The sequence below is a fragment of the Dama dama genome, chromosome 5, assembly GCF_033118175.1.
Source record: "Dama dama isolate Ldn47 chromosome 5, ASM3311817v1, whole genome shotgun sequence".
Classification (NCBI taxonomy): domain Eukaryota; kingdom Metazoa; phylum Chordata; class Mammalia; order Artiodactyla; family Cervidae; genus Dama; species Dama dama.
The window spans coordinates 93741801-94258120 of NC_083685.1; the positions used below are offsets into that span (position 1 = coordinate 93741801).

General features: G+C 45.8%; 24 protein-coding genes, 1 non-coding gene and 2 pseudogenes across 37 annotated transcripts in view; 8 read left to right on the plus strand and 19 right to left on the minus strand.

Annotated features, from left to right (window-relative positions):
* CCDC92B (coiled-coil domain containing 92B) overlaps window positions 1–2877 on the minus strand; it is an 8314-nt gene extending 5437 nt beyond the window's left edge. The window contains exon 1 of the mRNA XM_061143121.1: window positions 2733–2877. Coding sequence (XP_060999104.1) covers window positions 2733–2862 — 130 coding nt within the window. The 5' untranslated portion in view covers window positions 2863–2877. The remainder of the gene's footprint in view (window positions 1–2732) is intronic.
* Window positions 2878–24507: 21630 nt separating this feature from the next.
* RAP1GAP2 (RAP1 GTPase activating protein 2) lies at window positions 24508–239006 on the plus strand. 13 transcript variants are annotated; one of them, XM_061143107.1, is made up of 26 exons: window positions 24508–24557; window positions 33490–33606; window positions 59889–59924; window positions 134041–134125; window positions 177533–177568; window positions 182864–182908; window positions 183606–183638; window positions 184050–184262; window positions 185522–185625; window positions 192841–192919; window positions 193710–193763; window positions 196761–196844; window positions 201663–201763; window positions 204445–204574; window positions 207496–207651; window positions 213059–213130; window positions 213643–213729; window positions 215098–215232; window positions 223435–223572; window positions 225476–225594; window positions 228537–228650; window positions 228919–229036; window positions 229533–229659; window positions 233184–233260; window positions 233673–233711; window positions 234709–239006. In XM_061143107.1, the coding sequence occupies exons 1-25, from the start codon at window positions 24508–24510 to the stop codon at window positions 233679–233681; spliced, it is 2319 nt and encodes a 772-aa protein (XP_060999090.1). In that variant the 3' UTR covers window positions 233682–233711; window positions 234709–239006. The 13 variants fall into 13 exon arrangements, with proteins under 13 accessions (XP_060999090.1, XP_060999093.1, XP_060999096.1 ...); XM_061143110.1 differs by lacking the exons at window positions 24508–24557; window positions 33490–33606 and adding an exon at window positions 56528–56657 and having other exon boundaries at window positions 225464–225594; XM_061143113.1 differs by lacking the exons at window positions 24508–24557; window positions 33490–33606; window positions 182864–182908 and adding an exon at window positions 56528–56657 and having other exon boundaries at window positions 225464–225594.
* A 5790-nt stretch (window positions 239007–244796) lies between these two features.
* Window positions 244797–437381, plus strand: LOC133055933 (olfactory receptor 1L4). The gene is made up of 3 exons (XM_061141010.1): window positions 244797–245472; window positions 376119–376319; window positions 436256–437381. The coding sequence occupies exons 1-3, from the start codon at window positions 245128–245130 to the stop codon at window positions 437258–437260; spliced, it is 1551 nt and encodes a 516-aa protein (XP_060996993.1). The 5' UTR covers window positions 244797–245127; the 3' UTR covers window positions 437261–437381.
* Window positions 250263–251921, minus strand: LOC133055921 (olfactory receptor 1D2-like). The gene has a single exon (XM_061140999.1). It carries the CDS (start codon window positions 251284–251286, stop codon window positions 250294–250296), a length of 993 nt encoding a protein of 330 aa, XP_060996982.1. The 5' UTR covers window positions 251287–251921; the 3' UTR covers window positions 250263–250293.
* LOC133055922 (olfactory receptor 1D2) lies at window positions 260809–261779 on the minus strand. Its single transcript, XM_061141000.1, has one exon. The coding sequence runs from the start codon at window positions 261742–261744 to the stop codon at window positions 260809–260811; it is 936 nt and encodes a 311-aa protein (XP_060996983.1). The 5' UTR covers window positions 261745–261779.
* Window positions 276782–277708, plus strand: LOC133057952 (olfactory receptor-like protein DTMT). Its single transcript, XM_061145065.1, has one exon. The coding sequence runs from the start codon at window positions 276782–276784 to the stop codon at window positions 277706–277708; it is 927 nt and encodes a 308-aa protein (XP_061001048.1).
* LOC133055923 (olfactory receptor 1D2-like) lies at window positions 281348–282337 on the minus strand. The gene has a single exon (XM_061141001.1). It carries the CDS (start codon window positions 282287–282289, stop codon window positions 281348–281350), a length of 942 nt encoding a protein of 313 aa, XP_060996984.1. The 5' UTR covers window positions 282290–282337.
* On the minus strand, window positions 294809–295854 carry LOC133055924 (olfactory receptor 1G1-like). Its single transcript, XM_061141002.1, is given in 2 exon segments — window positions 294809–295509; window positions 295512–295854. Coding segments are annotated over 2 exon segments (1044 nt in total).
* Window positions 307598–308536, minus strand: LOC133057954 (olfactory receptor 1A1). The gene has a single exon (XM_061145066.1). It carries the CDS (start codon window positions 308534–308536, stop codon window positions 307598–307600), a length of 939 nt encoding a protein of 312 aa, XP_061001049.1.
* On the minus strand, window positions 314918–315856 carry LOC133057955 (olfactory receptor 1A1-like). Its single transcript, XM_061145067.1, has one exon. It carries the CDS (start codon window positions 315854–315856, stop codon window positions 314918–314920), a length of 939 nt encoding a protein of 312 aa, XP_061001050.1.
* Window positions 325005–325934, minus strand: LOC133055925 (olfactory receptor 1A1-like). Its single transcript, XM_061141003.1, has one exon. It carries the CDS (start codon window positions 325932–325934, stop codon window positions 325005–325007), a length of 930 nt encoding a protein of 309 aa, XP_060996986.1.
* Window positions 340776–340882, plus strand: LOC133058089 (U6 spliceosomal RNA). Its single transcript, XR_009693213.1, has one exon. It is a non-coding gene; the product is annotated as a U6 spliceosomal RNA (small nuclear RNA).
* Window positions 343212–344171, plus strand: LOC133055926 (olfactory receptor 1P1-like). The gene has a single exon (XM_061141004.1). It carries the CDS (start codon window positions 343218–343220, stop codon window positions 344169–344171), a length of 954 nt encoding a protein of 317 aa, XP_060996987.1. The 5' UTR covers window positions 343212–343217.
* LOC133055927 (olfactory receptor 1D2-like) lies at window positions 363615–364615 on the plus strand (annotated as a pseudogene).
* LOC133055928 (olfactory receptor 3A2) lies at window positions 369614–370573 on the minus strand. The gene has a single exon (XM_061141005.1). The coding sequence runs from the start codon at window positions 370559–370561 to the stop codon at window positions 369614–369616; it is 948 nt and encodes a 315-aa protein (XP_060996988.1). The 5' UTR covers window positions 370562–370573.
* LOC133055930 (olfactory receptor 3A1) lies at window positions 379101–380060 on the minus strand. Its single transcript, XM_061141006.1, has one exon. The coding sequence runs from the start codon at window positions 380046–380048 to the stop codon at window positions 379101–379103; it is 948 nt and encodes a 315-aa protein (XP_060996989.1). The 5' UTR covers window positions 380049–380060.
* On the minus strand, window positions 387421–388368 carry LOC133055932 (olfactory receptor 3A1-like). The gene has a single exon (XM_061141008.1). The coding sequence runs from the start codon at window positions 388366–388368 to the stop codon at window positions 387421–387423; it is 948 nt and encodes a 315-aa protein (XP_060996991.1).
* Window positions 401760–402707, plus strand: LOC133055931 (putative olfactory receptor 3A4). Its single transcript, XM_061141007.1, has one exon. It carries the CDS (start codon window positions 401760–401762, stop codon window positions 402705–402707), a length of 948 nt encoding a protein of 315 aa, XP_060996990.1.
* LOC133057956 (olfactory receptor 3A10) lies at window positions 409580–410539 on the plus strand. Its single transcript, XM_061145068.1, has one exon. The coding sequence runs from the start codon at window positions 409592–409594 to the stop codon at window positions 410537–410539; it is 948 nt and encodes a 315-aa protein (XP_061001051.1). The 5' UTR covers window positions 409580–409591.
* On the minus strand, window positions 423155–424182 carry LOC133057957 (elongation factor 1-beta-like; annotated as a pseudogene).
* A 2691-nt stretch (window positions 437382–440072) lies between the features above and the next one.
* Window positions 440073–441083, minus strand: LOC133055600 (olfactory receptor-like protein DTMT). Its single transcript, XM_061140743.1, has one exon. The coding sequence runs from the start codon at window positions 441033–441035 to the stop codon at window positions 440073–440075; it is 963 nt and encodes a 320-aa protein (XP_060996726.1). The 5' UTR covers window positions 441036–441083.
* Window positions 441084–452532: 11449 nt separating this feature from the next.
* Window positions 452533–453477, minus strand: LOC133055934 (olfactory receptor-like protein DTMT). The gene has a single exon (XM_061141011.1). It carries the CDS (start codon window positions 453475–453477, stop codon window positions 452533–452535), a length of 945 nt encoding a protein of 314 aa, XP_060996994.1.
* Window positions 453478–460593: 7116 nt separating this feature from the next.
* LOC133055935 (olfactory receptor 1E2-like) lies at window positions 460594–461538 on the minus strand. The gene has a single exon (XM_061141012.1). The coding sequence runs from the start codon at window positions 461536–461538 to the stop codon at window positions 460594–460596; it is 945 nt and encodes a 314-aa protein (XP_060996995.1).
* Window positions 461539–470896: 9358 nt separating this feature from the next.
* Window positions 470897–471841, minus strand: LOC133055936 (olfactory receptor-like protein DTMT). Its single transcript, XM_061141013.1, has one exon. It carries the CDS (start codon window positions 471839–471841, stop codon window positions 470897–470899), a length of 945 nt encoding a protein of 314 aa, XP_060996996.1.
* Window positions 471842–480322: 8481 nt separating this feature from the next.
* On the minus strand, window positions 480323–481294 carry LOC133055601 (olfactory receptor-like protein DTMT). Its single transcript, XM_061140744.1, has one exon. The coding sequence runs from the start codon at window positions 481292–481294 to the stop codon at window positions 480323–480325; it is 972 nt and encodes a 323-aa protein (XP_060996727.1).
* A 4980-nt stretch (window positions 481295–486274) lies between these two features.
* LOC133055937 (olfactory receptor-like protein DTMT) lies at window positions 486275–487219 on the minus strand. The gene has a single exon (XM_061141014.1). The coding sequence runs from the start codon at window positions 487217–487219 to the stop codon at window positions 486275–486277; it is 945 nt and encodes a 314-aa protein (XP_060996997.1).
* A 5210-nt stretch (window positions 487220–492429) lies between these two features.
* LOC133055938 (olfactory receptor-like protein DTMT) lies at window positions 492430–493374 on the minus strand. Its single transcript, XM_061141015.1, has one exon. It carries the CDS (start codon window positions 493372–493374, stop codon window positions 492430–492432), a length of 945 nt encoding a protein of 314 aa, XP_060996998.1.
* Window positions 493375–516320: the final 22946 nt, after the last annotated feature.

Genomic DNA, 516320 nt, shown 5'->3' on the forward strand with positions numbered 1-516320 from the left:
CCTGGAGAATCCCATGGACAGAGAAGCCCGGTGGGCTACAGTGCATAAGGTCACAGAGAGTCGGACACAACTGAAGTGACTTAGCAGGCACGCACACTGTGAGGTCAGACATGCTGCGTGACCTCGGGCCAGTGACAACACCTCTCTGTGCCTCAGTCTTCTCACCTATGAAAGTGAAAGTGGTCATCACTCAGTCGTGTCTGACTCTTTGAGACCCCATGGACTGTAGCCCGCCAGGCTCCTCTGTCCATGGGATTCTGCAGGCAAGAATACTGGAGTGGGTTGCCATTTCCTTCTCCAGGGGATCTTCCTGACCGAGGGATCGAATCTGGGTCTCTGGCATTGCGGGAAGATTCTTTGCTAAGAGAAAAGAAATAAAGGGCTCAGTCTAGCTGAGTCAGCTCTTATTATCATCCAAGCTACCTTCCCAACCAGAACACACCCACCTACCTCTCAAGCCCCTTTATTTTGAATTATCACCCCTTCTTGGGCAGGTTCTTCCCTAAGCCCTGCCCTCCTGGTTCCTATTCCAGCCCCTTCTCACTCTTATCCTTTTTCCACTCTCTGGATCCCTCTTTAATCTCTTTTTAAAAACATCTCCTTTGTCCTCTCTCCTCTCCTCCTCTCTCCTCCACCCCTTGGAGGGAAGGCCTTATTCAGTCATTTCAGCCCCAGGAGTGGCTGCTCCAGGCCAGCCCAGAGTTATTTTTATCTCCTTAATCAATAACCAAGAGGCTGCAGGCCCATACTTGTCTGAGAAGGAGGGTGGGGGCTGAGGGCCCTCTGTTCCTGCCTGTTACACTTTCTTACAGAGGATGAGATGGTTGAATGGCATCACTGATGCAATGGACATGAACTTGGGCAAACTCCGGGAGATGATGAGGGAAGCCTGGCATGCTGCTGTCCATGGGGTCGTGAAGAGTCGGACATGACTTGGTGACTGAACGACAGCAACCCATTTTCCTGGGATCCTGGCCTGTGTCCTGCGTGGAAGGACCCAGGTCTTCAGAATAATTATGAAGCAAAAAGAAATTAGAGAAAGAGCTATAGGGTCTTAGGGCTCACTCGTGTCAATATCCCTTTAATGTCATTACTACAGTAAAAAAGTGGCATCAGGCAGGAATGAGACGGTGTAGGGCATCCATGCCCCCAAGGGCTGGCCTCTGCTGCCTGCCAGGCTTTGGGGGAGATGACAAGAAGTCTGGCCTTGGCAGGTGGCAGCTGAACAGCAGTATATGGAGCTAGAGGGGACTGTGGTGGCTGAAAGTGAGGACTGGTGGCTTCTTGTGCCATAGAGTGAGAAGCCCAGTGGGTCACTCAAGCCCTTTGAGCCTCAGTTTCTTTCTGGGGAAGGAGGAGACTCCCATGAGTAGGGCAGGGAAGGGAGGTGGAAATCTGAGTATGCTGGGGAGAGGATGGGTGGAAAGGAGCAGAGGGGACTTCCCTGGTGGTCCAGTGGTTGAGACCCGGTGCTTCCACTGCAGGGGGCGAGGGTTCGATCCCTGGTCAGAGAACTAAGATCCCATAAGCTGCGTGGTGTGTCCAGAAAAAAAAGCCACAGATGCTTCACGACTGGGTGTGTGGAGCCCTAGGTTCTAATCCTGACTCTGATACATTGTGATTCTCACTCTCTGTCTCTGGGCTTCAGTTTACATATTTGTACAATGATGAGACTGGGATGTTCCAGCTGAGACACTGAATCACTGGCTCTAAAGCCTACACTTGAAGATGCAGGGTGAGCATTTGGGCCAGAGCCAAACTTCTGAGAAGGCCACACAGCTGAGACTTGAGGTCCAAGAGTAGAGGTCAGGCACGAGGTTTACATCATCCCTGTCGCCTCCCTCTGTCCTGCTTACAAATCCGATTGATTGCCAGGTCCCTCTGCATCCCACTGGTTCTCCCCTTTCCATCCCCCTTCATCTCTCCCCTGGACCTGTCACTAGTCCCCCTGCCTCCCTCTCCCACCAATTCATCTGCCATACAACTGCTGGATTGAGTTTCTTAATGTAGCATGAGTTTGCTCAAGAACCTTCAGGGGCTCCCTACTACCCAGGAGGACAGGCCAAACTTCTTAGCCATCCTGATATTGGTCAAGGTCTTCCATGTTCTGGCTCCAGCTATATATCCCACCAGCTTTAAGTAGAGGGTAGGTAATCCAGTCAAACAGAACTTTTTATGAGCTTTTGATTTTCTACCTTCTGGATGTTGCCATGCCGTTCCTTTGCAAAGCTTTCTCCATTCTCATTGCCCCATAATATCTCAGCATGTCTAAATCTTACTCAGCTCTCAGGGAGAGGAAGTGCTTAATCCTCGGGACAGTGTGGAATACTTGGCCTCCTCATCACTTACGCCTCAAGCTGAGCATGAACCTGCCTATGAACTGTCAGCCCTCTTTATTTTTTGTGTATCTCTTTTAATAAATTTATTTCTTGATCATGACACACAACACGTGGGATCTTAGTTTCCCAACTAGGGACCGAACCTGTGGCCGTTGTGGTGGAAGCATGAAGTCTTAACCACTGAACCACCAGGGAAGTCCAAGACTGAGGGCTTCTTAGGGCTGGGAGGTGCTTGCACGTTCCGTGTGTCTCACTTCCCCAAGACTCAGTTTCTTCACCAAGAGAAAGGGGTGATGAACACGTGCCTGGCTTAGGGAGGCTGAGGGCAGACACCCCATCAGAGACGGTGCTGCGGCTGCTGACAGCCGCCCCCCTCACCCCTCCAGGCCTCACCTGAGCAGCGCTTCTGCAGCCTCAGGATCTCCAGGTGCAGGTCTCGCAGCAGGGCCATCTGCTCTTTTTTCAGGAAGCTGATGTGGCGCTGCACGCTCTGGATCTGATGCTCCAGGGACACGGTATCCATGGCAACCCAGGCCTGGGCCCCACCTGGGGAGGATAACAAGGTGAACCCACATTTTCTGTGCCCATCCACCCTGTCCACCTTCAGATCCTTTCAATGATCTCCTTCAATCTGGGGTCCTGCTGTGGCAGGTAGATGATTCTGCCCCTGAAGTCAGGTCCCCTGAATTTACTCACTGAAACTTCCGAAGCAAGCGGGTGTGTTGGCAGGAAGTATCATTATTCCTGTTCAACAGATGAAGAACCAGAGGCTCAGAGGGAATGACTTTAGTTCCTTGCCCCCATGGAACATTAGCCTCTTCTATATCTCAACAGAGCAGCAAAGTCAGTAAAGAGAGACAGAGATTTGGGTTCTAGTCTGCTTCTTAACCAGTTGTGTGACTTCAGGCAAGCCCTCCCCTTCTCTAGGCTCTTGGTTTTCTCTTGGGTAAAATTAGGGGATTGTGGAGAATCCTGAACCGTCTCCAGCTCTGCCATCCCTCAAGTTCAAGGGCAACCATCAGCTGGCAGGACTGATGGTTAGAGGGCTTACCAGGTGACTCAGTGGTAAAGAACCCATCTACTAATGCAGGAGATGCAGGAGATGCGGGTTCGATCCCTGGGTCAGGAAGATCCCCTGGAGGAGGAAATGGCAACCCACTCTAGTATCTTGCCTGGAAAATCCCATGGACAGAGGAGCCTGGTAGGCTACAGTCCATGGGGTTGCAAAGAGTTGGACATGACTGAGCGCCTGAGTACGTACTTGATGGTTACAGCACAACCCTCCTCCAATTCAATTGCGTTTCTTTGACTTAATCTCAACCCAGGGCTCTGGGCTCTTCTAGGTCACAGAGGAGGACGGTCTGATAAATGTTTCACTCACACTGATTCTGTGGGCTAAAGGCAGGTAGTAGAAGCCCTTTTCCCAAGGGGAGTGGGGGAGTGTGATAAGGAGACCCAAGGAGTAGATCTATGGTGGAAGCTCTGATACTCTGATGGGAGAGGAAGACTTACATCCCTGAATCCTAATGGTGGCCTGGCTCTCCAGCACTCCCTCTTCTGACCCTGCCCCTTTCCCTGTGAGTCTCTTCTGTGATGACCAGCGTCTTGGGAAAGCATAGGCAGAGGGCAAAAACAGGAGGCAGAGGGCAGAAGCCCAGACCTCTGATGTCCAGGACTCAGAGCTCATGTCTCCTCTGCCAGGGACTCGCAAAGCTTGTGGAGGCCTTTCCTCCACCTGCCCTAGGAATGCCTGGCCAGCAGAGAGGAAAAGCAGCTGATGGATTGCTCTGTTCAGCAACGGTTCCTTCATACCCAATTTCTGATAAGCCTCTGCAAATCCAGACTGTCACTGGCAGAAGCACAGCCAGCAGGACTGAGAATGAGAACCTCACATTCACAGGTTCCTCTCTCGGGGCCCCTTTTCCTTGTACCTCCAAGGCTTTCCTAATCCAACCAAGTGAGCTTTCATTTCAGCTGGGTGGGGGCGTTCTTTGGTCTGTGGGAATCACAGGTTACATTTACTGACCACTCTGCTATATTTAGGGAACGTCATGCACATTAATTTACTTCTGCCAACCACCCTTCAGTAGGTATCACCACCTCCGTTTCACAAAGAAGCAGACTCAGAATGGAAGTGACTTGTGCCAGTTCACATGGCCAGTAAGTGACAGCAGATCCGGTTCTCCAACCAAGTCTTTTGAATCCAAAGAAGTTCCCCAGTATTTACACTGAAAACAGTCCTGGGTTTGAATCCTAGATCTTTCGGTTCCCTGCTATGTATCTTTGGGCAAGAAAGTTAACCTTTCTCAACCTTGCTTTCCCTTTCTATAAGATGAGGCTACTCATAGTAATAGTCCTGGGATGACTGTGAGGGTGAAATGAAAATAGAAATTATAGAGCAGTTAGCAGAGGACCTGGCTCAATCAATGCTTCATCCCTTCTCCTCTCTGTCTAATGTATGAGGAGGTTAATCCCTGCCCACATTTGCTCATTTGCTCATCACTCATTCATTCAGTGATCTAATATTACCAACCACTGTGCTGGGTACAGGGACACAGTGATGAACAAAAGGATATTCCTCCTTTCTATTCTCATGGAGCTCACAGGGTGAAGAGGAGACAAACAAATAAATAGGTGCATTCAACAAACAAATAATAAGGACTTCCCTGGTGGTCCAGTGCTTAAGAATCTGCCTTGCAATGGCAAGGATGCAGCTTTGATCCCTGGTTGGGGAACTTAAGATCCCACATGCCAAGGACCAACTAAGCCCACAGAGTCTGTGCACTGCAATGAAAGATCCCATATGATGCAGCTAAGTTCCTGCCTGCCACAACTAAGACCCAATGCAGCCAAATAAGTTAAAAATGACAACCTATAAGAGCCATGAAAGAAATCTGCAGAGTAAAGTGTAAGAATATAAAGTGGGACCTAGTTTAAATTAGGAGTCAGGGAAGGTATCCTTGTGGAAATGATTTTAGGCTGAGACCTTGTGGCAAGAAGGATTCCAAGATGGTCCCCAAGATTCCAAGCCCCTGGAAGACACACTCTCCTACCTTATCCCCCCTCCTTGGGTGTGGGTGGGGTTGTGAATATGACAGGTTTCACTCCTGTGATTAGGTTATATGGCAAAGGTGAAGGATTTTACAGATATCTCTAATCAGTTGACTTTGAGTTAAAAAAAATTCGGATTATTCTAGGTGAGGCAGTTTCAAAGGGCTCTTGCAGTAGGAAGAGATCTGAAGCCCAAGAGATATTTGGCTGCTGGCCTAGAAGCAGGAAAGGCTTCCCAGGTGGCTCAGAGGTAAAGAATCCTACTGCCAATGCAGGTGATGCAAGAGACACAGGTTCAATCCCTGGGTGGGGAAGATCTGGAGTAGGAAGTGACAACCCACTCCAGTATGCTTGCCTGAAAAATTCCATGGACAGAGGAGTCCATGGGGTCACAAAGAGTCGGACACGACTAAGTGACCGAGCAGGCACGCACACTAGAAGGGAAAAAGTGCCCAGCTGTGAGACAGCCTATGGAGGAAGCTACAGCAGGACCTGAGCGAGGCTTCTAGTTGCTGAGGATGGTCCCTGATTGACAGCAAGAAAACGGGGACTCCAGTCCTACAGCTGCAATGAAGCAAATTCTGCCAAGAACCGATGGGATCTTAGAAGCAGATCTTTTGCTAGATGAATCTTCAGAGAAGGATGCAGGCCCACCTGGATTTCAGGCTTGGGAGACCCTGAGTGGGACCCAAGTAGAATGTGCCAGACTTCCCATCCTTGGAAACTGTGAGATAATAAATTGATGCAGCAATAGAACACTGACACAAACTTGGAGGAGGAGGAGGAGTTAGAAGGGTAAAGGGAAGAGCATCTCAAACAGGGAACAGCATCTGTGGAGCCCAGAGGTAGCATAATCATGATAGCTTACATTTATTGAGTGCCTATTATATGCCAAGCTTTTTTTTTTTTAAAGTTGACTTATTTATTTGGCTGTGCTGGGTCAGTTGTGGCATGTGGGATCTTGAGTTGAGGCATGAGAACTCAGTTGCAACATGTGGGATCTAGTTCCTTGACCAGGGATTGAACCCAGTCCCCCTGCATTGGGAATAAGGAGTCTTAGCCACTGGACCACATTGGAGAAGTCCCCAAGCTTTGTGTTTAAGTGTTTTATGTGGTCTTGAGGAATGGAGACATGGCTACTGGTGGTGAAATTTGAAGTGTAAAGTATTAGGGGAGAGTCACAGGAAGTGAGGTTTAGCAAGTGAAAGATCTCCCAAGGACTTTAAACTATGTTAAGAGTTGTGGATTAATGCTAAGTGAATTGGGAATTTACTAAAGGACTTTAAGCAAGAGATGAACATGATATGATTTGTGTTTTTAAAAGACCATTGACTATCATGGAGAGCAGATTAGAGGGGGCAGAACAAACAGACTCGAGGAGGTCAGCTGGGAAATGGAGCGGTTGACAAGGTGAGAGATGATACAGGCTTGGACCTGATGATGGAGGTGAAGGTGGAAAGGTCCAGGTGTATTCTAGGGGGTAGAACTGGCAGGATGAGGGAATGGGCTGGATTAGATCATGCTCATGGGGAAAGGGACGTCTAGGATGTCTCCCAGCTTTCCAGTCTGGGAAACTCAAGTATGAAGACACATTTACTGGATCTTTCCTCATTTCTTCATCTTTCCCACTGGACCTTTTCTATTATCACTCCCTCCATGATCTCATTCAATCCCATGGCTGTAAATGCTATTGGATAGGCCAAAAAGGTGGTTCAGGTTTTTCCATAATATCTTACTAAAAATCAAAATGAACTGAATGAAAAAAAAAGAACAAAAAAATCCGAATGAAATATTACGGCCAACCCAATATTTATATGCTGACCCCTAAATTAAATCTCTTAATACTACCACTTGGGTGTCTAATAGGTCCCTCAGACTTAACTCTCAATACTCTCAAGACCATTCCTCAAGTCTCAATACTGAACTCTTATGATTCCTCCTCCAAGTCTGCTCTGACCAGGTGTTTGCCATCTTGATAGAGGGAACTCAGTTGGTCAGATCAAAAACCTAGGAGTCATCTTTGATTCCTTTCTTATATTTTACAGCCAACTTGTTTGCAAATCTTATTGTCTCTACCTTCAAAAAAAAAAAAAAAAAAAAAGCCTAAGGACTTCCCTTGTGGTCCAGTGGCTAAGCCTCCATGCTCCCAATGCAGGGGTCCAGGTTTGGTCAGGAAGCTAGATCCCATATGCCCCAACCAAAAGTTTGCAAGCTGCAACTAAGACCTGGGGCAGTCAAATAAACAAATACATTTGTTGTTATTTGAGGCTTCCCAGGTGGCTCAGTGGGTAAATAATCCACCTGCAAAGCAAGAGACACAGGAGATGCAGGTTAGATCCCTGGGTTGGGAAGATTCCCTGGAGAAGGGCATGGCAACCCACTCTAATATTCTTGCCTGGAGAATCCCATGAAAAGAGGAGCCTGGCAGGCTACAGTCCATGGGGTCACAAGGAGTTGGACATGATTGAAGTGACTGAGCACTGTTCAGTCCCTAAGTTGTGTCTGCCTCTTTGTGACCCCACAGACTGCAGCACGTCAGGCTCCCCTGTCCTTCACTATCTCCTGAAGTTTGCTCAGATTCACGTCCATTGAGTGGGTGATGCTATCTAACCATCTCATCCTCTGCTGCCCTCTTCTCCTTTTGCCTTCAGTCTCTCCCAGCATTTAAAGTCTTTTCCATATACACACACATACGGGCTTCCCTGATGGCTCAGACGGTAAAGAATCTGCCTGAAATGCAGGAAACCCAGGTTTGATCCCTGAGTCAGGAAGATCCCCTGGAGAAGAAATTGACAACCCACTCTGGTATTCTTGCCTAGAGAATTCCATGGACAGGAGTCTGGCGGGCTACAGTCCATGGGGTTGCCGAGAGTTGGACATGACTGTGTGACTCACACACACACACACTCCATACATACAAATAAATACCTACACACATATTTTAAAAAAATCCTAAATCCAGTCAAGTCTCATTGTCTCCATTGTTGTCACCCTAGTCCCAGTCCCTGCCATCCCTCTGGTGAAAGTCGCTCAGTCATGTCCAACTCTGTGACCCCATGGAATTCCATGGAATTCTCCAGGCCAGAATACTGGGATGGGTAGCCGTTCCCTCCTCCAGGGAATCTTCCCAACCCAGGGATCAAACCCAGGTCTCCTGCACTGCAGGCAGATTCTCTACCACCTGAGGCACCAGGGAAGCCCAAGAATACTGGAGTGGGTAGCCTATCCCTTCTCCAGGGGATCTTCCTGACCCGGGAATTGAACCGGGGTCTCCTGCATTGCAGGCAGATTCTTTACCAGCTGAGGAACCAGAGAATCCCGCCATCCCTCTGGTATATCCCTGCAATGGCCTCCTTCAGCGAATCTAACATCTCTCTGCCCTCAACCAAAGCCCTCCCATCTCACTTAAAACCAAACCCAAAGTTCTTCTGAAAGCCAGTCGCCCCTGGCTCTGTCTGCCCTCATCTGTACTGTTCCTGCTGGCTCCACCCCAGTCACTTTGGCTTCCTTCCTTTTTATCCAACTTGCCCAGGACACTCTAGCCTCAGGGACTTTGTCAGTGCTGTTCCCTCTTCCAGAAATGTACTTCTCCAGGATATCCTCAGGGCACATTCCTTCCCTGCATTCGGGACTCTAGTTCAGGGCCCTTTTCTGATTTGTTGCTGTTTAGTTGTTCAGTCACGTTGGACTCTTTTTGACCTCATGGGCTGTAGCCTGACAGACTCCTCTGTCCATGGGATTTCCCAGGCAAGAGTACTGGAAGGGGTTGCCATTTCCTTCTCCAAAAGATCTTCCTGGCACAGGGATTGAACTCTGGTCTCCTGCATTGGCTGCTGAGCCACATCTCTGATTACCTGAGTTAAAACAGAACTGTAAGGCAGGACTTCCCTGGTGGTTCAGTGGTTAAGACTCTGAGCTTCCACTGCAGTGGGTGTGGGTTCGATTGCTGATTAGGGAACTAGGATCTCACATAGGGAGTGACATAGTCAAAAAAAAAAAAGGAAAATAAAATGATATAGCATTTATATATATAAAAGAACCATCGGGAAATCTCTGGCAGTCCAGTGGTTAGGACTCCACACTTGCACTGCTAGGGTCCAAGTTTGATCCCTGATGGGGGAACTAAGACCAAGCTGTGGGTTGAGGCCCAAACAAACAAACAAACAAACACAACCTGCTGTCACTCTCCATTCCCTATTTTTTTTTTCTCATGAACTTACCATCACAAGAATATATCACATTTTTGCTTATTATCTGTTTCCCTGGCCAGATCGTTGGCACTATAAGATGAAGGACTCCATTTTGTTTCTTCCTGTTCCCTAGTACCTGGCATTGGAGAAGGCAATGGCACTCCAGTACTCTTGCCTGGAAAATCCCATGGATGGAGGAGCCTGGTAGGCTGCAGTCCATGGGGTCGCTAAGAGTTGGACATGACTGAGCGACTTCACTTTTACTTTTCACTTTCATGCATTGGAGAAGGAAATGGCAACCCACTCCAGTGTTCTTGCCTTGGAGGATCCCAGGAACGGGGGAGCCTGGTGGGCTGCCATCTATGGGGTCGCATAGAGTCGGACACGACTGAAGCGACTTAGCAGCAGCAGCAGTAGTACCTGGCATGGACTCTGGCAAATAGGAGCTACTTAGTAAGTATACATAGAATCCATGAGTGAGTGAATTAGTGGAGCTGGGACAGACTGATAGAGAAGCAGATTTACAGAAAAGGTAGATTTCAGCCTGAGACATGTTAGATTTGACATGCTCAGGAGACCTTAAACAAGGAGAAATAGATGTCAAGTAGATAGTCAGTAATCTGGTGCATAACTGGTAAGAAAAAGGTGAACTATGCCTGTGCTATTGTATATCTATATTGTGATGTGTGTGCCTGTGTGTCTGTACATATACCTGAACCTGCATGCATGCCTCTAGGAGTGCATGCATGTGTGCATGTGTGTGTGTTTGGGGGGGGTTCCTGCTTTTCTTGCATCTGTCTGTCTACTGTCATGCACCTGGAAGATGAAGGCGTGGGGACCTATGCTTAGGATGAAGAGAGCAAAATGTCTGTTCCTGCTGCTGAAATGCAAACATTTCTGAAGGGTAAAGCCCTCTCCACATAGCCCTGGAGACCAGACCTTGGCCATGGTGAGAGACTGAACCAGCCAGCAGTTTCTGTGTCTTCCCAGAAGGACTTGAGTGTTTGCTTCCAACCAGGCAGGCTGTTCTTCTCAGGGCAGATATTTGGGTCACAAACGATCTTGGCAAATATTCTTTCTTATAGTTTAGTTTGTTTGGGGGAGGGCAGGGGATGGGGTGAGGAAGGAGGAACCAGGGACAGCAAAGATTGCTGTGTCGCTGGGGAAGCACAGGCGCTTCAGAAGGCCCAAGCCAGGAAAATGTCAGATGTTTGCAAAGACACGCAGTGCTGGAAGCTCCAGGTTTCAGAAGACGGTTTTGCCTGAGGACTTGGTCCAGGCCAGTGGACCAAGGGTTAGATTTCTCAATGCTATCTTCTCCTGACACCCAGCCTGAGATGCTCAAACTCACAGATTAAAGTGCTTGGTGAGAAGGGTCCCTGGCCTCTGTCCACTGTCCTGACCGCTTCAGGGCCTGCATGGTTTCTGCTGCCCACCTTCTCCTAGTGCGCCTAGTTCTTTCTTTGAATTTTCTAGTTTGATTAAAAAAAAAAAAAAAGTTCATTTTTGAGAACTGTCATCAAGAATAAAAAAGGATCTGTAATACAAGCTTCATCTTTTATAGAGTTAATTCCAAGTACTATATTAAGGAAAATTGTTTTTTTGGCCGCATCATGTAGGATGCAGGACCTTAGTTCCCTGACCAGGGATTGAACCCGCATCCCCTGCACTGGAAGCATGGAGTCTTAACCACTGGGCTGCCAAAAAAGTGAAAGTGTTAGTTGCTCAGTTGTGTCCAACTCTTTGCAACCCCAAGGACTGTAGCCTGCCAGGCTCCTCTGTCCATGGAATTCTCCTGGCAAGAATCTGGAGTGGGTTGTCATTCCCTTCTCCAGGAGATCTTCACAACCCAGGAATCGAACCCAAGGTCTCCTACATTGCAGGCAGATTCTTTACCATCTGAGCCACCAGATTCCAAGTATTTTTGACATGCTTCTCTGTTTGAAAGTTACAAGTATTTTTCCCTCTTGGTGAAGTTGGTGGGAGAAATCTCTCAGGTCCCCAACCATCAACAAAGTTTCAGGCCCAGGAACTCTGTGACCTTGGCACAATTCTAACTTTCTAAGGCCAGGTCTCCTGATCTCTGAAAATGAGTTCATTTCCTGCTTACCTTTGTGGAGCTTATGGGTACACCTTCCTTCTTTAGCTATCTGCCTACCACAGACTGGACAAGGAAGAAACTGTAGTTCTCTCTCCTCTCCAGTTCTTAGAGCTTGTTGAATGGAAAGAACCACAGAAAGTACAGAATCATAGCACTCAGGGCTCAAAGAATCATCTCAAACAGTGTTTTTCAATTTTTGCTCATAGAACCTGAGTTCTGTGAAGGGATCTCAGATGTTGCCAAGAGGTTTGGGGGCAAAAGACAGGACTGGAGGCTTTGCTGTATTTATTCCTCTTTATATAATGGGCTTGTGCATATAAATTCATTGGAGACAGGGCTTCCGCTAACCAAAAGTTTGAAGACCACTTATACAGCCCAATTTTTCCTTGAGTAGCTGACTTCCTCCTTTCCTTAGACCTCCTTCCCTTGGTCTCTGCTGCCCCCATCTCTCCCTCAGGCAGACACCATGGCTGGGAAATGAAGCAGAATTGAAGCCTCTTGCTTTCTGCTTACATGGAGTTTGTATTGTCTGCCACGTTGCAGCCCCTGACTGTTTCTCTTGCCCCAGTTTCAATTTCATACTTGGGGTTTCTTTTCTCTTTGGGACTGAAAATATTTATTGAGTCAACACATATCCTTGCACTGTTCTGAACACTCCAATACCCATATTTTGTTCAGATTCTTTAAGTATGCATTCTTGTTTCGTGTTAGTTGCTAGTCATGGGCAACTCTCTGCGAACCCATGGATTGTAGCCCGCCAGGCTCCTCTGTCCATAGGATTCTCCAGGCAAGCATACTGGAGTGGGTTGCCATTCCCTTCTCCAGGGGATCTTTCCAACTGAGAAGAATGTTAAACTATGTTTATCATTCTTATAGTCCGGGCAGGTATATTAGATAAGATAGGCATGGTAATGTATGGATAAATAAATGAATTAGTATGTTCTTTATTTTTCTTGGCCATCATTCCTCTTCACTACCTAACTCTCAGGTTTGGAGTAGGAGGGAGAGCAGGAACTCAAGAAATCTTCCTCAGACATGGATGCACAGGTAACAATATTTATTATAAGAATCATCAGGGGAATTCCCTGGTGTCCAGGGTTTAGGACTCTGAGTTTCCACTGAAAAGGGCCTGGGTTTGCTCTCCAGTCGGGGAACCATGCAAGCCATGTGGCTAAGTTTAAAAAAAAAATCAGTGCATAGGTAATAATACCTATATAATAATGAAAAATGGGCGACACTGCTCTTATTTTATTTTATGAATATTAACTTATTTATCATCTTTTCTTTTTTCTTTTGGCTGTACCCGCCGGCTTGCAGGATCTTAGTTCCCTGACCAGGGATTGAACCCAGGCCCTCAGCAGTGACAGGACTGAGTCCTAACCCCTAGACCACAAGGGAACTCCCTAACTCACTGATCTTTACAGCAACCCTGCATTGAAGGCTTTATTAGTATATCCCCTCCATAGATGAGGAAGCAGAGGCTCAGAGAAGTTAAGCAGTTTGCTCAAAATATACAACTACAGTGCCTGGTAACTGGGAGCACCCCACTGGGAGTTCACCCTGGCATTGAAGACTCTTCACAATCTAAACACAGTCCACATTTGCAGTCTGAACACTTCTTTCAGATTCTACCTCTTACTGCTAGTCATGGACATCCCCTCACTATCCCCCACCCTGTTGCTGCCTCCTGAAACCTGACCCATCCTTCAGGGCCCTGATCAAATGCTACCTTCCCCATGGAGCCTTCCCTGGCCCACCATACCAGGCTGGCTCTCCTTCCTTATGTTCCCGGGTATTTTGCCTTGTATCACACTTCACTGTGTGTGTGTGTGTGTGTGTGTGTGTGCTCTTATGCATGTGCAAACCTGACTTCTGCTCTAAGCCATAAGCTTCCTGAGGACAGGGCTTCACCAAGCCAAGGCAGTACATGTATTAAAAAATAATTACTCCCCCTCCCCCCAAGTCCTTGGCTGTCCTGGGGACTTGCCTTGGGAACAGAAAGTCAGCCCTTGACAAATGTCTGGGACTCAATGCAGGGTGGGGGTCACTTGGCCAGTTGTGGAGCCACAGTTCCAGGTGGAGGTCCTGTGGTCGTCCCCACTCCGGGGCCCCTCCTCCCCCGCAAACGTCTAGGCTATGGCTCCTCTCTCCTCTGAAGATCCCTGGAGCCCCGACCTCGGTGGAGCTGAAGATCCAGGGACACGGGGAGTGGGATGCCTGGGGAAACTGGAGCCCCCACCCCCTCGGTCTTACTGTTCTGCCCTGCTTATGCCTCGCATGTGACTCCCAGCGAAGGCAGTGGGGGGATGTGGAGACTAAGGAGGACGGGGAAGAGAGGCACCCAGGGAGGACAGGGAAAGGCAGGCGAAAAGAAAGATGTGTGCGGTGGCAGAGGGCAGGAGGTGGCGGGGGCTCCCCCTCCGGCCGCTGTGGACTCCTCGCCAGGGCCAGGAAGGGTCGGAGTCTGGGCGGCGGAGGACAACTTCGGCCAGCAGCCCGCGGGGTCCTGTCCGCCTCCCGCGCTGCGGTACGCAGCCCCGCGCCCGCCCTCCCGGGGGAGCAGGAGCCCGGGTCGTGCGGTTCCCCACCCGGGCGCCCACCCCCCACGCCCACCGGCCTCCTCACCTTCGGGACCTGAGGGAGCGACGGGCCAGCGGGGCCCTGAGTCCGGGCCAGGCTGTGTGGGGGGAGGCGCTCTTCTTCCCCGCGCTAGCTGCGCCCGGGGTTCCGCAGCGCCCGCCCGAGCTGTGGCGCCATCAGCTGCTGCGAGGCCGCTGGGCGATCGGGCCCGGGCTCCGGGGGGCTCCCGGGCGCCGAGTGCGCGGGGCGGGGAGGGGGGGTCCGGGGCGGGCTCCAGGCGTAAACACCCAGCAACGTGACCGGAACTGGCGAACGAGCAGTAGGGGGGAAGGCGGGGGGCGGGAGAGATAAGGGGGGAGGGGAGGGACCTGGTACTGGCGGGGAGGGGCCGTGGGCGGGGCGGGGGGAGGGGAGGAAGGCTGAGCGCGGCCGGGGGAGGGGGAATCCCGGGAGTCCCGGGAGCCCCGGGAGCCAGGCCTAAGGACCCCGGCGGGCTGCCGAACTCTCGGAGCCGCCTTTGACTGAAGCTGGAAGGGAAACCCCGGGAACCCGCCGGCCACTTGGAGAGCAAGGGCGCGGCGGGCGTATCAGCACCGTGGACAGCGCCCAGGCCGGCAGGCCGCGATCCGCTCCGCCCCTCTGCCCACCCGCTGGCGTAGAAACCTGAGACAGTTTTCCACCCCACCCCTCCCCCGCGCCCAGTCCAGGGAAGGGTTGGGATTGGGGAGTGCGAACTGACCAAGGGTCAGAACTTCTACCCCGTGCTTCAGATCGCTCACTAGCTGTGTGACCTTGGGTGAGTCACATCACTTCTCTGGGCCTCAGTTGATGAGACATCCTCTTTGCCTCTATTTGCCTGTCCCAAGGGCCAAGAGAGAGGATCCTTTTGAAATCCTTGAGTCCAGAAGATTGGAGTTGATCCGTTCTCACTATGCCTTGGGAGGCTTCTGGACTGCTTGGCTTCTGTTTCTCCTCTACCAATACCTTCCTCCTTCCAGGGCCCCAGCCTCCTCATCTGTAATATGGGATGATGATGGTCTATGCAGCTCATAAGATCTTTGGGTTGTCGTGAGGATTAAATAAGTTAATACACTTTAAGTGCCTGAAACAGTGCTGAGTGCTCATTAGGCATTTGTGCTTACGATGGCAAGAGACCAGGTGGCATGAGTGAGCAGCAGGTGGTTCAGAACTGTCTCTGGGTAAGTCATTTCCATCCCTGCCTGAAGGGACTGGAGGAAGGGACTGAGGGGCTGCAGACTAAAGGGCTGATCTGGCTTTTCCCACTCTGTTGCCAGCCAAGAACTTTCCTCCTTACCCTCCTGGGCCAAATGTCCAGAGAAATCTTCTGCCTTTGTCTCTGGAATTGCGGGACCTTTGCATGAGGGCCTTGGGGCAGGTTCCAACAAATCATTGGCCTCAAGGTCATCCTGTCTTTTCTCTATGGATCTCTTTGCTCCATCTCCTTCCTGGTCAACTTTTTTTTTTTTGTCCACATTAAAACTTTACTTAGAAAAAAAATTATTTTCTAAACTTTTTATTTTGTATTGGGATAAAGCCAATTAATAATGCTGTGATAGTTTCAAGTGAATAGCAAAGGGACTCAGCCATACATATACACGTATCCATCCTCCCTCAAAGTACCCCCTCCCTAGTCAACTTTTAAACCTTAACTGGACTTGGGTGTCAGTGGATGAAAGTTTTAGCTGCTCTTGGCAGCAGCGATTGAAGAAATCACCCTCTTAGTTGGCTTGACAGGCAGTGGTGTTCAAAGAAAGAAAGAAAGAAAGAAAGTGAAGTTGCTCAGTCGTGTCTAACTCTTTGCAGTCCCATGGACTGTAGCCTACCAGGCTCCTCCGTCGATGGGGTTTTCTAGGCAAGAATACTGGAATGGGTTGCCATTTCCTTCTCCAGGAGATCTTCCTGACCCAGGGATTGAACCCAGGTCTTCCGCATTGTAGGCAGATGCTTTATCATCTGAGTGTTCAAAGGCATCTCAAATCCCACTGTGGGAACTCTAGCCTCCAGCTGTGCTGTGGGTAGACCCTCTTCAACTCTTCTCCTTTGAGGAAACCCTTAGGAGAGGAGCAGAAAGGCCAGCCCAGTCCTGCTTCTTCATCTCTTGATATCCCTCCTGGGGCAGCATTCCTGTGCCGTGTATTGTGGTGTGTGTGTGTGTGTGTGTGTGTGTGTGTCTCCAGCAGGGCTATGGGTCTGCTAACCCAGTGATTTATCAGTTCTGATGAACTAATTGAGATATTGCTAAGAAGGATGAAAGGTATGTTTTATATCCCGAAAGAGCTCTGGTCTGAGCTCTGTTGCTTATTAGTTGGGTAATTCTGGGCAAGTCTTAACCTCTTTAAGCTCTAGTTCCTCTTTCAAATATAAAAAAAGGAAAAGCAACATCTACTTTGCCAACAGGACCATGGTGGGGGGCAATATTATGAGGCGAGAGTGAAAGGGTTTTGTAATGTTAATGTGTGTGCAGATGGAATTGTTATAACTGGACACCAAATGGTCTTCTCCTTGATCAGTATCAAGATGGATCCTGAGACTCTGGTTTTTTACCAGCTGCAGCAAACTGCTCCAGATGCCTGTCTGAGGGGTGGCCCTGCCTGGTCATGGGTTGGGGGCCTCCAGCTTTGACACAGTAAGTGCTTCTGGCAGAGTCCTGCCCTGGGCCAAGCTCCAAGCTGGGCCTCTAGGGCTGTCCATAGGACACTTGCAACATCTTTGGCTGGAAAAAGATCCACGTGTGAGACAACAAAAGATGTGCACAAAAGCATCCAAGGAATAACTGAAGATGATGAACCAGCAGAGTTAGGGCTTGGACTTGCCAGCAAGGAGACTTAGGGGTTCCTCCTGGGAGGAGGTTAGCAATCAGTCAGTCAGCACACAGAGTAAAATAATATTGAGCAAAGCAGACTGCATGGCCCTGTATCTGATGTCATGGGGACACTTAGAGATGTATGATGACATACGGAGATGATGATGTTGCAAATGATGATGTTGATAATAACAACATTTATTAAGCATATTCTATATGCTATGTCATCTACTAAATACTTAAAAAAAATCTTATTTCTATTTTCAAAATTAAACTTGTAACCAAGTCAAAGAAAACTAAATGTATAAAAACTGAATCTCTGGCCTCAGAAGTTTTGAGTTGAGGACTTTACCCACATAATCTCTCTCAGAGAAGACTTCCCTGGTAGTACAGTGGATAAAAGTACACCTGCCAATGCAGGGGACACGGTCCCTGGTCCGGGAAGATTCCATATGCGAAGGAGTGCCACAACTACTGAGCCCAAGCTCTGGAGCCTGAGAGATGCAACTACTGAAACTCACCTGGCTAGATCCCGTGCTCTGCAACAAGAGAAGCCACTGCAATGAGAAACCTGTGCACCGCAATGGAGAGTAGCCTCTGCTCGCTGCAACTAGAGAAAGCCTGCACCCAACAGTGAAGACCCAGAGCAACCAAAAATAAAAAAAAAATTAATGTAAAAAATTTAAAAATAAGAAACTTCAGGGAAATCCTATAGGAAAGGTTTATTCCCATTTGTAGGTGGAGAAAATAAAGCTTAAGAGAGGTTATATTTGACACCACCCAGCTTGTAAGCAGCAGAGTCAGGATTCAAACTCCAGCCCAATCAAGGTCAGAGGTGGGCTTCATCAAGCCCCTCAGTGAGGAGGTGACTCCAGCTGTAGCAGAAGGCACCCACAGTTGTCATGGGCTTTAGTGGAAGGCACAAGCCTTGAAAACCAGTGGGGAGAGTGAGGTCTGGGTGGCAAAGAAGACTTGGAGGTTCCCTGTATCTCTTCATGACAGTGTGGAATAGTGACTTTCTGAGTTCTGTTTGGGTAACAGTGCCATTGATTGGTGTCCTGGAAAGTAACAGACAACACATTTAATCCTTTTTTATTTTTGGCTGTGCCAGGCAGCATGCGGGATCTTAGTTCCCTGACCAGGGGCTGAAACTGTGCCCCCTGCATTGGGAGCTTAGAGTCTTAACAACTGGACTGCTAGGGAAGTCCCAGACAGCACATTTGAAATGAATCATTTGAAGAGAGTTAAGAAACTGTCTGCAAGGCTATGGACAGAGTTTAAGAAAGAAGGATATAAAGAGCTAATACCATCCTTAGGCTTAGAGGGACAAGAGAAGGCAGTGATGAGATTTCAGAAAGGATGTGTTTGGGGAGAGGGCTACCTGGCAAGAGCTGTGGCTTCCCTTAAAAGAAAGTATCTGGGGACTTCCCTGGTGGTCCAGTGGTTAAGCATCTGCCTTGCAATACAGGGGACAAGGGTTTGATCCCTAGTCGGGGGTCTAAGATCCCACATACCTCAAAGCAACTAAGCCGATGTGTTGCAACTACTGAAGCTGCTCTGGAGCCTGCATGCCACAACTAGAGAGTCTGTGCACCATATTGAAAAAGGTCTTGCATGATGCAACAAAGATCCTGCATGCCGCAGCTAAGACCGAAAGTGTTGGTGTTAGTGAAAAGTGTTATGTGCTCAGTTGCGTCTGACTCTTTGCAACCCTGTGGACTGTCGCCTGCCAGGCTCCTCTGTCCATGGAATTCTCCAGGCAAGAATACAAGAGTGAGTTGCCATTCCCTTCTCCAGGGAATACCCAGGGATCAAACTTGGCTCTTCTGCATTGCAGGCAGATTCTTTAACATCCGAGCCATCAGGGAAGCCCAAATAAATAAGTTTTTTTTTTTTTTTTTAAAAAGGAAATGTATGACCCACAAGGACCTGGGAGGGAGCTGAGGAATCAGTATGCAACCTCACTGTCCTCTTGCTCCCAGTCTCCTTCTGGTGCCTTCTCCAGCCAATCCCAATCAGAAGCCAGCAGTTAAGGGAGTCCGTTGACACTGCCTGTACAGGTAGACTTCCCAGGACCAAGCAGAGGAGACAAAGGTGGGGAAAGTTTCCAGAGGGAGGAGATATCTGGTACAACGTTCTTCAACTTGCGTCCCATTTGCTGTTCTCTGCCAGGCTGCTGCCCGCTGAGTACTCCAGTGATGGTGGGCACCAAGATGCTCCAAACAGGGGGGCAGGAGGCAATGTTACAGGGATACCCTCTTTTCTTCAAAGACTCTGGCCATCTGTCCTGATCCCCAAAGACTACCCAATCTGGGGCCCTTGGGATGCGGTGGCTAGAAGGATTGGGAGCTCTGAGACCAGAGACCTAACCAGAGGTTATTGTGGATAAGCCTCTTAGTCAGCTTACCTAACAAATGAAAGATCAAACTGGGGCAAGGCTGCACTCTCCTCAGATGGCTGATTTGGATCAATTGTTGTTTTAGTCGCTAAGGCGTCTCCGACTCCTTTGCAACCTCATGGACTGCTCTGCAGGCTCTTCTGTTCATTTGGAGAAAATGGTCCCTAACATCTCAGCAGGCTTTTGGAGTTTCAGATTATTCCTAAACCACTAGAATGACAACAAGAATGAGCTCTGAGTGTGTGTGTGTGTGTGTTTGTGCGTGTGTGTGTACACTAGGTTGCAATTCAGGTTCAGACATACCACCTCTGCCTCAACTCTGCCCACATCCTTATCCCTCTAGGGCACAGAGCTCAGACACTCAGCTGATGGGCTTCATTGAAGGGATATGAGACGTGCCAGTACCTGTGCCTGAAATTCTTCCATTCCAGACCACTCTCCATGATCTCGGGCAATGAACTCCTCAGTTCTTTGGTTATCTGGTATAATTGTGGCCCCTCTTTTCCTTTATTTTCCCCTAATTTTGTATTAGTTTTACCACATGTAATGCTCCACATTTTGCTTAAATGTACCACTTCCTTCAGCCAGGTTTTTAAAATATATTTATTCATTTATTTGTGTGCACTGGTTCTTGCTTGTGGCATGTGGCATCTAATTTCCTGCCCAGAGATGAAACCCAGGCCTCCTGCATTGGAAGTGTGGAGTCTTAGCCACTGGACCACCAGGGAAGTCCTGTCAGTGCTTTTAAATATTGTGTTTTATTACAGAAGCTTTTACATGTCTTCATTCACTCATCAATGCCTGTGTATTAAAACTTAAAAAAGTTTTCGCTTATTATTCATTGCAGAAATCTTTGGAATTCTCGACAAGCAAAGACATAAAAATAAAAGTGCCCACTTTTACTTTCCAGGCCTAACAAAAAGTAACATTTGGCATTAAAAAAACTCTAACTATATAAAATCTTAATTATATATAATTTTATCATCTCATTTTGTAGTCTGTTTTTTGGCTTAGCAATGTAGCATGAACGTTTTTCTCCTGCTGCAGTGTTGTTCTTTGTATTGATACAGTACAGTGTACTGCATCTATCCATATTTTTATTGTCTGATAATTAGAGTCTTTCTATTTTTTAATGTTATAAGCAGTAATGTTGTGAGTGTCTTGGTAGCTTTATCATTTAACAAGTGACTTATTGTATTTTTTCTTATTGCACAAAATGTTTACTTAGAAAAATTAGGGTATATGGGTAAGAAAAACAGTAAGATAAAAACCACTGTAACTTCACCCATCCAGAGATAAATCACTTTAAAAATATGTAGTTCTTCCAGATTTTCTGCAAGTATATTAATATACTAGTTCTACTTGGTAACACTTTTTTTCATTTCAAAATATATCTTGATTTTTTTCATGCCAGTAAGTCTTTCTTAATAGCTGTATAATGTTCCATCACATGGGCATGCTTCTTCATTTATTTAATCTCCTGTTGGACTTTTGTGTTGTCTTCAGTTTTACTCTCTTTGCAAACAATGTTGCAATGGACCTTCTTCCAAAGACTTTTCTTCCCCCACACGTTTCATTTTTTAAAAAAATTTTTATTGGAGTATAGATGATATGCAATGTTGTGTTAGTTTCAGGTGTATAGCGAAGTGAATCAGTTACACATATACATATATACATATATTCACTCTTTTCTTTCTTTTTTTTAATCCACTCTTTTCTAGATTCTTTCCCCATATAGGTCATTATAGAGTATTGAGTAGAGTTCCCTATGCTAGACAGTATGCCCTTATTAGATTATCTATTTTATTTTTAAAGTTTATTTTTATTTACCTTTTAAAATTTTGGCCATACCTCGCAGCATGTGGAATCTTAGTTCCCTGACCAGGGACTGAACCCATGCAGAAGGCAGAGTCTTAACCACTGGACCACCAGGGAAGTCTCTCCTCCATATTTCTAATTATCTCCTTAGGATGAATTTCAAAAAGAGAAAATTACTAAGTCAAGGGATATACACATTTGTTGACTTTTGATCATACTGTCAAACTGCCATGAACAATAGTTGGACCAATTTGTACATCAATCTCAGTCATAACTGGGAGAGTCTCCCTTCTCCACACAAGCCCTGCAAGGGATAATTAACAACAATTCAGCAACAACCAACTGTTCCAAATTTGACAAATGAAAAAAGTACTGTCACACTTAAATTTTCAAGTCCTTAATTTCCAGTAATATTAAATTTAAAAAATGTGTCTACTATCTATTTATATTTCTTTTGTGACTTGCTTGTTCATGTCCTTTGCCGTTTCTCTATTAGAACATTTATCATTTCTTATTTCTTTGTACTAAAAGCTTTCCACATTAAAATCTTTTACTGTATAGTAAAATGTGTACAACATAGAATTTGCTATTGTTAACTATTTAAAACAAATAATTTTATTTATTTATGGCCATGCTGGGTCTTCGCTGCTGCGTGGACTTTTCTCTAGTTGCAGTGCACAGGCTTCTCATTGAGGTGGCTTGTCTTGTTGCAGAGCTGGGCCCTAGGACACCTGGGCTTCCATAGTTGCAGCACATGGGCTCAACAGTCATTGCTCCGAGGCTCTAGAGCACAGGCTCAGTAGTTGTGGTGCATGGGCTTAGTTGCTCTGCCATATGTGAAATCTTCCCAGATCATGGCTGGAAGCTGGGTCTCCTGCATTGGCAAGGCAATTCCTTACCACTGAGCCACCAGGGAAGCCCTCGTAACTATTTTAAAGGGTACAATTCAATGGCATTAAATACATTCACATTCAGCATCACCACGGCCCATTTCTAGAACTCTTTTCATCTTGTTAAGTTGAAAAGCTGTGCCCGTTAAAATGAATGCCCCATTCTTCCCTTTCCAACTCCAGGCCTTGCCAACTATCCTTCTACCTTCGGTGTTTATAAATGTAGCCACTCTAGGTACTTCGTGGAAGTGAACTCACACAAGTATCCTTCTTCGTGACTTGTTTATTTCACTGAGCATAATACCTTCAAAGTTCACCCATGTTGTAGTGTGTGTCAGAATTTCCTTCCTTTTTAAGGCTGAATAATATTTCATCTTAAAAAAAAAAAATATTTCATCTTATGTGTAGACCACGTTTCACTTCTCCATGAATACACTCATGAATACTTGGGTTGCTTCCACTCACTGGTTATTGTGAATAATCTGCTGTGAATATGGATATTCAAATACAGACATGTATATTTTTAAATCGGTTTGATATTTGCCTTTTAACTTTGCTTACTGTACTTTTGTGATGTGCTAAGGTTAAATATTTTTATTTTAGTCAAATCCATTACTCTCTTTCCATAAGACTTCTGCCATTGATGCCAAGCTTAAAAAAGTCCATCCCTATTTTAATATGACAATATTTACCTATGTATTTTTTTGAGTCCTTTTTATATGTTTATACATTTACATTTATAATTCATCTGAAACATACTTTGTGATGTGAAAGAGAAGCCTTTTTTTCTCCCTGAAAATGGTTAATTGTCCCATCACCATATCCCTCACTAATTTGAAATACATGTATTACACATACACACATCTGGGGATGTTTTTAGACCTTCTATTCTGTTTCCTTGGTTTCTTTGTTAATTATGTTGGGGAAGCTTAAAGAAAGGATATTCAAAGGCAATTGCTAGCCTCATGCTAGACACTATACTTAAAGGTCAAAGGCGAGCTGCCAATCTTGTCTGTTTCTCCTTCTCTGTTTCCTTTTACATGTTGTTTAGGTTTTTCAGTCCTTGTTGCTTCCTGTCAGTTCTTTAGTTGAGACCTACTGGAAAGTTCAGATAAGGATTCTCAGGATTTATGTAATCTTGATTTTTTGTTGAACCCTGGGGAGGATGCCTATGGATATGGTGACAGATGTCAGTAGCATTTGGATTCCCCTGGAAACTTGTGCCGAGTTCCTGAGTAGGGGCCCCCAGTCCCTAATGGGAAGATAAGCTTCCGGAGCTCTACATCCAGAGCCAGATCTTCTCCTCTCTGTGTAAGGTTCCCTCCTGCAAAGGATGTGGACTGTCGTGACATGAAAGGCAGGTGGATGGCACTCTGCTGCGTGCAGTCTCTATAAACATGTCTAACACTCAGCTCCTTCAAACCAGGCTCCCGTGATGCTGTGGGCCAGGCTGATCTCTGCTCAACTCAAATTAACGTTCTGGGATGAAAGTAGTTTGAAGGCCTGGGTGGAGAAATCCTAGGGTTTGGCAACGTTCTGGGCCAATGCCATAATATTTTATTGTGAGTACTGTGCTCAGACGCTTCAGTTCTGTCTGACTCTTTGTGACCCCATGGAACTATAGCCCGCCAGGCTCCTCTGTCCATGAAAATTTCCAGGCAAGAATACTGGAGTGGATTGCCATTTCCTCCTTCAGGAGATCTTTCAGACCCAGGGATGGAACTGAAGTCTCCTACCTCTTTTGTATTGGCAGGCGGATTCTTTACCTCTGAACCACCTGGGAAGCCAATGACTACCGTCTTAAAATAGTTCAATAATCTGTAAGGCGCATCAGTTTTTATTTAAGCCATTTATAGTAGTTTATTTTGGGGCATAACTTTCTGGGTAGGTGGAACAGGTGTCATAAGGAAGTGAAACAATGGGATTAAGTGAATTCCCCCGAGTCACTCAGTAAGTCAGGTAGAATTTGGAGAACTTGACTCCTCGCCCAGTGCTCCAAAGCGAGTCCACTCCGCTGCACCTCTGGGCAGGGTGGGCGTGGGTGAAGACAGTGAGGGGACCGGCTGCGGTCTCGCGGCCGCGGCGAGGAGCGCGGTGACCCAGCCCCGACCGACTCCAGGGGCGGGGCCGGCGGCCGTCCGGGGGGAGATGCGCGCGGCCGGCCGCACCGCCCGGGCTCCGGCCGAGTCGCCTCGCTCCCGCCCCGCCCGCCGGACCCGCGCTGCGGAGCGCGCCCTCGGCACTGGCCTGCGGCAGCCGGAGCTGCTTCCACGGTGCGGCCCGTGGCGGGTGGGGAGCGGGCGGCGGCCGGGAAGCATGGCGGGTCGCCGGGCGCCGGGGGAGAAGCGCTGGCAGCTGGTGCGCTGGTGAGTGGGCACCAGGGGGGCGCGGGGCCTGGTGCGGGAGCGCACCCGCGCGCTGAGGCCGGGCGGAGCGCGGGAGGGAGCGGGGGCGCTGGCTCCAAGTTTCTTCTCGAGCGGAGGCGGCGGGGCCAGGTTGAACTAGAGGCGCTGGGCTGCCTGCTCATCTCCGTCCCGCGACCCGGAGCCTGGTCTTGGCGGTTCTCCAGAGCGATCGTCGCCCGGACGCCGGACCCTGCCCCCGACGTTAGGCTTTGGGGGCACCTCGGTCTTCGTTTGCTCTCTGTGCAGAGGGACTCCCCTTGTTACCCTCAAACCTTCTGCTGCTCTGGGTTCAACCTGCAATTCTCATCTCGCCTGTTCAAGGAGATGCCTCAGTGCACCTAAATGCGGACGGGCGGCGGTGGGCACGTTGGGCATGGCGGTGTTGGAGAAGGGGGTGCCTAGGAGGTGAGGGAAGAGGTACCCCAAGGGTCGTTGCCCCTCCCCCCACCGCAGTCCAGTCCAGGCTGGGAAATCAGAGCCTGCGGTGTCAGGTTGCCAGACTGCAGGCCAGGAAGGTTTCAGACGCATCACTGAGGAGTCACCTGGGTTGGGCCCAAGTTCCGGTTGCCCGAATGTTCAGGGCTGTTTCAGTCAGGGATCTGACCTCTGCTTGGCGGGACTTAGAATGCAGGACAGCCTGTTCAGCCCATTCCTGTCCTGGAAGGATTCTAAGAATGTCTGGCTGGGACCCGTCCCCATCTCAAATCCTCCCATCCACACCAGGGCCAGGGGCATCTTTGAAGAAGAATTCTAGGACACTGCTTGCCTGATGCCTTCTGTAGCCTGAATACAAAGAACAACAATAATATCCTTAATAATTGCAACCTGGCTTCCAGAGCCCTTCCTATTGGCTCTACCATAATCAGGCATTGATTCAGTTACTCTTTACCGCGATACTCAGAGGAAGGTATCGTTGTTGTTCAGACTCTAAGTCGTGTCTGACTCTTTGTGTCTGACTCCCATGAACTGCAGGACACCAGGTTCCTCTGCCCTTCACTATCTCCCGGAGTTTGCTCAGATTCATGTCCATTGAGTCAGCGATGCTATCTAACCATCTCATCCTCTGTCTCCCCCTTCTCCTCCTGCCTGCAATCTTTCCCAGCATCAGGGTCTTTTCCAATGAGTCCTCTCTTTGCACCAAAGCATTGTGGCCAAAGCATTGGAGCTTAAGCATCAGTTCTTCCAATGAATATTCAGGGTTGATTTCCTTTAGGAAGGTATTGGCACCCGCCTCTTACAGATGAGGAAACTCAGAGAAGGAAGGTAGTTAATCAAGGTCACCCAGCAAGCAAGTGACAGAGTCAGGGTTTGAACTCAGGGTTTCCCCAGGGGCTTAACTCCTCCTCTTCCTTTTTTTTTTTTTTTTTTTAAGTGTTTATTTGGCTGTGTCTTAGTTGCAACAGGCAAGATCTTTTCATTACGGTGCTCGGACCCTCTAGTTGCAGTGCAAGGACTCAGTAGTTGCTCACTGGCTAAGCTGACCCTCAGCATGTGGAATCTTTGTTCCCCAACCAGGGATGGAACCCATATGCCCTGCATTGCAAGGTGGATTCTTAACTATGGACCACCAGGGAAGTCCCTCCTCCTCCTTTTTGCTTCTTAATTCCTGAATGCTGGGCCTGGCCAGCATTCCAAGTTCACATTGTCAAAAAAATCTCAGCATGTCAGAGCAGGAGGGGTCAGTGGGTTTCCAGCCTGCTCAGTCCATCCTGTCCTTCAAGAGTTCCAAGAATCAAAGTCCAAATAATCAAAATTATCATTTAGCAGTGGAGTTACTCTTCAGATGAAACCCCAATATATAAATCAGATAAAAGTAGAGTTAATCTGTCTGAAGAGCTGGTGGGGAGTGGGTAGTTACTTAGTACCCTCTCCCTGGAGAGAAGGCACCACCCTAGGACCCCAGGGCCTTGCAGGTCAGTTTGTGCAGTTTGATTCCTTCCCTCCCTCCATGGAGGAGGAAACAGGAAGAGTCTTAAAGGGGCAGAGCTTGGATTCCTGCTCTGACTCTCTCTGCCCTGATGTGTGGCTGGGTTGGCTCTTGGGTTGAACCAGATGAAGCATAGATCGTTATTAGGACCCTAATTAGATTTTGGATCACCTTTCAGTCTTGGGTAAAAAAGCCCATGGCTTTGAGAAGGTCCTGAAGACATAACTTGAGTGGTCAGACTGCCTGGCAGGGAGCACTCTTGAGGACAAGACACCTTCTGAACTCCATGGCATGCTCCCAACATGATCAGCCTTGGCCTCTGCTTCCTGGATCTCAGATTGAGTCAGTTTTCTCAACTTAAATTGGCTTAAGAGTAAAAGGGAGTATTGGCTCCCTTTTAAGAGTATTGGCTTACAGATCTGAAAACAGAAGAACTTTCCATGTTTCAGACGAAACTGGATTCAAGTTCTCAACTAATGTCACCAAATAACATCTTACTCTCTCTGTCCTTTCTCTTTCCTCTGTTCCCTCTTTATTCCCTTGTGGAAAGAAGGTGGCTCTCAGGAGTTGCAGGCAACCCTCAGATGACCAAAACCCTCCTGAAAAAAGAGCTTCTCTTTCTCAGTAGTTCTAGCAGAAGTTTCAGAATGTCATTTCATTGACCTGTTTTGGGTCACATGGCCATCCTTCAGCCAATCACTGTGGAATGGGGGATGGAGTGCTTAGATTGGCCAGGCTGGGTCATGTGCTCATCCTGGAATCTGGGGGCTGGAGTTAGTTCCACCCAAACCACAAAATTTTGAGTGGGAAGGAGGGTGGGGAATATTCTATGGGCAGCAAATATGTCTGACGTTTACTTACTCTTTTAGAACAGCTCTTGCTTTGAAGGTTCCTCCTCCAAATTCTCCATAAAGTACCAAAAACTAAATTAGAATTTGGTTGGGTTCATCAGATCAAGTTATTAAATATGTAAGACTTTTTGGCATTCCTCTTACTGTCTGAGGGCCTGTTGCCGAGTTTCTGATGGTGGGGCTTTGGATCTAGGGGAAGGACCTGACAGAGGCTACAGGCTCGGGTTGTGTGAGAACTTGAAAAACAGCGCAGAATGCTCTGGCAACATACTTTTGACTGACTCTAAAGTATTCCATTCACAGTTGAACCATAATTTCTTTATCTAGCCTCTATTGATGGCCTTTCAAGGAATTCTGAATATTTTGATATTGCAAACATCGCTGCAGGGAACCTATACCCATGCAAACATGTGGAAAGATAATGGTTGGATGTATTCTCCAAAGTGAAATCGCAGAGTAAAAGGACGTGTACATTCTGCCATGCCAACTTGAGCACCAAAGAAGCTGCACCATTTTATGGGCTTCCCTGTGGCTCAGACGGTAAAGAATCTGCCTGTAATGCAGGAGACCAGGGTTTGATCACTTGGTTGGGAAGATTTGTTGGAAAAGAAAATGGCAACCTGCTCCAGTATTCTTGCCTGGAGAATTCCATGGACAGAGGAGCCTGGTGGGGTACAATCTGTGGAGTTGCAGAGAGTTTGATATGACTGCGTGACTAACACACACACACATATTATCTCCAGTGATGTGTGAGTTGCACATTCCCCACAATTTTGCCCATACTGGGAATTATTATTATTTTTTTCATACTGGGAATTATTAATCACAAACTTTTAAACCTTGGTTCATGTTGCTGGTGAAAAATGGTTTTTCATTGCTTTAATTTTCATTTCTTATAGAAGTTGATTTTTTTTATGTTTATTGGTCATTTGTGTTTCTATTTTTGTAAACTACTCATTTAATTTCCTTTGTCCTTTTTCCCCCTGTTGATTTGCTCATTATATATATTTTTCACATTGATCTCCAAAAGCTCTTCATCATGGAGATTAGTATTTTTTATTTTTTAGTAAATTTTGTATTTTATAACAGCTTTGCATGTGTGCATATGTAGTTGCTCAGTTGTATCCAACTGTTTGCAAGCCTTTGGACTGTAGCCTGTCAGTCTGCTCAGTCCTTGGGATTCTCCAGGGAAGAATGCTGGAATGGGTTGCCTTGCTCTCCTCCAGGGCATCTTCCCGACTCAGGGATTGAACCCAAGTCTCCTGTGTCTCCTGTATTGCAGGTGGATTCTTTACCTGCTGAGCCATTGGGGAAGCCCTTAGAATGACTTTAGATTTACAAAAAAATTGAGAAGATAGTACAATGTTCCCATATACCCCACACCCACTTTTCTGTATTATTAGCTTCTTACACTAGTATGGTACATCTCTTACAAAAATGAACCAATATTGATATATTATTATTGACTAAGCCCCACAGATTATTTGGATTTCTTACGTCCTTTTTCTGTTATAGGGTCCCATCTAGATACCACATGGCATTTAGTAATTAATGTAATTACTCCTCTTTGCTGTGACAGTTTCTTGGACTTCTCTTGTTTTTGATTAATTTGACAGTTTTGAGGAGTTGTGGCCCTGTTTTGTAGGATGATGTCCCTCAGTTGGGATGTATCTGATGTTTTTCTCATTATTAGATTGGAATTATGAATTTGGGAGAAGAAGATCACAAGGATAGAGTGTCATTTTCCGACATCCTATCAAGGATATCTACTGCTAACATAGCTTATGAAGGGAACTCCCTGGCGGTCCAGTGGTTAGGGCTCCGTGCTTCCACTGCAGGGGGCACAGGTTCAATCCCTGGGGGAGGGGCGACATAGGATCTTCTGTGCCGCTGGGGTGTGGCCAAAAAAAAAGCTTTTGACGTTGACTTTGACCACCTGGCTGAAGTAGTGTTTGTTGGCGTTACTCCCCACCCCCCCTTCCATACTGTACTCTTTGAAGGAAGTTGCTCTGTGAAGCCCACATCTATGTAGAGGGAGCAGTGGTCCACCTTCCTGGGGGTAGACTGTTTACATACATTGTTTGGAATTCTTCTGCAAGTGAGATTTGTCTCTTTGCTCTCCATTTATTTAATTATTCAATCATTCATTATATCAGTATGCACTATTATTCACTTATTTCAACAGCAGCCTTATTGAAATAGGATTCACGTGCCACGCAACTTACCCAAAGTGTAGAATTCAGTGGGAATATATTCACAGGACTGTGCAACTGTCACCGTATTCAATTTAAGAACATTTTCATCATCCCCCAAAGAAATCCCAGTCCCCCTCCCCCCCCACCCCCAGTCTTAAGCAACCACTAATCTTTCTGTCTTTATGGATCTGTCTATTCTGGACATCATTTCATATAAATGGAATCATACAGCACATGAGCCCTTGTGACTGGCTTCTTTCACTTAGCAAAATGTTTTCAAGGTTCAGCTTTCAGTGCCCGCCTGACCTACCCCAGTGTTCAATGGAAAAAATAGGTGTAACCTCTAAAGTGCCTGACCCTTCTCTCTTTTGGTGATGGATCCTCCACACTGGGGGCCTCTTATGTGAGTGGTTTCTGCTCCTCTCTTCTCGTTCCTTTCAATGTCCCTGATCGTGCCCAGGTCTTGACTCCTACTTTCCCAGAGATAATCTGAGAAGCTGGTTCTTGCTAAAGTGTGAATGGCTATTAGTGACTTCCAAGGTTGACCCCCTGCAGTATTTAATCCCCTGTGTACTGTTGAGTAGAGTTTCAGGTATGAGACAGGTTTATAGGGAAGATATCTGGGGATGGACGATGTTCTGTTTGCCTATAGTTGATGAAGTCCAGTGCAGCCAATCCTACCTCCTAAGTTAGTAAATTGGATTCATTAATGGAGATCATCTCTGTCAGAGCAGTCTCTGGAAAATCTTCTCAAGAACATAGTGAGTTGATGACTGTGACTATTGTGATTTTTTAAGGCAAACTGGCTCAGTTGACTGGGGAGCTGGGTGGGAGTGTTACAGGGACTTCAGAGATGATCAGATATAATCTTTGCACTCTAGCAGGGAGACAGACAGGCACATAAATAACTCACGTACGAGCGGGCAGAGAGCAGCGTGGTGACCAAGGTTAAGCAAAGCATCCCCAGAAACTTGGAACCACTTTGGAGGCTCACTGGGAGGCTGGGGACAGATTTTTAGAAGCAGTGTGGTTTGAGCAGTTGGCCAGGGTGGAGCAAGACACAGATGGAGGGAGGGCAGCTGAGATCTGGGCACTGCCTGAGCTAAAGCTCAGAGGTTACAAAAGGCAGGGCATCTTTAGAGAAGGACAACAGATTAAGAATCTAGGGTTGGGAGTGGAGGGGAAAGCATGTCATGGCGGGAAGGACTGGAGGGGAGCAAAGTGGGGAAGAATTAGACTTCTCAGGTGAGCAGTTTGGAGGACATTTGATATGTTGTGGGAAGCCCCTAACCTTTTAGGCCAGGGGAGGGGGTGACAAGATCTGTGCTGGGAAGTGGGGGCTGGTACGGAGGAGGGAGAGGATATGTGTGTGTGTGTGGAGAGAGGACTGGATGCCAGGGGATGAAGGTACAGAGAAGGCTGCTGCTTCCTGTGTGTATGTGACCTTGGACGAGTTCACTTCCATCCCCCGAGTCTCTTCTTCCTCATCTCTGAAATGGGATCAGCCAGTTCTGAGGGATTTCATGTGAAGCTTAGAGCAGAGCATGCAGGGATAGGGCTTGTCTATCATGAGTGAAGCAGGTAAAGCCGATGACTGGTGAGGACACATGAAGATGGGGGGGAGAGGGGAGGCGATAAGGATGACCATGTGGCAGGAGCTTTCCTCGAATTATCTCATTTAATCCTCTTAACAACCTTTTGAAGTGGGTGGTGTTATTATTCCAATTTTACAGATGAGGAATCCAGGACTCACAGTGGAAAATCACTCACCTGAAGCTGGGAAGTGGAATCCAGGTTGAGGTGCCTGCAATGAGTGGACAACAGTCCCTTCTGCCCTGCCTTGGGGAAAGGAGAGGAGGGTTGGCTGGGACAAGGAGGAGGAGCACATTTGGAGGAGCCTGAGAATGAGGAAAGGCATAGACATGCATCATCACAATAGGATGGGATTAATCAAGGAAGGCTTCCTGGAGGAGCCAAGTTATTTGTTTTGCAAGGAGTCTCGTTTTGAACCAGGTTTTACACGGCAGGAGTCATCTTGAGGCAGGAAGCAGAGGAAGGTCATGTCCCACAAAGGAAAGTCATAAAATCATGATTTTCCCTCCTAAACTTGTCCTTGTCCAGTGAGAAGGACACTGCACCCAGATGCCCATACAAACCAGAAACTCAGAAAAAACTTTGTTGCCTGTCTCCGGTTCACCATGTCTGACCCATCCCCAGGTCCAGATGACACTTCTTCCTTCTCTCACTTGAGTTCTGCCTTGTCTCTCTGTTCCAGCACTGTCTCCTGTGCAAACCAACATTGTCCCATCTGGACCCCCTGCAAGAACATCTAACCTGGCTGCCTTACCCTTTTCCCCCAGGACGATCTTCCTGAAATGCCCGTCAGATCATATCGAAGAGAGTGAAGGGAGACAGGTGGGGACCAGATGCCCTGGTTTGGGAGACCATAGGAGCAATGGAAGCCCTCTCTCCTCCTGCAACCGGCATTCTGGGAAATCTCCCTCAACAAAGAGCCTGTGCCCGATCAGGCAGTATCAGAGTAGCTGCACAATTTGGTTTTTTTCATAGCACTTTATACAGTTTGTTATTTCATACACACACACATAATTAAAGATTTTTAATAATAGGTAATAACTCTCCTGTATAAAAAGACACATTGTTAAAAAGTTACTCCCTCCCCTCATTCCCCCAGCTTGTCCTTATCTCCACCTAGGTAACTACTTTTATTAGCTTTTTTGTCTCCAGAATTTCTACATGTAAAGATAAGCAAATACAAATTCTTACTTTGTTCTTTCCCCCCTTTTAAAACAATGTATCAAAAAGAAAAACAAAAACTCAAAAAAAAAAAAAAAAAAAGAGCTAAAACAATGTATCCTGGAGATCTTTGCATGATAGCACACAGGGAATGCCCTCAATAAAAACACTTTGTATGGCTGCACACTGTTGTGCTCTATGGATCCACCGGTATTTATTTAACCAGCCCCCTGCTGATGGCTGCTTGGTCCATTCCTTGTCTTTTGTCATTAGAAACAGAGCTACGTATAACCTTGTGCACATGCTAGAATCCGTAGATAAATTCTTTGAAGAGGGATAGCTGGATTTCAGAGGAACTGCATCTGTAATTTAGACAGATGTTGTCAGACTATCCAGCAGAGGGCTTGTACCAATTGACAATCCCACTATGTGTGAGGGGGCTGGTTTATAATGATATATTAGTTCATGTGATTATTTGATGGCTTCTCTTCCCACAAAACTGTAGGCTCCAGGATGTCAGGGATTATGTCTCTTTTGCTCATTCTCACAGGCGCTCAGTAAATACTGGATTAATGGACGGATTTATTAGTCTACCAGGAGTTGGTGGCCGAAGTGAATGAGATCCTTTTGTGTTCACCTTGCCCGGTCCAGCTTCCCTGATCCTTGCTCTGGGCTGAGTGTCAATCCCCAGGGTGGCTGGAACCCTGGGAGAGACCCCTGAGGTTCTGGAAGATCTAATCGTGACATCTGAGTCATGACACCCACCCCAGAGCATGCTTTCTCCTGCTGTGAGTGCAAGAAGTCCAACATGTCAGTCTTACAAAGGGCTTGGAGAATGGACCCTTGTCTGATGTTTGTGTTCTCTGCCCAGCCTCTGCTTACATACCTCTGGTGACAGGAAACTCACCCTTCCCGACTGACTCCTTTCAACTTCAGACAACTAACACTTAGAAAGTTTTTCTATTGAGTTGCTCCATATAGCTGCCTATTCTTCAGGGAATTTAAATCATGGCTCTTTGGAGATAAGACTTTCTGGATGGTGAGCAGGGGTATTTGGGGACAGGTACCTTTCATCTATCACTTTCTGGCACGTAGGGCCAATTCCCAGAGGGCCTCTGCAGGGCCCTGCCTGCCCACCGCCTGACTCTCTCCCGTCTCACCCGCAGGTACGTGCAGGAGGGACGGTTCCGAATTGAGGAGAGGACGCTGACAGCCTTCCAGTGGCTCTACAGCCCCCAGCAGCATCGCATCCTCAGCCGTGCTGACCTGGAGTCTCCCTCCAGGTAAGAGCACCCTCTGCCCTTCCTCTCCTTCTTCGGCCAGGGTCCAGGCCCCTCCAGGGGGTCCTTGTTAGGCAGCCAGCCCTACACTGGTCCATGAACTCCCAGTGGGAACCACTGCCTTCTGTGGTGGAGAGGCCTTCTAGGGTCCTTGAAAGAGTTTATCAGCTGAAGCGCTGCTCCAGCCTAGAATATTCTGAGTGATTTGAGGCAGAGTCACTGCCTCTGCTTTCTCCTCTGTAAAATGAGTTTGATCATATTTTCCCTGCCTTCTGTTGGGAAGATCATGAACCTCAAGTGAAATGATGCCTGGAGATGAGCTGGTTCCTTTTTTTCTTTTTTTAAAAATTATTTATTTATAGCTGTGCTAGGGTCTTCCCTGCTGCACTGGGGCCTCCTCTAGTTGTGTCAAGTGGGGGCTATTCCCTAGTTGCAATGTGTGGGCTTTTCATTACAGTGGTCCCTCTTGTTGCAGAGCACAAGCTGAAGATACACAGGCTTTAGCAGCTGCATCCACGTGGGCTTGGTAGTTGTGGCATGCAGGCTTAGTTGCTCTGCAGCATGTGGAATCTTCCTGGCCCAGGGATAGAACCTGTGCCCCCTGCATTGGCAAGGCAGATTCTTAACCACTGAACCACCAGGGAAGCCTGGCTGGTTCCTTTTTAAGAGGAAGAACGTCTGGCAAGTTTGCTGGGCAGTCCCTGCTTTGCCCTGGGTAGAGTCAGCCCTTCCTTGTCTCTCTCCTCTGGGATCCTGAGTCTGGGGGAGGGACACCCAGATTCCTGCTCCCCGGCCCCGCCGGCTCCTTCCTCCACACTGTGGACAGGCATGACAACTGTTAGCGGTCTTGATGGAGACATGCTGGGAAGCCCTGCTGCCGCCACACCCCTTCCCAAGGCTTCTGCCAGACCTGACCCTGGAGCTTTCTTCCCACTTGCCCCATCCAAACCTCTTTGCACCAGCTTCTAAAGTAGCAGGACCCTTGAAGCCAAGCGGCTTCTGTGGTGGCTCAGATGGTAAAGAATCTGCCTGCAATGCAGAAGATTTGGGTTCAATCCCTGGGTTGGGAAGATCCCCTGGAGAAGGGAATGGCAACCCACTCCAGTATTCTTGCTTGGAAAAATCCCATGAACAGAGGAGCCTGGTGGGCTACAGTTCATGGGGTCAGACATGGCTGAGCGACTAAGACTTTCACTTTTGAAGCCAAGAATGAACAGGTCTTTCCTCCCAGGGGTGGCTGAATAAAAGGAGAAAGGAAGTAATGTCATTTGGGGGAACACCCTGGTCTGGCCAGTAAGTAAACAGAGACCATGCTCTTCCTGCAACTCCCCAAACCGGCCCCAGGAATAAGGCTCAGCAGTGCTAGCAGACCTCACCTCCCCAGACATCTGCTGAGAGTCCTACTTAGCTAAGAGCAGTGCATCTGCTCTCTCGTCTCAATGACGATTTCAGAAGGTACCGGAAGCAGTGAGGGGAACAGGAACTCTGGATCCAGTTCTGCTCAAGGAGGAATTAATTGAATGATGATACAGAAATGATGGGGTTTCCCAGGTGGCGCTAGTGGTAAAGAACCCGACTGCCAATGCAGGAGACATAAGAGATCTGGGTTCGATCACTGGGTTGGGAAGATCTCCTGAAGGAGGGCATGGCAATCCACTCCAGTAATCTCGCCTGGAGAATCCCATGGACAGAGGAGCCTGGTGGGCTACAGTCCAAAGAGTTGCACAGAGTTGGACACGACCGAAGTGACTTAGCACACATGCACATAGAAGTGACAGGAACCCTGGGAAAGGTGACTCAGGCCACCTGGGAACTCTTGGTATTCAGGAAATGGGAGGTTAGACAAATGCTCTAAGCTCCCAAGGGTAGATTGCAAATAGCGCAGAGAGAGACTGAAAAGCCCCTCGAGCCTGAGGCAAGAGTATGAGGAGGGCAGTGTGATCCTGAGCATAGGCTGTGAATGCGTTCAGAGACAGAGAAGGCTGCCTTGCAAGCACGCTGGTGAGACACAGCCATGAAGGGCAGATTGCAATTTCAGGCAACCTGGAAAGCCCTATTGCAGGCCGAGCACCATCTGACTGACGGAAAGCAGCTTCTCCCTCGCCTCCTTTCCTTTCATCAAAACTCTCATGCTACTTGACATTAGTTTATTTGCCTGTCTGTTCATTGCCCGTGGCTCCCCTGGAATGTGAGCTCCATGACGGCAGGCCCTTCTCCCTCTTGTCCTCGTCTGTATTCTGAGGTCCTAGCTCAGAGAAGGAGCTCATTTAACAAGCACCAGTTGAAGGACAAATGAACATAATGCAGGCTCACAGGTAGGAAGGCTGGAAGGGAGGCGAGTTCCAAGATCAGGATGGGTCAGCTACACCTGCCCAAGATACAAGGGAAGAAGAGGAGGCTGAGGCCGCCTGCCCATGTGGGTGGCTTTAGGCAAACCCTTTTTATAGCCAAAGAAGAATGCTTTTCAGAGTCATAGGAGCCTAGCTGAGTCCATGGAGGAGGGAAGCAATCATAAGATAGGATGGAGCCATTCGAAATAACTTTAGCTTTCATACCTGAGAAGGCTACCTCCCAAGGGACTTGAAGAGGAGGCTGCCATAGCTCTGAGACTAAGCACTCAAAAAACTATTACTCTTATATCACGAAAGTTGTACTAACTTATTATGTGTATTTATTATGTGTCATGTTATAAACGCTTTGCAGGCATACATTGATCTACCCTTCACAACAATGCTATGATCTAGGTACTGTTGTTCTCCCCATTTTTCAGATGGCAAAACTGAGGCACAGAGTCAGTGGCAGTGCTCACCACTGCTATGCACACTTCCTCTCAGAGAACAGGACGTGTGCCCCAAAGTGGGAGATGGTGAAAGTAATTTGTATCTTTACAGAGAGGAACTAAGTCCACAAACCATAAACAAATGAGCTTAGCATCAGTCCTAATCAGGTTTCAGAGTCTGTTATTAAAGAGATGGTTTGGGGGCACTTAGCAAGGAAAGAGATAGAGGACCACTGGCAGCGAGTGAATTCCCTGGGAACCCATCCTGCTGGGGAAAGCTTTATTTGCTTTTCCGATTAGTTTTCCAGACGAGAAGTTACGTTGGGGGTGGTAAAGCAGGAGACAGGGGTTCCTGCGTTTCAGCAAGAAATTGTTCTTGTCTTCCCATCAAAGCCTTACAGGTGACAGAGGAATGTGGGCTGGGGGCGGGCACCGCTGGGGAGGTTGACGAGTGGGCTGCGCTTGCAGAGACTGCTCAGGGCGTTCATGAGGGACTTGGTGAGGAAGGATGTAGACAGCATGCTGGTGATGTTGCTGATGGCAAGAACCTGGACACCATCCCAATGGACAAGATAGCAGAACTAGACTCGAAGAGTCCTGGAGGCTGGGGTCCAAGTCCAAGTCTAGAAGGTACAGTTTAACAGAAATTAAAGAAGTCTATTTCAAGCCTCCAATGTTGTCTGCATCTGGATAGCAGGCTGAGCGGGTCAGCTATCTGAGGGCTTCTAGTTGACTAGAAGCTTGGGTATGAAAATGCTCGCACCTTGGGGCTTCAAGAGCTCAGGGCAGAGTCCAGAGCTGCAGAGGGAAGGTCCTGCTGTTTTGTCTCAGATGGTTGATCCCTGGGTTGAGAAGATCCCCTGGAGGAGGCCATGGCTACCCACTCCAGTATTCTTGCCTGGAGAATTCCATGGACAGAGAGCCCGGAGAGCTACAGTCCACGGGGTTGCAAAGAGTCAGACATGGCTGAGCGACTGACACTAATATACCACAGGAATGCTCTATCATTTCCTCATTTATTTTGTGGCTAGAGATTGAGCACGTTTCTCTGCTAATACCATATTGGATATTATGCTCGAACGCTGAGCAAGTTGTGTTTTGGGGCGATGGGTCAGGCTGCTGAACGGACTCAGAGGGTGAGTTGGCAACTTGCTTTCCTTTTATCTTTCTACCGGGCTCCAGGTCAGGTCCTGGGGTTTTGATGCCTTGTCTTAAGGAACACAACGGTCCTGCCTCTAAGGGACACACATTCTAGTGGCAGAGACAGTCTGTAGACACATAGATAAGAGAATTTCCTGAGATGATCAGAGTGCTGAACAAACTCAAACAGGGCATCAGATAAAGATTGACCAGTGGATGGGTGGGAACTCTGGATGAGAGGGAAGGGCTCACTGGGAAGGAAACATTTGAGAGGAGAGTCCTGCCTGAAGGACACAAGAGGGCAGCCACAGGGAGAAGCTGCTGGCAAAGGGTGCTGAATAAATGCTGGGGAGGGGAAGGAAGATGGGAAGGAGAATCTCAGTTACAAGGCCCTAACTACGTTCTGGATTTTGTGGCCAGAGCAGAGTGAGGCCTTGGCCAACAAAGGGACGCGATGCAGATGTCCATGCAATTAAAGAAAGGGCTTTCTAACATTCAGAGCTGCCTGAGTACAGCGTGAGCTGCGTCCTGAGGGGGTGAGCTTTCCACCACTGAGATGTGCAAGCCATATTCAGAGGCCACCCTTCGTGGACGTTAGGGAGCAAGACTCAAGCATCTCAGGGGCTCCACAGGGCACCCTTCCTGCCTTCAGCCCTTTCAAGTTTAGGAGCATCCTTGGTTTGGCCAAAGCTGGGAGGATGTCTGTGCAGAGTGAATGAAAGCTCCAGGCTGCCAGGTCCAAGGCAGAGGCAGTTTTAAGGACTCCGGCAGTCCTTGAAACCTCCCACTTCCAAATCCAGAGAGCACTGCCCCGCTCCCCGCCCCGCCCCGCCCCCGGTACTATCGAACCCCCTCCCCCGTCCCGCCGCACGCAGAGCTGGGGAGAACCCCGGTGTCTTCCCGCCGATCTTCCCCTATTTCCATTCCCCACCGGCCCGGGGCCCCATCCCCCAGGAACTTCTGCGGGAAGGTGGGCTGTACCCTCCTCCGCTCCCCTGGGTCCCTTGGGCGCGCCTGCCCCGCCCGGCGCCTTTGTTCCGAGGAGCCGCCTCGGGCAGTCCCCTGGCGGCAGCGACGCGAGCATCCCAGGCGCCGCACCCGGGACTCGCAGTACCCACCTCCTCCGCCCCCGTGCCCTCTCCGGCCCCGCGTGCCCGCCCCTCCATCTCCTTCCCATTCTCGGCAGCTACGCGGCTGCGGCGCCAGGCGAGCCGAGTGGGCATCGCCGGGACCTGGGCGCGGACCCAGGCGGCGGCGTCGCGGGGGGCGGCAGGAGGGCCCCGCCTCGGCCAGGCGCGGGCTGGCGGGCGGTGAGTGCGCGGCTCCGGCGGTGGGGCGCGCCCGCCAGGTGTGCGGGCGGCGGCGGCGGGTCGCGGGAGCCGCTTTGTGCCGCGGCCGGGGTGCGCGCGCGCGCGCCGCGGTGACGGTGCGCGCGGCGGGGCGGGCGGCCGGGGGAGCCCGCCGCCGAGGAGGAGGGGGCTGGCGGCCGGATGGAGACGGGGGACGCCGCCGCGACAGACTGCTGCCGTTCCGTCCACGTCGAGCAGTAAGCCCGCGGGCGCCGGCGTCACTGAAGGTCAGAGGGGCTGGGGCTGGGTGGCGACCCCGTAGTCAGCGGGGATCAGAACGTGGGTCTTGCTTGGGTGGGACTGGACCCAGGGTGGAATTGGGGTGTCTGCGGTGAGTGCAAATGCGTGTGTCTGCAAAGAGAGATCAGCTCGTGTGGACGTGAGTGAGCCCTGTGCTGCGATTCCACGGAGCAGTTCAGCGTAATGGGTTGTTTGGGAAGTGGGGTGACTGTCCTCAGACACCCTGCCGGTGGGGCATGGCGCACACACACGTCTGGGGTGTCTATGCGGTGAGGGAGACGTCAGCCCAGCCTCTGTCAAAAAGTCTCTGGCTGGAGAAGCTGACCCATGTGGAGGTCAGAGCTGGGGTGTTTACAGGTGGTGGTGGTGGTGAAGGGAAAAAGCCAGGACCCCCAGGGAGGACCCTGGAGCTAGGCTGGGTTGGTTTGTTGGTTTTTTTCCTCCTAAAGGACATAAACCCCACCCCGGCCTGACTCCAACCTGTGCCTGTTGCAGGGAGGGGAGCCAGGACAGTGGGGGCGCTGTCTGAGAGGCCTCTGGACCTTTGGGGCAGGGCTGGGCTCCAGCCTGGTGCTCACCTTTGGAGGCCCTGAGTGAGGAGTGTGGGGGTGCCTGACTTGGGTGGGGGTCCGGGGCACACTGTGAGTCCTGACCTGGGAGCTGGTTGAGGAGAACTTCTTTCTCTCCATCTGTGTGGCTCCTCTACACCCTACTTAACAGACCAAAGGGCATTTATATGCAAGTGGGGTTTGGGGTCTGAATGCTGGGATCTGCCTCTGTTGAGTGGCCCCCATCAGAGCAGCCTCGTAGGGAATAATAGGGCTGTCCTGGGCTGGGCGCCAGGACTCTGATTCTTTTCATGCTTGGTGATCCTGGGGCTGTCCCTTAAGCCCTATCGGCCTCAGTTTCCCATGGAGAGGGGAGAAGGCATCCCCCCCCCCCCCCCCCCCCGCCGCCCCTTGTTCTTCCTGCTGCAGAGTAAGGAGTAAGCAGAGCTCGCCCAGCCCAGCTGCGGGGGAGCCGGGAGGCAGAGAGTGACTCAGGGCATGTGAGGTCTCCATCAGTGATTTCCCTCAGGAAAGTCCCCGCACATCTTTGAGAGGTGGGAAGCAGTTGGGAGGTGTTCTGCCCTCATCTCCAAGCAAGTGTGTTGGATATTCTGAATCTAGGAGTGGGGCAGGGTGGGTGTCTTCTAGATCCGGCTGCTCAGGCTTCCAGAAGCTACCTCAGGTTCCTCCTCCTTTCTGAGATGTTGAGAATTGTGGAGGGATTGGATGGGATGGGGGCTTGGAGTCACTGAATTTCTGGGCAGAGGCAGATGCTAAAGTTGAGTAGGCGTGGGCACATCTGACTGGGATTCCCACTCAGCCCGCTTAGCCCAGGGTGTTGGATGGTTTGTTGGGAGGTGGCCTCAGTTCCCGGCTTCCCAGGTGGCACTAGTGGTAAAGAACCCACCTGCCAATGAAGATGTCAGAGATGTGGGTTTGATCCCTGGCTTGGGAATATCCCCTGGAATAGGAAATGGCAACCCACTCCAGTATTCTTGCCTGGAGAATCCCATGGACAGAGGAGCCTGGCGGGCTACAGTCCATGGGGTCCCAAAGAGTCAGACATGACTGAAGCGACCTAGTACACACACACACACGGCCTCAGCTCCAGAGAAGACGACCCTCCTGCCACAGGCACCCTTACCACCCCCTACCCCTTCCCATGACCCAGTCTGGATCAAGTGTGGCTGAGTCACTGTGGTTCAGAATGACTTGAACCTTAAGAGACGGGGGCGTTGGCATGGATGGTGGTGGCAGCAGCAGACGACAAGGCTGTGTTGTGACCCAGACCTGGGTTGAGTCCCAGCTCCACCTCTCACAGTCTCTCTGTGTCTCCACCTGTGTTTTCCCAAAGCAGAACTGGAGGATGCACACTTTTAATCTTCCCACCGCTCTCTCCTGGGAGGTATTCCCAGGAGCATGCATTTCAGAACTGCCCTGTCGGGGAGAGAAACAGGAAAGTGTTAAACCCATCAACTCTGTCCCGTTCATGGACATTAAGTCCCGCATGCTTCCAGGCTGGACGTGTGAAGCCTCAGAAGGTTCGTGTGGGCATCCCACACTGCGGCTTCAGAGAAGATCCCGCTGAGTCCTCGAGGAAGCCTCGCCACGTGGTGCTATAGGCTGTTGCTCAAAACCTGCAGGGAACCAGTCATTGCAGAAGTGATTGGAGTAAGATGTGGGACTGAGATGGTTTGAAGTACTCCTTGAGGTGTCAGACACTGCGTGACTCTGGGCAAATTGCCGATCTTCTCTGAGCCTCAGTTTTCTTCTCTGGGGGTTGTAGGTATTTACTAAATTTTTGAACATGGCAATGGGTCCATAGTGAGGGCTCTGTGATAGAATATTTCTGTGTATTTGGGAAGACAGTATGTTCTAGGTGGTTCAGATATTCATCACTTAAAGTGGTGAAAGGAGTTGGATTAGGTGACCTCTAGTCTTTAGAGGCCCGAAAGGGTCTCTGACCCCATCCTGGTCAGAGAATATGGGACTCAGGGGTCTGGCCCCTGACCTGGTCAGATCCTCCTGGCATGTGGCACAGTCTCCCAGACCCCCTGCATGGTTCTGCTCTGCATTCTGTGAGTTGAAGGCAATATGCCAGTTGCTCAGACATGCCTTTCCCTGGGCTCTGTCCACTGGAGGACATGGGAGCCTGGAGGGTGGGCAGAAGGGGCGAGGGGAACAAGCATTGCAGAAGCAGGTGGTTGAAGGAGGAGTGGCAGGAGGGTGGATGCTGGCGTTTGGAGTTGGCAGATGGTCGTGGGCACTGGTCTGGACTACAGTCAGTGGGGAGGAGAGGGCACGGGGTGGGGGAGGGCGAGAGAAATTGGAAAACGGGAAGGGCAGGGAGAATGGATTGGCAGAGGGCGGCCCAGAGTGATGGCGGCACCAGAGCTGTGGGGCCAGTCGGGCAACCTTGGTGCCCAGGGCTTGGGAGTGTCTGGAGTGGTGGGGACAGGCTGGGCCGGCGGGAGAGCAATGGGGTGCTATGCGGGAAGGGATGGCACTGGTTGGGGATTAGTTGGGGGCCCTCTGGCATAAGCCAGGGCAGGTATCATATTTCGGGGAACAGCACCTATAAGCTCCCTCCTTCTTGCTCCAGTATGTCTGCCTCTGCTTCCTGGGTCACCACCCACGTTAGCAGGTGAGGCACTGTCTGCAAACACTTGGGTCCCATTGTGAGCCGTGATTGGAGAAGGCGAGGATGTGCCTCTGCCAAGGCCTGTTGCCATGGTACCGTGGTGACCCTTGTCTCCCGGTCCTCTCCCATCTCTGAGCAACGTGGCCCTCCCCAGGGGGAGGTCGTACAGTGGGGAAGGTGTCTGGCTGCCTCCTGCTTGTGCAGGGGCCGCTCAGGCTGGCCACACGACGGTCACGGTGTCCATCCTTCTGCCTTCAGGCAAGGTCACACCCAGCCTAGGTTGGGTGGTTGCAACTGCCACTGTCTTCACTTACAATCGTTTAAAGACTCCTCTACAGTTTGGGGTTCCTCTTATTTTTCACAAGTTTAGTTTAAAAACAAAGTCAGTAATGCCAGCCTATCCATTTCTTCTCCTCCCCCCATTAAAATATGTTTATTTATTTACTTGGCTGTACGGCACGGGGGATGTACGTTGCAGCATGCCGGATCTAGTTCCTGGACCAGGGCCCCCTGCATTGGGGGTGCAGAGTCCTAGCCACTGGACCACCAGGGAGGTCCCATGTCCTCCCCCTTTAATGAGCCAGAAGACACTCTCTTCTTGCCCACCCCCTTTTCAGTGCTTTGGTGCTTCTCTCGAGGGAAGTTCTGCATCAGGTCTACCATGCTACACTTTTTTTGTTTGTTTTTCACTCTGTTTGCCACCATCCTTAAGTAGATTCCACTCTACCTGCTCAAGAGTGCAAACCAGCTGTTGGGGCTTCCAAGGCAGGTGGGACCCCAAGGCAAGGACTGAACTCTGGGGAACTGGGCCTGAGACCAGGCCTGGGTTCTGAATTTGCAGCTTGCTCTCTAGGTCGGCTGGGGTTCCACCTCTTTCCCTTGTTCGGGTCCAGGGCTGTCAACCTTCTTCCCGGATCATGCTGGGCGTGTGAGCTGGGCCCTGCCAGGCCTGGCTCGGCAGATGGCATCGGGTCTGGGCACCCGGGGGACCCTGCCAATTAGCTGACTGGTGGTGAGCAAGACCTGGAGGGGAGTGACAGGCATTCAGGCACAGTGAGGTCCACTGTGTGTGCGTGCCCATCTGTGCAGGTGGGTCCCTGGAGGGCGTGTTGCTGGATTGCTGTGTCTGCACATCTCTGTGTGACTAAGCAGTGCTCCTCTGAGCTTTCGTCTGTGTGCACTGCTGTGTGCTCTGACTTATTCGTGTTCTCTCTCTGGGGATGTGAGCTGGCCACCAACCCAGCGCTCCCCAGATCCTTGAGGGTGTGCCTGTCTGATGGCAGGTGGTGTTTTACCCAGCAGGATTTCCTGGTCACCTGAGGTCCCTGAGTCTCCTGCCCTGCCCAGCTCTCCAGCATTCCTATCCTGATCTCCCTCCATCTGCCTTGAGGAGGTTGCTTCTCCCCCCACCGGCCATGTGGCTGCCCATTGCTGTTCAGGCGGGGCTTGCCGTGAGACAGCCGGTCCAATCTCCAGCCCCATCCTTTAAGCTCTGAGTTGAGGATGATGACTGGGTGAGCCCTGGGTGGAGGAGATGAGTCAGGATGGCTGCAGCGGGTGGGCGGAAGCTAGGCTGGGTGTCAGCATCTTCAGGCAGGGGTGTGCACCCCGCGTCCACTTGACCCATCCTCAGTGGGTTGGGCACCAGTGCAGCAGTGGGAGGGTCCCTCCACCTCCCCTGCCCATGTTGTCTTCCCTTGGAGCCATGCCTGGCAGTGTCTGATGGGGAGCAGAATGGTCTCTGGGGCTCCAGGCAGCCCACCGGCAGCGTAATCAGTGAAATTTATGGAGCTCCTCTTCCTGTGTCAGGCCCGGGTCACACATGATCCATGTTTTAGCTCACTGGCTCCTCAGAACCACCCTATGAGGTGGGTTCAGAAAGCATCCCCATCTTACGAGGAAGTGGTGGCTCAGAGAGGCTGGGTCACTTCCGTAAGGTCACACAGCTAGGAAATAGTGTAGCCAGGATTGTTCTTATATTTATTGGCTGTACTGGGTCTTCCTCTGCTGTGCGGTCTTTTCTCTAGTTGAGGCCAGCAGGGGCTACTCTCTAGTTGCGACGCACAGGCTTCTCATTGAGGTGGCCTCTCTTGTTGAGCACAGGCTCCAGAGTGCACAGGCTTGAGCATGCGGGCTTCTGTAGATGCGGCTCCCAGGCTCTAGAGCACAGGCTCAATAGTCATGGCTCATGGGCTTCGTTGCTCCAAGGCACATGGGATCCTCCCAGACCAGGGATCAAACCCGTATCTCCTGCATTGGCAGGCGGGTTCTTTACCACTGAGCCACCAGGGAAGCCCTGGGTCTGTTCTTGACACTTGTTGCTGTCCCCTCCGCTGCTCACAAAGCTACGTCCGTCTCATCCTTACAGTCTCCCCTTCAGAGAGGCCAACTCAGATCATCCCCTCTAAACAGGGCTCTCCACCCACCCAGTCCCCTTTGGGATTACATCATCCTATGTAAATACCTGTGTAAAGTTATCCCTCTCTGGTACTCCACTTCCCTGCCCTCCCAGGGCAGGGATTTGTCTGACTTGTTCACTGGAATACCCTCCACACTAGTGGAGAGCCTGGAACATGGTCGGGATGTGGTAAACATGTGATGAATGGATGAATGGATGAATACACGAAGGTATATCTGACTCCAGACCTAAGCTCTTTACCCCTCCTCTATGCTGTCTCTCACAACAGGTACCACTGCTGGGTGGCCAGGTGCATAGCTCTGGAACCAGCTTGCTTGGTTCTCTGTTCTGGTTATCTGGTGCTGCATAATAAACCATCCAGAAGCTTAGGACCTGAAACAACAGTGATGCTTATTGTGCTCAGGAATCTACAGTTTGGGCAGGGCTTGAAGGGAGACCTGTATCTGCTCTGCCATCGTCTTCTGGGGCTGGAAATGTCTGAAGGCTCGGTGGCTCACATGTCTGGCCTTTGATCCTGGCTATTGGCCTGAGGTCTTGGTTCCTCACTACGCAGGTTTCTCTGTGTGCTAGATTGAGCTTCCTCACAGTGTGGTGGCTGAATTAAAAGGCAAGAAAGAGCCTCTGCTCAGTTGCTCACTCATGTCTGACTCTTTGCAACCCTATGGACTGTAGCCTGCCAGGCACCTCTATCCAAGGGGACTCTCCAGATGCGAATACTGGAGTGGATTGCCATGCCCTTCTCCAGGGGATCTTCCCAATCCAGGGATCGAACCTGGGTCTCCCACGTTGCAGGTGGATTCTGTACGGTCTGAGCCACCAGGGAAGCCCAAGAAAGAGCCAGGCAGAAGTTATTTCACCTTTTGTTACCTGGCCTTGGAAATGAGGCAACCTCACTTCTGCCAGAGTCGCAGATCCACATGGATGCTACAGGAGGGGGAACACCCCCCCCCCCACTTATTGGAGGGGAGTTACTGTCACAGGGTAAGAAGAGCATGTGGGATGGGGGATCTGTTATGGGATGGACAGTCTGCCACAGTCACTTCTTTGGAGTGTGATCTTGAGCACATTACTCAGTCTCTCTGTGCCCCAGTTTCTCTGTCTTTAAAATGGGGACACCATCAGTATGTATTGGATTATTTCATACTCACTGGGCTATTTCTTTGGCCATGACTATACTTGGGAAGATCCCCTGGAGGAAGAAATGGCAACCCATTCCAGTATTCTTGCCTGGAAGATTCCATGGACAGAGGGGCCAGGCGGGCTACAGTCCATGGGGTCACATAGAGTTGACACAACAGCGCGCGCAGGCATGCACACTTCCACTCACAGATCCCCTTGGCCTCAGATGAGACATTGGTCCAGGTTTTCACTGAGTTGCATGATCCAGCCCCAATCCCACCCCCAGCTCTCATGTAATACAGGAGGCACCTACCTGTGCAGTATCCTTCTGAGGGCAGTGATGGGAAAAGAAGAGGGGACCCTGAGAGGAGTAAGCCTTTTCTGTCTCTCTTTATTCTGTGATTCTAAGACAGCCCTGCTCCCTTCAAAGGAGCAAGGGACAGGATTGGAGGAGGTGCCACAAAGTCAGGGCTCCAGCAGGATTTCCCCTGGACTTGGAGGCACAGATCCTACGAGGACCCCCTTCTTTATCTGGGGAAGTCAGGATAAATGCACATGCTGGCTTTGAGCTGCAGGTCATTTTTTTAAAGTGTCAGAGAGAGCTCCCTCCTCTTGCCGGTCCCCCACCTGGCTGCCTCCGCCTGAGTCACTGTTCATCAGCCAGAATGACTCCCACCCAGCTTGTCAAACCTGGGGATCTCAGGGTTTGCTCATCCTGGCCCGGGCTGGGGCTGCTCCTCAGCTGGGCGTTGGCAGGGGGCCAGGGAGAGTCTTGGGCTTTGCTGGTGCCCAGCCTGGCTGTATCTCGCATCAAGCACGGCCCTCATTTTCTGTGGAAATGGCAGAATTGTTAAAAGCAGGGGCTCTGGGTTTGAATTCTGCTACAGCCACTTATGGGCCCTGTGACCTTAGGCACATCCCTTAACCTTTAAAAAAAATTATTTAATAGAAATTTATTTATTTATTAGTTGTTCTGGGTCTTTGTTGCTGTATGGGCTTTTCTCTAGTTGCGGAGAGCTGAGGCTACTCTCCAGTTGCAGTGCGCAGGCTTCTCATTGCGGTGGCTTCTCTTGTGAAGCAAAAGCTGTAGGCGCGTGGGGTTCAGTAGTTGTGGTTCCTGGGCTCTAGAACACAGGCTCGATAGTTCTGGCACACAGGCTTAGTTGCCCTGTGGCATGTAGGATCTTCCCAGGTCAGGGACCGAACCTGTGTCTCCTGCATCGGTGAGTGGATTCTTTACCACTGAGCCACCAATATTTTATTATTATTATTTTAAAAATATTTTCATTTATTTGACTGCATCAGGTTTTAGTTGTGGCAGTCTGGATCTTTACCTGTGGCATTCGAACTCTTAGTTGCAGCATATGGGATCTCACTGCCTGACCAGGGATCAAACCAGGGCTCCCTGCATTGGGAGCATGGAGTCTTAGCCACTGGACCACTAGGGAAGTCCAATCTTAATCTTTCTGAGGCTCCAGGATGGACGACATGGTTGTGGTAAGGAGTAAATGAAATAAAAATGTATGGCATAACTCGTTCATGGGAGATTCTCAAGAAATGTTGGCAGTTATTTATAGGTGGACAAAGTGAGGCGACAGGAGTCTATGTGATTTCCCCACAGCTACATTTACAGTCAGAATCAGGGCTTGAACCCATGTGTTCTGACACCAGGTGGTTGTTGCTTGTCTCCTGTGATACAGAGAATTCCTCCATCCCTCCATCCCTTTTGCCAGAGGCAATATGGCTGCCATCCTAGAAGCAAGAAGCAAGATGCCCACATTTGCTCTTTGCACTACCCAGACTTGCCTGTAGAGGGTGCTGATGCCCACCTTCTCACCCATTTTGAAGGGAAGTGGCCAGGTGAGGCTCTGCAGTAGTAGGGGAGTGTGGGAAGTGACCCAGCGGAATGGGGGAGAGTGAAGAGCTGCCTTTGCCATCTCCTTTAGGGAGAATGCCCTTCAGACAGCTCCTAGTGCCCAGGTTTTCCTGTAGATAACTCCAAGGGCCACCAAAGATAAAGGGGGTATCTTAGTGGGTTTCATTCCAGTGTTTCTCACTGAATTAGAATCATCTGGGGAGTTTGTTAAAGATGCAGATTCCATGGCCCAACCCCAGAAGGATGGGATCCGAATTTTAGCCATTGCACTGGCTAACAGGTCTACAGATCTGTGCCAGGCACCGATTTGAAGGCTTACCACGCATTAACTCATATACCCCTCCCAAGAGCCTGATGAGGTAGGTAACATTAATATCCCCATTTTATAGGTCTGCTCTGAGGCACAGAGAGGTTGAGAAACTTGCCCAAGTTCACACTGCTTGCAAGCCTCAGGGCTGGGGTTTGACCCCATGCTATTCAAGCCCCAGGTGGTTCTCACACCCGTAGCATGTGAGAACCACTATTTTATTAATATAACACAGGGCCCGTCTGCTTTCTTGTTTCCTTTTGCTGCCTTTTATATGTCATTATTCTAAATAACGTTTGTTGTGTTTTTCTGACTATAAAGCAAACCTCGTTTGTTTAAGAAAATTTAGAAAGTTTAGGAAAGCACAAAGCGGGGAAAAAACCATGATTTTTTAATTTGACCTGAACAACAGCTTCCCTGGTGGCTCAGCGGTAAAGGGTCCACCTGCCAATGCTAGAGACTCGGGTTTGATCCCTGGGCAGGGAACATCCCCTGGAGAAGGAAATGGCAACCCACTCCAGTAGTCTTGCCTGGAAAATCCCATGGACAGAGGAGCCTGGTGGGCTACAGTCTGTGGGGTTGCAAAGAGTCAGACACATCTTATCAACTAAACAACAACAACAGTGAGCTGAACAACATGGTTCTGAAAGTGTTAGCCTGCTTTATCCTATTCAGAGACTTGCTGTGACTTGCTTGCCTGGCATCACATACGCAGTGGTCCCCAGTATCTTTGGGGGATTGCTTCCCGGACTCTCCCCACCCACCTCCACCCCCCCACAGGGTACCAAAACTCTGCAATGCTTAAGTCCCTTATATAAAATGGTGTAGTATTTGCATATAGCCTCTGTCATTCTCCCTTATAGTTTATTTTTTAAAGTAAAAACTTAAAGATTGTACTCCATTTAAATTTATTATAAAATATAGTTGTACTTCTTAACCCCCTACTCCTATCTTGCCCCCTACCAACTTCTCTCTCCCCTCTAGTATCTCCTGATTTGTTCTGTACATCTGTGAGTCTGTTTCTGTTTTGTTATATTCATTCCTTTGATTTGTTTTTAGATTTGGAATGTAAATGATAACAGTCTATCTCTGTCTGACTTGTTTCACTAAGTGTAATACCTTCCAGGTCTATTCAAGTTGTTGCAAATGGCAACATTTCATTGTTTTTTATGTCTGAGTAGTACACCACTTCTTCTTTCTCCATTTTTCTATTGACGGTCACTTAGGCCTCTTATATACTTTAAATCATCTCTAGATTACTTACACTACCTAATACAATGTTGGGGCTTTCCTGTTGGCTCAGACAGTAAAGAATCCACCTGCGATGCGGGAACCCTGGGTTCGATCCCTGGATTGGGAAGATCCCATGGAAGAGAGCGTGACAACCTGATCCGGTGTTCTTGCCTGAAGGATCCCGTGGACAGGGAAGCCTGGCGCGCTACAGTCCACAGGGTCGCAAAGAGCTGGACATGACTGAGCGACTAAGCACAAACACACGATACAGTGTAAATGCTACATAGATAGTTGCCAACATGGCAAATTCTAGTTTTGCTTTTTGGAATTTTATGGAAACTTTTTTCTCCACATTTTTACCATCTGATTTTTATTGGCTGAGTTGAGCTGTATTGTTGAGAGATGTTGTCTTTCTCTCACCTGTTCCTACTGTTGGAAATTTAGATCATCCCCAGTGTTTCATAGTTATGGTAACAATTAGCTAGAGACCCTCAAAAGTACAACTTGGCACACAGCTCTGATTTTCCCCCCCTCTGGGATTTCTAGGTCAAAAGGTGTGCAATTTTTTAAAGCTACTTATTGAAGCATAATATACTTAGAGAGTAGTGCACATGTAAGTATGCAGATGCCCAAACTGACCCTGATCTGCACTCTGGAAGCTTCTGGGCATGTACATAAGGACTCCGATGTGTGCTGTCAAATTTCCTCCAGAAAAGTGATATATTGCTCTTGTTGGAGTTTTCTTACTTGAGATGGAGACACAAACTCTTTGCTTAAAAGCAGAGTGGATGGGGAATTCCTTGGTGGCCCAGTGGTTAGGGCTCTGTGCTCTTACTGCTGAGGGCCCTGGTTCATGGTCGATGAACTAAGATCCCACAAGCTGAATGGCACAGCCAAAAACAAAGCAAACAAATAAAACACACCAACCCAGAGTGGGTGGAAGAACCATATGGAGTCAGACTCTGAGATACCTGGGTTCTCTCTGGGGTAAGACAGGCTTATCATTAGGGTAACAGACTTATCATCAGGGTAGAAGAGGTGATCTCAGGTCTGGGATCAGCGGTCAGTTTGAGCTCTAAATAGCTTAAGAAGGTTTTAAAGAAATCAGCTTTTGTAGCTTCTGCCCCTCCCCTCCTCCTCCTCTTCTTCATTTTCTTTCTTCTTAGCAAACCATCTGTTTAACACTTTTCCTTTAAATTATAACATGTTCTTGATAAAAAAAAAATCAAACAGCACAGAAGGACATAAAGTGAAAAGTTCCTTCCCCCCAGATTTCCAATTCCAGTTGCATCCAGCCAGTCCTGGATCAGAAGTTGTCTAGGCATATGCAAGCATTTACATATTTATTTAAACTAAGGAGATCCTTTTATATGAGCTGTTTTGTATCTTTTTGTTTGTTTGTTTAGTTTTTAGGATATCTTTACGTAGTAATACATATAAATCCTACCTCCTTCTTCATGGCTGCATAGTATTCCATTGTGTGCTTGTTCCACAATATAGTGAAATAATGGTTATTTTTTAAAAAAAATAATGGTTATTTATGTTACTAATTCTACTTGCTATTATAAACAGTGATACAGTTAACATCTGTGTGCATAAGTCTTGTCAACTTATATGAGTTTACCAGTGAGATAAATCTCTAAAAACAAAATTATTGGCACGAACAGTGTGTGCACTTAAAATTTTGATAGATCTTGGCTTTTCTGTGGCGGCCCACTGGCTAAGACTCCGTGCTCCCAATGTAGGGGGCCCGGGTTCAATCCCTGATCAGGAAACTAGAGCCCACATTGCTGCAACTAAGATCAAAGATCCTGTGTGCCACAACTAAGTCTTTGCGCAGCCAAATTAAAAAAAAAAAAAAGGATAAATCTTGCCAAATATCTAGACACTAATGGTGGGGTGTCTGTTTCCTTATATCCTCACACTATTATTATTAAGTTTTTTTTTTTAACCTTTCTTATCTGATGGGTAAGTGTATTAGTTCCTCAGTCATGTCTGACTCTTTGTGACCCCATGGATTATAGCCCGTCAGGCTCCTCTGTCAATGTAATTCTCTAAGAAAGAATGCTGGAGTGGGTTGCCATTCCATTTTCCAGGGGATCTTCCCAACCCAAGGATCGAACCTGGGTCTCCCACATTGCAGGCTGATACCTTATTATTATTTAAAAATAATTTAAAATAATGGCACATGTTTCAGCTTCTACAGTTCACAGTCACGTTGCTGGGAGTTCTCTTGATAGACTGGGTTATAGAACAAATCAGAGTAAATTGCACAATCATCGTATGTCAGGGTCCCGCTCTTGGAACCCAGCTTTCACAAGCACTCCTCTTGTAATTCTTTTGGTCATCGTCTTGCTTTTCAGAACTTGTGCAATGGGAAACTCAGTCTAACCCTTGAGACAGGGTGAGGGGGAGGTGACCGGGGCACTGTAAATCACCAAGCGGATGTGAGATGTTTAATCTTTGTCCCAAGGCGTACATGCCCAACCATTGTGGGTCTGCTGGCTCCAAATGCCATGGCGCCCTGTTCTCCTGGGGACCAGAGTGTCCTTCTGTTATTGTGCTGTGTCCTCACCTGGCTTATAAAGGAAGCAGAGGCTCACCTAGCGTCCCCTTTGAGGCCAGGTGAATTGAGGCCTCCTAAGAGCATGTGACTTGCTCGAGGTGATTCAGTGGTCGAGCCAGGAGGAGAGCTGAGCCCTGTGGGGTCAGTACTGATGCCAGCTTACGCTCTCTGGAGTAGGGGAGGATCCAGGCCGAGTGATCTAGTGCCTGCTTCTCTAGGGACATCTGTTTCCTTGGCTTCCTGTAACTGCCTCATCCCCACGCCTGGGAAAGGAGCTGCTTCATCTTTCAGCTCCCGCTGGTGGCTGCAAGGACAAGTGGAGGAAACCACACTGTCTCACCCTTCCCTCCTGCCCCCTGCAGACACGATGGAGGGGCTGCTGGCAGGGCCTGGGGCTGCCTCTCCTCCTCTGACCCCAGCCAGCTTTCTCAGTTCCGAGTTTCTCTAAAGCCCAGAGAACTCTGTGGGTTCCCTGGAGCCCTGTCCCCAGGCTGGGACTCTGGCCGGGACTTGCTTCCTCAGCTGGACCAGAAACACCCACATGCCTCCACCAGGGAAGCCAGGGCCTTGGGTCTTGCTGACCCAAAGTGGGCCCTTCCTCTGTGGAAGGGTGAGGAAGCAACCTCAGGAGAGAAGGACTTGGGTATGTGCTCCTTCCTGCTTCATCGTTGTTCTTTCCCAGCTGTTGAGATGAGTCTTGCTTTTGGGGCCTTAGTTTCCCCATCTGTAAAATGGGCTCTGCATGAACTGGGTATTTCTGTAAGTTCCCAGAGTCATGGGGGCAGGTTTGATTTGCTGATGCAGATCACTGTGCAGAACAGAGGCTGAGAACTTGGGCTCTGGAGTTAGACCCAGCTCTGTTACCATCGCACTGGTTTGTTAACCTCTCTGTGCCTCTGTGTCCCCAGCTGTAAAATGGGGAGAAAGTGGTGTCATCTCAGAGGCAGTGGTGAGACTGAGAAGTCAGTGCTGGCCTGCAGTCAGCTCAGACCCAGCACTGCCCCGGCTCCACTGCCTGGTCTCTTTTCCTCATCTCCCCCCCCCACCGACTGCCCGCATGCTGAGTCAGCAGAGGTTTGGGAGGAAGCTGGGCTGTGCTCCGTGAGGCAGGAGGGCTGGGCCTGGCTCCCAGAGTGCTTCTCTTTTCTCTCGACTCACAGTCCTTCTCAGGGAGCCGTGGGCCCCTCACTGCCCACCTCCACCCAGAAGAAAAGCCGAGGGGTAAGAGCAGGGGCGGCAGGAAGCTGAGTGTGACCGAAGGAGAAGGTGGAATCCTAATAGATAATACATGTAACAGCTCCAGTGATGGTGTGGGAGCCCTGCGCTGTGTTAATGTTTATCATGTGAGGTTGGTGGCAGCCATCCCCTCTTGTTGTTGTTCAGTTGCTAAGTCATGTCTGGCTCCTGGCGACTTCATGGACTGCAGCACGCCAGCCTTCCCTGTCCTCCACTATCTCCTGGAGTTTTCTCATGTTCATGTCCAATGAGTCGGTGATACCATCCAACCATCTCACCCTCTGCTGCCCTCTTTTCCTCCCGCCCTCAATCTTTCCCAGCATCAGGGTCTTTTCCAATGAGTTGGCTCTTCACATCAGGTGGCCAAAGTACTGGAGCTTCAGCTTTAGCATTAGTCCTTCCCATGAATATTCAGGGTTGACTTCCTTTCGAATTGACTGGTTTGATCTCCTTGCAGTCCAAGAGGCTCTCAAGAGTCTTCTCCAGTACCACAGTTCGAAGGCATCAATTCTTTGGCACTCACCTCCTATTAGGGAGGAGGAAACTGAGGCCTAGAGAGGTTCGGTAAGTTGCTGGAGGTCACACAGCTCCAAAGCTTGGGAACCTGAGCACTGAGGAGAGGAGAGTGGATGAGGCTCTCACCTCCCTCCTGAGCTTATGGGGTAAAATTAAAAGCTCTCTGGGAACTTCCCTTCTCACTCTCTGGGCCCTGGGGGGCAAGGAGGGCACAGGTCCTTCTGGACTCTCAAGTTCAAGTCCAGGCTGTGAGTTCTGTGCCCCTTCCTGATGAAGCAACCAGGCCATTGCTACTCCTTGGTCAAGTGTCTGAATCCCATGGTTCCAGGTCTTCTGTGATTGCCGTGCAAGGTGGGAGAATCCAGCCTGGTCTTGAAATGCTCCTCCCTGCCTGGTCCTTGGACTGCCCTTCTGATCTTCAGATGCTTGGACCTGGGCCTGTGTCCCTTCTGGGTCTGTGAACACTTGGCCCAAGTGGCCTCCTACCTGGGTGATAACCTGGGTGTCTGCAGACTGTAGGGGCCTGAAGGAGAGCATCTCTCAGCCATGTCGTCCCTAAAATACATTGATGGACAACAACACACGCGGTACATGTGCGTACTGATAAGGATAGATAAGACGAAGGGTCGGAAGTGTCCAAACTTGCTGTGACGGCAACCCCACTTCTCTCTCTCTCACGGAAAAACACATCAGACGATGTGCTCCAATGATGGGCTCGCCAGGAACTCCCTCTAACTGCTAAAGTAAGTACTTTGCAGAAGGAATTTTTTTATTATTAATAGTCACCCCACATGACTCCTGGGCCGAGGCTGTGAGTTGCATCTGGCTCATCCTCGGGCTCCATCCTGCGGTTCAGGAACCCTAGGGAGGAGAGCAGGGAAGCGTTCTGGGAGCGAGTCAGGGTGGGTTTGCTTAGGTCTCCTGCCCACTCCCGAACCAGGAGGCTGAAACCCTGGTTGGCCTGACCTGGACCGGTCAGCTGCCACAGCACGGACCTGACTCCCAGCTCCAGGGAAGGGGGCCAGTGGGAGAGGCCATTGCTTGGTGGAGGGGGCCTGGCAGCCCGTCTGTGACCCTTCACCCTTCCAAGGTGGCGCTAGTGGTAAAGAACCTGCCTGCCAATGCCAGAGACCTAGGCGATGCAGGTTCGATCCCTGGGTGGGGAAGATCCCCTGGAGGAGGTCGGCTTCCCCCCAGAAGCTGATGGGGCACAGAGCTGTCTTGCTCAGAGACACGCCTAATGGGTGCGAGACAGACAGGACCCAAGGTATACTAAATACCTGCTGAGTGTCTCCTGAGTCTGGGGTGGGTGCAGTAGGGATGACAGATCTGGGTGTGGAGTGGACGTCCAACGGGAAGCCAGTGGTCTGTGCAACCCTAGAAGGTGAACCACGTGATTCTTCCTTTCCTGGTGAAGGTGGGGGTGGAGGGTGCAGCCTGAACCAAGGCCCACCAGGCTCCTGCTGAGCAGCCCACTGCCTTTGAGCAGAGGACCCCGCACTGGGCACTCCCAGCCCGGGACTGGGCTGGCCCCTCTGCCGTCCCCGAAGGGCTGAGGCCCCTTCTTGCCTTCCCTGCAGACGAGGAGTCAAGAAAATAAAAATGCCTGTGCCGTCTGTCTACGACGTGGGCGTGGCCCTCTGGCCCTACCGCACGGACCCGACTCCCAGCTCCAGGGAAGGGGGGCCAATGGGAGAGGCCAGTACTTGGTGGAGGGGGCCTGGCGGCCTATCTGTGACCCTTCATCCTTCCAAGGTGGCGCTAGTGGTAAAGAACCTGTCTACCAATGCCAGAGACCTAGGAGATGCATGTTCGATCCCGGGGTGGGGAAGATCCCCTGGAGGAGGGCATGGCCACCCACTCCAGTATTCTCACCTGGAGAATCCCATGGACAGAGGAGCCTGGTGGGCTACAGTCCACGGGGTCGCACAGAGTCGGACACGACTGAATGACTGAGCAGGCACCCTAGGCTGCTGCCGTGTATGTGCCATGCCCTTCTACGGGGCTGTCATGAGCGCCTGCTGTGTACCAGGCAGGGTCAGCACTGGTGCAGACAGAGATGAGGACTCACTCGCCTGTGGTTCCAGAGGGAAAGGCGGAGACAGGGTGCCGCCCGCCACCTCCGCCACTGTCCGCAGGAGCTCGGCACTGCTGGCCTTTGTCTAGACGCTCCAGGGCGGCGTCTGAGCAGCACAGGTCGGTGCCTGTGTAAGTGAGGGCACTGGTAGGAGCGTGTGTGTGATCTGCGCGTGTGTCTGGGTGTGTTTGTATGGGGAGTTGTGTGTACCTGAGGTGTACACATGGGTGTTTTTGTCTGCATGCACCTGCATATGAGTGTGCAGTACCCGTGTGCACATGTGCGTGGATGTCTGTTGACGTATGTGAGCATGTGTGTGTCCATGTGTACCCATGGGTCCTGTGTGTACCTATGAGCTCGTGTGTGTGTGTGTGTGTGTGTGTGTGTGTGTGCACGCGCCCTGGGCCCACGTGGGTGCACGTATACTGTGTCCACATGCTTGCAGGTGTGATCACAGGTGTGGGGCTGGTTTATCTGGTAGGGTGAAGTGGAAAGGCCAAGGTCCCACCTCTGGTAGCCCCAGGGAGTCGATGCAGGGGCCCCCCATCTGCAGGGCTCCCAGCCGGGTCTCTCTCCCCCTACCCCCACCCAGGCACAATCATGGGAATCCTCAGCCTCCGTGGCTTCCAGGAAGCCCGGGTGGTGTGGGGCAGAGCTGCCAACTTGGGCTGTGGTGCAATCTGCCAGCCGAGCCCCTTCCGGAGCTGCGGGTTCCTCTGGGTGAGGGGAAGCTGCCCTCTGCGACCTCCTCTGCCTGTCTTGGTGCGTCCTGGGGGCCAGGACACACCTCCCACCCGTGGCCTCACCCACAGGAAGCCGGGTTGGGGGGCAGGCGATGGGGGAGGTGCCACAGTGGGTGCCCCGCCCCTCGTCGGAGGCCGTGGACCCCGCTGCTCCCAGGCTGCGGCAGTCTTGCCAACAACTCCGGGGACGTCGCTGGACCAGGTGCCCCCCGGCCACAACGATGTTTGGCAGGAAGCGCAGTGTCTCCTTTGGGGGCTTCGGATGGTGGGTAACAGATGGGAGGGCTGGGGAAGGGGTGGAACGGAACTTGACCGTGAAGCCTGGTTAAGCCTGTGGCTGGGACCTGGTCGGTATTGCGAGGTGGGGGGGCACTTTCAGATGCCTGGGCCAGATGGAGATGGAAGATCCCGGGGGGATGGAGGGGCATCAGACACCAGGCTTTTCCTCACTGTCCCTTGGGTACAATCTTCGAGGGAATTTAGAGGTCGGAGCTGGAGGCAGTGTGACTCTGTGGCTGATGAATGTGTGTTTCTGTGTCTTGCATTTCCATATACGTGTATGTGCACCTGTGATGACTGTGAACGTGTGTGCGTGTATCTGAGATGATGTGTGTAGGTGTGCATGTCTGTGTGACCGGCTGTGAGGTGTGTGCCTGGCCGGGTCGGTGTGCCTACGCGTGTGACCTTGTGTGCCCTGTTTCTGGGTGCCCCTCTGAGCTTCTGGACCTGCTCGTGCTCTTGTCTGTGCATGCATGTTATGCTCCCGTCTGGGTCATCTCTGTGACTTCGCTGCAGGGAGAGTGTGTGGCCTGCACGGGCATTTGGATGGCCTCCTCTGGGCAGGGGTGAGCAGTGAGCCATGAGAGCCCAGAGCCGGGCAGCAGGCTTGCCTCCTGGGGCCCGCCCCCTCCCTCCCCTGCAGCCAATCCTAGCTCTGTCCGAGTCTCAGCAGCTGGTTCTGTGCTCTGACCGTCTCCCCTCACCCTCTGTGCCCCCCTTTTACCACTGAAGTTTCTGTCTGAGACCCTTTTCCTCCCTGTAGGGCCAGAAAGTGGGAGAAACTGAGGTCAAAGACTTGTCTCTGGTCACCAGCTGCTGGCAGCTTCTCCTCGACTGGGGAGCCGGGTCTAGTGGTTTTCATTATCGGTTTCCTTTCAGCTTCTAGGCTGGGAGTGCTGTCAGAAAAGAGGTTCCCAGTGCTGGGGTGGGAGGAGGGTGGCCAGGGCTGTCCTGGTGTGGACGCTGGGTGGCCCGTGGTGGGGGGCGTGAGCGGTGAGGGAGAGTGGGAGGAAGCACAGGGGCTCCCAGACATGGGATGGCAGGGCCTCCTGGTGGGGCTGGGGGGTTAGGGTGGGCATTGCGCCGGGATGGCTGCTAGCAGGGAGCAGTTGCTACAGTTGGTTGAGGGCTAAATTACAGATTCCTGGAGCCCTGGGCCACCCCAGACAGTACAGAGAATCTTGGGGGTGGTATTTTCAGAGCTCTGTTGGATGCTGGATGCTGAGTGTTCACTAGCTCTGGGGTGGACCAGGTGATGTGAATGAATGGCATGGGGCAGGGGAGGAACCTGGGGGCCTTGGTTTCCTGAAAGGGAAAAGCTCAGTTGTCACGCTGCCCTATCTCCCCATCTCAGCCCTGCCAGACCATCGGCCCCGCCCTCAGAGGCCACACCCCAGCGTGGGAACCCTATTGCCTGAGTAGGTGTGGATGTGGGTGCAGGGACCGAGCTGCTTCGGCCCAGAGTGTGACCCAGAGTGTTGGCGGCGGGCGGGTGGTCGAGGGGAGCGAGAGGGTGCCGTGCTGGGAGCCCGGGGAAGGCTTCTGCACCTTTGCTCTTTGAGGAACCCAGATGGGACACTTCTGCTCCCCAGATCTCCATGTCCCCCCTGTATAAGTGGAGTGTTTCTGCCTTACCCACAGCACAGGGATGTTGTAAATAAGGAAAAAAGGTTCCTTGAGAAAATGTAAAATCTAAGGGCTTACGGATCGGGGTTGCCCTTGGGTTGCTGTGGATGACAGATATTCCAGCAGAAAGCAAGGATCTGCTTCCTGGGTCCACCTTACTCCTATTCGGTGGGTGGGATGGAAGAGGAGGCGGGTCTGCATTCCAGAGGTGGGAATGAGACCCCTGGGGACCCCATGGAAGCCCCGAGGAAGGGGACCAGGAGGCGCGTGGAGAAGAAGCTGGGAGGCGGGACCTGGGCTGGGAACCTCGGGTGTGGCTTGTTTTGCTGTCGGGAACTGAGACCCGAAGGTGCTGGGAGTTTACTCAGAGTGAAAGGACCCCGCCCCCTCCTCCAGGGCTTGGTGCTGACTTGAGATTTCTGTGGCAGCTCTGCATCCACACCATGTGGCCCCTGACACCTGTCCCCTCCCCCTGCTGACCCCAGTCATTGTGTGGATAGGAAGCTTGTGGCAGAGCTGAGGTGCTGGACAGGGGTGGCTGTAAGAACTTTCCAGGGTCTCTAGCTTGATGGCACTAATAGTGATGATTGGTGATGGCTGGATGGCATCAATGACTCAATGGACATGAGTTTGAGCAAACTCCAGGAGGTGGTGAAGGACCGGGAAGCCTGGCTCGCTGCAGTCCTTGGGGTGGCAAAGAGTCAGACGTGTGTGACTTAGCGACTGACCGACTGAAGAACAACCATGGTGATGATGACATGGGGCAGTGGTGACGCTGATGGTGATGCGACACTGGTGTTTGTGACCCCTGAACAAGAGGAGACACAAGACAGTGGGAATCTCATCTCCCTTTCTGTCTCTGGAGAGAGGAAGGGGCCTCTTTTACCAGCCATAAGGGCTGGCATATGCAGAGGGTAAAAATAGAAGTCTTGAAGCCCTGCCTTGTCTTCCAGCAAGGGTGGGCGCAGGCTGGGCGGAGTTGCTGGCTGCGGGGACCGTCTGCCGCAAACGTGATCTGCTCTGAGCTCCTGTGCCCGACAGATCCCACCCGCCACGCACCCTGCAGCTTGCTGTCAGGTTCTGTCCCAGAAGTGGCTTGTGCCTCCTTGGGGGGTAGTGGTAGCTCCCTGAGGAGGAGGGTCCCTGACGCTGGAGGTTGTGGCATCTTTCTAAAGCAGAAATATCCATGCATCGATTGTCCAGCTGCTGTGACTGCCCCCCACACACCCCGAGGCTGGGTTGCAGGGTCCTCTAGTGGAGTGTGGGTTACGAAGGGAGATGACATTCAAAGTGGTTAGGGTCTGGATTCAGGTACTGGGATCCAGGCTGGACCAGTGATTCTGAGCCGGTTTCCTCATCTCGTAAGACAGGGAGAGTAACAGGACCCATCTCACCAGGTTATGAGTGGCTTCAGCTCTTCCAGAGCTCCCAGTCCTCCCTTCCCCAGCCTGGAGGAGAACTTCAGCGTTGTCCCCTGCAAGGCTCTGCGGGGCCTGTGGTCTGGGCTGACCACAGGACCTGTCAGCTGCAGGTGCTGGGTGGGAGCCCACAGCCCCCACACTGACGGAAGCCCTTGCTTTTCTTTTGGCAGGATCGACAAGACCATGCTGGCGAGCCTGAAGGTCAAGTAAGTAGCCACTTCCTGTTATGTAAAGGTCAGAGGTAACGGCAGACAGAGCGGCGCTGGGGCCTTCATTTCCCTCCTGGTTGTGGAAACTATGAGTGGGGCTGTTGCATGTCAGATTCTCCATCTCAGTCCAGGGGCTCATGGCCTGGGAGGAGGCTCGACTGGGTTTTTGATTCCTGAAATATCTGGGAAAAGACAGATGCTGGGAAGAGAGCAGGGGTACCAGCATGGGGAAAATGTGACATGTGAAAAGCAGTGAAACTTTCAGGCCACAGCTCAAGGGTGTAAAAGAGATAATTGTATTTTCCATCACTTTAATTTTTATATGGAGTCCCAGTCCCATGGGGCTGTCTTTCTGACATTCCCACCTACTTGGAAAATTGTGCCACGCAGTTCTAGGACCTGCCAAAACACCCCAGTGTGTGTGTGTGTGTGTGTGTGTGTGTGTGTGTGTGTGTGTGTGTGGGGTCAATCGGTCATTGAGTCATCTGTTACCAGATGTCTGTCATCCTGTACAGCCTGGCCTCGGGGACTCTCTGAGAATTCCAGCACCAGATTCAGGGTCTGGGAATCGTTTGCCTCGGTTTACCATGTGTCTAACCATCTGCTGGGGAGCTCTGAGCAAGCACCCCTTTGTCCTAGAACCCCTGACTGATCCTCTCTCATCACCTTGGCTCCTTTTCCCTCCGTGTTTATAGCCAAACATTTTGTCTACTTCTGGATCCTCTTTCCCCTTTGCGTGCCCAGTCGCTCAGTCATGTCCGACTCTTTGCAGCCCCATGGATGGTAGCCTGCCAAGCTCCTCTGTCCATGGACTTTTCCAGGCAAGAATACTTGCCTGGGTTGCCGTGTCCTCCGGCAAGGGATCTTTCCGACCGAGGGATTGGACCCATGTCTCTTATGTCTCCTGCATGGGCAGGCGGATTCTTTACCATTGCGCCATCTTGCATGAGATGCTAGGTAAGAAGCTGAGTTACTAAGGGGTATAGAGTAGTAAGAATGGGTTTTTGATGCTGTGTTGGGATGTCTAATTCAATTTCACAAGCGTTTATTGAGGGCCTGGTTGTTTTAACTGGTAAAGATGATACATGTAACCTGGAAGGGAACGAGTACAAGGCAGAGTGAAGCACTGGGGTCAAGGACCAGTGTTGAGAGTGGGACCTCATTGGGGTCTCTGGGTACCTGGGGTCTGAGGGCTTAGGCCTTGGGAAGGTGGTGTTGAGAGGATTGTTTGGGATAGCCTGTAGGACCATGTTCCTTCTTATGCTTGGTTAAGAATCTTTTGATTGCAAGAAACAAAAATCCAGTGTAATCTGGTTAAGCAAAAGATGAAATTTATGGAAAAAAATCACAGGGTGCCTCAGGGAACCCTGAGGTGGAGCTAGAGCTCAGCAAGACTGAATAGGAACTGGAAATCCATCCCTCAAAATCCGAGCTGACTTCCCTGTGAAAATTGATAAACTGATCCTAAAATCCACATAGAAAATTCAAGGATAGTCTTTTATTTTTAATTAATTTTAAGTTTTAAATGAAAATTTATTTATTTATTTTTGACTGCATCAGGTCTTAGTTGTGGTTCAAGGATAATCTTGAAAAAGAAGAACAGAGTTGGAGAATTATACTTCCTCATTTCAGAGTTACTACCCAGTGACAGTAGTCAAGAGGGTTCAGAACTGGCATAAAGATAGACATATTGATCGGTGGAATAGAATTCAGAGTCCGGAAATAAGCCCTCACATTTGTGGCCGGTTGGTTTTCTTTTTTAAAAAATACTGATTTGTTTCTTTTTGGCTGTGCTGGGTCTTGGTTGCCGCGTGCAGGCTTTTTCTGGCGGCTGTGAGTGGGGGCTACTCTCTGTTTTGGTGCCCGGGCTTCTCACTGCGGTGACTTCTCTTGTTGCAGAGCACCGGCTCGAGGCGTGCAGGCTTCAGTAGTTGTGGCTCACAGGCTCTCGAGCATAGGCTCAGTAGTTCTGACACAGGGCTTAGTTGCCCCCTGACATGTGGAATTTTCCCAGACCAGGGAGAGAACCCATGTCCCCTGCATTGGCTGGTGGATTCTTATCTACTGTACCACCAGAGAAGTCTGGCAGTTGATTTTTTTTTTTTAATTAATTTACTCGGCTGTACTGGGTCTTAGTTGTGGCATGTGGGATATAGTTCCCCGATCAGGGATTGAACCTGGGACCCCTGCAATGGGAGCGCAGAGTCCCAGCCTGTGGACCATCAGGGAAGTCCCCGTCAGTTGATTTTCAACAAGTGTGTCATGACAGTTCAATGGAGAAAAATAGTCTTTCAACAAATGGTGTTGGGACAATTGATATCTACATGCAAAAGGATGAAATTGAATCCTCCTCTCACACCATATATAAAAATTAACTCAAAATGGATCAAAAACGTAGATGTAAGAGCCCAAACTATCAAAGAAAACACAGATGACAATCTTTGTGACCTTGGATAAGGCAATGGTTTTTTGGGTATGACACTAAAAGCACAAGCAACAAAACCAGTAAGAACAGCAAATTGATTAATTTAGCTTCATCAAGGTAAAAAACTTGTGCATTACAAAGAACACCATCAGGAAAGTAAAAAGAGTGCACAAAATGAGAGGAAATATTTCCAAATCACATATGTAATAAGGGGCATATATCTAAAACATATAAAGAACTCTAACAACTCAATAATACAAAGGCAAAAACAATTTAAAAATGGGCAAAGACTTGAGACTTCCCTGGTGGCCTAGTGATTAGGATTCTGGGCTTTCACTGCCGTAGCCTGAGTTCAGTCCCTGGTGAGGAACTGAGATCCCGCAAGCTTCATGAAGTGGTCAGAAAAAAATTAAAAAATGGGCAAAGACTCTGAATAGACATTTTTCCAAAGAAAATATATAAATGGCCAATAGGCAGATGAAAAGATGTTCAATGTCATTAGCCATCAGGGAACTGCAGTCAAAACCACGGTGAGATACTAACTCATCCTCACTAGAATGACTATAAAAAAGACAGATAATAACAAGTGTTTTGTGAGAATGTAGAGAAATCAAAGCCTTATACACTGATGGTGGAAATGTAGAATGTCACAACTGCTTTGAAAAGCAGTTTGGCAGTTTTAAACTTCATGGTGACGCAGTGGATAAGAATCTGCCTGCCAAAGCAGGGACATGGGTTTGGTCCCTGGTCTGGGAAGATTCCACATGCTATGGAGCCACTAAGCCCATGAACCCCAACTGTGTGCTCCAGCTCCTGAAGCCCATGCAACCTGGAGCCTGTTCTCCGCAACAAGGGAGGCCCCTGCTATGAGAAGCCCGTGTACCGCTTCTAGAGAGTAACCACTGCTCTCCACAACTAGAGAAAACTTGTGCGCAGTAACGACGACCCAGCACAGCCAAAAGTAAATAAATAAATAGAGCAGTGTGTGTGTGTCAAAAAGAATTTGGCGGTTTCTTAAAAGGGTAAACATAGAATTACCATGTGACCATCAATTCCATTCTTAAATATACATCCAAGAGAAATGAAAACATATGTCCATACAGAAACTTGTACATGAATGTTCATAGCAGCATTATTAATAATAACCCTAAGTGGATATAATCCAAATGTTCATCAACAGATGGATAGATAAACACAATATTGTGTCACCATGCAATGGTATATTATTTAGTCATAAAAGGGAATGAAGTAGTGATTGATGCTACAACACAGATGAACCTTGAAAACATTACATGTGGAAGTTAGTCATAGAAAATCCACATATTTTATTATTAAACTTTTTGTTTTGTACTGGAGGGTAGCTGATTAACAATGTTGTGGTAATTTAGGTGGACAGTGAAGGGACTCAGCCATACATATACATGTGTCCATTGCCCCCCAAACTCCCCTCCCATCCAGCCTGCCACATAACGTTGAGCGGAGTTCCATCTGCTACACAGTAGGTCCTTGGGAAACCACGTATCATATATTTCTATTTATGTGAAATGTCTCTGTAAGCAAATCCATGTGTGCTAAATTGCTTCAGTCGTGTCCGACTCTTTGCGACCTCATGGACTATAGCCCGCCAGGCTCCTCTGTCCATGGGATTCTTCAGGCAAGAATACTGGAGTGGGTTGCCATTTCCTTCTCCAAAGAGACAGAAAATAGATTAGTGGTTTCCTAGGGCTGAGGAGGTTGTTGGGAAAATAAGGGGAGTGGATGTAAAAATACAGACTTCTTTTTAGGTGATGAAAACATTCTGGAACTAGTTCTTGGTACAAACTCTTGGTTCTTGGTTGTACAAACTTGCGAATATACTAAAAAACATTGAATTGTACTTTTATAATTTTTTTTTTAATAATTTTTATTTATTTATTTTTTTTGGCATGTGGGATCTTAGTTCCCTGACCAGGGATTGAACCTGTGCCCTCGGCGTTGGGAGCACCGAGTTCTAACCACCTGACTACTAGGGACGTCCCTGAATTGTACTTTTAGAAATGGTAAAAGTGAAAGTTGCTCAGTCACGTCTGACTCTTTGCAATCCCATGGACTGTACAGTCTATGGAATTCTCCAGGCCAGAATACTGGAGTGGGTAGCCTTTCCCTTCTCCAGGGGATCTTCCCAATCCAGGGATCGAACCCAGGTCTCCTGCATTGCAGGCTGATTCTTTACCAGCTGAGCTACCAGGGAAGCCCAGAAATGGTGAATATAGTAAATAACTACATATAGGAAATAAACTACATCTCAATAAAATTGTTTAAAAAAAAAAAAAAGAGGGAATCTGATTGGCCCATCTTGGTCCAATCAGTTTAGCCAGAGAAATGGGGTTTATGGATAAACCACGGCTGCTGCAGCCCCCTCTCCCTGCAGGAAGGGTTAGTTCTCAGAGAAAAGGATGAGCTGTGGGCTGGACCGGCACCATGGGAGGTTTTATCCAGCCACCCCCATGACCCTTAGGACCGAAAGGAAGATCGGTACCCACTCCCTCATCCTCCTCCCCACCAATACCTAAGATGAAATTCTGCCCGGATGCCCAGGACATGGCTCTGTTTACTGGCAGGTCCTTAGGCTGCCAAGGGCATGTGCTTGGGCTCTGCCGGGTACCCGGATGCTACCTTCCTTCTGCCTCTGCTGGGTGAGACATCTTTCCCTACCACTGCTGCCCATTGGCTTCTCCACTGAGCACCAGGTACCCCTGGGCTGCAGCTGATGCTCCCAATTTCCTCGGCTCCTCCGCCAGGAGCCTGGTGTCCTTGGCATGAAGACAGTCAGCCAGGTCACTCCTGAAAGTGTCCCTGAGCTATGCAGCTCTGAAATGGGGGGTTCCGGCACCACCGTTATTGAGCACTTACTACATGCTCACTTTTTTTGTTGCTTATTTAGTTGCACTGGTCGTAGTTGCAGCATGCAGGATCTTCTATCTTCATTGTGGCATGTGGATCTTTAATGGCAGCGGGCAGGATCTAGTTCCCTGCCCCTGCCCCCCTGCACTGGGAGCTCAGAGTCTTCGTCAGCAGAGCACTGGGGTGCTCACTTCTCATCACACAATTCCCCTGAAGTTTCACAGCTACCTGGTGAAGGAGCTACTGCTACTGTCTGCATTTTACAGAAGAGAAAGGGAGGTGAGGGAGGTTAGGGAACTTGGCCCAGGTCATCAGTGAGTAGGTCATGTCGCTGGGATTTGAATCCAGGTTGTATTTCATCCCTGGTTCAGTCCAGGCTGGAACTGGATCCTTCTCAGCATCTTCCTCTGCCCTACTTGCCCACTCTTTCCCCAGTGTGGACAGAATGCACCTCTGCCTCCACAACGCTGTGGGTAGGCCTAGCCCCCTGCTGGAAGCCCAGGTTGAGAGGGCTCTGGGGTATCTGAATGATAAAGAGCCCCAGAAGCAAGAGGTGCCAGGTGTCCTGGAGCCACAGGGGAACAGTGGAGAGGGGAGTGGTGGCGGCACATGCAGGAGAAAAAATTGGGAGTCGGAGACTAACAAATTGTTCACCTCTCCAGGCTCAGTTTTCCCATCTGTAAAATGGGAGAGTTGGACTGGTGTCGTTTGCTGTCTTCAAGTTTTGATTTTCTGGGAGTTTGCTTTCATGCCGTTTGTCCTTTTGTTTTTCTCTCAGGACCTTGATGATGGTGGGTGCTCGCTGTTGAATAAGTGAATGCAGGCATGAATGAATGAATGCCTTTGAGAGCAGAGGTTCTGCATTCTTCATCTCTGGCTCCCCAGAGCCTAACACCTTGCCTGGCATGTAGCAGGTTCTCAGTCTGTATTTGCTGGATGAATCCATTATGAGTCCTTATGGTTATTCGCCCGTCACAGGAGGTGGAGGGCTGGAAAGACAAAGAGGGGAACCGCCCTTCTCCAGCCTGCCCCAGGCCAGCTTGGGATGTGGTTTGTGTTACAGTGGTTGAACCACCATCTGAGTGGGTTCCCACAGAGCAGATCCCAGGTTGGCAGGGCCAGTGTTTGCTCGTGGAGGTCCTTGAAGCAGCATCCAGAGGGGAGGACCTGAGCAGAGAGCCTCAGGCGCTTTTCCCCATTCTTTTTCTGCTTCCTCTTGCCCTCCCTCTCAGAGACTGCTGCTTCTTTGCTAAAGAAAGAGATGTGAGGAATTCCCTGGGGGTCCACAGTTTAGGACTGTGCTTTCATTGCATAGGACTTGGGTTCAATCCCTGGTTGGGGAATGAAGATCCCATAAGCCCAGTGGTGTGGCTGGGAAAAGAAGGAAAAAAAAAAAGAAGAGATGGAAAGAGGGGTGTGTGAGTGTGTGTGTGTGTGTCTGCCTGCTGCATGGGCTGGCCAAGCCATGCTCCAGCCATTTGAGATGACCGTCGTCCACAGGCACTGGCCATCACGGGGCTGGTTGAGCGTGGAGGTGGTTCAGGGCAGTGTGTCTCTACTGTTGAACACAGCGTCAGGCACACTCCTGCTGATGGGGCAGTTAGAACCCATTGCCCTGTAGGGAAAAGAATCCACCTTTTAAATTGATGGTCTCCATTCTCAGGGCTTCCTGGGTGGCTCAGATGGTAAAGAATCCACCTGCAATGCAAGAGACCCAGGTTCGATCCCTGGGTTGGGAAGATCCCCTGGAGAAGGGAAAGGCTACCTACTCCAGTGTGCTGGCCTGGAGAACTCCATGGACTGTGTAGTCCACGGGGTCGCAAAGAGTCGGACACTGCAGAGAACTTGGGTTCGATCCCTGGTCAGGGAACTAAGATCCCATATGCTGTGCAGTGAGGCCAAAAAAAAAAAAAAGGAATGACAGTCTCTGCTCATGAAAACTTATAGTCCCATGGGGGACAGACAGACAATTGCAATGGGATGTGACGAGTGCTAGCAGAGATTCCTCAGAGAGGATGGAGGGGCTTTCTGGAGGCTTGGTGGTGCCTCAGCCGTCTCTGACAGTGAGTGAGGTCAGGTCCCCAGGCAGCAGCACCAGCCTGCAGGCAGTGAGGTGCGAATGGCGTGGGCTGGGAGGGACCTGGGTGCCGTTATTACACCAGACAGATCACTGCGTGCCAGGTCGGGGACAGACTGGGCCAAGTCAGGAGTATGGGAGGGCTGTGTGGCTGGCCAGGCTTGCCTCTCTGCGTGGCCAGGAGCCGTGGAAAGACTTTCAGGCAAGGGAGTAACGTGGCGGGATTTGAGTCTGAAGGCCCTGCCGGCTGCCATCTGCTGACTCATTGGAGAGATTGGAGGCTGGAGCTGGGCCAGGGGGGTTGGAGAGTGGGGGACAGATTGGAGAGCGCCTGAGGAGGTGGACTTTCCACCCTGGAGATGCTTTGAATGTGGGAGGTGAGGGCCAGGGGCGCCGTAGAGGTGAAGACTCAAGTTTCTCAGCGACCCCTTGAGTGGATGTTGGTCCCATGCACGGGGATGGGGGAATTTGGGTAGCTAGGGATGGAGGGAGAGAGTAAGGCTTTAAAAAAAAAAAAATTAATTATTTTTGGCTGCCCTGGGTCTTCATCACTGCTCTCGGGCTTTCTCTAGTTGCGGTGCGCAGGCTTCTCGTTGCGGTGGCTTCTCTTCTTGCGGAGCACAGGCTCTAGGTGTGTGGGCCTTAGTAGTTGTGCTTCTCAGGCTTCGTTGCTCTGCGGCACGTGGGGTCTTCCCTGGCCAGAGATGGAACCTGAGTATCCTGACCTGCCTCGAGGATTCTTAACCACTGGATCACCAGGGAAGTCCTAGAGTAAGGCTCTGCATATGCAGTCTCTGTTCCTCCTTTCCCTTCTCCCCTCCCATGCGGCCGGCTTAAGTCCCGACCTTTAAGCCTACCCGCCCTCCCCGCCCCCCAGAGAAGGGCGTGGAGGAGAAAAGCAGCATTTGAGGGGTGCTGGAGCTGGTGGGTGGCCAGGGAAGCAGGCTGGGCAGTGCCCTCTCCCTGGCCTTGCAGGCAGAGCTGGTGGCGGTCCTGGACTCTCTGCCCGCCCCCTGCACCAGCTCCAGGCATGCCTCTGGTGGGTGAGCACCAGATGAGCACTGGTTGGTTCCACCGCACTTGTCACCGACAGCTGGCCGCACGGGGCGTGCAGGGAAACCGCTTGCAGACACGTTCCAGGTGGCGCGGAGAGGAACACCCCTGTTTCTGTCTCAAGCATCAGCTCTGGTCTGTTGATTCTTTAGGATAGTCCCCGGGCCTGAGAACAACACTGGCGTGTGTAGGTGTGTGTAGGCGTGTGTGCATGCTTGCCCGTGCAGGTGGACATGAGCTTTGAGGGCCCGTGTGGGAGACTGTGCGGTGCCTTTTTTGGCTTTAGCGAGTTCCTATGGTAACCACGAACATGCCTGTTTTGGGATCTGGAGTCGTGGGGCGTGAGTGGCTACAAGGAGAACAAGGCAGGCGGGCGCTTAGCCGGCATTTGGGCTGTGGCCTGATTTCATTGCCAGGCACGAGGGAAGCACCTGGAGGTGCGGTTTGCCAGGCAGCAAGGTCTGCAAACCCGGGGTGATCTGTGTGCTCCTGGCCCTCCTCCGGGCAGGTCCCCACCATGCCCAGGAAACCCTGGTGAGTCCCTGCTCTGATTTCTTGACAGGCAAGCAGCTCCCTGGGTCTTGACCAGGTCTGGTGGGTTATCTGATAATGGGCAGCAGGGAGCCAGCTGGCAGCTCTGGCCAGTAGGTACTGGACGCTGGGGCTCTTCTGAGATGAGTGTGGGAAGGCAGACAGGAGGGGCTCTGCTTATTCCCTGGGCCCCGTTGGGGGTGTTTTCCTTGTGGCTGGTGAGCTGAATGGTGCTTGTTGATCCCATGGGACAGGGCTAACAGGGACAGGGGCAGGCATCTGGGGGAGCAGGATGCAGATGGGGCAGCCTGAGACCTGCCAGCCCAGCTCCAACCATCCTGGGGGCTTCCCCTCACCCCATTCAGCTCCCTGAAAGTCCTTGTGGACCCCCGGGGCTCTGGCCATGCCCTTGAGCTTCCTCAGAGGCCCGCTGGCCTGTCCTGGATGGGAAGCCTCAGAGTCCTGAGTGGAGGAGGCTGGGGGACCCTGCCTGGGTCACCAGGAGCCGGACGTGGCCGAGGCTGGGGGAGAATTGCTCCCACTGGGCTTTGGTGGGAGGCTCTGATTCCCACCCTCTGTGTCCCTGTGCTTCCTGTCTGCACACTGTGGACCCTGGGGTTGGTCAGGACCCCCTGCATCCCCTTGGAGGGGCTGCTGATGGATGGGTGGCCGGGAGGCACTTAGGGGTGTCTGGAGAGGCGGGGGTGTCTGCTTCTCTCGCCTTCCTCCTGCTGGTTCCTCTGGGGCTGGGAGCAGGGAGTGGGGATGGGGGTGTCAGGAGGGGAGGTAGGTGGCCCCCCTGCCTTGTGCTAGGAGGTCCCTTCAGGAGCTGCTGCTCCTCCTGCCTCTGAGGGGTCCGGGTGAGGCTGTGTTGGGGATGGGGGCCATGTGGCAGGGGTTGCTGGGTCTCACTGGGGGACTGGGGGGCTGTGGTCCTGGTGAAGGGCAAGGGGAGCAAGGAATTGGACATTGTATGCTTTTTCCTGGCCTTTCCTCTTGAAGGCCAAGTCCAAGCCTAATCCCTAACACCTTTCCTTGGGAGCCTTGGTAAAGGAAGACAGGGAGCCTTCAAGAGAGATCCCCAGATCCCTGGAGTCCTTGCATCTTAGGGCTTGAGATAAAAAGGTCAAATTAGCCACTATGTGAATCCCTTGTGCCCCTAAAACCAGTCACCCAGCTTGAGCTTGGTTGCTACCTCCAGTGACAGGGAGCTCATTACCTTATAAATATGCCTGTTCTGTTCCAATATGACTCTGATTGGTCAAAGCTGACCATTATTTTCATCTGGAATCTCTGTAACTGCCAACTGCTTGGTCCCTCATCTCCTGTCCCTAAACAAGGCTAACAATCCTTTCTCTTGAGAGCCCCCGGACTTCAGAAGGGGGCTCCTGTTCCCTGATTTTTCTCTTCTGGGTCATCCCTGGCCTCTTTGGCTCTGTTTGGGACCTCTCACCGAAGTGTTCAGGTTTTCTAGGCTTCATTTCAAAGCCTAGATGAAGGAATTGGCCTAGGCAGCTTTCAGGAGCCTGATGATGGACGATGAGAAGTCATCGGCTTCAACCTCCTCCTTTACAGATGAGTACACGGGGGGTCCAAGTGGGGATGTCCCAACCTGAGACGGCCCAGCACAGAGGTGGCGGGTGCAGGGCCAGGACATGAGAGGTTGGCTCTGTGTGTCTGTGCAGTGCCTGACTCCTTTTCTGCTTCCCCATCCACTCCTCCATCTTTGCCACTTGCTGATTTAGGACTGGTCTTGTCTTTCTGAAGACAGACCTGATACCTGCAGGGATCTGGCAAGGCTGGGAGGGGTCTGGGGGGAACAGCAGGCACACAATCGGTGCTCTGCCAAAATGCCGCCCGTCTCCCCAGACCTTCCACGTTACAGGAGAAGCTGGAAATCTGGAGTTTTCGGCAACAACTTGACAAGTAGCTCAAGAATTAAAAAGACAAAGCCACATGTGACCCATCCTGCAGGCGGATTCACCCCACCTGTGTGCCCTTCTGCTGCAGGGGGTCAGCCCTGTGTGTCTCAGCTCTCTTCTCCCTGGGGTCGATTCTGTGATCCCTGGGGTCGATTCTGTGATCCCTTCTCCCCAAGCCACTCCTCCCTGGTGCTCTCAGCCCCTGCCTTCTGCTGTTGACTAGTCATTTCCTGCTCCGGCCCCAGACTGGACTCACTCTCAATTAACCTTTTCTCTCTTCCAAATCCAGTTCTTTCTCTGTCACTGGATTGTGAAGCCCCTGAGTCACGGGGGTTGGTCCTCTCCCGCCCTCCTCCCGGTTCAGGCCCATTATCTCCTGCCCAGACAGTGACAAAGCCTAATTACCTCCTCCTCTGGCCTCCGCCAGCTCTGACTAATTCATCATCCTCACGGCCGCCTCTAACTGCTCCAAGGAGGCCTGGATCTGCATCCCGACCTTGTTAGTGCGGATTCCACTAGGACTTGTCCCTGGGACCTTGGCTGGGGGCTGGGCAGTCTCTGGGTGTGTTTACCCCTCCATGACTTCTCTTTCTGGCGTTAACATCTACTAAACTGTTTGTGGTCCACGGCAGATAGTTGGATCCTCCGTGGCCCCCAACCAAAGCACTGGTTCCCAAGCTTTTCTGGGAAGCTTAAGAAAAGAAAAATTAAACTTAGGCATAAGAAAAATTCTCAGGTCCAGATTGCACTCAATTCCAGATTTGGAAATCAGTGCCCAGGGTACCCAGATTTGGAAATCAATTCTAGATTTGGACTCAGTGCCAGCACTTTATTTATTTATTTAGCTCAGTCTTTTTTCAAAAACATTTTTTTAATTAGAGAAGTTTTTATTTTTGGCTGCGCTGGGTCTTCATTGCTGCATGAGGGCTTTCTCTGGTTGCGGCGAGCGGGGGCTACTCTTCATTGCAGTGCGCAGGCTTCTTTTGTGGATCACACAGGCTCTAGAGCGCGGGCTCAGTAGTTGGCAGTGCACAGGCTTAGTTCCTGCTCGGCATGTGGGAATCCTCGGAGCAGAGGTTGAACCCCATGTCCCCTGCATTGGCGGACCGATTCTTAACCACTAAACCACCAGGAAAGCACCTGGTCTTTGTTGTGACATGCAGGATCTAGTTCCCTATCAGGGATCAAACCTGGGGCCTCTGTGCTGGGAGCTTGAAGTCTTAGCCTCTGGACCATCAGGGAAGTCCCATGCCAGTACTTTTTAAAGATTCCCAGGTGATTCCAGTGGGCAGCCAAATTTGGGAACCCCCGTCCCAAGGGATAAACAAGTGCAGTGATCATCACTGTGAATATGGGCTGCAGGTGGGTGAGTCTCTCTAGCCCAGGATTTCTGTTGACATCTGGGGCTGGAGGATTCTGTCTTGGGAGCTCTCCTGTGCCCTGTAGGATGTTGAGCAGCCTCTCTAACCTCTGCCCTTGAGATGCTAGCAGCCTACCTCCTAGTAGTGACAATCAAAAATGTCTCCAGGCATTGCTGAGTTTCCAGGGCAGGAGTATAAGAGCTCCCCCAACCCACTGAGAAACATTGCTCCTGGCCCAGCCAGATCCACCTCTGCGGATTCTATCATTTTATTTATTTATTTATGTTTGGCTGCACTGGGTCTTTGTTGCTATCTGAGGGTTTTCTCTAGTTGTGGAGAGCGGGGGCTACTCTTCGTTGAGGTGCACAGGCTTCTCTGCAGTGGCTTCTCTTATTGCAGAGCACAGGCTCTAGGCACACTTGCTTCGATAGTTGCCACTTGCAGGCTCTAGAGCATGGGCTCAGTAGTTGTGGGACACGGCCTAGTTGCTCCCCGGGCCTGTGGAATCTTCCTGGACCAGGGATTGAACATGTGTCCCTTGCATTGACAGGCAGATTCTTAATTCACTGTGCCACCAGCGAAATCCCTGCAGCGTTCTAAACTATGTGCAGAAGACAAAGCTACTAGCCAGTGAACCTCATTTTAGTGGTTAATCCATGGGCTTTGGAGCCAGGCAGCTTATGTTTAAATCCTGATTCCACCAGCTGGGTGACCTTGGGCGAGTGATTTAACCTCTCTGTGCCTCAGTGCATGGCTAGTTTTGTTTTTCTGTTTTTGTTTCTGTTATCTTCTCTTGGCCTTTAACTCTAGCCAGATGATGAGATTTGCCATTTCCTGGGGTTTCTGCCTTGATGTCTGCTTATGCTGTTCCCTGGGTGTGAGATGCCTTCCCGTCTCCTCCCCCATCGGGGTGTCATCTCGCCCATCCCACCAGGACCAGCTTAGATGCTGCTTCCTCTGTGAACTCCTTCCCTTTGAGAACAAAACACTCCCTTCCTTCTGCTCCCAGAGCAGCTGGAACCTCAGGGTCCTGTTTAAGCTCCTCCTCCGTGTGGTTTCTGTCTGTCTGTCCTTTTCCCCTTGAGGGCTGAGCCCGTAGGAGCCTCTAGGGTGCCCGGCCCTGGCTGTTTGTTGTCCAGGTGAGGTGGCTGACCCCTCCCTGAGCTGTGAACGGGCGGGTTACCACACTGTCATCCTCCGCCCCGGGGCCTAGCTCATTCTGAGAGGGTGGAGTGGGCGGAAATCCGTGCCCGGCAGGCCACAAAGCCACATAACTGAATTTTGGAGCCCTGCCCTGGTGTGGGGTGTGTGTGTGTGTGTGTGTGTGTGTGTGTGTGTGTGTGACAACAGCCACTACCTCTTTCTCGTCACCGTGTCACTAGCAGATGCCCTCTGGAATTGAGCATCTTTGAACTGCAGACTTTCCCTGGCCCGTTTCCGGACCAAGGAACAGCCTCCCCCACCTCCATCCCCACCCTGCCCTGCCCTGTGAGTCCCGTGGGTCAGCTCCGCCCAGGGGACCAGTGGTGGTCCATCCTGGCTGCACTGCAGACCCACCCTGGGGACTGTGCTTCCTGAGGCCTGGGTGGGGCCCAGGAAACCTGTGTTATCAGGGCCAGAGGTGGCGCTTCTGATGCAGCTGGGACTGCAGCTGTTTGGGAACTAGTGACATTTAAATCGCTCCTTCTTCACAGTACAGATTCAGTGGTTAGGTTCATGTGTTCCGAGTGATCTTGGGCAAGTTATGTAACCTCTCTGCCTCGATTTATTTATCTGGGGATAGTAATAGTACCTATATGAGATACTGTTGTAAGGTTAAAAGGAGATAATCCAAGTGAAGCATGGAGCACAGTGCCTGCTGCCTGGTTAGTGCCTGGTAAATGCTACCTGCCTTAACATTTCTGATATTGGTGATGATGGTCCTGGGCTGTGTGGATAACACGTAACCATGTGACATGCCCACGTGCATGTAAGCAAGCAGATCCCCACAGGCAAACCAGAGCAATGTGCAACCTGCTGCAAGGCAGAGCCAGTTCTGACCCTGTGAATGGATCTGTTTCTTTGACTTTAACCTTTGTTTTTCGTTGTTTTCATTATTATAACCACACATGTGCTGTGCTCATTTGCTCTGGACAGGTAACCCGCCAGGCTCCTCTGTCCATGGGATTTTTCAGGCAAGAATACTGGAGCGGGTTGCCATTCCCTCCTCCAGGGGATCTTTGTGGCCCAGGGATGGAACTTGCATCTCCTGTGTCTCCTGCACTGCAGGCAGATTCTTTTGCTGCTGAGCCATTGGAGAAGCCCCCAGATAAAATCCCCTGAGATAAAAAGCCTTGTGGTACCCTGCCTCTCTGATTAACACATCCCCTCCCTGAGGTTGGCCATTCCAGGAGATATTTACAAGATAATGGTCTTTACTTCCTCAACTCCTCCCCATCTCTGTCCTATAAAAGAACCTGGCTCTCAGAGTCCCGGTAAGATGGTTATTTTGAGACAGTAGTCTTCCATCTTCTTGGTCAGCTGGCTTTCCGAGTAAAGTCATATTCCTTGCCTCAACACCTCGTCTCTCAGTTAATTGGCCTATGTGTGGTGAGCAGACCAGGGCTGGACTGGATAACACACCCGGACCCCATCCTGCTGAGGACAGACTCTTGCAGGTGGTGGCCACTCATGTACAAACACATGATCCCTTGCTAGACATACCAGGAGGGACGGATGTGTACACGAGGCCCAGGTAATCCAGGATTTTATTTCATTCACACTCTGACATTATTCCTGGAGTTAGCAGCACATGGGCTGAGCTCTGGGCTCTCAAGGTGCCCCTTGTTTCCATAGCAACCACAATGCAGTAAAAATAGGACAGGAGAAGAAATGGAAGAGGACTGAGCCAGCTGTGAGGGGCATCCTGCCTGCTGTGGGCTTGGTCTCCACATCCTCGGCCACACCAGTGTCCTGTTTTGTTAGTTTATTTTTAGAATAACGGCATGGCAAACCTCTGCGTACTCACGACCCAGAATTGACACTTGTTAACATTGGAAAAGACCCTGATGCTGGGAGGGATTGGGGGCAGGAGGAGAAGGGGACGACAGAGGATGAGATGGCTGGATGGCATCACCAACTCGATGGACATGAGTTTGAGTAAACTCCAGGAGTTGGTGATGGACAGGGAGGCCTGGCGTGCTGCGATTCATGGGGTTGCAGAGTCGGACACGACTGAGCGACTGAACGGAACTGAACTGAACATTTTGTTGCATTTTCACCAAACCTTTTTTAAAAAAAATTGTGGTAAAGTATATACAGTGGCATTGAGTACATTTTGTAATGTTGCCCAACTATCACCACTATCCATTTCTGGAACTTTGTTATGATCTCCAGTTGAAACTCTGTCCCCATTAAACACTAACTCTCCATTCCCTGCCTCCTGCCAGCCCTCGGCACTCACCTTTCTGCTTTCTATTTCTATGGATTTGATTATGCCAGGGACCTCGCATAAGTGAAATTATGCAATATTTGCCCTTTGGTGACTGGCTTATTTTTCTTTGCATAATGTACTCAAGGTTCATTCATGTTGTAGCATGTGTCAGAATTTCCTTCCTTTTTAAGGCTGAATATTATTTTATTGTTTGTCAATGTCACATTTTGTTCATCTAGTCATCAGTCGATAGATATTTGGGTTGTTTCCACCTTTTGAGTGTTGTGAAGAATGCAGCTGTGAACATGGGTGGACAAATATCTGAGTCCCTGCTTTCAGTTCTTTTGGGTTAAACCCAGAAGCTGAATTGCTGGGATCATGTGGTAATTCTATTTTTAACTTAAAAAAAACCCTTACTTTTATATTTTGGTTGCACTGGGTCTTCGTTGTGGTGCGCAGGCGTTCTCTAGTTGCAGAGCGGGGCCTCTTCTCTAGCTGTGGTGCAGGAGCTTTCTCCAGTTGCAGACTGGGGACTCTTCTCCAGTTGTGGTGTGCGGGCTTCTCATTGTGGTGCCTCCCCTCGTTGTGGCGCATCATTTCAGTTGCTCCTCAGTATGTGGATTCTTCCTGGACCAGGGATCGAACCCATGTCTCCTGCATTGGCAGGCAGAGTCTTAGCCACTGGACTACTGGGGAAGTCCCTGGGTTTCTTTTTGATTCCATTGACCTGACTCTTGAATCTTGTACAGGCCCAGAGGTGAAAGAGAGCAAGGTTTGCTCAGGGAGTTGGTGTGGCTGGGGTCTCAGAAGAGTGAGGATTCATGTCCAAAAGGTGGGGGCCTGGTCGTGTTGGTGGGCCTGGGAGGTCAGACTTCAGAGTGTGTATTCAGTTTATTGAGCTGTGGGGAGGTAGATAGCTGGAGGCTTTGAGTCAAGGTCTGGAGGGTCACTGTGGCTGCTCGGGTAGACCCAACAGGATCCTGGAAGCAGATGGACATGGACCAGCAACTGCTCAAGAGAGAGATGAAGGTGGCTTCAGGTATGATGTGGAATCAAGATGCTAGCAAGATGCTCCCAGATGGAATCTGCAAAATGTGGAGGCTGGCTGGGCTTGGGTTGGGGAGAAATGAGGGAGCCAAGGACTGTGGCCCAGTGTGGCAATGGGATGATCCAGATAATTGTTCTGTTATTCATGTTTTGCTTTTTTCAAGCTGTAAAAACTTACGTGATGATGGTTTGATATAAAGCTATGTAGAACTAATAGTCATTTAAGCAAATATTGAGTGCTTATTCTCTGTATCTCTACTGAATGAAAGTGGCTTCCCAAGTGGCTCAGTGATAAAGAATTCACCTGCAATGCAGGAGACATGGGTTCCATCCCTGGGTCAGGAAGATCCCCTGGAGAAGGAAATGGCAACCCACTCCAGTATTCTTGCCTGGAGAATCCCACGGACAGAGGAGCCTGGTGGGCTACAGTCTATGGGGTTGCAAAAGAGTCAGACATGACTGACTAAAAAACAACAAATACTGTGTGAAACCCTCTCCCGATCCCTATAAGATGTGTGCTCTGATTCCTATTGCACAGATGGGGAAAAGTAGCCTCTGAAGCAAGAAAACTTGTTTCAGGTCATTCAACTGGCAGCCTGGGAACTGTGCCAGGTTCATCTGTCTCCAAGCCCTTGCTTGTGCCTGCAGTCAAAAGGTACAGAAAGGTCTTGGGGAGCTCTTCAGTCATGTGGGGCCCCCGCTCTTCCAGGATTGGGGTGTGCAGCATTCTGGAAGCGTGGAACCCTGCCTGGTACCCACCTGTAGCTCCAGGGGCCAGGGCCCTCTGTCTTGCGGTTGCAGGCCTTCATGCCTTCCTCCTGCCTTCCCTAAGTGTGTCTTGTATTCATAGGCCCTAGAAGGGGACCCAATTGGTCATGTCTCTCAGTGGATGTGGCCGGAACCCAGGTCTAACCAGCCTACATGAAAAGTGCATGTCTTGGTTTTCATAACTGAAAGGACCAGGGAGTCAATCAGTCTGGCCTGAGACATAGCTGGATTCCAGGCCTCAAACAATCCTCCACACCAGTGCTGTCTAATATAGTTACATGTTGCAATTTAAATGAATGAACATGAAGTACAATTACAAATTCAGTTCCCCAGTCACAATATAGCCCCATTTCCAGTACTCAGTAGTCATCTGTTGATGGAGACGCGCAGATACAGAACATCTCCATCATCACAGATAGTTCTGTTGAACAGCGCTGGACAGACTCCCCCTGGAGGTCGTCCAAGGGCCAGACAAACCCAGAGATTCTACCTGGTCTGAGCTAGCTCACATGCTGCAGAAATATTCCCAGACCTTTAGGTCAGAAGATGTCTGAGCTGCCTAAATCTTGGCCACTAGGTGGCGCCAAGGAGGCGGCCACAAACTGGATCTTTGGATCCTGCAACTGTCCCGTGAAGCGTCTCTTGCTGTTTTTCCCATTTTAAAATGGAAGAAACTGGGAATTCCTTGGTGGTCCAGAGGCTAAGACTTGGTACTTTCACTGCCAAGGCCCTGGCTTCCGTCTCTGGTTGGGGAACTAAGGTCCCATGTGCCATGTGGCATGGCCAAAAAAAAGGCAACTGGGAAGAATGCAAGACGACAGAGAGCATTTATTGATTAAACAGAGTAGGGAAACAACGAAATTGAATATGAAATAATGTATTGGCCAAACATTCTATTGCCTGAGCGGAAGTAAGAAGGCTTGACTAGAGAAGAAGGGGTAGGTAGGGACACCAGTGGCTCTTCCGGAAGGAACATCTGGAACTTTTGCTGCCAAGGTCAGTTCTGAGTGCAAATCATACAAAAGTGGACCATTCAGACCTGATGGGGCCTCTCTAATGGGGGAGGCAGACAGGAGCCAAATGAAAAATCCAGGTGGCCTCAGATAATGCCCAGACTTGTAAAGGCAACAAAAAGAGTGAGGGGAGGGGGAGGGGCACAGGGGGCTACTTTAGGTGGGGTCAGGAGCAGCTACTCCCGTTGAAGTGACGTTTGAGCAGAGACCTGAAGAAAGAGAAGGAGCCGGCCGTGAGATATCTGGGGGAGAGGCATTCCAGGTGGTGGGCGCTGTTGCTGCTAAGTTGCTTCAGTCATGGCCGACTCTGCGCGACCCCAGGGACTGCAGCCTACCAGGCTCCTCCGTCCATGGGATTTACCAGGCAGGAGTACTGGAGTGGGGTGCCATTGCCTTCTCCGCCAGGTGGTGGGAAGAGCAGGTAAAGAGGCCTTGAGGGGGAACAGGCTTGGCAGGTGTGAAATGAGGAAGCAAGAGGGTCAGGGAATGGGATGGGGAGTTTGCCCCCTCCCAGATGGGGACACAGACAGTTCTCCCCGACACCAGCAGGTGGCGCTCTTAGTCCAGCTCTGCCAGCTCTTGGGTGTGGCGAGTCGGGCAGGTGCTTTGACTTCAGGGTCGGACAATAATTTGGGACGTGCACCCCTGCCCTCCGGGAGATTGAGGTGGATGCATGTGGGTGCCTGGCCAGGACCAGAAGACCAGGTGGCCAGAATCACCAGGTGGTGATTTCCTGACTGTTCTGCTCCCTTGGCTGTATCAGTGTTTCCGTGTTTCTTTGCTCATCTCTCTTGGCTGCCCTCTGGGTATCTGCCTCATTACCTTGTCCCTTGCTTTCTCTGTCTTGCTTTCCCAGTCTCTGCTCCTCCTCTCTCCCGTCGCTCCCTGGTGCAGCCGGTTCCTGTCTCAAAGATTAATTACTTGCTTTCCTGATGGTAGCTCTGGTGAAGGGCGTGTGAGTTAGAGTCGGGAGGAGAATGTTCCTCATCTCTGTGCCTGCCCCTCCTTCCTGGGGCGTCAGTTCTCCAGGGCAGGCCAGGACTTGGCTGATGAACCTCATCAAAGGGGTCCCGCCTCCCAGGGCCAGGCCCGGCTTACCTCCGGCAAGCAGCCCTGGCCTCACGTCATTGCTGACAGTGGGAACCAGGGCTTGAGCTGCGGCCGGAGATCTGGACAGCAAAGTGTAAGACAGCAAAAGAGCAGTCCCCACAGGGACTTTTATGATGGGTCATTTTAGTTGGCAAAGGTAAAGCATCTCCCTGACCCCCATTAGGACCTGCTCTTTGAGTTATTTCTCAGTGGAGACTGAGCCGGTCGCAGCCTGGAGTTGACCTCCTGGTTGTCATTGTCAGGGTGAAGGCGGTTGGATGAGCTCAGTGGTTAAGAGCTTACTGTCTTAAAGCTTCCTGTTGAGTGGAAAGTTCAGCTCTGTGCCTTACCATGGGCCCTCCAGACAAATGCTTAATCTGTTCGTTGGCTTAATCTTCCTGTCTGTTGGCTGCTTCATCTGTAAAATGGGAGCAAAAATAGCAACACCAGGTTGTCATGAGGATTGAGTCAACGTGTGTGAAATGCTGCCACACATGTGGTAAATGCAGTGAAATTAGTTGCTCTCATAACTACATCACTTTAATAATTAAGACTGTATTTTGCTTATATTATTAATTAACTGATAGTAATATAATGGCAGCAGTGGAATGGTGATGTATTATTAGTGTGATGCCTGGAGCTGGGGCTTCAGTAGTGGTGGCTCATGGGCATAGTTGCTCCACGGCATGTGGGATCTTCCTGGAACAGGGATCAATCCCGCATCTCCTGTGTTGGCAGGCGGATTCTTTACCACTGAGCCACCAGGAAAGCCCTGCATGTAGTTTCTTGCATTTGCAAGATATATTTCCTTAGATATAGTCCTAAGAATGGAATAACCGACCCTTTAGGCCTGAACTTCTGTTTTTATGACTATTGCTAATTGTTTTCACAACATGATCTAATGTGTTGTGGTTATCTGACTAGTCTGTTTGTTTCTTTATAATTTATTTTGAATAGTAGTTATGTTTATGTGTGTTTGGTTCAGAAACCAAAGTGATTAAAAATTATATATGGTGAGAATATTTGCTCTCACTCCAATCCACCCTGACACCTCCTTCTTAAATCCACTTAACAGGTTCTTTCCAGTGCTTCCGTATTCCTATATTATATGAACATTTATTCTTCTTATCTCATTTCTTACATGAGAAGTAATACCCCACACACTATGGTTTCACATCTTACTTTTATCACTGGGGAATACATCTTACAGATCTTTCTGTATCCATCTGCTGAAAGCCTCTTCCGCCACCTCTTTTCTTTTATCACTCTGTAGCATTTCACTGTGTAGATTTACTTTTAGACATTGATGATTCTTTTAAGAAATTTAATTTTACATCACACAAGTAACATGAGAATACATTTTCTTTAAAAAAACAAAATCAGAACATCAATGATACAATTTCCAGGCAAGGGGAGAGATAAATTAGGAGTTTGGGATTAACATATACACACTATAACATATACTACACACATTAACACACTATTATATATAAAATAGGTAAACAAGGACTTACTGTATAGCACAGGGAACTATACTCAATATCTTATAAAAATATATATGTATATGTATAACCGAATCACAACTGCTGTACAGTTGAAACTAACAGAATGTTGTAAATTAACTATACTTCAATTAAAAAATATGTTACAAATAAGGATGCAATCTTCTGTGGCCACAATGCCAGTTGCTTCTTCTCCTCATAGTAGCCACTATTCAGAGTTTGATACATACTTTCTAAATATTTTTGCATGTGTCTTAAGTAACAGTTGTTGTCCATATATACATATTTAGTTCATTCCTTCCAAACATTGTATAGTATCTAGCTTTGAGTATATCACATGTGCTTAGCAGTCTCTGTTCTAAATGGTTGCTTCTGATATTATTTATTCTTTACAGAAAATGCCAGAACAGCCTGGCACTCACCTCTATACACACCTGTGAGTGTTTGTCTAGATTTGAGTAAATCTTACAGGTGACTTTGCTAGGTGATGGGGGTAGGTGACTTTTTACGTTAATAATACTGCTAAATTGTTATCCAGTTCTATTCCCACCACTAGTAGGCATGTGCATTTTGGGTGAAAGCTCCTCTTTGTTGTGGCTGCATTTTTCTGATTGCTCACCCCTGAGTTTCTCCAGCTGTGTTGCCTGTCATACCCTCTAGCCTTTCCCACACCATCCTCCCTAAGTCAGTGAATTGTTGCCCTCTGAGGTTCCTGCAGCCACCTGGAATCATTGTAGGATGGTCTTTTGTGAGAATATCTGCAGCTTCTCCTTTTTCAGGGGCTTCCCTGTAGCTCAGCTGGTAAAGAATCTGCCTGCCATGCAGGAGACCCTGGTTCGATTCTTGGGATCATGAACATCCCCTGGAGAAGGGAACAGCTACCCACTCAAGTATTCTGGCTTGGAGAATTCCATGGATTGTATAGTCCATGGGGTCACAAAGAGTTGGACATAACTGAGCTATTTTCACTTCACTTACTTCTCCTTTTTCAGAAGCCCGAGGCTCCAGAGAACTTTATTAACGAGAGGGGTGGCCGGCATGTTGTCTGTGAGACCGAAAGCGCTGACTTCCCTGGCCAGATTCAGAGGGGTTGGCCTTGGCTTTTCATTGGTCCATCCTTGTTATTGCATGGGTTCTGCTTTGAGGGTCCCTTGAGCAGAGCTTGGAGCCCAAATGCAGTTCCTCTGCCGATTGAACCCAGAGGCCAGTTCTCATTGGGCTGGTGTGGGGTGTTGTCTGTTGATCTCAGACCCCAAGATCATATTCTAAGGTCCCTGAGAGGCCTAGAACTGGGCAATTGAGTGGGAAGGGAGTGACTGTGGAGGAAACTTCTGTCACCTACACCCCCTTCCTTAGAGAGGAGCTTTGAGATAGAAAAGGCCATCTTATCAAGGTCTCTGTCTTTGGTTCTTAACCACTTCACGTACTATTCCATCCACCTAAAATGCTCATCCTGCATCTTGTGGGTGTGTGTGGAATTTTCAGCCCTCACTTTACAGCTGAGAACATAGACTAGGATAAAAGGAGGTTCGGGTCCTGAGCAGACAGCTCTGCGCAGCAGTTGGTTCTGCTGACTCAGGCCCGGTGCTCTTTGCACACCCATCTCTCGGGTCACAGAATGCGTGCACGTGTGTATAGGCATGCTCCCTGCACTCATACACATGTGTGTGCAAATTTAAGGACAAGTATTGGCAAGGGTGGTGTGGCTTTTTTTCAACATTTTTCTTTTTTAAAATATTTTATTTATTTATTTGGCTGTGCCTGGTCTAATATGGGATCTTCAATCTTTGTGATGGCATGAAGGATCTTTAGTTGTAGCATGTGGGATCTAGTTCCCTGATCAGGGATTGAACCCAGGCCTCCTGCATTGGAAGCATAGACCCTCAGCCACTGGACCACCAGGGAAGTCCCTTTTTTCAACTTTTTGTTTTGAAAATTATCAATCTATGCAAAAATGAGAAGGATTGTACATTGAGCAGCTGCATTCACCCAGATTCACCACTTAGTAATATTTGCACAGCTGTTCTTGCTTTCTCTGTAGAAAGCAAGAGAGTAGAACAGAAAGTAAGTGGCAGACATCATAATACTTCATATGTAAATTCTTCAGCAGGTGTCTCTCCCAAATAACATCATTTTCTGATGTAACCACAGTACTATGAGCACATGTAAGAAAATGGATGTTAATTTAACAGCATAACTTAATATACGGTCCATTTCCAAAGGTTCCCCAAGTTGAAATGTGCGTTGTATATTAGATTATGTTATTGACTTATTATTAACGGGCTTCCCTGGTGGCTCGACTATAAAGAGTCTGCCTGCAGTGCAGGATACCCGGGTTAGATCCCTGGGTCGGGAAGATCCCCTGGAGAAAGGAATGGCAACCCACTCCAGTATTCTTGCCTGGAGAATTCCATGGACAGAGGAGCCTGGTGGGTTACAGTCCATGGGGTCGCAAAAGAGTTGAACATGACCGAGTGACGAACATTTTCACTTTATTATTAATGGTCACTCTTTGTACTTGGTTATTGCATCTGTTTAGTCTTTTTAAATGTGGAACAACAGACCTAGCAAAGTTGTTTTGTAGAATATCTCACATTTTAATTTTTTTAAGTTTATTTTTAATTGGAGGACAATTGCTTTACAATGTTGTGTTGGTTTCTGCCATACAACAAAGGAAATCAGCTGTAATTATACATATATGCATGTACATGACATATATATATGTATGTATGTATGAGCCTCCCTCCCCCATCCCGGCCCTGTTCCACTTTTTTAGATTTGTCTGAATTTCTTTTTTTCCCAGTGTTTTCTTTGAATAAGCCTTGATTTTACTGAAGAAAGACAAAATGAGTGACCCACATGCTGACAGTGAGGAGGAAAGGAGAAATTCCTGTTTTATCTTCAGGTTCAGATTTAAGCCATCCTGCCTTCCCCTTGAGTAGGGTCAGGAGGATTATCCCCAAGCCTGTCATTCGTGGGCTGGGCTGGTGCAGCCAGGTCTGTTTGGTGTTCCCAGGGGCTCCTCCTGGAAAGACTTTCCTGTGTCCTGTTTTGGGGGATGCTCCCCTTGGATGAAGGACTTATGTGCTTTTTTTACTTGTCTAAAGCTATTATTTTGCTCCTTCATGGGTTTTCTCGCCCATTGGGTAGAGAGCTCGTATGTTAATTTTAACTAGTTTACTAGTGACAAAACTCTAACTCACACTAGTTTAAGAAGAGAGGAAAAAGAAAAAAAAAAGATTCCTGAAGGAATAACCGATCTAAGAGAATGGCTTCAGGAATCACTAGATCCAGGTGGGTCAGACAGCACCATCACTGTCCCTGTCTCTTGGCTCTGCTTTCCTTTCATCCACGTCACTTACAGGCAAGTTCTCTTCTTATAAGACAGCCACTGACTTTGGAAATCCTGAGGAGTAGTGAGCTGCTTCTTTCTATGGTGCCAACAAAAATTCAGGTTTTCACATGTTTGCACCAGCTCGGTTTATATGCCCATCCCTGAAGCAGTCACCTTGGCCTGATGAGTAGAGTACGTGTATTGGCCATGCCTGAACCACATACCCACTCCAGAACTTGGAAAGGGGCAGCCCCATCTGAACCAGAGAAGCCAGCATTGGTGTCAGGGCACTGCCCAAGGGAAAATCAGGGCCTGTCCACCAAAACAAGGGGCCTAGGTGCTAAGCAGGCAGAAAAGTAGGCCTCACTTTGTCTGCTGACAAGCTTGGTGAGCCTCTGATTGATTGCATCATTTCCTAATCCCCTTGAGTCTCCATCCTTTTCATTTCATTTTGGGTTTTGTGGGAGTCAGTAACCACGGAGACCACTTGTGTCTGGGTCTCAGCACTGCTTCTCAGGAGCTGTGTGATCCTGGACAGAGGAGTTAACCTCTCTGGGTCCCAGGTAACTCATCTAGCAAATGGGGATGATATTAATGTTCCTTCCGCACAGAGCTGTGAGCACCCAGTGGAATAAAAGCTGTGGATGTGCTTGCACCTGTCAAATGCTGCATTGTGGGGGGAGGTTTTATCACCTTCTGAGGTGACTCTTGTGCTTCAAGGGGAGCAAGTCCTGCCCTTGGAGCTGCTCCTCAGAGCCTTGGGATGGTGACCTTCACAGGGCCGTGGACCCTCGGGATGGGTGGGTGATTCCTACACCGGTGAGCATAGAAGGGGGGCATGGCCTTGTCCCACAAGGGAACTGTCTGAGCCCTTTGGTCATTCTTGATGAAGAATGGAAGATGGTGGAAGTAAATGGGCTGGAGGAGAGGGCTCTAAAAATCCGGCATTTCCTGCCAATCCTGGAAGAATGTTTCAAAGGTATTTTTAGAAGAATAAAGGAATGTAACTTGTACCCAAGGGTGGGTGGCTGGACCCCTATCTGCCACTCAAGTGTGGGCCCCAGAGTCGGACTGAGTCTGTCCAGGGTGGGCCCTAGAACAGTTCCTCCGCTTATCTATTAACATGAGGATACTAATACCCTCCTCTGTAGGGCTGTCTAACAGTTGAGGGGACTTTCAGGTGCCCCGAAGGAGACCTTGGAGTTGGACTCACTGCTTTGAGGTTTCTCCTCGCCAGACTCAAGAGCTGTGCCACCTGGAGTGGGGCTTCCAGTGTAGGAGTTGTTATTTAATGGCTCAGTCGTGTCTGACTCTTTGTGGCCCCTGTGGACTGTAGCCCGCTAGGTTCCTCAGTCCATGGGATTTCTCAGGCAAGAATACTGCAGTGGATTGACATTTCCTACTCCAGGGGATCTTCCTGACCCAGGGATTGAACCTGGGTCTCTTGCATTGGCAGGTGGGTTCTTTACCACTGCACCACCTGGGAACCCCCATCCTTTTATCCTTTTAGCCACATTACCTGAATTTTTGCACCTATGAGAAGGCAGAGAGCGGGTCTCCATCTCTGGGACAGCAATGCTCTGCCTTGCCCTCTGGTCCAGCTTGACTCCAGGAACATGGTCCTCCTGGTGGGAGATGCCTCCCTCACTTTTCTCTCCTCCTCCTCTCCTTCCTCACTTCCAACAATATTTATTGAGGGTTGGAGTGTATCAGATGGTATTCTGGGTGCAGAATACAGAGGAGGAGGTGATGACCTGTAAGATAGGTATGATGTCTGCCCTTATGGAGTTTACAGTCCACTGGGGCAAAGAGACCAAAAAACCAGCCAACAGACAAATCAGTAAAACCTTCTCAAAACCCCTCCTTAAATTAGAATAATTGCCACAAAGGAAACAGACCAAGGGCTAGGTGCAGAGTAACTAAGGGATGTTCTCCAGGTGCCTTGACCACTGGGGAGGGGACATTTGGGACAGATCAATAGCTGACAAGGTTAATTTCCACATTGGATCATTGGGGATTACACTGCCAGTTGCTTCTCCTACCCTAATTCCCACACATCCCACTGCCTCACAGACTGGATGGGTTGATTGTTTCTGCTCCAGGTTCCCCAAGAAGGGACCCTCATGAAGGTCACTGCCTGTCTTGCCTGGAAACGGCCTCACAGCATCCTTTTACATGTCCTTTGCATGACAGGTTTGATGGATGGTATTCACATATAGCTGGCTACTGAGCCCAGCCCCCTGTAACCTTGAACCTGCTTTCATGCATTAAGAAGAAGAAACTGAGGAAGAAACTTTGGTCCTTTAGTTATTAGCTGTGACCCATGCAGCCTCATGACTGAGTGAGAGGGGCAGGGCAGCGGGAGAAATGGATGGAAATTTGGAGCCTTGGGGAGAAAGGGAAATGGCTGGTGCAGTTTCTGCAGCTGCTTTGAGACTTGGAGGAGGGGTAAGATAGTGGGCATTAATTGGGGCGTTCCCTCAGGATGGAGGGAGTTGTTCACCAGAAGAGCTTAGTAGAGCAGGAGTGATCCAGGCTAGACAGCTGGAAGAACTTTCCTGATGGAAAGAGCAGAAAGGCCCCAGAAAGCAGAAAAATTCGCAAATTGCAGACTCAGAGCTGCTCACCGGGAGGCCCAAGGCTTAGCCTCCCCCCACCCCCCCCACCCCCCCCCCCCCCCCCCCGCCCCACTATGCGAAACTCTGGGAATCTGTGTCTATGTGGAAGATAAGCTTTGTGTCTGTCTTTAAGGCTAATGGGACTTAAAGTCACAGTGGGAAACAGCAGTTAACAAGTTAATGCATTAGCATCCAGAGGCCATTTTGAAGCAAACTCCAGTTGGGGTTAAGTAGAAAGCATTTGATTACCGCAGCCCATGGGGGGAGTTTCCCTCTAGAAAGGAGTATCTGACCCAGAGTTCTTCCGGGACCCGCAGAAGCAGGAGATGAGTTCAGACAACAGGAAAGAAAAATAGGATCTACAAGGAATCGGCTCAATGGGGCCACAACCTATGAATTTTCTGGTTGTCCAGGCTTGTGTGTGATCTGCAGTCTACACAGTGTGATCTTCATGTTCTGCTTGGTACACACACACACACACACACACACACACACACACACACACACACAGTTGGGCTGTATACCCTGCACGCCTACAAGCCTTGTATTTGCCCAGCCTTGAGATGGAAGGAGCCCAGAGTCAGAGAGACAGACATAGATAGTTTAATAGACAAGGGGGTCCTACATGTTTGGAGCAAGGTCCTGGAGTGACACCTCCCTGTGTGAGGCAGATGAGTGCAGGACAGGATGGCAGTAAGAGGGGGACTTGGTGTCTGGTTGGCTCATTAGTTACCAGGGAAACCAGCAGAGGAGCACGCCCATCACCCCCTTTGATAAGCTATTGTACAATCGTTAGCTGGGGCCAAGGATGTGTATATAGGCATTTACTGTTAGGAAGGTCGGTCATATGAGTGGGTGTAGGTGAAGCAGGGGCTGGTTGAGCAGGGAATGTATGGAGAGCTCAAGAACAGCCACCTTGGGCTGTTATTATGTTCAGGATGTGTAAGATCTGTGTTGTCTGTTAAGTGAATACTCACCTGCTTGCTGGTACCCACGACGCTTGCCCTCATATTTAACAAGCTCAGTTACAAGCCAACCTCATTTTACTGCACTTTGCTTTCTTGCGTTTCTTAGATATTGCATTTTATTTTTTAAAAAATTGAAGTTCGTGGCAACCTTGCATTGTCAGATGATAGTTAGCATTTTTTAGCAATAAAGTGATTTTTAATTAAAGTATGTGCACTTTTTTTTAGACACAATGCTATTGCACACTTAGACTACAGTATGGTGTAAAAAACTTTTATATGCACTGGAGAAAACAAAAAAATTGGTACAGATTGTTTTCTTGTGATAGTTGCTTTATTGCACTGGTCTGGAACTGAACCTGCCGTATCTTCCAGGTACACCTGTATTTAGGGCTTCCCTAAAAGAATTCGCCTGCCAAGCAGGAGATGCTGGTTCGATCCCCGGGTCGGGAAGATCCTCTGGAGAAGGAAATGGCAACCCACTCCAATATTCTTGCCTGGGAAATCCCATGGACAGAGCAGCCTGGTGGGCCATAGTCCATGAAGTCACAAAAGAGTTGGACACAGTTGAGTAACTAAACAACAACACCTGTATTTGGTTTCCCAGGGAGCAGTCACTATGAGCCATGACTCAAAATAGCACAGTGAGAAAGGCCACTTGAAGAGTACCTGTGAAGTGCTTTAGCGTGCCTTCTCCTTTAACTGATGATAACATCCATCTGTTAACTTATTAAAACTAACATGTAGTTATATTTATAAATAGAAGAAAATGCATAGACAATAATAAAGTCATCATAATTCTAGAGGTAAATGCTATTAACCTGAACATGTAGTTCATGTAGTAATAAAAGCTGATCATTTAATTATAAATAGAAGAAAATGTAAAGACAACAATAACAATCATCATAATTCTAGAGATAAACACTATTAACCTTTTCCCCCTACTAAGAACTCGTTCTTTTTTTCTTTTTTTTGGATCATGCCTTGTGGCTTGTGGGATCTTAATTCCCCTGCCAGGGATAGAACATGGCCCTCGGCAGTGAGGGCATGGAGTCCAAACCACTGGAGCACCAGGAAGGTCCATGGACTGTCTATTTTGAATAAAACCACCATGAACATTTTCATACAAGTCTTTATGTGGACCACACATGCTCACTGAATCCTTGGAAGAACCCTAGGAGCAACACACTGTTATTCCCATTTTACAGATGATCAAACTGAGGCTCAGAGAGGTTAAATTTCTAGCCCACAACCACAAAGACAGTAAAAGCTGAAATCAGGATTTGAGCTCCGGTTTGTCTAACTGCAGGATCTTTTAGTTTTTATTCCCTCACTGTGGTATCTTTCCATCACAGCTGATTGAAGTCATTAAGTCTAGAAACAAATGGGTCCTCATCTCAATGACCTGTTGTTCATAACAGTTTTAGCTCAAGTACAGTGGGTGATATTGATAATGATGGCTCTGAGTCACCCAGAAAAGATTCTGTTCAACCTGTATTTGAAGTGGGCAAAAATATGTAAGACGTCTTACAGAAATTTCTAGCCAAGGTCACTACAGTAAAAGCAAGCAAGCAAACAAAGAAAAGTTTTGCTCCTCAAAGCTCTGTTGTCTGGAATTCTCACTTAGGTGTTATAAGTCCTCTCCCGAGGAAGCCAGGCACAGAAGGCATTACTGACTATACAGAACAGTATATAAATAATGCATGTATAAGAAACCACTGTGTTCTTTGTAGAGCCAAACAGAATAGGTTTTTGGAGAGTCTGCTGGTTCTTGCTTTGCAAGTTGTTGCTAAGCAATGTTGCTAATATTATGGAAAGACAGCTTTCCTCACTTTTCCACTCAGCCCAGAAAGCCTAGCGTTGGAAGTGGCTCCAGTGGTAGCAATAGTTGGCAGGATTAGCTAATCAGTGAGGTGGGGACTGACCGGGGACCCTGGGTGTGAGAAGACTGTGCTGCAGGCCACCCACCCTCGGCCTCATCTGCTCCCAGTTCTCTGGAATGACCCCGGGCAGCCTCCAAGCAAAGTCTACGTCTTTCTGTTCATCAGGAATTTCACACATGGAAGAATCCTTTTGAATGTTTCTACTGTGGGAAAAATTATAGTCATGCTATAGACATGCTTAGATTCATCCATTCAAAATTCCATAAATAGGGGCATCCCTGGTGGTCCAGTGGTTGAGAGTCCCGCCTTCCAGTGCAGGGGACACGGTTGGATCCCTGGCCAGGGAGCTAAGATCTCACCTGCCACAGGGCAACTACTGAACCCCGGCCACAACAACGGAGCGACTAAGACCTAACACAACCAAGAAATAAACAAGCTGGGTTCCAGGATCACTCTTAAAAAAATTCCCTAAATAAACCAAAAAGAAATATTTTAAATACCTTCAGGAACCCAAGAAAAAGATGAAAAACTCCTTTCTTCTTCCGCCTACCGCCCCACCCCCCTTTTGTAATTCCCGAACAGGAAATCAGCAAAGTTCTGATGGACGTCCTCCATGGCCGGCTCTGGATACCAAATGATGTGTGGCCCAAGGGGTGGATGCCTGCCGCTGAGTGGGATCTGTGGGTTTCCTCGGGCTTGGTTTCCTTTGCCTGGAGCTCGGAAATGCCACACAAGTCACTGAGATCCGTTTCCAGAATCTGAGCCAGCTTCTCGGCAGATCCTCTGTTCGGTAGGATGTGTGTGGCTCCGGGGAGGTAGGCTGAGCTGCGGTTCCCAAACTTGGCTCCTGTGCCCAGCCTGGGCATGGCCTGTTGGTGTCACCGAAGGACCCTGTTGTGGGATGGACCCCTTTGGGGGGCTGGTTGTGAGTTCTGAGAGACGGGAGGTTAGGAACTGGGAGGAGAGTCAACGTGTTGGCGAAGATCTCTCTTGCATCCCTCTCTCTCTTTTCAAAATAGAAACTGCTTCCCCACCTCAAATGACCTTCCCAATCTTTCCTTCCCTCCCCTTTTCCTCTCCCCTTCCTCTCCGCCCCTCCTCTTCTGCTCATTTGGTGATGTCCCAGAGACGCAATAGTAACGTGGCCCAGCAGGGGGCGCTGACGTACCTGCCACGAATGAATGTCGGTCTGGTTCTTTGCAAGCCCAGGTGTGAGTGCTCTGCAGAAAGGAGACATGGGGGTAGGGTTGGGGGGCTTCTGAGTGATTTCTCTGAGCTGGAGCTGGTGTGTGTGTGTGAGTGTACCCTCAAAGGCATAAGAGCGTGAGGGGTGCTGACCCGTCCTGAGTCGATCTAATATTGTATGGTTTTAACTCTTGAATTGCTCCAAAGTTGGTGTGATGGCCGGGCACGCTGTCCCCTGCAGACGGGGACAAGCAAGACATCTAAAAATAGCTGGTTTTCGTAAAAGGCCCCACCCCGTGTGGCTCCGCAGCCCCGGTTGCCCCACATCTACCCACGATCCTAGCCAAGAAGGGCTGCGATCCTTTTGGAGAGTAGTGGAGGTGGGGTGGGGCGCGGAGGGAGCGCTTGCTTTGGGCTCTCTCAGACCTGGGCGCTGGCAGAGGGGCTGAGTCCCCGTTTCGCACGGATGTGTCTCCTGGAGCGGCTTCCCGGGCACAGAAGGCTCTTTTCTTCAGGACCAAGCATGCGTGTCTGTCTGCCTCACCCCACTGGCCCCTTAGGAACGGGGCTGTGCAGCTGTCTGCCCTCTGTTCATGATTAACTCCCCCATCCCCTCCTCATCTCCAGCTCACACCCAGGGCCCCCCCGCAGTCTTTGGGTTTCCCTGGATTGGGGGCAGAGACCCAGACTGGCAGCTGCCTGGCACTTTGTTCTCAGGGACTGTGGACTGGAAGGAGGGGAGGGCTGGAACAGACCTTGGAGGTCCTGCGAGCTGGGACACCTCTACCGATAAACTGCTGCTAAATGGGATCCAGGAGGAGACCCCTTCTCTGACCACTTCTGTCCTCACTGACCTCATTCCCTGTAGTCTGGAAGCATCCAGCCTCCTCGGTCCACCCTGAAGTGCCCCATGGATGTGGCCCTAGAGGGCCTTTGAGTCACCCATCTGAAAAATTGTTCCCTTTTGATTCTCTTTCAAACTTTGTGATTTCTTCAAGGACAGTGTCTTCATTTCGCACAAGTGTGTAGTTAACATCTAATGCTTGTCTTTTAACGAAGGTGCTTCAGGTGCCAATCCTTCACCAGGTAACGTATTGAGCTAGGATTTAATAAATTTGTATTTGTTTTTATGGGATGAATGACAAGCGATAATAGATTTTCACTTTTAGGGTGGTAGTAATGTTTTCTCTTAAAATTAGTTAAGAAATGAGTGGACTTAAAGCAAAATAATAAGTAAATAACTGAGTAGTATGGTATTAAGACAAAAATTGTGAAGGCCTGAATTTGGGGGGACAGCGGCTGGGTCACAGTGGATAAACCAGCCCGGAATGGATGGTTTTGTGGTTTCATGTGTATTAGCCCTGTTTGTTTTAGCAAGGATTGTCTTGACTTTCTCTTACCCTAATTTCTTGCACAAAACTGGATGCATCCTAATTGTTTCATAATTACTGGTGGAATGGGCCCATCTAGCAAATGGCCATTATCTTCTCTGCTATTGATGGATTTGGTGTTTCCAAATGCTTTGGTGTTTCCTGTGTGGGGTGTGGGCAAAAGGTAGGACTCTCCATCCCCAGGAAACGTCTACATCTTAGGGCACTAGGAATCAGATGAGGTCTTTTGAGGACAACCTTGTATTTTCAGCCACACTGGGGCTGGAAACATTGAGGGTGTAGATGAGTTGAGAGGGCCTGGAACCCCAGAATGGCATGAATAAAGTTACCTCTCGGTGGAAAGATTTTTCACTTTCATCCCAGTGTCCTGTTTCCCACTGATGCACTTGACCTAAAATACCTCCCAGGCAGTGGGGCGCAGGTGGGAGCCATTCATATTCACCCACCTGGGAGGGGGTCAGGTTTTGCACTGAGATGTACTCTACCCCTGTGTGTGGATAAAATACACCCCATGCTGGCCTAGACCTACAGCCAGTGCCCCCAGCACTCTCCTGGCTGTGGAGAGGTTCTGTGAATGGCAAAGGCTGGAGAAGCCCTGGGCTCTGGTGCTGGGGCTCTGCTCTCTTGCCCACTGAGGACGCACTCATTTCCCCATCCTTCTTCCAGACTGATTCTCAGGTCACTTGTGTAGTCCTTGCAGCCTGCCTAGCTGCAATCCCAGGGGTGGGGACTGGGGCACTGTTTTCTGGCTATAAATAGATGGCCATGGCTATATCTGTGATCTCCCACCCCCCAGCCAGGCTCAGGGGGGCTGAGGCCATTGCTAATGGATGCTTCATAAATAACCCAGGCACAATTTGGCATCCCTCTGGTGCTCCATGCCCTACCCCTATTCCAATGCCAGCAAGAAGCAGTGCCTACCGGAGAGGTGGGGTTGAGGCCACAGGCCCTTGAACCATTCACCACCCCCCGTCCCCTCTCCAGCAAGGTCCCTTTCCTGTCTGGCTTTTCTCTGCTTGCTTGAACAGCAGATTGTATTTAAAAACAAAAAACAAAAAACAAAAAAAAAAACCAAGGCAAATTGCCTGTGGGACCTCTTTGGCCCCAACAGGGCTGTTTCCCAAGATAGACTAATAGGCTTGTTTTAATTCCCTCCAGCCCTCTGCCCATTTCCTTCCCTGGGGGTGGTGGGGGTGGTGGTGGAAGGAAAAGCCAAGCCAGTAGTTAGGCAGGGGGTGGGGGGAGTTGGGGTGCTGAGAGGGGGTGAGGCTTCCTGGGAGCAAATGGAAGTGAATGAGTGGGGCTTAGGAGCACCCTGCGCCCCGCAGTAGGGACCCAGCCAGAGCCCTTTTCCCACGGCCTGGCATGACCTTCTCTTTGCGTTCTGAAGGGAAGATGAAGCATGGACGCGGTGTGGGAAGAAGGCAGGCAGGGTGCTTGCGGCTGGTGCTGGGGCCCCGGCTGCTGGTGGAATAGGGTCCCCCCTCCCTCAACTTGCATCTCCCTGGCAACCTGGGACAGCGAGGTGCGGGTGTAGCAGCCGGGAAATCCATCATGGACACTATGTTGTGTCAAACTCCCAGGGCCGGGAGAACAAATGTTAACCGGGGGACTGAGCCCAACCAACCCACATAGACGCTGACTCTAGTAGATCCCTCCAGCCCCAGCACGCCGAGCCCTTCCCAGATTTGGGGAAAGGTGAAGGTTAGCATCCAGTCGAGTCAAAGCGCCAGGGAGCCCCGGCCCGGGAGGGCGGGCGCCGCGCGCTGGGCGCGGGATGCGCTTCTAACCGCCCGGCCTCCTGGCTCGGGTGGGGGAGGCCCGCGGCGGTGCCCGCGCGCGGAGGCAGTTTCGCTTGGACTGAGGACGCGCGGTTTCCTCTCGGTGCATGTTTTTTCTCCCTCTGTTTTAAAGACAGTGACAGCATCGGAGAAGTATCCCGGCGGGCCGGGCTGGGAGAGCGCGTCAGCCGCCTTTGCCTGGGGAGGGAGCCCGGGGCCGGGCCAGCGGGGGCGGGCGACGCGGAGCGCAGAGGAGGGGATCGAGGAGAGGCGAGGGAGCCCCGGGGCCCGGCCGCCCGGCAGGACGGGAAGGGGCCAGGGTGCGGGGCAGAGGGCGAACGCCGGCGCCGAGCCCCGCGAGTGCTGAGCGCGAGCCGGTCGCCGTCCCTCCGGGGCGGCCGGGGCGCCCTTACCGCCCGCACCCGAGGCGCCCCGGGCCGGGGCCGGAGAGGCGGGGCCGGGGCGGCGTCCGGGGCGCGGGCGGCGAGTCGGAGCCGGAGTCCCGGAGCCGCCCGTCCGGGCCGCGCCCCGAGCGAGCCTTGGAAATGCCCGCGCTGGGGGAGCGGGCACCGGCCGCCCGGCGGGCCCCGAGGAGACACTGAAGGTCGCCGGGAAGTGAGCGCCCGGTCACCTGACCCCCGGGGTGCACCTAGGCGGGGCGGGGCCCATGCGAGGCGAGCGGCCGGGGACCCGGGCGCGGGAGCAGGGGCCGGGAGCGGGCGTCGCGGAGCGCGCGGAGCCGGGCCGGCGGGGGCGCGCGGCGGGCGGGCGAGGGCGCGGCCGGGCACCGCCGGCGGCCTCGCCATGTCCCAGCCGGCGGGCAGGATGCATTGCCGAAAGGCTGGGATCCGCGCCGCCGTGGTGCTCATCGGACTCCTGCACAAATCCCGAAAGCAGAGTAAAGAGAAAAGGTAACGCCTGGCGGCGCCACCTCCCTCTTCCCGCCGCTTTCGGGCTCAATCCCCGTTTTCTTTGGGGTGGACTTTTGCAAGAGAGCATTTGGCTCCGAGCTGGATGGGAGAAAGCCTCCACTCCGGGCGCTGTCGGGCGAGCGAGTTCGGAGCTTATCCCCGGACACTGGCTGTTATGGGGAAAAGCCCAGGCTGGGCATTGGCTGAATCGGGAGTGGGGGGGACGGTGGGTGAGGGCGGCCGGGAGGACCCTCGGACTCCATCCCCGACAGAGGGGCACCAAGTCCTTCATCCCCACTTCTCGAATTTGCCAAGCGCGGCGTCCTTCCCCAAAGCCTGCAGCGCGGGTACCATTGATTCGACCCGGGCGACCGTCCCTGGCTCAGGCCCCGACTCGAGTGGCCCAGTGCGCTGGAGATGCCATTTGCTTCACTGCAACTTGGCTGAGCCCGCGAGGTGCTGGCCGGGTTGGGATCTGCTAGCTTCGCTCACGATGACGGCAGGCCAGGAGCAAGTTTGGAGGTTGTCTATCACCTCCACCCCCGCCTCCGTGTCTCTCTGTCTTTGGGTTTCTCTGTCTTTCACCATTCTTGGGTTTACTCTCCTGTTTGCTCCTGGATGTTGAAAATCGTTCTCCCAGGCTGTTTCAGAGGTAGGCTGGAGGATCTATGGGGGTGAGAGATGTGGGGTTTGGGATGGGCAAAGGAGCTTTGGAGGCAGCTTCCTGGACTCCAGCCCCTTGTACCCCAGGGAACTGGCCACACAGGCTGGCAGAGCCTCTGTGCTCTATAGGGTGCATGATCCCAAAGTCTGCCAGCAACTGGGGGTCATTAGAGTTGACTGTCCACAGAGATGTGGGGGTTTGGGCAAGCTCTGGTGGCTCTGCTGAACTCTAATCTCCAGAGACGGTCAGAGTTAGTGCTGCGTTCTGCGTTGGTCAAGGGCTCAGACAAGGACAATGGAGCCAGAGATACCTGGGTGGTGACTGGCGGCCCCTGGGCTCACCCAGAAGCTGGGTGTGCCTGGGGGAGGCGGTGGGCAGTGAACTGAAGCACTTGGAGAAACCGGCATGGGTTGTCCCCTATGGTCGGTTGTCTTCAGTCCCTCTCCTCCCCCTTCCTATAATGTAATTTGATGTTTCCCACAGCCAGGGATGAATCTCCAGTGAAGTAACTGAAGGTGGTTAAGCATGAAATAGCATTGAGTCACCTAGTGAGAAAGTTCTTCCCTTTTCAGTTCTCTGCTAATCCTTGTGATTTCTTTAAGGGGCAAGTTTCAGGTTGGTGCTAGTCTGACTTTAACACCTTTTAAACACTTGTTAATCTCCCACTTATAACAAAGAGAGTGCAGACCTCTGGCTCAGGGCCTTTAAGTGGGGGAACAGTGCCTGCCTGCAACGTAGGTTGTTTTTGTAGGGTTTATTTTTAGGATTCTCTCCTGGTTACGGCCAGTGGTACTGATGTTCTGTCTTGCAGTGGTGATATGAAGCATCACTTCAAATTAGTCGAATCAAGTCACAAGAATGAATCTATTTAGTAGAACTAGTACAGATGGTGTAGAACATGGCACAAATTCTGCAGGTGATCTAGGAATGAATGATGCTCAGGACGCACTTGTCTAGCAGAAAAAGCTGCCAGCCGGACTAGGAAGCTCAGGGCTCCAGGTCTGGGAGAACCCGTAGACTTTGATTCTTATCCATTCCCTGCCCTTCTGCATTTTATACGTACAGGGAGATGAGCAAGCCAACCCTCTACAGTCAGAAAGATACGGGGTGGCTGTTCCAAGACAACCTGGACCTGTTTTGAGGGATGAGAAGGGAGGCATACTCCGTGGAAGGGCAGCTAGTTCAGAATAGCTCCTGTCTCTGAGTGTTGAATGTGGAAGTGTGGCGGAGGTCCTGCACAGAGGACTAGAAGCTCTAGTCCCCCCTCCTCTCTTGACTGTGACATGATAGAGTTCATCTCTCTGAGCCTCAGTTTCTGCATCCCCACAAAAGGCATGCAAGGCTCAGGGACGTGATATGGGTCACGGTGCATCTGAAAGGTAGGAAGTACTGCGTGAGGATGGAGGGATTTGAGCAGATCACTCCCGTTCTCCTCTCTCTGTGCCCGTGTCCTGGAAACCACAGTAAGATGGCAGGTGGTGACAGCCCCACCAGTGGTCCAGACCAGCCGAGCGTGGACTGAGAAGGCAGCCAGGCGGGTGTGGGCCTGAGCAGAGAGAGTCTGGGGTTGGGGGGCTGCAGTGAGGCACAGGGCAGGACTTGGACAGGGAACAGGAAGGGGTTGGCCCAGGTGAGGAGGCCCCAGGCTCCTGGTACTTATGTTTCCTCCTGGATGCTCTGTGCTCTGCCCTGCAATGCAGGCAGACAGTGGTGACCCTCTCAGCCTCTGCCTTCGTCCTGCTCTTCTGTTGCTCCTGCCGTGCTGATGGCTCTGGCCATGGATTTAACCTACCGAGGAGAGAGAGGGCTTGCTTTCATGCTTGTGCTGGACGACCTTTACTTCCCTTGCTGTTTGTTATCTGGAGTTTCTTTGTCTCTGAGTGTCTGAAATCAGTGCACGCGATTGACCCTTGCTCTGCAGGCGCTGGCCATGGGGGCCCTGGAGCAGGCTGCAGCTGCCAGCCTCTCTTATGCACTTCCTAAGCTTCATGCTGAGTGTGAAATGTGTGAGTTCCTTCTTCCTCCCCCTCTCATCACAGGGTCAGGTCAGATTCAGGTCCCCTTGTCATCCATCCCAGAAGGCTTGATTCACCCATCGATCTTCCCAGCACCTCTAATTGACAGCCCTATGCAGATAACACTCCTGGCTGTTGGCCACGAGGGATGTAAGGTACTGTGTGTCTTGTAGTAATGGCCCAGTGGTCCTTCATCTTCCTGCCCTCCCCAGGCCACTTGGAAATATTATTTGGGAGGGGGAGGGAGGTATGCCAGGGAGAGTGGTTACAACATCGGTAATCCATACGGGCGCAGAAGAAGGAGACTCCCAGGCACTCTTGGTAGGTCCTGAGAACTGTACTGGAAGCTGCAGCCTCAGTTTGCCTCCTGGAGAAATGGGAGTGGGGCTCACCAGCCTTGATCTGATGGCTCTGTGGGAGTTTTGGGACAACCTGGAGGTCCTGCTTCTTTCCCACCATCTTCCGAGGAATTCTAGCACCTGTGATCCTATGGAAACAATGTGGTATTTGAGAGGGGATTGAATTTGAGTGTGGTTCCAAGGAGGCACCTGAACAAAGCCTTCCTTAGTGATGGCAGTTCGGAAACCCCTGTGATGGAGAGCACCTTTCTTTTCTTTCTTTCTTTGGCTGCTCTGGATCTTAGTTTCGGCATTCAAGATCTTTTAGTTGCTTCATGTGGGATCTCGTTCCCTGACTGGGGATCAAACCCGGACCCCTTGCATTGGAAGCACAGAGTCTTAGCCACCGGACCACCAGGGAAGTCCCTGGAGAGCTGCTTTAGAGCGCTCTGATTTTCGGAGCATACAGATGTGGCAGAGCAGGGTGAGACCCAGAGCACGGCTTCAGTAATCACAGAAGTGGGTGATGAGGGGGGTGGTGCCCTCTGAAGGGTGATAGCTTATGGTGAACAGTGTCAGTTTCGTGATCTCCGAAGAAGAAGATGCAGCTTTGGGACCAGGGACCAGGCTCCATCGCTCAAGAGCTTTTGTGTAGCAGTATTAAAGTATGAAAAGGGGCAGAGAAAGCTTCTGACATAGACATCAGAAGGGGGATGGAGAGTGTCCCCCTTGCTAGTCCTAGCAAGGCTTTATATACTTTTATCAGACCCACTCCCACAACATACATCTTAAATTAATAAGATTAGAACTAACAATAGAAAGGTCTTACCAGACCCACTCCCACAGTATACAAGTTTTAAGATAACAAGATTAGTCAGAAGGTTCTTGTTAAGGAGAAACATATCCTTGAGCAAGATACATTATTATATTAAGACAAAACAATGTAGAAAAAAATATTTGTCCTTTTCTCCTCCTTGAGAGCCTCAGACTCCTTTCTCCTCCTCCTCCTTGGGGACCCCGGACTTCTTATCAACCTGCCTAGGAATTGACTCAGGGGCAACGGGCATCTTTGGCAGTTGGTTTGAAACAGGGGAGCATAATAAAAATATTTACCTTCTGAAACGTTGGGTAAAGTCCATGTGGCGGCAGGTGTGATGTTCTGAACTGGAGAGAGGTCAGTTAGCATAAATGAAAAAAAAATCCGCATCTTACGGGAGTAGTTATTTTGGGACAACTCTCACCATGGGGTTTACGAGGAGGAAAATATAAATTCACTCATCATTCAGCAAGTCACTCATGGCATGCTCTATGGGGCAGAACAGTGAATCTAATGAATCTGATCCCTCCATGGTGGGACATAATGTATAGAGGGTTAACCCTGTGTAGGTTATTAGAAAAAGCTTATCCTTGGCTTAAAAAAAACCCAGCTTTTTATTGTGGAACTTCTCAAGCATGCACAAAACTGGAGAGAATGGTCCAATACAATACCCAGTTTCAGCTTTTATTAACTCATGGCCAATCTTGTTTCATTTATTTACTAATTCACTCCCCCGCAAGATTATTTTGAAGTAAATCCCAGACTTTATATCATTCTTAAATATTTTATGCATCTTAAAGATAAGAGTTCTTCTGAAAAACTAGCAATGATCATACCCCCTAAATTAACAATAATTTCTTAATATCACATTCAGTCAGTGTTCAGATTTCCCTAATTGCCTCTGAAAAGTTTTATTTTTTATTTAGATTTTTATGGTTCATTTACTGTCTCATATTCCCCCAGTCAAAGATGATTATTTCTTTTTTTTGCCTCATAAAATTTTTTCTAAAGTGTTTTGTGGTTAAGATTCACAAAATCCAGTGTGATTAGTGATATGTCTCATTATAAGTTTTCTCCTACAACTCTTTTTTTTTCCTTTCCTCCTTATAATTTCTTTATTGAAGAAACTGGGTTGCTTGCCTTGGGGACTTTCCCACAATCAAGATTTTGTGGATGGAGTCTCTGGGTGTCATTTAACATGTTCTCCTGTCCCCTATGTAAGTGTGAGTGGCATTTAGTTTTAGAGGCTACAGTAGATTTGGGTATGATTTTTCTTTTTTTTTGGTGAGACTATGCTAGTGGAAGTTGGGCTTCCCTGGTGGCTCAGATGGTAAAAAATATGCTTGCAGTGCAGGAGACCTGGGTTTGATCCCTGGGTCGGGAAGATGCCCTGGAGAAGGAAATGGCAACCCACTCCAGTATTCTTGCCTGGAGAATCCCATATTCAGAGGAGCCTGGAGGGCTACAGTCCATGGGGTCGTAGAGAGTCAGACATGACTGAGTGAGCATGCATATACAGTACTGGAGGTTGTCCAGTTGTCTGCTTCTGTGATATTAGCAGTCACTGATTGCTTTGTCCTTAGGGTTTGAAGGCTGGTGTCATGGATGATACCTGGGTTCTCACATGGGAGAGCTGGTGACAGCCCTTCGAGCTGTGTGGAGTCTGAGCCTGAGGAGTGTCCAGGAGTCCTGGCGTTGGAGCCCCAGAGTCCCGGGGCTGGAAAGGGCATGAGGCAGGAGCTGGTCTGCTCCCAGGCCCCGGAACAGATGGCCGCTTGTTCTCGTCTTAGGAGGTGGCTTGGTCCTGCCCTCTGCGGAAGGGCCTGGTGCTCACCCTTTCTTGTCTCACGCTTGAGCCAGTTGCTGTCGTTGCTTTAAAGAACAAACCTCTCCCTTTAACCAGCTTCCCATTTTTAACCTCATTGCAAGTATGAGGAGTTAAAGAACAGAATTTGAGGCGTAAATGAGTGTATTAGATTCCTTTTGAACCATTATTTTAATCTCCCAATTGGTTTCCTCACTTCTTGTCCCCCTTACCTATTCTCCTGATGGTGGCCACAGTGGAGTTTTAAAAATTCAAATGTAAAACAATACAAAAAAATTCAAATACAATCAAGTCTGTCTACTGCAAGAAGCTCTCCATAGGCTTTCCATTATACTTTATTTTTAAAATTTTATTTTATTTTTTTTAAATGGCTTTATTTATTTTTGGAGCTGCGCAGCATGTGGGATCTTTATTTCTTGATCAGGGATCAAACCTGCACCCCCTGTGTTAGAAGCATGGAGCCTTAACCACTGGACCACAGGGAAGTGCCTCCATTACACTTGAAATGAAATCTAAAATTTGAAGCTGGGTCCACATCCGCTCCCTGGTTCTATGAACTCGCCTCTGACCTTGTTCCCCCTCCCTCACTGTGATCACTGTGCTTCAGTTGCAACGGCCTTCTCTGTTTCTAGAACATGCCAAGCTCGCTTCTACCCCAGGCCCTTTACACATGCTATTTACAGTGACTTCACTGACTATGCTTCCTCATCACCGGGCTCTCAACTCAGATATCATCTCCTCCAAAAGGACTCCTCTGACCATCCAACCTAAGCAACTCATTCCAGCCGTTACAACTTCACCCTGATTTATTTCCTCCATGGCACTTACCGTTAACTGATATCATCTAGTATGGGTAATAAACAATTTATTGACTATCTCCTCCCCTAGAAGGTGAGTTGTCTGAGAGCAAGGACTTTGCCTTTTTCACATGATTGCTGAGAACAGGAGCGCTTGGTAAATATTTACTGAATGAATGAGTGGGTGCTCATGAGACTCACTGACCCCTCAGGTGAAATGTGTTCACTGCTTCTTACCTTGAAGTCCTCTTAATAAGGCAGTGCTCTGTGAGATGGGTTTCAAGATGTCCCTTTTCTTTCTCCTTTTTTTTTTTTTTTGCCACACCATATGGAATGCAGAACTTCCCTGAACGAGGATTGAACCTGCACCCTCTGCAGTGGAAGCATGGAGTCTTAACCACTGGGCTACCAGGGAGCTCCTTTCTTGTCTGAGATTTCCCCCCTTGCCTCTTGTACCTTTCCTTCCACAAGAGATTTTGGGGAGAAATGAACCTGATCACTTGCATGTGTGTATTTCCCATGTTATTCCTCTGACTCTTCCCTGCCTCTCTGAGTCCAGCTGATCCTGAAGCTGCGACTGGGACGCCAGGGCTGTCCTGACTCTGGGTTCCTAGATTTCGGGTCCTGGAGCTGCTACCTGATAGGCAGAAGTGGGGTCCCTTCATTCATGCCAAAGAGGGGCCAGTGGGCATCTGAATTAGCAATCAGTCGCCATTAGCAAATACATTTTTTTTTCGAAATGTAGCTTTATCTCTTGGGAGCCCGTGTAGCGCACAGATGGCTGGTTACCAGGATGTTGCCAAATAGAGGGCTTGCCAGGCTCGCTTGGTTAAACCAGCAAGAATCACTTCTGTGCGCTCGGGGGCTGCTGAAGAGCTCAGGAAGTTTCTCCGTCATTTTAAGCAGATGAGGGCCCCCCCGCCCCCCAGCCTGGTCCCCACCCCGCCCCACACCCGCCCGACAAATGGGGTTTATTTGCCTCCGGAATCCATAAAAAGTAAAGGAGGTAGGCAAGATGATTTCAGGTGGACGAGTATTTTTTGTTTTAATAGCTATTTAAAAAAAAAAAAGAATTCTGGCAAGTGATGCTGGTTTTCTATGGGTGATACTTACATAACATTTTAAAAAAGTAAATTTGTTTAAGTAAAAAGTTGCGAGTCAATTTAAAGAGAAGTGTTAAGAGAAGTAATAGGTGGTACGTGGTTTTGGGGACGATGGGGAAGGTGGTGCTGACATGCTTGTGGCTTAGGGAGTGCTGTTGGCCGGAAGGGCGCCTGTTTCTCGTATGTTAGAATGGACGCTACAGCACTCGGGTCGTTGAGGACTGGATGGTTGTCACAAGCCAGCCCCTTGTGAGGCTTACTGTTTGCGAGGCTCTGTGCTGAGGGCTCGTATGTGCGTCTATCAATTCTACCAGTTATTATCTTTGTCTTCTTGCTGAGGGACAGAGGCTCAGAGGTTGAGGATCATGCTGGGGACAGAATCAGAGGTGGAGGAATGGGGATTTTAACCTGCTTCTACTACAGTCCAAAGGCTGTGATCTTAGCTATTATATTATCTGGAACCCAGGATAAGCACTTAGGCAGTGCCTAGCTTCTGAGAAGTGCTTATTCCGTGCTACTGCAATTATTATGAATGTACTGAGGTGTAAATCCATGTAGTGAGTGTACAAGTCTTAAAGGTATCGCTCAGTGAATTGCCACATATGTATCTGCCTGTGTAGACACCACCTGGGTCAGATGTAGCACTTTCCAGCACCCCAGCAGACTCCCTCAGGCCCCTCCACAGTCCAGTTGTAATTACTATGGAGTTGGCCCATTGCCTTGCGTCCGGGTGGTACCTGGGGTCGCCTTGGCCATGATAAAGGGAACTCATGTCATGAGTTGGAATTTCTGAGTAGGGAGCCCCAGTTCGACCATGGTGGATGGTGCCAGACTCTGCACTGGTTTCTAGGGACAAATGAGCCTGGTTTCACCTTCCCTTCTCCTTCCAGATGTGTTCACTGGGGACCTGGAGCCCGTACTGTGTTTATTCCCTGCCCTTGGAGCAAGGCTGGGTTGAAAAATTGTCACTTGCTTTTAAGCTTATCAGTTATGAACACTCTGTTTCATGAAGGCTGGAGCCCTGGCCAAGTGCTTCCCGGAGCCCTTTGTGGGTGGGCTGACCCCGCGGGGCCACTTCTCTGAAGGGGGGTGGCGGGGTGGGAGGTGGTTGTTGGTCAGAGCTGCCCCCTCCCCATCCTTCCCTTCCTTACCACTTTTCTGTTTCTTCTTCGTAAAGATCTTTACCAACCACACTGAATGTGTGTGGTACAATCAGGGCGCTCTGCTAATACTTGTCATAAATGCTTGCTCTCAAAGCACAGACTTGTGGTTACCAGGGGGAAGGATGGAGGTAAGGGATTGTTAGGGAGTTTGGGATGGACATGTACACACTGCTATATTTTAAATGGATAACCAACAAGGACTTACTGTATAGCACGTGGAACTTTGCTCAATATTATGTGGATGGAGGGGACTTTGGGGGAGAATGTGCTGGGGTGCCTAGTCGTGTCCAACTCTTTGTGACCCCATGGGCTGTAGCCCACCAGGCCCCTCTGTCCATAGGATTTTCCTAGCAAGAATACTGGAGTGGGCTGTCATTTCCTCCTCCAGGGGAATCTTCCCAACCCAGGGATTGAACCCATATCTCGAATCTCCTACATTGCAGGCTGATTCTTTACTGCTGAGCCACTGGGGAGTGGATGCATGTATATGTATGGCTGAGTCCCTTCACTGTCCACCTGAAAATTTCACAACATTGTTCATCAGCTTTACCCTGATACAAAATTAAATGTTTAAAAAATAATAATAACAAAATCCGCCCCCCCCCCCCGCCCCCCACCGCCGAAAATAAGTGCTTACTCTCAGGGCTCAAAAATAGCCCCCGAGCAAGGTGCGGCTCTCACTGGGTTTACAGGACAGACCCTGGGAAGGGTGGAGGACCCCCCTCCCCTCATTTTTCACTGTCATGCGCTTTGTAACCAGACTGTCCTGTCTGCAGAGATTGGGGACAGCTGGCACCTGGGGGTTTAGGGTCGGAGGCAGAAGTCAGAAACTGGGCCCTGCAGACTCCTTAGGTCTTCGAGAAGCCTCCAGTTATGAACTCTGTTGGAGGCCCTGCGGATGCAGCAGGGAACAGCGCAAAGCCTGGCCTGTTCTCCAGGGACTTGTTAGACCCACATATGTTTTTCACTTTTAAGTCAGTATTTTTGAATTGGAAGGTTCCGTGTTACTAATGTGTATTTCAGCCTTCTGTGGAGAAATCAGAAGCTCTGGCAATGTTGGCCGGGTCTGCTTTCCCGCCTGGCATTTCCACTGCCAGCTGCCGGCTGCATGTGGGGCTGGTGCCGTCCCGCTCACCCCAGCACCCATACCTGACTGCCCCTGGGTCACCTGCCCCCGCTGTGAGGGGGTGGATACAGAGTGTGGGCCGCAGGAGGCTCAGGGCTGGGGAGCTCTCTGTGTAATTAATGACACATGCAGGCTGGGGGTTGGGCCTTAGCCAGGCATGCCCTTGGGTCTCCTTGGTTTGGGGCAAGTCCATTGTGACTGGAAATGAGGGGTCCTGGCAGTGTGGCTGGGTGCCCTGCAGGAGCTGGGCTGGAGAATGGCCACTGTTCATTTGTCTGTAGATGTTCCTCCTGTCTTACCTCCCTAGTTACCCCCCAAACAAAATAACAGAAATGATGGGAGGCTGGGTTCCATAGAACACAGACTCAGAAATTCCCACGAGCAGGGGCAGGGATGAGAACTAGTACTGAGCTCCACCCTGGGCATGGCTCCACCATGGTGCTGGCACTGGAAGCTCGCTAGTTTCATTCTCTGCAACACTGCTCATCGTGATTTCCGTTTTTCACAGAGGAGAGAGCGGAGGTTCAGGAGTGACACATCCAGGGTCACTCAGCTTGTATAGGAGAGCTGAGATTCAAACCCCAGCCTGATGCCAAATTCTAGGCTTTTGTCCTTTCGCCTATTACATGGTGACCCTGGCCAAGTTCCTTGACCTCCCTGCCCTTGACTTTCCCCTTCTATGAAGCGGCCTGTACCGTATCTCGGGTGTATGAGACACCTACCAAGTGTATGAAAAGGCTTCAGATTATAGTGAACCATGACATTTTAGCACATTTTTGTTATTTTGTAAGGAAGGGACTGGATAGGTCTCTTGGGCAGCTGGGCTTCTTTTGAACCCCAGGCCATAGCTGATGGGTGGGGGGAGGGTGCGGTCCATGGAGCCATAGGTCGGGGAGGGTTCTCTCCTGTCAGGCGTCAGATAAGCTGAAAGGTCTCTTGGCTGTTGTCCTCACTAATTAGAATAGAAATTCCCTCTCCTTTATGAGAATGGGAAGGTCTGGGCCGGAGCCTGGGTTCCGCGTGCCATCTGTATTTTAATAGAACATTTATTTTAATAAGATACTTAATCCAAGGTGCAAAGGCAGGAAGAGTGTGTAAATCAAGGGGTAACCGTAGCAGGCTGTCTGAAAACACTATCTGCAAATATGCCAGAAAGGGCTTTTGAGTGCGACTTCAACCAAGGCCAGCTGCCGATAGCTGGCAAGGTCCCCCAAGGGCACAGCCCTGCGGAGCAGGACACAGGCTGAGGACAAGTGATGGGAGCAGGGCCACCTGGCTTCCACGTCGCAGGTCCTCCGACCTTCCCCTACTGCTGGAAGGCGCTGCCACCCCCCTCTGCAGCATTTGCCCTCTCTGTCTCCTCCATAAATGCAAATGCAGGTGGCAGTCCTGCTTCTAAATGAGTTGGGTTCCAGACGTTCACTTGCGCTGCTTCAGGTCACGGCCATCGCCATCTGTGGAGCACAGGGTATGTACCAGGCCCTGGACGGCAGGGTTCAGGAGGAGAATGAGATGCTCTTCCTGCCTCAGGCAGTCTGTGCCCTGGCAGGAGAGATCAGACATGTAGTGTGAACCCAAGACCAGAGGTGGGGGTGCTGGAGAAGAGGTGCCTGGCGCCCTGGAGGCCACCCGAGGAGGGCTTCTTGGAATTGGTGGTGTTTGAGGTGGGCCCTGGACTTCCTCGATGGCTCAGTGATAAAGAATTGGCCTGCAGTGCAGGAGGCACAGGAGATGTGGGTTTGATTCCTGGATCAGGAAGATCCTCTGGAGGAGGAAAGGGCAACCCACTCCAGTATTCTTGCCTGGAGAATTCCACGGACAGAGGAGCCTGGCAGACTACAGTCCGTGGGTTGCGAAGAGTCGAACATGACTGAGTATGCACGGTACACGGTGTAGAGCCTGAAGGTTTCAGAAGGGAATGATGAAGTGGGGAACTACATTCTAGTTAAGTAGCCTGTCTAAGCAGAGGAATGGAGGTGGGAGGAGCAGGGGACACGTTCAGAACCCAGTCGGACTGTGATGTGGATTTCATGGTGAGGAGTAGCGGGAAATGGGGCTGTCAGGGTCATCTGGGTCCATTTTGTGGTTGGTGCTGAATGGCAGGACAGAAGCACAGATTAGGCAGTGGGAGGCTTCACTGCTCTGTGACCCCCACCGCCAAACCTATGTGGTAGTGTGGAACCCCAGGTAGCAGAGGAACAAAGAATCAGTCAGCATTACAGTTGACATAGAGTTCTCTAACATTTGTTTTTTTAATTTTTTTTTCAAGAGACCAAAGCTTTTTATTTAATAGTGAATAAATCAGTTTGTGACTCAGTTTCCTTGTCCGAACAGCAAGAAAAGATAATTTGTCATGTATTATGGAAAGATTGTAAGGAGACGGAAACTTCAAAATGATCTTTGTGTTTTGAAGAACAATGGTCTAATATTTGTTTTAATGCCATCTATTTAATCAGGGGTTTCAGGTTAGAGGGTCTTTGTGTTGGAGGGTGGTACCTCCAAGATGACTCTTTAAAAAAAATTTTTTTTTAATTAAAAATTTTTAATTTTAAATTTATAGCATGGAGGATCTTAGATCTTTGATCAGGGCTTGAACCTGTGCCGCCTGCAGTGGAAGCACAGAGTCTTAACCACTGGACCACCAGGAAATGACCCCAAATGACTCCTTGATTGGAAATTGAGCTGAATTAGTCAGGAATCTTTTGGTTGTAAGTGACAGACCCCCATTCAAATTAACTCAAAGGAAAAAAAAGAGGTGTGTTGGACTAGGTCAATTCAGGGATGGCTGGATCCAGGGCTTCATTGCTGTCCCTGGACATAGGTTTTCTTTCTCCATCTCTAGGCTATGCTTTTTTTGGGGTTGGCTTCACTCTCAGATAGGTTGTCCACAAAGTTAGATGATGGCTGCTTCAAGCTTACATACTGCCAGTTTAGCAGCACCAATAGGAAGACCAGTAGTATCAGCCAGAGTCCCAAGGGTGACTCACCCTGGATACAGTGGTTTGTGTCCCCATCCTTGACTTTGGCTAGAGGGATAGTATACGTTTTTTTTTTTTTAGAGGAAATTTCTGTTCAAGAGGAAGTGAAGTTTTATTAGAATGATCTTCAATCCCCATCCTCATAGAGTAATTTTTTAAACTTTTTATTTTGTATTGTAGTATAGCCAATTAACAATGTTGTGATAGTTTCAGGTAGACAGTGAAGGGACTCAGCCATATAGATACGTGTATCCCCCAAACTCCCCTCCTATCCAGGCTGCTACATAACATTGAGCAGAGTTCCCTGTGCTTACAGTAGGTCCTTGTTGGTTATCCATTTTATTTATTTTATTTTATTTATTTATTTAAAAATATTTATTTATTTGACTGTACCAGCTCTTCTAGCATGTGGGATCTAGTTCCCTGACCAGGGATCAAACCTGGGTCTCCTGCATTGGGGGTGCAGTCTTAGCCACTGGACCCCCAGGGAAATCCCTGGCTATCCATTTTAAATACAACAGTATGTCCCTGTCCATGCCAAACTCCCTAACCAGGATAGGGTACACTGATTAACCAAGTCTGGGTCTTGTGCCCACTCTGGATCCCAGAGACGGAGTCGCCTGGGCTGAGACAATAGGAGAGGTGGGTCATCTGAGGAAATTGGGTATGTTGCTATCAGAAGATCAGGGGATGGAAGTGGGGCAGGATAAGACCAACCGCTGTCCACTCTCCTGGCTCTGCTGGTTTAGAGAGATGTGGGTTTGATCCCTGGTTCAGGAAGATCCCCTGGAGAAGGAAACGGCAACCCACTCCAGTATTCTTGTCTGGAGAATTCCGTGGACAGAGGAGCCTGGCAGGCTGTGGTCCATGGGCTGCAAAGAGTTGGACAGAGATGAAGTGACTTAACACGCAGGCATGCATTCCATTTCTTACATCTCCTGCATTGGCAGGCGGATTACCACTAGCGCCACCTTGGAAGCCCATACAATGGAATGCTGATACCACGTGGATGAACTCAGAAACGTAGTTCTGGGAATTCCCTGGTGGTCTGGTGTTTGGGACTCTGTGCTTCCACTGCGGAGGATGTGGGTTCACTCCCTGGTTGGGGAACTAGATTTGGCAAATCATGCGTTGTGGCCAAACAAAGAAAACATTGTGCTAAATGAGCTAAGCCAGACACAATACGACAGAGATTGGGTGATTCCACTTGTATGAGGTACTTGGAATAGATAAATTCAAAGAGACACAAAAATTCAAATAGAGTAGAGCTTGTGTGTGTGTTAATCGCTCAGTCATGTCGCTCTTTATGACCCTGTGGACTATAGCCCACCAGGCTCCTCTGTCCATGGGGTTCTCCAGGCAAGAATACTGGAGTGGGTTGCTATTTCCTCCTCCAGAGGATCTTCCCTACCCAGGGATCAAACCCCAGTCTCCTGCATGGCAGGCTGATTCTTTACCATCTGAGCCACCAGGGAAGCCCTAGAATAGAGGTTACCAGGGGCTAAGGGGGTGGATTAGGGAGAATTATTGTTTAATGTATACAAAGCTTCTGTTAAGGGTTCTGAAAAAAGTTCTGGAACTGGATTGTGGTGATGGCTGCACGATACTGAATCGCACACTTAAAAATGGCTACAGTGGTTAAAAAAAATTCTTATTCAGGATTCTAAAATGTAAAGCAGATAAAAGAGTGTTTCCCTGGGTGGAGATGGGGTGGGCAGATGGGGGCGGCTCTAGTCCCATTTCTGTGAAAAATGGAGATGCATTTGGACCCAGAATGCCTTGGGGACTCCAGGGAAGCGACAGTCCTTCCTTCCCTGATAATCCAGTCCATGTGCTGAAGTTGGGGGTCCCCCAAGCTTCTGTCTTGCCCAAGTTTCACTCCCCACTGATGGTCACATGTTGCTGGGGAAGGTCAGTCCAGGGAGCAGGCGCCAGGGATGGGGTCCCCTCCTGTGAGCTCTCCTTGTAACCCATATTTTTTTTTCCTGTGGTCAACTGCTCATGGACAGGCATTTGCCAGTGCGTTATGGGGCTCTCCTCAGGGCTTCCCCGGTGGCTCAGATGATAAAGAATCTGCCTGCCAATGCTGGAGACACAGGTTTGATCCCTGGGTCGGGATGAAGACCCATGCCCCTGGAGAAGGGCATGGCAACCCACTCCAGTATTCTTGTCTGGAGAATCCCAAGGACAGAGGAGCCTGGCAGGCTACAGTTCATGGGGGTTGCAAAGAGTCGGACGTGACTGAGTGACTCACACACACACACACACACACACACACACACACACATGCAGGGCTCTCCTCAGAGGCTGAGGGGACTCGGGATGGGCGGGAACTATGGGAGGAGCTCAGGATGGTCTCAGTATGAAGAGAAGAGCCTTGACCCTGTGCTGACCTTGGGGCATAGGCCAGAGCCTATGCAGCTACACGATGGAAGGCTGGGGTCTGTGCACACGAAGTGGCCACCCTCAGTGACCTGCCAGCCATCCCTGAGACGGGCAGCGGCCACCCCAGGGTGCGTGGACCATGCAGAGAGGGCATCTCTGCTGCTCCTTACCACGGCACGTGCTCAGAACCTTCCTCTGAGTGTTTTCTGGGCTGCTTCTCACCAGTTGGATTTTTTTTTTAAAGAAACATTTATTATATTTTTAAAATCCATGTTCCTTGCAGAAAAATTGGAAAACACAGAAAAGTACAAAGACTAAAATAAAAATCATCTGCAATCCCAGATGGGGGATTTGCAGAGATAACCACTATTAACATTTAATACATTTTCTCTGGTCTTTTTTCCCATTCAAGCACATACCCTCCCACACAATATATTTACATCTGCATCTACACCTGTTTCTCTGTATTATAACACAATTGGGATTATATTTTATACACAATGTATTAGTCAGGACTCTTGAGGGCAGGCGACAGAAGCCCAGGTTGAATTAGCCAAATAAGACCAGAGAATATATTGGCGGGCATAACTCATTTTCAGAAACGGCTTCAGGAACAGCTGGATCCAGGACCATGAGCTGTCTGTCTTCCTCTCTGTCTCTGGTGTCTGTGTCTCACCCTGTGTTGGCTTCATTCTCTTGGGACATCTCTTTCCATGTTATTGAAACCATGGTGGCAGACCACTGTGTGTTTACATTTCAATCCCTTTTCCTCCTGAGAGGGAAAAAATAATAGCTCCTTTTCACCAACTCCAGTTAGATAAATCCCAAGGAGCAGCTCTGGTTCACCTGGGTCATGTGCCGAGCTCTGCATCAGTCCCTGTCTGGGGTGAGGGTGGGGAACGACAATGGCTCAGCCTGAGTCGGGCTCATCCCTGTAGCTGGTGTTGGTACTGTGACCGTAAGAGTCCTTTTCAGTGGGAGAGGATCAGATCCCCGAAGTAGGGGTGGGGAGTTTTGTTCCTAGAGGAAGGGATAAGAATGAGTTGGGCAGGTAAAACCACACACAAGCTGCTTTGGTCCTGCTTCCAGACACAAGAGCTAGCACTGTGTATTGGGTGAACATGTGGGCCTTCTTTCTTTTCTTTTGGCCTAGCCACACACCATGTGGGATCTTAGTTCCCTGACTAGGGTTCGAACTCGCATCCCCTGCATTGGAGGCACGGAGTCTTAACCATTGGACGACTAGGGAAGTTCCAGGGCCTTTTTTCTTGTACAATTTTAACAGATCAAGTGGTACCATCCTATAAGCAGCACCGTTTGGCAACACTTGTCATCATTATGCATGCGTATCCCCTTTGACCAAGGGGATATTTCCCCTTGTATATTTCCACATGTGGAATGGTGCAGTACAAGATCAGTTTACCGTATTATTTGAAATAGCAAAACATTGGGAACAACCAATTGCCTATCAATAGAGAACTGGTTACCTGAATTTCATATTCATGCCGTGGGCTACTATGTTACTTTATAAAGAATGGTGAAGCTTTCTATGTAGCGATAGGAAGTTCTCTCAAGATATTTTGAGTAAAGAAAGCAAGGTGCAGAATGGAAGTATATTTTTAACTTTTGTGTAAGAAAGGGGGAAAATAGGACATTGTCTTTGTATTGTTTTATATTTGCATAAAGATGCTACAGAAGGATGTGTAAAAATCCTTTCATGGGCCAAGTGGGAACTGGACAGATTGGGACAAAGATGAGGCCTTTCACTGTATATCTTCTAATAATTGTTGGCTTTTGGACTACATGAACGTATTACTCATTCAAAAATCACCAGGTCGGTTTCCTTTGGGGTGATAAAAAAGGAAATAGAACCTTTGTGGTGGTGATGGTTGGACAATGTTGTGAATATCCCTAAAGCCACTGAATTGTATACTTTAAAATGGTCAGTATGGAATTTTGTGTTATATGTTTTACAACAAATGAAAAAAAAGTGAAAAAGTCAACAGACCAAAAGAAAAAAATAGAAGAAACTGAAAAACCATGGCATGAGAGTCCGGGGTCAGACTGCCTGGGTTTGAATCCTGACTTTGCTACTTCTTGGTTTTATGATTGGATAGATACATTACTTGACTTTTTGGAGAATCAGTTTAGTCACTTGCCAACAAAGGTCCATCTAGTCAAAGCTATGGTTTTTCCAGTAGTCATGTATGGTTGTGAGGGTTGGACTATAAAGCAAGCTGAGCGCCGAAGAATTGATGCTTTTGAACTGTGGTGTTGGAGAAGACTCTTGAGTCCCTTGGACTGCAAGGAGATCCAACCAGTCCATCCTAAAGGAAATCAGTCCTGAATATTCATTGGAAGGACTGACGTTGAAGCTGAAACTCCAATACTTTGGCCACCTGATGGGAAGAACTGACTCATTGGAAAAGACCCTGATGCTGGGAAAGATTGAAGGCAGGAGGAGAAGGGGACAACAGAGGATGAGATTGTTGGATGGCATCACTGACTTGATGGCCATGACTTTGAGCAAGCTCCGGGAGTTGGTGATGGACAGGGAAGCCTGGCTTGCTGCAGTCCATGGGGTCCCAAAGAGTCGGACACGACTGAGCGACTGAACTGAACTGAAGGAGTGGATTATAAAAGACTGTATCCTGAGAATTGGGTGAGAGGTAAAGGATTTAACTGGGGAATCATAGGCCTCCCTGTGGGTTAAGGATCCAGAAAGGTGAGGATTGTTAGGGCTGCCCTCCTTCTGGCTAGCTGGGGCATTTGCATTTTAACGGAGACTCTTGAAGACTAAAAACATTCAGACTCAAAGGGAGGAATGGTTGGAATTTCAGAAAAATTTATAGCTCCCTGACTGGGGAAAATGAGATCTTTTCTTTTTCCTGGGCAGAGTTAAAATTTTACTTTGTCCTCACCTGTGGCCCCAGGTGGTGGAGTTGGAAGCAGAAGAATGAATGTTCCCAGCTAGCGGGAAGGGGAAGAGGTGGATAGGAGAAAGAAGAAAGGAGAGCTGAGGAGCAGACCCAAGGCTGACAGAGCCCACAGGAAGCCTGAGATTTGGATCTGCAGAAAATGAGACCACCCGTCAGTCAACCAAGAAACCCTGTCACTCCTAACCCACCCCACCCAATCCCATATCCACCCCGATCTACTGCTCTTTCTGGAAGGTTGTCCCTGGCCCTGCTCTCCACCATGGCACAGTGCTGCTCTGGTTACCAAATCCAATGGTTACCTTTGTGCTCTCAACTTAGTCATTTGACATTGCTTAATGTCATGATTGCAGCCATGAAATTAAAAGCTGCTTGCTCCTTGGAAGGAAAGTTATGACCAACCTAGACAACATATTAAAAAACAGAGACATTACTTTGTCAACAAATTTCTGTCTAGTCAAGGCTATGGTTTTTCCAGTGGTCATGTATGGATGTGAGAGTAGGACTATAAAGAAAGCTGAGCGCCGATGAATTGATACTTTTGAACTGTGGTGTTGGAGAAGGCTCTTGAGAGTCCCTTGGACTGCAAGGAGATCCAACCAGTCCATCCTAGAGGAGATCAGTCCTGGGTGTTCATTGGAAGGACTGATGTTGAAGCTGAAACTCAAATACTTTGGCCACCTGATGCTAAGGGCTGACTCATTTGAAAAGACCCTGATGCTGAGAAAGATTGAGGGCAGGAGGAGAAGGGGACAGCAGGGGATAAGATGGTTGGATGGCATCACTGACTCAGTGGACATGGGTTTGGGTGAACTCCTGGAGTTGGTGATGAACAGGGAGGCCTGGCGTGCTACAGTTCATGGGGTTGCAGAGTCGGATACGACTGAGCGACTGAACTGAACTGAACTGAACTGAATACTCCCTCCTTTCTCCCCCTTTGTTGTTGTTCAGTTGGTTAGTCGTGTCCGACTCTCCGTGACCCCATGGATTTGAGGCTCGCCAGGCTTCTCCGTCCTTCCCTATCTCTCAGAGCTTGCTCAAACTCGTGTCCTTTGAGTCAGTGATGCCATCCAACCATCTCATCCTCTTTTCCCCCTTAATATTTGTTTAGGTATTTGGCGATGCTGATCTTAGTTGCAGCACATGGATCTTCGATCTTTGTTGCCATGTTTGAGATCTTTTATTTTCAGTGTGCGGGATCCAGTTCCCTGACCAGGGATTGAACCTGGGCCCCCTGCATTAGGAGCGTGGGAGTCTTAGCCACTGGACCACCAGGGAAGTCCTGTGAGAACCTGCATTTTAAACCAGCTTCCAGGTGATGATCCTGCCGCAGGTCTGTGGAGTCACCATAGGGTTGGAGGTCAGACATAAGGCAGGAGGAAGGGTCAGGAGTGCTCAGGGACTTTGATTGGGAGACAGAACCCAGCAGGTGGAATAAGCTGGGGGAAATGATGAGGTCACTTTTGGACATGTTGAGTTTGAGGTGCTCAGAGATCCCAGGGGAGTGGAGTCTGGCAGTGAGGTCTGAGGCTCAGATGAGAGGCCTGGGTTGGAGGCAGAAAATGGGGTCATTGTAAGGATGGCAGTCACAGCCCTGGCTTGCTTCAGGCTGAGTGGGGAGAGGGTGTGCTGAGGGTGGGCAGGGCTGCGGGGAGCCCTCTCGCTCCCTGGAAGATCCAGTGTCAAGGGCAGGGCCTTGGTTAAAACACCCAACTGACACCAGTCGTGGGACAGGTGTTTTCTTCACTAAGCTTGTTCAATGCCACCCTGACCTTGCTGGTTCAGGACCCCACAAGAAAACAGCTCCCTGGGGGCAGCATAATTGCCTGCCTGTCCATCCATGTTCCCCATCACACATCAGTCCTTGAGGCTGGGTAGGGGCTGAGGATCCAGCCGGGATAAGCCGGGATAAGCAATCAGCCAGCTGATCGCTGCCCTTATGGAACTCATGGTTTGGTGGGTGGAGCTGAGGAGCTGGGGACAGTGGCCTTTCGGTGAGGGTCTGACTTGGTGGGAGCCATCGAGGGCTGAACTTGCAGCTCTGAGGACAATGAAGCCTGTTTTGAGCGCCCCAGCTTTAGGGAGGAGGGGAAACACTCTCCGTGTGCTGGTTGCTGGGATGTTCTGGCAAGCCCTGCCACTCGAGGAGGTGCGCTCAGGGTGCCAAATGGTTACCTTCATTCTTGCCACTTCTCCCAGGGTTCTGGGAGGACCAGAACGACCTACTCCAGCACTCCGTGAGGTTGTGTGGATGTTCCCACCAAAGACCTTGGCTCTGGGTGCTGCCCCGCGCCCCGCCCCCCTCCCCACTGGGGCTTCTTCAGCTCTGTGGCCTTTTAACTGGTGGATTTTGGCCACAATGGAGAGGGAAGTGTCTTCCATCTAAAAGCTTCCAAAAGCTTAAATTTTCTCTCTTCCCTGTCTATCCACCCTTCCCCGCCCCCTCTTTTTTCATCCTCTGGCCTACCCCCTAAATTTGTAAAACAAACCCATTAAAAAAAAAACACCTCACTTACCTATTCCACCTGCAGCTCAGAGCAGGATAAAGCTGCTGCCTCCCTTGGGAGTTGGCCTTTTCGGGTTGGCATCAGTCAGCTCTGTTCCTGGGGCGATTGGCAGAGAGTCCCAGGGCCCTGCCACGTGGCCTGGGGCCCGTCAGCCCTGCCTCAGAGACCCTGACCCAGATAGGCAGGTGGGTGGCTCTTTCTGTCCACTCCCTGCTCACTTACTGGTCTGGAGAGGGAACCATAAAGGACAGGCAGGGGACCGGAGGCCTCGGCAAGCCTTTGAGCCAGGACAGGCTACTGCAGTCATTGCCGGTCTGTGTGGACCCTGGGCCCCTTGACAGACTCAACCTCTGCCTGCTGTCCTCTCCTAAGGGAGAGCAGGGGCGACTTGTGGGGGTGGGAGGACGCCTCCACCTGTGAGCTTATGTTCCTGGCCTCAGCTGACAGTCCGCGTGCTGCCCCAGCGAGGACACAGCCAAGTCCTCCGCTCAGCCAGACAGGAATTTATTGTTCAGCACTGTTGGAGTTGCGGACGGTGGGGGGCGGCTATAAGGAGATCAGGGTGTGGTCCTTGGAAACCTGCCTGGAGTGTGCACAGCAAGTGAGAACCGTCCTCACTTGGCGGGACTCGAACGAGCAGGGAAAAGCAGGTGCACTGATTTCCACGCTTTGCTGTGACACAGAAGAGGTGGGAGAGGTCAGGTGTCCTTTCTGTCATTTATTTTTGAAAAACTGACTTATCTGGCTGCACTGGGTCTTAGTTGGCACATGCGGGATCTTTTTAGTTGTGGTATGTGGGACCTAGTTCCGCATCCAGGGATCGAACCTGCTCCCCTTGCATTGGGAGCGTGAAGTCTTAGCCACTGGACCATCTGGGAAGTCCCCCTCTCCTTCATTCCTTCCTTCGGTCTACACGTAAACAGGAGAGCTCAGCCCACACATCTGGAGTCATTCTTGAGTGTGAGTTCTAGTCTCTCCACTAACTCGCTGTGAATCCTTTAGGAAATCCTTCCACCTTCTCCAGACCTCTGCTGACTCATCTATAATATAAGATATAAAACATCACTCCTTGTCTTGAAGATCTTCACTAAACCGTGCTTGGCAGAGAAGGTGATGATAAACGTCCCCAGTGCAAATTGTTATAGGAACGTGAGGTTTTAGCATTAACGGACAGTTTTGAGGGCTTGCGGTGCTCCAGCACTGCCGTGGGCCCTGTGGGCTCTGCGGAGGTCACCAAGACCGTCCTTGTCCTCGGAGCCCTTCCAGCCTCATCTGCAAGTAGACTTGTTTCTTGGAGGAAATGCCTGGGAGGTTCTCATCATGCTTCCTCAGGGACACTGACCCATCATACCCCCCAGGCTCTTCAATTCATTGAACAGATAGTTACCAAGTGCCCGGAAGAGCCAGTGGATGTGCAGGGCCCGATTGGAGGCTGGCACAGGACCCTGGTGCCCCACTGAGTCTTGAAGCCATGCCCGGCTCCTCTGGCAGAAAGACCCATGGCAGAAAGTCCTCTGCATGTTGCTCCTCCCATCCCATCACACACACTAAGTTCCAACAGCGCCTGTTTCTCGGATGATTTTCTGGCTGGCCCAGGAGTGGCCTCTTCCTGTCACTCTTAGGTCTGGCCACCTGGGACCAGGAGGAGATCTGGGAAGGGACAGGGGGTCCTGGGCAGGGGCCCTTACTTCTCAGGGGCCTCAGCTGCCTATCAAGGCTGACTTCATGCCTCCTGGGGAGAATAATGCCCTGTCCGTGGACAAACCCGCCCCGCGTTATTGACGTTGATGTATCATCCTGTCACTTAAGTGACCAGGGCAGCTGGCAGTGATTCAGCAGGAAGGCTGAAAGAGCAGCCTTTTCTCAGCCCTGATTCCCCGCAGCAGATGCTGGGTCTGATCCCCGGGGCCTCACGTGCTCTGGTTTGATGGGTTGCATCAGAATAGCAAAGAGCAGAGGTGGGAGGGCCCCTCCCCGCCCCCAGTCCACTTCATGAGATGCCTCTGGATCCTCTGAATTTGTTCCCAGTGAGTTTATATTAATATTGATGACAAAATGTGAAACTCAGAGTGATAGCCTCTTACTCATGGAGTCCTTTGAAACAATCTAGGATAGACTATGTATATTTAAAGGGATATTTTGGTAGACATTTAGCAAATGAAAAGTAACTTTCTCTTAAGAAGATACTCATCTTAGGCCCCTTTCCTAAGCAGCATTGTGTTTGGACCCCAGGTTGGTGTAGGAGAGAACCTCAGGGCTCTTAAACTACCTTTTCCCCAGCAGAACATTTAATGAATGATCCCAGTGCCCTGGCTGCCAGCTCTCAGAGGCCAGGGCTGCAGGGCTGCAGGGGTGAGGAGTGGCATCAATGCTGAGGACCTCCAAAGCAGGAGTGCAACAGAGGGGAGGGAGCTATCCAGAACTTGCCGTCCAGGGTCCCTTGGAATCCCACCTTTGCCACTTACTTGCTCTTAGGCTTTTCGCAAGTCACTTAACCTCTCTGAGTCTCAGTTCTTCCTCTGTAAAGTGACAGAATAAACCTGTATCTGTCCCTTAGGAATAGGTGGAATGAAATAATGCATCTAAGGATCTTCGCATAGAACTAAGGACATCTTAGCTGGTAGCATGAGGACGAGGATACTGATGAAGGCTGCTTCTTTGATGTCCACTGTCCATGTCCAGAGAAGGAATCCAAGGTCAGAAACAGAATCAGTTACCAGGGAATGACATGAGCTGAGTTAACACATCAAGCTGGTGGGGAATGGGTTAATTGTGTCTCAGACTCTTGAGCAGGGCATTGAGGTCAGTTGCAGCCACAATATTGGACAAACCGGATTACAGTGGAGACAGTAGCCTCCAACTTAACTCTCTACTCTGAAGGTCTGTGAGTTCCCTCGTTTTCTTATTCTTATTTACTTGGCCATGCCACCTGACATGTGGGATCTTAGTTCCCCAACCAGGGATGGAACCTGTGCGCCCCCTGCATTGGAAGTGCAGAGTCTTAACCACTGGACCACCACCAGGAAGTCCCTCTTACTCATTCTTGAGTTCATTTAGTGCCAGCTGCTATGCTCGAGGTGGGCTGGTAGGCAGGGTACATGTTAGAGACCTGTGAAGGGCCACACAGGGGTGGCTCATCATGGCCTTCTCACTGATTCAGAAGAGGGGCCTGGCCTGGGAAGTAGGTCCCTGCTCATCACTTGGGGTTCTTGGTTATCCAGGGTGCTCCAGGCTGCCAAGTTCTTTTTTTGAACCTTCCAGTCATAGAATACTTGCAAGGATCACACCCAGATTCCAGGATTACCCTGGAGGCTCTCATAATTATCCTTCCTTTCCTAGTGCCCACAGGAAAGAAGTCAATGCTGGGAGAAGGCCAGGAGGTTTGATATTCCTGGTTTGGTTCATTTGCCTGGGCTCCGTAGGCTAGGTTAGAGCACGTTGTTGGTAAAATGAGATTGTAGCCCTTGCTCCTGTGGGCTGAGTCAGCTATGGGTGATTACTCAGCCCCAGGTGGATCCTCCTTGCCCTGGACATTCATCTCCCAGTGATGCCGGAATGAGGGAGGGCCATGTACCTTGTCTCAGTCCTGGAAAATAGCTCCAAGCATTTGTTTTTTCTAATGGGTTGAAACTTTCAGATAGGGAATAACATTATTAATTGATAAAACCAGACATACATACTCTGAAATACTGTGATCTTTCCTCCTTGAGACTATCATTTAGTTTGAACCAATGATGCAAAACTTTAATCTAATCCTTAATCCTAATCCTAACCAAGTAATAACTTCTTCAGAGGAGTTAAGAATTAAGAGGCAGAGTCTTCCCTGGTGGTCCACCTGCCAATGCAGGGGACACCGGTTTGACCCCTCGCCTGGGAAGATTCCACATGCCTTGGGTCATCTAAACCCGTGCACTGCAACTATTGGAAGTCTGCATGCCCAGAACCTGTACTCTGCAACAAGAGAAGCTACCCCAATGAGGAGCAAACTGCAATTAGGGAGTAGCCCTCGTTCGCCACAGCTAGAGAAAACCTGTGTGCAGCAATGAAGACCCAGAGCAGTCAAAAATAATAAATAAATAAAAATTTTAAAAATGTTTAAAAAATAAAGAGGCAGAGTCTTGGAATGATGGATTAGCTGAGAGGCTGGTATGCTTTGTGATCAGGTGACTTCCAATGCTGACAGACTGTTGGGTGGTTTAACACACTCCTGTGCTGGGAATTCTGGAGGTGGGTGAGTTGGTGGGGATGCCTCTTCTTTCCCATGTCTTACCAGGAATTCAGTAAAGACTTGGGGTCCCTTAGTAAGCAGTGTATCCATCCACTAGCACTATTTTTTTTGTTGTTCGATTTAATAGTCCATGTTTACTTATTATAACTGTGTAAATATTATTTATTGTTGAGCCAAGGAGGGTGCTATAAATGTGTGTCCCTTCTTGTATAACCTTGTATTTTTCCTAGAGTTAATGATCAACTCATGTTTCCCCCATTTGTGTAGTTTTCTATGTACCTTTTTCCATTTTCTATTTTTATTTATTCTACCATAATTCCTTTAATAGCATTTTTCCCCCCACTGAAAGCTTATACCCATTGGACATCCTGGCAGTTCTATCTAACAGGAAATGGTTGCAAGGTGGTAATTTTTGGGTGCTTTTTCATATTTCAGAATATCTTTGTTCTACTCTCAAAGTTGCTTGATAGTTTGCCTGGGTATAAAATAGTAGGTTGAAAACAATATTCCTCCAGAGTTTTGAAGGTATTGTATCATTGTTTATACTAGATTCTGGAATTTCTGTTGAAAAGTCTGATGATATGCTGATTTACATTCCTTTGTATATGGTGTGTTTGTACATTTTCTTTCTAGAGTTGTTGAGGAGTTTTCATTTACCCAGGCATTCTGGAATATCCTGACAATGTGTGGGGTGGATCCTTTATCACTTGCTGTGCTGGCTGTTTAGTGGACGCAGAGATTCAAGTCCTTCCTTCAGTTCTGGGACGTGTGCTTGTACTGATTCTCTGATAAATTTCTCCTTTTAAGGTGGAACAGTAACCATTTAAAAAATGTATTTATCTTTTATTTTTTTAGACTTTTAATTTTATGGCTGATTAACAATGTGGTGATAGTTTCAGTGGATAGCAAGGGGACTCAGCCAAACATCTACACATATCCGTTCTCCTCCAGGCTGCCACATGACATTGAGCAGAGTTCCAGTGCTCTGCAGTAGGTTCCTGTTGGCTATCCATTTAAAATATAGCAGTGTGTACATGTCCATCCTAAACTCCCTAATTATCCCTTTCCCCCATATGGTGGGGAACAAACCATATGTTTGCTCTCTAAGCAACAACCATTTTGTTATGCTCAAATTCTATGGGTTAGGCTTTCAGGTAGGGCACATTGGTGACGGATGGCTTATCTCTGCTCCACAGTGTTTGATACCTCATTGTGGGTGGCTCAGATGGATGGAGGTGGTTGGGATGCTCAGCTGGGGCCATATGTCTTGAACCTTGGTTCTGGTTTGATTCCTTGACACTTTTCATGGCATCTGCTGGGGCTGAAATGTTCAAGATGGTTTCTTCACTTGTATGGACTGAGATGTCTGGGACATCTGAGAGTGGGCTGGGTGTCTCTCCATGCAACCTCTCCATCTGTTAACCATAGCTTGGCAATCTCAGGATGGTCAGGCTTCTTACATGCTGCCTTGCTTTCCCTAGAGCAGATGTTCCTAGAGATTGCGATGGAACCTTCAAGGGTTCCTATGACTCAGCCTTGGAAGTTAAGTAATATTACTTCTTTCTCATTCTGTCAGTCAAAACTGAGTCACAGGGCCAGACCAGATTCAAGGCGGCAGTGGGGAGGGTCCAAGTGCATTAATACCAAGAGATACACTCATCAGGAGGCCACCTTTGGAGACTAGCTGCCACAACTCTGCTCTTCTATTTTCCCCTTCCTGGAAACTCTTTTGGGCAGGTATCAGATCCTCTGATGTTTTTACGTTTTCTCTTTTATTTTCTATATTTTTATCTTTTTGTCCTACTTTTGGGAAGACTTCCTCAACTTAGCCTTCCAATCATATTTCTCTTTTCTAAGATCTCTTTCTTTTCTGGTCATTCCATCTTTATAGCATTCTTTCCTTGTGTTGTGCATATGAACTCTTGTCTGATATCTGAGACTACTACTTTATAGTGTATTTGGAAGTTTCCATTGGTTCCTTGCCATGTCTGTTTCTTTCAGGTTCCACTTGTTTATTTGGATGTCTCTTGCTTGTGTTGGGGGACTTCCTCAAAAGTCTAGCCATCCCTAGCTGTACCTCGGTATCAGAGTGAGGTACTGAAAGTGGGTTAGAAGCCCTGTGTATTTGGGCTGGCATGCCGCCTGGGGGCTTCCATGCAGGGTGATAGCTGGGTAGCAAGCTGCCCTTTCCATTGGGGGAACTCAGATGTTGTCTCTTCTCAGGGATGGTTCAGTTTCTTATGGTGGTGGCTGTTGGTGAGGTCATGTGGTTGGTGAGGAAGTGAAAGGTTGGGGGAGGGGGTCCAAAGACTTTGGGTTTCAAGTATCAGACATTAGCCCAGGTCATCCATCCCCCATCCTTCTTCCAGGCACTTGTGATCTCTTCTGGGCTGAATTTTCCTCTTCTGTTGCATTTGCTTTTGTCATTTCACACTTTTTAAGGGGCTTCCAGAAGAAGCAAAATAAATGCATGTGATCAGTCTGATATGTTCATCATAAAGTCTTAACAGGCTTAAGAGTATATCTATCTCAGGAAGGAGAAATATCATGTGATAACCCATATATGTAGAATCTAAAAAGACATGATACAAATGAATTTATTAAACAGGAAGAGATTCAACAGACTTGGAGAATGAACTTATAGTTACCAGGGGAAAGGATGAGGGGGAAGGGATAGTTAGGGGTGTTGGGATGGACATGTACACTCTGCTGTATTTAAAATGGTAACCAACAAGGACCTCTTGTATAATACATGGAACTCTACTCAATGTTATGTGGCAACCTGGATGGGAAGGGAGTTCGGGGGAGAATGGATACATGTATGTGTATGGCTGAGTTCCTTCGCTATTCACCTGAAACTATCACAACATTGTTATCAGCTATACCCAATACAAAATCAAAAGTTAAAAAAAGTTTATCTGTCTCTATCTCTACATCTATATCCATATTTCTATCCATCTCTCCTAAAAGAAGTGACAGAGAACTGCTTAAAAATTATTTTTTTACCGTGATACTGTCCTGTGTCCAAACTGAGTCATGAAATAAGCACCCACGAACTTGCCATCTGGGTCAAGAAATACTGACTGGTTGGGAAATGCTGGTATTCTGTGCCTTTGTGTCTCCATGGCTTTATGATTTTGATTCTGAAGCTGTCTGGGGCCATGACCTTGTAAGCTGGCTGCCTTTGCTGTGACCATGATGTAGCTCCCTCAGTTGAGGCCAGGCAGCGCCAAGCAGAACCGCTGACCACGTGAGGGCAGCTGCTCACTCAGCAGTTTTCAAGTGATGCAGTGCGTTAGGGGCGGGATGACACGGCGGTAGGTTATCTCCTCAGCGCTTTGGAAACAGAGCCTCTTGGACGACGGGGTGACTTGCCCGCCATCGCCTCCTCGGCACTTGCCCTTCCCTTGGCTTTCAGATTCCATCTGGGCATGGTCCTCCCTCTCACCTCTCGTTTTCTGTCCTGCTGAGGGCTTCTGTTCCTTTTTGCCTTTTCAGCCCTCCTTGTCCTCCCTGGGCGCCTCCTCTCCTCCCATTGCCTCCGCCTCTGTTCCCTTACACCTGTCTCTCTGTTTAGGCTGCACTTCTTTTCTGATCCAACCTGGGGCTCCCAGGGGCTCCTGAGCTACAGAATGGATGCTTTATCTTGCGCCTCTGCAAACCCAGCTCTCCTCCTCTGTCTGTGTCGTGAAGCATCACTCATTCAGTTTTCTGCAGCCCACGTCTTTGCACTTTCTTGGCGGTCTCTTCCTTCTTTTCTCAGGCACCAGGTGCCCTTCGTTTTGCTTCTGAAATCCTGGTGGATATGACCCTTTCGATTCTTTTTTGTGACCATAAGCGGAGTGGAGCCCCTCGCACTCTCGTCCTCCCTGTGCCCCCCCCACCTTCCGGTCGCTGCGCCCTCCCTTGCTGCCTGGAGCCCTCCAGCAAAGCCCTGCAGGGCAGCCGCCTGCCTTCCACGTGCACGCTCCCACGCTGTCTCCCCAGGAGACAGTTCAGATTGCTCAGTGCCTCTTTCCCAAACCACCTTCACTGCTTCTGTCATGTCAGTATGACACCTGTACCTGTTACTTACTAGTTGCCTTGAACTGGCTCAGTTTTAACATCTTGAATGAGCTCGTTTTAGAAGGCAACGTTATGTCACTACCATAAGAGGAAGATCAGGGTGGCCTGCCACAAGTAGAAGGTCAGTGTGAAAGATCGATAAGTGACAGCTGCAATAAAGAGTGCCCCAGATCCCCTTGGGTGCCCGCAGGGAGGCGTGCCCCCCACTCTGGGCAAGTGTAATGAGAATGCTCTTCATGAATGGGCTGCTACTTTTGCAGGCAGTCCGGCTGGCACCGTGGTAAACATCCTGGGCTGTGGAGCCAGACTGCGTGAGTCTAAGCTTTGCTGTTTCCCTGCTCTGGGACCCTGGGCGAGTAGCAACCTCTCAGAGTCTCAGTTTCTCCATCTGTGAAGTGGGGTTAATGATATTTGCTGCAGAGGGTTTTGTTAGTATGAAATGTGAAAGGATATGTGGGTCATTTTCAACAGTACCCTGTACATGATAAGCCCCAAGGACTGCGTGCTAGTTTTCACTCTTCCTTTCTGGGGGCCTGCTAGGTGCAGGTGTGTGTTTCTTTTGAGGCTCCTTAGTCTCCTGGCTTCCCCTCCTATGTGCCTCTGTGCAGCGCCTTTCTCCTTCCTCTTTCTCTCCCAGGCAGATGCTGGCCCTTCCCTCCAGGTCTGTCTCGGCTGTCACCTCCTCGGTTACCTTAGCTGATCTCCCAAGGAGACCTGGCCCCCTCTTCCCAGTGTTCCCACTGCCCTTGATTCTGTATCTGTTTTAACCTGTAACCCACAGCACACATTTGGCAGAAGGGTCTTTCACGTGGGCGCACTGGGCCTTCAGGATGGCTTCTGCATTTTCACTTCTCCCGCTCCGATTGTCTTCTCAGATGCTTGTAAATAATCCTGACATCACCACCCGTGCTGACACACAACCCACCTTTGGTTTGCAGGAGCTCAAGCTTAAAGGCCATGGAAGGTGCTGGCCCGTGTTCTCCTTTCAGATTATAGCTCTTGGGCTGGGCAGAGCTGGCTTTCCCTTTGTGACCGGGAGGAGCCATGGAACTGGAGTCAGAGATCTTGGGGTGGAGGCCCAACTCTCCAATTTTCTGGCTCCGTGAGCCTCAGGCCCACACAGAACCCCTCTGAGTCTCCACTTACTCATGTGTGAACCCGACGGCACCAGTCGGTTCTAAAGCTTGTCTGTTCAGTAAAGGCGTGTTTTCACAGGGGTGCGGAGGTTTGCCCCTGTGGGCGGGTTGGTCCATCAGCGCTGAGCTGTCATGCCGGGGTGGAGGGAGGCTGTGTCACCCCCCCAGGCCGGCAGCCACGGCCGATCCTCACGGCAGGTTTGCCCTATCGTGTGCTCGTCTTGGTGCCTGCCCTTTCTCCTACCCCTGGCTCAATGCAGGGATTCAGGGGCCACCTGGGAAGGGCAATGCCATCCTTTCCCTACACACCCAGAGAGAAGCCAGCATGTTCCCTGCAGCTGCATGCAGGGAGCATCGCCTGGGCCTTCCCTGGTCCCACATGGCGGGCCTGCGGTTGAGTCACACCGGGCACACCTCCTGCACCCCAGCATCTCCGGGGCCCCTGCTCAGCCCCTCCCCTCACACGGGGCCCTGGCATTTGTCCTTAACAATGTTTGTCCAGGAACCAGCCATGTTTGGTTCCTTGAGTTCTTCCTGAGATGCCGTGAGCTGCTCACCTCCCACACTTGTGCTAAGGGGACTGGGGAGCTGTGCCTCTTCCCAGAAGAAGAGAGAGGCTCGCCATGGGGCTTGGGCATCTCCTTCTGCCTCTTTGGGCCTCAGTGTCCTTGGCAGCGTGATTAAGTGGTAGGGTAGCTTCTCTTAGTTTCTCCCTGGGCTGCTGGTCTCCGCATGAACCCTGCGGTTGGATGGGCACGGTGGGATGAAGTGAGTGTTGTGCTCCCTGGGGAAGTTTTACATCTTCAAAGGTCCAGAAGTGTGCTTGACTTTCCTGGCTCTTCTCAGAGTATGCCCAGGGATGGGATGTGTCACCCAAGCCAGGTGCTCACAGGTGAGCAACACCTGCTCTTTCCCAAGGGGCTCTCAGAGGGGGATGGGGACTCAACCTCTCCGCCAGTTGGAGCCTCTCTTTCCTGAATCCTGTACCTGCTTGCCTCCCTCTGCCCCCGACCTGTTCTGCTGGGCTGGCGTCCTTCTCCCCCTCTACATCATCAGCCTCAGCACAGTGCAAACAGTAACGTCCTTACCTCCACGCCTGCGCCCCGGGGCCTTGGAATCAAGCCATGTGCACAAACCCAGGACCTGGAGGCCCACACACAGTGGCTGGACTTGCCTCCAGGTTCCCCCAGGTTTGAAGCAGGCCCTCCTGCCCCCTCTGTGCCCTCTGATTGACTTTCTGCCTTGGTGCCCCCGACACCGCCCCCAAGGCCATTCCCTCTGGCTCAACTGAGGGCAGCCTTGGCAACGACTTTGGTGGCCAGGTACTACATTTTTGCCGTGTACCAGGCGCTGAGCTAAGTGTTTTCCAGGCCTTATTCAAACCATCCAAGGGGGCAAATATTATTATACCATTTTACAGATGAGGAAGCTGAGGTGGGGTCAGGTCAAACCTGGTCAAACCCATGCAGCTTGCCAGGGGTGGCACTGGAATTCAAATCCAGGTCTGTTGTTCCAGAATGCCCCCCATTTAGGTCCACTGTGAACACTGCCTGCCTGCCTCCCTGAGGCTGGAGCCTGACCCTCTACTACAGTATCTGCCAGGCTATCCTGCCATGATGGACAGAAGTTCTCAGATGTGTTTCCCAGACACGGGGACTTCCCAGCACTGCTGGTCGCTGGAACGAGGGCTACATGATTGTGCCGCTGACCTTGGGTCTCTAGACAGCAAAGTGGATTCCTCTGGGCAGGGACCCCCAGCCCACACCCAGCCTGGCCTCTGTTCGTCCCTCCCCCTGGCCCGGCTTGTCCAGTGACCACACAGTTCTCTGCCAGTACGAAAGACTGAGACTCTAGTCATATTGAGGAGTTGAGTGCAATTTTCTGAGTCCTGTGGAGGGAACAGGAGGTGGAGTTAGCCTGCTTGTTCTGTAGGGAGGAAAACAGAGATACCAAGACTGAGGTTTCTAGTTTGTCAGGGTTAGAGCTGGCAGGAGTCAGCCCTGGCTTCTAATTCCCTTTTCTTCCCATTGTGTCGTCTTCTTACGATGATTTCTCCGGAAGTTTTTGAAAAAATTTGTGTTATTTCCTATTGTTTATGGTCTAGTTGGTTATACAGGACATGGAAGTGTGAAAAGTTGGAACTTTAAAACTCTCTCCTAAGGTCTTAAGTACTATGTTGCAAGAATCAGTACTGAAGAATGCTGGGCATGGGAAGAAAGACATTGCTTTCAGTAGGTGGGACTGGTCAGGAAACCATACTCAGCGTCTTTAGCATGGCCAGAAAGCTGGAATCTGCACACCACCTGGGGCCCCCGGGACATCTAAAGGCAGCCAGAGAAGAAAATTAAGCAGGAGGAGTGACAGAAATGTAGCCCATTCAGCCTCTTCATTCTTATTTCTTTCTAAAAAGCTGAGATATAATTTACATACCATGAAATTCATCCTTTTAAAGTGTGAGATTCAGTGATTTTTAGTATTTTCTTTTTTTTTACAAGAAAAAAAAATTTTTTTTAATGTGAGTAGCTCAGAACTGTATACAGAGAAAAGTTTCTCTCTCTCCCATTCCTGACCACCCCCCACCTTCCCAAGGCTACTCCTTGTTACTCATTGTAGTAGGTCAAATAGTGTTCCCGCCAAAAGAACTGTACCTGTGCCTGCGTGCTCCGTCGTGTCTGACCCTTAGCGACCCTGTGGATTGTAGCCCACCAGGCCCCTCTGTCCATGGGATTCCCCAGGCAAGAACACTGGAGTGGGTTGCCATTCCTGTCTCCTGCGTGGCTGGGGGTTTCTTTAACACGCCTGCTGCCTGTGCTGCTGCTGCTAAATCACTTCAGTCGTGTCCGACTCTGTGCAACCCCATAGATGGCAGCCCACCAGGCTGCCATCCCTGGGATTCTCCAGGCAAGAACACTGGAGTGGGTTGCCATTTCCTTCTCCAAATTTTTAGTATTTTCACAAAGCTGTGCAACCATCCCTACTGCGTAGTTCCTGGACATTTTTATCACCTCCAAAAAGAAACCTTGTACCCAAGAACAGAGCCTCCCCATTCCTTCTTGTTGTGCCCCTGACCCTTGCAACTACTCATCTGCTTTCTCTGGATTTGCCTGTTTTGTCTTACATTTGTCTCTGGATTGTTGTGGATGTTTCCTAGAAATGGAATCATGTAACGTGTAGCCTTTTGTCTCTGGCTTTCATCATTTAGCGTGTTTTTGAGGTTCGATCATGTCACAGCAGGTATCAGTGCTCCGTTCCTTTTCATGGGTGAGTAATATTCCACTGTGCGGAAGGACCGTGTTTTGGTTGTTCATTCTTTGGTGGACGGATGCTTGAGCTATTTTCATCTATTTTGTGATAAAGTGTGTCATTCCCTTTGGTTTGGTTTTCCTGGGAAGCTCCGCATAGCAGCCAGCTGTTTGCATCTCTCTAGGTTGGCTACTTGGAAAGCAGGAGAAACCAGGATGGAACCTGGGAGGGGGGCTGTGGAGCTGGTGTACTGGTCCATGCCGACAAGGGAGTACGTTGGTTTGGGAGAAGCTCTGTGCCAGGGGGAGGGCTTAAACCTGGCCTCAGAGCTACCTTGCCATTACAGGGTTTTTTTTTTTTTTTCTTCCTGTTGATTATTAACCAATGGTTATGACCCTGGCGGTAGATCCCTGGGGCTAGAACTGGTGCTTATTTGAGATGCCAGAGATGTTTTCAAAGTTGTGTAAACAGCCCTGGACCCTTGCTTCTCTCTTTTCACTTGGAAAACTGATCACCATTGTATGAATTATAGTAATAATGGTCTCCATTTGTATAGGACCTCCTATCTTATTTTACAGCCATTATGGCAACCCACTCCAGTATTCTTGCCTGGAGAATCCCATGGACAGAGGAGCCTGGCGGGCTACAGTCCACAGGGTCGCATAGAGTCAGACACGACTAAAGTGACTTAGCATGCACACGCACATGTGTTTAATGCCTCAGAACATTATCACCCCATCTTTGCAGAGGAAGGAAGTGGGACACAGAGAGATGAGGTAACTTAACCAAGGTCACACAGTGGGGTAGCAGGTAGAGACAAACTTGAACCCAGGAATCTCTTGATTCTTAGTGTAGGTCACCTTTCATAGAAATGTGGGAGAGATGAACTGCAATGACTTCAGATGGTCTGGGGCAGGGTCATTGGAGGCTAGAGGTGAGGACCTGGGGGACCTTGGCCTGGGGGTTTCTGCCCAGTTCCCCATGACCAGCCCTATCTGGGTGAATCATCCCTGTGGTTTCTCCTTTTCCTCTCCTGGATCTTTGATTATTTCCTCCTGAGACTTACATTTGACTGAAGCCAGCTAGGGCCTCCCTGGTAAGGAGGGAATCCCCCTGCCATGCAGGAGATCTGGGTTCGATCCCTGGGTTGGGAAGATCCCCTGGAGGAGGGGATAGCAACCCACTCCAGTATTCTTGCCTGGAGAAGCCCTTGGACAGAGGAGCCTGGCGGGCTACAGTCCATCGAATTGCAAAGAGTCAGACACGACTGAGCAACAAAGGATAGCACAAAGCCAGCTAGGGCCCCCCTCCCCCTGGCCCTGGGTCTCCCTGAGCCTTCTCAGCTGCGAACAGAATCCCGAAGTAGAGGACCAGGCAGCTCTGGGCAGGTGTGCTAAGTGGGCAACATCTCCAGGACCCCCAGGGGTTCTCCTGACTCTCCCGTTCACACCTGCTCTCACCACCCTTCTCTCTTAGCTGTGCATGAAATGTCCCTCCTTCCCTCCTCTGCCTCCATCACCAACCCCGCCTCTTGTGGGTCCCTTTGTGGGTCTGGGACCCCACCCCCTTAGGGCTGCCTGTGAGCTGGCTTGGCTGGAGAGGCAGTTTGCAACCTCACTGCCATGACACGTGTCAAGATCACTGTGGGTTACAAGAAAGTCATTACAGATAATAGTGAGGACACCACTTCTGCTAATAGTTTCCCTTTGGCTTATGGGACATGAGAGCAGATTCAAGGTGATCGCTTGATACAATCATGTCACTCTCACCACCTGGTCTGTGTGATATGTTGGCCTGAGAAAGGGCTGGAACTGCACTGAGCACCGTGTTCTCACTCTGCCTTATCTCAGCACCAGCTGGTGGTGAGGCTGGGCCTGGCTGTCCTTGGGAGGGTGGCTCACACACAGATGTCGTCGGTGGGGAAGGCTGGGGCAGCTGACCGTGGCAAGGGGAGTGAGGCTGAAGCAGGGATTTCACCCTTTTTGTTTTTGGTCCTCTGGTTACAAAGCCAAGGCTGGAAGGTGGCGCTTGGGCAGTGTATTTGTTTCTGAGGCTTGCTGTAACCGAGTATACAGGCCAGGCAGTTTAAAATGACATTCATCTCAGCTTCGGAGGTTAGAAATCTGAAATCAAAGTGTCAGTGGGGCCACGCGCCTCCTGAAGCCTCCGGGGAAGAATCCTCCCTTGGCTCCTGTAGCTTCTCATGGTGGTCTGCAGTCCTTGGCAACTCTTGGAGTTCCAGCTGCTTCACTTCAGCCTTTGTCCCTGTTGTCACATGGCCTCCCCCTGTGTGTCTGTCCTCACGTGGCCACCTTCTCCTCTTCTAGGGACACTAGTCATATTGAATTAAGGAGTCATCCTAATGACCTCATCTTAACTTCATTACATCTGCAAAGACCCGGTTTCGAAACAAAGTCGCATTCACTTGTGAGTTAAGACTTCAAAATATCTTTGAGTTCACAGTTCAACCCATCACTGGCACTTGCTATTTTTTGCTTTTTTTTGGAGGATAATTGCTTTACAATGTTGTGTTGGTTTCTGCCATACAACAACGTGAATCAGCTGTAAGTATGCATACGTCCCCTCCCTCTTGAACCTCCCTCCCATGCCCACCGCGTCCCGCCCCTCTAGGTCTTCAGAGAGCACTGAGTTGAACTCCCTGTGTTATAGATCTGTTTCCCACTAGCTCTCTGTTTTACGTGTGATAATGTATATGTTTCAATGCTACTCTCTCAGTTCGTCTCACCCTCTCCTTCCCACCCTGTGTCCACAAGTATGTTCTCTGTGTGTCTATTCTTGTCCTGTAAATAGATTCTTTGGTACCACTTTTCTAGATTCCATATATTTGCATTAATATATATTTGTTTTTCTCTTTTTGACTTACTTCACTATATAACAGGCAGTTAGCTCTTAAATAAATACTTTGGCTCCTAGAGGGAGAGCTGAAGTTGAGAGTAGGGTTGGTGCAGTGTGGCCCGTCCCCTCCCATAAGAGCCACTCCAAGCCATCTAGGTACCAAGGCAGGGTAGATTCTAATTTGTAGCCATCGGTGCCCATGTGCTCTGGGTTCTGATCTTTTTGAGGGCAGTGGTCATGCCTTCTGCCCAGCCAGGTGTCCTCTCTGGAGTCTGGGACGGTGCCCTGGAGCTCGCAGGAGGCTAATAGCCATGGATGCTTCTTCCTGCTCCAGCAGCTTTTAGCTCTAGGCATCATTTGGGAAATCACACTGGCAGATGCCTCATGCTCCCCACCTAATAGTCCTCACCACTCCCTGGAGACTGGTCCAGGGAGAATAGGCTGGCTCAAGGGAGAGGAAGGCTTCCCTGGTGGCTCAGGTGGTAAAGAATCCACCTGCAATGCAGGAGACCTGGGTTCAATCTCTGGGTCGGGAAGATCCCCTGGAGAAGGAAATGACAACTCACTCCAGTATCCTTGCTTGGAGAATTCCATGGACAGAGAAGCCTGGCGGGCTACAGTCCATGGGGTCGCGAAGAGTTGGACATGACTGAGCACCTAACACATGGGAGAGGGGCTCAGCCCACCAAGGGTTGGGTCCGGGGCCCTTTGCCTGGGACTGAAGAGACCTCGGTGATAATCTTATCTGCTCTGGTTCTGAGGGACTAGACATCTCCCACTGTATGGAGAGAACTGGACAGTGTGACTGTGTATAAAGGGTCCCCTGACCACTGATACTAAAAACCTGCTGGCATGGCCCTGCTCTTGGGTTTGTTTCTGGAGAACCAGGGTGGCAGTTGGTCAAGTTTGCCCACAAACCATCTCCAGCAGAGAAAGCCAGGGGCCCTCAGCTAGCCTCACACAATCCTGTAGACTCTGAGTGGCAGCTTGACTCCCCTCGCTTCCCTGCATGGTTTTCCCTTCCAGGCTGCCTGTCCCACGGGGGAGCCGCCCTATCCGTCCTCAACTCAGGGGGTCTGAGGGTGATGCTCCTCTTCCCTCAGCATCCTTTCCCACTTCCCTTTCGCTCTCAGAGCACAGGCCCATTGAGGGGGAGCAGGGGCTGCTTGGACAGGGTAGAGTGGCTGGAGGAAGCGAGCTGGTTCCCAACCCAGCTCTGTTGGATCCACAGGCAGGCGCGGGCCAGAGCAGGGGGGCACTGTCCACAATGGTCACACCCAAGGCCTTAAAGGGAAGGGGAGGCTGGTGGCTCTGAGCAGCAGGAGGAGCTGTGTCCGTCCCACTGTGTGTGAGCGTGTGTGTGCACAGACACAGGTGTTGAATGTTGGCCCTTTGGTTCTTGCCCTAGTTACAGTCTGGATCAGGAGGGAGGGGACCCCGCTCTCCAATTATCAGCATGAGCACCAGGTCCAGGAAGAAAGGAGGAAGGAAGGCAGATGGAGGAGCAGAAAGGGGGGTTGGCAGGGATGAGGTTAACGGGGTCACAAGGATCCTCTGCGAAGCCAGCTGTTCACTCAGCCTGCTTACGTGGCATCCTGGAGGATGGGCTACGGGGATGGGCAGTGGTGTGCCAGGGTAGCTGGGCTTGCCTGGCTGAGGGGAGCCAGCCTGAGCTGGTGTCTGAGCCCTGGGGCCAGGGTTTCCTCTGGAAAGATGGAGGGCGGGGCTCTGTAGGCAATGTGGCTTCTCTCATGAAGGGGACTCGGGGTTGGAGCTGTCACCCCGGTTGGCAGGACATGGACTAGAATAAAGAAGTGTTTTCTCCAGGTGGCAGTGGGCGTCCTTTGGTCATTTCAGTGGGGCCAGGTTGGGGACTGACTCCTGGCTGTGTTGGGGTGGGGCTCTGGAGAAGCAAACAGTTGCAAAACTGGGGGCTTTGTGGCCCAGCCCAGTCTTTTTCGGCAGTTAGTACCGTCCCAGGAGATAGCCAGGGCATGTCCTGGACAGCAGAGCCCCTCGTCTGGGGAGTCCCCTGGTTCTGCCCAGCTGGCCCTGTTGCGTAACTGTCGCTCCGAAGGCTTGTCCACGGCACACACTCTCCCTGCTGATTGGACCGTCAACCAGCACTCCCTGGTCACCAGCAAGGGCCAGATGGAAAGTGGGGAGCGTGTGAGAGCAGCAGACTTGTCGCGATTGTGTTGTCATGGAGACACAACTCTGTTTAGCTGCCTCTCTGTGGTCCTAGCCCACATGGACTAAAATAAGTCTTACCTGCAGCTTACACAGCGGGCAGCCCTGTCTTTTCAAAGTCAGCTGTTTGACCAGGATGTGTGTGTGTGTGTGTGTGTGTGTGTGTGTGTGTGTTTAGGGACAGTGGGGCCCCCAGGGAGGATGAGTTGAAAATGTTTACCCCCGTCTTCTTTTTTTCCTTCCCAGTCCCATGTCTCTTTAGCCTCACCGTTCTCAGACCTCAGCATCACAGTCACCTGGAGAGCTTGTTAAAAACACAGATTCCTGGGCCCCGCCATGGGAGAGTCTGGTGTGCATCTGAGAATGTGTCTTTCTAACAAGTGACACTGATGCTGCGGGTGCAGGGGTCACTCTGGGAGTAAGCCCTGCCTTAGATTTTAGTGCATCCTAGCCAAGAAGTGCACTGACTCTATTTTCTGCACATGTCAGCCTGTGTCCTTAAGCCCAGCTGCTGATAGAGGAGAGGGAGGAGGTGCAGACAGGCCCCTGCTCACTTCTGACCTCTTCTGTGTTCTGTGGTCTCCTCACAGGAAGCAGGAGCTGGCCAACAGCTCGGATGTGACCCTCCCAGACCGGCCGCTGTCCCCTCCTCTCACGGCGCCTCCCACCATGAAGGTAAGAGGCTTCGGGCTGGTAAGTGGGGAGGGGGCGTTGCAGGGGCTGGAGGCGGGGGAGCCCCCTTGCTTTGGCCCCAGGCCCAGCTGCTTCTGTCCCCTCCGTGGGGGCCATGGAGCCTCCCCGCACCTCTGGGTGCAGTGTCCACTTGAGATAACCAGTGCGGGAGGAAGGTGTGACTGTGAGATACAGGGGTGTCAGGGGGCAGTGAGGAAATAGACTGGGGTTGACTGCGGTGGGCAGGATGCCTGGTGATTAGCGAGAGGCCTTGTGGAGCTGTAGATTCTGGAGCGAGGGGCCCAGATGGGGCACTTACGTGGGGACACTCAGAATGTGCCCGGGTGCCTCATGGGACCACCTGCTCAGGAGGGCTGCCTGGAGGTGGGGAAGGAGGGGTCCTGTGGGCTGGGACCCTCCTGGGGTTTGGATGACTCTTGTATGCTGGTCAACCTGCCTCTGACTGGCCCTCCTAGGTGCCTCTGTCACCCCAGTCTCTATGGGAGGGTTGCCCTGGAGGTTCTGGAGAACCCATAATTCTCCTGTTAGCACTTCATTCACAAGTCTCTTTCGTGGGAAATTGCGTCCCAGGGCCCCGAGGGGCCTCATCCTCCCCACACTGAGCTCCCCACTTCCTGTCATCCAGTCTTCCGGCCAGGTGGCCACATGTGCCTGGGCTGGCCCTCAAGGGGGACTTTGGTTCAGCCGGTATTGCCATCTAGGCAGCAATGCGCCTCCCTCCTTCCCTCACCCTTTGCCAGGTGACGACCAGCTCTGAAGAAGTCACCTGCCTCCTGAGTCAGCTGAGGGGACATCTAGGCCAGCCCCCCTCTCTCCTGAGGCTCTGCTACCAGGTGACTCACAGGGAAATAATTAGGTATCTCTTTCCTGTGAGTCCTTGTTGTACCCCCTCTTCCCTGACCCAATCTGTTGCAAAGTGATACCTTCAAAGGAAGTAGGTAAAAGCCATCTTCCCATTACCATCCCACTTTGAATGTCCACCATGCACAGAGCTGTGTGGTATGCACCGTGGGGGCAATATCCTGGAATGGCAGTCAGAGCCTGCGTCCCGGTTGAATTAGGAATTCAGGAGTGGGGGGCACGGTGCAGGGCCCACCTAGGACAGCTCTGCCCTCCTCCTGGTGGGGGTGCCCAGGGGCATTGAAATCCAGACCATCTGCATCAGCCTGGTCACAGTGCTGGCATCTGAACAAGGTGTCGGGGTGGCTTGTTTGCACGGGGCAATACTGAAACTTGCTGCTGTTCTCAGTTTCAGCCCGTTGCTCTGCAGAGTTGGGTGTGGGATGCTCATCTCTGTGCTCACATGCTGTGCTGGGCTTAGCCGCTCAGTCATGTCTGACTCCTTGAGACCCCAGGACTGTAGCCTGCCTGCCAGGCTCCTCTGTCCACGGGGATTCTCCAGGCAAGGATACTGGACTGGGTTCCCAGGTCCTCCTCCAGGGGATCTTCCCGACCCAGGGATCGAACCCTCATCTCTTACATCTCCTGCATTGGCAGGCGGTTCCTGGATCCCATATGCCACAACTAAGACTTGCAGCAGCCAAATAAATAAATATTTTAAATAAAAAAAAATGGGGCTTTATCCTAACTAGAGGCACTGAAATCATTGAAGATTTTAGTCCGAGGAGTAAGATGACTTTTGAAGAGTCACCTTGGCTTGTGTGGGAGGGAGCAGGGTGGAAGTGGGGTGGCTTGGGAGGCCACTGCAGGAATCCAGTGGAGAGGATGGTGGCCTGACTCCGAGGGGCCCGTGAGGTTGTTTGGAAGCGGCCAGATCATACATTTCCTATGTGGTGAGATGTGAGCATTTGGGGTGAGGTAGGGGGCAAGGATGGCCCCAGGTTTGGAGCAACTGGACAAACGTTACAGCCATTCTCTGAGAGGGAGTGCCCCGGGAGAGAGAATGAGGGCTTAAGTTCCACGTGCTGAGTTGGACAAGCCTGAGACACCAATGGGGGTGTCAGTGAGCAGCTGGGTATTTGGGGGCCAGGCTCAGAAGAAGGGTGTGAACGGAGGTAAAAACGCGGAGTTATTTTTGTCGACATGGGAATGGAAGCTGGGGGTGGACGGGTGGGTGAACTCTCCAGGGAGAGAATGGAGCCGGCAGATGAGAGATTCCTGGGGTGGCCTCCCCAGGTTGAAGGCTGGTGCGGAGGAGGCTGGAGACGTGGTGGGAGGGATGGGCAGATCTGGGTTAGTGGTCTGGCGGCTACTCAAAACTACAGCGCTCACTTATGTCGCAGTCTCAGCACAGGGGGAGCGGCCATTTTGGGACAGCACTTACCAAGTCATGTTGCCGGCCCAACGCGTCCCAGCATTGCGTTCAGGGCAGCAACTGCGTCCCGTTCTGTGGGTCCCTGATTCTGGTGGATGGTTTTTTAAAAAAAATAATTTATTTTTATTTTGTGCTGCACTGGGTGTTTGTTGCTTTTTGTGAACTTTCTCTGGTTGAAGCGAGTGGGGGCTATTCTTTGTTGCTACTCTTTGTGACCGGGTTTCTCATTGCAGGGACTTCTTTTGTTTCAGAGCATGGGATCTAGGTGCACGGGCTTCAGTAGTTGGAGCTCACTGGCTCAGTAGTTGCGGCTTGAGGCTCTAGAGCACAGGCTCAGTAGTTATGGTGCATGGGCTTAGTTGCTCTGCAACATGTGGGATCTTCCTGGCCCAGGCATCAAACCTGTGTCTCCTGCATTGGCAGGCGGATTCTTATCCACTGCGCCACCAGGGAAGTCCATCTGGTAGAGGTTTATGGTGTGTTGACGATACTGGAATCCTGGTTGGAGGAGCAGGCACTTATCTTCCACGCCTCTGGTTTTGCTTGAGTCTCCTCTACCATCAGGCACTTCTCTAAATTAAGCCCAGATATATGTGTTCTTTGATATGTGGACTGAAGCCCCCGCCCTCCCCATCAGTTCCACGTGAAGTCACCTGTGAGGACCTGGGCTTCCACCTGTGGTGTCCTCTCCAGAATGGGACTGGGCCCAGACATTGAGGTCTGGGACACCACAGGGTGGAGGCTGGACTTACTCCAGGGGGTCACTGACCCTGGAGTTCTATCAGCCCCCCGCCCTCCCAGCATCTGGACAGGGGAGGAGGGTCTGACTCGGTTCCCTGACAGTGCAGGCTTGGGGCAGGGGTGGCAGGGAAACCCCTCTGGTGTGGAGTCACAAAATCTCGGGGGTGGTGATCCATTTCCTTTCCAGGTTAGCGGGAGGCCAGGAGGTGGGAAATGACTTCCCCAAGGTTCCACTGAAGATAGCTGTCTTCCTCCTATGGCCATAGAGTCAGTTCAGTTCTAAGACACACACCATTTTTGATGCGATGCTCTCATCCCACCCCACACACCAGGGACAGCCCTCCTCTAGTTGCTCCCTGCACTGGGAAGGGAGTGGTGGAGCAGAAGCTGGCCTCCAGTCTGAGAAGCCCCCTGCAGACCCCTGCCCCCAACTGGCATGCCTGCTGCAACGGGTCCTCTCTGCCCCTCCCCCACCTCTTTCTGTTTGTGGTTTTCAAGGTTTTTTTTTCTTTTTTCCCTTGCTAATATGAAACTGAGAAAAAGCCACCAAAGAGATGCTGAGCAGATGGGCAGAATGAGAGCCCAGTTCCCAGCCAGAATTCAAACTGTGGATGGCGCAGGGTGGACTGGGAGAGGGGTTGGGGGCTGTCTTCCTGGGAATGCAGTGGATCGTTTCCAGGCTCACATTTTTTATGATCCAGTTTTCATGCCCAGATGGATCACCTGGCACCCAGGAGAGCCGGGTGTGTCTCCCGCGCTGTGCCAGACCCCATGGGGTCAAACCAGGGCCGCCGTCCTTGTCCCTCAAAGAACCTGCTGTCTTCGGGGGGCCTTAACTGAGCAGAAGAAACCATATGGCTCAGCATGTGACAAGCTGCAGTGAGTCCAGTGTCTTCTCAGTGCGGGGAGAGAAGTGAGGCCGGCTTCGTGGGGAGGCTGGTGGGGGAGTTGGAAGGGACCCTAATGTCTAACACGAGGGTTGGTCGACCCCCCAGGAATGACCGTAGAATAGCCTTTTGGCCTTGAAGAGGGTGGGGTTGACCCTCCTGATTCTTTTCTAGTTCACAGTAAGTGCATGGGCCTTCTACTGAAGGTGGTGATGCCGGGGCCTTGGTGTGACCTTGATCTGAATTATCGCACTCGTCTCTGGAGCCCCACCAGGCCTAGTCTGGGAGGTGACCCTCGCTCAGCCTCCTCCGTCTTTCTCTGTGCTAGTCCGAGGGCAGCCCCCTCCACCCCAAACCTTCCCCTTTCCCGAAGACAACAAGGAGGCCTGAGGTGCCCGCTGTAGGGGGTGCAGAAAGTCTTGCCTCTGCTTTGTCCCCTGGCACTTTGCTCTGCATCCCTCGAAACCCCAGCGGTGGGTCAGGCAGGTGTGAAGTCCCCAGAGGAAGAAAGTGGACGTCAGAGGGGCCTTCTCTGCACTTCCTGCGTTTCCTGTGGGCAGGGCTGCGCTGCATCTCTGCCTCCTGCCCTCACGAACTGCCCGCCAGCCACCCTCTCTCCCGGGCAGTAGGGCTGGGGGCAGTGGGGTTTCTTTTCCAGCTTGGAGCCCAGCCCCAGGCCCGATGCCAGCTCTTACTTTGCCCCCGGTTCCTGCCCTTGCCTTCTGATCTCACTCTGAAGAGAGACCACACCTCGCTGTCAGGACTGAGTGAGGGGTGTCAGCTCCCATCAGATCCCATCAGATCCCATCAGATCCCATCAGCGCCCATCAGTTTGTGTGGGCGAGGTGAGGGGGCCTTTGTGGGTAGGGTTGGGACCCCTCTGGGGTGGGGCAGGAAGGGCTCAAGGACAGCGGCAAGGGGATTTGGTTCCCCCTCCTTAAGAAAGCCCTGGGTGGGGTGGGGGGCATGACAGTTGGGACTTGCATTCCCCACCCCCAGCCGTGACTGCCTCCCAGGAGTTCAGCTGGCTTTCTCACTGGTGCTCCTGGGAGGGCTGTCCCTGGTCTCCACATGGACCCTGTTTATGTCACTGGTCCAGATGCCATCCTCTTAGGAACCACTTCCCAGGAGGCCTCTGATTGCATGCAGGCCAGTGGGCAGGGGAGCCCGAGGGCAGTGCAGATGTGACGGGGGGCTTCCTGGCTCTGCACCTGTTGTGGGGTGCACCTTGGAGGCTTAGCGAGCCGGGGGATGTGTGTGTGCGCGCCGCCTGCATGAACCCACACCTCACGTGTGCACATATGTATACCGTACCTGATTTTGTTCATTGTTTTAAGGCCAGCTAGCCTACATTTCTTTTTTTTCCTTCTCAAAGACATTCTATTTTAAAATTTTTTCTTTATTTTTAAAATTTTTATTGGAGTATAGTTGTCTTTTTTTTCTTTTAGTTTTTTAAAAATTTATTTATTTTAATTAGAGGATAATTGCTTTATAATATTGAGTTGGTTTCTGTCATACATCAACATGAATCAGCCATGGGTATACATATGTCCCCTCCCTCTCGATGGAGTATAATTGCTTTACAATATTGTATTATATTCTCCTGTACAGCGAAGTGAACCAGTTACACGTATACACATATCCCGTCTCTTTTGGGTTTCCTTCTTGCAAATGACTTCAGGTGTAACCGGATTTTTAAAAAATTTGCATACATTGAAATGCATGAATCTTAACTGTACACTTTTATTAATGAGTGCACCCACAGGACCCATACTCTGATTCAGATATAGGTTCTTTCTCTTCCCCCAGGATATTCTATCATGTTCCTTCTTTAGTCAATCCCAACCACCCCCTTGGGAAGCAACCAGTATTCTGGGACTTTTCTTTACCCAATGGAAATTAGTTTTTACCTGCTCTAGAACTGAATTTAAAAGAGATCACATACAGTCTGTACTTGTTTGCGTCCAGCTCAGCATAGTATCTGTGAGATTCACCCATGCTGTAGAGAATATCAGTAGTTTGTTTCTTATTGTCCCCACAGTATGAATATAGCACAATTTGTTTATTCTGTTGAGGGACATTTGGGTTGTTTCCAGTTTTGAGCTATAATGAATAGCCAGATGCTTTGCCTATTCTGGTATATGTTTTGTTTTGGACACGTGTTTTCATTTCTCTTAGGTAAATATCTAGACGGAAACAGCTAGGTCAAAGGGGAGGTGAATGTTTAGCTTTATAGGAAGTGGCCAAACTTTTGGCCAGGTGGTTGTACCATTTTATGTCCCTACCAGCAGCGTTATGAGAGCTCTAACTGCTTCACGTCCTTGTCGACATTTGCCATTGTCAGTCTGTTTAATTTTAGCCACTTGGGTGGGTGTGTAGGGAGAGGGTATTTCATTGTGGCTTTAATTTGCATTTGTCTGATGACTAATGACATTGAACACTTTCTCACATGCTTGTGGACCATTCTTACAGGTCCTCTGTCCCGCCTACCCCTTTAAAATGGGGTTGTTTGTCTTCCTGTAGGCATTCTTTACATATTCTAGATACAAGCTCACTCCTTGTCTTAATAGTGTCATTGACGAACAGAAGTTTTAAAATTTTGATGATGTTCAATTTATGTGGGTTATTTTTTGTTTTGTGTCTACAGCTTTCTGCATCCTAAGAATTCTTTGCTTACTCTGTATCACAAAGATTTTCTTCCATTTTTTTCTTCTAGAAGCTTTCTAGTTTGAGCTATGGATCTAAGATCAATCTCAACTTAACTGTGTGCCATGATCCAGGGGCCCCCAACCTCTGGGATCTAATGGCTGATGATCTGAGGTGGAGCTGATGCAATAATGACAGAGATTAAAGTGCCCAATAAATGTGATGTGCTTGAATCATCCTGAGGCCATCTCCCACTCCCCCAGTCTGTGGAAAAAATTGTCTTCCGTGAAACTAGACCCTGGTGCCAAAAAGGTTGGGGACCACTGAATAGGCATTGTTGGGCAGCAAGCCCTGAAGTTGCCCAGCCTTGAAATTGAAGAAGGAATCAGGAGTCAGTGAGAGAGACCTTCATGGCTTAATGGACAGAGGATCTTATGTCTGAAACAGGTCCTGGAGTGACACTTCACTGTGTGTGGCAGACGGAGGGCAGGACAGGCAGCAAGCTTTGCTCCGGGAGGGGAGAGGGAGGTTAAGTTATAGGTGGAATTGACATCAGGTTGACTCATCGGTTACCAGGGAAACCAGCAGAGGAACACGTCCTTCACTGCCCCTTTGCTAAGGTATCATGGTGAGGATGTTCTGATCTGAAGATAAGAACAATCACTAGCTGGGTCGGGGGGCAAGTATGTAGGCATTTACTGATTACGCTCTGTGACTAAGAGGGAAAGGTGTGTAGGGTGTAGGTGAGGCAGGTACTGGTCAAGCAGGGGGATATACAGGGAACAAAAGAATAGCCATCACACTGGTGTCAAGGTCCATTTGTCCTCATATGGACGTACAGTCATTGAAGAGACTTTGGGTTGCTTTGATACCTTAGTCAAAAATCTGCTGACTGTCTCAGGCACACGTGCCTGTGTATGGTTTCTGTATAAGCCCTGGTGTTTCTCTAGGTCAGGGATGGTAAATGAATGACCCTTGTGCCATCAATCCAGACTTCTGCCCTGATGGCAGATGTCAGTAATGATCACAGCATCCTTGCTCATGAATTTAGACGTGGTCTCAGGATCCTCTCCAGCAAAGCCCTGCAGGCAGCCACCGCCAGTCATTTGGAGCTGACATTTGAGATGAATTGTTCCTGGCATCTCTGATTGAACTTGGCGGAAGAGGTTAAGTTGTTTGCTCAAGGTCCCACAGCTGGTGAGAGCGGAGCCAGGATTTGGACTCAGGTCTGTCTGTGTGGCTCGGAAACCTGTGCTGTCTTAACCACGCTCCAGACTGCCTTCTGTGAGTCATGAGCTTGTTACTTAATCTCCCTGTCCTCCAGGTTCTTCCCCTGTAGAATGGGGACAGCGACCACCTAGAGGAGCAGGTACAAAGAGTAACGAGGTACACCATGAAGCAGCTAGTGGAGTGCCTACCACATAATGGGGACTCAGTAAATGGCTGTGATAATGGTGGTGATGATGGTGATGACAGTGGTGATGATGGTTATGTAGTTCTTGCCCTGAGACACACAAAGAGGACTTTTCTCTCGGGAACTGGGAACCACCAGCTCATGAGAGTCCCTTGCCTGCTCCCATGGAGACTTCTGAGCTGGAGGCCTTGGGGCGGGGGAAGCCCTGCTTTCTAGAAATTGCTAATGGAGCTCAAACTTCAGGTCTTGGCCTAGGCATCTGGGCTGCTTGGACCTTCTTTCTTTCTCTCCATTGTTTCAGGGAAATAGGCCATCTGGGCTTCCAGAACGATCTCTCTGGCAGCCCTCTCCCCCTCTCCTTTGATTCTCTAGTCCATCTCCCTTTCCTTCTGATGGACCACATGGTCTCCTCCATTGGGGAGACTCATCCAGTTCTTGTGACCTGGACCCATATCCCTTTGAGGCTCTTCCTCAAAAAGATGACGCAGTATGGAGTGGCAGTTAAGGACATAGTTTCTGGAGCCCACCTGCCTTTGAGGCTTTGCCATTTCCTAGCTGTGTACTGTCTCGGCCTCATTACCCTCATTTGTAGAGGAGGAATATGAGAGTACCTGCCACGTGTGTTTGTAATGGGAATTAATTGAGATGATGTGCTACAGAAATGTTAGTCATTATTATTCCTCCAGAGAACAACTGCTCAGAGGGAAAGTCAGAAGGGAAGTACCCTGATTTTTCTGTTGTTAATATAATACCTCCTCAATTCTTCTTGATTTCCTGCCCTGCCTGGTACCCAGGACTGAGTGCCTCTCCACATCCAATGAGCAAAAACTGAAATTGCATCGTATGTGATTGGCTCCACCTGAGCCCTGTGTATCAAACCCAAAACCCTGCCTGGTAACTGTGGATGACCCTGAGGGTATTGGAAAAAGGCCAAAACCCAAGATCCTGCCCAGCAAAAATCAGATGGACCTGGGGGAGGGGTCTTTAGGGAAGGAGCATCCTTCTGGATCTTGTTCCTGAGCCTTGAAGTCAGGCTGCCCTGGGCCAGTCAGGGTTCACAGGCCAGGTGGTCCCCAGGGTGACAGGGAGAGCCTGCAGAGCCAGAGTTCTCATGAAGGATTTGGAGATTGGACTGAATGGAGACCTGATAATTCAAGGCCATGGAGAGTCCCAGGGTTGGCCTTGGAATGCATTTTATAATCTGTTTATTTCCATCAGAAGGTTCCTTCCTAATTCCTTTTGCCTGAGGCTATATTGAAAGGAGTCTATATTTCTAGACAGACATTGACCTTGTGCTTTGATAGAGCCCTTGGCGTTCAAGGCATCTGCTTTTTTTTTTTTTTTTTTTAATTTATTTGGCTGTGCTGGATCTTCCTTGTTGCATGGCGGGCTTTCTGTAGCTGCAGTTACTCTCTAGTTGTGGTGCTCGGGCTTCTGATTCCATTGGCATCTCTTGTTGTGGAGCACGGGCTCCAGCAGTTGTGTTGCATGGGCTTAATTGCTCCGTGGCACGTGAAATCTTCTGGGACCAGGGATCGAACCCATGTCCTCTGCATTGGCAGGCGGATTCTTAACTGCTGGGCCACCAAGGAAGTCCAGGGCATCTCCTTGGGGATGCTTCTCTTGTGTGACATTGTGCAGTTCAGTCATCTTCTAGGAACCTCAGTTCCTCCATTGGTAGGACTGAGCCCACCCTGCAGGGTTGCTGTGAGGATTATAGGAGGAAGCAGGTGGGCAAGGGCTTCAGGAAACACCAGGCACCCACATGCATATTATGTTGTTACATGACTGATACTTGTGGTTGTTATCGTGGGCAGCGAGCTAAATGCTTGTGGGGTGGTTTCATTGATTATCCTACTCTTCTTCTCTTCAGGCTGCCATGCACACTACTGCCCTGAGACCAGCTCAGGAGTGGGGTTCGGCCAGATTCCACGCCCACCTCCCATCCCAGCCCGCCTGCATGCCTCGATGGGAGGGGGGGCGTCATTGACTTGACACTCGGGTCCAGTGTGCCTGGCGCTTTGGGGAACAGTGCACAGTGGCTCCTGTGTTTGTTCCTGGGGGCGTCACCCCTGCACTTCTGAGCCCCTTAGGTGCTCCCTGTGTGTCCCCCTCTTAGTAGCTTCCCTGCTCTTGGATGAGTACGGAGATGGAGTTTCAGGCCTTAGGGTGTGCATTCATTTCCTGGGGCTGCTGTAACAGTGTCCCACAAACTTGTTGGCTTAAGACAACAGAAATGGATTCTCCCACAGCTCTGATATAAGGTATGAGAAGAGTGGAGCTCCCTCCAAAGGCCCTAGAGAAGGAGGATCCTTGTTGGTTTCTTCCAGCTGCTGGTGGCTGTAGGCATGCCTTTTGTTTGGGGCTACGTGATTCCACTCTGCCTCCATCTTCACGAGACCTTCTCTTCTCCCTGGGTCTGTGGGTCTTTTATGAAGATTTAAGGCCCACCTGGCTCTACCTGGATCTCATCTCAAGATACTTGATTATACCTGCAAATAAGGTCACATTCACAGAATCTTGGGTGGACATATCTTTTGAGGGGGCCACCGTTTAACCCACTGTAAGATCTGTGATGGGAGCCTGGTGAGGCTCCGAAACTCTGCCAGCAGCTGCTGGCCCTTGTGTGGTTAGAAGTCACTCAGGTGTGACCACAGGGGTGTGTGTGTGTGTGTGTGTGTGTGTGCGCGTGATGGGGTGGGGCATTGCTGGCGCAGGGCTGGAAGGAACTGGCCCAGAGCAGCCACAGCTCCATGTCCTGCAGGGCAGGACGTGCTCTCCTATTCTTGCTGTCACAGAGCTTGGTACGTAAGGAGCCCAGAGTAAGTGCTTCATCAACCCTTAGTGGTTGGTTCTTAATACATACTCATGGTCGTAGTTTAGTTCCTTAGTTATGTCTGACTCTTGCGAACCCATGGACTTGTAGCCTGCCAGGCTTCTCTGTCCCTGGAATTTCCCAGGCAAGAATACTGGAGTGGGTTGCCATTTCCTTCTCCAGGGAATCTTCTCAACCCAGGAATTGAACCTGGGTCTCCTGCATTGCTGGCAGATTCTTTACTGACTGAGCCACCAGGGAAGCAATATGTACTCATAATAGGTGATTTATGAATTCTCATGGACTGATCCAGCCTTGAGAATGTGGCATTGAACAAAAAAGCCCAGTATTTTCTTGGAGAGTTTTTATTAGATTTTTTACTGCAAGTAAACAGCACACCCTGTTTTAACTAAAATGATATATGCTTCTTATTAAAAATGTAAGCAACTGTAAAGTATAAAGAAAGTAAAAACAAGAATCTAAAACAAAACTCTAGTAATAATCCCACCAGCCAGACATATTCATCATTATCATTTGCTAAATCCGCAGACATCTCGGCATCATGCGCACATTTAGAGGCATAAATAAATGGGATCGTGTTGTTTGTGCCCATTTATAATAAAAGGAGTCAAATTCGATTTTACTTGCATTCAACCAGTGAAGAGAAAGCCAGGCGACTCAGGAGTCACTGAAGTTTAGATAAATGTTTTTACTCTAGAAGAGATAGTAATCCCTGTAAGAGCCCTCTGAAGATGAGCTAAATTGTTTTATTAAATTCTTTTATTGGAAACAGACAAATCTTTGAGGGTGGAGACATTAATTTTTAAAAATATTTATTTATTTGTTTCTGTCTGTGCTGGGTCTTCCTGGCTGTGAGCAGGGGGCTTTCTCTCGTTGCAGTGAGTGGGGGCTATTCTTTCTTGTGATACGTGGGCTTCTTGTGCAGTGGCTTTTCTTGTTGCAGACCATGAGCTCTAGGCGCTCAGGCTTCAGTAGTCGCAGTTCCCGGGCTCTAGAGCACAGGCTCAATAGTTGCCCCGTGGCATGTGGGATCTTGTCAGACCAGCGATCGAATGGGTGTCCCCTGCATTGCAAGGTGGATTCTTTTTTTTTATTTTTTATTTTATTTTATTTTTTTTTTTTTGGCAAGGCGAATTCTTACCCACTGGATCACTAGGGATGCCCCCATTAATTTTTAAAAATAAATTATTCCCACTTTATACATAGTGTTTGGCTCCCTGCTTTGAAATGTGAGAATCAGGTGGCTTTGGAGGCGAGCTGGTGCTGTCTGTGAACAGCCTGGCTCACTCACTCCTTTTGAGGGGAACTGCTGGGCCCTTAATAGCAGCCTGGGTGGAAAGGATCTGCATCTCCAGGTGTGTGGAGAGGTGGAGGGAGCCTTTCAAGAGCCCCAGCTCAGTTTCACATGGAAATCAAGCAGAACCCCTTGTGGGAGAGAATCGGCTTTGCTAGCAAATGACACGGCTGAGCTGATTTGATTTGGCGGCAGGCTGGAGAGGTTATGTGTCACAGAACATTTCAGTTTTGCAGGGTCAAGACATGCTTCTAGAGAGTCAGAGTTCCTTCCTTCCCGTGGATCTATCAGAAGGTTTGTGTTAGTTTCTTATAGCTACTGAAACAGATGACCACAAGTGTAGTGGCTTAAGACAAATGGATTTCTCATCTTCGAGTTCTGGAGGTCAGAGGTCTGAAATGGGTTGCATGGGACTAAAATCGAGGTGTCCACGGGACCACATTCCTTCCGGAGACTGTAGGAGAGAATTTATTTCGTTGCCTTTTCCAGCATCTAGAAGGCCACCTGCATTCCTCGGCTCCTGCCCTATTCCTCTATCTTCAAAGGGAGCAACACTGATCGGGCCAGGCCCTTCCTACACTGCCATCTCACTCATCCTCTCTCTTCTGTCTCCTATTATAAGGACGCTTTTGATTATATTCCTGGATAATCCAGGATCCTCCTCTCACTTTAGGGTTGGCTGATTACAATCTTAATTCTGCCTGCATCTGAATCCCCATTGTCACCATTAACCTCACATACTCACAGGTCGTGAGGATTAAGGACAAGAACATCTTTTGCAGGTGGGCATTGTTCAGCTGTGACAAGCTCAGGCCACCTTCATGGTTCAGTAGGAGAGGCTGGGTCCTATTAGAGCTAGGTTCCTCATCTGTAAAGTGCGGGAGATTTTTTTTTTACCCCACTTCCTAGCAGAAACCCTTGAGGCCCAGCACACAGGAGGTCTTCCTTCTATGGGATTCTGTGGCCCTGTAACTGATCTTTTGCCTGACTGATTTCATTATTTTGTGAGATCATGACTGATTATGTGATTTCAAATGTCCTCCCCTGACCACTGGAGAAAGGAATAGCAACCCACTCCAATAGTGTTGCCTGGAGAATTCCATGGACAAAGGAGCCTGGCAAGCTCAGTGCAAGGGGTCGCAAAGAGTTGTATACAGCTGACTGACTAACACACCCACCCACACCCACACCCCTGACCATGGGATTTGATGTGTAGGCCATGGGATTTGACTTCCATGGAGAAAAGAAACCCACTCAGCACTCATATTGTCAATATAGAGCTGAGATGTGACCTTGATTTTGTTACCTTCAGTCAGCAACTTGCTGATCCCCCATCCAGGCAGAAAACTAGCCCCTCGTGGAGGAAAAAAAGTGACACATGTGAGCTTCCAACCCTGATTTGAGTTGTCCAGTCTTTCTTTGAAAGGAGGTGCCATTGCCTGTCTCCAGTCACAAGTGGTTATCTTCCTCCTGTCTGACCTGAATCTTTCTTGCTGTGATCTCAGCCTGCTGGCTGTCAACTTAGCCGGTAGGGAGAGATAGCCAAGCGGGTCATCAGGTCGATAATGCATCAAATCCTGGTGATCTGTTTTTAACAGATCGCATTCTAAGGTGTCACCATGTCTGTCCCAGGACCATGTTCTTGTGCTTGCTGTTAGGGTCAACTGTCTGTTGTGGTTGTGGGGTCACCTGGAGGTGAGGATAGGGAGGGGTGAGCAGGTCTGGGGGCAGGCGCGGGAGGCCCATCAATGTGCCGAGACTGGCCGTACTTAGATAACCCTCCCCAGGTGACCTGCCTGGCACAGAAAGTCCCCCTCCTGGTCCCTCAGGTCAGATAGTGTTGCCTGGCTACGGGGCAGCCAGCGCGGCTCTGGCAGGGAGAGTAAACAGGCGCACATGTTTAAAATTCAATATCCCTGGGAGGGTAAACACCCGATCATGGCCTTCCAGCCCACCGATAATCTCTAATTCTCCTCGCTTCGTGAGAGAGAGAGAGAGAGAGTGTGTGTGTGTGTATGTGTGTGTATGTGTGTGTGTGTGTGTGTGTGTGTGTGTGTGTGTGTGTGGTGGGGGTGGGGTGGCGCTGCACAGAGACCCAGATGGTCTCTTCTGGGAATTGGCCATCAGCTGTTGTGAGGGATTGGCAGGGGTCAGAGAGTTACAGCCTCAGCCCCATGAGGACCGTCACCCTGGTCACCCGGGCAAGACTCCCGGGAGCCCCTGGGGGTAGCCTGGACTCCTCGTGGAATGGAACCATTGAGGGCCCGGGGATCTGGGGGCAGCTGGCTCAGACTCTGTTTGGACTGCAGAGAGATCGCTGTGGTGGGCTGGGTCCCTGTGGAAGGCATGAAGCACGTGGGCCACCCAGTATTGTGGAAGAGTGGGGGTTAAAATTGACAATCTGCTGGCCAACTGGGTATCTCGTGAGGGACTGTCTGACCAGAGGGAAGGATGCCTTTTTCCAACTGGTCCAGCCAGAGGGGTGCCCTGTTTTAATTCACACAAAGGCACTTTGTAGGTGAGCTTTGGTCCTGTGAAAGGGAAACTCATTGTGCTGGTTGAGTCCTCAAGACCTCCTGCGGGATGCTGAGCATCACATGGCTTGTTCCTAGGCACGCCACTTGCCTCCTGAGGAGGAGCAGGGGTCCTAGCAGCTGTGGGATGGAGGGCAGGTGGGCAGACTTACTCCCTCTGTGTGGGGTGGGAAAGTGGGCCAGCATCCTCTTAGATGCAGATACAAAAATGGCTGCTTGCGGCATCTCCCAGCACTTAGAGGGGGAGGCCCTGGGGTGGGGCCCTAGTGAGGTCATTTCTGGCCAGCCTCACTAGATGGTAATGGGTGGTCTACAGCCAATGAGGTGGATTATTTTCCCTGCATGCATTTTGTGCTTGCTCCTCTTCTGTTGCTTCAGCTTCTTCCTTGCACCCCCACCCCACAACCTTCCTCCTTCTTTCTAAATCTCTTCAATCAAAGGTGCAGCTTGGACATCACCTCCCCCATGAACCTTCCTTGAATGCCCCTAATAGGAGTTTGTATTGCTTGCTCTCCTGCATGGGAGCACCTTACAGGTGGAAGTGCCAGCGAAATCCTTTCATTCACTTGGCAAATATTTATTGATCACCTACCATGGATTGGGAACTGCTTTAGGGCCCAGGGACACAGCAGTGAACCTGGCAGGCATGATTGCTACCCTCACAGAGCTTGCTGTCCAGTGAGGGAGGTGGATGGTAGGTAAGAAAGTCGTCAGACAACAGCAACTTCTGATCAGTGCTCTGAAGAGAGACACAAACTTGTGTTTGTGGGGTGGGCATCATTTTAAGGGTGCTCTTTGAGAATATGGTGTCTGTGGGAGGGAGAAATGGTTTTGCCTGTGTTTCAAGGAAGACCTGGAGGAGGTAACATTTAGGCTGAGCCCTGAAGACCCTGATGTTGGGATAGATTGAAGGCAAGTGGAGAAGGGAACGACAGAGGATAAGATGCTCGGATGGTATCACTGATTCAATGGACGTGAATTTGAGCAAACTCCGCGAGATGGTGAAGGACAGGAAAGCCTGGCGTGCTGCAGTCCATGGGGTCGCAAAGAGTCAGACGTGACAGAGTGACTGAACAACAACTGAAGATGAGAAGGAATGCCCATGTGAAGAGATGGAGGTTGTCTGGATGCTGGAAATAACAAGTGCAAGGCACTGAGGCAAGGAAGAGTTGGTGCTTTGCTTTTTGTTTCCTTTTTAATCTTTTGCCGTGCCACACAGCATGTAGGATCTTAGTTCTCCAACAAGAGATCAAACCTGTATCCCCTGCATTGGCAGTGTGGAATCTTAACCACTGGACCCCCAGGGAAGTCCTGGGTGAGTGCTTTTTCTTTTTTCTTTCTCCTTTTTCCTGAAGTATAGTTGATTTACAATGTTGTGTTAGTTTCAGGTGTACAACAAAGTGATTCAGTTATAAATAAATATACATACATATTTATATAAAATGTATATATATGGATACATTTTATACATATGTAACATAGATATGGGAATATAAAATGTATGCATATATATGTTCTTTTCCAGATTCTTTTCCATTATAGGTTATTACAAGATATTGACTATAGTTCCCTGTGCAGCAGGACCTTGCTGTTCATCTGTCTGAGCTTTAGAAGAACACAAAGGAGGCCTGTGTGGCTGGAGTAGGCTGAGCGAGGGGAGGCTGCAGAGAGGCAGAGTGTGCCAGTGCTGTGGGTCTTGAGAAGGGTTTGGAACCTGATTAGCAGGGCGCTGTGATTCATCTCTGACTGCCGCGTGGCAAGAGCAACAGTGTAAGGAGGGAGACCAGATTGGAGGCTGTTGCTCTAGTCCAGGCAAAAAAATGAAGGGGACTTGAACCCGGGGTAGGGGAGTGGCTGTTGGCAGTGGAGATGGGGAGACAGGAAGGGATTAGGGTTATGGTGAGAAAGTCAGGACCACGGGAGGTGCTGGTGGGTTGGACCTGGGAGGTGATGGAAAGGAGGGATCTCGATGTCTCATCATCCCAGGTGGGGCTTGAGCGATGGGTAGGTTTGGGTCCCATCTTAATGAGAAGGAGTAGCCCGCGAGAGACAGGTTCAGAAGAGCAGATCAGGAGCACTGTATTGGACATGCTGAGTTTGAGATGCCCATGACTGCAGATTTGCTAATTTGGAGATCCAAGGAGAGGTCAAGGTTAGAGACATTCAGGTGGAGGTAGCAGTGTGCAGCTGGAATTAAATTCCAGACGGATGGTTAAGTACCTTGGGAAGGCAGCAGAGACAGAGATGAGGGGAGATCCCAGCCTGAGCCTTGAAGGTCTCCAAGAGGAAGAGGAGGAGCCTGCGAGGAGAGCTGAAGGAGACCCCGGTACCCTCAAAGGAGGAGGCAGTAGTACTGAGGATGAAGCTGAGGGCAGAAGTTCTTCTGGGCTTTGGCAACATGGAGGTCAGTGGTGACCTTGACCAGAGCAATTTCAGGGAAGCTGTGGGGCCAGGTTGATTGATGGATGGGAAGACAGTCACGTAAGAGGTACAGAATTCTGCAGGGCTGACCAGAGTGGCCACGTGTAGAAAGATGGTGTTTCTGTCTGCTCCAGCTGGAGCCGGGGTCTCCTGTGTGCACGGCCAGGCGCACAGTCCTCCTGGTGCCAGGACCCCATGACCACCTTGCCCCACGAAGGCACCAGGCTCTCTTCACAGCTTGGCACATGGTTTCCCAGGGCAGGACATATCCAGGCTGCCTGGTGATTCCAGGAGGGGATGGTCATGAGGGTCAGAGACCAGCCTGAGCTGTACACGTTCAACCAAAATCCTGAACACACCTTCCTTCTGCGGTGGGGATGGCCTGTCCTTTAGGCCTGGGAGAGCAGGGTCATGATTTCCCTCCTGGTGGCCCTTTGGGACTGGTCACTCCCAGGGCTCCAGTTCACTCTCTCCTCTGGATAGCTGGCCAGAGGAATTCCCAATTCAGTGTAAACGGGGCTGTGTCTTGGGACCAGAGCACATCACCTGCCCTCTGGGGAGCTGAGAGGGGCCTGGAAATTTGTCTGGGGCTGTCTTGGCTATATCCATCTAAGGAGCTGGGAGCTGTCTTGGTTCTCCAGGTGGACCTGCCATACTGCTCACCTGGCCCCCTTGTGGCCTCTGCCATCAACACCAGGCTGGGGGAGGGAGAACTGGGGAGCAGTGACAAATCCACCAGCTGCCTGCTAAGCCATCTGGGTCAGGCTGCTAGGAGCTGGGGCCCCACCACTGTGCCCACTGCCATCCTCGCTGCTTGGGTGCCCCTGGAGACCTCCTTAGGGGAGACCAGGCCTCGGTCAGGATGAGTTCCATGCTCGCAGCATCACAGGCTCCTCTGCTGTTTTGGTCCTGCCCTGGTGGCTTCAGGGAAGGCCTGGAAGGTGATATCAGCCCTCGAGCCAGGTGCTGGCACCACTTCCAAAACATCCACTGGATGCATGGAAGGATCTCTTCTGGTGGGAAAGGAATGGACTGTGAGAAGCAGGCTGAGGTCTCTAACTTTGCACCTCCTTCACTCACCTCCTTTGTTGCCAGTCTGCTTTTGAGGAGGGGACCACTGGGCAGGCAGATTGCAAATGACAACAGATAACTGTCTATGGCAGGAGGGCGTGTGCAGCCGGCTAATGGTCCTGGCCTTGGGGGCTTATGAGGACCCTTCCCAAGGACTGGGTGTGTGTGTTTGCATGAATGAGTGTTTATGGTGTGTGGGGTGAATGTGAACGTTTGGGTAGGTCTTTGTTGTACCATCATGTTTCAGGGTGCTGTATGGGGGGTGGGTGCTGGGGGACTCTGCATTGGTGGGAATATTTTTTGCCTTTTGAAGGCCTGCATTTGCCCCAGCACCCCGTTTTATTAGTCCCAGCTGGCACAAGGGGGCAGGACAATCGTGTTATTTGACATATGGCTTAGGGGGAAGAGAGCTGCTTAGTGTCACAGTCCCCCGCACTGTATACGTGTAATTAGGCTCTTGGAGCTCAGGGACTGATTGTAAGATCGCTCGGGACCGAAGCGTTTATTTAGGTGATCATTAACGAGAAGATGGGGAAGGAAGAGAACATGCAATTTGCAAACATGCCCTTCCTGCAGGTTAGTCTGAAATGAAACTCCCAGCAACCTCCCTCCTGCCATCTCCTGCCTTCTGGAGAATCTTTTAGGGGCTGCCCAGGGTTGAGACTAGTTCCCAGGTGGCGCTAGTGATGAAGAACCTGCTGGCCAGTGCAGGAGACAAAGAGAGGCTGATTAATCCCTGGGTTGGGGAGATTCCCTGGAGGAGGACATGGCAACCCCCTCCAGTATTCTTGCCTGGAGAATCCCCATAGACAATAGGAGCCTGGTGGGCTACAGTCCGTAGAATTGCAAAGAGTCAGACATGACTGAAGCGACTTAGCACGCATGCAGCACGCACAGGGTTGAGATGGGGGTGCCTTGGACGGCATCTCCTGGGGAACATCTGGGAGCAGGAGCCCCCAAAGTTGCCAGTTTCCCATGACTTCTTTCCTGATTTTGCCCTTTGCTCAGCCCAGAACAAAGCATGTATTGATTTATTCGGTTCTCAGCCCTGAACATCTGATGAGAGTTGGCTGTGTGCTAGGCGAGTACTGGCTCCAGCAAAATCCCAGTAACCTATGGTCCTGGGTGGAGGAGAGTGCTAACAGGAAGAGCCCAGATAAATTCGGACTCAGATAATCTCTAAATCTTGTTTTGCCACTTACTAACAGTGCTGGTGTGGGCAGGGGGGATGGGGAGCTTTGCTTTATAGTAGACGTGGGTCAGTTGGGACAATTTGTAGGCTGGAAGGTGCTGGGGGAGGCACATAGCTTGCTGCTGGCTATAGGGCATCCAGTGGTCCCTCTGGGGCAACAGCTCAGCGGCGATGGAGGGGAAGGGAGAGCAGCCACCTTCATACTCTGTAATGAGCGTGGAAACGGAGGAGGCACAGAGATGGGAGAGACCCGCTGAGAAGGTTGGTATATGGCGTATATCTTGGTATATGGCGCCTCCTACTTTAGAAATAGGTGAGGTTGCGCCCTGGCACTCACTCAGTCTTGCCTGAACCGCCCTGGGCGTGAACTGGATAGTGAGAATAGGATGAATGTTTATTTTGGAGATGAGTGAACAGACCTCTGATCACAGTCACGTGACCGGCCGCTGGTGGACGCCTCCCCAGTGGTAGCCGATCATGTTCACGAGTCCCTGAGATGATGCTAGACTCTGCCAGGAGGACGGAGACACTCTTGTGGATGGGTGGGGGAGCTGGAAGGGAGCCTTGGGCAGGGGGCAGCTTCTGGGATCAAGGAAGGAGAGCGGAGTCTGCTGAGGGGGGCTGCAGGTTCCATGTTTGCCATGTGACCTGTCCTCTGTGAGTCGAAAACCCAGGAGCTTCTGCAGCCACTTTTCTCTCCCAGGTACACGTCAGGGCTGGGATTGAGGGAGGAGGCTAATTGGTCCCACAGTCCTTAGTGCTTGGTTCTTTTATTTTTTTAATTGAAGTATAGTTGATTTACAATGTTATGTTAGCTTCAGATGTACAGCAAAGTGATTCATATATACATATATATATATTAATATGTTGTTAGTCACTCAGTCATGTGTGATTCTTTGCAACCCCATGGACTATAGTCCTCCAGGTTCCTCTGTTCATGGGATTTCCCAGGCAAGAATACTGGAGTGGGTTGCCATTCCCTTCTCCAGGGAATCTTCCCGACTCAAGGATTGAACCTGGGTCTCTTGCATTGCAGGCAGATTCTTTACCATCCGAGCCACCATATTATGTATTAATATTCTTTGGTTCTTAAAACTCATTTGATGGGCGGAGAGATGGAGAGGTGGTGGCAGGGCTTCTGCTGCTCTTGCTGCAAACCTCAGAGTCCTGGTATGTCGGTAACAAGGCTGCAGGAAAATAGGCAGGATCTGGAAGCCAGGGAAGAAGGAGAGGGTAAGTGGGAAGGATGCTGGCTATGCAGGAACCTTGCCTGGGGATCAAGGGCCACCAAGGAGTGAGGAAAGAGAGAGCCACGCTTCTGACACTCAGCCAGACACCCACCCACCCGAGCCAGTTAGGAGAGACAACAGCCGTGGAGCGCCAGCCACTGCATTTCAGGGACAAGGGGGTTGGGAGGGAAGCAGACATTTTTCTAGGAGGCCAACACTGTCTTCTGGTCCTACCTTCTCAGCTTCAGTGTTGCTTTATTTCCTATTCCTCTGGACAGACGTGAGCAGGGGGACCTGGGCCTCTTGCCTGGACCACAAGTATGGTCACTGGTGAGACCAAAGCCAGAATAACCCCCTCCTCACTCTCCTGCCATGATGCCTTTGTTGAGGCTGTTGTCTCCCCCAGGGTACTTAACCCTCCAGTTCATCCTGTGGTGGACCCATCAAGGCTTATCTCTGATCATCTGATCAGGTTCATAGACTGTTTTTCCAGTGCCCCCACGGTGAGGCTCGGAACTGAAGCTGACCCCAGCTTTATTGGAAGACTAGAAGTTTCAGGTCACAGGCTCAATCAGAAGCAGAAGGTCTGTGGACTGGCACCCCAAAGCCTGACTTGGAGAGCCTCCAACGGTGTGGACACTGTGATTCCTTCACCAGTGCCGGGCTGTGAATCTTGTGGTTGCAAGGGAGGGACAGCTTGGAAGCAGCAGTGCCAATGATTTCCTAGAAAACGGGGCTGGATTGCTCCAAGGCAGCCACACGCTTACAGAGCCCCTTGCAAACACCCACAGGGTCTACTGGTGTCGTCGCTCATAACTGCTGATGGTGCCCCTCATCGTCTCCTTTTCATCCTGTTTACCCTGGAGGTTGGTACAGTGCTTTCCAGCTTACAAAGCACATTCTCAAACCCCCCTGGTTCTCACAGACACCCTGGAAGAGAAGAACTATTTTGCCCACTTTAGAGATGAGAAAATCGAGTCTTAGAGAAATGCAGCATTCCCCTTAGCCAGCTGGTGAGACACAAACTTGAGGCAGACAAAATTTCGAGTTAGCACTCGTTTCTCCTACTCAGAGAAATAATTACTGAGTACAGATAATTACTGCGTATCTACTACTGTATTTCATCGTTTCGAAGACACGTTTCCCCTCTCTCTCATTTAATATCTCTGGACTCAGGCTGCATTCCCCTAGCAATAGTTTGCAATTGGTTGTGTTTTTGCTTTGTTTGTGGTATACAAAGTAAAGTATCTCTTATGATGGATGTCATTCAAGATTTGATGAAATATGGCGTGTATAGTATGTGTAGACATAACTTCTGCTGGCCAGGAGTTCTAAGTTTAGGGGAAAGATCAGACAGTCCTAGGAGCCATTCAGATAAAGCAGGATATTAGGGGAATTTCCTCATGGTTCAGTGGTCAGGACTTGGTGCTTTAACTGAAGCAGGGCAGTGGGTGGGGGCAGGGGGCGCCCAGGTTTGATTCCTGGTCGGGGAACTAAGATCCCACAAGCCATGTGGTGCAGCCCCAAACCCAAACAAACAACAAAAAAACAAAACAAAATATGATACCCAGATCAAGTCACATGCCCTGGGGATTCTGGCTGAGAGGTTTCAGAAAGATTTGAGAGAGATTGGCAGGGGTGTGAGTATCCTGCTTCTCATGGACCAGCCAGGTACCTGAGCCCTGTTAGTGTGGTGGTTCAAAGCTTGGATGCTGCAGGCTGTCTATGTTTGTATCGATGATGCGGCCTGTTGCCTAGATACTTAACCCTCAGCCTCAGTTTCTGCATCTGAGAGTGGGGATGGTAACAGTGACTGCCTCTTGGGTGGTCTTGGGGATCAGCTAAGAGGATGCACGTAAAGTACTTTGTCAGGGGCCTGGCACCCGTAGTGAGAGCTCAGTAAACGTCAACTGCTCCTGTCACAAAATTAATCCTATAAATCCGATAGATTCAGAGCCGGCCGACGTGTGTTGATCAATGACTGTTCCTGTATTAGGTGCGTTCACATTTGTCATCTCATTTCATCGTCACTGGGAAGATGGGTATCATCATTCCAGCTTTACAAATGAAGAGGATGGGGCCCGAGGTCACAGCTGGCCAGAGCTGGGCTGGAATTTGGATCCTGGTCTGTCTGGTTCCCAGTCCCGTACTCTTTCAACTGGACTAGAGCTGCCAGCGAAAAATTACATGTGGGGGAGGAAACCCTGATGATCCCAGTGGCCTTGCTGCGGGCAGGTTTTTTATAATCAGATTACTGTTGGGTGCTCTTAGTAGTGGCTTTTCTGGCGCTGAAGGAAGAGAGCCCTCATTCAGAGGCGTGGGGGCTAATTTGACAGACGGGAAATGCGCTCCAACCTTAACCTCCCCTTCCCGGCTCCCAGCGGGCAGCAGGCACTTTTGCCCCACCTGGACAGCTGTTGGTCTCTCTGGTCCTCGTTCCTTTTTCTGTGCTTGCCTGTCCTTGGACTCACTCTTGTGGTGTGTGGGAGAGGCTGCCAGCGTGGGGTCATACTACCACACCACTGCTCATGACCTGCCAGGGGAGGCTGAGGGCCTCCTCGTGTCTGGAGTCTCCTTCCTGCCCCTTGAGTTTAGCGCAAACACACTTACCTTCTGTCCCTCCCTGACCCCCTCTTTTCCCCTGTTTTCTCCACCACATCCCGTCTTTCACCTACAATGCTTGGCTCTGCTACTAACAGGCCATGTGACCTTAAGCAGGTCAGTTGCTGAGTCTGAGCTTCATTTCTCACCCCCTGGGTTAATCGAGGGGTCAAGTGGGAGGTAGTGGGAATGAACCCTGGGCCTGGATATTGACTCATGCTCTATTGCTATGTGTCCTTAAACACAGGACTTGCTTTTCTTGTACTGCCATATCTCTATCTGCAAGATAAGGAAAGTAGCTCCTTTGGGAAGGCCCCTCCTTTGCAGTGGGGCTTCACTGGTGTTTCAGTTGTAAAGAATCTACCTGCTAATGTAGGAGACAAATGTTCGATCCCTGGGTTAGGAAGATCCCCTGGAGAAGGAAATGGCAAGTCACTCCAATGTTCTTACCTGGAAAATCACATGGACAGAGGAGCCTTGCAGGCTACAGTACATGGGGTCGCAAAAGTCAGACACAACTTAGCAGCTAAAGAACCACCACGCTCCTTTGCAGCACAGACATTGTCCGCTCCTCTGTGGGTCCGTGCAGGCATCCACTCACCACCATGACTGCTCCTCTTTTACTGGGTTCTACATATTTACTACTGTGATTATCTTAGTCACTAGATGGAAGTCAGTTCTTTTATTCGGTCCTTCAGTCATCAAATATTTATTGAGCACCTATGTGCTGGATGCTGAGGTTAACAGATGAAGTGGGGGAAACAGATAGTTAAATGAAAAATTAGAATGCAGAGATAAGTCACCCAATAGGGCACATGCTGGATGCTTATGGAAGTACTACTTGGGGGAGGGGTGGATGCTAGGAAGGCTTCCTAGAGGAGGTAATCTCCTAGCTAAGGCCTGAAGGACAAGTAGGAGTCAACCATGTCAAGGGGAGTGGGTAGAAAAGAGGAGAGGAACTGAAGCTGATCTTCCGAGGGTCCACAGCCCTGAGTTAGTGCCAGGCCCAGAGGGGATCAGTAAGTCGTTGCCTGTCTCTTTCCTTCCTCCCTGCCTCTGGATGCATTTCTGCACGGAGGCAGAGGCTTGGGACCACAAGCTTCCTGTACGGGTCCTGGAATGCTGTGGCCAAGCAGATGGCATGTCCTGGACAGCCTGGCTGCAGGGTGGGGTAGGGGTGGGGCCCCGGTATTGACTCACGGGCCCAGAGCAGGAATGCAGATGAGCCAGAAGCAGGTGTGCAAGGATGTTGAGGACACAGGAGCCTCATCCAGGGTTCCTTTCTCCAGGGGCAGGAGAGAAGGGCTCATTAGGGACAGCCCAGTGGGGCCCCTTTAGGGACAGGGAGGGTGGTGAGCTTGACCACTCCTTTCTCCTGACATGGACTTCTCTATCAGGTTTGTAAGAGCTGGAAGGGACACTGCCAGCCTTCTCCACGGCCAGGGTTTCCTCTGGCACGTGATGCCTCAAGATGTGTAAGATGGCCCAGTTCACATCCTAGGACCCTGCCCCCTTCCCCCTTCCCTGACCTTCATTGTCACTTGATGCCCCCAGGGACGGACTCATGCCAAGACCTTCTCTGACCTCGATTGAGCTGTGTCCTCTCCCAGTCCCCGGGGACATATCCTGGTCTTTCTGATCTCCCGTGGATGCTGTTGGGGTTTCTGGGCTCAAGCCAGCGTAGGATGGGACTGCACTGGACAGAGCGGGTGGGCTGTGTGTTTGGCGGCAGGCTGGGCTGGAGGAGGGAAAGCAGAGATAGGATCGGCTTCCTGGGGGCTTCCCTCGTGGCCCAGTGGTTAAGACTGTGCTTCTGATGCAAGGGGTACGGGTTTGATCCCTGGTAAGGGAACTAACATGCCACATGCTACATGGCACGCCAAAAAATAAAAAAGATTAGCTTCTGGGTGGGGCTGAGCAGGTGGTGGGGTACTTTTCACACTGTCTCTGGGGGCCAGGACATGAGGAGTGAGCACTGGGGGAAGGAATGAAGATCATCATAGTGGCCATATACTGGCGGTGTTTGCCTCACTTTCCCATATCCTACTCTACAGCTACTGTGTAAAGTGGGTCAGATTTTGTCCATTTTACAGATGTGGAAACTGAGGCTCAGTGGCTGAGTAACCAGCCCGCACAGCTTGTAAGTAGCAGAACTTCGGCTTAAAGCCTTGTCAGCTATGCACGCTGTCTAAGGGCTATTTCTTCCACACCATGCCACCTTTTTTTGAGGGATTTAAAAATTCATTCCCTTCCTTTTGAGCTGAGACGTTACTTTGCTTCCAAAGCTGGAAGGGCACCAAGGACTGTGGATGGATATTAAATGTGATGTGTTTGTTAGTGCTGGAAGAGACTCCGAGACCCAGGTGAGCCCTGGACTGAGCTCTGGGGCCTGCTTTCTTCCTCTGTTAACAGCACAGCGCTTGGTGCCTCTGGGCCTTGGACTGTAGATGCAGTACAAGTCTTCTCAACCCATTTACTTTCCTTATTTTTTATTTTTCTTGTGGGATAGCCACAAGACGTGAGGACTGCTCTCTTTTTTAAGGCACGTTAAAAAAAATTTTAAACCAAAGTAATACCTTACAATGATTGAAAAAACAAAACCTAGAGTGTTTGGTGAAAGAAAGCCATTCACCATGCCTCTGTTCCCTCCTCCCAGGTGGAGACGGTTTAGTTGCTAAGTTGTGTCCAACTTCCCCACCCAGGGATCGAACCTGAGTCTCCTGCATCGGCCGGCAGATTCTTTACTGGCTGAGCCACCGCGGATGCCCTCCCTCTTACTAGACCCACCCGCAAAGGAACCACGTCTTCCTCTTTTAGCTGTTTCTTCAAATCTTTGAGTAGGAGATCTGGGGCTCTATGGGGACCACGCGAATGCCTATAAGATGCAGGCAGCTGCTTTCTTTCTACTTCATTTTTATTCTTCTTATACATAGGACTTCTTAATTCGCAGATGGGGAAACTGAGGTCCCAAGCCAGTGGGGCCTGCCCTGAGTCCCACAGCATCCTGTGCCCCCGTCCTGTCTCCTGTCATACATCACAGGCCAGCAGCATTGAGAAGTCACTCAAGATGAGGATGGAAGGGGGCTTCCCTGGTGGCTCAGTGATAAAGGATCGGCCTGCCTATGCAGGAGACACAGGTTCAGTTCCAGGTCGGGGAAGATTCCACCCATGTGCCATGGAGCAACTAAGCCCGTGCACCACAGCTATTGAGGCTCTGCTCTAGAGCCCAGAGCCGTAACTAGTGAAGCCTGTGTGACCTGGAACCTGTGCTCCACAGCTCCTGAGTCTGCACTCTAGAGCCCGTGGCCCCAACTACTGACGCCCTCGTGCCCTAGGGTCCATGCTCCACAGCAAGAGAAGCCCCTGCACGGAGAAGCCCAGGCACTGCAACTACAGAAAAATCTGTGCGGCAATGAAGACCCAGCACAACCTAAATAAATAAATGAAATTAAACAAAAAGATAAGGCTGGAGGGACAGTAATGCTTCCAACACCCCCAAATGAGTCTCTCCTGACAACCTACGGCGCCTCTCCCCTGGGGAGACCTCTTGCTCTCACTACATATGCTATGCGGTGGCTCCACCAGCTCTGGGTTCCCCAGAAAAACAACAGTGGCAAAGGAGGGGTCAAAGGTCAGGTCCGGTCAATGTGGAATGACAGCTCCTGGCGGACACCCAAGTCCTGCAGTTCCTTGTTTGATCTTAAGGAAGTTGTTCAACGTCAGCAGCAGCAGCAGCAGCAGCGGCTGGGGTGCTAGCAGCCAGTGTTGCTCAGGCAGACAGTCAGGGCGCCCCTCAACTCACAGGGGAAGGCACTGGTGGAAGATGATGGATTTCTTAAAGAACATTTTGGTGAGTGTACCGGATTATGGGGCTATGCCTGTCCACACCGGCTGCCCAGAGTGGCCCAGTCAAGGGAGGAGCCAGACGATCACTCCTGCTGTCACCTGGCAGGGAGCCCCTGGTGGGGTGTGGAGGCCGCCTGTCACTCGGGGAAGGAGAGACCCGGGACAGAGGGGATTGGGGGTGAGGAGGGGGTGTGGGGCAGAGTCAGGGACCAGAGCGTTTCCTCCTTGGCCTGGAGGCGTGAGGCAGGGTCCTGGAGTGAGACTGGGCAGAGCTCACATCTGTGCTCCTCTGTCAAGGATTCCTGATGCGAGTGAGGGCCTGAGGGGACCCTCACCCACCTGCAGGCTCTGCCAGGTGGGGTGCCAGGGCGGGAGAGGGAGGGACACTGTGGCTGCCCTCCTTCCACCCGGCTGCAGACACTCGGAGCTGGCAGGCCGGCTCTGTGGCTGCAGCCCTCCCTGCCCTGTGCTGTGCCTGGGAAGGCCCTGGCGGGGGACCGTGTGCTGTCACAGGGCCTTGGGGCTGTTAGGGTGACACCTGGGAGTGGTGTGTGTGACATTTCCCCCTGGCTTGGGAGTCAGGGTCCCTTCCTGCCAAGTCAGACTGTCCCTGGAGGCTCTGTGGGCATCCCTCTCTTCCAGCTCTGCCAGGCCTTGTGCCCCTCCTGCTGAACATGGGGTCAGGACTGCTGTCTTCTCGTTCACACCTGTCTGTGGCAGGCGGGGGGTCAGGGAGTGGGGTGGGTGGGCTGTGCTCTGTCCTTTCTTTCCCTTCCTGGACTGTGACTGTTTAGGGATAGTGGGGAGTGATAGGATACTTGTTGGAGGGTTGGTCGAGAAGTCCCCCAATCTCAGGCTGAGCCACCAGTAGCTCCAGAACAGGGGCGGGGTGGGGGGGGGGGCAGGGTGTGAGCCTGGTGACCTTGTTACAAACCGAGATATCCTGACACCCCTGGACCTTGGCAGGGTGTGGAGTGGTACACTGGAGGGAGACGGGTGTCATCTGATTTACCTTCCAGAAAGACTGTGTGGCTGATGTCCAAGGGGGCTGGGCTGGTTAGGGAGGCGTTGCTGTGAAAGCCGGGGACTGCTGAGGAGGCTGCTCCCTGGTCCTGATGAGGGGCAGTGAGAGGTGATGGGAGTAGGGGTGATGTTAAGAAGTGCTCAGACTTGGGAGTTATTTTGACATTGGACTTGCAGGCCTATCGGGGCTTCCCTGGTGGCTCATAAAGTAAAGTATCTGCCTGCAATGCAGGAGACCTGGGTTTGATCCCTGAGTCGGGACGATCCCCTGGAGAAGGGACCCCACTCCAGTATTCTTGTCTGGAGAATTCCATGGAAAGAGAAGCCTGGCAGGCTATAGTCCATGGGGTTGCAAAGAGCTGGACATGACTGAGTGACTAACACTTTCACTCTGCAGGCCTGTTGGGTATGGAGAATGAGGAAAAAGGAATCAGTGATGATCCTGGGGATTTTGTCAGGGTGGGTGGACAATGGGGAAGACTGGCTTGGGTGGAGGAAAGCTTTTGAGGGGAAGAGTTAATGATTAAAAAAAAAAAATGGTTTATGAGTGTTCTGTTGGGCCTAGTTCAGTCTGAGATGTCTGTCAGGCACGCAGTGAGATGTGGAGTTCTCAAACCCAGATAGATCTGAACCTGAATCTGGCTTCTGCCTTTCCTGAATGTGTTCAGTTTGGGCAAGTTGCTTAATCACTCAATGCCTTCCACCCCTCTAACCCTCCTTCTCTGGACTGACAGGATAGCATTTGTAATGTTGCCTGATCCAGTGCCCCGGTGCCTGGCATATCATGTACACCCAGCAGAGATTATCTTGGGACTTCCTAAATTTTTCTTATATCTTCTCATTTTCCAGCTTAGAAACATTCAGTGGCTCCTTGTTATACAGAGCAGAGCTTGGAAATTGTGTCTTGTGGACTGACTTGGCTCATAGACACATTTTGTTTGGTCCATGTAGAGAAAGTTTGAATTGGTTATCAATGTCTAAAAGTTGGGAGTTTACATACAAATTTGGATTTCTGGCTTACCTTGAAATGTTGAAAACTCTGGTAACATTAAGCTAGCATTCCTGCTTGCAACCTGGCAGAGAGGAGCAGCAGTTGCCCCTATTGCAAGTGATATGCACTCTTTCATTATCATTGTTTCACTCTCCCAACTCTTATTTTCATTGAGGGGAAATTTACACAACATAAGATTAATCGTTTAAAGTGAACAATTCATTGGCATTTAGTATATTTACAGTATTTTGCAGCCATCATCTCTGTCTAGTTCTAAACTATTTCTGTCACCTCCAAATACAATCCCATTTAGCTATTGCTCTGCATTCCCCACCCCCCGCCCAATTCCAGCCCCTGGCAATCACTCGTCTGCTTTCTCTCTCTATAGATTGATTTGCCTATTCCGGATATTTTGTAGAAATGGAGTCAGACAGTGTGGGACCTTTTGTGTCTGCCATCTTTCACTTGGGATGTTTTGCTGAGGCTTATTCACCTTGTAGCTTGTATCAGCACTTCGTTTCTTTTCATGGCTGAATTATATTCCGTTGTGTAGATGCACCACAATTTGTTAATCTGTCCAATTGTTGATGGACGTTTGGGTTGTTTCTACCTTTTGGCAAGTGTACATAGTGCAACTCTTCAGGGTACGAATGTACAACATTCGTGTGCAGGTATTTGTGTGAGTACTTGTTTTCAGTTCTCTGGGTATCTACCTAGGAGTGGAATTGCTGGGTCTTATGGCAGCTCTATGTTTAATTTATTGAGGAACTGCCAAACTGTTTTCCACAGCAGCTGTGCCATTTTACATTCCCACCAGCAATGTATGAGGGTTCCAATTTTTCCACATGCTCGCCAGCACCTGTTATTTTCTATTTTTTGACTATAGCCATCCTAGTGGGTGTGAGAGTGGTATCTCATTGTGGTTTTGATTTGCATTTCCCCACAACTCTACTGAAGGGACTTAGCCCACACATGCACACAACTTAATGATGTGGAATACTTCTTTCATTTTCCTGGTGTCCATTTGTATATCTTCTTTGGAGAAGTGTCTATTCAAGTCCTTTTCCTATTTTAAAATAGGGTTGTCTGTTTGTTAAGTTATAAGAGTTCTTTATATTTTCTGGATGTGCACGCTTATGGCTACTCAGGGGCTTCAGTCGTGTTCGACTCTCTGCCTCCCAGTGGACTGTAGGCCACCAGGCTCCTCTGTGTATGGGATTCTCTAGGCAAGAATACTGGATTGAGTTGTCATGCCCTCCTCCAGGGGGTCTTCCCGACCCAGGGATCGAACCAGCATCTCCTGTGTCTCCTGCATTGCAGGACAGTTCTTTACTGCTGAGCTACCAGGAAAGCCCATGTATTCTGGATACCAGGCTCTAATCAGATATGTGCCTTACAAATATTTTCTCCCATTCTGCCGGTTGTCTTTTTTACTTTCTTGATAATGTTCGTTAGAACACAAAAGTTTTAAATTTTAATGATGTTCGATATAATTATGTTTCCTTTCTTGTTGGTGTCATGTCTAAGAATACATTGCCAAATCTAAGATCGTGAAAATTTTTTCTTTTTTTTTTTTTTCTTTTTTTCTCTACTGGGGAGGGCAGAAGACTGGGGCAGCCTGAGATCCACCATCCTATTAATACTTGGGTTTGGGGTGGACTTGCTGCTGCTACTGCTGCTAAGTCACTTCAGTCGTGTCCGACTCTGTGTGACCCCATCCCTGGGATTCTCCAGGCAAGAACACTGGAGTGGGTTGCCATTTCCTTCTCCAATGCATAAAAATGAAAAGTGAAAGTGAAGTCAGTCATGTCTGACTCTTCTTGACCCCATGGACTGCAGCCTACCAGGCTCCTCCATCCATGGGATTTTCCAGGCAAGAGTACTGGAGTGGGGTGCTATTGCCTTCTCCAATCGTGAAAATTTAACCCTATGTTTTCTTCTAAGAGTTTTCAAGTTTTAGCTCTTAGGTTTAAGTTTTTGCTTTCTGGATGTGTTGTGGTGTACAGGTGTCCAGCTTTGTTTATTTTGCATGTGGGTATCTAGTTTTTCTAGCACCATTTGTTGAACAGACTGTTCTTTCTCTGTCTGTTGGTTTTGACCTTGTGAAGAGTCAATTGGCCATAAATGCATGGATTTATCTCTGGGCTCTAAATTTTTTTCCATTGGTCTACATGTTTATCCTTATGCCAGTACTACACTGTTTTGATCACTGTAGCCTTGTAGTGAGTTTTGAAATTGGGAATTGTGAGTTTTTTTCCAAGAATATTTTGGCTATTCTGAGTTCCTTGAGTTTCCACTTCAATTTTAGGAACAGCTTGTCAATTTCTGCAAAGAAATCCAACTCGAATTTTGATAGGGATTGAATTGAATCTGTCGATCACTTTGGGTGGTTATTGCCATCTTAACAATACTGATTCTTCCAACCCATGAGCAAGGAATGTCATACCATTTATTTAAGTCTTCTTTAATTTCTTTCATCAATGTCTTTTAGTTTTCAGTGTTTGAATCCTTTACCTCCTTGGTTAAATTATTCTAGGTATTTTATTTTATTTTATTGATACTCTTATAAATGGAGTTGTTTTCTTAATTTTCTCTTCAGGTTGTTCTTTGCTGGTGTATAGAAGTACAAATGACTTTTGTGTGCTGATCTTGTACTCTGCAATTTTTCAGATTTCCTTTATTGGCTCTAGCAGTGTTTTTGTGGATTCTTTGGGTTCCCATGTTGGATCATGTCACCTGCAAATATAGTTTTATTTTTCCTTTTTCATTTCTTTCTCTTGTCTAATTGTTCCAGATAGAACTTTCAGGATGCTGAATAGTAGTGGAGAAAGTGGGCATCCTTCTTTGTTCCTGATCTCAGGGGGAAAGCTTGCAGTATGCTTTCAGTATCATTGAGTGTGATGTTAGCTATGGATTAAAAAAAAAGAAACCCTCATCATGTTGAGGAAGTTCCTTTCTATTCCTAGCTTTCTGAGTGTTATCAAGAAAGGGCATTTGATTTTGTCAGATGCTCTTTCTGCATCGAGATGATTTTGTGTTTTTTTTCCCCCTTAATTCCATTAATGTGATGTATTACACTGATTGATTTCCTTATGTTGAACCAACCTTGCATTCCTGGGATAAATCCCACCTGGAAACAGCATGTAACATACCGTTGGGTTTGATGAGCTAGTATTTTGTTGAAAATTTTTACATCTGTGTCTGTCAGGGATATTGGTCTGTAGTTTTGTTTCCTTGTGGTTTCTTTGTATGGTTTTGGTAATGCTGGCCTATAGAATGACTTAAGTAGTGTTCCTTCCTCTTTGCTTTTTCTGGAAGAGTTTATGAAGGATTGATGCTAATTCTTCTTTAAATGTTTGCTGGAATTTACCATGAAGCCACCTGACCCTGGACTTTTCTCTGTTGGGAGGTTTTGGATTACCGATCCAATCTCTTGTTATCTCTTCATTTTTTATTGTTACTTGCCTGGTACTTGTAGTCATTTGCATTTTCAAATCCTCTTTCACAGATTTAAATATGAATCTGCCAAATTTTGAAGATGTCTTATAAAAACCAGCCATCCTCCCCTCCTTCTCCCTGTCCTATCCCTGCTCTGGCCAGTTTGGTCCCTTTCACACTCCCTCTGCATTAAATATGATAATTCCCTAGGTCAGCGGTTTTCACAGTGTGGTCTCTGGTCAAGAGTATCGGTATTACCTGGGGGTGTGTTAGAAATGCAGATTCTCTTGGCAGCAGTGTGGTGGTGGTGGGGGTGGTGATGGCAGGAACCTGGGTTTTAATAGGTCCTTCGCGTGGTTCCATTGAATCACCATTGCCATAGGTAATAGAGAGTCTTGCAGGCTCCTGGCCCAACTTGACATAGTTGAAGCTGTGCCTCTGCATTACTCCGGCAGCCAAGGAGCTGTGTTCAGCGTGAGATGGTGGGAAGGGAGACCAAAGTAGGGAAGGAGAAGCATGAAGCGTGCACCGGGGAGAGGAGGGGAGGAGGATTGCTTGGAATGGGACCTGTGTCTGGATGGATCTTACTGGGGACACCTGTTGGCTGTCCAGGGTGAGGGGTGCAGTCTGTGGTCAGAGAAGAGACAGCGCTTAGGAGCACATGCATTGGCCTGTCCTGCCCTGACTCTGGCCATCCCAAGGAGATAGCCCCAGTCACGCACAGTCTCCTCTGCCCATTTCATTCTCATCTTGCAGGGCAGGGTTTTAAGTCATTCACTCAGGAAATGTTTCCTGGGCATCTACTCTGTGCCGGGCAGCTGTAAACCCAGGGATATAGCAGTGAACAAAATAATCAGAGCCCTGCCCTCGAGGGCTTTCTGCTCTCGTGGGCCATCCTTTGCCTTCCTCTTCAGGTTTCAGCAGCCAGGCTGGCATCCAGCTGGCCCTCATCCTGCGGTCCTGTAGATAGGGGCCTCTGAGCCAGCAGCTGAGCCAGGATACCTCGGTGTGTGGTGTGGTTGGGCAGCCCTGGGACACATCTGATCTGGTTCCCAACGGGGTGTGTGCTCTGGGCTCCCAGCTCCCCAAGTTTCCAAAAATCCCTATGAAATTCTGCAGGAATCCTTTTCTTTAGTGATGTCTTCCTTCCCTGTGGGATGAGAAACCTGCTCAGACCCCTGTTTTCTCCCCCACCCCCGACATCATCTCCATCCTGTTTTTGTGGGACCCCTGTGGGCTGGAAGACACCTTGTCTTCCATCCTTGTCTGGTTTAGCCCTTCCGGTTGCTGTTAACATGACTTGGCCTCCTCGTGCATGTCCTGCGTTGAGGCTGGATCAGGAAACAGTCTCTGCTGCCGTGCATGGAGTGAGTCCTGCGTTGGGTACCATCCCTGGCTCTGCAGACTGGCTCACGTTATCCGACCATGGCCCTGTGAGTCGGCGCAGTTCTGAGCCCCATTGCAAGGCTCAGGCGCTCACACGACCTCATCCTGTGTGTGAGCAGTAGGTGGGTGGTACCTCCTGGGTAGGAGGGTAGGAAGGCTGCTCACACACAAACACAGCCTGCCTGCAAGAGGGGAGCAGAGGAGCCCAGAGCTAGGGCAGGACCACCAGCAGGGATCCGGTGGGCAGCAGATGGATGGCAGTGGGTGTTACATCTCCAGCGAGGTTCCGAGAGGAGGAGGAAAGAGGGGGGAATGTGCTGGTGGGGGCCTCTGAGCTGTGATGCTGTAAGAAGGAAAGAACAGGTGGCCGCCCATCTGCCAGGAAAGGCCGTGTCCACGTGTAGAGCTGCTGTGGACCAGAGGGAGGTAGGCCAGGCCGCTCCTGTCCCCAGGAAGGGCCCAGGGTGCTGAGACGGGGCGGTGGCTCTACTGTACTGAATTTCTTCCGTTGCTTTTGCTTCTTCATCACCTGGGCAGGGGGCTGGCACCAGAGTGAACAAAGAGGGGTGCAGGGAAGATTCCTCAAGACTGGCCTTGCAGTCCCTTTTCTCTCTTGCCCCTATTACCTCGAACCTCCTCTGACCCTCTCCCCGCAAGGACTCCCTTTGTCTTTCTAAAGAAAGTTCGGGTAATTTCTATATGGGGAGGTGGGAGGACACAGCTTGACCTGGACAAAGCCTTGGGGCCCAGCCTGTGGATTCCTTGGCTGGGCACTGGCTCTCGGTGATTATTTCACGGACTACTCGACTGGCTGTTAAGGCAGAGCCCTGGGGAAAGCTGGCCTCTGCTCAGATTTGGGTGGTGATGGCTTTTGCTAATAATAATTTAGACAGCTGGGCCACTGCTACTGGTGAGGAGGCTGAACTACATTTCTTGCTAACTGATGGAGGGGTATCCCCTTGTGAAGGATGCTCCCAGCAGGGCTTCAATCTATCCTGAAGGGCCTGGGGGAATGATGCCAGTGAGTCATTGAGCATTTATTGCTTGCCTGCTGCACGCCCTTGGCTGCATGAAGCAGTCTCAGGGGGTGTGGACAAGGGTGGGACTGGAACTGCTGTCCCAGCCTGGCCTGAGTCACCTTGCTTCTGGGTGGAAAAGGAGGCTTGCTCTTTGCCAAGGCTGGCACCATCCCATTGGAAAGTTCAACAAGTCACCATGAAGTGGGGCCAGGTCAGCGCAGGCCAAGTTGCCACTGGCCGATTTCTGCTCCTGGACACTGTCCACGCTGCAGTTGTCCATCCTGTGCATTATTCAGGAATGAGGGTGAGTCACAGCCCTTTCATCTCCCCACCTGTGCCAGCGCTGAGGCCATGGAGCATCTTCATTCAGGAAGTAGACCCATTTTTAACAGTAATCGAAACACACTGCCTCTGGGAAGATGGATGAAGTCAAGAAAAGCTTAATCAGGAGAAGTTGGGACTTCCCTGGTGTTCCAATGGTTAAGACTGCTTGCTTCCACTGCAGGGGGCACGAGTTTGATCCTTGGTTGGGGACTAAGATCTGGCATGCTGCACAGCTAGGCCAAAAATTAAATAAATAAAAATTTTCATGAAAATAAAAGGAAAAGCTAACTACCTAAAGGTACTAGATCATTTCCCAGCAGGACAGAGTTTATTTCCAGAGTGAGCTTTCTTATAGAAGTTCCTTATAGAAGTTGCTGTTTTTCCAGTAGTCATGTACGGATGTGAGAGTTGGACCATAAAGAAAGTTGAGCACCGAAGAATTGATGCTTTCAAACTGTGGTGTTGGAGAAGACTCTTGAGAGTTCCTTGGACAGCAAGGAGCTCAAACCAGTCAAGCCTAAAGGAAATCAACCCTGAATATTCATTGGAAGGACTGATGCTGAAGCTGAAGCTCCAGTACTTTGGCCACCTGATGCAAAGAGCCCATTCTTTGGAAAAGACCCTGATCTGGAAAAGATTGAAGGCCGGAGGAGAAGCAGGCAGCAGAGGATGAGATGGTTAGATAGCATCACCGACTCAATGGACATGAATGTGAGCTAACTCCAGGAGATAGTGAAGGACAGGGAAGCCTGGTGTGCTGCCGTCCATGGGGTCATAAAGAGTCAGACACGACTTAGCGACAGAACAACAACAAAAACCGTGGATAGGCTCTGGTACTTCTTGTTCATATTCTTACTTCAGCTTCACGTGAGCCCTGAAAGGCAGGGACTGATTCTGCTTTCAGGTGAGGGAAGTAAGAGAAATTGAATCACATGCCTTGTGCCGTACAAACCAGTCTGTAGGATGTCGGCCACTCTCCAGACCTGGGTTTGACCACTGGATTCTACCACCTCCTGTTGAGTTGACCTTCTGTATCTGCGGGTTCTGCATCCACAGATTGAACCGACGATTTTGATTTTGATCCCCAGCTGGTGGAACCTGTGGGAAAAGGGGGCAGCTGTGCTCTGCCATTTTCTTTTCCTAAAAAATTTTTCTTTCTTTCTTTATTTAGTTTTGGCTGCACTGGGTCTTCAGTGTTTCATGGGCTTTCTCTAGTTGTGGTGAGCAGGAGCTAGTCTCCAGTTGTGGTGCATGGGCTTCTCATTGCATTGGCTTCTTTTATCTTTTTGGAGCATGGGCTGTGGGGGGTACGGGCTCAGTAGTTGTGGTACACAGGCTTAATTGCCCCGGGGCATGTGGAATCTTCCCGGACCAGGGATGGAACCTGTGTCTTTTGCGTTGGAAGGCAAATTCTAACCACTCGACCACCAGGGAAGTCCCTGTGTCATTTTCTATAAGGCACATCCTTGGATTTCGGTATCCTCAGGGATGCTGGAGCCAATCCCCCACAGACATTGAGGGAGACAGTCTTTCTACCATATGCAAACCTCAGTAGCTTTCCAGGACCTTCCAGATTAAGCCCAAATTCCTGGTATTCAGAGTCTCTCAGGCCTGCACCCTCCTTTTCAGTCTGAGCTTCTGGGTGTTGACCCAGAGGCCTCGGGCAGCCGAGTCGATCCACTCACCATTCATTGAGTACACACCATGCTCCTTCACCTTTGCCCTCACTGTTACCACTGCCAGTAACGCCCTCCCCACCTTCGCTATAGGGCTTCTTCCCTAGTAGCTCAGACAGTAAAGCGTCCACCTGCAATGCAGGAGATCCGGGTTCAATCCCTGGGTTGGAAAGATCCCTCCCCAGAGAAGGCAATGGCAACCCACTCCAGAATTCTTACCTGGAGAATCCCCATGGACAAGAGGAGCCTGGTGGGCTACAGTCCATGGGGTCGCAAAGAATTGGACATGACTGAGCGACTAACACACACTCCTTCTCTATCAAGTGATTCCTGTTTATCTTTTAAGGTCTGGTTGCATTTACAACCAGAAACCTTACAAGAAGCCTTCCTTGATGTGGTCATTTTAAAACATGACCTCAAATTCTTTGACACTTCTCTCCTGTAGAGGTGGAACCTCATTCCTATCCCTTTGAGTGCAGGCTGGTCATGGACACTTGCTTCTAAAGAATAGGACAGGGACTTCCCTGGTGGTTCATTGGTTAAGAATCCGCTTTTCAATGCTTGAGACACAGGTTCGATCCCTAGTCAGGAGACTAAGATCCTACCTGCCATGGGCAGCTAAGCCCATAGGCTGCAGCTTTTGAACCTGTGTGCTCTGGAGCCTGTGCACCACAACTAGAGTGAAGTCTAAGTGCTGCAACAAAAGATCCCACATGCTGTAAGGAAGTTCCTGCATGCTGCAACTAAGACCCCAAGCATCCAAACAAAAAAAATAAATATTAAAAAAATCCCATAAAGAATAAGGAATAGGATAAAGAATAAGGATTAAATAAGATAAGAGTAAGGACTAGAATAAGGAATAGAAGAAGGTACTATAACTTCTTTTGTGCTTTCTCTCTTGGCTGTCTTGCTCTGGGTGGGTTGGGGTGGGGGAGGGTCAGCTGCCATGTTGTAAGGACACTCAAGTAGCCAAAGGAGAGGTCTGTGTGATGGGAACTGGGCCCTCCTGCTGACAGCTTTGTGACTAAACCATCTTAGAAGCAGATCCCCTGGCCATAATCAAGGCTTCAGCCTCTGCTGACATCCTGAATGCAATTGCCTGAGAAACCTTGAACCAGAACTGCCCAAAGAAGCAGTTTGCATTCCTGACCCATGGACACTGTTGCGAGTCACTATGTTTTGGGAGTAATTTGTTACATGGTGGTGAACTAATACCCTTACCTCCCAGCAAGGAGTGCTGCCTGCCTGCTCTGAACCACTGGTCACCTGCAGCGTCACTCTGCGTAGTTTTGTCTCATAATTAAGATCTGTTGTTGTTGTGTGGTTGCAAAGTCACGTCCGACTCTTTTGAGACCCCGTGGAGTGTAGACCGCCCGGTTCCTCTGTCCATGGGATTTCCCAGGCAAGAATACTGGAGTGGGTTGCCATTTCCTCCTCCAGGGGATCTTCCTGACCCAGAGATTGAACCAGAGTCTCCTGCATGGCAGGCAGGTTCTTTACCACTGAGCCACCTGGGAGAGGACCCTTCCCCAGCACTTCCAGTGACCAGTGTTTAATCGTGTGGGGTTAATTGACTAACTAGCACAAGAGCATTGTGTAAGAACACACCTAAGGTTTTTTTGGTTGCCAGATTATATAGATACCAATGGGTAAGCTGGATGTGGGGGTGATTCAAGAGAGTTTCTTTATCTATAACACACAGGGTCATGATTAGACCTGGAAATTAATTGGCCTGAATTCAGGGGCTTTCTGTGGGCACAAAAGGCTATAAAACTTGTGTTTCTGGGAGTGTTATCTTATGAAAGTGCCGGATGGGGCATACTGTAGCAGGAGTTAGGGGAAGTGAAGAGAGGCATGCTAGAGCCTCTGATTATGTGTTGGAGTCTTTGCAGTTGATTAATTACAGAAATGATTTATAATTGTTATAGAAAATTGAAAAAATACTGAAAAGCAAAAAGGAAAAAATTATCCTTAACCTATAACTCAACTTGGCAAATATCCTTCAAGAGTGATGTGTACATCCACATGATGATATATATGTTGGGAAAAAAAAGGATCAGGACTTCCCTGGGTGGTCCAGTGGTTAACAATCCGCCTGCTAATGCAGGGGACACGGGTTCAATCCTTGGTCTGGGAAGATTCCACGTACCTCGGAGCAGTTAAGCCCACAACTTAACTGAGTCCACACTCTAGAGCCCATGAGCTGCAACTACTGAGCCTGTGTGCCCTAGAGCCTGTGCTCCTTAACCAGAGAATCCACTGCAGTGAGAAGCCCAAGCACCGCAACTAGAGAATAGGCCCCACTTGCTGCAAGTAGAGAAAGGCTGCACTCAGCAATGAAGCCCCAGTATGGCCAAAAATAAATAAGTAAATAATAATTAAAGAGGGACCATATTGTTCTGATCCTTACTTTTCTCACTGAGTGATATGATGTGAATCTTCATACCAGCATAACTGGTACAGATCTCCTTTTAGAGTTATTTTATTGTATGTGCATACTTCCGTGTATTATTTATTTTTCCCTTATTGATGTGTACTTCAACTATTTCCACTTTTTTTTAACCCATAAGTGATGTTTCTACAAATATCCTTGTATACAGTATTTTTGTGCAGTTGCCCAAATATTACTCTAGTGTAAATTCCTTACAGTAGGTTTATGGACCAAAATACCTGAACATTTTTCAGGCTTTGGACACATTGTACCAAATTGCCCTTCAGAAAGTACCAGGCACACACTTATCTATAGTCCTTGCCAGCACTGAATTTTCTTTTTAATCTTGGCCAATCTGATAGGTGAAAGATGTTATCTTATCTTACTTTAATAACTAGGGAGGCTGGGCATGTTTCATTGGTCATTTTATATTTCTCCTTGAGCAAATTGAGTCCTTTGCATATTTTTGTTTCCTTTACAAAATTTATTTCTTTGAAATTGAACTATGTGAGTAATGTAGGTCTACATGCTTTTGAAGCATCCCATATATAAAGCAGAACTCTCTTCCCTACTTTCTCCCTCTTCTTGTAATAATAACTTTCTGACAGTGTGAGGTATATTCTTTTGTATTATTTTCTATGCATTTATATACATACCTATAAATAATTTTGGGTTTTGTTTTTACTAAAATGGGGTCACATTCTCTGTGATGTTCTGAATTGCACCCCCGCACCCCGATATTTAATAGATCTTGGAGAGCATCTTGTGTTGGAATATGGAACTACTGTTTTCTTTTCAAAACATATTTATTTTGGCTGCATCCGATCTTAGTTGCAGCATTCAGGATCTTTCGCTGTGGCAGGCAGGCTTCTCTCTAGTTGAGGCATGGGCTCTGGAGTTGTGGTGTGCGGGCTCAGTTGCCCCGAGGCATGCGGGATTTTAGTTCCTCAACCAGGAATTGAATCTGAGTCCCTGCGTTGGTAAGCAAATTATTAACCACTGGACCACCAGGGAAGTCCTCAGATTTCTTTCTGAATAATTGAGCAGTTTTTTGAACAACTTACCATAAAGCCACCTATTTAAAGTGTACAGTTTCATGTTTTTTAGTATATTTGCAGAATTGTGTAACCATTACCACAATCAATTTTGGAACATTTTTCATCAACTCAAATAGAAACCTTATATCTTTTAGCTTCCAAATCCCCCATTTCTCTGAGCCCTAAGCAACCACAAATTTACTTTCTGTCTCTATAGATTTGCCTATTCTGGGCATTTTATATTAATGGAATCACATAATATGCAGCCTTTTATGTCTGTGTCCATTCACTCAGCATAGTGTTTTCAAGGTTTATCCATGCAGTGCCATGCATGTGCCAGGACTTCATTCTTTTTTTAGTGGTTGAATATATTCTAGTATATAGATATACTATAATCTTTATGCAAAAGTTGATGGGCGTTTGGGTTATTCCCACTTTTGGGGGTATTACAAATACTGCTGCTGTGAGCATGAGTGTACAAGTTTTTAAGTGGATGTATGTTTTCTCTTCTCTTGGGGATACATACCTAGGAGTGGAATTACTGAAGTGGTAGTTCTTTTTATGTTGCTGGATTCGGTTTGCTGGAATTTTGTTGAGAATTTTTGCACTTATTTTCATAAGCTGTATTGGTCTGTAGTTTTCTTTTCTTGTGATGTTAATTTTGGTGTCAGCGTAGTACTAGCCTCAGGAAATAAGTTGGGAAGTGTTCCCTCTTCTATTCCTGGAAGAGTTTGGGAGGAATTAGTATTACTTCTTCTTTAAGGGGTAGAATTTACAACTAAAGCCATCTGGACCTGGGCTTTTCTTTGTGGGTAGTTTTTTGATTACTAATCCAACCTCTGTTATTTATTACAGGTCTTCTTAGATCTTCTGTTTCTTCCTGAGTCAGTTTTGGTAGCCTGTGATTACTGGGAATTGTCCATTTCATCTGCATATGTATTAGTCGCTTAGTTGTGTCCCACTCTCTGTGACCCCATGGGCTGTAACCCACCAGGCTCCTCTGTCCATGAATTCTCCAGGCAACAGTACTGAAATGGGTTGCCATTCCCTTCTCCAGAGGATTGTCTCAACCCAGGGATTGAACCTGGGTCCCTCTCATTGCAGGCAGATTCTTTACTCTCTGAGCCACCTTGGAAGTCCCCATTTCATCTAAGTTATCTAAATTATTGACACATGGCTTCCCATAGTATTTGTATTTTATTCTGTGTAGCGTATTCTAACCAGTTTCCTGTAGATCGATGTTTAAGTTGTTTCCACTTTTTTTTTTTTTTGCTGTTACAAACAATGCTGCAATAACCATTTTATTGTGTCTATCTTTGTGTTCATGTGTCAGTGTGTTTGTAGTATATGTTCTAGAAGAGGAATTGTTGGGTCAGAGGTCTGTGTATTTAAAATATTGATTGTTTCTATCTTCTTATCCTCTTTCTTCTCATCTTTCTATCCTTACTAATTTGTATAAGTTCTTTTTAAAAAAAACTATCTATTTATTTGGCTCTGCCGTGTGTTTATTTGTTTGTGTGTATTTATTTGGCTCTGGTGTGTCACGTGGGTCTTCTGTTGCAGCTTGAGGGGCTTCTCTCTAGTTGTGGTGTGCAGGCTTGGTAATTGCGGTGGGTGCATGGACTTAGTTGCTTTGCAGCATGTGGGATCTTAGTTCACCAGCCAGGGATCCAACCTGCATCGCCTGCACTGGGAGGTGGATTCTTAACCCCTTGACCACCAGGGAAGTCCCTCCATAAGTTCTTTATGTTTATCATTCTTTGTATCCTGGAGATTGGAGTTGGTAAGAATCCACAGAGCAAATGGGAAGGATAGATTTGAGAGCTGGATGTTTGATGGCTGCTTCTGGTCAAAGGTGCTTGATGTGGGTGCCCTAAGCTTGTTCTCAACCCTGAACATTTACATGTGGGGTTTCCAGACCTTGGCACCTGAGCTTGAGGAAGCTGGAGACTCTTCGCCTCTGATGGGCCAGTTTTAGCTTGGGAGAGGTCGCTTGGAGTCTGCAGCAGGGCCAGGTTTCTGCCTGTGACTCCACAAGCATCCTTTCCATGGTGGTTGTCTTCTGAGAATGTGGAGGCTGACAGGGGCATCAGGCAATTCTGGCCTGTGAGTGTCTGCAGAGGAAGGCAGGATGGATGCCCTACCTTTAAGTGGAGAAGTGACAAGGACATTGTTTCCTTTTCACTGCTTTCTTTTGTCCCCTATTCATCTGGGGCTGTCCATTCTGAGCACTAATTAACTCAGGGCTTGCCAGTGCCCAGAAAAAAGTAGAGCTCTTTTCCCAGAATGGGAAGTGGGGACCTCTGGTGGAACCTCTGCCTGTATTTTGTTAGGGTACAGCTTGCAGCCCCTCGCCCTTCCATTCCACCTTCTTTTTCTCTTTTTGGTCTTATCTGGAGTTTACAAAGTTGGCACCAAAGTAGGTTAAAATTTTGGACTTACATAGTTTATGATTTTAAAAATAACCCATCCAGGCTCCTGGAGGCTGCAGTTTTCAGGCTTTGCTCTCAAGTTCTCGGGTTCTCAAAAATGTCTCTTGGGGACAGCGGATAGGGACAGGCAGGCAGAGGTGACCCACCAGGGGCGCAAGCTTCCACAGCTGTCTTGGCCGGAGCAGCACGCTTTAACTGGTTTTGTATGCTGGAATTCTAAGTGAGACTTTTGTGAGAAGACAGAAGGGGCTGTGTGTTGCCACAAAACTTGGAAATCTGTTTGTGTGGGACATCTTGGCTCCACTGTTGGGTTGAAAGCATCCCAACCACGAATGCTGCTGGAGGGTGAGTCTCCAAGCGTTGGGGAAACCTCGGCTTTTCCCAGGGGCCCCTCCCTCTTGACAGAGACTGAGTGACTGTTCTCTCCAGGGCCATGTGCCAGCCTGGGCATGCTTCATTGTATGGGGTGTTCTGGCCCTTCCAGCCCTGCAAAGGCAAAATCAAATTATCTTCTCTTGATCCAAATGAATTTCATCCCTGGGGAAGCCCGGTTTGAGCTTCCAGACAGTCAGCAGGGAGACTTTTTCTCTCTGCCTCCTGGCTGACGCCCTGTCTTTGTCTCTCTGCCCTGCTTGTATCTTTCAGTCAGCAGAGTTCTTCGAGATGCTGGAGAAGATGCAGGTAAGCATCCTCAATGTCGGGGTGGGGTGGGGTGGGGCAAGTCCCGGGTGGGAGTGCCACAGGACACTCAGGACACAACACCAGGAGAAACCCACGGGCAAAACTTGGGTCCTTGGAGGGAGGGCAGAGAAGAGAGCACTCACAGTTCTGATGGCCTGGGCCAGCCGAGGTCATGTCCACATGAACAGCACACAGGATTCTGGAATGGCTTCTGCCTGAAGGATGGAGAGAAGATAAACAGAACCTGCCAGCAGGGCAGGCGGATGTGGGGAGGATTTGAGAGGGTTCGTCGTTCCTGGAATGGGTCAGAAAGAAAGCCCCTTCTTAGAGGAGTCGTCTCATGTTTGGGAGGCAGAGCAGCCAAGTAGGAGACAGACCTGAGTTCAAATCCTGCTTCTAACACTCGCTAGCACTAGTTCCTACCCTTTTCTGAGCCTCTGGTTCCTGTTTTCTGTCGCCTCACAGCACTGTCCTTGCCTCACTCTGATGCCAAACGCGTGGCTGTTTTCCCCACACTAAACAATTCATCAACACCAGCTGGGTGCCCTACAATTTCACCCAGTTCTGACACAGTCTCCCTGGAGATCTCACAGGTGATGGGCTCAGTCCCACAAGACCTCCCTCCTCTGACTTCAACCCCAATCACAAATCCAGATCCAAAACCCGTGTTTTGACTCACTGGCTATAAATCAGAGGTTCCCATGATCGCTCCTTGGTTCCATTAATTCACTAGAGCGACTCACAGAACTCAGGAAACCCACGGACTTACTAGGTTAACAGCTTATTATAAAAATAGATAACTCAGGAACAGCCAGATGGAAGAATGACCGCGGGCAAGGTATGTGGGAAAGGATGCAAGCTCCCATGCCTTCTTTGGGAACAGTGTATGTTCACTGGCTAGGAAATCCCCCAAGCCCCGTCCTTGTGGGTTTTTGTGGAGGCTTCTTTACACAGGATGATAGATTAAATGATTGACCATTGGTGATTGATTGAATCTCCAGACTCTCCTCTGTCTCTGGAGGTTGGGGTGGGGCTGAAAGTTCCAACCCTCTAATCAGGGTTGGTTACCCTCTCAACAAGCTCCCATCCTTAGGGGCTTTCCAGAAGTTACCTCATTAACATAAACTTAAGACGCCCCTTTCACCTTTCTGGCTCTGGAGCTATTTCAGGAATGAAGGACAAAGGTTCAAATGCTGTAAAAAGAGATGCTCCATAGATGCTCCATTGGTCTTAGCACCTAGGAAATGCCAAGGGTTTTAGGTTTTTCCTACGTTTATAGTTGGCTTTCTACAATCAGAAAGAGCTTTCCCTTTTCTCCGTTCATTTGTTCATTTGTCCATCTATCCATCCATCCATTCATCCATTCACTCATTGGTATGGATTCATGGATTCTGATTATACTGTAGTTTATAGTCTCTATAATAAAATCTTTATTTTAATGCTCAAGTTGTCTTAGATTTGGCCAGTGGGAGCCCCTGGGGCCTGGCGGCTGTACCAAATATATATTAATATTTCTCATAAATCACAATAGCACAGCTTCTATAAATGAGAATGCAAATACCCACTCACATGGTTGTCTGGATGAAATGAGAAATAACAGTTACAGATGGGAAGAAGATGCTGATGATAGCCTACACATTTCAGGCACTTCTCTGGGCTCAGAGATTGATAGGTGTCACGTCATTTCTTCCTGAGAAGTCCCCCAGGAAGTAGGTATATTGTTATCCCCATTTCACAGATGAGAAAACCAAGACACAGAGCTATTAAATAAAGCATTCAAGGGCTGGTAAGTTATTATTGTAGCTTTGGAGCCAGAAGGCTTAGCCACTATGTTATGGTGGCTAAGTAGACGCTCCAGGCTCCAGGAAGGAAGATTCTGTAGTGATGGTTTGGAAGCTCTAGGAGGGAGGCAAATGAAGTGCGCACAGTCAGCCCGAGATGCAGGTGGAGCTGCTGAGAGGGTGACTGCCATCAGCAAGCAATCAAACATGGTCCTCATGGGAAAGCCAGGTTGCCGCCCTAACGGTGAGGAGAGATAGGGATGGTTTAAGGGAAAACTATTATTAGTGGTTGTGTTATTATCACAAGCAAGTTATTAAAATCCCCTTCTGTGCCCAGCAGTGTGTGGACTACAAGCTAATTTATATGTATTTAGGGAACTCACAGTCAAGTTTTGGAAACAGGGAGGGCCTTGGCCTTGACAGTGAGTGGTGGGAGGCAGCATATAATTAAGTAAAGCTGGGATTTCCACCTCAATCCCTGGAGTCCCGCTCTGCACTCTGCCAAGCTGGTGGGGAATTTGCAGCCTGCCCTGCCTTCTCTTTGGTTGCTCCTGCAATCCACTCACCCCTCACCCTTTACCCACTTCCCTCCTCCTAGCCCTGCCTTCCCCACAAAGGGCTTCTCTGAGCACAGAATCCAGCCCCACTCAACTGACCTCATCATTCTCTTGTTTCAAGGCTGCTGAGTTGTCTTCTCAGCTAGATTGGGAGCCTGTCAAGGGCAGGAGGTCTGTTTTATTTTTTTCTGGTCATACTACGAGGCTTGCAGGATTTTAGTTCTCTGACCAGAGATGCAATCACACCCTCTGCAGTGAAACTTCAGAGTCTTAACCACTGGACCACCAGAGAATTCCCAGGGGTCTGGTTTTTATGCTTCTTGTCTGTCTCCATGGCGGGTGGCTGACCCCTGTGGTTGGTTGGTCAGTTTCATCTCAGTTGAGACTACCTGGGGCTGAGATCAGACTTCCCAATGCTTGGGCCTCTGCCAAGTGCCCACTGGGCCCCAGCCTCCGAGGGGCCACAGCTTCCAGCTCTTCCATGTGTCTGAAAGTCATGTGGAGAAGTTGCTGGTGTGAAGTGTGGCTGGAGTCTGTCCTTGAGTGAGGACGCCCTCTTTCATGCTGCGGGTGTGGAGACAGAGCCACGAGTATTGTAGCCTCCAGGGTGTTCTGAGAGTTGTGAAGAGCTGAGACTAAGATCCAGGACTCCTGACCTCCCTGACTGAGAGTCTAGGGATTTGAAGAAGAGCTGAATCCTTTGAAGCAATGAGGTGCAGAAGCTTTGGATTCCTTCAGTCCTGGGTTCAAGTTCTATCTGATACTCTCTAGCTGAACATCCTTGGTCAAGTCATTCTACCTTTCTGAACCTCAGTGTCCACATGGCCAGGGATGAGGGAGGGGGCCATAATCATGACACCTATAGCAAGGAGATCAAACCAGTCAATCCTAAAGGAAATCAACCCTGAATATTCATTGGAAGCGCTTAATACTTTGGCCACCTGATGTGAAGAGCCAACTCATTGGAAAAGACCCTGATGCTGGGAAAGATTGAAGGCAGGAGGAGAAGGGGGCGACAGAAGATGAGATGGTTGGATGGCATCATCGACTCAATGGACATGAGTTTGAGCATGCTAGGGAAGATGGTGAAGGACAGGGCAGGCTGGTGTGCTGCAGTCCATGGGGTCACAAGGAGTCGGACACGACTTGGCAACTGAACAACAACAATAGCAAAGGCTGACACTGGAGAGGGCCCAGTGCTGGGCGGCGGCTCTGTCATGGGGGAGGGCACGGGAGGAGGTTTGCTCACCTGCTCGGGGCTGTTTCCAGGCAGCGATGACTAACGAAGGACAAACAGACCAACTCCTGACATCACCCCTCTCTTCATCCTCCCAGTTTGCTTCCCTGGTCAGGGACTGCTGTCCACTCAGGTGGTTTTCTCCCCATGTGGAGAAAGGGCGCCCTGTTGAGCGGGAGGGGCCCTCCCCATGCCCTCCTGGGTGATGCTGCAGGTGACTCAGCCCGGCCAAGTCCAGAGAAGCCCGAGTCTAAATCCACCCAGTGAGTGAGCAGGGGTCCTGGGCTCTGAGGGCTCTGCACTGTAGACCCACAGCCCAGCTTCATCTCCGGGTGCTCACACCCACCAGCTCCAGGAACCTCCTCCCAGGGCCCCCGTTTCCGTGTTGGTAAATAGGTGCTGAGGTTTTCAGAGGGGACTGAAGGAGGGAGCGCCGTGCAAGGTCAGGTTCCTGCTCTGTGTTGTTATGATCGGGCAGGGGCTGCTGCAGGACGCTCTTCTCTCCAGAGGGACCTGTGTGTCCCAACGTGTCCCAGCATCTCTCACACCCTTGTCGGAATTTATTCAAACAGTCTTGGGAACACCATATACCCCACCTCCTCAAAACCCACTTAAGTCAGAACGTGGCACCACTGGAAACCGGGCCCTGCTCCCCAGAAGAGCATCTTCCAGACACCTGCAGATGCTGCCCTTTAATCCAGGCCCAGTGAACGTGCCTGACCCTTGCAATGACACCGCTGTGAGATGGATGGGTGGGTGTTAGAATCCTCATTTTGCAGTTGAAGCTGTGGAAACTGCATGAGGCTCAGCTTCGTCAAGGGTCACTGACAGTAAGCAGCAGAGTGAGGACCAGGCCACCTGCCTGTCAGCCGTGGCCCCTCCCACCCGGGAGGGGTGCAGCTGGTGTGGCATGAGGTCCAGCCTGCGGGTGCCGACACCCCAAGATGCAGGTTCCCGTCCCTCACCCCTCACCTGTTGGCTTTGAGAGAGCCTGGTGGAGATGTTTAAGTGCTAGAGTGGGTCTTGCCTGATGGTACAGTGGATAAGAACATGCCTTGCAATGCAGGGGACATGGGTTTGATCCCTGGTCCGGAAAGATCCCACGCGCCATGGGGCAACTAAGCCCATGAGCCACAACTACTGAACCCAAGTGCTGCAACTACTGAAGCCCATGCACCTAAAGCCCATATTCTGCAACAAAGACCACAACATTCCACTGTCAACTAACCCCTGCTTGCTGCAACTAGAAAGTTCATGCAAAGCAGCAAAGACCCAGCGCAGTAAAAAAAAAAAAAAATTGCACCAAGATGAAAAAGCTGTTTACCTATAGCTTTTACCATATAATGACCACTCTTCCAAGGGCTCAACACGTTCTCAACATTTAATATTCACCACAAGAGTAGGTGCCATTTTCGTTCGCATTTTACAGATTGGAACATTGAGCTCCAGAGAGTTTTGTGACTTGTCCAAGGTCATCTGGTCATAAGTGGCAGTGTTGGGATTTGAACCCCTGTATCTGGCTTGAGCCCATGCTCTTAACCTGCTGCCTTGCCGGAGGCTGCTGTGAGGCCTGAGTGTGTGAGGGCCCAGCACACGCCAGCTGCTGCTGCTGCTATCACTAACCGCCAGCTAAGGCAGCTGCTCCTGGTAGACTCCTCTGTTTGGCTCGTCTTCTGTGACCTTTGCTTTTCCATGGATCCTCTTTTCCTTGTTTCTGCAGGGGATCAAGCTTGAAGAGCAGAAGCCGGGACCCCAGAAGAACAAGGTGGGCTGGGCGGGTGACAGGCAGGGGACACAGTGGGCTTGCTGGGTTCTGCTCTCTTAGCTGTCTCCCTCAGATTTTCACCATGAGCCACTTCAGTGACCACACCATGTTGACTGGGGCACAGTGGGCAGCCAGGGGAGCCCTGGCTTGATGCCTTTGGGGCAGCTTCTGGGTGGACTGCGGTGGAGACAAGGCTTGAGGCTCAGCCTGGCTTCTCTGCACCCACTCCTGCGAATGGACCACATGCCGTGTGTAGGGGTGTCAGACTCTATGCTCCAGGTTCCAGAGGCATCAGCTCTCAGCTTCAACTTCCATTGCCCAGGCCCAGGGGTGCAGCCCTCTTACCTGGAGGGGGCTGGATGGGACCAGAGGTTACCTTCCTGTGACAGCCTCCTAGGGTGAGCAACTGGGTCACCACAAGTGTGGGCCTCAGCGCTTTGCATACTGCATCTTCAGCTGGCAGTGTTTGCACTCAGGTTCTATCATTCTGGGGAAGAACTCAAGCCAGGTTCCAGAGCTGCCTCTAGGCTGTTTTTCTGTCTGGTTTTCTGCCCGCTGATCTTCCCAAGGCCCTGCTGCAGTCTGCCAGGCCCCCAGCCCCCTACCTCCCCGATCTGGGAGAGGGGAATGGAAACAGTGAGCAAACCTGATGGGTGTTGCGGGGATGAATGGTGACATTGTCTGGTTTGTCTTGCAGGATGACTACATTCCGTACCCCAGCATCGATGAGGTAGGAGCCCCCTGGCCGCGTTCAGCTCTGGGTCCTGTCTCTGGGGCACAGCTGGGGGAGCTGATGGTGATGATGTTGATGGTCCCTGCCCAGCCCCATGTGGGAGAGAACCCTGACCCTGGAACTTGAGGGCCTGAGGTCTCTTTCCATTATCCCCTTTGTGACCTCAGCTTTTCCATGTTTAAATTGAAGATATCTGCCAAAGCTTTGCACCTCTGGTGCTCCAGGGTCAGTGAAATTGGAGGTGTTACAGGGCTTAAAGGAGGGGTTAATTTTACTGCTTTTGGCCTCAAAGATGGGATCCCCTCCTTGGAGCGGTTGGAAGGTTGAGGGACACCCCACCGGCACCCTTCCCCTCCTTCTATAGACCCTGGGGCAGGCTGCAGTGCCAGAACCTCCCTCTGCCTCCAGGTTGTGGAGAAGGGAGGCCCGTACCCCTTGATCGTCCTGCCCCAGTTTGGGGGCTACTGGATTGAGGACCCCGAGAACGTGAGCACACCAACCTCCCTGGGCAGCAGCATCTGTGAGGATGAGGAGGAGGACAGCCTCAGTCCCAGCACATTTGGCTACAAGCTCGAGTGCAAGGGTGAAGCCAGGGCCTACCGCAGGCACTTTCTGGGGAAGGTAAGGCCCGGGGACCCAGGGCAGGGAAATAACTAGCTGCCGGAGGCGGGGACGGGGGGCAGGGGGTAGGGGCAGGAGCCTGGCGTTCCTCTCCAGGCCTCCTTTCTCTCTGTCTCTCCTCTTCCAAGTCCTGTCCCTCTCCTGCCAGTGTCTTGACTGGCTCTGCCCCTGGGTGGGGGTCGGGGGTGAGGGTGGGGCAGAGTGTCTGCAGAGCCAGGAAGGCTCGTGTGTGATGAGTCCAGGTGGGCAACACCCCCGACACATCACATATTTTAGACACATATTTTAGAAGGTGATGGAAAGGGTAGTGTTTGGAGGTGAAGGAGATTGGAAGAAAAAAAAAAAATGTTCTCACACTTTGGAAGTCTGTTTCTATCAAAATAGTACAAGTCTCTTGTGTCCTCATTCTAGCAAGTCCCCCTGGGTACTTGTACCAGATGATGTGCTGTGAACCTCTGATAGCTTAAAAGTGACGACTTTACATTTCTTTAAATATATTCTGCCCACCAGACTTGCCAGGTTCCGGAAGTCCCGAGGGCAGATTCCGGAAATCTCCAGCCTAAGGCAGCTTTTCTGTCTTAGGAGCTGTGTGTCAGCACCTCCTAGGGAATGTGTTAAAATGCAGACTCCAGGCCCCCACCCTGAGATGGCTGGTCCAGGATGGGCTCCCTGAGCGAGGGGGAGACCCACTGTTTAGAGAACCAACTGACTCCACCCTCCCAGCTTTATTCCTGCAAATAGTCTGAATTGGGGAGGGTTGCCCCTGGGAGCGAGGCAGTTCTTCATCTTGTGATGAAGAACTTGTGCTTTGGTCAAGACAGATGTGGAACCCTGGATCTTTCACTTATTAGTGGTATGGCCTTGGATAGTTAACGACTCTGAACGTGGTTTACCCATCTGTGAAATGGGCATGATGATGTTTTCTCATGCATAGAGTTGAAAGTCAGGATTAAAGAAGTGAAGGGATATTGGGCTTTTAGCCCAGTGCCTGGCAGGTCCTGGGACTCTGGGCAGTTGGAACCTGTTACTGTGACCCTTCTCCTCCTTCCCCTCGTCTACCCCTCCCCCCACCATCGACAGCAGAACTACAACATTAGCTTTTGTCTCTTGCTCGTTGCTGTGGGGCTTCTGACTCCTGGTGAAGGAGGTGATTTGGGGGAACATGTCTGGAGGGTGCCCTCCTGGTGAAGGAGGTGATTTGGGGGAACATGTCTGGGGGGTCCCCTCCATCCCTGTTAACACCTGATTTCTGTCTCTAGGATCATCTAAACTTCTACTGTACTGGCAGCAGCCTGGGAAACTTGCTCCTGTCCGTCAAGTGTGAGGAGGCCGAGGGCGTTGAGTACCTTCGGATCGTTCTCAGGTGGGGCTTCGGCGCTGCTGGAGGCCACGCCTCTAGTGGCCGGTACCGAGAAATACTGGTCTGACCAGTCTGGTCTGGGTGTGCTGGGGAAACAAACCTGACTGGAGTCTTGGGGCTACATGTGAGTTGCCAGGCGGGGAGACCGGGTGTTTGTGCCAGCTGGCTGACTGCAGGAGTCGGCGTGGTGTCTGGTCTCAAGGTCACCTAGACCGTACCCCCACCTGCTTCTCTTGTGGGGACTGGGACTCTGAGGAAGATGGTTCATCCTGCTGAGATACAGCTCCAGCCTGTCCTGGGAGGAGGTTTGCCAGAACACTGCCTCAGTGTGCATCCAGTCGTGGAAAATAGGTCCCAAAGCATCTCTGTGTACCTTGGGTTCCCCAGAAAGAAATGGTGGTAACAACCGGAGCACTGATTCACAGTCAGGCCAAGGACCTCTCTCCGGATTATGACCTTCTCAAGGGCAGAAACTGGAATTGGTTTCTGTTGGACTTACGTGTTTTTTAGAACGTCTTTAGCAATAATGACAGTGGGATGGTCCATGTTCTCTGCAGGCCTAGTGGTGAGAAACACAGAGGATTTTAATGTATCACACAAGTATTATTTTATTGATTTGCACAGGATGCTGTGGGAACACAGAGAGTCAGTCTTAAATCTCTCTGTCCCCGTTAGGCTGGTGGAGAAGTGGGGAAAATCAGCAATGGTGCTTAGCTGTGTGCTGTGAACCTGTCAAGCTCCCAGTCCATATTTGTGAATCTAATTGGAAGTCTTTGATGGTATTTGGAACAGAGCAATAACATATTTTCTCTGCCCAAGTTTTGAGATAAAAATGGGATGGAGAGTGACACCTAGCCTTGCAACGGGAAAGATAGGAGGAGGGGGGAGCTGGTACTAGGAAGTTGTCAGCACTCATCCAATTTGGATTTGCTCTTTCTTAAGAAAGGAACCAATTTTCTTTGCTGAGGTTCACCTGGCTAGAAATGATGTTTGTAAGGCAAGGAAGAGTCCATTAAATCGCTGGCACCAATATTCTGAGAGAGTAATACCTGGATCCCCATATCCTAATAGGATTTCAAGTTGGTGAACCTCTGTGAAGAAAATTACTTCCTTTCTTAATAAAAATCAGACCCAGATGGGGTAGCATTTCTGAGTTAAGAAGATAATTGAACACAAGCATCTAACCCTCTTTTTCTAATACCATATCCTATCTGAAATGCCACACCTGGACTCAAAGAGAGAGAAAGATGCTCGACACACAGCACATTTTGATGATTTTTTTATTCTTTGGTAATCTATGGGGCGATATTGAGAACTGACCTCAGTGCCTCTTCCTTAGAAAGCAGTGTAATGAGGGAATAGATAAAGGGAAAATTGCTCAGTCGTGTCTGACTCTGCCATCCCAGGTACTATACTGTCCATGGAATTCTCCAGGCCAGAATACTGGAGTGGGTAGATCGGGGATCTTCCCAACCCAGGGATTGAACCCAGGTTTCCCGCATGTTGGAGATAATTTTGTGCTGTTTAGAAGTAGGGGTGAGCCCTGGAACATTCAGGGGTCTTTCCACATGGAATGACTTTTGTTGTTTTGGGTCAACAGCGTTTGAAATCAATGCCTAGGGGAGTGATTTCCCTGGTGGTCCAGTGGCTAAGACTCTACCCTCCCAGTACAGGGGGCCTGGTCAGGGAACTATATCCCACATGCTGTAATTAAGATTTTGCATGCTGCAACTAAAAAAATCTTGCATACAACAAGATCGAAGATCCCTCATGCTGCAACTAAGACCAGGCACAGCCGAGTAAATAAATACTAAAAAAGAAATGCATAGGATTCTTTTTTTTTTTTTTTTAAATGCCCTGGGGAGTTAAGCTCAAATGTGGCTCTCCCAGTAGAAATCCAGTGAGTGGGGTGGCAGAGGGAAGCCATTCCCCAGCTAGGAAGTTGGGTAATCACAAAGTGTACCGAAAGCCAGATGTAAAAAAAATTGGCTCCATGGCCTAGTAACTTCACCAGGCACAAAGAAGAAATTATGCTGAGATGAAATTCCCCTGTGGCAGTGACTCCTACTCCAGCTTCTTCCTCATTCCCTGTCGGCTTCTGGATTATTTAATTGATGTCTTAGAGCAACCAGCTCTCCAGCTAAAATCTGAGGATTCTAACAACATCTGTGTGTGCTGCGAGAGTTGCCAAGGAGACTCTCCTTACAATTTGGAGATAAGTAACAAGCCTGAGTAGATGTCAGCTTTTTCAATGTGTGTGTGTGTTCAGTCGCTAAGTCATGTCCAACTCTTTTGTAACCACATGGACTGTCCACTAGAGTCCTCTGTCCATGGAATTTTCTAGGCAAGAATACTGGAGTGGGTTGCCATTTTCTACTCCAGGGGATCTTCCCGACCCAGGGATTGAACCTGTGTCTCTCGTGTCTCTTGCATTGGCAGGTGGATTCTTTACCACTGCGCCACCTGGGAAGCTCCACTTTTCTTAAGTTTGGATATAAAAAGAAGGAGAGCAAAAAAACAAAAAACAAAAACCCTAATAGTTTGGTGAAAGAAAAGATCCTGCATCTAAAAAAACATAACATTTAGAAGGTAGGAAAATATCCAAGCTTTGGAAAGGATTTATTATAGCAAGCCAAGTTAAATTCCGATATCCATTAACTTTGTATTTTCAGCAAACCTCTAGAAAAAATAAACTGTTTTAAAGACAAAAGATTAGGGACATCCCTGGCTGTCCAGTGGTTAAGACCTGGGGGTTGAACCCACATCTCTTGCATCTCTTGCATTGGCAGGCAGATTCTTAACCACTGCGCCACCAGAGAAGCCCATTGTGTTCAACCCATGCTATTATATTGGAAATTTCGTTTGAAGCAGGTGCTTTTCTAGGAGGGCATACGTGACTAAATTTAACATGAGGTGAAAAACCTGACCAGGTCAATAACAGTAATGGAATAAGTTGAAAAGTTCTCAAAGAATTCTCTCTCCAGAAGTTTTTAGATCTAGATGGTTTGCAGGTAGTTATTCAAAACTTGTAAAGAACAGATTTCATTTAGAACTTCATATATAAATAGGAATTTTTAAAGCTACCTAAAAATAGATTATGTATGAATGACAACCAGGCTGAGAGCAAGTTTCTTATCAGCCATGGGACAGTGGGGCAGTAGCTTTAAAATGGTGGAAGAAAAAAAAAAGAAAAAAATAAAAATAAAATGGTGGAAGAAAGCTGTTCAAACATTTAAAAAAATGAAGGGAATACATTATTCACAGAATCTAACTGAAAGAATCACTAAAGGGTATACTTCAGCTAGAAGAAAAGAAAAACCAAAAGAAAAGATGCAACTAAAAAGTAAGAAAAAATGGATAAACTATGTTGATAAATTTAATTACTGACTGGAGAAAAGAAGTAATTTTTTTAAAGAAAAAGTTCGTGAATTAAATTTATAAACAAATATAGGAAAGACAGTGGGAAGGAAAGAGTTCAGTAGCTCTTGTGTCTCCTTCCTTCCTCAGGAGAGAGATAGCAAGTAAGTTTAGAGTTTGTTGGAAAAATATAAATAGGTGTATTGGAAGTTATAGAAATACAATATCCCTCTTAAACTAGCAGAGGGATAAAGAGAATTTTAAAAAGTTTACCAAACTGAAGGCAGGGAAGGAGAAAAAAGAAAAAACACAGGGTTATTAAAAACACAAAGTGATAAAAACGATTCCAAGTATATTAGTAAGCACAAGTACAAATAGTCTATGAAAATATCGGGCTATCGGATTGAACTAAAATGCAGCTGTATTCTACTTATCAGAGTCATGTCTAAAGAAAAATGACATGGAAAGATTTAAAATGAAGAAATAGAAAAAGGTATTCTGGAAAAATACGAGCTAAGAAATCTGGCGTAGCAATAGTACTGTTGGAAAAAAATAGAATTTCAAGGAAAATGCATCAGTAGAGATAAAAGGAGCACTCTTGTAAGTTGGGAATCCTTCCCTACTCCTGATTTTCTTGCTTTGGGTAGCACTCCTGGCTCTCTCCACCCTCTTGGTAGGTACATTTGCAGTAGGAACTTGATGTAGGTAGCTGCGTCCTTTTCCCTCTTGAAGCTCTCTGCCCTCGAGGCACTCCCTCTGCTCCCTGTATTGTGGTCTCACCTGAGGACACCCCAGGAGAGGAGGTATGTCCCTGCCCCGGACTGCCTGTGACTGCTGGATAACTCTGGGCTTTAGTTTAAACATCCGTTTCACCTTCACGCTAAGCTACTGTGCTTCCTCTCCATCTTTATCAGTACCACAGGAGTTATTTTCATTTCCAACTGCCTCACTTTTTTTTTTGGCCATGCCGTGTGGTGTTTGGGATCTTAGTTCTCTAAGACCCAAGTCCTCTGCAGTGGGAGTGCGGAGTCTTAACCACTGAACCACCAGCGAAGTCCCCAGCTGCCTTACTTTTCTTTTCTTTTTCTGATTTTGTTCATAACTTGGGCCAGGAAAGCTGCTCTTTCCTGGACCCCTCAGAGGCCTTAGTCTACATGATGATCAAAAGAACAGTCCACCTGGAAAGTCTAACAGTCATGAACTTGTACTTAGTACTCTTGAGTTTAAAGAGGCAACTGCTGATAGGAATGTGAGTAGACAAATCCTCAGCTGCAGTGGGAGATTTCAGGAATGCCTCTTAGATACCGATGGACCAAGCAGACATAAAAATTGTGAGGATATAGATTTGAACAACACAGTTAACAAATTTGATCCTCTAACATACATTCCTGATACATTCCTGAACTCAACAAAAGAAAAAAAGACATTCTTTTTCAAGCTCACATGGACATGAAGAAACAGTCCATGAATCAAGTTAGCAAATTTCAAATATAAATGTCTCATATGGGCGCTTCTCTTGTGGCTCAGCTGGTAAAGAATCTGCCTGTGATGCGGGAGATGTAGGTTCGATCCCTGGATTGGGAATATCTCCTAGAGAAGGGAAAGGCTACCCACTCCAGTATTCTGGCCTGGAGAATTCCATAGACTGTATAGACGATGAGGTTGCAAAGAGTTGGACATAACTGAGTGACTTTCTAACTAATGTAATATGTTATATTCCCAGAATATACAAAAATTAAATTAGAAGTCAGCAATTAAAATGCTGAAAGATAAAACTCATACATTTGGAATGGTAAAAAAAAAAACCAACAAAAAAACCCCAAAGAAAACCCTCTTAAATAACTCATGTGCTGAAGGGGAAATCACAAAAGAACTGACAAAATATTTAGAACTAAGTGACAGTGGAAATACCACCTATCAATGTGTGGGATGCAGCCAAAGTGGTACTTAGGGAGAGATGTATAGTTTTAAATGCATTTGTAAAAAAGAAGAAAGATTCAGTGTGTAAGCATGCAAGTTGAGATGTTAGAAAAAGTATGTTGTTGTTCAGTTGCTAAGTTGTATCCCACTCTTTGCGATCCCATCGACTGCAGCATGCCAGGTTCCCCTATCCTCCACTATCTATAGAGTCGGTGATGCTATCTAACTATTTCATCCTCTGCCTCCCCCTTCTCCTTTTGCCTTCAATCTTTCCCAGCATCAGGGTCTTTCCCAATGAGTCAGCTCTTGGCATCAGGTGCCCAAAATATTGGAGCTTTAGCTTCAGCATCAGTCCCTCCAATGAAAATTCAGAGTTGACTTCCTTTAGGATTGACTGGTTTGATCTCTTTGCTGTCCAAGAGACTCTCAAGAGTCATCTCCAGCACCACAATTTGAAAGCATCAGTTATATGGCGCTCAGCCTTCTTTATGGTCCAACTCTCACATCCATACATGACTACTGGAAAAAAACAACCATAGCTTTGACTGTACAGACCTTTGTCAGCAAAGTGTTGTCTCTGCTTTTTAATACACTACTTAGGTTTGTCATAGCTTTAGGCAAAGCAGAAACCAAAGAAAATAGAAGGAAAGAAAAAAGGCAAGCATAAGCTAGTGAAGTAGAAAGCAAAAAAAAAAAAAAAAAAAAGAATAGAAATAGTAAACAAATTAAAAGCTATCTCTTTGAAAAGATTAATAAACTAACCCCCCAGCAAGGGCTGATAATGAAAACAGAAAAGATACCAACAGATGCTATTTCTGCAATGAAGGAAGGGATACAACTACAAATAGAAATGAAGTCTTAAGAGAACACCAAAAACAACTTTATATTAATGCATTTGATGGATAATTTTATAAAATAAAACATAAATTACCAATGAGGAGTAGAAAACCTTAACATTCACCGTTAAAGAACCTAACTGGGAGCCAACAGTATCCTCCAAATGAAAAACAGCAGGCCCAGAGATTTCACAGACAGATTTTAGCAAACCTTTAAGGGACAGAAAATCCCTATGATATACAAACTATCTCAAGGGATGAGATGCTTCCTAGCAAGTTTTTGAGGCTTGATATTAAACCTTGACAAGGGAAGTACAAGAAAATAAAATAGGCCAGTGTTGCTACTGAACATAGGTATGAAACTGTAAATGAAATATCAACCAGTTAAATTCAGGAGGATATGAAAAAAATAATACAGCATAAGCAAGTGAAGTTTTACCCAGGAAATGAAAAGATAGCTCAACAGAAATGTAATCCACCAGGTTAACAGATTAAAAACCATATGATGATCTCAGCAGATGCAGAAAAGCATTCGGTAGAATTCAACACTTTCATAATGTGCTGAATGAATCAGGGGAATGGGCTAAATTTAGAATCTTATGGTGAATCTCTTTATAAAGCAACTCGCATCCCATTTATATTTTGAGTAAGTCCAGATTTTCAAATATTAGGTTTTCTTTTCTTAAAGGTTTAATTGCATGTCAGACCCGAATATATCCAGTAGCTCTGCCCACTTCTTCTGGAGAACACAAAAAACCCACCAAGAAGCAAAAAAATAATGTTGAATTTGAAGGTGACTATTTGCATTTCCTGTGTTTCAGTTGCAGTCAGCTGTATCCAGCAGGTTGTTTGAGTATCCATTTCCTGTGGGGTCCCTAAGTAGGATTCTGTTTTCCCATTTAAGTCGGGGGCACCCAGTGCCTGGGTCGGGTGACATGAGGCAGGTCTGACCCAGGGGTGACTTGAATCAAGCCCCTGCTTTGTGGCCTGTCATAACCTCAGCCACCTTCCTCATTGACTCCATTTCTGTGGACTCTCCTTTCTCATCTTCATCCATCTCGTGAAAGGTGATCTTCACCCCTTCTCATCTTTTGGACGTGTGTAGGTCCAAAGTGAAGACGGTGCATGAGCGGATTCCCTTGGCCGGACTGAGCAAGTTGCCCAGTGTCCCTCAGATTGCAAAGGTAAAAGCTGGCACCAAGAGGAGGTGGCTTCCTCTTTTAGGTCGGATCTTGGGGGGCGCAGGCTTGTCCTGGGTGGGCTCTGCCTTTGGGAAGGAGGAACCACTGTCCTCTTGGACCCTTGACTGCATGCATGGGGTGGGGGAGCTGTTGGTGGATACCCCAAAATCCCTACCCCAAAATCCCTGCTCCATCTCATCCTTGCTGCTGAGGCTGCTCAGGGAACAGGCTGCTCTTACCCCAGGTTCTTACCCCAAGTTCACAGCTAGTTCAGGAGACCAGAGAAATGGAGAGACAGGCCTGGGTATAAAGAGTAGGGTAGGGCTTCAGAGGAGGATGGAGGGGAGGGGGCAGCTGGGAGCCTTCACAGCAGAGGATGGTTGGGGTTGAGGGATGGTCAGGCTGTTGATCCAGACAGAGGAGCCCCTCAGGTAAGGAACCATCAGTGGGTGGAGGGGCCCAGGTCCTTTCTCTGGGATACTGGGAACTGAGTCAGAAAAGTGGGGCAGGAAGGATGATCAGCTGCATTGGGTTGGACCCACACTCTGGGAGTGGGAAGGCCAGGCAGAACGGTGCTGGATACCTTTGGTGGCCTCACTTCAGTGGGAAACCCCAGGAAGGACCCTAGACTTTCCTGACCACACACGAGTGACCAGCAGTGCCCAGCATCTGACCCCAGACCCCCGGGCCCTGCAGGTCATGGCCTCATGCTCTTTCTCTTGGTGGGCAGGGCAGCCCAGGTGCACTCCGTGGACGCGGCCCCTGAGCTGTGCGTTTCTCTCTCTCCGCTCAGGCTTTCTGTGACGACGCAGTGGGGCTGAAATTCAACCCTGTCCTGTACCCCAAGGTGAGGACCGTCCCCTTCCCCCTGACTCAGGCTGCTGCTGCTTGCTTGGATTTGCATGCCTGTGGCTCCGTGGGAAGTTCTCTGCATCTTGGGGATTTTTGTGGGGTCTCCATGACAAACCGCTGTGTCTTCCCCTCTCCCTGCCCACCCCTTCATGAACTGATCTGCTGGAGACCTATCCTCAGCCACGCCTGGGTCTCCGGCCCCCATCGATTGGTCCCCAGTTTTGTGGAGACAGCAGATGGGCAACAGTTTCTCCGTCTCACCCTGATTGAACCTCCCCAAGGCGGGTGCTGGGCTGGGGAGTGATTCTGCCTCTAGGTGGGGGGCTGCTGCAGACCTGGTCAGCCATGAGCATGGAGCTGGGGAGCAAGCAGAAGGCAGAACCCCACTAAGAAATACAAGGCCAGACCTCGGCTCCCTGTTGCTGACGTTACTGCAGTTCTGAGGCCTCACAAGCTAGGCCTCTTCCACCGGGCTCTCGTTAATCGACTCGGCTGGTCCTCTGTTAACAGCTTCTTTAGGATTGGCCTGATCTTGACCCCAGTTCTGATATGGGGGTGTGGGTGGGGAGAAAAGCAGTACTAATAAAACGAACTCATAAGCCCACTCAAGAACAACTCGGCGTGAAAGGACCTAAATCATGCATGGACAGTGAATTGCTTTAAATCGGTCACAGGGGGATTTCCTTGGTAGTCCAGTGGTTAAGACTTCAAGTTCCCAATGCAGGGGGCGTGGGTTTGATCCGTGGTTGGGGAACTAAGATCTCGCATGCTGTACAGTGCTGCCAAAAAGTAAAAATACAATTTTTTTTTAAAATGAAAAAAAAAAAAAAAATTGGCTATAGGAAGAGACCCAGGGCATTGGCTACTGTTTTGCACGCCTGCAGGGTGTAGGCAGAGATCGTGCAAGCTGGTTGGTGTTCCCAAGCGTACACTGTGGGCCAGCTGAGGCTGGCTGGGGCTGGTCAGTCCATTTCTTGAGTCCCGGTTCTGACAACCAGGAACCAGGAGGTGAAACGTGTGGTGGGGGTGTGTTTGAAGAGGGACCCTGTCCTGGCTGGAACACCCCAAACCCCTAGAACCAACACCTCAGATCTTCACGATTGTGCTGGACACACTATTTGTCCCCATGCGGTGGCAGAGTTAATGGCAGAATCTTCTCCCATGTGGAGAATGTGCCAGAATCCTTCTCCTCTAAGACAGCTCTTTCACTGCATCCGAGCATCCAAGGCACTTCCCAGTAAAATGCTGCGCTCCATCGAACATTTTCTATCACTCAGACTGCCCTCCCCTTTGTAATTAAAGCTGAATTACTGAGGTTTAACCAAACATCAAAACCCCATCATAAAGTCCTAACTTAACTACAAATTTGGCAATTTTTGTTGTCAAATCATAGCCACCGATGACTCTCATTTTTGTAGTGGTCTCTCTGTAGCTTGTAAAGCCTCCGGCTCTGGGAATAATGGAAGAGCAGCTGTATTTTCATGTTTTCTAGATTGGAAGGATTGCTTCGTCCGGCTGGGATGTTCATCTGGCTGAGATGTGTGCATGTTTTTACAGTTCATAGAGTTTAGAATGTTCCTTGGAGGGTGTCCATGGCTCAGTGCCTCTTCCTGGGCAGGGCAACTGCTCCGAGCCTTTGACTCATCCCAGGCGGGAGTCGGGGGGCGCCCTCTGGGGTCGGGCAGTGCTGATCTTCCAGGTGAAGCTGAGACGTGTCCATTTTATCAGGCAGCTGAGAGCCACAGAGAGAGATGTCAGGGGTGACAGCTGACGTGGGTCACGTACTTGTGCCAACAAGTCATGCCTGGTTTGTTCTTCCCGTAGCATCTCATGTGGTCCAGTCCTTCCTTTTTATTGCAGAGAACAGCCACCAAGTCTTCTCTTTCCTAACAATCTGGTCCAGCTCTGATCTTTCTAGCGGGTTTACCTAGATGTTGATGATGATCGCCACTGTGTGCTCTGTACTTCATATGCCCCATTTCTCTGAATCTTCACAGTCACATGTCTTCATTGAACAGATGAGGAAACTGAAGCCCGAGGAAGTTAAGTGGTTTAATCAAAGCTGCACAGGTAAAAGCAGTGGACTGAAAATTAGAGATTAGTGTTTCTGACCAACTCTTTGAAACACAAGAGACAATTAGATGGAACCAATGGTCCTGATTTTTGTTTGTTTTTTTCTTTGCTTATTGAATTAGGGTATGTTCCTCCTTAGAGATCTCTCATTTTATGGATAAGGGGGATTGAAGTCTGGACAGGAGCAGCGCCTTGCTCAAAATCACTCTGCTGGACTTCCCTGGTGGTCCAGTGATTAAGAATCTGCCTGCTAATGCAGGGGACATGGGTTCGATCCCTATTCGATCCCTGATGCAGGAAGATCCCATGTGCTGCAGAGCAGCTAAGCTTGTGTGCCACAACTACTAAAGACTGCGTTCTCTGGAGCCCATGCTTCGCAACAAGAGAAACCGCTGCAATGAGAAGCCCATGCACCGCAATTAAGAGTAGCTCCACTTGCCTCACATAGAGAAAGCCCGTGCACAGCAGTGAAGATCCAGCGCAGCCAAAAAAAAAAAAAAAAGTCACACTGCTGATGAGAGGTGAAATTGGAGCTAGCATCATCCTTGATGACTATGGTTTTGGAGTCCCAGCTTCACTTTTCACTCCCCAGATAAAAACACTGGGGTCAAGGCAGTTCCTTGTGTCCTGCTGGACTATCTGTGTGCATAGGCATTGGCTGAGAGATCTAGATGGAAATGGAATGGGTGACCCAGAGGTTTCATCACTGGGGGAAGCCCAGGGGCTGGAAGCTGGCTGAGACCTTCGGAGCTGCATCCTGACTGTGTCCTTGACTTCATCTCTTCTCTTCCTCCATGTGTGGACATCTCATATCAACTGGGGCCCGTCCTCCACTGAAATGGGTACTTCCCCTTCCACTTGCCTCCTCACTCTGCCTCCAGGTTAATAATCTGATTTCTTTTATTCCCACGTTTTCCAGGCCTCCCAAATGATTGTGGCCTACGACGAGCATGACGTCAACAACACATTCAAATTCGGGGTCATTTACCAGAAAGCCAGGCAGGTAAGCATCACGAATCCACACTGCTCACTTGAGCCTGTGCTTTCTCCCTGGGGACGCTTGTTTTTCCGTTTCCCACACACAAGAGCGCCTGGATTAGGTTCTTAAATATTGTGAGTACAACCATCCTGTCCAGATAAGAATTAGACTGGAGGTGGCAGAGTCTTTAAGGTAGGCTGCTGCTCTCAAAAAGGCTTGCATATCCTTGAAACAGCGATATAATTTTTCATTCAGTGAATTCTAGTTTTTGCTGGCTTACTTCTGCTTGTGTTTAACAATGGTCTGTTGGTCACGGGAAAAATCAGACGGGGTGGAGGGGAATGGCTTAGTGAAGGCTGCTTTCTTTCTGCCCACCACTCTCCTCGCTGGGAATTCGCTTGTGCTCCCCAGATGTGAGTAGTGTCCTGGCATCGCGTGTGTGCTCTCTGCCCAGGTCTGTGTTCATTGATGTCATGCTGGTGGCCTCCAATAAGCCATGATGAAAGTGTTCACACCATGGAAATGGGCAAACACCAGAGCTGCTGTTTTTTTCTCTCTTTGGAGAGCAAGTTGTTAAAATTTTTCCAGCACACCCTGTTCATCCTTCTCTGTCTCTTGGGGTGCTTCATGTGCTGCTTTGGAGTCAGTTGACAGGAACGGTGTTTCTCAAAGTGTGTTCCGTGAGACCCTAGTTGACCAGAATGGTGTTTCTCAAAGTATGTTCCATGAGTCCGGAGAGGTACTCTATGAACAAATGAGTTCCGGGTGGAGTGATCAGTTGTGTGGGAACATTTTAAAGGTTCTGAGAACCCTCAAAGTAGATAACTCTTTATAACTTTGTTGAACTCAGTATTTCCCATACTCATTTGACCACAAACTTCCCATCTTTCCTACCATGAACATTTATTAACATCCTGAGAAGTGGTCGGCTGAACATACCACTATTTCCTCATCTGTGTTGTATGGGAGAAGGTTCCACATCCATTTCATCTTCGTATCATCCAAGAGCCTAGCACAGTGACTTTATAGAAATACACTCAATTTTTTGTTATCTGAATGAATGAATGAATAAAATTTTGGCCTTCCTGATGGTAGGTCAATAGTATTTTTCAGTATTACCTCTGTCATCTCTTTTACGTGACAACATCTTTCTTGGCTGGGTGATAGCTGACTTCCTTGTCTGAAGATATTAGACCACAAGAGGCATGTGTTTGCTTAAAAACTCTAATTAATGAAGGCTTGAAGAGCTGAAAGACCAACACAGATGAATCTTATAATGTAAGGGAATTATTCAAGTAGCTGCTCTAATTATTTTCACATATTACATTTTTATTTCGTACAGCTCTGATAATACAGTCCTACTAATTAAAGTTCTTTGCTTGTGAAATTTACCAAAGCAGATCTCATAAGGTGATTACAGCCCAATGTTCCAGCAAAATTATAATTACTGAACATTAACCATCCACCTCAGAAAAGGAATCTGAGGGAGTCTGCATGTTGTTTATGTACCTGACATAACTGAGGCAAGGAGTGGGTGCAAGGACAGATAAAAGTCTCTTCCTAAAAAACATGGATTGTTGTTTTGCAAACCTACAATAGGAGGAATTAAGATGAACATTTGCTGTGAAAGCCCTATGCTGGCCCTAGGATATAAATAAGCCCCATCTGACTCTGTTTGTAAGGCATTTTGCTAAGCACTGTGGAGGATACAGCAGTGACTCGGAACCCCTCCCTGAATGCATGATCAAGCTCAAGGCCAATACAAAAATAAAGACAGTAATCCCAGACAGAGTTAAATCCTGGAGAGAGGTACACACCCCAGAACGTAAGCTAGATTGTCTTTTTTTCAGGAGAAGAGGTACATTGTCTGGAAGTGGTTATTCTACTGAACCCTAGCTTCCTGACCTGAGGCAGACAGCATATTGGGCTAGAGTTGTGATAGATCAGGCATTGGGAAACATTTTCTAGAAAGGGCCAGACAGTAAGTATTTTAGACTTCTCTGACCATACTGTTTGTGTTGCAACTATTCAACCCTACCTTTGTAGTACAGAAGGAGCCACAGACAATATTAAATGAATTGGCCTGGCTGTGTTCCAGTAAAACTTTATTTATAAAACAGGCAGCAGGCCAGACTCGGCACTCCGGGACATAGTCTGCTGGCCCCTGCTAGAGAGCATTGTTTCTCCAACTTTAGACATTTACAAACCATATCCAAGATCATATCATTCTACTCTTCTGTTTTTTTAAATTGAACCTATACTGTACTTCCCAGGTGTCTCAGTAGTAAAGAATTCTCCTACCAGTGCGGGAGACATGGGTTCAATCCCTGGGTCGGGAAGATCCCCTGGAGAAGGAACCCGCTCCAATATTCTTGCCTTTGAAATCCCATGGACAGAGGAGCCTGGTGGGCTACAGTCCATGGGTTCACAAAAGAGCTGGACATGACTTAGCAACTAAACAACAAAAACAACAATCACAGTCTGTGTAACAATTCACCCACCGAGGGGCAGACAGCTGGGTTGTTTTCAGTTTGGGGCTATGATGAATAAAGCCACTGTGAACATTTGTATACAGTTTTTTATGTGAGCAGAAGTTTTCATTTCTCTGGGATAAATATTTAGGAAGACAATTGCCTGGGTGTGTGGTGATTATATGTTTAGTTTTATAAGAAACTACCAAGCTGTTTCCTAGCATGGTTGTTCCATTTTCCATTCCTCCCAGCAATGTGTGAGTGATCCGTTTTCATTACATCCTTGCCAGCATTTGGTGCTGTTACTGTTTTTCATTTTAGCCATTCCAGTAGATGTGTGGTGAGATCTCATTGTGGTTTTTAATTTGCACCTCTCTAATGGCTAGCGATGGGGCTTCCCTGACAGCTCAATGGGTAAGGAATCTACCTGCAGTGCTGGAGACACGGGTTTGATCTCTGGGTCAGGAAGATTCCCCTGGAGGGGGAAATGGCAACTGACTCCAGTATTCTTGCCTGGGAGGTCCCATGGACAGAGGAGCCTGGCAAGCTACAGTCTGTGGGGTCGCAAAGAGTTGGACACAGTGAGACACTAAGCACATGCACAAGCACAATGGCCAATAACAGTGAGCATCTCTTCTCACCTGAACATCATATTTGCCATCTGTAGATCCTCTTGAGTGAAATGACTGTTCATGTCCTTTGACCATTTCCTAATAGGATTTTTTTCTACTGTTGAGTTTAAAATTTTTAAATAACAGCGTTATTGAGGTATAACTGACATACCATACAATTCACAACAGCATGTGACTTACATCTCAATAAAGTGCACAGTTCAGTGGTTTGTAGTATATTCACAGAATTGTGCAATTATTACCACTAACTACAGAAAAGTTTCATCACCCCTAAAAGAAACTCCATACCTAATAGTCACTCCTATCATCCCCATTCTCTGTAGCTCCTGTCAGCCACATATCTATTTCTACTATTTCTGTGGATTTGTTGGATATTTCATATAAATGGAATCATAATATGTGGCCTTTGATGTCTAGTTCTTTTACTTAGCATGATGCTTTCAAGGTTCATTCATATTGTGCAAAGAATCAGTACTTTGTTCATTTTTTATGGTTGAATTATATTCCATCATATGGATATACCACATTTTAGCTTCCCTGGTGGCTCAGATGGTAAAGACTCTGTAATGCAGAGAGACACGGGTTTGATCCCTGGGTTGGGAAGATCCCCCTGGAGAAGGGAATGCCTACCCACTCTAGCATTCTTGCCTGGAGAATCCCATGGACAGAGGAGCCTGGAAGGCTACAGTCCATGGGGTCGAGAAGAATCAAACACAACTGAGTGACTGTCACTTTCACCACGTTTTGTTTATCTGTTTATCAGTTGATGGACATTTTGGTTGTTTCCACCCTGGGAGTATTATGAATAATACTATTAATAACATTTGTATATAAGCTTTTTTTGGTATGAACTGTTGTTTTTATGTCAGTTGGGTATATTCTTAGGAGTGGAATTGCTGGTCATATGGTAACCCCATGTTTAGCTTTTTGAGTAACTGCCAGACTATTTTCCAAAGAAATGGCACCATTTTACATTTCCACCTGTAGTGTATGAGGGTTTTGATTTTTCCATACCCTCACCAACACTTCTTGTTGTCTTTCTTTTTGATTATAGTGTGAAGTGCTGTCTCACTGTGGTTTTGATTACTATTGAGTTTTGAGAGTCCTTTATATATTTCCGATACAAATCCTTTGTCAGAAGTCCTATTATGAATTTTTCAGTTTTGGATTGGTTTATGGTATCAAGTCTAAGAACTCTTTCCTTCAGGTTTGTCCTTTTATTTTTTTCCTTGAGACTCAATTTATTTTCTGTACCTACTACACAGTGTTGTTGTAAAGACACCATGGTGAAAGCATTTTGTAAATTCTCAAGTACTTTAAAAAGTCATGTATTAATATTATCATATAGTATGCAATGAGAGCATGGCTAACTAGATTAGAAGTTATATATCCATAGGCTTGGGAAAATGTATTATCCATTAAACTTTGCAAGCTTTTAAAAAAATCAAGATATCTGAATACTGGTCATGCCTTTTTCTTTTTAAAGTGATCAGTGAGCAGTAGCTCTTGTTCAAATAGAAATCTTCATTAATAGCCCCCCAAAATCCAGCTCTGTTCAGTGAGCCCCATTAGCCCTTTCTCCTGAGCATGACAGAGCCACTGGGTGGTGACTGTGCGGAATGGGGAAAGGAAGAAAGGGACCAGGTATCCGGACAACCACATTCCCTCCCTTGGTGGCACCAATAAGTCTTTTTTTTTTTTTTCCTGAACTCTTATCCCTGATTCTGTTTCTCTTTCAGACCCTGGAGGAGGAACTGTTTGGGAACAATGAAGAGAGCCCAGCTTTCAAGGAGTTCTTGGAACTGCTAGGGGACACAATCACGCTGCAGGACTTCAAAGGGTGAGTTTTAGCCAAGTGATGGTTCTGTCCCCATTGATGAAGCCCTAGAGGAAGAGTGAGAGCCAACAGCTGCATTTCAGCAGGGAGGGGGCATGTGAGAGTTAAAAACACACACAAGGAACATGGGGTTACTTTTCAGTAAGTGCTCAGCATTCATTGATTGCATCTCTGAGGAATTTGTGGTACAGGTGGTAGTGGCGGTTTAGTCACTAAGTCGTGTCCGACTCTTGCGACCCCATGGAGCCCCCCAGGCTCCTCTGTCCATGGGATTCTCCAGGCAAGAATACTGGAGTGGGTTGCCATTTCCTTCTCCATGTGGTACAGGGGATAATCCCGAATGGCAGATGACCTGAATCAAGGCATTGACTTTTGCCCTTGGGATGCATGATGAAATCGTTCCACTTGAGATTTGCCTTCCTAATTACAGTTGGCTCAAACTGAGAGTTAAATGAATCCACCTTCCATTCCAGAAGAGCAGGTCATTCACCTGCTAGGCATTCTGGAAAGAGAGTCCTGTGTAGTTTGGTGTTGGGGTGGGGGTGAGTGACTGTTTTAGATAATACACAAAAAAATTGGGTAATAGAGTTGGTGCAAATACCATAATCCTTCTGGCAGGAATCTGTGCAACAGCCTGTGGTTCTGTAAGTGGACAGAGAGAATATTGGGACGGTTGCTTTGAAAACTCAGCCCTTTATTTCCTTTGACAAAGGCAACCCTTGGGGATGGCCTGCAGACCTGGCCAACCTATTCTTTGCTTTGTGGCTGGAGCACAACTAAACCCTCAGATTTCTCCACCTTAACAGCCACCTTAACGGGATTTCTGAACGTGTGAATGCACGTAGCCCCGTGCCTGGCGTGGCATAGGTATTCAGTAATCACTTACTTCTTCTGCTCCCTTCTCTCATTTTCCTTCTCCTTTCACCTTTTCCCCTCTTCCTCTCCCTTCAAGGTCATCACTGCTGTCTAGAGTCAGTCACACATGGGTCAAAATCTCATCCCTGCCGCTTATTAGCTCTGTGACTTTGAACAAGAGGTTAAGAGGACCTAAGCTCTGCAAACCTCAGTTTCCTTGTCTATAAAAAGGGAGATTAAAAAAAAAAAAAAAAAGGAGATAAAGATAGCACTGACCCTACAAGCTTGTTGAAGAATTAATATGTATGATGCACAGGAAGCACTTAAGCCAGTTTCATGCACATAGTAAGCACTGGATGTCATTATTATTGTTCTTATTATACCACTTACCATTGGCTCTAAGATGCCATCCTTACAAGATATATCCTGGGACTACCCTGCTGGTCCAGTGGTTAAGATTCTGAACTTTCACTCCAGGGGGCAAGGGTTGGGGAACTAAGATTCTGTATGTTGCAGGGAAAGTGAAAGTCGCTCAGTCGTGTCCGACTCTTTGCGACCCCATGGACTATACAGTCAATGGAATTCTCTAGGCTAGAATACTGGAGTGGGTAACCTTTCCCTTCTCCAGGGGATCTTCCCAACCCAGAGATCGAACCCAGGTCTCCCACATTGCAGGTGGATTCCTTACCAGCTGAGCCACAAGGGAAGCCCTTGTGCTTCAGAGAGGCTGCACAGAGTGGCCCCCCAAATAAATAAAACATCAAAAATAAAATACAGGATATATCTTGATTTCAGAGATATTAAAATGTAAAAAAATGTTACATCTTGCAGTTGATGAGATAAAGTACTCAAAGGACCCTGGATACACAAAGGATACACAAAGGCTCAAACCACAAAGGACTCTGGAGATCATATAACCCTATCCCTTTATTTTCTGAGGCCTGGAGAGATTAAGTGATGTGCCCAGTGGCGTGTGCTGACTTCGTGACAGAAGCTGGTCTAGAACCTGTGGAGCTCCTAGCTCCCAGCCTCCTGTGCTTTCCTCCATGTGGGGCTGAGCACACTTCTGGCTTGAATTGCAGTGTTTGGGGGTTGGGGAGGACTTGATGTCCAGGGTCTATTTTATTTCATTTTAAAGGAACCTGTATCCCACTCTGCTTGCTAACGGATATGATCACGACCTGCAGCCATGCTTCTATAAAGGAAGAAGGTGCAACTCCTAGAAGTCCACCCAGTTCCTTAGTATTTTTCTTTCCTGCCTGTGAGGAGGTGGCCAGAGAAGGGAGCTCCTGGGATACCTCCCAGCTGGGTGTTGCCATGGCGGGGGAGGGGAAATCTCCACTTCTGGGACTGAGTGGGTAGAAGTCAGGCATCTGGCCCCTCTTCTTGCTGACTCCGGATACTCTCGGGGGGCGTCGGGACTCACCACCATCAGGATGCCCGACTGCCCTGGCTCAGGGCTGCGGACCTGCCCTTGCAGAGAGAAGGGCTTATGCCCAGGCTTGGGGGCCCCTAGTAGCTGGGGCGGCATTTGTCTGAAACTGTGGCTGGATCTCCGTCTTCCCATGATGTGGAAGGGAGATGGCCGAGGCTTGGAATGGAGGGTCTGCCTTTGTCTTTTAAATAATAATTTATGGTTGGAACACCAGGGCTCATCTGCTCAGATGAGGGTTATCTGCTTTCCCCACATGGTAATCTCTCTACCCTCCGCTCTTCCATGTCTTCCCATTCATTCTCCTGCCCCTATGTCCTTAGGGAAGGTTGTGCCAAGTCGCCCACTTCCCTTTTCTCTCTCTCTCCCTGCCGCCCCCTGCCTGTTTCCGTGACAGTTTCCGAGGAGGCCTGGACGTGACCCACGGACAGACGGGGGTGGAATCAGTGTACACGATATTCCGGGACAGGGAGATCATGTTCCATGTCTCCACAAAGCTGCCGTTTACCGAGGGAGACACCCAGCAGGTAACCGTGTTCAGGATGGCCTTGGGAGCCCGGGGCGTGCGAAGTGAAAACCTGGATTCAGGCTGGTGTCCCCCAGGGCCCGAGGCCCCTTTTCCCATTTTCATAATCTAGAGGCCTGTCTGTTCAACTTTGTTCCTCTTATCAAAACCTGTCCTACTGCACTGTCACACTGAGGCCGCAGGTCATCAGCCTGGGTGGGAGGCGGGACAGAGTTCTTGGGTACCCCTGATGGGGAAATAGTAGTTAAAAGACTGTTTCCCAGGTGATAGGGGCAGAGTTGGGAGCAGAGCCCAGGTGCCCTGATCGTGGAGAGTGGTGATGAAAGGGTACATGATGGGGTCTGCACATGGCAGCTTGAAGCCAGCTCTGCCACCTTAGGGCTTTGTGACTCTGGGCAAGCTGGTAACCCTGTGGTCTCATTCATCTCATCTGTAAAACGGGGGTTATACCACGAATGTCAGAGGGTAGTGGTGGAGATCACGTAGGGTTCCGATTGTAGGGCTCAGTACAATGCCTGGCTTGTGGCAGACTTCCTACCTCGCAGCTGTTCACTGCCCACCCTTCTGGCCCAGAGATGTAATGCTGGTTGTTGCACGAGACACCCCCTCACCCCCTACAGCTTTCCTAATCACACAGCCTCACCTCTCAGTGCGCCTGCCGTGGGCAGGAATCCAGCCTTCTGCTTGACTGGAAAACCCTGGATGAGACTGCTTTCCCCCTCATTTGCGGCACAGACAGTTGCATGTCCTCAGGGAGGACCTGGCCTTTTTTTTTTCTTCTTTTTTTAGTTTTGTTACTTTATTTATTTTTTATTATTCTTTTTCCAGGTTGTGATTTATTGATTTTTTTTTAAAGAAATGTTCTTTGACAAGCAGCATTTTTAAATTTAATGATGTGTAGCTTTGAATTTACTCCTTTAAATTTTTAATGCATTTTTGGTATCTTGTCTAAGAAATATTTGCCTTTTCTCAAGTCGTAAAGGTATTCTCCCAGTTTTTGTAAAAAGTTATTTTTAATGGGAGGATAGTTGCTTTACAATGTTGTTAGTTTCTGCTGCACAACGACATGAATCAGCCGTAAGTATACATGTAACCCCTCTCCCTTGGGCCTCCCTCCCACCTCCCACTCTCCATCCCCCCGTCTAGGTCATCACAGGGCACCGAGCTGAGCTCCCGGGGCAGGACAGTGGCTTCCTGCTAGTTATCTATGTTATACATGAGGTTGTATGTATATGTCAGTGCTACTCTCTCCATTTGTCCCCCCATCTCCTTCCCTTGCTAGGTCCACAAGTCCATTCTCTACAGCTGCATCTCTATTCCTGCCCTGCAAATAGTTTTTTTTTTTTTTTTTAAAGAGGAGTTGTTTTGTTGGTGAAATAGTCATTTTATTTATTTATTTACTTATTTTGGCCGTGCTCTGCGGCATGCAGGGTCTTAGTTCCCTGACCAGGGATGGAACCCGGGCCCTTGGCAGGGAGAGCCCAGAGTCCTAACCACTGGACTGCCAGGGAATTTCCAACCTACCTTTCTTCCTCATTGAGCCCTGAAACCAGTAGCTGATCCCTGCTGTGGCCCCGTTGGCCCCGTCCCACCCTTTGTACCATTTTAGTCTCTAGGAAGATAAGGAAGGAACTTGGGCCTTTCACCAAACTCGGACTCTTGTTTCTGAGCAGGGAACCCAGGAGGGAGCACAGATGTAATATTATAAACATAGTGCCTGGCTTCTTAGGAAAAAAGGAAATTGGCAAAGGAGACAGTGATTTGGCTCTAAAATAACTACTGAATGTTCCAGAAACAAATAGGAGCAGGATTCCTTTTGTATCCAAAGTAGGTTTTTGCTCAATGTTTTACCTTCAGCTCTGTTCCTTCACGGCCCCCCTCACCCCCTGCCCAGCCTAAGACTGAGGGCTGTTCTCTGCCTGTCTCAGTGTCTCCTCTGCTAAGTGGGACGTGCACAGAGCTTGACTCTCAGCAAGGACTGAGTAGATATTAATTTTTCATCAGAAGAAATAGGATGATGTGTGTGGAATACGTGAGATGATTTGTAAAAGTGCCTGGCACAGGGCTCAGTATACAGCAGGTGCTCAGTAAGTGGGAAACTCAATGGGAAACATAGTTTGCATGCAGTAGGTGCTTAATAAAGGAACAAAGCTAGATAAGTACCTAGCCGGGATTTGGTATACAGGAGGGCCTCAACATTTGAAATCATGCATGTGAACAGCCCAGTGTGGTTCCTGGCACACAGTAGGTGCTTGGTGATTGAGATCTCCTGTGACAGCACCTGGCAGAACCTGGGATCCTAAGTCGGGGTCAGATTTTTCTCTCCCCCATGACCGCCACCAAGCCAGGTTGCCCATATTTCTCTAAGCCTGGTTCTTCTCCCTTCTGGCCCCTCCTTCCCGCTCATCCACATTTCCATTAAGTGCGCCCTTCTCTCCCAATCTCCTCTTCCAGGAAGTCTTCTTAGATTACCATTAGGCCTCTGACTTTGCCCCCTTCCCTGCCCCCATAGTATCAGGCACTTTGTGGGTAGTGACTGATTTAGCAATTGCTAAATCGCTTTGTTAGTGGCTTTGTTAATGTTCTCAGGTGGCTCCACCAGTGTTTGTGTTCCTCCCAGGTCAATTGTGAGCTCTCCGAGGGCAAAACCCAGCCTCACTTTTTAACCATTTTCCCTGAGTCCTGAGTCAGAGCTCACTCTACATGCTGTAGAGCTTGGTCCTGACAACTTAGACATTTTTCTCATTTTTTTCCTTTTTAGTGGCTTCTAAAGATTGAAAGAAAAAGCTCCCTGGAGAGAGAGGTCTCTGTGTTCCAGGGTTTATGTATAAAGATAGAATAATGAAGAATTTCCTATATAGACCTGTTCTGTTTTCAGGATGTTCCTAACTGGCTTAGAATAATGGAAATCTTTTTGTTTAGCTCCAGAGAAAGAGACACATCGGGAATGACATTGTGGCCATCATCTTCCAAGAAGAAAACACACCGTTTGTCCCCGACATGATTGCCTCCAACTTCTTACACGCCTACATTGTTGTGCAGGCCGAGAACCCGGGCACAGAGCCCCCAACCTACAAGGTGAGGAGAAAGTTGCATTGGAGGAAGGACATAGAATGAGTAATATCGAGGAACACCAGGGCTCCGTGGCTCCTCAGACCATTCTCCAAAAATGTGATAGATTTCCCATGAATTCTTGGGTTTTTGGGATTTGGGAGCGAGACTCTCAGAGAGCGCCTTCTGAAGTCACCTCATCCATCTTGCTGCCCCTGGGCTTCCCAACCTCCAAGGCTCCCAACCTTCAAGGGTTGAAGAGCTCCCTGTGTCCCTACCTGGAATCTGGTAATGCCGTTTCCTAGAGCAGGGAAGAGCCAGAGAAAAGTGAAAGAGCAAAAGGGGGGAGGACTGTCAGGAAAGGGGAGAGGAAGGAGGGTGGCATCAAACAAAGGGAAGGAAGAAAAAGGAGAGGTGTTCATGGTGAGAAGGGTGGAGAGCAGGGGACCTGGTAGACCCTGGCCCCTGGGCGGGCCCTCTGACTTAGCCGTTCTGGGCAAATGATCTCGATTTGAAGACTCACAGGGGGCCGGGGTTGTGAGCCCCTGGGTCTAAGCCTCCTGACGCCTTGACTCAGAATCCTCGGGGATGTAGCTGAGCCTCAGCTGCCCTCACTTTGCCCCCTCCTGATGGTTGTGTTGCTAAACCTCTCCTTCGCTTCTCCATGAGGACTTGAGTTCAACGCCCTGGGTAACAGTTTCTCTATATCACGGTGGTGTTGGGATGCCTGGGATCCTAGGGAGACAGACTGAGGCAGAGTTTTTAACGTGGATGTTCGACAGTCTTTGAACTCCTTGTAGATAAGGACAAAATGTCAAGTTCACATGCTTCTTTGTGTTTTCTGGGGAGAGAGGCCATAGCTCAAATTCTCAGAGAGCTCCTTGCTTCCCGTTAGGAATCACTGTTGTAAGGGAGAGGGAAAAGGAGCCTGGGAAAAGGGAACCGTAGGCCTGAAATGTTTCCTGTACATTTATTTATATGTATTCTGGGTTGCACTGGGTCTTTGTTGCTGAGCTCCAGCTTTCTCCAGTTGTGGCGAGCAGGGGCTCCTCTCTGTTGCAATATGCGGGCTTCTCGTTGCAGTGGCTGCTCTTGTGGAGGAGCACGGCCTGTGGGGCGGGAGGACTTCAGTACCCGTGGCACACAGGCTCAGCAGTTGCGGCTTGTGGACTCTAGAGCACAGGCTCAGAAGTGGTGCATGGGCTTGGTTGCTCTGCCACATGTGGAATCTTCCCCGACTAAGGATCGAACCCACCTCCCCTGCTTGGCAGGCGGATTCTTATCCACTCTGTTACCAGAGAGGTCTCTGTTCTCTCTATAGGAGCTGAGGCCAGTGCTGGTCTCTGGGGTTCCTGAGGCCATAGCACTTCATAGCCATCTTTACACAGTATCAATTTTGCCTGAATATTTTGGGAAAGAAAAATGCTGTTATATAATCATGTTATATAATTTTTATACTAGTACAAACCCAAGAGTATTAAGTACAAAATTCACATCAGCTTTAAAGCCAAATAGGAGGCTTCAGAATAAAACAAAGCTTCCCCCCTAACTCTCTTGTTGAGAAGAGCTGATTCCTTTACATGCCCACGTTCATCCTCTTCTGGCGTTGAGCAGTTTTAGCTGAAAAGTTAGAGAAGCCATGGTTTGAGTGTTTCCTTGAAGGCCTTGACGGACATGGGTGTCACTTCAAACAGCGGCTTGATTAACTTGTCGGTGGAAGTAAGTGTTCTCGTTCACTGCCTGCTGTCTGTGGGCACTTGGAAGTGACATAAAAAATCAGTTTCAGGGAAGGAACAGAAGAGGCTGTGAGTGCAGTTCAACAATCGGGACACTCAGACAGCCACCTGGGTCTTCTAATAGCCAGTGGAGGCCAAGAAGGAGCCTCAGAGATGTGTGATAGGAGGGCTCCCAGGCCCTGCTAATCAGTCGTTATATGTACATATGGCTCGGCTGCTGGCTGAATGAAGCCTCTTGTGGATGTTTTGTATCTGCTTTTAGTTCCTGATAGGAAATGGGGTTCCGCTAACTGCCTCTTCAATTTCCAAGAGCTTTAGCAGAATGGGAAAATAGAAGAGAGAAAAAAAATCAAAGATCCAGGGAAGTACCGCCCCACCTCCAGTGGTGATGCTGGAAGTCTTTATAAACCAAGTCTCCCCAGCCACAGTCTCTGGTCCAGGGAAATGCACTGTCCTCAGGGAGAGGGTGAGAACCAGAGCTCATAAGGAGAGGGGGCTGCCCATGGAATGTGGGACCTCGGGCTCCACCTGCCAGACAGAACTGAAGCCAGAAGGCAAGACCTGTGAGTGGGGGCTGGGTCCGGGGAGGGAGCGGGGCAGGGAGGAAGATTAGCCTTTCAAAGTGTTCCCCAAATCTTGTCTATCCATGCCCCCAGCAGAACTCCAGTGATGGGCAGACTGAGGACGACATGGTTAGATCCTTCAGGGGGTCCAAATGTCACCCCTGCAGGCCTAAGGGCTATGGCAAAGGAGGGTGAGATTTTCCTGGGGGCTGAGCAAGTGCCCCAGGGGCCCCCGCTGGGGAGGACAAACAACAGGAAAGAAGAGGAAGGGGTGAAGGACAGAGGTGGAAATATGCAAGAAAGGTCCCCAGACTGAGAAGCTCTGAAATCCGGGGTTTGGTCCTGGCCCTGCCTCTGACTGCTGTGTGACCCTGGGTCGTTCCTTCCCTCTCTGGGTCTCTGTTGCCTTCTGTGTGAAATGAGGAAGTTGGAGTAGGAAATCTCAGATCCTTTTAGTTCTGACATGCTGAGCTGGGGAAGTAGGGGGAGTTGAGAAAGACGGGCGTGTATGTGTGGATTAAGAAGTGGTTTGGGGGAACTCTGTAGTATTTCAGGTGTCCTTTATTAGGTGCAGGTCAGCATGGAAAATAATAAAAGCTTCATGTGAAGACTGGGCATCTGATCTTGCCGGACATGTGCTTGGCCCCCGAGAGCAGTCTTCTTGAGTTCTCCCAAGCCAGGAAGGCTTCCATTAGTCCTGTTTCACAGGGGGGCAGATTGAAGCTGAGAGCCTATGTCTCATAAGGCCTGAGGCCACTGAGCCTGGAATAGTGGAGCTGGAGTCCTGTCCCTGTCTGACTGTGGTCTTCGTCCCAGAGCTGTCAGGGCAGGTGGGAACGTGGACTCATGACCTGGGGTGTGAGTGCCAGGAACATGAAACATCACATCGGAGTGTGTTTCACATGTGAATATCATCCTTACCCTGCTAGCTTGAAACTCCAGCTGAACCATCATTAGGAGTCTGTCCCCTCCCACACTCTTCAAGTTCTGCAAAAGCATCAGGAATCTTGTGTGAAGCAGACCACGGGCATGGGCTGCTATCTGTGTACCCGCTTCTCTTCACTACTGGTCTGTTGCTTGGGCAACTTTGTGGTCCCCTAAGGCTTCCAGGCCAAGTCTGGACAGGCAGGATCTTAGTAAGCCTGGAGTCGCTGGAGGCTCCCCGCCTCCCTGGTGCATCCTTGTTACCCATAGGCCCATGCCTCCTTCCACTTTCTAGTCCTGAAGAGTCTCTTCCCTGGAGTCACCTGCTGCCTCTCTCCTTATGAGCCCTGCCCCCACCCCTGCTGGGAGGCCTGGGCTGGATTTAGAAAACAGGAAGGTGAGGTTGTGTTTAGGCAGCTTCTGCTTTCAACTCAGCCACCCAACCGTCCCCAGGAGGAGGGAACAACAGAGGCCCGGGCATTTGGCTGGAAAAGGGTCAGGAGATGGAGCACGTGGGTGTCGAGAATGGCCGTCAAAGGAAGGCTCATCTCTCCTTTCTGTGGGCTTGTCTGGCTGGGTGGCTGGGATGGATTTAAGAGGACATCTTCCCCAATCAGCACAGACCTGTCTAATGCAAGCCTGAGAAGAAGGGGGCGTCGGGACGGGAGAAGGGCGAGCTGAGCCTGGCCTCTGGCCTCATCCCCGTCAGTAGCCTCTCAGTGGCCTCCCCTCCTCTCCCCCCAGTTTTGGCTCCGTGGGTGGAATTCTTGACTTGTGCCACGGGTGCATGGTGGGTGGTGGAGGGGGAACAGTTTGGCAGCTGGAACCAGCCAAAAATCACGTCAGTCAAACACACACCATTTCCTGACTCCAGGCACTGCAGGGGTGGGGGCTGGCGGGGTGGCGGCAGCTGCGAGGACAGCCCTGCGCTTGGGGAGAGAAAGTCATATTGACCGGCCCTCTCTGGCTCCCTCCCCCTCCAGACCCTGGCAGGGCCTTTCCTTGGCCAGGCTCCGAGCTGCCTGCTCACCCCGCCTGGCAGACTCTCTGCATCTGCCCTACTTCACAGGCCTGGGAGGCTGGCGGTGGACCAGGGCTGGGCTCACATTAGCAGCTGCCAGGGGAAGGGAGAGGGCAGAGTCTCCAGAGAGGCCTGCAGCCTTGTGGGCTGAGAGCAGGTGAAACCAGGGCACCTCTGTGCAGAGGTGGAGGAGAGGTGCAGGCATGGGTCCTGTCCCGAGCCTGGGAGACCCCAGAGCACCTCAGTGCCCCCCTCACCAAGTTCCTGCTCATGAGGCGGGCCGGAGGTGCACACCCCACCCAGAGCCTGGGACACCCCCACACAGAGCACCCCCACCCCTAATTCCCAGCCTCTCCATGTCCTCTCTGTAGGGTTAGCATCCTAGTCGAATGAGGTAATGAGATAGCATCTCCTGGGCTCTTGTTACTGCCTGAGAATTAGGACTCCCAGTCTGGGCTCTGGTGATCTGTTAGTTCAAGCCTCACCTAGTCTCACCGACCCTTTGTGTCTGAGACCAGGGCTCCCGAACGCCAGTCAACTCACGGCATAGAAACTCTTAGGTACAGACTCCTGGTTCCACCCCAGAGCTGCTGATTCAGTAGGTTCAGGGTGGAGCCCATGCCATTGGCATTTATTTTTAAACACTTGAAGGGATTTTGACGTCTGGCCAGGTTTGGGAGTCAGTGTTGTGGGAGAGAGCCCCAGAGCAGGGTTGGGAAGCTTTGGATTCTCTGTTCATCTCTGGGGTTCATCTCTGGAGCCTTTGCGGGGTTGGCTCCACGGCTCTGGGCATCTGGTTCCTCATCAGGGATCCAGGGCTGATAATTCTCCCTGTGTCCTCTCTGTAGGGTTAGCATCCCAGTTGAATGCGGTAATGAGATACCATCTCCTGGGCCCTTGTTACTGCCTTAGAACTGGGGTTCCAGGCTGCTCCTCAACCCCGTCCAGTTGTCTCTCTTCCGGCCTCGGGAATGCAGAGGAGGGCATGTAGATGGCTCTGTGCCATCCAGCCCCGTTTCTAGGAACAGTGACTCTGGTGTGCTGGCGATGGCTCAGGAGGCATCTTATATTCTCGGAAGGGGTGGAGGGAGAAGGGAAGTAGGCCCCCCAGGACCAGGGCTCTGAACGCTCATCATTCTCAGCCTGCGTCTCCTCCCTCCTGGCCCACACTAAGCCCCTCCGTGTTTCAGGTCGCAGTCACCGCACGGGAAGACGTGCCTGCCTTCGGCCCACCCCTACCCAGCCCCCCTGTTTTCCAGAAGGTAAGAAATTCTCCTTTCTGCCCCTCTCATATCTGAGACTCTAGGTTTTCACACCTGAGTGGCAGGGACTGCAGGGGGCCGAATTGGGCTAGAACTTTCAGGAGAACGTTCAGCAGGGTTAGGGGAATCTCCTCGTGTGGGGTCTCGCCCCATCTCTCCTTGTGCTGCCAGCCTGGCCTGCACAGGGCCTTTCATCAGGCTGCTTGACCCTGGGGTTGCCTTTCTGCCAAAAGAAGGGTTTTACGCCATGATCCAGTCCCAGGAGCCCTGGGCACAGATGGCTTGCAGTCATGGAAATGCCACTGTGGGGTGTGAGGGTTGGTTTCCCAGCCTCAGGGAAGCTGGTTTCCGCGTTGGTATCTTAGCAGGTGGGCTTGGGCTGGGCTAGAGATGATGAAGTGTCAGACCTTTGAGGGACTCTTCTCAGACCCTCTGTTCTGCCTACCTCTTCCTGTGGTTGAAGCCCTTTGGGCAACAACAGGTATAAGGGTGGGATGTCTTGTCTGTTCCAGGGCCCGGAGTTCAGGGAGTTTCTGCTCACCAAGCTCACCAACGCGGAGAACGCTTGCTGCAAGTCGGACAAGTTTGCGAAGCTGGAGGTGAGAGCATGGCTTCTGATCTTCCTCCTGCCCTCCCGGATAACCTTTTCTTGGGGGGTCTGTTCTTGGGGGCTGTTTAAGATGGGGAAGCACCATCTTTGCCCCTCTGAGCCTTCAGCCTGGTGTTGATATGGAGCTCTTTCTTGTGGGAACTCCATCCAAACTTTAGGTCTAGTCAACCATTCACCGATCAGCACCTACTGTGTGCTGGACTCTGTTCTGTTCACTGGGGTCCTGGGGTCCTGGAGACAGAGTTTCTGCCCTTAAAGAGCTTGTAGGCTGGTGGGACACAGGTCGGATACAGTGCACTGGACAGTGATGAAGGCCAGTACTGAGGTTGCTTCTGCCTCTGGGGAATGGAGGGTATGTTCAGGGAAGGCTTCTTGAAGGAGGTGGCCCTTGAGCTGCTGAATCTGGATATCTAATGAATCTTTTACCAGGAAGAAAGAATGAGAATGGTTATTCTAGGCGTGAAAAACAAACAGCATGAGCAAAGGCCAAGAAGATTCAGAGCACGACTTTGTGAGGGACTCTAGAGGATTGAATGTGGCCTGAGCATTCATGTGGGGTCTGGAATGGTGGGAGGCCCCTTTGGCAATGCTAGGGGGTCAGATCAAGAAAGGCTTCCAGCTAGAGGTGATGGGGCCCTAATAAAATACAGGAGAGTGTGGGAGAGAGGGGAGATTGAAGGGGAGGAGAGCAGGAAAGGTGGCCAGTTAGAAGCTATTATGGGAGTCCAAAAGACACAGTGACAGCTGCTTACACTGGGCGTAGGAAATGGTTAGAATCGGAAAGACATGATGTTTATAAGGGTGTGGGGAAGTGGATTTGTGAGGTGGCTCTTGAGCCTTTGGCTTGGGCTCTTTGCTAACATGGGGACCACTGAAGATGGGTTCTATCTAGACCTGCTATTTGGAGATGCTCACAAAGGCTAAGTTGCTGGAAGGGCTTGTTTTGGTCTGTGTGAATCCCCTCCCTCCACCGCTGTCCCCCCCCCCCCCGCCCCCCCCCCCCGCCCCCCCCCGGCAATGAAGACTATATACATGGCCCTGGATAAACATTTGGATGGAGAAGAGCTCTGGGTAGTTGGGTACATGCAGGTGGTGCCTGGGGCAGAGATCTGGGTGGGGAGTCATCAGGGCAGAGCCACGGGAGGGCGGGAAAAAGGGGCAGAGGGTAGAGGGCAGAAGGCCCAAGTTAGCTGCAGCATTTGTGAGTGTGGAGCCCAGACAGGAGGTACATCCACACTGTCACCCGGATGCAATTGATCAGAAGAGCAGCCCTTGGGCCAGGTGTCTGGATCCCCCCAGGGAGAGGGCACGGCTCTGCCACAAGTGCCAGCTTCACAACACCCCTCTTCCCTTCCAGGACCGGACGAGGGCCGCCCTCCTGGACAACCTTCACGATGAACTCCATGCCCACACTCAGGCCATGCTGGGACTGGGCCCAGAAGAGGACAAGTTTGAGAATGGGGGCCATGGGGGATTCCTGGAATCTTTTAAGGTAGAAGCACAAGAGTGGCTGGCTATTGCTAGGACAGCGAGGTGTGTGTGTGGATGGACCCAGGGAAGACAGCTGGGCAAAGTCCTTGTGATCCTGACCCCAGAGCCCAAGTGCCAGCCAGAGGGGGGCGGGCAGCAGGGGCATCACAGGTGTTTGCAGAGGGCAGGGGCATCGGGGAATGTGAATGGATTGGTCAAAAAGGTTATTTGGATTTTTCCATAACATCTCATGGGAAAACCTGAATGAACTTTTTGACCAAATCAATATTTTTCACTTACACACCAGGGGATAGGCTGAGTGAGGCTGAAGGGCTGCTTGAAATGTTACCCCTACAGGAGAGGTAGAGCCTTGTTTCAAACCCAGGTTTTCTGGTTTTTAGGTCCATGTTCTGCTGGATTGCCCATTGCAGAATGATTTGTAAAGCTGCCATTTTGGTGGCAGTATGTGTGGGGTTGGGTTGGACCTGCCCATATTAGAATCCCAGCCCTATGTGATCCTGGGCACAGTCTTTAAAGTCTATGAGCTGTGGATTCCTTACCAACAATACAGGGATGATCAATAGAACCTCTGTCGTGGAATCAGTGGGAAAACTCACTGAAATAATGCGTGGAAAAGTGCATGTGACCTGGAATACAAAAAGTGCTCAGTGGAAGTGTTAGCTGGTATTACTGTTTTCATGGAAAGTGAAAGCTTAATGCACATTATCCCATCAAAAACCTCACGACTGCCCTCTGTGCCCTGTGAGGAAGGCTGTTATTATGGGCACGATAATTTTGGTTTGATAATTCACACTCAGTTTTAATAATGATGGGTGTGATTTTACATGTGAGGAAGCTAAGACTCAAAGAGACAAAGCAGTTTGTCCCAAGTCACCCAGCAGACACGGGAGTTAAACCTGGGTCTGCCAGATTCCAAAGGCTCGTGTTCTTAACAGCTACATGACACTGCCTCCTGGTTCCTGACTCTGTTAGGACTCCACCCAGGCTAGCCTGGCCTGGGCAAGCCTGGGGTCCGTCCCTGGCTGCCAGGCTGGACCGCAGAGAGCAGGGCAGAGCTCTGCTGGCCTAGTTGGGGCCAGCTGCTGAGATTCCTCACAGGGGTGAGGGTAGGAGCCAAGCTGCTTGCCGAGGCTGGCGGGAGATTCCTGGGGCATCTGTTTCAGTCCTGATGGTCAGAGCCAGGCAGGGTGAAATAGAAATTGGGAGATCAAGAAGAAAGGGGGATGAGGGATAAGAGACGGACGAGATGAAAGGGGAGGAAGGAGGGAGCCAGGTTGGCTAGCCCAGCCATGAGTGGGGTGACCATGAGACCAGGTAATTGGGAAAACCTTCGTAGGCTCCCCCCACCCCCATCACAGCAAGCGCATCAAGCTGTTCCTGAGTCCCACAGTCAAGGTAATTCATGTAAGACTCGAGCTGCAGTTGGCTAGCTAACATCATGCTATATATTGCAGACGTGTAATGAAGCCTTTGCCGCTTTCGGTTTTGCAGGTTTTTTTCTGTATCGAGGAGTTAATAAATTAGTTTTTTAGATTTCAAATGTTTCTATAACCTGAAAAAGCTTGTAGGCTGTGGACAGTGGATAAAATGGCCCCAGCAGCTACAGACAGGTTGTGGGTCTAAGGGAGAGTGGCCTGAGGCCATTTGTCCAGGCTCTTGCCTCCGGCTGCAGAATTGGTAGATCTATCTTTGACTCCAGGGTGTCTGATCAAAAGGCTTTTCCAAGAGAGATGCTTAAAGACTTTATCATTGCTCATCTTTGATCCTATAATCCAGGGAATCCATCTTTTCAACCCTAAATCCTTCTAACTGTAGGCTGAAGATAGACTCACTTCTGCTTTCTGCTTCCCTGTCTGTCTTTAAGGTAGCTCTGTTGGGTAAGGGGAGGGGATAGTCATGTCATGGTCACTGTTACGGTCAGTCACACCGAGTAAACCTTCAGAGCTCTGCCAGTTATGATTAGCTTTTCTTTTGCAAACCTTGCTGGGAACATGAGCTCTTTCTCCCTGTCCCTTCCACTGTTGCTCACATGTCTCCCAAGCTGGGGGCAGGCCAGGTGTAGTGGCATGAAGCCCAGTAGATGGGAGGGTTCTGGTGTTTGGGCCGTGCCTGTGACCTTGCCTTTGGTCTGACACAGCTCAGGAAACCATCTCTAGTTTTGGTATTTCTTTAGGGGCCACTTGGGTGGTGTTGGGTGTCAAAATCACTGGCGTTCCCTTGGAACTCCTCACCTAGACCTCCGTGGAATCATTCATAGGAACAGTGCAGGAAATGACCTCAGGAAGAAAAGTTGCATGTTTCATCTCACTCCTGTCAAATTTCTCATCTCATAGGCACGTGGAAACAGAACTGAGAATTCCCAGAACTGAAAGCCATCTCAGCCCTCTCTCCCCTTGCCTCTGTGATTGTTCTTCCTCCACCTCCAGGGCAGACCTGGGCTGTGCTGCCTGGCACACTACTTAGAATAGCTCTTCATCTGTTACTTCAATCCCCTTGACTCTCATTTAAGCTTTTCTCTCATGAGAAACAGAACCATTCGTTTATGAGCATCTAGGCATGCTTTTCAAACTGAGATGCTTAGAGATATTCTGAGGAATCTGCCTGTTTTACAAACACTTTGAAATTTTGCACTTTTGCTTTAGATGAGTATCTATCTGGTGCTTCGCAGGTGGCGCTAGTGGTAAAGAACCTGCCTGCCAATGCAGGAGATGTAAGAGACGTGGGTTCAGTCCCTGGGTTGGGAAGATCCCCTGGAGAAGGAAATGGCAACCCACTCCACTAGCCTTGCCTGGAGAATCCCATGGACAGAGGAGCCGGGTGGGCTACATTCCATGGGGTTGCAAAGAGTCAGACATGACCGAAGTGACTTAGCACGCATGCACATGTAAGTATCCATCTATCTGTATGTGCATATTTCTAATTATAGAGGCTAAACTTTTACCTTGAAATTCACCATTAAAAGATATTTCTATGGACTAGATAGGTCTATTGCAGATACAGTCCAGGGACCACTGTTGTTGGAGGTCTGTGAACATATTTTTGGAGTCTTGCAAGAAGACTTTTCGTTAAAAGGAGTGTGCGTTACTGAAAAATAGTGACCTCTTGACTACTGTTCTTGAATGCCATTCTCAACCACTGCCAGCTGTTGGTGAAGTTTTTATTCATCCTGGCGGGCTACAGTCCAAAGGGGTGCAAAGAGTCGGAGATGACTGAGTGACGAAGCATGCATTCAATAAAAGGAAAAGAGTGATGATACTTGATGTATCCACATGCTATATGAAAGTCATTCAGTCATATCTGACTCTTTGCAACCCCATGGACTGAATTCTCTACGCCAGAATACTGGAGTGGGTAGCTTTTCCCTTCTCCATTTGATCTTCCTGACCCAGGAATCAAACTGGGGTCTCCTGCATTGCAGGCAGATTCTTTACCAACTGAGCTATCAGGGAATTAATACCCCAAGCAAGAAACACGGAGCTAGCCCTGCTAGGTAGCTAACCCTTCGCCAACCTCATCATCCCCCATGGAGGGGATGGTCACCCAGTGTTAGGGGAACTGGGACCACAGCAACCAGGGAGTGGTCAGGTGACTTCCTCCCAGCCTCTGAGGGTATGTGGTAGGTGATGCACTGGTCTTCTCTGACCCCTAGTGGCAGGAGAGGAGCACCGAGCTGCAGAAATCCCTGCAGAAATCCCTACAGTCAGGGCAGCCCTGTAGCTCGTGGCTTGGAGCTCTGGTCTGTCGAGGTGGAGATCCAGAGGGTTATTTCCTTATCCTACTGGGCTGCTAGAGGGACCAAAGACCTGGTATGGACCTCAGTACTTCCTGATTAGGAGCCATCTCAGCAGGCCAGCAATGAGCATCTTTCTCTCCAAGGCCCCTGCCTCTGGTGCTTGCCTGGTATCAGTAGGCATGTCCCCATTAGTGCTCATGTCTGGGCACTGTGTCTTGAGTTAAACTGGAACACTCACAAAACCCATCTGTAAGCGTGCGAGGTTTGTGGTTGACCCGGAGGAGACGTGCTTCCTCCATGATGCTAACTGGTACTCAGCTCCCTTCCCCAGCTGAAATGAAGTGACGTGAGCAGGTGCCCAGAAAGTGACTCCCTCTCTCCTTTCTGACTCCCCCAGAGGAGAACTCATTTGAAGGTAAGCCAGGAGGTGAACTGAGGGCTGGGAAACCCTAGTGACTGGGGATGGCGATGCAACCGGTGGTGGTTGGCTGGGAAGAGAGCAGACTGTGAGGACAGGTAGGGATAGTTGTGTGAATTGGGAATAGACGAGTCAGAGACTCCAAGGGCTGGAAATGTTAAGATTTCAGATCAGTGCACAGAAGACCTTTCCAAAGGTCATGCTGTCTGCGGCTGGCACAGGCAGCCTTGAAAGCAGTGGAGCTTGTCCCTGGGAAGCAGAGGGGCGATGCACTGTGGCCTGGGTGTGCTGGGGAGAGTGGGAACAGGTGCAGTTGGTCCCTGCAGAGCTGATGCTCCTGCAAAGGCTTCATGTGCCTTCTTCTTCCCACAGCACTGCCCTCTGCTTCTGTCTTCTGCCCAACATGAGAAGCCCAGCGCTGCCAGCTCTACATCAGGTTGAAACTGATGGAATACTTTAGACCAAGTCACTGGGTGATTTTGTCCGAATCAAGCGTTATTTTAGGGTTTGGAGGGAGCCATTGTCTCTCTCTCCTTCGGTCCCTAAGGGTGGAGGAGGAGGGCTGACTCTGAGCACGCAGGTATCACACCAGGTGTCTGGCACACCCATGTCATCCTCATGTTTATGGACAAGAGGACTGTCACCGAGAGGCTCACGTGCTCTACTGGGAAGAACCAGGATGCAAACTACCCCCTGTTTGCTTTGAGCAGCAGATGGCTGCCTGGCACATCCCTGGAATTCCCTGTCAGTCCCTTATCTGTCATTCTTGTCTTGTTGACTCAGACAGTGGCACCAGGGGCATTCAAGAAGATTCTTCCCTGACATCACTGTTGGAAATATTTTTTTTGGGGGGGGGAGTGGGGAGTGGAGGTGTTAAAGCTTCATGGTTTCTGACCACCTGTAGTCCATCAACCAGTTGAATTATATGTTGAATCTGAGCCACTTTTGGGATCCTAGAGCCCTTGTATTGAGAGCCCAGGTTCTGAGTTTGGGTCCTGGCTCCATCTCTTACCTGCAGTGTGACCTGGGTCATCATTTACCTCTAGGGACCTTTTCTATCGGTGCTGTCCTCTCTGCATCTAAGAGTGGCAGGATTCCATAAGATCGTGTACGTGGAGCTCAGTAGATCAGATCCCATCACACAGGGCTTATTACCCATGTCAGATGTTCTCTGGAAAGAGACAGCAGGGAACACATCAGAACATAAATGACTAGGTGACATGGTGTTGTTGATGACTAGTGTTGGTGGCACCTGAGGGCACCCATGGAATGAAGTGATGCTGAGATTTATGGAGCACTTGATTCATTTAAGGATCTTTGATGTTTATCTGGGGACTCCCTAGCATGGTACCTACTTTCCTTGCCTTTAGTTCTCCAAAGGGTCCATGACTTACTGTTCTTTGCATGATGAAATGAATAGGATGTGGTGGCTGTTTCAACCATGTTGCAGTAAACTGTTGCTCAGTGACTCTGTCTTGTGGCCTAGAAAAGGAGAGAGGAGGAAAGAGATGAGATCCCTTAAGGGGTGTCTTTGGCTCAGATGGGAGAGGCTAGGTGGCATGAAGAATGTGAGGTTGGTAGGTTCCATGCTTATTTGCAAACAGTGTTCCTTCCTGAATCAGCTTCCCTTGTCAGGATGGAAAGGCAGGCAGGTTGTGGTTCTCAGTGGGGCCAAAGCTTGAATTCCTGACCTTGAGGAAACACCCCCAGGGGGTCTGGTGTGTGGGTTGGGGGCACCATTCGTGCTGATTTCTTGGGACTGCCATGCTGCAGACCAAGCTTTTCTCTCGATACTTTAAGGGAGGGAAGGAGGTTAGCCCTTCCACATGAGGCCATCTCGTGGAGTATGTAAGCTGACACATGCATGTGTGAGTGTGGGAATGAACCCGGTGAGGGCGGGAGCTGTGTCCACATGTTTATCCATCCATGTCAGTTTTCTGAAGCTGAGGTTCTGCTGGCTCACACGATAAGGAAAGTCTGTTACCCAAGGTGGCTCATGGTCATCCAGGTTTCTTTTCCTTTCCCCTCTGGCATCCTCAGCTCGTCAGCTTTGTCCCTCAGGCTTGATGCCTCTTGGCCCCAAGGTGGCTGCTGTGGTTTTAGAAGCAGACACATCACATCTCTTTTGGGGGTCATTGAGTAAACCTTTCCCCAAAGCCCCCAGAAGGTGTCCCCTCATGTTCCACCGGCAGGGGGATGGGGGTCATGATTTACTCCTTTGTCTCAAGGAGGAAGAGGGGACATTGGATCAATGGTGGCTCTTCTATTAAAAAGTGGCATGGCAGTGGAGGGGAAAGGCACCTGATTGTGAGCAACTAAGGATATCTGCATCCACATATGTTTGTATGCAGACCTGAGGTCCTGGGGCCCTGGACAGCTAATGACTGCAGAGGGCGCCCCCTACTGGCCCTGGGTCTTTGGCGTCACCCTACTTTTAAGGAACGAGTTCTGTTCCCTTAGCTGACGTGTATGCTTCTTGGGGGCAGGGACTGCGTCTTCTACTTCTTTGACTCCCTTCCCTTAAATCTCCTTATTCCTGGCACAGTGCTGGGCACAAGGGAGGCACACAACAAATGCTTATGACTGACAGCAGAGTAGCCACATACGAGGGTTATTTATGATGCGCTGGGCCCTCCGTATGTAAGCTCACCAGAGCCCTGCAGTGTAGATCTCCTCCGTTCCACTTCAGGTAAGTCTCAGAAAAGCCAAGGAACCTACCAGGGGCCCCAGCTAATCTACCAGCTGAGAGGTTGTGGGGCAGAGAGTCCAGATATAGGTCCTGGCAGATGGACCCTGGTACCCCATGCTGGTGACCTCTAAGCTGCATTACCTCCTGGCTGTATTATTGAGTCACCGAATGAGTGATTAAAGGGAAGTGATGGGAAACTTTGGGGGTCACCAGAGAGAATTTCCCTTCCTAGACATTCAGGTCATCTTTGAAGGTGTCCAGAACCAGGGAGTATCATCTACGTGGTGGGCAGGATCCTGTGGGCCTTCCCTTGTCAGGAAATCCTCCCCTGGGTCAAGCTGAGCACTGCCTCTGGAGGACCACTGCCCGTGAATCTGATTCCAGAACCACATTGGTCTGCAGAGCCGCCTGAGGGTGCAGTCATCACCTCCCCAGACCATCCCTGCTGAGGGCTCAGCAGCCTTGATTTGAGCTCTTCTCATCCCTGCCTGCTCTGTGACAAGCCTCTGGCCATCCTCGTTGTCCCCTCCTGGACACGTCACTGTTTGCCCACATGCCCTTTGGGCTTTGGTGATCCTACATGGGCCTGAGCAGTTCCACGCCCCCACCGAGAACCCACGTCTCTGCCCAGTCTGAGCATACATCTCTTCTTCCAGCAGCTGTGTGAGGTTGGAGGCTTGTCTTCATAGTCTCTTAAGCCCCTGCAACTGCAAGGGAGGCTCAGTGCGTGGATTAGTAAGAGCTCCTTATGGTTCAGCAAGGTGAATGTATTCCACATTGCACACAGCACACTTTGGGATGACGGCAGTAGGGCTAGCTGGTGCCTAAATATAGAAATATGTTTAATTTGTGCAAGAAAAAGTCAGATTGGGGTCAGGCACATGACCATATTTAGTCCCCACGTGATGCTGCATGGAGTGCATCATTCTCGTTTTACAGATGAGGAAGCTGTCGCTTGGAGAGGTGGTAGCCAGACAAGGGTCACCTGGGTTTACTGGGCTGTCCAAACCTCTCTTTCCTCACCTGTAAGATGAAGATAACAGCCTTTGTCCACCTTGCCAGGAGCTGGGGCATTGGCCCCTCAGGCTCCTTCTGGCTGGTGTCCTCTCTGACCTCTGCCTGCAAACAGCCACCCATGCCCAGAGCATGGAGTATATGAAAATAATCTGCAAACAGTAGTGAGTGTGGTGTGGGCCACACACACAGTGTGTGTGTGTGTGTGTGTGTGTGTGTGTGTGTGTGTGTGTGTGTGTAATCGTGTGTACATGCTGAAGGCTCGTTTGCAGACCCTGTTAATCGGACAGGGTCATCGAGAGGGACCAGACTCCAGCCCTTAGGCCTCTGTCATCTGCTGTCCCCGCAGAGGGCCATCCGCGTGCGCAGCCACTCCATGGAGACCATGGTGAGCAGCCAGAAGAAGCAGCACAGCGGGGGCATCCCTGGCAGCCTCAGCGGGGGCATCACCCATAACAGCGTGGAGGTCACCAAGACGACCTTCTCGGTGAGAGCCGCTGGCCCGGGGGTGGCACCTGGGACCTGGGGAGGGTCCTCCAGGCCCCAGTGTGGGAGTGGGGAGCTGGGACCAGGGGACTTAGAGCAGGGACGACAGAGGGAAACTAAGGTTGTTTGGGGAGTGAGCCCAGGCCCTGCCTCTGAAATGGAGCCTGCATCCCTGGGGTTGGCCCGGCCTAGAGTCCAGTATTCTTGGCTGGAGAATCCCAGGGATGGAGGAGTCTGGTGTGCTACTGTCTATGGGGTTACACAGAGTCAGACATGACTGAAGTGACTTAGCAGCAGCAGCAGCAGAGGCCCTTTTGTTGTCCTGTTCCCTGAGTTTCCTCGACCACTGAGCCATCCTCAGGGCCAACCCTGCAAAATGGTCCTGAAGTGAGTCTCTTTGCTTGGGGGCTTGGGACCCCTGACTGTAAGAGGCGTGTCCTTGCTTTGTTCTTATTAATGATAACAGTAGCTGTCTCCTACCCTGCCCCCGCCCCTGCCCCCTTACCCCTGCCCACCTCGCTTGCTATGCACTAGGCACTGAGCTATATCATTCATGAACATTATCTGATCTGTTCCCTGACAGCTCATGGAGGAAAAGGAGGCCCCGAGGGTTTAAGTGACTTGCTACAAGTCACCCAGCTAAGCTGAAGAGCTAGGATTTGAATGTAGGTCTCCCTAATCCAAAGTCTGAGTTCTTAGTCACCGCGTAGACGGTTCCCAAGGAAGGAAACTGGCAGGTCTGTGGGTTTTAGTCTGGTCAGCTCACACCAGAGGCTGGACAGACAAGGAGCCCGTCAGTTCTTTAAAAAAGCAAAGTGACTTTGCATTTGCATGGATTAGACTTTTTTCTTTTCTTTTCAGAACATGTCCACCACGATACTAATCATTAGTAGTATAAATAATGTTCCACAATTTATTTATTTATTTTTGGCCGTACTCCATGGCACATAGAACTTTAGTTCCCCAACCTTAGTTCCATGCTTCCTGCATTGGAAAATGGTCTTAACCACTGGACTGCCAGGGGAGTCCCTTGCACAATTCATTTAATGTATCAAATATTTTCATAGCTATTATCTGATTCCTCCCCCAAGGTCTGTGAATGAGCAGGGCAGGACAGTTTTATCTTTATTCTGTGGATGAAGAGACTGAGGCCCAGAGGGTTTTGTCACTTGCCTGAGGTTGAATAGCACATGGAGGGCAGAAGTCGGGACCTGGGTTAGGAGCCTGGTGGGCTCTGAAGGTTGGCCATAGGTTCTCGTCTCCCCCTCCACGGTCTCCCAGCTCTCCATGGTCTCCTTGCATGTGGCTGAAGCAGAGCCGCATTCTTGGGCTCCCCCTGCCTGGGGCCGTGTGTGCACCTGACTCTGCTGCTTGCAGTCTGTCTTATTATTGGGTCCAATCTGTGACACCAGCTTGGACCCATTTCTTGGTAGAGTCAGGAGCCCTGGGCACATGTGCTTGTCTATTGGCAGTTTGCCATATGGCCTAGGCCAATTCTCCTCATCCCTGGGCTCCTTAGCATCCTCACTGGTAAAAGCCAGAGACTGGTCCAGGTCTCTCTCAGGACTCTCAGCTCTGTGGTTCTCAGTCTGAGTCATCCTGCCCTTCTAAATATGTGGGGCTCTCCTTAGGGTGCCCCTGACCTCCAGGAATTCTGGTCTTTGGTAGAGTGTTACCTGGGTAACAGGTGTGGCTTAAGAACACAGGAAAACAGGCTGCAGGTGGCTTGAGTCTCAGGGTCCCAGCTCCCATTCCCCCATTATTAGATCTCACCTTCCTGGCTGCCTTGCTGATTTCTGGGGTCTCCTCCAGACCAGGGCCTATTTGTAGGTGGGAAAGGGTGATGAGGAGAAGGAGGGCTGAGTTTGGGGGGTCAGCACTCACTCTGGCAGTTTCATTGGCAGCCTCCGGTGGCGGTGGCAACGGCGAAGAACCAGTCACGGAGCCCCATAAAGCGGAGGTCGGGGCTCTTCCCCCGTCTGCACACGGGCTCTGAAGGCCAAGGGGACAGCCGGACACGATGGTAACTGTCAGTTCTCACCACTGCTGCAGCTGTCAGAGGCCAGCCTTGGGGAGGGCTTGGCATAGATCGGGAGATGGCTTCCTGTTGAACCTGGTCCCCACTTCAGACACCTGCACGCCCCCTTGTCACTCATTCAGCTCTTTATCCACCGAGGCAGATTTGAGCGATCTCTGCACAGGACTTTCCAAAATTTGCATTTTGACCCAAACTAGAAACACCGTTGGGCTTCCCAGGTGGCGCTGGTGGTAAAGAACCCGCCTGCCAATGCAGGAGACATACGAGTTGGGGAGATCCCCTGGAGGAGGGCATGGCAACCCACTCTCTTGCCTGGAGAATCCCATGGACAGAGGAGCCTGGTGGGCTACAGTCCATAGGGGTGCAAAGAATTGGTCATGACTGAAGCAACTTAGCATGCGCGCATGCAGAAATGTCACTACTGTTCTTATCTTTCTTTGCCTCCTTCTTCAGTGCTTACTCAGATGTCAGCTCTTACGGCAACCTTTGCCTGATTCTAACAGGCAAAGTTCATCAAACCTCCTCTGGGTTTCTAGAATGCTCTTTCTCCCTCTTTTTTGTTTTAAAACAACTCTCATATTGCATCATACTTCACCTGTTCCTGATAATGGTCTTTCTGATCATTTAATCATTGAGCCCACTTATCATTTAATTCAGTAAGCAGCATCACTGAGTGCCTGCCCCATGCTGGGCTCCAGGCTCTGTCAAGAGCTACAGAAGATGAAAACTTACCTTCCAGAAGCTCACCATCTTATAAAGGGAAGGGAGGCATTGGTGTCCAGGCCTCCAAGTTGTCTGTCTGCAGCCCTGGATGGTGCATCATCCCCTGGGCTTGAGCATGCAGGACCAGGGACAGGTTTATAGAAGGGGCTGAAAAAGCTCTATCTGAAACCTGTAAATGTGAGTAAGTCCTTGTGGGCCCCCCAGGAGAGAAGGGCAGAGTTGGGAGTGATCAGACTGCAGGTCTTGAGCTTAGGAGAGAGCTCTTGACTGGAGAAGGAGAGACAGGAGCTCCTGGGGTGGGGTGATGTTTAAAGAGGGACCAAAGAATATGGCCACACCACAGGGTGTATAGAATGCCTGGGGAAGACCTGCGTTTAGGGGCAAGTGGAGAGAGGAAAGCCAGTAAGGAAGATCGGGGAGAAGAAGAAAGAGGAGAGAGCCTGGAGATGCAGGGGTAGGGGATGGATCTCAGAGGCCAGGAGAAGAGACATTCCTGGAGGGAGAGTCAGCTGTGCCAAGCACACAGAGAAGTCCAACTCAAAGACCCAAACCCCGGCTTGGGTTGACAACCAGGAGATCATTGTGAAAGTGTTAGTTGCTCAATTGTGTCTGACTCTTTGAGACCCCATGAGACTAGCCTCTGTCCGTGGAATTCTCCAGGCAAGAATACTGAAGTGGGTAGCCATTTACTTCTCCAGGGGATCATTCCAACCCAGGGATTGAACCTGGGTCTGCCACATTACAGGCACATTCTTACCTGTCTGAGCCACTGGGAAGCCCTAGGAGGTCATTAGCACCTCATTAAAAGTGCATTGAGGCACTTCCTGCCTCTGGGATGGCTCTAATAATAATAATAAAAAGACAAATAATAACACATGTTGGTGAGGATATGGAGAAATTGGAACTCCCTTGCATAGCTGGTGGGAGTGTAAAATAATGCAAAGTTCCTCAGAGGGTTAAACAGAGAGTTACTGAATGACCCAGCAGTTCCACTCCTAGGTATGTACTCAGGAGAAAGAATATATATGTCTATATAAAAAGTAGCATGCAGATATTCCTAACAGCATTCTTCATAATAGCCCAAAGTGAAAATAGTCCAAATGTTCATCACTCGAAAAATGGATAACTGAAATGTGGTATATCCATAACATGGAATATTACTTTGCAATAAAAAATAATGAAATTAGCATGGAATATTGCTTCCAGTAAAAAGTAGTGAAATAACATAGTACCTACTACAGCATAGATGAACTTTGAAAATGCTATGCTAAGTAAAAGAAGCCAGTCACAAAAAGACCACACTACATTGTATGATTCCATTTATATGGAATATCCTGAATAGGCCAATCCATAGAGACAGTCAACCAGTGACTGTCGGGGGGAGGGGAGAATGGGCAGCTATTGTAAGTGCATCCAGAGTTTCTTTCAGGGGAGGCTGAAATATTCTGAAATTAGATTGTGGTGATAGTTGTACAACTCTGTGAATAGACTGAAAACCATTGAATTGCACACTTTAAGTGGGTGAATTGTATAAGGATTATTTCTCAATAAAGCTATTATAAAAATAAAAGTGCATTGAAGACAGGGCCATCATGTCTCCAAAAGTGAGCAGGGCAGTGGGCGTCAGGACCTGGTCTTTGTTAAGCAAGAAGAGGAAGAAACCCTGGAGCCCCAGACTGAAAGTGACCCACTTCCCAGCACAAGGGCCGCTTCATTACCTGGACCCAGGGAGCTCATTTTACAGTCTGTGTGAAGTGTGGCCTCTGGAGTTGAGCAGTGGGTGGCCTGGATAGCACCCTGGGGAGCCCATGTGCATTGTTTTTTTCTTTTTTTTCCCATTGAGGGGTGGTTGTCCCAGACCCCCTCCATTCCCTTTGTGGGTTGCTCTTGACCTAGAGCTCTGCTGCGTGAGATGGCCAGCCTGGGGTGGGGGAAGGTGGACTTGGGCTCGGGTGTACCAGCCTAGAGCTCTCGCTTGATGGCTCTTGACTCTCACCCGGGAGCCTGGAGTCGCCTCTGAGGGCACAGAGGACCTGGTGGTCTGCCGCAGTGTCTGGGGCGGTCTGGGTGGGAGTGGAGGTCCTGGTGGCCATGCTGTCAGGAGGGCACTGTGACCCCACAGGTCCCCATGGTGCTGAGTGCTGGGTGGGGGGCGGTTGTGGACTGGCCCCTGGCCTCACTCCTCTTCATCCTCACTTCCTCAGTGACAGTGCGTCCAGCAACCCCAAGACCCCAGAGGGCGGACACTCTTCTCAGGAGATAAAGTCTGAGACCTCATCCAACCCCAGTTCTCCGGAAATCTGCCCCAACAAGGAGAAGTAAGAGGGCGAGGGTGGGGGTAGGGGGGGCTTTAGCCATCCGGGGCCCCAGAATATGTGCTCCACTCCCGGCTGGCTGACAACCAGCTTCTCTTGCCTTGGGAACTCTCTGGAACACAAAAACCAACACCAAAGCAGGGGCCTGTGGGGGGCTGCTGGGGGGCAAGCTCAGGTCTGCCCGGCCTGCCTTACCCTCTGTCTCAGGGAGGGCCTGTGGGGGGCGTCTCGGCGTGTGACCAGGGCCTGCCTGCCTTCCTGTTCCCTGCAGGCCCTTCATCAAATTGAAGGAGAACGGCCGAGCCAACATCTCCCGCTCCTCCTCCAGCACCAGCAGCTTCAGCAGCACGGCGGGGGAGGGCGAGGCCATGGAGGAGTGTGACAGTGGGGTAGGTGTGGCCCCGTCCAACCCTGGGGAGCAGCGAGGGGCACCCTGGGCCCAGGGGAATACTGCTCTGTGCATTAAAATAGCTCCTGTGGGCAGAGCCTCACGCAGGCTCGGCAGATTAAAGGGGAAGTGAGGAAACGGGAGAAGGCCCAGTCAGTGATCTCCACCCTCTGGGAGCAGTGGTGCAGGGTGGGGTGGAGGGTCCTCCCTCAGAGTGACACCCCCTCCCTCCTCAGAGTGATACTCCCTCAGGAGTATCAGCAGCAGGGGTCAGAGGTCAGACTGAATGGTGCCCGTGCAGTGGGCTTCCCAGCTGAAGGAGGGCTCAGCTCTCTCCATGGGACTGGGTCAGGGGCAATTCTTGGGGGAGCAGGGGAGAGGTTGGAGTTGAGGTTGGAGGCAACAGAGGGAAAGAGCAGGTCCAAGTGGGGTAGTAGGAACCTGTCTCAGGCCTGCCGAGGGTGGGACTGCCCGGCTCACCCAGCCTCTCTCCCCAGAGCAGCCAGCCGTCCACAACCTCTCCCTTCAAGCAGGAGGTGTTTGTCTACAGCCCGTCCCCAAGCAGCGAGAGCCCCAGCCTGGGGGCAGCCGCCACCCCCATCATCATGAGCCGGAGTCCAACAGGTGGGTGGTGTCTCGTGGGCAGTGTGGACCATGTGGCTGGCGGGGGCGGGGCTGTGGCCTGGCCGCAGTTGTTGGGGTTCGAGCCCCAGGCACGCTCAATTGTCCTGTTTCCATTTCAACCCCAAAGTGTTAGGGCCTCCAGCTCTGCCGGCTCACCACATCTGTTCATCACCCTCCAGAGGCTGTGTTCTCATCCCCTCCTTACTTGTGGGGAAACTGAGGCTCGGAGAGTTCAGTGCTTTGCCAGAGGCATTGAGGCTGTGTGATTGGAAAGCTGAGGCTCTTTCCCCTGACCTCTCCGTTACCCCGTCACCGACCCAGGGCCTCTCTGTCATAGCACCATCTTGATAATACAGTGATAAGGAGTGGGAAGCGTGGTGCAGGTGGACGGAACCGCAGTGGGGAGGCCTGGGGGGAGCCCAGAGGCCGCGTCTGGACCCACGTGTGGTTCAGTGCTGCTGGAGTGCATGGAGGGGGACGTGTCCGAGGGGATACAGTGGTTAGACAGTAGGACCACCACGGGGACCCTGGTGAGGATTTTGCTTCATCCTGCCCCCAGTGGGAGACATTGGAGGGCCTTCAGTCTTTAAAGGCCCTTAACTAGAAGGAGGAGAGAGACTGTTTTGGTGGCTGCAGCTGGCTGAATAGAAAGGGTTGGTGGGGAGTGGATGCAGGGAGGGAGAGCATTGAGGGGTCACAGTGAGTGGTGAGGAGTCACAGGGCCATGGGATAGTGTCTGGGGTGATGGGAGAAGGATGTGGATTCAAGGGGTGCCCAGCTCAGTAGTGAGGGCTCAGGGAAGACAAAGAGTGTGGGCCCTTCAGGGTTCTGTGATCCCTGCAGTCAGGCAGAGAAGGAGGAGCCAGCTCTGGGGAGCCAGTGAGGGGTTGGAGCCCAAGGGATGTCTAAGCAGACATGTGTGGTTGGCCTCACTGGGCACTGGGCGTGCCTGGAAATCAGACAGTTGGTCCTGACCCTGAGGAGGGCAGTATTATGTAGTGGAGGACTCTGGAGCTTGGCTCCAAATCCTGGGTCTTTCACTTACTAGTGATGTGCCAATGGGCAGGTTACTGAGCCTTTTCTGTGCCTCCGTTTCCCCAAATGGAAAATGGAGGGAGCAGAATATTTCCTGCCTCACGTAGTTGGTTGTGTGATGAGTAAATGAACTTATGGTTGTAAGAGACGCAGAACTGTTAGCCTAAGTATTTGTTGAATAACAGGAAGAAAACAATAGCTTAATGAGTGATTCTCAACTAGGGGTGATGCTGCTTCCTAGGGCATGCTTTTTGGTGTCTGGAGGATTTTTGATTTTCATGATTGTGGGAGAGGAGTGTCCTGCTGGCATCTCCTGGGAAGAAGTCAGGAATGCTGCTAAGCACCCTACAGTGTACAAGGCAGCCCCCTGCCCCCCCACCCCACCCCCCTGCCCCCAACAGAGTTATCTGGCCCATAATGTCAGGCTGGTGTTGAGGAACTTTAGTCTAAATGATATAAACATTTAAGGCCAGTGGGCCAGTAGGGTCATTTAAACCACGGTGCTTCTGGGGTTCTCATGGTGAAGAAATGTTGACAAATGATGACATACGATGTTAGGGATAAAGAGAAGGCATGGTTCCCAACTAAACAATTGTTTATGTTAGGGCGGCAATCCCCTGTGGCTGAGCAGCTGTGGAGCTGGGTTCTGATCCCGGTGCAGTGTTGACAGGCCCACCTCTCTGAGTCTCAGTTTCCTCATCTATAAAGTGGGGTAGTAATGTAAATTCCCAGATTTTTTTTTCAACAAGGCTTATTAATTAAATATTGAAGGAATGATTGAATCTGTAACCAAGCCTGGATCCTACATGATATTAAATAAATATCCAAATAAATAAGGTTTTGAGTAAAAGGAGGTTTAGAGTGTGACTTGCTGAAGGTCACCTAGGGCAGATGGGGACCTCCAATAGGTCTGTGATTCCTGCAAGTGCTTATTGCACCCCCACCTCCCATGAAGTGTTTAACCCTGGGGGGGGGGCTGCCTCTCACTCCCAGCCCCAGAAGAGTTGTGCTTTATACCTGTAGGACTGGAGTGGGCTTGTGGAGACCTGGAAACCTGTTTTAGAGGAAGAGACAGGGCGGAGGGGAGGGAGCTGGCTGGGAGGGCTTGACATCTGGTCTTCCATAATCTCCAATGCCATGGTCATTGGTCATTTCATACGTGAGCTCCCTGGGGTCCTGAGAGGGTGCTGGCGGCTCACACCGAGAGGTAATCATAGCACCGAGTGGAAGCCTTGAATATAAAGCACCAAGAGTAAGTCAGCAATTTCTAGATGGAGTGTACTAAGCTGTAGATTATCTCAGCCAGGGGAAAATCAGAAAGCCAAGTGAGCTCCCTGCCAGTGGTGTGCTGTCAGCATTTAACAACTGGCTGTCCCACCACACACACACACACACACACACACACACACACACACGTTTACTTAAATTTTACTGATATAAAGGAGCTGAAGCACATAATTTATAAATAATGATATTAATAAAATATGCAACATTCTTTACTATAAATTCCTCAGAGTCAATTGATTCTCACAAAATGCTTTTATTGATATTTGCCCAACCTTTGTATCCATAGAAAACATAAAGTTCCAGATGATGAATGAGTGTAGTTGTCTTGACATGAATGATGATTGATATTATTCTGTCAGTGAAGTGAGCAGCTTCTCTGCTGAATCAGATAATAGTTTTCAAATATGAAAAGAGTGTTTTCTCAGTTTTTTGTGCCATTCACAATGTAATGACTAGAGACAAACAGATTATCAAGTATAATCTGTTCTGTTAACATATGCTCCATGAGTTTCTTATGTCTAGACAAGAAAACATTAAATGAAGCTCTGATTTGTAGTGTTTGCTGACTTCTGTGGTGTGACTCTTCCTGGCTGATCTCAAGTATCCGTGTGACGTGGAGTTGGGAAGAACTAACTGACATAACAGGGGCTTCCCTGATGGCTCACTGGTAAAGAATCCGCCTGTGGTGCAGGAGACGCGGATTGGATTCCTGCATCAGGAGATCCCCTGGAGGAAGGCGTGGCAACCCACTCCAGTATTCTTGCCTGGAGAATCCCATGGACAGAGGAGCTTGGTGGGCTGCAGTCTACAGGGTCACAAAGAGTTGGACGTGCCTGAGCGATGTGTGAGCGACTAAGCACGCACATGCATCAGACATAATAGACGTAAATAATCTTAGGAGAATAAATAATAGTAAAATGTACTGAAATAACTAGATGACTTCTGAGTATTTACTACCTTTGATGAATATAATTTAATTGTAAGCTTGTAGAATTAAAAAAAGATAACTGTGTGTAACAACCAGCTCATGACATTTCTAAAAATGTGAGAATTGTCTCTTGTGAATCAGCACAGGTCAGCTAGAGTGCCTAGTGGAGAGGACGCCCCCTGCTTCTCTGGGGTTCCCTATCCAGCTCCTACCCGCCAGCCCCAGTGACCTCTGTAGCCCCACCCTCCTCTCAAGGGCATTCTTCTTTTTCTAGACGTCAAAAGCAGAAACTCCCCGAGGTCAAACCTGAAATTCCGCTTTGATAAGCTCAGCCATGCCAGCTCCAGTGCGGTAAGGATCTAGGGACATGGGGGGAGCCGGGGGAGCCTTCCACCTACCATGTGCCCATCTCCTCCAGAAGCCAGCCATCCTTCCTGGGGTTGGAGGAAGAGGGTGCCTCACACCTCACATAGGGGCAGGGAGGAAGCTCTGGTCTGATCTGCGGGTGCCATTGGTCCCCCATTGGTCCCCATGGTGCAGGCATCAGCCTGGGGTTCATCATCCATCTTTCCATACCTCCTGTATCAGAGCCACACCCTTGGACACAGGCGGATGCAGGTTGGAAACTGTTGGCTCCCGGGGCCTCATGTCCCTTCCCAGGCTCTCTGAAGAGATGAGCACCAAATATACAGAAGCTGTGTTGTCAGTGGGGATTATGTGGTCTGGTGATTTAAAACTCTCATACGGATTTTTCTTGAAACAGGGTCACTAATGTGAAAGAGGAGTCCTTCGCTTGTCAAAGGTGGGTCAGGTGTTGGTCCTGCTGAGGCCACGAGGGAGGGTGTGTCACTAAGATCCGGAGTGCTGGTGGTCTGATAGCCAGAGAATGGCCAGAGAGATTCTGACTGCCGGGGAGGGCCAGTGCCTCTTCCCTGGAGTCTCTATGGTGGGACTCAGGTCTGGATGGAGAAGAGGGCACATGGCCTCGGGTGCCCTGGTGGTCTGATAGCCAGAGAATGGCCAGAGAGATTCTGACTGCCGGGGAGGGCCAGTGCCTCTTCCCTGGAGTCTCTATGGTGGGACTCAGGTCTGGATGGAGAAGAGGGCACATGGCCTCAGGGTTGCCTGATCGGATTGGACCCGGCTCACTGAGCATCTCCCTTCCCCGGAGCAGCCTGTTTCAGCATGCAGAAGGCAGTAGCCCAGAGCCCTCCTTCCTCAGTTGGCCCCTGGCCTCCCTGTTTTGGGAGCCTTTCTCTCCTCGTGTCTTTGTCCAGTTCTCTGAGATGAGACATGTCTTCCCTGTGTGTCCAGAGATGCCCTGGTCTCCTAAACCTTGTGCAGGGTGAGCCCAAGGAGAACCCTACCTCCCAGCCTCAGTCAGGGACTCGTGAGGTTTTCAGTAGAGCAGGGCATGGGTCCAGCTCTCCACTGCCAAGGCCTGGCCTCCTGCTAAGGAAGTTACTAGAGACCTGTCTGACTGCCCAGCCTTCTCCCTGCCATGGGGCTCCCAGGGGTATGAGTCAGGTTTGGAACCAAGGGGAGGAGCACAACTGAGCACTCACTATGTAAACCCGGCCTGTGTAAATGGGGATGTTGACACTCATTCCCACTTCCATCATGTACTTCAGATGCCTTGTTTACTAAAGTAATGTTTGTGCCCAACTTCTTGGGCTGTGGCATCTCTGCACCCTTGTATCTGTCAGCAACCCGTCCTAAGCACATGTGAGCACAAGCGTCTCCTTCTCTTCCTCTACCTACTATTCGATCATCTTCTCCCTTCTTCTTGTTTTTTCCAGGGAAGCCCTGATTCTGTCTCGGAGAAGGCTCCTATTCCAGCAGTTTGGGGGTGCCATCCACTACTCTGACCATCACAGGCTTGCTTTTCCACTGGCCACCTGGCCACCAGACAAGCTGTCTGTCCCAGTGTCCCGACCTGGCCACAGCCTTGCCCGTCCCTGCCAGCACCTCCCCATCTCTGGACAAGGCCTCATTCCTCCAGGCTACCCCCGCTCCTGACTGCCCGATGTGATGTGTGTCTGGGTCATTTGTCATCTTGTTTTGTCTGCAGGGGAAAGAGTTGGGCAAGGGAAGAGGGGGATCTGGGTACCAGTCAGAGTCCAGAGAGGCAGAGAGAGTGGTGAGGTGGGCAGGAGAGGCTGACAGCAGGGCACTACACCCAGGCAGGGGCAGCGCCGTGTCCTGGACGTGGTAGGCAGGAGGCTGCAGCCACACTGAGCATGTCTCCCTTCCCCAAAGCAGATGCACTTAGTGGTGGTAGAGGGAGCATTTTTCTAAGAATCTAGATTTGTAGTCGTCCTTGAAGGCGTCCTGATAGAAACCGGTTCTGCTGCTCCTACGTGTCTGGAGCTCCCAACATCTACTTGCTTCTGTGCTGGGAGTTTCTTACCCACCTGCTAACGTCAGGCCAGACTGCTTTTGCCCCTGCTGCCCCTGGATCTCGAGCTGTGCGGCCGGGTGAAGCTGAGACACGCAGCTGGGCACGTGTGGGAGGCGTGTTCTTCTTGGACGGCTTCACTTCCTGCAGGAAAGCGGTAGCTGCCGGGAAAGTCGTCAGCCTCTCCCCTTTGAGCGGATGCCTTTCCCACAAAGGGGTGGGCAGCGGGGGTGGGAGGGTATTCAGGGAGAGCCAGGAGCATGCAGGAGCGTTGGCCAAGGAGAACCTCAGGGCCAAGGGCTGACTGGGAGCCAAGTCGCTGCTGGCTGTGGAGGTTCACGGGAGCCATAGAGAGTTACTTCCATCCCCCACTTAGAGGGGAGCCCAAGAGGCGGGGTGGGGGACAATTGGATGGGTTGGTCTAGCTTAGGTGTGGGTATGGGTGGTGTCTTTCTGCAGTTTAGATGTCTGGCCTCCACCAGCGCCCTGGGGGATTCTTTCCAGCTACTAAGCCCTTTGGTTTTATCAGGGCTTGATCCACCCTAAATCTTAAATCCTTCTTTTCTCCTCTCCAGCCACAAGTCTGTAAGCATTTGTCACATGAGTGGGATTCCTGCAACCTAGGTCCCTGCTGGGTATAGTTCAGACACTATCCGTTATCTGCACCCTTACCCTTTGCTGGGCTGAGCTGGCTTGCTCTCTGAGAAGTGGGCCCTCCTTTCTTCTCAGCCATCTGTGCCAGCGATAGGTCATTTCTGTTGACTGGCCGTGCTGGGGTTTAAGGTAAGGAGGTGTCCTCCGAGTTAAACAGAGTCTGGAGAGCAGACCCTTGAGGGGTGCCACAGCTCCAAGTGTGTATGGGGCCTCAGTGACACACAGCTGCCGGGGTGATACCGCTAGGCTCCTGTTTCAATGAGCAGATTACATGGGCTTCCAACTAAATGCTGTATTTGCATCGGGATCTGGGCCTATCCCCAAAGCAAGACATAAAAATGTTGCACTCGTTTTTTGACTGATGTGACAATTTCCCCATTGTTTTTGCTTTTAGAGCAAAATCTTGGTCCTTCATCCCCAACTCACGTGAACTCTGTGGGATCCTATTTATAGGTTGGGTGGACCTCTCCCCTTCACACTATCTGGGAAATGTGTTTACTTAAAGTACTAGTCCGGTTAGATTTATCCTGGTTAGAAGGTCAACAGTGTCTATTTAGCTTTTATTAAAGATCCCCATAGCAGCACCCATGGCTGGAATGAGGCCCGTGGATTCTGGCAGCATTCTCTTGGCTGGGCTTCTGAAAGAGCTTGAAAGGTCAAACTCCATTTCTTTAAATACTGTTCCAGGTTCTGGCTGGCTTCTCCGAGTAGCTGGTATTTACAGTCGCCTGGTGGTTGTGCTGTGCTGTTTGTCATGCTCTGGGGGTCCCCTGGGGTTTTCAGGTGGTCTCCATTCTGTCCTACTTGGGAACCTTCCACCCACCTTCCCCCACTGCTCTGGCTGCTCTCTCTGCAGCCCCCACCTCCTGGGAGGGCTCTGCTCCCTGCCTCTGAGCCAGTGGCCGGGATGATCGCTCCGTGTGTCCAGAGAAACTGAGAGGCGTATGTGGGCTTCCTAAGAAACACACCCGAGAAGTAGCCTCTACCCTCTGTGTGCTGATGGAGATGCTCTGGGCAGGATCTGAAATGTCCCTCCCTCACTTCATCTAGGAAGTTTATTTTGTGGCTTCTAGAGTGTACCCCACTAGCCCCACTGAGGTCCAAGGCTGTGGAGGAGAGGGAGAACGAGGACAGGCCAGTCTCCTGTTGTCCCCTGGACCATGCGACTGACAGCTTGGGTTCCTGAAGGCTGCTCGCTCCATCCCCTCTTGCATTGCTCCAGAATGTCTTTCCTTTTATTGCCCCATCTAGTCTTGGGGCTCAAAGGTTGCTCCAGCCTCCTTGGTCTTTATGACTAGACTCATCCCTGATGGTGTTCTTGCTGGTATTTGAGGTGTCCCATCAGAGACGTATTTCCTGGATGTAACTTTGGCTCTGGGACCTCATGGAAGAAGCTATACTTTTCAGTTCTGTTGGGCATCCATATGCCTCTACTGAACTGAGGCTTAAAAACAGATGCAGAGAGAACTGAAGGGAGAAGGTCTTAGCTAGAGTTTCTATCTCTGTTAATGGATGGAAATGGGAAAAACATTCTGTGCTTCAGCCTTGTCAGCTTCATCTCCATGTCCAAGCCTTCCGGGTGCCTTTTAGCATCTAATCCAACCGTGTCATCTTCCAAATGAGAACCTTCAGGTCCAGTGAAAGGAAACAGCTTGCTTGAGGTCACATAGCCAGCTGGTGGCAAAACTGGGATGAGAATCCACAACCCAGAGCCGTTTCTTCGGCACTACCTATGTGGTTGGTGGAACAAGAGACTGGATTTACCGGGGCCGTGAGATCTGAGGAAGCCAGTGAGCCAGTTTCTTGGCACTGGTTGGGAGGTATCAGCCACAAGAGCTGGTGGGTCTCAGTCTCAGCCTCTGTTCTTTTCAGCAGGAGGGATGTTCTTTGGGATTTTTTCAGTGAGGGTCCTGGGGATTGGCTGCAGCTCGCGCAAAGAAAACAAGTAGGGAAAGAGATTTCAGGGGACTGTTCCTCAGTGACATTAGTTCTTCAGTCCCTATCTGTAATGAGGGCATAGGCCTGGGCCAAGATGCAGTTAACCAAACCTCACTTTCCTTTTTTTTTTTTTTTTTAGTTAAGGAGAAAAGGGGTAAAAGGAAACTCTTTGAACTCTCCCTGATTGTTAAACAAAGGTAGTCAGTAAGAACCTCAGCTCAAGGGATGATAGCCCATTTCATGTTCTTACCCTGACGTTTAAGGTGCCAACTCAAACACTACCTTCATTCATTCTTAGTCAACAGAGACAGGTCTGTTGTGGGGGGACGGTCGAGGTTCAAACAGATCTCGTGGCTGCCAGTGGCTGGCAGGGGCCCCATGGCTCTCTCAGAGCAGGGCGAGTCAGCAGTTTGCCAGGGCTCTTCCTACCACCTGGGGGCCCCGACTGGGGCATTCTGTTCTGCTCTGATGGCTGTTTTATCGCCAGTTCCTTACCCACCCAACCCCACAGCTCCCTCCTTTCAGCAGGACCCTGTGCCTCTTTGGGAGAAAGGAGAAACCCCCCACTAAGGCCAAGGATGGTGGAGTCCTGCCTAGTGAGACACTATTGGGAGGCGAGGGCACTGTCCTGTCCTTATCAGTCCCAGGGAGAGAGTGTGTGGCTGGAAAACTGGAATTTAAATGCCATCGTTTCTGATTTTGTGACATTTCTACTTGGAAGGGTTAATCCCCCGCTTCCTGCTCCTTAGCATGTGTGTCCACTCTCCCCTCTCCCGGGCGTTGCCCTTCCACACTCCAGCCTGGGGAGTGCCGCTGTTTACGTGTGAAGAGATTCCTCTGTGTGCTAGAACCTGCAAAGTGTAGCTTGGAGATGATGATCCATGTGATGATGACTTTTCTGTCTTTCCTCTTTCAGAGGAGGTGATTTGTAGACCCCCACCCCCACCTGCCTATGTAATGTAAATAGTGTACATTTAATTTATTGCTATGGTAGCACATTGTATTTGTTAATGTATAAAACAAATTCTAAAAGGTTGACAAATGTATATTTTGTTGCTTAAATGTGTCTTTGCAGAAATTGACAATAAATAAGATATTTTGTGTCCATCAGTGTTCAGACTTCTTTGCCTAGGGCCCCAGTCCTGCGCATCTTTCAGTACATCAGAGATTGAATCCATTTTCCCATGGGCTGTATCTAACCTGTAGGTGTATTAGTCAAGAAATATCCCTCTGACCACTGGCACCCACCCCCCACCCCCCAGCTTCATTCTCAATAGCCAATCAAGTTGCTCTTCCCTCACCTTTGATACCTAACCAAGTTCCTCTTGAGAATATTCCATCCAATTCCTCACCTGGCCATTGGCTAGAAATCCCCATTTGTCCCTGTTGTATTTGGAGTTGAGTTCAGTCTCTCTCCCTGATTGCAATAGCCTTAAATCCTCATATAAACTCTTCCTTGCCTTTTGAACTCTGGGGTAGTTTTTCTTTGACAGGTGGCTAACTTGTCCTCCCCTGCCCCCCAACCTAGCCTCTCCTCCACTGCACATCCACACCAGTGTTAGTAGGGAGAAGAGGGAGGCAGAAGAGACCTCTCATTTTGAGACTGCTCCTGAGTGAGTACAGTGTTAGTTGTGGTACTCTGAGAAGCAGACACCAAGACATGAAGAAGATATTTGTTAGAAGAAAGACCTGTGAGAGAAAATGGGGAGGGAACTGAAGAAAGCTGAAGACTGTCAGACTGCCACGCAGGTCTGACCGTGAGTGAAGAAGAGATGGGAGGAAGCAGCATGGCATGGAGGCATCTTTGATGCCAGTTCATTTCTAAGGAAATTCTAAGCAAGGCTATTGCAGAGTCCACTAGCCACTGTCACCATCTCCCTGCAGGTCTTCCATTGCAGGCAGATTCTTTATCACTGAGCCACCGGGCCCACAGTAATGTAGGGGGTGGTTAAAGCCTCCTTTCTCTTGGTTCTTTTTGCCTCTCTGTCTGATATAAACCCTCTGTTGGCTCCTTGTGCTTGGCAGGTATTCAGATGCTGCTGATTTGTTATAAATTCCCTTGTTATGAGAGAAATCTACACACATACAGTCTTTGCTTAATAGTGTAAGAATTTCAAGTTTGGCTACTTCTTTGGTGTCCACTCAGCTCTCAGGATGTCCCCTCATCCTCACCACCCTTGCAGGTAGCAATATCTGCTGCTCTATGTCACATCTAGCACTCTTTCTCTTCACCCTGCATCTACCTTCTCCTTTCTCCAGACACTAGCCAGACACTATCCAGACAATCATCATATATGACTCATTGTGGGATGTGTTTGGTGGACCCTCAGTCTTGTAGGAATAAACAGAAACAAGCCAAATGCTCTTCTTTCATGGAGCCAATCCCCCTCTTCTACTGCCTGGTGAATGAGGTGGAGTGTTGCTTTTATTGCTGGTTCTAATGAAATGGTATCGTTCTGCCAGTCTGGTGGGGTTCCATGGTTGGCTCCAGCGATACAGTGGTTCTCTGAATTTGAAATGCAGATTTGGCAGATCACTGTTTTGGCTCATTCAAACCTCTGTGCTCCCATGACAGATACTGTTTGTGGGAACCAGAGTTAAGTTCCAGGGAGGAACTCTGAGAAGTAGTAATGACACCCAAAGGCAGTGATCCGCTGAAGGGGGCCACCAGACTCCATTTCTTCAGACAGAGATAATACCTGTTGGGAGCATCAGGTCATCCCTGCTTCAGACCAGCTCCCTCTACCCTCAGAACAGAAAACTGCTCCCATCCAGGGATGGCTTCTCAAGCATTTTAGTTTTTTAGAGTGCATAAAAATCACCTGGAGAGACTGTTAAAAATGCAGATATCAGGCACCATTCCAGAGGTTCGAATTTGACTGGGTCCCAGGAATCTGCATTTTTAATGAGCTTGTGAAGGATTCTGATGCACTGATCTGGTTTGTAGTCTCTATATACATCCCTTTTCTATTACAATAGTCTCAGTGGGAAATGGATGGGGAACAGTGAGGGTGTGGGGAGTTTGAGAGATGCCAGTCCCCCACCTAAGGGGACTGTTATTATCATTATCACAAATATGGGAGAAATGTCTGTCCCAGCAAGACACAAGCTCTTACAGGAAAATGAAAGGAAATCACTTAGAGAGAAGAGAATAGAGAAATATAAATAAAACATGAAGCTTGTAAGGAATAGTTTAAGATGAAAATGCATTATGACTGCATGAATGACCAGGGCCTCCTGTAATAAGACTGGGAGAAAAGATGAGGTCATGCTTGAGGCAGAGAGAAAGGACTTGGTGAAAAGAAATAAAAAAAAATGAGATCCTGAGGATTAAAAATTAAATTAAAATTAAAAATTAAAATACAGCTAGAGCCTCTTTCTCCAAGCCAAGACGAATTATCAGATGAAAGATGTGATGGGAGACTTTGGAAACCCACTGGCAATCTAGGAACAAATCCGCTGCTGGAAAGAGCTGAAGATAGCACCCCTGGGTGACATGTTCCCTGTCACTAATGATGTTAGAGGCAAAGTAATCTAGTAACTACAGTAGGTAAATGAAAGGATGTGGTTGATGAATTGACTCCATCAAGGGGAATAATAACACAAAACAGTCCCTATAAAAGAACTAGCAGAAACAAACTGGCACATAAATGACCCCACACGAAGACAAACAAATGATTAGACAGATGTAAGTTAGACTGTGTTACAGAAAAATGCAGACACTTTATGAGAAAGATGGGAGAAACTGTGCTCAAAGTATTGGATCAGATAAATTTTACTAATCACCTTTCAAACATTATATTAACATTAAAAATATATATATAAGACTAACAAGGAAGTCTTCATAGCCTTGCTCTAAAGTATCAACTGGTGGGTTTTACAAGAATTTATCACTAATAAGGAATTTGAGGGAAAGTTCAGGGAAAATGAACAACAAAGCCTAGATGAAATCCATCTATGAAACCTAGTATAGTAGTATATGTAATGGGAAAGGATTTTAACTTGTTTAATTATGGATTTTTTTCTTTCTTTCTTTTTTTGGTTGTGCCTCATGGCTTGAGGAAATCTTAGTTCCCTGACCAGGGATTGAACCTAGACCCAAGTCAGTGAAAACACTGAGTTCCCTGGACCTGCAGGGAATGCCGTAGAATTTTCTACTAAGGAAGAGAGCTTCCAAAAAAATAGAAAGGATACATTTCCAGCAGATATAAACAACTGGAATCTATTACAAGGATTCAGCAATGATAAAATTATTATCTAAGATTTTAATTCAGTAACTAATGCTAGCCCATGTACATTAGGATGACTAGGTTGCAGAACTTGAAGCAGTTCAAACTAGTTTAAACTGACAAAAAAGGAGGCATTTATTAAAAAGAGAGAGGGGTCTACACAAAAAATTGATGAACAACAGAGCTTAATCTATAGCACAGGGAACTATATTCCGTATCTTATAATAACCTATAACAAAAATATCTGAAAGACAAAACTGAATCAATTTGCTGTGCAATCTGAAACTAATGCAATATGGTAAATCAACTATACTTCATTAAAAAATGAGGGGAAAAAAGGAACAGGGTTCCTCCTAGATTCAAAACGAAGGGGATACAACTAGGCCAACAGTAAGACAACAAAGGTCATCAGGCCTTATGCCTATCTCTCACTTCTTTCTGCATTTCTCTGTATTTCTTTTCTCCCTGTTGTGTTGTGTCACTTCCTTATGAATATTGAAGGCTTTTTGTTTGGTTTATTCTCTCTCTGAAGACCAGCTAAGCTGGTGTCAGGCAATTTTGTCTTCACTGCCTAGACCTTTTAAAAATTTTTCAATTTTTTTTTTATTTTTTATTTTTTTCATTTATTTATATTAGTTGGAGGCTAATTACTTTACAATATTGTAGTGGTTTTTGCCATACATTGATATAAATCAGCCATGGATTTACATGTGTTCCCCATCCTGAACCCCCCTCCACCTCCCTCCCCACCCGATCCCTCTGGGTCAACCTAGTGCACCAGCCCTGAGCACTTGTCTCATGCATCCAACCTGGAGTGGTGATCTGTTTCACACTTGATAATATACATGTTTCAGTGCTATTCTCTCAGATCATCCCACCCTTGCCTTCTCCCACAGAGTCCAAAAGTCTGCTCTATACATCTGTGACTCTTTTTCTGTCTTGCATCTAGGGTTATGAATTTGGGTCCATGAATTGTTTCCTTTGTCAGCTGGCACGATGTTAGGCTTTGTCAGTAGAGGGTGCAAGAGAGGCACTGCAAAAGATAAAGGAGTTTTGTTTCTGGTAGACCTGTACAGGTTTTGTTGTTGTTCAGTGGCTAAGTCATGTCGGATTCTGCGATCCCATGGATGGCAGCAGGCCGGGCCTCACTGTCCTTCACTATCTTCTTGTGCAGGCTTGGCAAGCTCTTAGACCTCACTTGGAAAACCCTTGGAGCACAGGCACACGCACTAGCTCCAGGCCATTTGTGGTTTCTCTTCATAAGGAGCTAACTGCTTGAAGTAGAGAACTGGAATTCTGGCCATTCTCCTCAGAGAATCCCTGTCAGAGGGGAGAATTGGCAATCAGGCACTTCTCCTCTGAGAGCTCTATTTGAAAAAGGAGCTGGCAACTAGAAATTCCTTCAGAGCGCCTTGTGTCTGTCTGAAGAAGCCTGGCTCACCAGCTCCTAAGGTCCTAGAGCGCTGTCTCTGACTAGATGGTAGGTCCCAGGCTCCTGCCTTTTTCCTCAGAGAGCTATTTCTCCATGTAAGCCTGAAGGCTGCCTATTGAATGTTTCTCCTATTTTTGTGGTTTTCTAAAGAAAATCGACCACCAAGCATTTCTCCTCTATCAGTGCTGCCAAGCTGTGGAGTGGGGAGGGCTGAGCCTCTGGCACTTCACCCCAGAGAGAGCTGTCTCCCTGTACAAATAAAGGAGCTAGACATCTGTCTTTTCTCCTCAGAAAGAGCTATTTCCTTTTCTGAGGCAGAGTGCTGGCAATCTGGCATTTCTCCTCAGAGTACGGTCTGTCAGAGGTGGAGGACCAATCATTGGGCATTATCTCCTCAGAGAGGTCTGTCTCTCTGCTTGAAAAAACCTGCAGACTCTCCTGAATTTCACTTCATAGAGACCTATCTCTGCCTAAAGAAGTCTTGCTGGCCAGCCCTTCACCTTCTAGAGGGCTGTCTCTAACTGAATGGTAGTTCTGAGCCTCCTGCCTTTCTCCTCAGAGAGCTTTCTGTGTCAGCTGGAAGGTTGACCATGGGGCTTTTTTCTTCCTGAAGGACTCTCTGTTTGATTAACAATACCGACCAACTAGCATATCTCCTCTGATGGGATGTCTGTCTATTCAAGGGGCAGGGCTGAGCCTCAGGTTTTCACCTCAGAGAGAGTGGTCTCTCTGGCTGAATCGGAGAGCAGGACATCTTTCTTTCTGTCACAGAGCTCTTTATCCTTTTCAAATTAGAAGGCCAGCTATTCCAATAAATATGATACAGATTATGTCAACATGCAGCACTCCTTTTCCTAGAATCTGTTTTCTCCCCTCTTTCTCCTATTAAAAAACTACACATGAGAAAAGTAAAAGGATTGACAACTGTGAGGCGAGCAGAAGTAACGCAGCTTAGATTATGAGTAGGCCTTCCTACTTCGTAAGATTATCAGGCCACCTGGATACAACCAATTAACTTTTGTTTAACACTGACCGCTGTTTGCCAATTAGGAAATTAGGAACGGGGCGGAAACCCCCAGGAAAGTCCCGCCAGCACGAAAGTTTTGACCAATGAAATTGCTTTGCAAACTTGTAACCAATCCGCTTAAACCAAAGGCGTGTGCTCACCCTATAAATTTGTGTAACAGCTTGGGCTCGGGGTCTCTGACCCGCACCACTGCGTTGGTTGCAGCGGAGAGCCCTGGCTCGAGTCAGTAATAAACTTCCCTTTTTTTGCCAGTTGCATTGTCTTGGAAGCCTTCTCTCTTCCCGCTCGGGGATTCGGACATTGGGCATAACAACAACAACAACAACAAAAGAGAAGGCCAGCTATTCCAGATTTCTCCTCAGAAAAGCTGTCGCCCTCTCTGAGGTAGAGTGTTGGCAGTCTGGTGTTTCTTCTCAGAGTGAGGTCTCTCTTTGTGAGGTGGGGGAATCGGCCATCGGGCCAATTTCATCCCAGAGCTCGGTCCCTCTGTTTGAAAGAGTGAGGTGGCCATCCTGAATTTCTCCTCTCAGTGTGCTGTGCATGTCTGAAGCCAAAGCCTGGCTCTTTCCGGTTCTCCTATGTGTGATCGACAAGCCCTCAGGCCTCACTGGGCAAACACTTGCTGCGCATGCGTCGGCTCCAGGTTTGCCAGCCCGAGCGCCGGCTGCTGTCTCGGCAGCGGATCCAGGCCTTGCCCGCAGTTTCTCCAGTGCCGGGGCCCGCGATGTGCCACGGCCAGGAGCACCCATTGGCTTCTCCCAGCAGCACCCTCTTCCTACACCTGCTGCTCCGGCACCTCAGGAGTTTCCCGTGAAGTGTGAAACTGGCAGTGTCTACATGGAGCACGGGGAGAGACGGAAGAAAGAGGCAGACCGCTCCAGACTGGTAGGTGCAGGTTTAATACTCAGGGAAACCACGGGGTTATCTTGAGTGACTGCTAGAGAAGTAGATCTCTGCACCCACCTGCTGGAACCTTTTAAGTGTGTTGTTCCTGTTGTCGTTTAGTCGCTAAGTTGTGCTGGACTCTTTTGTGACCCCATGGACAGTAGCCTGCCAGGTTCCTTTGTCCCTGGAGTTTCCCAGGCAAGAATAGGGCAGTGGGTAGCCATTTCCTTCTGCAGGGCATCTTCCCAACCTAGGAATTCGAACCTGTCTTCTGCCTTGGCTGGCATATTCTTTACCTCTGAACCATCAGGGAAGCTTAAAAGTGTATACAGAGGTCTTAACAGGTCAAATCTTTACTTTTACCTCTTTTCTTCTTTTTCCCCCCGTATACTCAAACACAACACATTCTATACACATATATACCTTTCTTCCAGTTACCTTGCTGAATTCTTTAGTTTTGAGTGGATTTTTCTAGTTTTTCAAGTATAAATCCTTTTACCTGACCTAATTAATCATAGTTTCTTTTTTCTTTCCACTTAACTGCCCTGCCCTGTCTAAAGTCTTATAGCTTGGTCAGGCTCTTCTAAAACGTTAAATGAAATTGATGACAGTAGGGGTATTAATACCCATGTAGACTTTAGCAGGAATACTTCTGGAGTATCATACAGTTTGTGATTCACTGTGGTCTTCTAAGTCTTTATTAATTAAGGTTTCTTTGAATCCCTAGTTTACTGAGAATTTTTTATTTTTAAGCTCAGTGATCGATGTTAAATTTTATCAAAGGCCTTTGCTCATTTAACTATCTGATTGTTGTCATTGCATGTTGTTTAAAAAATGTAATTCTAGACTTAATCTGCTCGTATTTCATTTAGAAACTTTGCATCAAATTCCTTGACAAAAGACAGAGCTGGGGCAGTGGGAGTGGGTGCTTGGTGCTGGTAGGAAAGAATTACTTAGTTTGCATGTGTGCTAAGTTCGTGTCCTACTTGTGTCAGACTGTTTGCAACCCTATGACCTGTAGCCTGCCAGGCTCCTCTGTCTGTGGAACTCTCCAGGCAAGAATATTGGAATGGGTTGCATGCCCTCCTCCGGGGGATCTTCCTGACCCAGGGAGCAAACCTGGGTCTCCTCTGTCTCCTGCATGGGCAGGCAGGTTGTTTACCACTAGCACCACTTGGGAAGCTCATTGCTTAGTTTAAGGAAGGGTTAGAGGATCCAGGACTGTTTTGCTCCCCAGTGGACCAGGAGGGTTGGCAGAGACATCCTTTCTTCTGACTTGACCCAACACTATGCAAGAGTCGGACGTGGTTTAGTGACGACACCACCACGACCACCACCACAAAGACGGGAAACTAGATTTAAGTTAAATGACACTTATAGAGTGTCATTACTTTGCTAACAAGGGTCCATATAGTCAAAGCTATGGTTTTTCCAGTAGTCATGTATGGATGTGAAAGTTGGACGGTAAATAAAGCTGAGTGCTGAAGAATTGATAATTTTGAACTGTAGTGTTGGAGAAGACTTGAGAGTCCCTTGGACTGCCAGGAGATCAAACCAGTCAATCCTAAAGGAAATCATCCCTGAATATTCATTGGAAGGACTGATGCTGAAGCCCCAATACTTTGGCCACCTGATGGCGAAGAGACGGCTCATTAGAAAAGTCCCTGATGTTGGGAAAGATGGAAGGCGGAAGGGGACGACAGAGGATGAGATGGTTGGATGGCATCACCGGCTCAATGGACATGAGTTTGAGCAAGCTCCAGGAGATGGTGAAGGACAGGGAAGCCTGGCGTGCTGCAGTCCATGGGTCGCAGATTCGGACACGAGTGAGCGACTCAACAACAGTAATGACGCTGGAGATCTCTGTTCAGGAGCCACTGGAGGGCGCGCGCAACCAGCGGAACCAGCAGGCATCGCTCCGCGGCGGTTGGGAAAGAATAGTTAGAGCGCCGACTTTTCCCGGCTTTTCATTAGCTGGTTCTGCGGGAGTCCCGCTTTTCTGACCTCCTCATTGGCTGTTGGGGGTAAGTCTTTGGTCAGCCCCTCCTGAGGGTTTGAAAGGGTTGTAGGAGAGACCCAGAAGTCCGGGTTTACCGGGACCAATCAATCAGGGCCTCTCACTGGGCTATCAAACAGGAGGCTCAGCCCCTCCTCTCAAGACTTTCCAGTGGCTGCTGCCTTACTCTGGCGGCTCTCGCTTTGGGGTGGCCGAGGTTCTCCTTGGCACTTTAGCGGGCTTCCGTAACGGAGCCGATGCACTCCGACTGGCTGTCATCTCTCTTTAGCGTTGTTTGCCTCAGACCCACGGCACACAGGGCTGGTTGAGCTTCGAGAGACAGCTGTAACCAGGGTGGATTTGGGGGGCTCAGCAGTGCCAACCCTGTAGAAAACGGCTGGAGCGGGGGAAGGGATGTCTTGCCTTGAGCTAGAGATCTGGAGTCTGGGGTAGAGTCCTGAATGGGGAAGGAGATCACTGTAGACAGCTCTTACCCTTTCCTACCAGAGCTGGGCAGGAGGTATTCCCTTCAGCTGGGATCTCCCAGTGGGAGCATCATACCTTTGAGGGCCCTTTAGACATTTGTATTTGTAGACATTGAAAAAAACATTTAGTAATTTTAACTTTGAAGTTTTAGTATTTTGAAGTTAATAATACATTATATATATATATATATATTTTATATATATATATATATATATAAGGCTTCAGTCATATTATTAGTTCTTGGAAAACTTGTAGGCCCAAGGCGGGATGCCTATAGTGGGTAGTGGAAAAATTATGGTGCTGTCCCACCCTCCTCCAACACACACACAAACACACACATGGTTTTCAGAGAAAAACTGGCTCCCCAGCTCTCTGCAGCCCAGGGCTTGGTGCTGCTGAATATACATTTGTAGATAAAAGGCTGAAGGAGTACACTCGAATGGGACCTGGGAGGATCCTTGCTAAACAATAAAATTGAATATGGAAAATGCTCTACAGGCCAGTCTGGCACTGATACTATGGCTTCCCTGATAGCTCAGTTGGTAAAGAATTCACCTGCAATGCAGGAGACCCTGGTTTGATTCCTGGGTTGGGAAAATCCACTGGATAAGGGATGGGCTACCCACTCCAGTATTCTTGGGCTTCCCTTGTGGCTCGGCTGGTAAAGAATCTGCCTGCAGTGTGAGAGATCTGGGTTTGATCCCTGCGATGGGAAGATCCCCTGGAGAATGGAAAGGCTACCCACTCCAGTATTCTGGCCTAGAGAATTCCATGGGCTGTATAGTCCATGGGGTCGCAGAGTCGGACAGGACTGAACGACTTTCACTTTCACAGAGTTAGTGGTCTAATCATGTGGGCTTGGGTCAGGAGGTAAGATGCTTATTGTAGTGGGCACTGCTACACTGGCAACCTGGCAACAACCACTCCAGCAGCATTGGTCACTACCCATTTGGGTCCCTCTCCTATTGCTCTGAACTTTGAACTACGAAGATAACACAGAGTCAGTGTCTAGGTAATTTTAAGTAGTTTGTTCCTGTGTAGACATAGACAAATAGTTGGGCCAGAAAAATCTGTGGAGGAAAGTATTAACTGTGGGTTACTCTTTGGATATCAAAGCAGATACGGGGGTGTGGAAGGAAGGTTGCAGACTTATTTTGCATTTTACTCTTGACAGTGTTTTTTTTTTTTTTTTTTTTAAAGTAACATAAACATAAAAAAATAAAAGCTGCAGAAATGAATAATTAGTGAAAAGTTTCTTTCTTACTCTGATGTCCCTATTTCCCTATCCAGAGGGAGCTTCTAAGTTACCTGAATGTCCTTCACAACAATTTATGCAAAGAGGCATTTATGTATACAGAATGAAATCTTAGTTTACTAACTAGCTATCGGTGGCCCTCGAAGACAATGCTTCTGCATTGAAAAAATGGAGCTGTGCTTCCCAGATCCCCCTTCAGTGACAGGCTTGCTGTCTAGCTGTGGAGAATGCAGCAGTCAGCAGAGAGCCTCTATCTGTCAGCTCCTCGAGGGTTTTCTTCAGCTGCACGTACCCTCCTTGTCTGCAGCTGCGTCTTTCTCAGGGTAGTCCACACCTGGTGGTTATAAAGCCTGTCCATTTTGGCTCGCTGTGAGACAACTCTGATGGTCATTGTTCACTCCAGATCTCTGTACTGGGTTGGTCAACACTTTGTGGGCTTGCTTATAATTTGACTTCCTCCTCTGCCTGATCAAGCTTCTTCCCTTGTTCCTTCACATATATCTATTCCTAACAAACATTTTGTACTCCAAACTCCATCTCAGCACCTGCTTCTGGAGAACCCAGCCTGTGATACTGTCTTGATGGCATCATCGTCCACCACTCTCATTATTTCAGATTGCTTAAATTCTTTGCATATACCCTGCTGCATATACCCTTCCTGGCAGTGTATCTGGTAAGGGACAGTTTTGCCTATGACAGCTGCAGTAGGGGTAACACAAATCGTCGTCTATAAATGGCTTGCAAGCCATTCTTCTAAGAGAAGGTCAGAGCTCAGAAATTTGAGTGAATGTGTGTTAGCATGAGTGACCTCCTTAGGCTATAATTGAATATATCTGGGTGAGGCTTGGACTGTGGTCTTGTCTGACAAGTTGAAGGATTTGATCCTACAGACGTTTTCTGTTAGTGTGCCCTTATTTATTGCCAAGGCTGGTGAAGTCTAAGGGTCATTGGGTTACACATACATGTCTTTTCTTTACTATAAAGCAACAGATTCATTCTGAGCTGGATCTGTGTCTTAATTAGCTTCTGTATCTCATACCGGATAATGCCTTGCACATGATGGAGGAAATTCCCAGACTCGACTTCAGTGCCTCAGTTTCCTTCCTGTCAATCTCTGGAAGGCTTTTCCTAGGAGGAGTCTTCCCAGAGCCCCATGCATGTCCTTGTTCCTCAAGCTGTAGATGAAAGAGTTCATCATGGGCGTCACCACAGCATACATCACTGTGGCTACTGAGTCCTTCATGGAGTGGGTTTTGAGGGGCTGCAGATACACCATACCAAGTGTCCCATAGAAGAGGGAGACCACAGCCAAGTGGGAGCCACAGGTGGAGAAAGCTTTGTATTTGCTGGAGGCTGATGGTATTCGGAGGATGGCTCTGACAATCCAGACATAGGACATGACCATGATCCCTAAGGGGGTGAAGAAGATGAAGCAACCTGTGGTAATCTGCACTGTGTGAATCACCTGGGTATTGGAACAAGCGAGCCTCAGCAGGACGTACATCTCACAGAAGATGTAGTGGATTCTCCGGGACCCACAGAAGGTCACCTTGGTCATGAGGAGGGTGAGAAAGAGACCGTACAGGACAGAGAGTGCCCAACACAAGGTGAGGAGCAAAATGCAGAGCCCAGGGCTCATGGCTGTGATGTAGTGGAGAGGGCGGCAGATGGCCACATAGCGGTCATATGCCATCGTGGCCAGGATGAAGTTGTCCAGGGTCACCAAGCAGACCAGGAAGTAGAGCTGGGTCAGACACCCTGTGTATGAGATGGCTTTGTTCTGGGACTGAAGGTTCACCAATGTCTTGGGGATTGTATTGGTGACGAAGAAGAGGTCAGTGAAGGAGAGGTTGGCCAAGAATAAGTACATGGGAGTGTGCAGGTGGGAATCAAAGCTGATGGCCAAGATGATGAGCATGTTTCCCATTACGGTGACCAGATACATGGACAGAAACATCCAAAACAGGATCTGCTGCTCTTCAGGACTCTCCGAGATCCCCAGGAGGAGGAAGTCAGAGACCCCACTCTGGTTGCCTCCATGCATTTCCCCAGCTGTCTGCAACATCAGCACCAACATGTATTTACTAATTGCCTTTGATTGAGTAAGGACATTCAGATAAGCAAAATCAACTATTTTCTTAACAATAAAAATACTTCGGGCTGGATTTCAGAATTTTTTTTCGCATAAGCAGCAAAGTAATACCAGAGGAAAAAAACGTAATGTAGAAAATCTTTATGCAACCTAATCATTCCAGCAACTTCTAATCTGGCATATTCAATATAATGGAAATAATGTCTATGTCTTATTTTAAGTCCTGTCATCTTACAATATTCTTAAAGTGCCTAAAGATTTAGTATGCTCTATTTTGATATTGCATAAATTTGAAAATAATATTTGAAATAGGTATATGCATTATAGCAAATGGATATTATATAACTGGACAAAGGGGAAAAGTAAAAATATTGGAAGTGAAAAGAAAAATGTATCACTATTTACTGATAAACGATCTGGGAAGCCTAAGACAGTCAACCAAAATGCCATTGAAAATGAACAAAGGTATATGAAATTGTGCAGTAAAAAGTACCCAGATCATGCTAGCCTTGTTAAGATTTTAAAAATTTTATACTGTGTAAAAGTTTCAAGCAGAATGACCAATATAAACTGATTTAAGCAGTGGTGTCTGTATATATTAGCAACTATCTTTGTTTGTATTTTACCAATAGTGTTTCAAAAATCAGGTGTTAAAAAAAAAAAAAATCAGGTGTAGCTGTTGCATTTTTAACCAGATACTTTTCAGTGCCTATCATGAGACACTATGCTTTTCTAATATTTAAAAATACTGCCAAGGGGCAACTAAGCCCACGCACCACAAACAGCACATGTACTGCAATGAAGACCTAGAACAGTCAAAAAACAGAAGCAAAAAAATATGTTAACACTCCTGATTTAAATTACTTGTCATGTTTTATTTAGGCTTTTGTAGTTGTATTTATTAATATAAATGAGGTATACCTATAGTTTCTTTTTTGTACGTGTCATCTTTATCATCTTTTTGATATGATTTGGTGTGCATTAGATTTAAAATTAAACTTGCTTTCATTTATTGTCAATTTCTAATGTTTAGAATTTGTTGGAATTTCTTCAGCAGCTTAAGGTATGAATTTTAAAATATATTACATGGAATTATTTTTCCAAATAAAAATAGCTTCTATACTCTGTTGGAATCTATTGATTAAAAGCAAAAAATTTCCAGTGTGAATCATTCAAGCAATACAGAAAAATTAAAACTAAAATGAAAGCTTAATTTAGCCAAGATGATTAGTCAAGAAAAATGATTAAAAGACATCTTTGGCCACCTGATGCAAAGAGCTGACTCATTTGAAAAGACCCTGATGCTGGGAAAGATTGAGGGTAGGAGGAGAAGGGATGGAAGGAGAAGGACAGAGGATGAGATGGTTGGATGGCATCACCGACTCAATGGACATGGGTTTGGGTAGACTCCGGGAGTTGGTAATGGATGGGGAGGACTGGTGTGCTGCGGTTCATGGGGTCGCAGAGAGTTGGACATGACTGAGCGACTGAACTGAACTGAGATTGGAAATGAGGAATTACAGTATCTCTCTGCACAGATGACATGATCTTGCATATAGTAAATCTTATTAAATATTCCTACTAAAAAACTACTACAACTAATAAATGAAGTCAGATAGATTGCACAGCAAGATCAATATAGAAAAATTGATTGCATTTTTTATACTTGCAATAAATAATCAGAAAATGAAAGTAATAATTTCATTCATAATTGCATCAAATAGAAAATGATCTTTAGGAATAAATTTAACAAAAATTTCAAAATTTGTACTCTGAAAACTACAAATATTGTTGAAAGAAATTAACAATCTAGATAATCAGAAAAAAAAAAAAACCCATGCTCGTGGATTGGAAGACTTAATATTGTTAAGATGGCATAGTCCCCAACTTGATCTATAGACTAAATACAGCCTCTATCAGAATCCCAGCTGATTTCTTTGTAGAACTTCATGTAAATTGATTCAAAAATCCATGTGAAAGTGCATGGGACCCAGAATAGCCAAAACTGTCTTGAAAAACAAAAACAGATTTGGAGGATTCCATGTCCCAATTTCAAAGCTTACTACAAAGCAATAAAGATAGACATATAGATCAATGGGATAGAATTGAGATTCCAGAAATAAACTCATGTGTCTGTGGTCAACTGATTTTCAACAAAGATGTCAAGATCAGCGGGAAAAAGATGTTTTCAATGAGTAGTTCTGGGCCACCAGGATAGCCATGTGCCAAAGAGGTGAACCCTTACCTCGCACTATATGCAAAATTTAACTCAAAATTGATGAATGACACAGATATAAGAGCTAACACTACAAAAGGCTCAGAAGAAAACAAGCAAATCTTCAAGCCTTAGATTTGGCAAAGAGTTCTTAGATATGACACTAAAAGCAACAGAAGAAAAAAATAAATTCAATTTAGTCAAAATTAAAAATGTTTGTGCTCCCAGTGACACTATCAAGAAAGTACAAATACTTCCACAGTGGTAGAAAATATTTGTAAATTATATATCTGATAAGGCATTTACATGTAGAATATATAAAGAACTCTAATAACCAAATGATGAAAAGAAAAATGACCCAATTAAAAGCAGGCAAAGATTCTGAAGGCATTTTTCCAAGGAAGATACACAAATGGCCAGTAGGCACACAGCAAGATGCTGAACATCATTAGTCATTGGGGAAATGCAAATGAAGGGCACCACTTCACACCCTCTAAGAACAATTCAGATAATAAACAATTCAGAAAATAAGAAGCCTCTGCAAGGAGGTAAAGAAATCAGAACACTCCTATACTGCCAATGGGAATGAAAAATGGTGCAGCCATTTTGGACACAGTCTAGCATTTCCTCAAAAGGCTAATCACAGAGTTACCAAGTGACTCAGCAGTTCCACTCTAGGTATCTCCCAAGAGAAATGAAAACATATGTCCATATACAAACTTGTACATGAATGTTTATAGCAGCATTATAAGTTCAAACGATAAGGAATCTGCCTGCAATGCGGGAGACCATGGTTCCATCCCTGGGTCGGGAAGCTCCCCTGGAGGTCATGGCAACCCACTCCAGTATTCTTGCCTGGAGAATCCCATGGACACAGGAGCCTGGTGGGGTACAGTCCATGGGGTCGTAAAGAGTTGGACATGACTGAGCAACTAACACACACATAATGCTCCAAAGGTGGAAATAATCTATATGTCTGTTTCTTGGGCATGGGTAAACAAAATGTGGCACATCCATACAATAGAATATTATTCAGCCATAAAAAGGAATGAATTTCTAGTACATGCTGCAACATGGATGAACCTTGAAAGCATGAAAGAAGCCAGTCACAGAAGACCACATATGATATTATTCCATTCATATGGAAGGCCAGAATAGGGAAATCTATAGAGACAGGAAGTAAATTAGTGGTTGCTTACACCTGAGAGAAGCGTGATGGGTAAGAAGCAGACTGTTGAAGAATACAGGGTTTCTTTTGGAGGTGATGGAAGCATTCTAGATTTTTTTCTTCTTAATTATTTTATTAAAATTTTTTTATTAGAGTAATTATATGATTTACAGTGTTGTGTTAATTTCAAGTGCACAGCAAAGTGAATCACTTATACATATACATATATCCACTCTGCTTTAGGATCTTTTTTCATCTTTTTCCTCAGCCTCCTATTGTCTTCATAAAAAGTAACCATGGGATTGAAGCTGCAGTCAGTGCCTTTTTGCTCTGAGCCCGGGGCAGTTCCTGACATATTTTAGGGTCTTTCTCCCTGTTCCACTGACTGCTTCATCCCTTGCTGTTCCTTACTTACTGATTTTCCAGGACCTCATTGAAGAGAATCACCACCAATTTTCTCCCCAGCAAAAACTTTGCACTAAATTTGCTGGGTCTTTTGACACCTTACAGCTTGTCCCTCAATCCAAGCCCATTGATCCACATCATGCAATGATTCCTCTTAAGTTCTTGATTTATGATGTCACCTGTTCTCCAGAGTGGTTTTCAATTTTTAAATTACTTTTTAAATTTCTTTGGTCATTTTGAAGTGGAATATTTGCAAAGGAGGGAAGTGAATATCGTTTCTCTTTTTCTCTATTACATTGTTTCATTAGGGAAAAAAAGCATTGATATAGGAACTATCTTCGCAAGAATGGCATTGAAGGAGAAAAATACAATGAAAAGTTATGTCATATTTTATTTTGTAAAAGTAAAAGACTTCCTTCACCAAAACACCATAAAATAGCAGCAAAACATAAACAAACAAGAATGCCAGAAAGGAAAAATTCTTGCCATGGATGTGATATGTAAAGGCTTAAAATGCTAAAAAGAGAAAGATCTAGTTAAGTCAGTAATAAAATTACCACTGCCTCCCTCCCCACACTGGAACAGACAGGAACATGCAATTCATAAAAGAAGAAATTCCAAGCCATTAAACACATGAACAAACATTACTTATCAAAAGATGGGATGAACAGGCAGTTTTATATCTGATGAAATAAATAAGAACAATGTTCTAGAAGGAAACTTGACATTCCATGTCATAGGCTCTTAAATAAAGTATCCCTTTGAGCAGTCCCAGTAGTGGTAAATAACCCGTTTGTAAATGCAGGAGATACCAGAGATGTGGGTTTGATCCCTGGGTTGGGAAGACTCCCTGGAGTAGGAAATGACAACCCACTCCAGTATTCTTGCCTGAAAAATTCCATGGACAGAGGAGCCTGGAGGGCTGCAATCCATGGAGTTGCAAAGAGTTGGACGTGACTATGCATGCACCGACACACAGTTTTACGGATTTATCTTGAAATACAATCAGAAAGAAACATAGATATGTATGTGTAAGGTGTTTGTTAGGACTTCACTCTGAGAATGAAGTCATTTGCAGCAAGCCTTCAATGATTCTGATTGTGTACTTCGGGAAACACTGACCTGAGTCTGTTTAAGAGTCAGCGGGTTCTAAACACTTGTGTGGTCAAATGGTCATACAGACACAAACTTCAGTGCAGGGTGCCTGGATGGAGAATGGAGAATATGGGGAGAGTGTGGAAAAGGGCTCCACACGTGATGCTGGAAAGTTGGCCTCCTGTTCTCTTTTGCTTCCCAACTGCATGATCTTGAAGTGGGCATGCAACCTCTCTGAGCCTTCTCATTGCACCAATGAAGACTTCTTTGCCACTTTGAGAACTGTATTCAACAGGGCATATGATGACACTTTGAAACCTCTATGTCTGTGTGTGTGTTAGTCACTCAGTCATGTCCAACTCTTTGTGATCCCATGACCTGTGGCCATTCCCTTCTCCAAGAGATCTTCACAATTGTTCAGACCCAGGGATTGAATCTGGGTCTTCTGCGTTGCAGGCAGATTCTTTATCGTCTGAGCCACCAGGAAAACACTTGCAACCTGTGCATGCGTGCTAAGTCGTGTCAGTTGTGTCTGACTCTTTGTGACCCTATGGACTGTAGTCCGCCAGGGCCTTCTGTTTGTGGGATTCTCCAGGCAAGAATACCAGAGTGGGTTGCCATGCCCTCCTCCAGGGGGTCTTCCCAACCCAGGGATGGAACCCCCATCTCTTACATCTCCTGCATTAAGTTACAAATTGGAGGGGTGATCTTTTTTCTTTGACATGTACACACCACTTTATTTTTTAATTTATGAGTCTTCATTGCTGTATGTGAACTTTCTCTAGTTGGGCTACTCTCTGGTTGCTGTGTGTGGGCTCTAGGGTGCGGGGCTTCAGTAGTTGTGGCACACAGCCTCGGTAGTTGCAGCTTGAGGATTCTAGAGCACGGCCTCGGTAGTTGCAGTGCAGCGGCCTAGCTGCCTCTTGGCATGTAGAATCTTCCCGGACCAGGGATCAAACCCATGTCCCGTGCATTGGCAGGTGGATCCTTAACCACTGGACCACCAGGGAAGTCCTGGAGGAATGATTACATCACCTTTAAATATGAAGTGGTTAGATTATATGAACACTTTGAAGTATGTGAGTATGTTTGTGTGAGAGAGAACATGGAGAAGAGAGATATAATAAGAAAGGGAGAAAAGAGAGAGCGTAAGCCAGAAATGACCAGGTCTTACCCAAAGCTCTCTGCTGGTCTCAGAGTTCCCTGGTGCTGCCACCTACACTTTCATCCTATGTAGGATGCAATTTCAGTCAGGATGGATATAAAGGACCTAAGACATTGCTTTCTGAATAGGACTTGATGCCTCTTCCTTTTGGCTAAAGGTGGGAAGCAGGGCAGTTGGTGTCTGAATAATCAGCCCATGCAAACAAGGAGAAAACAGGTAAGCAGTTCATGCCTTGATGAGGATGGTGAACCCAAGAACTGATGGTTGGATCCTTAGTTTATAAGTGAAGGGGCTGAACTGAGACCACATCAGACTTATATATCGGCTTTGGTGAGGCCTTGGGGAGGTAGTCCCAAGACAGCTTGTTGAGATGAACCTGGATAATTGCTTCAATGTTAATATCTGTAAGCAGAGATCTTGGGAAATGAATCTTATTTACAAGGAGTAAACCAATTCCAACTTGGGCAGAAATCTTAATCTTAGTTTTCCTAGGATTGGATTAAGCCAGAAATAAAGAAGACTTCACATAGAGTGCAGCCTGGCTTTGAATCACCAGAGATTCAGAAAGTCTCAGGGACTATATTTGGATTAAGATGATCCCAGATTGCTAGTGACTCCAAGTCCTGCATCAAAGAAATTTAAAAAAGTTGTATTTGGAGGAAAATAGCATCACCTTAGACCTCAAATACTTCTCTTCATCACATTTTCAATCATAACATCAAGCACAAAACTAAAGATAAGCAGACACATAAATAAGATTCCTAAAGCAAGAACTAACAGCTGAAAGGCATACAGAGTCTCCTCTGTTCATGGAATCCTCCAGACAGGAATACTGGAGTGGGTAGCCGTTCCCTTTTCCAGGGAGTCTTCCTGACTCAAGGACTGAACCTGGGTCTGCTGCATTGCAGGCGGATTCTTTACCATCTGAGTCGCCAGGGAAGCCCACAGAGACTGTAGATAGTATAGTAGTCAGACACAGGATGAGAAGCAATGATGTTTATGATGTTTTAGCATATAGAACCAAGAATGGAAAATTTGGCAGGACTTTTTACAGACTGAACCTACATGAATAACCAGCAGTCAGATCACAAACACATTGCTAACTCTGCAGGAATCCTGTCATGTTCTCTGCTGGTTGCTGTTCCTGCAGGGGCAGTCACTTCCTTGGCTCCTAAAAGGATGAGTTAGTTTTACCCATTTTTGCACCTATTTAAATGGGAGTGCACCTTTTTTATTTTCTTGTCTACCTCTTTCACTCAACATTATGCATGTGAGGTTCATCCACTTTGTGGTATGTGGTTGTAGGCTTTTCATTTTCATTGCTGTATGGCATTCTATTGTGTGAATAAGCCATTAAAAAATCCATTCTACCATTGATGGGGATTTGTGGTTTCCAGTTTTGGCTGTTGTGAATAGTGAAGCTGCATATTCCTCTTGGGCATCCCTGTGGAGGAGTGGGATTTGTGGATGATACTGTAGGTGTTTGTTTAGAAGATAGGGCTAAACAGGTTTCCATCACACTTGTAATGATCACCCTCCTAGTAGCAATGGATTCCTCCTGTTCCACATTAAAAAATATTTTTATTAATTAAATTTTTTTATTGGAATACAATTGCTTTACAATGTTGTGTTAGTTTCTGCGGGACAGCAGAGTGACTCAGCTATGTGTATACATATCTGTGTAGTTTCTATGTTGTGTCTGACTCTTTGCAGTCCCATGGACTGTGTAGCCTGCCAGGCTTCCCTGTCCATGGGATTCTCCAGGCAAGAATACTGGAGTGGGTTGCCATTTCCTCCTCCAGTGTATACGTATAGCCCTTCTTTTTTGGACTTCTTTCCCCTTTAGGAACTTTCAGCCTCACTGTCCTCACCCCAATCTCTGGAAAAGGGTGAGGAACTGGAGGTTGAATCAATAACTAGTGGCTGGAGATTTAATGAGTTATGCCTATGTAATAAAGTCTGTATAAATACTGCAAAGGACAGGGTTCAGACAGCTTCTGGGTTGGTGACACGTGGAGGTTTAGGTAGAGTGCTGCACCCAGAGACAGCATAGAAGCTCCATGCCCCTTCCCATATACCTTGCCCTGTGAGTCTCTTCCACCCGACTGTTTCTGAGTTATGACTTTTTATAATAAATTGGTAGTCTGGCAAGTGGAATGTTTTCTCTGAATTCTGTAAGGACTTCTAGTAAATTAACTGAGCCCAAAGAAGGGGTCTTAGGAACCTCCTGTCTATAGCTGGTCAGTCAGAAGCACAGGTGACAACCTGGACTTGAGGTTGTCATCTGAAGTGGTGGGGTGGGGGTGGGGAGGTGAGCCCTTAACTTGTGGGATCTGATGCCATCTCTGATACTGATACTGTTATAATTGAGGAACTGTAGGACCCCTATCTGATGTCAGAGAATTGCTTAGTGGTATGGACAGAACACACACACATTAGAATTGGCATCCGAATCATAGAACCTAAACAGAGATTGGATCTCACAATGACCTCCTCCCCTTCTGCTCCCTCCACCACCACTCCTGTTTGTGAGCATGTGTTGAAATGTTTGAGAGTTTTGTTTTGAGATAATGAAGAAGAGATGGAAGGTGAAGAGCCACAGAAATAAGGGGCAGGATGGGTTTCCTGAGGACAAAGTCTGATTTCTCTCAGAGGAAAAAAATTTCAGGAAAAAGGCAAGTGATGTAGTATGGCTTTGGAGTCCAAGGGATAAAAATCAGCCCAGAGAAAAACACAGAAATATCTTTCTATTTCTGCCTGAATACCAGGGGCTGTGTCCAGAGGGACTGTGGGTCAAAACTGAAGCAGTGGGAGCTGTGTCTGGCAGAGAGAGCTTCAGGAAGGGGGTGGCCTCACTCAGGGTACCTGCAGTGCGTGTATTGTCAGATGTATTCTATAAATGGCTTGAAGGCAGCAGGCTCCTCAAAGAAGTTCTGAGTTCAGAAGAATATGAGTGAATGTATGTTAGCGAACATGTGAGATTCACTAAGCCATAACTGGGTATATCTGGGTAAGGCTGGGACTGTAATCCTAGGTTAGTGCAAGCTGAAGGATTTGATCCTGCAAGCTTCTACTATTAATTAGTGTTGTGTGTGTGTGTGTGTGCATGTTAGTCACTCAGTTATGTCCGACTCTGTGCAACCTCATGGCCTGTAACCCACCAGACTCCTCTGTCCCTGGAAGTTTTCAGGCAAAAATACTGGAGTGGATTACCATTTTCAACTTCAGGGGATCTTCCCAGGGGTTGAACCTGCATTTTTTGTTAGTGGTACTTTATTTATTTTCAAAACTGGTCAGGTGTGGTGGACATTGGGTTGTACTTTGTGTATCTTTTCATCATAGTCATATGAGATTATTTTGAGCTAAATCTATCCTGTATCCCACATAGGACAATGCCTTGGACATGGTGAAGGAAATTCCTATCTCCACTGTAATGCCCTTTCCAAATTTATCCTCAAGTCAACCTCTGAAAGACTTTCCTATGAAGAATCTTCCCAGAGCCCCATGTATGTCCTTGTTCCTCAGACTGTAGATGAAAGGGTTCATCATGGGGGTCACCACAGCATACATCACTGTGGCTACTGAGTCCTTCATGGAGTAGGTGTCGAGAGGCTTCAGATATACCATACAAAGGGTCCCATAGAAGAGGGAGACCACAGCCAAATGGGAGGCACAGGTGGAGAAGGCTTTGTACTTGCTGGAGGCTGAGGGTATTCGGAGGATGGCTCTGACAATCCAGACATAGGACATGACCATGAACCCAAAGGGGGTGAGGAAGATAAAGGATCCTGTGGCAATCAGCACTGTGTGATTGATCTGGGTGTTGGAACATGCGAGTCTCAATAAGACATACATCTCGCAAAAGATATAGTGAATCTTCCGGGACCCACAGAAGGTCACGTTGGTCATGAGGAGGGTGTGAATGAGGCCGTACAGGACAGAGAGTGCCCAGCACAGGGTAAGGAGTGAAATACAGACCCTTGGGCTCATGGCCGAGGTGTAGTGGAGGGGGCGGCAGATGGCCACGTAGCGGTCATATGCCATCATGGCCAGGATGAGGTTGTCCAGAGCCACCAAGGAGACCAGGAAGTAGAGCTGGGTCAGACACCCTCCATATGAGATGGCTTTGTTCTGGGACTGAAGGTTCACCAGCATCTTGGGGATTGTGTTGGTGACGAAGAAGAGGTCGGTGAAGGAGAGGTTGGCCAGGAAGAAGTACATGGGAGTGTGCAGGTGGGAATCAAAGCTGATGGCCAAGATGATGAGCACATTTCCCACCACTGTGACCAGGTACATGGACAGAAACATCCAAAACAGGATCCTCTGATGCTCAGGACTCTCTGACAGCCCAAGGAGCAGGAACTCAGAGACTCTACTATGGTTGCTTCCATCCATTTCCCCAACTTCCTGCAATACAACACAGATGTTTACTATATGCCCTCAAGTAAATAAAAGCATTAAAATAAGCAAAATCAACTGTTTTCCTAACATGAACAGTATCTTAGACTAAATTTTATACTTTTTGGGGATATAAGAGACAATGTAACAAACACAAAAACAAGATATGGAAAATCTTCATGCAATTTAGTCATTCTGGCAAGTTCTAGTCTGGCATACTCAATATAATAGGAATAATGCCTAGGTCTTATTTTAAACCACATCTTGTTACAACTCTCTTGATGTGCTTAAAGATCAGTATATTATGATATTCTGTAGATTTAATGATATTTAAAACAAGTGTCTTCAGTAAAAAAAAAACTGATGTTACGCAATTGGACAAAGGGGAAAAAGGTAAAAATATTAGAAAAGAAATGTAAAAATTACCATTATTTGCTGATAAGATGATATATTCAGGAAATCTAAAACAATCAACTGATATGCTACTAGAAATAAAAAGGGATTTCAAAACACTTGAAGTTAAGTCTGGGCTCTGACACTTTCTAACTCTGAAACGTCAGGCAAGTTACCTGGCTCTTTAAGATCCCATTTCTTCATGTGAAAAATGGGTTAAGGTGAGAATAAAATGAATAAAGTGCTTAACATAGATAGCTGGCCTGCAGTGAATGCTCAAGAAATACTTATTATTATTATTGTACAATAACAATACTCAGGAATAATAAGATTAAAATATAATGTGAAATAATCCCATCCACATCAACAACTGAAAAAACCCATGTGTTAAAATGTTAACAAGAATCAGGGCTTCCCTAGTGACTCAGGGGCAAAGAATCCACCTGCCAATGCAGGAGACATGGGAAGATCCCACATGCCACTGAGCAGCTCAGCCTATGCACCACGACTATTGAGCCAGCACTCTGGAGTCTGAGAACCGCAACTACTGAAGCCCGCACACCTGGAGCCTGGGCTCCACAGCAAGAGAAGCCACCTCAATGAGAAGTCTATACACTGCAGCTAGAGAGTAGCCCCACTCACGTCAACTAGAGGAAAGCCTGTGTAGCAACAAAGACCCTGCACTGCCCCCCCAAATGTTAACAAGGATCAGTCAAGTTCTGTAAATTCTCCAGAGAAGCATATGATAAAAACTCAATAAATGGGTAAGCACATTAAGATCCCAAAGATGCATATTCTACTGAATTAATATAAATTTTAACTCATTTGAAGTCAAAATTCTAACAGGTTTTTTGAGAAAGAAAAATCTCATCTCATTTTAGTCTAAAAATAAGTGTGAGAATAAGTTAGGAGAATTCTGGAAAAGAGAATAATAAGGAGATTCTTCCTCTGCCAAATATGAAAGATTCTGAAACAGTGTGATACCGGTGGAATAAACAGATTGATAGAATTGAACAGAAACTCAAATGTAGGCCAAATAACATGTAGCGTTTAGTTGATTATTATGGGAGCACTTTTACCAGGAGATACATTTTGTATTAGTCAGTAAATGGCATTGAGACAATTGTCTGTTTAGGGGGAATTGTGAGAGCAATGGACTTCCCAGGTGGCGCAGTGGAAAAGAATCTGCCTGCCAATGCAGGAGATGCAGGTAATGTGGGTTTGATCCCTGGATTTTGAAGATACCCTGGAGAAGGAAATGGCAACCACTCCAGTACTCTGGGAAATTCCATGGACAGTGGAGCCTGCTGGTCTACACTACAGTTCATGGGATCGCAAAAGGGTCGATCACAACTGAGTGTCTGAACATACACCCATGAGATCAATGTTTTGCTTCTTACAAAATACCTTTCAGGCATACTGAGGATGAAGATAGCATAATGTGCATTTTTTCCTTTTGAAAACTTAATATGTAAGAAATAAAACGTTTTTAAATTCAAAAAATAAAAAAGTATGTAAATAAGATACATCAAATTATACTTTATGGAGATAGATAACAACTGTTTATATTTGATATTTTTATTATTTGAGATGTGAAGGGTGAAAAAAAGTCAGTCTATGAAGTGTTGAGAGCATTTCAGAAAGAGAGTTCAATGTGCAAAGGACCCAAGCTGTGCTTTTGTTGTATTTAAGGAATTAAATATAGTTTGGGATGGCTGGAGAGCAGAGTGGTGAGACATGGGATTGTATAGGTAAGCAGGGAGTCAGGTCATTCAGAGCCTTGTTATGAGTTTAAAATTTATTCCAGGTGCAGTGAGAATCATTAAAATGTTTAAGCACAGGAGGATGTATATATTTAGTAACTATTTTGGCTTGTGGGATCTTAGTTCCCTGACCAAGGATTGAACCCGTACCCATGCCACCTGCATTGGGAGTGGGAGTCTTAACTGATGGCCCACCAGGGAAGTCCCTCACAACTATTCTTTTATTTATGTTTTGGTAACATTATTTTAATAATTATGTATTTTCATTTTTGATCAAATGATTTTTCAGTGCCTGTTACATTAATAGCTCTGATAATATTGAAACACTTCCAATCCTGGTATAAAATACTGAAGTTGATTTCCAGTTCTTTAATTTAGACTGTTGTAGCCACATTTATAAACGAGGTTTATCTGTTATTCTGTTATTTCTTTTTTATATGCCATCCTTATATGATTTAATTTTTTTGTTTGCATTTTTTTGCATATAATTTGTTTGCATTATCCTCTATCTTAAACTTATATTCACTTATTGTCTATTTCCGTTATCTGGAATTTGTTGAAATTTTTTCAATAATTTCATATGTAAATTTTAAAAGAAGTCCCATGGAATTCATTTTCCCAAAATAGTTTCTAGTACATTGCAATCTATTGATATAAGCAAAAATTTCCAGTGTGAATGAGTTAAGCAATACAGAAAAATTTAAATCGAAAGAAAGTAAACATCATCCCAAATTCTGCCATGCAACTACTGTTAACATTTTTAGTGAGCATACTTTTATTTTTCCAGTCATCTTTATTCAGTCAACAATGAGATGAAGAGCTTCCTCCAGTTCAAAATTGTAATTTGTTTCCTATTTTTCCTCCTTAAATAAGCTATATTTCTCCCACTTCTGGGCATACACACTGAGGAAACCAGATCTGAAAGAGACACGTGCACCCCAATGTTCATCGCAGCACTGTTTATAATAGCCAGGACATGGAAGCAACCTAGATGCCCATCAGCAGATGAATGGATAAGGAAGCTGTGGTACATATACACCATGGAATATTACTCAGCCATTAAAAAGAATTCATTTGAACCAGTTCTAATGAGATAGATGAAACTGGAGCCCATTATACAGAGTGAAGTAAGCCAGAAAGATAAAGAACATTACAGCATACTAACACATATATATGGAATTTAAAAAGATGGTAACGACAACCCTATATGCAAAACAGAAAAAGAGACACAGAAGTACAGAACAGACTTTTGAACTCTGTGGGAGAAGGTGAGGGTGGGATGTTTCGAAAGAACAGCATGTATATTATCTATGGTGAAACAGATCACCAGCCCCGGTGGGATGCATGAGACAAGTGCTCGGGCCTGGTGCACTGGGAAGACCCAGAGGAATCGGGTGGAGAGGGAGGTGGGAGGGGGGATCGGGATGGGGAATACGTGTAAATCTATGGCTGATTCATGTCAATGTATGACAAAACCCACTGAAATAAATAAATAAATAAATAAGAATGAAAAAAAAAAAGACAAAAAAAATAAGCTATATTTCTACCTGCATAATTTTTTTCTTTATTCTTAAAGTTAAAATTTACCAACTCTGTTTAGGAACTACATTGTATTCCACTATAGGAAGATAGAGAACAGCTATTCATATTTTGCTATTTTTGAAATTTGAAACGTGAAGGATGTTTCTCCTTCATTGATTTATCTGACTTATAATGTCTTTTCCGATTTAAAAATTATGTCTCACCTCATTTAATGAGAATCTACTTTCATTTTTTTCATTATTTTTTTTCTGCTACATTTCTTGGAATTTATCCTATGTATTGGATAATAATTCACATTTCATTTTGAGATTTTTTTAAATTTATTTTTTAATTGGAGGAAAATTGCTTTACAATGTTGTGATGGTTTCTGCCATACAACAATGCAAATCAACCATAATTATATATATGTCACCTCCCTCTTGAGCCTCCCTCCCCTTCCCCATTCCACCCCTCTAGATCATCACAGAGCCCCTGGCTGGGCTGTCTGTGTTATATAGTAACTTCTCGCCCATAAAATGGTATTGATGAACCTATTTTCAGGGAAAGAAAGGAGACGCAGATCTAGAGAATGGACTTGTGGACACAGTGGGAGAAGGAGAAGAAATGGGCAAATGAAAAAATGAGACAAATGGAGAAAGTAGCATAGACATATATACACTGTTATTTTGAGATTTCGAGTCAGAAGTTTATGTCTAAACCCCAGGTAACACATACAACTCTTTTTTTCTTTTTTTTTCAAAAAAACCCAAACAACTACCCTATTTGCTCAGATAATGTGTTGTGACTATCTATCTATCTGTCTCTTCTATTTAGTCTGCACAACAGTACTATTTGTTTTTATTACCCCATTTTGTGGACGAGGTGACTGAGACTTAGCAGGTTAATGAATTTCCCAAATTCCTTCTACTAGTTAGTGACAAAGTTGGGATTTGGGTCCCATTCTGTGTCTCTGGAGTCGACACCCTAGCCACTCTACCACACATTAAACAAGAGTAAAGATGCCTACCTCAGACTATCCTGGTGGTCCAGTGGTTAAGAATCTGCCTGCCCGAGGGTGGGATGATTCTAGAGAACAGCATCGAAACATGTATATCATCTATAGTGAAACAGATCACCAGCCCAGGTTGGATGCATGAGACAAGTGCTCGGGCCTGGTGCACTGGGAAGACCCAGAGGAATCGGGTGGAGAGGGAGGTGGGAGGGGTGATCGGGATGGGGAATACATGTAACTCCATGGCTGATTCATGTCAATGTATGACAAAACCCACTACAATATTGTAAAGTAATTAGCCTCCAACTAATAAAAATAAATGAAAAAAAAAAAAAAAAGAATCTGCCTGCCAATATAGGGGACATGGGTTCGATCCCTAATCCAGGAAGATCCCACATGCCGGGGAGCTACTAAGCCTGTGCAGCACAACTGCGGAATCAGCGCACTGGAGCTCTTGAGGCACAGCGACTGAGCTCACATACTGCAACTACTGAAGCCTGTGTGCCTAGAGCCTGTGCTCTGCAACAAGAGCCAGAGCAATGACAAGCCTGCGCACTGCATCTAGAGAGTACCCCCAGCTTGCCTCAACTAGAGAAAGCCCATGCGCAGCAATGAAGGCCCAGAACAGCCAAAACAAAAAATGCCTACCTCACTGAGCGTTTAGAAAAGATCCGAAATGCTAGATGTCGAAACATTCCGCCATCCTTAAAGCCCTGTGTAAGTGGATGGAGAGATGATGTTATTGGGGGCAGGGGCACTCAAAAGGAGTCCTATTCTTTACCGTTCCTCAGTGTTTCTGAGTAACACCCCCCCTGCCCCCGACCCTGGCTCAGTAGGCAGCCCTACTCTCAGAACCAAGAAGAATCAGGAGCCCCGGTCTTGACTCCATCCTGGACATGGCTTTTCTCCCCACTCAACCTGGGTACAGCCTCAGCCCACCTTGTCTGCAGGAAATGGCCCAGAATGTCAAGGTGGAGATTCACATGTGGTTGTCCTCTTGGTGCTATCTACATGGAGGAGAGAAGAGTGAAGAAGGTATTATTGTGGCCTTCACGTGCAAAGGGTTGTAGATTGTTCAGTTCAGGAGCTAGAAAAAGTAAAAGAGGCAGAAAGTTCAGGTTATATTCCAGAAGACTTAAGTGCTGTGCCTACAGAGGGGTTGGCAGAGGGAAAGTGATTCACAGAAGGCTTTTGAACAGCCTGCATGGAGTGTGCTGATTACTCTCTCCCACTTTTGACTCTCCGTTTTCTACCTCAAAACACCTCTATTTCCTCCCTTCCCCTTCTCCTCCCAATCCAATTCTGTGAATCTCTGTGGGTGTCTGGGCTACGGAGAACACTTTGGGAACAGAGAACTGCGTAGATCTGTCTCTCTCCTCTTGAGTCCCCCTTTTTCTCCTCCTGCTCATCTCTATCTCCCTCCTCCCTCTCCTCTTCTTCATGTAACTCTGTGAACCTCTCTGGGTGTCCCTCACGGTGGAGAACCTTTTCACCATTAACCTAAAAGTTTTATTATCAGTGCTGAATAGTTGGAGAAGTCTTGAGACTACTGGAAGAATAAAACTGAAATCCAGAGGCAGGAGACTTAAGCCCAAAACCTGAGAACACCAGAAAACTCCTGACTACATGGAACATTAAGTAATAAGAGACCATCCAAAAGCCTCCATACCTACACTGAAACCAACCACCACCCAAGAGCCAGTAAGTTTCAGAGCAAGACATACCCCGCAAATTCTCCAGCAACGCAGGAACATAGCCCTGAGCGTCAACATACAGACTGCCCAAAGTCACACCTAACACATAGACCCATCTCAGAACTCATTACTGGACACTCCATTGCACTCCAGAGAGAAGAAATCCAGTTCCACGCACCAGAACACCGACGCAAGCCTCCCTAACCAGGAAACCTTGACAAGCCAATCGTCCAACCCCACCCACTGGGTGAAACCTCCACATTAAAAAGGAACCACAGACCACCAGAATACAGAAAGCCCACTCCAGACACAGCAATCTAAACAAGATGAAAAGGCATAGAAATACCCAATAGGTAAAGGAACATGAAAAATGCCCACCAAGTCAAACAAAAGAGGAGATAGGGAATCTACCTGAAAAAGAATTTAGAATAATGATAATAAAAATGATCCAAAATATTGAAAACAAAATGGAGTTACAGATAAATAACCTGGAGACAAAGATTGAGAAGATGCAAGAAATGTTTAATAAGGACCTAGAGGAAATAAAAAAGAGTCAATTAAAAATGAATAATGCAATAAATGAAATAAATAACACTCTGGAGGGAACCAACAGTAGAATAATGGAGACAGAAGATAGGATAAGTGAGGTAGAAGATAAAATGGTGGAAATAAATGAAGCAGAGAGGAAAGAAGAAAAAAGAATTAAAAGAAATGAGGACAACCTCAGGGACCTCTGGGACAATGTGAAACGCCCCAACATTCGAATCATAGGAGTCCCAGAAGAAGAAGACAAAAAGAAAGGCCATGAGAAAATACTTGAGGAGATAATAGCTGAAAACTTCCCTAAAATGGGGAAGGAAATAGCCACCCAAGTCCAAGAAACCCAGAGAGTCCCAAACAGGATAAACCCAAGGCAAAACACCCCAAGACACATATTAATCAAATTAACAAAGATCAAACACAATGAACAGCCTGCATGATAGAGTGAGCTCAGTGATCATTTCAGAGGTGAGTCAAACATTTGGTGGAGGTGGGTGATGGTTCATTTCTCTTTTACCATTAAGATTCCAAATTACGGAGTAGTCATGTTGTGGTCCTTTGATGTTTGAGTGAAGTGGGAGTAATCCTTAGGACATTCTCTAGAGACTTTTTTGCATGTACAGCTTCCCACATCTGCTGTTTGATACTCATATCATTCACCTATGGTTCTATACTGTGGATGAGCTCATTTATCTCTCACAGTATGTAAGTGAGGCTTCGAGTTGAAGAGGATGCTTGTCTATCAGAAAACAGAGTTTCAATGAGAAGTGGGGACTGATGGGCTCATCCCAAGACCCCCCAAATTGACCTGAGAATGACAGGTGCACCATGATGACTCCCCAAGTAACCCCAGCCCTAAGCACATCTGGCCACCACCTGTTTCTGCCATGAAGACAGAGGTCTTCCACCTCCTTTGACCTCATCAGAAACTATTTCCTTTCACAACCTGTTGCTTGGATTCAGGATCCTCTGGGGCATCTACCTGATAGGAGGGAGGGAGGGAGGCAGGAATGAGGGCTGGGAAAACTCAGAGGACCTGAGGAATCTCTACCTCTGCTTCGGCCATCAACACAGGAGTCTCCTACACTTTAGTGTCCATCAGAGTCACCCGTGATGCTTTAAAACTAAATAAAAGTCCATTTTCTGGCTCGCTTCCTTGAAATACTGGCTCTTATTCTGCAAACAAAGTCTTTTTTGAAATCACCTGATGTTTCTGGTTGTACACTTTGGGAAACACTGTTCTTTTTGTAAGAGCCAGTGGGTTCTGAGCATGTGTGTGGTCAGCTGGCTTTAGAGACACAAACTCCTCTGCAGTGTGGCCGGATGGAGAGGGGAGATAGTTTGAGGTGTCATGGAAAAGGGCCCCAAACTCAGCCTTAGAAAGCCCTCCTTTTGTCTCTCCAGTGCTGCTTTTTAGTGGAAGGACCCTGAGGAGGGCATGAAACCTCCTTGAGCTCTTCATATCACCTGTAAAGCCTTTCTTATACATTTGAGAATCACGTGCCACAAGGCTAGTGATGGCACTTTGAAAACTAGAGTGCTAACAAGATAGGAGGGATTGTTAATTACCTTAAATACTAAGGAGTTAGACGATAATGAAGATTTTCAAAGTATGTGAGTATATTTGTGAGAGACAGAGTAAATGGAGAAGAGAAGATAAGAAAGGGATGAGAGAGGCAGAGGATATGAATATTTCTGAAATGTGCAGACCTTTCCCACTGTTCTGTGTTGGTCACAGGGCTGCCTAGTTCTGCCACTTGCACTTTCCTGCTGGACGGATGAAAATTCAGTCAGGATGTGGAGGACACTGAGGCCCTCTTTCTGAATAGAACTTGGTGATTCATTCATTCGCTGAAGTTAGGAAGGATGGAATCGGTGCCTGGAACTTCAGTGCCTGCACAAAAGGAGAAAAAGACTGTGGATGTTCTGATGAGCTTGGGGAATCTGAGAGCCGACCCTTGGATACCAGGTTCATGAAGAGAGGAGCTGAACTGGAGCCACATCAGATCTATTTATCAGTTTTGGAGATGGCTTGGGGAGGCAATCCCGAGACAGCTTGTTGAGATGAACCTGGATAATTGCTTCCAAAGTTAGTATCCATAAGCAAAGGTCTTGGGAAATGGGTCTTGTTTACAAGGAGTAAAACAACTTCACACCGGGCAGCAGTCCTATAGGTGCCCTAGGTATAAAAGTAAACCATAATTGGAGAGAACAACACACATATGTTCTAGCCTGGGTTAGAGTCAGCAGAGGTCCACAGAATCTCGAGAACTAAATTTGGATTGGGATGATCCTGGATTGCTGGTGACTCTAAGTACTAAGGAAAAAAATTGAAAAAAAATATTTGGAGGAAAATAATATCATCTAAGACTTCAAGTGCTTTCCCTTCAATACACAGTGTCTGGCACAAACCCAAAGATAAACAAACACGTCAGGGAATAAGATTGCTAAAGCAAGAACCAGCAGCTGAAACCCTCAGGGAGTTTCTCTGTGTGTGTGCGCTCAGTTGCTTCAGTCATGTCTGACTCTTTGTGACCCTTTGGCCTGTAGCCTGCCAAGGCTCCTCTGTCCATGAGATTTTCCCAACAAAAGTAATGGATTGGTTTTCATGCCCTCCTCCAGGAGATCTTCCTGACCCAGGGATTGAACCTGTGTCTCCTGCATTGCAGGCAGATTCTTTATCTACTCTAGATAGCGTAATAATCAGACATGGACTGAAAAACCAATGATGCTTAGGAAGTTTTTGGATATAGAACCAAAGGTGAAAATTTTGGCAGGGCTTTTTACAAACTGAACAAACATGAGTAACCAGCAGTCAGATCAAAAACTTTACTATCCCTGCAGGAATGCTGTCACGTCTCTGCTAGTTGCTGTTCCTGCAGGGGCATTCACTCTCTTGCCATTAAATTAATAGCATTAATTTAATTTATGCTATTAAATTAGTTAATTTAATAATAATAAATATATTAGCTATCTAAATATTCAGTTCAGTTCAGTTCAGTCGCTCAGTCATGTCCAACTCTTTGCGACCCCATGAATCGCAGCACGCCAGGCCTCCCTGTCCATCACAAACTCGCGGAATTTACTCAAACTCTTGCCCATGGAGTCGGTGATGCCATCCAGCCATCTCATCCTCTGTCGTCCCCTTCTCCTCCTGCCCCCAATCCCTCCCAGCATCAGGGTCTTTTCTAGTGAGTCAACTCTACACATGAGGTGGCCAAAGTATTGGAGTTTCAGCTTCAGCATCAGTCCTTCCAGTGAACACCCAGGACTTATCTCCTTCAGTTGTTAATAATTAATAACTAATTCACAGCATACATTAATTTTACCCATTTTTGGGCCTATCTGAATGGAAGTGCACCTTTTGTTCTCTTTCTTGTCTCCCTGTTTCAGTCAGTGTTATGTATGTGAGGTTCCTCCACGTTGCTGTGTGCAGTGGTAGATTGTTCATTTTCATTGCTGTGTAGAGTTCTATTGTGTGAATAAGCCATTAACAACATCCATTCTACCATTGATGAACAGTTTTTGGCTGTTATGAATCCTGAAGCTCCTTATTCTTCCTGAGCATCTCTATAGAAGAGTGGGATTTCTGGATTATAGGGCAGGTGCTTGTTTAGTTTAGAAGACAGAGCTAAGCAGTCGCCAGTCACACTTACTGCCCCCCCCTCCCCCGTAACAATGGAATCCTCTTGTTCCACATTCTTAACATGGTTTGGTATTTTTCCCATCCTTTTCCTATGAGTTTTTTTGATAAGTGTATAGTAGTATCACATTGTGGTTTTCATTTCTATTTCCCTGCTGACTAACAAAGTTAAGTACCCTTGCATATGGTTATTCTCCAGAGCTATATCCTCTTTGTACATTATCTGGCCAAGTCTTGTGCCCATTTTTCTATTGGGTTACCTATCTCTTTCATTTGATTTGTAGGAGATCTTTATATATTCTGGTTACAAGTCCTTTGTCAGATGTATGTAGTCTTCAACTTTGTAGTTGACTTTCATTCAATTAATGGTGGATATTTAGAAATACGAGAGAGAAAGAGGAAAGTGAAAAAGCTGGCTTGAAATGCATCATTTGAGGACTAAAATCATGGCATCTGGTCCCATCACTTTATGGCAAATAGAAGGGGAAAATATGGAAATATTGAGATATTTTTTTCTTGGCCTTCAAAATCACTGCAGATATGACTGTAGTCATGAATTAAAAGATGCTTGCTCCTTGGAAGGAAAGCTATGATGATCCTGGGCAGCATATTAAAAATCAGAGGCATCACTTTGTTGACAAAGGTCTGTATAGTCAAAGCTATGGTTTTCCCCATAGTCATGTATGGATGTGAGAGTTGGACTGTAAAGAAGGCTGAGCACTGAAGAATTGATGCTTTTGAATTATGCTGAAGAAGACTCTTGAGAGTCCTTTGGACTGCAAGGAGATCAAACCAGTCAATCATAAAGGAAATCAACCTTTAATATTCATTGAAAAGACTGATGCTGAAGCTCTAATACTTTGGTCACCTGATGCAAAGAGTCAACTGATTGGAAAAGACCCTGATACTGGGAAATATTGGAGACAAAAGGAGAAGGAGGTGATAGAGGATACAATGGTTAGATAACATCACTGACTCAGTGGACATGAAAACTTGGGGAGATAGTGAAGGTCAGAAAAGCCTGGTGTACTACAGTCCATGGGGGTCGCAAAGAGTCAGACTTGAGTTATGGACTGAATAACAACAACAAATTGCAAAACAGTCCAACTTAGCAGTATTTATTTTATAATTAGTATTTAAGGATATTTGCTATATCTTTGTCAATGTTCTCCTATATTTTCCTCTAAAGGAGGAAGGCAAATACTTCAGGAGTGAAAATAATATAGAACCTAGAGAAGAACGAGCTCTTTTGGGCTATGGTAGCCAGAGGAGTGGGCTTCCTAGGTGGCACTAGTGGTAAAGAACCCACTTGCCAATATAGGAGGCACAAGAGAGGCGGGTTCGATCCCTGGGTTGGGAAGATCCCTTGGAGAAGGAAACAGCAACCCACTCCAGTATTCTTGCCTGGAGAATCCCATGGACAGAGAAGCCTGGTGGGCTACGGTCCATAGGGTCACAAAGAGTCGGACACAACTGAAGCGATTTAGCACAGCCAGAGGAGTTTTCCTGTGGGATTAGGGCGGGAGCTTGCATCCTCTGTTGCCTGTTCCCCTACCCAAAGATGATTTAGTAATTAAGAAATAACTGCCTTAGACCTCCTAGGGGATTTGTCCCAGAAAAGCAATAAAATTTACTTTGTTATTAATGAGTTTTTCCAAGTCTAGTATCCGTTGGGACCCAATGTCCCTCAGGCCCAGTAAGACAGAATGACAAAAGGGATGTTGTAGAATCAGGTGATGACTGCAGAGTCTATCTCCTTATGCCTATAATGAATAAAAGAGTGAACACCCCCAGGTCAAAGCCCTGAAGTCATCCTTAGACATACTTGGTAAGTTAGGCTGGAGAGTCCATGCCTTTGCTCAGTTACTCAGTCATGTCTGACTCTTTTGCAACTCCATGGACTTGTAGCCCACCAGGCTCCTCTGTCCATGGGATTCTCCAGGCAAGAATACTGCAGTGGGTTGCCATTTCTTCCTCCAGGCCTTAGGGATTTTGCAGCCTGAGTATCCAGACTACTGAGATTCTATGACATGACTCTATGGGCTTTTTCTTCAGGCTGTCTAAAAAACCCCTGCTCAACATTCTAGAAAGTCTGTGTTGATTAGCATCTACCATATTTAACTTTTCTGTCAATATAGTATTTGTAAGTATTTCATAATGGAGTCCTCTGTGTTTTGCAAGAGATTCTCAAAAGAGATTTCAAGTTTACAGAAGCTTTGAAAGATAGTCAGGAACAAGTCAGCATTGTCATCTTAAAACTGAAGAAGGTAATATGTAGAGAAGTGTAAGGAAAAGGTAATTAGGAGTGGGTTTCCTCAAGGGCAGCGTTTTTAGATGATATCTGACTGATTTGGACTCTGTAATCAGGCGTTTTATACAATAGATGGATCTTACCTAGTTCCCAGGAATGGAAGTTCCTGAGGCGTCAGAAATTCATCCTCTGGTTCACTAATATATAACAAACATCTTTCTTCTGTCCAAGTGTGAAAACACATACATTTGCCTGGTTTAAACCCTATGATCTTGGTGAGTATCCTGCAGTGAGGGTACTATTCTATATCTCTTTGGGGTTAGAAGAAGTTTCCCTCATTCTGAAGTGCTCCTCCTGTTTTTTTCTTTTTTTTTTTTTGGTTAAATCCTGATTCACACTGTGGGGAAATGTATCGGGAGTAGACCAGGCACTGGGTCCAAGAGATTGTAAATTATTTTTATTATTATTTGCTTTTTCATGACATTTGTCTCAGCTGTAAAGAATCCGCCTGCAATGCAGGATTCACAAGTTCAGTCCCTGGGTCAAGAAGATCCCCTGGAAGAGGGCATGACAACCCAATTCAGTATTCTTGCCTGGAGAATTCCATGGACAGAGGAGCCTGGCAGGTTATAGTCCATGGGGTTGCAAAGAGTCAGACACAACTGAAGCAACTTAGCATGGATGCACGCATGACCTCTAAACTTCAGCACGAATCTCACATCAATATTGACATTGTGTGGGCTGAATTTTAAGGAAAAAATGACGGCCTTGCTTGGGTACATTAGTGTTAAGCCACATAATAAGATAGCTTGAGACGGGGTAGTTTTCTAACCTGGGGAGAGAAATTCTAGACAGTCTATAGTACAGTATTTGGAAATCAACACAAATGGTTTAGATAAGGAAGCTGTCAGATTTGTAGCTCAGATTTGGAAAGGCTGTCAGTGGATGTTTCTACCTTCCCTATTTTTGGTGTCTGTTGAAACAATTCAGTAATCTCTTGGATGGCCTGAAAGTTTTCTTTTTGTACTTCTCATTGTCCTAGATGTTAAGGTTCATCAGTGAACAAAGTAGAACCTTTTTTTATCTTTAGCATCTAGCAAAGAGCAAATAATCCATGTTTAATGATCTGGAAGATGAGTTCCTAGGAGAAGGAATGGAGTGGGATGGGGACAGCACACATCCAGGTAATGGAAGCATGACGTGCTATGACGGGTGAAAGTATAGTCTGCCTTTGAGAAAATGAGAGATACCTGGTCTACTTGGAGTAGAGAGAGGGTTGGCCATGAGCTCATTGCTTTGCTGAAATAAGGGTCTTGTGGACCATGTCAACCCTGATAAAATAAGGTCTTTGTGTTAGTGGAAAGGGGGAAACTCTTCAGTTAGAATAGTGACATGGAAACGTTTGAGATATAAAAAGAATGATTCTGGATAATGTCAATGCATTGTAGGGAAGTGAAATTAGAGAGAGTCTAAATTTGTTGACATTGTTCAGGTGAGAATAGTAACTGAGCTAAATGGTGGCTGTAGGATGTCAAGAAGGGCATATATGAGAGATGTTCAGAAAGTGGGACTGGAAACATATAGAAAATGAACAAGGAGAGATGAGAAGAGGGAGGATGGCTCTCAGGTCTGGCTTGTATATCTTATAGGTGGTATTGTCAGTCACTGAGGTAGAGAACATTGGGAGTGAATCAAATATGGAACTGAAGAAACAACAGGCGTAATATCGGGGAGATTTGTCTTGGAGTCAAGGTGAAACATGCAAATAAGATGGTCATCAGGGAGTTGAACACCCAGGTCTGTAGCTGAGAAGAATGGTGTGGGCTGAATAAGGGTAGAAGGACAATACGCTGAGGATCCCCAATATTCAAATAATGATTTGTCATGAAGACTTCTCTAATGACTGTGTGAAGAAGGCATTGTTGTGGAGGCCAGAATAAAACAGGAGCATGAGATATCACCATGGCCAAGAGATGAGAGAGTCCTACAAAGGAAAAAGTGATCATTAGTACTAAATGGGATATGTTATTGGATTTAGAGACATGAATATTATTGCAGACTTTGAAGGGGTAGTCTCAGTAGAGTCACCTGCTGCCTGTGCCTAATTTCTCACTCATCCACCATTTGACAATAAGTCACATGCTATACACATTATTTATTTTTTATATTTGGATTTAAGGTCTGTGATTTTTTTAAAATAAATAATAGAGTTATAGAATGGCAAAGAGGAACCAAACCATCATCTTAGAGTTCCTCCTTTTGGGCCTGCCTATCCAGCCAGAGCATCAAAACCTGTTCTATGCTCTGTTCCTGGCCATGTATGTTACCACTGTCCTGGGGAACCTCCTCATAATGTTCCTGATTCGACTGGACCCCCACCTCCACACACCCATGTATTTGTTTCTCAGTAACCTGTCTTTCTCTGACCTCTGCTTCTCCTCTGTCACCATGCCTAAGTTGTTGCAGAATATGAAGAGCCATGCCCTGTCCATCCCCTACGCAGGCTGTCTGGCCCAGATGTATTTTTACTTGTTTTTTGGAGTTCTTGAGAGCTTCCTGCTTGTGGCCATCTGCTTTCCCCTGCACTACGCCGCCATCATGAGCCCCAGGCTCTGTCTCGCTCTGCTGGCGCTGTCCTGGGTGCTGACCACTGCCCATGCCACATTGCACACCCTGCTCATGGCCAGGCTGTCCTTCTGTGCTGACAATGTGATTCCTCACTTTTTCTGTGACACGTCTACTTTGTTGAAGCTGTCATGCTCTGATACTCGAGTCAATGGGTTGGTGATACTTTTCATGGGAGGACTCATTCTCGTGATCCCGTTTCTACTCATCATCATGTCCTATGCACGAATTGTCTCCTCCATCCTCAAAGTTCCTTCTGCCAGGGGTATCCGCAAGGCCTTCTCCACCTGTGGCTCCCACCTCTCCATGGTGCCTCTCTTCTATGGGACAATTATTGGTCTCTACTTGTGCCCATCAGCTAATAATTCTACTGTTAAGGAGACTGTGATGGCTATGATGTACACTGTGGTGACCTCCATGCTGAACCCCTTCATCTACAGCCTGAGGAACAGAGACATGAAGGGAGCTCTGAGAAGAGTCTTTTGGAAAAAGAAAATATCTTTCTCTCTAAAATGGTAACAATTGGGATTTTTACACTATTTAATTCAGTGGTTATGGTAATGTTGCCAGTGGAGTATTACTCTAAATCAGTGGCTTTCTTTTTTCAGTTTTAAAGCCATTAACCTTTTTATTCAAGCAAAACCCCATGATAAAGGCTAATATGAAAATATCATGACCATGAAACTGTGTTTGAAGTAGAATTGAGGTCAGGAAACCATCTGCTCTGCATCTTTATTTTCCTCTTCCCAGGTGGAATTCATGTTTGAAAATAAGATTTATATATTTTTTGTGCACAATGTCTACTATCCATGTCAATTCAGGAATTAGCTTTTCAAGCATCACTGGAATCATTGCTTTCTTCCTGCTCAAAAATCCTTAATGATGCTCACAAATGAAGAAAGAATGAAATGTACGCTTTCTGGCTCACAGAAGTACAGAGACTCCTGGAGTTCTCTATTTCTGATACACCTTCCCTTTTTTCACCATGATTAAAAACATTTGTTACTACCTTATCTCCATGCATATACTTACAGCATTTTATTCTTTAATTTTACTTTTTGGGCCCAGATCAGAGCAACCGTCCTTTAAGAGAGATAATAAATAAAAAACACTTACTGAGTGTTTTTGTATGTGTCAGGCAATTTTCCCATCTGTTAATCTATCACCTCTATGGTGTTGCTCCTATTATTTTCCTTTTTACAGACAAAGCGATAGAAACATTAATTTACTGTCCAACATCATATAAGAAGTAAGTGGTGTAGTTAAGATCTGAACTCAGGTAGTTTGGCTTCACAGCTCTAGATCTCCATGACCATACAATACTGCATCTTCAGACTATAGCATCTTACTCTCTTCCATTATAACGGTGGATTCTGTCCAGTTCCAATCACTTGTTAATCAATCATGCCGATTTTTCATGTACTTTTCATATTTCTTACTGAGGCATTGAATTGCTGTTTTCTTCATACACAATCAGAAATTATAGAACAGAAGTTGTAAACTGTATTCCTGGGGAGCCAAGCAAGAAATATGATGAGTGTAAAGTGTATCAGATTTAAGAAAACTCAACTGCAGGGTTATGGTCAAAGATATTTTATTTTATGAATACATGGAGTATATATACCTCTACCATAACTAAAAAATCTATGCTACTAGAGATGATATAACTTTCATATTGAATAAATTCTAATTGAAAATAGAAATATTTAATCATGAAATACATTATTGTATCTTGTTACTCCTTTGATTTAGAAACAAAATCTGGCAGTTTTCTTTCTGACTAGTGTGACATCTTTTGCTTTTCTCTTGAATTATCTAGTAGAAAATTCAGACTTGGGTCTAATAACCAGGAGTGATATTTAGAGTTTTTTCCTATTTAATAATAGATAAGAGCTGTTTGCAAATGCATACACTTTGAATATAGGTCAAATTTTTGCACAAGCATTTTTATATTTAGAGTTGCTTTTCTGATGATATAAATAGAATTTTGATATTCTGAGGTTGCTATATATTTTTCAATATTACATTGCACTGTATCATTAATGTTATTTTTTTGCTCTTTATTTATACCATCATATTGAGAGAGGTGAGCTAAAATGTTCATATAACACATAATATTATTTTATTGTCATATAATTGGTAATAAAGAAATCTTTTAAAATAATTCATTCTTCAACTCTATAATTTTAGATATCTAGACAGGTTATTACTTTCATTTCTATAAATGCATTTTAGCAATTGTGAGTAGCTTGCATTATTCTTTGCCGAATTAAGTTTGCAAAGACAGTTTTTAAAGAAGGAATCAGTCAATTGAATTATTTATTTGTGCAATTATTTGTGAATTCCTTTGCAGAGAAATATTCAGAGTGGTTACATGATTTTCAGTGTCAAATCAAGGCCGTGTATCTAATCAAAGCTTTGCAAATATTAGAATTACATTTTTTTTTGCCTCACATGAGTAACTCATTTTCTTTAAACATTTCCAAAGCCTTTTTGGCCCCATGATGCCTAACCTCCATGCAGTACCAAAGGCGACAATCTTGTGTATTCAAGATATTAAGTAGAGGGTCGGATGACCAGTTCAATTCTTGGGAACACATTCAGTTTATGATATTAATCACTGTTCTGTGATGGGCTTCATTTTTTACTTTTTAGCACTGAAAAATTACTGCAAAAAGTAAACTCATATTCAGTGTCATGCAAAACGTTGCCACTTTGGATTTTATTTTAAAAAATGTTTGATATTATTACCAGTGTGGCCAGAGTACAGTTTGTAGCCAGTAATTTCAATCATCTCACATAAAAAATTTGAAGCTTTTCTTTCCCCCAACATATTTTCAACTAATATCTTGATATTGAACCTGTTAGGAGAGTCCTAGCCAAAATTTCAGAGAAATGATCAAACTTTTCATCAACAACACAAACAAATATGGTGAATTGAGTGGTATTATTTGCCTATATTCTCACGTGGCAACAGGCCATATGAATGCTTGTCTCTGTTCGAAGCACAAAATTTTTGCTAAATCCTAAAGATACGCAAAAATCTCTAAATGATTTGATGCCCAATTATTTCATTTAATACAACAACATTTCACAATGTCATTGTTCATTTTATAATTATATGGAAAAATAAACCATTTAAACATTTAATTTTAGTTTCTGCTTGTTAAATTTTTCATGTCATAACTTTTCTTTACAGTGGTCATTGTAAGATTTGCTTAAAGTAAAATAGTTTTGACACAGGTTCATTTTGCTTATTTACTAAACATGTTGGAATACTGTATTTTTCCAGAAAGAAATATTCTTGGCATTGTAGTACTGTGGTCAGGTAAATTGAAGATACATGCTATGTGCTTAGTAGCTCAATCATGTCCAACTCTTTGTGACCCTTTGTATTATAGTCTTCCAGGCTCCTCTGTCCATGGGATTTTTCAGGCAAGAATACTAGAGTTGGGTTGCTATTTCCTTCTCCAGGGAATCTTTCTGACCCAGGGATCGAACCAGGGTCTCCTGTGTTTCCTGCATTGCAGGCGGACTCTTCACCTGCTTAGCCATCGGGAAAGCCTAAGTTGAAGGATTTTATGCTACAAAATTCTGGTATTACTGTTGGGCTGTGCTGTGCTTAGTCGCTCAGTTGTGTCTGACTCTTTGCGACCCCATGGCCTGTAGCCAGCCAGGCTCCTCTGTCCATGGGGATTCCCCAGGCAAGAATACTGGAGTGGGTTGCCATGCCCTTCTCCAGGGGATCTTCCCAACCCAGGGATTGAACCCAGGTCTCCCTCATTGCAGGCAGATTCTTTACTGACTGAACCACCAGGGAAGCCCAAGAATGTTGGAGTGGGGAGCCTATCCCTTCTCCAGGTGATCTTTTCACCCCAGGAATCAAACTGGGGTCTTCTGCATTGCAGGTGAATTCTTTACCAGCTGAGCCACCAGGAAAGCTGGTACTGGTTACCATGTTAGTGTGATCTTATTTATTTCCAAGACTTTTGTGCTTGGGGAATTTGGTTTATATGTGTATTTCTTTCCTTCACCACAAACACATACACTAATTCTGAGCTATAGTTTTGCCCTAGTCATGTTTATTTCGTAAGATGTCTTGTACATGGAGGAAGAAATTCCCAGTGACCACTCAATGCCCCTTTTACAATATTGCCCTCATGTCAACCTCTGAAAGCCTTTCCCTCGAAACAGCCTTCCCAGAGCCCCATGCATGTCCTTGTTCCTCAGGCTGTAGATGAAAGGATTCATCATGGGGGTCACCACAGCATACATCACTGTGGCTACTGAGTCCTTCATGGAGTAGGTTTGGATAGGCTGCAGATATACCATACAAAGGGTCCCATAGAAGAGGGAGACCACAGCCAAGTGGGAACCGCAGGTGGAGAAAGCTTTGTATTTGCTGGAAGCTGAGGGTATTCGGAGGATGGCTCTGACAATCCGGACATAGGACACCATCATGAACCCAAAGGGAGTGAGGAAGATAAAGATGCCTGTGGTGATCAGCACTGTGTGAGTGATCTGAGTGTTGGAACAGGCGAGCCTCAGTAGGACGTACATCTCGCAGAAGATGTAGTGTATCTTCTGGGACCCACAGAAAGTCACCTTGGTCATGAGGAGGGTGAGCATGAGGCCATAGAGGACAGCAAGTGCCCAACATGAGGTGAGGAGCAAAATACAGAGGCCAGGGCTCATGACTGTGACATAGTGGAGCGGGCGGCAGATGGCCACGTAGCGGTCATATGCCATCGTGGCCAGGATGAGGTTGTCCAGAGTCACCAAGGAGACCAGGAAGTAGAGCTGGGTCAGACACCCCGCGTATGAGATGGCTTTGTTCTGGGACTGAAGGTTCACCAGCATCTTGGGGATTGTGTTGGTGACAAAGAAGAGGTCGGTGAAGGAGAGGTTGGCCAGGAAGAAGTACATGGGAGTGTGCAGGCGGGAGTCAGAGCCAATGGCCAAAATGATGGACACGTTTCCCACCACTGTGACCAGGTACATGGACAGGAACATCCAAAACAGGACCCGCTCTTGCTCAGGATTCTCTGAGATCCCCAGGAGGAGGAAGTCAGAGACCCCAGTCTGATTGCCTCCATGCATTTTCCCAACTGTCTGCAATATCAGCACCAACAAGCATCTGTTAAGTGCCCTCAATCGAAAAAACACACTCAGGTAAGCAAAGTCATCTGCTTTCTTAGCATTAAAGTATCTTAGACCCAGTTTTATAATTTCTTTTTACACTAGAAAGAAAGTAATAACAGATACAAGAATAGAACATGAGAAATCTTTATGCACCTTTAGCATTCCAGGAACTTCAAATTTGGCATACTCAACATCATAAGCATTATGTCTATGTCATATTTGGAATCTTATCATCATAAATACTCTTGAAGTGCTTAAATATTTGTATGTTGTTCTGTGGTATTACGTAAGTTTTCCAGTTGTATTTTAAATAGGTATATCCATTATAAAAATGGGTGTTATATAAGTGAGCAATGAAAGGGTAAGTAAAAATATTGAAAAAGAGAAGGAAAAATTATCACTGTTTGCCTGTGGGAAATCTAAGATACTTACCTGAAATGCCATTAGAAATAAAGAGGGTTTTAAAACAAGGAAAATATTGGTTTGGCCAAAAAGAAAAACCAACAAACTTTTTGGCCAACCCAATAAAAGAAAAAAAAAAAAAGAATTTACATTAAACTGGACAATCATACAGTATATGGATCCCAAACTAATACTGCTCCCATAGTCATTTTTTGCAGTTACTAAGACTATATTGTTGGAACACTCGAATTCAAGTGTGAGTGTATCCACTTGCGAATTCTCTAGTAAATTACCTGAGCTCTTTAATAATCCATTTCTTCTTGTGTAAATGGATCAGGACAAGGATAAAGTAAGTAACAATATGCTTAACATGAAGAGCTGGTCTGCAGTGAGAGGTCAAAAAACATTGCCTGTAGTTATTATATGTAAAAAATAATCAACAAAGATTAGGATAAAATATAACATTTAACAATCCCATTACACTTCAACAAAGCACTCAGCTTCTAGGGGTTGTGGGGTTACTCAGAAAGATTGCGGTTTCCTCACCCCCAGCTCCAGAGCCATGGCTTAGAGATTTAACTGGGCAAAGAAACAGCCCTAAAAGTAGCTCTTAACCAAGTTTATTTGCAACAGAGCATGGAAGTTCAGGCCAAAAGATGCTCTCAAAACTGCTGAGTTTGTGGCAAAAGGCAATTGAGAGGAGATTCATGGATTTAATACTGATACAGCCTAAGCTATAGGTCAGCTCATGTGGAAAACTGAGGAATAAGACAGCAGAGAGGAGCCTTTTCGGGGACAGAACAGATATTAAACTCTGACCTACAACATTATTCCTTCAAAGGGGTCACAATTTGATTGGATTATTTTGGAGAGCAATTTATGCCCCAGAGAATTGTTAAAAATAATAGAGCATCAGCTGCTATTTAGTAGCATTTAACAGCTGAGTATTTTAAGGTAAAGAGAAGAAGAGGTCTACCAATATTACTGTCAGTTCAGTGTTGTAAACATATCCATGGTCGTGCTGCCCTAGGAGCAACATCAGAGGCTTAACACTGTGGAGGTAAAATTGGCTATCATAAAATAATTCAGTCAATGCTAGACAAATAAGTAAATAACAATAGTTAGATCCAGAAGGGAGGTTCAGTACCCAGAGTTGTTAGCCAAAATTCCCCATTTCCAGCAAATGATTATGTCATAAAAATAAACAGAAAAATACGACCCATACAGCAGAGTAAAGAGCAGGCAAGAGACACTGCCTCTGAGAGTGACCAAATGACAGGCTTAACAGAGAGAGGTTTCAAAGTAGCCACTGAAATATGTCGATGGAACTAAAGGAGAATATGACTGAAGAAGTAAAGGAAAGTATAATGACAATGCCAAATTAAATCAAGATTATCAATAGGAGGAGGGAAATTTTAAAATATAAGCATATGGAAATTGTGGAGTTGAAAAGTAAAATAATTAAAATAAAAAATTCATTAGAGGGCCTCTACAGTAGGTTAGAACCGGCAGAATTAGTAAACTCTAGATTGATGGATATAGATTATGCAAGTTGAAAAAAAAAAGAGAAAATAATTAAAAATGAAGAGAAATGTAAAACACCATTAAGCACACCAACATATATATAGTGGGAGTACCATAAAGAGGGGGAGAGAAAGAGAGAGAAGTAAGCCAGAAAGATAAAGAACATTACAGCATACTGACACATGTATATGGAATTTAGAAAGGTGATAACGATAACCCTATATACAGAACAGAAAAAGAGACACAGAAATACAGAACAGACTTTTGAACTTTGTGGGAGAATGTGAGGGTGGGATATTTCAAAAGAACAGCATGTATACTATCTATGGTGAAACAGATCACCAGCCCAGGTGGGATGCACGAGACAAGTGCTCCGGCCTGGTGCACTGGGAAGACCCAGAGGAATCGGGTGGAGAGGGAGGTGGGAGGGGGGATCGGGATTGGGAATACATGTAAATCCATGGCTGATTCATATCAATGTATGACAAAACCCACTGGGAAAAAAAAATAATAATAATAAAAAAAAAAGAAAAAAAAAGAAAAATTAATTGTTAAATCTCCCCAAATTTATTGGAAGATACACATCCAAAATCTTAGCAAACTCCAAGTGAGATAAACAGAGAGAGATCCACAAATGTACACATCATAGGAAAAATGCTGAAAGGCAAAACAAGGAGAAAATCTTGAAAGCAGCAAGAAACAAATGACTCTACTTCACAAAAATGCTCAGGGCTGGTGCACTGGGAAGACCGAGAGGGATCGGGTGGAGAGGGAGGTGGGAGGGGGGATCGGGATGGGGAATACATGTAAATCCATGGCTGATTCATGTCAATGTATGGCAAAAACCACTACAATATTGTAAACTAATTAGCCTCCAACTAATAAAAATAAATGGGAAAAAAAATGAAATAAAAATTTTAGAAGAAAAGAAAAAAACAAAACAAAACAAAAAAACCCATATCGGCTTCCCAGGTGGCACTAGTGGTAAATCTGCCTGCCAGTGCAAGAGATGCAAGTGACTAGGGTTCGATCCCTGGGTTGGGAAGATACCCTGGAGTAAGGAATGGCAACCCACTCCAGTATTCTTGCTTGGAAAATTCCATGGACAGAGGAGCCTGGCAGGCTACAGTCAATGGGCTTGCAAAGAGTCAGACACGACTGAGCACATACACACATACACACACACAGAGAAACCATATCAAGAGTTGATAGAAGCAATTCCCCAACCCAAATGGGAATGACCATTAAACGAGTCATTTTCTTAACTATTTTCTCAAATTTCTGATTATCTCCTATGTCTTCCTGTTAAAAAACTATACTCTCAAGATAAAGAGGCATCAGTGGCTTCAGTCTCCACAATTCTGGACCTGGTTCTGCCCCCTACATAGATAGGAGCTGCCTCACCCTACCTTTGTCTGCCGGGAATGGTCCTGATGGAGACTCTTTGTGACTGGCACCTTAGTGATATCTACAAGGGGAGACACAGAGTGAGGGAGTGTGTTAATACAGGCTTCCTGTATGCAAGGATAGGATTTGTTCAAGTCAGAACCCAGGTAATAAAAGATCATACGGGCTCTCTTCCAGAAGACTTAAGCTAACGAGGAGGGTTGGTGTGGGTGTAAATTCCCACACCAAAATCACAGAAGGCATTCGAACATGATCCCACGGGCTGAGTGATTGTTTCAGAGCTGATTCAAGCTTCTGTTGGGAGTGGGTGATGGTTAAACTCTCTTTCAACACTAAGAATCCAAACTCTAAGACTAATCTTGTGGTAGTAACATTTGAGTGAAAATGGGCCCAACTCTCATCACAGGCTCCAGAGACTTTGTGTATGTACAGCTTCCTTCATCTGTTGTTACTATAAAATTCATCTATGGTTCTACACCAAAAATTAGCTCATTAATTTCTCCTAGTGATTAAAGGAAGGTTTTAGCTTGAGATCTGTCCCCAAGGTCACCCAGTGATACCGTGGCAGAGATGAGGCTTTGACCAGGAGAGTTCCAAGCTAGGTGTATGCACTTTATGTTAGTCTGGAGCTGGAAAGACATAGAAAACCTGGAAACTTGAGGCTAGCAAAACGAAAGCTGCCCACCCCCTTAGTAAAACAGAATTGACTACTCCAAGACCCGCAGACTGGCCTAAGAAGGAAAAACTGACTCCCCGAGTGATCCCCAACCCTAAGCATACCTGGCCGCTACCTGTTTCTGCCACGGAGACAAAGGTTTTCCACTTCCTTAGACCTCATCAGAAAGCTGCTTACTTTCACAGCCTATTGTTGGAAGTTCAGGACCCTTTGGGGCATCTGTCTGATGGGAGGGAGGGTGGAAGGCAAGTATGAGGGCTGGGAAAAGTCAGAGGACACCCAGAGAAATTAGTATCTTTGCTTTTGCCCTCAATGGTAAGTGTCTCCCACACTTTAGCATGCACTGGAATCACCAGTGATGCTTTAAAACAAAAAGCTTCCCAGTGCACCAGGTCCGAGCACTTGTCTCATGCATCCCACCGGGGCTGGTGATCTGTTTCACCATAGATAGTATACATGCTGTTCTTTTGAAATATCCCACCCTCACATTCTCCCACAGAGTTCAAAAGTCTGTTCTGTATTTCTGTGCCTCTTTTTCTGTTTTGCATATGGGGTTATCGTTACCATCTTTCTAAATTCCATATATATGTGTTAGTATGCTGTAATGTTCTTTATCTTTCTGGCTTACTTCACTCTGTATAAGGGGCTCCAGTTTCATCCATCTCATTAGGACTGGTTCAAATGAATTCTTTTTAATGGCTGAGTAATATTCCATGGTGTATATGTACCACAGCTTCCTTATCCATTCATCTGCTGATGGGCATCTAGGTTGCTTCCATGTTCTGGCTATTATAAACAGTGCCGCGATGAACATTGGGGTGCACGTGTCTCTTTCAGATCTGGTTTCCTCAGTGTGTATGCCCAGAAGTGGGATTGCTGGGTCATATGGCAGTTCTATTTCCAGTTTTTTAAGAAATCTCCACACTGTTTTCCATAGCGGCTGTACTAGTTTGCATTCCCACCAACAGTGTAAGAGGGTTCCCTTTTCTCCACACCCTCTCCAGCATTTATTGCTTGTAGACTTTTGGATAGCAGCCATCCTGACTGGCGTGTAATGGTACCTCATTGTGGTTTTGATTTGCATTTCTCTGATAATGAGTGATGTTGAGCATCTTTTCATGTGTTTGTTAGCCATCTGTATGTCTTCTTTGGAGAAATGTCTGTTTAGTTCTTTGGCCCATTTTTTGATTGGGTCATTTATTTTTCTGGAATTGAGCTGCAGGAGTTGCTTGTATATTTTTGAGATTAATCCTTTGCCTGGTGCACTGGGAAGACCCAGAGGAAATGGGTGGAGAGGGAGGTGGGAGGGGGGATCGGGATGGGGAATACGTGTAAATCTATGGCTGATTCATATCAATGTATGACCAAAAAAAAAATAATAATAAAAAAAAATAATTAAAAAAAAATAAAACAAAAAGCTTGTTTTCTCATCTCTTTGTTTCTCCTTCCTTGAAATACTGGTTCTTTTCTGAGAACTAAGTCCTTTTTAAGCAATAACCTGGTGATTCTGATCATTCACGTAGGGGAACCACTACTCTGCCTCTGTACAAGTCAGTGGTTTCTGAACACTGGTGTGGTCAGATAGCCTTAGAGACACAAACTCCGCTGGAGTGTGGCTGGGTGGAGAGGGGAGAATATGAGGTGGTATGGGAAAATATTCCATGCTTGATGTTGGAATACTAGTCTTTTGAATCTCTTGTGTCACCCCCTAGCTGCATGACCTTGAGGAGGGCATACATCTTCCCAGAGCCACCTCATCTCGTCCATAAAGACATTCTTGCAAGTTTGAGAAGCAGGTGCAGCAAGGCATGTGACAGCATTTTATAGCATGCTATAAGAATTAGATGACATTTTATATTATCTTTAAATACTAAGGAATTGGATTGTATGAATGCTCTTTCAATGTTTGTGATTGTGTTTTTGAGACAGAGAAACTGGGGAAAAAAGAAGATAGGGAAAGGAGAAAAGAGACAACATGAGCTTGTGATGGTCATACCTTACTCTCTGTTCATGTGGCTCTCAGAGTCACTTGGTTCTGCTGCCTCCAGTTTCCTCCTATATAGGATAAAAGTTCAGTCAGGACACAGAGGACCCTAAGACATTGCTTTGTCAATAGGACTTAGTGATTTGTCCTACTGGCTAAAGATGGGAAGAAGGTATTAGTGCCTGGATCTTCTGTCCCTGTGAGAGAGGAGACAGAATGGAAGGCTGTGGGTGCCCTGATGAGGATGAGGAATCTGAGAAATGATGTTTCAGTCTCACATTCATAAAGAAAAAGGAGTGTTCTAGGGGCACGCCTACTATCAGTTTTGACAAGGCCTTGGGGAAGCAATCCCATGACAGTTTGTTGAGATGAACCTGGATAATTGCTCCAGTGTTAATATCTATAAGAAAAGGTCTTGGGAAATGAATTTTATTTACAAGGAATAAACGAGCTCCATATGGGGGAGTCTTCATTTTAGGAAACCTTCTTAAAAGGGTTCCTTGAAGTTTAAGAGTACACCAGAGTTAAAGAAGACATCAAGCGTGTGCTCCTGCCTGGCTTTGAGTCCCCAGGGGAATGGAAAGTCTCGAGTATGAAATTTGGATTGGGGTGAGCCCATATTTCCTGGTGGCTCAGCTAGTAAAGAATTCGCCTGCAATGTAGGCAGCCTGGATTCGATCCTTGGGTTGGGAAGATCCCTTGGAGGCAGGCATGGCAACCCATTCCAGTATTCTTGCCTGGGAAATCCCATGGACAGAGGAGCCTGGCGGGCTTCAGTCCATAGCATCACAAATAGTCAGACGTGGCTGAGCACACACTCAGAAGCCCACATTGCTAGTGACTCCAAATACTAAGTAAAAGTAACTGAAAAAAAAAAAAAAACAAAAAAACCCATGTTTAGAGGAAAATAAAGTCACCCTAGCCTTCACATTATTTCTCTGAATAATTTTTTCAAACACAATATCAAGCACAAGACCAAAGAGAAGCAGATACACAAGGACATGAGGTATCAAAAATAAGAACCAGCAGATGAAAGACATAAAAGGACTCCAGGTCGTATAATAGTCAGACATAGTAAACACTGACGTTTGCAAAGTTTGAAATTAAACCAAGTCTGAAAATTTCGGCAGGAATTTTTACAAACTGAAAAACATGAGTAACCAGTCCTCACATAACAAACACATTTTCCACACTCTGTAATTCCCTCTCATATTATCTTGTCATTGTTCCTGCAAGAGTAATCACTCCTAGCAGTGTAATTTAGTTTTACCCATTTTTTTATACTTTATAGCAATGAATTTATGTTGTTTATACTCTTTTGTCTGTCATATATCTGATTTTAGTAGACAGTTCTTGACAGTTTCCCCAAGTTCTTGAGCCAATTTTCCTCCCCTTTCACAGCATATGAGAGTTCCAGTTGCTCCTAATTATTTGACATTTTTCCTTCTTTTTCATTTAAGCTGTTTTGGTCTGTGTGTAGTGTTACTATGTTTTAAATTTGCATTTTCTTGATGACTACTGAAGCCAAGTGTCTTTTCATACGGTTACTGTTTTAATATGTATGTTTTGTTGTGTCAATTCTATTTTCAGGCCTTTAGCCCATTTTTCTATTGATATTTCAGGTTGATTTCTAATTATATGTTGCAGCTATGAATTCATGAGATGTTGTAGTAAGAATACAACTGGTTTTTACTCAGTTAATGATGGAGAGAGAAGATTTTAATGTCAGTATAGGTCAATTTACCATTTTATCATTATTCCCTTTTGTATCTTTTCTAAGAAATCTTTGCTTAGTCTTTAATAATGGTCTCCTGTATTTTACTCCTGAACTATCTATTGCTTTCCCTTTAACCTTTAGATCTATTATTAATCTAGTGTTGATTATGATATTGGGTGAGGTAGAGATCAAGAAGATATGTTTCCCCCCACAAATATTGATATCTAATTGATCCAGTCCCATTTATTGAAATGACCATCTTTTTCCCGCTGTATTTCCCATTAATCAGATGACTGCACCTCCGTGAATCTGTTTCTGGACTCTATTCTGTTTCATTTCTCAGTTGTTGATCCTTGCGTCAATACTTCACTCGTTAATTACTGTATCTTTTAATGGCATTGTTACATGGTTTAAATTCTTTAGTTTTCTTTAATATTTCTTTGCCTATTTTTGACCCTCAATTTCCATTTCCATTTTGGCTGGTTAATTTCTCGAAAGAAAAAAAAAAGACTGGCTAGGATTTTGAATTGTATTGCATTGAAACTAGATTAATTTGGAAGAGAATGGGTTTCTTTGCAATATCAAGTCCTCTAAGTCTTATACATGGTGTATTTCTCCACTTTTTTGTTATTTATCTCAATAACACTTTGCATTCTTCTGAGTAAACATCTCCCAAATCTTTTGCTAGATTTATTTTTGTGTATTCATTGCCTTTTATTAAATTTAAATTGTATATATTTAAGGTGTACAACATGATGTTTTGATATACATGTATATACTGAAATGATTACTACAATCAAGCTAATTAAGATATCCATCTCCAGCATTTTCTTTCATGATGAGAGCACTTGAGGTCTACTCTCTTAGCGAAGTTCCAGTATATAATACAGTATTATTAACTATGCTATAATTAAATCTCTAGACCTCACTAATCCGACATAACTGCAACTTTGGGCTCTTTGAAAACATCTCCCCTCACCCTCATCTCCCCACCCTGGTAGCAATGATTCTGCTTTCTACTTCTATGAATTTAACCTTTTTAGAGTCTAAATGTAAGTGAGATCATGCAGTATTTTTATTTCTGTGTCTGGCTTATTTCATCTAGCATAATATCCTTCAGGTTGATCCATGTTTTATCACAATGGCAGGAGCTCCTTTTTAAAAGCCAATACTTTGGCCATCTGATGTGAAGAGCTGACTCATTTGAAAAGACCCTGATGCTGGGAAAGATTGAGGGCAGGAGGAGAAGGGGACGACAGAGGATGAGATGGTTGGATGGCATCACCAACTCAATGGACATGGGTTTGGGTGGACTCCGGGAGTTGGTGATGGACAGGGAGGCCTGGCATGCTGCGGTTCATGGGGTTGCAAAGAGTCGGACACGACTCAGCAACTGAACTGAACTGAATATTCCTTTGTGTTTTTATTCCACAACATCTTAATCCATTCATGCATCAACAGACACAGGTTCTTTTCATAGCTTACTGAACCAGATTCGTTTGCCTGATTTACAGCAAGCCAAATCCTGTGATTCCATGGTTTGCAGCAGAGAAAGGGTTTATACATGAGGCAGCCAAGTGAGAAGAACAAATCTCAAATCCGTATCCCCTAAGGCTAAAGGCTTGGGGTATTTACATGATAAAGCTGAGGCATGGGGAGCATGGGAAAAGGTAATAGTAGAAGAGAAAAAAGTAAGGTAATCATTGTTCTGTGCAAACATGACTAAGCTACGTGCTTCTCCATGGGACACAAATTCAGAAAATGGCCCTGAACTTTTGTGGCATCAAAAGGAACCATATGCTTCATTTATAAATGTCTACTTATTAAATATATTGGTGGGTAAGAAGTAACAATACAGAAGATTTGCTGTAATCATAGATGATAGAAATAATTTTCCATTTCAATAACTCTACCAGTAATTTTATTTTGCTATAAGAGAAAGGGATAACAGAGGATGAGATGATTGGATAGCATCACCAACTCAATGGGTGTGAGTTTAAGCAAACTCAGGGAGATGGTGACGGACAGGGAAGCCTGGGGCGCTGCAGTGCATGGGGTCACAAAGAATCTGATATGACTTAGCGACTGAACAACAACAATATTTATTAAGCTAGTAAAATGAATAACGATAGTGAAGCAGTGTTGGTGAGATCTTGCAGAAACAGTTTTATTTGATAGCAGTTTGACAGTGTAGAATATGAGCTTTAAAACAAGCAATAAGTATATGTGGATGTATTTATTTTTAGGACTCTAGGCTAGGAGAATAAACCACACAATAAAGTAATGTTTGTTGAAATGATCTTTTTTTTCATATTCAAAGATGTGAGTTAATCTTCAAACAGCACAATAAAACAGTCTTTGACAAAACTATGGCGTAAGGCTGTATTGACACACCTCAAAAGGTATAATTATGACAAACATGAAAACTGTGTTGTTACACAAAAATTCATATACAAAACGTCTGTGTGAAAGAGTAACACATAATTTAAGTTAAAAGGTAGAATTAAAAATACTGATGAATGTTAAATAGTGAAAGATGCACAACTGTCAATGAATTGGGAGGGAATATGGGATGTTGCAAACCTGTGTATTTAAGTAGGTAAAATTTCACCTTAAATTTAAGCACCCTGAGTGGGTAGCCATTCTCTTCTCCAGGGGATCTTCCCGACCCAGGGACTGAACCTAGGTCTGCATTGCAGGCAAATTCTTAACCCTCTGAACCACCAGGACAAACATGATTTCAAAGGTAGACCGAAATCTTTCTTGCATGTGAATCCCAGTAAGTGAGAAATCCTGCATTAAATCCCAGAATGTTCTCCAAAAGAATGATTTAAGACAGGATGCCTTCTAGGTTCACAGTGCAGGCCATAGGCAATCCTTAGCAGCAGTGCTTGAGAGTGAATTCACATAATCTGATGCTTGCTCACCTTTCATTTTAACAAGAACTATTACTGCAATAGCTAACATTTATTGAAAATATACTATATTCTATTTTTTTTTATATATTCTAGGAAGTACATGCTTACATTTATATCTAATTCGTTACAAACTATGCTTTACAGACATAACCACATTCAAACTTCCTGACAACACAATGAGGTAAGTTATACTTGCTCTGAAAGGTTAAAGAATTTCCAAGGGTCACACAGCTTACAGGTGTGTGACTTGGTGTGTGACCAAGATTTGAACTTGCTAGTGCTGTTACCACTTTGCTATACTATATTTTATTGACAGAAGATAGTGTGTGAACTCACTCTCAGGTGAATAGGGAGTAGGTGAGCTGTCAACGGGGGCTTCCCAGGTGGTGCTAGTGGTAAAGAACCTGCCTGCCAATGCAGGAGAAGTAAGGGACACAGGTTCAATCTTTGGGTCAGGAAGATTCCCTGGAGAAGGGAATGGCTACCCACTTCAGTATTCTTGCCTGGAGAATCCCACAGACAGAGGAGCCAGGTGGGCTACAGTTCCATAGGGTCGCAAGGAGTCGGACATGACTGAAGTGATTTAGCATGCACGCACAAGCTATCAACAGCTGATTTCCACTGGAAAAGATATTATCAACAGAAATCACAATCTATGTTATTGAAGCTTACAACCAGGTACCTAAAGAGAATGAAAAATATCACCCTGTTGTAACTTTTCCTTTTCCTATAGCATCTAATTGGTCTTGGGGCACCTTATTGTATGTCTGTTTGCTCCAATGTTTACTGACTTAGCATTTTGGTAACCATCAATAATAATCAGTGTAATGCAGATATTGGCTTGAGTTGATCTTGGGAGAAATACAGAACACTGTGGGCTCTCTGTGGGTCATATAAGTTATAAACTGGTGATGGTAGACCTAATGCTTGGGTAAATCGTTTGAACTTTATTCTGCAGGCAGCATAAAACCATTTGTGTTTTCTAATAGGGTTGTGATGATATAATCATATTCTATGAAGATTCATCTGACTGTGACTGTAGTGTACAGAATGGATGGAATGAGGAGAAACTGGGGACTAGAGAATATCTAGGAGGGGTTTCAATCATTCAGGTGAGAAATTTGAAACAGTCATAAAATCATTCTTTCCTGATCCCTAACGTTATGATTGCAACCATGCCAGTGGGATTTAACACATCTTAATGGTGCCAGACATTATGCCAAGTGATGCAGGGTGAAATTGACTTGCAAAATTTTTCCCAAAGATAAAAATGAAGTTGTCAAGTGAAATTTAAGGTGTTAGGAGGGATGGGGATTTGGATGCCTGGTAAAATATCATAGTAGGTCTAGCTGAAGATTCCATCCGATCAAACCCTTCCCAGTCCCAGTGTCTGTTCTTTCAGCCTAGGGGTGTCACAGACATGGAGAGTCTCAGAGTTAAAATGCTATTGGTCTGGTCCCAAGTCACCAAGGTCCCAGTGATGGCAGGAAAAAGTTATTTTTTCCTGGAGTTTATTCTTGGCTACATGCAGTAGCACAACCAAATATTCCCTTATTTTGGCATGGTTTCATGTGGTTTCAAAAGATTCAAGCACATCCTTTATGATATTATACAACTGGGTGGCTATAATTCTAGAACATTATGATTGTAAGAACTTAAGCTGATGATATTGCCCTGATAATGGGTTTGTTCTAATGTGTCCTGTAGCTTAGGCATGAATATTTCAAGTTCAGATCACAGGTCTTAGAAGTGAGATTCCCCACTTTTCCCCCTTTCTCATTCTTCCCTGCTTAATTGTGGTGAATGTAATTGGGCAGGGACCCCCATATTAGATGTGAAGTCATTCCCACTAAGGGGAATGAATTTTCCTAGCCCACATTAGCTTTTTCAGGGAAGACTTGATGTCTCTGTTCCTCCAACTATAGATAAAGGGGTTTAGCATTGGGGTTACCACCGTGTACATCACTGATGCAACTGCACCCTTCTGTGCCAAGCGGTTGGAGAGGGGGCTGAAGTAAACACAAAAGGAACTCCCAAAGTGTAGACAGACCACAGAGAGGTGAGAGCGGCAGGTGGAAAAGGCTTTCCACTTCCTCTGAGCTGAGGGGATCTTCAGCATTGTCAAGAAAATGTATGCATAAGAGATAACCAGGCAAAGCACACAAACCAGACCCACAAGACCCCCTACAGTGAAGATCACCAGTTCATTGATGAAGGGGTCTGTGCAGGACAGACTCAGAAGGGGGTTGATGTCACAGAAGAAGTGTGCAGTCTCTTGGTCTGCACAGAAGGACAGGCTGCTCATCAAGAGTGTGTGTAGGAGGGAGTGGAGGGCATTCATGACCCAGGATGCAGACACTAGGAGGACACAGAGTCCAGGGCTCATGACCATGATGTAATGGAGTGGGTAGCATATGGCCATGTAGCAGTCATAGGCCATGGCAGCCAAGAGGAATGCCTCCAGCATCCCAAACATCAAGACAAAATACAGTTGTGATAGACACTCTGTGTAGGAGATGACCTGATTTTGGGCCCATGTATTTGCCAGACTGTGGTAGAAATGAAGCAGGTATCAGAGAGGGAGAGGTTGGCCAGGAAGAAGAACATGGGAGTGTGGAGTTGAGCATCAGCAGTGATGGCCAGAATGATGAGGAGGTTGCCCATCACTGTGACCAAGTACATGGACAGGAATAGACCAAAGAGGGGCCACTGCTGCTCTGGCTGTTGGGAGAGTCCCAGAAGGAAAAATTCTGAGACACTGGTCAGGTTTTCCTATTCCATTTGTCTGTAAGCAGAAAGTAGAGTTAATTGAATGAGATTGGTAAGCCCTGGATTGTGAACTCTGAAAACTATGAGGTATTCCAGTGTTGATATTCTAGGGTGGGGTTGAATCATATAAAATCTCCAATATTTAACTGCTTGTTGGTCAATCACCAAGTTGTATCTGACTCTGTGCTACCCCATGGACTGTAGCCTGCCAGGCCTCCCTGTCCCTCACCATCTCCCGGAGTTTGCCCAAGTTCATGTCCATTGAATTGGTGATGCCACCTGCAGAAATGTCAGTTTCATCTGGTTCAGCTGACTGTTTGCAAATGATTGCACCTTGTGCCATGGAAAACTGAAGATTTGTTTGCAATGGGAGAAGAGGTTTTTGAAAAAGCTTTATTATATAAGTGTTAATCCAATATGGGTTTTCCTGGTGGCTCAGACGGTAAAGAATCTGCCCACAATGTCGGAGACCCTAGTTCGATCCATGGGTCGAGAAGATCCTTTGGAGAAGGGCATGGCAATCCAATCCTGTATTTTTGCCTGGAGAATTCCATGGACAGAAGAACCTGGCGGGCTACAGTCCATGGGTTTGCAAAGTTGGACATGACTGAACCACTAACACTTTTACTTTTTCACTTTTCAATCCAGTACATATATCTGGGGGAGTAGGCTGGACATGTTTGTTTGCTTAACTCTTATGGTATTCGTGTGGACATGACGATAATCCATCCTGAGGTTTCACGAGTCAGAAAAGTATTTTTAACATATTTTCCCAATGCTTCAAAAGAATAGCTGCTGGAGAAGGAGCTTGGGATTTGGTAAAAAAAAAACATGTCTAATACTGAAAGTGACACAACAACAACAACACTGAAATCATTATCACTGCTGTCTACACAGCTCATCTGACCAGAGACCTGGGTGTCATTACTGACCCATTTTCCTTCCTCCCTGTCTGCATTCAAGTACCATCAAATCATGGTAATTTTATTTTCTCAACATAGCTGAAATTTGCCTATTTATCTCTATTTACACACTTCCCTCAGGCTTGGCAATTGTTCTCCTTGCCTCCAGGCACACCCACCTGCCATCTCTTCTCACAATAGAGAGAATGAGCTTTCCACACATCATATCTGATTTTATTGCTCAAGCTGAGAAATCCTTCAGGGGCTCCTCTTTACTCTCAGGATAGACTCTAAACTTCTTAACATGGCCTGAAGACCCTTGACCCTACTGGTATTTATTATAGATGTTTCCCGTTCTCATGAACCTCCCTCCTGCACTCCACACCTTGTGTACCAGTTATACTTTGAATCATTTAAAAGATCCAGATACAGTCTCACTTTGAACTTTTGCCCATCTTATTTTCTTGGGCTGGAATAGTCTTCTCACTCTCATTCAGCAGACATGCCAAACTTCAGATCTTGGCTTAAATGTCACTTCTGCTAGGAAGCTATCCCCCCTTGTGTTGGTGTAGTTGCTAAGTTGTGTCTGACTCTTTCGATCCCATGGACTGTAGCCTGCCAGGCTCCTCTGTCCATGGAATTTTCCAGGCAAGAATACTAGAGTGGGTTGCCATTTCTTTCTCCAGGGGCTCTTCTCAACCCAGGGATCAAGCTTGCATCTCCTGCATTGCAGGCAGATTCTTTACCGATTGAGCCACCAGGGAATCTTCCCTCCCTGAAATGAAGTGAAGTGAAGTCGCTCAGTCGTGTCCGACTCTTTGCGACCCTGTGGACTGTAGCCTACCAGGCTCCCCCATCCATGGGATTCTCCAGGCAAGAATACTGGAGTGGGTTGCCATTTCCTTCTCCAGGGGATCTTCCCGACCCAGGGATCGAACCTGGCTCTCCCGCATTGCAGGCAGATGCTTTAACCTCTGAGCCACCAGGGAAGCCCCTTCCCCTCACACAAAAAACTCAGGTTCACATCTCTCCCGTGTCACTCTGGATTGTGACCATCTATTTACCTCTCTCTGTCTTTCATTCTACGTGAGCACCATTGAGAGCAGGCAGAGATGTCTATCTTGTTCCTCTTTGGACTCCTCATTAGTCCTGAGTCTAGTACAACATAGGTACTTAGTAAGTATCCATCATGTGAATACATAAACCCCAAAGAGTAGAAAGAATGAAAAGAGAGATTTTAGAGAGGTAATATCAGTCATAGGGAACAGTCTGAACCTTTCTGCTACTGGTTTCATCTTTAACTTTGACTAAATAAAGTCCTGGCCATAGGAATATGTAGGAAACATTATGGTTACAGAGACATAAAGATGTCAAACAAAGCAAAGGCACTCTTGGTGAATTTAACTTGAGTGCCTTCTGGACTCAGGTTCAAGTTTGAGAACGAAAATGAAATTTAAAGAGTCCAAGTTTCCCATTGATAAGGAAAGAAATATCCGGGGAGGACTTCCTTGGTGGTCCAGTGGTTGGAAATCACTTGCTGGTACAGGGGACATGGGTTCCAACTTTAGTGTGGGAAGCAGCTAAGCCCACACAACACAGCTACTGAGCCCGCACACCCTGGAGCCCATACTCCCCAGCAAGAGAAGCCCCTGTAATGAGAAGTCCACGCACCACAACTAGAGAAAGCCCATGTGCAGCAAAGAAGACTCAGAGCAGTCAAAAATAAATAATAAAAATTTTAAAATATATATATAAAAAAAGAGAAGCATCCCAGCAGGAATGGAGTAAAAGCTATAAGGTTAAAAACTGAGAGAATTGGATGGTGGTGGTCGGGGTGGGGACTGGAGTGATTAGGACACACCTCAAACTCATTCTCATTGTGGTTCCCAAATATTTTCATTCCACTTCTAGAAATAATATGTAAATAGGTAATAAATAAGTAGTAGTAAATGGTTGACTAATATGCTCATTAAAAGTCTCTAGAAGAATAAACAAAACACCAGTAACAGTAATTACTTGCTGGAGGTATGGGAATTGCATGAATAAGACACAGGGGAGGGAGGGTTTCATGTGTATGTGTGTTAGTCACTCAGTCGTGTCTGACTCTTTGCAACCCCATGGATTGTAGCCCTCCAGGCTCCTCTGTCCAAGGGGTTCTCCAGGCAAGAATACTGGAGTGGGTTGCCATTCCCTTCTCCAGGGATCTTCCTGACTCAGGGATTGAACCTGGGTCTCCTGCATTGCAGGTGGAGTCTTTACCATCTGAGCCACCAGGGAAACCCTTTCATGTGTATATTTTAGCATATTTTGAGGTTTGAACCACTCAGTGACCATACCACTTACTGAACATTTAACTAATTAAAATTAATTAACTGAAAATAAATAAATTAATAAATTAATTTCCCTTAAAGCAAACCGTAAAAATCTATAAAATAGAGACAATGCAGTATAATGCAGCCACTCTTTGATGGAGATTCCATGAATAGCAGAGAAACTTGGTTTACTGAGCCATGTCCTTTTAATGCCTTAATGTGGTGTGTAAGCATGAGTGTGTATGTTTGTGTGTTTGTGCATATGTGGTGTGGGTACATGTGTGTCTCCTGCAGAGGCTGGAGTTTAACGGGATCATCCTGAATTATTATTATTGTGGAGAGAAGTTGCCATTGATTCCTGTGCTTTATTCTTATAGCATGATGACTTTCGGCTTGTAAGATTAAGGACCCAGGCATCTGCCCCTTTTGTCCACTAAAGCAGCACATCCTTGTTGTTTCAGGACTGTTTGTGAGAGATAGGTTCCCAAATGACCATAGGGTAGGACAGACAGAGGAGAAAGGGGGAGAAAAAAGAAGCAACATGGAGTCGTGTAGCTTCCTTTTCTGATCCTTACCTGGCTGTTCTTGCCAATCACTGAGGGTATCACTGGCAGGCTTCTGTCTGCTTCACGCACATCTCTCCTACAGTGGACCATCAGAAGAAGACAGAAACTGCTTTTAAAGGCACAGAAGGAAATTTGCTTCATGCTCTGGGTGTGTTAAATAATGATTGTCGCTATTGCTTCATTTGCTCAAATTTTCTCTTTGGTCTCACAGTATTAGAGAACTTTTAATTTTTGTCCATTATGAGAATGAAAGACAATAGCTCCAGGTTGAGGTTATAATCGTACCAGTATATGACATCCCAGAAAGCTGCATTCACAGAATACCACATAGAGCCTAACAACCACACAGCATCATAGCATCCCTTTTCTATTTATTGTAGAATTTTCTGCTCATGTTTGCCCATTTTAGTTGTTCATAGAACCCATGAGAAATGTGTTCTTGCAATTTCATACTCCAGGGACGATGATGAAATTGCAAGAACACATATCTTATGATCTGTGGGCTTCCTTTGTGGCTCAGCTGGTAAAGAATCCACCTGCAATGTGGGAGACCTGGCTTTGATCCCTGGGTTGGGAAGATACCCCGGAGAAAGGAAAGGCTACCTACTCCAGTATTCTGGCCTGGAGAATTCCATGGACTGTATAGTTCATGGGGTTGCAAAGAATCGGACACGACTGAGCAACTTTCACATTCCATTCTTAGGTTGGATTGATTAGGTTGGATAGCTTAGGTTGGACTGAGCGGCTTTCACATTCAATTCTTAGGTTGGATTGATCTCCAGATCTGTTAAACTGAAGATAATTAATTCTGTGTGGTACTGAGAAGCCAAGAGAATTGAGAACCCACTGATGTGTCCCTGCAGTATACTGGTCCAAGAGAGGCTAAGGCAGGACTTCCCTGGTGGCCCAGTGGTTAAGATGCCAAGCTTCTAACGCAGGGGCCGTGGGTTCCATCTCATCCCTGGTTGGGGAACTGGGACCCCATGTGCTGTGCGGTCCAGGCAGAATAAAAAAAAGAGAGAAAGGGGGCTAAAGCATGAGGGACCTGTCTGTGATACCTCTGTGGGCCCAACAGGATCCTATCATTCCTTTCACTAGCAAAGAAACCAAGTATGTTTAGTGTTGTGATTTTTTTCTGTAACCTTTCCTGGAGGTGCGGACAGAGGCCTCTGTACCATGAAAAAGGCCAGATGAGTTGAACCACTCTTGACTCAGAGTACCTTATTGTCTGGTCTTCTAGACTCGATCATCCTAGTCCAGGTGAGGCTAAGTTGGTGTCGACCCACTTGTCCTGTTTATCCCTCCTTTGTGCTGGAGAGACCAGGGGTGAGGAGCTGCGATTCCTTATCATGGCAGGTAACCAGCAGCCTGTTCATGCGTAAGTTGCATAAACAGATCTATGGGGAAAGTGGAAGCTGAAATGACATCCAGCAAATGACTCTCTTCTTTCTTTCAGAAATGGTCACTTAATAGTCTTCTCCAAGTTCACCTAATTAAGTACACAGAGAAGAAAGCAACACTGAATATGGGTGACCCGGGAGTGTGGGTTATTCTTGGAGTCTCTTTAAGTGGAGCTTTCCTGGTGGTTCAGATGGTGAAGAATCTGCCTGCAATACAGGAGACTCGGGTTTGATCCCTGAGTTGGGAAGATCCCCTGGAGAAGGGAATGGCAGCCCACTCCAGTATTTTTGCCTGGAGAATCCCATGGACAGAGGAGCCGAGTGGGCTATAGTCCATGGGTTGCAAAAAGTCAGACATGAACAAGTGACTAACTTAACTGGAGTCTCTTTAGAAAAGTGGACAACAAGTTCGTGTGTGTGCTAGAAGTGCTGGCATGATACACCCTTAAATCAGCAATTTAATGGTTTAAACACATTATTCCATTGTATTAAATAAAATAACCACATAATTCTATGCTGAAAAATCTGCTTTAGTTTTTTTTCTACCATGGGCAAAAGTTAATTAGTAAACTGATCCTTTAAGAAGGGAAGTAATATGACTTGGAACATGTGGTCTTTGGTGCTCAGACTCCATTGACCATGCAGGAATGGCAACTAGCACAGCTGAGTGGACAGAAGCTGGGAAGACAGAGATGTAGGTGGTTCTCTGCTGGTTTCTGCTTTTTCCCCTGGTGTGGGTGCTTTGGATATAGTGATACTGAGTGGAGGGGTTGGAGCAGCACTGAGGTGTCTCTGCTCCATCCCTGATGCATGCATGCATACATGTGCATTATTGTTATGGTGGTTTTCACCCTTACTCAAGGATTGGTCAGGACCTGGGCTGGTTCTTCTTCTTATGGATGAGCATGTGCATGCTAACAACTGCGGTCTCCATGCTGGCTAGTGGCAGGGACTTGCTGAACCATCTCCACTTTTTCCTCGGTGCAGCATGCACTGGCAATTGCAGTCTCTGTCTGGTTAGAGGCAGGGCTGGGTCCTGACCTGGCTCTGTGCCTTCACTGGGGAATGCTCACGTGCATGGGTAGTGGTAGCCTCCTCTTTAGTGGGGAGCGGTGCTGGAGCAGGAGTCTGGTGTGGGCTGAGGGATGTGCTGGAGTCTTCCTGGCAGGTTGGCCAGAGCACCAAGAGGTTTCCTATCTGCTGCCTCCTCACTGGGATTGAGAATATCCAAATTTGTGCACAAGCTCTTTAAGAGCAGAGTCTCAGTTTCTCATGGCCCTCTGATAAGCCCCTCTTGTCTTTCAAGCCATATATGGGGGCTTGTCTTCCTGGTGTTGGATCCTAGGTCTGGGTTGTTTAATATGTGGCTTGAACCCCTCCATCCCCATGGAAGATCACTGAGCCCGTGTGCCCCGCTTCTCTGGTTCACCTGTTAAGGGTGTGAGTCCTGACTAGATTGCTTCCCTTCCACTCCTACCAGACTCCGTGTGGTTTTCTTTACAACCTTGGTTGTAGAAGAGCCATTTTGCTAGTCTTCAGGTCATTATCAGTAAGAGTTATTCTATATGTATTTGTAGTTTTGATGTGTTTTTGGGGGGGAGGTGTGCTCAGGGTCTTCCTACTTTGCCATTTTGATTCCACCTCAGCACATAAGGATTTTAAAGCAGCTATTATAACTATGTTCCATGAGGCAAAGGAAAATAGGCAACCAATAAATGCAATTATAATCTCAGCAGAAAAATTAAAACAAAACAAAAAAGAAATAGACGTTCTTGAACTGCTGATGGCTGATTCACATTGTTGTATGGCAGAAACCAACACAAAATTGTAAAGCAATTTTCCTCCAATTAAAAATAAATAAAAAAAAAAGAAACTCTAGAGCTGAAAATTGCAGTTATTTGAAATAAAAACACACATTGCTGTTTTAATTTACACAGCTTGGTGACATCCTGTATGAAAACCCCATAGCACAGCATAGGACCTAATAGACTGCAATATATATATATATATATATATATATATATATATATACATATATATATATATTAGTTAAGTGGAATTAATCATAAACCTGTCCTCTGGAGCTACACAGGATAAATGTAATACCTTTGATATTAGAAAGATTCTAGATATTAAAAATCACAACCATCAGTTATTCTGTCTAAGAGGAGTATTTTATATCTCCTCTGTGGGTTAGCTGTAGAGTCTAAAGAAGAGCATTAGGCATGAGGAAACTGGAGTCAGGTTCTAGAGCAACATCGTACTAATTAAAAGGTATTTAGGGCTTCCTGTGGTCCAGTGGATAAGAACTCACCTGCCAATACAGGAGAAGGAGTTCCATCGCTGATCTGGGGAGATCCCACTGGCTGCAGAGCTGCTAAGCCCATGTGCCACAACTACTGAGCCTGTGCTTTAGAGCCTGAAAACTGCAACTACTGAAGCCTGGGTGACTATAGCCCTTGCTCCACAACTAGAGAAGCCTCCACAATGAGAAGGCCATGCTCCACAACTAGAGAGTAGCCCCCACTGGGGGCAGCTGGAGAAAAGGCTGCACATCAACAAAGACCCAGCACAGCCAAAAATAAATAAACGATAACATTTAGTAAATAAGTCACTTCACCTTTCAGACATACGACTTTCCTGTCTGTAAAGGGGGACTATTTCTCTCTATGTCCCAGGGCTATTTTGAAAATTAAGAGACCATACTACATGTAATGTAGTAAATACACATGACTGTATACATATGCATATTCAATACTTAATAAAATATGTACTTTCTCTAAACCTGCATGGCACGTTTTGCATTTCCTTTGTAGATCTTACCATTTTCTACCTTGTGTTGGCTATTTTTTTTTTTAAAGTCCCACTGGAACCCTTGAAAATACACCCAAAATGGAACTGATTTTTCTTAAATTGCTCCCTTGTTAATTATTTTCATTAAAGGCATCATTTTCCTTTTAGTGGCTCAACCCCAAAGTCCTGAAGACATCTGCTTACTTACTAGTTTCGTAAGAATTATGCATTTTGCCTTTATTTCCACATGACCTTTATATCTAGACCCTTTATCTTTGGCTTTACTGTCTCTCCTCTAGATTACTCTGTGTGCAAGCTAAGTCGCTTTAGTCATGTCTGACTCTGTGACCCGGTGGGCTTTAGCCCACCTCAGGCTCCTCTGTCCACAAGATTCTCCAGGCAAGAATACTGGAGTGGGTTGCCATGCCCTCCTCCAGGGGATCTTTCTGACTCAGGTATTGAATTTGCATCTCCTGCGGCTCCTGCATTGTGGGCAGATTCTTTACCACTGAGTCACCGAAGAAGCCCCTAGGTTGCTCTAGGAGCTGCCTAGTTAAACTTTGGTCTCACCACTCCTCCCTGCTTTCTTACTGTTATCCATTCAGTCTTAGTTAAATGAAAACATTCACCATTGCTTCATGCAGAGATTTTGTTATCCATCTATCTAGCATTGTAAATCTTCTAGGATCACCTGGCAACTGAAGAGTTTGGACTTCAGTAGTAACTTCCATCTAATAACGTGGTACTCCCAGTTGCATTCTCCTGACTTTCCCTCTTGAATTTCCTCCCATCTTGAATCCTATGCTCATCTTTGCCTTGCTTTTGTTTTTAATATACTTTTATTGCATATATGTCTATTCCCAGAAAGTTTATTATTTGATTTCTTTAACTGTTTATAATCTTACAGAAGGATATCAATAGTAATCTTTGGGGGATATACATTTTAAAATATTACTAAGATCCATCCAAATTGTAGCATGTCTCTGTGGGTCATCTAGAAAAGAAGAGATTTCTCTACTGGCTGGAGTGACTAATCCAACTACCAAGGACATTGTGTTGCTGCTACAATTTGTCTAGAATTCTGTCTGGAATGCCTTTTGTATTTACATACCCAGTAGCAGAGACTACTAGCAGCTGTGTCAACCAAAAAAGCAAAGAGCAGTTCTGTTGAGGACTCAGACCCCTTAGGAACCAAAGTTCCAGTCACCTCATCAGGTGAGGACCAAGTGGTAGCTGTTCAGTACCTCCACTAGATATCCAAGCATCAGATGTGTGGTCATTCCATCCTGTGTGCGCCTGGGTTCTGATAGCATTACCTTCCCCTTCTGTTCCCCTAGCCATATGAGAGTTAACTTCCTGAGTTAATAATTTCTGGCTTACCTTGGCATCCATCTTTTTTCTCCTTTAGTCTCTTTCAAGATATACCTGTGTATTTAATGCCTTGTTTTAAATCTTCTTGGTTCAAAAATATCTAATGTGACTTTTGTTTTCTGAATGGACCCTAATTTTCCTGAATTGCCATATCTACTATGCAGTCTTTTCCGGACAATCTCAAGACATTGGAACTTGAAGTAATTTAAATTGCAATGTTAATATTACCCCAGGAAAGCATGTTTGACAGAATCAAAGGGAGATGGGTAGGACAGTGACTAGACATGTTGATGCAATGATTTTTATTTGCATTTAAAATTACAAACATACATATAGATTCTTATGATTGTTGTAGGGAATTTAATAGAGGAGATCAACTTGCCTTATCTAAATTCAAACAGAAGAATAACATGGGAAGGATGGGGCAATTAAGTGGTATGGGATTCTCCTAAGAGTCTACATCCATTTACCTGTAACAGCAAAATTATGCAGTCATCAAAATTGTTGCATTCTTTATTTAAACATAATATTGCAGTAATTATTTATTTAATATAAATTTATTAAGTAGTTACTGTATGTCTGCCCTAAGTGTTGAAGATACAAATCTTCACATTAGTGTGGGAATAACAGGTAAAAAGATTATGTAACATTTTTACTGACCAATCTTGAAAATTCTCAACATTAAATACCTTCATTCCCTCCATGATTTGGTCATTCATTCACACAGATTCATATGCATTTGTAATCAAATCTTTTTTGATTAAATAGAAGATAATTGGGATAAATCTCATCCTTGGTGTTTTAGAGACCCAGAAAGCATTGAAAGGTGAATAACGTCATTATCCAACGCCCATGGTCAAATTCTTGGCGATCTGAATGATCTACAGAAGATAATAATTTTATATTTTTATTGCCAGTTAATATAGTAGATACAAAACAACTTACACATTGTTCCAAGATACACTCAATCTAACTATTCAAAACATTCTGTGTGGACATACTATATTTGAGGACAATCATTTGTATGTTATTAATATTTTTAAAAAGTTTTATAATTATATCATGAACAGAATCAAATCATAAACAGTAGAGTTCCTTAGTGGTATTTAATTACCTTCTGGATTAACTATCTGTTTTTGAGGAATATTACTTACATGATGAGAGCTGGTCATCCAGAATGAAAGCCTCATCCTTCCCAAGCCATGCTGGAAAAACATGGTTGCATCGTTTTCAATACTGCTCTCTTTTTTTTTTTCGTTTATTATTTGGCACTCAATTTTCTTGCCACTGTAACTTTGTTTCATGCTATAATTAAATCAGCATTTTATTATATTAATTAAACCAGAATATTTATTACTTTTAGGTGCAATGACTCTATTGATGTCATTTTAGTAAGATTTTAGAGAGAATCTTATACTATTTTGAAACAGTCTAGTTTAATTAACAATACAGAAAGAACAAAAGTATCCACTCAAGTAATTTCCTTTAAAGATTTCAAGGTTGGGTAAATATTGTCTCTGGTGGCTCAGTGGTAAAGAATTTGCCTGCCAGTGCAGGAGATGTGGGTTCATTCCCTAGGTTGGGAAGATCCTCTGGAGAGGGAAATGGCAACCCTCTCCAATATTCTTGCCTGGAAAATCCCACGGACAGAGGAGTCTGGCGGGCTACAGTCCCTAGGCTGCAAAAGGTTCAGACATGACTGAGCAACTAAACAACAACAACAGATAGTATCTAGTCTGATTATGTCTATCATTGCGTGCATACGTGCTAAGGCTCTTCAGTCATGTCTGACTCCTTGTGACCCTACCCTATAGACTGTAGTCCACCAGACTTCCCTGTCCGTGGGATCCTCAAGGCAAGAATACTGGAGTGTATTGCCATTCCCTCCTCCAGGGAGTCTTCCTGACCCAAGGATTGAACTGGCATCTCTTATGTCTCCTGCATTGGCAGGCAGGTTCTTTATCACAAGTGCCATCTGGGAAGCCCCATGTCTGTCATTATTAGATTACAATTCTGAGACTGATATTTTCATTTGTTCATCCTACTTTTAACCAAGAATTATTGGATACACTTTATATAACTGAGGTTGTAAAAGGTACAGTGATATAACAGCTCCTGCCTCAGAGATTTGCAAGCATAGTAGGGCTGATTAACATCATAGTCCAATTAAAATTGACATTCAAACAGTGATTTATATCCTTCAAACCATGGACTTCTGTGATCCTCACACCTGTGACAGTGGTGGGACAGATATTATTATTCCTAATATGTAGATGTAGAAGCTGAGCTTCAAACCTTCTCAAATTTACTCTGATAATCAGTATCTTTGCTGGGATAAGAACCTAATATTCTTGGGCTTCCACTCTGCTAAATGGACAATGATGAGTACAGAATGATCTATCATAAATTGATTTCTGAGAAGAGGACTTTCTAGCTGGAAAGAGCAAAGACAGCTTCTTCGAGAGGAATGATGGATTTCCAAGTGCACTCTAAATTCTAAGGGCAGTCTCGAATGTAGGGTGACCTCACATTGATTGTGAGAAGATTCTCCTGCTGAAGAGTTTCCCCAGGGCAGCCTTCATGTCCCGATTCCTCAGACTATAGATGAAAGGATTTAACATTGGGGTCACCGCCATGTACATCACAGTTATCACAGCGTCCTTTAGGCTATAACTAGTCAGAGGGCGGAAATACATGCCCATGACTGTCCCATAATACAGAGAAACAACTGTGAGGTGGGAACCACAGGTGGAGAAGGCTTTGAGCACACCTTTAGGAGAGGGAACCCGTAAGACTGTGGAAAAGACCCGAACATAGGAGATGAAAATGCACAGTAATGGCACAGAGAAAATACCAACTCCCAGGTACAACATCTTCACATTAAAGTGGATGTCAGAACAGGACAGCTTGAGCAAAGGGGTAATGTCACAGTAGAAGTTGGCCACTTCCTGGTTTCCACAGAAGGACAGGCTAGCTGTGAGCAGAGTGTGGGGGAGGGCATTGCCATTTCCAACCACCCAAGACCCAATGATTAGCAGGGCACAGGTCCGTGGGCTCATAATTGTTATGTAATGAAGTGGGCGGGTGATGGCCACAGCTCTATCATAGGCCATTGCAGCCAGGATGTAACTATCTGTGTTACCCAAGGCAATCATGAAATACATCTGTGTTAGGCATCCTCCAAAGGAGATGGCTTTGGTGACCAGGAGGTGGTTGGCCAGCATCTTAGGGATGGTTACAGAGGAGAAGAAGATGTCAACAAAGGAGAGGTTGGCAAGGAGAAAATACATGGGGTTGTGAAGGTGAATGTCAGAGCGAATGGCCAAGATGATGAGCAGGTTTCCAATCAATGTGATGGGGTAAATGAACAGAAAAAGTAAGAAGAAGAAGTCTTCCTGTTTTTGCTGGCCAGTAACTCCCAGGAGGATGAAATTGAAGGTAGAGGACTGGTTGTCTTCTCTCATGGATCCTTCAGCAGGAAAGGGGAGAGGAATCCAGAATTATTAGTGTGGTGACTGTGTGTAATGATCTTTCTTATCCACCGTTTTTGACTCACATGACCAACCATCTCTACAACTTAGTTAACTAAATCTGGAGATAACCAATATTTTGGGGGAAATATCTTTATTGATTAGTAGGACTAATCAAGAATTACCCCTGGACAGTCATGAATAAAAACTGAACAGTCTGTGAATCAGAGGTGCCCATCCTCCTCCACCCCAGAACTGTCGTCACCCAACATCTAGGATTTAATCAGTTAATAAATACTGATTTTTACATTGCATGTGCTACTTTGTTAGACATGTGGAAAAATTGCAAAATGTATAAGAATTTCATCCATGTATTCAATATAAAAGACTGACTTCGATGCTAAGGTGCCATCGCAGATCACAGAGAGAGATGATTTCTGCTGAAATCTTGAAGGGAGAAGTAAAAGAACCATATGTCCCCAGGAGAGGAGCCAGGAGATGCATCAGCATGAACGCTATGAACAGAGACCCTGAGTCAGAGTTCCAGGAAATGCTGGGCTGCTGAAATCCATTTTCCTGGAAAGTGTTTATGTTCTAAGATACTTGTCTCATGAATGTGAAGATGCTGAAGGCAGTTTTTCAGAAGAAGCCGAATTCTTCCCTGTGGCATCAGGGGTAGTAGTTCACTGAAAGAAATGCCCTCTTAAGTGCTTTGACCTATTGTTGCTTTGTCAGAGAAATAACTTATTTTTCTTAAGGGGTCTGTTAACATGCACTGTTGAATATGGGAGTGCAAGGTTTGTAGCTTCTCTCTGAGGCAACAGGCTTTTGTGAGTTCATCTGCATGCATGAATATATACACACACAGAGTATTATTTCAGGAAGTAGCTGAGGAATGGCATAACCAATTCAAAACTACCCCTTCCTCACCCGGTTTTCATGGATAAGAGCCCAAGCATAACCATTGTCAGAAGGGGAGTGTCTCTCTCCCTCTCTCCTCTCTGTCCCCCCTCTTTCCTCTCTCCTCCCTTATCTTTTTCTGTTTATTCGATCAGGAGACCTTGGGTTCTGAATTCAGGCCAAGGTTTGGGTCCTTGTTTTGTCTCTACATCTGTGAAGACAATTCAATTCACCCATCTTTTTCATTTAGTAAAATGACCATAATTCTGCTTACCTCTCCTGGTGTTGTGAGGGTCAACGGAGATTATGCATGTAGTGCAGTTACTGGCTATTTAATCCCCTGGTATCCCAGGGACGGCGGAGCCTGGTGGGCTGCCATCTATGGGGTCGCACAGAGTCAGACACGACTGAAGAGACTTAGCAGCAGCACCGGCATTCCTGTTGTAAAAAGTTTCTTCTCCAACATCCACAGCTTCTACCTGGGGAGTCAGCTCAGATGCTTCCGAAAGGGACTTAGTCCTGTGGCCTTCACTCCTCTTCCATGAATGGAGAGTTTACAGGCAGCTGGTCCAGTCAGTACCTGTTAGCTTTCCTTTCTGGAGGCAGGCATGCTGGAGAATGTGTTAGTAGTAGTCCTAGAGGATGGTCTCTGGTCCTGTGTTTCTGAGGCAGAAGACACAGGACTGGAATGATTTGGAAAGAGGAGCCCTGAGTTTTCCCACTGTGGAGCAGAAGAGCCAGAAGGAGTTGGCCTGGATGAGGGCTAAAGATGAGGACTCTAGTTTCCTCCTCAAGGAAGCAGGATGGGTCATATGATAGAGAAAACTGTGAGTGGTTCACTAGGTTATAAAGTCTCTTGAAACATGACTCTCCTATGTTTTAATTCGGGCCAAAGTCAGAGTAATTGTTGAGACTCATTACATGCTGTGCCTTGAGGGGATACAGTCGTTCTCACGAGTAATTTTGTCAGAGTTATTTTCTAGAAGGAATGATGGGCAACAGTTTCCCAGAGAGTGTGTCTCCAGGGTCCAGGCCTTGAGCTCACCTATTCTGACCTCTGTTGAAATATGGACCCTTGTCCTCTGCTTTAGCACAAACTGGAACCATCCCTTGGGATACGAGAAGTGTGGTGAAATTGAACTCCCGGGCTTTATCCTAGGCTATACTGAAGCCTTTCTGGTGTTAAATGTGCAAAGAAGAGTAATTATATTTCACCTTTTATCTGTGATTTGTCTTAGGGGAGGCTATGAGGGAAATTAAACTTTCTTTTTTCTTGTGCTTTGATAGTAAGTCTCTGAATGTTTTAGATTCTTAGAGAAGAAAAGGTTCCAGATGTTATCTAGTCCACCTCATGTATGTCTCACCTTTTTAACAGCCCTAATTACTGGTCATTATGCTATGATTTAGCCCCTTCTGTAGTAGTGAGTGGTCTATAGAGGACCATGGTGAAGGCCGTGAGCTCTGACTGGGTTTCAGTCCAGGCTCTGCCTCTTTCGGGCTATAAGTAACTTTGCATAGTTATTAAATGTACTTACTCATTTCTGTGGGGCTTCCCAAGTGGCACTGTGGTAAAGAATCTGCCTGACAATACAGGAGATATAAGAGACATGGGTTTGATCCCTGAGTTGGGAAGATCTAGAGAAAGGCATGGCAACCCACTCCAGTATTCTTGCCTAAAGAATTCCATGAACAGAGGAACCTGGAGGGCTACAGTCCATGGGGTTGCAAAGAGTCGGATGCAACTGAAACGACTTAGCACGCATGCACTCATCTGTATAATTGGAATAACAAAGCAACAGCAGCAACATTCTCAGAAATTTGTTATGAGGATCACATGAACTGATATCTGAAAAGTCCTTAAACCAGAGCCTGGTATATAGTTAGCACTTAGCAAATTTTAGCTGTTATTTTATTATCTCTGTGCCACTTTTTTCCTCCTGTAATACCACCTATCAACTACCTCTTTTACTACTAGCCATGTAACTGTTGGATGACTCTCCAAAATCTTCAGATTCTACCGATCTTGAAACATATGCTGAATTACATTTTCCCTTGGAGTTGTTTCAGGTTATACCATTATATTTGCTGTGTTATTACTGTTACTCAGATCACAGTCCACTGTCTAGGACTTGGGCTTCACAGACATGGATAATATAACATCTAATAATATAACATTTCATCCTAGTAATCACACTTTTTCTTTTTATGTCCTTTTCAAAATATCTTACTAATTCCACTTTTTATTTTCTGAGGGCTCACTATGGGCAAGGAATTGTGTAATGGCATCAGAGAGAACTATGAAGAAAACCATGCTTTAACCTCAAACATTCAACTGTTTCTATGTAAAGTGGCTGCAACTTTCCTTAGCTTATAAAAGGAATCTCTTACCTCCCATGTGCTAAAGAGAAAATCTTGTGGATTGTCGCAGAGGCTAAAATGTACTGTCTGTTATAAAATCCCAAGCTTTGTTAAATCTTTCTAAAGATACTAAAGAATGATCTATGCAATATATTTGCAGAATAACAGAAGAGGAAAAACATCTTAAGTACTTGGATGAAAAATTGTATTAGAAAGTTCTTTAAAGAAGGGAACAAAAAAAAGATTTTTTAAACTTTAAAATATTTTTAAGACCTTTAAAATAAGAGAGTATGAGACAAATAAATTTAGATGAAAATGAAATTGACATAGAAACAGCAAACAGACGTGAATAAGGAACACTGCATGATTGTACTTGGCATTTTAGGCAGAATTGACAACATTTCAGAAAATAAATGAGCAGTATTCAGGACAATCCAGAAATTGTCTTAATCTCTCCAGGTGGATTATTTGACAGCTCTCCTTGGAGATATGAACATTAGATATGTGGTCTTCCTTCTTCTGAGCTCCAATGTTCTGGTTACACCACCTTTTGCCTTTTACTCCCTTGAGATATTGTAACTTCTTGCAGTTTTTACTCTGGGCTAGCTCAGCATTTTCTTTTTTCATCTTTAGTCTCTTTTAGGATATACTAATATATTAATACTATATATCTAATTGCAGTAGTGGTGTACGGATGTGATAGTTGGACCATAAAGAAGGCTGAGTGCCAAAGAATTGATGCTTTTGGACTGTGGCATTGGAGAAGACTCTTGAGAGTCCCTTGGACTGCAAAGAGATCAAACCAGTCAATCCTAAACGAAATCAACCCTGAATACTCATTGGAAGGACTAATGCTGAAGCAGAAGCTCCAATATCTTGGTCACCTGGTGCAAACAGCCGACTCATGGAGAAAGACTTTAATGCTGGGAAAGATTGAGGGCAAAAGGAGAAGAGAGCAGCAGAAGATGAGATGGTTGGATAGGATCACTGACTAAATGGAAATGCTGTTGCTGCTGCTGCTAAGTCGCTTCAGTCGTGTCCGACTCTGTGCGACCCCATAGACGGCAGCCCACCAGGCTCCCCAGTCCCTGGGATTCTCCAGGCAAGAATACTGGAGTGGGTTGCCATTTCCTTCTCCAATGCATGAAAGTGAAAAGTAAATGATAATGAACTTGGGCAAACTCCAGGAGATAATGAGGGACAGGGAGGACTGGTGTGCTGCAGTTTATGGGGTTGCAAAGAGTCAGACACGACTTAGCAACTGAACAACAACAATCTAATTCCCTGTATTAAATCTTCTTTTTTATTTTATTTTATTTTTTTATGAGGCATGTTAATTTCCAAACCACTTTTTATTTTTATTAATTGAAGGCTAATTACTTTACAATATTGTAGTGGTTTTTGCCATACATTGACATGAATCAGCCATGGATTTACATGTGTTCCCCATCCTGATCCCTCCTCCCGCCTCCCTCCCCATCCCATCCCCTGGGTCATCCCAGTGCACCAGCCCCAAGCACTTGTCTCATGCATCCAACCTGGACTGGTGATATGTTTCACACTTGATAATATACATGTTTCGATGCTGTTCTCTCAGATCATCCCACCCTCGCCTTCTCCCATAGAGTCCAAAAGTCTGTTCTATACATCTGTTTCTCTTTTTCTGTCTTTCATATAGGGTTATCGTTAACATCTTTCTAAATTCCATATATATGCATTAGTATACTGTATTGGTAAACTTGCTATTCATTTTTAATTTAACTTTTTATTGGAGTATAGTTGATTTACAATGTTGTATTAGTTTCAGCAAAATACATACTCTTTTTTTGTTTTTTTTAAGATTCTTTTTCTATATAGGCCATTATAGAGTACTGACTAGAGTTCACTGTGCTATACAATAGGTTCTTCATAGTTAGCCGTTTTTTTAAAAAATTATTTCCTTGATTGTGCTGGGTCTTTTGTTTCTGTGAGGGCTTTGTTCTGGTTGCAGCGCATGTAACGCTCCAGTCTCGGTGTGTGGGCTTCTCATTGCAGTGGCTTCTCTTGTTGCAGAGCTCTAGAGCACTCAGTCTTCGGTAGTTGTGGTGTGTGGGCTCAATAGTGCAGCTTCCGGGCCCTAGAGCACAGGCTCAATAGTTATGGCATACTGGTTTAGCTGTTCTGCAGCATGTGAGATCTTCCGGGGTCAGGGATTAAACCCATATCTCCTGCATTGGCAAGTGGATTCTTTACCACTGAACCACAGGGGAGCCCCTGGTTATCTATTATATATGTAGTAGTATGTATATGCCAGTCCAATCTCCCAGTTTATCCCTCCTTCCTTATCCTCTGTTAACTATGTTTGTTTTCTACATCCGTGACTCTAGTTCTGTTTTGTAAATAAGTTCATTTGTACCATTTTTTTAGATTCCACATCAAAGTGATGTCAACCATTTTGTGGGAGGTAAGTCTTCTTATTTAAACATACCTGTTATGATTTCTGTTCCCAGAGTGAGTCCTTTTTGACACTTGAGGTACATAGTGGATGTATTATCCACTAAGATTACATATAATCATGATTATATTACAGTTTAGAGACTAATAGCTTCATATATTTTGCTTTCCACCAGTATTCATTGGATGCACTTTATATGACCAAGACTGTGAAAGGTATGGTGATACGTTAAGACAGCTCCTGCCTTAAGAGGCTTGCAAAGAGTAGAGGTGATTAGATGTAGTAATCTAATAATTAGCATAATTATTTAAAAAATCTAATGACATTTGAATAGTGATTTATAGCCTTCATAGTCTGAACCATAGTGATCCTTGCAGCTTATGACAGTGACTGGGCAGGTATTATTATTCTTTACATGTGGATGTAGAGGCTGAACCTCAGTCTTTCTCACTTTTCCTCTCACGGTCAGTTGTTTAATTGGGACATGAGCCCAATATTCCTGCCAAAACAAAATGAAATGTACAAAGTGGTGATTTGAGTAATGTGGTTCATAACTGTTACAAGATTTCTGAGGGGAGGAATTTCCAGAAGGAAAGATCTAGGCAGCTTTTTGGAGGGGATGATGTTGGGGATGGGTCTCCAGGTATACCCTAACTGGTGACTGCAGTCTTCAGTGTATGAGCTCATGTTGGATGTGAGGGCGTTCCCTTGCTGAAGAGTTTCCCCAGGGCAGCTTTCATGACCCTATTTCTCAGAGTATAGATGAAAGGATTTAACATTGGGGTCACTGCGATATACATCACGGTTATCACAGCATCCTTTAGGCTGTAGTTAGTCAGAGGGCGGAAATACATGCCCATGACTGTCCCATAATATAGAGAAACAACTGTGAGGTGGGAACCACAGGTGGATAAGGCTTTGAGCACAGCTTTGGTGGATGGAACCCGTAAGACTGTGGAAAAGACCCAAACATAAGAGATGACAATACATAGTAATGGCATAGAGAAGACACCAACTCCCAGGTACATCATCTTCACGTTAAAGTGGATGTCAGAACAGGACAGCTTGAGCAAAGAGGCAATGTCACAGTAGAAGTTGGCCACTTCCTGGTTTCCACAGAAGGACAGGCTAGCTGTGAGCAGAGTGTGGGGGAGGGCATTGCCATTTCCAACCACCCAAGACCCGATGACTAGCAGGACACAGGTCCGTGGGCTCATAATTGTTGTGTAATGAAGTGGGTGGGTGATGGCCACAGCTCGATCATAGGCCATTGCAGCCAGGATGTAACTATCTGTGTTAGCCAAGGCAATCATGAAATACATCTGTGTTAGGCATCCTCCAAGGGAGATGGCTTTGGTGCCCAGGAGGTGGTTGGCCAGCGCCTTAGGGATGGTTACAGAGGAGAAGAAGATGTCAACAAAGGAGAGGTTGGCAAGGAGAAAATACATGGGGTTGTGGAGGCGAATATCGAAGTGAATGGCCAAGGTGATGAGCAGGTTTCCAATCAGTGTGATGGGGTAAATGAACAAGAAAAGGACGAAGAAGAAGTCTTCCTGTTCCTGATGACTACTAACTCCTAGGAGGAAGAAATCCAGAACAGAGGAATGGTTTTCTTCTCTCATAGCTCCTTTGTTAGCAAGGGAAGAGAAGAAACCAGAATTTTTAGTGAAGTACTGTGTCTAATATCTCTTTATTCACCACATTGGATTGCCTGATGTTATACTCTGTATGCTAAATTCAGAGATAATTAATATTTGGGGAAAATGATCCCTTTTCATCTATCTAATTGTCAGAGAGCCTTTGACACATGCTAAGAAGATCAGTGATGCCCATCTGCCTAATTAAAAACCTTTGATTTAATTATTTAACAATTAAATTTCAATTTGTGTGTGCTAGATACTTTGTAAGGCCTTGTAGAAAAACCATGAACCTGTCGAAAATATGGTTGTCTGTTTATTTACTTGACATATATGACATAGTGTCTGCTCTTAGGGACCTTTTAACTTCATGGAGAATCCTAAATGTCACAGGATTATTGTACATGATGGGAAAAGGACAGCATTTTAGAGTATTTGAAGAAAGAACTTCAGTACAAAGAATGTGTTGTACATGGAGCATCCTGAATAATCAGAAACTGTTCCATTAACTGATCCCAGAGCCCTGGTGGTATCAGGTGTCTGCACTGGTGTTAGAAGGTTGTAAATCAAAAGATGGGCTTCCCAGGTGACTCAGTGGTAAAGAATTCACCTGCCGATTCAGGAGATGCAGGAGACGCAGTTTCAATCCCTGGGTGGAGAAGATCCCCTGGAGTAGGAAATGGCAACCCACTCCAATATTCTTGCTTGGAGAATTCCATGGACAGAGGCGCCTGGTGGACTGCAGTTCATGGGGTTGCAAACAGTCAGACACGACTGAACGACTGAGCACGCATATGCAGATCAGAAAGACAACTGGGAATAGGTCCTAGCAAAGCAAGCCTAGTAAAATCCCTCCTCAGGTGTTCCATTTTTGAAGTGTATGTTTTCTACTACCTCTTGGTAGGTTTTACCTCTTTTCCAAACCTTTAATTATATATAAGTGCAACACTTTGTTTTGCCTCCCTTTTGTTATTTCTTTTGGTGACTCATTCAACCCCATTGTGGCTTCAGCTACTGCTTAGTAGGCTGTCTGATCAACATCTGTACACTTGATCTCTCTTCCCTTTTTTTCCACATTTGTTGTACTGTAATATGTCTAAGAATCCCTACACACTGCATATACAACCTAAATAGTTTGCAAGGTTTTTTGAAAAGGAAAGCCTTCTTTATTTTTATCTCTTCCAGAGAGACCCTTGTGGAATAGTGTTCATTTTGTGTACCTATAAGTTTACACTCAGTATTTCTTGAATTATACCCAGGTTTATTATATGGGCTTCCCACATGTGGTGTACTCCTGGGCATACTCATCCAGTTTTCCCTTAACCTCTACATCCGATCTTGTTGATTTAATTTCAAATAATTGGTCTATAACCCAACTTTTCTATTTATTGTCTCTGTGCTTTAGTTTTTTAAATTAATTTTTAACTGGGGTATAATTGCTTTAGGATGTTTTAGGTTCTTCTGTACATCAAAGTCAATCAGTTATACGATACATATATTGCCTCTTTTTTTAGATTTCCTTCCCATTTCGATTGCCAAGGAGCACTGAGTAGATTTCCCTGTGCTGTATAGTAGGTTTCATTAATTACCTATTTTATACACAGTAGTGTGTATATATCAATCCTAGTCTCCCAGTTTACCCCATCTCTCCTTCCCCCATTGGTTTCCATTGTTTGTTCTTTATATAGTGTAATATCGCTTATATGTGGAATCTAGAAAAATAGTACAGATGAACTTATTTGCAGAGCAGACATAGAGACTCAGTGCTTTAGTTTTGACAACCATCATTTTCTATCTGATACATTATAATTTATAAGTATAAATTCTGAATGGGAGTATATTATCAACTCTAGAATTACAGTTATTGCTGGAATGATAAGGAGAAAATTGAGATTTGAGATGCAAATAAATGGAGTTTTGAATGTATCTAATATTTATTTCTTTAAAAAATTTGAAGCCAGCAGGATCACTTTGCAGTACACCTGAAGTTAGCACAATACTGTAAATCAACTATATTCCAAAAAAATTTGGAGCAAATTTGACCAAATCTTATTTTTGTTAAATCTAGATGATAAGTTTTTTTGATGTTATACCCTTTGTCATTATGATGTTTTAATAACTTAATAATAAGTAAATTTAACTTAAAATATAGATTTCATAGGTTGGATGATCATTGGGTCTAGAGTATAGTCATGAAGTTGGTGGGGTGGTTCAAATCTATTTTTCAGTGAAAGTAGGAGATAGAATGTTCCTTGTGAAGAGGCTAAAAATAAATGGAAGTTATTTACCCTGGGAATGGGGACCCAGGGCCAAATACAATGCTCATCTAGGCTTATTTATAGAGATGGCTGCTTATTGAACTCACAATTATATTATAAAATAGAAGTGTGATTGTGTCTATCTCTTTAAAACTATCATTTTCTACATATCACCTAATAGATGAAGTCTAAGTTTCTTATCATGGAAAAAATCTCAAGGGCAAGTTGTTTAGACAGTGAAGGGTACCTTCAGGCAGAACCACATGTTGTATATCTTTATCAGAAGCTGAGAGTTCAGGCAGGGGAATAAGAAGAATTCAATCAGGAAAAGAAATTTGGGGTTATACTGTGGGGAGTTTTGACCAACACAGGCGATTTGTACTTTATTCATTATATACAAAGATAATATAGTGGATGTGAGTAAAATTAACCTTTTCTGATAATACAGTTATGCAACCTTTTATTTAATGTAAACAGAGAAATTTGGACATGTATTTTAATTGACTGATTCATAAGGCAGTGTTTTGAATGCTTATCTTGTGCAAGAACAACCACAAGGCAATAAAAAAGGTGAATAATGAAAGAATCTAAGACTAGCACCAGAAAAGAAGAGGTTGGTATAATCAACACAGGAACCAAAGAAATGGAACAAGAGCAGAGAGATTCCTGAGCACAGGGATGGATGATAGAGATCCTTAGTGGTGGATGTCAGTGTCTTCATGGGGAGAAATGATTTCTGCAGACCCCCGAGAGAAAGAGGTAAAAAAGCATATGCCCCCACAGAGAGGAGCCGGGGATGGGAGAAAGGGGGCAGGTAGGGATCAGCATGAAGCTACAGGCAGAGTAAGAACCTCGAGTTCCCTGGAGTTAAGCCAGAGTCCCAGGAAATGCTGCCTGTTAAAATCCACTTTCATGGAAAGTGTTGAGGCTCTGTGGTATCCGTGGCATGAGTGTGGTGATGCTGAGGATAGAGGAAGCCAAATGCTTCCCCTTGTCGTATGAGGCAGGAAACATACCCAAAGGAATCCTCTGAGTGCTCTGAGACTCCCCGATAGGTTGGTGCATCAGTGCTTTGACAATGAAATAACACAGCTTCCTGGAGGAGCTTCTTAGCGTGCACCATTGAATGTGGGGGTGAAAGGAGTGCCGTCCTTAGCGCTTTTCTAAAATAATGCACTTGTGTGACTGCTAGTATGTGCACACACAAACAATATTACTTTAGAAAGTGGACAGTTTAAGACTGAGACAACCAAATCAGAGCTACTCCATCTCGTCCTGTTTTTTTTTTTTTTTTTAGAGAAAGCCCAAGGAGAAGTATTATCAGAAGGGAAGCATGTTCTCTCTGTCTGTCTGTCTGTCTCTCTCACACACACCCATCAGATCTTGAGGACTTTGCTTCTTGAGTCCTAGTTTTGCTACCATCTCTATTTGACTTTAGGTGATTCAGTTAGTTATTGTTTTCATCTGATAAAAGCATATAATAATTCTACTTACCTCTTGAGGGTTTTATGAGACTCAAAGGAGATAATACATGTAGTGCAGTTGCAGGTTATCTATCTCATGCTGTCACTGTGATAGAGAGTCACTTCTCCAATAGCCAAAGCCCCTACCTGGGACGTCAGCTCAGATAATGTTCAAAAAGGGTCCTGGTCTTGTGGCCTTCTTGCCTCTTCCACAAAAGGGAATTTTACAGCCACCAGTTCTAGCAGATTCCTCCTGGGCAGTAGCTGTGCTGGAGAAAGTGCTGATAGAAGCTTGGCAGAGTTGGTCCTCTCTTTCTGTGGGAAAGGAGATAGAACTGGGTTGGTTTGGAAAGAAGGACCCCAGGTTTCCTAATTGTAGAGCAGAAGGGGTGGGAAGAGCTGTCTTGGATGGATACTGGAGATGAGGATTCTAGCTTCCTCTGTAAGGGAGCAAGGTGGTCACAGCAATGAGAACGTTTGGAATTATGCAGCAGGTTATACAGTCTCCTGAAACATGACTCTCTCAGACCTTCATTCCAACCAGTCAGAGTAATTGTGGAGACTCCTTGCGTGCTCCTACAGCTGTGCCCTAATGGGACACAGAGCTTCTCAGGAGTAATTGATCTCAGAGTTCTTCCCTAGAAAAAGGATGGGCTACATCGTCCCAGAGTATGTCTCCAGGGTCAAAGCCCTGGGTTGACCTATTCTGGCCTCTTTGTTGGAAAGTGGGCCCCTGTTCTCTGCCTCAACACAAAATGGAACCAGCCCTTGGGAGCGGTAAAGATTATGGTACAATCACTTTTTTTTAAATTAGTTGGAGGCTAATTACAATATTGTAGTGGTTTTTGCCATGCATTGACATGAATCAGCCATGGATTTACATGTGTTCCCCGTCCTGAACCCCCCTCCCACCTCACTCCCCATCCCATCACTCCAGGTCATCCCAGTGCACCAGCCCCGAGCACTTGTCTCATGCATCCTACCTGGACTGGCCATCTGTTTCACACTTGATAAAAAAAATAAAATACGGACGTCCAAAGGAAAAAAAATAAATAAAAAAAAAGTAATTAGTAGCAAAAAAAAAAAAAAAGATTATGGTACAATTACACTCCTGTCTTACTTCTAGCCTACACAGAAATCTTTCTGGTGTTAAGTGTGAAACATAATATAATTCTATTTCATCTTTCTCTAGAACTCTATCTAAGAAAAGAGTAGAAATTTATATTTTAAAAAAACCTTCTTCCCATGTAGAATGGTAGTGGTGGTTTAGTCACTAAGTCGTGTCTGACTCCTTGTGACCCCATGGACTATATAGCCTACCAGGCTCCTTTGTCCATGGAATTTTCCAGGCAAGAATACTGGATTGGTTTGCCATTTCTTCCTTATTTTAGGGGATCTTCCCCACCCAGGGATCAAACCTGGGTCTCCTGCATTGCAGGTGGATTCCTTACCAACTGAGCCCCCAGGGAAGCCCCCAGGGTAATCTAAACACACCTTAAACTGCTGCTTTTTCACTGTGTCCTGGGACAGGTGAGTCTGTGCTCAGGCTCCTCAGTAACATCCCTCCCTTCTGTAGGTGTTGCATAGGGGTTGGGGTTCCTGTGGATACCACGTCTCCATCTTTCCTACCCATTTCTTTATTTTTAAAAGATTTATGTATTTTGATTTTTGGCTGTGCTGAATCTATTGCTGCTCACGGGCTTTCACTAGTTGCGGCATGCAGGGGTTACTCTTTGTTGCAGTCTGCGGGCTTCTCATGGCTTCTCTTGTTGCAGAGCACAGGCTCTAGGGTGCGTGGGCTTCACTAGTTGTGACAGGTGGGCTCAGTAGTTGTGGCTCTCAGACTCTAGAGCATGTGCTCAGTGGTTGTGACACATGGGTTCAGTTGTCCCAGGACATGTGGAATCTTCTCAGGCCAGAGATCAAACCCTTGTCCCCTGCATTGGCAGGCGGATTCTTAACCACTGGGCCACCAGGGAAGCTCCCCATTCCTTTATTTTTTAAGATTTTTTTGAAATGAACCATTTAAAAAATCTCTATTGAATTTTCTATAGTATTGCTTCTGTTCTATGCTTTTTTTTTTTTTTTTTGGTTGTGGGCCATGTGGGCTTTAGCTCCCTGAGCAGGGGTGGAACCCGAACTCCCTGCTTTGGAAGGCGAAGTCCTAACTACTGGACTGCCAGGGAAATCCCTTTCCTACCCATTGCTGGGTGGTCCTCCTGTGTGCAAAAGCCGCTCAATCAGCCCTCATCTCTTCAGAAGGAATTGCTGTTTGTATTAATAGGTATAGATTTGGTGTGTCTGTGAGTGATACCATCTTGGTCCCCTTCTCTTTAAGGAAAGCGTGATTTTAGAGAAGAAATACTTCTTCTACTTTTATTTTTTTACCCTGGTCCATGGCCCAGTGTCACATCCCTGAACAATTTACATGACTTCCTGGGAAGCCAGAGATAAAAATGCGTGTGACAGCTGTGTTTTATGTTACTAGCGTTCTCTCCTTGTGGATTTCCTTGGCATCCTCTTCAGTGACACCAGATATATTTAGATGGACTGAGCGATGGTGTAAGGATAGTCACTGAGACTAAAAGAATCACTTCACTGCTTTAAAGTTCGTAACTTCTATGTGAGCCCATATTTCCCATTTCTGTCCTATCGTTCAACTAGCGCTATGTCCGGAGTGCCCTCTCTAATTGTAAAAATTCTAGCCAAGTCTTCTGCCAGTGCACACATTCTGACTTGCCTGTATATCTATCCTTATTATTTTATGTCTCCTCTGTGGGTCAGCTTAGCCAGGGGAATGTACTGGTCATGAGGAAAACTGGTTTGAATCCTCATCTGCCTGTTGTTTGTTGTTCGGTTGCTAAGTCGTGCCTGACTCTTTGCGAGTCTGTAGACTGTAGCCCACCAGGCTTCTCTGTCCATGGGATTTCTCAGGCAAGAATACTGCAGTGGGTTGTCATTTTCTCCCCCGGGGAATCTTCCTGACCCAGGTATGGAACCTCGGTCTCCTGCATTGCAGGCAGATTCTTTACCACTGAACCACCATCCTCTTGAAACACATCAATGAAGTCATTTCACCTTTTGGAGGTTTGGTGTTCTTGTCTGTATAAGAGGGCTACAATTTTGTGCTGCAGGGCTTTTTGAAAATTTAAAGAGACAATAATGTATGTGATATAGTAAGAGAATATCACACGCACACATGTATTGGGTTGGCCAAAAATTTCATTCAGGTTTTTCTATAAGATCTATAAGATCAAGAACTCTTAAAAATTAATTTTTCTTGGAGTACAGTTGTTTACAGAATTGTGTTAGTTTCCATTGTACAGCAGAATGAATCAGCCATACATATACATATATCCCCTTCCTTTTGGACTTTCTTCCCATGCAGGTCACCGCAGTGTGTTAAGTAGAGTTCCCTGTGCTATATAGTATCTTCTCACTAGTTACCTATTTTATGCATAGTATCAATAATGTATGTGTGTCAATGGAGTTTTTTTTGCCAACCCAATATATTTGATCTTTAAAGAAATATCTACTTTTTCTGAAATTATATGGCACATTTGGAACTTCTTTTGTAGCACTCATCACTGTTTTCCTTGTGTTGGCTATTGTTTCATCTTTTTTTCCAAAACAAGCATTTGCATGCCCACTCGACGTTTTTATGACAACACAATGAAAATACACTGTGCAGTGTGCTTTGATGAATAGAAAATCGAGAGACATAGCTTGACTCATAGGAACATCAAGTCAAACTTGTACAAGTTTCCTTTCCCCCCACCAGAATCCTCATTCTCCATTATGCCCCCTTTTTCTAGAAATTTAGTCATCCTACAGAGGCTCTTAGATAATTTTATCTATTCCCAAACTTTACTTATCAGTGCCACTCTGATTCATGCTCTGTTAATTTTGCTGCAAAGCTTCCTATCTTCACTGTATGGTTTATCGAACATTTCCCTGAGTGTGTTCCTCAGGAACCTTTAAAGTCTGCCCCAAATAGACCTGGTTTTCTTAAAATTTTTCTCTTGTTATTTTCAATAAAAGCATCATTTTCTAGGGGCTTCCCAGGTGACTCAGTGGTAAAGAATCTGCCTGCAATTCAGGAGACACACTGGGTCAGGAAGATCCCCTGGAGGAGGACATGGCAACTCACTCCAGTATTCTGCCTGGAGTGTCCCATGGATAGAGGAGCCTGGTGGCTACAATCCATGGGATCGCAAAGAGTTGGACATGACTGAAACGACTTAGCACACACTCATGAGGATTCAGAACTGCAGGAATGAACATTTGCATCACCTCCACAGGTGAGGACCAAGTAAAAGCAGCTTGGCAGCTCCTCTCAGAGATGTGAGCTTCAGGCATGTGGTCATCCCTCTGCTGAACTCCTAGGTTCTGGTAACACCATGTACCCCTTCCTTTCCCCCAGTTCTAGTGAAAACAGCTTCTTCTTGCAGTTAGTAACTTTTGGATTATATCAGTATTCATCTTTTATCTTGTTTTAGTCACTTTCAGAATGCATCTATGTAAGTAATTCCTTGTGTTAAGTCTTTATAATTTCTGCTTCCTGAATGGCTCCAAAATTACTTTATAACATACCCAGTATAGGATAGATGGTAAATAATGTCAAATGTATTCATGTCTAATCATTATCAGATTAAATTTATTCACTTACATTCACCCATTCTACCTTCACAAACAATTATTGATCGCAATGACCAACATTTGTAGAAATAGAGCAAAGTGTTAAGACAACTCTTGTCCTCAAGGTTTTCAAGCAAAGTAGGGGTGATATAACCTAATAATTCTCCAAACTGATGTTTAAATAATAACTTGTAGACTCCAAAGCATGAAATACTGCAATACTTACCTTCTAAGACAGAGACAAGGCAGATCTTTTCTGTTTATATTATGTACACCTTAAACCATGACTGAGATGTTCTCAAGGCTTCCTAGGTGGCTCAGTGGTAAAGAATCCACCTGCCAAGCAAGAGATGCAGGTTCAGTCTCTGGGTCAGGAAGATCCCCTAGAGAAGCAAATGGCAACTCACTCCAGTATGCTTGCCTGGGAAATCCCATGGACAGAGGAGCCTGGAGGGCTGTGGTCCATGGGGTCCTGAAAGAGTTAGACAGGACTTAGCAATTAAAACAACAACAACAGACATTCCCAACTTTACTCTGCCAGTCAGTAGCCTCATTGGAACAGGATCTAATAACTTTCCTGCCACTCTGCCAAAAGGAGCAATTACATGTATAAATGGATAATAGCATGTCTCATCAAACTATTACCAGATTTCTGAGAAAAGAAATTTAATGTCTGTACAGAATAAGGTGACTTGGAGGGGGAGAATATTAAGGCTGACTTTTCAAGTATATTTTAATTGGTTTAGTGCAGTCTCTAACATTATCTCACATTGGTTATGAGAAGATTCTGCTGCTGAAAAGTTTCCTCAGGGCAGCCTTCATGTCCCGATTCCTCAGACTATAGATGAAAGGATTTAACATTGGGGTCACTGCGATGTACATCACGGTTATCACAGCGTCCTTTAGGCTGTAACTAGTCAGAGGGCGGAAATACATGCCCATGACTGTCCCGTAATACAGAGAAACAACTGTGAGGTGGGAACCACAGGTGGATAAGGCTTTGAGCACACCTTTAGGAGAGGGAACCCGTAAGACTGTGGAAAAGACCCGAACATAGGAGATGATGATGCATAGTAATGGCACAGAGAAAACAGCAGCCCCCAGGTACATCATCTTAACATTAAAGTGGATGTCAGAACAGGACAGCTTGAGCAAAGAGGCAATGTCACAGTAGAAGTTGGCCACTTCCTGGTTTCCACAGAAGGACAGGCTAGCTGTGAGCAGAGTGTGCGGGAAGGCATTGGCATTTCCAACCACCCAAGACCCAGTGACTAGCAGGACACAAGTCCGTGGGCTCATAATTGTTGTGTAATGAAGTGGGTGGGTGATGGCCACAGCTCGATCATAGGCCATTGCAGCCAGGATGTAACTATCTGTGTTACCCAGAGCTAACATGAAACACATCTGTGTTAGGCATCCTCCAAAGGAGATGGCTGTGGTGCCCAGGAGGTGGTTGGCCAGCATCTTAGGGATGGTTACAGAGGAGAAGAAGATGTCAACGAAGGAGAGACTGGCAAGGAGAAAATACATGGGGTTGTGGAGGTGAACATCGAAGCGAATGGCCAAGATGATGAGCAGGTTTCCAATCAATGTGATGGGGTAAATGAACAGAAAGAGGATGAAGAAGACATCTTCCTCTTCCTGCTGACCACTAACTCCCAGGAGGATGAAATTGAAGGTAGAGGATTGGTTGTCTTCTCTCATGGATCCTTCAGCAGGAAAGGGGAGAGGAATCCAGAATTAATAGTGAAATGCTGTGTATAATGTTCTTTTTAAGCCACTACTTTTGACTCCTGTAGTTGCTGTGTTAATACCTGGGTTTACCAAATCCAGAGATAGGCAGTGCATTGCAGGTAAAACATCCCTGTTGGTCCGTGGGGCTAGCTGACAATGAGCCCTGGACACTCATTCTAAGAAGTAAGTCATCTATGAAGTGCCCATCCTCTCCAGTCTCAGCACCATACCCAAACACCTAGGGTTTAACTATTTAACAGGCAATTAAGTTCATATTTGATGTGCTAGAAACTTTGTTAGTTCTTGAGGCAAAAGCATAAATATGGGAAAAGTGCAACTTACCCATTTTTATTCATATATGGCAAAGACTGCTTCAAGGACCTTAGAAATTAATGGAGAAGCCAGAATCATACGCTAATCTTATCACACATGAAAAGCAAAGGACAATATTTTGGAGTCTTTGAGAAAGCATTCCAGTGCAAAGAACGGCTAGTACAATTGTACGATTGGAAAGTGTTCCACTGACTAAACTGAGAATGAGCCCCAGAGTCCAGAACATCACAACTGCCTACATTGGCATCAGAAAATTGCAGATCATAAAGACCATCTGGGTTAGGTCATAGCAAAGTGAGATCAGTGAATTTACTTCTTGGGCATCTCATTTTTAAGGTAAGCATTCACATTTGATATGTTTCTTCTATATTCCAAACTCTTAAGTGTATGTGATCATAATGTTTTTCTCTTTGACCTTCCTTATCTTTTTATTATTATTATTATCTCCTTTGGTGACTCATCCCATTTGATGGTGACTTTCAACTACTGCTTAGTAGAAATGGATAGAAAGAACAAAGTAGATAGAATTCGGAGTTGTTTTCAAGGAAAATTCAAGAGAAACTCTAGATATACTAAAAGATTTAGGCAATATTAAAATATCAATATTGTCTTATGCTTCTGTTGTTAGTCATTCAGTCATGTCCCATTCTTTGCGATCCCGTGGACTGTAGCCTGCTAGGCTCCTCCATCCATGGGATTCTCCAGGCAAGAATACTGGAGTGGGTTGCCATTTCCTTCTCTAGGTGATCTTCCTGACCCAGGGACCTCTGGTCTATTCCCCTTAGCAGCACTTACCTGGGCCACTTGTCTTATACATTGAAAATTATAATTTTTAAAAATTATTCCCATTCATGATAGCAAGATAAATTTTAAGAAATAGAGAAATAATTCTTTAAAAAAGAGGAGGTCCAGACTGGCTGGGAAAAGCTACAAAACTTTACCAAACAACAAGAAACAAATAATAAAAAAAAAACAGGGAGATTAAATATTATTAACAGAAGTTTCAATGTTGTATAACTGAAATGTCAGTTTACTTCCAATTAATTTATGAGTTCGCCACAATCCCGATCAAAATACCATAGGTTACTTTAAAAGATGATATTTACTAAACTGATCCAAAAATGTAGTCTGAGAATAAAGACCCAGGAGAACTAAGAGAGTTTGAGGCATGAGAATAAGGAGAAAGAAACTGACCTGTCAGTTATCAAGATGATTTACTCTGGTAATTCAGACAGTGGAGTGGAACTGGCATAGGAATAGACAAACAGATCTATGTAATATGTTAGAGAGCTAGAAACGGATCCAACATTTGTTAGAAATTGATACTAAACACAGTTGGTTTAGTACTAGGCAGGGAAAGGATAGACAGTACATTTGGTAAAGAGTGCTGGGACAGTTGGATATCTATAAGACATGTATGCACTGCTGTATTTAAAATGGATAACCAGCAAGGACTTACTGTATAGCACAGGGAACTCTGCAATGATATGTAACAACCTAAATGGGAAAAGAATTTGAAAAAGAATAGATAAATATGTATATGTATAACTGAATCACTTTGCTGTACATCTGAAACTAACACAACATTGTCAGTCACCTATGAAAGTGAAAGTCACTCAGTCCTGTCCAACTCTTTGTGACCCCATGGAATAGTCCATGGAGTTCCCCAGGCCAGATTACTGGAGTGGGTACCTGTTCCCTTCTCCAGGGGATCTTCCCAACCCAGGGATTGAATCCAGGTCTCCTGCTTTGCAGGAGGATTCTTTACCAGCTGAGCCACCAGGGAAGCCCAGAATCAACTATACTACAACATAAAAAAATTGTTTCCTGAAAAAAGAAAATACAGAAAAATATTTTTTAAAGAATTAGTTCAAAAAAGCAAAGTTAAGAAAATTTAGAGAGAGATTATGAAATCAGGCTTCCTCCACACTCTTTTTCCTTGTGCTGGCTGGCTGGAAATGTCCAAGAGGCTGAATGGGATGATGGAGTCACATGGTGGAATGAGCCTGTGTCCCTTGGAGAACCATCATCCACCAAGGACACCCAATGGGATTGTTACATAAGGAAAAAAACTTCATACTGTTAAAACCATTGCATTTGTCATGTATTTGTTACCGTAGTCTGGAATATCCCAAGTAATTCACTAAATTTTACAAAAAGACTTATAATCAATGATTGCTTCAATCTGTAATAAATTTATGCACTTATTCTGAATGTCTCTTATAGTACATATCAGGTTTATAGTACACACATAGGCACAGGGAATGCAGATAAAATTATCTTTCCCCCAAATATGATGTACTTTTTCATCTCTGCACCTAAGTGAATTTGATTTTCTCTCTTGAATGCCTTTCCCTATATTCACATGAAATCATAATATCTCACAGTTGAGAGGGTTAGTAAAACTGGAAGGTTCAGAGACTATGGTTAGCTCATATGGCAAAGAAGGGTAATGCTTCGAGTTGAGGCTCTTGGCAACATGGCAGACTTAGCCAATGTCAGCGGGTTCCATTCCAATGAAAACACATAGAAATTATAAATAAGTTTAATAAGTAATTGGTGGTGTTTGAGGTGGGCCAGGAGGTTTCTTGATGGCTAAGTGGTAAAGAATCTACCTGCCAGTGCAGGAGATGCAGAGATGCGGGTTTGATCTCTGGGTCAGGAAGATCCCCTGGAGTAGGAAATGGCAACCCAATCCAATATTCTTGCCTGAGAATTCCCATGGACAGAGGAGGCTGGTGGGCTACAGTCCTTAGAGTCGCAAAGGTGTTAGACATGACTAAGTGGCTAAACAACAACAACAATAAAACATAGGTGTCACATCCCTCTTCACTGAGAAACTTAAACCCTTAAGGAAATATTCCCTCAATATTTGCCCTAGAACATAATTTCCATACACGTGCTTCCATTCTGTTCTTTCTCTTCAGAAACTTAGAAGAAAAGTGTAAATGCATCCGTATGTTCACACCTTTCTTCTCTTCGGCTTCCTTAGCTATATAACTCCACCATTCTTTCAGCTGTGGTATTTTCTTTCTCCAGTTTCTGCCTTTATACCAGCTCTTTCCCATTGACTGGTAAATATCATATCCTCTTTCGTCATTCAACAAATGTTCCTCAGTCTTACAACTCTTTCTATCTGCTATCCCATTTTAAACCTATGTTGTTCTTTTTTCAGACAGGCTTCTTTATAGAGATGTCTGCCTACTGGATCCAAAAGTATATTTTAACCTGCTTGTGATTGTGTCTGTCTCTTTAAATCACTCACTGTCCACTTATCACCTAACAGATGAAGTCCAAGTTTAATTTCATGGAGAAAACTCAAGGACAAAGAATTCATACAATGGAAAAATACATTAGGCAGAAATGGATTATGTATCTCTTTTTTGACTGTTCTGGGTGATCGTTGCAGTGCGTGAGCTCTAGAGTGCACAGACTTAGTCGCCCCATGGCATGTGGTATCTTAGTTCCCCAACCAGAGATCGAACCCCTGCATTGGAAGGTTGATTCTTAACCTCTGGACCACCAGGGAAGTTCCAGATTATGTATCTTTAATAGGGGCACAGGGTACAGTGGGAAAATCAGTCTGGAAAGGAAGTTTAGATTCTTTATTGTCTGAGCCCTCAGGATTCCAGGCAATTCAGTTCACCATTTTTCCATGTGATAAAATGACAATAATTCTACTTACTGTCGGGACCAGCCCAACAACAAACTGACCCGAAGGAGCGGTGCCACAGAAGAATAAAGAAAAAGAAGACTCAGAAATAAAGTGGGGATCAGGGGGCTGATGCCATTTGCAGGCAAAAGCCTAGTTCCTAATCCTTGCATGCCTTTTATTGTTAACTTCTACTTCCTTATTCGTGCTCTAGAGATGCATGTTCTTTACAGTCTCAAACTGGGGATAAAGATATACAATGCACAGTCCTCAATGTCAAACCTTCAGGCCTTTCATGACTCTGTTTAGCTCTTCAGCTAGTGAAGACCTTTCTCAGCAACTTCCTCAAGGCTCCGGGCATGAGAACAGTCACTAATGGTTTTCCATCAGTCACATCATTACTTCAACATCTTGTTTTCAAGATGTCTTTCCACGATGTACTTTTTACTGCTCCCAGCCCTTTGCCTGGGGGTAATGAGAAAGTCATTATTAGTTTTCAAAGAAGCCCCATTAATTATAGTACAGGCCTGTGCGTAGCATATTCCCTTCACTTACCTCTTGGAAGTTTAGCAAGAGTCAAAAGAGATAATGTATGCAGTGCAGTTGCTGGCTATCTATCCCTTGCTATGTCTATCATAGAGTCTCTTCTCTGGTATCTGCTGCTCCTACTGGGCAATCAGCTTAGATGCTGCCAAAAAGGCTACTGGTCCCGTGGCCTTCCCTTCTCTCTCATGAATGAGAAGCTTGCAGTAGCTGGTTTCACACTGTTAGCATTCCTTCTAGGGGGCAGGCACACTGGGGAAAGTGCTAGTCAGTCATGAGCCTAGAGATCTGGTTTTTAGCCCCCTGTCCCTGAAGAAAAGGAGACAGGACTAGGGTGGTTTGGAAAGAAGAGACTCAGGTTTCCCAGCCTTAGAGCAGAAAAGACAGATGAATCTGTCCTGAATGGAGCCTCCAGATGAGAACTCTGGCTTCATGGAAGCAGAGTGTGTTATAGCATAGAGAAAATCATGACTCATTCACCACGTTATAAAGTCCTGAAACAGGACTCCTGCTGGTCCTCTTCAGGCTGAATGAAGTCAGACCGTTGGTAAGATCTGTCGATGTACTCCTATAGCTATTCCCTGAGGGGACAGAGCGGCCCTTAAGAGTAATTATCCTAGAGTTCTCCTTGAAGGAAGGATGAGCGAGATGGCTTCCCAGTGAGTGTCTCTAGTGTCCAAGCACTGGGCTATTCTATCCTATTCAGCATAAACTTGGAGTTACCCCTTGGGAGCAACAAGGACTGTGATACAACTGAGCTCTTGGTTTTACTTCCAGTCTACACTGAAGCCTTTCTGGTGTGAAGTGGGGCAGAGAAAAATGATTCTATTTTATCTTTCCTCTATCATTTGATTGGGGCGGGGTAGTCATGGTGGGAATTATACTTTAGCATGCTGGTGGTGGGTCTCCTACTTCTTTAGATTCTTAAAGCTGGAAAGGGCCTGATGTTACCTAGTCCATTTCATGTATGTGTTACCTTTATAACAGCCCTTGATTAGTGGTTATAGTTATCCTGTGACCAAGTGTCTGTGGCAGAGATGTCACTGAGTTTCTGTAGGGGAGCATGGTGAAGACAGTGAGCTCTGGCTGCTTTCAATCCTGGCTCTGCCTCTTACTGGAGCTCCCCAGGTGGAACTAGTGGCAAAGAACCCACCTGCCAATGCAGGAGACATGAGAGATGCAGGTTTGATTCCTGGGTCAGGAAGATCCCCTGGAGAAGGAAATGGCAACCCACTCTGGTATTCTTACCTGAAAAATCTCATGGACAGAGGAGCCTGGCAGGCTGCCCTTGATAGGTTCAAAAGAGTCTGGTGTGAAGTGGGGAGAACAGACAAGACTGAAGTGACTGAACATGCATGCATGCCTCTTACTGGCTGTGACTGACTTCAGATATTTAATGTACTGAGATTTCTGTAACTAGAATAACAATGATTTCCATACAAATTGTGAAATTATTTGTTCTAGTTCTGTGAAAAATACCGTTGGTAGCTTGATAGGGATTGCATTGAATCTATAGATTGCTTTGGGTAGAATAGCTGTTTTGACAATATTGATTCTTCCAATCCATGAACACAGTATGTTTCTCCATCTGTTTGTGTCCTCTTTGATTTCTTTCATCAGTGTTTTATAGTTTTCTATGTATAGGTCTTTTGTTTCTTTAGGTAGATATACTCCTAAGTATTTTATTCTTTTTGTTGCAATGGTGAATGGTATTGTTTCCTTAATTTCTCTTTCTGTTTTTTCATTGTTAGTGTATAGGAATGCAAGGGATTTCTGTGTGTTAATTTTATATCCTGCAACTTTACTATATTCATTGATTAGCTCTAGTAATTTTCTGGACGAGTCTTTAGGGTTTTCTATGTAGAGGATCATGTCATCTGCAAACAGCGAGAGTTTCACTTCTTCGGAAATACAAAAAACCTTGAATAGCCAAAGTAATCTTGAGAAAGAAGAATGGAACTGGAGGAATCAACCTGCCTGACTTCAGACTCTACTGCAAAGCCACAGTCATCAAGACAGTATGGTACTGGCACAAAGACAAAAATATAGATCAATGGAACAGAATAGAAAGCCCAGAGATAAATCCACGAACCTATGGACACCTTATCTTCGACAAAGGAGGCAAGGATATACAATGGAAAAAAGACAACCTCTTTAACAAGTGGTGCTGGGAAAACTGGTCAACCACTTGTAAAAGAATGAAACTAGAACACTTTCTAACACCATACACAAAAATAAACTCAAAATGGATTAAAGATCTAAATGTAAGACCAGCAACTATAAAACTCCTAGAGGAGAACATAGGCAAAACATTCTCCGACATAAATCACAGCAAGATCCTCTATGACCCATCTCCCAGAATATTGGAAATAAAAGCAAAAATAAACAAATGGGACCTAATGAAACTTAAAAGCTTTTGCACAACAAAGGAAACTATAAGTAAGGTGAAAAGACAGCCCTCAGATTGGGAGAAAATAATAGCAAATGAAGAAACAGACAAAGGATTAATCTCAAAAATATACAAGCAACTCCTGCAGCTCAATTCCAGAAAAATAAATGACCCAATCAAAAAATGGGCCAAAGAACTAAACAGACATTTCTCCAAAGAAGACATACAGATGGCTAACAAACACATGAAAAGATGCTCAGCATCACTCATTATCAGAGAAATGCAAATCAAAACCACAATGAGGTACCATTACACACTAGTCAGGATGGCTGTTATCCAAAAGTCTACAAGCAATAAATGCTGGAGAGGGTGTGGAGAAAAGGGAACCCTCTTACACTGTTGGTGGGAATGCAAACTAGTACAGCCGCTATGGAGAACAATGTGGAGATTTCTTAAAAAACTGTAAATAGAATTGCCATATGACCCAGCAATACCACTTCTGGGCATACACACTGAGGAAACCAGATCTGAAAGAGACACATGCACCCCAATGTTCAGCACAGCACTGTTTATAATAGCCAGAACATGGAAGCAACCTAGATGCCCATCAGCAGACGAATGGATAAGGAAGCTGTGGTACCTATACACCATGGAATATTACTCAGCCATTAAAAAGAATTCATTTGAATCAGTTCTAATGAGATGGATGAAACTGGAGCCCATTATACAGAGTGAAGTAAGCCAGAAAGATAAAGAACATTACAGCATACTAACACATATATATGGAATTTAGAAAGATGGTAATGATAACCCTATATGCAAAACAGAAAAAGAGACACAGAAGTACAGAACAGACTTTTGAACTCTGTGGGAGAAGGTGAGGGTGGGATGTTTCGAAAGAACAGCATGTATATTATCTATAGTGAAACAGATCACCAGCCCAGGTTGGATGCATGAGACAAGTGCTTGGGCCTGGTGCACTGGGAAGACCCAAAGGAATCGGGTGGAGAGGGAGGTGGGAGGGGGGATCGGGATTGGGAATACATGTAAATCCATGGCTGATTCATATCAATGTATGACAAAACCCACTGGAAAAAAAAATAAAAAAAAAATAAAGCAGCTCCTTTAACATTTCATGTAAGGCTGGTTTAATGGTACACATATGAGCTCCTTTAGATTTTGCTTCTCTGAGAAGTCTTTATCAACTTTGAATTATAACCTTGCCGGGTAGAGTATTCTATGTTGTAAGTTTTTTCCTTTCAGTACTATAGTAAGTCCCCTACATACAAACGAGTTCCATTCCAAGAGTGCTTTTGTATGTCCAATTTGTTCTTAAGTCCAGCAAAGTTAGCCTAGGTACCCAACTCACACAATCCGATATATAGTTGGAGCATGCTGCGTGCATGCTAAGTCGCTTCAGTCGTATCCGACTCTTTGAGATCCCATGGACTGTAGCCTGCCAGGCTCCTCTGTCCATGGGATTCTCCAGTCAAGAATGCTGGAGTGGGTTGCCATGCTGTCCTCCAGGGGATCTTCTCAACCCGGGAATCGAGCCTACATCTCTTACAACACCTTCATTGGCGGATGAGTTCTTTACCACTAGTGCCACCTGGAAAGCCCATATAGTACTGTACTCTAAAAGGTTTGTAATACCTTTCACACAAATAATACATAAAAAACAAACAAAAAATAAGACATTTTTAATCTTGCAGCACCGTACTTTGAAAAGTACGGTAGTACAGTATAAAGCTGGCATACAGGGATGGGCATCAAGTGAACAGGCAGGATGAGTTAATGACTGGAGGAGGGAGAAGGGCTGGGAGATGGAAGAGCTAAAGGATCGTCAGCAATAGCAGATGGAAGGCAAGCTGCGTTTTCACTCACGCCCGATGCTGATGACACAGCTTCCGGTTCCTTGCTGGATTAGTTCTACCTACTAACTTACGTGATTGGACATGAAAACGCATATTCACATCTTTGAAAGTTCGAAACTTAAAGGTTTGTATGTAGGGGACATACCGTATCATGCTAGTCCCTTCTGGCCTATAAAGTTTCTGATGAAAAATCAGCTGATAGTCTTATGGGGTTCCCTTGTACATAACTAGTTGTTTCTTACTGCTCTTAAGGCTCTCTCTATATCTTTAACTTCTGGCATTTCAGTTATAATGTGCCATCCCGTGGGTCTCTTTGGTCATCCTGTTTGGGACATTCTGTGTTTCTTGGACTTGGGTGTCGGTTTCCTTCACCAGGTGAGGGAAGTTTTAAATTTATTTTTGGCTGTGCTAGGGCTTTGTTGCTGCTTGTGGGCTTTCTCTTGCTGTGGTGAGCAGGAGCTACTCTCCAGTTGCAGTGTGACGGCTTCTCATTGTGGTGGCTTCTCTTGTGGTCTTGTGGGGCTCTAGAGCTTGCAGGCTTCAGTAGTTGTGGCACGGGGGCTTAGTTGTTCTGCAGCATGTGGAATCTTTCCAGACTAGGGATTGAACCTGTATTCCCTGCATTGGCAGGCGCATTCATATCCACTGGACCACCAGGCAAGTTCCTAGGGAAGGTTTTAGTCAGCCCAAGAGACAGGCAGTTAGTAACTTTTCTGAAAGGAAATCCCAGTGCTGTTGGACCACTTCCTTCCTCCTTTTCAGCAATGCTCCTGAGGTGATGTAAAGGGCATGGGGCAATTACTAAGCTTCAAACTCCCACAGGACCCCTGAGAGGGCTCTGAGGCTACCTGGGAAATACATAAATAGCACAAGTGCCCTTATAGCTCAGAGCTGGAAACCCTAGGGTTACTCTGGTGTTAGTGGGGTCCTGGTGTTAGTGAACAGAACACCCCCAATCTGCAGGCCTGTCCCGGAAGCAGGCAACCTGGACACAAGCCTATTATTACCTTCATTGCTCCACACAGGAACAGCCTCTGAGTACTCAAGCAGATTTTTCATGTGAATTTCCAATGATGTAGACCATGGAAGAAGAGGCCGACCTACACTGAAGAAGTAGGTCGTCCTTGATGAACACGGGCAGGAAGGTAAGCTCCCTCCACAGCTGGGGTGGAACACAAGCCCTAGTACAGCCCCCATGCACAATAGCAAACACTGCCCAAGCTGTCCTGGTGCAATGAGGACTGTGAAGGTAGATAAAGCATTCGCTCCATCTCTGAGATGTCAGGTCAAGAAGGGAGGAAAATACCTAAGCATTTGTTAATAAAAGCATAACAAAATCTTGACACTTGCTTAGTTTTTGAGGAAGGATGTTGTAAACCTAAAAGTCTCTTCCACCAGAAGACAAGAGATGCCCCAGGCAGTTTATGGGAGCTGCCTAAAATGAGGGGCACAGTAAATAGGTGATGGGGAAAACCAGGCAAGGTAGTTTCCCTGCAGGCTGGTATGCCCAGAAGGGCTCCACAGAGGCAGCAGGGGTGTTTATTTTTTATTGATTTATTTATGGCTGTCCTGGGTCTTTGTTTTCTCCAGTTGCGGTGAGCAGGGGCTACCCACTAGTTGCGCTGGTTGGGCTTCTCACTGCAGTGGCTTCTCTGGTTGCAGAGCGCAGGCTCTGGGGCACGCAGCCTTCAGTAGTCCCTGCACGTGGGCTTGTAGTTGCAGCTCCTGAGTTCTAGAGCACAAGCTCAGTAGTTGTGGTGTACAGGCTTAGCAGCTCTGCCATGCGTGGGGTCTTCCCGAATCAGGGATAGAACCCGTGTCTCTTGCATTGGCAGGCAGATTCTTAACCAATGAGCCACAACAGGGAAGCCAGGGAAGCCTAGCAGGGGAATTTAGAACCAGCACCCCTGCCCCCTGGACAGTGTGAAGGACAGTTTCTTTTACACACAGAAAAGTCCAAGGCAAATCTTCTAGGATGGCTGAGGATTTCATATTTTATTAACAGCCCCTGCAGGGAAACTCAGAAAGCTGGGCACTCTGAAAAAGGGAGTCTGTGTTTTGACTGAGAAATTCCTTCCCATGAGACTGATTCTTGGTATTGGGTGGCCCAAGCTTGGATGGGAATTGGGAATGTGCACCCTCTGTCAAGGCAAGGCTGGTCTGCTGTCAGTGCAAGCTTCTGGACTCCTTGAATGTAGGTTCCATGGGTATTGTACCCCTCCTTCTATCCACACAGGAATTCAGGGAAGCTGCCTCGTTGCTTCTCTTGTGTTTGTGGAACTCAGTTTTCTGAAGGAAAAATGGAGGCATTGAATTCTGCCTCCTCCAGTGTCCATGCCTTCATACGCTCACACATGGTTGATTTCTTGAACATTTCTTTGGTGCCAGGCATTATCTTAGACACTGAGGAAGCACATGGTGAACAGAACACACAGGGACCCTCAATCCCCAAAGGTTTCATTCCGGTGTTGAAGCCTGGACTTAATGAAATAGGTATTGTAAATTATAGTGGTGTTGAAAGAGGGATGTGAAGGTTGACATCGGAACACCCAGCAAGATGCAGGAAGCTGGAGATGTCCTCCTGGGGATGTTTGTGCTGGAATCTCATGGATGAGCAGGACTTGATGCAGGAACAGGTGGGGTAGAAGTGGTGCTGGAGAGTGTTCCAGGCAGAAGGAAGGATAACTGAGAACATCCAGTGGTGAGGACTGGGGGAAGGGTGATGTTGAGGGGATCTTGTGTGTTTACGAAGCTGATAAATATCATATTTGGTGCTAACAGAGCAGACAGTGTCAGATGGTAGTGTTGAGTGGACAGGTCACAGGGATATAGTCAAGATCAAGCAGGCACTGATGGAAGGAACTTGGGGCACCCAGGATGGCATCTGTTGGCCATCAGAGGAAGAGCATCAGGATGAACAGCTAGTTGGCCAGTAGGATGCTATTCAAACCCAACTGTCAGCTCTTCCTGGCCTTTCTCCCTTCTAAAGTACAGTATACCAGTGGCAGTAGGAGTCTCAAGAGTAAAGAGCAGATCCAGATTCTGCTACTGATCAGAGTATGACCTTGAGGCACCTCACTCAGCATCTTTGAACCTCAGTTTCCTCTTAGCCAAGGATGACAGCAGTGTCTGCTTCCAGTGGCCCTGGGAATTTAGGATGTTCTCGGGTCAGGGCTTCTGGTCAGTTCGGTTGCTTAGTCGTGTCCAACTCTTTGCGACCCCACGGTATGCAGCACACCAGGCTTCCCTGTCCATCACCAACTCCCGGAGCTTGCTCAAACTCACATCCATCAAGTCGGTGATGCCATCCAGCCATCTCATCCTCTGTCGTCCCCTTCTCCTCCCGCCTTCAATCTTTCCCAGCATCAGGGTCTTTTCCAATGAGTCAGTTCTTCGCATCAGGTGGCCAAAGGATTGGGCTTCTGGTAGGATGCACTGGATGGAGGTTCTGTTCCTTTAACACTGTCCCCCCCCCCCCCCCCCCCCCCGCCCCCCTTCCCCAGTATCCTTCCCTTCCTCTGCAGGGAGGCTCCAGTAGGAACCTGCTCTGCTGTTTGACTTTTTTTTTTTTTTAATTGCAGTGTAATTGCTTTACAATGTTGTGTTAGTTTGTGCTGTACAACAACATGAATCAGCTGTATTGCTCTTTGACTTTATGGGAGATGCTTTTTACTTGGGAGGTCTTGCTCTGAGCCTTGGAGTTAGACATGCAGCCTGGTGTGCTGCGACCTGCCCTGTCCAGGTGAGAGATCACTCCTTCCTGGTGTGTTGGGCCCTCCTCTTTCTGGCCTCTCTAGGCATCACTTACCCTCCTCCCGTCTTCCTGCTTCTGTGTGTTGCTCTTGGGGACACGTTACTGACAGACATGCTACATTGTACTTTTGATGTCCGTTTATTTCTACTTTCTTCCTTTCTTGGGGAAGGTAGAAAAAAAACTCCCCTTGTTCTTTGTGTTACTTGCACTGCCTCCCTGTGGGAGGCTGTGGTTCTGCATCCCTCTGCTGTGTTTTTACCGATGAAGTTGGATCACTGTAATGTGTGCCAGTTCCAAGCAAAAACTTTAAGAATTGCTGTGATGGGACTTCTCTGGTGGTTCAGTGGCTAAGAATCCATGGTCACAATCCAGGGGGCCTGGGTCTGATCCCTGGTCAGGGAACTAGATTCCACATGCCACAACTGAAGATCCTACGTGCCACAACAAAGACCCAGTGCTGCCAAGTAACTAAATATTAAAAAAAAAAAAAAGAATCACTGTGCATTTCCATAAGCTCCCTTGCTCTTTCCTTTTTTCCCTTATGAATGGCATGTCACAAAGATGGGCTGCTTCTTCAGCCTGGATCTCAAAATAAAGAAGATACACAAAGCAATGCTAGTCAGAGCCACACGCAACTTGCAGCTGACATGTAATGTACGTGCGTGCTCAATTGTGTCTGACTCTTTTGAGACCCCGTGGACTGTAACCAGCAAGGCTCCTCTGTCAGTGGAATTTCCCAGGCAAGATGACTGGAGTGGGTTGCCATTTCCTACTCCAGGAGATCTTCCCAACCCAGGGATTGAACCTGCGTCTCCTGTGTCTCCTGCATTGGCAGGTGGATTCTTTACCACTGAGCCATGTGGCAAACCCCGACATCCATCAAAAGTGAGGAAATAAGTCTTCGTTTTTGTAAGCCACTGATATTTGAGGGCAGTTCCTCTTGTGGTATTACCACGAGAAAAATGATTACTACAGCATTTTTTTTTTCTTTCTGGAATGTTGTTGGCTTAGACTTTCCATCTCTACCAGGGTAATTTTTGGTACATTTCATTCTCCAAAAGAAAATGTGAGTTTACAGTGGAGGAATCATTTCATTTGGAATTACACATTTGTTTGCATGGCCTCTTGCTAAATAGTATAGTGACTTTAAATAATTTGCTTTTTCAGTTTATATCCCCCTTGTCATTTCTTGTTTTGTCTATTTGTGGTTTTTCTCCCTACCCTCTCATTTTTTCTTGAGTAAGTTAGAAAGTGGCTTATCTCTTTTATTAAGTTTTTTTGAAGAAGTTAAAAAGTTTAAGAGCTTTATTGATATGCAATTCAATAAATAATATATAATATATATAATATAATTCACTCATTCAAAATATACAGTTCAATGACTTTTTATGTTCAGTATCCACTGAACCGTGCAGTAATCACAACAACCAATTTTACAACGTTTTCATCACCCCTGAAATGAAGCCGTACATTCCTTAGCTACCCTGCCCCAACTCGCCCATCCCTCCCAGCCTTAGGCAGCCACTAATCTGCTTTCTGTCTCTACAGATTTGCCTGTTAAGATGTTTCATATAAACTGAATCACACAATACATTGTTCTTTGTGTCTGGCTCCTTGCGCTTAGTATAATGTTTTCAAGATCCATCCATGTTGTTAGCATGTATGCGTTCTTCACTTCTTTTTATTGACAAACACTGATTGGTTGTATGGATATGCCACATTTTACTAATCCATTCACCAGTTCATGATCTTTTTCAGTTTTGGTCTATTATGAATGATGCTGCAATGAACATTTGTGTACACGTTTTTGTGTGGACATATGTTTTCATTTCTCTTGGGTATATACGTGAGAGTGATATTGCTGGGTCATATGAAAATTCTTCTTTTAGCCTTTTGAGAAACTTCCACACTGTTTTCCAAAGATACAGAACTATTTTACATTCCCATGAACAGTTTTTAAGGATCCCAATTTCTCCATATCTTTGACAACACTTGTTATCTGATTTATTGATTCTAGTCATTCTAGAGGATGTGACGTGCCATCTTGTGATTTTGATGTGTATTAACTTGAAGCCCAGTAGTATTGAACATATTTTGTATGCTTATTGCTCATTTGTATACCTTCTTTGGAGAAATGTCTATTAGGATCCTTTACTCGTTTTAAATTTGGGTTAATTTTCTTTTTATTATTGAACTGTAATTGTTTTTTTGTATTCTAGATAAAAATCTCTGATCAAAAAATAAAATAAAAAAAAATCTCTGATCAGTGCTCGCTTTGACAGCACATATACTAAAATTGGAATCATATGGAGAAGATTATCATGACCCCTGTGCAGGGATGACATACAAATTTGTGAAGTGTTTCATATTTTTAAAAAGATATCTCTCCAGTATGGCAAAATAAATTGAAAATTGGCATAGTGTATCTTTGGAAAATGAAATATTATAAAATATTTTATTTATTCACTTATTCTTTAAAGATGATATATTAAGCACCTACTGTTTATTCATTAATCCAATAAATGTTTATCAAGCCCACACACAAAAATCTCTGATCAGATATATGATTGGCAAGAATTTTCTCCCATTCTGTGGATTGTCTTCTCACATTCCTGATGGCATACAAATGCTTTAAGAGCTTATGTATATTTACATATGGAAGGAACTATCCTAAAGGCAATCAGTCCTGAATATTCATTGGAAGGACTGATTCTGAAGCTGAAACTCCAATACTTTGGCCACCTGATTTGAAGAACTAACTCATTTGAAAAGACCCTGATGCTGGGAAAAATTAAAGGTGAGAGGAGGAAAGGGGGGGGGGGTGCGGTGACAGAGGATGAGATGGTTGGATGGCATCACCAACTCAATGGACATGAGTTTGAGTAAACTCCGGGAGTTGGTGATGGACAGGGAGGCCTGGAATGCTGCAGTCCATGGGGTCGCAAAGAGTCGGACACGACTGAGTGACTAAACTGAACTGAACATATGGAAGAGTCCCATAATTGTCCAACTGAGCCTGTGAAAGGGGAAATCGATTTAATTTTGGAAGTATATTAAAAAGGTCACTTAATGAACACAGCTAAAATCTGCAGCCTAGTCTTTTTCTGTAACAAAGGTGATGTTTTCCCCTCCACCTGACGGACCGACTCCTTGTCTGGCCCTCTGTTGGTTTCACAGATGGGACAGGAGCGGGGTTTTCATGTACTGGACCTACTCAGGTACTGACGTCACTTTCTACTCAAGTAGCTTTGTGTGCGTGCTTAGTTGCTCAGTCATGTCTGACTCTTTGTGACCCCATGGCCTGTAGCCCACCAGGCTTCTTGGTCCATGGGATTCTCCAGGCAAGAATGCTGGAGTGGGTTGTCATGCCCTCCTCCAGGAAATCTTCCTGACCCAGGGATTGAACCCAGGTCTCCTGCATTGCAGGCAGATTCTTTACTGACTGAGTCTTAGTGGCTCTTTATAACATCCAGAATTAAGTTCCAGATCCTTTACCTTCCAGTACAGATATTTCCTAATTTGGCCCTCAGCTCCCTTTCCAGCGTTTACCTCAGCCTGCAGTCCCTCCTCCACCTTATACTCAAACTTCCAGCTCCCTAGCCAGCTGACAAGATCCAAAAGTACATTTAGAGCCCAGAAAGCCTTCCTTTTCTGCCTCAGTCTGCTTTGTATTAGAGGGGTGTGTGTGTGTGTGTGTGTGTGTGTGTGTGTGTGTGTGTGTGTGTGAATACATCCAACCAGGTTTTGAGACTTTAGAAACTAAAGTTTCTTATGATTGGGGATTATGATTTCTTCTTTGTTGTTATAGATAACTTGAGTTATCTTAAATCTATTCACTAAATAGCTATTTGATTATTAAATTGGTTTCTGGTGGAATAGATAATAGGGCTTCCCTGGTGACTTGAGTGGTAAAGAACTCGCCTGCCAATGCAAGAGATGTGGGTTTGATCCCTGGGTCGGGAAGATCCCCTGGAGGAAGAAATAGCAACCCACTCTAGTATTCTTGCGTGGAAAATTCTATGGACAGAAGAGCCTGGCAGGATACAATCCATAGCGTCACAAAGAGTTGGACACAACTGGGCGACTGAACGTGCACACACTAGAATAGATACTAGACTGTGTCTTCAGAATGTTGACTTTTGGACATGATAGACCAGGCCAGGTGAAGTCTGGTGTCTGAGAGTGATTTGAAGGCAGCTGAATGGTGGTGGTAGGGGGGAGAACTCTGAATAAAAATTTTATAGAATTTTAAAAATAAACAGTTATGTATATCCCATTAAATTGAAGTTTTTCTAAATTTAAGGATTATCATTGTCTTATTTATCTAGCACTCTACCAGGTCCAGAATTAGCACCTAATATCTGTGGAATGAATGAAGGGTTCTAGACTTTCCAGTGAATACAGCTGAAGAAGAAACTACAACTAAAGAAATTTGGGACAGAAAAGCATATAGAGAAATAAACCAAGAAATCTAGTTTAATTTCCTTAAATTGTGTTTCTTACACTTCCTAGAATATTGTATCTAGTAGATTTCATTAAAAATGTTTAGTGCACATAGTATGTGATCAATACAAGTAAATTAAGATCATTTTTGTTTTTCTTCTCTAGAACTAAGAGACTGGCACATTTATGGATCGTGTAGAGTGTAATATGCTTAGAGAGAGTTAATGGGTCTCATCCAAAGTTCCTTTCTCTGACTTCTGGGCTTATGGCAGGAGGGAACCAGAGCAGCGTCTTTGAGTTCCTCCTCTGGGGTCTCTCTGAGCGGCCAGAGCAGCAGCACAGGCTCTTCCTGCTATTCTTGTGGATGTACTTGGTCACGGTGGCTGGGAACCTACTCATCATCCTGGCCATTGGCACTGACATGCGTCTTCACACACCCATGTACTTCTTGCTTGCCAGCCTGTCCTGTGCAGACATCCTTTTCACCTCCACCACCATCCCCAAGGCCCTAGTCAACATCCAGACCCAGAACAGGTCCATTTCTTATGTGGAGTGTCTGACTCAGCTCTACTTTTTCTTGACATTTGGGGACATGGACATATTTCTACTGGCTACAATGGCCTATGACCGCTATGTGGCCATCTGCCACCCTCTCCACTACGCCATGGTCATGAGCCGCCAGTGTTGCATCATCCTGGTTACTGCCTGCTGGACCCTTACGAGTCTTGTTGCCATGACACACACATTCCTCATATTCCGACTTTCCTTCTGCTCTAAGAAGATCATTCCCAACTTCTTCTGTGATCTGGGACCCCTGATGAAGGTGTCTTGCTCTGACACTCAGGTCAATGAGCTTGTGCTCCTCTTCTTGGGGGGAGCAGTCATTTTAATCCCCTTTGGGCTCATTCTGGTCTCTTATATCCGCATTGTTTCAGCCATCCTCAGGGTCCCCTCTGCCCAAGGAAGGTACAAGGCCTTCTCTACCTGTGGATCCCACCTTGCTGTTGTTGCCTTGTTCTTTGGGACTGTGATCAGGGCTTATCTGTGTCCCTCCTCCTCTTCCCCCAATTCAATAGAAGAGGATACGGCAGCTGCTGTTATGTACACTGTGGTGACTCCTCTGCTAAACCCCTTCATTTATAGCCTGCGGAACAAGGACATGAAGGGGGCCCTGGGGAGACTTCTCAGGGGCAAAGTCTCCTTCTCTTGTGGTCAGTGACCTTACAGAGAAACTGCAGGTGTCCTTTGTCCCCTCAGTGAGGAACATCACGGAAATTTCTACCTCAAGTGTCTCACTTCTAAATCCCACGTACATACCTTATTGCCACTCCCTTCCCCTGCCTCTCCACCATGCGTTTGATATTATTGAAGAAAATCAAGACTTTGCATCTTTCTTTAAAGTTAAGAGTTGCTTTTATCACTTATTTGCTTATAAAATGACTTTTCACAGGAGTGAATGTCTTTTGCAATGTTCATAATTCTAAAAGTTTGCATAACCACTTACATTAATTTATCAAAAGTTGACCATTCACTTTGCTGTACAACAGAAACTAACACAACGTTGTAAAGCAACTTATTCTCTGATTAAAAAAAGAAGATTGATCAGTGAAGTTATGAAAGTAGTTCATGATCTAAATATTAGCAAGTCAATATTGGGTGGCAAAGAGGTCAATATTGGGTGGCAAAGAGTTTACAACTTTCAGTGAACAGGTATATTTTTTCCTATAAAAAGAGGAAATTACACAAATATTACATGAAGGTTAAGAATGAAACATCCTTGTGACCATTAAAACAAAGCTGTCAGCAATACAGGAATTATCTATGTTATTTTCAGTGAACAGGCTTATGAACAGTTTATCATGAGAAAATAAGGGAACCTTGTGTCCCCTCAAAGTTCTTTCTGTTGAAATGTGTGCCCTCTAGTCTCACCCAAGACTGAGTCAAAGACAATTGGAACTTATGATTTTTATTTCTTCAGCATAAATTCACAAGTCCAGATGAAGACCAAGAGTGAGTGCAAAGGCATTGTCTAAAGTCAAGGCCATGGAACAAATTCATCACAGTTTCATAAGGAAAGTGAGTCCTGAGTGGTTCCCAGGAGACCCAGATCCTAACATAAGTACCTCCATTTACTTTGTATAAGTCTAGTCTTCTCATCTGTGGAATGAAATTATTGGTATTTTCCTGCCTACTTAACCAGAATTTTGTAGGGAAAATGATAATGGTTTGGCTATTATAAGAGAGAAGCTCTAAATAATTGTAGCTTTAAAAAAATTGAGCATTTATTTTCCTCTTGTGTACAGATAAACAGTCTAAGGATATGTTGATTACATAATCATCAAAGATCCAGGCTGCCTCTCTTGGTTCTCTGGCAATCTTAAAAAATGATTCCAGGGATTTCCATGGTGGTCCAGTGGCTAAGACTCTGCACTCCCAGTGTAGGGAGCCTAGGTTGGATCCCTGGTCAGAGAACTAGATCCCACATGCCACATTTAGAAGGTCCCGCATGCTGAAACTGAGACCCAATGCAGACAAATAAATATTTAAAAAAAAAAAAGAATGACTCCATATTATGGGCCAAGGTGACTGTTAAACTTCTGATAATAAGTCTTTATTTTAACCAATAGGAAAGAGGAAAGGTCACCTGAGGAATGCACACACCTCTTCCCTTTATATCCTGTTGGCCAGAACTTGATCACTGGCCTCAACTGGCTGCAGTTGAGCCTGGGAAATGTATTCATTATCCTTGGTGCCCATATGCCCTGCTAACATTATATTAGTATGGAAGAAGCAAAAACCTTGTATCAGGGGAAAATCAGTTACCTTTGCTACAATGGGGTGCCATGATGGCAGTTAAAAACCTTGCTAGCATGAAGAGCTGATGAAAACAAGTGAGCACTCATTTGGCCACTCTTTAAATCTTTTAAGGCTTTTGAAATACAAACTAAGAAGATACTTTCTTCCTAGTGCTCATAGAAGTTTTCCCATGGAGTGGCAGAAATGAGAATGGCTGATAATTGTGTGGTGTCTGAGACATTCTTTTCTTTTTTGTTTGTTTGTTTGTTTTTATTTATTTTTTTCTTATTAGTTGGAGGCCAATCACTTCACAACATTTCAGTGGGTTTTGTCATACATTAATATGAATCAGCCATGGATTTACACGTGTTCCCCATCCCGATCCCCGCTCCCACCTCCCTCTCCACCCTATTCCCCTGGGTCTTCCCAGTGCACCAGGCCGGAGCACTTGTCTCATGCATCCCACCTGGGCTGGTGATCTGTTTCACCATAGACAGTATACATGCTGTTCTTTTGAAATATCCCACCCTCACATTCTCCCACAGAGTTCAAAAGTCTGTTCTGTATTTCTGTGTCTCTTTTTCTGTTTTGCATATAGGGTTATCGTTACCATCTTTCTAAATTCCATATATATGTGTTAGTATGCTGTAATGTTCTTTATCTTTCTGGCTTACTTCACTCTGTATAAGGGGCTCCAGCTTCATCCATCTCATTAGGACTGGTTCAAATGAATTCTTTTTAATGGCTGAGTAATATTCCATGGTGTATAGGTACCACAGCTTCCTTATCCATTCATCTGCTGATGGGCATCTAGGTTGCTTCCATGTTCTGGCTATTATAAACAGTGCTGTGCTGAACATTGGGGTGCACGTGTCTCTTTCAGATCTGGTTTCCTCAGTGTGTATGCCCAGAAGTGGTATTGCTGGGTCATATGGCAGTTCTATTTCCAGTTTTTTAAGAAATCTCCACACTGTTTTCCATAGCGGCTGTACTAGTTTGCATTCCCACCAACAGTGTAAGAGGGTTCCCTTTTCTCCACACCCTCTCCAGCATTTATTGCTTGTAGACTTTTGGATAGCAGCCATCCTGACTGGCGTGTAATGGTACCTCATTGTGGTTTTGATTTGCATTTCTCTGATAATGAGTGATGTTGAGCATCTTTTCATGTGTTTGTTAGCCATCTGTATGTCTTCTTTGGAGAAATGTCTGTTTAGTTCTTTGGCCCATTTTTTGATTGGGTCATTTATTTTTCTGGAATTGAGCTGCAGGAGTTGCTTGTATATTTTTGAGATTAATCCTTTGTCTGTTTCTTCATTTGCTATTATTTTCTCCCAATCTGAGGGCTGTCTTTTCACCTTACTTATAGTTTCCTTTGTTGTGCAAAAGCTTTTAAGTTTCATTAGGTCCCATTTGTTTATTTTTGCTTTTATTTCCAATATTCTGGGAGGTGGGTCATAGAGGATCTTGCTGTGATTTATGAGACATTCTTTTCTTATCAAGAAAGAACTACAGTTGAAAACAAATGACCTAAGTATCCAGACTAATAAGTTGGAGACAGAGCAACAAGAGTAATCCTAAAGAAACAAGGAAGAGAAAAAAAGATAGTGAAAGAAATCAGTAAAATAAAGAATTGCAAAACAGTATTCAACAAACTAAAAAGCTGTCTCTGGAAAGGTTGATAAACAGATTTCTAGCAAGACTGACCAAGAAAAAATAGGATAATACTGTGCACATTATTCCAATAAGTTACATAAAATGGGTCAATTCCCTAAAAGAAACATACTACAAAAGCTTACTCAGAAGAAAGATATAGCCTGAAATTTAGTGCTATTAAAGAAATTGTGTTTGTAGTTAAAACATTCTAATGAAGAACATCCAGGCTCAGGTGCTTTTGTTGGAGAATTAAAATCTTTAAGGAATAAATAATACAAATTCTATTCAGTCTTCTAGAAACAGAAAAGGAGAGACCATTTTACAGCTAAATTTATGAGGCAAAAGTATTGAAACCAAAACCAAAACCAAACAAAACAAAACCAGTAAAGAATACTGGAAATGAATATCCCTCATGATCACAGACACAAAAATCTTAAGCAAAATATTATAAAGTAGAACTTAGCAAATTTACAATTTTACTTAAAAAAATTAATATATGCCGACCAAGTAGAGTTTATCCTCAGAATGTAAGGCACATTCAAAATTAAAAAGTCAATAATTTAATTAACCATATTGTAAGATTTAAGAAGAAAAAATCCCATAGAATTATCTCAATAGAGACAGAAAAAGTCTTTGACAAAATTAATCATTCATTCATGATAGTAATTCTAGAAATAGGAGGGGAGTTCTTGAACCTGATGAAGAGCATCTTAAAAATGGCATCTTTAAAAATCTAATGTATTTAATGGTGAAAGACCAAATGCTTTATCTCTAAGACTAGAAACAGACAACAATGTCATCTATCATCGTTTCTATCCAACATACTGGAAATCCTGGGCTGTGCAATAAGGCAAGAAAAAGGAAGTCATATAATTGGAAAGCAAAAGTAAAACTGTCTCTTTTGGCAGATAATGTGATTGTTCAGGTAGAAAATCCCAAGGAAGCTGTAAACAGCAGATCTTGAGACAATTGTTAAAATGCTGGCACTTTGTTTAGTAGGTACAAACCTTTCTCAGGATGGTGAGGAAGAAAGGGAAGAAAGGCAAGGAAAAATGTGAAGAACTGTAGTGTGTGATCCATTAATGTACTGATAGTTGCTTCACAACAAGCTGCAAAGAGAAATAGTAAGTCATTCCACTTATAAGTGAGTTTGGCACAGAGAATTTATTTAGAGGGTTAGCAAGGGGAAACTGCACCGCAGAGTAATCCACAGGAGGGAGAAAGGAGAGGGAATTTTTCTGTCCAGAGTCCTCCTATCTTCTGTTTTCCATTGAAATTTCACCCGCATGATGCTCTCTTCCTCAAACTATAGAGCATGTTGTTTGGCCCCTCAGCACTTGAAGTTAGATTCTATGTCTGATTCTTGACATTTCATCCAAGTCTGTAAGTTGAACTTAAAATAGTTTGGCTGAACTCAGAATAGTTTGGCTTAGTACAAAGCCTTTCAGAAAGTTGAGGGAAGTCTACGGCCATACCACCCTGAACACGCCCGATCTCGTCTGATCTCGGAAGCTAAGCAGGGTCGGGCCTGGTTAGTACTTGGATGGGAGAAAGTTGAGGGAAGAGCTTCCAGGCAGGAGGAAAGCAAAGGCAAAAGCTCTGAGATGACAGAATTTTGTGAATTTGAGAACTGAAAGAAAGCCAAGATGGCAGATGTTTTGGGAATCAAAGAAAGCAAGTGACACTGGTTGAGGTTGCCGATTACATCTAGGAGCAAGACCAGAGAAGCATCTAGGCTGTTTTTCATTTTTCTAATTTTAATAACACATTTTTGAAATGATTTAAGCAGGAAAGTGATCAGGTTTAACTTAAACATTAAGAGAAATACTCTGGTGAGGGTAAGAAATGCATTGGAAAGAGATAAGAGAAGCAGGGGTGTCCATAGAGCAGGGAGAATGAATCATAAAAGTAGTGTTCATGCAAAAGTTAAGGAACCTAATGGGCTTAATCCCTGGTCCTGGAAGATTCCAGGGCAACTCCGCCCATGGGCCACAACTACTGAGCCTGCGCTCTAGGCCTGTTCTCCACGACAAGAGGAGCCCTACAATGAGAAGCCTGCGCTCCGCAACAAAGAGTAGCCACCACTCGCTGCAGCTAGAGAAAGCCTGTGCACGCAGTGAAGACCCAGCACAGCCAAAAATAAACAAACAAAGCTTTAAAAGAAAAGAGAGAGAGACAATGAGATCTACTGCATAGTATTATTTATATATATAACCATTTGTTGTTGTTGTTTAGTTACTAAGTTGTGTCCAATTCTTTTGAGACCCTATGGATTGTAGCCCACCAGGCTCTTCTGTCCATGGGATTCTCCAGGCAAGAATACTGGATTGGGTTGCCATTTCCTTCTCCAGGGGAGCTTTCCGACCCAGGGATCAAACCCACGTCTCCTGCGTTGTCAGGCTGATTCTTTACCATTGAGCCACCAGGGAAGCCCAGTATATAAACATACAGACATACAACACACAGATGTATAAAACATGTGTTCTTTGAGGATGTATGCATCCTTGAATGAGGATACATATGTGGAGGAAGAGGAAGGGAGTAGAAATTGGAGGTAATGAAAGACAGTAAAGCCAGAGAGATGCTTTCTGAGGACTAGTGGGGATAATATTCACAAACCAAGGCATATGATTTACTCAAGTGTGCACCCACAGAAACAAAAATCAAAACAACAGCAGCCACCCACTTCCCGACCCACTCGCCTCATAGTGACCCATGTCTAGGAGGGGAAAGAGCAGAGATGGGGCCTCACTTTGCTTCGGAGGGTAATGATAACTTGCTGTTCTGAGGGCTTCCGGGACCAGGTTCTCTGAGAGACCTTTGAAATAACCAGAATTTTTACTCACTAAGTGGGCTGAATGTGACTGCGGAGACCTTCTCTAGTAATTAATTCAGCATCTAAGTCAGGGAACCTGAAGCCTAGAGGAAGCAGAACCTCCCCGGAGCCTCATTAGTTAGGAAACAGTTGGGAGTATCAAGGCAGTCTCATAACTGATTCTGCTGGGATGCGCTATCAAGGCAGTCTCATAACTGATTTTGCTGGGATGCGCCCGATTCAACGTTTCAGCCTAATTTCTCATTTCCCTGGGGAACTTCATGGAGCCAGGTCCTGTCTCTGGGCTCTGAGAGAATCCAGGCTGAGAGTTCTTGCTATTTTTCCTTTGCATAAGTTCATGTCTTGATCCCAGGAAAGCTAGATACCGAACTTTTACCATGTCCGATACAGCTCTGTGCCCTCTGCTCCCAGGGCAGGGGTGAACACCTATTAGGTATCAATAAATGTCTATGGACTAACAGTGATTAACAGTGATTGACAGCAAGGACCTTGAGATTGTCCTTAATATTTTTTTGAATTGCTCAGAGAAGCATGTGTCATATTCTGCAAATGCACTTGAACAGTTAATGTTCATAGAGTTTGGTGAGGTGACTCTTGTTTCTCTGTCTTGCCTCTAGAGACTTTTAAAGTCCTGGTGGTCAGAAAGTATGTTTCAGGATCTGTGTATGTCAGATTTATCCAAAGGTATGATGCTCTGAGGAGCTCCAGTGCCACCTTCTCAGACACCGTTAAAGAAACTCCAAAATCCTGAATTTACTCACTGAGCAAGCTGTTGGGGCCATTGTTGTTGCTTTTGTTATTGCTCATTTGTCCAGTGATGTCTGACTCTTTGTTACCCCATGGACTGCAGCACGCCAGTCATATCTTTTTGGCCTTTTATACAGTTCATGAGGTTCTCATGGCAAGTATAGTAGGATGGCTTGCCATTCGCTCCTCCAGTGGATCACGTTTTGTCAGAACTCTCTGCTAGGACCCGTCCATCTTGGGTGACCCTACACAGCATGGCTCATAGCTTCATTGAGTTTTTTTTTTTTTTTTTCATTGAGTTTTATACATGCCCCTTCACCAAGACAAGGCAGAGATCCACGAAGGGGTTTTGGGGCCATCGTAGTTTCTTAATGATTAACATCTGAGCTGAGGAGCATGGAGGAAGCCAAATCTTGAAAAGTGAAAGTGTTAGTCGCTCAGTTGTGTCTGCCTCTTTGCGACCCTGTGGACTATTGCTCTCCAGGCTCCTCTGTCCCTGGAATTCTCCAGGCAAGAATATTCGGGGAATCTTCTGACTCAGGGATCAAACCTGTATCTTCTGCCTTTCAGGCAGATTCTTTACCGTCTGAGCCACCAGGGAAGTCAAACCTTACTGGAGCCTTAATCAAATAATCTTCTAATTGTTGTTACTATTTATTTGCTAAGTCATGTCCAAGTCTTTGCAACCCCCTGGACTGCAGCACACCAGGCTTTCCTGTCCTTCATTATCTCCTGGAGTTTGCTCAAACTCATTTTGAGTCAGTGATGCCATCCAACCACTTCATCCTCTGTTGTCCCCTTTTCCTCCTGCCTTTAATCTTTCCCAGCATCAGGGTCTTTTCCAGTGAGTCAGCTTTTCACATGAGGTAGCCAAAGGGTTGGAGCTTCAGTTTCAGCATCAGCCTTTCCAATGAGTATTCAGGGTTAATTTCCTTTAGGACTGACTCGTTTGATCTCCTTGCAGCCCAAGGGACTCTCAAGAATCTCCTAGTAAGCAAACATTACTAATGTCTTCGAGGCATGTCTAGATGTGCTAAAGTCTTGGACTGGGCCCTGGGGACATTGAGAGGAGTGTGCGGTGCTAACCCAGGTGGAGCTCTAGAACCTCAGTCCAGTGGGAAACAGGGAAACAGACAAAAATCACCTTCAATCCCTGTCACCCATAGACACTTGCATGCAACATATTGGTATATTTACATCTAATATTTTTCTGTTTTCCTTCTTGTTGTCATTATAAGAAATTTCCCATGCCATAAGCACAGTGTAAGCACAATAACATAAGCAAATAAAATAACATGAGCAAATAAAATGAGCAAATAAAAGCAAATAAACAAAAACATAAGCACAATATTCCACCTGTTATAGGTACTATCATATTTCCAAATTGATAGGCATTTAGGCTCTTTTGATTTGATTATTATTTTTTAAATTAAAAAATTTTGTGATAAAAAACCACATGGCCTAAAATTTACACTCTTGACCATTTATGTTTTGTTTTAATTATTTTTTTTATTGAAGGATATATTGTTCATGTATAATGTTATGTAAGTTATGAGTGTATGACATAGTGATTCACAATTTTTAAAGGTTATAGTCCGTTTATAGTTACTATAAAATATTGGCTATATCCCCTAGGTTGTATAGGCTCCTTTTATTTGAAAAAATTATAAATAATATCATGACAAGTATTTTTTTTTTTATAAAGCTGATTCCATTTTGGATAGTTTACTAGGATGTAAATCTTTAGAAGTGGAATTATTGGATCAAATTATATGAACACTAAGATTGTTTAATATCTTATTTTTAATTAATTATTTTTATTTTTGACTGCCTTGGGTCTTCGTTGTGGCCCGTTTGTTTTCTCTAGTTGTGGGGAGCTACTCGTCATTACCGTGCTTGGGTTTCTCATTGCAGTGGCTTCTCTTGTTGCAGAGCATAGGATCTAGGACATGTGTGCTCAGTAGTCATGGATCATGGGCTTAGTTACCTCAAGGCATGTGGAATCTTCCCAGACTAGGGTTCAAACCCATGCCCCCTGCATTAACAGGTGAATTCTTAACCACTGGACCACCAGCAAAGTCCTAATATCTTATTTTTAAAATAATAGTTATAAAATTAATAATGTATTGAATAAAATTAAGGCCTGATCTTAATGATTTGATACATACACCTACAGGATTCTCTGATACTATACAAACCTCTTGCATTTGGCAGAGCATCAAAGACAGGGAGGGAAGTGGAAAAACTTTATAGTGGAAAAAAAAAGGGGATAGTTTTAGGTGTGCCCTGGACTGGGGGTTGGTGGCAGAGGAGAGATGGGAGTAAGCTTATTTTTTTTCCTGTTTCCATATAGTGCTATCCAGAATCTCCCAATATTATGTTCAACAGTGGTGGTGTGAGTAAGCATTTTCTCAGTCCTGTTCTCAGAGAGGAGAAGATGACAGAGAGGACTTCATATTCCCATCTTAAATCCACAAAAATGGCCTTCCTGTTGTGACTGCAAATGGCCCTGGTTTTCCTCCCTCTTCTCCGGCCACTCTGCATTTCCTCTGCCGATTGATTCTTCCTCTTACACTGGACTGCCATCTTGGTACTTCTGGCCTTCCTTTGGCCTTGATTCTGTATCATCGTTCCTTCCTCTCCCCCTATTCTGTAGATGATCTCCTCTGTCTCCACAGCTCTAGATATTTTATATGCGCTGATGTCTTCCAAAGTTAAACCACCACCCAATACTGTTTATATATCCACATACCCTCTTGTCATTCAACTCCCCTGCTCATCTCTCAGGAGTTCAACCTCTCCCCCATATTAATCCATTATGCACCCTTCCCCAGTTCCCCAAGTCAGAAATGGAGGGTCATCCTTGATTTTATTCTTTCTTGTATTTCCAGGATCCAGCCCATCATGGAGGCTTCGTGATTTCACCACCATAAGTAGCTAGATCATTTCTTTTCCTATCTTTCCTGGTTTCATCCTAGCTCAGGTCATGTTCCCCACATGCCTGGGCCACTACTTCATTTGCTTCTGCTTCTGTCTGTCTTCAACCCATCCTCCTCATGGCAACCAGAGTGATCCATTCAACCTAAATTAAATCATCCCACTCCACTTGCTTAAAATACTCAAATGACTTCTCATTGAACTTATAGTTTTAAGAAAGAGCAGAGGAGCCAGACTTACTGGCTTCATCTGTACATACGTAGCTCCCAGCCTCAACTTGTGTCCCTCACAGCGTGAGTAACACCAGCACTGACTCTCTGTCAGTCCTTGAATATACACTTTTGTGCCTTTGAAGATGCTTCAAAGTGTCTTGAAGTGTCTTCTCTCTGGAAAGCTCTTTTATCAACTCCCTGAGTAGCTGAAACCCTCTCAGCCATCTGGTCTCAGCTTACATGTCTTTCAGAGAGACCCGGGGGCCAACCAAACTAAGTGTTGGATTGGCCGAAAAGTTCATTCAAGTTTTTTTGTAAGACGTTGTGAAAAAGCCCAAGTGAATTTTTTTTTTTTCTTTTGGCAAATCCAGTAGTTGCCTGCTCATCCCTCATTATTCTCTATTTCAGATTATAGCTTCCTTGGGGGCATGCATCAGTTTGTGATTATTTTCCTTATCTCTTTGCTGATCTTCAGACTCCATGAAAGGAGGCAATTGTGTCCATTTTGTTCATGATGGTTTCCCAGCATCTAGCTCAATGCCTGCATCAATAAATAACACAACATAAATCAAGAAGAGAAGTAAGGAAGACAGACTCCCAAGCACAAAAAGCATAAATGAGGTTGGTTTTTGTTGAGAGGCTTTGGGAGCCTGGGCTGTTCCCAGAAAGGGGTTCGGGTTATAATGACCAAATGACCTCAGGTTGTAAGGATTTAGCAGCAGGACAAAGGCCAACTATACAAACTGACTCCATGGGATGGCTGGGTGGTGGTGCTAAAACAACTGTGACCACCTCATAATTTGGCAAGTGGAAGGTTTGTTATTGTTAGATTTGAAAAGTAGGAGGCGGTGGGAGGGGGCTAGCTAGAGCAATTCAGTAAATCAATCATGGCCCATCTAGTAGTGGAACATGCCTGAAATCATTCATATTCTCCTCCAGTAGTGTGTCTTTGGCCTAACTCTACTCTAAATGATGACTCCAAACTGAGATGCTGTTTTGTAACTACTAACTGTGGTGCAGTGGTAAAGAAATGCCTGCCGATGCAGGAGATGCTGGAGACGCGGGTTCTATCCCTGGGTTGGGACAATCCCCTGGAGGAAGAAATGGCAACCCATTCCAATATTGTTGCCTCGAAAATTCCATGAATAGAGGGGGGAGCCTGGCAGGTTGGGGTCACAAAGAGTCAGACACAACTATGCACATGTACATTTGAGACTGGAGACATTTTACTTGAAATCTGTTTGAAGATAGCTCTCTGTCAAAGTGGAGATGCAAAGACAGGACAAGGTGTTGTCTGGACAGAGATGTTAAAAATCCAGTTCCTCTATGGAGAGGGTATAGAGGCAATAAATAGGCTTGTTTGAATCTAAAAACCCTTTCAGTTCTGAGTCAGTGGTGCTAAGAGTTTGATCAGATAAGGGATAGGCTGAGGGATCTATGGTTTGTGAGATTCAAACTCATCTTATCACCTAAAATAGGGAGAATGAAGGAGGAAGGAAGAATATGAGGGGAGGAGACAAAGTGAGATAAGAGAGAGAAAAAGAGTCTGGCTTATTCCTTGTAAACAAGGCTCATTTCCCAAGACCCTGGCTCATTGGGAAAATTACTTATGCTCATCTGAAGAAATTGTTTTGGGATTGCTTCCTTGGAGCCTCCCCCAAACTGACAAACAGACCTGACATAGCCTGACTTAGGTCCTTCCTTCCTGATGCTCAGGCATCAGCCCTCAGTTTCCCCAGCCTCGTCAGAGCACCTACAGCATTATATTCTGTCTCCTATATTAGAGGACCAAAGTTCCAGGTACGAGTTCCCTTGCTTTTCACTTTACCCTGTTCCAGCCCCGAGTACTACAGTTTTACTTAAGATCCTTTATGTCCCGACTGTGAGTTTTCATAGAAGAAAAGTACAGGCAGCAGAACCGGTGAACTCTGAGACCAGCACAGAGCCGGGGATAAGGACATCCCCCCTCTTTCTCTCTCTCTCTCCCTTTCTCTCCTGTTTTAAAATCTTTTTTCTTCTCCATTTTCTGTCTCCTACAAGCATAGATACTTTGGAAAGTCTTCATATACTCTAATCCATTCATGTTTGTTCATAGTTTAGTCACTAAGTCATGTCCGAATCTTTTGTGACCCTATGGACTGTAGCCTGTCAGGCTCCTCTGTCCAGGAGATTTCCCAGGCAAGAATATTGGTGTGGCTTGCCATTTCTTTCTCCAGGGGATCTTCCTGCCCCAGGGATCAAACATGTGTCTTCTGCATTAGCAGGCAGATTCTTTTCCACTGGGCCACCTGGGAAGCCCTTAATCCCTTCATATTTAAAAATAATTAAAATCCTTCCGATCTTAATGCTCTGTAGTTTTCAACATTCTGTCTCATGCTTTGTTGCATGTCATTCTTCAATCTGCAAGAAAGGGTTTATGAGTGAGATGAAAAGGCTCCGAGAGGTTGTGTGCTCTCCTTTAGGTCACACAGCTGGGGAACAACACAAGAGGTACTAACGGCCAGGTTTTCAAAACTCGTTTTTGAGCCCTTTTCCAAATCACGCCTACATTCTTTCTGCTGAGTCACACTGCAGAGGGATTTGTGTGTTTAAGGCCATCTCAGTTCTGTTCAGTTCAGTTGCTCAGTTGTGTTCAACTCTTTGTGACCCCATGGATTGCAGCACGTCAGGCTTTACAGTCCATCACCAACTCCTGGAGCTTGCTCAAACTCATGTCCATTGAGTCAGTGATGCCATCCAACCATCTTATCCTCTGTCGTCCCCTTCTCCTCCCACCTTTAATCTTTCCCAGCATCAGGGTCTTTTCAAATGAGTCAGTTCTTTTCATCAGGTGGCCACAGTATTGGAGCTTCAGCTTCAACATCAGCCCTTCCAATGAATATTCAGGACTGATTTCCTCTAGGATAGACTGATTTGATCTCTTTGCAGTCCAAGGGACTTTCAAGAGTCTTCTCCAACACCACAGTTCAAAAGCATCAATTCTTTGGCGCTCAGCTTTCTTTATGGTCCAACTCTCACATCTATACATGGCTACTGGAAAAATCATATTTTTTACTATATAGCTTTGTTGGCAAAGTCATGTCTCTCCTTTTTAGTATGCTGTCTAGGTTGGTCGTAGCATTTCTTTCAAGGAGCAAGCGTCTTTTAATTTCATGGCTGCAGTCACCATCTGCAGTGATTTTGGAGCCCAAGAAAATAAAGTCTGTCATGTTTCCGTTGTTTCCCCATCTATTTACCATGAAATGATGGGACCGGCTGCCGTGATCTTAGTTTTTTGAATTTTGGGTTTTAAGCCAACTTTTTCACTCTTCCTCTTTCACTTTCATCAAGAGGCTCTTCAGTTCCTCTTTGCTTCCATCTGGCCACTGACTTTTACAGACTCAAAGCAGTTTTTTCCAAAATGTAGAATCAAAATCACAGGGTGATTGCTAAAAAGAACTTGATTCTCAGAACAGACCTACTGAATCATCTCAAGAAAGGGCATGTGAACTTCCTTTGTAATTTATGTTTTAAAAAATTTTTGATCACACTATGGATGCCTGTGGGATCTTAGTTCCCCAACCAGGGATGGAACCGATGCCCCCTCTATTAGAAGCACGAAGTCTTTAACCCCTGGACTGCCAGGGAGGTCCTTGAACCTGTTTTGTTGTTTTTTTAAATGAGTATTGCAGGTGATTCTGATGCATGTCAAAGTGAGGGGGACATTTGCCTTGAAGACAAGAAAGTAGATGGGCCAGTGTCCTGGAGTGTCCTCTGGCTTTTCCCGGTCTATTACCTATCTCCCACCCATTCTTCTGTCAGAGAAGCTCTGAACGCCAGGACCCAGCTGGTTAGGGAAGGGCTTCAGCCAGTGCTGAGCACTTGAATTATTTCCTTGTCTCTCTTCCTCATAACAGCAACACTGAGCAGGTATCGCTAGTGTCAGGTAGGGGTAAACTGCAGATTTTCTATTTTATTGTGTAAGAGTAAACTGAAATTTTAATTTATCAGTTGTTACAAATTTTCCATATATAAATGAAAAAATTTAAACATCATTATTTATGATAGATTCAGAGTTTTCCACTGATTTAATGGATTATATACTTTTAAAAATAACTTTATTGAGATATAAACCAGTACCCCTAAAATTCACCCATTTATTTACCATATGTAAACTAGACAGCAAGTGGGACTTTGCTATGTGACCCAGAGAACTCAGCCTAGTGCTCTGTGACAACCTAGAGGGGTGAGATGGGGTGGGAGATGGGAGGGGAGTTCAAGCGGCAGGGGGGACATATGTATGCCTGTGGCTGATCAATGTTGATGATGTATTTTTAAATTTTTTTTTATTATGGTAAAACTCACGTAGTGTAAACCATACTATATTAATCATATTTAACTGTACAGTTCAGTGGCATTAAGTACATTCACATTGCTGTGCAACTCTCACTACCATTTATCACCCGAATTTTTCACCTTCCTAACCTGAAACACTGTCCGCTCTAAGCATTCACTTCCCATTCCCAGTCTCCACCTCCCCATCCCCCCAGACCCTGGCATCTACCAGTGTACTTTCTGACACTATGAATTTGACTTTTCTAAGTGTCTTATGTAAGTAGAATCAAACAGTATTTGTCTGCACTTAATGTATGTTGGAAAGCATAAAATTCACCCATTTAAAGCACACAATTGAATGGTTTTAATATATTTAAAGAATTGTACAACTGTCATCATAATCTAAGTTTAGAACATTTTCATCACTCCCCATACCCATTCAGTCACTCCTGTTTCTCCCTTTTTGGAAACCACAAGTCTCTTTCTGTTCCTTTGTTCTTAGTCCCTTAGTCGTGTCCTACTCTTTGTGACCCCATGGACTGTAGACCACCAGGCTCCTCTGTTTATGAAATTTTCCAGGCAAGAATACTGGAGTGGGTTGCCATTTCCTAGGTATTCTGTAATTTTTAAGGAAAACCTCTAATGTTGAATGTTTATGTTGTTTCTACATTTTTACTCTTGTTAACAAGGCTCCAATGAACATCTAAGATAATACAGTTTTTTTACATTTTGTCTGATTATATTCTTAAGATGAATTTCTAGAACTAGAATTTTCTTAATAAAAAGCATGTCCTTTCTGTTTATTTCCAGAGTTATAAAATGACAGAGTTGAGCATGTATTTTTCTCTTGTTTGATGTGCATGAAAAAATACTCAGTTATGTAGAGAAAATATTTTTCAAGAACAACAGTGTATGTGTGAATATGGATTTTTATATTCTATGTCTATGATCTTTAAGAAATATAAAATTAAATTTATAAAAAAGTGGAAGACCAAGTACAAGCAGTCTGACATTTGCTTCAACATTCAGCACTATTATAATAATTTCTAGCATAAAAATAAGTTCTTGGATCTCAAGTATCTTCAGTAACTGTCAGTTTAATTTATGACTATTATCCTTGCTTCCCTGAGACCTCTCTTGGCTGTTTCTAAAGTTCTGTCTAGCTCCACTGATCTGTTCACTCCAACACCAGTACTACACTGCTTTTGTGTTTGACAGAAAAAATGTTCCCTTTCTAGCACTCTTCTCGACATTGTCCAAATTTATTTTTAAAATATTTTTATTTATTTCTTTGGCTGCGCTGGTACTTAGTTGTGTCTTGTGGGATCTAGTTTCCTGAACAGGGATCCGACTGCACTGGGAGCTCGGAGTCTTAGGTCCAGCTTGGAGCTGGACCACCAGCTTGTGTTTATTTTTAGATGAAACTTCAAATAGTCATTGTTTCCAGAAAGTCCTGTTATGATTTTGACTTGGATAGGCTAAATAATCTTAGATTAATTCAGGAGAATACACATATGTGCAATACTTCATCTTTATATCTAGAAATTAGTGAGTTTATCCACTTATTATTTAAATAGAGAAATGGAGAATTGGAAAGTGAAAGTCGTGTTTGACTCTTTTTGACCCCATGGACTGCCCATAGAACTCTCCAGGCAAGAATGCTGGAGTGGGTTGCCATTCCCTTCTTCAGGGGGAGAACTGGAAGGTCTTGCTCAATTCTTATTAACATTTTAAAGCTTAGATTATTTTGCTGACAATGTCATTGTTCACGTTGTATTTTCACCAGATAATTGTTTACCTATATATAATATTTATAACAGTAATAGGCAATATTTATTGTATGTCCACTACATGCTAATACTTTGTGTTCAGCACTTTATTCCTTAATTTTACCCTTACCACAACTTGTTGTTTACAGGGGAAATGCTGGTGTTAAAGAGCTCAGGTAAGTGGCATGAGGTTTCATAGTGAGTTACAGAGCTCAGATAGTGAGTTCCAGCTTCTGAAATATTCATCTTAATTCTTAATCACTGCATTGTAGGTGGACTTACTGGGCCCACTGTTAGTTTTGCGGTCTATTCATTCATTGTGTGATTGGCCACTTTGCTGATGCTGATTTTTGTTTCCAATGGCATTTCAGTTGATTGTCTTAGATTTTTCCAATAATCATCCTATCAATGAAAATGATACTTTTTCCTTCTCCTTTCCAATATTTTTACTCTCTCCCTTTGTCCAGTTGTATAATAATCATTTCTTATAGTGCATAAGAAAGAAAGAAAGTGAAGTCACTCAGTCACGTCCGACTCTTTGCAACCCCATGAACTGTAGGTTACCAGGTTCCTCTGTATATGGGATTTTCCAGGCAAGAATACTGGAGTGGGTTGCCATTTCCTTCTCCAGGGGATCTTCCCAACCCAGGGATTGAACCCAGGTCTCCCGCATTGCAGGCAGAGGCTCTACTGTCTGAGCCGCCAGGGGAGCCCTTTTTATAGTGCATAACCTATTTTAAATATTATTTAAAAATCTGTTCGTCTTTGCACAGTGGCAGTATCATTGCCAATGAGGTGTTTATTTGAGGCGCAATTATTGCTAACTAAACATCTACTCAATATCATGATGTACTAATCTTTAAGCACTTCAAGAATATGGTAAGATGGTAGAATTTAAAATAAGACATAGATTTTATTCCTGTAATATTGAGTATGGCAGATAAGAAGAATAGCAGACCATTCAGTTCAGTTCAGTTCAGTTCAGTCGCTCAGTCATGTCCGACTCTTTGCGACCCCATGAATAGCAGCACGCCAGGCCTCCCTGTCCATCACCAGCTCCCGGAGTTTACTCAAACTCATGCCCATTGAGTCGGTGATGCCATCCAGCCATCTCATCCTCTGTCGTCCCCTTCTCCTCCTGCCCCCAATCCCTCGCAGCATCAGGGTCTTCTCCAATAAGTCAACTCTTCACATGAGGTGGCCAAAGTACTGGAGTTTCAGCTTCAGCATCAATCCTTCCAATGAACACCCAGGACTGATCTCCTTCAGGATGGACTGGTTGGATCTCCTTGCAGTCCAAGGGACTCTCAAGAGTCTTCTCCAACACCACAGTTCAAAAGCATCAATTTTTTGGCGCTCAGCTTTCTTGACAGTCCAACTCTCACATCCATACATGACCACTGGAAAATCCATAGCCCTGACCAGATGGACCTTTGTTGGCAAAGTAATGTCTCTGCTTTTTAATATGCTGTTTAGGTTGGTCATAACTTTCCTTCCAAGGAGTAAGCGTCTTTTAATTTCATGGCTGCAGTCACCATCTGCAGTGATTTTGGAGCCCAAAAAAATAAAGTCTGACACTGTTTCCACTGTCTCCCCATCTATTTCCCATGAGGTGATGGGACCAGATGCCATGATCTAAGTTTTCTGAATGTTGAGTTTTAAGCCAACTTTTTCACTCTCCTCTTTTACTTTCATCAAGAGGCTTTTTAGTTCCTCTTCACTCTCTACCATAAGGGTGGTGTCATCTGCATATCTGAGGTTATTGATATTTCTCCTGGCAATCTTGATTCCAGCTTGTGCTTCCTCCAGCCCAGTGTTTCTCATGATGTACTCTGCATATAAGTTAAATAAGCAGGGTGACAATATACAGCCTTGACGAACTCCTTTTCCTATTTGGAACCAGTCTGTTGTTCCATGTCCAGTTCTAACTGTTGCTTCCTGACCTGCATACAGGTTTCTCAAGAGGCAGGTCAGGTGGTCTGGTATTCCCATCTCTTTCAGAATTTTCCACAGTTTATTGTGATCCATACAGTTGAAGACTTTGGCATAGTCAATAAAGCAGAAATAGATGTTTTTCTGGAACTCTCTTGCTTTTTTGATGATCCAGCGGATACTGGCAATTTGATCTCTGGTTCCTCTGCCTTTTCTAAAACCAGCTTGAACATCTGGAAGTTCACGGTTCATGTATTGCTGAAGCCTGGGCAGACCATACGACCCAGCAATCCTACTGCTGGGCATACACCCCAAGGAAACCAGAATTGAATGAGACATGTGTACCCCAATGTTCATCACAGCACTGTTTACAATAGCCAGGACATGGAAGCAACCTAGATGCCCATCGACAGATGAATGGATAAGAAAGCTGTGGTACATAAACACCATGGATTGTTACTCAGCTATTAAAAAGAATGCATTTTAATCAGTTCTGATGAGGTGGATGAAACTGGAGCCTATTATACAGAATGAAGTAAGTCAGAAAGAAAAACACCAATTCAGTATATTAATGCATATATATGGAATTTTGGAAGGTGGTAATGATGACCCTGTATGTGAGATAGCAAAAGAGACACAGAGATAAAGAACAGACTCTTGGACTCTGTGGGAGAAGATGAGGATGGGATGATTTGAGAGGATAGCATTGAAACATGTATATTACCATTTATGAAATAGTTCACCAGTCCAGGTTCAATGCATGGGACAGAGCACATAGGGCCGGTGTACTGGGACGACCCTGAGGGATGAAATGGGGAGGGAGGTGGGAGGGGGATTCAGGATGGGGAACACATGTACACCCATGGCTGATTTATGTCAATGTATGGCAAAAACCGCTACAATATTTTAAGTAATTAGCCTCCAATTAAAGTAGATAAAGAAATAAAAAAAAAAGAAGTATGGCAGGGAAGAAGTCAATCCTAAAGGAAATCAGTCCTGAATATTCACTGGAAGGATTGATGCTGAAGCTAAAGCTCCAATACATTGGCCACCTCATTTGAAGAACTGACTCATTGGGAAAGACCCTGATGCTGGGAAAGATTGAAGGTGGGAGGAGAAGGGGACAACAGAGGATGAGATGGTTGGATAGCATCACCGACTCGATGGACATGGGTCTGAGTAAGCTCTGGGAGTTGGTGATGGACAGGGAAGCCTGGCGTGCTGCAGTCCATGGGGTCGCAAAGAGTCGGACACGACTGAGTGACTGAACTGAACTGAACTGAGAAGAAGTTGCTGGAATGACTAGAAGTTGCACATTGTCCATGTTATATGTTTATGCCTATTATTATTTTGTTGATAATCTGTATTAAAGTATTATAAAATTTGTCCAAGGTATTTTAATGCCAAGAAAACAGTTGATTTTGTGTATGTGAATGTCCTTATTTAATAGAAGTAACTTAGTAAGCAAACGTTTGTTGGTGCTGATGTTGCAGACAGTTGGAGAAATGCATGGAAGCAACCAGAGTGGACTCTCAGAGTTCCTCCTCCTGGAGATCTCAGAGAATCCTGAGCAGCAGCGGGTCCTGTTTCGGATGTTCTTGTCCATGCACCTGGTCACAGTGGTGGGAAATGTGCTCATCATTCTGGCCATTGGCTCTGACTCCCTCCTGCACACTCCCATGTACTTCTTCCTGGCCAACCTCTCCTTCACAGACCTCTTCTGAGAAGAGGTTTTTGTTGTCACCAACACAATCCCCAAGATGCTGATACACCTTCAGTCTCAGAACAAAGTCATCTCATATGCGGGGTTTCTGACTCAGCTCTACTTCTTGGTCTGCTTCGTGACTCTGGACAACTTCATCCTGGCCATGATGGCATATGACGACTATGTGGCCATCTGCTGTCCCCTCTATTACAACACGGCCATGAGCCCTCGGCTCTGCATTTCACTCCTCACCTTGTGTTGGGCACTCTCTGTCCTCTCTGTCCTCATCCACACCCTCCTTATGACCAAGGTGACTTTCTTTGGGTCCCGGAAGATCCACTACATTGTCTGTGAGATGTACATCCTACTGAGGCTCACCTGTTCCTGATGTGACATTCACATCAGCCACACAGTGTTGATTGTCACAAACTGCTTCATCTTCTTCACCCCTTTGGGGTTTGTGATCACCTCCTATGTCCGGATTGTCAGAGCCATCCTCCAAATACCTTCAGTGTCTGGGAAACACAAAGTTTTCTCCACCTATGCTTCCCACTTGGCTCTGGTCTCCCTCCTCTGTGGGACACTTGGTATGGTGTATCTATAGCTCCTCAAAACCTACTCCATGAAGGACTCAGTAGCCACAGTGATGTACACTGTGGTGACCCCCATGGTGAAGCCTTTCACCTACAGCCTGAGAACAAGGCCGTACATGGAGCGCTGGGAAGACTCCTCTTAGGGAAAGCCTTTCAGAGGTTGACATGAGGTAATCTGGGCATTGAAGTGGAGATTGCTTTAATTCATGTACAAGGCATTACCCTATGGAGGATACAGGAGTGATGAGGACACACTTGTTTAGTCATTAAGTCATGTCTAACCCTTTTACGACCACATGGACTGTAGCCTACCAGGCTCCTCTGTCCATGGCATTTGCCAGGCAAGAATACTGGAGCGAGTTGCCATTTCCTTCTCCAGGGAATCTTCCCGACCCAGGGACTGAACCGGAGTCTCCTGCACTGGCAGGAGGATTCTTTATCACTGAGTCACCTGGGAAGCCCTATGAGAACAGAGATCCAGCTCAAAATGAGCTCATACCTTTGTGATGAAGAAAATACACCTATGTGTAACCAGTGTCCCCAGACCTCATCAACCTTGGCAATAAATAACATCATGCTAACACTAATACTAAAATTTTGCAGGATCAAAGTCTTCAACTTATCTGACCACAGGACCACAGCACCACCATCCCAGTCTTTCATAATATACCCAGCTGTGGCCTGGAGAAGGGGCTCTCTAGCACACTCTTGGTCTTGAGCTGTGACATGCTCTAGGGGACCTGCTGCCTGTGAGCCATTTGGAGACACCTGCATTACCCCCACTGCAGGTGCCCTGGGTGAGGCTACCCATTCCCTCGGCTCTGCGTTTCACTTCTCATCTTGTGTTGGGCGCTCTCTGTCCTCTGTGGCCTCATCCACACCCTCGTCAACCATATGAGTGTTGCTCTCTCAGACCTGAAAGCAATACTGACTGTGGCTTTCTCCTGTTTTCCTTTTCCCTGTGGAAAGACCTCATCCCTGAGCAGCCCACCCTATCTTGGGTTATGCCAGCTCCTTACTCCATGGTCCCACCTCTCCTGCTTGCAAACACTCTACCCTGCACTCAAAGCAAAATGTTCAAGCATGATCAACACATGCTCATGGACAGGATTGGTAGTGGAGGCAGAAGTGGAGGAGGTAATTGTGAGACCCTATCCCTACTTAGGTTCCACCAGCCTAGTGTCAAGTGCAATGGATAAAAAAGGAGAGGTTACTGATGGGAAGATGAGTCCCTGGGCTCCGGCAGTGTGAAAGAGGGAGCAGTCCTTTACAGATGAATCAGCAGAGCCAGCACTGAGCTAGACTTTGAGAGACAGGGAGAGTTGAATTGATCTGAAGTTCAGTTCGTTCCACTGATAATGACTGAGTGTCTGTTAGTGGCTTAGACTGTTTTACAGACATGAATCAGGAGCTCATAAAGGACCAAGGAGGGAGCTACCGTAATTCTGTGTCTGAAGGCAGTGGTTATGCTCTGGGCATGAGGGTTGGGGAGACAGAGGAGGAAGACTCGCCTGGCTTGTTGGTGATGGGGAATTCAGGGAGAGCTTCCTTGAGATGGTGAAAGCTGAGCTAAGAATTAAGGCACGTGGATGAAATTACGAGGAAAAGTGAGTAGAGCAAGGCAAGGTGAGATCACGGGGTGAGTGGTATCGGGGGAGTGTTTGTGCTTGCAACAGAGAGCCAAGCTCTCACACCCTGTGATGTAGCAGAGCCAGTCTGGAGGAAGAAAGACTCCTCTTCTTTCCTGGCAAGGACTCATCCAATGAAAATCCAGAGGTCCTTTGCTGACCACAGCCCTCTTAACTTCCCTTTTCCCTCTATGAAAGCTGCGAGGTCTTTTCTCTAGTTGCAGCGAGTGAGAGCTACTCTTCGTTTCAGTGCCCGGGCTTCTCGTTGTGGTGGCTTCTCTTGTGGGGCGCAGGCTCTAGGGCATGTGGACTTCAGCAGTTGGGGCTCGTGGGCTCAGTAGCGGCAGTTCCCGGGTTCTAGAGCAGATGCCCAATAGTTGTGGCTCACGGACTTAGTTGCTCCGTGGCATATGGGATCTTCCTGAACCAAGGATTGAACCAGTGTTTCCTGCACTGGCAGGCAGGTGCGTTACCACTGAGCCACCAGGGAAGTCCCCCTCCTTGGTCGAGAGCTCCAGCAAGTTTCCAGTCTCCTACCTGGATCCCAAATCCCCACAAAGTCACTTTTGTCTGCATGTGTGTGTGTGTGCACTCACTCAATCGAGTCCAACTGTTTGTAGCCCCATAGACCATAGCCCACCAGGCTCCTCTGTCCATGGAATTCTCCAGGCAAGAATACTACAGTGGGTTGCCATTTCCTCCTCCAGGGGATCTTTCTGACCCAGGGACTGAACCCACATCTCTTGTGTCTCTTGCACTGGCAGGTGGATTCTTTACCACCTGGGAAGCCCACTTTTGTCTGCATGAAGTGAACTGCAAGTTGCTCAGTTGTGTCCAGCTCTTTGTGACCCCATGGACTATATAGTCCATGGAATTCTCTAAGTCAGAATACTGGAGTGGGTGGCCTTTCCGATCTCCAGATCTTCCCAACCCAGGGATCAAACCCAGGTCTCCCGCATTGCGGGCAGATATTTACCAGCTGAGCCACAAGGGAAGCCCAGGAAGCCCAAGAATACTGCGGTGGGTAGCCTATCCCTTTTCCAGTGGATCTTCCTGACCCAGGAATTGAACCTGGGTTCCTGCATTGCAGGCAGATTCTTTACCAACTGAGCTATCAGGGAAGCAGTACATTTGTCTGCATATGGCTGCTAAATGGTTGTTGCTGAGGGCACACAAGCAGAGGACCTCCTATTTGCTTTCTTTCTCAGTCTTTCTATATGGTTCTTTTCTCGCTTTGAGGAAGGAAGGCACCACATTTTAAGAGACCCAAGGGTCAAGGAGCTGAAGGCAGCCTCCAACCTCAGGCCAGTGAGGTCCTGAGGCCCTTAACCCCTAGCCTGCAAGGAACTGAGTCCTACCAGTGACCATGTGAATGAATGTGAAAGCTTTCCCTTCCTCAGTCAGGCCTGGAGACAGTTATACCACTGGCTGATGGCTTGATCATAGCCTTGCGAGAGGACTCAGGTCAAGTATTTTTGATGAAATTTAGCATCCATATTGAGAAGTTCTGTAAGTTTAAAATATATACGATTCTAAGGACAGTATGAAAAATAAGAATGTAAAATATCTCATTTATAATTTCATAATATTGATTGTATGTTGAGATAATAATGTTTTAGACATATGAATAAGAGAAAATATATCATTTAAATTAATTTCACTTGCTTATTTTTGCTTTAAAATGGTCCCTGCTACAGACTCAGAAACAGTCTTGTCCCCATGAGGCTTCTAGAAAATTTTAAATTAAGTATGTGGCTCAGATTAAGTTTCTGTTGCATGGCTCTGGATGATATCCTCTTCCTCCAAAAATTATTTATTTTTGCATCTATTAGGCACTAAGATTAGATCATTTTGTTCAGTCTGGACCTGACCTGACCCAGGGACTGAGCCCACATCTCTTGTGTCTCTTGCACTGGCAGGTGGATTCTTTACCACCTGGGAAGCCCACTTTTGTCTGCATGAAGTGAAGTGAAAGTTGCTCAGTTGTGTCCAGGTCTTTGCAACCCCATGGACTATATAGTCCATGGAATTCTCTAAGCCAGAATACTGAGAGCAGGTGGACTTTCCCATCTCCAGATCTTCCCAACCCAGGGATCCCAACCCTGAAACTCAAAGTTGAGTTTCACTGTTTGTGAAGGTTGGCCAGTTATGATTTCCTAACAAACAATCCAGTGGAAAAGAGGGCAAAAGCTGTCAAAATGCACTTCTAAAAGAAGAAATACAACTGGCCACTTAATATGTGAGAAGATATCCAACTGCAGTTTTAACTGGAATTAAAGATCCAAATAAAAATACTGCCATTTCTCAACCTTCAGTTTGTACAACTTAAAGATATTTATTTATAACAACCCTTTATGAAAGGGAAGTGGTAAGCAGACACTGTCATAACTTAGTGGATGTACAAATTAGTGCTAAGTGCTCATGGGGTAGATAGAGTGGTGGAAGTGGTGGTGGTAAAGCTCTCAAAATGTTTTCTGGGTTCATCCTCAGGAAAAAGTTCACCTAGAAAATTATATCAAAGGTCATTTAATGTGAAGAACCCTGGAGAGATGATCTCATTCCAGTTCTTTATGGTATAGGTAGAAACAAGTCCAGCCATAGTGACACACTTTCTAAGGTCACAGAGCAGTGGTTACAGCCCACACTCATGGTTGTCATTCTCAAGAATTTTTCCCTTTGAGAGAAGCTCATTCTCTTTAATCCCAAAGTGTCTGGAGACCCAAGAGTATCAGGAAAGAGACCGATTTCATCTGTGTTCTTTAGACTGTCACCAGGTGCCACACCCAGAGGCTGGGAGGCTGTTGATTTTGATGGCCCAGTGGGGTTATGGAGGATGAAGCCTCAGCACACACAACTTTCCTCACTCTTCTCCATCTCTCAGTCCTACCCTCTGTCTTTCTAGGATCATCTCCTAGCCAGAGGAAGCAGAAGAGGAATACCTAAACTGCCTTGTATCATTTCACTTCATCAAAACTTAAACTTTTCTTTTCCTGGTTGGATGGGTGGGGCCCAACAGTACCATCAAATGTGCTAGTTATTCCATGGCCATATGCTAATAGGAAGTGATTCTATAGATGAATTTTATTCTTATCTCCCGTCCTATTCATTCTTCATTTTCTCTACACCCATCCTTGACCTCATCAGCATTCCTTAGGCATCTAGTTTGAAACCCTTAATTCTCTCATCCATTCTCACCTCCCATCCTCTCATGTCCTTTTCCTAATTTTCATTTGTCCTGCTTATTTCTTTTGCTCACCATCCTGTCCCATCCCTCCACATATCCTCATTTTCATCTTCAGTCCTCCACTCCCAAGTCTTTCCTACTTCTCACTCTCATACCTTTTCTTGCTATCTTTATCTAAACCATATCCCTCCAGTTTCTCGACTTCAAGAAGAGATTACAAAGAAGGCAAGCTCCAGGTGTAGCCATGGACAGTTTTGGGAATGACAGAGTAGAGAAACTATTTTTCCAGGTTACTGCCCTCATGGGAAATTTCCTCCAACCCAGAAAAGGCAGGAAAAGAGGACCCTACCACCCCTCATGTCAGTGACCGCCTCCCTACAAGTACCCGCCACAGGGCACCCTGAACGTCAGAGTTTCTAAGGCTGTAGATAAGTGGGTTCAACATGGGATTGATAATTGTGTTGAAAACTCCAACTCCCTTATCCTTGTCTGAAGCCTCCTCTGAACCCAGGCGCATGTAGTTGAACATACCAGTCCCATAGAAGAGGCATACCACAGTGAGGTGGGAGCCACACGTGGAGAGGGCTTTCTTCCTGCCCTCCGCTGAGCGGATTTGTAGAACTGCAGCTGCCACGTGGATGTAGGAGATGATGATGAGAACAATAGTTGTACCTGCCATTATGAAACTCATGCCAAAGAGTAGCAGCTCATTGAGCTGAGTGCTGGAGCAGGAGAGCTGGAAGAGCTGTGGGAGGTCACAGTAGAAGTGATTGACCTCGTTGGGACCACAGAAGTTAAGGGTGGTTAGGGCAATCATGTGGGTCAGTGCATTGGTGATGGCACAAGCCCAGGACACAGCCACCAGTATCCTCTGGACCGTCTGGCTCATGCGGGTGCTGTAGGTGAGGGGTCGGCAGATGGCCAAGAATCTATCATAGGCCATGGCTGTCAACAGGAAGCAGTCCATCCCAGCCAGAAGGTGGAAGAAGAAGAGCTGGGAGAGGCAGGCTGCATAGGGAATTGTGCGCTTGTGGGACAGGAGATGATCCAACATGGCAGGAACAGTGACGTTGATGCACCCAATGTCCAGCACTGATAGGTTCCCCAGGAAGAAGTACATGGGGGTATGGAGTTTGGGTTCCACCAAGATGGCTGCCAGGATGCTGAGGTTGCCCCCGACAGTGACCAAGTAGGCAAAGAGGAAGAGTACAAAGACCATAGGCTGTAGATTTTCTGTTTCCACTAAGCCCAGTAAAATGAATTCAGTTATAGCTGTCCTGTTGGTTCTAGCTTCTGGCTGCATGAGTCTCTGTAAAGAAATATCACAGGAATGGAAGTTTCAGTCTACTTAATGTACTTATTCAACATGAATATCTTAAACCATATATGTTCAAAGCCCCATGGTAAGTTCCTAGCTGCCCGGGTGACGGTTTTCCCACTCCCTAGGGTCACTTACGCTTCCCTGGTGGCTCAGATGGTAAAGCATCTGCCTACAATGTGGGACGCCCAGGTTCAATTCCTGGGTTGGGACGATCTCCTGGAGAAGGAAATGGCAACCCACTCCAGTATTCTTGCCTGGAAAAGCCCATGGATGGAGGAACCTGGTAGGCTACAGTCTGTGGGGTCACAAAGAGTCGGACTTGACTGAGCCACTTCACAGGGTCACTTACACCTCACTCACTGACTTCCTTCATCCCTCCATGTCTTTACCCTAGTCTTGACTGAGATGCCCCAAACCACCAGAACTTTGTCCCTCCCATCTTTTCCCAGCTGAAAAATGTTAGAATACTTGGGAAAATAGATTCAGATAAAAGCAAACTACCTCTTTGGATGCAGTGAGACTAAAATGGAATTTCCCCAATTTACTCTTGAGGGATCAGCCCAAACCAAAAAACAGATTTCACAGGAGAAAAATTAATGGTATTTGCACAGAAATATCTAGAAAGCATTTGAAAACACAGCATAGGTTCTGAAACTTGTAGAAATAATGATGATCAAGCCAAGGTATGGCAAGAGTCAGAAAGAAGATACCATGATTGTGGCTATCAGGTACTCCAGGCCTTTCTCCAAGGTGTGGGGGGCATAGTCCAAAGAATAAAATTAAAAATCTTTATGTCACTAAATTGCTAGTATTATTTGCTAGTATTGTTGCTAATTAAGCCCTTACATGAGACTCTGAATAATGGCTTATTTTAAAATAATTTATTCTTTTCATAGTATCTGCTACTTGCCTCTGGAATCAAAATTTTAAGCATGACCTGTGGATTGGTTGCTACTAGATGCAGTTAGTTTTCTGCATAGCAAAACCACCCATCGTCCACTTGCCCTTGTTTTAGGCATGGTACACTGGCCAGTAGCTCTAATGGCATGCGTGCATGCTCTGTACTGTCCAACTCTTTGTGACCTCTTGAATTGTAGCCCGCCAGGCTCCTCTGTCCATGGGATTCCCCAAGCAAGAATACTATACCTATTATGCAGGTGCATAATAGAGAACCAGATTGAGCTAAGTCTTTCAGATCTTATAATAAACTCTTGATAAAAAAAAAAAGTCCATGTCTCTCTATTGCCCATTGAATAAGCAGAGCCAGGGCTTCCCTAAGACTAACATTGTCTCCCTGCGTAGAATGCACTGGACCAGAGGCTGCAAAGTAAGAACAGAAGGGAAAGGGTGATGAGAGCCTGAGTTTGGGTGAAAATTGGAAACAGTGATCACTAAGATATCCTTAAAATTCTGAGATCACACGATTTGTGAGGTATGGGGATCATCTTCAGGCTGACCATCATTGATGAAATTGATAATTGATAAATACAGATAGGCAAATCACTGAATGGAGAGTAGTTCTTTTCATATTTTATATTAAGGAGCAGCAATGACCTGCAATGAAAACCTGCTGTTTTCACTTTGGAGTCCATTTTGACCCAAGCATTGATTGTAACCCTGTGGTTTTCTAACCTCCTTTCACATGCTGTTTTCTGTACCGGTGATGACTTCCTTCCAACTCCACATGCCCAGGTATTTCAAGAGTTGACTGCAATGCTGACTTCTGAATGAATCCTTGGAAACTTCTCCATCTCAAAAGGAGCTCTGTCTCTTCTAAATGTCCACTGCACATTATTTTATTGAACTTATTACAGTTTTCCTTCTAGCTAAGTCATTTTTCTATAGAGTATGTCTCCCCTACTTCTCTGTAAGCTACTTGAGGACAAATATATTAATACATATTTGACTCAGTTTTGCAGTAACAGTACTTAACATAGTACTTCCTTTATGGTAGATACTCAATATTTTTAAATAAATAAATGGATGAGTCAAGTGTTCATAGGATTTCAGAGAAAGAAAATATCAGTTTGAGCTAGAGTTGTCATGGAAGAGTCTCTGGTCGTATTGGAATCTGGGCTACAATTTTGTGTGTGTGTGTGTGCTTAGTCGCTCAGTTGTGTCCGACTCATTGCGACCCCATGTACTGCCGCCCGCCAAGCTCCTCTGTCCATGGGATTCTCCAGGCAAGAATTTTATGGATTAGTATAGTGGAAGGAAGTTCCAGAGCCAGGTGCGTGTGCAAGGACTACTGATTTCTTTGGTTTTGATGGGACAAGCAGATAGAAATCTATCTTGACATGTTCCTTGTCATGTAAACCACTCAACTAGGCACTTAGGAGCGCTGTACCTTACAGACAAGCAAGTTATGGCCAGGGGTAGAAGAGCAACAGAACAGCTGCTGCCAACCCTCAGGTGGCTGGAGATGCAGCTTGTTTCAACTCTGTGGGATTCTGGGATGAACTCAGATCTTCCAGAGACATCTAGAGTGCCTGATGGGTGTCATGCCCATCACTGAGGATTACCACTCTCAGGGCTTCATAATGAGCCTCAGTTTCTCCCTACTGAGCCATGACAACCTCCTACTCTGGAATTCCACCCAACACCTCCAGATTCCAGTGATGAAAGAGTTCAGCAAGGCCTCTGACTGGGGCAAGTTTCTAGCTACCGATGAAGTGGGTCCTGGGCAGCAAACTGAACTCAGTGAATCCCCTTAATACTTACTCCTAAGAGTTGCAGGGGCTTCCATGGTAGCTCAGCTGGTAAAGAATCTGCCTGCAATGCAGGAGACCCCAGTTGGATTCCTGGGTTGGGAAGATCCCCTAGAGAAGGGATAGGCTACCTGTTCCAGTATTCTTGGGCTTGCCTGGTGGCTCAGATGGTAAAGAATCTGCCTGCAATGCGGGATACCTGGGTTTGATCCCTGGGTTGGGAAGATCACCTGGAGGAGGGAATGGCAACCCACTCCAGTATTCTTGCCTGGAGAACCCCCATGGACAGAGGAGCCTGGCGGACTATAGTCTCTGGGGTCACAAAGAGAAGGACCCCACTGAGTGACTAAGCACAGCACAGCACAAGTGTTGCAGAGAGCGGGCTTCATCCAAGAGCAGGAGACACGGACAAAAGAGCCCAGAAAAGGAGCCAGGATCTTTGGGTTACAGTCTCAGATCTTCTAAAAAGGCTCCCTGCTTCAGGGGCATCAGTTGCACCAAGTGTAAAGTCAGGTTTGAGCTGATGGCAGCAGAAGCCCCATTTCTATTTTGTAAGAGCTGAGGAAGGACCTATGAGTACTCACCTGGCAGAGGCATAGACACCAGAGAGTGTTTTCAGGAGACAATGAGGCGCTCCGCAGACCTAGTCATCCACCCCAAATCCAGGAAGGGGCTTTGTATAAGGAAATGAGGGAAATCATAGGACTGTCTTCTCTATGGTATCATCCCCTGGTGGCCTCAGAAATCAGCCCTCTCAGGCAAACAGAGACAAATGGGGGAGAGAGACAAGTTGTTTTATAAACAACTCAAGCTCTTCATAAATATAGCAGCAATGCCTCATACCTTCTCATATTTAAACTTTCCTTAAAAAAAATAGGTTATCTCTAGCCTTGGCTTTATGGCAGGTCATTAAGTCAGGTGATATACAGTCCACTAATGGTGGGGTTGCTGAGGTCTGCAGGACTTGTCCATATTCTCCAAGTCACCCAGGAAGTTAGAGGTGTAATTGAGACTAAATATGGGTTTCCTGAAGGAGTGGTTTTCTTTCTCAGATGTCAGCCCCAGGTAGGGCCTATGAGCAGAGAGCAGCTAATTTCCAGACTTGCTTTGGACCTGGGGATGTGGAGGAAGCCCGAGCAGAGAGGAAGAGGGAGAAGCTTTCTTCAAATCCAGTTTCCTCATGAGTCCTCAAGAATGTGGGACTTCCTCCCTTAGAACCTCATTAGTGGGGCCTCTGGGACTGTGTCTTGGGGATCCTGTAATGATTTTGGAAGTGCTGGTAAAAGAGGTATGTTGAGGGACTTCCCTGGTAGTTCACAGGTAAAGAATCCGCTTGCCAATGCAGGGGGCATGGGTTCAGTCCCTGGTTAGGGGAGATCCCACATGCCGAGGAGCAGCTGAGCCCCTGTGCCACAACTATTGAGCCTGTGCTCTAGAGTCTGGGAGCCACAACTCCTGAGCCCATGCGTTGCAGCTACTGAAGCCTGCACGCCCTGGAGCCCATGCTCCACAAGAGAAGCCAGAGCAAGGAGAAGCCCGCTTACTGCTGCCAGAGAGTAGCTCCCATTCACTGCAACCAGAGAAAGCCTGTGCATAGTAACGAAGAACCAGCACAGTCAAAAGTAAATAAATAAAATTATTTTTTTTTTAGTTTGGTCTACTTAAAAAAAAAAAAAGATGTATGCTGAGCTTGAAGGACTGCTGGTTAGGTCTCAGCATACTCTGAGAAAGGAAGTACCATTTATGTCCAAAAAGAAATAACTTACTCATTAACAATAGTTCCCATACCTGGCTGTGGTAGGGCCCCAAAGATATGCAGGTATTAGTCCCTGAAATCAACTTTAAATCACATAAAAGGGACTTTGTAGGTGTGATTGTTAGGGGTCTTCATCTGGGGAGATTATCCTGGATTATCCAAGTGGGCCCTATGTGATGTGTAATCATACAGTCCTTTGAAGAGAACGGTGGAGAGATATTTGACTACAGAAATGAAAAGGGCAATGTGGGGACTTCCCTGGCAGTCCAGTGGTTAAGATGCCGAGCTTCCATTGCAGGGGGTGCAGTTTCGAATCCTGCACCAAAAAAAGAAAAAAGAAAAAGACAATGTGATGATGGACATGGAGACTGGAGTGATGTGGCCACAAGCCAAGGAATGCCAGAAGCCACCTGAAACTGGAGAAGACATGGAATAGATTTCCCCTGGAGCCTCCCAAGAGAACTCTTCCTGCTGACATCCTGAAGTTAGCCCTGTAGGACTCATTTTTGACTTTTGGTCTCCAGGACCCTGAGAAGATACATTTCTGTTATTTTCAGTCACTAGATTTGTGGTACTTTGTTACAGCAGCAACAGGAAATGAATATACTGGCCAGTATATCCTGGCAGGAACTAGAATTTCCTCCAGTTTATAGAGGAGCAGTGTGGGAGTGGATCATGAGGGCCCAAGAAGTGGGGTAGAACATAAGGCTGAACAGGGAGAGTTCATTGACACGGGCTCCTCACCTGTCATGATTCAGGATTTAACATCCAAGCAAGGGTGCCTGGGGCTGGTTGTAATAGACTGCCGAGGTATTGGTTATAGGGCCTCTTCTAGATCTGGCAGACGGGGACTTCCCTGGTGGTCCAGTGGTTAAGGCTCCACGCACCCAGTGCAGGGGGGCTGGGTTTGATCCCTGATCAGGGAACTAGATCTCACATGCTGCAATTAAGGGTCCGCATGCCATGACTAAAGATCCTGAATGCCACACCTAAGACCTGGGGCAGCCAAATAACTAACTAACTAAATAAATAAATAAACAAAAATAATTTTTTTTTTTTTTTTTTTTTTTTTAAGATCCACCAGTTTGGCTGGCCTGCATGTGGGAAGGTGTCTTCCTCCAGGTCCCTGGGTTGGCAGAAGTGTTCCCAGTCTATGGTTTCAAGGAGCAGAAGCTGGGTTATGGAGTCACTTCAAGATCTGCAGTCAGACAGAAGTCAGTGGGCCTGTCTCTCAGGGCACAGAAGACTGTTTTCTGATGGGTCCCTGGACAAGCAGGTGTGTTCTTGACTGATGCCTACACGGTGCTGAAGCCAAGTTACAGGACTGTGTTGTCTGCAGTCGGACCAAGGTTGGACAGTGTGTCTTAGGGGCATGGATGGGCATCACCTGCCTTGTGCTTGGGTGGGCAGGGCTGGCAGCTGAGAGGGGCTAGGAATGGGCCATGGGCCATTTGAGCATCCAGAGCCTAGGGCACAAGTGGGCCTGACTAATGCTGGGTCTCTTGACGGATGTTGTTGGTGACAGAATCAAGGCCAAGAGGGGCTATAGCTGAATACACAGCTGCATACACAGTTTCCAGGCCTGTATCCAGAACTCCTGTGTGCAAGTCTGCCAGCTGGGCACAGTCTTGTCTTCTCAAAATAACCCTCTTTGGACTTGACTCCACTGGGGTCTCATAATCTCTTACCTAGATCCCAAAGCTCCCACAAAGGCAGTTTTTGCCCAAATTATTTTTTATAAGGGAGGAATATGAGTGAGGGAAACTGTTCTTTTCTGCTGTTATATATCTGTAATATCAGGCTTCCCTGGTGGCATAGTGGAAAAGAATCCACCTGCCAATGCAAGAGATGTGAGTTCAATCCTTGGGTCAGTAAGTTCCCCTGGAAAAAGAAATGGCAACCCACTCCAGTATTCTTGCCTGGGAAATCCCATGGACAGAGGAGCCTGGCACGTGGGATCTTCCAAAACCAGGGATCGAACCTGTGTCTCCTGCAATGGCAGGTGGATTCTTCACTTCTGAGACACCAGGGAAGCCCTATTCCTTTTAAAGAATAGTGTTGTTGTAGGAATGATGTAAAAGAGTGACAATGACATTCTGTGTTGTTTAAACCTTTCCAACATGATATATTACATCCTTTGGGTTGGTCAAAATGTTCATTTGAGTTTTTCCTTAACAGCCTATGGAAACAAACAAACTTATTGGCCAACCAGTGTGATACATTTTTAAGTAGCAAAGATGACCAGTTTGGAATAAAAAAGAAGAGACAAGTTCCAAAGGAAAGGAAATCTCCCAATTGTTAAAGAAACCTTATGTTCGTAAATGCTGGGAACATGTGTCTTTGGTTATCCTTTATGATGCTGAACCAGCTGATGCATTCCACCCAGGGAAGACGTCACACAGAATTATCCCTTGATGTGACTTGAGATGAGTGTTCAGATGGGAAAAAGGCCAGAGGCACAGGAATTCCGGGGAGTAAACAACTAGCTCTGTTTTGCAACTAGCTCTGTTACTTGCTATAGGTAGAAGAAGTGATGGTGGAATTTGTTGTGTTTCTTCAGGGTTAACAGTGAGACAGTCTTTCTGTTCATTCCAAATCAGAGAACATTAGAGGTGAAAGAATATTGACCTTTATCTTGGGCCTCTGTCAAGTTCAGACCCGGGGGAAGTAAAGGACCCAATCAAGGTCAGGAACACTGCAGATGAGAGGAGCCTGTTGGGCTACAGTCCATGGGGTCACAAAGAGTCGAACACGATACATGCAATATCTCCCTCTTGCCTTCTCAAATCCTTTTGCTTGCAATTATGTTTCTCCCTGTTCCTCATTTTTCATCTTCACTTCCCACAAACTCTCTGCCTCCATCTAATCTTGTTTTGCTTCCTTCCCTCCTGTCCTTTCAGTCCCTTCATCCCCATAAAGTATCATGAGAAGCCAATCCTGCAGGTGTAGGTCAAAGGGCAGTTTTAGGGAAATTAGTCAGAAAACAGCAGTGGCACAGTAGAGATGCCAGGAATGGGCAATTAATCTAAAAGGGACCCTAGCGGAATTCTTTGGTGGTCCAGTGGTTAAGGCTCCAAACTTCAAATGCAGGGGGTGTGGGTTCCATCCCTGGTCAGGGAATTAAGATCCCACATGCCACATGGTGTGGCCAAAAAATAAAAGGGGCTCTAGAAGGAAAATATAGCTAGATAATGACAGTACTAAAGACTAGTAGCACATATCGCCATGTGACTTGTATTTACAGAAACAGTTTGTCTTAGCTAGGAGGTTTGGGGACTGACAGTGAGAATTCAGAGGGGAATTTCATGTTGATTATTCTGTTTTTTTAAAATATTTAAATAATATTTAGGGTATAATCCTTTCAAAAGATTTGAAACATATATGGATATGTGAGGAAATTTCATCCTTGTATTTTGAGAATGATTGTATTTGTTACAGTTTTGAAACTAAAAAAAAATTTTTAAGTTGTAAAAAGTCTTCACAGAGGTGTCATGCTTTCCCGAGTTACTCAAGAATACATGACCATACAGTTTCCCATCTGTTCCTTCTATATCCTGTGGTATTGATATCTTGTGTGATAGGAGAGGACTGAGCTGCTTTTTTTGGCTTGTAGAAGCCTGATGGGAGAAATAGAGTCATCTTGATCTCTAGGCCTATGTTTTGTAAAAGATTAACCATTCCTGAACTTGAAGAAGTCATATGACCACCTGGGAAGTTACTGGGATATTCTTGCTGTAAGCAACGGAAGAGTTATTCCTTATGAGATATGCACCTGAAGGCATTCAAGGCTTCCTGGGTTTCACTTCCACCCAGAAAAGGAGCGTACAGTGACTTAAGTTGTAATTTGTCAAGGAGACTGACCTGGCAGAACCTACCTGTCCATTGCCTATATTGGGTAGGGCTCCTATGGATATTATCCCCTACCAAAAGAAATAAAATAAAATCCAAAAGCTCAGGGAGATAGAGAAGGTTCTGGACCATTTGTCCCAATTACTGGCCCCAGAGAATTATTCCTTTAGTTCAAAAAGAGAAAGGGAGAAATTGACACAAGACCTCATCACGCCAGTGACCACCTCCCCTTGATCACCCGCCAGAGGGCACCCTGAACGTCAGGGTTCCTGAGACTGTAGATGATTGGATTCAGCATGGGATTGGCTACAGTGTTAAAAATTCCAACAGCTTTATCCTTATCTGAAAGCTTGGCTGAACCTAGTCGCATGTAGTTAAAGATACCTGAACCATAGAATATGGCAACCACAGTGAGATGGGAGCCACATGTGGAGAAGGCTTTCTTCCTGCCCTCAGCTGAGCAAATTCGTAGAACCGCAACAGCCACATGGATGTAGGAGGTGACAACAAGAGCCAGGGGGGTACCTGCCATTATGAAACCCACGCCAAAGAGCAGCAGCTCGTTGAGCTGGGTGCTGGAGCAGGAGAGCTGGAAGAGCTGCGGGAGGTCACAGTAGAAGTGGTTGATCACATTGGGACCACAGAAGTTGAGTGTGGATATGGCTACAGTGTGGGTCAGTGCATTTGAGAAGGCACAAGCCCAGGACACAGCCACCAGTATCCTCTGGACCGTCTGGCTCATGCGGGTGCTGTAGGTGAGGGGTCGGCAGATGGCCAGGAATCGGTCATAGGCCATGGCTGTCAACAAGAAGCAGTCCACCCCAACCAGGAGGTGGAAGAAGAAGAGCTGTGAGAGGCAGGTTGCATAGGGAACTGTGCGCTTGTGGGATAAGAGACGACCCAACATCGAGGGAACGGTGACGGTGATGCACCCAATGTCCAGCACTGACAGGTTCCCCAGGAAGAAGTACATGGGGGTGTGGAGTTTGGGCTCCACCAAGATGGCTGCCAGGATGCTGAGGTTTCCCCCGACAGTGACCAAGTAGGCAAAGAGGAAGAGTACAAAGACAACTGGTCGTAGCCCTGGCGTCTCCACCAAACCCAGCAGGATGAACTCAGTAACAGCTGTTCCATTGGCCCCAGGTTGTTTCCCCATTAGTTCCTGCAAGGAAATATCCAAGGAAATAAGGAATAATTCCTCTCGATATATTAAAAAAGAAGAAAGAGACTTCCTTCTATATCCTGAGCCCTCTACTAAGTTCTCCGTTTCCAAGTAAGGACTTTCCCACCATACAGTCCACACCACACTGGTTAACTCACTACATTTGCTACAACATTCTCAGCCACATGGGAATCCTTTCACCATGTAAACATATATCAAATGATCGTGTTATACTTTGACAGTTTTACTTGTTAATTACACCTGTATTAGGCTAAAAAAATAACACTTTATAAGCTTAAAAAAAAACTGAGAAGTCAAGGGATAGACCGAAACTAATATAGGAATTTAGTATATAATTCAAGCAGCATCTTAAAGGAATGGGAAAAAGTATTATTCAGTAAGTGCTTATGAGGGCAATAATACAGCTATGTTGGAAAACTACAAGTCATATACATACCTCATATATTTTGCAAAAATAAATTCTAAATAGATCAAAGTTTTAAATGAAGTATTAAACCACAAAGTTATTGGGGAAATGGAGAATTTAATAGTAGTAGTGCAAGGATAACTCAAAATATAAAAAAAAATTTAATAATCAAAAGTAATGTTTTAATTATTTTAAAATTCTGGCCAACTAGCTAAATGGAACCACTTCTTCTCAAACTCCATTCTCTGTAGGCTTCCAGATTAGCATTGGCCACAAGGGGAATTTGCATAATATCTGTAAGGTAGAAGTGAAAAGGAGAAAGGACAATTTGGCAACATCTTTCAAATTATAAATGTATTTTTCTTTTTACCTGACAATTGCATGTCTGGAAATTTATCCAACAGATGTATGGTCACAGAAATGATGGTGACACAGAAATGATGTCTGTGTCACACAGAAATGATGTCTGTGTGAGCTTATTTGTTGCAGCATTGTTCGTAAGAGCAAATAATTAGAGATAATCTATCTGTTCATTATTAAAGGGCTTACTAAGTTAATTATGGAATATTTTTCCAAAGGAATATTATGCAGCTGTAGGAAATAGCTCTATCTGTGCTGATTTGAAAGATATCAAAGCAGTATTATTAAATGTAAAGTACAGCTTGTAGAATACATATACCATATACTATGCTTTGCTTATTGTATGGCAGAAACCAACACAACATTGTAAAGTGATTATCCTTCAACTAAAAGTAAAAATTAAAAAAACCCCACAACTGTGTGAATATGAATTGAATTTATGCTTTAACTGGGTGAAGTGTGTGCTCAATCACTCAGTTGTGCCCAACTCTTTGCGACCCCGTGAACTGTAGCCCACCAGGGTCCTCAGTTCATGGAATTTTCCAGGCAAGAATACTGGAGTAGGTTGCTATTTCCTTCTCCAGGGGATCTTCCTGACCCAGGGATTGAACTGACAGAATTCTCTTGGGAGCATCCCCTGCTAATAATTACAGGGAGACTTACCCTGGGCTACAACAGTGCATAGTTTTAAGTCCTTTGTGGTTAACTCATTTATTCCTCACAACCTCCCTATGAAACAGATACCACTTTAATCTGCATTTTACAGAAAGAAAATGAGTCACATATAGCAAGTGGCTGAAGGCAAGGTCTTAACTAGGATATTCTGACTTTTAACCTGTTCTTAACATTTACACATACCATCAGGACACCTCAAGGATCATAAAGCCATGTCTTTTTCCTGCAACTCTCTCTCAATGTCTTTCTTTTCCTTTTTCTCCCAATGTATTTCTGACTCATTCTCATGATTCAAAGACGTACTCTCATGCTCATGATAGCTGTGCCCTTGTAAATCCCAGTCTTGCCTTGTAGGCTGCAGTAGCTCAAGTCCAAATCAGGGCCTTGGATGGATCATGGCCATGGTCAGCAGCTGCCCTCTGATTTCCCTCTTTATTTTAACCCATGTCTTAAGATTGCAAACTCTGTGAGTTCCTAGATTGCCACCTTTGCTTATGCTATTTTCTCTGTATTGAATGTCTTTCTTCCAATGTCACATGTTCAAAATCTTCATGATTTAGCTCAAATGCTGTCTTCCTCCAGAAACTCTGCCCTGATCTGTGCCCATTTTAAAGTGATATTTTCATCTTCGACATTCCCATGACACTTTAGTTGTATTCTACGTGGCACTGTGCTTTCAGCACAGTCATTCATTTATTGATTATTGATTAGTCATTTAGTGATTTAGTCATTTAGTAATTTAGGGATGAGATTCATGGCTGACTCAACCTTAGGAACTATATGCATAAACTCATTGTAATTGTGCATCATCTTGTAAATAAATGAATAGCCGCACTGGTTGACAAAGGTTTTCTGGCAAAAAGGGCCTCATTGTGGGCTAAGCTGGTGAGGAAAGGATTTGTGGACGATGGGAATTGTGCTAGACTTTGAAGGATTGACATGATCTGGAGGAAGTCGAGTCGAGTGAAAGGCACAGGGTGACTGCTGTAGGGATAGGGTTGATTCCTCCATTTGTCTCAATAGGCATGCAGTGGTTGTAGCATCCATGCATTGACATATAGCTCTTTGTATGAACTTCCCACATATTTTCTACAATCAGAAGAGGGACTCTTCAAAAACAAGTAAGTCATGAGCCAGATAGACTATGCTCACCTAGTAGCTTCTGTCCAGCCCTCAATTAACAAGTAACGAAACTTACATACGTCTCCTAAATTCTGGTTGTTCACCAGACTAGCCGTCCAGGGCTTCACTGGCGGATGAAATCACAGGTATAATCCATTAATGAGGTGACCCTTCTAGATCACCATTCTTGGGGATCCATATGAGTCCTGGGCTTCCTCATTATGCTGTGACCACTCCCTGCTCTGAAATCCCAATAAGTCCTTCTTGCTGTAGGGTTGGTCTCAGGAATCTGGTCAAGTTGCCCAGTAAGGACTGAGTTCTGGGCAGGTACATTTAACACTGAATAAAATGAGAAAACAAGCTTTATCTTAAAAAGAAGGAAGAATTGGTAAAGGTGCCTGGAAGTGAAATCTCAAGCTTTGGATCATAGTCCTAGCTTTTCCACTCACCTGATATGTCATCCTGTGCAAGTCTCTTAGTATTGCTTTTGAGACCTTGGTTGCTGCATCTGTAAAACCAGGAAGCTTGACTTGGTGACCCCTGAAGTCCCTTCTCTGTTACATGGGAGCAGACGGAAGGTCATGAAAGAAGTTACTTTGCTATGGCACAGAGGCCAGCGAGGTTTCATGGGAAGGGTTGTAAAAGGGAGATGAGAATCTGTAAAAGTCAGTCCACTATTCTGGGGGAAAGAAAGGGGCCATATATACAGAAATGAGATAAAGAGAGACTGAGGCCGTCTCTGTCTTGGGACTTCTCCACCGTGGTGTTGTCCCCTTGGGACCTCGAAATTAGCCCAGGAAGGGGAAGGAGGCCATGGGGAGAGCTAAGGACAGGTACACAATAGAAGCCCTAATAAATACTGCAGTGGCAAATCAATGGTGCCTCATGACTCTGTTGACTTAGAATTTTTTCAAACATCTTCATTGCCATCCCTCATATTAATTTATGGAGCTGGTTAGGGCAGCTGTCCTAATAACTCTGTTTAACAGATGGGTACGTAGGCAGCAAATGGCTTTCCCAAAGTCATGAGGTAACTAGAGGCAGAGCCAGGACAGAATCTGGGGTCTCAGGTTGGAGGTTTCGCTTTCCCAGAGGTCTGGTCCAAACAGAACCTTGCGGGTATAGACCAGCTGACTCCCGAACCCTGGGATGAGGAAGAAACCCAAGAAAGGAGGCAAAGGCTCCTTTTCCAACTTCAAATTTGTAACAAATCTTCAGAAAGAAAATCCATTGCCACCTGGGGCTTATTAGCAAGGGCCACACACTCTTGGGGATCCTACAATGATCCTGAGGGTGGTAGAAGCTGAGGATTCCCCCTGGGAAGTTGCCCCCCACTATAATTTTCTGGGCCAAGTCTTTAGAAAGTGAGAGTCTACTGTTAGAGATGACAGAGATTGAAAATTAGAGAGGCTGTGTAATGCAACCCCTGGATTCTCATGTCCTCAATTTATTACACCAGGGCCCATATGACAGCACACTGTCTGTGGGAGCCTGCTGGACTTTCTAAAGGAACAGACCTGCTCATCCAGTTATGAACAACTACTGAACCCCATTGAACCCCAGTTTCCCTATTTGGAAAATGGGTAATATTCTCTCTCAAGGTTGCTGGGAGGATTAAATAAAGTAACACACATAAAGTTCCTATTAGGAGACCACCTATGATGTTAGTAGCATAATAATAACATTTATTACACGGTGTACATGACACTACACCATGAGCTTTATATACATGGAATCTCAGCCAACCCTTACAACAATCCTATGAGGTCAAAATTGCAAAATTTTTGTTCTGGTTCTGTGAAAAGTGCCATTGGTAATTTGATAGGGATTGCATTGAATCTGTAGACTGCCTTGGGTAGTACAGTCGCTTTTATAATATTGATTCTTCCAATCCAAGAACAGCAAGTGCACCTTATCCCAGTGCCCCAGCTTCTCTCCCACTCTGAGTGTCAGCCCACCTGACCTGGCACCAAGAGGGATCCCCTCAGCTACAGCTTCCCCCCACGGGCAAAATGGAACAGGAGGATACATGCAGCATTTGCACCCAGGACCCTGATAGGCTACTATGGTAACCTACAAGGCTCCCACAGTTTTGACTACCAAAGACCCCCATGGTTTTTGCCAACATTGACTTCACTAGGAAAAGCTATACCAGCTAACATGCTTCTGCACAGCAAAAGAAGTAATCAATCAATTGAAAGCCAACCTACAGAATGGGAGAAAATACTTGCAAACCCATATTTGGTGACTTCCCAGATGGCTCAGTTGGTAAAGAATCCGTCTGCAATGCAGGAGACACAGGAGACGAGGACTCGCTTCTTGGGTCAGGAAGATCCCCTGGGGATGGAAATGGCAATCCAGTCCAGTATTATTGCCTGGAGAATTCCACGGACAGAGGAGCTTGGTGGCTATAGTCCGTGGGGTCACAAAGAGTCAGACACAACTGAGCAACTAAGCACATGTATCTGATAAAAGGTTAATACCCCAAATCTATAAAGATTGCATACAACACAATACCAAATAAAACCAAAAAGTCTTAATTTTAAAAGTGGGTAACATACCTGAATAGAAATATTTTTCCAGAGAAGACATCCAAATGATCAACAAGTACATGAAAAGGTGTTCAACATCACTAGTCATCAGGGAACTGCAAGTCAAAACTACAGTGGTATCACCTCTTACCTGTTAGTATGACTGCTGTCAAAAAGACAAGAAATAACAAATGTTGGTGAGGATGCAGAGAGAAGGGAGCCCTCACACACTGTTGGTGAGAATATAAACTGGTATAGCCATATGGAAAACAGTATGGAGTTTCCTCAAAAAATTAAAAATAGAACTGCCATATGGTCTAGATCCTCTGTCCATGGGATTCTCCTGGCAAGAATACTGGAGTGGGTTGCCATCTCCTTCTTCAAGGGCTCTTCCCCAGCCAGGAATAGAACCTGAGTCTCTTATGTCTCCTGCATTGGCAGGCAGGTTCTTTACCACTAGCGCCACCTGGGAAGCCCAGCTGCATATCCAAAGGAAATGAAATCATTAGTAAAGAGATATCTATGCTCCCATGTTCGCTGCAGCATTATTCATAATAGTCAAGATATGGAAACAACCTAAATGTTCTTCAGCAGATAATTGGATAAAGAAAATGTACACAGAAGAGTACCATTCCACCATGGAAAGGAAGGAATGCCTGTCACTTGGAACAAAATGGGTGGAATTTGAGGGCAAGCTTGTCTGTCCATGGACTTCTCCAGGCAAGAATACAGGAGTGGGTCACCATTCCCTTCTCCAGGGGATCTTGCCAACCCAGGGATCAAACCTGCATCTCCTGCACTGGCAGGCAGATTCTTTGCCACTAGTGCTACCTGGGAAGCCCTAATTAATCTTATTTAACCTTAATTACTTTCTAAAGACCTTATCACCAGATACAGTCACATTGGGAGTTTTAGGGCTTCAACAGATGAATTTTGCTGAGACATAATTCAGTCCATATCATGGATATTAAACATTTGAAAATATATTCAATTTAATGTGAACATAGAAGAGATGAATATTGAAACACTCATTGATAATTTTCAGCCTTTATATTGTGAAAAATGAGAAGCATTTATTTATAGCAGTTGACAAAGTTATGAGGATGAAGTGATTTCACTCACTATTGGAATAACAGAATAGTGCAAATATTTTGTAGAATAAGAGCGAAATACATATCAAAAATCTAAATTTTTATCTTACTCAACTCAGGAATTTTGTTAATTAGAACTTATGGAAATATTTGCAGGATAGTAGAAACTCATCTCTAAAGAATAGTTTTTACATCATTGGTTATAATTGCAGCAAATCTAGAAACAATCTAAACTCCATCAAAAGGAATATGGTTAAGCAAATTATGATTAGCTCATAAATTAACACTAGGCAGTCATTAAAATGTATTAAGTTTTCAGATATTTAGCATGTAGAAAAGTCTACCGTGTAATGTGTCAACATAAAACATGACATATATGCCTCTATTGATATGAATATACACAAATATATTTATGTTGATGTAAAATACATAAATATATTTATGAATGTGTAAAAAAAAACTAAAAGGGTAAGTACCAAATTCTTAACAGTAGTTTCTTCTGGAAAATTGCATTATGAAGAGTGAGGACAGACAGGATGAAGGTTTTGATTTTACACTCGTAAAATTTTGTTTTCATTTCTATAAACATGATTTCTAAGAAAAATTTTAAATCAATGGATATTTCTATTTCAGAAAAATAGAAAGAAATGCCAAAGGAAATATAAATTCTCCACTGTTAAAAATCCTTGAATCTTGAAGTATAAGCAGGGTCTCAAATTATACTGTACTAGGTCTTGATCCTTGTGTAGGATCCTTGTGTAAAAGCAGGTTGGGAATGCTGCTTTCAGAGCAAGCCTGATAGGAGGATGTGCTAATACATGGCACCAGGCTGTGAGTTTCCATATTCCAGTCTAGACAGAATCTCTGCTGGTGTGTACTTTGGGGAACCCCAGCAGGAAAAAACTAAAGGTTCTTCCTATAGGGTTATGAGCCTTCCAGAATATAGAACTACCTGGGTTCCATCTCCATCTGGAGTGTGAGGGATAGCTAGGACCAAATGGCAACTAGTCAAGGGTTCTGGTCTACAGAACCTACACATGTATTATCAGCTCAAACCTCCTTGAGGAATAAGAAGTCTCACTTCCTAACAAAAGTCAGCTTGCTCAAGATCTAGGAAGGACAGGGACACCTGCTACGGTTTCACCCTCTTGAGACATCCCTCATGCAAGGGCTCGCTTCCCCATGAGCACCCTCCTTAGGGCGCCCTGCACATCAGGGTTCCGGAGGCTATAGATGAGTGGGTTCAGCATGGGACTGATGACAGTGTTGAGGATGCCAATCCCCTTGTCCTTGTCCGAAGCCTCCACGGAGCCCAGCCGCATGTAGCTGAAGACACCTGTGCCATAGAAGATGCCCACCACGGTGAGGTGGGAGCCACATGTGGAGAAGGCTTTCTTCCTGCCCTCAGCTGAGGGGATCCGCAGGACTGCAGCTGCCACATGGATGTAGGAGGAGACAATGAGAATCACAGGTGCACCTGCCATGAAGACACCCAGACCAAAGAGCAGCAGCTTGTTGCACTGGGTGCTGGAGCAGGAGAGCTGGAAGAGCTGCGGGAGGTCACAGTAGAAGTGGTTGATCACATTGGGACCACAGAAGTTGAGTGTGGATATGGCTACAGTGTGGGTCAGTGCATTTGAGAAGGCACAAGCCCAGGACACAGCCACCAGTATCCTCTGGACCGTCTGGCTCATGCGGGTGCTGTAGGTGAGGGGTCGGCAGATGGCCAGGAATCGGTCATAGGCCGTGGCTGTCAACAAGAAGCAGTCCACACCAGCCAGCTGATGGAAGAAGAAAAGCTGTGAGAGGCAGGTTGCATAGGGAACTGTGCGCTTGTGGGATAAGAGACGACCCAACATCGAGGGAACGGTGACGGTGATGCACTCAACGTCCAGCACTGACAGGTTCCCCAGGAAGAAGTACATGGGGGTGTGGAGTTTGGGCTCCACCGAGATGGCTGCCAGGATGCTGAGGTTTCCCCCAACAGTGACAAGGTAGGCAAAGAGGAAGAGTACAAAGACAACTGGTCGTAGCCCTGGCGTCTCCACCAAACCCAGCAGGATGAACTCAGTAACAGCTGTTCCATTGGCCCCAGATTCTGGCTCCATGGGTCCCTATAAGAAGATATCCCATAGGGGAAGGGATCAGTCTTTCCAAGTTAGTTGATCAGTAGAAATATATTGACTCGCTTTCAGATGTCAAGCCTCAGGGTAAATTCCCAAGTGTCCTAGTGGGTATTTTCTCTTTCAGGCCACACTTCACTCATTAACCTTCTCTGTCTTCATCTCAGTGTCGTTACCCAGCATCCAGTTGCTGCCACAACTACATTGGACTCCCCGCTCCTCATGAAAGATAAAAATCCCTTTCTCCCTCTGATCTCTAGAACCAAGGAATGAGAACCTCCCACTCCCAACAACCCATATGAGAAGATTTGGGGAAAACATAATGCTGACGTAAAATTGAACAGATAGTAAAATAGAAAGGAACAGAACTGATCATGTTGTTGTTTAGTTGCTAAGTCACATCCGACTCTTTGCAACCCCATGGACTGTGGCCTGCCAGCCTTCTCTGTCTATGGGATTTCCCAGGCAAGAATACTGGAATGTTGACATTTCCTTCTCTAGAGGATCTTCCAAACCCAGGGACTGAACCCTCGTCTCCTGCACTGGCAGGTAGAATCTTTACCACTGAGTCACCAGGGAAGCCAGAATTGACCATATTTATAAGGACTTTATAATTCATAATTGTCCCTATAAATATATTACAAAGAAAAAAATATCTGGACAGCATCTAAGCAAGAAAAATATAAAGGGACACAAAATTAGGAATTGAAAGGGCCACAAATAAATAAAATAGTAATGGAACACTATTTGTTCCTGAGTTTGAACAATCAATTCAAGAGTAGTCCCTAAACCAAATAAACCAACTGAAAAATGTTAGAAGTGATTGATAATACACTTCCATTTTAAGTTCCAGGCTCATATGCTTCTTTGACCAATTATTTTTTTATATAATTATAATGTAATATAAACTCTTCTTACCTTACAAAATAGGAAAGCCTTCCAATATATATTTTTAAAGTTAGCAAATCCTGGTATTAAAATGTAAGAATGGCAGCAAAAAAGGAATTATTCTACACTACCCTCATTTGATACTATGTATGTAAAAATCTTAAGTACAATACATGAATCCACCATTATCTAGTAGATTTTATAGGAGAGGATGGTTTAATATTGGTAAATCTATTAATATATGTAGCATATTAGTTGGCTTAAAAAGAGAAAAAATTTATAGAGGCAATTAAACATCTGCACATATACTGGATGTAGAGAGATGAGAAAAAAAGAGAAAAACACACTTGTAGTTACTTGAAATGGAAATATATCACTTTATGTTACAGAGCATATCCATTGCAAATCTGAATCATTCATAATGGCAGAGTAGTAATGATATTTGTATTAAAATCAGGAACAAGGAAAGCTATGGCCTTTGCTCCTTCAAATATTTCTCATTCTAAAAGTTTTGGGCAAAGGAAAATAAAATGCTTAAGTAATAAAGAGAAAAAAGAGCAAGTTAAGAACAGTAGCATTGCCTAAATAGAAGAAAGAAAAAACTTGGAAACTTGTGGAATTATTAAAATATTAGCAAGTTAAATAAAAATTATACAGAAGTCAATAGATTCCTTACATGCCAACAAAAGTCAGTGTTAGTGGCTCAGTCGTGTCTGACTCTTTGTGACCCCATGAGCTGCAGCCTGCCTGGCTCCTCTGTCCATGGAATTCTCCTGGTAGGAATACTGGGTTGGGTTGCCATTCCCTTTTCCAGGGGATCTTCCTGACCCCAGGGATCGAACCTGGGTCTCCTGCATTGCAGGAAGATTCTTTACCTTCTGAGCCACCAGAGAAGCCCATGTGCCAACAATGGTCAGCTCTAAAACTCAGAAGTTCAATTGTAGGGTGAGATCTTACAAAACGAATCAAATTACTTTCATAATAACTTATCTTTCAATGTTCTATTTTCTCTAAACTCCAGAGATCTTTAAAGGCCAGCAGTAGTAGCTCAGTAGTTCCTCCTATCATATTTCCACCAGGTTCAAGGTGTTCAAGTCCCTTATATAAAATGCCTTAGCACAGTCAGCCCTCTGTACCCATGGGTTTGGCATCCATGGATACTGAGAGTCAACTCTTTACAACTTTTTAAACTGTACCAAGGTAATCATCTTACCAGGAGCAAATTTTTAGTTGAAAGGGGCCAGCTTCTCTTTATCAAAGGAAAATATATAGCTATAATGTAACAGATGCAGAAGATATTAAGAAGAGGTGGCAAGAATACACAGAAGAACTATACAAAAAAGATCTTCATGCCCCAGATAACCATGATGATGTGATCACTCACCTAGAGCCAGACATCCTGGAATGCGACATCAAGTGGGCCTCAGAAGTATCATTGCAAACAAAGCTAGTGGAGGTGATGAAATTCCAGTCGAGCTATTTCAAATCCTAAAAGGTGATGCTGTGAAAGTGCTACGCTCAATATGCCAGAAAAATTGGAAAACTCAGCAGTGGCCACAGGACTGGAAAAGGTCAGTTTTCATTCCAATCCCAAAGTAAGGCAATGCCAAAGAATGTTCAAACTACCACACAATTACAGTCATCTCACATGCTAGCAAAGTAATGCTCAAAATTCTCCAAGCCAGGCTTCAATAGTACATGAACCATGAATTTCCAGATGTTCAAGCTGGATTTAGAAAAGGCAGAGGAACCAGAGATCAAATTGCCAACATCTGCTGGATCATCAAAAAAGCAAGAGAGTTCCAGAAAAACATCTATTTCTGCTTTATTGACTACGCCAAAGCCTTTGACTGTGTGGATCACAACAAACTGTGGAAAACTCTTCAAGAGATGGAAATACCAGACCTACCTGATCTGCCTCCTGAGAAATCTGTATACAGGTCAAGAAGCAATAGTTAGAACTGGACATGGAACAACAGACTGGTTCTAAGTTGGGAAAGGAGTATGTCAAGACTGTATATTGTCACTCTGCTTATTTAACTTATATGCAAAGTATGTCATGCAAAATGCCTGGTTGGATGAAACACAAGCTGGAATCAAGATTGCTGGGAGAAATATCAATAACCTCAGAAATGCAGATGACACCACCCTTATGGAAGAAAGCAAAGAAGAACTAAAGAACCTCTTGAAGAAAGTGAAATAGGAGAGTGAAAAGTTGACTTAAAGCTCAGTATTCAGAAAACTAAGATCATGGCATCTGGTCCCATCACTTCATGGCAAATAGATGGGGAAACAATGGAAACAGTGAGAGACTTTATTTTCTTGGGCTCCAAAATCACTGCAGATGGTGACTTCAGCCATGAAATTAAAAGATGCTTGCTCCTTGGAAGAAAAACTATAATCAACCTAGACAGCATATTAAAAAGCAGAGACATTACTTTGCCAACAAAGGTCCATCTAGTCAAAGCTATGGTTTTTCCACATGGATATGAGAGTTGGACTATGAAGAAAGCCGAGTGCCAAAAAATTGATGCTTTTGAACTGTTAGAGAAGACTCTTGAAAGTCCCTTGGACTGCAAGTAGATCCAACCACTCCATCCTAAAGGAAATCAGTCCTGAATATTCACTGAAAGGACTGATGCTGAAGCTGAAACTCCAATACTTTGGCCACCTGATGCAAAGAACTGACTCATTGGGAAAGACCCTGATGCTGGGAACGATTAAAGGCAGGAGGAGAAGGGGACGACAGAGAATGAGATGGTTGGATGGCATCACCGACTCAATAGACAGGAGTTTGAGTAAGCTCTGGGAGTTGATGATGGACAGGGAAGTCTGGCGTGCTGCAGTCCATGAGGTCACAAAGAGTGGGACACGACTGAACAACTGAACTGAACTGAACTGATTATGTACTTCAATTTGGGCTTCCCTGGTAGCTCAGTGGTAAAGAATCGGCCTGCCAATCTGGGAGATGCATGTTTGATCCCTGGGTTGGGAGGATCCCCTGGAGAAGGAAATGGCAACCCACTCCAGTATTCTTGCCTGGAAAATTCCGTGGACAGATGAGCCTGGCGGGCTACAGTCCATGAGATCGCAAAAAAGTTGGACATGACTTAATGACTGAGCATACACGTTAAAAGCACTTATCTCTGTTAATCTCCTGCATGGTCATTTCTCTACAGAGCATTCCACTGTTCTATTCACTATAAATGGCTTCAGGACAGATTTACGTCTGACTCAGCTTTGCATTCTCAGTGCCTATCATCACACTTGCATACAGTAGGTGTTTAATATTTCTGAAATAAGTAAATAAATGAATTCGGCAACCAACACCAAGGAGTTGGGAAAGGATTTCTGAATGAGCTGGAATTATTGCAAGACAATGAAAGGTTGATATGACTTAAAGGAGATATGGGTTTCAGTGAAAGACAGAGCAGTATTGCTGTGGGAATCGCTGATTCTTTAGCTAGATTAGACATCAGGTACCATCAAGCAATAGTTAAAACAATCCTGGTCACTGCACATGTCTTTTCTTGAAATAGCCCCCAAATCAGGAGGGACAGACCCTGTGAATAAGTTAAGTCTATGCAAGAAGAGTGCCTCCCAGGTGGCGCTACTGGTAAAGAACCTGCCTGCCACTGCAGGAGGTGTAAGATATGCAGGTTTGATCCTTGGGTTGAGAAGATCCCCTGGAGGAGGAGTAGAGTATACCTCACAGAGATGCCATGGAATCCTTACTCTAAGTGGTGAAGCTTACTTTCTGCTACCAAGATTCTAGGATGATCACTGGGCTGTTCATCTAAGAATTCCATCTTAAACAAGATCACCATGATGACCTTAACTGAAGAGGTTCTCCTAGATTATGCTTCTCAGGTGTCCAGAGTGAGCCCCAGGCTGTCCATACTGAGTGTTTACGGCTCCATGCTATGACGTTCCAACTAAACCCTTTATGTGTCTGATCAGGAAGGCTCAATCAGGCCCTCTGATGGAGGGGTCTGGTCCACGGTTGCCTGAGGAATGGGTCCAGCAGGAAAACTGGATTTGATGAATGCCCTCCTGCTCACTCCAATAAAAACAGAAAGCGGGCTTTATCCAAGAATGACAAGCTTTGGCAAAGGGACCTGAAATAGGTTTGTCAGCTCTTCCCCTCACCTGATGTGTTACCCTGAGTTAAGACTCTTTCTGTACTGAATCCTCTGTGAAAGAGATCTGACTTGCTTGATAACAACTCAAGTGCCTTCTCCATTACTAGGGAGCAGAGGGGAACCCAGGAGAAGACTCACCTGTTACAGGTACAGAAGCCAGGGAGGTTCCTGGTGAAGAGAGTGCAGCGCTTTGTGGACCCTGGCGCTGGAGAGCAAGGAAGGGGCCATATATAAGAAAACGGGTGAAAGAGAGATGAGATCACCTCTGTTGTGAGGTGCTACCCACTGCAGTGCACCCCTCGGGCCCTCAGAAATTAGCCCTCCCAGGAGGGGTTGGGGTTTGGGGAGCCACAGACCAATAAGCACCCCAAGTCTCTGCTGAGCCCAGTAATGATGCTTCACAACTTTGTGATGCTTCTTATTTCCTCAAGATGGTCTCCCATCTGACTCCTTACTCCACCTCTGATGTTAGTTCCATGAGGTGACTGGGGGATATTATTAATCCTATTTATCACTCAAAGGCAGTGAAGTCCAAAGAGGTTTCCAAAGTCACCCATGGAGCTAATGGTAGAGCTGGGATGAAACCAGAATCCAGACTGAGAGCTTTGCTCTCCCAGAAGGAGAGCTTTGAGCAGAGCGCAGCCAACTCCCCAGGCTTGCCTTGACTTGGGGATGAGAAGAAACACAAGAAAGGAGGCAAAAGGGAGAAGCCTTCTGCAAACTCAGTTTCCTAAGGAGTCCTCAGGAATGCAGTGGCTTCTCCCTCAAGACTTGTTAGTGGAGGCCACTGGGATTGCTTCTTGGAGGGTCCCATAATGATTCTGGAAGTAGCAATAGAAAAACTGAGTTGTATTATGCCCACCATTGACTCAGACAGTAAAGAATCTCCCTGCAATGTGGGAGACCCAGGCTTGATCCCTGGACTGGGAAGATCCACTGGAGAAGGGAAATCCCATGGACAGAGGAGCCCAGTGGGCTACAGTCTATGGGGTTACAAAGAGTCAGACATGACTGGGCAACTAACACTTTCACTTTTTTTTCTTCGTGCCCACCATAATGGAGAACTTGCATTGGTTTAACTGTAGAACCCCTGGTCCTCATGCTTTCCCAGGGCAACCTGATGCAGCATGAAAAGCGTGGATGTGGTCTATGGACTCGCTTCTCCAGTTCTTAACGGTATGACTTAGGACTAGCTGCTGAAGAACTCTGAAGTTTCCTTATCTGTAAAATGAGAACAATATCTTGACCACTGAGGGAGGGCTGGCCTGAGAATTATATGCAGTTAACACACTTAAAGTCCCTGGGGAATCTGGGGATCAACAAGTAATAATAATAATAATAGCAATCACTAATATTTTCTACATTTTAATGTGTTGTCTCCCTTAATCCTCCCAATAACTCTGATGTAACTTTGTTATTTGCCTCACAATGCAGAGGAGGAAACTGAGGCTCAGTGAGGTTTAGTAATTTGCTTGATGCTGCACAACTAGGATGTAACAGAGCTGGATCTCAAACCCCATAATATGGTTTTAACAACTTTCTAGAAAACGTTCCATCCTTACTGGAGTAGGCTGCCATTTCCTTCTCCAGGGGATCTTCCCGATCCAGGGATCGAACCCATGTCTCTGCATTGCCTGCATTGGCAGGCAGGTTCTTTACCAGCTGAGTTACCAGGGAAGCCCTCTCTTCTTCCAACTTCTTCAAAAAGCACATACTGCCATGTCATATGCCGCGTTGACTCTGTCTCTGCTGCCAGGATGGACTCTTATGTTGGTGCCAACTTTTTTCAGTTCCTTCATGGTCAACTGTACATGATGCCTTTGCTTACAGGATATTAGCCATTTGCAAAAGTGTTCATGGGCCTACTTCATTTTCCGATGCTTGCTGTCCATCTCACAATTGCCTGGTACCTGTCTTGCCGTGGATGAGCTTGAGACTTTCTGTCCAAGCTGTGCTCCTTCTGTCCAAGCCCAGTTCTCAACTCTGGCCTCTAATTCTAGTTAAAAGCTGCTGCCAGCCACAGTGTGGAAAGTGGAAGGAAAGTTATGACCAACCTAGACAGCATATTAAAAAGCAGAGACATTACTTTGCAAACAAAGGTCCATCTAGTCAAGGCTATGGTTTTTCTAATGGTCATGTATGGATGTGAGAGTTGGACTATAAAGACAGTTGAGCACTGAAGAAGTGATGCTTTTTAACTGTGGTGTTGGAGAAGATTCTTGAGAGTCCCTTGGACTGCAAGGAGACCCAGCCAGTCCATCCTAAAGGAGATCAGTCCTGGGTGTTCATTGGAGGGACTGATGCTGAAGCTGAAACTCCGGCCACCTGATGCGGAGAGCTGACTCATTTGAAAAGATCCTGATGCTGGGAAAGATTGAGGGCAGGAGGAGAAGGGGATGACAGAGGATGAGATGGTTGGATGGCATCACCGACACAATGGACATGGGTTTGGGTGGACTCCGGGAGTTGGTGATGGACAGGGAGGCCTGGCGTGCTGTGGTTCATGGGGTCGCAAAGAATCGGACACGACTGAGCGACTGAGCTGACTGACTGAGCCGTGGTATGACTCTCTTACTGTGGCACTAAACTGCTCCTGCCTGCCCTACAAGGCATCACAACATGTTTTTTAAGGTATAGTAATTAAGATTGTGCTGTATCTGAGCAAAACAAAAAAACAGGCTTCCCTGATGGCTCAGTAGGTAAAGAAGCCGCCTACAAGGCAAGAGACGAACACAGATTCAATCCTTGGGTCGGGAAGATCTCCTGGAGAAGGAAATGGTAACCCATTCCAGTATTCTTGTTTGGGAAATTCCATGGACAGAGGAACCTAGCGGGCTATGGTCCAAAGAATCACAAAAGAGTCAAACATGACTGACCCAACTGAGCACATCAGAGAAATGAAGCAAAAGAACAAATTAGAGGGTCTGAAAATAATGCATGGGAATTTGGTATGTGACGTGGGCAGCCAGCAGAGCAGTAGGAAGAGGACATGCCTTTCAATAAGTGATGCTGGGGTAATCAGATAGCCATAGGAAAAAAGACATTACTGTCTTTCTCCATGCACACAAATCAGTTTCAGGATGATGAGATACTTATATTGAAGATTAAAATGTTCAAACTGTAAAAATACTCTATAGAATACCTTCATGATCTTCTGGGAGCTCAGTCATTCTTAAAGAAGTTCAAAAAGGGACTTCCATGGCAGTCTAGTGGTTAAGACTCCATGCTTCCAGTGCAGGGGATGCAGGTTCAATCTCTGGTCTGGGAACTAAGATCCCAAATACTTCATGGTGTGGCCAAAAAATAATTTTTAAAAAGATTAAAAAAAAAAAAAGAAGTCCAAAAAGCTTTAGTCATTTTTAAAAGACTGAGAGATTTGCCTGCATTAAAATGTAAAAATCCCTACACATCACAGGATAACTTTTTTAAAGTGAAAATGCAGTTACAAATTAAAAGAGATGTGGACTTCCCTGGTGGTCCAGAGGTTAAGAATCCGCCTGCCAATTCAGGGGCCATGGGTTCAGTCCCTGGTCTGGCAAGATTCCACATGCCATGGGGCAACTAAGCCCACGTACACCAACTACTAAAGCCCAGGTGCCCTAGAGCCCATGCTCTGCAACAAGAGAAGCCACCACAATGAGAAGCTACTGAGAGTAGCCCCAGCTAGGTACAACCAAAGAAAAGCCCACACAGCAACGAAGACCCAGCATGGCCAAAAATACATACATACATTTAAATGTTTTAAAAAGTAAAAGAGGCTTGCAATATGTATATAGATCTCCTAGAGTATCCAAAATATATCCAGACTTCTACACTCAATAAAAACAATACAACGGATCTGATAGAAAACAGACAAAGGATATGAACAAAAGAGGAAACACAAATGGCCAGTGAAAGGAAGTTAAGCCTTATTTGTGATCTACCAAATGCAAATTAAAATCACAGTTGAGACACCATTTCACACTGTATTGGTCTGAATAAAGAAATGAGATAATGGCAAGTTTTAATGAGAACATAGAATTTTTAAAATTCTTATGCACAACTGCTAAGACCCTAAAGTGGTATAAGTCCTTTAGGAAACAATTCGAATTTATCCTTTAAATCTGACGACTCACAAACTCTATTTCTAATTAACAATCATAGAGAAGTTCTTGCATGAGTGTACCAAGAAATATATACAATAATGTCCACAGAAGCAAAATACCTTGAAGAAGCAAAATACCTTGAAACAGGAAAGAAATTATAAACTTTGGTGTATTAATAGCCTGCAATGCTATACAGCCTTAAAAAATACATAAGCAATTGTTGTAGACAGTAATATGAGAATCATACAAACGTAATAGTGAAATAAGTCAAAGAAGAATAGCTATTGAAGGACCACATTTATATAAAGACCAAATATAATGGTAAAGTCTAGATGATAGGTATATGGGTGTTCACTGTATAATTTTTAAACTTTACAACGAGCTCTAAAGTTTTTACAATAAAATATTAGGGGAAAACAGTCTGTCATTTTTTTAAGACTTTTTTTTTTTGTTTGTTTTGATGTGAGCCATTTTCAAAGTTGTAATTGAATTTGTTACAAAATTGCTTCTGTTTCTGTTCTGGCTTTTTGGCCAAAAGACATGTGGGATCTTAGCTCCCCAACCAGGGACTGAACCCTCACCCCCTGCACTGGAAAGTGGAGTCTTAACCCCTGGACCACCAGGGACGTCCCAGTCTGTCATGAAAAAGACCTGGCTAAATATCTTGCTGTCAAATATACCAGTTTTTATTACCTTTCAAACTACTTCTAGGAATCTGTTCTAAATGTAGAAGAGCCATAATAAAGGGAAATTTTAACTTTATCTACCAATAAGGGAATAATCAAGAAAATTTTATATTCACCATCCCTTTATTGAAACTCTCTTCCTTGACCCAGTGTGAATCTGGAGGTGACTCTAGGGAGGAAATGGTGTCAGGAGATGAGATGAGGTTCCCTCTGATATTCTAAGGGGCTTCCCAGGTAGCACAGTGGTAAGGAATCCACCTGCCAAAGCAGTAGACATAGGAGATGAGAGTTCGATCCTAGTCAGGAAGATGCCCTGGAGTAAGAAATGACCACTCACTCCAGTATTTTTGCCTGGAAAATTCTAGGCACAGAAGAGCCTGGTGGGCTCTGGTGCATGGGGTCGCAGAGCAGGACACAACTGAGCACGCACACACTTGCACTGATATCCTACCCAGTATGCTTGGACTCGGGCAAGGCAGTGCCCTGCACCCTCTTCTGGGAGGCTCTTCCATCCCGCATGCAAACTGACCTCAGTAAGACCTTCCCTCACTGCCATATTTGTCTAACTTCTAAGGTGAAGTAACGCATTCTCAAACTGAGAATAGCATAGCTTATGCAACATTGTTATATGTGTTTTATTTATGAAACATGTTCAAAATAAAAATGAATGCCCAAAGCATTATTAGTGAAACAAAAAATAATCAGAAAGAGAGACATTATAGCATTTTGTATCTAGTTTGGAGCTGAAGTCTAGACTTGTAGCAAGATAGTAGTAGTAGTAATAGTGAAGTCACTCTGCCGTGTCTGACTCTTTGCGACCCCATGGACTGTAGCCCACCAGGCTCCTCCGTCCATGGGATTCTCCAGGCAAGAATACTGGAGTGGGTTGCCATTTCCTTCTCCAGTAATGGGTAGTAAAAGGTTCAATTTGGGTCCTGGAATTTTGAAGTTCCCTTCTGTGGACGGCTGTCAGTAGAGAAGTCATTCTATTTCCCTGTCAATGTCTCCTTGGCCTGTGGCAGTCCTGAGTCACTGTGAGGCTCTTCCATTGATCCTGCAAAGAACTTCTCTCAAACTTGCTAATGAGAGCCAGTGGGAAAGCATTCTCTTTTTCTTTCTTTCTTTCTTTTTTTTTTTTTTGGAGTTAAAATTGAGATCCAGATCACCTTATTTCATCACCAAAGTGGCCTAGTAAAGTCAGACTCAACAGCCAGCTGGGATTAGAAGTAACTGAAGTGAAAACGATGTCCTAAACTGCTGAGACATAGCAAGAAGAGGGCTGGTCCACCACACCAGAGTGCTTCTCGGGAAGTTAAATATCTCCAATAGCTCACCAAGAAAGAAGTGACTCTGACATTAATTAGGAATTAATATTTTTTAAATGCCTCAAGCCACTTTAGGAGCAAAAGTAGAATGGTCTTGGTCACTCATGAAGTTGAGGGCACAAAGCTCAAAAACGTTTTGGGTCAGGACAGTAGAGGGTTTGGGGTAAGGTACAGGAGTGGAGGAAGGGCAAGATATTTGTTTGACACTAGAGGAAGAGCCAGGTTTGAGGATGGCAGTAGTGACAGGATGTGTGAGGCGACCTTGTGAAATGATGGAGGGCATGAGATAGGAGCAAATCCTGCTCCAACTCCCCCCGCCCCCAGCCCCACGTGGCAGGCAAGGCTAGGATGTCACAAGACACTGCTCCTCCTCTCCCAAGATGGTAGGCTGGACTAAATCAGAAATCCAAAGTCCCAACTCCACCTCCAATGCAGTGTAAGCTTAAATGCCTTTTAAGACTCTCTGAGATTTATTTTAACTCCATGAAGTGCTGAGATGGTTACGAGGGGGATAAGGATGGGGGAAAGGGATAGGCAGAAGTTTGGGATCAATGTGTACCCACTACTATATTTAAAATGGTAACAAAACAAGGACCTACTATATAGCACAGGGAACTCTGCTTAATGTCATGTGGCAAGCTGGATGGGAGGGAAGTTTGGAGAGGATGGATATGGCTGGGTCACTTTGCTGTGAACCTGAAACTATCACAACATTGTCAATTGGCTGTACTCCAATATAAAATTAAAAGTTTAAAATTTACAAAAAAAGAGAGACTTAAAAAGAATGTCAGTTCACAGTAATTGCTCAAAAATATTTTTGTTAAATAAATGAATGAATGTTGCCGTGTCCGTGAAGGTCATACTTGGAAACATTTTCAGAAAAGTTCAAAACTTTTTAAAGACACTAGAGATCATTATGTCTGTTTATCCAGCTTTGGCTCCCCCTGGAGCCAAAGTCTAATTTCTGATGCCTCCAGGGTAACAATTGGGCAGAGAAAAATCCCACTGTGAGGGTGATGTCACGTGAGTTGTTTATCTCCTTGTCTCTGTGTCCTTCATAAGCTATCCCCACTTGAAGGTCTTTGGGCCACCATGACTGTCCCCTGCTGTTTGCCCAAGATGTGTTCAGCCCCTTGACTGGGTGGGTGCCAAGACCCCTCACTGCATGCTCCCAACTTGGATTTCATACAAGCAAAATAACAGCTTCTCCCTTCGCCTGAAAAAAACCAGTGGGACTCAGTCCCTTGAATGTAAAGGTTAGAGACAGGGAGAAGTCAGTTTTAACCAAGGTTTAAAGCCTCACTAACTTGGAGGGGAGCAAGGCTGTTACCAGATAGTTAAGTCCAGAGCAGATTTAGAATGAAAACCAGTTCATATCTGGAGAGGTGGAGCTGATGGTCAGAACATGTCCCTGCAGAAAAGGTCAGACCATTAGATGGAGGTTGATCCGTTGTGGACTTGACTTTATTCTCAACATTAATCATTAGAAAACATTTTCCTCTGCTCATGCCTTATGCCTTTTGCCCACCTCCCACCCCAACCCTACCCCATACTCAGGAAGCTCCAACTCCAGCCTCTTCCCATTTGAAGTAGACTCCATGTGAATGACTTCAATATCCATCCTTCAGCCAGAGGTTGTGGTGGATCACGTGTGTGTGACCACCCAGGGGTGGGAAAAGGAAGACATTGTCTAAGTGATCAAGCATGTGGGCAGGACACAGCACCATACAAGTCTTTAACCTCATGTGGCCACCAGGTCCATGATAGTATGTGTGCTGGATGATATGCAGTTAGAACCAGGAGACAGAAGAGCAAGGAGCCAAGTGGTGGTGGAGTTGGAGAAGAGAATTTGGAGTCTTGGTGTCTGCTTATCTGGCCTGTGAGAGAGCTCAACTGGGAGGCAGCTGAGCTGGGTATCCACTCACCCCACCTGGATCTTAAGCCTGGAAACTCACGCTGCTCAAAAGCTCCTTTTACATTTTTCTCATTCAGTAGAAGGTCAATACTTTGGAGCCCAAACTGGGTGCTCTGTGATGACCTAGAGGGGTGATGGAGGGTGGAGTGGGAGGGAGACCACAGAGGGAGGGGATATATGTATACATATAGCTGATTTACTTTGTTGCAGCAGAAACTAACACAACATTGTAAAGCAATTATACTCCAATTAAAAAAAAAAAAAGTGTGATTCTCCATTTGTCACCGTTGGCACCTTCTAGCTTTACTTGGTTCTGCTGCTGGTGGGAGAGAGTCATGGATCTGGGAGCCTCAGGAAATGATTCAGTTGTCACTGAGTTTGTCCTGCTGGGCCTCACGAAGACCCCAGCTCTACGGCCCATCCTCTTTGTCATCTTCCTTCTCGCTTATGTAGCTACTGTGGGGGGCAATTTCAGCATCCTGGCTGCCATCCTCGCTGAACCCAAACTCCACACCCCCATGTACTTCTTCCTGGGGAACTTGTCCCTGCTGGATGTCGGGTGCATCAGCGTCACTGTCCCTGCAATGCTGGGGCATTTCATGTCCAATAACAGAAGCATTCTCTATCGGTCCTGCCTCTCGCAGCTCTTCTTCTTCCACCTCCTGGCTGGAGTGGACTGCTTCCTGCTGACTGTCATGGCCTACGACCGCTACCTGGCCATCTGCCAGCCCCTCACCTACAGCACCCGCATGAGCTGGGGAATCCAGCGAGCCCTGGCCGGCGTGTCCTGTGTCTTTTCCTTCTCCAACGCGCTGACTCAAACTGTGGCTGTATCTACTCTCAACTTCTGTGGTCCCAATGTGATCAACCACTTCTACTGTGACCTCCCACAGCTTTTCCAGCTCTCCTGCTCCAGCACCCAGCTCAACGAGCAGTTGCTCTTTGTAGCAGCAGCCTTCATGGGTGTGGCCCCCTTGGTCCTCATCACTGTGTCCTATGGGCACGTGGCAGCCGCAGTCCTGCGGATCCGCTCAGCGGAGGGCAGGAAGAAAGCCTTCTCCACGTGTGGCTCCCACCTTACCGTGGTGGGCATCTTCTATGGCACAGGTGTCTTCAGCTACATGCGACTGGGCTCAGTGGAGGCTTCAGACAAGGACAAGGGCATTGGCATCCTCAACACCGTCATCAGCCCCATGCTGAACCCCGTCATCTACAGTCTCCGGAACCCTGATGTGCAGGGCGCCCTGAGACGGGTGTTCACCCGTAGACAGCCCCCCATGTGAGATCTCTTGCTGTGTCTTTAAAGAATATCATGGCTCCACTTACTGCTTCCAAGAGGTACTGCAGTTAGTACAAATGGAATGTGAACAAGGTGAAATCAAATCAGAAACTGGCTTAGAAAGGAAAGTACAATAAAAACAATAGTAGCTGTTACTTATATCATGATTACCACGTGCCAGGCCACTCTTCTAAGTGACTGACATCTATTAACTCACTTAACCCTCAGAACAACACTATGAAGCAGGCACAGATTTACAAATTACAGATTAGGAAACCGAACCTCAGAGAAGTTAAGTAACTTGCCCAAAGTCACACAGCTAAAGAATGTCAGAGCTGTGATTTAAATCTAGGTGGGCATTGTTTCTACTGCCTCTTAAAAGTAATACATCATTCCTAAGAAGAAGGGTATCTGTAAAGTGGGATGGATGGGACAGACAAGAAAGAGGGGATAAAAGAAAAGGAAGGTCAGTGTTATAGAAAAATATTTTTTAAAAAACATGGAGTAAGAAGTTTTGTTTCTTTAGTAAATTTACAGTTTGTTCCAGTGCAGCTGGAAGAGGCTGGTAGAGGAATTGCTGAAGACTGACTTCAGCAAATAAACCAACAAAAAGAGAACAAAGTTTAAAACCAAAATCCAAGGGACAAGGCATTGTTTAGAAAAACCATAGAGATGAGGTAGAATATTGGGCTGACAATAACAAAAAATATGTGTAAAACAGTAACTAAAGAGTTTCAGCTCACCTGAAAAAGTCTCCCTGACTGACTGACGGGAGATCTTTGCCTTCTTGGACATAAACCTGAACCAAACTCTCCTTCTGCGTTGCTAAAAGGAGAAAACCACTTCATTTATTCCATTTATAGCTTTAAACATCTTTTTACATAATGCAATAAAAATGCATGCTTATTAAAAAATTAGAAAGTTTGAAAAGAATAAAATTACTCATAAGTTTATTTCAGAGACAATCATTTTTATATTTAGTCTATAATTGTTTAAAAAGCTTGTACCTAATATATATTTGTAAAAATAGAATAACCTGCTTTTTTAAATAATGTAATGATAACATAGTAATAACAGAATAACACAGATGGATATCTTTCCATGACATTCAGTAGAGATCTTACTCATCTTTTTCTAGATTGCATAGCATTCCTTTGAATGGATAGAATAAAATGGATTTTACAACTTTCTCTTAGTGAATGTGTTTTGGTTGAAATAATCTTGTTGGATGGAGTGCTGCAATGAACCTAGAAAGAACCTTTATTTAATTTTCAAAGGAATAGATTCATTGATCTTTTCCCCACTGATATAAAATCACTCTTTCACTGTCGACTAAATATCCTTCTAGTTTGGGGTCTGTTGTTGGACTCTCTTTTGCTCTTCTTAATCATTATGGTATTAAAACACAAGTTAATATGTAGTTGTTAAGGTATTTCTTATTACTTTTATTTCCCTGGTGTTGGTCTGTCTTTGCCATACTCATTCCTGCAACTACTTATAATCATCCTTCCAATTAATTTAAAAAATCTGTTTGTAAATTTCTACTAACGGAGTGTCAATGTATAAATTTAGGAAGAACTGACACCTTTGTATTACTGATTTTCCCAAGGTGGAATAAGGTATATCGCTTTAATTACTAAAGTCTTATTTTATAGCTTAAGAGTTTTGCTTTGTTTTTAAAAATAGAATTGTGTGAAACAGAAAGCTAAATTTCCCTTGCCAGGAGGCAGATTTATCCAGAGTGATTCAGGAGGCCAAGAAGGCATGTCCCACAGATAGGGGTTAGTGAGTATACGCTCAAATTGCTGCAGCTGGCTCTGGAGAATCTCTGATACTTAAACACACCACTTGGAACCTTGGGAAAAAGATTCTGTGTGAATTTATTATTCTGATAGTCAGGAATATTTACACTTAGAAAAGCAATGGAAAGGAAACATTTTTGTGTGCTTTATCGAGTTCACCGGTTTTTAGACCCCCAGGTGTACCTGGAGCTCAGACATGTAGTTTATGAGACTTAAAAGTAATCAGGAGGTTTCCCTGGTGGCTCAGCAGTAAAGAAGCTGCATGCAATAAGGGAGACCTGGATTCAATCCCTGGTTGGGAAGATCCCCTGGAGGAGGGCATAGCAACCCACTCCTGTATTCTTGCCTGGAGAATCCCAAGGACAGAGGAGCCTGGCGGGTACGGTCCATGGGGTCACAGAGAGTCGGACACGACTGAGCAACCAAGCACACGTGGTTTTCAGCTCTTATAGAATGAAATCTGTCAACAGTGGACCCACATCCTTGTCAGCAGTCATCTAGGACTAAATTTCTACAGACCTCATTAGAGAGGGCCAGTACCCTCCAGTTTGCCAGCTTCCAACTCACCACACCATTTGCCTTGCCCTTGTAGGCACTGTAGTTTGTTATCCCTGATCCAGACCTTTGATGTTCTAGCTTTCGTCACTGTTGAAAAAGTTTTGATCTGTAATGTATGTGTGTTTCCTAGAATTTTCTGATTCTTTCTGAACCCTCAACTTATAGGAAATTCTACTAGCACATAAGGCACTCAAGTAATATCAGTAGGATGAATTATTGTCTAATTTTGGGGGTTCCCAGGTGGCTCAGTGGTAAAGAATCTGCCTGCCAATGCAGGAGACACAAAAGAAGTGGATTCGATCTCTGGGTTGGGAAGATCCCCTGAAGAAGGAAATGACAACCCACTCCAGTACTCCTGCCTGAAAAATCCCATAGACAGAGGAGCCTGTCACAAAGAGCCAGACATGACTGAACGACTGAGTACACACACACACACACACACACACACACACACACTGTCTTATTTTAAGGAAGATGGTCTCAACAGTTAGGCACTATCTAGGGAGAAGAAAAGAGGTACAGAGTTGTCACTAAATGGACCTGGCACTAAACAAAACCTGACCTCTGTCCATAAAAGTATAATTATGTTAAAGTATTAATTGATTCCAAAAACTTTCATTGAGCACCTGAAATTTAGCAGGAAAAACATTACCTGCCAATCTAGAGTGGTCTGCCTCTGTCTCTCCTTGCCTTCTCTGTGTGGGGCCAGTTTGCAAACCAACCCAAAAATTCCTTAGATACAAAAGTCATGAATCATAAAAGAAAAAAATGATGAATTGGATATCATCAAAAATGTAAATGTCAGTTATTCAAAGGACACGGTTTATGAAAATATAAGTTACAGACTGGGGAACTATTTGCAAAACATGGATTAAAGGCTAGTATCCTTTATATTTAATAACATATATTTTTAAAAATAACTCAATAAGAAGTAGAAAAACAACTAATTTTTTATTGAGGGGGAGCAAATTATTTAAATAAATAATCAATGACATACAGATGGTAAATAAGCACATGAAAAGATGCGCAATATCATTAAGGAAATACAAAGTTAAACCACAATGAGTTACTATTGCATACCTAATAGAGAGGACTAATATTAAAAAGACTGATGATATTAAGTGTTGATGAACAACTGGCAATCTCATTCATTGCTGGGAAGAATTCAAAGTGGTACAGCCACTTTGGAAAACAGTTTGACAGTTTCTTTTAAAATTAAACATCCACTTACATATGTTTCAGCAGTTATACTGCAAGGTATTTTCCAAGGAGAAATGAAAACATGTCTCCACACAAATAATTGTCTGAACATACTTATATCTTTATTTGTAATGGCTAAAATCTGGAAACAATCCAAATGTTCATTAACTGATAAATAGCGTAGCAAATTGCAATACATGGAATATGACTTGGTGAAATGTACTACTACTGCTACCAACATGCATGACTCTCAGAAGGATCATGCTAATAGAATGAATCCAATTATTTAAAAAGTCTACATAATGTGTGATTCCATTTATGTGACAGTATGAAAAAAGCAAACCCAAAGGGAAAGAAATCAGATCGGAGGTTGCCATGGCTATGGTCTGGAGAGGGGACTGCCTGCAAAGGTGCAGAAGGGAAGTTTTTGGAGCAGTTGAAGTGTTCCATATATTGATGGAGGTGGTAGATACATGACTATATATTTCATCAAGGCTCATCAAACTTCACAATTAAAATCATACCTTAGTTAACTTTTATTTTTTTCAGCTCTGTAATTTTGCAATTGCTTTTTTATGCTTGCGTTACTTTTTTAACTTTTGACTTTATGTTGGAATATAGCCGATTAAAAATGCTGTGATAGTTTAGGTGCACAGCAAAGTGACCCAGCCATGTATCCATCCTCCCTCAGACTCCCCTCCCATCTAGCCTGCCACACGGCATTGACCAGAGTTCCTTGCGTTGTTACAGCAGGTCCTTGTTGGTTATCTATTTTAAATAAGCAGTGTGTACATGTTGATCCCAAACTTTTAAAAGCGTGCCTTAAAAAACCCAGTGTAGAAAATAAACGAAAGAAACAGTACTAGAGTCAGTGAATCTGGAATCCAGCCTGAGCTCTACTAGGGACACCCTCTCTGGCTTTGCCAAGTCAACTAAGTCCTCTGGTTCTTCTTTTTCCCATCAGTAATATGGAAACTGTATCCTTTCTCAGGAGCATTAGGAGCCTGGAATGAAGTTGTGACTCTAATGTTCCTTTAATAAAATCCAAAAATACTAGGCAGATGAGAGAAACCCTTAAGGACTGAAGGACTGAGGTTATTTGTCTGCCTCTGGCCTCTTGTGCAATCCCTGGGGAGTGTATCATTTTTAGGGCCCCTAAGGCCTTGTTAGCTCCCAAATACAGAGACAGCACCAAGACACACTCTGTCAGCCCCTGCATCACTTCCTTTATAAGGCTTCTGGAGAAGGGTCACTTTGGGTCAGCTTAGCACTCACTCCCCTCTCTACAAGAACTGCCGTCTGGGAACTCGGAGTAGAAAGGTAAGTGCCTCTGCTCCAGGACTGCTAATTTCCTTCCTTCTTGAGTAAGTGTGGATGAAGATCCCACATGATCTTCAGGTAGCTTTACCCTTGGTGCTAGAGAATAAAGGGCTGAGCGACCATCGGATTCAGGGAGTGGCAGTGAAATACCACAGTGATGTTCTCTACTCTTAGTGACAAGAAAAATAAAGGTCAGAACTGGCAAGTAGAGGAAGTCAGAAGGGAAGAGATTAGGGTCAAGAGTGGGGAAGTGAAAAGTCTGGGGAGAGCCAAGGGTGGGTATTTAGGTTGATCAGGGCAGAGAAATTAGTATTTATAGCATCTTACAGTGTATTAAAAAGCAGAAACATCACTTTGCCAGCAAAAGTCTGTCTAGTCAAAGCTATGGTTTTTCCAGTACTCGTGTACGAATGTGAAAGCTGGACCATTAAGAAGGCTGAGCGCCAAAGAATTGATGGTTTCAAATTGTGATGCTGGAGAGGACTCTTAAGAGTCCTTTGGACAGCAAGGAGATCAAACCAGTCAATCCTAACAGAAATCAATCCTGAATATTCATTGGAAGGACTGATGCTGAAGCTGAAGCTCTAATACTTTGGCCACCTAATGACAAGAGCCAACTCATTAAGAAAGACCTTGATCCTGGGAAAGATCAAAGGCAGGAGGAGAAGGGGGCAACAGAGGATGAGATGGTTGGATGGCATCACTGATTCAATGGACATGAGTTTGACCAAACTCTGGGAGATAGTGAAGGACAGAGAAGCCTGGCCTACTGCAGTTCATGAGGTCACAGAGTTGGACACGGCTTAGCAACTGAACAACAAATACCTCTAAGTAAACCTAGACATAATACAATACAGCCTTTCATATTGCAGAAGGGAAAAATGGATGGACAGATAGACAGATGATAGATACTGAGATATTGGCAAAGGGCTTGGCAAAAACAAAAGCACAAAATACAAGTTCTCCAGAACAAACTCTTACATATGTGAACTTAAAACAGGATATCATTTTTGAGCTTCCCTTTTCTCATTTTAAAATGATCACCTATCTTCAAGAATTTCTGTGAAATTTAAATGTAGTAAAATATTTGACAAAAAGTTTATATTAATAAATGTTGGCTTCCTATTTTTTCCTCCCTTCTTTCTCTCCTTCCTCCCTTCCTTTTATCTTTTTTCCCCTTCTGTTATCCTTTCTCCAAAGTCCTGATGCGAGTTAGTAGTAGAAGCTTGTTTATAACACAAGCATTTGGACTCTTAACTCCACAGCTCTTTCCACTGTGATGGGTTGTCCTTATATACCAGGAGAAAGAAAGAGAGAGAGAGAGACAGAGGGACGGGGGGCAGGAAGGGAGGGAGGGAGAAAGAGAGAGGGACTGTGAACGTCTTTGTGTAGAGAAAGAACTACTTACGGCAAACTGGACCACAGGACCCGAGGCACACCGATCCTTGCATGGACAGACAGGGTGGGATGACTGGAGAAGTGGGAGTAGACAGATGCATTCAGAAGAGAGATGAACCTCTGCTCAGAGCAAGGCTGAACTCTTGTCACCGTGTCATGAGACACTGTACTGTGTCACTGCTATTGATTCATACCCAGATTGGGCGTGCCTTAATGTTAACTTCGGAAAATCCTCCTGTGATGACATTTCCTGAGGTCAGGCACTCTACACTGATACAACCTTCATAGTTGTTAGAATAGTGAAACCCTTCCATCCCATTTTGATCATTAGCCACAGTCCTGGGTCCTCAGAGCAGTTTCCTCTGTCCCAGCCCCTTTCCTGGGATCCTCTGGATCTCAACCTGAGCTGGAAATTCAAGAGTTAATGTCTAGCACTGTAAGGGCCATGGGGATCCTGCACAAGCTCTAATCCAGTATCCATTCCATTGATAAACGTACATGCCCCGTTATCCCCAGCATCCAGCAGACACAGATTAGGTGCCTCTGTGTACCTCTCTCCCTCTTTCAGCAGGTCCACATTTTCTTGCTCTCCATCTCTCAGCAGTGGCCTATGGAGCCAGGTGCCCGGGGCAACAAGACTGTGGTCACTGAATTCATCCTTCTTGGCCTAACAGAGAACATAGAACTGCAACCCATCCTTTTTGCCATCTTCCTCTTTGCCTATGTGATCACAGTTGGGGGCAACTTGAGTATCCTGGCCGCCATCTTTGTGGAGCCCAAACTCCACACCCCCATGTACTACTTCCTGGGGAACCTTTCTCTGCTGGACATTGGGTGCATCACTGTCACCGTTCCTCGCATGCTGGCCTGTCTCCTGACCCGCCAATGCCGAGTTCCCTATGCAGCCTGTGTCTCACAGGTCTTCTTTTTCCACCTCCTGGCTGGTGTGGACTGTCACCTCCTGACAGCCATGGCATATGACCGCTACCTGGCCATTTGCCAGCCCCTCACCTACAGTGTCCGCATGAGCTGTGACGTCCAGGGAGCCCTGATGGCCGTCTGCTGTTCCATCTCCTTCATCAATGCTCTGACCCACACGGTGGCTGTGTCCGAGCTGGACTTCTGCGGCCCTAACGTGGTCAACCACTTCTATTGTGACCTCCCGCCCCTTTTCCAGCTCTCCTGCTCCAGCATCCACCTCAATGGGCAGCTTCTTTTTGTGGGGGCCACCTTCATGGGGGTGGTTCCCATGATCTTCATCTCGGTGTCCTACACCCACGTGGCAGCCGCAGTCCTACGGATCCGCTCGGCGGAGGGCAGGAAGAAAGCCTTCTTCACATGTGGCTCCCACCTCACCGTGGTCTGCATCTTTTATGGAACCGGCTTCTTCAGCTACATGCGCCTGGGCTCCGTGTCTGCCTCAGACAAGGACAGGGGCATTGGCATCCTCATCACTATCGTCAGCCCCATGCTGAACCCACTCATCTACAGCCTCTGGAACCCCGATGTGCAGGGTGCACTGAAGAGGTTGCTGACGGGGAAGCGGCCCCCCGAGTGAGAAGGCAGGGCTGTCAAGATGCCCCTCCCTCCTTGAGCAACCCCCCGCTTTCTTGTGCTGAAGGCTTAGTTGTGGGCAGGAGGATATTCAAGCATGGACTAAGAAGGAAAGTAGATAACTCAGGCCAGGGTAGAATGTGGTTTGCCTTGGACTGGGGAGAAAGGCTAAAGCTTAGAGAAGAGAGTAAGTATCTAAATAACTGATGAAAGGTGGATTAGAGACAGATAGGAGAAGGGACTTTCCTGGTGGTCCCAGTGGCTAAGACTCCATGTTCCCAGTGCAAGAGGCCTGAGTTCAATCCCTGGTCAGGGAACTAGATCCCACATGCCGCAAATAAGAGTTCACAAGCCCCAACTAAAGATCCTGCCTGCTGCAATGAAGATCAAAGATCCTGCAGCTAAGAGCCAGCACACCCAAATAAATATATCAATATTTTTTTAAAGGACAAATGGGAGAAAATCATACTATGGGTCAGGAAGTGGGACACAAATAAGTTGTATTTTTAAAATTCAATGACTTTTCAGTTGAAATACATTAAAAATATTAATTAAAATGTTTGCCCTCACCCTTTTAAGATAGGATATGTTTGCATTTTAGGGCTTCCCTAGTGGCTCAGATGGTAAAGAATCTGGCTGCAATGCAGGAGACCCAGGTTCGATTCCTGGGTTGGGAAGATCCCCTGGAGAAGCGGATGGCAGCCCACTCCAGTATTCTTGTCTGGAAAATTCCATGGACAGAGGAACCTGGCGGGCTATAGCCTACACGCTCTCAAAGAGTCAGACACAATTGAGCGACTAACATATTTGTATCAGAGTATTGGGTCTGGGGACTTGGCTGATGGCTCAGCGGTAAAGAATCCACCTGCAATGCAGGAGATGGAGGAGACTCGGGTTTGATCCCTGGGTTGGGAAGATCCTCTGGAGGAGGGGATGGCAACCCACTCCAGTATTCTTGCCTGGAGAATCCCGTGGACAGAGGAACCTGGCAGGCTACAGTCCATGGGGTCACAAAGAGTTGGACAGGACTAAAGCAACTGAGTACGCACTCATGCATGTTTTTTTTTTAAAGATTCTTCTTCAGGAAATAAACTCATGAATGTGGAATTAAGGTTTGGCATAGCCTGGGAGCAGGATGTGGGGACCTGTCAGAGTACCTTCCAGCATCTTCTTCAGAGCAACACTATCAAATACCTCTTCCTAAAACCAGGGTCCCCATCCCGACTAACCATGAGTGGGAACAACACATTTTCATGTCACTGCGTGAACTCGCTCCCCCAACCTCTCCACTGAAAACTCGCGAGTGGGTCATCATTAATTTCCTGCGAAGAAGCATTCAGAATAGTTAGTTTTTATTTTTCATGGCAAAGTACCCCGATTTATAAAAGGGCATTCTATCTAATATGTATAGAAAATCAGTAAAGGTGAAAAATGAAGGGAAATAGAAGTTTGCAGTTTACCACTGAATGAGTACTGGAAACCAAGATTTTACCAAAAGAGCGAAACTAAGGGAACCCATGGAAGAACCGTGACTAGAATGAGAGTTGATTTCACATGCAGTTGTGACTGTTTCTAGAATTTTTTTCCGTGAACCTTTCAGACACTTCCTGGTCCACAAGTTGGAAGTCTGAGAAGAGGGACCTTACCTAACATTCTTATTAATTGATGAGGAGGGCAGCTTGGCCCCCTCAAGGTGCCTGAGAATATTCCGAGTCAAATGAACATTCCCACCATCTCTCTCTTCCTGAAGCCCGCTGTCTCCCACTTCAGGTCCACTGCCACTCTGGGGCCGCCCTGCAACGGCCTCTGGGCCTGGGCCCCTCCGGCACTCGGGCCACCCACGATGCCTGGTTAAGCCCCTGGGGCAGTGTCTGTCCCACTTGACGCCATCTGATTTCTTTCTGATGACCACTGTATCACATCCAGACCTTCACCGGGAATGTCATGTCCCTCTGTCACTCATTTCTTCCCAGCCTCTCCCATCAGTCTTTCTCAGCCACAGCCTCTAGCTCAGCGAGAGCTTTTCTTTATCAGGAGACTCTTGCATCTCTTCACTTTTATTGCATGTTCGTAATCTCCTCCAAAAGAGTGTGCCCTGCTCAGCAAGAAAGACATCATCATCATTTCTGTATTCCTTGCAGCTTCTTTTTGGCTCTCCCTGACTAGACTGTAAGCTCCGTAACGACAAGGACCATGTTTTCTATTATACATGTCTTCAAACTCACAGCACAGTGCTGAGTGCATAAAGCCATCTCATGGATCCATCAACTGCTACTAGGAACTGATAACCATCAACTGGTATTCCTGACCTGTGACAGGAAATGTGTGTTCTCCGTGGGAGGTCAGTGAACCAGCCAGATGTTTTCTAAATGCCCGAAATCCAAGATCTTAAGATATGAAGGGAAAAGAAAAGAAGAAAGAGAAGCTTTCTTCTGAGGACATAGTCAGTCACTGAGCTTGACATAACAGGAAGAAGCTTTCTGGATTTCATGTGTGAACTGCATGTCATTTCTCTCCCAGAACTAAGAGAAACTGCCTGAAGTTAGAGCCAGAAAAGTGTCTCCCTCTTGCAAAGGAATGTAAGAGAACATTTAATTAGCAAAAGCTAATTGGAGCTTGGAGCCCCAGGGTTCTGAAATCCTGCAACATCCAAGCCTGGGCTCCATTCAACTTGGAGCACGTTAAGCAGGTGGGATGATAATAATAAATGAGTGCTAATCAGTATGACAAAGTGTTTGTCTTTCTTTAAATGATGTCCTTAAGTGAATAGTTTTTAACTCTGCTCTGAAAATATGAGCAATTCATATGTAGTATAAATAATTTTAATGAAAAGTATATTTTTGTTTAAAAAGAAGAATGAATATATTGACATGAAAAGATGTACAGCACATATTGCTGAATTTAGAAAGTGGTGATGATGTGACATGTAATGTGTATCGGGCAAAAAAGTGCTGTGGAACAACCCCCAAGTTTTAGGTGGTGATTTCCACTGCAGAGGAGAATTGGACTGGGCAGAGGGGTGGGAAATGCAGGACTTTCAGTTTCTACTCCATTTACTCTTTTTTTTTCATATTGTTTATTATTTTACTTGCAATCCCATAGAATGACCTACTGGATGAATGAGGATATTTTTTTTGGAGAGGGGGGAGTGTTCCAGGGATTGAACAACACCACCAGAAGTAGAAGCCTAGAGCCTTAACCACTGGACCACCAGGGACGTCCCTCCATTTACTCTTATTTGAAGTTTCTCACTGAATTCTGTGGCTTGCCAGGTGGCTCAGTGGTAAAAAATCCACTTGCCAATGGAATCGCTGCAGGAGACTTGGGTTTCATCCCTGGGTCGAGACTATCTGCTGGAGGACGAAATGGCAACCCACTCCAGTATCCTTGCCAGGAAAATTCCATGGACAGAGGAGTCTAGCGGGCTGCAGTCCACAGGGTCACAAAGAGCCAGACATTACTGAGAGACTGAGCACACATTCACTGAATTCTGTAATGTAAAAAACAATTTTTTAAGTAAATGCTATTGGTGGATACGGGGGTGGGAAGAGTAAAATGAATTGACTGCGATATTTTCTCTCCAGCCTTCAGAGTGTCCTCTGTCATCCTCATCTTTGAGGAGAAAAAAAAATAGTAAGTTGTTTGTCCATCCAATATAAGGCCACTGGCTTCACTTTATCTAGACTCACAGGCTCCAGAGAGACATAAAGTAGTTGTTGGTCATCTTATCCATGCTGCCTCTTCTGAGATGAGAGCCAAACCCAAGCATCTCTAGCCTAGGAAAATACTCCTGGGGATCTTTCCCCTCGTCCCACCTCCCGGCCCTGAAAAGTCAAATTTCACCCTCCATTCCACACGAATGCCTACCTTACACCAACACCAGCACACCTCCTCCCCGCAAAACCCTTGCACTGCTGCCTAGTTTTGAATCTTTTTATGTAATTCCAGTCAAAGGTAGTGACTCATCTTGGTGGGGACTCGTAGATTTTCGTGATTCCTTGTGCCAGATATAGGGTCAGATATAGGGTCATGGCCTCTGGGAGCTTAAAGAAACCTTTAGAGATATTTTGGTCCAGCCACCCTGACTTCAGAAAACTCACATCCAAAGAAACTTGTTCCAAATGTTCTTGGCCTTCAACACAAATGTGAGCTTATTGAGGACAGCCAGGATCCATCTGCTAAGCTCAGCTAATGTCATTTTATAAACCATAAGCATCTATAACACATATGCCTACTTGGACAAGTTCTCAGAAACATTTTCACATTGCTTCTTTCTCCCACACCCATGTCACTATCTAGAGGCCCACCATATGTGTCACAAAGAGAAAGGCACTGTTAGAACCCAAGAAAATTATGAAAGTAGTATGATTCCTCATTATACTACTGGCACATAACAATATTCACAGAGCACTCTGAAATCTGTGTTCTCATTTGAATTTTGCATCTGCACAGTTGAGTATCACTTTGAAATCTGTGTTCTCATTTGAATTTTGCATCTGCACAGTTGAGTATCACTTTGAAATCTGTGTTCTCATTTGAATTTTGCATCTGCACAGTTGAGTATCATCCACAATGAGGACCAGGATTAGAAAATACAAATAAGAGGGCCAGTTTTTATTATCTTCACTTTGCAAATTAAAAAAAAAAAAACAGAAGCTAAGTGATTTCCGAAGGCCATGAGGTTAGTAAGGCTTCCTAGATGGTCCAGTGGTAAAGAATCTTCCTGTCAATGCAGGAGACACAAGAGACACCAGTTCGATCCCTGGGTGGGGATGATCCCCTGGAGAAGGAAATGGCAACCCACTCCAGTATTCTTGCCTGGGAAATCCCATGGACAGAGGAGCCTGGCGGGCTACAGTCCATAGGATCACAAAGAGTCAGATGGACTGAGTGACCAAGCGCGCATGCATATAGGGTTAGTTAGTAGTCAGCAAATGCTGACTCACAGCCCAGTATTTTTGCCTTCCTCCACGATTGCCTCCAGTAAATCACCAAAGACTTCTGAACTAAGCAGAGTGATGCTGACTCTCAGCATAACGAGTCTCGGAAATGGGAAAGGCACGACAGTTGAGAGAAGAGAGCCTTAGGACATCCAGAGACTTGCTTTCTAACCCAGCCTCTTCTACTTAAGGCCACATGAGCTTTCGAAGCCATTCCTTCCTTCCATATATCTTGCACCTTTTTTCATTCACTTATTCTGTGATAAATACTCAGACCCCCTCCTCCCACAGGACACCAAAGGCTATGGGGAAAAACAGGGCCTTAGGTAATTAAATTAAATGGACAGGTGATAAGATTGAGAGCAGGAGGATATGCCCAGGAATAATTCATGCACAGTGGAGCTCTGATGAATTAAGGCTGGTTCTTGGGCTGTGGCAACTGGAGAGATGCCCAGACTGGAGACAGTGGCAGTGGGCCAGGCAGAGATGTGACAGCCGGAGAGGCAGTGGTCACCGAAACTGAAAGAAGTGAACTTGGGGAGGAATCTTGGAACATCAGCCAGAAAATATCTAGCCTTGTTTTCAGAGTTTATGTTTGTAGGATCTGAAGAGATTAGGATATTAAGGCCCTAAAAGATTTCAGACCATTATTTGGTATTTACAAATAGTTGCCCAGGCCAGGATATATGGAGAAGCAAATATGAATCAAGCTTCCTTCATGTGCCGGGCAGCAAACTGAGCAACCCATGCTCCTTGTTGCATTAAACTAGCTGTGATTAAAAAAAAAAAAAAAAAAACTAGCTGTGATCAAGCAAAGTCAGCATTGGACCCAGAAGTTGGGAGACCTGGCTTCTGGGCAGACACTGCTATTTGTTAGCTATGTGGCACTGAACAGGTCAGTTACCCTCCGTGGGCCCCAGTTTCTCATTTATGAAATGGGAATCATAGCACACAATTCAAATGATTATTCTGAGAATTAAAAGAATTGAAATACAGAATTAGTGTTGATAAGTATAATGTTCCCTGGTGCCTATTTCCTGGTGGCCCTCCCCTGGTGGTTTACTTGGTAAAGAATCTACTTGCAATGCAGGAGACCCAGGTTCAATCCTTGGGTTGGGAAGATTCCCTGGAGAAGGAAATGGCAACCCACTCCAGTTTTGTTGCCTGGAGAATCCCATGGACAGAGGAGCCTGGTGGGCTACAGTCCATGGGGTCACAAGAGTTGGACATGACTCAGAGACTAAACCAGCACCGCAAGTATAATGTAGAAGGTGTTAAAAATCCATTGGGTTTTGAGTTGCGTCTTTCTAGAGTTTGTGGCCTCATGCTGGAAAACACCAAAACAGGAACTTACTGCCCCAAACTCCAGCCTTGCCCGGTCAGTGTTAATGTCTTTTGTACCACCATGGACCTCACTTCTCTTGAATGAACTAATGAAAGACTCAGAGCAATAGAAGCTTCTGCCCTGCCGTGGACACTTGGAAGGGGGCATGATTAATTCCCTGGGTCCCCAAACACTTTGCTGACTTCTCAAGCTCAGCAGAGCCTCAGGAGGTTCACCCATCCATCCATCTTTCTCACAAAGTTTCCCACTGCACAGAGTTTCCCACTGAGACAGCGGTGACGGGAATGGGAATGAAGTCCTCGAATGTTCCACAAACAGAATCCTCTAATTAGCTCACAAATGAGAGTTCAGGATAACTTGGCTGAGAGCTGGCTGGGGATTTGCTGATTGTCTTCTGCATCTCTGCTAACAAGGCCAGAGGGAAGGGACACCCAGAAAAGATTTTGCTTTTATTTGTGTCCTTTAGAAAGAAATCAGACCTTAGAGAGGAGGGTGGAGGAGGCCAATTAGTGATGGATGGTTTCAGTAATGTCCTTAACAAGATTCATTAGCAAAGTTGCTAATAGAGGGAAGATGTGTTCAAAACAAGGTTGCCTGGGTGTGAGTCTCAGCCTCTCTGCAAACACTTGCCTCCATTTCTTCACTTTTTTCTGGCTTTTGGCATTATGTGCTTCTACCCTCATCACACCCCAAAACTCTCCTGTCCACCCACCCCTCCTCCATCACAGCCTGGTTTTCTTCAATCCCATATTCAATAAATGTGCTTACTCTGTTGTATCTATTGGTTGCATCATTTTATACCTGCATCAGGATTTCCTTAATCAACCCTATCTTAACCCTTTAGATTGTTCCCCATTTTCCATTATTAAATGCAACGTTTTATATGTCTCTGCACAGCTGTTTCCTTGATCGGACCGTATGCATGTATATATCTTCAACATACTTAAGAATATTGACAAATTATCAACTAGATGCATGGTACCATTTGAATGTTCTGCCAATTCAATGCAAGAGGGCCCCTTTCCAGACCTTAAGCAACTGCAGGTATTATCATTTAAACCAGGGATCCCCCAACCCCCAGGAACTGGGCCACAGAGCAGGAGGTGAGCGGTGGGCAGGTAAGTGAGTGAAGCTTCATCTAGCACTCCCCATCACTTCCATTGCCACCTGAACTATCCCCACAATTGCTTACATTACCACTTTAACCACTGAACACTCCCCTTTTCTGTGGAAAAAAAACTGTCTTCCATGAAATTGGTCCCTGGTGCCAGAAAGATTGGGGAGCTGAAATCTTTACAATGTGATAATCCCTGTTTCCCATTACTGTTCTACTTTGCATTTATTGTAAAGGTTCTTTTTCTTCTTTGAGTGCAAGTATTGACTCTTAGCTGCAACTATTTTCCTTATTTATATTTGCCTCTCATTAATGCTAATTGTGTTTTTAACATACAAACTTTTGTCTTCTGTAGTCAAGCATATAAATATTTTACTTTATGACATCTGTCTTTGCTGCCATACTTGAAATTATTTTCCCCATCTCAAGTTTATGTAAATACTCATCTATTTTTCTACTACGTATTTTATAATTTTATTTTTAACATTTTCCATTTTTCCATCCAAAATTTTAGTACATGATTTGACATAGGGATACAATGCTATGTTTTTTAACTCTATAGCCTGTGTTCCCAAGACAGTTCCCAATAACTTGAAGAGTGCTTTTGTCAAATATTAAATGTCAATTAAATGCTTCTGAACAACTTTATATTCTGTTCCACCATTCTGTGCCGTGTTTCAACCACTGTAGCTGTGGAACGGATCCACAGTTCTGAAAATCTCATATTCACATCACATTCTCATTACTCTCTTTCCTCCCAAATGTATTAATAGTTGATTAGTATCACATGTTCTCTCTTCCAGTTTAGCTATAGAATCATTTTTCTCACTGGAATCTTCTACCATTGGGTTTTTACTTGGAATGTGTTGAATTTATAATTTGGGGATGGAAGCTTTACAGTATTGGATCTTTCCATGGTATGGTCTATCCATTCATTCAAGTGTTGTTTCTAAAGAAAAGTTTTGAAGGTTTTTAAAAAAATGAGTCTCCGTGTTTTTATTAAATTTATTTTGAGATATGCAATATTTTTGCTTTCACAAAGTGGATATTTAATATGAGATATGAATATTTTAAGACTCTTAATCTGTGTTGTTGAACTATCTAATAACAGAAAGGTGATGCCTTAATCTCCATTTAGAAGTTGTCCATATCCATTTTACCATGTCATCACAAATATTAATTATTTTTAATCATTTCAAATTTGAGAGGCAAAAATATACTAAAAATTTACTTTGCTTTTTCTGTTTCCTAGTGAAGCTGAGTGTTTTCTTCTGTTAAACATATCATTTTTCTCTTTTGTAAATTGCCTTTTATGTTCTTGGGTTATTTATTCAGTGAGATGTCAGCATTTTCACTTCAATATTTTTATTTTTTAGTTTGTTTCAGATTTCTATTAGATCTTTACAGGTTAAATATACTAACGTTTTCATATTTTCTGCAAATATTTCTCCAAACTTGTTGTTTGTCTTTTAATTTGGGTAATTTTTACATACATTTAAAATATGCTTGTGTAGTCAGATCTATTGATCCTTTCCTTCATGCCTCCTTCCATTGCTCACATGCTTAGAATGCCTACTATCATTGACAGTTATATAAACAGTCACTTATTTATTCTCTTGGGCTTTTAAAATTTGGAGCTTTGTATTTAACTCTTAAATCCACCGTGCATTTATTTTGGCACATCGTGTATGTTTTTTACACATCCAAAAGGTCTTTATTTTTCAAATGAGCGATCAATTGCCTCAACAAGAGGGAGCAATCCATTCCCTGCCCCACCCTCACTGATTTATAATGCTTAATTTATGATGGGAATGCAGGTTGTTGCAACATCTTCGAAGATCAGCTTGTCAGTATCTAGTAAGGATGAAAATGTACAAGCCCTGTAACCCAGCAGCGTCACTCCTAGGTTTATACTCAGACAAGAGCACCAACCGGCACACACATAAGAATGCCCACCAAAGCATTATTCGTAACGGTCCATTGAAAACCCAAGTGTCCATCATCAATATAATAGAAAAATATTCTGTCGTGTATTAATACAATAGGGTGTAATACAGTCATGAACATGAACTTGTTAAAAACTTTATAAGCAGAAAACTCATCTATTGACAGAGTTGGGAGACCAGAAGGGGGCGCTCTCGAGCCCTGTGTGGATAGCCGACCCCAACAGAAATAAAGAACTCACGTTCTTTGACTCAGCCAATGAAAAGCAATGAATTCCTTGTTTGCTACAGCACTCCCGACTTTCTTTAGCCCCCATGATATTATTCTCCTTCCCTTGCCGTATTGGGACTTGCACTTGGCTCTCCGTGGTTGCAGACTCTGAACTGCAATTCTCTGCTGATCCCAAATTAACCCATCTTTGCTGGAGAAATGTCTGGCAGTCTATTTGTTCAAGGTCAACAAACTAAATCCATACCTGAATACTTGGAAGAATCTTGGAAGCATATGAAGGAAAAGAAAATATGTATTATATGAATTTTATACATAGATAGATAGATAGGCAGGCTTCCCAAGTGGTGCTAGTGGTAAAGAACCCGCCTGCCAATGCAGGAGACATAAGAGATGCAGGTTTGATCCCTGGTTCGGGAAGATCACCTGGAGGGGGGCAGGGAAACCCACTCCAGTATTCTTGCCTGGAGAATCCCAGGGACAGAGGAGCCTGGTGGGCTACAGTCCATGGGGTCGCAAAGAGTCAGATATGACTGAAGTGATTTAGCATGCATGCACATACATATATGTGTGTGTATGTGTATGTATATATATATGTATATATATATATACATACACCCCAGAAAAGTGTGTTCGACTGGTCTGCCTTGGATCATAAACCCATTACTTAAGCCAGGGAAGAATCTTTAGTCAGGTTCTATCCACATGGAAGAAAGAAAAATGACACTACAGGAAACAGGGCAGATAATTAAGAGAGAATGAGTGCTATTAGAAAAATAAATATCTATTATAGCCTTTTCCTTATCTTTTAATTCATCATTTCTAATTTTTTTCTCTTCATTTTTCTGTAACCCTTTCTGTAATTCCTCTAGACCTTTCTACTCAAAGTGTGGTCTGCTACCCAGCAGCATCTGTGTTATGTGAAAGTTTGTTGGAAATTCAGAATCACAGGCCTTCCTCAAACCTTCTACATCAAAATCTGCATTTAAACAAGACATCCACATAATATATATGCGTAGTGTGGAAGGAAAATAAAAATGGAATTGTATAGCTAAGAGAGCTCTCTCAAATGAAGCCAGGAGGCCATTGAAGAAGCGTGATAATGAATGTCACAACTGAGATGGAGTCTGAACTTTGACCATTTATAGTAAGTCCCCTACACACATACCTTCACGCTTTGGACTCTCAAAGATGCAAACGTGTGTTCCATCCCATCGGGCGTGAGTGAAACTGTATCTTGCCTTCGGTTTTCCTCCTGCCTGTCCACTCGATTCCAGCCCCTGAAGCCAGCTATTGTACTACCATACTTTTCAAGGTATTATATTGTAAGATTAAAAAGGTTTTCTTTATTTTTGTGTTTGTTTTTTATGTATTGTGTGAAAAGTATTATAAACCTATTACAGGACAGTCTATACAACCTATTGTGTTAGTTGGGTCCCTAGGCTAACTTTGTTGGACTTATGAACAAATTGGACTTACAAACACACTCTCTGAATGGATCTCAGACATACTCTTTTGTCTTACTGCAGACAACCAGAAGATTTGCCCAGCATTTCAGAAACTCACAGTACTTATTGGACCTGTGCCTAAATAACTCCTAACAAACTCTCTCTTACAGACAAATACTTTCTTGCATTGGTGCGTGCTTAGTCACTTCAGTCGTGTCCACCTCTTCTTGACCCCATGGCTGTAGCCTGCCAGGCTCCTCTGTCCATGGGATTATCCAGGCAAGAATACTGGAGTGGGTTGCCATTTCCTTCTCCAGGGGATCTTCCCTACCCAGGGATCGAACTTGGGTGTCCCACATTGTGGGGAGATGCTTTATTGACTGAAGTACATCCAAGTTAATCCTAATTCTTGCCAGACAACTTTAACAACATTGTGTCTTTTGCCTTTCTAATTCCCCTGCCCCTTTCTCTTCCCTGAAACACTCATTTTACCCAAATCTGTGTCTCCAGAATTACAGCTCCTAAGACCTCAACTAAACTCTTTCTTATTTGCAGCCTTCTCTATTTCTTGGTCAACAGTGGTAAAGTTAAAAATGGCAAAGTTCTTGAAGTTGGTTCTAGAGTCTTAATTCAGTTTTCTGCAGTGATAACCCTAATTCTTTATTTTAAAAATTGAGGAGGATGGAACTTCCATGGTGGTCCAGTGGTTAAGAATCTGTTTTCCAATACAGGAGACGTGGGTTCAATCCCTGGTCGGGGAACTAAGATCCCACATGCCATGGCGCAACTAAGCCCATGCTCAGCTAGAGAGCCTACCTTCCATAAATACTGAGCCTGCATGCTCTGGAGTCCATGCTCTGCAAAAAGAGAAGCCACGGGTTGCCACAAAACAAAGCCCACACACTGTAACAAAAATCCAGCATGGCCCAAAAAAGTTTTTTTTGAGGAGATGATTTTCCCAAGAACTTTTCTACTGAACCCCTCTGCAGGCTTTTCTTGGTTTAACAAGATCTTTCAGGATCACTGAGACCATGCCTTAGAGCTTTTAAGCATTCTCTTGTGTCCTCCATTAAGTCTGCCCCAATGAGAACCATGTATTCAGAATTATTCAGCTTGGCTCTCCCTCCTAGCTGTCTACAAACCTTCCTTTGTTGATCCCTGCCTGCAAGAGTCCAGATTTAGAGCCCTGGGAGCAAATATGAATTCCTTAAGCTTCTGTGCTGGTCCAGCTTCATAGAGTCCTGGGTGGAGTGGGGTGGTGGTGAGATGTCAGCTAATGGACTGACAGTGCCTCCAAAGAGCAATGTGGGAAAGCCCTCTGTGTTCTCTGGGTTATCATCAGGTCCAAACCTCAACTCCGGGCTTCCCAGGTGGCGCTAGTGATGAAGAACCTGTCTGCCAATGCAGGAGACCAAAGAGATAAGAGTTCGGTCCCTGGGTCAGGAGGATCCCTTGGAGAAGGGCATGGCATCCCACGGAGAAGGGCATTCCAGTATTCTCGCCTAGAGAATCCCATGGACAGAGGAATCTGGCAGGCTATAATCCATGGGTCGCAAAGAGTTGGACACAACTGAAGTGACTCAGCACACACGGCACAAACCTAAACTCTGTCTGTGGGCTTTGCATAACCCTGGGGAGGGGAGCATGGCTCTTGGGAAAGCATGAGAATGGGAGGGCCTGCTCTATGGTAGCGTCTCTCTCTCTTTCTTTGTCTTTCAAGCTGTGCTTTAAGGGCACTGATCCACAATGGATTTTGGATCTTGTGGAACGCAGCCATGACCATAGACTGCGCATTTTCATCAAAAGCAGTGATCTTCTCCTCCAGTGTATCTGTTCCAACTTCATTGTCTTCAACTACACACTGTATGTGAAGTTTTTAAATTCCATACCCCACTGGAACTAGTTTAGAAGAGGCCCAGACTAAGCCTTCTGCGTGAATACCTCTGACGCACTTCTCCAGTTTTGCCATACTTGTCTCATCATCCCAAAGGTTCATGTCTGGTAAGACAGAGACTTGGCAACAAGTGATGGTTGTTTGGCTTTTTTTGACTCATACTGTGCAAGGGGTTCTTCTCTTAGCCTCTTGGCTTCTTCACTTTCCTCCTCCTCATCAGATCCAAAGGGATCAATATCCTCATCATCTTTATTATCTGTAGCTCCACTTTCTGTGGTGCCTTCCACATTAGCGGGGCCATACTTGCCCAGAGCCTTCTTCACCCCTGGCAGGCTGGTCTTTTTGTAAGATTGGATGTGATTATACCTTGGGCTTCGCTGGTGGCTCAGACAGTAAAGAACCCACCTGCCAATGCAGGAGACCCAGGTTCAATCCCTGGATTGGGAAGATCCCTTGGAGAAGGGAATGGCAATCCACTCCAGTATTCTTACCTGGAGAATTCCATGGACAGAGGAGCCTGGTGGGCTTCAGTCCATGGAGTTGCAACCGAGTGACTTTCACTTCATATACCAACATATGGCATGACACAAGTCAGGAGGTGGTGGGCCTGAGATGGCTTCAAATTCTGCCATGTTTACTTGTGACGACATAGACCCCTAGATGTAGCTCTTGTCTGCCAAGGAGTCATTCAGCACCCAGAGGTGGGCAGGGCTTTTCAGGTTTTCAAAACCCATGATGACAACTGATGGAGAACTGGGTGGCAGCGGAGGAAAAGAGAAGCGCAGGCAGTTGCCGCCGAGCACTAAGAGGAAAAAAAAGGAGTGATAGTGTCTCTGTTTGACATTTCACATGCATTTACACCCACCTTACATCTCTTTTGTAAACCCTATGAGATAGAGTTATTCTTTCAGAGCCTCCTTATTTTCCCTGTCCCACGATTTTAAGCCTTTAACCTTGAATGTTCCCAAGACATCATAGAGGCAGGAACTTCTGGGTCTAGTACAAGTCTCTTGTGGGTGAGTCCATTTTGTGGATGGATATCACTGAGTTCTGCCAACCAGGTTTAAATTCCCATTAGTGAATTTTGTCACACTAACTGTAAATCTTTTATTGGTCCTACTGGTATCAACCACTTGATAATAGGAACACATACAGTATTCCAAAGTTTCTGCCCTCATCTCATTACATGTCCATGTGAGTGAAAGTTGCTCAGTCATGTCCAACTCTTTGCGACCCTTGGAATAAACAGTGCATAGAATTCTCCAGGCCAGAATACTGGAGTGGGTAGCCTTTCCCTTCTCCAGGGGATCTTCCCAACTCAGGGATTGAACCCAGGTCTCCCACATTCCAGGCAGATTCCTTACCAGCTGAGCCACAAAGGAAGCCAAAGAATACTGGAGTGGGTAGCCTTTCCCTTCTCCAGGGGATCTTCCCAACTCAGGGATTGAACCCAGGTCTCCCACATTCCAGGCAGATTCCTTACCAGCTGAGCCACAAAGGAAGCCAAAGAATACTGGAGTGGGTACCCTATCCCCTCTCCAGCAGATCTTCCCAACCCAGGAATCGAACCAGGGTCTCCTGCATTGCAGGTGGATTTTTTACCAACTGAACTATCAGGGAAGCCCAAACGTCCACAGATTATTTTACCTATTTTTATATATAATAATTAAATATATAATAATGATATTATATATAATAATATATTGTCTATAATAATACATTGTATACAATAATATATAATATATTATTACTATATATCATTTATATATAAATATTAATATAATAAATAATAGATAATATTATATATTATAATAATATATGAATTTAAAATGTCCATAGATTATTTTAATTCTTTAGGTAAAAGCCACTGCAGGAAATAAGGGCTATTATTTTTCAGGAAATTGTTCCATCTGAAGCTGTAGGTTCAGTGTGTCTGTGGGAGGAAAGAGTTCAGGATCTTCCTTCATCACCATCTTGAACCGGAACCAGCTATTATTTTTAAAATACAAAGAAGAAAATACTTATAACACTACTATTGTCATTTTACTATACTACCTTCCATTCTTTTTCCCCAGTGTTATTGAGATATAATTGACCTATACATTCTTTTTTTATATAATAATTTTAAAAAATTGCTTGACTCAAATGTCAACTGGGGCCCTCCTGATTTAGAGATCCAGGTACAACTGCCTTGGACTTTCAAAGATCACACCCGGGAAAATTTCAAGTCTGCCACAAGACTTCTGAGGCTTCCTGACAAAATCCTGACTTCCACTGGGGTTCTGCTCACAGAGAGGCAGACTTCCTGCTGCATCCCCTCAACCCAGACCTGAAATAGATGCCTCCTTTGAATTCCACGTTCTCAACTCAGTCACTGCAAAAGTAACTCAGATTATTTCGATTCAGATCTGTTTCATCATTCCTGCAGTTGATGTTCTTATTTTTCCTTCTTCTTATTTTTCTTGTACTTTTTCCTGATCTCCTATTCTTTCCTCTCTCTTCTCCCAAGTATGAGAAAGATCTCACTCCAAGAACATATAGTGGTACAAAGCCTAAGAGCCTCTATAAGTAAAGTCTCAGGGGCACTAGAATGGGGTGTGTGTGATCACGGGCAGAGAGGTGGATGAGGAGCTGGAGTGGTTTTTCAGACAATTCCCAGAGGCAGAACTCAACCTGACTTCTCTGTCTTAGGGTGTTTTTAATCATCTGGTAAACTTTTTCATTGTACTTAACTACTTAAGTTACATATTTGAGGATCCAGTTCACATCCGCTGCTTGTCAACTCCTCTGGGTTGAATGCCATTTTCTTTTAGATATATTCTTTCTGAAGTAATGTTTTCCTTCTCCATTTTATGCCTTTCATGTTTGTGGTTTCAGACCTATGCTGCTTTCTCAGTTCTATATAAAAGAGCATGCCAAAGAGTCCCCCATTCCGAGTATGTTTATGAGGACCTGATGTTGTTCAGATGTGTGATTTTAAAGTATTCTAGTTCCCATGTTGTCTTCTCCTTCAAATTTTAAATTGTAAAGCAATGTAAGTTCTTAAAACCAAGTTTAATCCTACCTGTTTCTTAATATGTCTTTTCCAGGTGACCTGTCATTTTATCCTTTTCTGTGGAATTGTATTTTCAAATGTTTTGATTGACAACAAAAATCAACAAGTTGTTTGTTAGGAAGACCCTCAGAATTTTTGGGAAACTGGTATTATTTCTGTAGGGTCTGCCTTCCAAGAAGTCTTGATTTCTGTATTGCAAATTTTCTACATCTGATAGTACACTCTGTGTATGTGTTTCAGAGATACTAATACGTGTTCTTTACTGTTATGGGTGACTCAACTCTTACTTAAAATAGCAGTTTTGGAAGCAGGTCTGCATATTCTAAAATGTCGGATTTAACTTATTTAGAATGATGTGAACTAGAAGACATAAAGATTGCCCTCAGAAGGCAGTTCAACACTGATGCAAAATTTTCACCCAGGGCACGTTTACAAATTATAGCATTCTTATAGCTTAGAACCATAATGCATATTATATTATTTAACAAAGTCTTATAGGTTTATTCATAATAAACTATGTTCTTAATTTAGCAATATATTACAATATCCAACCAACACTACTAATTCCATTTTCACTAAAGCACATTCTAAGACAAAAAAATATTCAATATAAATTCTTGCCCTGAAGCATTTACAGTTGCATGTAAACTCCTCAGAACATGAAAGGTCTTTAAAAAGAATCCACAGAGAAAATTCAACAAACTAAGTCCATGACTCCTGGAAGGTGACTCTGACGTACTTCACAAGTTGGAATCAAATGTCCAGTTATATGGAAAGTCATGACCTGGCATCTGAGGTTTTTCCTCTAGATTCTGAATTTATACTCTTTCTAAACACAATTAAGTTCAGTTTGTTCTCCGATCCTTAATAAAGATCATTTACAATTTCAGCTTCTTTCTATTTACCCAAATAAGATTAACACAAATTAATGTGATATCCTCTTTACAAAATAATAACTATACTAATAATTGTTCATAGAGTATAATTTCTCACTTGGGTGATAAAGTAGAAGGAAATATGAAAAAATATTTATTTTTATAAAATAGAAATATAACATTATAGGTATATTATTGTTATAACATAAAAACTAGTATATAAATATTTTAAAACAAAACATTTACATATATTTAGATTGTTAATTATTGCATTAATTAATATTTATTTATTAAATAAATGAACTTCTTTAATAAATTGATATAAATATTTTAAAATGTTATATACATATTTCTTTCTGTGTTCATGTATCATGGTATATATTTGGAAATCAGTACACAAGTCAATTCTAACCAATACAAAACTTAATGATATTCTTCTTGTATTTATTCATCTGAGAATTATAACTAAGAAAAAATGCAAATATTAGATGTCTCTTTTTTAACTTTTTATTTTATATTGGAGTTTAACAGATTAACAATATGGTGATAGTTTCAGGTGCATAGCAAAGGAACTCGGCAATACACATATATGTTTCTAAACTCCCCTCCTGTCCTAGATGTCTTGTTGTGCAGTTTATTGCTTTTCAGATGCAAGGCCCAAGAGAGGCCAAGACCCTGATTCAGAGTTGGCTCCACTCTACTAGAAACAGGTAAAGCCATGATTACAGCTCATGGATTTAACAGCCAAAGGAAATGAAAACAAAGTTCTGTTTTCCACAGAAGCTAAAATCAAGAAAAGAAAAACTAATACTAAAAATCATAGTAGCATTTCACAGTGGGGAGAAGGCACACTCAGCCACTGGTGATGGCTTGTGTAATTAGTAAAAAAGCTTGCTTGATGAATTTCTTCTCCACATTTGTCAGCAGCCACGGAAAAATTATTCACCTTTTGACCCTGAATTTTTTTCTCTGGGATCTTAGGAAAGCTTCGTGGAAGAAAGTAACACGTAAGTTGACATACCTCCCTTACTTTTTATTCAAAATTACCACAGTGATTAAGTAACTTGTGGCATGTCCACTGCATGAAACATGCAGTCATTAGCATGAAAGTGTTAGTCGCTCAGTTTCTGACTCTTTGCAACCCCTTGGACTGTGGCACAGCAGTCTCCTCTGTCCATGGGATTCTCCAGGCAAGAATACTGGAGTGGGCAGCCATTCCCTTCTCCAGGGGATCTTCTGGAGCCAGGAATCGAACCCGCATCCCTTGCATCTCTGGCATTGTTGGCAGGCAGGTTCTTTACCCCTGTGCCTAAATCTCTCTCTGACCTGCCTGTTAACCACTCAGGGTGCAATCTCAGAGCGTCCCACCCTTCAAGAAGACAGGGAAAGTCAGGCTCTACCAGTTAATTTCTCTCCATTTACCAAAGAGGAAACATGCAGAGAGGAGAAGAGACTCAGTGGGGGCTCCTCACTCACTCCAAGACTTCTCTGACTCTCCTCGGAGCCCAGTAGGGCTGGCACCCTGTGGACCCCAAGCAACGTTTTCAAATGAATGAACAGTCGAGCTAAAGAGGCTCATCCCCTGAGATGTGGCTATCAGTCCCGCAAGTGCTAAAAGGCACACCAGGTGGAGGAAGGGCAGGTGAGACAGAGAGAAAGATAGAGTCTGTCCTCGAGAGAAATTGATCAGCCTGGGAATTAGTCTGGGCCCTCCAGATGCAGGAGGGCCGCTTTGCCAGGCCAGTGAGAAGAACAAGACAGTCAAAGGGCTTTGGAAGAAGCAGTAGGAATTATCTTGCCCCAGCACCAGCTGGTCAGGGCTGAGATTCTGGCATCTCTGACCTGGGCTGTGGGCTTACAGAGAGCAGCATCCTTGAAGTCCATCAGGAGCAGCTCCACACGTGTCCCATGGTCTGCTTTCCTGAGGTGAATCTGCCATCACCTCCAGCCCCTCCTGCCTCCCTGGGCTTCCAGGTTAGATGGGACCTCTAGGGCTGTTCCCTGGGGCTTGGGGAAGAGGTTCTGGGGTCCATGCTGGGACACTGGGCATCAGAGTCATCAGCTCCACTTCACCACTCTCCTCACAATGGCATCAGAAGAAAGAACTCTTTTCTGAGCAGTCACAGTGAGGTGGCAGGTTTAGGGGTGATGGTTGCAGCTAGGCATACGTACCTCCAGAGAGGAGAGACCAGGGTCTCCTGGCTGTGTGGTTGTCAACAAGTCTTGCCCCTCTCAGTGCCCCTTCAGAAGGAGGCAGAGGAGCAAGAGCATCCTTTGGGGACACGGGGCCAACACAGGTGTTACCACATGGAGGGGTGTCTTCCTCGATCTGGGCTCCCCGACCCTCGCATTCCCTTTCTCCCATTCAGTCTCTTTAGAAGGATAGAAGAGAAGGCACCATGCTGGCTGAGAACAGAGGGTCCTCCTGGGGCCAGTGGGTGCAGAGGCCATAGATCTCCGTGGAGTTGCCTGCATAACTACTTAGTGACCCCTCTGCTCCCGCCCTGCATGGCCTTAGGCTGTTGAGGTAGCTCTTCCTCTCCAGGGCATACCTGCCTTAACTCCCCGGCTGGAAGCAGAGCAGCATCTGGTATATGGTGTGAAGGGCAGAGCTCACTTGTGTTCACAGGTGAGTGGTCAGGCAGGAGATTTGCTGGCGGAGAGTGGAATATTCAAAGGCAGGAAGGCAAAGTGGGTAAACTAAATGCCTGAGTGACAGAGAAATGAGAAATAGTCTCCAATGCATGGCAGACAGGATGGGAAAGTGCATAAAAACTTAGGTAGGATCCGAACCCCAGATTCACATCCTGGCTTTGTCACCAAATTGCTGAATGAAGTCAGACAGTGTGCCCTGGGTCCTGCTTCCCGTTTGTGCCATGGGTGTTGGGGGAGATGATATCTTAGAATCACTGCCAGTTGGCTGATACAGAGGTAGGAAGGAAGGTGAACTCTTTTTTAAAAAATATATTTATTTATTTGGCTGCATTGGGTCTTAGTTGTAGCTTGCAGAATCTTCATTGCATCATGTGGGATCTTTCCTTGTGGTACATGGACTCTCTAGTTGTGGTGTGTGGACTCAGTATTTGTGGCGCTCAGGCTCCAGAGAGAACAGGCTTCAGTAGTTGCAGCAAGCAAGTTTATAGTTTCCCCGCGGCATGTGGGATCCTAGTTCCCTGACCAGGGATTGAACCCATGTCCCCTACATTTGCAAGGCAGATTCCTAACCACTGGACCATCAGGGAAATCTCTGAACTCTTTAAGAATGTCTTAGCTCTCAATGCTCACTGGCTGGCATAGAGTAGATAACAGCAGGTAAGACTGCCGTGTAAATTATTAAAGAAGAGTGAATGAGAAGTTGGTGAGGAAACCAGAGGAGGAGAGGAAGCCCTTGGAATAGAAAGGGTTCGTGTTGTTGTGCTTGATTGTTCAACTCTTTGCAATCCTGTGGACTGCAGCCCAGCAGGCCCCTCTGTCCATGGGATTCTCCAGACAAGAATACTGGAGTGGGTTGCCATGCCCTCCTCCAGGGGATCTTCCCGACTCAGGGACTGAAACTGCATCTCCTGTAGCTTCTGAATCGGCAGGCAGATAGTTTACCCTGAGCCACCTGGGAAGCCCTAGAAAGAGTTCATCTTGGGTTAAAACAGGAGTTGCAGAGAAAGCTAGTCAGGACGCCATCGAAAGAAGAATCTGGGTTGACCAGCAAGAGACCAGGGTCAAGGAATTGGATAGACACTCCCCAAATTGAGAGACCTAGGGCCCAATGACCACTCCCCACTCTGTTAAGGCAGATGGAGACCTGAGACAAGAGAAAGGAAGGAAGACGCTGTTGGTTTTGTTAGTGCAGATTCCTGCATGGGCCTCAGTGTGCCCAGGAAGATTCATGGAGGTCTCTTTGTGTCTCTGGCATTGGTGGGAGTTGGAGGAGGTATGTGTCTGGGTCTGAGTCTTCAGGTGTATGTGGCATGTACATCTACAGATGGGTCCGTGTGTGCATCTGTGTGTGTCTGTCCTACCTGTAAACACATGTATGTGAGTGTTCACATGTCCTAGTGGGGCTGGATGTGTCTCTGGCATGTCTGTGTGTCTGGATTTATCAGACTCACATCCCCTTGTGCTTCTGAGTGCATCTGAGTATTTCCTACAAACGTGACCTTTTCTGTATAAGGTTTAGGGCTGCAAGCTGCCTGGGAAATGGCATTCCCGGTCTTAGATCTTCAATATCTCTGCCTCTTTTTTTTTTTTTTTTTTTTTCATTTATTTTTATTAGTTGGAGGCTAATTACTTCACAACATTGCAGTGGGTTTTGTCATACATTGACATGAATCAGCCATGGAGTTACATGTATTCCCCATCCCGATCCCCCCTCCCACCTCCCTCGCCACCTGATTCCTCTGGGTCTTCCCAGTGCACCAGGCCCAAGCACTTGTCTCATGCATCCCACCTGGGGTGGTGATCTGTTTCACTATAGATAATATACATGCTGTTCTCTGCCTCTTTTGATGAACACTTGTCTGTCCTACTCAAATGCCACCTCCTCACTGTAGCCTTCCCTGACTCTCAGGACAGTTCAAACAAGTTCTCTGAGGGCAGATATTTAGTTATCTGTTCCTATAAGGCCTAGCAGACAACTAAACATCTGTCCTCAGAGAACTTGTCATCTAGTGGGAAGACGAGCATCACAGCAGCAAAAGTCACTGTAATATCAGCAAATGAGGGCCGAGTTCCAATTGAGGGTTACAAGAGATGGAGGAGAGAGAAATTCATGTGGGCTGAAGAAGTCAGGAAAGGAGGTGGGAACTGAGAGTAGCACTGACACATACACACCACCACGTGTAAAACAGACGGCTAATGGGAGGTTTCTCTACAGCACAGGGGGCTCAGCTTGGTACTCTGTGATGACCTGGAGGGGTGGGATGGGGGTGGTGGGAGGGAGGCCAAGAAGGAGGAGATATATGTGAATACATATAGCTGATTCACATTGCTGTACAGCAGAAATTAAAATATTGTAAAGCAATTATACTTCAAAAAGAAATAAATACATATTTTTAAAAAAGAAAGGAAGCAGGGCTTCCTGGAGGAGGTGAAGCTGGGGTTGGGTATTGGGATGGGGTAGGAAGATCACTTGGAGAAGGCAATGGCAAGCCACTCCAGTACTCTTGCCTGGAGAATCCCATGGACAGAGGAGCCTGGTAGGCTGCAGTCCATGGGGTCGCTACAAGTCGGACACAACTGAGTGACATCACTTTCACACCTTGGAGAAGGAAATGGCAACCCACTCCAGTGTTCTTGCCTGGAGAATCCCACGGACAGGGGAGCCTGGTGGGCTGCCGTCTGTGGGGTCGCAGAGAGTCAGACACGACTGAAGTAACTTAGCAGCAGCAGCAGCAGGAAGAGCACTGCAGGTTGGGAGCCATGTGCAGGAAAGGCATGCGAGAAAGGTGTAAGCAAGAGACAGTGACAAGGGCTTCCCTGGTGGTTCAGTGATAGAGAATTCACCTGCCAATGCAGGAGCCGCGGGTTCGATCCCTAATTTGGGAAGATCCCCCCCCCCCCCACCACGTGCTGTGGGGCAACTAAGCCCATGAGCCACAACTACTGAGCCTGTGCTCCACAACAAGAGAAGCCACTGCAATGAGAAGCCCATGCACTGCCACAACTACAGAAAAATCCATGCAGCTACAAAGATCCAGCACAGCCAAAAATAAATAAATAATTTTTTAAATGATGGAAGTGGCAAATATATTTTGTAAAAAAAAAAATGAAAAAGAAAGAGACAGTGACAAGACCATCTTGGCTAGGGTTGGGAAAGGGAATAATGTGGAAGCAACCAGAGCTGAGGTTGGAGAGGAATCCTGGGAGCCAAGCTGGAAGGCTTTGGGTGCCAGGCTGAGTGGTTCACACCATATCCAGTGGGCAATGGGGAGACTGGCAGGACAGCAGAGCTGGGTGGAAACAGTATGCCCAGGAATTCCTGAGGCCCTTATAGGTCTGGCTTTCTCTCTCTCTCTCTCTAAGGCTGCTGTTCCAGTCCACAGGAAACACGCTGAAGTCTCTGGGCAGAGATGGGTAACAGTGTATCGGTCTCTAAGACCAGGGACCTCTGGCCAGGAGGGGCACCAGCCCAGAGGCTCTGCAGACAGCCCTGAGACGTGGCACGCTGCCCTCCAGGTGACAAACCCAACACTCCTCTGCTGTCTTCTCACCTTGGGTTCTATTTTCCTCCCCACCCGACTCCACTCTGCCTTCCAGGGAAGAAGCAGCCACATGTTCACTTTCCCCCTTTCCTGAAATTCTCTTCCTATTCCCAAGTCTCTGACTGGTGATCTCCTACTCATTCTCCCAACCCCAGTTCAACCCTTCACTTTGGAATCTTCCTTGAATCAGCCAAGCAGAGGGAATCATTCCTACTTTGTTCATAGTTAGTACTGCTTCTTACATTATGTATGTCTGGAGGCCAAGGACAAAGACTGCCCTACCTTCATAGTCCGAGAGACGAACACAACACCTGACCCAAAGCAAGCACTTGATAAACTCACATGAGGTGGACTGTTGAACTGTTTAGTACCCCCATACAGCCCAAGTCCAGCTAGAGCACTGTGTCCAAAAACAGTGACAATGCAGAGGGTAACCAGAATGGAAAAAGACCTGGAAACTGAGTCCTATAAGAAAGGATTTAGGGCACCAGGGTGTTTGGATTGGAGAAAAGAAGACTCAGTGGACCTCGAACAGATTTCTTCGAACACAATGTGAAAAGCTGTAGAGAAAGCAGATTTGGTGTGTGGCCCCCAGCGGCCAAAACTGGGGCCACTTGTGGAAGTTACAGGGAAGCAGGTTTCAGATGAGATTAAGAAAAAACATACTTAATATGTATGCCCAGAAGTGGGATTGCTGGGTCATATAGCAGTTCTATTTCCAGTTTTTTAAGAAATCTCCACACTGTTTTCCATAGCGGCTGTACTAGTTTGCATTCCCACCAACAGTGTAAGAGGGTTCCCTTTTCTCCACACCCTCTCCAGCATTTATTGCTTGTAGACTTTTGGATAGCAGCCATCCTGACTGGCGTGTAATGGTACCTCATTGTGGTTTTGATTTGGATTTCTCTGATAATGAGTGATGTTGAGCATCTTTTCATGTGTTTGTTAGCCATCTGTATGTCTTCTTTGGAGAAATGTCTGTTTAGTTCTTTGGCCCATTTTTTGATTGGGTCATTTATTTTTCTGGAATTGAGCTTCAAGAGTTGCCACTTCTGGGCATACACACTGAGGAAACCAGATCTGAAAGAGACACGTGCACCCCAATGTTCATCGCAGCACTGTTTATAATAGCCAGGACATGGAAGCAACCTAGATGCCCATCAGCAGATGAATGGATAAGGAAGCTGTGGTACATATACACCATGGAATATTACTCAGCCATTAAAAAGAATTCATTTGAACCAGTTCTAATGAGATGGATGAAACTGGAGCCCATTATACAGAGTGAAGTAAGCCAGAAAGATAAAGAACATTACAGCATACTAACACATATATATGGAATTTAGAAAGATGGTAACGACAACCCTATATGCAAAACAGAAAAAGAGACACAGAAGTACAGAACAGACTTTTGAACTCTGTGGGAGAAGGTGAGGGTGGGATGTTGCGAAAGAACAGCATGTATATTATCTATGGTGAAACAGGTCACCAGCCCAGGTGGGATGCATGAGACAAGTGCTCGGGCCTGGTGCACTGGGAAGACCCAGAGGAATCGGGTGGAGAGGGAGGTGGGAGGGGGGATCGGGATGGGGAATACGTGTAAATCTATGGCTGATTCATGTCAATGTATGACAAAACCCACTGAAAAAATAAATTAATTAATTAATTAATTTAAAAAAAAAAAGAAAAAACATACTTAAATAACTAGAGCCTCCCCGAGCTGCCAAATAATATGTGGTGAATTCATGAAAGGCAAATATAGTAAGGTGTCTTGCGAGAAAACTTCAACTGGTATTCAGATGGACTTGGTCTCAATTCTGCCCCTAACTACTGGTTTGACTAAGCAAATGATGAGGATGTCATTGAAGATATAGATAGATTGTTGTTGTTGTTGTTGTGTTGTTGTTTAGTCACTAATTCATGTCCAACCCTTTTGTGACCCCATGGACTATATGTAGTCCGCCAGGCCCCTCTGTCCAAGGGATTTCCCAGGCAAGAATACTAGAGTGGATTGCCAATTTCCTTCTCCAAGGGATCCTCCCCACCCAGGGACAGAATCCATATCTTCTGCATTGGCAGGCAGGTTCTTTACCACTGAGCCGCCTGGGAAGCCTGGATAGATAGTTGGTAGATAGATGGATACTTGATAGACAGATGATAGATGACAGTCTTTAATGCCTATTATGTGCTGGGCACTGTGCCAAGTATTTTAGATTTATTATCCACCCTATCCTCACAACTGTGGAGAAGGAAATGGCAACCCACTCCAGTATTATTCTCTGGAAAATTCCTTGGACAGAGGAGTCTGGCGGGCTACAGTCCATGGGGCTGACAAAGTGGGACACGACTGAGTGACTAAGCACATCCTCACAACTGTAGGAGCAGCAGCTAGTTTTTTTTTTTATCACTTAAAGAAGAAGAAACCGAGGCTCGGAGAGCCCTGAATGATAGATCCAGGACTCAAAATCAGGTCAGATCTACTCCAAAGCTTGAGACACCACAGTATCCAGAACAGCCTTCTGAGACTCAGTTTCTTTATAAAACTAGGATTATTCGATGAGCAGTGTGGTCCCTACACCATTTTAGCAAGCAAAAGTTTTAAAAATACTTCATAGTTTACAATATGCAGAAATCTAGAGGTGCCAGAATTTACGTCGGGCTGTCTCCTCTCTCCCCTCAGCGCCCCCACCGTGGCGGCCACTCCATGGCCCTGGCCAACCTCACCTCCCGCCCAGCGTTCCTCCTCCTCGGCCTGACGGATGGCACAGACGTCCACCCGCTGTTGTTCCTCCTCTTCCTTGGCGTCTACCTGGTCAATGCCCTGGGCAACGTGAGCATGGTGGTGCTGGTGAGGTCCGACGGGGCCCTCCGCTCCCCCATGTATTACTTCTTGGGTCACCTGAGCCTCGTGGACATCGGCTTCACCACCGTCACGGTCCCCAGGCTGCTGGCCGGCCTGCTCCACCCGGGCCAGGCCGTGTCCTTCCAGGGCTGCTTTGCCCAGATGTACTTCTTCGTGGCTCTGGGCATCACCGAGAGCTACCTGCTGGCCGCCATGTCCTACGACCGCACGGCGGCCGTGTGCCGGCCCTTGCACTACGCGGCGGTCATGACGCCCGCGCGCTGCTCGGCGCTAGTGGCGGCGTCCTGGGCCGTGGCGCACCTGCACTCGCTGCTGCACACGCTGCTCATCTCCGAGCTCTCCTTCCCGCGCGCCGCCCGCGTGCGTCACTTCTTCTGCGACATGACGGTGATGCTGAGCGTGGCCACCTCGGACACGTCGGCGGCGCAGACGGCCATCTTCTCCGAGGGCCTGGCCGTGGTGCTGACGCCGCTGCTCCTGGTGGTCCTGTCCTACGCGCGCATCCTCGTCGCGGTGCTGGGGGTGCGGTCGGCTGGGGGCCGGCGCCGCGCCATCTCCACCTGCGGGGCCCACCTGGTGGCGGTGTCGCTTTTCTTCGGCTCCATCCTCTCCGTCTACTTCCGGCCCTCGTCTGCCTACTCGGCCCGCTACGACCGCCTGGCCAGTGTGGTCTATGCGGTGGTTACCCCGACTCTGAACCCTTTCATCTACAGCCTGCGCAACAAAGAAGTCAAGGGCTCCCTAAAAAGGGGGCTCCGATGGAGGGCTGCACCCCCAAGAGGTGTGAGGGCAGGTCTGGACTCACTGGCATCTCAAGAATAATGATTACAGAAGAACGCCAGTCTCCCCTCCCTCTCCTTTTTATAGCTTTCCAAAACACCAGCAACTTTTAATCCTGCAGTGTCTTATTTCTTGTTAAATTAAAAATTAGACCTGAAGCCAATGGGACAAGGTGTTTATTCACAGGGATGGAGACAGAGCAATAAGCCAAATTTGTTTCTGTATTGCCCGAATGTCTGATATAGAGTCTACTTTTCAGTTTTGGAGAAATGGAAGGGGAACAAGCTGGGGAAGAGGAAATGAATCTTGTGGGGAGAGGGGGAGGGCGGGGGGAGAGTGTGAGCAACAGCAATCCCGTGGGTGGAGAGGAAGCTGGAGAAAGAGAGCAGGTCTGAGGTTTTTAGGTGGTTTTTTAAAGATGCCTTGCAATGTAGTCCACATCCCTACAGACTCCTTTTCTAGAAACTTTGGGAAAGACCCAGTTATTTAAAGAGATAAATATTCTGAGGGGCTTCCCTTGTGGCTCAGCTGGTAAAGAATCTGCCTGCAATGTGGGAGACCTGGGTTCGATCCCTGGGTTGGGAAGATCCCCTGGAGAAGGGAAAGGCCACCCACTCCAGTATTCTGGCCTGGAGAATCCTATGGACAGTCCATGGGGTTGCAAAGAGTCGGACACGACTGAGCAACTGAACAACAACAAATATTCTGAAAGCAAAATACTCAGCATTGAGAATATCGTAAAGAAATGACCACTCTCATTTAATTTTGGAAGGAGTTTACTTGAGAAGAATTCCTTGGAGGTGGTTTGGCAGTTTCTATCCAATTATAAATGTTCATATCCTGTGACTGAGTAAACCCATTTCTGAAAATATGTCCACAGAAACACAGCATAAGTCCACAAAAAGCATATGAACCAGTAAATAAACTCGAAGCATTATTTAAAATAATAAAAAACTGAAAACAACCCAAATGTCCACCAAGAATAGATTATTTAAATAAATTATGGTAAATAGCATCCATTTAACAAAACGTTACATAGCTTCTAGAAGACTTACATGTCTTTACGTGAAATGATGAATTCAGAAAATAAGTGATAATGAGAAAATGGCAGCTACAATTCAGTCCTATTTATTTATAATATATAAAGTTAGTCTGTGCATAGAAAATATCTGGAAGAGTATGCCCCAGCTTTTAACTGCCATCATGGAGGGGGTGAAGAACAATGGAGGACCCACATATTCCACTTTATTACTTATTTCTTCGTTGTTTGGCTATTTCTTGGTGAGAATGTATTATTTTCAAAATCAATAAAAATTTTTAAGAAGAAAAGTAAAAATTGGCATTATTAGGAGGACTTTTTTAAAGGTGAGATCTTTTAAGACATAAATTCATTTCAAATAACACATCAGAATGCATTCAAATCAAATCAATAGGTATTTGTTCTCTATATCTAGCAGATTCAAGGCACTGGGTTAGGCACCATAGACAGGGCACCTGTCTTCGAGATCGAGACATTTGTAATATACTTGGTAAGAAAAGAAGTAAACAAAGAAATCACCAGATAATTTCAGCATAATATTCTAGAGGAAAAAAATCTATCTCAGAGTCATAAATAGACTTTAGTCTTTCTGTCTCTATTTGTGTTACCTTGGGCAATAGGTGAGCCACCATTTTAATGTCTATAAATTAAACAATTCATAACAGAACCCTGTGGTTCAATCCGTATGATTTTAATTCAAAAGATGAATTCTCATCTAAAACATAGATGCTACCTTGGACTTCCCTGATAGTCCAGTGGTTAAGACTTCGCCTTCCAATGCAGGGAGTATGGGTTCAATTCCTGGTCAGGGAGCTAACATCCCACATGACTCATGGCCGAAAAAAAAAAAAAAAAAAAAACCCAAAACATAAAAAAAGAAGCATCATTGAAACAAATTCAATAGAGACCCTAAAAATTTTTTTAATATAGATACTACCAAAAGAAGTAGGGCTTCCCAGGTGGCACTAGTGGTAAAGAACCCACCTGCCAATGCAGGAGATGCGAGAGACTTGGGTTTGATCCCTGGGTTGGGAAGATGCCTTGGAGAAGGGCATGGTTGCAAGATCCACTCCAGTATTTTTGCCCCAAGAATCCTTTGGACAGAGCAGCCTGGAGGGCTACAGTCCCTGGCGCAGCAAAGAGTAGGACATGACTGAAGCAACTTAGCACGTCACACATCAGGAGGCATTAACTTGCCATCAACTGACAAGTGATTGGTACAGTTAAAGGAATTTAGAATGTGATCATTAAATGGATAAATCAATCAACACCTGAAAATAAAATTAAAAACTGAATAGATTAGCAAGGGGAAAAAATGATGCTCCTGGAGGATAAAGTTACAAGAGTAATACATAATAAATTGGAAGATATTCTTCATGGAATAGACATGTTTGGCAGAAGCAAAGCGCAGAAGTGTCTGAGAAATCTGAATTTATTTCTTAGAGAATTAGGAACTATACTGGACAGAGGAGCCTGGTGGGCTACAGTCCACAGGATTGCAAAGAGTCAGATACAGCTTAACAACTAAACAACAACAATACATTCCTTGAGTGCAATAAACACCAAAATACAGTGGTATTTATTCAAAATAGAATAATAGTCATTGAGTGTCCTCTACATATCATGGTGCATCACAACCAAGATTCAGTGATAAACCCAAGAGGCACAATGTAACCTGGCTCTAATGACATTTGGGGGAAACTCTTCCTGGGAGTGCTATGCTGGCTGCACCAGCAGCACCAAGCTTGGGTGCTATCTAGGCTGTTTAGAATACTACTCACTGTCAGTACTACACCTACTGTTTGAAAACATCCTTTAATCTTTAAAGTCACTGGTTGAAAAAAAGCTAATTGTCCATTTTGAAAAGATTCTTCTCAGGGCTCCACTTATGTCTCTGTTCCTCAGGCTGTAGATGAAGGGGTTCAGCATGGGGGTCACCACAGTGTACATCACAGCCATGACAGTCTCCTTAATAGTAGAGTTGTTAGCTGAAGGGCAAAGGTAGAGGCCAATGATTGTCCCGTAGAAGAGAGACACCACAGAGAGGTGGGAGCCACAGGTGGAGAAAGCTTTGCGGATACCCCTGGCAGAGCGGACCTTGAGGATGGAGGACACGATTCGTGCATAGGATGAAAATATCAACAAGAATGGAACAATAATGACAAGCCCTCCCAAGATAAAAATCATTGTTTCATTTATCTGAATGTCAGAGCAGGCCAACTTTAGCAGAGCTGACATGTCACAGAAGAAGTGGGAGATCACGTTATCAGCACAGAAAGACAGCCGAGCCATGAGCAGGGTGTGCAACAAAGAAATGAAGATGGTCAGCACCCAGGACAGCACCAGCAGGGAGAGACAGAGCCTGGGGCTCATGACGGTGGTGTAGTGCAGGGGGAAGCAGATGGCCACGTAGCGGTCATAGGCCATGGCCACGAGGAGGAAGCTCTCTAGGTCTGCAAAAAGCAGGAAGAAGTACATTTGTGCCAGGCAGCCAGCATAAGAAATGGATGAGATGTGGCTCTGCATGTCCTGTAACAATTTGGGCATTGTGACAGAGGAGAAGCAGAGGTCAGAGAAAGACAGGTTACTAAGAAACAAATACATGGGTGTGTGGAGGTGGGGGTCCAGTCGAATCAGGAACATTATGAGGAGGTTCCCCAGGACGGTGGTAACATACATGGCCAGGAACAGAGCATAGAACAAGCCTTGCTGATCAGGTCCAATGGGCAGGCCCAGGAGGAGGAATTCTGAGACGACTGTTTGGTTTCCCATTTTCATGCTGCTTTTGTTTTACCTTTTGAAAATTAAGAATAATCTGTATGAAAGTATTAGCCTAAATATATATATATATATGTTGCAGAACTTTCAAAAATATTTTCATTAAATGCCCATAACTCATAGCAGTTGTTTAATATTTTATTTGAAATCTCCCCAAGTATGTAAATAAATATTTATGTAAAGGAAACCACAAACACCTAAGAAATTATGGGTCAAATTTGATCAAATTCCAAAATTCTCTATGAATGTTCCATAACAGAACCGTGGATGGAGTCAGATCAACATGATCTGAAAGTAGACGGGAAGTAGGCTAAGTCTGTATGCCTCTTGCTTAGGGATACAAACAGTATAATACCAACCAGAAAGCTAGTCACCATCCTTTCCACTCAGGAATGATGCTGATGGTAAGATGATGGTGCTTGTGGTGGTGATGACGACGGTGATAATGATGATGAGATGATGACTGATGACTGGTAATAAGAGCATGAAAACATTTGTCAGCGCTTGCTCTTGCTAAACACTGGGATAAAAGCATGATATGCATTGACTCATTTACTCTTCACAGCAACCCTATGAGATAGGTACTGTGTGTGTTAGTCACTCAGTCATGTCCAATTCTTTGCGACTTCATGGACTGCAGCCCACCAGTCTCCTCTGTCCTGTAATTCTCCAGGCAAGAATACTGGAGTGGGTTCCCATTCCCTTCTCCAGGGGATCTTCCTGACCCAGGGTTCAAACCTGGGTCTCCTGCATTGAAAGCCGATTCTTTACTGTCTGAGCTCCCAGGGAAGCCCATGAGATAGGTACTACTACCTTCATTTTTTAGATAGAAAATAAATAACTTGCCCAGGTCACAAACCTATTAAGCAACAGATCTGGGACTTAAATCCGACAGTCTAACTTCAGAGCTTAACTTTTAGCCAGGAGGGTTTTCAGAACTGGTTACACATTGCAGATGAGCATATATTACTGAGAAAAAGTCTTATGGAAGAGAGCACAGGAGGAATGAGTTCTGAGAGTAAATTATTCTGCAAGAGGGAGTGGGAAATGTGTGAGCTTTTGTTGTAGTTGTATTTTAGCAGTGCTGGGAAGCTTGTGGGGTCTTAGTTCCCTGACCAGGAATCAAACCCTGACCCTAGGCAGTGAAAGCATAGAGTCCTAACCCCTGGACAGCCAGGGAATTCGGGAAATGTTCTTTATTCATATATCTGAACATTAAGGAGAGATACTTGTGGTCAACTTCAGAGTACCCATAAATACAACCGCCTTTTCCTTTGGGTCAGAGAACAGAGCAGGAGGGCAAACAAAATGCCTGCCTTGGTGGACACGAACAAAAGCATCAGAAACCAGGAAAAATGAGAGGCAAATCAACCAATTCAAAGAGTGGGTAATTAAATAATCCTTGAACTCTCTCAGTCTGTGAATATCTCAAGAGAAATTGTGTCTGGAATAATTCTGAGGCATTAATCTTTGAAAGATTAATTTCCTTGCATCTCACATTCACTTCCCTCCATTCAGGTAGGTCATCAGGTCTGTATTCATTGCCTTAGGATAGAGATGTGGGAGGAAAGTAGAAAGAGCCCACATGTTTTCTGGGCTTTTATTTCCAAAAGCCTGAGCCCCAGAATGAGGACAGAATTTTCTGGCAAAAGAAAAAATGACTTGGCCAGAATTAGGAGGTGAAGTGAAGTTTTGCCCCAGCAAATCAGAAAGATATTGCCTTGAGCTTGGGGCAGAGGAAGAGTGGGAGGATGTTCAGTGGACCCAAAGAACAGGGCACATCTGGTAGCCCAGAAAGTGAGAATTTCCTCTCAACTTATGAACTGAATTTATCCCGAGTTAAAGATATTAATATCAGGGCAGTTTGATGGAGGGTGAGGAAGACTGGCTTCATGGAAAGGGGCTACCAAGATGGTCTCCTTCTGTTTGACTCACCCACAAGCAAAATATTCCGGAGCCTAGAGGAGTCAGATTCCATCATTTACTGACCCAGGTGGTTCAGTGGTAAAGAATCTTCCTGCCAGGCAAGAGATGAAGGTTTAATCCCTGGGTCAGGAAGGTCCCCTGGAGAAGGAAATAGCAACCCACTCCAGTATTCTTGCCTGGTAAATCCCATGGACAGAGAAGCCTACAGTTCGTGGGGTCACAAAAGAGTCAGACACGACTTAGAGACTAAACAGCAAAAAATATCAGCAGTTGATCTTGGCAAAATGCTAAACTTTTCCAACCTTATGCTCCACCACCAGTGAGTCTTATACACCCTAAAGAATTGTGGGTTTAGAGTAATAGTTGTGTGCGAAGTATAGCATACTCTGCAAATATATAGCTTATAAGTTCCTAATAACAGGTTTGGTGATTCTCAACTACATTTGGAGATGGGAATCACTATTGAGGGTGGAAAACAATGAGAATGATGACTTCTAAATCATCCAGCAGGAGCTGGACTATAGAATTATGGTGTCCTGTTACCTGTTAAAGGGGATTTTAGAATAACTACCTTCCCTGCACTCCCAGCTTACACAACTTGTCTGAATGTGGCTCCAGAGCCTGCTTCCTGTCTGCTCCTTCCACGTCGTACATTTCCAGCCAGAGGCTCTGCCATTGTCTTCTGATTCCTCTCTCCTATGATGCCCTGACCCCTGGGATCCCTGGGTCCCAAAGAAACTCATTAACAGCAAACCTAGTACTTGATCCCTCTTACTGAACCATAGTTCTGAGCCACATTGCTGAGTAAGTCATGTCCAGGGACAGAATTCTGGGTTCACCCCAAGTCTGAGCTTCTCAAGGAAGCATTCCTTGATCATCACAGCCCACAATAATATCTTCCTTCTCTATCTTCTGCGGTGTCTGGGCTCCTACAACAGGTATCTGAGTCAAGTACTATAGCACTTCATCACCACTATTTTATGTCATCCAGTGATTGCTTCCAAATATACCAGTCTTCTCTCCTCCAGTGGACTTTAAGCTCTATGATGGCAAGTCATGTGTAGATAGATTCACCCAGGAGATAATCTATTAAATCATTAATGCATTCCTTCAAGAAATATTTACTGGGTAACTGCCATCCACCAAACACTGAGCCATGTGATATAGGGAAAACAGTGGCCAAGGAAGACATGGTCCCTGCCCTCTGGAACCGTATTGTCTAGCTGGCAGATGTCACAACAAAACAAGCCACTATTGAGTGTTACAAATGTTATCATGGGGGGATACAGAATGTGATAAGTGTATATAGCAAGGCACCTAACCTTAACCAGTGGGTTAGAGAAGACTTTTTTTTTTCGTGAAGTTTAAGTGGTAGCTGAGGAGTCTTCCAAGAGAAGGAGATGAATGTATCCAGAGAGAGAAAATGGTAAATGGAAAAACCCAGGGGTGAGAGAATCTGGAGCTTCTGACAAAACAGAGTTTCATTGTGACTGAAATACAGTGTGTGGGTTTGAAGGAGAACAGAGGATGGGGGTCACTGGTAGAGGGTAAATGTGAGTGATGTAATTTGGAAATTCCTCAAAAAGTCATATATAGAATTACTGAATGACCCAGACATTCCACTCCTGGGTATATACCTGAAAAAAATTGAAATGCAAATATATGTATATGAATGGTCATCCTGGCACTATTAATAGCCCCCAAGTGGAAACAAGCATGCACTGATAGCTAGGTAGATAAATGTGGTGTATCCATATAATGGGATATTATTCAGCAATAAAAAATACATGAAGTACTGATAAGCAGTACAAGATGGATGAACCTTGTAAACATTATGCCAGTCACAAAAGTCACATATGGTATAATTCTATTCATATGAAATATCAGAATAAGAAAATCCATAGAGAAATAAAGGAGATTGGCAATTGCTAAGGGAAAATGGGTGGTGATTGTTAGCGGGCATGGGATTTCTTCGGGGGTAATAAAAATGTTCAAAATTGTGGTGATGGTTGCACAACTCTGAATATACAAAAATATTTAATTTTGTACTTTAAATGAGTGGATGCTATGGTATATAAGTGGGTTTGCTCAGTGGCTCAGCGCTAAAGTGTCTGCCTGCAGTGCAGGAGACATGGATTTGATCCCTGGGTTGGGAAGATGCTCTGGAGAAGGAAATGGAAACCCATTGCAGTATTCTTGCCTGGAAAATTCCATGGACAAAGGAACCTGGTGGACTATAATCCATGGGGTCACAAAAGAGTTGGACATGACTCTGGGACTAAAACAAAAAATGGTATATAATTAATACAATTAATTATGTTAACAAATCTCAAAGAACAAGCCTTTATCATTGGGGGAATTTGTATACAGATTGTATATTAAATATATATGTATTAATGTTAAATTTCTTAGATGTGATAATAGTATTACAGTCATATATGAGACTGTTCTTGTTTCTAGGAGCTCCTGAATGCTGAATTCTGTGGTTAAATGTCCTGATGTTTGAAAATTATTTCAAGCACTATAATATATGAAAAATGAAAAAGGAGAAAAGAAAGAAATAGAGAATAATCAATACAGGGAGGAAAGGAGGAGAGATTGGCATGTGATATAAATATAAACAAACAACATTGTGTTTAATTTTTTAAATCCATGAGCTCAACAATATAACTTGCTTTTGTAGTGATAATATTTATAGAATCATAATATTGCAAATTGTTTTTTTCTTAATTTGTAGAAAATAAAAGTCACCATTTTTGCCTACATTGTATGCATTTCAATTCTGTTGCTACCAAAAAAAAAAATTGATCTTACTAAAGTAGGGAGGGGGAAAAGGAACAACAATAATGTTCCAAAATGTAATAGTAAAAGATTCTCTTGAAATGAAGAAAGAGGCAGACTCACAAATCAAAAGGGACTTGTTGTGTTATGAAAAAAAAATTGTAGCAGAAGTCATCTAATACAAAAACAATCTGATGAAATTTAAGTTTAGATAAATAATCCCATGAGCTTCAGTAGGGGAGAAGATGGTCATATGAGGGGTGGAGGGAAGAGGAGTAGTCAGCCTTACCTCAGATTTCTCCAGAGCAATTTTGAAAAATGGGAGAACAAATGTCCACAAAATTCTATACCTAACCAAGTTATCCTTCAGATATAAGCATACATACAAAAGGAAAATCTGAAATACATGAGAATTCAATAAAATAACATTCATGTACCATTTTTTAACTTTTTTTTTTCTTATTTTTTTTATTTTTTTATTTATTTTTATTATTATTATTTTTTTTCCAGTGGGTTTTGTCATACATTGATATGAATCAGCCATGGATTTACATGTATTCCCCATCCCGATCCCCCCTCCCACCTCCCTCTTCACCCGATTCCTCTGGGTCTTCCCAGTGCACCAGGCCCGAGCACTTGTCTCATGCATCCCACCTGGGCTGGTGATCTGTTTCACCATAGATAGTATACATGCTGTTCTTTTGAAATATCCCACCCTCACATTCTCCCACAAAGTTCAAAAGTCTGTTCTGTACATCTGTGTCTCTTTTTCTGTTTTGCATATAGGGTTATCGTTACCATCTTTCTAAATTCCATATATATGTGTTAGTATGCTGTAATGTTCTTTATCTTTCTGGCTTACTTCACTCTGTATAAGGGGCTCCAGCTTCATCCATCTCATTAGGACTGGTTCAAATGAATTCTTTTTAATGGCTGAGTAATATTCCATGGTGTATAGGTACCACAGCTTCCTTATCCATTCATCTGCTGATGGGCATCTAGGTTGCTTCCATGTCCTGGCTATTATAAACAGTGCTGCGATGAACATTGGGGTGCACGTGTCTCTTTCAGATCTGGTTTCCTCAGTGTGTATGCCCAGAAGTGGGATTGCTGGGTCATATGGCAGTTCTATTTCCAGTTTTTTAAGAAATCTCCACACTGTTTTCCATAGAGGCTGTACTAGTTTGCATTCCCACCAACAGTGTAAGAGGGTTCCCTTTTCTCCACACCCTCTCCAGCATTTATTGCTTGTAGACTTTTGGATAGCAGCCATCCTGACTGGCGTGTAATGGTACCTCATTGTGGTTTTGATTTGCATTTCTCTAATAATGAGTGATGTTGAGCATCTTTTCATGTGTTTGTTAGCCATCTGTATGTCTTCTTTGGAGAAATGTCTGTTCAGTTCTTTGGCCCATTTTTTGATTGGGTCATTTATTTTTCTGGAATTGAGCTGCAGGAGTTGCTTGTATATTTTTGAGATTAATCCTTTGTCTGTTTCTTCATTTGCTATTATTTTCTCCCAATCTGAGGGCTGTCTTTTCACCTTACTTATAGTTTCCTTTGTAGTGCAAAAGCTTTTAAGTTTCATTAGGTCCCATTTGTTTATTTTTGCTTTTATTTCCAATATTCTGGGAGGTGGGTCATAGAGGATCTTGCTGTGATTTATGTCGGAGAGTGTTTTGCCTATGTTCTCCTCTAGGAGTTTTATAGTTTCTGGTCTTACATTTAGATCTTTAATCCATTTTGAGTTTATTTTTGTGTATGGTGTTAAAATTAACACACAGAAATCCCTTGCATTCCTATATACTAACAATGAAAAAACAGAAAGAGAAATTAAGGAAACAATACCATTCACCATTGCAACAAAAAGAATAAAATACTTAGGAGTATATCTACCTAAAGAAACAAAGGACCTATACATAGAAAACTATAAAACACTGATGAAAGAAATCAAAGAGGACACAAACAGATGGAGAAACATACCATGTTCATGGATTGGAAGAATTAATATTGTCAAAATGGCTATTCTACCCAAAGCAATCTATAGATTCAATGCAATCCCTATCAAGCTACCAACGGTATTTTTCACAGAACTAGAACAAACAATTTCACAATTTGTATCGAAATACAAAAAACCTCGAATAGCCAAAGTAATCTTGAGAAAGAAGAATGGAACTGGAGGAATCAACCTGCCTGACTTCAGACTCTACTACAAAGCCACAGTCATCAAGACAGTATGGTACTGGCACAAAGACAGAAATATAGATCAACGGAACAGAATAGAAAGCCCAGAGATAAATCCACGAACCTATGGACACCTTATCTTCGACAAAGGAGGCAAGGATATACAATGGAAAAAAGACAACCTCTTTAACAAGTGGTGCTGGGAAAACTGGTCAACCACTTGTAAAAGAATGAAACTAGAACACTTTCTAACAACATTTTTTAACTTTTAAAATGACTAGAGTATGTAATCCAACCAATCAAGGAATTAATTAAAATAAACAGCTCAAAAATTTAAAAGCCATAATATTAAAATCATATTATGGGAAGAATTCTGTTTAACTTTACTGACAATAAAATAAGAAAAGTATGTTATGATAATAAATGCAAACAACATGGTTTATCTTTTAACAGCAAAGTTGAATTTAAGGCAAATGACTTTAAACAGACCAAAATTTATTGCTATAATAAAGAAGATAAAAAGTTCCATTTGGAATCAGTTTAGGTTAGAAGAGATGCTGTAGATAGGAGAATACATTATGGAAAAATGAGGTAAGAGATAAAATGATGTGAGTATGTGAGTAAAGACAGATAAGTAAAAGGTACATAGATCAACAGAAGAGAATAGAGTCCAGAAATAGACTCACCCATACCAAGTCAATTGACTTCATACACAGGTGACCCGGTAATTCAGTGGGGAAAGGGACAGTGTCCTTCAACAATTCAAAAACTGGGTACAATGAAAATGTCCATCAAAAGGTGAATGAATGAACAAACTGTGCCATATTTATACAATGGAATACTGTTCCATAATAAAAAGAAACTAGTGATGCATAGAATTATATAGCTAAATCTACAAAACATTGTGTAATGCTAAATATACCAGATAGAAAAGAGTACATAAAAATGATTCCATTTCTATGAACTTCAAAATCAGTCAAGCCTAATCTATAACTATAGAGATAAAATAAATAGAAATCAGATTGGTGGTCAGGGATGGGAGTTTGATTTTAAAGGGGCACAGCAAATTTTGAATTGGTGGAATTATTAAAGATTTGGATTGGGATACAGGCTATATGAATGCTTATAATTATCAAAGTTCATTGAGCTGTACATTTTACATGGGTACATTGTCTTGTATGTAAATTATACAAGAAAACTGAAATACACATGTGTGTGTGCTCTTGTTCCTGTATCCTTGTTCTTATCATAGAAGGTCAATCATTTATAAATTTATCAATTATCAGTTCAGTTCAGTTCATTTCAGTTCAGTGGCTCAGTCGTGTCTGACTCTTTGCGACCCGATGGACAGCAGCACACCAGGCTTCCCTGTCCATTACCAACTCCTGGAGCTTACTCAAACTCATGTCCATTGAGTCAGTGATGCCATCCAACCATCTCATCCTCTGTCGTCCCCTTCTCCTGCCTTCAATCTTTCCCAGCATCAAGGTCTTCAGGGTTTTTTGCATCAGGTGGCCAAATATTGAAGTTTCAGCTTCATCATCAATCCTTCCAATGAATATTCAGGACTGATTTCCTTTAGGATTGAATGGTTCGATCACCTTGCAGTCCAATGGACTCTCAAGAGTCTTCTCCAACACCACAGTTCAAAAGCATCAATTCTTCAGTGGTCAGCTTTCTTTACAGTCCAGCTCTCACATCCATACATGACTACCAGAAAAACCATAGCTTTGACTAGATGGACCTTTGTTGGCAAAGTAGTGTCTCTGCTTTTTAATATGCTGTCTAGGTTGATTATAGCTTTTCTTCCAAGGAGCAAGCATCTTTTAATTTCATGGCTGCAGTCACCATCTGCAGTGATTTTGGAGCCCAAGAAAATAAAGTTTGTCATTATTTCCACTGTTTCCCCATCCATGTGCCATGAAGTGATGGACCAGATGCCATGATCTTAGTTTTCTGAATGTTGAGCTTTAAGCCACCTTTTTCACTCTCTTCTTTCACTTTCATCAAGAGGCTCTTTAATTCTTCTTCACTTTCTGCCATAAGGGTGGTGTCATCTGCATATCTGAGGTTATTGATATTTCTCCCAGCAATCTTGATTCCAGCTTGTGCTTCATCCAATCCAGCATTTCTCATGATGTACTCTGTATAGAAGTTAAATAAGCATGGTGACAATATACAGCCTTGACATACCCCTTTCCCGATTTGGAACCAGTCTGTTGTTCCATGTCCGGTTCTAACTGTTGCTTCTTGACCTGCATCCAGGTTTCTCAGGAGGCAGGTCAGGTGGTCTGGTATTCCCATCTCTTTCAGAATTTTCCACAGTTTATTGTGATCCACACAGTCAAAGGCTTGAGCATAGTAAATACAGCAGAAGTAGATGTTTTTCTGGAACTCTCTTGCTTTTTCTATGATCCAGCAGATGTTGGCAATTTGATCTCTGGTTCCTCTGCCTTTTCTAAAACCAGTTTGTACAGCTGGAAGTTCATGGTTCACATATTGCTGAAACCTGGCTTGGAGAATTTTGAGCATTACTTTGCTAGCGTGTGAGATGAGTGCAATTGTGTGGTAGTTTGAGCATTCTTTGCCATTGCCTTTCTTTGGGATTGGAATGAAAACTGACCTTTTCCAGTCCTGTGAGCACTGCTGAGTTTTCCAAATTTTCTTAAATTGTCAATTATGTGGTCATTCAATTACCACTTCATGTTTTTTCCATTTGGTTTTCCTGGGTTAACATTGACTTGAGCATCTTTTCATATTGTTTATTCTTTATGAATTTTCTCTTAATGTTCTTTATACATTTTTTCTGTTCAGCTGTCATTTTACTCTAATGTTATTTGTAGGAGCTCTCTGGATATTTTTAATTTTAACCTTGCGTCTATTAGACATGTTATAGTCTGTCATTTCTCTTTATTTTTTCTTACTATTTTCATGTTTATGCAGTCAAATATGTCAAACTTTTCTACATCAAAGTAAGTTTTTCGGTTTCAAAAAAATAATTCCATTGAGAATTTGATTTGATTGCATTGAATGTATCTGAGGAAAACCAATATTAAAATTTGAGATTTCAAAGCTTGTCAAAGTGAACTGTCAAAATGAACTTGTCAAATGGATTGATTTTACTATATAAAATTGACTCTTCAAATGTAAATCAAAACTACAATAAGGGATCATCTCACTGTAGTTAGAACAGCCATCAAAAAGTCTATAAATAATAAATGTTGGAGAGGGTGTGGAGAAACAGGAACCTCTCTTACACTGTTGGTGGGAATGTAAATTGATGCAGCACTATGGAAAACAGTATGGAGTTTCCTTAAAAAATTAAAAACAGAGTTACCATATAACCCTGCAGTCCCACTCCTAGGCATATACCTGGAAAAAATGAAAACTATAATTTTAAAAGATACATACTTCACAATGCTCACAGCAGCACTATTTACAATAGCCAAGACATGGAAGCAACCTAAATGTCCATCAGCAGATGGATAGATAAGATGTGATACACACACATGCACACGCACACACAAACACAATAGAATATTACTTGGCCATGAAAAGGAATGAAATACATGGATGAACCTAGAGATTATCCTTCTAAGTGAAATAAGTCAGACAGAAAAAGACAAATATCCTATGATATCACTTACATGTAGAATCTTAAAAAATGATAAAAATGAAGTTATTTACAAAATAGAAACAGACTCATAGACACAGAAAACAAACTGAAGGTTACCAAAGGGGTCAGAAGGAGAGGGATGCCGTAGGAATTTGGAATGAACAGATATGATGACCTGGATGGGTTGGAACCAGGTGGTTGATGATATTGACTCTTGGTTACCTCATCACCAACAAATCAGAAAACTGTCCATGAGCGATCATGGACCCCATAACTCTGTCCCCAGCAAGTAATCCATTCTTCTTTTCCTGATATAATCTCTGAGCAAGACCTGGCAAGTGGGAGTTGGTTCTTTGGGACATGACTTCACATTCTCCCCAGAATTGCCAACTTCCTCAATAAAGGAAGCTTTCCTTTTACCCAACACTTGTCTCTCAGCATTGGATTCTTGAGCAATGAGGAGCTGAACTTGAGTTTGGTAACAAGGTTAGGAAAGCATAAGGTAGACACAAAAATAAATCAGAGGGAGAAAAAAGCTAAGATACAAAATGATGTAAAAAATGTGCATGGAAAAGTGAATAGGACACATTTAGGGGAGGCTGGGAGGTTGTGAAGTGTGGATCTTATTTAGCACTGATCTAAGAGTATAATTATTTTAAAATAATACCAGATTCTAAGAAAAGTTCTAACTTAAAAAAAAAATCTCCTCGTTAAATTAGTGTAAGCATGCAAGGCGTGAAGATCATTTAAAAAACTGACATTAAAATGTGCTTTTAGTGGGTCCTGTAGGGAAGAAAAAGAGGAAGACCTTGCTACAAGATCATCAAGACCTCCTTCCCTAGTTCAACTATGAAACTACACTTTACCTATTGAGTGATTATGTTCTACATCATTTTAAAAAAGTTTACATGGTGACCAAAAAATCTGAAATAATATTTCAATATTAATATATCTACTAGATAAAACTGTGTAGAAATACCAACCTTACCATCAAAGAGAGAAGTGAATTTTCTTTCTACAAAAGACTCTTCTCAGAGCTCCCTTCATGTCTCTGTTCCTCAGGCTGTAGATGAAGGGGTTCAGCATGGGGGCCACCACAGTGTACATCATAGACATGACAGTCTCCTTAACAGTAGAATTATTAGCTGATGGGCACAAGTAGAGACCAATAATTGTCCCATAAAACAGGGACACCACAGTGAGGTGGGAGCCACATGTGGAGAAGGCTTTGCAGATGCCCTTGGCAGAAGGGACCTTGAGGATGGAGGACACGATTCGTGCATAAGACATGATGATGAGTAGGAATGGGATGACGATAATGAGCCCTCCAACGAAAAATATCACCAGCTCATTAACTCGAGTGTCAGAGCAGGACAGCTTCAGCAGAGCAGACATGTCACAGAAAAAGTGGGGGATCACCTTGTCTTCACAAAAGTGCAGCCTGGCCATGAGCAGGGTGTGTAACATGGCATGAAATGTGGTCAGCACCCAGGACAGCACCACCAGGAAGAGACAGAGCCTGGGGCTCATGACGGTGGTGTAGTGCAGGGGGAAGCAGATGGCCAAGTAGCGGTCATAGGCCATGGCCACAAGGAGGAAGTCCTCTAGGTCTCCAAAGAACAGGAAGAAGTACATTTGTGTCAGGCAGCCAGCATAGGGGATGGACAAGTCTTGGCTCTGCATGTCCTGAAGCAATTTGGGCATCGTGACAGAGGAGAAGCAGAGGTCAGAGAAAGACAGGTGACTGAGAAACAAATACATGGGTGTGTGGAGGTGGGGGTCCAGGCAAATGAGGATGATGATGAGAAGGTTCCCCATGACGGTGGTAACGTACATGGCCAGGAACAGGGCGTAGAACAAGTTTTGATGCTTTGACTCGATGGGCAGTCCCAGCAGGAGGAATTCTGAGACAATAGTTTGATTCCTTCCTGTCATGCTCTGTCTCCAGTATCTTTAGGAAGAAATAATAGTGTCCTTGAAAACCTGAATTTCAGAATGAACTTATTTCTATGACGAACTGGCTCTTAGATGCTTTGCAAAACTATTTTTTTTTTATTATGACACATATTTATTTTTTCCAAATCATTTGAGCATTCTTTTTACATTAATATATGTGTTTTTCCTAATAGGTATGTCACATAACCAGATTATTAGTTTCTTGATCTATTTGAATGAAAGTTGCTTTAACTAATAACCTCAGCATATTTGGGTTCACCAAATGAATAAAATACACGACATACATATATCTACTACCTTTGGTGAAGAGAGTGGTTCTGGCTATATTTAGTTAAACATTTAGCTCACCCTGCACAAGATTCTAGATAAGCACAAGCTTACCTAATGTGTTTCTATGCATGCATGCTAAGTCGCATCAGTCGTGTCCGACTCTGTGCGACCCTATGGACAGGAGCCCACAGGGCTCCTCTGTCCATGGGATTCTCCAGGCAAGAATACTGGAGTGGGTTGCCATTTCCTTCTCCATTTGCAAAACTATTTTATATTTTTCTCATGACAATAATTACAATCTTTACAGGACTCCAATTCTCTATAATCAGAATCTCTATCATTGGAAATGACTTATTTCTTTTTAACATGAAACAATATTCCAACTTTCCTAAAACATTCTTATCCCTTAGCTTCTGAGACACATAATACATTGGTTTTTCCCATACTTGCCTGGTCAGACATCCTCAATACTCTACTGGCTTCTGTTTTGTCTCTATCTTCAACTTGATTGACGTTCCAAAGTTTTTTCCTAAACACTGTTCTTTTAGAATTTTATATGCCATAAGGAAAGGGCTTCCCAGGTGGTGCTAGTGGTAAAGAACCTGCCTGCCAATGCAGTCAGTGGAGCCTCGCAGGTAACAGTCCATGGGCTTTCAGAGCTGGACACGACTGAAGCGACTTAGCACACATGCACCAAGAAAAACTCATCTGCTTCAATGGCTTGATTACCATTTAAACTTCGGTTGTAGATGTCTCTCTAAACCATAAAAGAAGATACTCAATTGCTTGAGTAATATCTCTACTTGGATGTATCACACACATCTTCAGTTAAAAAGATTTCAAAAGAAACATACGATCTCCCTTTGTGCATTTCCCAATTCCCTCCTCCTCTAAACTTCCATATCCCAGAAAAAGACTTCCAGGTCCAGATTAAGACATGAGAGTCTTCTTTCATTTCCTCCTTTCTGTTATCAATACCCAACATCTGTTAACAAGATCTATAAATTCTTTATCCTTCATTCACTCCTTATCCACATTGTCATCACCTTAGATCAGCCTGACATCGCATCTTGAAAAAATCTGTCTGTAAAAAAATATGTTATTAGAATATAGTTGATTTACAATATTGTGTTAGTTTCAGGTGTACATCAAAGTGAATCAGACGTGTGTATGTGCACATTCTCAGGCATGTCCAACTCTGCAACCCCATGGACTGTAGCCCAGAAGACTCCTCTCTCCATGGAATTTCTTAAGCAAGAACACTGGAGTGGGTTGCCATTTCCTACTCCTGGGGATCTTCCCGACTCAGAGATCAAACCTGTGTCGTCTCTCGTGTCTCCTGCATCGGCAGGTGGAATTAGTTATATATATATATATATATATATATATATATATATATATATATATATATATATATACTACTGCTAAGTCACGTCAGTCATGTCCGACTCTGTGCGACCACATAGACAGCAGCCCACCAGGCTCCCCCATCCCTGGGATTCTCCAGGCAAGAACACTGGAGTGGGTTGCCATTTCCTTCTCCAATGCATGAAAGTGAAAAGTGAAAGTGAAGTTGCTCAGTCGTGTCCGACTCTTAGCGACCCCATGGACTGCAGCCCACCAGGCTCCTCCATCCATGGGATTTTCCAGGCAAGAGTACTGGAGTGGGGTATCATTGCCTTCATATATATATATATATATATATATATATATATACACACACTCTTCTTTAGATTCTTTTCCCATATAGGCCATTACAGAGTATTGAGTATATTTTCCTGTGCTATACATTAGGTTCTAACTAGTTATCTATTTTATATAATGTACGGTGTGTATGTCAATCTCAAACGTTGGAACAACCTCTTAATATATCTCCCTGCTTCCATACTTGAAGCCCTCTACATCAGTATCTTTCATCATAGTAAGCATTCGAAGATGAAAAGTGGATAATTGTTCTCCATAAAGTCTTCATGGATTCCCATTGCTCTTAACATAAAGGCAAACTCCCTTCAAAAGGTGGCTCATGACCTGACCCTTGCCTACCTCTGCAACTTCATCTGGCCCCACAACTGTACTCACATTTCACTCTCCAGCAAAGCTGCACTTAAACACAACAGTCTTGCCCCAGCGCTTTGCACTCACTTTTCCTCTTCCCTAATGTTCTCCCCCTTCTGCTCCCTCTTCCCATGGCTTCCCGTATCTGTCCTTCACATATATTTCATGTCATTTGCCCTGCAAACCTTCCCTATCTCCCCCAGACCAGAAGAGAATGCACTGCTGTTTCCAAGCATCCGTCTTGTCCCCACAGCACTCCATGACAATGGGGTTATTTCTTTAGAGCTGCCTTCCCTACCAGATTGTGAAGTCCGCGTAGTAAAGAGTCATGCATGTCTGCCTTCACGGCTGCCACGGAGCCAGCACCTGGCCCAGTGCCTGGATACAGGTGGTGTTTCATAAATATCCATTGGTTGTGCTTGAGGTTGAGTTGGGCATTCCTCCAACTTTAAAGCCAGCAAAACTCCTTTTAAGTTAAAAACACTACTCTTACTAACTCCTCCAGGACAGAAACTCACTACCCTTAACCATTTAGCACTAAAATTGACCCTGTATTACAAAATGTATGGAGAAATGTTGTCCCCACGGTATTTGTTCTTGTGCCTCAGACACACGGCATGCACGCTCAGTCTCCTGCTCATGTCCAGCTCTTTGCGATCCCATGGACTGCAGCTTGCCAGACTCCTCTGCCCATGGAATTTCCCAATCAAGAATACTGGAGCGAGATGCCATTTCCTTCTCCAGGGGAATCTTCCCAACCCAGGGATCGAACCCGTGTCTCCTGCGTCCCCTGCACTGGCAGGCAGAGTCTTTACCGCTGAGCCACCTGAGAAGACCTTTCAAACACACTACTATTACACTGATATAGATAATAGAGAAATGTGCACGTATATGGATAGATATAAATAAAATTCTCTATTGGATCTGTTTCTCTGGAAAAGCTTAACACTCCATAGTGTACCTCAAAGTGAACAAAAAAGCAGAGGAGAAACAACATCAGATGTGGGAAGCTCTTTCATTGAAGACATAACTGAATCCAACAGCTGGGATTTCACCCCTTGATGCTGGCTGATCAATCATGTCAGTAAGTTTTCACATGGATATTACATAGAGGCATAACATTGGGAAGAGACACCTGGTTTCTCAGAGTTTTGTCTCCCTGGAAAATGAGCAGAACCCCATTTGTGTGACTGGGGATCACCCCTGTATTAAGAGTATGGCTGGAGAGCACAAACAAGAGACAGGACTTGGGGATGTCATCACTGATGGTGCCATGAGCCTCACATTCTCTTCTTTACCCATTAAATCAGTAGTTTTCAGCCAGAACTGCACTTAGGGAAATCTAGGGTAATGCTTTTTAAATTAAATATCCCTGAAAAATCCCCTGGGAGTGCTAGTAAAACACTGATTTTTATATAGTAGACTTGCTTCTGCATTTTAATCAGCACCCAGGTAATGCCCATGCTGTAGTCCATGGGCTTCACAATGAGTAGCAAGAATACATGGCACTGTTAAAAATAAAGATCTCTGTGGAGAAGGAAATGGCAACCCACTCCAGTATTCTTGCCTGGAAAAGTCCATGGACAGAGGAGTCTGGTGGGCTGAAGTCCACGGGATTACATGACTGAGCATGTGTGCACGAGGGTAGAGGGAGATGGGTTGGTAGCAATAAAGTGGTAGAACTAAAAACAATAAATAAATAAATAAAGATCTCTGGACCCCTCAGATAAATATAATCACAATCTTTGAGAGGAAGCCCATACAGAGTTTTCTTAAAGCTCCAAGGTAATTCTAAAATAAAACAAGGGTTTAGAAGTATGGCATTAATGCTTACCTCAAGAGTTGTTAGTACACGGAAATTATACAATTTATTGTTCTGGGAATAAATGACATGGTAAGAAATACTTAAGAACATTGTCATTAATAAAAATAGATTATAACGTGTGAACCTTAATAAAAACTTCTCAAATGTAGTGAAGTTTTGGGAAGCAAAGAGGTGGAAAAGGAAAGCATTACCATACTTGAAAAACTCTCCTGGAGAACACCGCACAGCATGAAAAATCAAGACTCTCAGGTCGGAAGAACCCTAAGCGACCAGCTTATTTACCCTCTGCCAGCTTACCCAGTGTGAGAGGACTGTGACCCGAGATCCTACTCCCCTTTATTCACTAAGGCATGTGAGATAACAGCGTCTAAATTCATCTCTGGCGTCTGCAAAATCCTATCCACATCTCCCATTCTGCACATCCTTGGGCCAAACGGGCCCTGGATCCCAGAGGAGTCTGGGTCCTAGAGGAACTCATTAAAGGCAAAGTAATTACTCAAGGCCTCTCTAGGACACCACCTCCCATGGTGGCTCAGATGGTAAAGAATCAGTTTGCAATGCAGGAGACCCAGGTTCAATTCCTGAGTCAGGAAGATCCTCTGGAGGAGGGAATGGCAATGTACTCTAGTATTCTTGCCTGGAAAATCCCATGGACAGAGGAGCCTGGTGGGCCACAGTCCATGGGGTGACAAAGAATCAGGCATGACTGAGCGACTGACACTTTCACTTTCTCTAGGACAAATGCTCTCAGGGTCCTGGAGCAATGACGGATTACAATCACTGATCACACCTGACGATACTTTGGGGGAAACTGCGGATCGCCAGAAGCTCATACATGAAAGCTTAATCACTGACTGTTCAGGGAATGGACAGTAGACACTTGTGCTTGGAGCCTACATTTCCAGTGGTAAAAGAGGGTGGTTCATGAAATCATAAAACAAGAAGGAACCATACGGTAGAGTCCTAAAAATTCTGAGGAGTGTAACAGGCTGCTTTCTGTGGGCAACAAGAAAGCTTCAGTGGTTTGAGTAAAGTGCCAAGAAAGACATTTGTTTTTTGGGTTTTCTGTTTTGTTTTCTGACCGTTCTGGGCAGCATGTGGGATCTTAGTTCTCTGACCAGGGATCAAAGCAGCACTCCCTGGAGGGGAAACTCAGTGTCTTAACCGCTCGACTGCCAGGGAAGTCCCAAGACACGTATTTTGGAAAGATTCTCAAGGTGGAAGAATCTCTCAGTAAAACACCATTTCCCATAAATGACCTGTAACTAACAAGGAGTAGTTACCTACACGACACAACTGTATGCAGACATATAGGAAGTACTAGAGTAAGAGACAAGAGGAACTCTCCCTGATCATATTCCATTCTTCTTCAAGTCAAGATAGAAAAGAAAACCCAGTGTGAATCCCACTGAAGTACTTCTGCCTTCTTACCTCTGTGGGAAAACATACTGGCACCTGCTACTTCCATCGTCTCTAATACTCCCCAAATGTGTCAGAATACCTCCTAGACTCCAGCTCTTCCTTATGCTGCAGTTATCTATGGCCACAACACCATAATTAACTTTTTATTTTTGGCTGTTCTGGGTCTTCATCGCCGTGCGTGGGCTTTTCTGTAGTTGCCGCGAACAGGGGCTACACTGTAATTGGGGTGTGTGGGCTTCTCATTGCGGTGGCCTCTCTTGTTGCAGAGCACAGGCTCTTGGCGCACAGGCCTAAGTAGTTGTGGCACATGGGCTTCGTTGCCCTACGGCATGGCAGAGGAGCCTAGTGAGCTAAAGTCCACGGAGTCAAAAAAAGAGTAAACACGACTTAGCGACTAAACAACAACAACGATGAACTAAACTATTGTAGCAAAGGAGATAGAAAGTTCACTTGAGATTCAGGGCAGGTCAAGAAGACACTGAAGACATGAAAATAAATCCGAAGAGACAAGGTTAAGAGACAGAAGGTTAAGAGACAGAATAATGAAAACCCTTGCTCAAGAAGAGATAAATAAATATCTATATTCAACAATTAAAAGTCCAGTTTAGCAGAGGTAAGCAGCGGAGAATTTTGCATTTTAAATAGTATTGACCTCGAGTACACAGTATTATATAACGCATGGGTTTTTTTTTTAACTTTTTTAAAAAACATGATAAATTAATTGTTTAAAAAAGGGACACAGAGACTGAAGAAAAGGCTCTCCTCTCTGCCTTTAGTGTGGCAGACCTGGGTTCTAAGTGGCCTTCCTAGGAGCATGGCATGGCCTGGATGGCAGCCTCACACATCCAAAAGGGCCAGGTTTAGAAAAGGACCATTGGCCCAAGAATTTGCTGCCATAGAGGCACGCAGTGGTCAAGGAGGCAGCACATCCCAAATTAATGCTATTTTATAAGCTATCACAGCTCTGCTGTTTCTTTTAGTCTCCTCCATATTTTCAAATGGAAGGATGATAAAAGTAACTACGTCGTGAGTTGTCTGATTCAGTAAACATTAGCCTACTGTGGGCCCAGGTTCTGCAGTTTCTATCTCTTCATTCATGGAAGATCTGTCCAAGGTCAAGGGCAGAGGGGAGAGGGTGTGTCAATAAGTAAATGAGTAAACGCTCAATAAACAACAGTGTTTATTTCAGCAGTAAATAAAACATTGAAAATGGTAATGAAAAAAAAGGTGGAGGGAGGGCACAAAGATTAATTGGAAATTTAAAAATGAAGCTTCTTTGAGTAACCTGGAGAGAAAAATGAGAAAGATCCTGCTAGGAGGTCACAGACATCCCCTTTCCAAGTCCTACTACATACCTCCACTGTATCTCTTTTACTTATTGGACAATATCCTACTAAGTCATTGTAAAAAAAAAGGATAATTGAAAACAAAAATCTGGGTTAACATCCCAATATTGATATCAATATACCTACTAAATACAATTGTGTAGAAATCCCAACTTTATCATCATCCCAACTTTACACTCATAGAGAGACGGGATTTTTCTTTTTGCAAAAGACTCTTCTCAGAGCTCCTTTCATGTCTCTGTTCCTCAGGCTGTAGATGAAGGGGTTCAGCATGGGGGCCACCACAGTGTACATCATAGACATCACAGTCTCCTTAACAGCAGAAGTATTAGCTGATGGGCATAAATAGAGACCAATAATTGTCCCGTAAAACAGGGAAACCACAGTGAGGTGGGAGCCACATGTGGAGAAGGCTTTGCAGATGCCCTTGGCAGAAGGGACCTTGAGGATGGAGGACACGATTCGTGCATAAGACATGATGATGAGTAGGAATGGGATGACGATAATGAGCCCTCCAACGAAAAATATCACCAGCTCATTAACTCGAGTGTCAGAGCAGGACAGCTTCAGCAAAGCAGATGAATCACAGAAAAAGTGGGGGATCACATTGTCTTCACAAAAGTGCAGCCTGGCCATGAGCAGGGTGTGTAACATGGCATGGAATGTGGTCAGTATCCAGGGCAGCACCACCAGGAAGAGACAGAGCCTGGGGCTCATGACGGTGGTGTAGTGCAGGGGGAAGCAGATGGCTACGTAGCGGTCATAGGCCATGGCCACAAGGAGGAAGTCCTCCAGGTCTGCAAAGAACAGGAAGAAGTACATTTGTGTCAGGCAGCCAGCATAGGGGATGGACAGGTCTTGGCTCTGCATATTCTGCAGAAATTTAGGCATTGTGACAGAGGAGAAGCAGAGGTCAGAGAAAGACAGGTTACTGAGAAACAAATACATGGGTGTGTGGAGGTGGGGGTCCAGGCAAATGAGGATGATGATGAGAAGGTTCCCCACGACGGTGGTAACGTACATGGCCAGGAACAGGGCGTAGAACAGGTTCTGATACTCTGACTTGATGGGCAGTCCCAGCAGGAGGAACTCTGAGACAGTAGTTTGATTCCTTCCTGTCATGTTCTGTTTCCAGTATCTTTAGGAAGAAGTAATAGTGTCCTTGAAAACCTGAATTTCAGAATGAACTTATTTCTATGACGAACTGGCTCTTAGATGCTTTGCAAAACTATTTTATATTTTTCTCATCACAATAATTACAATCTTTACAGGACCCCAATTCTCTATAATCAGAATCTCTATCATTAGAAATGACTTATTTTCTTCATTTCTCTTTAATACAAAACAATATTCCAACTTTCCTAAAGCATTTTTATCCCTTGGCTTCTGAGACACATAATACATTGGTTTTTCCCATACTTGCCTGGTCAGACATCCTCAATACTCTACTGGCTTCTGTTTTATCTCTATCTTCAACTTGATCGATGTTCCAGGGTTTTTTCCTAAATATTGTTCTCTTATAATTTTATTATACCTTAAGAAAAGGGCTTCCCAGGTGGTGCTAGTGGTAAAGAACCTGCCTGCCAATGCAGAGACAGTGGAGCCTGGAGAGTTACAGTCCAGGGGCTTTCAAAGTTGGACACGATTGAAGAGACTTAGCACGCACGCACCAAGAAAAACTCATCTACTTCAATGGCTTGATTACCATTTAAACTTCAGTTGTAGATGTCTTTATAACTCATAGAAGAAGATACTCAATTGCTTGAGTAATATCTCTCCTTGGATGTATCACAGGTAACTTCAGTTAAACAGATTCCAAAAGAAACACACGCTATCCCTTTGTGCCTCTCCCGATTCCTTCCTCCTCTAAAAATCCATATCCCAGAAAAAGACTTCCAGATTATCCAGATTAAAACATGAGAGTCTTCTTTCATTTCCTCTTTTCTGTTCTCAATACCCCACATCTGTCAACAAGATCTAGAAATTCTTTCTCCTTCATTCACTCCTTATCCACACTGTCACCACCTTAGATCAGCTTGACATCACATCTCATTTATACTATTTGAACCATCTTAAAAAAATGTTATTGGAATATAGTTGATTTACATTGTTGTACTAGTTTCAGATGTACAGCACAGTGAATCAGTTATGTGTGTGTGTGTGTGTCCAACTCTTTGCAACCCCATGGGCTGCAACCTGGCAGACTCCTCTGACCATGGAATTTTCCAAGCAAGAATACTGGAGCGGGTTGCCATTTCCTACTCCTGGGGATCTTCCTGACCCAGGGATCAAACCTGCGTATCTTGCATCCCCTGCACTGGCAGGCAGAATCAGTTCTATCTGTATATACATCCACTCTTTTTTTGATTCTTTTCCCATATAGGCCATTACAGAGTATTGAGTATAGTTCCCTGGGCTTTACAGTAGATTCTTATTAGTTATCTATTTTACATATAGTAGGGTGTATATGTCAATCTCAATATTTGGAACAATCTCTTAATTCATCTCCCCGCTTCCATATTTGAAACACATCAGTATCTTTCATCACAGTAGGCATTTGAGGATGAAGAACAGATAACCATTCTCCATGAAGTCTTTGTGGATTCCCATTGCTCTTAACATAAAGGCAAATTCCCTTCAAAAGGTGACTCAGATTTTTGAGATTAATCCTTTGTCTGTTGCTTCGTTTGCTATTATTTTCTCCCAATCTGAGGGCTGTCTTTTCACCTTGCTTATAGTTTCCTTTGTTGTGCAAAAGCTTTTAAGTTTAATTAACTCCTGCAGCTCAATTCCAGAAAAATAAATGACCCAATCAAAAAATGGGCCAAAGAACTAAACAGATATTTCTCCAAAGAAGACATACAGATGGCTAACAAACACACAAAAAGATGCTCAACATCACTCATTATCAGAGAAATGCAAATCAAAACCACAATGAGGTACCATTACAAGACAGTCAGGATGGCTGCTATCCAAAAGTCTACAAGCAATAAATGCTGGAGAGGGTGTGGAGAAAAGGGTACCCTCTTACACTGTTGGTGGGAATGCAAACTAGTACAGCCGCTATGGAGAACAGTGTGGAGATTCCTTAAAAAACTGGAAATAGAACTGTCATATGACCCAGCAATCCCACTTCTGGGCATACACACCGAGGAAACCAGATCTGAAAGAGACACGTGCACCCCAATGTTCATCGCAGCACTGTTTATAATAGCCAGGACATGGAAGCAACCTAGATGCCCATCAGCAGATGAATGGATAAGGAAGCTGTGGTACATATACACCATGGAATATTACTCAGCCGTTAAAAAGAATTCATTTGAATCAGTCCTAATGAGATGGATGAAACTGGAGCCCCTTATACAGAGTGAAGTAAGCCAGAAAGATAAAGACCAATACAGTATACTAACGCATATATATGGAATTTAGAAAGATGGTAACGATAACCCTATATACAAAACAGAAAAAGAGACACAGATGTACAGAACAGACTTTTGAACTCTGTGGGAGAAGGCGAGGGTGGGATGTTTCCAGACAACAGCATCAAAACATGTATGTTATCAAGGGTGAAACAGATCACCAGCCCAGGCTGGAAGCACGAGACAAATGCTCAGGGCTGGTGCACTGGGAAGATCCAGAGGGATCGGGTGGAGAGGGAGGTGGGAGGGGGGATCGGGATGGGGAATACATGTAAATCCATGGCTGATTCATGTCAATGTATGGCAAAAACCACTACAATATTGTAAAGTAATTAGCCTCCAACTGATAAAAATAAATGGAAAAAAAAAAAAAAGGTGACTCATGACCTGACCTTTGCCTAATTCTGCAGCTTCATCTGGCCCCACAACTGTACTCACATTTCACTCTCCAGCAAAGCTGGACTTAAACACAACAGTCTTGCCCCAGTGCTTTGCATTCACTGTTCCTCTTCCCTAGTGTTCTCTCCCTTCCGCTCCCTCTTCCCATGGCTTCCCATATATTTCATGTCGTTTGCCCTGCAAACCTTCCCTATCTCCCCCAGACCAGAGGAGAATGCACTGCTGTTTCCAAGCGTCCTTCTTGTCCCCACAGCACTCCATGACAATGGGGTTATTTCTATAGAGCTGCCTTCTTCACCGGATTATAATCTCCACGTGGGAAAGGGTCATGTCTGCCTTCACAGCTGCCAGCACCTGGCCCAGTGCCTGGATACAGGTGGTGTTTCATAAATATCCATTAGTTGTGCTTCAGATCGAGACGTGCATTGCTCCAACTTTAAAGCCAGCAAAACTCCTTTTGAGTTAGAATCACTACTCTTACTAACTCCTCCCAAGGCAGAAACTCACTACCCTCAACCATTTAGCACTAAATTTGACCCTGTATTACAAAATGTATGGAGCAATGTTGTCCCCATGGTATTTGTTCTCATACCTCAAACACACGGCATGCTCAGTCCCTTGGTTGTATCCAATTCTTTGTGATCCCATGGACTGTAGCCCACAAGGCTCCTCTGTCCATTGGATTTCCCAGGCAAGAATACTGGAGCAGGTTGCCATTTCCTTCTCCTGGGGAATCTTCCCGACCCAGGGATTGAACCCATATCTCCTGTGTCTCCTGTGGGGCAGGCAGATTCTTTACCACTGAGCTACCTGAGAAGCCCTTCAAACACACTACTATTACACTAATATAGATGATATAGGTAATAGAGATATATGCACATATATGGATAGATATAGATAAAATTCTCTATTGGATCTGTTTCTCTGGAGAAGCCCAACATTCCTCAGTGCACCTCAAGGTAGAGAAAAAGACACCAATTAGAAGTGGGAAGCTCCTTCATTAAAAACATAACTGAATCCAACAGCTGGGATTTCACCCCTTGATGCTGGCTGATCGGCCATGTCAATAGGTTTTACACACGGACATTACATAAAGACATAACACTGGGAAGAAACATTTGGTTTCTCAGAATTTTGTTTCCCTGGCAAATGAGCAGGACCTCATTTGTGCGACTAGGGTTCACATCTGTATTAAGAGTGTGACTAGCGATCACAAACCAGAGACAGGACTTGGGGATGCTGTCACTGATGGTGCCATGAGCCTCTCACCTTCTTCACCCATTAAGTCAGTAGTTCTCAACCAGAACTGCACTTAAGTAAATCTAGAGCAATGCTTCTAAAACTTAATAGCCCTGAAAAATCCCCTGGGAGTGCTAGTAAAACACTGATTTTGATATAGTAGGCCTGCTTCTGCATTTTAATCAGCACTCAGGTAATGCCCATGTTGTAGTTCATGGGCTTCACGGTGAGTAGGAAGAATACATGATGCTTTTAAAAACAAAGATCACTGGACCCCTCAGATAAATATAATCACAGTCTTTGAGAGGAAGTCCATACTGAGTTTTTATAAATCTCCAAGGTGATTCTAAAATAAAACAAGGGTTCAGAAGTATGGCATTAATGCCTACCTTAAGAGTTGTTAGTATACTGAAACTACACAATGTTATAGGAATAAATGATATGGTAAGTAATACATAAGAATGCTATCATTAATAAAAATAGATTAAATGAGTGAACATTAGTAAAAAAAAGTTCTCCAATGTAGTGAAATTTGGGGAAGTAGAGAGGTGGAAAAGAAAAGCATCACCATACTTGAAAAACTCTCCTACTGAACACCATTCAACCTGGAAAATCAAGACCCTCAGGTTGGAAGAACCCTAAATGACTAGCTCATTCACCTTCTGCCCAACTTACCCAGTGTATGAGGGTGACTCCAGGACCCTGACCTGAGATCCTACTCTACTTTATTCACTAAAGCATGTGAGATATCAGCCTCTGTAGTCATCACCTGTGTCTGAAACCTCCTTTGTCACATCTCCCATTCTGTACATCCTTGGGCCTAAGGGGCCTTGGATCCCAGAGGAGTCTGGATCCTGGAGGAACTCATTAAAGTCAAAGTAATTACCCAAGGCATCTCTAGGGCACCACCTCCCATGGTGGTTCAGATGGTAAAGAATCTGCCTGCAATGCAGTAGACACACGTACAATCCCTGGAGAAGGGAATGGCAGTGCACTCCAGTATTCTTGCCTGGAAAAATCCCATGGACAGAGGAACCTGGTGGGCTACCATCCGTGGGGTCACAATGAGTCAGACACAACTTAGCAACTAACACTTTCACTTTCTCTAGGACAAATGCTCTCAGGGTTGTGGAGCAGCGACTAATTACAATCACTGATCACACCTGACTATTCTTTGGGGGAAGGTGAAGATGGAGAGAAGCTCATACATGAAAGCTTAATCACTGCCTGTTTAGGGAATGGACATGGGACACTTGTGGTTGGAGCCTACACTTTGGGAGGTAAAAAAGGATGGTTCGTGAAGTCATAAAACAAGCAGAAACCCTACTGTGAGTATCCTAAAATATCTGAGGGGTGTAGCAGATTGTTTTCTGTGGGCAACAAGAAGCCATCAGTGATTAGGGCAAAGTGTCAAAAAAGATGCATATTTTTGAAAGATTCTCAAGGTGGCAGAATCTCTCAATGCAACACCATTTCCCAAGAATCAGCTGCAGCTAACAATAAGTAGATATCTCTGACACACCTATATGCAGATAAATAGAAAGTACTAGAATAAGAAAACAGATAAACTCTCCCTGGCCATGTTCAGTTCTTTCTCAAGCCAAGACATAAAAGAAAATCCAGTTTGAATCCTGTTGAGGTACTTCTGCCTTCTTGCCTCTGTGAGAAAACATTAATGGCACCTGCAAACACCATCATCTCTGCAAGTGTGTGCATGGTCAGTCGCTCAGTCATGTCTGACACTTTGTGACCCCATGAACTATAGTCCACCAGCCTCCTCTGTCTATGGAATCTTCCAGGCAAGAATACTGGAGTGAGTTGCCATTTCCTACTCTAAGGGATCTTTCTGACCCAGGGATTGAACCCACATCTCCTACATTGGCAGGTGGTTTCTTTATCATTGCACCACCAGTATAGCCCACCATCATCTCTAATACTCCCAAAATGTGTCAGAATATCTCCTAGTTTCCAGCTCTTCCTTATGCACCTGTTAACTATGGCCGCAAAGCCATAACACCTCTTTCACTACCCATTCACAGCTGTATGGGGTTCTCACATGATCACATAATGCAAATCTTCATTCCTAGTGAATCAGCATCTTCACTGGTCTTGCCTTATCGACTTGTTATAGTTTTATTGATATTTATTTTTAAATAGAAAATACTAAGTGGCACTCAGAGAATTCCCTAGAATTGCAAACATGGTCCTCTCTGACCCAGTTGTGTGGAGATACCCAGTTTTCCCTTTTTAATCTATAGCACTAACCCAGGCTCTGGTAATGTTAATCTTTGCATATGGGTTCACATAAGTGACTTCCCTGGTGGCTCAGACGGTAAAGCATCTGCCTACAAGGAGGGAGACCTGAGTTCGATCTCTGGGTCAGGAAGATCCCCTGGAGAAGGAAATAGCAACCCACTCCAGTACTCTAGCCTGGAAAATCCCATTGATGGAGGAGCCTGGAAGACTGCAGTCCACGGGGTTGCAAAGAGTCAGACATGACTGAACGACTTCACTTTCTTTCTTTCACATAAGGACCACAAAGTGTCCAGGTGATTTGCTCAACTTCCAATTCAAGGAAACCACTGTTATATCCCTTGGTAGAAGCACTCCTCCCTTGAGACCTATGAGACACTTCTTATGCATCTTTTCAACTCTCTCAGCTTCATCTCCTGTTCCACCATGGCTTAGTAACCAGCTCTGCAGTGGCTTCAGCAAGCTTTAGTAGTGCAACCTCATGGCACCTCACCTCCATTCTGTTCCATATGGTTCAAGCTTCCTGCTCTGAGGCTTCTCTGACTCCATGAAACACAGTGTCATGGGAAACCGTCTCAGTATTCATACTAATATTTAGGCAAATAATCCATCAAGAGTGAATTATTTTTGTTAACATGAGGTGTGGATTGAAGTTTGTTTTTTTCACGTGGAAATCCAAGTTCTCCAGCGTCATTGGTCAACAAGACTATTTTCTACTGAATTGTCTTTGCACATTTGTCAGTGATCAATGGATGATACATGATTGAATCTAGTTTTTGGATTCTATAAGTTATTCTATACTCTCTATATTGATCCATATTTCTCTAAAGCCACCATTTTTAATCTTTTAGCTATAGTAAATTTACTTTTTTAGTTTCTTTGCCTTTACATGTGTATTTTGTAATTGTATTGTCAATTTATACTACCAAAAAATCCTCTGGAATTTAACTGAAATGTGTTGAATCTCTAGATCGGTTTCAGAAGAGTCATCTTAACAATGTCGAGTCTTTCATTCCATGAACATGTTGTATCTATCAGTTTCTTTAGTTCTCAATGAGTTCTTACTCAGAGTTTTGTGATTTCAAGATATAGACCTTGTATATATTGTGTATGATTTATATCCAAGCATTTAAAGTTCTGGTGCTATTATACTAATAAGATGGCGCTTTAAAAATACAGTGAGGAAGGACAGTCTCTTCAATAAATGGCAGTGGGGAACTGGAAATGCAAAAGAATTTAACTCAAATGTGTTAATGCTTGAACTAAGACCTAAAACTAAAAAAACTCTTAGAAGAAACACAGGCAGTAAAGTTTTGACATAGGTCTTGGTGACTATTCTTTGAATATGACACCAAAGACATAAGCAACAAAAACAGAAATAAATGGGAACTACATCATACTAAAAAACTTCCGCATAGCAAAGAAAACCACCAACAAAATGCAAAAGCAACACACCTAATGGGAGCAAATATTTGCAAATCATATAACTGATAAAGGGTTAATATCAACAATATTTTTATAAAACTCATATAACTCAAAGCAAAAAAAAAATTTTCATTAAAAATGGACAGAGGATATGGACGGTTTTGCAAAGAAGACATACAGATGGCCAACAGGCACATGAAAAGATGTTCAACATTGCTAATTATTAGTGACAAGCAAGTCAAACTGCAATGAGATATCACCTCACACCTATCAGATTGGGCTATCATCAAAAAGAACACAAATAAAAAGGTTGGAGAAGATGTGGAGAAAGGGAACCCTTTTACACTGTTGGTGGAATGTAAATTGGTGCAGCCATTGTGGAAAACAGTATGGAGGTTCATCAAAAAATAAAAATAGAACTGCCATATGACCCAGCAATTCCACTCCTGGATATATATCTGGGAAAAAAACAAAAATACTAATTCAAAAAGATACATGCACCCCAGATTCATAGCAGCACTGTTTACAATAGTCATGATGTGAAAGAAACACAAATGTCCATCAACAGATAAATGACTAAAGAAGCTATGACTATATATGCAATGGAACATTATTCAGCCATCAAAAAGAACAAAATTCTGCCATATGCAACAATGTGGATGGACCTAAAGAATGTTATGCCTATTGAAATAAGTCAGACAAAGACCAATACTATATAATGTCACTTACATGTGAAATTCAATATATATACAAAACAGAAACAGACTCACAGATATGGACAACAAACTAGTGGGATATTGATCTGCACTTTTCATATAATGTTCATCTGGTGTAACTATCAGGGCCATTGTGACAATTCTCCAAAAAAAAAAGAACTACCACATGATCCAGAAATACCAATTCTGGGTGTATACCCAAAGGAAATGACATGAGGAATATGAAGAGATACCCACTCTTTAGCATTCACGCCAACAATATTCACAATAGCCAAGATATGGAAACAATTCAAATGTCTATTAACCAATAAATGGATAGAGAGAATGTGGTATATGCATATAATGGAATATCACTCAGTCTTTAAAAAAAGAAATATTCGAACTGGCTGACTATGTGGATGAACCTACAGGACATGGCACTAAGAGAAATAACCCACCAAAAGAAGGACGAACACTGAATGATTCCATTTTAGATGTGAGTTATCAAAGTAGTTATATTCATTGAAGAGAGAACAGAATGGCAGTTGTCAAGAGCTAGAATGAGGAGAAAATGGAAAGCTGATTTTTTATGGGTATGAAATTTCTGTTATATAAAATGAGTAAGTAGTAAAATATAAGATAGCACCTACAGTTAACAATATGGTGTTGTACATGCTAAAACACATTCAGAGGAGAGAAGTCATGCTCAATAAAAAGTGTATTAATTTTATCAGTAAATTAAACATTGGAAGCAGTTTAAAAAAGGGGGGGTTGACACAAAGATTAACTGGGAGTTTAAAAAGAATTCTTCTTAGGGTCACCTGAAGAGAAAGAAAGAGGACGACTTGTAGGTCACACACATCCCCTTTCCGAGTCCAACTACAAACCTCCACTTTATCTCTTTTACTTATTGGACAATATCTTATTATGAAATTGTAACAAAAAGATCATTGAAAAAAGTCAGGGTTAATATCCCAATATTAATATCAACACATCTACTGGACAAAATTATGTAGACATTTACCATCATAAATTTTACCAACTTCACCATCATAGAAAGAAGTGAAATTTCTTTTTACAAAAGACTCTTCTCAGAGCTCCCTTCATGTCTCTGTTCCTCAGGCTGTAGATGAAGGGGTTCAGCATGGGGGCCACCACAGTGTACATCATAGACATGACAGTCTCCTTAACAGTAGAATGATTAGCTGATGGGCATAAGTAGAGACCAATGATTGTCCCATAAAACAGGGACACCACAGTGAGGTGGGAGCCACAGGTGGAGAAGGCTTTGCAGATGCCCTTGACAGAAGGGACCTTAAGGATAGAGAAAATAATTCGTGCATAAGACATGATGATGAGTAGGAATGGGATGACGATAATGAGTCCTCCAACGACAAATATCACCAGCTCATTAATTTGAGTGTCAGAGCAGGACAGCTTCAGCAGAGCAGACATGTCACAGAAAAAGTGGGGGATCACATTGTCTGCACAAAAACACAGTCTGGCCATGAGCAAGGTGTATAACATGGCAGGGACCGTGGTCAGCACCCAGGACAGCACCACCAGGAAGGAACAGAGCCTGGGGCTCATGATGGTGGTGTAGTGCAGGGGGAAGCAGATGGCCACGTAGCGGTCATAGGCCATGGCCACAAGGAGGAAGTCCTCCAGGTCTGCAAAGAACAGGAAGAAGTACATTTGTGTCAGGCAGCCAGCATAAGAGATGGACAGTTCTTGGCTCTGCATGTCCTGAAGCAATTTGGGCATTGTGACAGAGGAGAAGCAGAGGTCAGAGAAAGACAGGTTACTGAGAAACAAATACATGGGTGTGTGGAGGTAGGGGTCCAGGCAAATAAGGATGATGATGAGAAGGTTCCCCAGGATGGTGGTAACGTACATGGCCAGGAACAGGGTGTAGAACAGGTTTCGATGCTCTGACTCGATGGGTAGTCCCAGCAGAAGGAACTCTGAGACAACATTTTGATTCCTTCCTGTCATGCTCTGTCTCCAGTACCTTTAGGAAGAAATAACAATGCCCATGAAAACTTAAATTTCAAAAAGAACATATTTCTGTGATATATGGGCTACTAGATGCTTTGCAAAAATACTTTTTATCATTCTCATCACAATAATTACAATTTTTACAGGATTCCAGCTTTCTATAATGAGAATCTCCATGATTGAAAATGATTTATTTTCTTCACATTGCTTTAAAATGTAGCAATATTCCAGATTTTTAAAAGCACACTCTTATCCTCTAGATCCTGAGACACACAATGTATAGGTTTTTCTTCATACCCCCACTAACTGTAACTGGCCTCTATTTTGTCAATGTCTTCAAGATGATTGATGCTCCAGGACTTTTCTTTTTTACCTTTTCCTTTTTTAGGGAAAAGGTAAACTACCTGTAATTCTATATATACCATGAAGAAAAACTCATCTACTCCAATGACTTTGATGATTATTTGAGCTTTAGTTGTGAATGTCTCTTTAAACTATGAAAGAAGATACTCAGTTGCCTAACTGTTATCTTCCCTTGGACATTACACCCTCATCTTCAGCAAAGAAACACATGATATCTCCTTAAGTCGCTCAGTCATGTCCAACTCTTTGCGACCCCATGAACTGCAATCTACCAGACTCCTTCGTCCATGGGATTTTCTAGGCAAGAGTACTGGAGTGGGCTGCCATTTCCTTCTCCAGAGGATCTTCCCAACCCAGGGATTGAACCTGGTTCTCCTGCACTGCAGACAGACGCTTTACCATCTGAGCTACCAGGGAAACCCTTGCCCCACCTCCAATGTCTCCTTCCCACTACCTCAATTCCCTTCTCCTTTAGCTTCTCATGTTTCAGTAAAAGGGAATCCAGGTACGAAAGTTTTCTTTCGTTCCCTCCTTTGGTCATCATCAGCTTCCTGTGGGCATGTCCTACAGATCCCACCACTTGATTCTCCTACCCTTTCAGATAATCCCATTAGCCACTCTCAATACCCTTGATCTGGCTGACATCATGTCCTTTCTCTACCATTGGAATTGCCTCTTAACTCGTCACCCTGCTTCCATGATTCAACCTTTCTCCATCCTTTGATCACACTGTTTATAGCTTTCTTCCCTACAGAATGGTAAACTACCCGTAGGACAGGCCATGTCTGCCATCATGACTATAGCAGTGCTCGCAGCTGGTAGAGTGTCTGGACGTAGTTGGTGTATCATAACACTCATTGTGCTTCCAGCTGAAACATGCATTCTTCCAACTTGGAAGAGAGCCAGCTCCTTCTAAATTAGGAGTTTGCTGTCTGCTACGACTGAATCCTCCCAGAACAAGAAGTACTAGGCTCACCTACTAGTGCTAGAAATTTGGCAAAATTTACCACTGTATTACTGATTTTATGGATGTAATTTGTCCCCATGGAAAATGTCTCCACACCAGATACACTATTTTTTTTCACCATTACAGAGGATATAAATAGAGATATTCATCTACACAGATAAAATAAATGTAGGTATAGATGTACTCTCCAACTGGTTCATTTTCTTTCAAGAATCCTGATTAATCCACCGCAGCATGCCAAAAGGTGGCAAAAAAAAAAGCAAAGGAGAAGCATCACTAGATGTGGGAAGCTCCTTCATGAAAGACGTAACTGAATCCAACATCTGAGATTTCACTCCCTGATGCAGGTTGATCCAGCCAAGTCAACAGGATTTACACATGGATATAGGCACTGGCATCACAGTGGGATGTTGTCACTGATGATGCCATGACCCTCTCACAATCTACACCCGTTAAGTCACTAGTTCTCAGCCTGGACTTCACATAAGGCAACATGGTGCAGTGATTCTAAAATTTGATAATCCATGAAAGTCTCCTGGGAGTTCCGGTAAACTTTGGTTTTGATATAGTAACTCTGTGCCTGCATTTTTTTGCTAAGTACTAGTAACTTTTTTATGTCATAACGCTTCTGCAATTTAATCAGCATCCAGTTAATGCCCATGCCACAGTCCATGGACTACCCAGTGGGTAGCAAGGATATCTGACACATTTTAAAAATAAAGATTACTGAAGCCCTCAGATATATTTAACCACACTTTTTTATTGGAATACCGTTGCTTAAGTCCATGGCATTGTGAGGAGTCTGACACAACTTGGTGGCTGAACAATAACACAAGTGCTTCACAATATTGTGTCAGTTTCTGCTAAGCAACATCCATACAAAATTATTTAAAGCTCCAAAGTGAGTCTAATATAAAATAAGCATTCAGAACTATGATATTAATGCCTAGAATGAGCTGTCGGTATGCTGAAATTATTCAATATCATGGGAATAAACAATACGTTGAGTAATACACAAGAATGTTATCATTAATGGAAGCAGATTATAACTGGTGGAATATCAATAAACATTTCTGAAACACAGTAAAATTTAGGAGGGAGAGAGGTGGAAAAGAGGAGCATTACTATACCTGAAAATCTCTCCTGCAGAACATCATACAATCTGGGAAACCAAGATCCTCAAGTTGAAGGTTTCTAAGGGATTAGCTCATTCACCCTCTGCCTAACTTACCCAGTGTGTGAGGGTGACTCCAGGACCATGACCTGAGATCCCATTCCCCTTTATTCACTAAAGTATGAAAAATATCACCCTCTGTAGTCATCACCTGTGTCTGAAAACTCCCTTCTCTATCTCCCATTCTGCACATCCTCGGGCCTAAGGGGCCTTGGATCTCAGAGGAGTCTGGGTCCTGGAGGGGTTTATTAAAGACAAAGCAATTGTCCAGGACCTCTCTAGCACAAATGCTCTCAGGGTCCAAGAGAAGTGACTGATTACAATCACCGATCACACCTGACTATACTTTGAGGGAAATTGAGGATGCAGAACTCATGCAGGAAAGCTTAAACGCTGCCTCCTTTGGAGGCCTTTGTGGTTGGAGCCCACAGGTGGAAAGTAAAAGAGGATGGTTGGTGAATACTCTAAATACTGTGAATTCACATACTGTGAATATCCTAAAAAATCTGAGGAGTGTCACAGACTCTTTTCTGTGGTCAACAAGAAGCCTTCAGTGGCTTGAGTAAAGTGTCAAGAAAGAGACACCTTTTTTTTTTGCTTTTTGGGCCATGTTGGGCAGCATGTGGGATCTTCGTCCCTTGACCAGAGATCAAGCCCGTGCCCTGTGATGTGGAAGCAAAGAGTCTTAAACACGGGAACACCAGGAAAGTCCCCAAGACACATATTTTGGAAAGATTCTAAGAGTAGCAACATCTCTCAGTAAAACACCATTTCCCATAAACCACCTGGCGCTAACAAGGAGTCGATATCTATGACACAACTGTATGCAGATATATAGAAAGTACAAGATTAAGAGAAAAGAGAAACTCTCCCTGATCATATTCCATTCTTCCTCAAGCCAAGATAGAAGAAAAAACTCAGTTTGAATCCCACTGAAATACTTCTGCCTTCTTACCTCTGTGGGAAAACATTACTGACACCTGCCACTTCCATTGTCTCTCAGTTCAGTTCAGTTCAGTCGCTCAGTCGTGTCTGACTCTTTGCTACCCCATGAATCACAGCACGCCAGGACTCCCTGTCCATCACCAACTCCCAGAGTTTACTCAAACTCATGCCCATCAAGTCAGTGATGCCATCCAGCTATCTCATCCTCTGTCATCCCCTTCTCTTCCTGCCCCCAATCCCTCCCAGCATCAGGGTCTTTTCCAATGAGTCAACTCTTCACATGAGGTGGCCAAAATATTGGAGTTTCAGCTTCAGCATCAGTCCTTCCAATGAATACCCAGGACTGATCTCCTTTAGGATGGACTAGTTGGATCTCCTTGCAGTCCAAGGGACTCTCAAGAGTCTTCTCCAACACCACAGTTCAAAAGCATCAATTCTTCTGCGCTCAGCTTTCTTGACAGTCCAACTCTCACATCCATACATGATCACTGGACAAACCATAGCCTTAACTAGATGGACTTTTGTTGGCAAAGTAATGTCTCTGCTTTTTAATATGCTGTCTAGGTTGATCATAACTTTCCTTCCAAGAGTAAGCGTCTTTTAATTTCATGTCTGCAATCACCATGTGCAGTGATTTTGGAGCCCCAAACCTAAAGTCTGACATTGTTTCCACTGTTCCCCCATCTATTTGCCATGAGGTGATGGGACCAGATGCCATGATCTTAGTTTTCTGAATGTTGAGCTTTAAGCCAACCTTTTCACTCTCCTCTTTCACTTTCATCAAGAGGCTCTTTAATTCTTCTTCACTTTCTGCCATAAGGGTGGTGTCATCTGCATATCTGAGGTTATTGATATTTCTCCCAGCAATCTTGATTCCAGCTTGTGCTTCTTCCAGCCCAGTGTTTCTCATGATGTACTCTGTATAGAAGTTAAATAAGCATGGTGACAATATACAGCCTTGACATACTCCTTTTCCTATTTGGAACCAGTCTGTTGTTCCATGTCCGGTTCTAACTGTTGCTTCCAGACCTGCATACAGGTTTCTCAAGAGGCAGGTCAGGTGGTCTGGTATTCCCATCTCTTTCAGAATTTTCCACAGTTTATTGTGATCCACACGGTCAAAGGCTTGGGCATAGTCAATAAAGCAGAAGTAGATGTTTTTCTGGAACTCTTGCTTTTTCGATGATCCAGCAAATGTTGGCAATTTGATCTCTGGTTCCTCTGCCTTTTCTAAAACCAGTTTGTACATCTGGAAGTTCATGGTTCACATATTGCTGAAGCCTGGCTTGGAGAATTTTGAGCATTACTTTACTAGTGTGTGAGATGAGTGCAATTGTATGGTAGTTTGAGCATTCTTTGGGATTTCCTTTCTTTGGGATTGGAATCAAAACAGACCTTTTCCAGTCCTGTGGCCACTGCTGAGTAGTCCAAATTTGCTGGCATATTGAGTGCAGCACTTTCACAGCATCATCTTTCAGGATTTGAAATAGCTCAACTGGAATTCCATCACCTCCACTAGCTTTGTTCGTAGTGATGTTTTCTAAGGCCCACTTGACTTCACATTCCAGGATGTCTGGCTTGAGGTGAGTGATCACACCATCGTGATTATCTGGGTCATGAAGATCTTTTTTGTACAGTTCTTCTGTGTATTCTTGCCACCTCTTCTTAATATCTTTTGCTTCTGTTAGGTCCATACCATTTCTATCCTTTATCGAGCCCATCTTTGCATGAAATGTTCCCTTGGTATCTCTAATTTTCTTGAAGAGATCTCTAGTCTTTCCCATTCAATGTTTTCCTCTATTTCTTTGCCTTGATTGCTGAGGAAGGCTTTATTATCTCTCCTTGCTATTCTTTGGAACTCTGCATTCAGATGGGTATATCTTGTCTTTTCTCCTTTGCCTTTAGCTTCTCTTCTATTCACAGGTATTTGTAAGGCCTTCTCAGACAACCATTTTGCCTTTTTGCATTTCTGTTCATTGGGGATGATCTTGATCCCTGCCTCCTGTACAATATCATGAACCTCCATCCATAGTTCTTCAGGCGCTCTGTCTATCAGATCTAATCCTTTAAATCTATTTCTCACTTCCACTGTATAATCGTAAGGGATTTGATTTGGGTCATACCTGAATGGTCTAGTGGTTTTCCCTACTTTCTTCAATTGAAGTCTGAATTTGGCAATAAGGAGTTCATGATCTGAGCCACAGTCAGCTCCCGGTCTTGTTTTTTGCTGATGGTATAGAGCTTCTCCATCTTTGGCTGCAAAGAATGTAATCAATCTGATTTTGGTGTTGACCATCTGATGATGTCCATGTGTAGAGACTTCTCTTGTGTTGTTGGAAGAGGGTGTTTGCTATGACCAGTGTGTTTTCTTGACAAAACTCTATTAGCTTTTGCCCTGCTTCATTCTGTACTCCAAGGCCAAATTTGCCTGTTACTCCAGGTGTTTCCTGACTCCCTACTTTTGCATCCCAGTCCCCTATAAAGAAAAGGACATCTTTTTTGGGGGTTAGTTCTAAAAGGTCTTGTAGGTCTTCATAGAACCATCCAACTTCAGCTTCTTCAGCATTACTGGTTGGGGCATAGACTTGGATTACCATGATATTGAATGGTCTGCCTTGGAAATGAACAGAGACCATTCTGTCATTTTTGAGATTGTAGCCAAGTACTGCATTTCGGACTCTTTTGTTGACCATGATGGCTACTCCATTTCTTCTAAGGGATTTCTGCTCACAGGAGTAGATATAATGGTCATCTGAGTTAAATTCACCCATTCTGGTCCAGTTTAGTTCGCTGATTCCTAGAATGTTGACATTCAGTCTTGCCATCTCCTGTTTGACCACTTCCAATTTGCCTTGATTCGTGGACCTAACATTCCAGGTTCCTATGCAATATTGCTCTTTATAGCATCAGACCTTGCTCCTATCACCAGTCACATCCACAGATGGGTGTTGTTTTTATTTTGGCTCCATCCCTTCATTCTTTCTGGAGTTATTTCTCCACTGATCTCCAGTAGCATATTGGGCACCTACCGACCTGGGGAGTTCCTCTTTCAGTATCCTATCGTTTTGCCTTTTCATACTGTTCATGGGGTTCTCAAGGCAGGAATACTGAAGAGGTTTGCCATTCCCTTCTCCAGTGGACCACATTCTGTCAGACCTCTCCACCATGACCTGTCTTGGGTGGCCCTACATGGCATGGCTCATAATTTCATTGAGTTAGACATGACTGTGGTCCTGTGCTCAGATTGGTTGGTTTTCTGTGATTATGGTTTCACTGTGTCTGCCCTCTGATGCCTTCTCGCAACACCTACCTTCTTACTTGGGTTTCTCTTACCTTGGACGTGGGGTATCTCTTCACGGCTGCTCCAGCAAAGTGCAACTGCCGCTCCTTAGAGGAGCTACTCCACTTTCAAAGTCAGGAGGGGCGGCCGTGAGGAGCTACCCCTCGTCCATTGTCTCTAATACACCCCAAATGTGTCAGAACACCACCTAGTCTCCAGCTCTTCCTTACGCTGCAGTCATCTATGGCCACAAAGCCATAACTGGCTTTTTTTGACTGTGCTCTGTCATCGCTGCTGTGTGTGGGCTTTTCTATAGTTGCGGTGAATGGGGGCTCCTCTGTAGTGGTGGTGCATTCTCTTCTCATTGTGGTGGCCTCTCTTGTTTCAAAGCCCAGGCTCTTGGCTCACAAGCTTGAGTTGTGGCACATGGGCATGACAGAGGTGCCTGGTGAGCTAAAGGCCATGGGGTCCCTGCAGAGCCAGACATGACTTGGCAACTAAACAACAACAAAGACAAATGAAACTATTGTAGCAAAGGAGATAGAAAGCTCACTTGAGGGTCAGGGCAGGTCAAGAAGACATTGGAGACATGAAAATAAATCAGAGGGGACAAGGTTAATGGCAGAATAATGGAAACCTTTTCTCATGAAGAGATAAGTAAATATCGATATTCAGCGATGAAAAGTCTAGTTTAGCACAGGTGAGCAGGGGAGAGAGAATTTTGAATTTTAAAGTATTTCCCTCGAGGACAGAGTATTATTTAAAGCATGGTCTCAGTCATTTTTTACAAAAAAAAAAAAAAAAGATAAATTTCTCTACCTCTGTATATGGAAGACCTGGGTTCTAAGTGGCCTTTCTAGGAGCAAAGCAGGGCCTAGATGATGGCCTCACACAACTGGAAGGGCCAGCTTCAGGAAGGGACCACTAGCCCAAGAATTTGCTGCCATAGCAACACGCAGTGGAGCAAGGAGGCAGCGCAACCCAAATTGATGTGATTTTACAAGCGATCACAGCTATGCTATTTCTTTAGTCTCCTCCATATTTTCAGGGCTTCCCTGGTGGCTCAGATGGTAAAGAATCCCCCTGCAGTGCAGGAGATACAAGAGATCCAGGTTCGATCCCTGGGTGAAAAAGACCTCCTGGAGGAAGAAATAGCAACCCACTCCAGTATTCTTACCTGGTAATTCCTGGGCAGAGGCGCCTGCTGGCTACAGTCCATGGGGTTGCAAAGAGTTGGACACATCTGAGCAACTAACACTTTCCTCACTTCTGTACTGTCAAATGGGACTTCGGGGGTTGTCTGGTTCAGTAAATATCAGTAGGCTGCTGTGGGCCCGGGTTCTGTAGTTTCAATGTCTTCATTCATGGAATGTCTGTCCAAGGTGGTGAGGTCAAGGGCAGAAGGGTTAGGGTGTCTCCACAGTAAATGAGTAAATGCTCAGTAAACAATAGAGTTTATTTTATCAGTAAATAAAACACTGGAAACAGAAAAGAAAAAAATGGGAGGGATACAAAAATTAATTGGAAATTTAAAAATGAGGCTTCTTAGAGTAACCTGGAGAGAAAACTGAGCAAGATTCTGCTAGTAGATCACTGACATCCCCTTTCTAAGTCCTACTACATACCTCCACCATATCTCTTTTACTTACTGGGCAATATCTTACTATGGAATTTTAACAAAAAGATCATTGAAAAAAGAAGTCTGGGTTAATATCCCCGTATTACGACCAATATACCAACCACATAAAACTATGCAAACATCCCAACTTGACCATCACAAAGAAAAGGGAACTTTTTTTTTTTACAAAAGACTCTCCCCAGAGCTCCCTTCATGTCTCTGTTCCTCAGGCTGTAGATGAAGGGGTTCAACATGGGGGTCACCACAGCGTACATCATAGCCATCACAGTCTCCTTAACAGTAGAATTACTAGCTGATGGGCATAAGTAGAGACCAATAACTGTCCCGTAAAACAGGGACACCACAGTGAGGTGGGAGCCACAGGTGGAGAAGGCCTTGCAGATACCCCTCGCAGAAGGGACCTTGAGGATGGAGGACACGATTCGAGCGTAGGACATGATGATGAGTAGAAAAGGGATCACAAGAACGAGCCCTCCCATGATAAATATCACCAGCTCATTAACTCGAGTGTCAGAGCAGGACAGCTTCAGCAGAGCAGACATGTCACAGAAAAAGTGGGGGATCACATTGTCTGCACAAAAGTGCAGCCTGGCCATGAGCAGGGTGTGCAACATGGCATGAAACATGGTCAGTATCCAGGACAGCACCACCAGGAAGAGACAGAGCCTGGGGCTCATGACGGTGGTGTAGTGCAGGGGGAAGCAGATGGCCACGTAGCGGTCATAGGCCATGGCCACAAGGAGGAAGTCCTCCAGGTCTCCAAAGAACAGGAAGAAGTACATTTGTGTCAGGCAGCCAGGATAAGAGATGGACGGGTCTTGGCTCTGCATGTCCTGTAGCAATTTGGGCATTGTGACAGAGGAGAAGCAGAGGTCAGAGAAAGACAGGTTACTGAGAAACAAATACATGGGTGTGTGAAGGTGGGGGTCCAGGCAAATGAGGACGATGATGAGAAGGTTCCCCAGGACGGTGGTAACGTACATGGCCAGGAACAGGACATAGAACAGGTTTCGATGCTCTGACTCAATGGGCAGTCCCAGCAGGAGGAACTCTGAGACAATAGTTTGATTCCTTCCTGTCATGCTCTGTCTCCAGTGTCCTTAGGAAGAAATAACAATGCCCATGAAAACTTGAATTTCAAATTGAGCATATTTCTATGATACATGGGCCACTAGATGCTCTGCAAAAATACTTTATATCATTCTCATCACAGTAATTAAAATCTACACAGGACTCCAGTTCTCTATAAACAGAATCTCCATGATTGGAAATCATTTATTCTCTTCACTTTGCTTTAAAATGTAGCAATATTCCAGATTTTTAAAAACACACTATTATCCACTAAGTCCTGAGACACAGGATCTATTGGTTTTTCCTCATACCCCCTACTAACTGTAGTTGACTTCTGTTTTGTCAATATCTTCAAGTTGATTGGTGCTCCTGGGTTTTTCCCTAAACATGGTTCCCTTGTAATTCTATATGTACCAGGAAGGAAAACATCTACTCCAATGGCTTGATGGTTATTTAAGCTTTACTTGCAAATGTCTCTGTAATCTATGAAAGAGTATACTCAGTGGCCTAACTGTTATCTTCCCTGGGACATTACACCCTCGTTTGCAGCAAAGAAACTCATGATGTCTCTTTGCCCTTCCCCCAATTCCCTCCTCTTCTAATGTCTCATATTTCTCAGTAAAAGGGAATCCAGGTGCTCCACAACCTGCAAGTATTCTTTCATTCCCATCTTTGGTCATTATCAGCTTCCTATCTGTGGGCAAGTCCTACAGATTCTCCTACCCTCAGACACTCCCATTAGCCACCTCAGTACACTTGATCTTGCTGATGTCATGTCCTTTCTCTATCACTGGAATGGCCTCTTAACTCGTCTTCCTGCTTCCACGATTGAACCCTTCTCCTTCAGTATCGTTTGATCACACTGCTTATAGCTTTCTTCCCTGGAGAATGGTAGACTACCTATTGGACAGGCCATGTCTGCCGTCAAGACTGCAGCAGTGCTTGCAGCTGGTAGAGTGTCTGGACGTAGCTGATGTGTCATAACACTCAATGGTTGTGCTTCCAGCTGAAACATGCATTCTTCCAACTTGAAAGATAGCCAGCTCCTTCTAAATTAGGAGTTTGCTGTCTGGTCCTACTGAATCCTCCCAGAACAAGAAGTACTAGACTCAACTCCTAGTGCTATCGCTTTGGCACTGAATTTGACACTGTATTACCAAATTTATGGATGTAATTGGTCCCCATGGAAAATGTCCCCACACCAGATACACTATTCTCTTCATGATCACAGAGGATATAGAGATATTTATCTATATAGATAATATAAATAGGTATAGATGTACTCTCCAACTGGTTTATTTTTTTTTCAAGAATCCTGATTTATCCAACACAGTGTGCCTCAAAGCTGACCAAAAAAGCAAAGGAGAAGCATCAACAGATGTGGGAAGCTCCTTCATGAAAGACATAACCGAATCCAACATCCGGAATTTCACTCCTTGATGTGGGTTGATCCAGCCATGTCAACAGGTTTTACACATGGACATAGGTACTGATATCACAGTGAGAAGAATCATTGAAGAAAATCATAATTTTCTCAGAAGTTTTTTCCCTGGCAAGTGAGCAGGTCCCAAGTCTTGTGCCAAGCATGTGACTGCAGATCACAAACCAGAGGCAGAACTTGGGGATGTTATTACTGATGATGCCATAAGCCTCTCACACTCTACACCCATTAGAATAGTAGTTCTCAGCCTGGACTTCACATAAGGCAACATATTGCAGTGGATCTAAAATTTAATCATCCATGAAAATCCCCTGGGAGTTCCGGGAAACCCTGATTTTGACACAGTAGGTCTGCTCCTGCACTTTTTTGCTAAGTACTAGTAACATTATTATGGCATAATGCTTCTGCACTTCAATTAGCACCCAGTTAATGCCCATGCCACAGTCAATGGACTACACAGTGAGTAGCAAGGATACTTGATACATTTTAAAAATAAAAATTACTGAAGTCCTCAGATATATTTAACCACACTTTTTTATTGGAATATCGTTGCTTAAGTCCATGGCATCGTGAGGAGTCGGACACGACTTTGTGGCTGAACAACAACACATGTGCTTCACCATATTGTGTCAGTTTCTGCTAAGCAACATCCATACAAAATTTTCTAAAGCTCCAAAGTGATTCTAACATAACATAGGAGTTGAGAACTATGACATTAATGCTTACATTGAGTTGTCAGTATGCTGAAATTATTTAATATCATGGGAATAAATAACACATTGAGAAATACACAAAAATGCAGGCATTACTAAAAATAGATTATAACTGGTGGAATATTAATAAACATTTCTGAAACATAGTGAAATTTTAGGAGGGAGAGAGGTGGAAAAGAGGAGCATTACCATACCTGAAAATCTCTCCTGCAGAATATCATACAACCTGGGAAACCAAGACCCTCAGGTTGGAAGGTTTTAAAGGGATTAGCTCATTCACCCTCTGCCCAACTTACCCAGTGTGTGAGGGTGACTCCAGGACCATGACCCGAGATCCTGCTCCCCTTTATTCACTAAAGTATGAAAAATATCACCCTCTGTAGTCATCACCTGTGTCTGAAAACTCCCTTCTCTATCTCCCATTCTGCACATCCTCGGGCCTAAGGGGCCCTGGATCCCAGAGGAGTCTGGGTCCTGGAGAGATTTATTAAAGACAAAGCAATTGTCCAGGACCTCTCTAGCACAAATGCTCTCACGGTCCAGGAGCAATGACTGATTACAATCACTGATCACACCTGACTATACTTTGAGGGAAATTGAGGATGCAGAACTCATGCAGGAAAGCTTAAACGCTGCCTCTTTAGGAGGCCTTTGTGGTTGGAGCCCGCAGGTGGAAAGTAAAAGAGGATGGTTGGTGAAGACATACTGTGAATATCCTAAAAAACCTGAGGAGTGTAACAGGCTCTTTTCTGTGGTCAACAAGAAGCCTTCAGTGGTTTGAGTAAAGTATCAAGAAACAGACACATTTTTTTTGCTTTTTGGGCCTTGTTGGGCAGCATGTGGGATCTTCGTCCCTTGACCAGCGATCAAACCCTTGCCCTGTGACGTGGAAGCAAAGAGTCTTAACCATGGGAACACCAGGGAAGTCCCCAAGACACATATTTTGGAAAGATTCTGAGGGTGGCAAAATCTCTCAGTAAAACACCATTTCCCATAAACCACCTGACGCTAACAAGGAGTCGATATCTATGACACAACTGTATGCAGATATATAGAAAGTACTGGAATAAGAGACAAGAGAAACTCTCCCCGATCATATTCCATTTTTCCTCAAGCAAAGATAGAAAAGAAAACCCAGTTTGAATCCCACTGAAATACACTGATTACTTCTGTGGGAAAACATTACTGACACCTGCCACTTCCATTGTCTCTAAAACTCCCCAGTGGTATCAGAACACCTCCTAACTCCAGCTCTTCCTTACGCTGAAGTCATATACGGCCACAAAGCCATAACTGACTTTTCTTGGCTGCGCTCTGTCTTTGTCGCTGCGTGTGGGCTTTTCTATAGTTGCGGTGAATGGGGCTCCTCTGTAGTGGTGGTGCATTCTCTTCTCATTGCGGTGGCCTCTCTTGTTTCAAAGCCCCGGCTCTTGGCTCACAAGCTTAAGTAATCGTGGCACATGGGCATGAGAGAGGTGCCTGGTGAGCTAAAGGCCATGGGGTCCCTGCAGAGTCAGACATGACTTGGCAACTAAACAACAGCAAAGACAAATGAAACTATTGTAGCAAAGGAGATAGAAAGCTCACTTGAGGGTCAGGGCAGGTCAAGAAGACATTGGAGACATGAAAATAAATCAGAGGAGACAAGGTTAATGACAGAATAATGCAAACCTTTTCTCATGAAGAGATAAGTAATATCTATATTCATCAATGAAAGGTCTAGTTTAGCAGAGGTAAGCAGGGGAGTGAGAATTTTGAGTTTTAAAATATTGACCTTGAGGACAGACTATTATTTAGAGCATGGCTTTGGTTATTTTTTACACACACACACACAAATTAAATTGTTTAAAAAAGGGACACATACAGAAGAAAGGGCTCACTCCACCTTTGTATGTGGCAGACCTGGGTTCTAAGTGGCCTTTCTAAGACCATAGTATGGCCTGGATGGTGGCCTCACACAACCGGAAAGGCAAGCTTCAGGAAGGGATATCTGACCCAAGAATTTGTTGCCATAGCAGCACGTAGTGGGGCAAGGAGGCAGCGTAACCCACATTAATGTCATTTTACAAGCGATCACAGCTATGCTGTTTCTTTTAGTCTCCTCCATATTTTCAGGGCTTCCCTGATGGCTCCGATGGTAAAGAATCCCCCTGCAATGCAGGAGATACAAGAGATCCAGGTTGTATCCCTGGGTCGAAAAGACCTCCTAGAGGAAGAAATGGCAACCCACTCCAGTATTCTTGCCTGGTGAATTCCACGGGCAGAGGAGCCTGCTGGCTACAGTCCATGGGTTGCAAAGAGCTGGATACGGCTGACCAACTAACACTTTCCTCACTTCCGAATTGTCAAATGGGACCTCGGGGGTTGTCTGGTTCAGTAAATATCAGTAGGCTGCTGTGGTCCCAGGTTCTGTAGTTTCAATGTCTTCATTCATGCAATGTCTGTTCAAGGTGGTGGGGTCAAGGGCAGAATGGTTAGGGTGTCTCCACAGCAAATGAGTAAATATTCAGTCAACAGGAGAGTTTATTTTATCAGTAAATAAAACCCTGGAAACAGTAAAGAAAAAATGGGGGATACAAAAATTATGGAAGTTTAAAAATGAGGCTTCTTAGAGTAACCTGGAGAAAAAGTTGACGAAGATTCTGCTAGTAGATCACTGACATCCCCTTTCCAAGTCCTACTATAGACCTCCACCCTATCTCCTTTACTTACTGGGCAATATCTTACTATGGAATTTTAACAAAAAGATCATTGAGAAAAGAAGTCTGGGTTAATATTCCCATATTAATACCAATATACGAACCACATAAAATTATGCAAACATCCCAACTTGACCATCACAAAGAAAAGGGAGCTTTTTTCCTACAAAGGACTCTTCCCAGAGCTCCCTTCATGTCTCTGTTCCTCAGGCTGTAGATGAAGGGGTTCAACATGGGGGTCACCACAGTGTACATCATAGCCATCACAGTCTCCTTAACAGTAGAATTACTAGCTGATGGGCATAAGTAGAGACCAATAACTGTCCCGTAAAACAGGGACACCACAGTGAGGTGGGAGCCACAGGTAGAGAAGGCCTTGCGGATACCCCTCGCAGAAGGGACCTTGAGGATGGAGGACACGATTCGAGCGTAGGACATGATGATGAGTAGAAAAGGGATCACAAGAACGAGCCCTCCCATGATAAATATCACCAGCTCATTAACTCGAGTGTCAGAGCAGGACAGCTTCAGCAGAGCAGACATGTCACAGAAAAAGTGGGGGATCACATTGTCTGCACAAAAGTGCAGCCTGGCCATGAGCAGGGTGTGCAACATGGCATGAAACGTGGTCAGTATCCAGGACAGCACCACCAGGAAGAGACAGAGCCTGGGGCTCATGACGGTGGTGTAGTGCAGGGGGAAGCAGATGGCCACGTAGCGGTCATAGGCCATGGCCACAAGGAGGAAGTCCTCCAGGTCTCCAAAGAACAGGAAGAAGTACATTTGTATCAGGCAGCCAGGATAAGAGATGGACGGGTCTTGGCTCTGCATGTCCTGTAGCAATTTGGGCATTGTGACAGAGGAGAAGCAGAGGTCAGAGAAAGACAGGTTACTGAGAAACAAATACATGGGTGTGTGGAGGTGGGGGTCCAGGCAAATGAGGATGATGATGAGAAGGTTCCCCAGGACGGTGGTAACATACATGGCCAGGAACAGGACATAGAACAGGTTTCGATGCTCCGACTCGATGGGCAGTCCCAACAGGAGGAACTCTGAGATAGTAGTTTGATTCCTTCCTGTCATGCTCTGTCTCCAGTGTCCTTAGGAAGAAATAACAATGCCCATGAAAACTTGAATTTCAAATTGAGCATAGATATATGGGCCACTAGATGCTCTGCAAAAATACTTTATATCATTCTCATCACAATAACTACAATCTTGACAGGACTCCAATTCTCTATAATCAGAATCTCTATGATTAGAAATCATTTATTTTCTTACTTTGTTTTAAAATGTAGTAATATTCCAGATTTTATAAAGCACACTCTTATCCACTAAGTCCTGAGACACAGGATGTATTGGTTTTTCCTCATACCCCCTACTAACTGTAGTTGACTTCTGTTTTGTCAATATCTTCAAGTTGATTGGTGCTCCTGGGCTTTTCCCTAAGCATGGTCCCCTTGTAATTCTATACATACCAGGAGGAAAAACATCTCCTCCAATGACTTGATGGTTATTTAAGCTTTACTTGCAAATGTGTCTGTAATCTATGAAAGAGTATACTCAGTGGCCTAATTGTTGGGGACGTCACCCCCTTGTTTGCAGCAAAGAAATTCATGATGTATCTTTGCCCTTCCCCCAATTCCCTCCTCTTCTAATGTCCCATATTTCTCAGTAAAAGGGAATCCAGGTGCTCCACAACCTGCAAGTATTCTTTCATTCCCGTCTTTGGTCATTATCAGCTTCCTATCTGTGGGCAAGTCCTACAGATTCTCCTACCCTCAGACACTCCCATTAGCCACCTCAGTACACTTGATCTGGCTGATGTCATGTCCTTTCTCTATCACTGGAACGGCCTCCTAACTCATCTCCCTGCTTCCACGATTAAACCCTTCTCCTTCAGTATCCTTTGATGACACTGTTTATAGCTTTCTTCCCTGCTGAATGGTAAAGTACCTGTCGGACAGGCCATGTCTGCCGTCATGACTACAGCAGTGCTTGCAGCTGGTAGAGTGTCTGAACGTAGCCGATGTGTCATAACACTCATTGGTTGTGCTTCCAGCTGAAACATGCATTCTTCCAACTTGAAAGATAGCCAGCTCCTTCTAAATTAGGAGTTTGCTGTCTGGTCCTACTGAATCCTCCCAGAATAAGAAGTACTAGACTCAACTCCTAGTGCTACCGCTTTGGCACTGAATTTGACACTGTATTACTGAATTCATGGATGTAATTGGTCCCCATGGAAAATGTCCCCACACCAGATACACTATTCTCTTCATGATCACAGAGGATATAGAGATATTTATCTATATAGATAATATAAATATAGATATAGAGGCACTCTCCAACTGGTTTATTTTCTTTCAAGAATCCTGATTTATCCAACACAGTGTGCCTCAAAGCTGACCAAAAAAGCAAAGGAGAAGCATCAACAGATGTAGGAAGCTCCTTCATGAAAGACATAACCGAATCCAACATCCGGAATTTCACTCCTTGATGTGGGTTGATCCAGCCATGTCAACAGGTTTTACACATGGACATAGGTACTGATATCACAGTGAGAAGAATCATTGAAGAAAATCATAATTTTCTCAGAAGTTTTTTCCCTGGCAAGTGAGCAGGTCCCAAGTCTTGTGCCAAGCATGTGACTGCGGATCACAAAGCAGAGACAGGACTTGGGGATGTTATTACTGATGATGCCATAAGCCTCTCACACTCTACACCCGTTAGAATAGTAGTTCTCAGCCTGGACTTCACATAAGCAACATATTGCAGTGGATCTAAAATTTAATCATCCATGAAAATCCCCTGGGAGTTCCGGGAAACCCTGATTTTGACACAGTAGGTCTGCTCCTGCACTTTTTTGCTAAGTACTAGTAACATTATTATGGCATAATGCTTCTGCACTTCAATTAGCACCCAGCTAATACCCATGCCACAGTCCATGGACTACACAGTGAGTAGCAAGGATACTTGATACATTTTAAAAATAAAAATTACTGAAGTCCTCAGATATATTTAACCACACTTTTTTATTGGATCATCGTTGCTTAACTCCATGGCATCATGAGGAGTCGGACACGACTTTGTGGCTGAAGAACAACACATGTGCTTCACAATATTGTGTTAATTTCTGCTGTGTAACATCCATACAAAATGTTCTAAAGCTCCAAAGTTATTCTAATATCAAATAAATGTTCAGAACTATGATATTAATGCCTAGAATGAGCTGTCAGTATGCTGAAATTATTCAATAACGTGGGAATAAAAATACAGTGAGTAACACACAAGAATGTTGTCATTAATGAAAGCAGATTATACCTGGTAGAATATCAATAAACATTTCTCAAATGTAGTGAAATTTTAGGAGGGAGAGAGGTGGAAAAGAGGAGCATTACTATACCTGAAAAACTCTCCTGCAGAATATCATACAACCTGGGAAACCAAGACCCTCAGGTTGGAAGGTTTCAAAGGGATTAGCTCATTCACCCTCTGCCCAACTTACCCAGTGTGTGAGGGTGACTCCAGGACCCTGACCTGAGATCCTGCTCCCCTTTATTCACTAAAGCATGTAAAATATCACCCTAAAGCATGTAGTCATCACCTGTGTCTGAAACCTCCCTTTTCCATCTCCCATTCTGCACATCCTCAGGTCTAATGGGCCCTGGATCCCAGAGGAGCCTGGATCCTGGAGGGATTTATTAAAGACAAAGCAATTGCCCAGGACCTCTATAGGACAAATGCTCTCAGGGTCCAGGAGCAGTGACTGATTACAATCACTGATCACACCTGACTATACTTTGAGGGAAATTGGGGATGCAGAGCTCATACAGGAAAGCTTAACCCCTGCCTGTTTAGGGAATGGACAGCAAACCTTTGTGGTTGGAGCCCACAGGTGGAAAATAAAAAAGGATGTTTGGTGAGGCCATACTGTGACTATCCTAAAATATCTGAGTGTAGCAGCCTGCTTTCTGTGGCAACAAGAAGCCTTCAGTGAGTTTGAGTAAAGTGCCTAGAAAGACATTTTGGTTTTCAGCCATGCTGGGCAGCATGTGGAATCTTAATTCCTGGACCAGGGGTCTAACCTGCACCCCTTTAAGTGTAAACTCAGAGTCTTCACCACTGAACCATCAGGCAAGTCACAAGACACATATTTTGGAAACATTCTCAAGATTGCAAAATCTCTCAGTAAAACACGATTTCCCATAAATGACCTGCAGCTAACTAGGAGTCGTTACCTATATGACACAACCATATGCATTTATACAGAAAGTACTAGAATAAGAGACAAAAGAAACACTCCCTGATCATATTCAATTCTTCCTCAAGGCAAGAAAGAAAAGAAAACCCAGTGTGAATCCCACTGAAGTACTTCTGCCTTCTTACCTCTGTGGGAAAACGATACTGGCACCTGTCACCTGCATCATCTCTAATACTCCCCAGATGTCAGAATACCTCCTAGACTCCAGCTCTTCCTTATGCTGCAGTTATCTATGGCCACAATGCCATAATTAACTTTTTTTTATGGCTGTGCTGGGTCTTCGTTGCTGTGCATGGGCTTTTCTGTAGTTGCCGCGAACAGGGGCTCCTCTGTAGTTGTGGTGGGTGGGCTTCTCATTGCAGTGGCCTCTCTTGTTGCAGAGCATAGGCTCCTGGTGCACAGGCCTAAGTAGTTGTGCTACATGGGCTTAGTTGCCCTACGGCATGGCAGAGGAGCCTGGTGAGCTAAAGTCCACGGGGTAGCAAAGAATTGGACACGACTTAGCAACTAAACAACTACAACAAAGACAAACTAAACTATTGTAGCAAAGGAGATAGAAAGAGCACTTGAGTTCAGGGCAGGTCAAGAAGACAATGTAGACATGAAAATATATCAGAGGAGAGGTTAAGAGACAGAATAATGCAAACCCTTGCTCAAGAAGAGATAAGTAAATATCTATATTCAACAATTAAAAGTCCAGTTTAGCAGAGGTAACCAGAGGAGTGAGAATTTTGAATTTTAAGTAGTATTGAACTCAAGTATAGCATTAGTATTAGTCACTAAGTTGTGTCTGACTTTTTGCGACCCCATGGACTGTAGCTGGCCAGACTCCTCTGTCCATGGGATTCTCTAGGCAAAAATACAGGAGTGGGTTGCCATTTCCTCCTCAACAAAGAAGTCTGTGACTGGCTGTGATCAGTTAATTGTAAACACCACTGCACTTGGACCAGCCTGACCTTGAGGACAGAGTATTATTTAAAGCATGGTTTTGGTTATGTTTTTTTAAAAAAAAAAAAAAACATGTTAAATTAACTGTTACAGAAAGGGACACAGATACTGAAGAAGGGGCTCCCCTCTCCACCTCTTTAGTGTGGCTGACCTGGGTTCTAAGTGGCCTTCCTGGGAGCATGGCATGGTCTGGATGGTGTTCTCACACAACCGCAAGGGCCAGCTTTAGGAAGGGACCACTGGCCCAAGAATTTGCTGCCGTAGTGGCACGCAGTCGGCCAAGGAGGCAGCTCATCCCATTAGTGTTATTTAACCAGCTATCACAGCTATGCTATTTCTTTAGTCTCCTCCATATTTTCAGGGCTTCCCTGGTGGCTCAGATGGTAAAGAATCCCCCTGCAGTGCAGGAGACACAAAAGATCCAGGTTCAGTCCCTGGGTAGAAAAGATCCCCTGGAGGAAGAAATGGCAGCAGCCCACTCCAATTTTCTTGCCTGGAGAACTCCACGGGCAGAGGAGCCTGCTGGCTACGGTCCATGGGGTCGTAAAGAGTTGGGCCCAACTGAGCAACTAACACTCTCTTCATTTCCATATTTTCAAATGGGGGGTTGGTTCAGTAAATATTAGTAGGCTTCTGTGGGCCCAGGTTCTGTAGTTTCAGTCTCTTCATTCATGGAATTTCTGTCCAAGGTGGTGGGTCAAGGGCAGAAGGGAGAGGGTGTCTCCACAGTAAATGAGTAAATGCTCAGTAAACAGTAGAGTTTATTTTATCAGTAAATAAAACACCGGAAACAGTAAAGAAAAAAGGTGGGGTGGGGATACAAAGATTAGTTGGAAGTTTAAAAATAATGCTTCTTAGAGTAACCTGGAGAGAAAAAATAAGCAAGATTCTGCTAGTAGTTCAATGACATCCCCTTTCCAGGTCCTACTACCTACCTCCACCATATCTCTTTTACTTACTGGACAATATCTTACTATGAAATTTTAACAAAAAGATCATTGAAAAAAGAAGTCTGGGTTAATATCCCAACATTAATATCAATATACCTGCTGCAAAAAGTTGTGTAGAAATCCCATCTTTAGCATCACAGAGAGAAGGGGGTTTTCTTTTTCCAAAAGACTCTTCCCAGAGCTCCTTTCATGTCTCTGTTCCTCAGGCTGTAGATGAAGGGGTTCAACATGGGGGTCACCACAGTGTACATCATAGACATCACAGTCTCCTTAACAGTAGAATTACTAGCTGATGGGCATAAGTAGAGACCAATAACTGCCCCATAAAACAGGGACACCACAGTGAGGTGGGAGCCACAGGTGGAGAAGGCCTTGCAGATACCCCTCGCAGAAGGGACCTTGAGGATGGAGGACACAATTCGACCATACGACGTGATGATGAGTAGAAAAGGGATCACAAGAATGAGCCCTCCCGTGATAAATATCACCAGCTCATTAACTCGAGTGTCAGAGCAGGACAGCTTCAGCAGAGCAGACATGTCACAGAAAAAGTGGGGGATCACATTGTCGTCGCAAAAGTGCAGCCTGGCCATGAGCAGGGTGTGCAACATGGCATGAAACGTGGTCAGCACCCAGGACAGCACCACCAGGAAGAGACAGAGCCTGGGGCTCATGATGGTGGTGTAGTGCAGGGGGAAGCAGATGGCCACGTAGCGGTCATAGGCCATGGCCACAAGGAGGAAGCTCTCCAAGTCTCCACAAAACAGGAAGAAGTACATTTGTGTCAAGCAGCCAGCATAGGGGATGGACAAGTCTTGGCTCTGCATGTCCTGAAGCAATTTGGGCATCGTGACAGAGGAGAAGCAGAGGTCAGAGAAAGACAGGTGACTGAGAAACAAATACATGGGTGTGTGGAGGTGGGGGTCCAGGCAAATGAGGACGATGATGAGAAGGTTCCCCACGACGGTGGTAACATACATGGTCAGGAACAGGGCGTAGAACAGGTTTTGATGTTCTGACTCGATAGGCAGTCCCAGGAGGAGGAACTCTGAGACAATAGTTTGATTCCTTCCTGTCATGCTCCGTCTCTAGTATATTTAGGAAGAAATAGCAGTGTCCACAAAAACCTGAATTTCAAAATAAACAATATTTCTATGACAGAAACATGTGTTAGGTGTTCTGCAAAAAAATATTTTATATCATTCTCATCACAGTCATTATAATCTCTACAGTACTACAAATCTCTATAATCAGAATCTATGATCAGAAATGACTTTCTTCACTTCTTTTTAATGTGCAACAATATTTCAAATTTTCTAATATACTGTTGTCCATTAATTTCTGAGACACAAAATGTGGTGGTTTTCATCGTGCCTAGCCGGACATCCTCACAAACTGCAATTGGCTCTTGCTTTGTCAGTATCTCACATGTTGATGCTCAGGGGCTTTTCCCTGAATGCAGTTCTCTTATAACAGTGGTACATAAACCACCAAGAAAAATTCATGTACTGAATGGCTTTGCTTACCACTTAAAATTCACATGTAGATTTCTCAGGGCTTCCCAGGTGGCTCAGTGGTAAAGAATCTGCCTGCCAATACAGGAGACACAAGAGACACAGGTTCAATCCCTGGGTCAGGAAGATCCCCTGGCGGAGGAAATGGCAACCCACTCCAGCATTCTTGCCTGGTAAATCCCATGGACAGTGGAGCCTGGCAGGCTACAGTCCACGGAGTCACAAATGACTCAGACACAACTTAGCAGCTAAACAACAGCAACAACAAATGTATACATTTTCAGATTAACAGATCACTGAAGTTCATGACCAGCCCCCGGCCCCACTCCAAATTCCCTCCCTCCTCCCATATCCCCAGAAAAGAGTTTCAGGAGCTCCAGATGAAAACATGAGAGTTTTCTCTTATTCCCTCCTTTCTTTTATCCTCAAAATCCAATCTGTCAACACATCCTACATATTAATCTCCTTTCTTACTCATCCATTCTTTATCCCCTTGGGGCTGGTTGATCTAGCCATGTCAACAGGTTCTACACCAGGACATTGGTTGGTACTGGCAGACTTTCCTGGTGCCTCAGTGCTAAAGAGATCTCTAGTCTTTCCCATTCTATTGTTTTCCTCTATTTCTTTGCATTGATCATTGAGGAAGGTTTTCTTATCTCTCCTTGCTATTCTTTGGAACTCTGCATTCAAATGGGTATATCTTTCCTTTTCTCCTTTGTCTTTCGCTTCTTTTCTTTTCACAGCAATTTGTAAGGCCTCCTCAGACAACCATTTTGCATTTTTCCATTTCTTTTTGCATTTTTTTCTTAGTCTATCTTAAAGGAGATCAATCCTGAGTATTCATTGGAAGGACCGATGCTGAAGCTGAAACTCCAATACTTTGACCACCTGATGCAAAGAACTGACTCATTTGAAAAGCCCCAGATGCTGGAAAAGCTTGAAGGCAGGAGGAGAAGAGGACAACAGATGATGAGATGGTTGGATGACATCACTGACTCAATGGACATGAGTTTGAATAGGCTCCAGGAGTTGGTGATGGACAGGGAAGCCTGGCATGGTGCAGTCCATGTGGTCGCAAAGAGTTGGACACAACTGAGTGACTGAACTGAACAGTGGTAAAGAACCTGCCTTCCAAGGCAGGAGAAGCAAGTTTGATACCTGGGTCAGAAAGATCCCTTGGAGAAGGAAATGGCAACCCACTCCAGTATTCTTGCCTGGAGAATCTTATGGTCAGAGGAGCCTGGGGGGCTACAGTCCATGGGGTTGCAAAGAGTTGGATACAACTTAGTGATTAAATAGCAACACCATAGTTACTGGCATCATAGTGAGAAGAAACACTGAGGGAAAATCATACACCTGGTTTCTCAGAATTTTGTTTCCCAGGTAAATGAGCAGGACCTTACTCTTGTATCAAGAGTGTGACCAGCAATCACAAACCAGAGACAGGACCTGGGGATGTTGTCACTAATGTTGCCATAAGCCTGTCACATTCTATACTCGTTAAGTCAGTAGTTTGCAGCCTGGACTGCACATAAGGAAATCTAAGGCAGCACTTCTAAAATTTAATATCCATGAAAATCTCTTGGGAGTGCTGGTGAAACATTGATTTAGAAATAGTTGACCTGTTTCTGCATTTTAAATTAGCACCCAGGTAATGCCCATTTCACAGTCCACATAGTAAGTAGCAAGAATACATGATGGTTTAAAAATTAGGATTGCTGGATGCTTCAGAAAAATGTAACCACAATCTTTGAGAGGAAGCACATACAAAGTTTTTAAAGCTCCAAGGTGATTCTAAAATAAAGCCAGGGTTCAGAAGTATGGCATCAATGCCACCCCAAGAGTTGTCAGTCTGCAGAAATTACACAATATTGTGGGAATCAGTGATATGGTAATACATAAGAATGTTATCATTAATGAAAATAGATCGAATGGGTAAACATTAACAAAAAATTCTCAAATTCTCAAAGTTTGGTTGGGGGGTGGGGAGCAGAGAGGGGGAAAAGAGGAGAGTTACCATACTTGAAGGGTTTCCCTGGTGGCTCAGATGGTAAAGAATCCGCCTGCAATGCGGGAAATCTGGGTTCAATCCCTGGATTGAGAAGATCCCCTTGGAGGAGGGCATGGCAAGCCACTCTGGTACTCCTGCCTGGAATCCCTGTGGACAGAGAAGCCTGGCAGGCTACAGTCCATGGGGTTGCAAAGAGTTGAGCACAACTGAGTGACTAAGTGCACCATACTTGAAAAACTCTCCTCTGCAACACCACACAACCTGGGAAACCCTGATCTGATTCTGTAGCCCATTTCTACATTTTTAGTTAGCAGATAATGCCCATGCTGTGGTCCATGGACTACACAACAAGTAATAAGAATACATCAAGCTTTAATAAATAAGGTTACTGGGCAGTCTCAGAAAAATTTAATCACAACTTCTGAGAGCAAGCCTGTGCAGTTTTTTAAAGCTCCCGGGTGATTCTAAAATAAAACAAGTGGATATCTCTGGCTGTCCAGTGGTTAAGACTCCAGCTTCTACTTCAGGGGGCATGGATTCAGTCTCTGATCAGGTAACTGGGATCCCACATGCCTTGTGACATGGCCAAAAAAAGTAAATAAAAATAAACTTTTAGGAAATAAAATAAGATGCTCAGAACTTTTGTATCAATACCTACCTCCAGAGGTATTATGCTGAAATTGTGCAATCTTGTGAAAGTACTTTACACAGTAAGTAATATTTATAAATGCTATCATTAATGAAAAACTAGATTCTAACTGGTGTGTGTGTGCCAAGTCGCTTCAGCCATGTCCTACTCTTTGTGACCCTATGGGCTGTAGCCCACCAGGCTCCTCTGTCCATGGGATTCTCCAGGCAGGAATACTAGAGTGGCTTGCCATGCCCTGGGATTGAACTCCAAGGGATCTTCCTGACCCAGGGATTGAACTCAGATCTCATACATCTCCTGCATTGGCAGTGGAATCTTTACCACTAGCACCACCTGGGAAGCCCTCTAACTGATAAATAGTAATAAAAATATTTCTAGGATGTGGGATAGTTTGGGGAGGAAGAGAGGTGGAAAAGAAGAGGGTTATCATACCTGAAAAACTCTCCTGCAGAACATCACACAACCTGGGAAATCAAGACCTTCAGATTGAAAGACCCTAAGGGATTAGTTTATTCACCCTCTGCCCAACTTACCCATTGTGTGAAGGTGACTCCAGGACCCTGACCTGAGATTCTGCTCCCCTCTATTCACAAAGGCATGTGAGATATCAGCCTCTGTAGTTATGACCTGTGTCTTTAACCTCCCTTCTCACATCTCCCATTCTTTATCTTTGGGCCTAAGGGGCCCTGGATCCCAGAGGAGTCTGGATCCTGGAGGAACTCATTAAGGAGAAAGCAATTACCCAGGACCTCTTTGGGACAAAGGGCTTCCCTTGTGGCTCAGCTGGTAAAGACCCTGCCTGCAATGTGGGAGACCTGGGTTCGTTCCCTGGGTTGGGAAGATCCCCTGGAGAAGGGAAAGGCTACCCACTCAGTATTCTGGCCTGGAGAATTCCATGGACTGTATAGTCCATGGGGTCGCAAAAAGTCAGACACAGCTGAGCGACTTTCACACTTTGGGACAAAAGTTCTCAGGGTCCAGGAGCAGTGGCTGATTACAATCACTGAGCACACCTGTCTATACTTAGGGAATGTAGAGATGGTGAGAAGCTCATATATGGATGCTTAATGGGAACAGATAGTAGGATGTGGGTTGGAGCTTACGTTTTGGAGATGAAGAAGGATGATTGGAGAAACCATTAAAATAGGCAGGAACAAAACTGTGAATATCCTAAAATAGCTTAGGAATTTAGGAGGCTTATTCCATGGCAAAAAGAAGTGTTTGGTGGTCTTTGAGCAATGTGATGCATATTTTTGGAAAGATTTTCAGGGTAGTAAATCTCTCACTACCATCCACTTCCCTATAAACACACCACAGAGGAGAGTTAAGAAAGATTAGACTTCTATGAGCCAAACATGTGCAGATATATATATATACATATATATATATATATATATATATATATATATATATATATATATATATATATATATATATATATATATATATATAAAGTACAAGAATAAGAGAAAAGTTAAACTCTCCCTGAATATGTTCAATTCTTCTTCTCTTCGAAATAGAAAAGAAACCTAGGTTTTCATTCCAATGAGTTATGTCTAGCTCCTCACCTCCCTAGGAAAAACTTAATAGCAACCTGCCCACCATGGTCTCTGGTAATCTCCATATGTGTCTGATTATCTCTGGGTCTCTGATTATCTCTGTAGTCCCGAAATTGACTACAAGGCCATAAAACATTTATAACTCTTTTTTTTTTTACTACTGATTCCATTTTCTCCTTGGCCATCATCTCAGCTGTACAGACGCCTTAGTTGTTGCTGTTTAGTTGCTGAGTTGTGTCCGACTCTTTGCAACCCCATGGACTGTGTGGCCTGCCAGGCTTGTCTGTCCATGGGATTTCCCAGACAAGAATACTGGAGTGGGTAGCCAATTCCTTCTCCAGGGAATCTTCATGACCCAGGGGTCAAACCCACATCTCCTGCATTGGCAGGCAGTTTCTTTACCACTGAGCCACCACTGAAGCTTTATGGGGCCCTTCACATGCTGGTATAATGCAAACCTTCATTCCTAGGGAACATGCCTCTTCGTTTGTCTTGCTTTATTAGGTTGTTATAGTTTCATTAACATTTATTATGGTACATGAAAATACAAAGGGGTTCTCAAAGAATTTTCAAGAATTTCAAACATAGGCCTGTCTGCTCCAATTGTGTACAGCAGCCTAGTTTTCCCTTGGTAATTAATAATGCCATCCCAGGCAGAATGGCAACCCTGTCAGTTCATGTAACAACCACAGTTGTTATATATTAGAAACTAATACAATATTATGTTAACTGCACCTCAACTTTAAAAAAAGAAATAAGTCCAATAATCATTTTTTTAAATGTCCAGGTGGTTGGCTGAATTTCCAATTCAATGAGAAACCACTGTTGCATCCCCTGGTAGAAGGACTCTTCCCTGAAGACCTACATGGGGCACTTCTTGTGCACATTTTTAGTTCTCTCAGCTTCATCCACTATTCCAGCCACAGTTACAGTAACCAACTCTGCACCAGCTTCAGCTAACTTAGTAGATGCAACCTGATGGCTCCTCACCTTCTCCTCCAAGCTCTCTGTTCTGGGACTTCTCTGACTTCACGAAACACTGTCATGGGAATTTTCTCAGTACTCATACAAGACATTTAGATGGATGATCTATCTGGAGTAATTTGTTGTTGAGAATGTGAGGTATGGATTGAGACACTTTATTTTTCAAATGGAAATTCAACTTTTTCAGCACCATTGGTTGAAAAAACTACTTTCCACTGAATTTTCTATATGTCTTTGTCAGAAATCAATGGACAACTGAAAATTGCAAATCAATATATTGTACACCTGAAACTTGAATAATATTGTACAACAACTGTACTGCAATTTAAAAAAATCAATGGATGATACATGAGTAGATCTATTTTTGGACTCTATATGCTATTCTACATTTTCTATTCTGATCCATATTTCTACATTTTCACTAATACCACAATTTCCTGATTATTTATCTTAATAGTAAGTCTAGAAATCAGACAACATGATTCCATTTGTTCTTTGTTTCCAAAGTCAAATTTGCTTTTTAATTACTTTGTCTTTATATATACATTTAACAACATGATTGTCAATTTGTACCCCCAAGATCCTGTTGGTGTGTTGATTTGAATTGTGTCTAAACTTGGCTGAGTTTTGAAACAGTCAATTTCATAAGAATATTAAGCCTTCAAATTCATGAACACATTCTGTCTATTCACTTCTTTAGACCTTTATTATTTCTTTAATCAGTGTTTTGTGATTTTCCACATAGGTCTTGTATATATTGTGTAAGATTCATACCTAAGGATCTAACCACTGGAGGAGGAAATGGCAACCCACTCCAGTATTCTTGTCTGGAAAATTCCATGGAGAGAGGAGCCTGGGAGGCTATAGTTCATGGGGTCACAAAGAGTTAGACATGACTGAGTGACTGAGCACAACTATTTAATAGCTGGATGCTATCATAAAGGGTAATTTAAAGGCTTTTTTAAACTTTATACTTGTTCATTGCTAGTTGATATAAACATAAATATGTTAATAGTATTTTATATGCACCCAGGGAACTGCATATCCTACATTGGTAGGCGTATACTTCACCATTGAGCCACCAGGGAAGCCCCATATATTAATATGCAAAAACATAATTTTTAAATATATTGACCTTGTACCTATGATATTATTAAACTAAGTTTAATAATTTAAACTAGTTTAATAAGTTAAATTAGTTACTGGAAACTATTTGGGATTTTCTACATACATAATCATGTTGTCTACAAAGAGAGATGGTTTCTTTTCTTAGTTTCCAATCTGCATACTTTTTACTTCTTTTTCTTACCCTTTCTCACTTCCTAGGACTTCCAGTAAAATACTGAATAAGAGTAGTGAGAGCAAACGTTTTTACTTTGTTCCTGATCTTAAGGAGAAAACGACTCAATGTTTTACCTTAACTATGATGTTAGCTATCATTTTTTTAGAAGTTGCTCTTCCATCAAGTTGAGAACATTTTCTTCTATTCCCAATTTGCTGAGAAGTTTTATAAATTTTCCTTCAACACTGCTTTAGCTGCATCCTACTAATTTTGATATACTGTCCTTTCATCTTAATTCAGAATATTTTCTAATTGTCCTTATGATTTCCTATTTGAACTATAGGCTATTTAGAAATGTATTGCCTACTTTCCAAATATTTGAGATATAACTACTTCATACCAAACAGAAAAATCATTTGTAGGCACACTGTGGATCTAAAGTAAGAATTTCACAGTATAACAATAAAGCCAATATATAACATAGAATATCATCAGGACTGGGAGAAAGAAAAAATTTTTTTACAAAGTAATTAAAAACACTATGACACTAGCAATATAAAGGGATATATTGCTTAAAAAAGGATTGCATTTAATTTTTTTAAATTCTGTCATCAAAAAATACCATTAAGAGTGAAAATGCAACAATATATTTACAACACATATAACATACATGGTAATCTAGAACAGTTTTAAAATTATTATATCCAGAATAAAGAACTCCTATAAATCAATAAGAAAAGGAAAATTTAACAGAAATATTAGAACTGGAGATGAAACAACAGACTGGTTCTGGACATTAGAACAGTTAGAACTGGACATGGAACAACAGTTCAGTTCAGTTCAGTCGCTCAGTCATGTCCAACTCTTTGCAACCCCATGGACTGTAGCATGCCAGGCTTCCCTGTCCATCACCAACTCCCAGAGCTTGCTCAAACTCACGTCCATCAAGTCGGTGATACCATCCAACCATCTCATCCTCTGTTGTCTCCTTCTCCTCCTGCCTTCAGTCTTTCAAAAGCATCAGGGTCTTTTCCAATGAGTCAGTTCTTTTCCATTGAGAACCCCATGGAACAACAGACTAGTTCCAAATCGGGAAAAGAGTATGTCAAGACTGTATATTGTCACCCAGCTTATTTAACTTATATGCAGAGTACATCAAACAAAATGCCGGGCTGGGTGAAGCACAAGCTGGAATCAAGATTGCCAGGAGAAATATCAATAACCTCATATACTCAGATGACACCACTTTTATGGCAGAAAGTGAAGAAGAACTAAAGAGCCTCTTGCTGAAAGTGAAAGAGGAGAGTGAAAAAGTTGGCTTAAAACTCAACATTCAGAAAACTAAGATCATGGCATCTGATCCCATCACTTCATGGCAAATAGATGGGGAAGCAATGGAAACAGTGACAGATTTTATGTGGGGGGAGGGGGTGGGCATCAAAATCATTGCAGATGGTGACTGCAGCCATGAAATTAAAAGACGCTTGCTCCTTGGAAGAAAAGATATGACCAACCTAGACAGCATATTAGAAAGCAAAGACATTACTTTGCTAACAAAGGTCCGTCTAGTCAAAGCTATGGTTTTTCCAGTAGTTATGTATGGATATGAGAGTTGGACTATAAAGAAAACTGAGCGCCAAAGAATTGATGCTTTTGAGCTGTGGTGTTGGAGAAGATTCTTGAGAGTCCCTTGGACTGAAAGGAGATCCAACCAGTCCATCCTAAAGGAAATCAGTCCTGAATATTCACTGGAAGGGCTGATGCTGAAGCTGAAACTCCAATACTTTGGCCACCTGATGAGAAAAACTGACTCATTGGAAAAGACCCTGATGCTTTTGAAAGATTGAAGAATTGAAGGCAGGAGGAGAAGGGGACAACAGAGGATGAAACCTTTGGATTGCATCACCGACTCAATGGACATGAGTTTGAGCAAGCTCTGGCAGTTGGTGATGGACAGGGAAGCCTGGCGTGCTGCAGTCCATGGGGTCACAAAGAATTGGACATGACTGAGTGACTGAACTGAACTGAACAGAAATATTAACTAAAGGTTTGAACAGATGTTTTACAAAAGAGAATATATGAATGACCAGTAAGCATATGAAAAGATACTCAACTTCACTAGATATCAGAGAAGTACAGAAAAGAAAGACCACTAAGCACTCACCGTAGTAACTAATCAAAAAATATTGTCAATATGATTGTTGGTAAAGATGTGAAGATACCAAACTCTCAGACACTGCTTCTAAGTGTGTATTTGGTATGATTGCTTTGGAAATACCTTTGGTAATATCTACTATTAGAACATCTGTTTCCTGGTTGCTCAGTTGGTAAAGAGTCTGCCTGCAATGCAGGACACCCAGGTTTGATCCCTGGGTTGGGAAGATCCCCTGGAGGAGGAAATGGCAACCCATTCCAGTATTCTTGCTTGGAGAATCCCATGGACAGAGGAGCTTGGCAGGCTACAGTCCATGGGGTTGCAAAAGTCAGACACGACCGAGCTACTAAACCTATGAACAATTTTACTGCTAGGTATTTACCCAAAAGAAGTGAAGTGAAAGTTGTTTCCAACTCTTTGTGACCCCATGGACTACAGAGTCCATGGAATTCTCCAGACCAGAATACTGGAGTGGGTAGCTGTTCCCTTCCCCAGTGCATCTTCCTGAGCCAATCAAACCAGGTCTCCTGTATTGCAGCAAATTCTTTACCAACTGAGCTTCCAGGGAACCCAAAAGAAATGTGTACACATATGCAAGAAAAGACATATACAAAAATATTCATAGTAGCATTATTTGTAAGAGTTACTCAGAAATCAAAAAGAACACATTACCAACACAACTGTATGGATGTATCTCAAAACATTATATTGATCAAAAGACCACAAAAAAATACAAGGGAGGATATACTATATCATTTTCATTTATATGAAATTCAAAAACAGACAATCTAATCTATAGTGATAGAAAACAGATCAGTAGATGACTGGGTCAGAGGATAGATGACTGATTGCTAAGGATCAGAACGGAACAGTGGGGTGACAAACATTCTAGATTTGGACCAGAATTGAGGTCACCTGAGTGCTTATATTTGTCAAAACTCTTTGAGCAATACACTTAAAAGGGTGCATTTTATTGTATGCATACTTTTCTTTCAACAAAAATTATCTTCAAAATACATGAGGTTCTGAGCAAGGAAAGTTATCAGGGATAAAGAGAGGCATTACATAATGGTAAAGGGTCATAACAATCTTAACATGTATGCACCCAACAAAAGGGCATCAAAATGTGTGAGGCAAAAAACTGCAAGGAAAAGTAGATGAATCCACTCTTATAACTGGAGACTTCAACACCCCTCCCTCAACATCCCTCCAGAAATGAACAGATCCAGCAGGCATAAAATCAGTAGGAACACAGCTGAACTTGATCAATATCATCGACCAGCTGGATACAACAGGCATCTAAAGACTACTTCATCCAACAACAGCAGATTATACATTTTTCCCAAGTTCATATGGAATATTTACCAAGGTTTACCATATTCTAAGTCACAATACACACTTCAAAAATTTTAAAGGATATGTGTCCAACAATGTCTGTTCACAGACTACAGAGGAATTAAACTAGAAATCAACAACCAAAAGATAGCTAGAAAATCCCCAAATATTTGGCAATTAAACACACATTTCTAGATAACACAGGAGTCAAAGAAGATGCTGCTTCTGCTGCTAAGTCACTTCAGTCGTATCCGACTCTGTGTGACTCCACAGACGTCAGCCCTCCAGGCTCCCCCGTCCCTGGGATTCTCCAGGTAAGAACACTGGAGTGGGTGGCCATTTCCTTCTCCAATGCATGGAAGTGAAAAGTGAAAGTGAAGTTGCTCAGTCATGTCCAACTCTTAGTGACCTCATGGACTGTAGCCTACTAGGCTCCTCCGTCCATGGGATTTTCCAGGCAAGAGTACTGGAGTGGGGTGCCATTGCCTTGTCTGTCCAAGAAAATAGCTCAAGATAAATTTTAAAGTATTTTGAAATAAATAAAGCACAATGTATCAAAGACAGAACTTCAAGAGAAGCTTAAAGTACTGAATGCTTATGTTAGAAAAGAAGAAAGATCTAAAATCAATAATCTAAGCTTTCACCTTAGGAAACTAGAAAAAGAAGGGCAAGCTAAGTTTGACATATGCAGAAAAAATAAATAATAAAACTTAGATGTCAATGAAATTGAAAATAAGAAATCTAGAGAAAATCAATGAAATAAAAACTGACTTTATTAAAGAGATCTGTAAAAATGGTAACCCCCTAGACAAGCTAACAAAAAAAAAAAAAAAAAAAGGACACAATTTACTAATTGAGAGAAACATCATTGCAGATCCCCTGGACATTAAAAGGACAATAACAGGATGCCATGAATAACTCTATGCCCACAAATTTGATAACCTCAGTGAAAAATACTAATTTCTTGAAAGACACAATTGGCAAAAACTCACACAAGAAAAACTAGATGGTTTCACAGGTAAATTCCACCAAAACTTAATAAGGAAGAATTAACACCTATCCTTCTGAAAAACTGAAGAGGCGGAAGCACTTCAAAACTCCTTTCATGAGGCTATCATTACTCTGATTTCAAGACCAGAGAAGGACACTACAAGAAAGAAAACTGAATGCCAACATCCCTGATAAATATAGATGCAAAATTGTCAACAAAATATTAGCAAACTGAATTCAACTGCAAATTTAAAAGATCATATAATGTGATCAAGTGGAAATAACCCATGGGTTTATTCATTCTGATTCTATCTCAAACTAAAGCTTCTGCACAGGAAGTAAAACCATCAATAGAGTAAAAAGGCATCATGGAAATGTCACGCGAGTGTATGTTCCTCGGTTCTTTGTCTCGTCACAACAGAAATTTGGAGTGATGGACATTAAAGCCCCTTGGCGGGCCACAGCTCTCGGAGGACAGACCATGTTATAGCTCTCAGGTCTCGAACGGACCGTGTTATAGCTCTTGAATAAATCAGTGTTACAGCTCAGTGTTACAGCTCTATTTATTTAGATGATAGCAGGAAAATCCATCTTCCAGGCATGAGGGCACGTCGCTCCAAAGACACGAAGAGAAGATCGCCCCATCGCGCGGGGGAGAGAGAGATAAAAGGGGAGAAGAGGGCTTTGGCTCCTCTTTTTATATGTTTCTCTGTCCCTGGGCCTGCCTTATGTAAATTGAGCTTAGGCAGGAGTGTTGTTTGTTTTACCTGAGGTTCTCACTCTGGTCCTTGGACTTTCCTTTGTTCTATTTTCGCGGGCTTTCCCTTCCAGGTCTTTTAGCCACCGCCATTTTGGACTCTTTTTCCCTATTCTAACTACCTAACAGAAAGAAGAAAATGTGTGCAAATCATCATCTTTACAAGGAGTAAATGTACAGAATTTATAAGAATCTTCTACAACTCAAAATCAAAAAATGAATAATCCTGGACTTCCCTGGTGGCCCATGGGCTAAGGCTTCATGCTCCCAATGCAGGGGTTCTGTGCTGGGTACCTGGTCAAGACCCCATATGCAGCCACTGACTTCACATGCCACAGCTGAAAGGACCCACAACTAAGACCTGGCGCAGTCAGATAAATATTTAAAAAACAAATCACCCTACTAAAAAATGGGCCAAGGACTTGAAGAGATATTTCTCCAAAGAAGACATGCAAATGGCTGCTACATATATGAAAAGGTGCTCAACATCACTAATCACCAAGGAAATGCAGATCGAACTATACTGAGATAAAACCACAGGTGTGTTGAGATGGATGCTATTTCTTTAAAAGATAACAAATGTTGGAGAAGATGTGGAGAAATTGGAACCATTATATACTATTAGCTATACATCCAAAGGAAGTGAATTCAGGACCTGAAAGTGATATCTGCATCCCCATATTTATTGCAGCACTATTCACAATAGCCAAGATTTGGAATTAGCCCAAAGGTCCATCAACAGATGAATGAACTTTTTAAATGTGTATACACATACAATGGACTACTATTCAGCACTTAAAACAAGAAAGTAATTCTGCCATTTGTGAGACCATGGATGAAACTAGAGGACTTTATGGTAAGTGAACCTGCTGAGCCATTGGGAAAGCCCATAAGGTGTGTTGATCAATTCCAAATAAGTAAGCAGAGAGAGATACACTTGAAGAGTGAGGCTGGTAACTAGACTCTGGCTTCCTTCCCCATACCTGAGGGAATAAGTTTTAGGACACCAGCTATGAGTTAGTTCTCAGGTAAACACAAACTAAACTATTGTAGCAAAGAAAATAAAAAGTTCACTTGAGGTTCAGGTCAGGTCAAAAAGACAAAAGAGTCATGAAAATAAATGAGAGGAGAAAAGGTTAAGAGAATAATGTGAACCTTTGCTGAAGATAATGTAAGTAAGAATCTATATTCAATAATGAAAAGCTTCTTTTAGCAGAGGAGTGAGAATTTTGAGTTTTGACCTGAGAGGACAGAGTATTATTTAAAGCAGGGTTTGGGTTTTTAAAAAAAACCACAATAGATTGTAAGGCGAGTGCAGAGAAAAAAGAGAGTGAGCCGGGCAGTCAGGTAAGAAAAGGAAATTTAACAGAGGGAAAAGAGAGGGTGACTGGCTCTTAAGGAGAACCAACATCCTCCCTTTCTGATGGAGTCCTTCTTACACCCCACCAATGAAAAATTCTCTGAAGGGATGGTCACGTAGCCAGAGGTCTGGAATCTGGTGGTTTTGCAGCTTTGAGAAGATAGGTGCCAGTGAGATAACAGGAAACTATTAGGGCAATTTGGTCAGTCTCACAGATCATTGTGATTTTTATTCTTTGTTTATGAGGTCAACATAACAAGCCATCTTGTCAATGAGACCCCATGTGGGCCCTACCATAAATTAGTTGTTTAATAACTTCAGACAAAGATCAAGTAAAACTTTTAAAATGATGCTTCTCAGAATTACTTTGGAAAATGAAGAGAAAGCCCTTGCCTGCAGGTCACTGACATCCCCTTTACAGTCCAGCTGTTAGTAGCCACACATTCAGGGAAACAAATTCACTCAGAAAGACAATGCAGATAGTGGAGTGCAGTTTATTACACCTTCAGGCAGAGTCTCCTCTTAGCCAAGGACCCAGACCAGTTTTTGTGAAAACCCAAGTGTACAAGCTCAAAGCCACCTCCTCAAATTCCCTGAAATTAGCCTGAACAAAGGAGAAGAAAGATACAATCAAAGTTAACCCCTGATTCATTTGCCTTAAGCCTAGGTAGTTAACAATGGACAATTATCAATAGGTCTGTGGTCATACCCCAATAAGCATAATAGAATGCATGATTCTATTCAGTTACACAGATAATTAGGGTATTCTTTGGAGAGTCAAGGTACGAGCCCTGGGGCTCTTCCTTCTGGGGCGGGGGTGGGGGGGGGTCTGGTTTTCCAGCTGGTGTGTCATTTTTGTAGACACTGGGCATATAGCTTAAAGTCCACAGTCCAGCCCAAGATGGAGTCCTGCTTTCAAGATAGAGCCTGTTCTGTCTGTTTCCTCCTTCACAGCTACATATCTCTGAAATGTCGGGCATGTTGAGGCATGCCCCGGAAAAGTGCCGCAGACAAGTTCCAGAGGCTGGCTAAACTTCCAGGGACCGACCCCCTGCAGCCTGGTCCAATCAGGTACTGACATGGAGCCCTTGGACACCAACCGCCGCTGTAGCCCGCGCTTTCTTCCTTATATGGGAAGACCAGGCTTGGACCGGGCTATAGCCCTGGCTATAAAACCTCTCCCCACCCCTCATACCTCGCAGACTCCCTTTGTCTCCTCACTCACCCGCCCCCGGGAGTTCTGCCTGAGAGCGACCGCCCAATAAAGGCCTTTATCAATGGTCCTTAGAGGTGGCTCTTTCTTCCCGCGGCATTTTCTAACATCTGGCGCCCAACATGGGGCTTGAGGTGAGGGCCCCCGGCACTCGCCGTTGAGGTCCCCTCGAGCTCCACCACCGCGGTAGCCCCGGACCCAGGCGGCTGACCAACCCCCCGGATGGCAGGATACGGGGTAAGTCCCTTCGGCTTTGAGGCCTGCCCTCCCTGGCGACCACCTCCTAGGGCCCAGTAACGGGTGCGCACTTACTGGGCCCTCCCAGTCACCAGCTTGTGGGGAGACGTCCCAAGCGGCTGAGTAGACCTCCGGCTTCGGCCTTTCCCGGTCCCCAGCTCGTGAGGAAGACGTTCCAAACGGCTGCACGGACCTCCGGCTTCCCTTGACACGTCCGAAGACGTTCAGGCAGCGGGGGTTGCCTCCACGCCCCGTGGTCGCCATGGGGTTGACAGCCTCCAAACCCAATCCCCAATACTCCACACCCTTAGAGTGCCTGCTAGCTAACCTGTGGACCCTAAGACTAAAGGGATATATCCGCCCCAAGCAGCTCACTTTTCTGTGTTCACAGGCCTGGCCTCAGTATTCCCTAGATAATGGCTCACAATGGCCAGCCACAGGGACATTAGACTTTGAAGTCCTCCGTGATTTAGATAATTACTGCCGGAGAACGGGAAAATGGCCTGAGATCCCCTATGTTCAGGCCTTTTGGGTGTTGCGCTCTTGCCCCACCCTGTGCACCACGTGTGCTCCTAGCCAAATCCTACTCACCATGGCCCCCCCCCCGACTCCACCCTCCCGGGCCAAGCCAACTCCTCCCGTCTCTGAGTCCTCTGCTTTCTCTGTTCCCCCAGAAGATCTGGTGGCCCCCCCTCCCTATACCTCTCCCACGGCCCCCACCCCTCCCTCTCCAGTTCCTGCCCCCTCCCCCTCCACTCCAGCCCCTTTTGCCCCTGTTCCCGCCCCCGAGACTCCACCGCCAGCCCCAGATCCTCCGGCCCTTAACCCTATCTTGTATCCTCCCCTTCCCCCTGTCACTCCCTCCCCTTCTCCGGCTAGCGCCCACACTCGCTCCCACAGCAACCCTCCAGGAGCCTCCCCGCCCCCTCCCCCAGTCCCGCTACTCCCTCTGCGACAAGTAGCCAGAGCTGAGGGTCTAGCCCAGGTCCACGTCCCCTTCTCTCTCCAAGACTTAGCACAGATTGAGGCCAAACTGGGATCCTTTTCCTCCAACCCCACTCAGGACATTAAGCAGTTTACTGGTCTGACCCGCGCCTATGCCTTAACATGGCAGGACATATATGTCATCCTGGGGTCTACCACCACCCCCAAAGAGAGGCAAGCCATTTGGACAGCAGCCAAGGCTCAGGCCAATCAGCGGCACTATGCCAACCCCTCCCCCAAGCATCCCCCGGCAGCTCAGGCAGTTCCTGACACCAACCCTGATTGGAACTACCAGGAAGGGGGTGGCGGCCAGCTGCAGGTACGCTATATGATAGAGTGTATCCTTGATGGGATGGAAACGTCCTCTCATAAGGTTGTGAACCTCCTCAAACTAGATGAGGTGACTCAGGGACCCGACGAAAACCCAGCCATGTTTCTTAATCAGCTGACTGAGGCCCTTGTTCAATACACCAGACTGTCCCCTGAGTCCCCCATTGGGGCTACCTTGGCCAATCATTTTATCTCCCAATCCGCACCTGACATCCGAAAAAAGTTGGCCAAGGCCAAGGACGGCCCTCAGACCCCTATTTGAGACCTGGTAAAGATGGCCTTTAAGGTTTACAATGCCCGTGAAGAAACTGCTGAGGCCAGCCGAAAGGCAAGGCTCAAGCAAAAGGCCAAATTTCAGGCAAGCCTCCTAAACCAGCAAACCCAGGCCTTGGTAGTGGCCCTGCGGCCGGCGGTGGGCTCGGGGCCCCAAAACCCCCCTCCAGGGGCCTGCTTCAAGTGCAGCCAAGAAGGACACTGGGCCAAGATGTGCCCCAATCTGCGGCCTCCTTCCAAGCCGTGCCCATTGTGCAAACAATGAGGACACTGGGCTAGTGACTGTCCCCAGGCCTCTCGGGCCCTGACCTCTAGGGGCCGGGGGCCAGAGCACCCCAGGGAGACCTCCTGCCCTCCTCCGGCCTTGGAGCTGCTGAGCTTCAACGACGACTGACGCCGCCCAGACTCGGGAACCCTGATAACCCAAGCCGAGCCCAGGGTAATGCTCCAGGTAGTGGGTAAGTCCATCAACTTTCTAGTTGATACGGGGGCTACCTATTCGGTCCTTCCCTCTTTCAGGGGCACTTTACGTCCTTCCCAGGTTTCGCTTATGGGCATTGACGGCCAACCCTCGTGTCCGCTCCAAACCCAACCACTATCCTGTCAATTAGATTCCTGCCTATTTACCCACTCCTTTTTGGTCATCCCCTCCTGCCCTACTCCTCTCTTGGGAAGAGATATACTCGCTAAGCTGAAGGCCACTCTTCACCTAACTCCAGAATCGGCTCTCACATCAGGGGCCTTCCTAATGCTACTCGTTGACCCTCCAACCTCTTCTGTTAATCCTGAGGTCTGGGATACCCGAGTCCCAGTGGTGGCTTGACACCACCCTCCAGTCCTCATCCGGCTAAGGGACCCCACCTGTTTCCCAGCCTGGCCCCAGTTTCCTTTGTCTACTCGTAACCTCAGGGGGCTAAAGCCCATCATCGACCGCCTCATGGGACAGGGTCTCCTGATCCCCACGACTTCCCCCTGTAACACGCCCATCCTCCCTGTTCGGAAGGCTTCAGGAGACTACCGGCTAGTGCAAGATCTCTGCCTGATCAATGCGGCGGTGGTCCCTGCCCATCCACTTGTCCCTAACCCCTACACCCTCCTTTCTTCCATACCTCCCAAAACCTCTCATTTCACCGTTATTGACCTCAAGGATGCCTTTTTTACCATCCCACTCCACCCCGACTGCCAATTCCTCTTTGCTTTCACCTGGACTGACCCTGACACCCAGCTGACCACACAACTCATATGGACCGTACTCCCTCAGGGGTTCAGAGACAGTCCCCACTACTTTGGGCAGGCTCTGTCCCGGGACCTGGCCAGATGCTCGCTCTGCCCTAGCACCCTCCTCCAATATGTAGACGACTTGCTCTTTTGCAGCCCCTCGGAAGAGACCTCCCGACAACATTCTGCAACTCTTCTTAATTTCCTCAGTTCCCAGGGTTACAGAGCCTCACAATCCAAAGCCCACTGACTCAGACTTCTGTTGTCTATCTAGGCCTCCAAATCACCCCTACCACTAAGGCTCTGACAGCAGATCGGTGTAGCCTCCTCAGGTCCATCTGCCCTCCGGCCAACGGAGACCAGATATTGTCCTTCTTAGGACTGACGGGATTCTTCCGACACTGGGTCCCAAATTATGCCACCCTGGCCAAACCCCTATATGCCGCCACTAAAGAGACTCCCACAGGACCGCTGTCTTCCCCCACCGAAGTGGCTCAGGCCTTCCACGCTTTACGCTCAACCCTATTGGCTGCACCCCCTCTCTTTCTCCCAAATCCCAACTATCCACACCATCTATACACTGATGAAAAGGGAGGGAAAGCCTTTGGAGCCTTGGTGCAACCGATTGGCCCCAAACTGCTGCCTATTGCTTACATATCCAAGCAACTTGACCCCACAGCCAGGGGATGGTTCCCCTGCCTGCGGGCACTAGCGGCAGCGACAACATTGTACGCTGATGCTAAAAAGCTGATTCATGGTCAACCCCTGACCATCTTCTCACCTCATCACCTTGGCGATCTTTTAGCCTCTAGATTTCTCTCTGACCTCAGTGAATCCAGGCTCCAGCAGTTTCACCTGGTATTTTTGGACAATCCGCAAGTTTCTGTGAGTCGTTCTCCACAATTAAACCTGCTTTCTTCATTGCCCTCCCTCCCCCTCTCCTCAAAACCCCCAGCCCACTCATGCTCAGAGGTCCTTGAGTCCCTTATGCAACCACCTCACAACCTGTTTTCCGAACCTCTACCAGATCCAGAGCTAACTTTGTTCGTCGATGGGAACTCAAAGCGAGATCCCGATGGGAACCGAAGGGCGGCTCATGCTGTGGTAACCACCCGGGAAGTCCTGGAGGCTCAGCCCTTGCCACCCGGGATGACCTCTCAGAAGGCTGAACTAACAGCCCTAACTAGAGCCCTACACCTAGCAAAAGGAAAAAGGGCCAATATTTACACAGACTCCAAATATGCCTTCTTGATTGCCCATTCTCACGCAGCAATCTGGAAAGAGCGGGGCTTCCTGACCACTAAAGGATCCCCCATCTGTAATGCCCCCCACATTACTCGACTGTTAGATGCCTTATCCCTGCCCAAAGAGGTCGCTATCATACACTGCAAGGGACACCAAAATACTCATGACACTGTCGCTCTGGGTAATAATATGGCAGATCAAGTGGCTCAACAAATCACCTTACAACAAGCCCCCGAGCCCTTGCTGACTTTGAGATCCACCCTCAACCCAGATTATTCCAGCCAAGAAGCCGGAGCCTTGCTGGCACAGGAAGGGGCTCAGAGGCACCCATCAGGATGGATACTACTCCATAATAAACCGGTGCTTCCTGAGCTCCAGGCTAAGGCCATAATATCCCAAATCCACAATACCCTCCACATCAGACCAAGGGCTCTCTTTTCCTTTCTCCGCCCTGTCTTTTCTCCCCTACATCTCAGACAGACCATATATGCTGTCCACCGCTCCTGCCTAACATGTGCTTCCACCTCTCCTCAAGGAGGACTCCGGCCCCCACAGGAGACTCACCAGCTAAGGGGTCATATGCCCAGGAAAGACTGGCAGATAGACTTCACCCACATGCCCAGACAGCAAACCTACCGCTATCTGCTGGTCTTGGTGGACACCTTTTCAGGATGGGTCGAGGCCTTCCCCACCGCCCGAGAGACGGCAGCGGCGGTGACAGAGGTCTTGACGACCCATCTCATTCCCAGATTTGGGTTGCCAAACTCTCTCCAGTCTGACAATGGGCCTGCATTTATCTCACAGATCTCCCAGCAGGTGGCTACGGCCCTGGGCATTGACTGGCATCTCCACATCCCCTATCGGCCCCAATCGTTAGGCAAAGTAGAGCAGGTGAACGGCATCATCAAGACGCACCTGACCAAGCTTGCCTCAGAACTGCGGCTGTCTTGGGTCGACCTCCTTCCTCTGGCGCTCACTCGCATTCGCACCACACCACACTCCAAAACAGGTTTGACCCCTTTTGAACTGCTCTACGGCAGGCCCTATCTCCTGACTCACCTCCCAGAGGGAGAGGTTCCCCCACTCGCGGGGTACCTCCCCCTCTTCTCCCTCCTACGATCCTTGCTGAGAGAACACGCAGACCGGGTCCTGCCACAACCGACAGATGACGAGGGACCAACTCAGCCTCTGGCCCCGGGAGATCAGGTACTGCTAAAAGCCTTGAGTCCCCACCCACTACAACCTCGCTGGACGGGGCCCCATACTGTAATCCTCACCACTCCCACGGCAGCCAAACTTCTGGGACACGAGCCCTGGTATCACCTAACCCAGCTCAAACGAGCTCCCCCGGGTGTCCCAGAGACAGGGGTGGCCCCGGCCCAGGCCCCTCCTCCCAATTACTCCTACCGCTCCACCCTCATGGGGCTGACCAAACTGACCATCACCCGAACCCCTTTGTCGTCGATCCCAAAATAATTGAGGGACCACATCCCAATATCCGATGCTGACCTGGCATCACCCACTGTGGCTGCTAACAATCACAGCTCTGGCCATACTTCTTGCCATTGGATTAGCGGCCGCGGCCCCCCGCAATTGGTCCTCCACTTTTCGACTGTCCCTGGCCCTCACATACCTAGCCATCTGCTTCCTACTCCTGGGGTGCTATTCCCTTGGGACACCCTGACCTGGTTACCAGCTCCATCCCTGCGAGACCCACGAGGCTGGTTGTCCGCCACACCCCCTTCACCCCAACCTCAGAACAATGCGGGGCTCTCTACTCTGGGTTACTCTGGGGGTACTGGGGTTCCTGGAAAAAGGGGGGCACACCAACCAAAACCCCCACCAGCCTTTTCAAGTCACCTGGATCTTAAAAAATGGAGAGACCTACGAAGAGCTAAACCAGACCACAGCCACCCAACCGAAAGGTAAGTGGTGGCCAGACATATACTTTAACCTTACAAAGTTAATCAAACAATCAGGATACTCCAAGTGTAGGGTCAGGTCCCTCGGGTTTTATGCCTGCCCGGGACATCAGCGGGAAAACATAAAAACCTGTGGGGGAATGGTGAGCCGCTACTGTAAATCCTGGGGCTGTGTCACTTCCAACGATGGGTACTGGAAGTGGTCGGTGACCAAGCCAGACCTGATCAATATGTCCTTCACGGGTCCTCTCCCGGAATCAGATTGGCAGGGGCAACCCTCCAACCCAGGGCAGTGCAGCAAACAGGTCCGACTATCCTTTACACAGCAGGGACGGACTGAAAATAGACGGATTTCCGGGCTGTCCTAGGGGGTAGTGATATATGATACCTATGGCACGGGAAGCAATAGTGCAACGTTGTATGTCCAACAAGTCCTGCAACCCGCCCAGACCCATGCTGTGGGACCCAACCAGGTTATTGCACCTCCCCGCCCCTCACCACAAGGGACAAACGCCACAAATGTTGTGACCTCGCCTACCCCTACCCCTGCTCTTCAGCTAACCCGGACAGACCCACCAAAAACCCAAGAACCCCTGTGGGCCTTGATCAAAGAAACCTACGGGGCCCTCAACCACTCCAATCCTAATGTGACCCAATCCTGCTGGCTTTCCTACACCTTACACCCACCTTACTATGAGGCCGTGGACTTAAATGCCACCTACAACTTATCCACTCTCTCCAACCCACTGCAGTGTTCTTGAGGAGACCGCAAGGTGGGCCTTACCATAAGAGAAGTATGGGGTTCAAGGACCTGCTTAGGCATGGTTCCTACAGATACACAAACCCTGTGCGCCCCTGGCAATGACACCAACTTCACCAATAAGACCTACGTCATACCTGAAATCGGGGGGTGGTGGGTATGCTCACAGACTGGGCTGACGCCCTGTCTCCATTTGGCTGTCTTCGACCAGAGCAGGGAATTCTGTGTCATGGTAGTGGTAGTACCCAAGATTACATACCACCCAGAAGAGGTCCTCTACAACTTTTGGGACCGAGACACCCCAGCTCCTAGACATAAGAGAGAGCCTGTTACAGCTATTACTCTAGCAATGCTGTTCGCCTTGGGGGCAGCCGGAACGGGTACGGGCATTGCTTCCCTGACCACACAACATCAGGGCCTGATCACCCTGAGAGTCGCCATTGATGAAGACATTACAGGAATAGAGAAGTCTATGATGGCCTTAGAAAAATCCCTAACCTCTTTGTCAGAAGTGGTGTTACAGAACAGACGAGGCCTAGACCTGATCTTTTTACAACAAGGGGGCCTCTGTGCAGCCCTCAAGGAGGAATGTTGCTTTTACACAGACCATACAGGGGTAGTAAGGGAGTCCATGGCCAAGGTAAAAGAAGGACTAGAGCGCAGAAAGAGGGAACGGGAAGCCCAGCAAGGTTGGTTCGAATCATGGTTCCAAAACTCCCCCTGGCTGACCACCCTGTTCTCGACCTTAATGGGACCACTCATAATCCTCTTGTTGCTCTTAACTTTCGGGCCCTGTCTCTTAAATAAGCTCTTGGCCTTTATCAAACAACGGCTCAACACGGTCCAGCTGATGGTGTTGTGACAGCAGTACCAAGGGCTTCCAACAAACTCTCTGTGACAAAATTAACGGCAGACGCTCCCTGTCATCCCGGCCACGCCCTACCCCTCGCCGCCCCCGTTCAGCAGGAAGTAGCCAGAGAGAACCGGCGCCCCTTGTCCTATAGCAAAAAGGCCGGGATGAAAGCTCAGGCATGTTGAGGCATGCCCCGGAAAAGTGCCGCAGACAAGTTCCAGAGGCTGGCTAAACTGCCAGGGACCGACCCCCTGCAGCCTGGTCCAATCAGGTACTGACATGGAGCCCTTGGACACCAACCGCCGCTGTAGCCCGTGCTTTCTTCCTTATATGGGAAGACCAGGCTTGGACCGGGCTATAGCCCTGGCTATAAAAACCTCTCCCCACCCCTCAT

Coding starts and splice junctions, on each gene's coding strand:
- RAP1GAP2 (XM_061143107.1), top strand. CDS start 24,508: ATGGCGGGTCGCCGGGCGCCGGGGGAGAAGCGCTGGCAGCTGGTGCGC. Junction 193,764..196,760: donor ACCCTGTCCTGTACCCCAAG/GTGAGGACCGTC, acceptor CACGTTTTCCAG/GCCTCCCAAATGATTGTGGC. Junction 213,730..215,097: donor ACAAGTTTGCGAAGCTGGAG/GTGAGAGCATGG, acceptor CTTCCCTTCCAG/GACCGGACGAGGGCCGCCCT.
- LOC133055933 (XM_061141010.1), top strand. CDS start 245,128: ATGTCTGAAGCCAAAGCCTGGCTCTTTCCGGTTCTCCTATGTGTGATC. Junction 245,473..376,118: donor AGGCAGACCGCTCCAGACTG/GTAGGTGCAGGT, acceptor TTTTTTTTTAAG/ATCCACCAGTTTGGCTGGCC. Junction 376,320..436,255: donor ATGGGTCCCTGGACAAGCAG/GTGTGTTCTTGA, acceptor CTCTCCCCTCAG/CGCCCCCACCGTGGCGGCCA.
- LOC133055921 (XM_061140999.1), bottom strand. CDS start 251,286: ATGTTGGTGCTGATGTTGCAGACAGCTGGGGAAATGCATGGAGGCAAC.
- LOC133055922 (XM_061141000.1), bottom strand. CDS start 261,744: ATGGATGGAAGCAACCATAGTAGAGTCTCTGAGTTCCTGCTCCTTGGG.
- LOC133057952 (XM_061145065.1), top strand. CDS start 276,782: ATGGCAAAGAGGAACCAAACCATCATCTTAGAGTTCCTCCTTTTGGGC.
- LOC133055923 (XM_061141001.1), bottom strand. CDS start 282,289: ATGCATGGAGGCAATCAGACTGGGGTCTCTGACTTCCTCCTCCTGGGG.
- LOC133057954 (XM_061145066.1), bottom strand. CDS start 308,536: ATGAGAGAAGACAACCAGTCCTCTACCTTCAATTTCATCCTCCTGGGA.
- LOC133057955 (XM_061145067.1), bottom strand. CDS start 315,856: ATGAGAGAAGAAAACCATTCCTCTGTTCTGGATTTCTTCCTCCTAGGA.
- LOC133055925 (XM_061141003.1), bottom strand. CDS start 325,934: ATGAGAGAAGACAACCAATCCTCTACCTTCAATTTCATCCTCCTGGGA.
- LOC133055926 (XM_061141004.1), top strand. CDS start 343,218: ATGGCAGGAGGGAACCAGAGCAGCGTCTTTGAGTTCCTCCTCTGGGGT.
- LOC133055928 (XM_061141005.1), bottom strand. CDS start 370,561: ATGCAGCCAGAAGCTAGAACCAACAGGACAGCTATAACTGAATTCATT.
- LOC133055930 (XM_061141006.1), bottom strand. CDS start 380,048: ATGGGGAAACAACCTGGGGCCAATGGAACAGCTGTTACTGAGTTCATC.
- LOC133055932 (XM_061141008.1), bottom strand. CDS start 388,368: ATGGAGCCAGAATCTGGGGCCAATGGAACAGCTGTTACTGAGTTCATC.
- LOC133055931 (XM_061141007.1), top strand. CDS start 401,760: ATGGATCTGGGAGCCTCAGGAAATGATTCAGTTGTCACTGAGTTTGTC.
- LOC133057956 (XM_061145068.1), top strand. CDS start 409,592: ATGGAGCCAGGTGCCCGGGGCAACAAGACTGTGGTCACTGAATTCATC.
- LOC133055600 (XM_061140743.1), bottom strand. CDS start 441,035: ATGAAAATGGGAAACCAAACAGTCGTCTCAGAATTCCTCCTCCTGGGC.
- LOC133055934 (XM_061141011.1), bottom strand. CDS start 453,477: ATGACAGGAAGGAATCAAACTATTGTCTCAGAATTCCTCCTGCTGGGA.
- LOC133055935 (XM_061141012.1), bottom strand. CDS start 461,538: ATGACAGGAAGGAATCAAACTACTGTCTCAGAGTTCCTCCTGCTGGGA.
- LOC133055936 (XM_061141013.1), bottom strand. CDS start 471,841: ATGACAGGAAGGAATCAAAATGTTGTCTCAGAGTTCCTTCTGCTGGGA.
- LOC133055601 (XM_061140744.1), bottom strand. CDS start 481,294: ATGACAGGAAGGAATCAAACTATTGTCTCAGAGTTCCTCCTGCTGGGA.
- LOC133055937 (XM_061141014.1), bottom strand. CDS start 487,219: ATGACAGGAAGGAATCAAACTACTATCTCAGAGTTCCTCCTGTTGGGA.
- LOC133055938 (XM_061141015.1), bottom strand. CDS start 493,374: ATGACAGGAAGGAATCAAACTATTGTCTCAGAGTTCCTCCTCCTGGGA.